Source organism: Syngnathus acus, chromosome 9 (assembly GCF_901709675.1).
Source record: "Syngnathus acus chromosome 9, fSynAcu1.2, whole genome shotgun sequence".
Classification (NCBI taxonomy): Eukaryota; Metazoa; Chordata; class Actinopteri; order Syngnathiformes; family Syngnathidae; genus Syngnathus; species Syngnathus acus.
This window is the reverse complement of record NC_051094.1, coordinates 4,149,350-4,665,052: the sequence shown is the minus strand read 5'-3', so window position 1 is coordinate 4,665,052 and position 515,703 is coordinate 4,149,350. Positions and strand designations below refer to the sequence as shown.

Below are 515,703 nucleotides of genomic sequence, written 5' to 3'. Positions count from 1 at the left end.
CTTTCTAGGGAGACACTACAGACGCAGTTTTTCAGGGATGAGAATTTCCGTGTTTTTTTCCGTCGAAAGTATTTTCGTGAATCGTGTAAATCCGTTGAGAAAATTGTTTTTTTTAATATATGGGGGGGGGGGGGGGGGGCGGCCGGCTAGCTGGCCGGGCAACGTTAGCCTCGGCGACTCTCGCGGGCATTCCCCCCCCCCCCCCCCCCATTCCCGTGCTTTTTCACATTATGCTCACTATGTCAACATTAGATATTTCAGGGAAACTACAATGCTGTTTATGGGAACAATTTCCTCGGAGCGTGGCGAAAGCCAGCACACTCAGCTGTCCAAATGTAACGTAAACAGACATTCCCCAAAACAAAGCCGACGCACATTCCCCTCAAGGCCCTCTCTTTTAGGAGACGCCACGTGGATAATATTGAAGACCTTTGAAGAGGTATTGAAAATAAAGCCGTCACGGTAAACTTTGAATGCAGTTCATCCCTGAATGTTATTGTCTGTCTTCTGCTCCTCTTCCCAAATGTCCTGCATGGCGCTGCATCTGTTTTGCGTTACACACTTATGTATGTGGGATGATCCCCCGCCAATGCTAATTTGTCTGACTTGTATGTCATGCCGATGTTATAATATACAATATTATGTGTTGTGAATAAAAACATTACATTTGTACAGGTGGAAAATGCAAAGTGATGAGAAGCACTTTTGCCGAGTGCTCATACCGAGTAAGGTTTCTTTGGCGTATGAACAAAACCCATTAAAACCTGATAAACTTAGTACAGTGAAGCCCTCTATCGCGGTTCATCGTTCACGCCCCCACTGCTCACAAAATTGTGAGAAATCATATATTTTTTAACAACATAACTAGTTATGGGAAAATGAAGCTTCAAATTTGCTTCGTGAAGCAGTTGTATTCTTTCACCCAAATGAACAGAGTCGTCTGTTTCGGTTTGAAGCAACACAAGTGTCCACTGATGGTTTTAGAGTAACTGGATTTATCTAGGTGTGGATTAATGAGTGAAGACATTCCTCTTCTGCTCGTTCTAATGAGCAGGAAGCGGTTTTGTTACTGGTTTACTTGTCATAAGTCATTACAGATCAAGATCAACACTTTACCCAGTTTACCACAGCTCTAAGTGTCGTGGGAGGAGAAGCCAATCCTAGCTGACTTTTGTTTGCCATTGCACATATAAACAACACACATTTGCATTATTAGATTTTTTTTTGTATTTCTATTTAGATTATAACATGCACCTCTTTTGAATGCCAGGGTTACGGATAGTGGGAAGAGAAGCTGGAGCTGAGATTTGAGACAAAAAAAATCACAATAGTGAGGCATATATGCTAACCATTAGTACAATGTTCTGCCCAGGCACATGATCAGATGATAAAATGTACTATTGATAGTAAATGTTGTACTTAAAACAGACTTTGCATTTGTATGCATGTGACATGGTTACATTTTTATTCTTTGCTTTGTGTATGAGCAGATTAGCCTTTAAAAACAACCCAGAAAGCTAAAAAATGGAAATTATGAAGCTGTAATAGTTGTCAAAAATTATACGTTGAAGATGCATGCTGTAGTCTCCCACAACGGTACACCAGCAGATGGCGCTGTAAATTGAAACAAAAGAAAGTGCCTTGCAGAGATTGCAATTGGAAGTACTAGATGGAATGCTTTGATACACTATTAATACTGAACAAATATGTCAATATTGACAATAGAAAAATAGTAAAATTAGTATTACAATACAAACATTACTTAATTGTATTCCTTTTCAAATGTACTTTTTTTTTTCTTTCTTTACAGCAATAACACTTGTAATGACGTGACTGGTTACCAGTCAACTGCACTTTTAATTGTAATTATGTATTTTATTTATTTATTTTATATTATCCTCATTCGGGTTTGAGAGTGAGCTCAAGCCTATCCCACTTGACTGTGGGCAAGAGAAAAGGGATACATACCCTGAACTGGTCGGCAGTGAATTTTTTTAAAATTGTATCATTAACCTTTGATTTCATATCTTTTTCTCTTGGAGTTCATGATGATGATGATGATGGAGGAGCAACGGTGCGCGCCTTCTCCTCTTCCTCGTCCTCCCCCAGCTGCACGAGGAGGAGGAGGAGTGGCCTGGACCGGTGGCCGGCCGAGCGTCGCTTACAAACTGGAGCGGCGCTCCTTCCCGACGATCACTTGTTCACCTTCACGGCCACGGTGGGACCGAGACTGCGAGACGCGCACGGAGAGCGAAGGAGGCAAAGATCAACTCCCTGCGGTAAGTCATTGACACACAACAGAGGGGTCAGCATCTGGGTCGCGCTGTCGTTCATCTCCTAAGTCATTATTTCATGAAAAAAAAGAACAAAAATGTTTTATTTGAGAATTTGGGGACAATTTTCAAATAGTTTTGCCTTTATTATTTGTCCACTTGAATGACTTGAGATTTTTCATTTGTAAATTTGCCAAATACATTTTTTTTGTACATTTTGAAAAATAGTTTAGCCTTTATTGTTTTCCACCAAAACGACTTACAGTTTTTCATTTGTAAATTTGCAAAATATTTCAAATAATTTCGTCAATGAAATATTTGGAAAATTTGAGGTTTGATGTCTTTTGAGTACTTTTGAATTGTTAATTGTGATGTATACCCTCGCGACTGACTCAAGCATCATCGCTGTCAATCAAAGTGGAACCTTATTGTGTTTTTACAGGCAACATATTTTGGGATGCAGCCAAATTGCAAGCCAGTTTATTAGGAACAGCTCTATCTGTAAACTACAACCGTAACAATTTAGATTAGTGACTCAAAAGCGAACAATATCAAGGATGCTATCTATGATGGAGCTAAAGTTTAACTCTGACTCTGTGTGTGTCTCACTTCAGGTTCTAACATCAGCCTGGGTCCTACTCAGCGCATTCATTCCTCACTAAAATCATCGGACACTGGCCGACAAGATGAGCAAGAAGTAAGTGAGCCCCGACAATCTTGGACATTGCGCTGAAGTCAGTGCAGTTTGTGAGGGATGAATGTTTTGGGATGGGGAAATCATTGTAAGCGGGAGCTGGTCCCTCGGAGGTGAGTTGAAGAGTAAACTTGTTAAAGTTTAACGTGAATACAAGTTGCAGCCATGTAATGACCAGTGTAAATTTTTGCTTGAAACACAATCGTGGGCGCAGCACACATTTGAATGTTAGCGCAATTCAACGTAAAGCGGCGTGACATAATAGCACTTAATATCACACAAAAGCGAAACGTTACATAAGAGAACTTTAGCCACGTTACAGTCTGCTCGTATGGGGGTCGAATGGGTCAGCCGCCCACCTGATCAGGTAAACTGAGCTACCACGTTTCAATTCCTGCAGGCTATCGTCAACACGAGCACAGCCAATCAGTGATCTTTCTGGTGAACCTTGTACACGCACACACACACACACACACCCATACACGCTCTTAACGCGGCCGCATGGGGTGGCGTGCGAGACGCAAGGCACGCGTGTATGCTTCCATAATGTCTCGCAGACACCGCACAGTGTAAGACGCCTTCAGGGCTTCTTGGTGTTTCCGAGGCGCGCTTAGACATGGAGGACACACAATGCGGGCTACTTGACTTTGTTTGGGCCCTCGAGCAGCCTGACAGATAGACTATCTCGCCAAGGCGACAGATAGCGAGCCTAGAGTGCAAAGTAATACCCCCGGCCCGGCTTATCGATCGTCAATACACTCCTTTCCAGTACAGAGCCGTGGAAAATCTGTGGACACTTATTACTTTCTGCTGGAATGTCTTTCATAATAGTTATTTCCTGTGCAGCTGCTCACACAAGTCTGCCGTTCTAAAACGGCACATTATTTCCATTCGATCGTTTTTGGCATTATGAAACCTTCTGTTGATTTATTGCTTTCACCCCCCCCCCCCCCCACCTCCCACCCCCCCATCCCCTGTGATGAAATCACGGCAAAGAGCTTGTAGAAGACATGGAAAGCGATTGTGTGGGATCGAGTAAAGATTACAGCAGAAGAGGCCAACCAGTTTTATAGTTTTAGTGGTGTATCAGAAGCAAAACTAACATAAGCTTCTTTGAGTAGTCATATATATATTTAAAAGCTGGACAGGGGCTAAGATTTTTCATCTATTGTGAGTGCACACAGGATCACACACTTCCTAACTCTATAATAATAATTAATAATAATAATAATGTGTTGAAAATTGTTCTCATGAATACCACTCGATGGCTCGTAGACCCTCTGGGGTCTTCAGACTCCAGTTTGAGAGCCGCTGTTGGAGAGGACATATAAGTACAGAAGATAATAGATAATTAAATTGTCAAGTGAAGCGATTACAATGGAAGAAAGAAGCCAAACTGCCTTATTACATATCATAGAAAGAGCTAAACTAGCCTAGTCTGCTTCCAGTAGAGGATTATATAGAAATGCAACATAATATGACATCTCATGTTTTCTCTGTGTGGACTGAGGAGTTAAGTTGGAGCCCAGGTTGTCTTGTTGTACCCCAATTTGATCAACAGATGGCAACGGTGGTAGCGACAACCTGGGCTGCCCACTATTGGGAAATCCACAACGTGTAGATGAGTAGAACATGTCTTCTATCAGTCGATTCTTGACTTGTTCCACGCTACCATGAAGGGCAACCAACAAGAGAACACATGGATCATCAACAGCGTATCCATCATGAGTAGAGACCAGTAGGTCTTCATATTTGTCTCATGGTACACCACAAGTTAAGGCCTGGGTTGCTGGTATTAATTAACTGAGGGAAGCGTGCGTCGTCGTGGGTGTTACGACTCGGTTGTCGTTTAAGCAAAGCCGGCGTAATCCTGTAAGGGCGGATGAGTAGATAGACGTGATGCCCCACTTGTTTGTGCCTTGGAGGAGGGGCGAGCAACAGGAAGAGGCGGAGGAAGGAGAGGATGGGCATTACCGAGCATATGGAGAGGCTTTATACTATGGTTGTGTGTGTGTGTGGGGGGGGGGGGTTACTAATTAACTGCGCTGTTTTGATGCGGCACTAGAGTCACATGACTTGAATTTTCTAAATCGTTTTCATCGAAATCATCGTGGCTAAAATTGTGCCTGGCGACATACTTCAGCTCAGGAACGAGTCCCCCCGCATTATTTAAGAAATTTAACATCGTTGTCCGGTGTAGCGGTTTGATGCAATTGTAACTGGCCGTTAGCTAGCTAGCTAGCGAGTTACACATCTTTTCGAAAAGTCCGCTTGCGTGGCTGAATTAGAGCGCTCCGTTGTCGGACAAGAGTGTGCGCATGTCACCCAGGAATGGTCTAACAGTTGAAAACCAAAAAGTCAAAGGTGTTTTTTGTTTTTTTTAATCATTCAAATATGTAGGGCTACACTTTTCTTTGCGATACGTCAAATTTAAAAATGCTAATTAAGTTAACGAAATTAGCTTTCTCTATACGTCAACTTTCCACCAATCCCTTGTGGCTCTGGTACGCATCCCTGTGGTTCATTGTAATAAATGATAGGATCATTGCAACGAGTTCAAATGTCTGTTTTGTTTACATTAAGACATGAGCTAACCCAATTAGCAGACACTTCCTGTCCTTGTCTTCACCTCCCACCCACCAGATTAACTCCACTACACAACCCGTTGGCGCACTGACCGGCTATGCACTTTGCCCTCGTTCAAGGGAGACACACATTCTTCACTTTTGAGTTTTTTTAAGTCCCCTGAATTGGGGGGCAGCGTTGGGGTTGGGTGGGTAGGGCGTCATGAGCGCCACCAGTAGCGCCCGACTGAGCCCTAGCCCCAGCCCCAACCTGCTGCAGGTGAACGAGCCCAGACGCTATGGCTCCATGCTGTCGCTGGAGGAGCGGTGTGAGCAGTCTTTCTTCCTCTTTTACTACTACAGGATGGAGGACGAGGCCGTGTTGGACCGCGGGGCGTCCCTCGTCAAGCACATCTGCGACCAGGAGGAGGTGGAAGGTATGGTCAACACCACCTTTTTTCCCCCCAAATGTGAGCTGTCGTTTCTTTACCCCGCTAATCCACAAGATGATCAAAAAAAAAATGGTGACAAATCTGTATCATCAGTGGTGTGTAACGGGTTTAATATTAAAAATAACAAAATGATAAAAATGGGGTCCTTCAAGTCACTGGGCTGTTTTATTTTTTCATTACCAGGTTGGTTTTCTTCAGATTGAACCGTAGAGGGGAATTCTGAACAGTTTCAAGCTATAGGTGTTCAGCACAAAAACCTTTTGCCGGTAACATAGTGTGGCTAACTGATGCTAATGCTACTAGGCTCTGAGGAGGGAAACAATGTAAAATACATTTGTCACAATCATAAATGTTCTGAGATGCATATGAAAAATAGAACTTTAGTCTATTTTTAAGATGTTTTAAAGCCGTTTGACATCACATTTTTGGCTGGACAATCCTCAAGACAATACTCGCCAATGATTTAGCTAAACTAAGATAAGCTGTATGACTAACAGATGGGATTTCCTTTTGCCATGGAAGTACACGAGTGGGTCACTTCATTAGCTACACCTGGTGGTTTATTACCACCACACGTGTACTTTCAATGTTGGTCGTATCGTAAATCCCAAGAAAGTGAACTACGAAAAGAGTGACACGTACGGTTGCGCAGATGGTTCTCACAACACGGTCACAGTGGAGTTTTGGCAGCTGTCACCCCCAGCTTGAACCCACTCACACTTCCTGTGTGTGTCAGGATCCTCTGCTGGAAAAGTCATCTCCACTGAGCTGCAAGTTCATCTGATATTAGCTAAAACAAAAACAAAAAGGCAGCGTGACATTTCTGATGTGATGAGCCTTGGTGGAGCAGCTTTGGAGGCCTATTTTATCTCATCAGAACCTCGATTAAGCAGAATTCCCCCTCGGGGAATATCGGAATGTTGTGTCACAGTGTGGAAGTTTGAGATAAATAGTGCAGCGCTGACCTTTGGTTGGAATTCAAACATTTTGATGTTCTTTCATTCAAATGTGCCAGCCAGGGATAATGAGATCATGTCTTGTTGCTGTGAAGATAAGATACAGTTCAAGTTCAGTTAATTGCTCCAGAAAAGGTGTGTGAAAGGGAAGTAAAAACTATAAGAGGAATAAAGTGAAGCTAAAAATACGACAATGACGCGAGAATGATCCATTTCAATCAATTTATAAATGAAAAAAAAAGCCATATAGAAAGTTATGGATTTGTCCACAGCTGTGTTCTAACCTTAGAAAACATTTGTCAGGTCCTTCTGAAATTTTATTTGCCACACAGACAAAATCATTCTTGAACTGAATGCTAAAATTGAAAACGAACAAAATCTAACGATATATTCAGTATCCAGTAAACAAGCACACGATTTACAGTGTTGCCCACATAATTAGCATGCAATCCGTGTTCAAGGGGTGCTACCTGCCAATATCGTCCCCGAGCTAGTTCGGTTGCCGCGGGTGACGGGGGCTCGCCGTTGCCTCCGCTCAGAAATCTAGCGGGCTAAACAAACCTCTCTGCCGGGGCCAGTGCTTGGTCTTCATTCAGCTCTCCAAATGAGAGAAAGAAGAGGAAGTAGTCGCACAAAGCAGCTGTGGCGTGGTGCAAATCTTCCTTTCCGACGCGCTGACTTACTCTTTCGCCACCTTCGCACTAGCTTTTATCTTTTTTTTCTCCCATTTTTGTACAAAACATTTTGAATGTTGCGCAGCATTTCAGTGGATGTCGATTATATGTGGATTTTTGCTATTCATGAGCCGGCCAATACCCTAACCCCCTCCCCCTCCTACTGATAAAAAAAGAAAATTTAAATTGTTATATTTTTTTATTACACTACTAAATGCCATTTTGACTGACAAGCAAAAGCAAAAAAAGAAAAGATTGAGATTGTTGCATTTTGTTCAAGACGTCCGTCGTTGAGCAAGGAAAACAAAGATGTGGAGTAATAATTGGTTCTTTATTTGCAAGATTGTATCTATGAGTCATGACATTAATGAGCTGTGCCTTATGTGTAATGGAAGAATTACCAAGCCGTGTGTGCAGTGTCTGTGCTCTGATGGAGCAACTATGTTTGTATAAATTAATACTTAGATATTGCTGTTGCTCCCTGTTCAGTCCCCCTTTTGACCTCAGAGGTCAACCAAAAGGCAAGGACAAACTAACAAACTGCGTTATGAACACAGGAATATTGGATCATCTGATAGGCGGCACGTCAATCTAAATCGCGGTTCTCAATTACTATAGTAATCAGACAATAAAGCAGACTTTGACTACCTGGCCACCAAGGGGAAGAGGATTATTCTGCCTCTTTTTCAATCGCTGTCGATGGCGAATCTGGATCTTTGCAGGAATCTTTCACAGGGGCACACCGGGATAGGTGATACCACGTGTCTCCTTTGCCGGCCAGTCGGATGGCACGCGAGGTGCGCTCCACCACATTATAGGGTCTAGTCCACCCAGGCTGCGTCCACTTTCTCCTCAGGACTTTCAGCCAGACAGTTGGGGTGAGCCGGATCTCGGCCTTTGCTTCCGGGTCAAACCTGGAACCATAAAACTGGACAACTGGTCTGAGATGCGTGTGTGATCCTTCCATCACTGTCATGTTGAATTCTTACAATCCCTGTTGAGGCTTCAAAAACAAGTACATTTGAAAAAACATTGAATCACAATTTACAAATTGATTCTACATACTCATTTACACTCACTCTTTGACACATTCACACAATGTGTCAAGACATAACATACCAAAAACGTACCAAAATCTGGCCCAAGACCAGGTACAGGTAGCACACCTAGTAAAAACCTCCCAAAAAACATCATGGTTTTAGCGATTTGTTTGACTCACATGCAGAAACCAATCAGGAGTCCCAGATGGATGTGGAGTTTTTATTGAAGGGAGTGACGAACCAATAGCGCTGGGGGTCCGAGCCAGGGGTACGGAGTTGAAGCTGTGATGGTGGAGCGTGAACGGTTCGGTCTGAGCAGAGTGGAGCCGGTCGGAGGTCCGTGGAGGGGGATCCAAAAGCTGGAAGGGAACAACAAAGAGAGTTTGTGGAAAACAAGGCGAAGAGCCAACAGGTAGACCAGAGACTCAGCGTAGACGAGTAGTGTTGACCTGGATAATCGCTAGAGGCACAGCCGTAGAGGAGATCACATAGGCAGACACTCAGAGGACAAACCGCCGGCAGCGTGCTCCTTAAAAGCCTTCCCCTAACGAGCCTGATCAGCCATACCTGTGGAGATCAATCACACCTGTGGGTCCTCCGCCACTCTGCTCACTGCTGCCCCCTGTGGAAAAGAGAAAAACCTCCCGGACCCTGACAAAAAAAAAAAATCATGCCAACTTAGACAGAAGCCTTGTTTACGTCTTGTGCTCTTGCTTCGTTCCAACATCCCAAACAACAGATTAGACTCAACACCAATCAAATCAAAATATCAATTCTGATCCCAACAGCACATTTAATATCTGTCATCTGACTTGGTTCAAGCAGCTTTGCCAGCTTGGATTTGTGCTGAGTCAGCAGTTTATTTTTTTTCCACGATAGGTGTTCTTTAGAAGAGCGGGGCTGTGCATTATGCCGGCGGGACTTTTATTGATCTAGCGTCAGAGTGTTGTCCCATAAACAAGAGCGAGATGCCATTCTTGTTGAACGCAAAGCCTCCCGGTCAGCTGCTCGAGTGCGGGCCATGCTGGCTTGAAATATAGCCTCGAAACATCAGACGCTTTCCAGGCAAACTCGCACGACATTACAAACTAAAGTAGTCTTGCTGTCCAAAAAAATAGCATCGCAAAAGGATGATCGAACCCTTGTTGTATTTCGACAAAGCACTCTGGAAAACAATGCATTGTTCTCAGAGTGAATAATGAATGTGGTTGTGCGCAAAAAGACCACCATTGTTTTTTTTTCGGCGGGTGTCCGACACTTCCTGCTAAGACACGTGGCTCCGCTTTTGAAAGAGAGAGCCTTTTGTTTTGTCGGTGTTAAAGTCCAATCAGATGTTGCTAGTTATCTCTGGTTGATTGCCAAGTGTGAACCGATTCAACCTTTCTGCTCTATTGGTTGTAAATATTATGGGTTGGCAGGCTAAATGCACTCAAGCCTTGGCTCGGGCTCGGCAGAAAATGTATATGCCCAAATACTGCCAAGAATCAAACGCTGTCTGCTCCATTTGTAGTAAATATTATTGGTTGGCACGTTGGCATTCAAGTCCACTTAAGTGGCGTGCTTTGAGCAAACACATTTGTATTTTGTGCTTTAATGAGCGTGAACGTGACCTCCGCTTAGAAATGGTCCCAATCGTCTGCGACCGTGCCGGTGCCGGCGCGCCGGGCCGCTATTTAGCCCAGATTCACTATTACGTGCTATTTCTTTTTCAGTCCAAATATTTGCACTGACAGTGTACCGTAACCTCTCAGAGCCCACGCTCGGCTCCCTCGCGTTCGTTGGGAGCCACGTGAGAAGAGTCCTCGCTGGACTCAGCTCAAGGGCCGGTCAAGGTTATGTTTGGACCTTGTTTTACTACTATTTATTTCCTCTTGGTATTTGTGGAAGACCATAAACTGATAACTGTACTTTCTTTATTCCCTGAAGAAAAATTGGCTCCTGTTGTACTGTAACTTTATTCCTGGAAAATTCCAATGTTATTACTGGAAGTCTTTTTCCATGACATCACTTTTTCTCATGATGTTACACATATATGCTGCTAAAATTCAAAAGTTTAAAATTCTATTCTCGTAAACTCACTTTTCTTCTAATATTACAGATGTCTTTTGTAAAATTCAAACAATGCATATTACTCCCTTTACTCAGTTAAGTTACATCATTTTTTAAAAATGATAATGTTTTTGCTGTAATAATGAAACATTTTCGAAATTCCTCTCATTACTACCTTTTCATCTTTCGTCTTCAATTACTACTTTATTTTTGTAAAAGAAACACAATTATTGTAAAATTTAAATTTGGCTCCTGTAATTTCAAATCACTTCATTTTTTGGGGTAAAATTACAAATGTAGTGTCATTAAATTCGACATTCAAGTGTTTTTCTAATACATTTAAAACAAATGCAGTATCATTAAATTCAATATTCAAGTGTTTTTCTAGTAAATTTAAAACTCTTTTGAAATATAACAATTGTATTATAATTATATAATTTTTTTTATATCATTTTGACGAAAATTACAATTGACACTTTTTCTGCAACTGTCATTTCTTTGACCTGGTTTGGGCTCTCTGCCTTTAGGTCACCACACCGTTTACATTGGCGTGCGAGTCCCCAAGAGCTACCGCCGCCGCCGACACCACCGTCGGCGAACGCCCGGCAACAAGGACAAGAAGGAGCGGCCGTCGGAAAACGCCTCCGACAACGAGACCAACGACGAGGTCGGCAACAGCATCCTCAAGCCCCTCAGTGAGTTCCCGACCGCGTCAAAACACATCAAGCCTCGCGTCCGTCTCGCGCCGGCCTTGCTGACTCCCCTTTTTGTGTCTCTCACCGATGAGTTGACAGAGCGCTCGCAGTAATGGCCGTTCAGATCTCCCGGGGGGGAGAGGCGGCGGGGTGATCTCGCCCTTGGCCTGCCACCTCTGCCCTTTTTGCGTGCTGTGTTTGCAGCTGCACGTGTTGCTCCGTCCTCGGGCGCACTTGGGATGTTTGGAGGAGGGTCTCTTATAGACGAGTTGGGTCAAGTTAAAAGTGGAAAATATGACTCTGTTATCATTTGTATTGTCTATTTACGCAACAGGCTCCAACTGATATGGATTTCTTTCCACACCAGTTTCAATATTTGGAAGATTAGAATTCCAATACTGATGAGTTAAAAAAAAAAGAATCAAATGACAAAATTGATGTCTTCTTAATATTTGTTTGATTAGGATGTGGCCAATATTTAGCATGAGATTTTGATCCGCTTTTGTGATTGCGTTGTCACTCAAGTGCTCTTTTGAGGCCGAGCGAACAGGTTCTGATTGGTGCGACAACTGGATTTGAAAATGCCGACATGTCTCTTCGTGCGTTTGTGAGTGTGTTCGGGGATTTTCTTCAGGACAAAAATCCAATCACACAATAGATTACAGGCGACCCATCTGTTTTCGGACGCTGACTTTGGTGCGTTGATTTATTTGGGACTGATTTGCTTCCACGAAGGCCGATGATTTAAAAACGAAGGCTTTGTGCCATTTTTCGCCTTTTGATTAATAAGTGGCGTGTTCATTCACATTTTCTCATAATCATTGATTATCATAATCATAGATATATATATATGCATGTGTATTTTTATTATATTAAATAATTGATTTATTTTGTAGTAATATGAGAACGGGCATGTTCACTCATCTTTCGAAGAACAAGATGGTGGCTGTGACGCTGATTTTTGTTTTTATGCCAACAGCGCGAGGAAATGTTAACAGTCAACAAACGTCGGACCGCGTTGCGTACTGGTCGTACGGGTCACATATTTCACCTCATATCGTTTATCTGTCTCATTGAAAGGACATGCAGTGCTTACAGATAAATAGATAGATCGCTTTGTAGGTTGATATTTTCGCTTTTTCTCAAAATATTATAGATCACTGTTGTCGTCTGAGAAATGTTGCCTTTCCCATCCTGAAATTTTACAAACTTTGTTTTTGTATTCTTGGCTAGTCTCTTATTGATGTGAGTATTATGACTCTGGGAAGCTTTGAGAAATATTTTACTTTGACCTTTTTGGGAGTCGAATAGTAACTCGATTAATCATTGCTGCCTATTAGCGTTTCCCACGTGCTTGACAGGAACAAATGTGGGAGTGCTATTCGAAGTGGACAGTGTCAATTTTTCCGATGGCCAGTCTTGGTTTTGCCAAACAGTCGGCGGAAATTGGGCCAATCGTTTGTGTAGGATGCATGTCAGGAGCGAGCGGGACCTTTTGGCTGAAGCTCTGCATCGGCGGGGCCATTCTCCCCGCATCTCGTATCCCATGATGCCTCGCTGCCCGGGACAAAGTGCTCTTTGTATGCGCTCAGTGGCTCTCGGCGAGAGCGCACACACGCCTTTGAAATTGCGTTTGAGCGTTGGGATTTTCATTTCTATCCCCTCCGCCTCTCGGTGCTTGCGCTCTCACCCCTCTTTGCTTTCACCCTGCCCTGGATCTCACCCTCCTCACCCCCTACTTTGCCCCCCCATCCCAGCCCGCTCTTAGCAACTGCTGGAGTGGGACAGTAACCTTTTTGCTGCCTCATTTTCTCATGGATGTCTATGAGGGCTCCCTGTGAATTTGGAATCAGACCCAAAGTAGTCTAATCAAACATTACATTAAATTTGCCACTATAAAAAAAACATGTGGAGATATATAATAATATCATATTAAAAAAATAATGTGGAGAGGGGCTTTCGAGCGCCCCGTTGTAGCAATGCGGAAAAGCCCCAGTGGGATATATTCCAGCCGTCGGATGATTGAGAGCAGAGCAGAGGAAATGAAAATGAGCATTTTTGAAGCCTCTTTTTCAATATACTTTGGATTTTTTTAAATCACTCAAATTTGGCAATATTTTCAACAACACCTTTGCCACTGCTGTGTCAAACATATTTATTTTCACTTTACATGGATTTTAAGGAGACTTAGGGAGCGCAAAATAAAGAATAAGTGCAGTACACCGATCTGCTGAATAAATGTCTGCAAAGTTGCATTGTATCAGCAAATTTAGTCAATTTAGCTTCACAAATGAACTTTTGGAATACTTGCATAATTTACGTTTAGTGGCGCAATGATGATTTTAGGCCAGACGGTGGACGAGTTGTTCTCAGTTCCCAGCCAATCATCAAGCCCCCTGTCAAGACAAGCACCCGGCCAATTTTGGATTACACTCACGAGCTCCAAAGGAGGTTTCAGTCACTTTGATGTAGCTGTCATTTGACTTTTATTGTGACTTTCGTGCGAGTGTTTACTGACGCCTATCGACTTAATGAAAAACCATTATTTCCATACGACCCCGTTGAGTTTTCACCTCGTCCCTTTGCTAAATATTCAAATGAGATCGAGCAGGGAGGAGGAAAGGAAGCCAAAGCTGGGCCTGAAGAATGGGCCAGTTTGGGAAGCCTTTCCTAATTGTCACTGAGGGGCTCCCGGGGGCAGGCGGCCAAGCCAATGGCCGACGGCGAGGGGGGTACGCTGGCACTGACGCGCAACAGCTACAAAAACTCCCCCCCTCCTACCTGTTTCACAAAGCAGCTGAGAGGCTCTGTCACTTCCAGGGTCTCTCATGAGTGCTCTGCTTGTGACTCGCACCTGAAGAATCAAACCTCGGGGTAAACCGGTGGGGTGAAAAAAAAATGTCCAAAAATAATAACAACCAGGATGAGAAAAAGGACGCCGCCGAGGAGAAGGGCGAGGAGGTGGCCATGGTGATCATACCTACGCTGCCGCCTCCCCCCGAGGCCGATTCAGAGGCCCCCCGCCGCCCTTTGACACGGAGTATCTTTCCCGTCTCCGCAGTCTCGCCGGCCGCCGAGAGGATCCGTTTCATCCTCGGGGAGGACGATGACGGCCCGCCGCCTCCGCAGCTCTTCACCGAGCTGGATGAACTGCTGTCGGTGGACGGCCAGGAGATGGAGTGGAAGGAGACGGCCAGGTAACGTCGGGGATGGCGGTTTCTGGGTGGTCCCAGGTGAGAATGACCTTGGGAGGCCAAGTAACGCCACATCTTTTTTTTTTTTATAAAGATTCCTAACTATAATTTTCCCCCCAAAAGTGCAGAACAATAGAACATTAAACTTTAATTGGCACATTTTCAGTTAGCCCACTAGCAGTACGATGTGAAAAAAATATGTATAGATGAAGTTTTGATGACAATTTTTTCATTTGGTTGTAGTGCAAAAAGTGCAAAGAAGTTGTAAAAATCTCTGAAATTCAACAACAGTTGTCTAATTTTGCGAAACTTTGTTTTGGTTACTTTTCTTACTGCACAAATTTCTGCAGGGGGATCAAGTACACCCCACAAAAAGGATCCACAAAAGATGTGTGGACTGTTGGCAGTTGCTGACTGGCTGGGCTCCACATGCAACTTGTAACTCAAGGCCAATGTGGAGCTAATACAACGCGGCTATGTGTGGCCTGGAGAAAACTGGGGGGGGGGCGTAATAGGACAAAAGCGTACGCTCATCCAAAAAGGAGATGAACAATTGAGATTGTTACATGTGCAGGTGGATCAAGTTTGAAGAAAAGGTGGAGAAAGGCGGCGAGCGCTGGAGCAAACCTCACGTGGCCACCTTGTCCCTGCACAGCTTATTTGAGCTGCGCACCTGCATCGAGAAAGGCACCATCATGCTGGACATGGAAGCGTCCACCTTACCTCAGGTGGTTGGTGAGTGCTCGACGCTCACCACGTCAGCCACGCCTATAAAGCAACGTATGCGCACGTGAAAGTCTTTTTAAATACAACGAAACAAAACAATTCAGTGTATTGTAGCAACCTTACATAACCTGACAAAACAAAACAGGCAAAATAAATGTCAAGACTTGGCACAGGCTTTTTATTTTCGAGGCCAGCAAAGGTCCAGTCCTACGCCCGACTTTGACGGGAAGATGACGTCCTCTCACGCCAGATCCCAAACTTGCACGAGAGAGCAAGAAAGGAGGAAGCGTTACCACGAGCAGTGATGAATGTGACGTAATTGAGCGCACTGCAGTGGGCCTCTTGCTTTGAGCCCATAAACCGCACTTGCCTGTGACTGAGGCTCCTCTCGTGTCTGTCAGCGGTGTTGTTTCAAAATAGCATACATATTTTGATTGATGCATCATGTCACAAATGCTTGTCGCACAAAATAACTGCACAATAATCGCAATTAACAACTTGTTACACGCAGTTTGTGTTTGTTGTGACTACATTAAACGGTATTACAACTCATTTCAATCAGCATTAAATTGTGCCTGTAACTCATCTTGAAAGTTAAGTTGAAGCATTTTTTTTGTTTTGTTATAATAGTGCAGCTTTATTCTGGTAATGTTTCAACCCATTCTGGTTTTGAGCCCTTCAAAATATACATGTTATATTATTAAAATAATATTGGAACTTAATTTATTTCAAATGGAATGATTATACCCTTGTGTAAAAATGACACTTAAAAAAATCATAATATTAAAGCTTTCTGCTCCTATTTCCTATTTTGTACATTAAAACTTAAATCCTTTTAAAATAGGATCTTTTGTTGTTGTATAATACGAAATACTACCTAAAAAAAAAAAAAAATTACAACCACAAATGCATTCTCGGAAATTACAACTTTTCTCGCAGAATGACAACCTTTATTCTTGCCGTACTCCATGATTTTTTTCTAAATGATCAAATGACCGTGTTATTCCAGAACTGATCACGGACAACCAGGTGGAGAGCGGCCAGCTGAAGGCTGAGCTGAAGGACAAGGTGATGTACACGCTGCTCCGCAAGCATCGGCACCAGACCAAGAAGTCCAACCTGCGCTCGCTGGCCGACATCGGCAAGACGGTCTCCAGCGCAAGTAGGCTCTTTTCCAACCAGGAGAACGGTAAAATCACTCGTGCCAGTCTGCTGCAGTCTCCACCGGGGTCCTCTTCACGTTGTTTAAAAGCCACTCAGGATCACCATATTTACGTAAACAATACATGCTCTGTTCAGTACAGTACACATTGTGTGCAATGACTAACAAGGCACCTTAAAGCTTTGCTCAGTCCTAGTAATTGCACATTTTAAAAAAACTAATTTTTAACATTTGTCTCATACTTTATTTTCAAACCTGAGAGATGAACTCCTTCCACAGTTGAGTTCATCGTGATACAGTGGTGCCGTGACTCACGACTTAAATCAAATCAGAACTTTTCCTATCCAAATGTCTGAAAATGATGTTTCAGCCTGCCCCCAAAACATTGACAACATTTTGTTGAAAATGTTTTTAATTTAAAAACAAAACCAGCACTCGACAGTATTGTGCTTTAAAGATATAGTGATACCAATCGAAACAGTCATGATTTCATATTTTATGACATCGCTGCTAATTTTGCTAGCACGTCTTTGTATTGTGCGTTAGCATTAAGCTAGTGAAGGTTACATGGACAATGGGATAAAAACCATGTAATTCTCTTTGTTATATGTTTAGTTTGACAGTCAAAGTTGCTGATTCACTAAGTTAATTTAAAGTTTACTAAGTTAGCTTACTTGTTACTTAAGTTCACTGTCTCACTTGCACGTCAAGGTACCACTGCAGTTGTTTCTCACTGCACATACTGAGTAGCTTTTAATGTGTTCATTTTTAACTCGTCAACTTTGGAATGTTGTAGTTTGCCTCTAGTAGGCAGGACGGGCTGTCACTTTTTTCACCGACATTTCCGACTCTCTATTCAATCAACCCTCGGAAAATGTTTATTCTGGGGCTCATGTTTTGCGGTGGAACGGCGCAACTGCACTGCATCATGCAGACAGCTGTTTCTATTTTTCTGGGTTGCTTTATTTACTAGTTTCAGGAAGGATGCTAAATATGATGCCTACAGGCAGATACACTGCAAACTTCAACTCCTTTGATAAATATGTGAAATAAATTTCTCAAATTATTATTATTATGATTTCTATATTTTACAATATTATTCTTGTATACATAGAATACAGCTATGACTTTTCCTCTCAAATATCATCTTTATTTCCTCCACCAAATAATTACAACTCGTCACTTTCTGAATTTTGTTGGACGGTGAAAAGTGACAGTGCCTGCGCCTGTGCCAATCTAAATAATCTAAGTGTCGTTGAATCTATGAGCAGCTGTCAAGTCTCTGGAAAGTAAGCACTGTTTTATTATAATCATTTATGGCTCTATTTCCAAGGATGGGCTCTGGCTTCTTATCCAGTCGCCGTTATGACGACATTTCGCTGATTACCTCCTTCAAAACTAAAAGTGCTTCGTTCCAAAGGCTTGCACTGGATGTGTATGGTGTCATCATAATAACTTGCAGTGGAACCTCTCAGCCACCTCCAGCAGGACAAAAATTACAATAGAAATAATTGGGAAGAAAAAAACAAACATTATATTTATTTAAAGAAATACAGTAATCAATTTCTAGTATTTAGATTAAAATCATAAATAAATTGCTATTTTTATTATTGTTACAATTTTTGTAATTGTTACTTGTTGGTTAGTCAATTAATTTGTTAGTTTGTCAAGACCAACTGTTTTGTTAGTTAGTTAGTTAGTTAGTTAGTTAGTTAGTTAGTTGGTTGGTTGGTTGGTTGATTGGTTGGTGAGTGAGTGGGTTAGTTAGTTAGTTAGTTAGTTAGTTAGTTAGTTAGTTAGTTAGTTAGTTAGTTAGTTAGTTAGTTAGTTAGTTAGTTAGTCAGTCAGTTAGTTGGTAAAATGCATACCATTAAAAACAGAAAAACCTCAGTTTTAATTCAACAAAAACTGTTTTGGAGCTGAGAGGTTGGAGGTTCCGCTGTTGCATCTTATTGACTTGATTTGGGTTCAACTCATCAGCTACTTTTGTATGGGTTGGCTCACCTTTCACTTTCTGGGTGTGTGGCTACTCCCTTCCCTGTCTCTTTCTTCCAAACGTCTGTCACCTCTGTTGGACCGGATCACTAACCTGCTACTAAAACAAACACACATACAAAATGAAGCCCGTAGTCCTCTGGAGACCTCCGTGACGTGCCTGTCGAGCGGCATCTCAATGGAGGACTTGCAGAGTCAAAGGAGCATCAGCATGGATTGGCTCAGTAAGTCCACCTCGCTGACACCACAAGCACAAGCCGGATCACTCCATTTTGAGCTCCGGTTTTATCACCAGGCCATTGCATCCTGTGGGCTCGACAATTCAGCCAAACTCAATGAGACTCAGATTACCTCCACCAAGTGTCAAAGGGTCAGGCTATGTTTTCATTAACGTTAGGTAGTAAGTTAGTTAGCTAGTTGATGCACATCGGTTAATTTGGTGGTATGTTAATTGGTTTGGTGGATAGTTTGTTATTTTTGTTGTTGGTAGTTTGTTTTTACTGCAGCCTTTTAGCTCTACGGTCGCGAGTAAACTTTTTTGTTTGATATCTGGTTAACTCATGGCTATTGGTTTGTTGGTTGCTTAGTTGGTTGTCAGTATTTTGTAGTTACTTTTCCAATTAAATCAGTGGATATGTAATGATTTATTTATTGTCAGTATTCGTTAGTTTCATATCCATTTATATAGCTAGCTAGTAATTTTGTACGGGTGGCTGATTGTTAGTTGTCAGTTAGTTACAGATTTGGTTGGTCGGTTGGTTGGTTGTCAGGTGTTGATTAGTTTTTTTAGTTAGGTACTTTTGGTTAATTGGTTCATTGTTTCTAATTGTTTGTTAGTGATCTATCTGCTTAATTGTTTAGCTATATGTTAGTTGATAATTATATTGCTTGATGGCTGATATTTGGTTGTTTATTTGTCAATACTAGGACTCAAATTTTTGTTAGCTACTTAGTTTAGGGTTTGTGTCCGACTCTTTTAGGATCATTTGGCCTTGGCGGAGGTCGACAAAATGTTTTGTATTAACTTCTCATTTGGTGTACTAAATTTAAATAAAATTAGAAAATATGATATATTTTAACACCCGTAGCATGCTGACTAGTTAGAATGCGTCAATAACCCTTCATCCTAGCTGCTCAACAGTCACCAATCAGGATCCGTGAGGAATTCCCCCCCAAGGCTGCATCACGCTGACAAAGGCGTGATTACCCACAATGCCGCGGTGACACAGATGATGAGTGCAATTACAGTATGTGGAGGCCAGCGGAAAAGCTTAAAGTCAACATGGTGTCAATCTCCTACTGCTCCGCTGAAGAGCAGCGAGTGAATCAGATGTAACAACATTGTCAATCTCATTTCATGTTTGTTTTGGCTAATAGCGACACTAAGCTAGCGGCTAAATTAGCCTGCAATTGAAAGATGATTGCTTGTACTGTATTACCAATTACAAATCTTGCTAGGCCAATGTAGTGTGAAGATCTAAAGATTTTAAATGTGTTAATATCCCTTTCATGTTAGCTTTATCGGCATTCCAATGACAATCAATTCCCAGACATTTCTAGAACACACCAACTGTCCTAATGAGTAAATTGTCAGGTCTGCATGAAGTCTTGGTGGTGGTTTACTGGTTTTTCCATGATGTTTTTTTTTTTTTTAAGGCTGTTTTGTTTTTCATATTTGATCCCCTGTCCCTCCTCCTCCTTCTCCCTGGTGGATGTTATATCAGGTGGACTTCTGACGGTCCACGTGTCTTTTGAACAGATAGTCCCACCACCACCCACCGGAACCTGACCTCCAGCAGCCTCAATGACATCTCTGACAAGCCGGAGAAAGACCAGGTGAGTGTGAATGTATGGTTATTTCATATTTTTGACAGGGCGAGAGCAGGCACGTGCAGATCGAGCACCCTTTTCAGAACAGTCAGCTGTGTTCACGTCCACAACATGGCAAACTACAAATCTACATGCCTTTTTTTTTTTTTTTTTTTTTTAAATATGCCCTTATGAGCATGTCTACGAAACTACAAACACCCGGGTTAACCCGGATCCTCGCTGTCACGCCAAGCGCAGATCACACAGACCATGCACTGGTCTCAGATATGATTTAAAATGACTAATGAGAATGCATAAATTGCTAACATGCTAACAGTTGGTATGCTAACATCATGAGACACACTGAGGTGGTGTGATATCTACAAAGTGCAGGTACATCCAAGCGTTGTTTGGCCCTGGTGGAGGTTCATCGACTGAATATAAAGTATATGAATACATGAATATATCTGATTAGCTGTATTGTGTTGTGAAAATCACTTTAGAGGTCAAACAAATTCAGGTTTTGAAGATAGACTTACAGTAAGTACATAATTAGCATGATAACAACAACACTGATAACATTGTCATATAGTTTTGTTCTACTGTTCTGTAGTCCGCTGGTACAATCAACCTGTTCTTCGACCTTGGACTTATTGTACTCTCTTTTCACCATTACACTTATTTATTATAAAGTTATAAATGTTCATTGACGGCAAATACAATAAAATGAATGAATAAGTAATAGTACACGTGATAGCATGCTTTGACAGCAGTACGTCTGTTTATTAGTTTGCGGGCTACTCCTTTCATTTATTGCTATTCACACTACGTAGAAGACACATGGCCATGGTGAAGTATTTATGACCTCAAGAACGTTATTGTAAGATAACTCCATGCCATATCATCCCTCAGTATTACTGTGTATCGCAATGTAAAACAGTTGCTATGAATAAATAATAAACACACCATTGCATGTTGCTACAGGTGCAGTTAGATACTGGCAGAACCTCAAAATAAACATAGAATATTTTCACCTATTGGGAAAATTTAATTGAAATGATTATTTCTGTGGTTGACCATCCTCGGCTGGATGAACCCCCCCCCCATGGTGACAGAGCGAGTGTCTTTCTCGTTCTTTGCTGCTTAGAATGAAAAGGGGACTTGATGTAGTCCTTGAAGAACACCATCTCCATTGTATTCTTTTTTTTTTTGTTTTCTAGCTGCGGAACAAGTTCATGAAGAAGTTGCCCAGAGACGCAGAGGCTTCTAACGTGCTGGTGGGCGAGGTGGACTTCCTGGACGCGCCCTTTGTGGCTTTTGTGCGTTTGCAGCAGGCCGTCATGCTCGGCGCCCTGACGGAAGTTCCCGTTCCCACCAGGTACGCCGGTGATCGAGGGAAAAAACAAAAACGTACAAATGGTTCCATTGGCCATGTGAACAGCATTAGATTCGAAATGAGATTTATCAAAAATCTTTGCTTTTTTTAAAGACAATACTGCTAGTTCAATGCAAATCCAAAATGTAATCATTTGTATCGTCTACATTTGCAGATTTTTATTTGTACTGCTCGGGCCCAAAGGTAAAGCCAAGTCCTACCACGAGATCGGACGAGCCATCGCTACCCTCATGTCGGACGAGGTGGGATTTACTGAAAGAAAGAAAAAAACATTTGAAAAAATCAAATATGACTGCAATTTAGATGAAACAGTTTAAGAACCACTGATTTGGGTCAACAAATGTATAGTAAAATAAATGAATAGGTTGAAGGTTATATAAAAACATCAATGACAATAATGTGCAGGTTTTGTTTTTTTTGTTTTGGTGCATTTAACCACCAATTTTTACACAGCAGCTGAGGTAGCCATCATTATGTCACGTGCAGGTGTTCCACGACATCGCATACAAGGCCAAGGACCGACAGGACCTGCTGGCCGGCATCGACGAGTTCTTGGATGAGGTGATCGTGCTGCCTCCCGGCGAGTGGGATCCCGCCATCCGGATTGAACCTCCCAAAACGCTGCCCTCCTCAGACAAAAGGTCCTTTTAAATGTCTACTTGTTGCTAGGCGGAATTCTCGTGGCTTGAGAGTCACAGCCCTCTACGTAAACAATGAGGACGATTTCTCGGAATAATGTGACTTTGTTTTCAGAAACTTTTCACCGTACTAAACGGACTTTATTTTCATACTATCTGTAATAATATATTTACATATTATTATGCCCCCCCCCCCCAGCACAATTAGCATTGAGTGCTATCCACCAACTTTAACTCAAAGCGTGTATTTCAGGAAAAACATGTACGCGGGTGCAGATGCTCAGATGAACGGCGACGCGCCTCACGACGGCGGTCACGGAGACGGCGGGCACGCCGTGGGCGAGGAGCTGGAGAAAACGGGAAGGTGAGACATCACCACAAACAGTTCCTTAAAAAAAAGTCATAATTCATACATTTGATGTCTTTCAGGTTTTGCGGCGGCCTGTTGCTGGACATCAAAAGAAAAGTACCTTTCTTGCTCAGCGACATCACCGACGCCGTCCACATCCAGGCCTTGTCTGCCATCTTGTTCATTTACCTGGGCACCGTCACCAACGCCATCACTTTTGGCGGACTACTCGGCGACGCCACGGAGAACATGCAGGTCAGAGTGGCACACAACTTTGGAAATAAAAAAAATTCAATGAAACAAAATAGAGGATGTACAGAAAAATAGTAGCAGAAATGTCTACTTGGTTCCTTCCCATTACTGATTTTGGGTGTTGTCGGTGTTGATTTCAGGGAGTTCTGGAGAGCTTTCTGGGCACGGCTATTGCGGGCGGTGTCTTCTGCCTTCTGGCCGGCCAGCCGCTCACCATCCTCAGCAGCACGGGACCTGTCCTCGTCTTCGAACGCCTCCTCTTCAATTTCAGCAAGTCAGTGTCACTTTTCCCCTTTCAATAATACGACTTTATTCTTAAAACAATACTACTTTTGTTCCACATTAAGTCTACTCTCAAATCTTTTCTTCTTTTTCCTCATAACATTCCACAAATTTCACAATGATAATAATAATACTAATACAACTTTATTCTCACGACAACTTTTTACTTACCTCATATGCGATTTGATTCCTGCGCCGCGAAAAACCAGGGACAACGAATTCAACTACCTGGAGTTCCGCCTGTGGATCGGCCTGTGGTCGGCGTTCCTGTGCCTGCTGCTGGTGGCCACGGACGCCAGCTACCTGGTCAAGTACTTCACGCGCTTCACAGAGGAAGGCTTCTCGGCCCTTATCAGCTTCATCTTCATCTACGACGCCTTCAAGAAGATGATCAAGCTGGCGCACCACTACCCAATCAACTCTGACTTCCGGGCGGAACATGTCACGCAGTACGACTGCCTCTGCATGGCGCCCACCGTCCTCGGTGAGGGAGCGAGCCCTCCTTCTTGTCCATTGTAGTCTCTATGCGGACATCATCAAGCGTTTTTTTTTATACTGCTGCAGAAAACAACTCGGACTTCGTAGGCGACCCTTTAGAAGGCACATCCATCTGGTTCTGGAACAACACCGATCTGGTAGGTTTTTTCCCCTCTGGTCCGACACCTACACCTTGGGTGATACGTAAATACGGTACACGGACCGGAACAACTAAAGGTTCTGTCTGAACCGCGTGCAGCCCGTGAACGCCTCGTGGTCGTCTCTGAGTCGGAGCGACTGCCTGAAGTACAACGGCGAGCTGGTGGGCAAAGCGTGCGACTTTGTCCCCGACACCGCACTGATGTCCATCATCCTCTTCTTCGGCACGTACACCTGCTCCATGGCCCTGAAAAAGTTCAAGACCAGCCCCTTCTTCCCCACCACCGTGAGTCCGCCACAAAGTCTCGTTGGTGCGCTTTCGGGTCTTCACCGTGCGTTTCGTTGGCCGCTCAGGTCAGGAAACTCATCAGCGACTTTGCCATCATCCTGACCATCCTCATCTTCTGCGGCGTGGACGCGATGGTCGGCGTGGACACTCCTAAACTCATCGTGCCAACTGAATTTAAGGTGAGTACGAACGAACGTCGTGGGTTTTGTTTGTGTTTGGCCGAGATCTTCAAATCTCCCTCCTCCTTTAGCCGACGAGTCCCCTCCGAGGTTGGTTCGTGCCGCCGTTCGGGGGCAACCCCTGGTGGGTGTACCTGGCCTCATCCGTGCCCGCCCTGCTGGTCACCATCTTGATCTTCATGGACCAGCAGATCACGGCGGTGATCGTCAACAGGAAGGAGCACAAGCTCAAGGTGAGTGAGTGACGCATTGCTCACGTTCTCCGCCGTCAAACTTCGCAAGCCTGCTAAATGTGTTTGTCATTCCTCTCATGCCAGTGAGACATGTTTCACGCCAGTGAGGGAACACTTCAAATGTTCTCTGGCAATGCAAGTAGTGCTCTGGCTTTTTCCATTCAAATGAAGCTAACAGGAAAAGAAATAATGTGCAATCATTTTAATGATGTTATAGCGTTGACATCGTTCTTATTTTCGAGGCTCATTTGATTTTTCCGTATTCCAGAAAGGTGCGGGCTACCATCTGGATCTGTTCTGGGTGGCTGTGCTGATGGTGGTGTGCTCCTTCATGGGCCTGCCGTGGTACGTGGCGGCCACCGTCATCTCCATCGCTCACATCGACAGCTTGAAGATGGAAACGGAAACGTCGGCGCCCGGGGAACAGCCCAAGTTCTTGGGAGTCAGGTGCGTTTCGAACCTCACCGAAAAAACAACAGTATGGCAGACCAGCCGCGTGAAGATGGGTCAAGTCGATGACAATTTCATGATTACGGATTATTTCATAGATCTTTAATCTATATGATTGCAGGGAGCAGAGGGTCACCGGCGTCGCTGTGTTCATCCTTACCGGACTGTCGGTTTTCATGGCTCCCATTTTAAAGGTATGTATTCCATTTTTAATTCATCTCTACAATAACATGGAGCGATATATTTTTCCAAGCATTTCATGGTATTGATATCTCCATTAGTTTATCCCCATGCCGGTCCTGTACGGCGTCTTCCTGTACATGGGAGTGGCCTCTCTCAATGGAGTTCAGGTAGACTTTTCATTCCATAATGATGTCATCATTTGAATCATCCTGCCTCAGTTATAACATTTCCTGCCTGCAGTTCATGGACCGTCTGAAGCTGCTGCTGATGCCGGCCAAACACCAGCCCGACCTGATTTACCTGCGGCACGTGCCGCTAAGGAAGGTACACTTGTTCACCTTCATCCAGGCACTCTGCTTGGCCCTGCTTTGGATCCTCAAGTCCACCGTGGCCGCCATCATTTTCCCCGTCATGGTGAGACTCGTACCAACTGAAATGGAATGGTGGGAATCTTGTGATTGGGAAGTCTCAAAACAATGAAAATACAAGTCATGCTGCTCTCTGTGTATATTTATGAGACGGTGTGTTCATGGGAGAGTGTGAAAGAGTCCAGAGAACTGGCTGTGTTCCCCCCCCACACACACACATTTTCACAGGTGCCTGCTGAAACGTGCACTTAAGAAGGGAAGCCCAAAATAGCAAAAGAGTCCAAGTCATGTAGATGTGTATTTTGTTATGGAATAACAAAGACAGTGTGTTCCTAATTTTTTGACAGGACTGCACACGGGTTTCAGCAGAAACATGCACCTGTTGGTCTTTGAAGAATCCTGAGGCAATCTTGGAACAGTAAAACAGCATATGATCAAATAATTTTAGGGCTTGCCAAGTTATAAAAAGCAGTTATTTCATATTTCTACTTTTGCACTTAAGTACATTTCCGAGACTGAACTTTTGTTTTAGTACAGGACTTGAATCTGTTCAATTCTTTTCAGTATTTTTTTATCCTCAGTGTGAGTACGCTCTCCGCCCCTGTTTAGATCTTGGCGCTGGTGGCCGTGAGGAAGGCCATGGACTACATGTTCTCTCAGCATGACCTCAGCTTCCTCGATGACGTCATCCCCGAGAAGGACAAGAAGAAGAAGGAGGACGAGAAGAAGCAAATCGGAGAAGACAGCGACGCCGATGACGTACGTGCATAAATGTCTTTCTGTGTGATTGGAAATTCCACAAATGAACCATTTGAATTCAAAATGGCACAGTTTCGGGGTTGAAGATCAGATCTTGAAGACTTTGTGTGTGTGGCCTTTCCAACAGTCCGACTATCCTTACAATGAGAATGTTCCCAGCATTAAAATTCCCATGGACATGATGGAGCAGGAACCGTTTTTAGGTGGTCAGCCCTCTGACAGTGAGTAGACGACCAGGAGGCGGCGGCGCATGCAAACCATTTCCTGCTTCATCTTCATCCTCTTGCTCCTCCGCTTGCATGAACATTTGGATTTAGCGCTGTTTGACACTAACAGATGTTTCCAACCTTGTTTTTGTGTCACTTCTTTTGCTCCAATATCCACTTGCAAGTCTGTTTTCTTTTCAATGCACTAACACACTTGCTTGTTCTCAGTGATGTCGTGTACTTTTTCTTCACACATCCGTTCATTTTCTATGCCAAAGGTTACTCTATAATGACTAATATCTATTTTTGTTCTTGATCATTCTCGTTTCTATACATTTTTTTGATTCTCATTTGACATCCAGTCATGTGTCTCCTCGACAGAAGAGAAGTCAGCTTCATTTCTCGAGCGACACACGTCGTGCTGAGCAGCTTCGCTACTACCGGGCCAACTGCTTGTCCAGGTTAGACGCCCAAACACAATATTGTCATCATTTCCATAACATGGAACACACGGAAAAGTGTACACACACACACAGAAAACTTATTTCGATGGGCAGACAGTACATTTGTCAAGTCCTGTTCAGTTGTATTTAGCTTTTAAAGTTCAATAGTCTTTTGTTGAATCATTTTCCTAATTATATAAAATCAATATAGTATTTCTTTTTAAATAATTGCCCCAAATGAAAAGCGTGCAGAGCTTTGCCGTTTTGTCCAAAAATGTCAGACAGAAAGCGTTATGATGTAACACTGCGATGACACTGCAACCCTGCCAAAACCTAATCCCGTCCCTCTGAAGAAAAATTGCTTTGTGCTCAAATGACCTCCCCGCAGGCCTTCAAACAGCTTTGACAAAATAGCAGCGCTAGCATTACTAAGCTAGCATTAGCACCGGCCGCATTCAACTGAAATTGACATGACATTCGCAATGTGAGTCCGAAGGCACTTTGACCTCAGTTGACGGCATGTTGAGATTGCTAAAAACGGATGGATTAATCCTTTTGATTCTTACTCAACTCAATATTAATCAAATACACATATAATTCTAAACGTCTTGGCTGTTGACGTGTTTTCAGCCCCGAGATGAGTCCGCTGAAGCCGGTGCCTCAGATTAGAATAGACATGGACCCGGACGACGGCAACCCATTCTACTGGTCGAGCCGAGGATCCGAAACGTCTCTGTAGGCCCGCCAAGCCGCCACGCCCGGTAGTGGTGGTGGTGGCATCCAGATCTGAGACCCTCTCCACCTCCCCACCATCTTCTTCTACTACAAATCAGAACATGTAAGCTAACTCTACTACTTCTTCTATGCAACTGCAGCTCTGTCTTTCCCTCCCAGGAATCGCTTATATATTATAACATTTTCCTGTAGCAGGAAATGTACATTTTTATAGTCTACCTCTTGTTTCAGACGAACAAGTGTGGATTGATCGTGGGGGATTTGCTGAAAAGGTGTGCTTATGTGATTAAATAGCTATTAATGGTCAATTAACAACAGTTTTTGATTTGTTTTTCGTTCTAAATTAAATCGAAACTGTTTTTTGGGGTGTGTGTGTGTGTTGGTAACTTTCGTACATTGGATTCTTCTCAGCTATGGGCAATTTCGCGTTGAAAAAAATGTGATGACCTTTCAAGTGGCTTATAACGTCCATTACAAAGTCAATAACAAATCAGAGTTGACATTTTTAACTCAAATATTTTTCATTTTCTTGATTTTTGTTTAAGTACTTTTAAGAATAGGAATATGTAATACAGTTTTAAATTAAGAAAATCCCCTCATATAATTCTGGGAATAATTTAGCTTTTATGACATTGTGCTAGTTAGCATGAGGTCTGGAAACTGAATCCAAAATTCTCCCCAAATATCCCGGTAAAAGTAAAGATATCTGTCAAGCACTGATTTCTTCGTTTCTTTTCTTTTCTTTTTTTGTTTCTTTTTTTTTGTTTCTTCTGTGTCTTCTGAGGATTCTAGCAACGTATTTGCTAATTTGTGATCATAACATTCCCAAAATAATCACATAAAAAAAATCTAAACAAATAATGAAACACTATCTTTTTTTTTTACTGTAATTTGAGAGGCACATTGTAAGCGTGACTATTTTAAAGCTTACTTTTAATCATGCATGTTAGTCCATCAGCCAAAGTAACAATATGATTATATTTTATATTTATAGTCCACGTGTGTTTTTGTTTGTTTGATTGTTTGTTTGTTGTTAGCCAAAACAAATACAATAAAAATCAACAAATTTGAATGGGCATAAATACAAGAACTCACAAGTTGTATTTGGGGGGGCGGACTTTTCATTAACTGTTTATTTTTTGGTGACTTTTTAGAATATGTACTTTAGAAATTCTATTTTTCAAATGAAATGTATATTGAAAATAAAAAGTTATTGAACAGACATTGAGTGACTTGCGTACTTGAATGAAAACCAACCGATGAACATGTTCGCCATACTTCCTAATGAATGAAAGCACAGCTCCCTCTTGTGTCCATTCCTGCCTATTGCAGCAGAGAGATCGCAGCTTTGAAACATTTTTTTATATGATTACGTATCGATGTTTTGACAGAAATTTAATTCATTGGATTACATTTTTTGTAATATTTAATAAATCTTTTTTATATTTACTTTTGTTTGCTCTTGTCACTTTGGAATTTCTTTTTTGTCTAATTACAACGTAGGTTGTTCTCAACAAATTTTGATAGTAGTTTCCTCTTAAGGATGATCACAATTTTATTCTTGAAAAGGAATCTTAACGGAATGATTTTCTCCTAATTATGATTACTTTTTCCATCTTTTCAATTTGGGATTTTTTTTATTCTCACTATTATTATCATTATTATGATTACAAAAAGAAAGTAAGCAATAGCTACCAGTAACCCCACTTTTTATGGTAAATGACGTAACCATCTAATGATTTCCGGCTAATTAACTGAAGCGAAAACAAAGAGATGATGTCGCCTCATCTCCTCTGGCACGTAATTGAGAGCATTCCGTCTAATTAGCAAGCGAGTTTGAGAAATTTCGCACGCTGACGTCAAAGCAGAGATTTCATGCCCAAACCGTGACCTGGATTGCGGGTCGCTGATGGTGTAGGGGTACACTCGCCTGCTTTGTGAGATCGATTGACAAGTGAGTGTGTGTGCGCGTGTGAGTGCGTGCGTGTGTGTTAACCAAAGGAGCTAAATGTGCCCAGTCTTCAGGGACTCGAGAAGAATATTTGATTATTCAATTAATGAAAAACAATAGATTGATTATTATTTTTGTTTGATTTTACGACACATAAATAGATAATGTAGGTGAAGGAAACAAATGTATTCATCCTTATCCACACTTTCTGTCCTGCTCATCTAATAAAAATACTTTTTTTTATTGTATTGTCAATATTTTTTAATTTTTTTGTGTTGTAATGATTGGAAATTGGTTGTTCTGATGAGAAAATGCTTGTTAAAGAAGACATTTGTGACATATTTAAAACCCTAACCCTAGTTTGAAACCCTAACCCTAGTTCTAAAACCCTAACGCTAGTTTTAAACCCTAGTTTGAAACCCTAATCCTCATTTGAAACCCTAACGCTTTTTTGACACCCTAGTTTGAAACCCTGACCCTAGTTTTAAATGTCCAGCGTAACGAGCCTCCATCCCTTCTGAGAAGTCATCCGAATGGCCTCCTTTTAAAAGGATCGTTAATGCGGTGGACGTGATGGAAGCACGAGGTCACTTCCCTTGGCTCAAATGGAACAGGCGCCAAACAGTCGCCTCCTTCAATTCTACTCCCATTAACCGTCTGGGAGCACATATATAAAAATCCATTGTCGTGTAATGTTAGCAGGATCAGTAATGGTTGCTTTTATAGAATTTTCAACGTTTGGGCTTTGCGGCTAATTGGACTTGTTCCCCGCTCGGACACGTGCCTTCAAATCGTTTCTTTTTCTCGGTAATCGAGAAGATGTGGCAGAGTTTGCCAGTTGCATTAGCACCTTAGCAAACGGTAAATAAACAGGAATCACGTTGCCCACACTCCAGCATCAGCGGACAATACCACCTAAAGATGGACAGGTTTGACCTCAAAAGTTGAAATCTCTGGGAAAATTAAGCCAACAATCTCCTTTGTGGGATTTTTCAATATTTGTCTCACGACTTGATATGCTTTCTTGTGTCTCTGGCCTCAAGATTTTTCGCCTCACTCTTCATTTTAATTGGCCTTCTGCTTTTCGCTGTGGCGGTATTTCCACATCAAAAGAGCTTGCCACCTGCCAGGAATCAAAATGGCCCAGCTGGGCCACAGCATCCGCTGTAGGTCATTTACAGTCAGCCAGTCAGCGCATCGTTGCTTATTCCAATACCGAATGCAACAGGGCGCCGTGCGGTAAATAAGCCTTTATTTAATCTCGCAATGGGGAAATCTGCTTTTCTAGCAGCGTAATGGAATCATAGAAATGCCACATATATGACGGTACGGTATTCACAACATGTGAGCGACACAGCATGTGGCGATCGGACATGAATAATAAACGATGCACACCACGGATGGGCGACTTAAATGAGTGCGATGCCACAAAATATGTAGAATTATTTTCTATTGAACACATGTGCACAAGAGTCACGTACGTTGAAAAGAGCCAGTCTTCAAAGGATTTAAACAAGTAGAAAATTACCACATACTGTGATCCCACTATTGTACTGCAAAGGTCTCCAGCGTATAGAAATTAACATTCAAGGACGAAACAAAACTATTGTACAGGAAAACAACCTTAAAGTTTGACCTAGATAAAACTTTCATTGTATTGAGATTGTGATTGTATTCCACAAGTTGAACAATACTTTGAAAGTTTGTCCTGCTTGACGCACTTTGAAACCCTTCAAGCAGTTAGCTTAGCATAGCAGCCTGGAAAACAAAAGTTGATTTGAATGTAGAGTGTCAGTTGTTGCACTGGACTTGTCCTTATGTGCTTTTTGAGCAGGTAGAAGCACAAAAATTTGGCATGCAGATGAAGGCCCGCCTGGTCTCCTCACCCGCTTCCCCCCCCAGGCAAGCAAACTGTCAGGTGAAGGAGAGGCAGACATGTCACAAAGAATCAAGCCTGAACGCCGGCGCCACGTCTCAGCCAATCAGCAGCTGTCTTTTTTTTTTTTTTTTTGCTAAGGCCTGCTTGTGCTTTTTGACTCAGCTCCCGTCAGCAAAGTCGACTCCAAATATCCGCCGAGCGCATCCCGCCTTATCCTACTGTAAAAATAGTTCAAAGAAACATCCAAGGATTAACACACATTTGGGCTGACGCTTTTTTTTTTTTTTTTTTTTTGGTCCCTTTTTTTGCTCCGCTTATAAAACTGGAGCACTGTCGTTACTGATGTCACATGAGACGTCAGCGTTCCAGTTGTTATTTTATACTGCATCTATTCAGTTTCTGAATAACTTATCCTCACGCGTCATTTTCATTACGTCCAACATCTAAAAAAAAAAAAAGACACTCCAGGAACGATGCGAACAAACGAGAGTGAGGGAAAGGCACTTGCTGGTGTGTAGCTGTGTGTAAGCAGGGCGCAGAATTTCTTTTTTTACACAATATTTTTACCTGTTTTGTTTTTACACTTCATTTTTACTTTTTTTAAAATGATTATATTATTGCATGCAAACAGTAGCATTCAAGAAAAGCGATTGAAATCTGTTGCAATCGTGGGCGGTTGTAGTTTTTTTTGTTTTAACCAACAGGACAGTGTACTGCTGTATTGTAGTGCTGCTTCAGATTTGTCTTACATGGAATTGCGAACCCCCTCCCCGCCCTCACTTCTTCATCTAATCCCTGCTGTAGCTGCAACTTCCTCTTTGCTGTGCATAACATTTCTCTCCCGCCTGAGAAACAAAGAGCAGAGCGTAAACATGAACAGACCTTTTTTCCCCCCCCCATCAATCGCCCCGCCGCTTTGCAAAATCACAGAGCGTCTGCCATTAGCACTTCCATTAGCATCCGGCTCGCACGGTCACAACACTGTTGACAAAAATACCTGACAAGCATCCCTTCAGACTTCATTTGATATCCCCCCCCAAAAAAAACGCTTGTCACATTCATACTTACCCGCTTGTTGCTAGGTAGAGATTCAAAAACAGTCTTTAAAATGTTGACCAACAATACAAACTATTGATCGTGCTCAGGCAAGGTCAAGGCGAATTTGTTTCGCACTATGAATAGACAAGACAAATAACAGGTTTGCAGAGAAAAGAATGAAAAGATAAAACTCAAGCGATAACGGGAAGACAACAAAACAATTCAACTCGGGAGCCTTCTGGTTTCTCAATTTTTGAATAATGGTGACAATACACACACACACACAAGCGTGCGTGCGTGCCAACAGTGAGGCAACCGAGCTGTGATGTTTCCATGGAGATGGCCACGTGCGCTTCTTCCTCTGTGGGGGTGGCAGTTATCCTCTTGTCATTCCTCCCCAGTGGGAATTTTGCAAGGCTTCGTTGCACCACGCCGCAAAGTCGCCAACGGCGGCCCGCAGAGGGCACAAGAGTGGAGCAGACCACAAACATCACTCACTCTTAGAAATAAGTTAAAAGTAGTACAAAAAAAAGTAATAGTTTCAAGTCAAACTACCCCAATTAGACTGTTTTGGGGGGGGGGAAATAATTCTGACAGGAAAATCAGTCCAGCAACCTGTTGTCAACAAGTCTTCCTGATGCCTCAAAATATTTCCAATAATTAGCTCCAATGCTAATGTCGGATACTGTGCCAGATGAAACATTGCGACAATATACGGACAAGTCTAAGGACAGCCTCAGAAAAGCAAAACCAGCTGTACTCCTACATCAGGTTGCACCTCACGTCTGGCAAGAACCTCATGCAGAGAAGGCCCGGTGAGCTGAGCCGGGGCCAATTAAGTGTTCTGCAAACCAGTCGTGACGCTTCGAACTCATAAGAACAGTCATGCTTTCCTGGGCTCACGTGTTCGACTTTGTTGAAATTCCCTTTTGGTCATTTTTGGTACGTTTCATCCTGGGTTATTGTTCCAACACTATTGATCTCAGAGTGGATTGCTCTTAATACCTACTTAGTCAACATTGTGGGAAAAATCTGCCTCAGAAGTCACTCAAAGAAAGGCCATTGGCCCAGATGTTGCTGTATTTGGAGACTTTAATTACAAAAAAATGAAATGGCCAAACTAAAATAGCATCTTTGATTTCATTTGGACTACAAAATAACCACCCATGAATTATTTGACTGCCTGACTAACCTTAGCCCTACCGCTAATCTAATCCTAGCACTAAACCTACCCGCTAACAACCAACCAACCTGTCTAAGAGGTTGCTCTCTGAACCAACAAAGCCTGCCAAACTTGACAGACAGACCAACTGTCCCAACTGTTAAGCCCTTTGTCCGTCCAACCAACAAACCCTGAAAGAGCTGACCAACCCACCAACTCAGCTGACTAGCAAAGGAACTATCCAATCAAGTGATTTACAGAGATTGTTCCTAATTGCCCCTTTTTTTCTTTTTTTTTTTAATTCAAATCACTTGAGAATCTTAGCCATCTTAAACTTCCGCAGGTGGGTATTTTAAATGACATTTTGTGGCCGACACAAGAAATGAGAAGGTTACATTGCCATGACGACGAGCCAACAAGTATTCTGCCGCTGATTAAAGTGTGTTTCAACTCCACCAAAGCTTCCTAATGAGCCGCGCGCTCAGCTTGTTTACGCCTGCTTGTTCTCTAGACACGCAGTGCCACGCAGAAATCCGCTGATTTCCGGGGCCATCGCGTGCCCCTGAAAAGACGCCAGCATAAGGCCTTACGCAAGCTACGAGCCCCGCCATATTCGCGGTCTAACGGTTGTAAATCATCGACACCTCGCACGTGGCAGCCGTTCCGCCCTTTCCTACCGAGAGATCAGCGTCTCTCCTGACCTTTTATTGGGAGCTAATTGCTCAACGCAAAAGGAACTCAAAACCGATTGGTTGACAGGAGTGTTTCAGCATGCTCGAAGCTGATTGGATATCAGAGATGACATCATGACTGATTTTCAAACTTGAAGACAAAATGGGGCGAATCACGCAGAAATGGTCAGCGTTTTAAAATAGAAATCAAGCGAGTGTAAACGTGAAGAAGAATACAGATTAAAAGATGAGCAGAGCGGGGCAGCCGCGGTGCACAAGTGAAGACGAAAGCCAGCGGGAAGTCATTTGTCTTGTACGCCCCCTTTCACACTGCGCACGGGGTTTATTTCCACAAGAAAGAGCGCATGCCGTCTTATTTCATTTGCAGTCCGTTTCATAAACCGTGACGTTAATCCAGTTCGGCAGGTGCTTTTGAGAAGCCTTATCCCATGTAGGAGTCAACCCTGTTCATTTATCTTTGATAGCGAGCTACACTCTGAAATGGTCGAATGTAACCCAAATACAATCTAGAAACACTTAAAAAAAATAAAAGTCGCCACGATAACTCATTCATCATCTCCATTAACCTTGAAAATGATGACTTTCCATTCTCGTAGTCACTTTTGAAAAATAAAAAAGTCATTCAAAGCCACTCATCTTTGTCAGGCTTCACAAGGGAACGGGCAAATCATAACAGTGGAGTGGCGTTATTAATTAACGCTTTAACACCCCGCTGATGACTTGGCCATCGACACACGCACTTGACTTGAAACGATGGGGAGGAAAGTGGCCGCAAATGTCAAAGGAGCAGCGAGCAGGAGTCTTCGATAATCTTCAATCTACCGAAAGGCAAGTCAAAGTCAATTTAGCCTTCAGTGAAGCAAGTAAAGTTAGCAGAGAAGAAAAGTTGCGAGAAAAAGTCTTTAATGCGCCAATTTGGCTGTTGCAACCGTTTTTTTTTTTTTTAAATTTAATTTCTTTTTTTTACCGTGAATGAGTATTTCTTGACCAAAAAACAAAACAAAAACCTTATCCTTTTCCCTTCACGTGTCATGCAAGCGTGCATCTGAATGAGCTCGCTCGACGCGTGAAATTCGCTCGGCTTCACCCATCTCACGGGGAATTGCCCTCATTTTTTTTCTCTCTCTCTTCACACTGGATTACAGCTTCCACGTTGCAGGCTTACTGACATAAATAAAATAAAAAACTCACACCAGCTGTGACATGCAGCATCACTATGGGCGCACATCCAAACAGCTTGATCACCCCCACCCCCCCCCCCTTCTCCTCCTCATCTGCTACCTAGCCCCTCCCTTTCAGGCTTTTACGTCACGGCCTTAAAAAGGGTCCAAGCGCCGCCGTCAGCCGGCCACTCGCGCTCAGAGCGGCGGGCTGAGCGCATCTTTCGTCTCCACGATGCAAGCGCGCACGCGCAGCCTGCCGGACTCGTACCGTCAGCCTTTTCTCTTTTCTTCATGTTGAGAGGTGTGGCGGACACGTGAAGTTTCAAAGCCCCCCCCCCCCAAAAACAAAAAGGTGAGATGCTTCAGTTTGGAGTAACTGAGGTGGCAACTTGCTGTCCTGCTGGTTTTGTTTCATTTGGATGGTATATGAAAGGAGTGTCTCTTATGTTAGTTGCCGAGATTCACGTCCATTCTCTTGCTTGTGAGAATAAACATACAGCATACATTTAGTTTATTTTACCTTTCACTTTTTTTTTTGCAATGCGTGTCTCCCTACATGTTTTACCTAAATTGGTTTGTTTTTGGTTTTTTTGCGGGACATAATTTCCATATTCTTTCATTGTGAAAGTCACAAAAATTATGTCTCCTACGTTTATTTTATTAATGTGTTTATTTGTATTTTTTTTCATTCAATTTTTTATCATTTCGTATTATGGAAATGTTCCCTTTAGCATGTGTATTTTTTTTGGTTATATTTTTAACAGTTTAATTTATAATTATGTATGGATTTGTTTATTTATTTATTTATTTCCTTATTTATGTATTATGTATTATTCTTTTTTATTGATTTTTTGTTTTTACAATTTTTGCAATTTGGATTTTGGCCAGCTATAAGGTTATTTAGTTATTTAAAAATATTTGATTTTTATATTATTTTACATATATATTTTGAAATTGTGGAACTTCTTTTATTTCATATTTACGTTGGTATTTTCAGTCTATTTATTTATTTGTGGTTTTTACATTTTAGTTTATTGTTATTTATTCATCTATTTATTATTTGTATGTTATTTTTTTCATTGTGAATGATACCAAGTATTAGTTGTGTGCCTCTTTTGTGTGTACTTATTTTATATATTTAAATGTATTTAATTTATTTAAATATACCACTCATCTTTTATAATGATATTTTTATTTATTTTCTGTATGGCTCTCAGATATTTATATTCATTCTTAAAAAAAGATGTTTTTATTTATTCTTTCAAGCTTTTCAGTTTCTATTCCATTCAATTTTTGCATTGTGAAAGTCACCAAGCATTGGGGTGCATGCGCCCCTCCCATCATCTTCGTTTGAGTAGCTACACAGTGGGTCCATTGTACCCGGTCCACTGATTGACATAACCCAACACCCCCACCTTTGCACATTGTTTTTTCTGCCCTTTTGTCCTTACTCCGCGTCTAGAACTGTGAGCGATGTTGCTTAACATGACACGCAATTATCTATCATTGTGGCAGAAGGTAGAGAAGACGGTTTGGGCTCGGGATAAACTCGCGCTTGGGATGAGGCTGTTACGCAATGGAGTGAAACAACAGGGCCGTACTGTATAGTCAAGTTATGATCGATTGGATTCCCCGTGTGGCTACACAACTGTCACTTATGTTTAAGAGGAAGCGGGACTAAGAGACTTGTTTGTTACCATGCATTATGACAATTGGTGAGTTTCTTTTTTTCTCCGAGCTTTCACTTGGCTATTTTTGGTACAGCTCTCAGCAGAGCCAATGGAACATTTGAAAATTCCAGCTCTGGAAGCAGCTACCACATGGGAACTTGTCCGTGGGTTCCAACGGGCAACACGCCATTTTGTTTTTCAATTGACTCACTTTGATGGATGTTTGGATGGCTGTCGCCTGGAGTGTTAAATCTTATGTTGAGGAACAAATTAGCCCAAATACTAATTACAGTGGTGGAGCGCGTCGACTGCCACGTAGTGACACCCCCGCCTGGGGGTGGCAGGGTATCGTGGGGGATCGAGTGGGTGGGCGTAAAAGATGCTGCGGGGTCTTTTCTCAGGGGGAAGTCTGTGATTTATAGCGTTGACTGACGAGCGGCAGTGAAATGTGTATCATGAACAGACATCACGTGGAGTCTCTCCATCCACAATGGGGATGGAAGACTTAAGAAAAACGAGTCCACATCAGATACAAGCGTGTCACCCATCTGGGTTGACATCCCCAAACAGCTTAAATGGATTCTCAAGAGGTGGAGCGTCTCAGTGACAAGATCTGAAAGCGCTTGATTCACTCGGTTCGGTAAACGCTCAGCGAGGCTGATGCTCAGCGAGAAGGCTGCAATTGCTCTTGACGCGCCTTGCCTTGCTCACTTTTTGGACTAGCCACTTTCTCAAAATGTGGAACGATGCCTTACATGTTCGCCAAAACAACTTGTCTTCGATGGTGACAGATGCCGATAAAAGGATTCGCTGTTAGTCGACTTCAAGCTTTGGACGTACAAAGTCGTACAAATGATTTTTTATTTCGGCTGATATTTTAGCGCTGTTACTTCAGATTTTTTTTTTTGAACGTATTACAATATAAGATAATGACATTCAATTACTCTCACGAAAAATCGTCCAAAACTGTCTTTTTATTTTTAAGGGCATAGTTGAGCCTATATCCTATACACTTGAAGTGCAGCTAACATCTGCTTCTCTGTAAATAAATCATTAAGAATGCTAACTTGGAGGCACATCCAAGCGTGCCATTTCCGTCGCAGCTAAAGCAGCAAGATGGTTCTCCACCTGAACATCAAGAAAACCAAGTGTATGACTACTGCTAACAAAACAGTCCACATAAATATCAGTAATGAAAAACTGGAAGTGGTTAATAGCTTCATATTTCTCCGGTCATGCATGAATAGAGTATGGACGTGAAAGGACGTGTGGATTACCACCAAAGGAAGGTTGATTAAGCAGAAAGAAGAAAAACAGAGATAAGATATTTTGGGTTGAAATATATCGTTAGCAACGACCAGCGGGTATCGGTAACGGGCCACTCATTTTTCCTTCCTCCATAAATAAAAGCTGTCAATCATCTGTTTCCTTCTCAAGGTTGAAAATGAACCAGCAACTGGACAACTGGACGTTTTACAACAGCTCGGAGGAAGACGTCCTTCCTCCCAGGAACAACGTGACCTACGTGGGCTTTTACCTGCACCACCCGTCCACGGCGGCCATCTTCATCGTGTCCTACCTGCTCATCTTCCTGGTGTGCATGGCCGGCAACGGCGTGGTGTGTTTCATCGTGCTGCGTAGCCGCAACATGCGCACCGTCACCAACTTGTTCATCCTCAACCTCGCTGTGAGTGACCTCTTGGTGGGCATTTTCTGCATGCCAACAACACTGCTGGATAACATTATTACAGGTAAATATTCCATCCATCCATCCATCCATCCATCCATCCATCCATCCATCCATCCATCCATCCATCCATCCATCCATCCATCCATCCATCCATCCATCCATCCATCCATCCATCCATCCATCCATCCATCCATCCATCCATCCATCCATCGCATTGACGAGGAGCTACTGCGCATGTCAAGCTTTTAATGAGTCCATCTATGCATCGCCCGGGTGCATACGGCTTTAATTGGAATTGGAATTATTTCCACGACCTTTCTTGTCTCTAATGACCGCCATTTGTGAACTTCAAAAGAAGATCACTAGCGACAATGAGAATTCGTCATCTTCCGCCGTGGAGGACGGGCAACAAGCTCGGCTATTTGATGACAGCGCTTACCTCCCGCACATCATTTGGATGATTATTAGGCCAATAATTGGCCAATAATGAGAGATTTGATGTGTGTGAGGGGATCACATGAAAGGAAAGGCTGATTGACCGCCATCAGCTTTTGTGCCTCAGGAAGGCAACGTCAACTTAATTTTCCTTTGCCTAAAAAAAATAAATAAAATAAAACCTAACATTATTTGGTTCAAATTACCTCGTTGCAAGGAGTGAGGAAGCAGGTTAAGGGAGCCAAAAATGAGTTCAAGCTTTTTTGGCAAAAAATAATAAAAATGGTGAAGTGGGTGGATGTGAGGCAAGTGAGCCGCGAGGAAGCAAGTTAAGAGTAAACAGATTTTTTTGTGGGGGCTGTAAAACAAGAAAACAGCAAATTAAAGATTTGTATGGAAGGTGAGACCAACAACCGGCGCCTGTAAATACAAACCTCTGTCTTGTCCCTCCTGTCCTTCAGGGTGGCCCTTTGGAAGCCTGGTGTGCAAAATGAGCGGCATGGTGCAGGGCATCTCCGTGTCGGCCTCCGTCTTCACTTTGGTGGCCATCGCCGTGGACAGGTACTATTTCTGGTAATAACCGGTACTAGCATTTCTAGTACGTGGCGTTCCAAGGGTTGAGAATCAATCACAAACAGGGTGACACAAACCTCTGGCATCATCGTCACCGCCTCGTTCTTGGTTCTTTGTCCGCCTGGACGTGTCCTACTTTCAAGCCCAGTTGCCCCGTCAATCCACATGACAGCAGTTGATCCTTCTTTCTGATTGGCGATGAGTTTCACAGCGGCCACGTCGCCGGGCCGACCGACAAGGCCGCCGGTACGATAGCGACAGACTCTTCGTAGTGCCTCTTGTCATTCAGGCCAGCCCGAGGTCGTCTGGTGCCGCTGGAAAGGACGGGAGAGTCTGGAGAGCTTTGAGAGAAGGCAGTGTCATCTCGTATGTCTGTCAAGCGCTTCGGATTCAAGCTCTCCTGGGATCGCCTTCTTTGCGAACTTATTTTCAGAAGACCTTGACTTTTAATCACAGCATTAGTTTTTTTTGGGGGTGACTTGCGTTTATCTCAAATGTGACAAGTCCCTGCACCATTTCATCCCACGGTCGGGATTCTTATTTAACACTGCCATTGACGGCTATAGACGTCAAATATCTCTTTTCACTGGACTGGCAGTGAATGTTTCCCTTCACTCATTCCCTTTTGTTTTCATCCCTCCACAGATTCCGATGCATCGTCTACCCATTCAAACAAAAGCTGACCATCTCCACCGCCACCCTAATCATCGTCATTATCTGGGTCCTGGCCATATCCATTATGTGCCCGTCCGGCGTGATGCTGCAGGTGACGCAGGAGCAAAGCATCCAGGTGCTGCTGGGCTACGACAACAAAACGACTCCTTTTTACTGGTGCAGGGAGAACTGGCCCAACCAGGAGATGCGCAAGGTTTACACCACCGTCTTGTTCGCTAACATCTACCTGGCTCCGCTGTCCCTCATCGTCGTGATGTACGCTCGCATCGGCATCACGCTCTTCAAGACCGCCATGCCTACCGGCGGCAAGCCCGGTCACGACAACCGCCACAGCGTCTCCAAGAAGAAGCAGCGTGTGATCAAGATGCTGCTGATCGTCGCCTTGCTCTTCATCCTGTCCTGGCTGCCCCTGTGGACCCTCATGATGCTGAGCGACTACGCCCGGCTCACCGAGCAACAGTACCGCATCGTCAACATCTACATCTACCCCTTCGCCCACTGGCTGGCCTTTTTCAACAGCAGCGTCAACCCCATCATCTACGGATTCTTCAACGAGAACTTCCGCCGGGGTTTCCAGGTGGTGTTCAAGTTCAGCCTGTGCGCGGCTGACGGACAGCGGAAGAAAACGTACTCGCACCGGTTGCAGCCCAACTCGGTGCTGCCGGCCAATAACGCGCAGACTTCCGTTGAGCCCATCTCGCTGAACAGCCTGGACAAAAGCAGCTCTAGGCGGGTGCCTCAGGTTGCGGAGCAGGACCTGGTCCTGGAGGACTTGGAGATGGGCTCCTGCAGTAGCGGCGGCGTAACAGCCGTGTCAATTTAAAGCGACCCGTGGTTTTTCCGTCCCAGTGCCGATCTCTTCAGGAAGCTACCTCCAAGGAAATGATGACGAGCTGGCATCGTACCCTGTGAACTCATGAAGGCACCGACCTTCCCAAAAACTTCATGTATAAATGTATAAAGGCAAATCCTCAACAATGTGCAATGCAGATTTCAGAAGGAGGAATAAGTCATTACCTCTGCCAACTTCATAGCACTTTGCAGGTATGTTTTGTTGTTTGCGGATGCTTAGTGGGATCACGTTCAAAGCTACTGAAACAGTATCGACTAAAACAAACTAGCCTGCTAAGCTAACAACTGGTGGGAGGATCTAGAAAGATGCTCTTAGAATGGAAACCTCCACCCCACAATCAAAATAATCTTATTTTTCCAGACATCTTACTCCATGGACCAAGAAAAAGCGTGCTAAGCTAACCAATCCAAACAAAACCAATTTGGGGTGATCCACAAACATTTCTTCACTTTTGTTTCGATTTTGCTGCATTTCAGAGAGCCGAAAGATCTGACATTCGTAAAATAATTATAGAGAAGGGTGCCGGAACGTATTTTCTGCTCATTTTGGTACTCCAAAGAGACCTTGGTAACCAATTATGGCTTTGTCTGTTAGCACTAGCAAAGAACAAAGGACGCATTGCTCCTCGAAACTCATTCGGATCCGCCTCTTATGTCATCATCAGCCTACAAAGCTGAAGCCAATGCTGGAGAAAGCTTTTTATTCAATGGCCACCTTCTTTTGTAAGGCCATGGACTAAGATTAAATGGATACATTTTTGATTTTTTTTAGATCCACCTTTGGAGCCTTGATGTGTTTCATTAATTCATTCGAAATTAAGTACTACTTGAATTGATAGAGAAAACAAAAAAGATGCCTGACTGTTTATAAACGTGATCTTAATATCCTAAAAAATGCCTTTTGAATCAGTTGTTCGATTCAATCAAGAATCATTTTCACTAAATACGATTAATTAATCATAAAAGAGTCTCCAGCTGAATAGACTGAAAGGAAACAATTTGAAATATATTCCCGACAAGATATTTCACATAATACACAGCGGGTTAGCGCTGAACATAACTAAGTCGACGAAGCATGTGGGCGGTCAGCAGGGCCTGATGATGTCATAACACCTGTAATCCTTTTTTCATCCAGTGTAAACTTGGGTGCTGCACAAACTAAACTTGGACAACTCAGCACCCTCAAGCTTTTTTTTTTTTCTCAATTTTCTGCCTGAGCGATCCTCCACTGCCAGCTTGGTATCTTTGTGTGCAGTGTTCAACACCTCAAATAAGAATTTCTCACCCGTGTTGGTTCTTGCGTTCCCACGTTTTTATCTCACGTCATTCGGTGCACATTCGTGTTCCCATAAGAAAAATTGATCATTAATTTCATGTCAAATTCATTTCAGCTGAAATACAAAAACTATTTATTCGTATTATTTAGACTGATTAAACATGTTTTTAAAATATGATCAGTTAATAAAAAAAAAAAGCACAATAAAACAAGATACAATGACTGAGTAATTCAAAAGGTTGTATTTTGTATGTGATATATTTTTAAGATCTCAAATGTTAAGAAACTTTTGAAATGAAAGGACTGAATCATTATTTTGAACAACACGAGGGCCAAAATATTAGGAACAGCTCCCTGACAATGACTGGACACTAAAGTCCATTAAAAAACAAAAGAGTGCTTTTTTTTGGGAATGTATTGCATTTTTGTGCCTGTGATGCGACGTAATGAAAAGATTACAAAATGTTTTCGGTGTTGTAAACGTGGATGAACGTTTAGAAAGTACTTGCGTCAAGTCTGCATGTGGACGTGTAACGTGCGAGTGTGTGTGTTTGTGTTGAATTAGTGTCATGTAGTATTTCTAGCTGTGTTTTAACGATTTCGGGGCACGATAGTTGTCCTGCTGATTTGTGAAGGGCTACTCATCACATGATCTATGGTTACCTCATTGATTGTCTTGGCGGTTTAGACTGGTGTCTGTTGCTTTATTTGACGGCTGAGTCGAATCAAAACGGTGAAAAACTGCTGTGCCTCCAGATAAAAAGAAACTTTCTCTCGACTTTTCCCAAATGGAACGCAAAGATCCAAGACGTTGCCTATGTAGCTACAAAAAAGGTCTGTCCATTGCACAGGCTACGTTCAATTTATAAAAGGCCTCTCAAAAAGTGCAGTTTTACTATATGTATACAGTAAAATGTTGTGGATGCCATGGCACACCTTTGCAATAATCATGCCTCACTAACGTGGCACAGAAACAGACTTATTTGTGGGTGAAAAAATAAATATAGAAAAGATAAAAGCAAACAATTCCATAGCAAACTTATTGCATGTCTTTGCAATATGCATATTGCATGGGCCAATATATATTACATAATATATTGTGCAACCCTAAAAAATATATATATATATATATAAAAAGTTAAAGACATCTAATTTATTATTTACTATATTTTAATATATTAAAATTATATATATATGTATATATATATATATATGGTTAATGGGATATCTAATTCATTAATTAATGATGCATTTGTTCATTTGCTTGATTAATTTAATTCCATATTTTATTAATAAATGGCATTTAATTAATTAATTAATGAGCATTTTAAATAAACATTTCATGATGTATTCATTTTTTTGTGGCACTTTCAGTCCTCCATATTTTGCATGTCTGACCTATCAAAATTTGATTTTAAATAAATTAAAAGTGACAGTACAATTAGTACATCTTGATTTGAGCTATTGACTTACAAAATGTAGCATCTTGACTTCAGGGGAACAAAACATACAAAAATAAAAGAAACCGAAAGTTTTTGATGGCTAATGGATTACGACGTAGCGATTACAATGCGTTACGAAAAAAAAAAATCACAATATACAATAAGTGTTAACGTCTTAAGCTACACGAAGCTGTAACAAGGCACTCAAGCTGCAGGCGTGGAAGTTTGTATGTAACAAAAAAAAAGGAATGTTGTGTCTTATACATTTGACGTTCTTCATGGCAACAAGTCGATCAGTCTAAATCGGATTATCGTGGATTCTCCACGGAGCCGGTATGGACTGGCTACCCACAATACCTTGTCTCCGTCATATGCACGTACCAAGAAAAAATATCATTGCGTGTACAATCAAATGTGTGTGAAAGTGTGCGTATAGATTTCACGTTCTGCCTGCCAAAGGTTGCCTCCTGCTTCAAACTCGTCTAATTGGATTTGAGATTTTCGTGTATGTACAGAGGACTGAATTGCTTGCTATGTTCACTTCATTTTTGTCTCGTGTGTGTGTGTGGTGCGACCATGCAAATGATGCGATTCTTTACTCATTCATAATAAAGACTTCAACCCACTTTTTGTTTCAGTTATTCGCGCAAACAATGGGAAACATTGCAGATCTTGCCTCAGTAGTGCCCCCTGGAATTTCTTGATTAAAGCCACACACAAAAAAATATCCATGCCCAAAAAGTCACAGTCAGCCATTTTGGTTTAAAACACCATTTTGGTTTTGAAGCCAGGTTCACTTAGCAATATAACATTTAGTAGGTAGGTCTTTCCAAAAGAGACTAACAAAAAGAGAAGAGTATTAAATATTTAGACCACCAGAAACATCTCAAGAAGCCATGTTTGAAAAGACACAGGAAGTCAGCCATTTTGGTTTGAAGCGGCCATTTTGGCTCAGTAGCATTGTCCAGAACATTTAAAGAATTGAGCCCCCAAGTCAGGTTCAATTTCAAACATAAGATTTGGTAGGCACATCTATCATAACAAGACCCACAATAGTCTCAAAAGAGACAGGACATCTTTCATTTTAGTTTGAAGCAGCCATTTTAGGGACGATTTGGCCATTTCCAAAGAGGAATTTAGATCTGAACACCAACACAGTCTGTTTTGTTTGTGAGTCGGATCTTCAAAGTTTCTTTCATTTTAGTTTGAAGCAGCCATTTTAGGGACAATTTGGCCATTTCCAAAGAGGAATTTAGATCTGAACACCAACACAGTCTGTTTTGTTTGTGAGTCGGATCTTCAGATTTTCTTTTCTGGTAGGGTTCGTTTTCTGTACAGTTTTTGTTGTTGAATAGCTTAACGCTGAATGGAAAAAAAAAAGTACAAATCAAATCACATGAGGTAGAAGACAGATTATAAGGAAAAATTGAGAGCTGCTCTCTAGACAGCTGCAGCGCTGTCATGCAAATTGACGCAGCCGCCCAAAAGACACTTGAGTCAGCCTTTTTTTTTTTCATCATTTCCTTCCATCTCAGCACTATTTTGTCTCACTTTGACGTCATTCCCTTAGGCGGAAAAAACAAGCGGAAAAGTATTCCATTGAAACTGCCACAACAATATTCACAAGGGTCTATTTCCTGGGGCAGTCATTAAAAGCTTTTCAATTTGGAGCATTTTTACCACCACCAGCTGGCTGTGCCAGTGACGTCGCTCAAGACGATTTTATAAACATTAAGTGAAATGACTCATTAGAATTGAGAGTGTCAAGTCAAGTCAAGTTTATTTGTATAGCCCTAAATCACAAGCAGTCTCAAAGGGCTTCACATAGACATAGTGGGTGAGAGATATTTGCCTTAGTAATGCTATGATGTGCTCGCAATAAACAAAAGGGAGTTTACGTTAAGGAAGCTGGTGCGTGGCAAAATCGGGCCTTCGTTGGTAGTCCTATAGGTCAGGGCAAGGACACAATTGATTTGAAAGGCATTCTGCCGTACATGTACACTAAAATGTATTGATGATATAGCCTTAGCATGACATTTTAGTTATTGAATGGATGTATGTTTTATAGCCATAGGCCACAATCGATTTTCTATTGTTTTTGTGCTGCAATATTCGAACATGTAACGCTACAAAGTAGTTGGAAACAATGTAGCAGGCCGTGCGACGACAACGACGCAAAGATCGGGCCCATAAATGCCTTTGGGGTTGGTACAAATGCGCCCAACCTTGGTGTTTTATTGAACTGCCCAGTTGTTGTCTTTTTCTGGGTTTTTTTCACACTTGAACCCATCAGTCACATTTATGTAAATTAACGCAGTGGCCCCGATGTAAGCAGATTGTAACAACACAATTAAAATGAAATTGTATACCCCCCCCCCAAATAACACTAATCTATACTGCAAAAAAAAAAAAAAAAATTATACATATATATATATATATAATAAAGCAGACTTTGACTTTGATATACATATATACTGCTTTATAATATAATATAATATAATGAATACTATAATAAAATGTGAAACTTTCAGAAGTTTTTTCCATCATGAATATGACCGCAATGACGGACACTTTCCTTCACCTTAAAGTGTGAAAAACATATTCGCTATTTCACTCTGATCTGAAAAGTTAAAAAGCTTCCTGGCTTGCACCTCCTGGCTGCCTCATCTTTATCACCCCATTCCTCATTTTTGCTGTGAGCCGCCTTGCCTTGCTCACATTGCTGCTGCCTGACAGCTTTGTCTCTTCCCATTTCTCAAGAGGCATCAGCCGCTTCCTCACCCGATTCCCAGTTGCACTCGCTTCTTGGTTTCATTTCATTCATTTTTCCCTTTTCTGAAGAATTGGAAGCAACATCCGTATTCTGCCGTCTTATGGAAATCCACTTTCTCTTTCTCTGCTAATCCCTTTGCACTTTATAAGAAGAGTCCATCTGCTGCTACACAAATACCAGCAGAGGGACGCCATGCAACCAAGTGGGACGTCATCTACGGTATTAAAATGGTTTACATAAAACAAGCAGAATAATCCCCCTATATTAGCTCCATCTCTTTTTCCAGCTATACAATTGGGCCATAATGGAATATTAATTTTATTGCCAGTGAGACGTTCCGTTTGTGTGTTGTGTGCTTTGCAGGCAGTTGCTTAAAACACGAACAAACAATCACATCATGCAGCAAATTACACAGCAGGCGCTTTCATTGTCTTAAATTAAGTGAAAGGAACCGACTAAATAAGCTATGGGAGATTACTCACCGAATGTGTAAAGCAATTTTTTTTTTTTTAAATTTCACTGCAAAATACACTCGTGGCTAATGATAGAACCAATCATTGCACAAAACACTGGACGACATTAGCATCGATGCTAGTGCTAATGCTACGTGACTGTCCTGTCGAGTCCGCCTATATTTGTAGGTGGGTGATTTGGCTTGCCATGGTAACTATCAATGTTAATATCTGTAATTCACAAAGAACTATTATCTTTTATATCCATTGACTAATAAAAAACAAAAATCACAAAGAGCGGCGAGGCGGCCATGTTGATCCTATTCTTTATTGCTATGTGCTCCCCATTCCAACAAACAGCATCAGTAGTAGTGTACACTTGAATCTACACAAAATACACAAGACAAGCACAATGGAGACATGACAATGCACAGGTTGTATGGATACAGTACTGGAAGGAGGCTCAGGGGTTTTGTCCTGCGCGACTAGCGTCATTACAAAGCTCGGCAGCGACGCGCAGCTAACAACTACACTAGCGGTTAGCGTGAAGCGCTCGTCGGGTCAGTTGCTACAAACAAAAACAGCTGTGAAAAGACAGCCTGGTGACAAACATCTCAAAATTGAGCGTGTATATTTACATCTAATTGTTTGCAAAAAACAATGTCAGTTCTATCCTAGTACACTTAAAAAAAAAAAAAAATCATTTAAAAAATTTAAAAATGAGAATCTTACTGGAAAAGTAAAAAAAATGTTATTGCGCAATCAGCACCGCCCTTCAATAAATATGTTTGCACTCAATGCTATCTATATACACGTACTATACATTGTTGTACATTGTTGTGTTGTGTTTTTATTGCAGTCAGATGCATGGCGTGCTTGTGAGGAAATCCGTTGTTGTTTTCTGTTTTTCTTCGTGTTGTCTTCTTCAGTCATCAAAAACGCCATTTCGATCATTGCTAAAATGTTGGACGTGAGCAAAGCCAAGCTATAAACGGAAGAAATGGGCAGATATAGCGAGACACTACATTTAATTCTAGCATGTATTCAAGTATCAAATATGAATTCTCTGGAAGGAGGTTCGGAATATTCCATTTGTCATTGTTAATCCAAAAAAATTGTGAAAACGCCCATCCAAATGATCAACACTTGTGATCACATTAGGATGCTAAAGATGTTAGTTCAGGGTAAAGATGGGAGCGACTTGCTCGAGACGCTAATGAAGGTAAAAGATTGGCAGCCGGTTTTGTGCCAATTGTGTTGCACCATGGTAAATCAAAATCATTTGTAAAATCCACCCATGCTAGGCGGATGACTGTTAGCACATGCTAAACATGCTAATGTGTAAGTAGAGAATACTTTCGGCAAACGTGTAGCTGTTGTGCGTTGTTTTCATCAAAAATCCTTTTCAGTGAGTGAAGCTAAGACAAAGCTAGCTGTGGCTGTAGCTTTGGAAAGTTACAGCTGCTACATCCAGGTAGGTACAAACACATATGTTAACAGTTTCATATTGTTAAACACTGAGATGGTAAAGGAGAAAATGTATCCAGTTTGTAAATACAAAATCATTGTCATGTCATAATTCCATATCACCTTGTACTAAGTATGCCATATGCAGAATTTTGATTTGAATAAAAAGAGCAACTGCCTTTGATGTTCAAGAAGACAATAAATCGCAACAATAAATATCATTTAATATTTATGAAAACAGGTATGATTCTGTTTGTAGGGACTAAATTGAATGGGACATTTTGTTACTTCTCTCAAGAGTAGTTGTTTTTGATTTTTTAAAAGGTTCATTGTAGACTTTAAATTATCTTTGATGTCTTATAAGACACACAAGTTCTTAAAAGTCCAATTTGTCTCCCAACGTGTGTCCCTTGCTTTTCTCAAAAAGGTATCTGTCCTTGATGTTTGGGGAAATCGCTTAAGTCTCATTGAAGACTAAATATATATATTTTTTTATATATAAAAGTCAAACCTATTAGGGTCATTGATGACTAAATTAGCTTTGATGTCCAGAACTATATGTATTTTTACAGCAAACGGCCTTTCCGAGTTGATATTTATTCAAACGCGTATGTTTATCGAGACTAAATTCTCCGATGATAACACACGGTGGATTTTCGAGGAACTTTGTTGGCTTTGATGTGTGTTAAAAATGATCCGATTTTCATCTCAACATTGTTAGGGTCGTTTCCGCATGTTATGACAGCAAGAACTTTTGTTGCTCAACATTAAAGAAAAATAAAGTGAGGTTTCTGTTTGACATCCGGAAAGAGTTTCATTGCTCCTATGTGTGATTTGAATGGTTTTGTGTTTGACAAAAATCCCTTGAAATGTTTGTGCCCTTTGTGAAATAACTGCTCTGGCTTCCTATCTACGACAGCTCGGTAACTCTAAATAACAAAGTGAACCAGCACCTCTTTGTTTGTGTCTTTGATGAGGACGTCGTCGTCGATGTTAGCGGGTGAAGGATGAAGCTGCTGTGTCTGCGTAGTCCCATTAAACGAAGGCGGCACTTTCATCTCTCCACTTGCGAGTACGTGGTGGGCCACCGGCTGTCGGTGAAGCCGCCATCCGCGGGCCGCTGCCTCTCGTCGTGGGCGGCGTCCCTCGGGTTCCTCCGGGGCGTTGGCGCCGTTTTGGCTTTCTTGGGTGGGGCAGGCGTGGTGACCAGTCTCGATCGGCCGGCGTTTTGTTGTTGTTTCCCGTTGTTTAGCTGCTGTTTCCGACCACTTTGTTGCTGTTTCCCGCCATTTGACTGCGCTTTCCCGCCATTTGGCTGCGCTTTCCCGCCATTTGGCTGCGCTTTCCCGCCATTTGGCTGTGCTTTCCCGCCATTTTGTTGCTGTTTGCCACCATTTTGTTGCTGTTTGCCACCATTTTCCTGTGGCTTATTGCCATTTTGTTGCCGTTTGCTGGCATTTTGTTGTTGTTTAGCGGCGCGTGTGGCATTGGCCATCAGCGTCTCCAGCAACTGAGAGGCAGAACCGAAGCGTACGTGGTCCTCTGGCTCGGAGAAAAAAGTGCCCCCTGTCGCCCGTTTGCTGCATGACTCGCAGCAGAGTTTGTTGTAGCCCGGGATGGAGCAGTAGCGAGCCAAAACTTCCATCTGGCAGAAGATGGATTTGTCTCCGTGGCAGGGCTCGTCTGAAAAATCAAAGGGCGTCAACATATGAGAGCAAAGCAACGAGCATCAAAGAGAGGATCGATCACTTGTTCTGGCCAAAACACGGACACCCGTGTCTTTACGTAAGCAGGCTCGGTTTACGGTAGTCCACTCTCTTTGATGTTCATAAAAACACATACGTTAGATTGGCTCAATGGTCTTTGAGATCTTTGAAAAATTTTTAATTCAGCTGCTTCTGATGTATACAAAAACACATTTACTATTTGGTCATTGAAGATGATAAATTATCCAGTGTTTATGAAACATTCCGTTTGTTTAAAAAAAAAACAACCCTACACTTACTGACGAAATTTTCTCTGATGTGTCCAAACTGTGTGTTGAGTTCATTGATGACTACTGTGGAATGTGAGATGAAAGACTCCAGTTGCCCTCTGGTGACCCCGTGCAGAATAAGTGGTGCAGAAAATGTCTGCCTCGATGAGATACTTTTCAAACCGTCAGCGTGTCCCAGAATGCCCGTCAGAGACGAGCTCGTCCTGGCCGGTCCGTTAATGCATTCGATTGCCATAGCAACTTTGATGTACAGTAGTTACATTTATAATTAAAACGCAATCATATATATATTAGATAGCTTTGGATTCTGCTTCATAAAAAAAAAAAAAACTAAAACTACCTTGATCACATACTATTTAAAACATTACACACAGTTGCTTTAAAATTGGTTTTGACAAACACACACGCATTTCTTGACTAAATTTACATTTGATGTAAATTTCTCCTCACCGTGGCATGGTCCAGGCCGGCATATGCGCACGTTCTCCGGCTTGTCTCCGCCGCAATGGTCTCCAATTCGGCAGGTGACCAGTCGCCTCTCCGTGCCCTCGCCGCAAGTGACGGAGCACTGCGCAACAAGTGGAGATTTGCGATCAGTCGGTCTCCATAACCCAGAAAATCATCTTTGTTATAATGCCCTTACATGTTGAGGTGGGTATCCTCAAAACATAAAAACTCACCTCTTACGGTGAAAAAAAAAATTGAAAATATTGAGGATAGCTTTTCAGATTTCCGACCGCTTTGTCATCATGCCAACATGTGATGATGAAACCATAAAACCCCCCGAGTTTTTTGCTTGAAAAACACCAAATCATGTGATGCCTCAAATTAAAGGCTTTCACTATGGATAATTAATTTGTTTGCATCTTTCCTACTCTTAATCCCAATAAAAACGTTTTCCATGTGTGACAGCCTGTCGTCTTAGTTTTCCGATTGTTTGAAGATTACAAGCTGTGAGCTGCAATTTTTGGACATGAGCCACACATCGCCTGAGAGGAAAAGTGACGCTGCCAAATTAGCAAAGAATATCAGGCAAGTATTAGATTGACAAATATCAAAGACATTAAATCAGTTCTTGAATGCAATGATAATAAATCATTTAAAGGACTAAAATCCCTTTTACCTCGGACCAGGCTCCCGTCCTCCAGTGCGAGGGGCAGGCCAGACGGTTGCAGGGCCTGCGAGTGTCGGGCCGGTCGCCGCTGCAGTACTTGCTGTGCACCGAGCGGTTGGCGGCGGCGTGCAGCAGCTGGACGCAGCGCACCGTGCGCACCTGGAAGCCCAGGCTGCCGCACGTGCGCGTGCAATGTTCCCATTCATCCGAGATCCACCTGCAAAAAAATGGGGAGGATCACGCGGGACACTTATCTTCATTTATGTTAGCTTAGCTTGTTTTAGCATCGTTTAGTTTATCTTAGTTTAGCTTATCTTTTATCATAGCTTTTCTTAGTTATCTTATTTTACCTGGGCTTATTTAAAACCAGTTTATTTTAGTTCAGACGTTACCTTGAACTTGCTCGTCGATAATTTTCATTTTGCTCCTTGACACACACACACACACACGCCGTGTCAATGTATTTATGATTACCACACGTCAAATTCAAATACAAATTTATGGCCTCAATAAGAGCTTTCCAGAGAATTAATCAGTCAATATGACCTTATGTGATGACACAATGTTTCTTTCTGCAATTTATTATAAACCAAGTCGAGTTATCAAATTAAAGGCCTTGATGAGGCCATTGCAATTAACCTGTGTTGATGTGAAATAAAAATAAAAATGAAAAAAAACACACTCACTGGGGTTGCGTGCAGTCCTGCAGGTTGCACATGCGTCTTATGGGTTTGGGCTTTTTGCCGACGTCACAGTAGCCCCTGTGGATCATCTTGGTGTCGCCTTTCTTCCGGCAGCCGTACTTGGTGTATTGGTAGCCTCAAGTAATGAAGAAGAACAAATATTCAATGATAGAGTCAAATTCATTATGTACATGCTGTGTGAAGTGCAAATGAACGGTGCTAGCATATTGTCTTTCAAATGCGTTCTTTACCTCCGGCGCAGGGCTTAGAGCAAGGAGACCAGCTCTTGAGGGCCCACTCATACGTGTCCTCCTGGATCACATTGTTGTTGTTGACGGGCACCGAGTCTTCGTGGATAATGTACTTGTACATCAGAGTGGAGCGCGTGTCGTTTTCTTTGGGTATGATCTGGCACACAGGAAGAGAATATCAACAAGTAGTTGACAGTAGATTTCTCACGTACCGTAATTTTCGGACTATAAGTCGCGGTTTTTTTTCATAGTTTGGGTGGGGGGGCGACTTATACTCAGGAGCGATTTATATACATATATATGGTTTTTTTTCACTTTTTTGGGCATTTTATGGCTGGTGCGACTTATACTCCGGTGCGACTTATAGTCCGAAAATTACGGTATATCCAAGAAAGCCTATATTCAATCGGATGTGTCGTCTTCTTTGTGTCTGTCGAGCAACTAATTACTGACTAAATACAGAGGGGGCTCAGCTTTGGTAATTAAATCAATTTTGTTTTGAGTCATGGTCGCTGGATCTCGCTTTATAGCGAAGCGCTCTTACTTTGCACTTACAGATTTTAGCAAATGACTTTTCTTTGCAGTTATCAAGCAAATTATCCTGTGCCAGTTCTCTTTGTCACGTTCAAATAGAAGCGTCTCACCAATGCGTGTAATTAAGCAGCATTCAATATTCTATTAAAGCATCTCTTTTGAACCTAGCATCATTTGTAATATTGAGTGACATGAAGTGCTTTGTTATTCAAACAAATGTACCTTTGAAAAGCGATATTTGGGATATAAAAGGACGTCTTTTGAATTAACAAGGCTGATGTTGAGTCGGATGGATTAAAATGAATTTAAAACGCAACAATGACAAGCCGCTTATTGCACCTCTCTATTTCTATATACCAAAGTTGGATTTCCTTTTTGGGTGCGTCTACTTATGATACACACCTAGGAAATTTCTGGGAGATTCCAATTAGTTTGTCCTAAATGTTCTTCTCATTCATTTAAATGACTTTTTGAATTTATTTCAGGGCGGGACCAATAAATACTTTTCAGTTAGATGCGTTTACACTCCAACAGACTTTAAGTCATGGCTCAGAATTCATTCACGTGTTTTGTTAATATTTTTATTTGGTGCTGTGCTGTGACCTTTAAGTTTGGGAATCGCTGGAATATAGTTTGACTTTTTTTTTACATTCTACAAGATGAATTCACATGTGAAGACCTTATATTATGCACTAGTGGTGTACTGCACTCTTGCGGGGTCCCACAAGGGTCTGTACTGGGACCCTATTAGGTTCCCATGCTAATCCAGACATGAAACCGACATGAAATATTAAAGCCATGGTCAGTTGGCAATATGACATTTGTCTATCTGAAAAAAAAATTGTTTTCAAGCACCATTTTAGAGTCTATTTTAGATGAGAAATACAAAACCTTTAAGTTGCCCATGACTGTAATTATTGTCATTGTGTGCGCTTTAGGGCACAAGAACATATGCAGTACAGTTAAGTTATCAAGTACGATGTGTTTCAAATATTTGGTGATTGGCGCATTTGCAGACTGGATTCAATTGAACAAATTTGACAGAACGATAGCTGTAATTTCGACAGGGAAATTGCGTCTCGTCTCATCTTGATTGCTTATTGAAAAGTGCGCCGCTGAAATCAGTGTTGATATGAGGGAAAGATTGATGCCCACAATGTTTTTTTAAATGAAGTTTGTTTCCGTTACGCAGAAACCTTTTATTTCCAAATACGCTCAATTATTATTTTTTTTTATCTGTCCCCACGTTTGTGTTTACACATTACTAAGTGCTCTTCCCTCAGAGTTTTCAAAAAACATCTCTCCAATTTTCAATTCAGAGACGACCCAGACGAGGTGGCATCCGATTAGAATGCCCCTTTCGGGTTACTCTTTTATGAATTGCTGCTTTTCACCGTCCACTTTGCTCTTATCGGTGAACTTTGAACGCGCCGGTTTTAAATCATCTAAGCTCGTAGAGGTTACAGAACACTGCTGCAAAAAAAAGGAAGCGCTTGCAGCAGGGGACCCCGTGACTGGCTTTAAGCGTTCTGATCCAGCTGCATCAAATTTGTGTCCACGGTGCGTAGACCCACAAAAAAATTTTTCTCGAAGTGTCTCCTTGACAGACACGCACAGACGTAACAAATTCCTTCTTACCAGAACCACCACGGGGTCGTGCAGGGGTCCGTCGGTGTGTAGCGTTTCCACGTCTTCCTCGATGTTGTAGTGCCACTCCACGCCCAAATCGATGAAGGTCCTGGACTTGAGCTCCTCTCCTTTGCCGTTGAGGATGTAGTGGCCCGTCGCCTGGTTCTTGATTGCTGCAATTGGCCGTTTTGTTATGAATCAACGAGAAGCGGCTCCACAAAGAGTGTGGATTTTGCTGCGGCAGCGCTTGCGACACAGCGATTGCAAAGTAACGTCAAACAGAGGCTGGATTTAATTTGCCGGTTCAATTTGAGGTGCAAACAAGACCAATTTTTTTATCAGCACTACTGGAGGGCAAATAGCACCGCACAGTTTTTAACCAATGATGTCTGCCATCTAGTGGTGAACGCTGATATTACAATTTAAAACTAGACAGAGGGGTTAGGGATGGCGCCAGCCTATAAATAGCAAAAATCCAAATATAAATAACACGGCCATTTTAAATTAATTAGGAGTATTTTATACAAATGTGATTATTAAAAAAAAAAAAATCACAACAGATAAACTTCCAATACAACTCCTACTATTTCCAAGCTTCTTGTAGCGTCTATCAATGTCGACGGTAAGACTGCCTCAAGGCTGCGCTAATATGTGATTTGATATTCCGTGAAAGCCCAACACCAAAGAGTGGCACAAACAATCATCTGCCGCAGCACCGCATTTTAATGAAGACAATTTTCCTTGGAAATAACAAAACTGTGAAGGCTCAGGACACACGCGAGCTGTCATCACTCCCCTGCCGGCACGAAAGCGACAAGATGCAAGGGACGTTTTGGCTTTTCAACAGCAACTTAGTTTGAATTTCTTTTTCACATTCTTCGTCTGCATGCAGCAACACACCTAACCAAACTCAAATTCCAAAACCTGAATTCACCCAAAAATCTCCTTACAATCACTGCGGTTTGAAAATTCCTTTCCCGATTTGAATTCGATCAATCGGTCAGATCTACGCGAATCTACTCAACATAAACGCGGTGGAGCTATTTCGATCGCTGAATGTTTTTGTTTGCGGCTATTCTAAGCCATAGTGTCTTTAATCGCATTAATGTTCCATAATGCATGCACAGTGGAGTGCCAAGAAATAAATTATGCAAGGCTTCATGCAGAATGGATGAATGGTTTTCATTTGTATATACGTTACGATTAGCATCGTAACGGCAACAAGGGAGACGACGTCCGTTAGCCGCCGCCCGGTCGCGTAGCGATGTCACACTTACCAAGAATTTGAGGGGAGGCCTCATGTTCTTGGATGATGACATGTCTAGCTCCAGGAGGAATGAGAAACATCTTAAGGTAGCCTTTGGCGCCCCCAAAAAAAAAAAAAAGGGAAGAAACAAAAAGAGAAACAGACAGAAGACGCGTAAGATAAGCAGAAAGGACGCAGGGTTTGCAAGGGTGGACATCCCGCACGCTTGGCTCTACAAAGCAGCCCGAGAACGAGAATTTCATTAAAAGAGGTTTTCATTCACACGTATGGACGCTTGGAATACCAAGGGAGGTCTTTGTTACCTCTGCCAAGGTGATTTGGTTTGTTTGGCAAGCTCAGTGTGGACTGTGAGGAAGCTCCTCTTATTTTTTGAATGTGGATTATTTCGAGTGGTTTGGTTTATTTCTTAGCACATTTTAATTCCACTGCTTTGTTTGTGTTTTATGTTTTTTTTTTTTGTTTTTTTTTTTAATTTATAAAAGCTAGCGGAAATTGTGAACATTTTACATTTTGTTCAAGGCATTCCTTGTGAAAGGAATCCTATCGCTTTCCGGAATTTGGAGGTGAAAAATGTTTTAGCCTTGGCAGATATTCAGTTGCTGTGCGAATGAAAACCATACAACAACCCGAGCAAAAAAAAAAAAAAAACATCAACGTGTTTAGTAGACTAGTGGGCAGCAAAGTCTGGCAGGGATGTCCACCGCTCTTACAAACCTCCCGTGACTCACCGATGACATTTCTAAACTCTTCGCTCTCATTTAAAAAGACATTGCGAGCTCCTTTGGGCAACGAGAAGGCTCCTCTGGTTTTCCCTTTTGGAACGAAACAAAGCCGTTAGTTTGTTTGCAGGCGTCGGATCGGATCACATGGGATCAGATCAGCAAAGCGGGTGGGACTTCACGCTGGATGCGAATGGAATTTAGTTTGAGGGCGGAAGGGCACGAGAACCCTGTGGGGAGGTGTAATAGCTTGACCCCCGCGACATTGGCGGAGGGGGTCACACGACACGGACGGTGTGAAGCTCCGAGGGGCTATTACGGATGCGGCTGGCTTCGGCGAGGTTACGACAGGTGGCACGGCTGCAGGGACAACACGGCCTGCGATCCTACTTTGGATCCAGCTGCGGGGGCGGGAAGGGGGAGGGGGGGGGAGTTGTGAGGTGGGTTTCATTTAAAAGAAAAACACACACACATCCAGGGTGAATATCCAGTTTAAATTCAAATCCAGTGGAACCATCAAAGTCGTTTGTTGCAGTCAGAAAACTTTTACTAACTAAGGGAGACTTTTCTTATTTTAAAAATAAAATCAATTTGAGTGAACCTGAGCGAATTTGATGACTCAGCATTTGCCAAGATGCTGGTTCATTTTGAAACCTCAATGATTCGGCACCATCTTGTGGCATCTTTGTCGAAAGGAACCATGCTGGAATGAATTGAGGGGCTTCAAAAGCGGTATCGGTACTCGGTATCGGTGAGTAACGACGATCGGTCCGGGAAAGAAGTGTTATCAAAGCTCCATACGTCTTGTGGCATGTTTGTGCCAAGGAATGATGTTGAAGTACGTTAAGGAGCTTCCTTTAGACAAAAATAGTGCTTTGGCACCATCTTTGGGTGTTAGACTTTGGAGATTCCACTGTAATTTCGTCACAAAATGGCCGACACCATCGCACTAGATTGCCTGTAAAGGTCTGCCGGGGATGTCTACGGGATGCTGTACACACACGCACACACACACACAGAGGCTTAAGTTAGCGAGCGTGGCACCGGAAATAATCACATGAAGTGGACAAACGTGTATTGACCACAAGCCTACGTGGATCATTATTAGCAGCAGAAAGTAGCAATAAGGGGAAGTGTTAGCGGTCTGCGCTACAATCTGGACGGCTACAACGATGGATACTTGCACGGTGTGTTTTCCAACAAATGGCTTTCTTTTTGGGCTCTCTTGTTTAACGCTTTCCCTGTTAAAAGATGTTAGATGATGTTAAGAATGAATCATTTCATGATCAAAAAAAATAAATAAAAAATGAAAGAGCGAGGTCTTTGACCCAATATTAACTGTGTGCCATCATGTCGATTTTTGGTGTGGAATTATTTGGGTGAAAAACTTTTAAAACATGCAGTTGGATGACAAGTCGCAACTTTAAATTGCTTTATACTTGAGTAACATGTTTTCTTTTCCGTTTGATTTAAAGTACAAGACATTTTCATCACAATTGCGAGTATCGATACTTAGTATCGGCCAGTATCAGGGGAAAAAAAATTCCTTCATATCTAGGATTCAGTTTCTTTCTATTATGTATCGTGAATGCATGACGAGATGAGTCATCACATGGCAGACATTTTTAAAATGGCCGAAAATACCTTTTCTGTGACTGCGATTTCTATTGCGCAAGCTGATGTATAACGTTAACTATTTCACCGATATAAAGTCTTAATGTTATGCGCTGAGCTCAAAATGAAGGCGGGCAAACTCCAACGAACGATTACAGGTATTAAATATATTTTTGGAGACTTTGGTGGTGGGTGTCACATAGTGTGCCTGGTGAGAGGAGATAACCTGAGAGAAGACACTTCAATTAAAACCAAAGCATAGAAGTCAGTGCATAATGGAATTTTGTTTACAAAAAAAAAATAAAGGAAGTGGGACTTAATTACGTCTTCAGTAATTAACAAGCTTCTTATTCCTGACGATTTTGACAGCCGAGTCGCTTCGTTTATCGGCTGTCAACGTTCGGATTCATAACACACCCAAACTACTCACCCTTTTGAAAACGCCTGACAGACACAGATCGGGGGAAAAACAAAGACGGATCGCTCACTTGGTGCAATTTTATGTTATGTGTAAAAAAAAAAAAGAAAAAAAAAAAGTTAGCTGTTAGTGCAGGCGTGGCAGGAGTGTTTTTTCCCGGCATTCCCTCGGTGGCTTACCGGCTTTCTTGGGAGTCCGGGTGAAGGTTCCTTTGACGGTGCGACAGTGGGAGTTGTCTCCTCCGCAAACGCCGCACTTGTCCTCAACTTTGTTGGAGCCGATTTCACGGTCGCAGCCGACTTTCTAAAGATTGAAGTATATTGTTAAATAATGAGAAAAAAAAAAAGATTTGTGGTCACAGGTCTTACCACACACTCGCCGCGGATGCAGACACTGTAGGCGTCCTTGTAGGAGCATCGCGTGCCGTCATGCACCAGCTGCTTCATGTAGGCCACGTCGCCCGTTTCCTTGGACTGGCAGTACAAATGGCATCTCTTGTTGGCTACAAGAATCAAGGCCAGAGGGATTAGTCGACTTGTTTTCAATTTGAAAGAAATTTCTAATTATTGCGTTCGTGGTGTCTCGCTGGCTGATTGCATTCAATCAAGTATTTTTTGGTCATATTGATTATTTCTTGTCGTGTTTATTTTAAATGAAGGTTGTCAAGAATAACGAGCGAGAAATAATTGGACCTGTCCAGCAAATCTACTTTTTTTTTTTCTCTTGTGCATTATTTTTTATTTGAAACACTTATTTTTTTATCATGCGGATTATTTCTAGATGTGTTTATTTTTTTCCTGGGAGAGGTATCAATTATGATCAACTGCAAAAAGGGGACAATCACAATTCCGTAATTCATCAATGGCGTTTTTCTCAGCTGTTTATTCCTATTGTGCAAAGAGACACTCACCCAAGAGCCCTTTTCTTGCCCAACACATGCAAATGTGACATTTTCTGCGCCTTTTGGGCGGCAGTTGGCAGTGTCACCACACCTTGACGAAAGGGCGCCTTGACCCCGAGTCAACCCAATATACACTCGCCCCCCTACCTCCCTCCCTCCCCCACTGGGAACCCAGCGAGCGATGCATCAGCGGCGGCCCGACTCACCGTCGGGATGCTCGTAGGGCAGCCAATGGTGCTTGGCACTTTGGAACTCAAAGTGGGAGTTGCGGAGTTGACACTGTTGTGCTCGGAAGTCCTCAAAATGCTTAGGGCAGTCGTCTGTGTTGCACAGCTGGTACTCAAAGTTGACCCCAGGGCAGTCCTGGCCGCCATTGAGGGGACTTTCGGCGGGGAAAGAAGGGACATTTGATAGTTAGCTTGTGGCTATCGTCATCGAACGTTAGCTCTCCCCCGTCTAAGAATAGAGAAGGCAGATTTAACCTTCAAGTTATGCTAATATGCGAGGCGACCTTCTGGCTACCTTTGCTTTTAGTGGACACCTTTGTTCCATTCCGAGGCTTCAATATATGAGCGCACTTAATCACAGTCCTTTCACTGCAAATATTCTCCTCCCATTATACCATAGTCTTTATTTTAAGCATATGTCACAATGAATTATTCAACTTTTTCTTGATAATCTTTTCTTTTTGAATATTCAGTAGCACTAATATCAGTATTGAAATCTATGACTAATATTGAAATATTTCAGGATAAAACATATGCAAGGATGTAAGTATTAGATCTAATAATTCAATTGATATATTCATGGTGCAAGAATATACATTATATAGAGCTTACATATTTTTGAATGCTTGTTATAGCAATTCATGATTATAAAATTCAAGATTTTCACGACGTTTAACTTAAATGCAAGAATTTCTTTTAAAAAAAAGAAAAGACTGCTAGTGCCAGAAGAAAGCCAGGCACTTACAATTGTTTTGAAAAGTCACATTTGTATAATATTTAGAATATTTATGGCAACTAGCATTTTAGCCTACAGCGACAATTTGTGGATTTTTATAAAGTGATTTGTATGTCACCTTCCCTAATTAAATTTAAATGGTAAATGGACTGAACTTATACAGCACTTTATCTACAGTTCACCAAATGGCGCTTCACAAAACAAGAATGGAGGAAAAAAAAAAAGAGACAAATGTCAGCGTGTAATAGTTACGTGGGTTGGTTGCACTGTCGCGTCCGGAGGCGGACGCCGGTCCCGCAGGAGCGGGAGCAGGAGCCATGTTTACCCCACGGGCCCCAGGCGCCGTCTTGCTTCACCTGGCTGGGATTCTTCCACATGCAGTGACCCTTGTAGCACCACTAGAGGGCGCACGACATGGCAGGTGAACACAAAAAACGCTTCAGTATTGGGAGACGCTGCTGTTCTGGTTAGCAAAAGCCCCGATGGAAATGTTTTTAAAAAAGACATCTATTTGCAGGAATTGTTTGTTGTTCCAAAATACTGGCTTGGTGGGTCTGTCGGGAATGTCTTGAAAATTCAGCCTTTGAAAAGACTCGCAAAAAAAGTCTCAAGCCGACGGGGCCGAAAACACACAGGAAGTCTATTTGAGTTTGAAGCGCCCCAGTAAGACGCATTCTTTGATTTAAATACGAAATAATGGTCAGTAAATCTCAACCGGGAGCGGCATTAAACGGCTTGATATGAGATAGACCTACTTTGCCAGGCGCACATTCGGTTCCGTCGAGGGGCGGGCCTTTCTTGGTCTTGCAGAAGTAAGGGTTGTCGGGGTGACTGCACCACAGCTGCTTGCACGGGTCGAACGTGCGGAACTGAAAGACAGGCAATCAAAGTTTTTTTTAATTTTGTGTTCATTTGAGAAGCCTTAAAATGAAGCCGGATGAATGGAGGAGAGCGGACATATCGCGGCGGCCCGAGTATCACTGAGCGTTTCGTCGAAGCAGGAGTGGATTTAAAGAGGTTCATCAGTAACCTCGGCGGAAGAGGATTAGAGGACATCATGGGGTGAGCAGGGCGGGGGGGAAAAAAAAAACAAAAAAAACAACACTCGGAAATGTTGCCGCAGACAACCGAGTGCCGTGTGCTTACTTTGCATTTCATCTCAGGGAACAGCGAAATGGCGTCACATGACCTGTCAAGCGTGTAATGGAAGGGAGGGGACTGCTTCAAGTCGATATTACGTCGCAGAGGATTGTGCTTCGGAGAGATAAATATTGTTTATATGACTGCAATTATCATCCGACAATGTAGCAGCAGGCAATGATTGCTGAGCAGAATGGGAAATAAAACAACTGTTTATAAAGTGGACCCCGCCATAATGAACGAATATAAATACAATCAAGTCATAGTACAGCTTGGACTGGTTGCTAAACAAAAAATACCCCCCCAAAAAAAATACAACAACAAAAGATATATTTTATGCACGACAGCGACTGATGCTAATCATTTTTGCTTTCGTGATGCCTTCCATACGTCTTAAACAATCCTTCAATAAAATACCAGCAACAGCAACAAAAATGTGCTTTTGATGGCAAAACAATATATTTACAGCAAATCACCAGTGTAACAATTTGACAAAATGTACAAACTATTTGCATGCTACTCAGAAGTAGTCGTAATTATTTAATTAATTGCGTGTGTGTAAGTAAGTACATTACAAAGTGCTCCGGTATCAGTTGAGGGGTGCGAGTCCACGGCACCGGATCGCTCTGCCTGGTGGGCCTCGGTGGCCTCTGCGGTGTCTGGCGAGGAAAGGAGGCGTGCGGAGGAGGAGTGGCAAAGGAAAAGAGCAAACGTCGCCTCACGGCCCCGTTTCCCTCCAGTCATGCACTGCCCTCATTGCAGCAGACTTCTCGGGGCCAGGATGAAATATAAATTTGATTCAAATGCCAATTTTTCTTATTTAATGTAGGTTCTTTGTTAGGATAAATAATTTCAATGCAATATTCTCAAATACATGGCTCTTTAATTTGACATTTAATTTTAAATTGATTAATCGTTCGCCATTTTATTCGATTTCATTAGGATATGCTATTTGGTATCGAGCAGCCGGGCCATCCTTTCCCCGAGTGAACTCGTCCATTGCAATCATCACATTTTGTTCTCGCACACTTTGCCATCACAACCAAACAAATAAACAAGACCCCTAACAACACGCTCTCTTCAATAGCACTTGAAATGAACAACTAATTGCCAGGCGAGACTCACGCGACCAGAGTGAAGTGCACAAACAAACACAGTCAAAGCTCACCGGGGGCACTTTGGCTAACTCACCGAGGTGCAGATCTTGTAGCCTACGCCAAAGTCGAAGCGGCACTGCTCGTCCATGGAATAGTTGATCCCGGGCAGCTCGGGGAGCTGCGGCCAGTCGTGTTTGAAGGGGTCGTCCAGCAGGCAGTCGTACGTGCTGGTGAGGAGACAAAAGGTTCACTCGCGTAGGTCTCATGAATGCAAAACGCGAACATAGCGGTCAACCCACTGACGGCAAAATGTCAACATATGTCTGCTCATACACAAAGTTTACACACCCTACTCCAATTTCAGGTTTGAATCATTTCAAATAAAAAATAACAACCAAGATACGTAATGCAGACCTGTCTCACTACAGACAGACTATTGCCAAGTAACGTCCAAACAATTTATTATTCATATACAATCTATAGGCAGACCTGGCCTATTCAGTGACAAGCAGTCAGTTGGCTGGCTGCTAACTAGCTCAACGGTTAGCCACTAGTCTATGAGTGTCAAGTGTCAAAGCGGCTGAGAATTTGCTTGTTTCACTATTTGTGTTCAAATATCCATTGCTTAAAGGGATATAAAACCATGACTACTGATGTTAACCGTTAGCATGTCAATAGCCTTTTCCGCTACACATTAGCATGAAGCTAGTGAGGGCTGTTCTTATGACACAACAGTTTAGTTGTTTTAAAGCGAAGTGTAATTCTCTTTGTTGTCTGTTTGAACATCTTAAGACATTTCATTAAAAGTTTGGAAGAAAGAAAAATTGTAGTTCTATCTATTAAATGTGACCTTTGCGGTCCTTGGATTAACGTCTCCAACCGACGCCTGCGTTTGTGTGTCTGCGGTATGACTCGGGCAGATTGTGGCGGCATTAAAAGCCCATCTGGCTGGTTCATTCCTTCGTGTCACAGTTGAATTCTGACCTGGCACGTGTGAAATTGGATGGAAAGACGCAAGACATGTGCTCTTGCCAATAGAGCACGACAGCGTCGTTCCCGCACTTGTAAGCCTTCTCATTGAGCAGGCGCAGCAGTCGATACACGTGCGCGTCGCCGAGCGCCGGCGACTGATTGTTTTACGGCTGGATGGAGATCTGAACGCGGGATGTGCGTTTGCATCAATCACCGCCACGCTTGAGATGCTGCTTATTTTTTTTTTCCCAATGGCTGCCGCATGCCTCTATCAATCTGTCCGTTCACAGCTAAGTGGCCCTCTGTCATTTCTCATCCTTGCAAAAAATGGAAACGCTCGTCTGTTCGTTCACATTAAAAAAAAAAAAAAAAGCCAAACACTTGCTTGGCCATTCATGAAGGTGACAAACAAAAACACGCCTGTTCATTTGCACATTTACAAATTTTTTCCTTCATGGCAAAAAAAAACCCAACAACAAATTGATGAGTTGTCGCCCCTCTAATTCGTATTTACAAAACATGAAAGTTTTTGCCCGGCCACTCGCGATTCACATACGCTCCACTGATGCAAACCAAATCGAAGCTAAAGTCTCCAAAAGTGAACTCCCTGTTGTTTGAAGTGCAGTGAGACATCTTCTGAAGAAAAAAAAACCCAAGTCTGTCAGTGAAAGCGAGTTCAGGCAAACTGATTTAACTTTGATTGGATTTGACGGAGGCTCCCGGATGAGAACGTCATCACGACAGCACCCCTTTGCAGAAATCCATTAAATATAATTGACAGTTTGCAAAAAAAAATCTAAAACATCTGACTCAGAATGGGGGACAAAAAAAAAAAAGTCTCAAATGGAGACAGAATCATTCCCGGAGCGATTGTCAGGAAGGAAAAGCAACAAGGCTCGACATACTGGATGTATCGCTTGAGTTCTTGCCCGCTGCACATTGACCAGTGGTAGCGGTGGAAAGCCGCCTGGACCAGAGGAGCCATCACGCTGCCCATCGTCGTCTCGTCCCCGCAGCGGTTACCTTGGCCGTCGTGCTCCATGCCCAACCTGCGCACACACACGTACACACATACACACACGTATGCCATTTGGTTGGTACACCGCATTTCCTTCCAACTCTGTTTTCTCATTACAGTCCTCTGTCGCACACCTCACAATTTTCCAAAACATCTCTGACAGACTTGAGGCTGTTCAATTTTCTTATTATTGACGTTTGGGGGAAAACAACATTCCCCCATCTTTGAACACAAACACATTTCATATTAACTTTTGGCCAAGTGTTGTGTGCAATCTGCTTCGGGGACAGCAGAGAAAAAGATAATGACGACTCATCCGATTGATCTGTTCCAAAAGCATTCTCAGAAATGGCAACAAATGAAACCAATGAAAGTTATGCCTCGAAAAAGCTCATATGGACGCGCTCGTTCTGCATCGTTGGTCAGCACAGCCGAAAGCGCATCTTCGAGGCCGCACCGGAGTTCATTCGCGGAGCGTCGAGAGGTTTGGGAAATGCAAAGTGCGGTCAAGCTCGAAGCGCTCGCCCGACAGCCCGATAAATAACCCCTGGGATGATTTCTCTTTGCCAACAGATAAATGACTCTGTGGACAATACGGACAATTCTTAACGAGCCTTTCGGTGTTTTGCAATAATAAATATTTTACAACTTTCACGGATGTTTTCTTCAGTGTTGAAAGCGGAGCAATTATTATTTCATGGCACCTCGGCGTGAATGATCTTCCTTAAACCCTATTTGTCATATTTAACCGGGAACAACTCGACAAAAGTATGAAATATTAACGCGGCAAGAATCGGTTAATAATCCCTCGCAACCTTCTTTTAATGATTAACCTAAGAAAAAATTTTTGCCCATCTAAATTAAGCGAAAGGCAGAAAAGAAACCCATTTGTTTTGTATCCACGCTTCCCACTGGAGATTATTAGGGAAAATTGTGTGTCTGGAACAAAATGGCTGACTCCCTGCATAATTTCAAGAATAGTGTTGTGAGAATTTCCCATGCGTTACGTTGCAATGAACATATCGACCTAATTTTGTGTTAAAAAAAAAAAAAAAACGCCCTGCTGATCAATTGTCAGCGTATGCCTAAAATACCCGCTCGGAAACCAAAATGGCCGACACCTTGTCCATTTCGGTGAGTGGGTAATTGAAACTTCCTGTTATGATAAACCCGTCCTGTGGAAATTGCCATCTTTTGGAAAGAATAAAAGCAGCCCTCTTGGAAATAAATGTATGCAGATGCTATTAGTCAAGTGCACTTTATGGCTTCTCCAGAAGTGCAAACAGCAATTGAGGGTGATGACCAGGCCCCTACGCTTGCTATCATAAAACAAGTAATAATGGCTCAGCTTCACGAGTGTTTGCAGTCAGGAGTGGCAATTGTGCCCTCGGGTCCCAGAAGGGTGGTGTGAAAAGGGCTCACAAGTGGCCATGGCTCTTGCTCCAGATATACAAGGACCCCAAAAAGAAAACAACAACAATGGCTCTCATTCGCTAATATATTAAATGAGAAGAAATGTTCTTATTCTGCATACACTTTGAGCCTACTTCCAAAGGTTTTGGTCCACAATTGTATGGGTTGTGCTCTCGTAGATTAAGACATACCGAACAGATTGGAGCAAGCTAACGGTTGCGTCTAAGTAGCGGCCATGTTTTAGCTTAGCATCAACATGCTAATTTTGGTACAGTATAGTTTTATTTTCTTGTCAAGGCCTTTCCTAATGGCATTTAATCGTAATGGAGGCGAAAAGGAGAGGCGTAGTAATATAACGGATACAATTTTTAGCAATTTAAGATCTTTTACAGTGTTTTATTTTGTACTGTAGAGAGAATTTTTAGGTCATGAAAAAAAAAGTATGTCAATTTAACGCACAATCAACTATAATCGTCGGTTAAATTAAGGCTTCATGGTATATTATTATACAAGTTTACATATTTTATCTGGTGTAATCCAACTACTCAGCCCCCAAGAATTTTCATGTAAGGTAAATATAAATATCAGTCATGCCGGAACTTCTTTCTATTCTTTTTACAAGCGGCACATAACGCCATTCTGGGCCGCATGAGCGCCCACTGTGAAGTTGAAAATTTTGACATCCCCGTCGAGGGACAAAAAAAAAAAAGAAAAAACAAATTTGTCCATTAAACAAACACACGGTGAGCTGTACCGCCGCAGATAGCATTTGGGTTTGCAAAATTCATCCGATCATCGCTGTAGCCAGCTCGTTGCCTCTCGCTCCAAAATGTGTTAGCGGATAAATCCACAAATCTATTGGCTGTTTTTATTTTGCCTCCAGCTGGTGAGGTTTGGCTCCAGGCTGTGAGAGTTGTAAGAACCCAGCAGATTCCACAAAGTTGGCTCATTAAATCTCAATGCTTGGCTGCACTTGGCGGTTTGTCTTTTCAGCAGCGATGCGACTAAATCACATATTGCAACTATCAAGTAAGACTCAAGTCTCAAGTCTTAAGCTGCAAGTCCCAAGTTACTGTGGCAAAACTCAAGCTCGTCAATTGCTTCCTAAATTTCAAACAAGTGGATTCAAGACATAAAAGTTTGGCTGTGGCTGCTCTCCTGGCATGGGTGCCCTATTTTAATTTTTTTTTTTTTTTAAAACGGTTAGGGTTAGTTTGTCTTCTCAATCAAGTACAACAAAGACGCAAGACTTACACGTGACCCGTCTCGTGAGCCACTACGAAGGCGGAGGAGAAGCCGTCTTCATGGTTGAGGGTGCAGCTCCGGACTGGGTGGCACATTCCGGTTACGGGAGCGTAACCTAAAAGAACGGGATGGGGAAACAAGTTGGGAAGGGTTAGAGGGGCAGAAGTTAAAAACACTGGCAGAGCTAGCGCGGGTGCCGCGAGGGCACTGCCCTCCCCCCATATGCTTGGACCCCCAGGTGCTATATCCACAGGGTTAGTATATATTTTTTTTGAGTGTGTGTTTAATCATTACACGGTTGGACAGAGCGGAAAAAAAAAAGAAGATGAATCTGTCAGTCCTGTCCGATAACAGGAGGTGACAAACAGGGGTTCCACTTCCAGTGCGAGAAAGCCGATTTCCCAAGTGCCTTCACAGCTCTAAAAAGTGGTGAAAACAGCCATTATCACCTGTGTGAAGTTTGAGAATGAAAGAAAGTGCTGGGCTTGAAATGGGAGGGGCAGGGCGGGGGGAGCTCCACTGACTTTCAATGAAAACGCTTTTGATGCTTAGCGGTGGTCTTTTTCAAACATACAGTATGAAGTCTCTCATCAGCGGCCTTTGTGGAAGGGTGAGGGATAAAAAAATGACTGTGGAGAAATGATTCAGTCTCGAAGGTTTCCTTTATGTGCTCCGTGGCGATATTCTTGAACTGTAAATGATCTTTTGATACTATTTCCAATCCGACAGCAGCACTATGTGCAATGCGTTACATTTGCATATTAAACGTTGGTTTTTATTGGCGGCAAAGAAGGAAAATACTTGAAAGGTTCAATTTAAAAGCATCTTAGCTTATTCTAAAGCTTGCACATTTTCTAGTTCAAATGGGAAAAATCTGCTCACCGTAAGTAGCGTACAAAGAGTAGAGACGCAATTGCTAGCTAACGTGGCTAACTCGCACAGCTCCTGTTTTGGTTTGTAAATTATTCAAATATTGACCTTGTGCTGTCTGCTATCTTCAGACAGGTTTGTAATAATCTTTTTTCATGCATTTTTGAGAGCTGCTAGTGACATTTCTTTCATGTGAGCTAGCCCGAGGCTTTTGTACTCTTGAATTTTGATCAAGCAAACAATGCAGAGGCGTATGCGTGCGTCCCAGACGGTGATTCACTCTTATTCATGCGAGCTGGCGGAACGAAGCTTCCCCATCGGCGGTCAGCTTTGGATCACATGTGAAGTGTCAGCAGCTCTCCACTCCAAAGAGCCGTTTAAACGCTTTTCAAAAGCCCAAGTGCTCGTAACAGCAGGTGACTGACACGCGGGAAAATGACGCAGCCAATGAATGGTGATGACGTATGTAAACAAACGCGGATCGTATCCGTTTGATTTATCAAGTGACAAGACAATGTAGTAATTAGCGTGACAGGCCTAAAACCGACATCACGTATAATGACACCTTTTGTAAGAAGAGTCCACTCGGGCTTGGTAAACATAAAAACAAATGAGAAATGCTTTGTGCCTGTTTTCTAAGGCCATTTGATAGATTCAATTGGCTATTTTGGCGGAAGACAGGACAAGCGTCTCCGACCGTTTCCATCATCCCGTTATTGTGGCCCGGGCTGTCCGACTTCTCGCTCGCTCGATTGCTTTGTTTGTTGAAATGATCCCATTCCAAAACATGTCACACTCAAAGACAAACGACTAATAACATGTGGATCGCGGCGCGGCTCCTCATTTATCAATTGCTAACCCGAATCGGGAGATGTTCCGCCCTCCCAGATTCTCCGCCGAACGACGTGAGAATAATTTGGCTTTAGACGAGCCGAGTTTACGTGAAGACATGAAGCTGATAATGTCTTTGCGCTCCCCACGCTAGAAATGAAAGCGCAGGCCGCTCGCCCGCCGGGAGGATTATTAAAGATTAAGATTAAAGATTAAAGTCCCAATGATCGTCACACACACACCTGGGTGTGGTGAAATTTGTCCTCTGCATTTAACCCATCCCCATGTGATTTTAATCCATCCCCTGGGGGAGAGGGGAGCAGTGAGCAGCAGCGGTGCCGCGCTCGGGAATCAGTTGGTGATCTAACCCCCCAATTCCAACCCTTAATGCTGAGTGCCAAGCAGGGAGGCAATGGGTCCCATTTTTATAGTCTTTGGTATGACCCGGCCGGGGTTTGAACCCACAACCTTCCAGTCTCAGGGCGGACACTCTACCACTAGGCCACTGAGCTGTTATGGTCCCATCGAATACCTTTTTAACACCCTACGGCAAAAAAGAGACTGGGGAGAATGGGCGAGTAATTAAATTCCCATTGTGGTCGTTCTAAAGTCAGTGCAAAGGGCTTCACGGGGTGAAAATACTGTATTGCGGAAGCAATTAATTTTTTTTCCCTTGAGAAATCACAGATGCCGCTGGAAGATGGAATAGCAGAGAGAGACGAACAACTTGAGAAGCTGCCGGCAGGTTCATTTTGTTTTTTGTTTTTTTTAGCAAAATAATGGGGGCAAAAACCCGACAGGCCTTAATCTTTTTCACAGCGAGTCCTTCAAATGAGGAATGCTGGAATTCACCTGCTTTAAATCAAAATAGACATATTTTGTGTGTCTTTTCGGGCAAAGGTTTTGAGACGTCCTCACCTTGCATTCCCGTGGGACCGAAGCCTTGTCGAGTGAGGAAGATGGCGTGGTCGTGGTGCTCGGCGTGGTCAACGTCACCCTTCTGCTGGCCAAAAGCCCAGCGGCATACATTTTCCAAGCTGCGTGACGGGTTGCCTCTTTCGATGAGGCTGATGGACTGACGCAAAAGGCAGAGAAACATATTTCGTGAAGGAACTCCAACACTGCCATCAACTGTTGGGACGGCAGAAGAGGAGGTGGACAGCATTTGAGTTCTATTGCTAACCAAAACAGCAGCAAAGCATAGAAACAGATCAATTCAACTCTCATCTTGTGTCAGACACTGAATCAATTGCTGAACAAAAAGCACTTACCAAAAACACAATTGTTCATTTTAGAAGCTAAGTTAGTTTATTTCATTAGTTTGTTAGACACCAGTGCCACTTTTGTCTGGATTAGTTTATTGTTTTGTTGGTTGATCGGTCAGTCGGTCCGGGTTGTTCGTCAATGGGTTAAGAAAATCTCACCTTGGCATAGCCCAGCATGATCATCCTCACGAGGACCACGTTGATGTGGACCCCCAGGGACTCGTCATGGTAAATCTCGTTTACCTAAGAAGTGTGGGGGGGACACATGGTCATTAAATTGGTTTAAGACAAATCCCCCTTTTCACCCCGCCTAACCGGAGAAGTACACCATAGACAGAACTCATTGAAGCGAAACGTTGACGTAATTTGATCTTGTGTGGCAACACAAAACTGGTGTTGGACATCACGATTTGGTCTTCGCCTCAGCTAATCTGGGAAACAACAGTACAATCAGTACAATCGAAAGAGATGCAAAAACGAGCGCTCCACGTTCTCCCGGCAACACGTTAATCAGGCCACGGGATCAAATTTCCCTTTCAGGGATTGGCCTCGGCCCTCTATCTTCAGCAATCTGCTCCATGACAGATACAAGTGATAGATTTACTGTGGGAAGAGCTTCACGTCACATTTCTTCCAATCCTGCTTTTGCATCAGAGCGGCCCTGAGAAAAGAGAATAGAGGGCAGATGGAGCGTCCAATCCAAATGAAATACATTAATGATAAGGGAGCCAGAGACATGTAGGGCCATTATTAAACTGGTGGCTGGGGTGACGCCGTGATTAGAGGTGAGCTGTACCGTCCATCCCCATGACAACTGACAGACGGAGGCGATGTGCTCCCAATGACACCAGCATGCATGTCTTGAATGTTTTTTGTTCGGAGGAGGAAGGCTACGGCAAAATATCCGGTGAACCTTTCCGGGTGTTAAATGGGCTACTTAAGGGGTTGGCGCGACGTTTTTTTTCCATGCAGGCATTTTCAAGATTCCGCTATAATCATAGCATTCATTTGGCTCTTGCCCTCCAGTTGGTTGGTGAAAATATATTGTATTCGCTCTGGCCCGACTCATCAAAGTTTTTTTCGTTTTTTTATTTCAAGGCTGATGCTGATGCGGATACTTGGCACATTACAATTTTGACAACCGATTCATCAGTAGATTGATTAAAGACTGATTGATGAAATTAAAGACTGAATAAATGAGCTGATATTTGGCATTTTACAATTCCGAGAACTGATTAAACAGCAGATTCATTAAAAAATAATAATGGATGATATGATATTTGGTAGATTACAATTCCGATAACGGATTAATCATTAAAAATATATCATGAATAAAATAATGCCTAGACAGCTAAAAAACGGCAATTCATTGCCACTCTCAGTTGAAATTAAAACGTCAAAATAAACACAAATTACACATACATTTTAAAAAAACAAAATTTTGCTTTATTATCGTGATTGGCGGGGGATATTTCAACACAAATTGTGCAATAATATAGAGTGCTACTGGCATTTCCACTTCCATGAAGTTGGAAGTGCTTTTATCATCAGATGATGATTTTGTCCTCCCAAAAAAGAAAATAAATATTGAATTAGGTAAGTTTTGCTCTTTGTGATTTAGTACTGCTGCAACCTCAGCTTGTCCTTTATTAAAAATATTCAAGAGGCTTGCAGGAAACCTGCAGCTGTACCCTGCGAGTTATTTTTGGGAGTCGTGGCATTTGTCTATTTTTTTTCTCCATTTATTGAACGTGTAAATAACAGTCCCATTCAAACAGATACGATGGAATATTAAGGCCACACTAAAAAAAAAAAAAGCCTCCACTACACTGCTGGATTATCAGATCCTTGCTCAGCTTCTCAGTTCATCCGTTCTTGGCAGAGGACAAAGAATATGCCTTTGCGTGTTGCTCTATGGTGTGTGTAGCTCAAAAATCTAAAGGCACCGTTGTATCACTGTGTCATCAAAACTGATCGTTAACTATGGTTGACTAAAAACAATGCCGCGAATAGACCTCGGATTATACGTGCATGTCGTTCAGGCGGTGATCTTCCCGCCCCCGCCATATATTTACATGTCGTTTAGTGTCTGATTCTGAATCACGTAATCCGCATCCCTTGCTGTGCCGTCGGCCGGCCCACTGACTGCAAGCTAAATGTCAATCGAATCAGAAGATGCAAAGAAATGTCCATCTTCCAGACTGGAAATATGGAAAGTGCTCATTAGCCAGCGGGGCCGTTCTGAGTGAAAAGACAGGCTGGCATAGCGAGGCGTTCGTTTGCCTTTAGCCTGCTGAGATTCAACCGCCCATCTTTCCAAACTCGCTCGTCGCACACGTTGAGAAATACTATTTTAGCTATTGCAGAGTTCTTTTCCACAAAGATTTTAAAAACACAGCTGATCTCAAAGGCCCTCATAAGACAAAAAAAAAAAAAAAAGGTTACACAGTATGTTCCACAAAATATTGATCCGGTTTGCTTGGTCTGAGATTGAGGCACTGGAATGAAATTAATTTCTTAGCAACTTTAGAAGCAAAGGTCGCAAACGACAATCGTTCACTAAATTAATACCGATTCATCGTTTAGAGACAGAAGTTCAATTTACGGCCATTTCCAGGCTTGGTCGAGGTCTGACCGCAATACAAAATAAATAAATGGAGCTAAATTAAAAAAGAAAAAAAAATCTGCTATTTCCATCTCAGTATGACAGAAGGATGCTCAGAAAAGGTCCATGACAAATTCAATTTTCAGCCTCCAGCACGATAACACCAATTTATTTATATACATCCTATTCTTGATTGTTCAATCATGCAATGGGACAGTAATGGAATAAAAACACGGCTTTCAAACACCGAGCTGCAATTTGTGAGCGGAACTGAGCAAACTTTAGCCATATGATGTTACTGCGATGCAATCACGAGAAATGCAGGTTGAGATCCAGTCATCCATTTTCAATGCTGCCCTTAGGGGGGAAGGGGGAGGGGGGTTCCCAAGGGTGAGCAACCAATCCCGGGCTGCATCACAAACTGACAGCCACTCACACATGCACTCCCGCGGGTAAACTCCAGTTATTGACTGCCTGGCATGCATGTTTGAATAGTTTGAATACAAAAGGGGAAAAGTAAGTAGGAGGAATAGTAAATGCACTTACAAACTTTTTTTTTTTTTTTGCAAAGTTTTCTAAAAAAAGAATCAACTCCCCTGAGCTGTTCATATATTATATATTATATTGCAATTCCACTTTCGACCACTTGATGGTGACACTTCAAAGAACAAAGGAGGAATTTCAGGTATTTCAGGACAGCCTAGCTTTTGTTGAAATTGGATGAATTGTTTAATTGCCTTAAACAGCCCAAAGAAATATCAAAGTTGTCCGCTCAACCAAAACTGTTCGACTGCAGCACAAAGCAGAGAAGCAATTGTGTGTAGAGTTCAATTTCTTCCCACACACACACACACACACTCACTCACTCATCCAATCATAAATCAGATAAGATTTTTGACCGAGAGTAAGAGAGGCGCCCTTGCCGACGGCTCTAAATGCTTTTTTTTGGTCTTCCTGCTTCCTTTTTCAGCACGGCGTCTATATAGCGTAATCACACCCGAGAATAAGGCACTTCAAAGCGTGCACCGCTACCCTTCTTCTTCTCTTAAAGTGGTCACTGGCCACTGATTGGAGCTCGTGACGGGCCAGCAAAACACTTGTATCGCAAATATGTTAGCTTTGGTACTATTGAGCTCCACAGATATATAGGTGGACCAATGTATTTATTTTCTTGGAAAGGTTAAGCTGCATGACAGCTTCATAGCAAGCTAGTGCTAAGTTCTTAATGGAAATAAATTATACTGCAGGAAACAATTGTGTGTAAATGACATCTGTGTATATCCTTTAAATAATACAAACTGTGAGTCTACGACGGACGCTAAATTGTTGTTGTTTGACTAAATCAGGGGTGTCAAACATTTTTTTTCGCGGGCCGCATTGTCGTCATAGCTTCTTTCGGAGGGCCATTATAACTGTCAACCCAAATAAATGTATGAGCACTTCATTATATACAGTAAAAGCGACAAACCTTTCAAGTCAGATGAGTAAAAACTGATCAAATATTCAAAAAACAAATATTAAAAGTGAAGACAATTTGCAATTCTAGGAATGACACACGAATTTGATGCACAATTTGTCATCAAACGATGTGGCGGGCCGTATCTGGCCCCCGGGCCTTGAGTTTGACATCCGTAGACTAAATAATAAGACACGTGCAGACGTGTGCTGTGTTTTTGATAGACACGTCCACCCAATTTTATATCAGTTGGTGAAAGTTGGTGTCAAGGGCCCACACTCTTGAACTTTCTAATCACTCTTTGAACAAGTTCTGGTGACTTTTCCCCCGGCTACATGTGCTTTCTGTGACTCATTGATTGTAATTGTGTCTTGAAGGAGCCTGTAATTACAAGTCATACGTCAAGGCGTCAGGAAGAAGCTTGATAGGAGGCGGATGACCAAGGCCATTGTTTTGTTCCCGTAATGAGCTATTCTCGTGAAGAAGTCGGAATGCTTTTGCCCTAGAATTTGGACGCTTGTTCCTCAGTGACCAGTCTGCTGACGATGATGGAAGCCTTAACAAACCAGCAAAGCCACCCACACCCTTCCTTGAGGGTCCTGAGATAATGACTGCACGCACACGCATATATATGTATACATATATATATGATTAAATTAATTGATTGATTAAATATTATATATTAATATATTATATTACAATATATTATATACATGATTAATTTACGGAAGAGGATTAGGGCCAGTGAAGAAAAAAAAACGAGGGGTGACAGGATTCTGACTTTTTTCTCAGAACTTTATTCTCAGAATTCTGACTTTATTCTCAGAATTGCCACTTTCTGACTTTAAAGTCAGAATTCTGAGAAAAAAAGTCAGAATCCTGTCACCCCTCGTTTTTTTTTCTTCACTGGCCCTAATCCTCTTCCGTATGACTTAAATATATATTAATATATATTATATTATAATATATTATATATATGATTAATTAAATAGAAATTAATTTAAATGAAAATTTGAATAATTCAGTTGAAAAAAATAATTTTCATCTAAATGAGTTTACATTAAACTCAGGATGTAACTTAACCATAATTTTTTCAAAGGTTGCAATATGCCAAAATGTACATGTTACAGTACAGTAGGATGAGCGCTTGCACGCTAACGGCAGCTAATCTCCGCAAGGAGACAGGACGGAGGCAGCTCGGCGTGGCCACTTCCTGCTGAGCGCTGCAAAGAAAAACGTGTCTTCGCAGCATGCCTTCTCACACAAAACACCCTCCCCTGCTGAGTGTGTGTGTGTGTGTTTCCTTATATCAAGTGCGGCTCAGCGTACATAGGCTGCACAATCCGCGCCATGCATCGTCATCATTTCAATATCAGCCACGATTCACTTCATTTTCCGCTTATTGAAGGAACGTCCACACTTACAATATTCATGAGTGTGAGTAGGTAGTTCTGCACATGTTCCTTCCCGTGGAATCGAACCACCGAGTCGTCCACTCCCAGCAGGACTTCGATGTTGTAGTCGTTCTCGCCAGCGTCCCGCCGTCGCCGCTGCTGGACCGTCTCGTTGATCTGCCGCGCAACTGCATCCAGAGTCCCGGGAACGTCCGGCAACTCTGCTTCTGAAAATAAAGAAACAATAACAATGATATCCTTTCGTAGATTCACAGTCATCCGTACGTCCAGGTTCTGCTTATCTGCTGGGACGCGACTTGGGCGACTCACTCCACGATCCAATTATCTCAACTCGCAAAGTCGGTGGCTGGGGTCAGGGCACGACAATATTGCGCCCCACCTCGGTCCGATCGATCCCTTGCCAAACAACTTTACTCATCAACTATGAATCCGGCTCATCTAAAAATAGATTGAGATATTTCTATTCAGTCCAACCTATACTGCACAACTTTGCTTCTCAGGTTTTTGTCCTCGGGTTGAACCGGCTTTTCCGTATGTTATTTTTGGAAGCAATCCCTTCCAAGCGGCCATCATATTCCGCCTCCTGATTTTCTGATCGGGCTCGGGTGTAGCCTCCCTTACTCCGCTTCGGAATCTTTATTAGCTGCTTTTGCAGTCGGGCCTTGGCTCTTTTGGGGCCTTATTATTTCGCTTCACGTCGTGCTTGCTGTGGGCCTTTTTCTGAAGAAATATGTGTTTCGTCAAATTAATTATCGCCGAACGGCCCTCAGCTCCTTCACAAAGCATCGTTAGCATGCTAAAGAACAAACTCCCCATCCGTTTCCTGACAATAGCAGTGAAAAAGTAGCTTTCATTTTAAACATCTTAAACAGGAAATTAAATTCATGGTTATGATTTACTGTTAGATGCTCAGTCAAATATGACCACCAGCATTTGACCACTCTGCGGTTTTTAGAGGGAAAAGCCCAGTGTAATTATTCTAATTTTTATTAAAATTCAAAAATTAAAATCTTTTTTTTTTTTTTATTAAAATCCAAAAGCAAAAAGATTTTTTTTGCCCTGCTGTCAGTATGGGGGATTGTGGAAAAAAGTCTTTCCGTACTCTCCAGATTCAACGTTCGCGTCGCTATACTGGCCAGCTCGGTGCAATCTATTCTTTTATTCACACCTTATGATTCGAAGAAGAATTGTTCTATATTTATGGTCATGGTTGTAAATACACACAATGCAAATTTTTCTCAGACGTGAGCAAAAGATCTTCAGTATCGTTATTGGCGCCGCACACTAATGACCCCTTGCGGTTACGTAAGAGGGAAAAATCAGATTTGGCTTCAGAGTGTGCATCTCTGGCTGCGTCTGATATGAAAATGAAGTGAAGCATTGGAGCTGACAGTATTGGGTCTGGCTGGTAGTGCACTGTGAAAGGGATCACACTCATCTACGTGATGGAAGTGGCCGCGCGCACGCCACTTTGTATTTCAAGCCCTCCATTCAAATGAGTCATTCTAATTGAGATATGACACACTCACATTTAATGATACACTTCCTGTTTCTAATGCTATACGTTCCACTCTACTTATGTCATACGAATCACATCAATTAAGATACTAATCACTCCAATTAAAATGGGATACAATGCAAATTCATTCCAACTGTACAATGAAGAACAGATCGGACTAAAAAAACTGAAATCACTGATTCTGGAGCACCACCATTAAGAAAGTACGGTAGTCTTTAAGGGACAAAAGAGAGATGTGTAAGCAGAGGCCATTTTCTTTTGGTCTTTTTCAAGAGATGCTCCGCTCTACAGACACTGCTGTTAGTTGAGCGGTCGAGGCCAGCTAAAATAAACAGGGCAGAAATGTCCGCGTCTTCCGCGGGCCGGGCTCCTACAGGCCGGGGATTGTGGGCCGAATTCCTGCCCTCCACCACTCGCGCCGTGACACTGGCATTCTTGTGCACCCCCACCCCTCCTTCCCTCCAAAACACCCCACCGCCACCCTCATGAGTAAACAGGCTACTTCAAAGGCACAGGACTTCCCCTCAGTAGCGCCGCTTTAAGACCACTAGTGTGCTCCGGGTCCACGGACCAGTCCCTGGAGACCCCCGCCGTGCGGCAGACCAGGAGGGTAAGGGGTGGTTGGATCTGAGGGCCCGGGAGGGGGGGGTTACACGTGGCACCACCGGACGAGGGGGCGACAAGGCTAACCTACGCCGCCGCAGGCTAAAAATAGCGGCAAAGTCGGCGACAGTGGAAATCTACTGTCTGTCGGTGGCGTCATACGCTCATTTATTCGTGCATGAAAAAAAAGCAGGTTGATCATCATTAACAGGGACGGGAAGTACAAATACTGCCGTGTACATTTTTGTCCATATGGCAAATCAGCGAACCGTCGATGTTTTCGTTGTACTTTCTCCCATAACTTTTTAAGTTCGGGCCCTCGTAAGCACAAAGTTGTGAATCGCCAACTTGCCAGGAGTCAGGAAAGAAGCACGATTCAGCCGAGTTCACTGATCCTGCAAGTACACAATAGGAAAAATCAAGCCGTACTCGGAGTGGCACGCACGATTACCATCAGCCCTTGTTGTTTCTTGGAAATGACACAAAAGCTTGATTAAACGCTCACAATAACGGTGATCTCGCCTCCTCCAGGAACATGAAACCGAGGATAATTGCACAACATAAACTTTTCTCTTGCGTCTGAAAACGAACATCGCAGGGGGGCAGCGATAACAACAATAACAACGAGGGTCTAATTACACGCCGCATCACCGCAAAAAGTTGCTTGACTGGGCATTTCATATGGCAACGACTCCTTACTGGCTTTGTGGTGCCAATTTAATATGGGCTGGCCCAAAACTCACTAAACGAGCCCCGATATTGAAGCCAACGCTCAAACTCCCGCAGGGTCACACGCTCCTGGACCGCTAATGAGTTCGGCTGATTCGCCAGAAATCAAGAATAAATAAACCCAAGAGACTTTCAAGAGAAATAAAATGTTACTATTCACCTAATTACGCCTGTAAAAAGGATGCACAGGGAATAAAACACGCTAAACGTTGACACAGCAGTCTACTTGGCTTATGCTAATGTGAATCCAAAGCTGTTAGTTGTTTAATGACCTCATTTTTATATTCCTACATTGCAGTGGTAACAGGCTGAAGCTATTGCTTAAGAATGCGACAGGCAATAAAGAAACTTGATAACAAATGTGATGCGCTAATGAAGCACTTAAGCTAGTTTCTTATCAGTATGTGGCTAATGCAACATGTTAGCATCAATTACACCACCAAATGATTCACTCTAACGTGATTCTGCCAGGTGATACAATACAGTTCAAGATTTGATACGTTTTCAGGAAATTGCTTTTAAAAAGCACCGTACGAACGCTAACCCGAAAACGTAGCTACCCCTTTCGATCGTCTGGTGGTTAGTACATCAGATTCTAAAATCTACACTCCGACTGTACGTAAGCGAAGTTTAGCCCGCTCACACGAAAACATTCAAACAGGCTTTCTTTCTTTCTCGTTGTCAGTTTTAGCTAGCTCGGCAGCTTGCTGTTTTCTGGAGGCTATTGGTGTCGCTCTTTTGATTCATTGACATAAAAGTTGCCTCAAGTGTTTTGGGCCGGCTGGAAGCAGCAACGCCGGACAACGCCGGGCCTTGTTGCCGTGGCTTGACTACGCAACACGCAGCCAAACTTAGGCCTCATTCATGGCCGGGGTGCGAACTGCATTTTTTGGGAGGGGGTGAAGAAAACGCTGGCTGTATTTCCTTTTCGGGGAGTTCAATCCACTTTAGTGACCCGCATCCGTTTCTCTCAAACAAACAGCCCAATGTCGTGGGCATAAAAAAGGCCGAGCAGAAAACTGACTTCCACTCTGGGGCCTTCTGCAACACAACGGATCAAATTCACAAATGTCACGACCTTAAAAAAAAAGAAGCCTCAGAGGATACTTGTAAACGGAGCATATTTCCTCCAGCGAGGATGACTCTGTTCCTGCTTGTCTCATCTGATGGAAAAGCTGCAAATCACACACCATCGGCTGATGGAAAAAACAAAAATGAGCTTTTCAATGACGCAAATGCACTTTTAACACAGAGCCTAGCAAACAGTGTGACAAAATATCATCCATAGGATTTTAGCACGTCGTACAGTACCGCATCTCTGTGGTCCGCGTACGGGTATTTACATTTTCCAAAGCAAACAAGCGGTGACTTTTCGCGTATTAGCGATGAAAAGTCACACAAACAACACCGCAGGGTTTTGTTTTTCCCAGATCGAGCTCGGAACGTGTACCGATGAGAGCGGCTCTATAGTAACCGCAACAAGCAGCAGGAATTTCAAATATTTGGCTGACAAAACGGCAGCAGAAAGAAGGGGTGGGGGAAGACAGAGCCGCCATGTGAGTTAAGAGAAATGAGTGGAATGATGACGACGATGATGACAGCCAAGGTCTTTTCCATCCCGCTAATTATCTCCAGGTTTCCGACGGAAAGTGCTCAGAGCGCGACGAGGTACGACTTACCCGATAGACGCGCCATGACGTGGAAAGTATCGTTAGAAGAGAGGTCTGCTTCGTGACAAAAACAAAGTAGATTGCGGGCGTACGCTTCTATTTCTTTACGGCTACTGACGACGCAGATGGAAATGTAGCAGAATTAACCAGATGGTATTATGTTGTAGCTCGTCTAATTGTACCATCAAGTATTGTACGAGATGGTACATATCGCTATCGTGACGTAGCTTCATGTATTGTAACATATTGTCGCGAATCGTTAGCATATATAAGTTTCGGCGTATTGAATCCTTTCATTCCGTATCATTGAATCTCACGCCATATTGTAATTTACCGTAATTAAAACATTCACATTACATTGTGTCATTAGTATCGTATCATATCGCATTATACCTTATCACATTGTATCGTATCGTACCGTACGGTATTTCATCGATTCGTACTAGATCCTCACGTACTAAAACATTCTATAATGTGCACCGTATTGTCCCGTACCATATTGTATTTTATCAGCATGCATTGTACCATAATGTATCAATATCGTTACGATCGTATGAGAACATACTATATTAATTTGATCACATAGCATTGTTTCATATTTATCGTACCAAATTATATTGTGTCGTTTCGCACCATATTATATATGCTGTATCACGTTATATCAAACATATATGTATTTTATGATACTCTAACTTATTGGTATCGTATTATCCGTACGATAACATATTGTACCATAATACCACATGGTATGTCGCACGATTGTATCATAGTCTACCGCAATGTATTGCACCACATATGACAGCGCATCTTGAGATGATAGTACCCGATACGGCATGTCAGCGTGATACAATCAGCGCTGCTTCATCAAGCTCACAAAGGAGACAAAAAGCACAGATTTCATATCCTGACTTGAGTATGTATTTGTTGGTGCTAATGATGCAGATGAAAGAGGGAGAGGTTGTTATCACCACTTTTATATCTGCAGCGACTCCGGCTTGAAAGCTTTGCGGCATTAATTTGTTTCAAGCGTTATATGCACACAAACATGCACACACGGGGAGGTTGCAGGTTTTTTTTTCCCCACTGACATCTGACCTATCTGAAATTGCTTCTGTTTACTAGACATTAGAGGAGCCATCCTAGGTGACACCAGGTAACCTTTAATGCATTTAGCTTGATAAAGGTAAATTGCTTGGAGATGCCTCGTACATATACGCATTCATTTCCCACAGAAGGCCAAGGCTGTTTTTGCGAGACTGGTTTCTTAAGCAGAGAGAGAATTACCAAAGTAGGATTCAGTCGCTGTTATCACCAGATGCCAAAGCATTGCGAGCGAGTGTTTCATTAAATAAAGTTGGGCGGCAGACGGTTCAGTAAATTACTTCCCAAAGTGGTTTTCCCGAGACACGGCAATACATCTTTGCGCTAAAACAACTCAAGATATGACAGAAGGTATGGATTAAAAAAATAAATTAAAAAGCTATAACGCTTCACTATGTCAAAACATTCTGAGACTGCTTTCAAGATTAGGAATTCTGAAATTTGATACATTTGGTAAAAAGAAACACGAGCCGAAATAGGGAGATAACAAAAAATACATTTTATTTTTACATAACGAAGTGAAATTATAATTACAGCAACGATAACCTTTATTTTAGTTTATTTTCAAGAAGTTTTTTTTTTTCCAATGTGATTATTTCACCTGTGTTTTTGTTTTACGACAGCTGAGTTTACGCCTCACGTACGACATTTGGTGATCTTACAAGCGCCGTACTTAGCATCCGTCATGACATTTCTCAGACACCGCGTCCATCCTCCAACCTTGCTCCTCTCCTGCCATCTCACCAAATTCCTCCGCCCGCGGCCACCCCCGCTCTTAGCTTAGCACAGCCATGCTACAAATATAAATCAGCGCTTTTCTCTTTGGAGCGTGACGACACCTGGCTCGGAACCAGAACCCTCCGCCGCCGTTGCCTCCTCTCTCTTTGTGCCCGCCGGCCTCAGAGCGCCTTCCAGAACGCCGCCGGACCGCGACGGTCTTCGGCGCCCCCCACCAGACGCTCGGTTTTTCGTGCTCATATTTCTACCGACGTGTGAAAATGGAAGCTAATATCCAAAGACCTGCAAGAGGGTGGAGGGCCGCGGTTGCCGAGCCCGATAAGAGGATCTCTGGGAGGTAGAGTGGGGGCGCACATCTGCTCTGACTACAATTCAACCTCCATTGATGGATAATTTATTGATGTCTGTGATATCCTCACTTTTGAAAAGGGGGTCAATTTTAGGACCGATTCATTTTCTTTTATAAGTAAATATCATTTGTGCTCAATGCTAACATATCTACGACGATGATAGTATTGTACCCCACAATAAAATTCTTTGGTTATAGCAGGCTTCAGTTTGTACATCATCATCTTGATCATATAAACACCTTGCCCTAAATACCAAGGTGATGTCACTTGCAGGCAGCAATTAGCTATGCTGTGGAAGCTCCACTTTCCAGTCATGAAGACTCTTGATTGTTATTCACAGTAGAAGCGGATGATGAAATGTTTCCCTGCGTTTGGATCTCCACCAGGCAGACACCAAAGCAGTTAGGGCACATTTCACCTTAACACCAGCTGCCAGGAATTTGCCTCGCAAAGTTTTTTAATGCGCGTGATGAAGGGAGACGCATGGTCCCCTTTCACCATTTCTTCTCACAGCCCCCCACCCAAAAAAAAAGATTCCTTTTTGCCAACTTACAGACAGCCGGTAAAACCACGGACCATCTGCTTGGAGGTGACATGAACTGACTGACTGGCGGGTTTCTTTGCCACTCGAGGCGTTCTTCCCAACTACATTTAGAACTTTGAACGGGGGCATAACATGTAAATGTGAGTTTTTAGTGGCTACGGCTAACAACCCTGCAACCCTGTTTAACGCGCATAGTTAGCTTGTTTGATGGTGAAGTGCTGCCTCCGCCAGCGAAAACCCAATCCGTCCATCTATCCATTTCAGATAGCACCGGTCGAAACCAGCGGCACTGGCCCCCACACTCAGATCACCATCAGTCTAGCAGGTAGTGCGAGATGGGCTTTGGTGGAATTTCTGATTCAACTCAGTGCTCTGGATTTCATGATGTGGGCGTAGCTAATAAAACATCCACCGTGGGTGTGTACTTTCACAAAGTGCTGGGTCAACACACACTAACTTTCCAAGCACGATTTTCATCTGGCTTTGTGGAACGTTGCTGACAGACAGACAGACGGATGGAAAGACAGAACGACAAGAGGATTCCACGCGGGCTGAGTGGGGTTAATAAACCAGCAGCGGAATCTTTGAAAGGTTCCGTGATTTGCAAGTGGAATGTCGCGACGTTATGTCATGCGCAAGGCTTGCTGTTGGGGAAACGTTCACCTTTCATACCTCGATGTATCGTGAAGTTACATGAAATCAAAATGGTTTCTTATTTGGTCCGGATATTGGATTTTCATTCATTGTGGTCTTCTAGCATGAATGGCAGTTTACTTTAATGTCATTTGTGAGTTCATCGTCAAAATAAGGAGGTCGATTATGAAAATACAAGAATACGATACAACTTGAATTTTTTTGTGAATGGAATCCAATCACGTGTAGCACACGGCCTAACAAAAGGGTCAGTCAGGTTATCCTGGGTGTTGACGCAAGTGACTTGATCATCTCCGTGCGATGAAGAATAAGAAACAAACAGGAAGTGAGTCACCACCATAACGGTATCATCTGTTCCCTATAAAGAAACAACGTGCTGGCCGACCATTAACACCTCACCTCGTGTAATCCGCCGGGCCGGCGTGCTGTTTGCTTTGGTTGGCGCACGGCACGGCGCGCGTTTGTTTTACGGGCAAACACGACATGCCGCGCGGCTGTTTTGCTTCGAGGAGCGCCAGCAGAATGCTCCGAGCTGAACAACCAAGCAAAAAAATACGACTCTTGTTACGCGGATGCTGGGAGAAGAGCCGAGAAGCGCAGAATTCCCACAGCCTACGCGACCTCCGTGGCAAGGAGACTCCAAAGTCGGCTGGAGCGTAGCGCCAGATGCTAACGTAGCAGTCGAGAGGAGACGTGAAAGGTGAAAAATAGGAGACCATTTTTGTTCTGCCCTCTCTTATTTATTTTTTTAAATATTTAAATGCCGAAAAGTAATTTTGAAATCACATTGAAATGTATTTGAACTTGTAAGTACACCTTGTGCTGTTTTTCACCATAAAAGAATCGACATGCAGCTCCGGTGGATTATTCTATTCAACAGCGTTGACATTAATTGCTCAAGTGGCGCCATAACGTCAGTAGCGTGAACGGTCGATACAAAAGGTCACCGCTGCACAAGAGTTTTTTTTTTTTTTCCAGGTGGGAGAATTATTTGGTCCCACGGCATGAAATCATCTGAATGTCAAGGCAACGTGTGACTGTGACTCAGAGATAGTGAAATAAAATTCTGGGACAATTCTGTTTCTTCCAATTCTTGTACATTTTAACGCCCAATGCCATAGGATGAACATGGAAAAAAAATAAGGCTGATTCCATAAGGTTTAACAGTCTTAATTGTCTACCCAGGCATTTTGGTCACCAAAGAATTAATTTTTTTAATACAGCTAATATTAGATTGTACATCTCTAATGTACCATTTTAATGCCATACCAGTTATCATGACTGGCACTGAAATTCAAATACCTGATGTGCTGCGATATAATCTAAGAGGATTAAATGATAAAGCACCGGATGAGCTCCGCAATGCGACATTTCCATAAACGTCGATGGCCAGCGTGATAACGAGCGTCAGCCTAGTTTTGCATGAAAAATCCTGTTTGGATGATTCCCAAGGAAACGCACTCAGAAAATTGCCGCTATCTCCTTGAAGAGATGCGCGTCAGGATTGGATTGAAATCAGCGTGGCATATCTGATGCATCTGCCTGGAAACTTGAGCGACACGCTGGAATTTAACACCTTTACATCAAAATGGGACGTGCGATTGACGTGATACACAATTTCTCTCGTGTCATTTTCAACTCCGTTTATGACAATAACTGCACTACACCTCCAATCCAGTAGGTGGCGATGCACAGAAACCCAAATGAATTCCACGCTGTCATAAAGCAAAAAAGTCGGCAACCATTTGGCATCTTACCTGGCTTGTGGTAGTCCACCGAGATGTCGGATGGGCCCTGCAGCACGGCTGACCTGCGGTACACCACGTGGACTCTGCCCTGGTCCTCCAGCTCCTGGGTGCCCCTCTCCAGAGGTTCAATGAAATACTCGTCCGCATCCGTCCGGATCATGCCGGCCTGCAACGCGCAAAGATCAGGACTCAGGCAACAAAGAAAATGTCTCACTGCGTCCCTCATCGCAAAATAAAATAAGAAAATACGAGGAAAAAAAATGGTCACCACTGTTTTTATTGTTACGGGAGAATATTCTCACTCTCAAGAGGTCAGCGGTCATTCATCATAGATAAAAAACTAAAAAAAGGAAAAATCGCTCACGATCCATCGCAGAAATAAATTAAAAAGTAGAAAATGGCTTACCTTTCTATCGCCACAAAAATATAATAAAAATGAAACAAAACTGAAAAATGACAAAATGTAACTTCATCATCATAGAAATAAAACAAGTGTTGAAACTGTCAAAAACTGAAAATGAATAAATACAAATAAGATCTGTGAAATTAAATTTACCAATGAGAAAAACATGTAACAGTCCCTTACCAAAGAAGTAAAATAAAAAATCTAATGTATAAATTCACACACAAAAACTACTTTTTACTCTTTTACTTGTATTATAAACATACAATAATGACAACCATTAATAAGTAACAAGAATGAAATTCACTGGTGCTGCTCATTCTGCTGTTTGGGCAACAGGAGGCAGTAGAAGACAGCCAGCTCCTCTCTCAGTTTCTCAGTACGGCCGTAATATTAGTCGGTCTTCACAGAGGATAAAGAATGTATGTTATAGAGTCTGTCCACATGTACTGCAGCACCAAGTGTTGCATGCAGTGTAACAACACCGCCACATAGATGCTAATTGTTAGCTCAAGCGCTTACTCAGTTTCCCTCTTGTTAGCGTTCAGGTAGTCGAGCCCATGTGCTTGTTACACAAGGACCCACCCCATTCATGGAGATATTGATATGTTATCCTACCCCCTAGTGGTGATTCATTGGAGTGCATTGACTATAGGGCACTTGATAGGGTGTTTCCAAAAAAAAAAAAAAAAAAAAAAGCTCAGTTAACATAGGCTCAGTGAGCGCCCGGTGGCAAACCTCGGCAGTTGGCGGCCTGCTGCTGCTGCTGCTGCTGCTGCTCCTGCACATAATGGAGCATTTAGTGGGCAAAGAGTGGGATATTTCCCCTGGGAGTTAGCAGCCTGGAGCGAGCGGTTTAAAAGGTCGTTAATGTGGCTTCAAGGTCTTTGCCAGCCACGGCTCCCGTTTGCCCCTTTCACACGTTTGCATTCCCCAACTTAGCCAAGGAATGTCGGGAGCACATATAGCGAGTGCCAAACGTCTCTCTGGTATATCGCTTACAAAGACGTTGACAACCTTGTTGTGACCCAACGTCTTTGATAGGCTCACTCCGTTGGACAAGGAGGGCAGAGTGAAGATGGAGACGTTAGCTTTTCAGCTACCAATCAACCGGGTAAAGTATCGAGTTAAACTAGTGAAATAGTCGAACTATCCTTGGCTTTTCCAGATGCCAGATGATGAAAAAGATTGGATTTAGCCAAACAAACGGTACCCTACGAGACTGCATGGTCACTCGACCGTCAAAAACTCCAATTAGGGTCCTTGAAACATTTGTTTGCTGCATCATAGAAGTCCATTTTCATCCAAACAGTAGCTTTAATCAGACCCGCCAAAGTAACCGGCGTCCAGTACCCAGACATTAACCTTGGAAAAAAAGCAAAAAGCCAGCCAATGAATGTTCAACAATAACCACACAAAAAGTCAGGCTGGGTAATTATGTAAAAATATTTAACCATTAGCAGAAATAAATCCATTGATGAGCAAGCAGCATTTTTGCTGCCAAACACATTGTTATAATCTATACTTTCATGCATTGGCAGATTTAAATAAGCTTAAAAAGTGTCAAAATAAAGCGGCTTTAACTTTGAGATGCTATGCGCCGAGTTTGCAAATGATCTTTAACTTTTTTAATCTTGAGTTGTTTTTATGATGATAATCCAGAGGGGCATCTGCATAATATTTTTTTTTACCGTAAACTGTCACACAAATACACAACAAAATCAACCATGAATGTCACGTTAAATGTTTAAAGCGAAGCGTACGGCTGCTCGCCAGTCGCCGGCTAACAAGTAGCGCTAATGTCATAGTTTACATTTTCACTAATACGTCGAGGTTTTGATATGGGAGTCAAAAATATTTTGTAAATTGGCAAATTGGAAGATGCGATACCATCAACTCATTCCTTTTTTCAATAATTTCAGCTAGCCAGCCGTCAGCTAGCGGATAACGCTAACCTCATTTTGTTTCAAGACCTAACTCCCGGATGGGTCTTAAATACGTTTATTCGGTGGTGCATTTAGGTTCTAAACGTGACGATTTGCTCTTTGTTTGTTTTCCTTGCGTATTTTCAGAAAGGCACTCGACCAAGATTTTGCTTTCCGACAAGAAATGGAGATGCGTGGCGCTTTCAAGGCGGCGGATGAAAATGGCAGCTAATGATGACGAAGGTTTGCTCGCATTTCTGCAAAGCAAACACACCTTTGAACAACACGGCGGGTGAAAGGTGCCACTGTCCCGCCTCATAGCGAGCCCTCTAAGAGGTTTTCGCACTGAAAGGGGCCGTTTCTGACCAACTGGAGCCCTTCAGCTCAATGCCACATGTTATTCTTGGCAGGGCAGCGCTGTCTGCTTGGCCCGGGCTGAAGCCGGGGTATTAAAGTGATGGAACACAGCAGTCTTGATCCCCCCCCCCACCATTTGTTTTTTCACGGCCCTACAAATGGTGCAAACACCTGCCGGTGTCTTCCCCGTGATGCCATTTACGCGACACAGTGGCACCTTGACTTTCAAGTAGGGCTCATTAAAAAAATATATACATATTTGAACCACAGTAGATCAAATGCTTTGATCACAGTGATCACTGTAAATTCGGAACTTTTTTTTTTAGTTTGCCGATTTGGTCATTGGGGTCACATGCAAGCAGATAAAAGAAAAAAAAAAAAACGATTTGAAAACGCAGAATGGGAAGAATCAATTTGGCGACAAGAAAAGTCAGGAAGCGTGTATGTGTCGTTTACACGGGGAGGGAGGCCAGCCGGCCGCAGACGTGAACTTTGAGGAGGATGGGAACGACCAAACGTTCCGCCCACTTGAAGACATGGAGGTCAGCTGCATTCCTGACTTGTTTGCTCTTATCATTTTTTTTCCTCTTGCTCTCTTTCCAGCCAAGTGCAGCCTTCTTGGGCCATGTGACCCACACAAGAAGAAGGAAGAAGATGGAAAACGTGACCCCCCACCCCCTTTGCAGCAGCGATTTTGGGAAGTAGCAAACATTTACGTTGTCACTGTACTAATCTATCTCTCTATATATCTATATATTAGGGGTGTGCATTCTTGCTATAAAAAAAAAAAATCCATCCATGCATGTGGTGTGATGCCATTTAAGGAAAGTGGAATTTAATGCCCTCACATATTTTTAAATCAAAACATATTTTTCCATTCGTATCGGTAAATGTTCATTTTTACTTCAGTACTACATTTGAGTTTTTTTTTTTTTTTTTTGCTTTTACTTGAAAACAGGCGTTGATTCCATGCTTTTAATTTCAGCAGTCTTTTATTACCCAAAAATCTAAGTATGGTGCGAGTGCAAAATTCCACCTGTGCCCAACGGTGATGACTGTGTTTACAATGTCAGCCATGAAAAAGCGCAGTTGGGCTTCAACCTTACCCATGACTGTCATTACAAGCGCAAGAAAGTGCCTGCCATTTTTTTTTTTTTTTTTAACTAGCGCCACACGAAAACTCACGACAGGTGTTTGTGCTTTTTCTTTCCGAGGTCGTCCACATCCACTGATGAGTCTTCAAGTGGGGTGCGAATAAATCGTTGGGGATAATAATTGCCATTATTGATGATCGTTTAGGCCTTAATTGTAGGCGGCTGCATCAAAGTCAGACGGTCGTATAATTGAACAAATTTCAAAACACAGCTCGGCAATATCTTGCATCAGATTCAGGCACATGCACTTCACAGCCAACACACACATTAAACACACAAACGTGTCAGAGGTAGCAAACACAGGAAGTGTGCGCTTCACAAGACCGCTGGCTATAATTAAGTTTTCGTAAATCGCACGCTAACAAACGTTGGCCTCGCACAAGGCGGGCGCGGAGCATCAAAGAGTGGCAGGCACGTTTCCGCCAAACGCTTCATCGGCGCCTCGACGCTCGAGCCGCATCACGCCGAGCTCCTAATAAACAATTTTCTGCGGAATACATAAAGGCATGACTTTAATTGGTTCACTTCATGTTTGAGGCCACGTTTCATGTGGGATGGGAACAGAGCGAGCTTTACCGCAAGATGCAAAAATCCGATTAAGTGTCAAATCTCACAAGCGTGTTTATAATTGCCTGCAGATGTCCAAAGATGCCGCATTTCTCCAAATGATCCTCGATTCATTTCCTCAGCAACGAAATGTCACAAGATGACGGCAAAGCACTGCTTTTGCCTAAACCAAGCTCCTCAACTCACTTCAACTGTTAGTTCTTTAGCAGTAAATTGCCACAAGGTGGCAGCAAAGCTCTCCAGTTCTTACCTTTTTTAAACGTCAGAAATAATCGCAAGTTCAAATTTCAACGATTCACCGATAAAGTCAATCATTAAAATTATTCCGCCACATTTTCCCTCCATTTTGAATCATTCATGAGCAGTCTAATAAATAAACTCCATCGTTTAATTGGGTAATGCATGCATTTTAATGATGCATGTGGTGGTGGTGGGCGGGGCGGGACTCCACATGTCACGGCTCTCGGCGTGATGAAGTGCAGCGCAAGCAAATGACCTCGGGACAGCTAACTGCCACAACATCATATGAGAAGCACAACTCTCACATCCTGTTTGGACCCCCTCGCCCCCTCCCACAACACACACACTCCCACCAAGCCACTGATTAACTGCTTCCTCCAGCCTCCTTCAAAGAAAATTACTTTCTGATACTCGCACCCACATTTTGCTCCATCGTCTGTAATACACACTTTCATGACGCCGGACGTAGCAAAGCAGCCCCACCATAGCCAAACCTCCTCCGCATTTCATAGTAGACACACTAATATGGCATCACAAATCCCAATGCCTTTAAGGTTTCCGTCTACACTGCGCAGATTCAAGGAAGCCCCCCCCATGCAGGGAGGAGCAAAGCAGCCCCAAAACACAAGCAAGCCTTTTCTCTTCTGACACAAATGTTGTAATTTGTTACTTTCACATCTCGGAGACAGCAAGACTGGATGCAAAGTTTGCAGGCTTATTATCATCCTTCCATCATTTTTTTTTTTTTTTTAGTATCTGTAGTGTGCCGGATGTCTTCATTGTGGTCCACGCAAATGTGAATCCGCTGACGATTCAATACGAACACAAACGCGAGGTGCAAATCATTTAATTGGCGTGTTAGCAGCTGCTTTGACACAAACGCCAGGAGGCGAAAATACGCGCAAAATAATTAAAAAAAAAGGGCATCCAATCGACTAAAACGGCAAACACGGCTAATGGGGCTCGACAAGGTTTCGACGCTGGGGACCAACAGGGAAGGTCGAGGGCCAATTTCACGGCTGCTTTAAAAAGGCAGGAAGAGGCTCATTTTCTATTTTCAGTCATGCTCTCCTTTGGAACGGCGCCTTCGTCTTTCCTGCTTGCTTGACAAACATCCTCACATGGTAGATAAGTGGAATGGGAGCATCAATTCAAAATGAAACGCTATATACAGCACAGCGGCACCTTGACTGAGCGCTTGTGAACTTTGTCAATTTACGAGCTTTCTGTTGCCGGAGTGAAGCGACAAAAAAAAAATTGAGCTGGAGGCAAAAAAATAAATAAAAATCTTTGGAGTTGCCATTGTAAATGTCAAAAGTGAGCCATTAAAACAAATATTGTATATTTTTACACAATAGCATAGTCTCTATTGTTTATTATTCTTCATAATGGATGGAACTCTGATTCATTCCAATTGGGGGAGAATCAATTTGATATGTTAGTAAATTGAATCAAAAATGAAATTAAATCGGAAGTGGTAAACCGAGTTACAAGCTTGGTCGCAGAAGAAATAAACTTCTGCAGTCAATGCGCCACTGTCCAGTGCAGCGCATGAAATATAGACGCTTTGTCGGCACCTGATGCATATTTTCCTACAAACAAACCCAAACATTACTGCCGCTTTCAGTTTTCCAGAGCAAGAATCCGCAAAAATCTCCTCCCACACCCTCGTCTCTGTCACACTCCCACGCCAGCAGGCCTTACTATACGTCGTGAAGTGAAGACCATAAAGGACACCTTTGTAAGGGACCGTCACTGCCGGGAGTGCTTGAGGAGGCAGACTAAGTGGTTGGAGGGGGTGGTTGGTGAAAAACACAAAAGGCACAGAGCTCCACATGCACGACGAGCTGCTTTCAATGCGCTCCGTAAATATCAATATTTCATCAAAATTCAAATCACCTCAAATTTTCTTTGGAGCAAGATGTCGTGTGCGGCCCAACTCGTCGAAACGGTAGATTTGTTTGTGGAATCTGAATTAAACAGGTAACATCCACCTGTTTTTAACCATCTCAAGGGAGCGGCCATTTTGCCACTTGTTGTCGACTGAAAATGACATCACAGTTGCCAGGTTCCAACCAATCACGGCTCACCGGTTTTTCTGAAGGATATTTAGATATATCATAATATTATACAAGTGTATTCTGTATTATATCAACGATATTTTATCACAGATTATATCAACGGTAACTCTACATATACAAAAGTTTCTGATGACGTTTGCTTCTTCTTCTTACTTTTTTGACAGCATTTGGTCTAGTTTGGTCCAGCTGCCTCTGCGTTAAGCCGCCTGCATTAACGAGACTGAGAAGGAATTCCGTTTATTCTGTTTTCTTTATGGAGAGCATAAATCTGCAGCGGCGGTCCCTTCCGCTCGACCGCTCGTCCAACTTCAAAATTTGCCTAACGATGCAAAATATTTTCATTTGACCGCCGTTGCTTCTTATCACTCAAGCCTCAGCTTTAGGAGAACGAACGATAACACAAATGTGACAACGCTTGTAGCCTGGATGCTCATTGCTAGCGTAATAGCCTCACACAGTTTCTGAATAACGTGAAGATAAGCTATGTTTTGCTTCCCTTGAATAATCAACATGTAGTACAGCGCGCAGTCATATTTGTCCCATCGACAAATACAGAGCAGCTTAGCCCCTGGCTAGCTGCTATCACAGTTAGCGATGTGTTATTGGCGTATGTCCAACATAAAGAACAGCCACCCAGTTTCCCTGGTTTGGATCCGGCGAGGGAAAGATAAGACCTAATAACCTTACTTGAAAAGAAGACAAACTTTGCTCAAAGCAAGACAAAACTATTGACAGAGCACTTTCTTAAAAAAAAGACAAACTATTGATGTTGCATTTTGCTAAGCGATGGTCAACGTCCCGAAAAAGAAGACGACACTATTGGCAATACAGTTGATGCTGCACTTTCATCAAAAGGAAATATTTTAACAGTTGTATGTTACTAATTTGATTTGATTTTCAATGTCTCTTTACACAAAACAAAATACATTCATGGACATTCTTGGACTATCGCCAAGGCAAACCTAAATGTTTTTTTCTTGGGGGGGGGGGGGGGGGGGGGCGTTCCCTTACCATCCCTAATGTTAAGCATTCGTTTTTTTTAACACCTCGGAATCCCAAAATGGAATCCCGGGCGTGGGTGATTCATTCTCTAAATACCGCTCGAGTGTTTTACGAGGGTTGACGGGGAGGTCCGGTTGGCCCGGGCCGCACAAAAGACCACTCCTGTTTTATGTTGGGAAGGGGTCGTTTCGAGGGAGTCGGGGAGGCCTTCGCCGATTAACGGCCACTCAAGCGTAACAAACGTCGGCATAAACAGCCTCTTGAGAACAATGCGCTGTAAAAATGCTGACGTAAAGAAAAGTCCCGAGTTCCGGACGCCCCAAAACGGGCCCATTGATAAGGTCATTGAACAGCACACTTACCAGACCGTCGCAGTTGTTAATGGCAACCGAGGCCCCGGCGACGTCAGTGATGTCGCCCACGAAGGTGCAGTCTGTCTTCAGCAAGCTTATCCTCGTCGTCCCGTTGTCGGACGCCGTCTGGTTGGCGAAGGGTCGGGAAGCTCCGCCTGCGGTCCCAAAGCCTTCGTCGTCGTGCCATTCCACCGTGGCGCCCGGTGCAACCAGCCGGTTGTTGGGCCGCAGTCGCAGGTGGAACTCCTTGCCAAAGGCGCTGATGTTGAAGAAGAGCCGATCCGATGGGGTGGGTGGGAGCGTCGGGGGCGGTGTCGTGGACGCCTCCCTCCTGACCCGTTGCTTGTGGGTGGCCGACAGCAGGTGGGACAGGAAGCGTCCGTGGGCGTCGGTGCTGAATGGAGTGACCAAGCCGTATTCCTTCAGACGGCGCTTCAGATGATCTGCAACACAAATCAGCGGACCTGTACATCAAAAAGAACCAGACAAGACCATACCGACGGGTTCCGTCAGGGCAATCCGGGTACTACGTCGGATTACGGTTGAAGGCGGTTTGGCAGGGATTCGATTCTTGATTGTTGGTCAGGCGACAGTCGGTGGGCTCGGATTGCGTTTATTCATGTCGTTTGTTATAGGTCATCTCGTATTTGAGCGCACTGGGAAGCACTACAGAAGATTACACTTGAGTGGTTTAGAATGGAACTAAAAACACTTTGCTTTGGCCCCATTAGTGTTGTTTTTTAATTCAGACCCAAAGCCAGTGTTACTTAGCAAGATGAAATGAAATGTAAGAAATTTGGATGGAAATCAGGTCAGGGAACAAACAAACAGGATTTTAGGATCGGTTTTGGCTATTTCCAGGGTTCCGTTGAGCTTTAACTTCTCGTGTCCAATTACTGCTAAATTTAATTCGGGTATACCAAACATGGATGACGCATCTCCTACATTGAAAAATGTGTAGATTGGTGGGTCGGAAAGAAAAAAGCTAAAGCGCATTCGGAGACCTTGTAATTACGCAAAAGGTTTGGCCATTCAAACAGGTGTCTTTGCTGAAGGTAAAATTACACGTCCAGAGAAATGACAAGACTGTTGAAAACAAAAATGTGATTTAAAAACACAAAAACAAAGATTCTTTGGGGGGCGGTAAGACAGATGAAAGTTTCGTGTTAGTGAAATAACCAGTAAGGGCGCACATCTGCCAAAATGAAAAGTGATGCTAACACATCTGCTTTGAAAACATAAAAGATCTTTTATGAGGCCAAGACCAAGTACTCTGTCATCAGACACACTTGTTTTTTTGTTTTTTTTAACCCGTTTGCAACATTACCTCAGATGTGCTTTCAGCTGGTTGAAAATTCACCCCCCCACCAAAAAGACGGACGAACTGGACAAAAGGTGTGTGAAAATCCACGGCAGGAACGACACCGATGGAATTTTTTTTCCCCATTTTTATGCCATGATTTTTTGTTTGTGTGTTTTCACTCCTGCAGAAGACACAATTCCCTTTTTCCCCCCAAGCAGTCCTTGAACACAGCACACCGGCAATTACGTGCGTACGAGTCCCTGGAAAACCTTCGGTGGGAGTAACGGGCTTTTTCAACTTGCGAAACAGGAAGTGAGCAAAGAGAGGTCAAGTGTTCGCGTAAGAGGGTTTTGGGGGGGGATAAGGGGGTACGACGTGAACCATGTCGAGACTCAACTCCTTGCTTAACTTCCCGATGGAGAACAGATGTGGAGGGATCCAGAGGTGGAATTTGCACTTCCTGTCTTAACGGGTTCTGTCAAGCAAAGCCCTGGTAGACTAGAAGATTGTGTGCATCTACATGCGTGTGTATGTGGGATGCAATGATTCAAAATGAACAAAATTACATACATCAATAATCATGCCCGAATCTGTACGTCATAAAAAGCAGGATTGAAGAGAAACTGATACGGAGCAAAAAATTATCTTAAGATTTAAGAAGAATATACTTTGGTGACATTTTTGCACTGTGGTTAGCATTAAGCTAAATTAACTTTCTAAGGCAGTTATTTGGTTGTTTTCCAAAACACAAAGTGTAATTCTGTAAAGTTTTACTTTGACAGTAAATCAACTGCAAAAACCATATCTTGAAAAATTCATGATTTCTGTGAGTCTATATACGTATATGAGTTTACATGAAGCGAACCCTAACCCTTAACCCCCCCCTCCCACTTTTTCATTGAAACTCACCTTCTCGATCACCTTCACCAGCCTGCAAGACAAAGGGAGGAAATTATTGAAATGAAATAAAAATATTCACGCAAACAAGAGTACATGGCACGTGTCATCTAAAATCAAATTAACCAAAAAAAAAAGCCTTCTTGAAAACGTTATGTAACAGTATAAAGTGTGTGTGGCGTGCATGTGTGGAGTGTGTCAACATCTCACACAGTGCGCGCATTTAAGGGAGTCAAACGTGCACGCAACACACACACACACACACACACACACACACACACACACACACACACACACACACACACACACACACACACACACACACACACACACACACACACACACACACACACACACACACACACACACACACACACACACACACACACACTGCCTCCTTACAGTCAGTCCCTCTTCTGTTTTGACCTTTAACGTTAAAAAAAGCAAACATGTGACCAACAAAGTTTTTACCTTGGAGGCTGAAGTCGCGATAAATCCCAGTAGCACCAACGAGGCGAGTGACAACGCGGCCATCACGAGTCTTGTCAAGGAAATCAATAAGAAATAAAGTTGATCCAAAAAAGAGATGGAGTGTGCGGCAAAATGTTGCCTCTGTCTTGTTTTTGTTTGTTTCTTTGAAATAACGCAAGGAGTGCAGTGAGGCTAGTTGCGTGACTTTTTGGGGTCACTGTCACTCCAAAATTTTGCGTGGGTCCACCGCCGCTCGCGTCTCGGCCGCTGCACAGCTGCGCGACCTGCCTGCCTGCCTGCCTCCTCAAGCTTCCGCCTAATAAACCAAATAAGTCCGGCCCTGTGTGACGTCACCATTGCCCCCCCCCCCCCCCTCAAAAAACGTCCCACGCATACTCTGGTACGACAGATATCAAAAGTCTACACCCCCACTTCAAACGCCAAGTTTTGGTGATTAGAAAAGGATGTAAAATAGGAGAGTGACTTATATAAAAACTTTTTTGACCTCTAAGATGTAAAAATGTTTTGTTCAATCTTATCAAGAGGGAAATAAAAGTAAAGTAAAGACTATGGTTGAAGAATTGTCCACACTCCCTTAGAACAAGAACGGGGGTGGATGACGTAAATGATGGCGGGAACCAGATGAGGTGTTGGTCCGTTCGGGGGGGGGGGGGGGGGGGGGGGGGGGCTGTCTCTGCGCAACTGTGATGTCATTTTCAGTCGACAGCAATTGGCAAAATGGCTGCCCTCGAAGGCTTGGATTTTGCTGCTTACCTCACATTCCACAAGTTTTCAAGTTGGCCTCCCCTTTAATTTTTTGTATACGTAGATGTTCATTGTAAAATATTCAACATTTTTAAAAAAAATCTTACTTTGGGGTCTTATTTTTAAAGTAATTTTTACATGTATTGATTTTTCAAAAACAATACACGTCAGCATTTTTTTTGCAAAAACACGATTGGAATATTTTATTTAGCTGCAGAGCAAAAAGTCTGTAAAAATATTTCGTAAATTAAATAACTCCCTTGCGGAATGCCGGCATCATTTCTTGCTCATGACAAGCGCTACAGCGGCTCGGTGGCGCACTGGGTAGCACGTCCGCCTCACAGTTAGGAGGGTGCGGGTTCGATTCCACCTCCGGCCCTCCCTGTGTGGAGTTTGCATGTTCTCCCCGGGCCGCGTGGGTTTTCTCCGGGCACTCCGGTTTCCTCCCACATCCCAAAAACATGCTTGGTAGGCCGATTGAAGACTCCAAATTGTCCCTAGGTGTGAGTGCGAGTGCAAATGGTTGTTTGTCTCTGTGTGCCCTGCGATCGGCTGGCAACCGGTTCAGGGTGTCTCCCGCCTACTGCCCGTTGACGGCTGGGATAGGCTCCGGCACTCCCGCGACCCCCGTGGGGACTAAGCGGTTCAGAAAATGGATGGATGGATGGACAAGCGCTACCTTGCAGTGGCTGAAAACCCAAATCAAGAAATCCAACTTGTGAACATTTCCATGGCAGCCATCATAGCGAGGCAACGTGTGACATGAGGTGACACGACCCACCAATCACTTGCCATGTCATGCGACCCATCTCATTTGCAGACGGCGCGTGACAGTCCCCTTTGTCACTGTCATTTTTCCACATCTGAGTTCTGGCTCTGTTCACAGGCGTAGCGGCATTCAGAAGATGAATGTGGCCTCGAGATTGCAAATAGACGCCATTTCTTTGATCACGTCAAATCTTCGTCTGGCCATTTCGGAAGGGGTAAAATGGGTACAGTGGGACCCCCCCCCCCGTGGAGTTTTGCTATTTGCGGCCTGGCCTGGTTCCTCTTCGAAAAGCTAGCGTCAAAATGGCGCTTCGCTTTATTTATTGATTTGCTGATTTAATTATTTATTTATAAGTATCTTTTGCGTGGCTTTTCAACAGAGGAACATAGGACGTAACCGGTAGGTGAAGTTAGCGAACGACTCTTGAGCCTGTTGGCGATGAAGTTGACCCCCGCCTGCATGTAAAAATGGGGTTGGGAGTGCAACCCGGAATGCCGTCTTTTCACTCTTTCTCGTCCCAACACAATGACCCGTGACGTCTTTACCAGGCAGGTTATGTCCCGCTCACAATGGGTCCACGTCGCACCCCGTGGGGTCAGCGATGCTTTTTGTCGTCGGGGGCAATAAAAAATCATTGGCGGCTAAAAGACGGGACATTCCATTAGAGGGTGCAAAGGGGGGGAGCTGGGAATAATTGACATAAATTAAAAGATGCTCGTCATATCCTGAATGGGGAATGCCCGGAAAGTATTTATTTGCCTGACAACATGCTCAATAGTTTACTGCTGATTCAAATGGGCTAACAAGGTGATTTATCATTTCTATATTAAAAGACAAAACGAAAACTTTGTCGTACGCAATGCTCCTAAAACAAAGTGGAAAAAGTCTTGATATTATGAAATTAAAATCACAAATAATATGGAAAAAGTTGTTGTGAACGTAAACTCCAGCCTGCAATTACTTGTCTCGTATCAAAACCCAGTTGTCATAATATGGACACGTGAACGCCACCGGCTAGTAAAATGCAGCTTCTTTTTCTCGTTAAACTCCGAAATTCATGAAAGCGCATTTTAAAGCTCGCAATGATGTTTGCCTTTCAGGCATTCTCCACGGAGGCCCGCCTCCCGCTGACTTTTTCCCCAACCAGTCATTGTCGGCGCAACACACGATGCTGTTGTAATGAGCATGGACACACACACAGACGCACACACACAGATTCTGCTTTAACAAGGCTCATTTGAAAGGCAGCGGTGCAGCGGAAAGAGCAATAAAAGGCGTCTGATTTAGTGGCCCCATGCGGCGCTGGTGCTTTTTGACTCCTTACAAGACAAAAAACCAAAACTCACACCTACTGCGCTCATTGTGATTGTTTATATATTTAAAAAAAAGTCCCTCTGGCATAAATATGAAATAATTATGAATTCTAAGTGTAGCATAAGATTGGAATGTTAGCAGACAAAATTGAGAACACATTAAAATAAAAGTTGCATAACAAGAAAGTCATACGCTACATTTGTCACATTGCACTTAGCAACTCATTCATCTTGTTAAGTTGTATTTACAGCTAAATGTTGGACCATCTGATTGGTCGGTCGGGGTAAGAAATATGAGCCCTGATGAGAAATGTAAAAAAAATAAAATAAATAAATCACATTTTAGATACGGTGAGCTCCCTCGTGCAAATTGGGGGATGGACGTTGTAACATCTGCTGGAGCTGGTTCCAAACAAGCCGTTAATTGGCTCTAACAGCGAGATGCTGGCGGTGAGCGCTCGCTTTGTCAGCAGCTCTCTGGGCTTAATTTGGCACATTTTCTCCACGTGTTGGGATTTGACGTCATGGTTTCCCTCACTTCAGTTAGCAGTGGCATCAATGCTAAAGTGAAAGCATAGAAAGCTCAGGTTTGTACACTTTGCAAAATAAGAACATTTGTTTGTGTGTGTGTTTATAAGTCATTAAGTTAATGAGAGCAAAACATCCCAAATAATCCATTTTGAGTTTTCGCCCCCCCAAAAACAACCCTGTAAGGCAATAAACACAAAAGCAGCCATGGTGGCAGGGAGGCTCATCTCCATGTCAGCGTTCCGCAGGAGACTCGTCATTACCAGAAAAAAAAAAAATGGATACCCGATGGGTACGAAGAGGCTTAAATTGAATATCATAAAATCCCTTTCGAGGAACAAGAAGCGCCTCCGGTCGAATTATAATTAAAGATGGAAATCCATCCATCTTCTATCTATCTATGGTATATTTGATTGTCAAATACGACTTGAATATTATACATATACATGAGTAAAGGTTGCAGAAATGGAATATGATGGGAGTACCGTATCGCAGAGGAGTCCAGACCTAACCTTATAGAGACCGTCAAATTTCTTGACTTTTTGTCCGTTAAACTTTTCAGGTATAACCGATAATTGTCAAATAATGAAAACTTGTTTGGTTTTGATTACAAGTCTGAGGAATGACCACGCTGCGAATTCAATTATTCGCAAACGTTTCCTCCTGCTAATTCATCTCTCCCTCTTGGCTCGATTCTTTTTTAATTTGTAGCCATTATTCACAGAGAGGTTGCGTGACCGAAATGCTTTCCGTCTGTGTTGATCTATAGTATCCAAAAAAAAGCTCAAATGTGTGCGCTTTGGCTACTTCTAGTGCTGGGAATCGATAAGACTGTTAGCACTGATGCTAATGTTTACATTCAGTTACGGTATCAGAGATTGGGCCGTAGGGTAATTAAGCCGATAGACTTGAACTAATGTTAATAATTAGCTTTAGCGGATGCTGTCATTTCTGACCTTAATTGCTTGGCTCCGTCTCTGAACGGCAACATTTAGCATCAAGGCTAAAGCTAATGAAAGTAGTTCAACAAAAGTTTGTGAGCAGGTCCACAGAATGATCTGTTTGGTTTCACTTCACCGCCTGCCGGTACGTTTGAAGAATGTTCAACTTTATCAGCTTCAAGTGATAATATGTCGAAAATGTCTGCCATTGTATCCACCCTGACACTTAATTGGCAGTGCGGTAGAAAGGCGCTATTATCACTGTTCAAAAAATAAGCACCTCCAACCTCAAATAATTAGTCCTTTTGATGTTTTAATTTCTTTTTTTCACACAATTTTCACACAAATGTAATTGAGAAAAAAACGCTGTAACCAATCAAGCGCAAAATTAGCAAAAGCAAACAGAGACAATGGAATTGAGCTTGTTTTAGAAGAAAACCAGAGACTCCATCAAAAATGTTCCATTTCTTGCTCCAAAGTAATTCCAATGCTAAACCTTCTGTGGTTTTATCGCAACCTGTGATGAGTTTTGTAGAAGCTAATATCAGCGCAAATTAAAGGCTTCACAGAGACTAGGAGGAAGTTCTCGAGAGTATCAGTGCTCAAATAAAGGTCCCAGGCAGATGTTAATTTGTCATTCCAGACTATTATTTGTTGTCAGGATTCTGTACAAGGAAAGGCCAAGGCTCTCAAGCACCTTAATCATTTGGCCACAACAATCTGTGGATGGTTCTAAATGCTAACACTAGCATCAATGGTCACACCAAGTAAAGAAGACCAACGTTCTGGAGATTTCTTGTCAGCAACATTCAAACCTGCACAAGGAAAGGCCAACGGCTTTCTAGATTTGTAGGCTTGACTTGAAGGCATGCTTTTGGATTTAAAAACTGGAGTTGAGAAGTCAGAAATGTGGAAAAAAAAAAAGAATTTCTTGCACTAGTTAATACCATGACAACTAAAGGAATACCTTATCTTTGATTAAACCGCTGTCTTTAATAAAAAATGTGTTGACGAGGGATCAGCTGCATCAACAGTGTGATCAAAAGCCAGGCAGTGCAAAGCCAACACGGCTAAACGGTCCCATTCGACAATGGCGTCACCTGCTTTTTCTAATCCCGACTCCCTTTCAGACGGTGACATTCCTGCCGAGCACATCAAGGTCAAAGGATGAAGAGCTCATGCCGCAAGTTAGCCCGGCCTCCTCGTCCCACCCTCTTCCTCAATTTTCTTAATGTCCACTTTGAAGAAATTAAAGAGAAATTCAGATCGTCTGTCGATTATATAAAACATGACGAAAAACCTGAAATGTCTCGAGTCAAAATTTCAAAGCAATGCAAGACTTCCAAAGTCCCGGAACCTTGACAGAACTATTCTTGGCAACGGAATCAATAGCTGCAACAGTAGATCAAACCAACGCCGGAATGACCGCAGTGTCATCCCTTTCCTCGACCAGGCGTTAAACTGATAGTGAACCCCCAAGAATTTCCCCATGGAACCGCTCTTGTTTTAAGTTGCGCCAGACAAGGAAAGCTATTGGCCTCTAAGGGGAGGGTAGGTGGTGGGGGGGCGGTTACAAAACCAGATCGGGAGCACCTGGCCTCTGAGAGAAATTCCGTCCGTCCGACCTGGATCGATGCCGTGACCTGACTCGTTTGCGGCCGACATGTCCGGCGGGGCGCTTAGACGAGGATTAACTTCCGATTGGCACGCCCGCTCACTCGGGCGATTGTGCCAACAGAGTGACCACTTCAAAAGGGTTGAGGGGGGAAAAAAGACGGCGGGAATTATCTTAGCCAAGCTTGCCTCGGGACGGGCGGTATCGAGCAAAAGAATGAGAAAAGCCGTTTTGATGTGCCGGCCCTCCGGTGTTGGGATGGCGTGAAATGCGCATGAGGGAGTAGACGCAGTTAGCGCCAGATGCTAATGTAGCAGTCGGCATCTTCACTCGCTTGCTGTTCCGCTTGGAAATTGTAGTGGCATTTGATTTAAACACAACACGGAGGAGGGCGAGTGAATGTCAGGTATTGAACCTCAAATGTCTGGATGGACAATTACCCCGATGACCTTTTTTTCCTTCCTTCCTGAGGTGTTTTGTGTGGGTAAGCAAGCAGAGGCAGACCGCGAAGGGACACGAAGGACTACCTAACACCGTCTGCTATAAAAAAATTAAAAATCATTGATCGTACGTGAACTTGTTTTGGTATGTTGTGCCCACAGTAGCGCCGTCTAATGGATCTATGCTGCTCCTTTCACCCAATGATGCCATCTCATCTCATTGTTTCCTGTTCCCGATACAAAAATGTTACTCCATAAGCACAGATATTTCATTTCTGTTTTGTATTGCATTTGAATTGAAGCATATTTTTCAATACATTGTTATTCTTCGGTTTGAAATTTTAACGTATTTACTCTTCACTTTTTTTCATCGAGGCAAATAAACGTACAAACATACACACCCACCCTTACATATACACACAAGAAAAAAAAATAGAGAAAGAACAAATGTTTTTTTGTGCTCCAAATTGGTGTTATTTAATTAGCTCTTGGCTAGGCAATACAACCACAAAGACGCTGTGCAAAGAAAGCAAACATTAAGTCGACCCTTATGATTATCTGCCAAATGAGAACTCACGTCAAAAGCCAAATCTAAAAATGAATAGGAGGATTTGTGGAAAAATACAATCACCCCTCAAATATAACATACTGATTCAAATATATTGCATGAAAGCTATAATACTGTTTTGAATGTTGTTTTTTCCAACTTGTATTGAAGCAAACAACTGAATCTTAACGGCATAACTGTCAATGATGGGAAATGGAAGGCTCATGCAGTCCTAAATCAGGGGTGTCCAAACTTTTCTCATTTTAAAATGACTTCAGCCAGAAATACACATAACAAATGCAAACTATTTGCGGATTTCACTCCTTTAAAGTTGAATTACTTTATATCGCAGGCGTCGAACAATAACCTCAGAAAGTTCAAGTTTTCTTTTCGGTGAGGACCACTGCTTGTGGCGAGGAATGAGTTTGAAATGAGCTGCATGCTTTGAATGGGGCACATCTTTCGCCATCTGGTGGGCAAATGTGGAACGATATCGTCAAATAAAATTACGTTAGTTGATGTTTCAATGGAACACTTGAAACAAAATTGTTCTTTTTTTGGGTTGCTTTGCCATTTATGTTCACATCGGGACAGACATGACCACATTTTTCCTTCAAGGATGGTTTGAATGTTTCCTAAATAAACACTAAATTCAGGTCAGAATTGGCTATAAAAAACATGTGTGAATTTCGGTAGCTGAATTGTCACTGGACCCCAGCTTAGTTCTACATTCTTTCGTACCGCGGACTTTGGACACCCCTGCTCTAGAAGTGCGACATGAAATCTTAACATTTCATTTGTGATTTTCTAAAAAGTGCGAGCGTAAGCGTTGCGTAACAATGGCAAAAATCGATTACATACGTAAAACTATTTAAAAAAAAATCTCTTGGAACAAGATTACATATGCGGCTCATCTGGTTATTACAACGGGGGGAAAAAACGTTCATACTGCGAGGCAGTGGGCTGACTGTGTGGACTAATAGGATGAAATGAAAACAAAGTCAGAACCTGGACAACGAGGTGGGGGGTCGGGGGGGGGGGGTCTTGAACTCGTCCTCACTCGTCATCGCTGATGTCAGATTGCTCCTGCGGAGATACAAAGCAGCCGCGAGGATGGGTGAGAGGCAGGCACTGAGAATTCGTCTGCTGACGTGTAAGCACAGATGCTTTGGGCGTCATTCTTTGACTGGGTGCATCTGTGTGTCTTTTATCCTTTTTGTTTTGTTCCCGTATCCGTTTTTTTTTTCATTTTTACCCATTTAAAAAGTAAACCACTCAGAGATGGCGCACATGAAAAGGTGTCAAAAGCGCGGCGTCAAATTTCTTTTGCTTGAGAACTTTCGAGTGAGCTGCTTTGAGCTGCGACCAATCAAACCCGTTGTTGACGCGTGGACAGCCGCCAGAGAGGCGTCCATGAGTCATTAGGCAGCGTATGCAGCGGTTGTTCCCGGAGGCTCATCTCGAGCACGTTGCTTTCAACGCTTCCAAATGTTTGACGCCTGGTGTGACAAAAGTGGCGGGTAATGAACGCGGACGTGACCAAAACAAGAGGCGAGACTGCCGGTGGATTTGTGGCGGTAATGAATAGAAAACATCTGATGGGCTCGGCGGGGCTGAAAAGAGGCACGAGCCGAGCCGGCGACACGTGGCGCGTTTCAGCCTCACAGTTCATAAACATCAAGTAGGCGTGCGCACTGTTTATGGTGGTTAAAAATTCGATTTTATTATTTCTAGTCAGTCATTTATGTACAGTACACTAAAAAATAGATTTCCATTGTAAAGTCGGATTTGTTTTAAAAGATGTGAGCGCATCGAATCGAACGGTTCCACTCCTTGAATCCTTCTGTCGACATCTTGGTAACTTTGAAGGTGTTAAAGATTAAAAAAAGATTAAAGTCCCAATGATCGTCACACACACACCTGGGTGTGGTGAAATTTGTCCTCTGCATTTAACCCATCCCCGTGTGATTTTAATCCATCCCCTGGGGGAGAGGGGAGCAGTGAGCAGCAGCGGTGCCGCGCTCGGGAATCAGTTGGTGATCTAACCCCCCAATTCCAACCCTTAATGCTGAGTGCCAAGCAGGGAGGCAATGGGTCCCATTTTTATAGTCTTTGGTATGACCCGGCCGGGGTTTGAACCCACAACCTTCCAGTCTCAGGGCGGACACTCTACCACTAGGCCACTGAGATGTTATTTGAGTTTGGACTTACATTGCCTTCCTGGTCGTCGTCGTCGTCGCTTTCGTCGTCGCTGACGACGGGCTTGGCCTTGGCTCGGCTCTGCCTTTTCTTGCCCCGTTCTGCGCTTCCGCGGGCCTCCTTGTTCAGCTTGATCTTCACCCACACCGACTTGGCTGGAAGTCACAAATAAGGTCTTCAATTGTGAATGTAAAAAAGCGCAGTCTTTAAAAACACAAACCGCTGTGGGGAAAAAGCAGACCGCGTTGAAAGCGTGACTTGTGTGTTGACGTCCCGGTCTTGTGTTTTTCTTAGAGCCTCAGCTAGACTTTTATGTTTTTCTTGTCTGCAAGCTCTTAGGGGGAGTCAGATGAAGTGCAGAATGACAATGAGACCTTAATGTGTGTGTGTGTCCTCACCCTCAGCCTCTGACTCTTCCTCCTCCTCCTCTTCCTCCTCATCTTCATCGTCCTCTGTGTCATCCTCGCTCTCCTCGTCCTTGGAGATCTTCTGCCTGGCGCTCTTGAACACCGACTGGAGCACGATGGAGTCCTCGTAGATCTTGCGGTACATGTTGGCAAAGGCGTGGCTGCTCAGTGCTACTTGATTACGACGAGGGCGTATTTTCGGATTGCGTCACACCTCTGTGGTTCGTAACCAGCCCTTTTTCAAAACGCAAACGTTTATTATTTGTATATCTACGGAAACCGAAACGTTCGAAGCTCGTTTGAAAAACCCTTTCCCAGGCTTCAAACCCTAATTTGGAATCCTAACCCCATGTAACCCCAATGCTAATTTCAAACGCTAACACTTGCTTCAAAATTGGAAATTTTTATCTCAAATCCGTCTTTAAAACGGCAACTCTTGTTTCTTTCGAAAACAATGACTCATTCCGAGCCTTGTTTTATTGCTTCTTTAATCACCAAAGCAGCAAAATGTCAACAGGGATAAGGTCAACTAAACATGTTGCCAGGGATTTAACGCAAGCACATTGTATTGCCAGCAAGCTCAATTTGCACCGACCTGGGATCCTTCCAGGTTGAAGGTCTGCGCGTTGTAACAGAGCAGCATGACGTCCTTCTCCAGATCTCCGACGCTGCGGTATTTATGGCTCCTGACGCGTTCCTGCCGAGCGACGGCGCATTGATGGCTTGAGCCCGTAAAGGCCAGAAACCTTGACGCCGACATACCTTGATCTTCTTGAAGTCCACGGGCTTCCGGATCAGCTCGTAATATTCCGGTAGCTCCTTTCTGGACGGAAGTTGGACAAAGACCTCGCTAAGCTGTCTGCCAGCCCTGAAAAACAAAACAAGCAAGCTTGAAATAAAATTTAAAGAAGTTGAAAGTTGGTTTGAAATTTTAACCCTGTTCCGGTCAACCCATATTAGGCCTTTTCAGAATAATAATAAACATCCCATGTACCGCATACATGTATAGCCTAAATTTGGAAATTACACTTTAATAATGTTAAACAAATAGTAAAACTGGAAAAAAATGTCTGCCTGTAGAAGAAGTCATTTAATGCATTGAACATATAAAATATCGGAATATTTTCTGCTGACTGTCGAAATTGGCATTGTACTAAAAAAAAGTTAAAAAAAAAAAAAATTTCAGTGGGGTCCCATTTCAAACCCTAATTTTAAAAATAATGTTGGGTTATGTGGAAGTTACTTTTTCAAGCTACTTGACATATGGAACCCTTTTCCTCTCAGGGGAAATAAATGCATCAGGGCTTGAGGCGTATCCACCGGCAAACATGCCCCCCCCCCCCCTCCTCAACACTTGGAGACGCATATTCAATCTCAGACCCCCTTGTGTCAAAATGGATGGAAACGTGAGCCCGAGGCTGTTTTCTCTGTTGGTAAATTAATCATACTATTGATTCAACACCAAGCTGGATTATGAACGTGCGGGTGAAAAATGTAACATTTTCTTTGCTACCGTGCTCAAAGAAATCAATCAAAGCGCACTCATCATGAGCTTTTGTCCAAACAGCCCAAGGATAGAGAAGTATTAATTGTTGAACCTGGTGTCGAGCATTCGAGTAGGCGTTACGGACATTTTGCATCATTATCAAGTGCGCAATTTGCTCCGACCCTCGAGGAGGTCGTCCTCACCCGTCTCTGTAGTTGATGACGGTGTCGATGATGGTGTTCATCTGCTTGGTGAGTTTGGGCGGGTTGGGCGAGAGCTTCTCGGCAGGCGGACGCCCTCGCCTCTTCTTAGCCTTGGAGCCCCAGTCCTCCCTGGCCGACGACGGCTCCTTGTCCTGCCGCCGCTTGCGTTTGCGCTTCTTCAGGCGGATCTCCTCCTCCATCTCCTCCAGGTTGCCGTCCTCGATGGCCTAATGGGGAGGTCATCATCACACAAGACTCTCGACTTGCCAGCAGTTGAAAAACTGGGCGCCACTTGTTACCCGCAGCCACTGTTTCTCGGTCAGCGCGTCACTGTAGTCCACGTCCCGGCGACAGCGAGACCCTCGGCCAAACATCTTCTCCTCCTCCTCCTCGTAAGTGAGGCGCTCCACCTCGGCGTCGTCCTTGATGATCCAGGAGGGAAGCTCGTCCTCTTCCATGAGGCGTGGCTTACGTTTCGGGTTGCGGGCGTCCTCCCGCCGCCGGTCCATGTCGAAGCGCTGAGATCGCACAGGAGGGTTGAGTGGAAACGCGGCAACAGGTCTTTGGTTGAAAATAAAAATTTAAAAAAAGACGTAACGCTTTCTTACCATGAACAGCTCAAACTCATCTTCATTGCGGGCGATCATCTGATTCAGGGTTTCGTCGTCGGGTACCTCATTCTCTTCCTACATACAAAGACAACAGCGGAAAGTGATTCAACTCCCGCGAGGCATGCCGGCATGCCGTCCACATACCTCGTTCTGCTCCTCGTGCTCCAGGATGGCCTGCAGGAAGACGCGGCGCTCGTGGCTGGAGGACTTCTGGTCGAACATGCCCGCCTGGATAACCTTCTGGTCCACGTTGAGTTTGTACTTGGCGGCCGCCAGGATCTTCTCCTCCACGCTGTTGACGGTGCAGAGGCGCAGCACGCGCACCTCGTTCTGCTGGCCGATGCGGTGAGCGCGATCTTGCGCCTGGAGGTCCTGAAAACGAGACGCGGCTTTTTGATTTGTGTGTCACAACAATTAACACAGCAATAGCGCCAGAAGACGGACAGCATTTTAGTCTCATGTTAAGATGTAGAGTGAAGTTGCAATGGTTGCTCAAACAACCCGACTGACCTGATGGGGGTTCCAGTCGCTGTCGAAGATGACGACGGTGTCAGCGGCCTGCAGATTGAGTCCGAGGCCGCCAGCCCGGGTGCTGAGCAGGAAGATGAAGTACTGCGACCCCGGCTCATTGAATTTCTTCAGCAGCAAGGCTCGGTCGTCCGACTTGGTGGTTCCTGGAAACATGAAAGAACCAAATTGGTCTCGGGTTGCGTTTGAAAAGGCAAAATGTGATTTTTCTTTTTTTAAATCAATTACCCCAGGCATGACTCACATAAATATGTTAATTTCTCTTCTATTCCAGGAAGAAAAGGTGTTTACCGAGTCTTTTAATGACGCTGGTTATCATGACAATACAACTCGACATCCGTCCGTACTCGGTTATTTAATAGTTGCCAATATGAATATGATGAAAACATATCAGCCTTCTACTTGTGGACGTCAAGCACAAAGAAAGCGTTTTCCTCAGCATTTTAATGTCACTTATTATCATGATAATACATATTTACATCCAGCTATCCACCGGAAGGAATTAATTAGTTGCATATATTAAATAATGAAAAGATATCAAGTTGTGACTTGCAACAATATATGAGCAAACATGATTAGTTTTCGCAGCTCAGCCATCAGTCAACGTCTGCTATGACAGGGTGTTCCAAGAAATTGGATGACGGCTCGGGCATGTATAATGTATGATGTTGTTCTATATTGCATTATGTACCTGGAGCAGCTCAACCCTATTCCAAAATGTGCCGGCTTTACTCGACAGCAGCGGTCACCAACACGGTGCCGCCAAAGACAACGGACAGCCTTTTCGTTAAAAGAGCTTCGGGAAAAAAACCATCATTTGAAAATGTAAACACCTGCGATTGAGCTTTTGTCTTTTCCACTTTGTTAACTTATTGTTGATATGATTTGAAATCTTTTGACATGATTATTGTCTTTTGTGGATTCATCGTTAACACCTCTAGTGCAATCTTACCGTCTAGACGCAAATACTGAAAGTTACGGGAGCCAAAGTAGTCCTCCAAGATGGTCATAAGTGTGGTCATCTGGCAGAAGAGCAGCACCCGGTGATTGGTGGCCTCCAGCTTTGGCAGGATGCGGTCCAAGAGCTCAAACTTCCCAGATGCTCGGTACAGGTCGGGCCTGCGTTGGGAACCGACGGCGCAATTACTGACAAGATGAATGCGGTTCCGCTTGAAAGGCGGAATGCGTTCATAGTGTAGCGAAGCTAGAACTCCGCTGGGATTCACATGGAAGCAGCACACACTTCCCATCCTGTTAGAATGCTCTGATGCAGAGGCAAAGGCTACACAGGCAGTAACCGCTCGCCAATTACGGCAGAGACGTCGATAATCGCCAATTATAGCCGCACTGTGCTAATATCAAGCTGTAGACAACACATTACTAGCACACGACGTTGGCTTCACATCAAACAATTAGCTTTTGTCAACGGCGGCTAGAAGAAAAAAAAAAAATCAAGAAAAAAAAAATCAAGCTTTTTTTTCTTTTATATTCGGTCCAACTTACCCACTGATGATGCCGTTGGAGTAGCCCAAATGCTCAGCAAATGACTCCTACGGTAGAGATTGAAACGATCAATGATCGATCGGCTTCACTTTGGGTCAATTAGCTCAGCTCAGATCGCTCTAAATGAGCTCATAAACGTCACTCACCTCGATATGTTGGAACATGTACGGGTGGTTGCAGATTTTCTTCAGCTGCATGATGGTGTTCATAAGGGTCTTCGCTCCCCCTTTACCCTGATGCCAAAAGAAAAGCAAACGTGTGACGTGCAGAAGTAACTGCCACTCTTTAGCAAGGGGGCTCAACGTGTTTGTACCTTCTTGTCTTTCTCCGAGCCATCGGTGAGGAGGATTCCCTTTTGCATGTGCCGGTACAAGACCTTCTGTATGGCGGACATGTCGCATTTGACAACATACTCCACCTGTGCAGAAGGTGACAAGAAAAATCACCATATAAATGTCATTCTGCCCATTGTACTCCAAAGTGTGAAGCTCCATTTAATGTCGTAACTAGAAATCCATGAAAATTGAATGAAGAGCAGTTGATAAATTTCCCCCGCCTACACGGCTTGTTGTCGATGCTTCAGGGAGGGAGAGACCGCATAATGAGAAAAATAATGAATTATGATTGAATTAATTTGCAGTTAGAACCCCACTGTGGCATGTTTACAAATTCCTAAACTCTACAGTTCCTTCATGCTTTCAAAAAATATTTAGAAAAACAGCTCGGGGAAACTCAACATTTTGGTGTTTCCAATTAATCACTTTTAGTCTCAGTTATATGTGGTAAAAAAAAAAAAAGACTTAAATATTGAAGGCATATGCATAATTTAAAGAGGAAATGCAGTAGCCTGAGGAAGTCTGCTAAAGCAGATAAAACCCAAACTAAGATCCACATTTGTAAAATGAATTGCTAATGTCAATATGATGTGAGAAAATGTTGGCGAGTTGTAATCAAACTCAAAGGGAATTCACAATAACGTCTCAATTTCTCTCTTGATAGTCTACATGTTGGTGAACCGCTTGTTTTTAATTCTTGCTGAAAGGATTGAAGCACTGAAATTTGCTTGATTACCATTAAGATAAATGGCCCTTCTTTGCAATTGTTTGCTTGTTTCCAATCATTCTTTTTGTTTTGTTCTCTTACGTTTACCAGTAAACCAACTGGGAGTGAGAAACTACCTGAAGCCTCTTTTTAAATCCAAAACACCCGAAGATCAAGAAAAAAACGTGCTTGCTGATGAATTATTTTGGTGCTACAACACCACTGTGATAAGTTCAAAAAAACGTTTTCTTGCACATTCCTGCAATCACTCCAAGGGAGGTGCAGCATCTTGAGAAGACTGCAGATTAATTTTAGTCTGCTAACAAGGTGGTTTTTTTTTTGGTGTTAGACTCCACTGTGATGTGTTCCTCAAACTTGCAGCGACTTTGAAGCTTCTCACCTTCTCTGGCAGCTGAGACTCCACCTCCTTCTTCAGGCGGCGCAGCAAAAAAGGCCGGAGAACCTTGTGCAGACGTCGAATAATCAAAATGGTCTCCTCCTCGTTGAGGTCCACCTGAACAAAGTCCAGAACAATAAAGAGTGACCTAGCAACCGCAATGGCACACGGGGCCCGGTTGCAAACGACATCATGAGGACACCAAATTGAAGGTGCGTACCCTCTCGCCCGTCATGGCGAAGGGGGCGTTGAACCACTGCTCAAAGGTGCTGCAGCTCTTGAAGATGGTGGGCAGCAGGAAGTTGAGCAGCGCCCACAGCTCGGGCAGCTTGTTCTGCAGTGGCGTGCCGGTGAGTAGCAGGCGGCGCGGCGCCACGTAGTGCGTGTTCAGCACTTGGGTCAGCTTGCAGTGGTGGTTCTTCATGCGGTGGCCTTCGTCCACTATCATGTACTTCCAACGGATCTGGAAAGATTATTATATGGCAAGGACAACAATAAAGTTCATAAGTCTCCAGAAGTACATTACGAGGATGAAACTTTTTTAACACTGTCTACAGCAGAGTAAGCATGAGATGAAAAGTCGATAGAGTGCGACATTATTTCAAGGTTGTTGTGATAGCGTTCTCCTTTGCGGTTATAATGCCATTATCAATACCCTTCTTCCACCAAGAAAACGGACTCTTGGGCTCCACATAACATCTGGCATTTAACAAACACCCCACATATCAAAGGGGCGTATCGACAAAGCCGTCAGAAAAGCGCCGCGGACGTTGCATGAGCCATCTCCAAAAACGAAGCGGCTAATGGGGCCCGCATTCATTTTGGAGTGCGGCGCACCGCTCGATAAATCAATGACGCCACTTACAGTCATGCTGAACTTGCATCTTGGAGTTGGAGAAAGAAATGATAACGGCGCCTTATCTGCTTTGAGAGACTCATTCCAGTGATCTCCCACGGCCAATTTGCTTGCAAGGGAGCAAACAGACAAAGCTCCGAACGACAAGGTTGGGGCTAAGTTGAAACTCTTGTTGTTAACATTTAGGAACCTTTCACATCCAACCCTCCACCGTGAGGAAAAATGTGCCATGAAGGCTTGAAAATGTTGGAAAAAAAAAATCAAGCCAATTGGTGTGGTCATGAATGCAACAATGTTTATTGTTAGCCACTAGCCAGCAGCTATAGTTGCTGGTGCTATAGGTTAGCAGCTAGCTTAAGCTAACGGTTTGCCGTTGGCTCCTCCACAGTTGTCATGTTGTTGTGTCACTTGACAGAACATGAAGCATTTATTAAACGCAGCAGCACATTCATTCAGCTTGTGGCTCACGACAGGACTTTGAGTCCGTGCTCCCTGATAATTCCTGTATACATCCACAATGCTCGGCATTCCGACATATTACGGACGCCTGAATAACACAACACACTCACAAATGGAAATAACGACGAGCGGCTCTGAAAATTGGGGCATCCAGGGAAGACGCTGCCCATTTTGGCATGACGCTTTTTGTAAGAAACTGCTCACTGTGCTAGTAGATATTGGCCAAGTGAATCTAACTGATTAACTCATTGGAATTGTGCCAGATAGCTACTGAGGCTAACAGAGGCAATACGTTCTCGTAGTGGAGCAGAACAAAAGGTCATTTGAGGTCAAAAGAGGTCTCACCTTGGCCAGTATGTGCTTGTCCTTGATGATGTACTCGTAGGTGGTCAGCAAAACGTTGAACTTGCCGCTGCGAAGCTGCGGCACGAGTCCCCGGCGTAGTCCGGGGGTACCCTTTGGGTGAGGAAAAGTTTTTGTTGTAGTTGGGACAAATAGAATTCTCGGATGCTTCAAAAAAACAGTTTTTTACCTTGTAGGCAATTTTGACCACGGATGGAGCCCACTTGTCAAGCTCGTAGATCCAGTTGGATAAAGTCCTGAAAGCCAGAAAATCGAGGAGAATTAAACCGACGCAAGCAAGAAGCAGTGAGTCAAAATATTGCTTGCTATTGGAGACTTTTGGAAGGTTTTCAAAACTGGCTGTCTGGTCTGATGCCTTCACAAAAGCGGAAAAGTGTAATTAGTTCAGTGCATATTAAAAGATTACATCGGAGCTTTAATCTGCCAAAACAGTAATTACGAAAGACAGCGTGGTCTTCTGTTGTCTGCACACCCTGGGGTCCAAGTTTAAGACTGAAACACTGGTAGAATAAATCTTATTTTACTATTAGTCAATAAAAGGTTGACGCAAACGTCAAAGAAACACACTTCGATAGCGTAGCTTTGTTAGGCCTGCTCAAACGACTAATTTTTTTTAGCTCAAGTACATTTCAGGTGTACTTTGACAACTATGCAGACAGACCACTTAAATATTTTGGGTTTGAACATTGATTAAAAAAAAAAAAAAAACTATATCTACAACTTCATTAAAGAGAATCTGTTCTGTGTTATGATTGGTCACTTTCAGGGTTCAGGGGTGTGACTTGGGTCAATCGTCTAAAAACTTAGAATTGGCACTAAGCATTTTGTAAACAGGTTCATTAAGTCAAAGGCCTCTGTGGACATCAGGAGCATTACATAGGATGTGCGCATTAGGAAGCTCCTGTCTCATATTTGTATGGTAATTAGGCTAAGGCGTGCATCCAAATCAGCAGGCTGCTTGTGTGCCGTCTAAGGATTTGAAAGGATTAATGGTGAGCAAAAACAACCAGAGATAAATTGCTGATTTCGTTCAGTCCAATCAAAGACTGAGAAGCTTGTTTGTTTTATAAAAGCGTGTTTTAACCTTGTGAAGTTTCGCACCGCTGCAGCTCTGATGCCAAGTGTTGGTAATCCAGCAGCTGCGTTGAATACCAATTCGCAGCGCTAGTTCCTTTAAAAATATCGACCCATTCATCATGGCTGACGCTTATCTGCGTTTGTGTAGTCGCCGCAAGATGTAAAGTCAAAAAGTGCGCAAGTATTCATTAGCCGCAATCGGATTTCACGCTACTGGAATTAAAAAAAAAAAAGTGGACGAAATAACATGTCGTGTCTAAGAGGAAATGTGACATCATTTTTGGTCAAATTAGGATTTGCATGCTTGCAACCAAATGAGGGTTTAGAGTTTAAATTTAGGATTTCAACCCTTTTTTTTTTTTTAAAACAAGGTTAGTTACTTTCAAATTAACGTTTCAAGACAGAGTTAATACTTCAAATTCACACTTGCGATATTTGAGTTTCAAGTTTGGGTTTTAAACTAGGTTAGTGTTTGGATCTTATTTCAAGGCATTTCCACAAACGCTTTGTAAGGAATTGCAAGGAGGGCACGAATTCCATTCCACTCCACTTTCAGACTCGCCCTCCTGCTTTACTTCACTTCATCCTCCGATTCAGTGCCGCAAGTGTGAGAAATAAAAGCCAGTTCAAGTACTGACGAGAGAGGCACGATGATGAGATAGGGCCCGTTGAGTCTCTTGCGCTCCATCAAGTACGTGATGAGGGCGATGGTTTGGATGGTCTTGCCCAGGCCCATTTCGTCTGCCAGGATGCCGTTTAAGTTGTTGTTGTACAGCGACACCATCCACTCCAGGCCTTGAACCTGAACATGAGAGACGCAAGAGTGTTGACATACTTGTTAACGCAAACGTCGACAACAAAACGTGTTTGTTTGGAGGGCGTGCTGAACATGAAAGAGAGAGCAGCCTTAAAGGGGGGGTGGAAATATCAAATAGGGGAAAGAACAAAGTGGAGGCGTGGCCATCTGAATAGCAAATTAGATCAAATTGGCTCCGTTCCCAGATGACTAACTTGTGCATCCTGAATAAATAAAGCCGCTTAGCACACAACAGCGGGAGAAAATAGAGCAAATGCTCATTTGCTGGAAACGTGAGGCCGAAAGGTCTTAAAAGAGGACAGTGCATCTGACAGAACAGGAACGGGAAGAATGATGATTCTTTGCAAAGGGTTTTCCGAGAATACAGTTTGTCTCAAGTCGACCGACTTGTGTTCTCTGAGCAGAAAAAGACTCGGGTGGTTTGTACAAAGGCTTAAATGGACGGTGAACTCTGAGCCTTATCTCCAGTCCAGCCGAGCTGGGCCAGGTGTCCCTTACCGCCACCCGCCCCGCCCTCCTCCATCTGCGCGCCCTCCTGCACTCCAAGTTGATCTTGGCAGCAGGATAATCTTGCCTCAAAAATGAACTTCAACCTCATGGGACGAGTAGTCTGAAATGGACAAAATCTCCCAACGGGATCATAGCCGCTGTGTTTTATTCATTTTTCTTCTGTGATTGTGTTAGCTGTCAAAAACGCGGAGCGCTGTGTGCTTTTAATTGGTCGGCGGTCTTGCTGTGAGCCGACATTGCGCTCTGCCCTTTTGATGCTCGGAATCCAACCCCTGTAGCTCCTCGCCGTCTGGCATCCCCCACTATCTCCTCATTGTCTCTGAGGGGCCAAGCGTCGCAGCCTTCATTACGGGGTCGTGCTAGACTAGCTTGGAAGATGAAATGCCAACGCAACAGCGATATTAAAAAAAAAAAAAACATTTGCCGCGGTTATGTTTAGCGGATGACTGTTAGCATGACAACATCCATTTGCCCTCAAAATCTGGTCGGAAGCATATTAAGATGAGAACCAGGCAAAGGGAAATGGGAACAATTACAGGAAGAAGAAAGCTTTTGTTCAACTTCTTAAATAGTGAGGGAGGGCGAACTCATGCTGGTCTCCCAACGATGTCACTGGGCGCTGTTTCAACCACGCTCCAAAAAGTGCCCACACAACCTGTCACTTGGTTGTGAGTTCACCGAGAAGCTGCACGCACATACCTGGTAGTGTTTGAGCGAGCCGTTGATCAGGAGAGACGACTGCTTGTCCACCCTCTCGATGACGGCGTGGGCCACGCCGTAGTAGGACTGCAGGCTGGTCTCGTCTGTCGGCACGCTGTACTCGTCATCCACGTCTTGCTTGGATGACCTGAACGTGTGTGTGTGTGTGTGTTTCAACATCAGACTCCCGTGCATTGTTATTCAGTGGTTGTTAAGAAAAGAAGCAGTACAGACTCGATAATGTGCTTGGCCTCTTCGACGGGATCTTCTATGGTCTTGTCATTTTCGCCCTTGGCCGTCTCTCCTTCCTCCTTGAGACATAAAATAATACGTTTTGAGGACCCGCCAGAGTATATTCATTACAAGAAGTATGTTTGATGTGGAGGACCGCATTGAGAGTGTGCATTGCTGAAATGTGTACGGCTACAGCCCCCTAGTGGATTACAAGCGGGAGATTGTATTGTGAGGATTTTGAGTGTGGGATTTTGTTTGATGAAGTGCCATGAGATTTTTCTAACCTTGGCTTAATAAAGAAATAACGCACTAGCTAGGCCGTCTGTTTGTGTGTGTGTGTGTGTGTGTGTGTGTGTGTGTGTGCGCGTATAAACCAAATAACCTTCCATAATAATTGCATTGCATTGACGACTCACTGACCTCCTCCTCAAACTCAGAGCCGCTCTCCTCGCTGTCCGACCTTGGCGCAACTTCGTACCTGTGGTGAGTACGGAAAGCTAACAGTTAAACGAAAGGTTCTAACATTGTGTCGCTGAGCGGAGACATCTAAAAACTAAAGGCGAAAAGCAGAATGGGTCTTCTCACCCGGGGTTCATTTCGAGCCAGGCCTCCAGCTGGCTGGATTTGGGCGCGTCCGTACCCTGCAAAACTTTACCCGTCTCCGTCTGGATGACCTTGACGGGCAGCTCGCTCATCTGGCTGCTCTCGTCCATGGGCTGCAAACACACCACAAAGAAAAACGAGTTTTGTCACTTAGGTCTTCTACTCTACCCGTGCCCTGACAAACTGTATCTGATATGACGATTAAGTGCTAAAATAGATCATCCACAGATCATAAAAAAATGAAAAGCTCCCCTGTACACTGACCATAATTATTGAGACAATGGCCAACATTTTTATCTGACCTACATAAATAGAAACCGCATTAAAAGAAAAAAAAAAAAAAAAAAAAGAAAAAAGAGCTGCTTTGTGAAATGGCTCATGAGTGAGTGCTGACATTGCTTTAGCCAGTCAAAAAATTTAGGCTGTTTTTTTCCTCCAGAGTGTGCCGACTTACCTCCCCATCAGGTCCGATGGCACTTGTTCCTTCACCACCTTCTCCGTCAACCTTCTAGATAAGGAGCGCATTGGCGTCATTCAACAATTGAGCTCATAATTTGGAATTGTCTCACGGTACGTCCATACCGCCTTCTTCTTCTTCTTCCGTCGCTTCTTCTCCTTTGCCGCCTGCGCAGCTTTGTGCTCGTACACCAGGGTGGTGAGGTTGGCCACGTACTCGTCCGTCTGCTGCAGTAGGTAAGCCAAACGCTTGTCCTTCTTCTGGTCGATGAGTTTTCGATAGCCCTCCTCATCCTCCGCCTGCGATGCAAACCATTGCAAGAGACCTTATTTCTTAACCAAATTCAAGTTTCACTACAATTTCAGACAGTTTTGCACATTTTATCACTGCTGCTTTGTACTTTGGCGTGCAAATGTGAATATTTAATATTTATATGTATTCTCCTTGTTGCCGCTAAACTTTCAGGTTCGGGACCACTGTGACGTTAGTAAAAAAAAATCAAATCAAAATAATAATCTGGAGCCCTGTACAGTACAACATATTGGAGTGACTTTAAGTTGTTACCATAAGTCTCCTCATTCGCTCCTTCTCGATCCTCTCAGTCTCTTTCTTCTGCTCCCGCTCCGTGTTAGTGTGCCAAGTGGCGATGGCTCGTGTGAGCTTCTGCATTTTCCCCGACATGGAGCGGTGGTACTCCTTGAAGTCTTTGGCATGCTGGAGGATACTGTTAAGGTATTCCTGGGGGAAGAAGAAAAAAAAGTTTTTTTTTGTTTTTGTTTTTTTAAATCTTGTGAGACACCTTGGCTTTCATGTGTTCATTTTTTTCTGTTTCCAACCTGGTGTTTCTGCCGGCGCTTCTTCTCCTGCTCCAGCTTCTGCTGCTTCTCCAGCTTCTCTGTCATGCGTGCCTCCCGTAGTGTCTGCCGCTTGCTGCGGCGGTACGCCTTGGAGTTGAGGGCCGTTTCCAGGGTAGTGTCCCGCCGCATGCACGCCACCACGTCCTGTCTCAGCTAGCGAGAGAGGCATATGACAGTCCGTACGATATTTCCGGGAAGAATTCATGATCCGGATCTTTGGTACAGTTAAGACATTATCTAAAGAATTTCTTATTGTTTGTAACACACTAATATAAAGTTTATTTGCACACTGAAGGAAGGACAACTTAAGAATTGTAGTCTTACTTTTTAAGCACACTTGGAAATGCAAAAAGTTCTTACGTATAGCTAAATAAACGTGCAAATTCAGCACAAACCTGCCGCTGGAAGTTGAGAAGCCGCAGTGCTTTGAGCTCCACCGTGGCCTTGTTCCTCAGGTCGGGCGGAAGGGAGCCCGGCAGACTCTCCAGCTCTTGGATACGATGTGCAATCCGAGCCTGCAGCCTGGTGGACGTCATTATCGAAGCGATTCGTGGAAACTAATCGATGTGTTTAGGGCTACAAAGCACAGTCCTTTTACCTGTACTCCCTCTCCTGCAGGATGCCCACCGGGTCCAGGCCCTGTGGCTTCTGAATGGGTGTGACGCGGTTCTGCTTCTGCTGCATCTGCAGCATGGGGGACACTTGCTGGCCCGCCGGTTGAGGGGCCACGGAGCCGCCCGGCAGGGGCCCGGCTGGCAAGGAGGCGGCCTGGGGAGGCGCGGGCGACGGGCGACCGCCGCTCACAGGGGGGAGGTGCTTGGGGGCGCCGGCTTGATTGTCACCGCCTTGGCCTGGAGAAGAGGAAGCTTAGTGATTGCTTGGTTGTCTACTTTTTGTCTGGAATTTCTTAGTTTGGGGTCAGTAAAAATGACATTTTTGAAACGAGGCATTATGATTTGAGTTTCATCTTTTTGTGCTGTTTGGAACGAAAGTAAAAAAAATCTTTGTTCTAATTAATAATTACCCCCCCCAACCCAGAAAAAAATAACTTTCCTGTCTTACTTAATTGATACGTGTTGTGGACGTCTAAAGGTCATGTATTTCAAAGAATTTACCTCAGCTTGCTGTCAAATAGAAGAGTGTGACGCAAGACTGACTATACACTGAAGTTTCGTCAGCTTCAAATTCTATTTTATGATGACATATGGAATAAAAAGGGTGAGTTCTATTTCACCGCACTGCTCACTTTTTTAAGTATTTACTTATATGTCTAATTTTGATGTAGACAGGCAGGTTTGCTTTCAGCAGACAGATACAAGAGAAGTGCAAATGTGCCTTTTACATCTGTATCTAATATCCTTTTTTGTTTTGAACTCAGCCATTTGCGAGGGAGCAAACAACAAAGTAAGCAGAGAGGCAAAAAAAAAAAAATCAATCAGTTTCTGTAGAGAAAATGTGTATCTGAGCTTTAATCAATCTTTTGCAGTGTTTTTAGTCTCCAGGTAAAATGACAGCGTTAGCCTCACTATCCTAAAAGTTGGGTTGCATTCTTTTCCAATACATACATACCATCGAGCCAAGGTTTGGGCCCTGCACCTTGATTGTGTCCTTGCATGGCTGGAGTGGGGCACGGGCTGGACTGGGCTCCACCCAAAGGTGCCATTGGCATGCCTTTGGACCAAAACACATGTTCAAATGTTGGTTAAAAAACTGCAGATTTTCAAGCAACTAAATATATAACAATATCATCGTTAACAGTAACAAGTTGTTTTTTTTTTTTTAATTTATTTTTTTAACAACTTCAGTTATTCTCTTGATAGCACGTCGGTGGCACGCTTTTCAAATGTGGTATCATTCGTACCTTGAGGTCTGTTGTAAGGACTACCACTCGCCGCCTGTTGCTGCTGCTGTTGCTGCATTGTGGGTAGGCTCCTCTTTCCTTGCACGGCCAGTTGGAGGTTCTCGGGCAACGGCTGCCCGCGCCCCAACACCTTGTAGGCCAGGATCTGAGCCCGGAGCTGCTGCAGCTGGGCCTGACTGAATGCCGATGGCCCACGGCCTTGCTGGCCCATGCCGGACATGTTGGGTACCATGCCACCGCCGCCGCCTCCTCCTCCTCCTGCTTGCGGGTCCATGGGCATCATGGGGCCCGGTTGGGAGGGGGGCATGTGGGGTGGCGTGGGTCCTCCGCTCCCGGACATGGGACTGGACACGTGCTCATGTACGCCCATCGGTGAAGGATGGGGGGACATGTAGCCTGAATTAGAAATGAAAGTTTAGAGACCAGAGATTGGAGAATTGTGGTTAAACTTGAATTAAAATAAAGAAACACAGTTGAAATTTACCCTGGCCATGCTGGTCCATTGGGCTCTGTGGGGGGCCCATGCCGCTGTGGAGAGATCTCATGCCCACGCCTTTCATGTGCCCAAAGTGCATCGTGTCCGCCATTGCCTTGTCGTTCATTCCCTCCATGGGCTGAAAAAGCAAAAGCAATGATATTGATATAAGACTATGCGACAGCAGAAGTTGGAAAATGGCCATTTTATTTCACAATTTCACACACAGTATGAATTAAATGAATGGTGCCGTGTCTACCTTGTGCATAGAATACATCATGTCTTGCGAGAAGTCACCCTGCCCCTGTATGCCGTGGGCCGCATTGGGCGTTCCGGGCCCGGGGCTGGGTCCCATCATGCTGTGAACTGAGCCGGGTGACGGGTCCGGTCCGGGGCTGGGGCCCAGGATGGGGCCGGGTGAAAGGCCCGCACCCGGGGAAGGGCCAGGATGGGACATACCACCTGACGGGTCAGAAGGAGTGGACATGGACTGGAACGCTGGATGATAAGCAGCAGGCCGTCTTTAGGGAAGAAAATAGATTTAAATGCCACGAAAAATCTAGAGTCATAAACTCGAATAGATCCAAGTTCTACAAGCTAAAAACCTTTCAATGCTAACAAGCTATATGACAGTAATAATTCGTAATAGTGATCAAATAACTCTTATTAAAATAACCAAATACATATCAATTTTGAGACTCTTATACATTACATAAATACATTAAGTCCCCTATTTTGAGTCAGTTTCATTACATATTATAAGCCCTCCATTTTAAGTCACTTAAAAAAAGGGTAGCCCTCCATTTTGAATCAATTCTAACGCTATACATTTTAAGTCATTATGTCATAGGTGAGCCATTGACATAACCTTTCTAATTCTTAACATATTTACCCCACTCCCTTCTATTAACAAACTCTGACACTGGTATTGGTGATTAAAAAAATAATAAAATAATAATTAAAAAAAAAAACATTTTTTTGCGGTGTTGGCGGCACTTACCTACTTTATCATTCCAGCATTTTCTATTTAGCTATCAAACAGCGCCAAGTGTGCCTGCCCCACATTCCAGCAAGTAAGTGGCAACGTTTTTATATACCCTTCGCGCTGACCACCACACAAGTCAATTTATCAAATAAAAATATTATTTTAACAGGAGCACCGTGAGCTTTTTGCTCCCGGGGCCGTTTATGTCAAGGCAACACATTTGATGTGGACTCTTGATTGGATCATGGCTTCCCCTGGTAAAAAAAAAAACGGTGGCCAACATGGCGGAACGTCACTTGTGGTATCAAAGTCGGGACAGTGAGCGGACCTCCAGGTAACTACGCACGGCTCAGTCACAAATATATTAGTGCATGTCCACCATTGCGGTGTTTTGGGTCGTTTTCTGGCTGACAGTGTGTCTTGAATCTTTACACACACCCCCTTCGAACCCTCGTTCGTGCGGCTAAGCTAACGCTAAGCTAGGAGGCTAATGAGCTAGCTGGTTCTGATTCTGTGGTGTAGACTCTCTCCCCCTCTCTCTCCCTCTTGCAAAGCGAGCGGGTCAGAAAAGTTTTGACAGCAACGAGCACCGCGACACGGTTAAAAACACGCCGCACACGGCGACAAGGCCCCCACGCCCCCCGCCCCGCGGAGATCATTTACCTCTCGGCCGAAGCGAAAGTGGCACACGGCAGCAGAAAAAAAAATCTAATGTTTCTCTAAAATATGACTGCAGTCGTCAAATTCACTCCCCCTCCGTGCTGTTTTGCTGACATATTTAAAGTTGAGCTCGTTGGCGCCGTCGCGCATTGGCTGGATACACAGGATGTCCCGGCTTTTTTCTTCTCCACTCTTGCCTATTGGTTCCGGTGCCTTGTCGGTCGTCGTGTCTTCTTTCTGGGTGTGTTTTGGATTGTACTGTACAACTACTGTAATGTTTCAACATTGTGGTGTATTAAAGGGAAAAGACGTTTAAATTAAAAATGTTTGCGTGCAAAAGATTTTTCGATTTACAAATGACGTTGTAAATTGCTTAAACAAGCTTTATATAATTGACAGTGCTTTCTTGACCCCCCCCCCTCCCGACTTGTGTGAAGTTCTTACATTGACCACAAGGGGGAAGCAACACCTAGCACTTGTTCTTTAAAGCTATTAACGCCATTGAAAGAAGTCTGGGACAAAAGTGCCACATTAATATATTATAATGATAATAATTAATAATAAAATAATTTAAAAATACAAAAACAAAGTGAAGACATAATCTTTTTTTTTTTAATTTGTGGTATCCATGTGTTGGGGGTGTGCCTTTAAGAGGCGTAGCCTAATAGTGACATCAAGAGCTGGAAAGTTGTTGGCTTGTGAGTCTGCATTAAAAAAAAGTTTTTCTGCATGTAGTGTATTATTCTTCAAATAAACGTGCATAACCATTTGACTGGAACATAAAAAAAAATCATTCGGTGTCTATTGATAGTTTTACAAATAGGATCTACTGCAATGAAATTTTTGAAACCATTTGTTGCGCAGACCAAAATATAATTGTATATATTTATGTATATGTTTATAAAGCGGTTTGTAAGTTAACCCCTGTAAACTTGCTTTCATATTCATTCATGGTTCCTTTATTTTAGAAAAACTTGCACATTAAATCTCGTAATTTTGAGGAAACTTAGATAATTCTCAAAATGGTTTAGTCGTAGATTGTTGACTCATATCGAGGATTGGTGGGAAGCATAAGATGGTGGTTGTGATTACTACTGTACCTCAAGCCGCAATCCGGCCCGGAATCATCAGGTTGGACACCAGTACATTCAAAGCACCCCATCCTGACACAGACGTTCATTTGAATATCTTGCCTCAATTAACAAAAGCTATTTCATCTCTGATCTTGGTTTCCACCCTCTCGGGCCCAACTGGCCTTTTCTTATTAGGCCATCCGCACAGGAAGCGGATGTAAATGCTAACCAAATAAACTAAGCCAAGTCACCTTGCGGCCCGTGATGCCACTCGGGTCCGGCGAGCCAGGAAAAGGCTCGGCCGCAATCATTTGGCAGTGAAAGGCCGGGCGGTTGCGGCGGGGCAGTCACCTTGAAAAAGGCTCCAGTGGACCAGTCAGTGACGTGACAATTTATTTAAATACCAAACCTCTTCAAAGGCCGTCACGCTCACAAAAGCCCAGTGGCACGACCGTTCACCTCCTCTCAACATCATATAAGAATCCGATTAAATATTGTCTATACTGAATGGGCATGAAGTACTTTACCTTTAAATCCATTTCAGATTTTAGCATGACCCCTTTGCATTTTTGTGTATTCTGTATTTTGTTATATTTGCATACTGTACATGTAATCGGAATACTTTTCCACGTTTATATTATGTGTATTTTTCATCAAATATTTGTGCATTTTCTGCCCAATATTTTGTTCTTGTTGCTAATATTTTGTTTGTTTAATGTCAACAAACATTCATGTATTTTTTATTAATTATGTATTTTTCATATGTTCACACACACAAAACACACACACAGTTAATGCCTGGTCGTCTGCAGGTGTACGCAAACAAGGGTGCGGCCCTCATTTATTTAGAGATGAGCCACAATTGGTGGTGAAGCTTTTTTTTTTTTTTTTTTTTTCTTCTTCATTCCCATTTGAATGACCACTACTAACCTTGTGGTGCACTTTTTTATGGCTGGGGCAGATGGCCAAGTGGATGTTTGCACATAGGAGGAAGACTTGACAAGTGAGCAGAGCCACAGTTGACAACATTGTTTACTTGTCCGACCGTGGAAATAGTCTGAGTACAAAAACTACCCCCAACACCACTTTTAATGATCAGCAACACAACAATGTGAGGCATCAAAGTTGAATAATTGAAAAATGGATGAAAAGTTTCATTTATTTCCTGATTATTTTGCAAATGCTGAGAGATGATGTGTTTTCACATCTTCATTCCACTTCAACGCTCCTTTCCTTCCCATCAGGTCAAAGAACAGGAAGCATTTGACCTGGCAATTGATCTTAATGCGCCAAAGCGTGGCTGTGACGCATCTGCTCGGATCCATCACAACAAGAGACTTTCCGTGGGTGATCCCGAGGCTCTGGCGTTCAAAGCGCAGCATCCCAGAATATGGCGGTGAGTGGAAACAAACCATTAGTCACAACATGCCTCAGCTTACCATCAGAGGTGGCAATAGTACTCGCACTTTGTTCGTAAGGAGAAGTTCAGATTGCTACTCGTGGATAAAAACACTGGTGAAATCAAAATACTGAATTTGTGGACATGTACACGCCCTGAAATGTACTTGAGTACACAAGTAAAAATGACTTTTTCCCGATTAATTATATACAATACCCGTTTTGATAACTGCACTATGAAAAGAATGGCAGCGCACTGGACTAGTTTTTGTTTTTCTACAATCTCAATGAGTCAAAAAAAAACTAAACCATGGTGTTTACAGCTCTCTTTTTACGACCTATTTTAATTGTGTTATTGTCGGTGCGTGTCAAAGAAAGTAACAAGCCTGTTTTGTGAAAGTAAGCAAGACATCATAAATAGAAACACTCGAGTGAGAACAGTAACAAAGTACGTACACTTTGCTACTTCCCACCACTCGCATTCCATCGCTGCACTAATTCAACAAGGAACGGAAGGCAAAACTCATTTTGTCCGGGAACATGCTTAACGGCGAACATATGACTTGCAGATGGAGCCGTCGTACCTTTTTCTTTTACGCTCTCGCTGTGCGGACGAGTCGAAGATGAAGCGGTCTTAACGGCTCACAGATGCCGGATGCGCCTGTGCGCAGGCAGGTATCCACTGTGACAAGCCCGAAACATATGTGCGTTCAGAAAGTTGGAAAATCGCGCAAGTTAGGGGGGGGAAAAAAAAACATTCTCCATTTGTGTGTTTTATGATGTTATGGTCATAGTCCAGGCAAAGACACAACTCAATCACAGAGTCTTGGCTCTTGTTCGGCTGACACGCTTGCAGGAGGGGCAAGAAGTGCAGTGCCCCACCATGTTAAGCAGATGGTGATCACAAATCTTGTTCGTTGTTTGAGGAATATGCAAAACCTCATTTCAGCAACGAGTTCCTTTGCTGTTGCGTGGAGCAGTTTTTTTCATTGGTCATCGGGGCACTTGTGATTGAGCCCTGCCAATTCTGCCTAGCAACATGAGACCGATAGTCATTTCGCATTTCTTTCATTTATTCTTGAGCCTAACCGTTCATTGATTCATGGGCCAGCAGCTAAATTTTAAAATCTATTCTACAGCTAAGTGAAAATGAGTATAAAGCCTCTAGAACTGAAGAATTGTGTTGGTGTTACCGTTAAGCTAATAGCTAGCGGTAATTTTAGTGGTTCGGGTTATGGTTAGGGATAGAGTTGCCACAAAAAAACGTTAACCTTAACTCAGACCTCCAAATTATCCGTGTTGAGGCTTATGGTTGGGTTGCCACATAAAGGGCTAATTTTAACACATTAATTCTAACCTCTTTGTAAAGTCTCTGAGCATGTCAAGGATGCTTATACAGTATTGTCTCATCTGCGGCATGTTAAAACAATGTCGCCTCACATGCCGGCGAAATTGTTGCAGATTTCCTGTCGAGAGCCCGCAGGATGCTAGGCACATGCTACGCTAAATCAACATGTGCGCTCTTGTGTTCTCCCGACAGTCCATATTTCTCTCAGGCGTAGGATCGCGGCGGCCCGGGACGGTAATAGTAAACAGCACGCTTTAACAATGAATGGCAGAACACCTGCAGCACAGGCAACTACAAAGGCGGGTTTCCTCCTGACAGCGCTTCCTCTCTTCCCCCGGCCTCCCGCCTGACCCCTGCTCCATCTTGGAAAAAGATCTCAGGCAGACGAGTCGGAGAAAGTCGCTCGGCCGACCAGACAGCGCTCCCGCGGGAACGCTCGGCGACGGGAGGCGTGCCGAGGAGCACCTGCCCCGTAAATCTACCCGGGGCTTCCCTTTCATGAGGAATAACAAATGGCGGTCGAGGAGGGAAAAAGCTAAAGTGACCACGGCAGATGAGCCGTGAAGTGTGTGACCTCATGTACACGTCTGGATCGGCGCACATCAGTACAGATGTGATGCCACGTCAGGTTGCTACTTCCAGGCTAGAAAAAAAAATCGAAAGTTCCGTCCAGTTTTTTTATTGGGATTCAAAATGGCGAAGTGGGGGAAAATTCCAGATTGTAATGCTTCCATGGGAATTGAGGGTAGTTTAATAGAAAGGTATCGTATGCCAATTCCCGAATCTGCTGCGGTCGACTCCGTTCGTATTCCAAGCACCGCCTTGAACGGCTCACTTTGTTGCGGAAAGGCGATCGCGTCGCCGCTAAGCGTCCCTGCAACAAGTCAATCCACGCACAAAGTAACCATTAGACGCCTTGAAACCTACTGTACGGTTTCCCACTCGCCCCCGCGCGCTCCTTTTGTGCTCGGATGACTGCAAACCTCAAAGGGCCCCGGAATTTTACAGCCGGCCAATCCCCTCTAAAAGCATGACACCACTTTAAAGAAATGCTCCCTAAACAAACACTACTTAAACACGCTGCTGCTCCAGACGACAATTGGCCCAGCGCTCTCGAAGGGATTGGCTAATCCCCGAAACACGGGCCTGTGACTAATGGCGGAATTTAGCAAGAAATCGGCTCCGGTTTCAGACGGGCGCTTATCGACCCGAACGACGCGAATAGCCCGGGCCCCGTGATGAATGAGCGGCGGGGATCATGTCGTCTTTCACTGTCGCTATTGTGCGGGTGAGAATGAAACGTGTCAGAGAAGCACGTAACGAGCTTTTTCTATGGCAACGACAAGAAGAAAGAAAACCAAAATAAGCCGTCCTGTCGGAGATGTCGAGCGCTGGCAGTTTTTCGAGCAGGGCGAGGTCGCCCGTCCGCATGAAAGTAGCTTGTGTCGACCTGTTGGGCCGCCGGAGTGCACTTGGCTAGAAAAACAAGGAATCAATCAAGCTCAGCGCACGCATCAACGGCAAGATGGAAACGTGAATTGGCGCGTCTTGCTCGGTCAAGCAAAACGTCTACTCTTGCCGCACTTCAGTACTTGTTTTTCATATAAATTGGGATATTGTATACTGTATAGTCATTTATTTATTCATTTATATTACTGCCATTCTGAGTTTGCGGTTACCGAAATGACCTAATTTTGCCGCGAGATTTTAACAAGCGTTCTATTGCCCGTGTTGGCCAAAGCACACACGGCAACAATTGAAGGAGAAAGTGGAATGAAAACTGTTTGTATTCGATGATGTCGTTCGTGTAAGCAACCAATCAGCGGTTCGCGGGCCGTTTGTTACCGGGCAGCCGAATGACGCCAAACAATGAGGATGTCATCACTTCCTTTTTTTTATTTTATTTTTTTTTATAAAAAGCTCAATCCCAACACGTCAGGTCATGCATGTTGAATCGCTTGGCACGGTAAGGGAAATTTCCTTGAAAAAAAAAAACAAGAAAGAAAGGAAGCCACAGAGGATAAGCCATTAGTGGCAACTCTATCCACCGTCTTGATTTGTCATTGCTAGTGAAAGGAAATCGTGGCCACTGAGCTCTGTGAAACATGCAAAGCATAACATTTGCTCAGGCCGGCTCTCTTGTGGTTTTCAGGGGAAAGCAAACGATCCCGGAGCCGGGCTCCAAGGGCTCGCGCGCGACCTCCCCGTGAACTGCTCGTTAATGATTATATGCTTGATATATGCGGCTACATATGGTAAATGAGGGCACACTTATGGGGAAGCCACAGGGGCCTTGTTATGCTTTTTGGGCTGTTTTCGCATGGCCTTAAAGATGTCCACCTGTTTCCCGTTAAGTCCCAGCGGAGCGGAGCGCTCAAGTGGGAAAATGGGCAAAAGTAGCGCAAAGTCGCTTCCGGTCATTTGGTATCAAAGGCCTCCTGCCGTGTTCGCTTCCTAGATATTCCAGAATGGATGTAGAATTTTGTCTTTTTTTCTAAAATGTTGTCTATGTAAAAATTCATTCCGTTTGATCTGCCTTGCCTTGTAATTGAAATGTCTGTATTTGAATAATATTATAATATTTACATATTATCATTTAGATCCATCATGATTAATATTAAAAATTATATTACTATTATTATGTATATATATGTTAAAAAGAAGATTTTTTCCTGTATTTTTAATATTAGATATTTCATTTTTACTTTTTTTTTTTTTAAATCGTATTTTGGGAGTAATATCAAATACTGTACTGTATATCAAATGAGCGTCCGTCAATTAGATGTGGATTCTCTTATTGGCGGGTCAGTCCCCGTATGCTAGCCAATAGCGGGGGACGACTGTCCAATTAAACACAGGAAATCTCATGAGACTTGCAGAGATCTTGAGGGATTTGGACTATTCTATTGACCATTGATCCCCCCCAGGAGATTTGAATTTGATCTCCAGGTTGTCCGACTCGAGGGGCAGCACAATGTAGCGCTTCAGCTGTATCGTATCTCCAGACGGACGTTGCCAAAAACGCAGAATGACTTATTTAGTCAGAAATGCGGGGGTTGCTCCACATGTGCGGAGCACCAGGTCCGCCCACTGGGGTCCCACGATGGATGACACCAAAGAGAACCTGTCATCTATCCTTGACATTTACCAACCTAATTAAACCGCTGCGTTCGTAAGGTGTGTCCCCCCCCCCTCCCGATGGCCGGCGTCCAGGGTCCTGTCTACATTTCACTGAGGGACTTCTTTGGGCGCCCAGCAATTTGCCTGAACAAACTTATCCCAGCTGTTCTCTGGAAAAGGCATCAGCGCGACAATTCCAGGCATGTCGGCCCCCGTTTCCAAAGCAGAAGAGATGGTTCTCTTCTTATTTGAGTAAAAATAGCAACGCCTCCCGAGGACGGCGTGTGAGCATCAGGATGAATGGTGCGGTAATTCGAGGCTTTGAATGTAATAAAAACAACAAAAAATCGAGGTTGTCGTAAATAACTTGGCCTCCGCCAGATGGAACAGGTATTTTGTTGTTTGAAGGCGCTCCAGGTATCGAGATTTTCGTTGGAAGGAAAAAAAAAAAAATGCAAGTGTCCAAGATATGAAGATGACATCACGAGGAAGCAAGTAGAGAAGGAAAGGGAGGTAGCGACGAGGTATTTTCCAAGGGGATGACGATCCCCCCCCCCATTAATTCCTATGAAAAAAAGAAAGTTATTCGATGCCTTTTTAAACAACTTTCTATGCTTTCAAGGACACTTTTGTTATTTCTGAACGTTCAACTCGGCGCTTTTGAACTTGGTCGTGTTACGTAACGGGTAACCTGGGCGTGCCCAATAACGTGGCAAGCGCCCATTTACATCAGACATTCCGCCGCCACCGCTCATTTGTGGGCCAACTGCTTGAATTTTTCCAAAAGTGTACATGAACATGTTACTCATTCATTTATTTTGATGTCAGATCAGATCTCCGGTCCCCTTTTTTCCCACGAGCCTGTCTGGTCAATCATGGCCCGAGACGACCTCGATGGCGAATCAAAACAACATGGCCGCCGCAGGTGTGGGCGCTGGACGACTCGCATCCCTGGGTCGCCATCTACCCGGGACCGCCTTCAAAGCGCGGCCAGCACGATAACATCGCAGTCGTCCATCAAAATGTTAACACGTTCTCGCTTAAATACGAAAGCCCGGCACGGCAAAAAAAAACAACGTTTCTGTCCCCATTGTTCAAATGTGTTCTGCTGCTTTATAACAGTCGCCCATCGCTGAAATTCATCTCCAAATACCCTCATGTCTCTCACGGCAGCACAAAGATGGCTCACTTTGGGGAGTTCAACACTCTTCTGTGTTGCTAAGGCGACTTGAGTTCACAAACATTTGAGAAATCAAACGTCACCTGAAATTGAAGTCAGACAACATTAAGGTCATAAAGTTCAAAGTTGCCGAGCAGACGTGAATAGACCCAGTGCAGGGAGAAAAAAAAAAGTCTTATGAAGATTTGCAAGTTGATTTATAGCTTGCACCGTCCTCGTTCTATAAGAGGCGTAAATGAGAGAAAGATGGCGGGCATTTTACGTACACGTTGTGCCTGCGAGATGGAAGTGCGTGAATGTGGCTCCGCCTCCCCGCTGTTTGATTGACGACTTGCTATTTGAACATACCAAAGACGGATACTTTATTCTTCTGTTTGTGTCGGGGGGGAGGCAACTGCCACCCTCCCTCGCTCAATTTAGACTAAAGTAGTGCTTTGACGCCATCTTGTAATATTTTAATAATGTTAAATTGAGTGGATCTTAATTTAGTCAGAACTTGTCAGAACTTTATAAGCTTTGGCATCCAGTGAAAAAAATGGAAGTATGCGTCCAAAGAGGCGGCAGATTTTCCGCCAGGGATGGCAGGTTAGCCACGGTTCCAATAGCAGGTGACTTGGAAGGGGGTCACCATGTGGTCATCATGGGGGTGCGGGGGGGGACGGGATGCTGGCAACAACTGGGAGACATCACAAGTGTTTTCCCTCAAGTCAAGGTGTCGTTTCACACTCTGGAATCTTCCGTCTGACAGCGAGCGATTGATTTGCAAGCGGTGGACTGCTACAACGATGCGCCGGCACCTGTGTCGCATTTACGCCGTTTTTGACGCTCATTAGCGCTACATTGTTGCCGCTTTGTTGAAGTTGCTTCCCGTCAACAGCCACCAAAAATACAGCTCTGTACAAATTTGGGTAGCCCCAAACACAAAAAAATATAAAATAAATATAAAATATTTTTTCTAAATTTAACACATAGTTACAATACGTCCTTTTTCTTAATATCGGCCATACAAAAAAGTTACAAAAATGTTATTTTAAAAAATTGTCCAAAAGATGTCCCTAAAAAAAAATTTTTTTAATTTGAATTCTTTCAAGAAATCATTGAAAATTTTCACAACAAAAAAAATACTATAACACAATTTCATGTTTTTCTGAAAATTTCCCATACTATTTCAGTAGAATTATAATATGAATAAAATTTCCTACAGAAATTCTTAAATCAACCATCATTAATGGTCCCTTGCAACAAAGACAATCGGAAGGCACATTTAATCATTATTTCTACTTTTTTTTTAACTTATTCTACACTTAGTGGTTATGTGAATGGCAACATTTCAAGGTTTGGGGACCCTTGAGGTTGAACATCTGCCGAGGCCTGAGAACTGGCCTGAGAACTGGCCTTCATCGGCGAAAGCCATAAATGTCAGTCGGCAGAAGTCGTAATTGATGCGAGTACAGATGTCTTACGCCACAGCATCGTTTGCTTTGACACTTTTTCCCCCCTAAAAGCTGAGAAACTAACAACAAGTTGCAGAAGTGGCAAAAATACTTAAGTGCACACATTGTAAATAGTATCGATGCTATTTGTTAACCAGCCTAAGGTGTTTTGTATTGTTTGTTAGCATTAAGCTAATCTGACTTTATAAGGCAAATCTATGTGGTTGTTTTGTATTCAAAACACTGTATGTTTTCAAATATAGTCAATAAAAGTACAAATAATCCAAAACCCAAAAATGGTATTTGTACTCGATTACTTGGCACGGCATACAGCGAGCGGCGAATGTTTCGTATTAGCCGTGTGAAACGCCTCCCGTTCCCCGAGATTCGCTTTTACAAGCGAGAAACTGGATATTTCATATTTCATTCTGCTTTGAGGACGTCAGTGCACATGCGAGTGGCGAAGCGCCCCCACCCCCACCCCCTTTGATCGCCCACCACCCCTCCCCAACCGAGACTAATTGTGGGGGCGGAGAACAAATGAAAGGAATATCGGGCCCATTTCATGGGAATTGGCTGCCCGCCGCTAGCGGAATTAGCCGCCTTTACGCGCAAACGATAACTTCATGCCGCGCTGTTTGGGGATGTTAACGGTTTACTTTATTGTCACCGTGACAACATAAGGTCACGGGGTGCCAAATAGTGAGTTCGCGGCCAGACGTTTTCTATTGGCTCTTGTGTCTTAAGGGTTTTTTATTGTTGGTTATCAAATTCATCGATAATCGTTTTTGATTCTTTCGAGATTTTGTGAATTTTTTAAAATCCTCAGAATTTCAGTCACTCAACAATTTCATATTCTCCAATTTTTGCAGTCCTCCGTGAAAGCGAAGCTACCGCAATATCTTTGCGGTAACTCTAAGTCCGCTTTCATTTTGGAAAACAGTGGTCGGCTTTTTTTTTTTGCCTTTTCGGCTTGTTACACGTTTGTATGAAACGCTACTTAACGCATTTGTTTCTTTTTGCTGCGGTGTCGGGTGACAAAGTTGCGCATGCACAGGAGCAATGTGTTGTTGTTTTTGTTGTTGTCATTTAGCCAGACAGGTGTCACAGGCTCGTTGACCTCTCAAAGCTGTGTACGCAAAAACAAAAGCCAAAAACAAACACAAGCGCTATCTGTTTAGCAGACGTCGACCGCTACTGTTGAAATGCAGCCCCAGAACAATTTGCAGTTTGTGCTTTTTTTTGGGGGTGATTTTGCGATATAAATAGATAACAATATGGTTCAGTTCAATTGTGAATTCCTCAGCGGGTAAACAAACAGGGTGACCTCATGCCAGCAGAGTGTGTTTGTACTCAACACATGACTCACTCCTCGTGGTTTTCAACGTACAGTCGGGAGACAAACGCCGCTGTCGTGGAAACAATTCAAGCAGCCAAACTGTCGCTGCTCCCTCGCGCCGTCGCCGATAATCTACCCGCCTTATTTTCAATCATCCAGAAATTCGAAAACACTTTGGGTGTGTTTTTGTCACTTTGCCACAGGGGGCAGCATAATACATTCGGATCAAATGAAGCCATTCTTCGAAGAGGATAAAGAATGTATATACGCTTGCAAGTGTTATGAGCTCTTGGGTTGTCTTATTGAGCTACTTGGGTGGGTGGATATATTAAAAATACTTTTGGGCGCCCGACGGCAGAGGTAGATCCGCATATTTTTGTGACACCTCTTAAATTAAATGTGAACGTCTGTACTTCTTGTCTCACCATCCAAATATGTGTGGAAATGTTCGTGTGTGGTGCCAGGCTTGGCAAGGGGCAAAAGTGGCTCACAATGATTTATAGAGAGAAATCATTCTTCTTTACAAAACCTGTTTCAGTATTGGCAAGCCATTTTTATTTTGGAGTTTTTGCCCTCTCTGCTCAGAAAACAGCTTCTTGTTTTCATTTTGGAGTTTTTGTTGTGCTCAACCTAATCTTATTTTATTTAACTTGTGTTATATTTCTAATGTTGTTTTTATTGATTTATTCGGGTACTTTGGGTGGTTTTTGTTTCAGTATTTTATATTTCATAATTGAATTGTTTGTCTTAATGTTTATTTTAGTATCTGATTTGTTTGATTTATTCTTATTTTAGGGTATGTTTATTTCATACATGTTTTTTTTTAGTTTAGTCATTTTTTTATATTAATATTTTATTTCATATCTTTTAACTTGTATTTATGTATTTTTACTATTTCATCTACTAATTCATTTGAATTTATTTCGTTTTTGTGTTCTTATTTTTTACCTTTTCTTCCATACTCTATATATTTTATTAATCTGATTATATGATCACATCTTTCGACATCATCTCCTAAATATGTATAGTATGTAATATTTGATATGTAGACAACGTTTTGTGTTTGCGTGGTGCAGGCGGCCAATGGCGACGCTCGCTCGCGTTTCCGAAGGGAAGGCGGCGGTGGCGGCGCTGACGCCACGGAGTCCCGTCAGCGGGTTGGTCCTGGCGCTTAATGGCATGTTATCAAAACAAATCACAGTTGTAACAAAAAACACCTTTTTTAACCCCCTCCGAGTCCACACGCCATTTCCAGGAATAAATTAAATTCAATTTACTTGAATTAGTATGATGAACTTGTTTCTTAAAAGCCGAACCTTTTTGAAAATCGAAACTTACTTCTATTAAACCCACAATTAAAACCCTAACCCTGTTTTTTGAAACCCTGGGTAGACTTTGAAACCTTATTTTTCAACCCTACCCTATTTAAATTTGAAATGTCAATTCAGGGCTCCCGACTGTCCCCAAATGTCACCCTTTTGCTTCTAAATCTTGAGTCAGCGCAATCAAAACTTTTTATTTACTCTTTGCAGTGTTCCAGAATGTTCTTTTTTCTTGCTGAGAAATTTCTGCTCCACTTTTAGCATATCTATTAGTGGTGAAAATGAGCGCAAATGCCAATATTTCCTTTACTCCATTCATTTAAGAAGCAGCTCCCCATTTGGGGAGGAGGGTGTGGCCAGGGTGGGAATCTCTTCATGTCAGATGATGTGATCTACTGAACTCATCTTGTTCTCGGATACCCCTCAAGTATCCAACCACCGGCCCCCTCTCTACTCCTCTCCACCCCCACCCCAGCCCTTCATCCTTCCAAGAGCCCACATGTGCCCAATATATCACCCGTCCCCCCCTTTTGTTTATTATCTCCTTGGATAAGCATGTGGAATCCCCATCTTCCAGTCTTTTACAAGCTCGCAGCAGCCGGCCTGGTAGCGCACACACACATATACACACATACACATATGATATCTCCAATGTAACAATCAAAGAGGCACGCGAGATTTTGCGCGTTTCCGCTGGCGGGCAGATGTGCGACTTCAAACGGGCCAACATCTTATTGCCATGTGTCAGTGTTGTAAAAGAAGACCAAAACACTCCAAAGCCCCCTCGTAAATATCTGCGCTACACAAAATACATTTAGTCTAAATAGAGTCTTTGCATTTTTGTTGTTTTCTTGGAACAGGCTAGAAATGCACAAAACGCCCACAGTGGATCCCACTGGGCATCCTTCACTGGGTTACATATATATATATATATATATATATATATATATATGTTGATACCCTTTAATCCATATATATATATATATATATATATATAAATATATGGATTAAAGGGTATCAATGTTTCCATTTTATTCAAAGTAAAACAGATAGAATGATGGCACGCAAGCAAACGAAGATGAAACAAATACATAAAAATAAAAGACATAAAAATAAAATCCATACGTGGAAAACAGTTTTTGCCGTGCAGGCCCCGCTCCAAGGTCCGAGCCCCTGCCAAGGTCGTCTTCTTTTCTACTGCAAGTGACTTCACTCGTTGAAGATGATGATGATGATGATGATGAGCATCATATGTGCAACATGCACACTCACAAATAATGTCTAGATCAGGACATTGTTAATTATGAGCTTTATTACTTGCAGACAGGAGACGTAACCTGCGAGACAAGATGACTTATTATGGGATCATCAATGTAGTCATTCAAAAAGCTGCCACACGTGGAAAAGACACACACAAACGCGCACATACGCGCACACACACGCCTGCACGCACGCACTATCGGGCCGAGGACAGTGGGAAAAAGCAAACTGTCGGGCCAAAAGGTTGCAGCCCTGGGACGGCTCGTTGCTTAAATCTTGTGTGACATTTATGTGGGCGCGTGTGAATGTAGTTTTTCCCCAACGTTTTTTCACTCTACTTTCTCCTTCGGCCTAGCTGTGTAGTTAAATGCGACGGCTACCTAGCTAGTCCTCAATCTAGCTAACTCACTGCCACTAACTGTCAAATGCCATTTTCAAATTTTAACAATCTGTTTGCACGCGCAAGTTAGCCAACGCTAACGCGGTAGCTTGTTTTTGCCAACCTTAGGAACTTGCGGGATGGCGCTATCAAAGCCAAACGTTTATGAGCGCAACTTTCCGTGAGCACAAGTTGGTGACCGTGGTGCTCCAGCTGGACACGTCATCAAGCAGCAAAGGTTAGGTTGGGCTGGGCCAGGCTGGGCCAGACCCCTGTTAGAACCTCGCGAGGTCCTTTACAAGGTCCTCGCCCCTTAAGACCACCCGGACGCGAAGCTATCAAGTGTAAGGACCTTGTTCACTTTTTTTTTTTTTTTTACAGGAGGTGACGCTCCTCAAAGTGGCTCGTTTAAAACCGCTATGGGAAAAACATCAGTGGAACAAAGTAGACTGATGAAAAATAACGACTGCAAATAATCCACACAAAACAAAATCAATGGCACATTTGTGGGCTCAAGCATATAAAATATTCTTTGTGTGTGTTATATGATAATTATCATAGTTTTTATTAGCAGTTCTTTTTGATAACTCTCACCCTGCACAATAGAAATAAAATCTAGGACTAGAAAAAAGCTACAAAGTTAAAAAAATAATAATAAAAGTCTACATCAAGCACGGCGGACCTTTTCACTCTCATATTCCTGTACATGTCATATTATGCAATTGCTCCTCTCAACAATTATTTTTGATAACCGCCACTCTGAGCATTAGAATTAAACAGTGACTAGAAATAATCCACAAAATCAAAAATAAACTCCTCTTCATGCACTTTCCTGCAAAATGTCTCTCCTTGGTAACTGCCAATTTGCATGACAGAAATACTCTGAATAAGCACAGTAGAAATAAGCATATAGTCACAAGAAATAATCCCCCCAAAAAGAGTGGCACATGACGGGACTGGATTCATAACTCATTGGAACACATGCGCTCGTTAACGCGGCACACGCTTTGCTTTCCTCATCACTTGGTCGGAAGCGTCTGGCCTCATCATCGTCATTTATGACATTATTCTTGGCCCGCTCCAACTAATACCACAACACATCCTGATGTGATGTAAAAACGGCTCGGGTTAGGGCCATTAAAAGCGCTAACGCTAAAAGAATCTGCACTTTTTCAAAAAAAAAAAAAAAGAAAAATTGATACTTTTACGATTTCCTTTGAATTTTTTATTTTTTTTCCGGTTCGCGACTGGCCGTGGTTCCCTGCTCGATTCCCTCCTCACTAAATCGTCTTTTTTAAGCTTTTAAAAAAGTTCAAATGCACCAGGGTCCACTTACACGTGTCAACGCCGCGCCCCGGGAGAAGCTTCCCCGGCTCGTCAAGATTTTCTTTTTTTTTTTCTTTTCCCCACCGACAGGTTTAAAGAGCACACATGTTTTTCTGGCTTTCACATCATGCACCCCGTCACCACGGCAACACATGAATATTAGCGTTTGGTGCAAATCATAAAAGCGATGCTGTATTAGGGATTAACATTTGACTACATTTCCTTATTTTTCTAATAATTTAATGGAACAGTTGCATCTTTGCGTGAATCTTTTGAATGCTTATTTCCATGCCAAATAATTTTTTTAAAAAGTCATTTCTAATCAATTTAATAATTAAATAAACGTGAAAATAAATTGTATTTTGATGCATTACAGTTTCTCTGTGTGCACATGACAGTGATGATGATTGATGGATTGACTGAATCCGCAACTTCTGAGGTGATGTCTTCCTGTGTCGCGCAGCTTCCCCCCCCATAAGACCCTTTTCTCGTTTTTATGGTGGGGTTATTCTACAGGTGGAGTCAAATATGTTTGCCCTTCAAATGCACCCCTGTGTCCTTAGCTGACTTCCATGCTTTGCTGACATTGACACCTCTCCTCAATAGTGGGACTCTTTGGTTGTGACATTCCAAAACTGAACTCAGTTTTGAAAAGTCAGACCCTTAATTAGCCTCACTTAACACAACATGGAATTTGGTAGGCTTATCTTTTATGTGTGGACCCACAAAAAAAATCGCAAGAATCCTTCCCCGGTGAAGTAAGTAAGTATAACGATTCTGGGATTGGACCTTTTGGAATTAAAATTGAGAAATGTTAGTGTGTGTGCACACTTCAAACAGGCCAAGGGCCAAGAGTTAAAACACAGTGTGTTGATGTAACAACACACACATTAGCACAGACGCTGTTGCCAAAACAGGCGCAAAGTTGCACAGTGGCAACAGGTTGTTTGTCAGCCAGCACCAAGGTTAAAATCCGGAGGGCTTGGCAGCAAAAAGATTGTCACGTTTCACATTGCCACGCCTGAAAGGACACATTATGTCTGCCATTTTGGTATGAAGCAGCCATTTTATACTGAATTGTGACAGATTCGATTTTTGTGTTCAATCTGTGTAGGCAAAGTTGAATTATCCTACATAAAACCAGAAACCAAAATGATCGAATCCATTATACCAAAGTTTTATTTGGCAACATAAAGTTTGCTAGACATGAATGGAGCCACAAAAACAGCTCAAGCAGCCATATCTGAAAAGACGGCCATTTTAGTTTGAAGCCAACCGTTTGAGTCATTGTGTCGATGCCCACGTTCAAACATAAAGTTTTAATCTTTAAAAATGAAGCCCCTGAAGTCACTTTCAATACGCAACTTGAAATTTGGTAGACATGAGTAGAGCCACAAAAACGTCTACCAATTTGCTTTGAAGTTGCCATTTCAGAGTCATCGTGTCCATCTCCGCATATAAACATGAACTGTAGTCTTCATTTTATAAATTTGCTACCAAAGTTGAACCACGTATCCTTGACAGAATTGGAAAAAATGAGATGTGTGAAGCATAGCATCAAATTTCAATGACTTGCAGCAAAACACAGAAAGCTGAGATGCCAAAATATGAGTCCAAAATTAAGTCAAAGGAACTTGAGCATCAGTCCATTTCCCAGCAGTGTCCTGAGGTAGCAGATTCAAAAAAATAAGAACCTAAATTTAGCGTCTATGTGTGCATGGACTCCTCCAGGCCAATGCAAATGAGGGCCCCTCAAGTTTTAACTTTAGCAGACTCGCTGTTTACTCTAGTTAGCGGCAGCCAGGTGCGGCGGCCATTTATCAGCACTTTAGTAAAATCACAGCTCACGCAGCGGCGGTCGGTGCGGTCGGGCAGCGGCAGCTGCGATCAGTCACGTCGCGGCGGCCGCTAAAAGAAGAGTCGTGAATCATGGGCAAAAGACAACAAAGCGGGCAGAAATAACACAGAGTGTGACGCTACATAATGTCGCTATGGCTATTTTCTTTGGGGGCCGCAATGTGACACACTTTTTCCATAGAATTTACATGAAAGTTTAGACTGGCAAATTTGCTACAAAATGACAGGTGGACGTGACGTTTGCCATGAAATAACACTTAAAAAAAAAACACGCAAAATGAAGAGTAGGTTGAGCTGTCAACATTGTCGTGATAGAAGACATTTTCTTGTGGACACGAGTATCAGTGGCAACTGCGCAAACATTTTTTGGAAACTTAGGTATTCATTTCTGTTAACACAACACTCGTTTTCCTTCTTTCTCCAAAAATGTACCTCCGGTTTAAGGGAACGGTTCATTTCACATTGCGTACAGTCAAGAACTAGAAGTCAATAATTAAACGTACAATAACAACAGAACCTAACCGCATGAATAGCAGAGGTTTACTGTATAATCACATTTCCCAAAATATCTTCTCCAGGTGTCGGAGCAGACATCCGCCTCGTTGCCGTCGTCGTCGAGGTGGTCACGCTAGCAACTCGCGACGAGTTGGGAGATGCCCCAAACACACACGCTATTATGACTGGAGGAGTTAATGGAGCGTGATGTAGTTTGCATGGCGTGAAGTTCTTCCCCTACTTTTTAATGACCACCAATATCGCCATGGCGGAACACTCCTGTTTTCCGGGATAAATAAATACAGTTGGTGACTCAAGATACTCGCCTACCTGACTTTTTTCCCAAAGTTTTTTAAGATATGAGCTGTCAGTCGTGTCAGATAGTAAATATTCTTTAATGAAATTCAACTTTTTTTGTCACCACTCCAGTTTAGCGTTTCTGCGAACGACCAAAACACCCACAAAACTTTGCATTATTCTGCTAACTTAAGGCTAATGCTAACAAAAGCATTGGCGAGGATATTGATACTTTCTTCCACTCTTAAATTAGTATAGACATTTCCACATGTCCATTATAGGAAACATAATCTGTGTTTTCTGATGAATCTTTTGGGGCTTTGTGGAAAGATTTTCGCTCCGCCAGTGATAATGTTCCAAGTACCGTAATTTTCGGACTATAAGTCGCGGTTTTTTTTCATAGTTTGGGTGGGGGTGCGACTTATACTCAGGAGCGATTTATATACATATATATGTTTTTTTTCACTTTTTTGGGCATTTTATGGCTGGTGCGACTTATACTCCGGTGCGACTTATAGTCCGAAAATTACGGTAATGTGTCCTGCGTAATAGCGTGAGCAGTTTTCTCCAGCTCATTGCCAAAAGGATGCGTTCAGGTTGTAGCAATCCCTGCAGCGACATTTAACACGACATCGGCAGCGACGTGTATTAACGACAAAGCACCCTTGTGACCTTTTGCCTTGTTGTCACTGCGAAACAAGAGACACCAAAGACTAAATTCCCAGGCCACTTTTCCTCCTATGTGTGTGTGCATGTGTGCGTTTGTGTGCCTTGCCATGAAGGAAAGTCAGTCAAGTCTCGAAATGGCAAACGACACCTGTGTGCACGCAAACAAAATGCTACTGTGTGAACGGCAACTGTTGATAAGGTGTGTGTGCGCGTGTGTGTTTGCGTGCTGTGAAGTCAGCAATCCGGCTGGCTCCCTTGCTGACATGCTCAATCCCCCCCCCCACCGTGGTCCTCAGCAGATCGTTATCAGTGGCCGTTTAGTACACACAAACGCTGTGTGGCGCACACACTCACGGGTTCTGTTTACACAACAACACGTGTGAAAACGGGAACGATCTTGTCTTTGAAAGCTGCACGTACAAATGTGCTTAAAATGTTTTTCCTTCACACGAGTTGACAGTTGATGTGTAAATTGGGCTGCAAACATGATAAATGTCATTAAAGCTGATTGTAATCAAAATAAAGGGTCACTGAAATATTTAGTGATTGTCAGTTTTTCTTGTACCCCACAGGGATCCTCATTCAAGGCCGCTGGTCACTCGGGAAAATATTGGACCCTTTTCCCTGCCGCCGAGAATAAAATCTTGAAAGGTAGGGCTGGTTTTCTTTTGGATATATTTTTGGATGTCTTGAATTGATCTTCAAATGGAGTTTTCATGTTTCACCAATGATTATTTGAGATCCATTATTTGGGAGATCATTATTGATTCAGACAATTAATTACAAAAATATCCGTTATGACTAAAAGAATGTATTTTCGAGGTCCTTTACGCTCAAAACAAATAGATCAATTACGGGCTGAAAATTTGACTGCCACATTTGTTTCATTTTACAACAGCGAGAAAAATCAGCGAAGATTTGATCATTTTTGGGGGGGCTTTTGAGGGGCAATGTTTGAGTGTAATTACTACATTTGTGTGTTTTTTTTATTTTTATATAAATGTCCTGTTCTTAAGCAAAAGTTGGATTTTATTATTAGGGAAATGGCAAGATGGCAGACTTACTTGAGTATGAACTCTGAGGCATTTTAGGCAAAGTCTTACAAAGTTTATTGACATGAGCAACTTGTTTAAATACTTTTGACTTTTTTTTTTTCACATGCACAAGCGGAAACAATATATAATACACTGTACAAAACCAGAAAGTGTTCTTTTTGGACCCAAAAACCATATTTACATACAGAGAACCCCCGCCGACTCTTGAGTTTGCGATTCTCAGTCATCCATTTGCATTTTTCCAGAATGTGCAAAATTGCCACAGGTTGGCGCCAAAACCTTGGCAGACAGGAAAGTAGTAATCCGAGCGACGGAGGTTGATTGAGCTGATTTGTCTGGGATCTAAAGTTTTTTTTCTAAAAGAAAATTGGGTGTATTTGTCTTTCAATGAAACGCTCGACTCATGGCGGGTCTTTTCAAAATGGCCTCCACTGAGAAGGACAGGGACTCGCCGGCAGCCATCTTGGTCCCTCCCGGCTTGGACAGAAAGTCTTTGGCGCACCTGTCGGCCATTTTGCCGGCCTGCGCGTCCTTGCCGGAACTTTCCCGGAGCTTGCGCGCCGCCTCCTGCAGGAACTCCTTACAGTACGGTGCACCCCGGAGTTCGGGCGCCGCCCCGCCGCCGCCCTTGTCACCCAGCGAGTGTTGGATGAGCGAGTGAAAGGTGGAGTTGACTTTCAGTGAGAACTTGGCTGCGTCCTTAGCTGGGAAGGCTTGTCCAAAGTTCCTCTTTGGCGAGTAGAAAGCAGAGTTCTCTCTCATGGTAGATTTTGGGGGATCCTGCAACAAGGTGGCTCGCGAGGCCTCGGCGTCGGCCACGTCCCGCTCCGCTGGCTGGCTCTCGGGGGGCGCGGTCTTGGGCTCCCACGGCGCACCGCCGGGCTTCATATTCTGCACCGCCGTTGCGTTGAAGAGGCACTGGCGGTAGAACAGGGCGTCCCCCAGGTTAGCGGCAGCACGGGGCCACACCACAAAGCCCCCTCTTGGGTAGTGCCGGTACGTGGCGGCCACGCTCACGTTGGACGAGACCAGCTCCACGTTGTTAGCGGCCGCGCCGTACGGCACGGGCGCGTCCAAACAGGCCGGGCCCAGGCACATGTCCTTGGGGGACACCTCGGGCGAGTACGCCGACTTGTAGGCGCTGTAGTCGACGGCATGGTGCGCCACGTTGCTGGCGAAGAGGAGCGGGGAGGCCTGGCCGTTCTCCAGAAGTTCGCGCTCCTTGTACTCGCGCTCCAGCATGATGCTCTCCAGCTCCTTGTCGGCGAAGGCCCGCCTCTTGCGCATGCGGTCACTCAGTGGCGGAGGCAGGCTCGGGTTGGCGGCCAGGAAGGAATCGGACGGCACCGGGCGGAAACCTGTCGAATTGGGGGACAAATTAGGACGTGCAAATGGTTTCAAGTTTGATAGCAACAGCTCCAGGACAGGTTCCCCTTTTAACCAAATAGGTCAACTCCTCAAAAGTGTAAAACAAACAAATAATAATATTTGCAACAGCTGCTTCAATATGAACTCGTTTGAAAGCCCATGCAGAAGAAGAGAGATGTAATTGCCAGTTTTTGACCTTCGAGGATGCTTTTGGCCAGCAGAGTTGATGGACGAACATGTCGCTGATAGATGGGCCTCCTCTCCGCTGGAATTTGTTTCCCAGACAGGCCTTTTTTGTCCTGAAAAAAAAGAATCTGGTCATTCGTAAATAAAATTCGTCTCAGATCAAGTCACAGCTAGCATCAATCTCTTTGTCTTTCAAGTCACGTGTCACAATCCGATTGACCGTGTTTAAAAAATAGACTTAAATATCAAAATATTGTGTCTTTAAAAAGGTCCAATTTTAACCCGGCACGACACAAGCCAAATTTTCATTGCTAAATAAATCCAACTGCACATACGATTTAAACATTGTAACCTCCCAAATTACTCAATGTAGTGTAAAGCTAAAAGCAAATTCCCAAATGCAGAAGACTCAAATATCAGAAAACACAAAGAGCCCAAATTTTAGGGGGGGGGAATATCAGCAACATAGAAGAACAGACAAGACGCGATTGACATTGTTGACATTGAAATGTCTTTTAAAAAAAAAAATCCTGATCGTTATCATTAAGTGTGAAGCATACTTGCGTATTTCATTTTTTATTTTTATTTCAATAGAAATTTCTAATCTTTCTAATCCGTCTCGGGAATTCTCCGCATTTATACTAAACGTGCAAGTGCGCAACGTCAGAGCTTGACCGTCCCTGGATCCGCCTGCCGCCTTACCTCGGTGGCTTGCTGCCTCCGGAGCGCCACCTGCGCGGCCATCACCCGCTGCCTCTCCACCACCAGCAGGCAGTTGGCGCACTGGCAGTCCCTCCAGCGGCAAAAGCGTTTGTGGCCCTTGAGGCACGACACCACGCCGTGGTTGCGACAGCGAGCGCACTTGGGCGTGCGGCTCAACTTGCGCTGCTCGCCCAGGCTCAGGCCTCCGGGGCCCGGCTTGGCGGCGAGAGCGTCCCTGCCGTCGTGCTGGTTGTCCTCGTCCACTCGCTCGCTCGCCTCGTCGGCCTCCGCCTCCACGCTCTCTACGTCGATCTCGAACTCGCAACCCTCGGTCATGTTTGCGAGCGCCCTGAACACCATGCAAAGGGATTTTTTAGTTGCGGGAATTGCATGGCAATGATGACGATCGTTTGCAATGTCATGCACATAAATGCATAGGAACGATTTGCACATTTTCTATTTGAGATAGAAAGGGCATTTTATTATACTCTTTTTCTCATTCTGCGTATTTCTTTTGTTTAGAAGATTGCATTCATATAGTCTGGATTATAATGTAGCACATTTCAGGATAGCTTTTTTTTCTGAAATGAGAGGAAAATGCAATACAATTACGAATAAGTAAATGCTTGTGTGAATATATTTAGATAGATAGATAGATAGATAGATAGATAGATAGATAGATAGATAGATAGATAGATAGATAGATAGATAGATAGATAGATAGATAGATAGACACGTGACATTATTTTAGATTTGCATTTTTTTCCAGTTTACAAAATATGCACGTGCTGCAGCAGTAAATCTTCATTAATATGTTCTCATTCTCTACATTATGGAGAAATGAATGTTAACCAAAAAAATTACAGTACTTCTTAAAGTCACGAAATATGGTTTAGGCTATTGCATGAAATAAAATAATTTTAAAAAGTTGTTAAAAAGTGTTGAATTCTTATCCAGGTTTATGAATATTCTCATAAAACATATTTAAAATAACTTTTTTTACTCCAACAATGGAGATAAATAAGAATTGATCAAAATGACTTTAAATGTTAAAGAGTGCAGGATTCTAATCCAGATTATACGAATAAAAAACTAAACAAGGGTTAAAAACAGGTTTTAAAACAAAAAAACCCTGTAAATTCCAGAAACTATGAATGTCAAATACAAATAAACACTCAGCATCCAAGTTAGACTTAAGCATGTCTTAAAACAATCAAAAAATAATTGAAGTAAAACAAATCAATTCCTGCGCTGATTAGTTTTATTTACCTGCTAAATTAGTGGCCATACTAACAAGGAATAAAATTTACCTCCACGAGTGGACGGTCCTTTCACTCCAGTTGTTTTCCAGCCTGCTGGAGAGCAGCGATCACTTAATTGTCTGTTAATTGACTGCGTGTGTCTGCGTGTGTAAGCCGACTGAGCCAAATTTGCTCGCGCAGCGCCAGCTCACCGCAAACGCGTCTCACAAGCCACGCCCCCTCTGCTTCTGATTGGCGGCCTCTCCAACCAAATACAAAAAAAACCCGAAACTGACCAATAGGGAGCCACCAAGCTTCCGCGGTGCTCAAATCTGCTTTTTGACACAAGGTCCTTGACAATATAACCGTCATAAATGAATTAATTTCCTGTCATGGTGTTTCTAGTCAACATATTTGTGTGCAGTGCTGATTTAGCTTGTTAGCTCATTTCTTCATGTTCCCTTTATATGCAAAGGTCTTATTAATGTTTCCAAACACCGCAAATTAAGGAGGAGGTAGCGAGATGATTTTGAATGTGATGAAACATCCATTTAGTTTCACCTAGTATTGCAAAATCAAACTTTTTTCTTTTTTTTTTTCTTTTTTTTTCTGTTTTCATTTATTTGATGACATTTTTTAATTAATTTCAACATTTGATTAATTTATTTTGAAATTTGTCATTTTTTTATACTTTCTTTGGTTGTCTTGTGTAGATGATAATTATATGTAGGTCTTATGTTATCTCTTTCCACTTTATTTTGGTTAAAGATGCATACACATTATTTCGTTGTATCTACCTTTTGTGTTTTCCTAGTGTATTACTGGTCAATATTTGTAACAACCGCGTAATAGGCCTCAATCTAAAACGCTGTGTGCAGCCTGGGGTTCTCTGGGGTCCTAACTCTTCCTCCATGTGTGGAGAAAGGGAGGGTTGAGTAGTTTATTTGGGGTGGGGTGGGGGGGGTGAAGACCTGCAGGTGCAGCTTGACTCTCCACTTGGTCTCTTAATTTACGACGGGGGTTACAAGCGGCCACCCCACGCTGCAGTTTCCTGGTGAGGAATGCTTTGATCCGACGGGCCCGGCCCACAGCTCAGGTCGGAGGGATGCGCTCGTCACCAGGGTCTGGACACCTCCAGGTGTAACGTATTCTCTGTGGCTCATTAAGGACCCCTGGGATGATACTTTGAAGGAATTCTTGGCATCTTTTTTTTTTTAAAGTTACACCGGGAAATGTGGGACAGCCTGTAGATCTTGAAGGTCTTCCACAGGTCGTTGTGGATGGTCTCAATTTCTCTGAGAGGGGGAGTCTTGGATTCTCAATAAAACTCGGGTTTGTGGGTCCCCCATGAAGAGCTACCTGTCCCTGTTGAAACCTGGGCTTCATGAGGTGGTTCCAAATAATCTTTGGAAGGCTTGAATGACTTCTGAAGTAGTTCTAGGTTCTGTTCAAGAAGATATGGCAATCTTTGGAAGACTCTTGATGGGTTCAGGGCCCTTTGGAACATTTAGAGTTCTTTTCTGTTGAGTCTTCTGAAGGGTTAAGGATTCTTGAATTAAATGTCGCTCATGTTCAAGACCATTTAAGGTTCTTGCAGGGATTCAAATGAGTCCTAAGACACTTAAAGGCATTCTAGGTCTGGAAGAAAAAAAATGTAGGTCTTCATAGAGGTCTGTGGGAGAGAAGAATGATTGTTTGAGAGGTTCCAAGTCACGTCAAATAAGATTTGTGGTTCTTCCAGCTGGTCAACAAAGTCTTCACGAGTGTTGGAATAATCTTGAGGAGGAGTTCCAGATCTTGTTACAGAAAACTTTGGAGTTCTTGTGACGGTTCAAATGAATCTTTGGAGGCTTTATTGACACATGAAACTTTTCCAGAACTTCTGTTGGGTTCTGGAGATGTTGGTGGTATGTGGTGTTGTTGACACACACCGAGCTGAAATGACATTTGATCACGTGCTGTCGTGTTTCTGATTGAAAGAGCAGCAACTAGCTGGAAGTGTCCTACTGAGAAGGAGGAGGAGGAGGTGGTGGAGGTGCACGCCACGCCACTAAAAGTGTAAGTGGAGCGCTGTTATGTTAATTAGCCCGTGATGGACTCGCAACACATGCACTTAAGGACATAAGCAGACATGGCGAGCGGCATTTGTCTTCGTCTCAAGTGCTTTGACACCTTGACCCGACACCAGTCAAAAGATAACACGGCAGTTAACACACTAAATCAGTTCTCACCGTCGGTCATTTTGTTTTATACTTTTTCATGTCGTTTCAATGTCTGTAATTGCTGTTTTATTTCTTTTGCAATTGATCATGTTTTGAAGACAGTATTTCTACCGTCTACAATTCTAAATGTACATTGTAGGGGAAAATATTGAAATAAGTGTTGGTGTTCATCTTGGGTTGTAACTGAGGCCCTTTTCTTAGTCGTGAAAAGCATCAAATGTCGTTTCGACGTCCAAGCACTAGATGTCACCCGAAAGCAGGTCAACTCAACGAGCTGTATACAACTGGAGCGCTCATGCTGTGTCAACGTTTGACCAGCAGGTGGCGGCATTTGTCACCTTATTTGAATGGAAGGAAACTGAACATGCTGTGCCACGCACATGCTGCAGATTCTGCAGATCCAGTTGTCCAAACATTCTGTTATATATGAAATGAGATTACATTATCTGATGCCGTTTACAAATCTTCAAGGAAGACGTGAGTTCGGCTTTTATTTCTACTTGTCCAATTACGCCACTAGGTGAATTTACGTATATCCATGTTTTTGGAGGTCACGCATTTAATAACGCCTCATGCATTTCAAGAAAACGAATCTTTTTGAACAGTTGATCTTTATGTACTTTTGAGATCAGTGTCGTAGCAACTTGAAATCTTTCATAGCTGTTAGCATCTCAAAGCAAACCAGGCAAAAGTGTTGATGGTTAAATTTGGTGAACATATAATCTGCGTCTTATTTTACCAGAAAGAAACAATTTTCTTGACCTAATTTGAGCCGCCCTCTCCTCTCTGGTGGTGAAGACTACAGACTTGTGATTCTGACATCTAGTGGTGAACACTGTTATTACAACTTCAAACTGCTTCGCTACAGTAAATATTTTTACTTTCGAAAACAAATCAAGGGCTATTTGTAGTGTGCCACGTGTTTTGGAGGTGTCCCATTTTTATGTTTGAATCAATTTATTTTCCGTTGTGTCCCAGTTAAAAATGTTGAAAGGTGATTTTGTGACACTAACCAGATGATTTCTATTTGGCTCATTTGCTTTTGTGTACAAAGTGGAGGTGATGGCTGGGCTTTAATAAGGCGACATTTGACACACTTTACATTTACAGTGTCTCTTGTTTATTAGTCACACTGAACACATGCTCACAAACATGACATCATGCAGGAAATAGACGTAAATGTGCGTACATTCACGAGTAGCGCTCACGTCATTGTTGGTATGGGTCTGGTCATAACAAACAAAAAGCGGTCTAGCTGGACGAGTTCATTATGCGGGAGTCGGACGAATCCGAGCGTTCCTCGTAGTCCTCGTCGGGTGAGTATAGGCCCCCTTTGGCCCCTGGCCCGCAGCCCTCCCCGTCCTGGATGCCGCCGCGGGACTCTTCTGTGACTCTGGAGTGGTGCTGATGTAGGAGTGAGGCCCCCCGGAAGACGGAGCCCCCGGGAGCTCCGGCCGGGCCGAAGGGCGACACGTATTGGGCGGCGGCGGCGGCTGAGCGTAGCTGATATTGCTGCTGCAGGGCCACCGTGTTCCACAGGGTCACATCGTTGGGCACCAGGGCTCCGCCTGGGCCCCGGGTCAGGGAGTTGCGCAGAACTAGCGGGTAGCGCGGGTGCTGAAGGGGGACGCCCAGGGCCCCCACTGAGGGCGACTCAGACGTGAAGCGCAGCGAGTCCGGCACCCTGAAGGCGGAGCCCACCGACCACTTGGCCGAGGACGTCACCGGGTGGTAGGAGCCCAGGCTGTGCTCGAAAGGATGCCCCCCCGGCGGAAGCACCAGAGGGTCTGGGTGCGATTCTGGGTGCGGCTGCCCGCCTCCGTCCGAGCCCCGGCTGGACAACAGCACCTCGATGGCCCCTACCAGGTCGCCCCCGCAGCCTCGGAGGATGAGCTCCAAAACGGGTGCCTTGTGGCTCGGAAAAATCTTCTTGAGGACCTCCAGTGGGGGACGGTTGGCTCTGAGGCCGAAGGGAAGGTTGACTGAGCCGGCCAGACCCTCGATCAGCACCGCCCGGCCCCCTGGACTGGCAGGGCTCTTCTGGGGACTCTCGGTAGCTTTGGCTTCTTTCTCTCCCGGGTGGCCGTCTGGGGGCTCCGGCGTGTAGCACGAGTTTGGTTTGGAACCTTCCGGGGAGCTCACTTGATCTTGGTCTCGCTCTCCGGGACTGCCCCCGGTCTCGGGCCCAGACACGTCCCCACTCCCATCCTCTGGAGCTTCTGCAAAACAAGCAGCGCTGTTTTATATTTGCTATTAGAGAGCAATAACCCAATTGTGAAATTACTATGGATAATAACGTATTTTGCGATGGATCCTGGTGAAGTCTGCCTAGTAACAAGTGACCCAAAATCTGGATAAATCCGATCAAGGGTAAATAGAATTTGTGGTATGTTGTGCTGTTAATAATAAATTGCAAATTATTGTTTTTGGATTAAACGTGACATTTAACAATGAATTTTATTTTTAAATTTGTGTAAAATAATGTTAACCTTTTAAAATGTATACATATACAATGCGTATTGTACAAATATAAGTGTATTATTGTGTATTGGTTTTCATGTAGCAATGTATTTTTTATGAAAAATGCTTTTTACATAAAAATATATTTTATGTACATAAAAACAATATTTTACTTTACATGTAACATTACATTTTTCATCAAATTGTTTTTACAAGCAGCAATATGTGTTTTCTGTACATGAAGTCTGTCAATGATTTTTTTTCTTTCCAAAGTGTGTTTCAATGAATTTCAGCGACTCCATCATGCTCGTGCAGATGCATTAAAAGAAAAAACGTCGTTAATCACGTGTCAGGCAATAATAATGATCCTTTATCTTTATCTAGCGCCTCAAGTTTGTCATCTGCTCAGTCAATGTGCATGGCGATTGTGTCAATTTGATTGCTATCGTTTTGAATCCTTTAGATGCCTTTAAAAATACGTCAAGCCACAAATGGACACAATTAAAACGCATTTGTTTATATCACGAACCATCTAAATACATATTTGTTTGTTCAAAGTTGTTTTGTTTTTTTACAGGCGGATAAAAGAGCTGACATAAAATGTCCTATTCAAATGTAGAATGTAAAAGAGGACTTACATTTGTATTTGAGAATATAAAATTTTCCGAAGGCCGAGTGTGACATCAAAACAACCTGAAATGCACTCATTTGATCCAGGTCTCCTTAAATCATTTACTGAGAAATGTTGTAATTTAAATAATACATATATTTGTGTGTGTTATTTTGTTACTTTATATTATGATGATCACGACAAAAATTCCATTTTAGACATGAAAATACATACAGCTCACATAATACCCTTTGCGTGACGTATACGTTTGTATACAGGTGTATGTTTACATATAACAATATAAAACGTTAATAATGCAATACAGCATAAAATAAACAATTTAGCCCACGTTTCCTCCATAGTTTTAATTTTTTCTATTTATTGTTAATTTTGAAACAAAGTTGGAATCCCTGCTTGACGATTGTGATGATGTAGTTTTTGTCAATTAAGATAGACGGCAACGAAAACTTGTTCACTTGTTTTTCATTGTTTTCCCCTGAAATATATTTCCAGTGTGTCTCTACTAAAATAAGTTATTACTAATCAAAAGAATCGGAAGTCCAAAAGTGATCTGATTAAATCCAGAAGTAGTCTTTCCGAAGTGTTGACTGCTTTCAAAACGTGGGCGCGCCTTACCGCGTCTTTCCTCCGCGCTCCGCCAGCTGGCGTCGGACTCGCCGCCGGTTGCCGTGGCAGCCGCAGCCGCCGCCGCGGCCCCCTCGGCCGGCACGACCCTGAGGGCCTCCGGGATGAGGCTGTCCAGGCTCTCGTTGGCCTGCTGCCGGCGCAGCGCCACCTGCGCGGCCATGACGCGCTGCCTCTCGATGATGAGGATGCACTTGTCGCAGGCGCAGTCCTTGAAGCGGCAGTACCTCTTGTGGCCCTTCAGCCACGACAGCACGCCGTGGTTCCGGCATCGCGCGCATTTGGGGGTCCGCTGGAGGGGCGCCCGCGGCGGCTGCGACACGGGCGCGCCTACGTACAAGTACGGGGAGCCGTAACCGTTCATCGCCCACCCGGATGTGCTGTGCGCGCTGTCCAGTTTCGACACTTGTCACACGCTCGAGATGAGAGAGAGAGAGACAAGAGTGAGGGGACGGGGACCCGGGTGGCGCAGGGGCGGGTTGGGGTGGCTTACTTTACACGCCCACCCACCCGACTGTCTATCAATCAGAACGTGCACGTCAACCACAACTGTTCCCTCCTTGGAAAAATAGAGGCAAAAACGTTTCGGAAACACTTTAGTGAGTCAGTTGGCTTTAATTTTCTTGGTGAATATAATTCAATATCTGAAGTTATACAAGGACAAGGCTGTCAATCAAAACGTGCACGTGACCGAAGTGGTCGGTACTTGGGAAATATGCAAAAAATAATCACTTTTAGGATTTTGTTTTTTAGAGGGACTAGTGATTACGTTTGTTTATTTTATGTTTTAATCCGTGAGATATTAAGCAAACATTTCAAATCCGACACCAAAATTTTTTTATTCAAACTTAGAATTGGATATTTATTAAAAATATATATATATTATGGACTGAAGGGATTTAAATATTTGTATTGTAGTTTGGGTATGACTGATTTGATTTTTGTTTAGGTATAATTATGGTGAGAAGCTAATAATAAAAATCACAAAGAAGCCCCCAAAAGTGTGTGTGGCGGGGGGGGCATCCTTGACCCAGATTTGCATTAAAAATGTTGACATTCTAGCTTCTCCTCCATGCCACTACTCCATTAAGCATAGTGGAGACACTTTGAATTGTCGTTCGCGCCAGCCTGCTACCCAACAAACAATCGGCTATTAAACCGGAACAAATAAAAGAGCAATCTAGACGGAACTCATCTGCAACTTTTACAACTTGTACGTTTTTCATGCGCTGCAGTGAATACAGAATTGAGTAGCATCACCTAATGGAGGCCGGTGTTAGTTTATTGAAGCACATCACGGGATGGATGGCGGGCCAGCCAAGCAAGTGGGGCTATTAAGCTTTTAATTGGAAAATGGCCCAGCACCTCTTCAAGGTGACTAGACGGGTCTGGACAGACTGCGGGTCCGACTCAGGACTCGCTTGTGGACTTTACCTGTCATGTAAAGTGGCAACACTGGGAATAGGAAAAACTATATTGCGAGGAAAGGGGACTTTCAAGTAAATTAATGATCAAAATGTACGATGTGACAAAAATATTTCAGATTATAATTTTGAAAATGAGGAGTCTGAATTTGGATATTTTCCACGATTTCCAAAAATGTTTTAATCAATCATTAAAAATATAGATATGTTAAAATGGAAAAATATTACATTTATTTCACACCTAGTTTTAAATGTGAATGATGATTGAAAAATACGATTTTTTTTCCACTTCTGGATAACCATACTAGCAACATTGGAATTGGTACTTGAAACATTGGTGGTAAAGGTTTTGGGCTTTTGGGGACTCAATAAAATGGTTGTTGGGCACGAGTAGAAAATTGCTGTGATTAGGAGGCGCTGATTGTGGGGCGGGGCTTGTTGTCACCGGGCATTTGATTTAAGAGTCCCCGGGGGAGCAATTTGTCGGCACGTCTCAATCAAGTTTGAACACATTCAGATTGTGTCTGCAAATACAACACGCACGCAATTGTCAGACTAGGATGGCAAAAATATTGAATCCTCTTGATGCTCATTGAGCTGAGGTCTCATTAGATTTCGCAGGACCAAGTTTAGTTTGACTTTTGAAGGTGAAACTAACACTGCAGGCCAGCAGGGGGCGTCGTGTCGCGGTGAGGGGGGGGCAACGGCGACACACTGTGTTCTCCCCGTGATAAAATGGCCTCCCTTAACTAAAGTCGTAAAAGCGCCGGCCATAAAAGTCAATCTTGTGTAAAATCCAATTAAGTCATTATCTGACTGATTGTATCTTTAATTGAAAACAGAAGTGACAGTAAATTTGTGTGATATATCAGCCTCAATCGATACTAGCGCCGCCTCTGATTTATGGCGGCGTGGCGCTTATAGGTAACTCCACATTCTTCTCTCTAAAACCACTCGGGGATGAAATTAAGAGTAAGTGCGTTTCATAAAGAAAAAAAAAGAAGAACAAGACGGCAGTGTTATTGATTCCAGCAGATGGGGCACGACCCGCTGAGTGTTAGCGCAAAGAAAACACTCGGACTTTGTTTTCCGACACCCTCCATCATTTCAGCGCCGCAAACAGACTTGTAGCCACATAAACTCAAGAAAACACTTCACATGAAGAATCTCCTTGAGGCGCCGGAACATTTTTACCCTTGTAATATTAACACAACTGTAGAGGAAAGAGTTGAGGACGCTTTGGCTTTAGCCACTCAAGACTTGCTGCAGTTTGGCTGCCAATTTAGTTTTGGAGGAAGCATTTTTTGGTTGTTTTTTAAGAAAAACACTTGGGATGGGCGTTGGACGCAGTTTCATCAATGAATCTTTATTAGGGTAATGAAAAAAAATCATGTGAAATCAACAATTATAAGAAAAAAATTTAAGAAACACTTAACTAAATAAAATGTCATTTCTTGTTGATTAAAAAAATAATCAAACATGTATTATTCTATAACTTTAACTTTATGTTGTGACAAATCTGTTAGCTGTTGATTTGAATGATTAGTGAAGTAAGTTTGTTTGTTAAAAGCGTCGCTTGTCGTGCAAAAACCGAAGCTCGGCGTTCATTCGCCCATATCTTCGTCGATGACGAGGCGGCCGGTATTGTCGCTTCCGTCATCCTGCTCCGACTTGATGTCCGCGAAGTCGCAGAAGGCCATCGAGTCAGGGGCGCCGCCCTCGCCGCTGTCCATCATGGCTACACACGCAAAAAAGAGACAGACGAGATTAAAATATAAAAAGAGAACACTAAAACACCGTGTGAGAAGACAAAAAATACACTAAACATGAAAAGACGAATTCTAATCTGTGCGCATGCCTGAGGGGGGGGAGACAAAATGGCGACAAAAGACTTGTTCAATAAGCCCCTGTGCTGCGTTGGCACTCGTTCCTGAACGCAGCGCAACTAATCACTGCTTTTACAATGACAATACATTACACACGCACGCGCGCACACAAACACACAAACACACACATATACGCACAGCTCAGAATATGGTCGTCACAATTTACAGTATAACCGCAGTATGAATTCAGAACTGCCAGATGCAACCTACCCAACTCTATTTTTCTTACAGTCAACCCCAAAAATTTATCCTGCCCTTCCAACAAGGCCTCAACTAGAATTTGGGTTTCAAATTAGGGTTAGGCTATTAAAGTCGGCTTTCAAAGTAGGGTTTTTAAGGTTTCGATTTCAAACTAGGGTCTAAAAGTTGGGCTGGGGTTTCAAATTTGAGTTTCCAAGTAGGGGAAAGAATATCTACACGTTGAACATTAGTAGGAGGCGCTAGAGAGACATTTCTGTATTCATATATGACAAATTTAAAAGATCCAATTGTTCGCCAGGCTCGACTTGAAAAAGTTGACCAAAAAAAAGACTAAAAAAGTCATTTTTTAATATAAAGCGGTAAAGCCGTTAAAATTTCTATTTGAGTGTTACAATATTAAAGGCGTCTTTGCATTTACACATTTCCGATTGGCCGGCGGCGCTCCCTCCCTGCCGTCCTCCTCCCTGTTGTGTTGTGAGGTCATTTCTCTCCTCATTAACTTCCTGATTGGTTTGGGACGCCCACTTTTTTTTTTTGCCCATCTGCACTTTGTCACCACTTTCAAACGGGCACCTTCATCATTAAAAGGGATGTTTGTGTTGCGAGGTGCAGCCGCTGTGCTGTGCTTGTACGCCATTAAAGCTTCTGAGTGTGTGTGTGTGTGTGCGTGTGTGTGCGTGCGTGTGTGTAATTAAAGGTGCTGGGTGATGTTAATTGAGGACGCGGCCCACATGTTTGCCGTCTAATTCACTTTCCTGTCACATTTGTTTGCGAAATCCGAGTGCGACATGATTTTCATTATCAATTAGCCCCATGTAGCTGCTACTCAATTATTATTAATTAGTGACGGCCATTTGACCACGTTTGGGTAATTATTTAAAGGGGAAAACGACAAATTAATTGACTTTAAAAACAGTTAACCCTATATTTATATACCAGAAGGCCAAGATCGTGAAAATGGAATGTTAGTACGGGAAAACGACACGCATGGAAAAAAAAACACAAGGACATAAAAAGATGATAATGAAAAACAGCAGGAGCTAATGCTAATGAAACAACATGTGAATAAACCCTAACTGTTGGAATAATTCGATGGTCGGCCTGACCAAAGGCCTCATTATTTACAAGTTGGGAGTCCTTTGCTTCAACAAATCTCTCTGTCTAGTCCCAGAGAATTCCTTTACCTCCCTTCCTTTCTTATCTCACTAGTTCTCTGTTTAATTCATAAGAACTTCTCTCCCTTTAAGCCAACTCTGTAGTTTTATCTATAGATTGTTGTTGATTGAGATTGTAAGTGTTACAGACAAAACATATCTGTTGAAGTAGTTGCATATAAGTTATCCCATATTTACTCAATATTAGTATTGTGTGAAACGTAGCAAGAAAATTGCATTATTCCACAGGAAAATTATACTCAACACGCTTCGAGATATCTAATCAAGGACAAGTCAGCCAACCAGCTCCCAACCAGCTGAGGAGTAGAGAATTCTCCCCGCAAGTAAAACGAATACTGGTTGTCTTCCCCTCTTTGTTAAAGTGTGTAAAATAATGTCTGATGGTACTTAAACCTGACACTAACCCTTCAGCTTTCAGAGAAGAATGAAACCGTGCATGAAAATGCAACAATGTCAAGCAAGCATCACACGATTTTTGTGTAGCGAGCATCAACGAACCTATTTTGCTTCTTCTTTGGCTTACTGTGACTTTAGAGAAGTGGCAGTTGGTGTTGAAAATGCTCGTGCTGCTAGGAATAAGCAAAAGTGAACTTTTGCCTCGATGGCCGTCCCTCAGGGGCCAAACAATAGAAGGCGGGACAAAAGTGGGTGTCGGCAACCTCCTATCGTGCTGGCTAAAGAGAGTGTGGGAGTGCATCAAAGTGCAATGGTTGCCCGTCACGCTGAGCAACAAAAGCCCTCACGGGACAGCATCATCTCTCGCTGGCTGTCAAGATAGTCGGAGTCGCTCTGCCGGCATGCGCATTGCGTCGCGTTATGGGGGTGAGCATGAGATAATGCTCGAAGCAAACATACCGCCCACTTGTCGCCACCTCCAACAGCAAAATCCTCTCTCCTTTGTGTAACTCTTAAAATGTACATTTGAGAGAAGGAAGAGCGGGAGTGGATTTGAAATAGGGTTGAACAATTCATCAAATCGACATCACGATGTAATAAAATCCAAATCACAAAAGCTTTTGTCAATAGAAAAAAAAAAAGTGTTGTATTATATCTATTTGATAAGATAAGTTCAGTGCTTAAGAAGTAAAACATCTTGCGCAATACAGCTTTTTCCATGGGTGGCAATTAACCACTATGACGTTTCTACCTGGAGAAAGGAAGGAATGTTGGAAGAAAAACAGTACAGAGCTGGTAAGGAGATAAGGAAGGCACAAAGGCAGGTTGAAGTGACTCGAGCAAAGATGGAAAGTGCAACGGAGCGAAAGAAGGCAGAAAGGAAGCTCGGGAAAGACAAGCGTGTCGGAAAAAGGCGCCTTTTACGGGCTCAGTTCACAAAGGCTAAGGTTCAGGTTGTTGCAATTCCACTCCAACCCTGTAGGTGTCTCTCCTGCAAACCGTTCACTGTCAAAACAAATCAAGCAAACGTTTCCACCATCTGTTCACATGCTACATGCTAAAAACAGCGCTAACAAAACAATAATAGTACCAAACAGGACATAGTCAAAGCAGAAAAGTCTTCAGAACCTTTCAGAATATGTTTCAACATTGTCCAAAGTCAATGGAAAAAAGTCCAACACAAACTATCAAAGGAAATGAAGAGTCGCTGTAGTTCGGGGCCACGCTCACACTTAGCACGAGCCGTTAGCCCGCGCGGCAACAGCAATTCAATCTTCAGAATGAAAAGTAGCCTGTCACATGACAAGGTTAGCTTGGGATGAAATGGCTCTCATTAAAATGATACGAGCTCAAAATGTCCCTGGACACTTTTGTGCTTTTGTGTGTGAGTGTGTGTGTATTGTGTGTGTGTGTGTGTGTGTGTGTGTATGGTTCGTCGTCATCAGCCGGCTCAGCGCAACTTAATGACCTGGAAAACTCAGTCAAAGGGCAGCCAGGCAGACGGCCTTTAAACATGGCGGCTCACGCCACTTCGAATGATGTTCACACGGCGAACTTTCACCCCGACTTTTCGTCCATCCATTCCGTCGTGACTTTTTCTTCATGACTTTGAATCGAGAATGAAACAACGAGATAAAAAAAAAATCGCAAAGATGTGAAGCTTGAGAATCAAGCACTGAATCAATTCTCAAATCAGACGACCGCGATATTGATGAAAAGGAAAAATGAAAACAAGAAGGTGAAAACGGAAACAACACGAGAAGAAAACAAATTATGCGAAACATTTCAGACTGAACGAGCATCGAGGCTACCGACCGTAACATTGCCGAGTCTGGGTCCAGGGCGTGTGCGCATATGCAGCCATTACACTCCGACTGACAGAAGGCATCAGTGTCGGGGTCAGAGGCTAATTAAGCAGTGAGGACCCTCTGCCCCCGTATTGTTAACCAATCTGTCCCCGCTGCAAGACGACCGGAAGGGAGGGGAAGGGTGGGGGGGGGGTGTACGTCCGTCCACTTTGCACTATGTTCAATCTCCATTGGGGCTCCTGCGTGCCCCGTCACCTCACAAAATGGCCTGTCCGTCTTGTAAACCTGAAGGATACGCCTTAATGAGCTGAGGTGGCTGATCAATATTTGCCGGTTTGAGTTTTAAACAAAACATTCATTGAGGGCAAACAGACAGCGCAAGAAAAATGCCAAAGTAAAGGACACATGCAAGAGAGCGGAATAAATATGGAGGACCTCAATTGATATTTACTCAACGATAACTCCTCAAAATCATGTTCGGTCGCTCATTTTTAAAACAACACTTTAAGATGACCAATCATATCGATATATGGAAAAATATTACATTTACTGCTTGTGAATATTTTATGTACTGTTTGAATGTTCCGTGTGTTAAATTGAAATTGATCTATGCTAGTCACCTTTAGCCCATCAAGTGTTTTGCTATTGGTAGCATTAAGCTAGTGGACTTTAGTTGGATGAAATTATGTGGTCTGCTTCATCGTTTTGCTTTTACATTCTGGTTTAAATTTGTCTTTTTAGAAGCTATAGAGAATTTTGACCTATCCTATAATCTGGCGTTCACTGTAGTCAGTGGTTCAGCGTTTTGGTCACACTGCGGACCAATACTACATAAAGCGCACGGCAGCCATTAAATGCCTAACAGTGCCCGCAGGCTGCTGTTAATGATGCTGTCGTACAAGCCATTACAACACACAATTACACTTGTATTTAGCACTCAGAAGCACAGCATGGTGGCAAACACAACCCGAAGCTCCTTGAGGGTATGACTGGCCCCAGCGGGAACCGGAATATTCTCTCTGACTCTTATTCACAGCTCACAAAGCAAGCCTGGAGCCAATTTCACACAGAGATCCTGCCACATTTCACACAGAGATCCTGCAACCTTTTGACATGTCCACATGCGAGGGCCTAACAATAGCTTCAATCCAAATGCCATTGAGGCCAAAGTGCCGGTAACAGGCGCGGTGTACAGTGACGCCGGCTGAATCCATTGAAAATCATCTCAGAAAGATAGTTATGGATTTGTAGAGCTTGGCGGGTTGGCCCGGCTCTATCGATCAGCGTGTCTGTAATTTGCATTTAAATGCTATCGCTCCTGACACCCGTATAACCAATGCTCATATCGACGCGCCCGCGCAGACTTTAGTTTGAATCTTTGCTTTCAAACTGCGATTGATCCCAAAAAGTTGAGCTGGCTAACTTTACAAAGTCTCCACAAGGACGGGGGCAAGAAGGAACATGAAGCAAGCTTCCCGCCCCCACCCAACACCCTCTGCGGTGGATCTGTGTATGTGTGGACAAACATTCTGACTGTGTGTGTGTGTACGCGGAGGTGGTGGGGCGGAAGGGGGCGGAGGCTTGATGGACTGCGCTGTCACCTCCCCGCTCTGCGATTTACGGCGGCGGGGCTGCTGACGAGCGCGGCGCAGTAAACGGGCGGGCCGGGGGGGCGCGTATTTCACACGGAGCTGGCTTTTATGAAGAACACCGCCACGGCTCTCCCCGGCAGCGCCGCCCGGCCCGCCGTGACGGATGGAGAAAGACGCATGACAAGCTTCATCATTGTTTGTAAATCTTAACTGTTCCCGCTCACTAACTCCAGAAGGCAATTTTGCGGAGACAGCGGGGACTGCGGAGGGGGGGTGTTGGTGGGCGGGTATTCCGAGGGAGGCGGGGGAAAGGACAGCATCGGTGCTCCTGAAGGTTATTTGGATCTCTGTATTTGGCCAAGTGATTAGCCCTCGCCTCGGAAGCCTCGATAAATCTGCCGCGGCGCTGTTTGGCAGGTGCAAGGTGCCTCCCGCTAGTTCCTGGTTCTAGCTGGTCCACATTTGGACCGCTTTGATGGGTCACCAAAATAGCAGCACACTTCTATTCAAGCAGTTTCCCATTCAGGTCATGCACATTGGAGTGACGACAACACACATAGATTCTTCAAGAATGAAGTTGATAAAAAAAAAAATCTGCCATTTGTCCTCTTGTGCCTTTTACACAGAATCCAGTGAAGCAGGATATCACACCACTGTGTACACTTTCACACGGCGTTCAACGTAATAGGGAAAGGGTGGACATGGGGAGTTTCCTGACTGGGAATTCCGGGCTACACAGAACAAAATGGCGGGATTGGATTTCGCCTCAATTCAAAGAACACCTCTGACGTATTCCACAGAGGAGGCTTTTTAAAAACAAAAGGCTAATGATGTGAAAATTTATCAATGTTGCTGATACGACAGCAGCAGACTTATTAAACTGCTGAATGACACATGGGTTGGATAAGATTAGCAAATCCTCTTGGCCCCGATTCAAGGCCGCACAGTCCGGGACTTGCTCGCAGAAAGCTCAGGCGAGCGTAAGGAATGTTGTACGGGCACGTCGGCGCGGCCAAGACCGGTTCCCTTTTGTTAACGTGCTGGATGCGGACCAACCGTCTGATAAGGTGCGGGATCCGTGCGCACGAGATGGAACTAGAAAATGGCCGCTTGGAACCAAAACGCTGCTCATAATAGACACGCCTACTAAATTTCATGCTGATGGATATTATTAGTTAGCGCAGGTGTACCCAATGTTGTGGCAGCCATTTCCTGTTAGGTGAGAGGAAGAAAACGGTGGGAACAACTCGGGTGGCTGCTACCAAATGTGGGACCACCCGCGGGGAAGGCGGTAGTGGTCCTGTAATGGAGCGTAAAGCCTTGGGCAACGAGGGGATGAGGCGGGGGACCCTCACAGGAAACAGACAGGTGAAAGTCCAAAACAAATACAAAAGATATACGGGGGTCTTAAAGCCCTGCTGGTGCTTCGCTCGGTGAAATGAATGAAAAGTTTGGCGGCAGTATCGGAACTGTAACAATTTGCATTGATAGTCAACTTTCATAGCTCGAGACAAATCGGAGTTTTTTAAGACTTCTCCTCCAGGAAATGTGATGTCATGGGGGCTCAGATTTGAATGACAAATTTTGAGAAGAATAAAAAATGTATTTTTATATGTGTGACACATCTTATGTGAAGTTACAGTGTACCTCACAGTAATGTTTTTTAAAAACACATCAGGGCCACTTCCACAAAAGTGTGTGCGCGTGTCATAGGTCACTCACCGGCGGGGATGGCCTCGGAGTAGTTGATATCTTCCAGGTTGTAGTAGGAAGTGCCCAACCCCTGCTGCAGGTAAGAGGCCGCAGAGTAGTGAGGTTGCATGAGGTGGTACTGCGGGGACACGTTCCAGCCCGACATGTGGCCGTCGTCGCCATGGGGCACCTGTCCAGTAAAAAAAAAAAAAAAAAACTCGTCAGAGAGTCTTCGGCAGCGCGCGGCAAACTTTTGCAACGAGGCGTCGACTCGCCGGCGTAGGCCGCTTTTTCAATTTCACTTTTTATGGAATGTGATTCCTGTCAGCGCCAATAGCAATACGTCAGCCGCCTTGTCCACACCATCAGCTCGCTGACAGCTTTATAAACTGTTATTTAAGCGACACTCAGCTCTTGTATTAGGCTCTGAAAAATACAACATAGATTGGATGGGGGGATTGCAGGGGTCGCTTGTCTTGGAGGGACAGCAAACCAAGATGGTCCCCATATTCATATTATTACTTTGTATTTGCATTCTGAAGTCAATCAGAAGTTTGTCCGCTTTGATACGAACTCAAAATATCAACAAATTTGACACCTTTGACTCCAATCTTAACTACTTTAGTAAATTAGATGCAATATGTTTTCCAAATAGAAATTCTCAGCACAAATCCAGGGAAGATTGGCTGCTGTGTGTGTATGTGTGTTAGTTTTGGGGGCTTGCACCTCCCTGAGAGGTCTTGACTTTGTTATCAGGCCCCATCTCGCGTCTGCACCCTTATTTGATTTCCCATCAGCCACCTGCATGGCAGCCAAGCACCAGTGAGTGTGCAGCACAGCACAGTTTTTTAGATGCCTCGCACGATAAACAATCAAATGTTTCTGCAAAGAAATGTGCTCCTTTTGAAATCAGGACATTGTCACAAATGTTGCCAGGTTGTAAGATTATAAAACGGACAATCAGGACTGCAGAAAAGATCATTGGAATCAACCTCCCTTCTATCCAAGACTTGTACCTGTCCAGGACCAGGAAACGTGCAAGGAACATCTCTACAGACCCTTCTCACCCAGGTTGCAGTCTGTTTGAACTACTCCCCTCCGGACGGCGTTATAGAGCTCGGTACGCCAAAACCAGCAGACACCGAGACAGCTTCTTCCCCCAGGCTGTTGCTCTGATGAACTCACACCACTCATAGAGTCTCAGAGGCATTACTGTGCAATAACATCCTGCTCTTCACACCTTTTGAATTTGTCTACACTGTTTTTGCCATTATTCACATGTCCTGAGTGTTGTTAGTCACCTATATGTTGAACAGAGGGTGTGTTTTACCGAAGTCAAATTCCTTGTTTGGCACGCTCAAACATGGCGAATAAAAACTCTTGAATCTTGAATCTTGAATCTTGAAAAGTTAAAAAGTAGCTTTTTAAAACTCCTCTTCATTAAACAGTTTTAAAGATTGTAGTTTTAAGGAAGTCAAATGGTGACTTCAAAGAAGTCAAAGACTTTGTTTGAAGTCATTTGAAAATTCCACACTTCACCTTTATTAAACATTTATCAATAACAGCAGCGGGTGCCGTATGACCGAGTGACAAACATGAAATATGAAAATATACTGTATACAAGTGTCGTGTGTCTGAGGCACCTTCGCTTTGACGCAAAAACAATCAAGCGACCGTCTGAATTTGAATAAGCTCGAGATGACAGCTTGGCTAAAAATACCATCAATCATTGAGCGGGATGGCTAAATTATGCTAAGGAGTGCTAACTGATTAGCATTAATGCGCCGGCTTTCAGCCTCTGCGCGCTGAGGCGAAGCCGTTTGTTCCCGCGCCGACAGACAATACCATTAACCTTTGCAATTCGGGCTGGGCCGCCTAGCGCGTGGTGACCCCGACGCGTCGTGTTGCTACTCAGGGTGGGGCTGACTAACATTTATCATGAAAACTAAAATGCCTCATTCCCGATTGCTCAATTCGGAGAGCTCATCGCGGTCGACACTGCGGAGATACTTTGGCGCTAAAGCAAGGCCGAGCGAGGTTTAATCAGGCCGACTGAGCATCTACGCAAGCAAGAAGCCTGTAATATTTTTTCTCCTTAAAATTGGTTTCAGAAATTGTTTCAATTGTTTTTTTTTGGTTTTGTTTTGTTTTTTTTGCATTGAATTACGACAAAACATTTGAGATTGTACGACGTGGTGAACTCAAATAAAATTGCATCACAACAAGCATCAGTTTGGTAATTCTTCAAACCTAATGACAAAGTAAACATAAAACAAACAAACAAAAAATACCCACGAGAATTGGTATTGGTATCGGCTGGTACATGATAAAATTCTCCGATACCGTAAAAAAAAAATCGTAATTGTAAATTTGTTTTAAAAAAAACTAATAATAAAATAAAGGTTAAAATTGAACAATATAACTAGTGTACCGCAATAGAACCGAGGTTCGCATATGATCTGTAAAGTCTGATAATCAAGGTTACAGAAAGGATTATTCCCATTGGTTGTCACCTGGTAAGATTGATAGTGGTTGTCGTAGCAGGGGGCCTGGTACATGTTCTGGTAGGAGGTCCCCAACTGCAGCTCAGCTTTAACGTGACCTCGTGCCCAGCTAGTCTCTGCCACCTGGCTGGAGCGACTCCTCGCACCTGACAAACACAACACACCCTCTGTCAGTCTTTGCTCCCAGGCGCCCCCTGCAGCTGGGAGCAGGAATAGACAGCAACCAGAGCTCGGCACTATGGGAACGATTTTTTTTTTCCTTAAAATAAAATTATAAATAATAAAAAGTTTAAAAATAAATGCTAAATAACTAATAGATATATAAAAATACAAAATAGCAAATAACGAAATTATAAGGTTCGATATTGATCATACAAAATATAATACTACGTATTATTATAATTCAATATACATTAGGAATCTAAATAAAGACTGAATAATAAAGCCTAAAACATTTCTACCACAAATTTACACTTGAGTCCCTTAAAAGGTGCTTGATAATTGACAAAACACTGATTTCTATATTATGATTACCAGCAGCCTAATAATACAAAAATAAATGCACAACAAGCACAAAACAAAAGATGCAGATCTCTCTCGCTGGCTGTCAGCATAGTAACAAAAAAAATAGCTGTAAATCTATGTCAACGGTTTACTAAATGTTAACTTAATGCTTCAATGTTTGGATGACATTATCAACCCATTTAATTGAGGACAACCTTCGACCCACCAAGACGCTTTCTCACTTTTTACCGTATTACTATCGTAATCAACGTAGTACTAATACATTTGCATTATGTATTCCGTTACTTGTGAATGTTTTATTATTATTCTATCTTAATTCTATAAAGTGACAAATTATCGAAGGTTTTTTTGTCTTGCCAAGAAACTACAGCCGTGTCTCCCTCGCCAAAGTCAACAGCGCCCTCTAAAGGCCACTTGTGCGCTCGCTGGTGGAGCAAGTGACTTTTCTCCCATTCTCATCACACTTTTGCCTTATCGCCAAGGCCGCATTGTTCTCTCATCCAACATATGACATTATTCATAAACGTCGGCACATCACTCAACATCGCGGAACCGCTGTGTGCTCCCCTCCTTTTTGTTCCCGCTCCTGTGGCGATAGCGGCGGCGGAAACGGCCTCGACCTGTCATGCGGTGCGCCTCCTAAAGTTAAGCTCTCAGATACCAGAGTGCACACTGTAGCAACAAGTGGATCGGTCTCACACCTTTTCATGGCACTTATTACATCACGAGATGTGTCGCAATAAGTAACGTACCTCGCTCGGCCAAGGACAAATACGGAGCCAAAAATGTAATACAGTGATGCACTGCTGATAACTGCTCAACTTTTCTTTGTTATAACATTGTGTCTATTTGCGCCAAACATTCTGCACACAGTCTTCTGATTCATTTTGTGGAACTGAATTTCGTCAGGTTTAATGTTGGTCTTTTTAAAAATAGGTCAGGAAAAATTGACAGCAACGTGATATAAAGTACGAGCAACTGAAACTCCCTCAGTTCATTTTGCATATCATGTCCCCTTTAAAATTAGCCGCATATCTTTGACACATCTGATATTGCCTGCGTAGTTCATAAATGTTTTATGATGATTGTTGCCTTACCTTTGGCAGACAGCAGAGAAGAAGAATCGCCGGCCAGTGTCAGGGGTCGTCCTTGGGCCGCCGACGGGCGGCGGGGCTCTTCTTTGCTTTTCACCACAAACTCCGGGCTGGCCTGCTTTACCAGTTTGCAGATGCCCAGCTCCTCGTCCTGAACCTGCGCTCTCCTCAAGGCAACCTGGAACAACAAATGACTTGCAGGTGAAGCTTCAGGCAATGTTACCAGGCGGATGGATGTGTGCGTGTACGTTTACCTGAGCCGCCATGATCCTCTGCCTCTCGGTTATGAGCTTACACTTTTTACATTGGCAATCTTTCCACTGGCAGAAGCGCTTGTGGCCCTTCAGGTGCGACAACAAGCCGTGATTCCTGCAGCGCGTACATTTTGGTTCTCGACGTCCGCGCCACTGCCCTAGTGACGGTGGCGACGAGGATGAAGGCTGCTTGGCGGGCGGAGGTGCCATCTTGCTCATGGTGCTCTCAAATGAAAAGTTACTGTGTGTGCTGGAGATAACGATGGGGGAGGATGAGAGGACATTGGTCCTCCTCCGTCCTACAGGAACTTTTGTTTTCCCAAGCAAGGGTGGAGTTATTCTTCACAAGTGGTAGGAAGTTATGTTGCGCTAAGCCCATTCAAACAAAAGTACTGAGAAGTACAGGATTGATTTGATATATGTGGAGATCTGCAAAGTATGGAAAATAAGGATCTAAATTTTTTTCCAGTGTTTTCATCTCAACAAAGGTGGAAAAGTAGCAACTCACACTCAAGTAGGAATACCAGTATTTGTGAAAATAATGTACTCTGGTAAAGTACTGATTTTGACTTTAGAAATAGTACAGAAAATAAAATAATCTCCAGTAAAAAAAAAACACATTTATTTGTATCAGTCATTTTAGAGTTTAATTATAAAGCTCCAAAATAACGTTTGACTCACAGATATAAAGGCCTTCTTTTTTCTTTAAAATCCTTTTTTTTTGTCAATTATTTTTTAGCAGTTTTAATCGTGCCCATTTTATTGCGACACGCTTATATTTTCAACACTTTAAAACATCAGAAATGAACTCAAATTTCACCCTTCAGTCAGTGGGGGCGGAGCTTATTTAACTGCGGGGTGGATGCAGTACTAGTTGTCACCAGCAAGTGGCGCACTCTCCATATGGTTGAGGTTGGTATTTGAACTTTGGTCAGTCGATAGTTTATCATTTTCAATTGTGAATAGAGTTAAAAACAAAAACCAGCATGAGATGCATGAGCATCATTTTGGGAATTGTTTAATTAAAAATATATAGAGAAGGCACTTTGGAAAATACGTAACACTAGCAAAGGTTTTGGTCCAGCGAACGTTGAGCCACGCCTCGAAGTGCGCCCCGCACTCAGCCAGCGCCGACTCGGCAATGGAGGGAGGCGACAAGAGAGGAAACAGAGGAGGGCTTAACGCGGAGAGAGTAGCAGTAAGGAAAATATTATTCAATCGTTTGTACCTACTCGGAGCGAGAGGGCATCTTTTACTTTCATCCCCAGTAACTGCACTCACTCGTCGGCTCGGGAGTCGAGGTAAGTTGCCCCCCCTGCCCCTCGTTCTCTTTGAGCGGGGTATTCTATGTATTTTTGGACTCTTGAACGTGAAGTGAGGGAAGAAGAAGTTGGCCTAGCTCAGCTTCTCTTTTCTTTAACGGCGAAAACTGTCACATTTCTATCCACGGCTTCAGGGGAAAGTGCTTGAGTGGGATTGTGACACGTGCAGTTACCTTGAGTTGACTTAATTCATCTGTGGTATAACATCATCTTTTCACGTGGCACATTAAAAATGACAAGGTCAAGTATGAAACTATAGTTTCAGAGGCCACTACACTTATGTCCAGTTGTAAACAAAAAACTCAACTAATTGCGCTTAACGTGGACATCATTTTTTCATCTTTTTTTAAATGGAACTTTTTGTTTTGGACGTGAAGTATTCAAACTCAAAGAAAATATAAAATCACGATATAGATGTCCCCTAACAGTAAAACTTAAAATCAAAATCTTGACAGTGTGCAGATTTTAAAAAAAGAAAATGTCTTCAAAAATTGGTCTGGTAGTTTCCATAATTCCATCCTCCTAATAGTCTGTCATTGACCTCAAAAGGTTTGTAAATGGGCCTTCATTTGATCTCCTATCAATGAATGAATGTTATTATTCATTCGTAGAGGTCAATTAAAAGGTCAGGGGTTTAATTGGGTAAGATGAGAGGAGCCCTGAAGTGTCAGGTGAATTATTCAGAGCTCGATTGTTCATGTCTCTTTGTGCAGCGTCCCTGAGTTTCCGGTCGACCATAGTCGTAAAGTATAAAAACACGTAATATGTTGGAGTCTCTTAATTTGTCTTAAATACCTAGAAAAACATGCACGTTAGGTTTACGGAATCTTCTGACCGTCTTTGATGTTTACGTTAGGTTTGTCAAAGACTCTAAATTAGCGGATGTTAGGTTAGTCTAAGACAATCGCTGATGTTTCCCTAAAAAAAAAAAAAGATTTTATCTGTTGAAGACTTATTTGTTTTAACTGCTTATAAAATCGCGCTCACGTTTGCTTACATTTGGTTCATTGATCACTCGAAATTCTCCTAACCATTTTCAAATATATCTGACTTTGATGTTACAAAAACAAAGATTGTCACTGATGCATACAAATCTCAGATTTCTTTCTATTAAAAAAAAAAAGATATCTTACTAAACATTTTGCTTTGTCACTGCCAACAGCCAGTTGTAAATTTCCTGTATTGAAATCTCTTCAACTGCTCGCTAATTGTTGACCCACAGCAGATTGAACTACTTTGAGTGTGTTTTCAAAACACAAGTTGAAGTGTCGGCCAATTTCCTTCCTTTTGTCTCTACATGTTTGGACTTCCCTGCTCGAAATAGTCCTCCAAATGTATACTGTATAACACAAATGCTAAAATTGGAACGATGCCGCGCACAGATGTCAAGGGCACGTTAGGTTGTCTAAGAAGTCCATACATTTTCTTTGATGCATACAAAACACATCTTTAGTTTGTGGAAAAGGCCAAACTGTAGCAGATAAATGCAAGATTGCGACATGTCCAAATTAGATTTCTGGTTGCCAGATGTGGGCGCAAAGCCTAAACCCGCCCGGACTGCTCTTGAGCAGGTGGAATCATTCTCAGACGCTGCGTTTGCTGACTTGCTGTTATTATTAGCTTGCGGCTTTGATAAAACAAGGAGCCTCTGATAAAGCCTTGCGTGAGAAAAGCCGGCCTGGGAAGATCCTTGAGCATTCCTCAAAAGCCAAAGCGGGAGTTGGTTTCATCAAAGGACGACAGTACGGCCTTTCCTGGAAGCATAAACTTTCTCCTTTCTTCTCTCCGAAAGAAGCCTCTTGCTATTAGACACGATGGAGGAAATTCAACTTCTCCCTTATCTGACCACTGTTAAATGGAAGAATACTACAGGCAGTTTCTCAGAATGAGTCGTCAAAGGAAAGGTGGTGCTCTGAGGTTAGGCTCACATCAACAATCTAGTCAAAACAGGAAATGTTTTCTTTTTCAAAACTTCTTTTTTTTTTTATTCCCATGACAAAGCCTAACCCCTCACAAAAAAAAAAATCACACCATCATTTTCAGCTTCAGTGTTGACTTTAAGACCAAGCTAACAAACTCACAAGCAAACTAACTCTGCTTTCCGTCACGTAAAATGTCTAAAATGCTACTCGAGTGAATAAAAACTCATAAAAGGCCAGGGAAAAAATAGGTGTGCTCTTCTGAATATTGCCTTTGATGATCTATTTTGATTTTAAAAGCTGAAAAGTCCCGAGACAGTACTGGCCTACACGTGCTTGTACACGCACAAGGTGGATCAAGTGAGCACTATTTTCTGACAATGGACGCAGTGTTCAGCGTCGAAAGTAGAGACGAATTCATCGGACAAGACAGCCATTCACGCCGCTCGACCTTTGAACCCTTCAGCCGGTTACAGGTGAATGTGACACTGGGATACTGTTGCCTTTGCACCAGCATCACCTCTCACATCCATCTCAATGATGCTGAGCAGCTTTTTGTTTCAGTCCGTTTGCTCATAAACCAAAAATTGTTCCGATGGATGAACCAACAAAAAACCATGAAACTATCAATTGAACTAAAACGACCTCACGAAACTTTGGACATGAAGGTGAGCTGAGTTTAAAAGTCTTCTTCCTGTCGGTCTTGCGTCACCGTGGAAAATAAACTGGGCGGTTAGTTTAGTGAGTGAACAGTGAGTGGCTGTCATGGGAATGTGGAGGGGAAATTCATGCGCTGTGTGTGTTCTGTTAAAGGACGCAAACGCACCATTTTCAAATGTGCGTGGAGTTCCCGTCCAAAGGCGCATTCCTGGACTAACACATGTGGCGGCTATTTATAGCGCCTGCGCTGACATCACCTTGGTGACCAAACGCTTGAAGGGCGGTCCAAACTGAATTAGCTTGTGATTTTTACAAGAATGATTTGACGCCTGACGTAACTTCAAAAAGGAAGACTGTTTTATTTTGAAGTCAGTTGGACACACCGGGAGGGCAGGATGAAAATGAATTCGCAATAAATTAGGCGGTGCCCATCTGTCTAGAATGACATGTTCATACTTAGCGACTAGCGAGTCAAGTCCCAGGTATGACCTCGCAAAATGGCCAAAAATACATCCGATATAGCCGAGCCCAATTTGCTGAAACTTAACGCAACGAGCTGAAAACTGCAAGAAGCAATGTGCAATGTTGACTTCCTCCTTTGCTCCTTGGCACTTTCCTAATTCCATTCCATGTGGGACGTGTTTACTCAGCATGGTCCCATGTGCTCGTCTTACACACACGCACACACACTCGGATAATTGCCTGGCGGTTATAAAATGCAAAAAAAAAAAGATCGTGTATCGCAGATGCTATCAAGTGAGAAAATGCCAAAGAACGCAATGCATTAATTAGTGCCGTTGTAAATATGCCTCAGAGTGATTGTGAGGTCAAGACTGTGGTGGTGACTTTCAGAGATTCAGTTCATTAGTAAACATCAACTGGAAGGGGCGGAAACTAAACTAAACCGTTGTCGCTTCTCCTCAGACAATATTTATGATGATGAAGATGGTGGTGGACAGATAGCAAAGAGAAGGAAGTCAAGATGTCGTTCTTTGACCTCAATTGCGCCAGGAAGAAAGAGCGAGGTAAGCTCGATGAACTGAACCGTTTTTTTATTTAATTGATTGAATTTAATTTCTTGATGGTTTTTCTTTTATGTCAGAGCTGGAGAGAAAACTCAGGGCCAACGACCGGGAATACAACCTCTCATTTAAATATGCCGTGAGTGTCAATCAGTTGTGTTCCAACACCTAGAGACGAGTATGTTTTGATTTGCCCCGCCCCCCGAAACCAAAGGACCATGACCCCATGGTTAGTGTCCAGCTGCTGATCCCTGCCACTGAGCGTCCACGCTAGTTTCAATATTTGGGCTATGATTCTACACACGCACACAAAACACCCAGGCGAAATCGCCCTCGCAGTAGAAATAAACAAAAATAATCACGTCTCCAAAAAGTCACACAGTGACAGGAATCATCTTGTATTTTTAATGGTAGTTAGCTTTGTGTTTTCTTGTTTCATTTCAGTCTGTTGTTAGACCACGTTTTTTTTTTTTAATCTGTTTTAGTTGGACAAAAATGGTTAATTTTAGCTTCGTTTTTTATTCGTTTTAAAATAAATACATTTAAAATGAACAATTCTCAAATGACTAATTGAACTCCCTTTCAAAATAAACACTTTTAAAATAAACCCTGAAAGCTCAAGTATGAATTTAATTGATAAAGACAAAAACAAAGGACGTTTTTGCTTTAACGTTGCTAGTAGTTTCAGTTTTTTTTTTTTCCTCAGCATTTGCATTTCCGAATGTTGTTAGCTATTTTGTTAGCTTCCATTAACGACGCTAACCCCGCGGTGTACTTTGCCCCCCCCCCCCCCCTACAGACGAACGCCATCAAGACATCCAAGTACAACTTCTTCACCTTCCTCCCTCTCAATCTCTTTGAGCAGTTCCAGAGGATCGCTAATGCCTACTTTCTGTTCCTGCTGGTGCTCCAGGTGCTGTCCAATTCTTTTACATTGATTTTGACTGCGCAGGAACTTGAGCAGGGTTTCACTTTCTCTCTTGTCCGTCAGTTGATTCCTGAGATCTCGTCGCTGTCCTGGTTCACCACCGTAGTGCCTTTGGTGCTGGTGCTGTCCGTCACCGCTGCCAAGGATGCCACTGATGACATCGTAAGCGCCACGCCCACCTCTTGAGATACTATAGTTCAAAAACCTACAATAAAACAAAAATGACGCAAACCATAACAAGCATACAAGAGATAATAGAATCCAAAGAAATCATGGAACAATATATGCGCACATGAATAAAACATTCAAATATAAATATGTAGGTAAATCAAATTGATTACTATATTTGAAGTAAACATGTCAAATAGGTGTTTATTATATTTGAATCACGGTAAATGTGCGTGGGAGCGGACCGAATTCCCTTCAAGCGGCCAGTTGCGTCACCAGGATTTCACAAAAAAATGCTCGATTCCCCTTTTTTTGTGACGATCTTACGTCACGCAACCGCTTCCCTTTGTGAGATACACTCAGACCTTTGACTCTTAAAGGAATTCCAGGAGTACAGAGAGATCTCATCAAAGATACACTCATGACCTTTGACCTTTAAAGGAATTCCAGAAACAATGAAATGAGCTAAGATGATGTCATGGTAAACATAAGCTCAGGTAGACAGAGACTCAAGGACAAGCGGGTAAATAATCAAACTTTTTATTGTGCGTGTACGCTTCTAGAATCGCCACCGGAATGACAATCACGTCAACAACAGAAAAGTCCAAGTCCTCATCGATGAAAAGCAAGTATTGTAATTTATGTTGTTTTTACATGGATTTACAGGTCAACGGGATTTGGAAAAAAAAAACCAGCAATGTCATTCCTGTGGCTACTCTGGGGTGGGGGGGCGGGGGGCTTGAGTGTTTTGAGTGGGTTGCGCTGCTTACTCATCACAGAAGGTGAAGGAGTTTGTCCGATGTTGAAATGAGCTCAAGCAAAGTCGCTCAGCCCCGCAACCTAGTTACAGCAGGAAGCACTTCGGAAACTTCCTGTCGGCAATGCAGCTACCGCAACCCAACGCCCATATTTGGGTTGGGTTGATTTCCTGAAATACAAAATTGTTTTGTTTTAACATCCTGTTTCTAATCCCCTTCCCCCGCCCGCCAGACTGCGCAGCGAGAAGTGGATGGACGTTCATGTGGGAGACATCATCAAGCTGGAAAACAACCAGTTTGTCACAGTGAGGCTTTGATTGACACATGTGCAAGGACGTCGAAAAGAATTGGAGTGCTGCTTTGAATTTGAGGGGCAAACTGCTTATAATGCCTTTACAACTGTCTCTTAGGCTGACCTCCTCCTGCTGTCCAGCAGTGAACCGCTCAACCTAGTCTACATCGAGACAGCAGAGCTAGACGGGTAAACCCTGCTTCTGGTCCTGGTACAGGCCGACAAACAGCCATTTTTGTTTTGGCCCAACATTTTTCCCCTTTCCCTAAGCGAGACCAACTTGAAAGTACGCCAGGCCCTGACGGTGACCGGGGACCTCGGTGATGATGTCAGCAAGCTGGCAGACTTCAATGGTAGGACACAAAAGAAAAAAAAAGTGAACATCGTTGGTATTTGTCTGAAACCTTTTTACGTTTGTGTCACAAAGGCGAAGTCCTCTGCGAGCCTCCCAACAATCGGCTGGACCGCTTCACGGGGACGCTGGCCTTTGCCGGGCAGAAGTACGCTCTGGACAACGAAAAGATCCTGTTGCGGGGTTGCACCCTGAGGAACACCGAGTGGTGCTTCGGACTGGTGCTCTTTGCAGGTGGCGTGACTCTTCTTCTCGGAAGGAACGTCATCATCTGTCACTCGAAGCCAGCTTTTATCTCCTTGTTTTTCATGCTAGGTCCAGAAACCAAACTGATGCAGAACTGCGGCAAAAGCACTTTCAAGAGGACCAGCGTGGACCGTCTGATGAACGTCCTCGTTCTGTTTGTGAGCACGTTTCTTTGATATGAAACAAGTTAAAGAAGCACTTAAAACGCGGGCCCGACCGATTAATCAGCAGTCCCTTCGGCGTCCTTGACACAATTTCCACCGCCCCCTCCCTCACTGTTCCTGCATGCAGATCTTTGGCTTCCTGGCGTTCATGTGTACCGTCCTTGCCATCGGGAACTACTGCTGGGAGCTGGGCGAGGGCTCCGCCTTCACCGTCTTCTTGCCCAGGCAGAACGGCCACGATGCCGCCTTCTCCTCCTTTCTCACCTTCTGGTCCTATGTCATCATCCTCAACACGGTGGTGCCCATTTCGCTTTACGTCAGGTGAGGACCAAGTGCTTAACTCTGATCGGGTTTCTCGGCCGACCGCAATTTTGGGAGCACCGACCATTTACGTTTTTTGAATGTAGCCTCTGAGTTGCACTGAGCCCAAGAAAATCTTTTTTTTTTTTTTTATCCAGTGTGGAGTTCATCCGCCTGGGCAACAGTTTCTACATCGACTGGGACCGGAAGATGTACCACTCTCGCAGCGACACCCCCGCCGTGGCGCGCACCACCACGCTAAATGAGGAGCTGGGTCAAATCAAGTACGTGTTCAGCGACAAGACGGGCACGCTGACGCAAAACATCATGACCTTCAACAAGTGCTCCATCAACGGGAAGACGTACGGTGAGCAAACTTGACTTTTTGGGAAAAAGATATGGTGGTAAACGGCGTGGCATTCACATTTGCGGTGCGCTGGTGTTCCTTCACAGGCGATGTCTTTGACTACATGGGCCAGAGACTTGAAATTAATGAGGTGAGATTTGAAAGGTCAAATGATTTATGTATCTTGATCTCTTTTTTATTTTTTTTATTTAATGCCACTCTCATGCTGTACGTGTGAGCAGCACACCGAGAAGGTGGATTTCTCCTTCAACCCGCTGGCGGACCCTCGCTTCACTTTCCACGATCACGCGCTGGTGGAGGCCGTCAAGCTGGAGATCCCCGAGGTCCACGCCTTCTTCCGACTGCTCGCGCTTTGCCACACCGTCATGGCGGAGGAAAAGAAAGAAGGTGAGCTCATTTTGCTAGGCAGGGTTATTTATTTCATTGACTGAATCCAAATAAAACAACAACAAACAAAACTTCCCACCTGCAGGGGAGCTCTCGTACCAGGCTCAGTCTCCTGACGAGGGCGCTCTGGTCACAGCCGCCAGGAACTTCGGCTTTGTCTTCCGTTCGCGGACGCCCGACAGCATCTCCATTGTGGAAATGGGAGAGCAGTGCACTTATAAACTCTTGGCCATCCTGGATTTCAACAATGTCCGCAAGAGGATGTCCGTCATCGGTAAACAAGCATTTCATTTTTGAAGTATGTCTGACGGCCCTGATGGGAGGCGTCATTGGGTAGCTAGTAAAAGTCACGAGTCATGTTATGTAAGCCGAAAGAAATGCAAAGGCCAGTATTCAGGAAGAAAATACATTAATGGTGCTTCATGGAAACTAAAATGGAGACAAATATTTGAAAACGATTTATATATTTATTCCCATGTCTCCCTCACCTTCAAACCAGTTCGCAGCCCCGAGGGTAAGCTGTCGCTGTACTGCAAAGGAGCCGACACCATCATCTGCGAGAGGCTGCACAGCTCCTGCACTAAACTGACGAACGTCACCACAGAGCACCTCAACGTAAGAGCACGTCCCGCGCTTTACGGGAAACCGCCCGTCCGCACGCACGCGATTGACGTTTGTGCCTTCCCTCTGCAGGAGTTTGCAGGCGAAGGCCTGCGGACCCTGGCGCTGGCCTACAAAGACCTGGACGAGGACTTTTTCCTCCAGTGGCAACAGCGCCACCACGAAGCCAGCACGGCGCTGGAAGGGCGCGAGGACAAACTGGAGCAGCTGTACGAGGAGATCGAGACCGACCTGCTGGTAGGCGGCCAGGGCAAGTTGCTCCAAGTTGAATCCGATGCGGTAAGCTGTCACGTATGCCCGTCCAGTTGCTAGGGGCGACGGCGATCGAAGACAAGCTGCAGGACGGAGTCGCGCAGACCATCGAGCAGCTGTCCAAAGCCGACATCAAAATCTGGGTTCTTACTGGCGACAAGCAAGGTATTCAAGTTTTAAATACATGTAATTGCTTTTCTTTCAGCTTTTTAATTTGAAAAAAAAACGTTTTGCCTTATTTTATTTCAAATTGATCTGCCTTGCTTAGTTGACGTTTTAGAGTTATAAGTTTTATATTGTTTCCAGAATTTCTTTAGTTGTGATATTCATTTATATTATTTTGTTTTTTAATTTATTTCTATTTGTGTCAGTTGATTTCATTTCATTCTTTATTCCTCAGTTGCGTACCACTTATCTGCATACTCGAGCAATATTTTTCACGCTATTAAAATATTCCTATTGCAGAAACAGCGGAAAACATCGGCTACTCGTGCAACCTGCTGCGCGAGGAGATGAACGACATCTTTGTCATTTCTGGCAACTCGCCGGAGGATGTGAGGCAGGAGCTCAGGTAGCTATTGCCGATTTTTTTTTTCTTACCATTTTTAATTGGGTTTTTTGCTTTAATTTATTCTTGCACATGTGCCAGGAATGCGCAGAAGTCCATGAAACCAGGTGCCACTGAGGATTGCACATTTTTGCCAGAGAGGACTCTGGGTAAAAGTGTGAAGGCCCTCGCGGATGAAGCGGTGAACGGCGAGTTTGGCCTTGTCATCAACGGACACAGTCTGGTACAGCCCATGAAACTTTTTTTTATTAGCATGTCTGTTAAATTAGCTCTTAACTCTTTTTTGTGGAATGTCAAGGTTGCTTTATATTTTTACTTAACACATCACAACCTGTAAAGAAAAGAAAATTGCATATAACCGTTCCGATTATCGGAGTTTTATGATGTCAAATATGGTAATCAACGTCAGCCAAAAAATTCCATATCGGTTGGGCCCGAGTCAAGAGTTACATTGGTGTTTGTTTTTTGTTGTGGCAGGCATACGCGTTGGAACGCAGCATGGAACTTGACTTCCTGCGCACGGCGTGCATGTGCAAAGCGGTGATCTGCTGCCGCGTCACGCCGCTGCAGAAGGCGCAGGTGGTGGAACTGGTCAAGACGTACAAACGCGCCATCACGCTGGCCATCGGCGACGGCGCCAATGACGTCAGCATGATCAAAGGTAAGCTGAATCTTCAAGTTTGATTTCAACTGGCTTGCCGTTTTTTAATTTGAATTTATGCTTTGGCCGTGATTATTTAAAAAAATGTTTGACCTCACACAACCTCAAACGTGTTGTCGGTGCTGCCCTCTAGTGGCGCACATCGGTGTGGGTATCTCGGGCCAGGAGGGCATGCAGGCGGTGCTGTCCAGTGACTACTCGTTTGCCCAGTTTCGCTTCCTGCAGCGCCTCCTGCTGGTGCACGGCCGCTGGTCCTACCTACGCATGTGCAAGTTTCTACGCTACTTCTTCTACAAAAACTTCACCTTTACCTTTGTCCACTTCTGGTACGCCTTCTTCTGCGGCTTTTCGGCGCAGGTGAGAATCGAGGGCAGCGGATTGGCTTTCACCGCCTAAGTGGAACATTATTGAAGCCATTCGAGCTTTTTATTTATTGATCCCCGGAACATGAATGCTTTCTTTGAAATTGTAAATAATCTCGTTATTTTTTAGTATCAGTTCACTTTTATTCTTCATTTTGATTTAGGATTTAATTAATTTCTCATATATTCCTGTAATTGTTTCAATTTAATGTATTTTATTTAGTCTTATTTTAATTTTCTGTATTCTTTAAATAACTTCATAAATTCATTTTATAACTGCTTCAAGTCTAAATGATCTTGTGTCTCCTTTATTGGAAATTTAATGTATGTTAGATTATTTCAATGTCTTATTTTCTCTTTTAGTAACATTTAAATTGATGTGACTTTTACCTTTCAGACAGTGTATGATGAATTGTTCATTACACTGTACAATCTGGTGTACACAGCGTTGCCTGTGCTAGGAATGAGCCTCTTTGATCAGGTAAAATTTAACCTCAAGTCGTCAAGCAAGCCCTGCAATTTCTTGGTATGCCAAGAAACGATTTAAAAATCGCCTTCCGCTCGTTGAATAAAGGACGTGAACGACGCGTGGAGCTTCCAGCACCCTCAGCTGTATGTGCCGGGCCAACTCAACCTGTACTTCAGCAAGACGGCCTTCTTCAAGTGTGCCTTGCACAGCTGCTACAGCTCCCTGGTGCTCTTCTTCATCCCGTACGGCGCCGTCAGTCAAGCGGCCCGCACCGACGGCCGGGATGTGGCCGACTACCAGTCCTTTGCTGTCCTCACGCAGACCTGCCTACTGTTCGCTGTCACCATTCAGGTATCAAGTCTTCAGCCTCCTTTTTTCAAGGCAACTACCCATCTTACGCTCTACGCCTGTGCGTGCCTAGCTGGGTTTGGAGATGTCCTACTGGACGGCAGTCAACACCGTCTTTGTCGTGGGCAGCCTGGTCATGTATTTCGTTGTCACCTTCACGATGTACAGCAACGGCCTGTTCCTCCTGCTGCCCTCAGCCTTCCCCTTCATAGGTATGCCCAAAATGGCTATACAGTGATCAATCATAAATAATTGTGTTTGAATCCTATTCCAACTTTGACAAGGCAAATCGCAAGCGATGTGAACGTGTGGCTTACGATGTGTGCAGGCACGGCGAGGAACTCCCTGAGCCAGCCCAACATCTGGCTGACCATTGTGCTCACCTCCATTTTGTGCACCCTTCCTGTCGTCACCTATCGCTTCCTACTGATCCTCCTCCGTCCCACCATCAATGACAAGGTAAAAATGGATACTTAAATGTGTTTTTTTTTAAACTGTGACGATCTGGTTGTGGGAAATATCGTCTATGATGACACAAAACAAAAATTCAAGATGCTTTAGTAGAAGATGACAAAAAAAGAAATGAATGTGAATACGAAAATGTGCCTTCATAAAAGAAGCAAATTTTGTCATCAAGGATTAGCGCTCGGCCGCAGTTGAATCGCCGAACCGTCATTCAGCTCGGTACGCCGCGCACCTTTTATCAGCAATGTTTTGGATTCACGCGTCCAACATTCTTCCTAGGTCATGTTCAAGGTCCGACAGGCCAAAGCATCACCTCCCCCACTTCCTCGCCGAGCCAGAATCCGCCGCACCAGCTCCCGCCGCTCCGGCTACGCCTTCTCGCACGCGCAGGGCTACGGCGACCTGGTAACGTCGGGTCGCTTCCTGCGGCGCCCCGCCCCGCCTCGCTCGTCGGGGTTCGCCCACACGGGCCGCGCCACTTCAGGCTTCAGCCCAATGGGCCGCTCGGCCGGGTATAGCCCCGCCGAGCGCGCGCAGTACGCCAAGGCCCAGGAGGTGGAGACGACCTCACTGCAAATGTACAGGACCATCAGTGACGCCGCTCTTTGACCACTGGTGAGCGCCTAAGACAAGACTCTTGTTTGTGAGGAAGGAAGCAGGAATATTCAAAGAGGACAAAGTGTCTTCATGTTTACAAACTTTTTTAGCCCTGGGAGTGCAAGTATGAATGGCAGGGTTAGGGGTAATTGGGTTCAGGACCATATGTTGCCTTAAAAACATTTTGTACTTTTCTAAATCTGTGTTTGAATGTACGCATAAGATCCTTGTGAAGAAGATTCACCAAAACTAAATGGAGGACTTTGCGGTCGTGTGATACCGCTGAAACATTGTACAACCCGTTGTCATAATAGCTCATATCTCATCCGCTGATTTATGGTTGGAATTTTGTATGGATTTTTTTTGGGGGGGGGGGGGGGGGTTGTTTGTTTTGGCATCATAAAAAAGGGAATTTTATTGGAGATAACTGGCACTATAGTACTAGAACTACCTGATGTGACCACTATCAGTCTACCATACGTGATGACAAAAAACATAATCTATAAAAATGAATATTGTGAAGGTCAAAAAAATTAATTTGATGAAAGTAGTAATACGCACGTTAGTTTAATGTCATTTGACTTGGTCAGTACTCCTTTTTCCATGCCATCATTGCACGTAAAGTTCTTTGTCACAAACTAGTTGACAGTCACTCAGCAGCGCCTCTCCTGGCTGCATCTAAGTACTCCATTTTGCCTCCAATTGTCACAGACATGATTAATCGACACAAGTCATTGTTTCAGCCCGTTCCTTCTTTCTTGTACTGGAAAATCAGCGTGAAGCAAACATAAAAACATGCATGTACTGAATGTAACCAATTCCTCATTTCATGTAGCGTACAATCGAGTATGCAATAATCACAAAATACTGCTTTTATACCACTTTGTATTTATCTGTGCCTTCATTTAGCATGACAATGTTTGATCATTTTATATGTGCATTTCTGTGGACTTTTTAAAACTATGTTTTGTATCTTTTTTTATACTAAGCGTCACTGCGATATCGCGGTAATACATGAATAAGAATAAAAGGTGTTATTTTTGTCGTCTTCATAAAGTGAAATGAGATTTATGAAGCGCAGGTGGTGCTACAAGCCTTTCAAAACACCTAATAATTTAAATAAAATTAAAGCAGCAAATGTAGTACTTAGAATGTTCACGCAGTCATAATATAAAATGTAAAATTATGACAACATATACAAAAAATAGTAGTGTACACGTTTGAGCTGTATCTAGGGTACCTAATGAAGTGTCCAGTGGGAGAATTGTCTTCCTGTTGTCTGTCTGAAAACTGACCGATGCTGCCTTCGTGTCACACAAAAAGTCGTTAATTTGCCACTTTACCATTGAAACGATCATTTTGGTGCTGACAGATAGAACGTGAAGAACGTGTCTATGGGTACATAGAGTAGCACAGATAAATAGCATTATTCTACTAGTAATACGTAAATTAAGTGTAGTTTGAAGCGAAGCCTCGCGTGTATGGGATTATCACTTTCCCCACTGGCAGTGAATGCAGCACCGGTGGCCGCCTGCCTTTTGCGTTGTGAACGTCGATTTCCTCCCACGGCGACGTTTTGTCGTCCTCCTCCTCCGTGAGCCGACTACGGGGCGGCTGTACACACTCCAGGTGGAAGACCAACAAACCGTCGCCTGGACTCGCCTTCTGGGGTAAGACATTCCGCCCCTCCCACTCCAACCACTCCTGTCTTCTTTATCGAAGTGCACCTTATAGCTTCGAGTTCGGCCAACAGAGAGCGACGCTCGGTCATTTGGTTAAATTTGAGAGGAGAATGGAGGTTACCCGAGTATGTGTTTTGAACGTTATTTCACGATGGTGCCTTTTAGCTAGTGGCTGCAAGAAAGAAGGGGGGGGGGGGGGTAGGTGTGAAACACCGCGGCTCGGGTCTCCCATAGCTACCGCAAGCTGAAGAGCGGGGTGTACGCCAGTAGCCGCTCATGTGGTGTCTTTTTCGGACGCTTTATCACCACGCACGGACCCTCCCCTCCACAATCCCAAAAGATAACCTTTGGTGTGTGACAAACCCTTTTTTTTTTTTTTCATTTTTAGGAGTCGTGACATTCTTGACAGGTCCGTTTTATCTGATTTGCATTCTTCCACCGGGTTCTCCACTCCAGGCCCGAACATGAGGAGGAGAGTAGCCGGCTTCGAGCGTGCCCTGAACGGCGTGCCCCTGTGACGAGCCCCCCCCCTCTCCCTCACCCTCTCCTCCCCTCCAGGAAACACCCAGCACTTGTCCAAGTGCGGGCACAACATGACTGGTTTCAAGCAGGAGAATGTCGAGGACTTTTATGAGATTGGAGACGAGCTGGGCAGGTGAGTCGTGCAATTTCACTTCAAAATTGTCTTTGCACCTATTCCCCCCCCTACCATGACCCTTGCAAAATGTATGTAAATTGGGGGGAAAATGTATATACCGTGATGCCTTGACTTTCCCCATTGAATTGAATTGAATTGAATTGAAATGCTAACAATCTGTTTCATCGTCCCAAAAAACGCCAATAAGGTGCTTTATAAGAAGAATAATGCTACTATATAGTGTCATGATAAGAAAAATATTGTAGTAGCACAATTAAATTAAAAAAAAAAAATATATATATATATATATATATATATATATATGAAAACTAGTACCGCTATGTTGCACTAGCAGTGTGACTGTATCCTTCTATTATTTTCACAACTGCATGACATTTCTGCAACCTTGTGAAATGACTTTGGCAGGAAAACGACATCTTCCTCGTAAGGCAAAACTATTGGTCAGCATTTTGATGCTCCTTGTAGCATCCGAGAAGCTCCTCGTGCGTGACATTATTATTATTTTTATAATCCTACCTACCACTGTGCCGAGTAATGTTACTAGTAGTTTATTTTAGTTGTGTACTAGTATAAAAAAAATGTGTGTACTCGTTTATGAATCTTAAACTGGATAACAAGGATATGATGTGAATGAGAGGCAGAGGTGATAGATGGCTAATGCCACGCAATGCACCCACTGACCTACATTCAACCCCCTTGTACACGGGCTGGCATGACTGGTTGGGTGGGGGGATTGAGTCTGCCACTCATCCTCCCCCCCAGACTATTGTGTACTGCTACCCAACCCGAGGAGCAGCCATCAACTGGCCAAATAGACAACTTGATCCTTAAAGAGCTGCAATTTTATTCTTGAAAAATGACCACATAAGTCCCATCATATTATTATATCCTTAATCTTTTGAGATTGTTAAAAAAAGGAAAACTCTCCAGCTACTCCTAAATACTATGTGTGATGGTAAGACATATAAGATAATATTTATGACTACAAAGTGCACCATCCAAGCACTTTTTTTTTTATTCGCAATAAAAGCCGACCTATTAGTAAAGCAAGTGGTGATATTTTAGGACATTAAATGGATTAGACCGCAAGAAAAGAGCAAATTCTTTAGTTTGGATAATTAAAAAAAAAATAAATAAATGAAACCAGCTTGCGTTAATGTTGATTCTTGATATATTTTTTTTTTGTTTTTTACCGTGTGCGCTGTTTTTACTTTTTCTCACGGAAACGAGGGATTTTATACTGGACTCATCTTGTTCTGGATTGTGGCTGGATCCCTGCCAACTGTGCTAGTGGGTAACGGGTGTCACTCAGTGTGTGTGTGTGTGTGTGTGTGTGTGTGTGTGTGTGTGTGTGTGTGTGTGTGTGTGTGTGTGTGTGTGTGTGTGTGTGTGTGTGTGTGTGTGTGTGTGTGTGTGTGTGTGTGTGTGTGTGTGTGTGTGTGTGTGTGTGTGTGTGTGTGTGTGTGTGTGTGTGTGTGTGTGTGTGTGTGTGTGTGTGTGTGTGTGTGTGTGTGTGTGTGTGTGTGTGTGTGTGTGTGTGTGTGTGTGTGTGTGTGTGTGTGTGTGTGTGTGTGTGTGTGTGTGTGTGTGTGTGTACATCCCTTGATGGTCAATTCAGACAGTCATTCAAGTGCGGAAAGTGTTTTGCAGTTCTCCACCTTGTATGACCTTGTAGTCCTCACTAAGAGATGTGCGCGATGGTTCACTAATTGATCATTAAGAATTCTTTCCGTAATGGATTGTCGATTCATCGTGTCGAGAAGCAGTGGAGCGCACTGCAAAAATGTTTGGTTGTTGTTTTGAATGCGATGGTCAGCAACGAGAAGTTGAGATGCTGTAACAACGTTGTACGTGTGAGCCACCTGACTTTGTCATGAGATCATGAGGGCACACGTCACTTTTATAAGATGAGAGATGGATGAATGGAGCAGCTGGACCCCCCCCCCCACTCAGCCCCTCCTCCTCTGACTTCCTCACTTCCCACCATTACCACCATCACCTCCTCGTCTTCCTCCTCTTCATATGTCAATCTTGCACATTCCGCTGTTTAATCAGAATAATCTTGTTGTCATAGCGATAATATCAACCCAATGCATGAACTGTCTTAAAAAATAGGGTCCTCTGTAAAGTTGGGCACTTTATACTCCGACCGAATCTTTTTTTTTCTCGGTGGTGATTTGACAGTATTTGCTATGAGAGCAACCTCCACCAAGCACAAAATGGCGGACGCCGGTGTGTCCGCGTTGTGGAGAGTTGAATCGTTGTGACAGTTTGAGTCTACTCTGTGACCTCGCCGTAACGTTTGCTGGTGTCATGTGTCCCTGATGTGTCTGAAGGCATTCCGCTCAGTCGTCCAGGATGCCAATCGTGCCGCGATGGACTCGGCATCGACTAACGCAGATAGCTGGAAGGTCGTGAAAACAAAGCGGCATCTGGCTCACGATAATAATAAATAAATAAAAAACGCGACAGTGCGCCATGACTCGCGCTGCTTTTAGGAGGGTGTTGAGGATCTCTTCATGCTATTGAAAAGTGGTGATGCGGCCAATTATGATCATTCCCAATAAGTTTGGAGGTTTGGGATTCAAGGTGCACTATAATTATTTATGACAGATGTACTTCGTTTCACCTTTGAACTTGGCCACATGGGCGTATCCGGCTAAAATCCGGCCACCGAAGCCAGTTGCCTGTTTAGCAACATGAAATTTGGGAAATATGTTTATTTGGGGCTTTGTTTTAAGGTTCTCATGGAGGGTGCCAATATCAGTACTTAAGGCAAAAAAGAAAAAAAAAACATTGAGCAAGTCCTCCTCAGCAGTAGTTAGGGTGAGAAACTCCTCTCGACATCCTGACAGATGTCCGTTTTTTTATTTACACTGCGTTGATAATCCATCAGCCTCTTCCTTCCTCCGAGCAGCCGGCGGTTCCTCTTCTCACTTCTCACTCCCGTTGCCATGGTTACCCTTTCCGCCAGTACACAATGGCGCGGCGGCGGTTGCGTAACTGTTTTGTGGCCCTCACGCGCAGCCGAGTGGGACGGGAACACAGGGAGCCGACCTCCCACGCCGCTCGCTAGCTGCTAATTGCGCACAACGTTAGCTTCATCTCCGCCAACCTCATCTTCAACTCTGCGTTAGCAAAAAGTCATAGTTTTGTGGGAAATGGCTGAAGTCAATAAAGTTCATTTTATGGAGAATAATGAAACGATTTCATGAGAGAAGTCATCAATTCAAGTCAATTTCTTGGTATAAAATTCTAGATGGTATTGTGTTTGAAAATCATTTTGAAAAAGTTCCACTGCAAAAGTAAGTTAAAAATAACGAAATATTTTAAATGACTACTGCAAACAACGCGTGCGTTATCTTCTATTGACACAGCTGCGGTATTGGCGTTAATGTCGCGCGTGACACGATGAAGACATTTCAGAAACCGGTTGAAAAGGTTCATGTTCACTGAGGTCCTCATCTCACGTGGCTGCTCAGCAGAATGTCGGCTGACGAGAGTGGAAACATTGAGGCTTATTACCCATGCTCATTCCATTAGCCTTCTATGGTGTTTTGCATTCTGTGTTAGCATTAAGCTAGCAGACTTTCATGAGGCCAAGTTACGCAATGACGGGTCATTCTCTCTTATGTTTTCTGCCATCTATTTATCTTGAGTATCGTCAACTAGGGCTGAATAATTAATCCGATTCAAATTGGCTTTGCAGTATAATAAATCAAATAAACATTTCAAATCGCAAAGATTGAATTTTAAAAAAACACCCTTTGTTTTCAGTTGGTCAGTCAGCTTATTTTTTTTTTGGTACATGTATATTTTTACATATCGTCTAGCTAGAGGCAGTGCTCAAGTGCAGTCCTCATCTTTTCCTCGAATTTTTTTGCTCGACAGGTCGAGGTATTTAGTTTTGGAAATGTGATGACACTGTAGTGTCACGTTTTGTGTTCGTTTGTGAGGAATTTTGCCCATTAGTCGCTACACTACACAAAGTTTGTTTTCGAGTAGGGGGAATCCCTCTACACTCGCACAACTCTTGCAATAGACAGGGGGGGGAGGGGTTCGTGTAGAACTAACGAGGGAAGAGCCCTTCCATGCAGACGGAGAACAAACAGAGGCGGGGAGGCTGTTTATCACGAGGCCAGATAGCAGGAAGCCAGATCAAATGTCCTCGCTGCCTTTGTTGTGACTAAAAGCGTCGACAGGCCTTCACGCTTTTGCCAGAGGAGAGCGCAGACGAGACTATGGGGGAGGGAGGGAGGGGGCGGTGGAAGGGGGGATGCTGGGAACAGAACAGGGTGCTGGCCGACTTGGGTTGGGTGTGTTGCATGACTTAACACTGCAGGCTGCTGGTTGTTGATCTCATCGTCTCGGTTTCGCAGTGAACCTTAAGTGCTCGATGATACCGCCAGTACTTTGAAATACGCTAACAGATAATTGTCCATTTATAGGGTGGGTCGGATGCACCCCAGTTAGTCCCAACTGCTGGTCGGATTTACCCGGAGAGTAAACCCTACCAGGCCTTGTTGCTAACCAAAACAGTAGCACACTCGCCAACCACCTTTGACCCCCACCACATGTTCGCCTTTTGAAAATAACTCGCTTGACATAAATAAACAACCGTAACATTAACGGGCCTGATTAAACACAAATAATCCCACAGGGCGCACGAGCCACACCATCCGCGTTCTCCTCAATTAAAAGCCATCAGGGTATTTACCCGGTTAATCTTTGACCTTAATCCCAGTATTATCCAGCTATACCTTACAGCTCATGTCATGAATATTATTACATCCTAACCAAGAGTCCATCTCTCTGTGCGTACTCCAGTATGAAACATCCATCCAGCAGTATCAACGATTGATGCCTTATTATCACATATCACACATCGATACACCTGTATTAAATATCAATATGGTCTCAAATATCAATGCCCCAACATGGAGTCACATTACGTTGGTATGACATCAATGCACCGGGATTAAATTACTGTAGTAGCAGATTCCCGAGCCGCCATTTTGTCATCACTGCGGAATGCGTTGCCATATTTAGAATAATTCGTCTCACACACTTTGTCCCTCATATGCCAAGTCAATGATAAAACCACACGCTGTCACCGTTTCTCAGTTGTTATTACACACGTCTATCATCGCGTTTGTCTAGAAAACGACATCGTTGCCAGTCTCGACCTGCGGCGATTGCCTCAGTTCATTAGCGGCGACAAGCATCGTGACTAGCAACAACACGCATCGTTAACCTGGAGCATCCCCAGTTTGACTATTTAGTCATTATTTTTAAACCCCTCAGGGCAGTACACCATGCCCACCTCAGTCGACAGAACACTACGTTCTTATTAGCCTCCATCTTCTCATGAGTCACTTTGCTTTCAGCGATGGCAAATGTTCACCATGTTTACTCTCCTCGCAGATTGTGCCTCACCGAACACAGCACACAGGTGGCGTGCCGTCGTGGCAGTGTAATTCACATTAAGACACACAGCGTTAAATCGTTAAACTTGTGTTACCTCTCCCGGCAGCGGCCAGTTCGCGGTGGTCCGACGGTGTCGTCAGCGGAGCACGGGCGCCGAGTTCGCCGCCAAGTTCATCAAGAAGCGGCGCAGCAAGTCCAGCCGGCGCGGCGTGACGCGGGAGGACATCGAGCGCGAGGTCAACATTCTGAAGGAAATCCAACACCCCAACATCATCACGCTGCACGAGGTCTTCGAGAACAAGGCCGACGTCATCCTCATTCTGGAGCTGTAAGTTGCTGATTTTTTTTTTTTAAATTGATTCGGAGGAAAAAAAATATCTGATTAATATTTATTGTCAATTGTCAGATTTTTTTAATTTTTTTTAATTTTTTTTATTCTCCTCGATTTTAATTGTCTTCACATAGTCTTTTTTTTTTTTCCTGTTATTGGCTCACATGACGTGGTTAGCTCATGTGTGAGGAGCAAACAATATTGAAATGAAATGTTATCCCCAAAACAAAAGCAAATGAAACCCACAACAAGGTGACTCAAGGCCCGCACTTTCCGGCAGCACCGGTCGGACAACGTGCCTCAACAATGACGACGGCGGCTCACTTCCGTCTCTTAACGTATCCTGCTGCTTAATCAGCATTTCTTAATTCTGTGTTCAGTTTTTATAAAGCAAAATATTGTAGAGTGCTATTTTTCCAATGAAAAACCAAGTTATAAATATTTGTGTTGGTCTTTATGGGGGTGGAAGAGATTTTTTTCTTTTGCCTTAAACAATCCCAACCACAAACACGCACCAACGTTGAGCCTGTTTACCGTTTTCGTATTGATGCGTTCGATCGGCTCGGCCGGCGTCGGTGGCAGAGCTCCTTCAATTCTACTTTGACTGCACTCTAGTGCAGCTTTGTGATGAGATTAGCTACGCTGGGCTCCATTAAAATAGAGATTGATGGCTTTTTAATTGTCTGTTTAGCGTGGCCGGCGGAGAACTCTTTGACTTCCTGGCGGAGAAAGAGTCGCTGAGCGAAGAGGAAGCCACGCAGTTCCTCAAGCAGATCTTGGATGGAGTTTCCTACCTGCACTCCAAACGCATCGCTCACTTTGACCTCAAGGTAATCAAGCCACACCCCAAGCACCATTTTTTTCTGGATGCTAATAGTACAAGTTAATTCTTTCAAATGATTGTCTTGCCTTTTCAGCCGGAGAACATCATGCTGCTGAGCCGCTCGATGCCTCACCCGCGCATCAAGCTTATTGACTTTGGCCTGGCGCACAAGATCGATTTTGGAAACGACTTCAAAAACATTTTCGGAACGCCCGAGTTTGTCGGTCGGTATCCGTCCGGCGCGAGACCACGTGAATCTTGTTGCTTTTATTTTAAATGTTGGTATTTGATCCTTTTCAGCTCCTGAGGTGGTGAACTATGAACCGCTGGGTTTGGAGGCGGACATGTGGTACGTACGAAAACACATCCGCAGTTCAGCCAACTCTGCTGACATAAGTAAAGCCTTTTCTCTTTGTCTCTGCAGGAGTGTTGGTGTGATCACGTACATTCTGTAAGTAAAGTGGTGCACAATGATGACTTTGAAATATGATGGCTATAAAGCACAGATTTGTGAGGCAAGGAGATATGTGCTGCTAACAACAACAACAAAAAAATCCTCAATATAGGATGACCGTGTTTAGTGAACTGCGATACCGCCGGGGAACGTTGGATTGTTATGATTGTAAAAAATGTTGTTGGCGTCACGACAGCATGGTTTTGTCTTGTAGCCGGGCCTCCATGTCAGCTGCAGCTGTCTCGCGAGCAGTCAGCGGCTGCTATTGACCAGCTGGAGAGGCTTCAGGCACACTTTAGTCTCACTTTCTGGCTTTTGGCTTCATTCCCAATTGGAAAGGGTTTTGACATTTTCACGTCATAAAATGACCCCCACCCCAATCAAATGAAAACGTTTGTGCATCATGAGCATTTTGCTGCTGATGTCCACCTGGAAACATACATACAAAACAAAAACTCCACAACTAAGCGGCTCAGTAAGCGGCAGTAATATTTGTTTGTAATTCTGCCTGTGTGTGTTGTCAGCTTTTCTGTCTAAACGTGTTGCTGCACCGTTTGTGTGCAAATGACCGTCATTTAAAGACTTAAAGTGACAAAATGCTGGTTTTATTAGCTCATTTAACCAGTCTTGAATAGTGAGTTAGCATACTTTGAGGAAGTAATGACGTAAGATTAAAATGCCGAGTCTGTTTTGGCCCCGGTGTGATCAGACTGAGCGGCGCTTCGCCTTTCCTGGGCGACAACAAGCAGGAGACGCTGGCCAACGTGTCGGCCGTGGATTACACTTTTGACGACGACTTCTTTGGCGGCACCAGCGTCCTGGCCAAAGACTTCATCGCCAGACTCCTCGTCAAAGACCCCAAGTACGTACTCGAGACCCGCATTCAATCAGACAAATACATTCTCCTATTACAATGACATTTTTTTAAATTATCGGGATTAAATAAAATAAAGTATGTGGCATTCAAATTTGAATTGCATTATAAATTAGCATTTTTATGTATTTGTATTTCATTACTATCAAATACAAAATAGATTTATGAGTCATATTTTTACAACACTAATTATGGCATTTCTACAAGAAAATATGATTTCAAATCAAATGAGAGATTCTTTTTAAACTTGCAAAAGTTATGTCAAAAGAGTATTCATACCTAAGAGTCCTATATTTCGTGACAAAAGTAAAATGTTGATTTGATTTGAAAATGTAATGTAAGTCACGAGATTAGAATCATAATGATTGTGTGTTGTCTTGCCAGAAAGAGGATGAGCATTCAGGACAGCCTTCAGCACTCCTGGATCAAGGTTGCATTCACTCCACCACACTTAACATCCATCCATCCATCCATCCATCCATCCATCCATCCATCCACCCATCCATCCATTCATACATACATACATCCGTCCAATCAATGTAGTCAAACCTGAAGGGAGCAATCAACACGTTTTTTTTTTCCTCCCAACCAGCCCAAAGACACACAACAAGCGCTCAGCAGAAAAGAGTCTGCAGTCAACATGGAAAAGTTCAAAAAGTTTGCCGCGAGAAGAAAATGGAAAGTAAGTCTGGACGTCACGTCCTCATTTCATCTCTGTTGCTAACCAACACAGCAGGCCCCACCGAGGAGGTTCAATCGGGCTCTTGTAGAATGATGATTTCCTCTCCAAATATGATTTGCTCACATCAGACTTTTGATCTTTGTCCTCATAAAAGTATCTATATTTATAAAAAAAAAAAGTATTCATCATTATATTATTTTTCCAATGGATTTGGAGTTTTTGTAATTCAAAATGCAGCATTTTATTTTATCTTGGATTGGAATTTTTTTTTTTTCCTCTCAAATACAAAAATGCCCCGCCCACGTTAACATTACGAGGAGCCGCATCATTCACTTCTTCCAGCACGGCTTTTTTAATTGAGTTGAAACTTTACCGTGGATGTTGGTGAATGTCGTTCCAAACCTACACTACGTCTACCTTGTCGGCCGTTGAGTAAATCCTGCTCTCTGCTTTGTGTTTTTGCAGCAATCTGTACGCCTCATCTCCCTGTGCAACCGCCTGTCACGCTCCTTCCTATCCCGAAGCAACATGAGCGTGGCGCGCAGTGACGACACATTGGTAACGCACGTGCTCGCACGCACAACACGGCAGCTCAATGAGTCTTAATGAACCGGAGCCTCGCGCTTAAGTACAGCTGGAGTACCGTGGTTTGTTCAGGATTGCGTGCTGTGCGTTTTCCCAGGATGAGGAAGACTCGTTTGTGATGAAGGCCATCGTCCACGCCATCAACGACGACAACGTTCCGGGCTTGCGCCATCTGCTGGGCTCGTTGAACAGCTACGACGTCAACCAGCCCAACAAGCACGGCACGCCGCCGCTGCTCATCGCCGCCGGCTGCGGCAACGTCGACATCATCCAGCTGCTCGTGAGGAAAGGAGCCCTCATTCAAGCCCACGACAAGGTAACTCACTAGCATTTATTATCTGGATATTTGCAGCATATATATTTTAGGGGTTTGTGTATATTTACTTGATTGTTAATTGGATATTCACTGGATAATAATTTTATCTATTTGTATTTTAATTCTTTCTATTAATTGTATTTAGCAAATCGGCCTTAATAAATTTTTCTATCATTAATTTCTTAATAAAAATTATTTCTGTGATTTTGATTTTTTTACTCTAGAAACCTTAGATTTTTTTATTTAACATTTATCTTTCTACAATTTTTTTCAATACATTTATAGTTTTTTAATATTGGTTTGATGTTGAAGAGAAAATGTCTAAAATGTTATTTTTTTCATTTCTTTGTTTAGTACTCTACAATGTTTTAGTACATTTATATTTAATCCCATTTGCTATTTAACCAACAATTTTTGTGTGCGTGTTGTTCCTTTAGAGTGGCGCCAACGCCATCTATTATGCAGCGAGACACGGCCACGTGGACACTCTCAAATTCCTCCATGCCAACAAATGTCCTCTGGATGTACAAGATAAGGTCACAAATTAATAGTGCATAAAATTCCCTCATATTACCTCAACTTTGCTCTTTTATGATGACTTTACTCCGGTACCTCAAAAAAGGGTCACGATTGTAACTAAACGCTCATTTGCGTCTTGTGTCGCAGTCTGGAGAAACAGCTCTCCACGTGGCGGCCCGCTACGGCAACGTGGACGTGGTCAGCTACCTGTGCAGCATCCGGGCCAACCCGGACCTCCACGACAGGGTGAGCTCACTCATTCCGACACCCCGCTCCAAAAAAAAAGGTTGAAATAATTTTGAACGCCCGTCTCCCCTCGTCCAGGAGCAAGAGACGGCTCTGCACTGCGCCGCCTGGCACGGCTACTCGGCCGTGGCGCGGGCGCTCTGCCGGGCCGGCTGCCACGTGGACGCCAAGAACCGCGAGGGCGAGAGCGCCCTGCTCACAGCGTCCGCCCGTGGCTTCGTGGACATCGTGGAGTGCCTGGCGGAGCACGATGCCGACCTGGAGACTGTCGATAAGGTTGGACTTTTTTTCCTCAAATGTTTCTACTTTTAATGTCTGAATAAAGCTCTGGTACTGTTCAGCATTGTTCCTGAAATGATGGCATGGTTTTCTCAGTTGGTAAAGTCTTTCCGAGTTTTACTTTTGAAGAAAATAATGGCGTAGAAGAAATGGTAGATGAACGTCAAAGGCCATGGTGAATAATTCGTCAAAACTTCACACATGATCTTCCTCCAGGACGGCCACACGGCCCTCCACTTGGCCGTGCGGCGATGCCAGCTTGAGGTGGTCCGCTGCCTGCTGGCGCGTGGCTGTCAGCTGGACCGCCAGGATCGCCATGGAAACACACCGCTGCACATCGCCTGCAAGGACGGAAACCTGCCCGTCGTCGTGGCGCTCTGCAGCGCCCGAGCCGTCCTTGACATCCCTAACAAGGTAACCATTTTGGTTAAAGGGACCATGAAATTAGCTGGCGGCTAATGTTAGCAATTTTGCACTCATCTCCAGACTAGACTTGAAAGGCTCCACATACACTAACGATACTCGGAAATACCTGTTCATTTGTAGCCAGACTTCAGTGTTGCCATTTATCCCATATGATGCATTTGAATCGGACGCCGCTTTCGCGACTGCAATTGCGGTTTCCCGTCTTAACGTCCAAAGAACTAAAATAACTCCTCTATTTCAAGATGAGTGAGTGCTTCCTTTTAGTCATTGTAACAGCTTTTTTTTTAATCAAGTACACGTCTCGTACTACTGTTAGCTGCTCATAATATCAAATACAACCGTAATATCATACAAATAAAAAATTTGCCACATGCACTCTCTATATTCCACTCTTTTTTTTTTTTTTTTTTTTTTAAATATTGGTGGCGACGCAAAATTCCAAGATTGTGGTTTTTTTTTTTTTCAAGGCATTTTTTGTGCCGCATCAATCTATAAATGGCGGTTAATTGGTTCCACGCAAATGAATGACGTCTTACAGTCTCGTTTTTTGACCGACTAGTATGGCCGGACCCCTCTCCACTTGGCTGCCAGCAACTGTGGTCTGGAAGTGGTACGTCACCTCTGCCTGTCTGGAGCCAACACGGAGGCCGTCACCAACGTAAATTAACTCAAGGCACCATTGCACAAAACAAAAGATGATATTATGTCTTTTATGCTTCGATGCATGTATGATTTTGTTTTGTTTTTTAGGATGGAAAGACTGCTGAGGATTTGGCTTCAGCTGAGCAACATGACAATATAGTGGCCTTGTTGGGAAAGCTTAAAAAGGTGAAAAGAGAGAAAAGGGCTTGAGAGTGATTGACATTTATCGTTTCATTGAAAGCCTTACGGCAGCGGGAGTACTCTGGTGGGAGTGCCGAGGGCTCTCAGCTGCCCACAGCGGCACTCATTCATGGACCACCTTTAGTCACATGACTCACCCACTACATTTGCAAGGAAAACATGGCAGCACTTGAACTGAATATTTAAATGCAAGCCCAAGGGCCTTTTATAAAATGGAATAGCGGGACAAATTCGACCCAGTTGCGTTCCACCCTCAGAGTTAGCGCCAAATTCGTGGCAAACCCCCGCGTTCGGCAAAAGTCGGCATTTTCCACTCTGAGTCAGAGGTCTCTTGTCAGTTATGGCTCCGATATGTTTATTGTTAATAGCAAGCATGTTGTTGAATGTTTTGCATCTCGCTGCAGGACAACCACAAAATAGCCTTCATCCAGCAGTTGCGGCCCACGCAGACGGCACAGGCACGCATCAAGCTCAAGCTTTTCGGCCACCAGGGGGCAGGCAAGAGCACGCTGCTGGAGTCGCTCAAGTGCGGCATCCTGCGAAGTTTTTTCCGTCGCCGCCGGACCACCCGCATGAGCAACGCGGCACGACACCCCAATTCTCCGGTCAACTCCAAACCCGCCGGTAAATTACGGTTGATTTCAAGTTTTGCTGACTTTTTTGTGGACGTGATTGCTGAATCTCATGTTGTCGAGGCAAACTGGTTTCACGGGCTGAATTTGACAGATTGGAACTTGCTGTTTAAATGTAAGAATGGACACATTGACAAATGACAAACTTTGGCGTTTTGTGCATTGTTTCTCCTTTTTTTGTGGGTCCCAGTCATGACTCATACCCACCAAATCTGCTGTTACAGTGTCGGTGAGCATCTCCAACTTGTATCCGGGCTGCGAGAACGTGAGCGTGCGCAGTCGCAGCATGATGTTCGAGCCCAGCCTGACCAAAGGCGTGCTGGAGGTGTTCTCGCCTGTGCACGGCGGCCTCTCCACCGCTACTGCCGCCACCGCCGACGAGCAGGCCACCAGGGCTGTCGACATCCAGCACGCCAACATCCATGGTGAGTTGCTCTGCGTTTCAGGAAACAGTTTTGGCTTAAAATTGGTTCACTGATATGTATGTATTCCTTTTTTATTGTATCCGTTTAACTCCTTAGGAATGTTTTTATTGTAAATGATTAAATAATACACAATGTATAATCATAAATAAACTTGTCAATGAAAGAAAAGGGTAACCACAATGATGAATGATCTGGCCCATCTGGCCATTTTAAAAATCAAGTATGGCCCACTTATGGATTTACTGTTCACATTTGTTTTTTCATGTAATTTCTGTGTATGGCAGATTTTCATTGGTGTACCACATTGCCTTTTTGCAGGAGTAGGAGATTTCAGCGTATGGGAGTTTTCCGGCAACCCCGTCTACTACTGCGCCTACGACTACTTTGCGGCCAACGACCCCACGGCGGTCCACGTTGTGGTCTTCAGTCTGGAGGAGCCGTACGAGAGCCAGCTGAGCCACGTCAGCTACTGGCTCAACATGCTGAAGGCCCTCACGCCGCCGCACCCCCACATCCGTGAGTCTCTCCAGTCCTGCCGCCATTTCGGAGGGCGCTCGGTGGAGTGACGCTTTCGCCGCTCGCAGTGTTCGGCGGCAGGGTCCAGCAGCCTCTGGTGGTGGTGCTGGTGGGCACGCACGCGGACCTGGCGGACGTTACCCGAAGTTTCTCCGGAGAGTTCAGCTACAATAAAGAAAGAGTGCTCCTTAAGGAAGTCAGGAGCAGGTCAGCAATTTGCTTTATTATTATTTTATTTTTATTTATTTTATACTTATTTTTCAAATGTATTTATTTATTTATTAATTCGTTTATTTATTTAAAATTTCATGACATCATAAAACAAATAAACAGGTAATCTATATGATTAATAATGTATTATTTGTCACTGTTGCGTTTGAGGTTTGGAAACGACCTGCAGATCAGTGACAAGTTGTTTGTGATGGACGCCGGCGCCTCCAACTCCAAAGACGTCAAGCTTCTCAAGAATCATCTGCAGGAGCTGCGGTCGCACATCATCTCTGTGAGTACACGCACACATACACACACACACACGCGCAGAAAGTAAATAAATGTGACGCAGCCTTGAGACTTTCTTCTGACATGCACACATGTGACTTGCGTGCGCGCAGAGCTGCGGCGGCATGACGCTGCTGTCGGAGCGTCTGCTGGCGGCGTTGCCCGCCTGGCGCAAGCTGAGCGGACCCAACCAGCTGACATCGTGGCAGCAGTTTGTCAGTGACGTCCAGGAGAACATCAACCCGCTGGTCAGTCAGCAGCACCTCCGAGGCCTGGCGCTTCAGCTGCACAGCATGGGAGAGGTCAGTTGGCCGCCGCTCTTCTTTTTTTTAGCTCTCCCTGGTACTCTCAATTGAGTAGAATGTCTTTCCCGTATTGCACAGATCAACATCATGCAAAGTGAAACGGTGCAGGACGTGGTCTTGCTGGAGCCACGCTGGCTGTGCAGTGCTGTTTTGGGCCGCTTGCTGTCCGTGGAGACGCCCAAGGCCATCCACCACTACAGGGGGCGCTACAGGCTGGAGGAAGTGCAAGCCCTGGCTCCCGACAGCGACGTGGAGGAGCTGCTGCAGATCCTGGACGCCATGGACGTGTGCGTCCGGGACGCCGCCGACCCCGCCATGGTGGACGTGCCCGCCCTCATCAAGGCGGGAGGTCTGCGGCGCTCCTGGGCCGAGGATTACGCCGAGGGGGATTCCGCCGCCGTCTACGGGGGCGTCCGGCTGGTGCCCGCCGAGCACCTGGCTGCCTTCCCCTGCGGTTTGTTCCACAAGCTGCAGGTCAACCTGTGCCGATGGAGTCGGCAGCAGAAGCCCGAGGACAACGAGGACGACGAGGAAGAGAGAGAGGCCGACATTCATCTGTGGACAGACGGAGCCAAGGTGTGTGGGGCGGCTTGCGGGCTGCACCTCAAATGCCACAAAAGTGTCAATCTTTACCAATAATGGATTTTGATTAGGTCTCGCCCGAATCCCAAACCGCCCATAACTGTAGTGATTCAGGAATTATTTGCTTTGTCGTGATGGTAAACATTTGAGATAAGAGTTCTGTAGGATAACAATGAATGAGCAATTTGGCAGAATTTTTGCAAATAAGGTCTCAATTGAAGAATACTGTCAGTAACTTTGCCTTTTTGACCTTAAGGCTAATAAAAAAATGCAAAATGTCGGAACTGGCTGCTACTCAACAGTCAATCTCTGGAGCCACACATAATATGAGCATACTCAAAACGTGCAGTGCCTTCCTTATCTTCTGCGAAGAACTAATATTACAGTCCAAAGTAGCACGCAAGAAAAGAAGGGTTGTTTTGGGGGTGACGATTGCAATGGATTAATGCCCTGGAATTTCTCCTTATCGTAAGGTGAGCCGGTCAGGTGCGGAGGCCATGGTGCTGCTGGTCAACCACGGCCAGGGCGTGGAGATCCAGGTGCGCGGGCACGAGTCTCAAAGGGCCAAGTGCTACGCCCTACTGGACGCCGTGTGCGGCATCGCCGAGAACCTGCTGGCGTCCACGCTGCCGGGCCTGCTGACCGCCAAGTACTACCTCAGCCCCCAGCAGCTCCGCGAGCGACACGCTCCCGTCATGGTCTACCAGCCCAAAGACTTCCTGAGGGCGCAGATGCAGAGGGAAACGTCGCTCACCAACACCATGGGTGGATACAGGGAGAGCTTCAGCGCCATTCTTGCCTTTGGCTGTGCAGAGGTACCAAGTTGCATTCATGTTGGAGACGTTTTGTGTGATTTTCCCCCCCCACACACAGAATATCAGGCATTGAGCATGAATTTAACTGTATTCACGTACGTAGGTGTACCACGGCGGCGTTCTGGGCCCGGACATGCACATCACTGACGTCCCCCTACTAGCTCGCCGCAAGCTGTGCCGCATGCTGGACCCGCCCGACGCCCTGGGGAAGGACTGGTGCCTTCTCGCCATGAACCTCGGCCTCAGCGAGCTGGTGGCGAAGCACAGCGGCAACGGGACGCCGCCCGGCGAGACGCCACCCATTTCCCCGCCCAGCCCGACCGCCGCCCTGCTGCAAGAGTGGAGCGGGCGCCCGGGCAGCACGGTAGGCGTCCTCATGCTCAAGCTGCGGGAGCTAGGCCGAAGGGACGCCGCTGACTTCCTCCTCAAGGCCTCGCCCGTCTTCAGAGTCGACGGGCGGGGGCTGGGCGGCGACGCCAACGGTTACCCTGATGGTTACGCCGCCACCTGCAACGGGGGCACCTCCTACAACTCCATCAGCTCTGTCATTTCCCGCTAACATGCTGCACGCCGCCACATTGCGTGTCAGACTCCAGCGTGAGGGAACTTTAACGTGCGTCATTTGCTTCCCCGATGAATGTTGGTTGCCCCCAAAGAGGAAGTCCAAGCCGCCTTCTTCCCTACCTTGCTGTTTTGTGTGTAAGGTACCAACCAAAACAGGATCCAAACCTGCCTGGCCACTTTTTGCCGAAATGGATTATCACTTGCCCAGCAATCAGCTCTGCCTCCGTTTGTAAGGAATCAATTGCCGAGTTCCCAGTGAAGTCATTTCCACCATGGTATCAATTGCGTAGCAGTGTGAAGTTTACCACACAAGACTTGCTTTTGTGTCGAAAGCAATTGTCACTGTCCCAGAAGTTGACCAGGCCTTTGAACTGTAAGTCAAATCGGAGCCCTAAGAGCGGCAGGACGACGGATGAGGGAAATCGAATTCTGCAACGTCGAGGTTTGAAGTTTATCATTCATTTCTTCCGCCCCTTTGGGTACCTCAAGAGCGCCTTTCACCATCGATGCGGATTGGCGGCGAATGAAACGCACCGGCGAATTTAACAGCGTCTGAGTCGCTGATCACGCCCCCTCTTACTCCCCAATGGCCGTGTGCCAGTAAGCTGTTAACTCCTCCGCCAGTGTTGGCAAGGCTTTGAGATTCAGTTTTATTATGTATTCATCTCCCTTTGCTGCTTCTATAACCGTTTTCACACCTGTAATTTGGAGGTCATGATCGGATTGCGGCAACACGCCACCTTCGCTGTGCTCTGCGTGAAAGGCACCGACGGACAAATGCTGGATCCGCTGTTACGTCTCGTCTCGGATCAGCGATTGCGTTGACATGATCTAATCGGAAGGTTGCGTGACGCCATCTTGGCTTGGTCCTTTGTGAAAGGGAAAGGCAGTTTAAAGTGAACCAAACAACAAATGTGAACACTGCCTTGTCTGTCCAGTGTATGTATATGTCCGTCTTACACATTTTTGCGTACATGTCGTCGATCGTTTCCGCAGCCAAAGTGATAACATAATCACCACGCGTTCGTCTCGGCCTTTTCTTCGGTCCCGCCGCAGCATTTTATCCAAGTGCCTTTGCGGCCTTCTACCTCCCCTAAGCACAAATAAGAGCAGGCGTGCCTTGTCCGCACACTACAATTACGTTTACTAAAAAGCCCAAAAGGAATCAAAGTTGAGGTTTTGTTTGGGTCGTCAGGGTTTGCTCAAAAGTGGATTTTTATGTTGAATGGCTGGAAACACCGGAAAGATATACACCCAATAAACATGTTAAAAATGATAAACAATTACTACTTTCATCTTCCATCGATGATCTTTTTTTTTTAAACAATAAAAATAACACTAAAAATAGTTAGATTTTAATGTGGAGCACTTAAAAGGGAATTCAATGTCAAGTTTCTGTTGTATTTGCCCCCCCCTAAAAACGCTTATTGGAGGTTTATCCCCATTTTGTCAAGAATGTTTGGGATAAAAAAAAAAATTGCAGCATGCACGCTTAGGACTTCTCTGCTCATCGGGTGACATTGATCATGTCCACCTGACTGTGTTGATATGTGAAAATGGTATCTAAGCTTCTGACAGCTTTATTCATCCCTCAAGAGGAAATTATGTGTACATTTTCATATGGCACACACCAATTGTTGCGAGTTTGGGGCATGTTAAGGTCTGATCACTGCAATCCCCCCCAAAAATGGCTGCTTTAAACCAAAATGGATGACAATTTGCGACAGGGTCCTTTACCAGACTCTTTGATGCGTTCCGTCAAGGTCGACGAGTTCAACAAAATTGGTTGAATGTTTTTAACTTTCGCAACTGAGTGAAATTAGGGAGCGGTTATTTTTTTCGCGCAATTCCAGCCAGCTCAACACAAAAAATCACTTAAATTTGATTTGAATCTTCCTCTCAGGAAAACGGCAAATGTAAAGCTGATGTTAGCCGTTAGCCGGTTAGCGCCATAGAGTAACAAAAATAACACTTGACCCGAATTGACGTTCTATACCCTGTGGATTTAGCGTCCTCCTATCTTTAAAGTTCTCTACTTTGCCATCAACACACCCTTCATTTTTCTTTTGTCCTCCTTTTAGTTTCCTCGTTTGCCCATGTAAACGAGCCAAAAGCTGCTAAATGTTACATGTTGACCATGTTTCGAAAAAGTCTATTTTGATCTAGTCCTTCCACTTTGTCATAATCTTTTGCTTGATTTTTTTTTTCTCTTACTTTTCTGTCACTTTGTTTGTTATGCTAATTGAATGTATGAGAAAAAAAAAAAAACACACTGAGGTTCATTATTTTTGTGTAAATGTTGCCAATGTTGTGTGGCTTTAAACATACCATGGCCTTGTCCAATATCACACCCAATATGAACCGAAAGGGATCAATGTTTTGTTTTTATTTTTCTACGTAATAACATCATTGTCTCTGACCAAAACAGAAAATACTTTTAAAAAGCTTCTAAGATTTTTTTTTTCTATGTCCGCTCTATTTATGTTCAGTTCGCTCAGCATGTTCTCAGCTCTTTATAGTGTGATCTTTTTTTTATAAACAATAATTAAAAAAACTTTACTGAATGTTAATTTTATGTGCTTGTTGTTTCATGTTATTTTTGTGATAAATTGAAGGACAAATGAAAAAAAATGGAAACTTGAGCATTACATTGAACATTGAACTACTTTTTAAGCGAGATTATTTTTTATTTTTTTACTGTTAGCAACAGCGGAACACTTGCCAGGTGGCACTGTTGTTTAACAGGAAGCAATCATCACAAAACAAAACTAGCACATTATACAGTATTAAGAAATTGTTTATTTTGACTCCTTAGCATTGATTAAGTTGAGTGCTGTGGTGGGTGGTCTTTAGTGCCACAAGTGTGTGTAGACGTGGTCTACTGACCTTTAACCTGATAACCTAATCAGCTGACTTGTGAAGAATGTACTGAATGAACAAAAAAAAAAAGAAACATGTTTAGTCAGCATAACTTAAAGAAGAAAAAACGATTTCCTGTTGTTGGCTTTCTTCACATGAGCGTTCTGTCCAGACTTTTCTAAAATAAAATAAAAATGCTCAGTCATCAGGCGATCACTCTAACATGGGGAACTTTTTTTTTTTTTTTACCAGTACAAAAAAAACATTCAAATAAGAGTAAACCAGTGCAATCTGATTATTTCTCAACATAGTTTCTCTTTAAACTGAAAAGTTTCAGATAAAAGTTTAAAATAAAAATATCTACCAATTGCTATTACTAATTGCTATATTTATTTACAATCTCTACAATAATCTGATCTAAAGTCGCTAAACTCAGATAATGAGCAAGAGCACTTTTTTAACAATATTTTTGTGAAACTCTACAAAAAAATAACCATAAATCTCTAATAAATTCATGTGGGGTTTTTGTTTAAAAAAAAAAAAAAAGTCTGTTACCCCAGTGCTTGTTTGCAATCTCTATGCTAAGGTTAATGAAATTTTTAAATGAATAAATAATACCAACATTTCAATATATCGTTTTAAAATGTCATTCCACGTGTTTTCAACCTTCAACTCAGATAACGTAGCTAATCAAGAAAACAACTTGACTTCCCAAATGGGTCGATAATCAAGCAAGATGTTGTTGTGACGGGCGTTCAAAGTCCACATACTTGAACCTACTTTCCTATTCTTTACGATAACACTTGAAATGTCTTTTTTGTTTAGTTTTGTTTACTTTTAATTATTGACTATTATTTATCTTCCCTGATATTTGCTCAAGCGGGGCAAGCAAGCGGGCGTACCCGGTGCCGATAACGAGTGCACACTACTGTTTTGCCCAAACGTGTCATTATCACATCAAGTAAAAAGAAAAAGACGCAGGGGAACGAATGAAATAGCCTTTACGGCCAATCTCGTATGCATCATTCGTGGTATTACGAAACGGTTTGAATTGATGTCATTTTAAGGGGCTAGTCGTCGTTAACGTTGTTGTTTTTTGTCGCGTCATTCCAATGAGGAATCACGTGCATCTGAGATGACGTCACCCAAAGGGCCACCCCTGAGTAAGAACAAACAGGTAATGGGCCAATCAGACACCTCGGTGGGCGGGAGGTTGACTGCCACTCAAATCCTTTATAAGTTTGTGTGGCCCAACTGCAGTAGGATCTTTCCCCCCTTTCCCGTTTATCCGCATCGTCTCTACAGGCTGCCAGTAAGTATTAATTTCTTTTTTAAATTCAATCTTAAGCGTTGCTTACTATTTGTGACTAATGTTCATCCTGATTCATGCCTTTAATTTGTTAATATAATCGTGGGGATTTGTCGCACAGCAATAATAGCGTGGAGACACGAAGTACATTGGAGAAAGGCGTATTTAAGGTTAGAAGTTGGATTTCCAAATCAAATATATCGACGTTTTGATTAGGGTTCGATAGTTTCGGTAGTCACCTTCGATTCGGCTTGCCTTTTGCAGGCCTCTCGGCTCAAACAAAAGACAACAACCGGCACTTACCAGTTTGTTTTACTATTTGAATGGGTGCGAAAAAGCGTAAATATGGCGAGGAGAAAAAAAAATGCATTATTTCGTTCAAATTGATCTTTTTCCACGACATATGGACGGGAGTTTTCAATGGCTTACTTTCTTGGCTCGCCTTCGCAGATCCCGTGACTAGGTGAAGGAAAAAAAAAAAAAAACGGAAGAAAAAAATAAAATCCCAGCCAGTTTCGAAATTACCATTGTTCGAATTCTTTTAAAAAGCTACATTAACATAATTTGATAGAAACTGTTTTGTATGATAAGAGCACGATTCGAATAATAGAGTATTTGAGGGGATGTTGTTGTTCGAGTTTATGTCCGGGAAGCTCAACGCTGGGTTTCGTATTACTCAGTCAGTGGACAACTTATTAGGTACACTTACTGCCCCACCAGTAATAATCATTTCAATAATAATAACAAAGCTTATTATGCGATCTGTTGTTTTATTAATATTTCTAACAAATACATTAGATCGAATCCAAAGATCCAACGCCTAATATTGCAAAATCTCTGTAAATGTATTTTGTTATTTAAGTTTGAAAATGTTTATTGTGGTTGTAAGGAGATTTTATTTTGAAGAACAATTATAATTATTGATTAAGCAGTGCATGTGTTAAATGAAGCCGTCACCAAGTTACGTGAGAATGCCAAAAGGAGTCAGGGTGATGACGTGTTTGTATCTTTATATCTTTTTTTTTTGTTATTGGTAGCCACCAACATGTTGCCTCTCATCGTGTTGGCTTTGTGCCTGAGCGCCGCCGCCTCGGCCCCCTCCCTGGACCCTCAGCTGGACCAGCACTGGGACCTGTGGAAGAGCTGGCACTCCAAGGAGTACCACCAGGTACCACGAGGAAATGAAAGAATTCGGGCCCATTATAGCATGTGTGAACGTTTCCCCAGCATTCACGTCTTCCGCAAAATACATTGTCTTTATTATTCCACCCACTTTTTGTACTTTCAAATTGCTGAGTTAGTCAACCTTCCGAATATTCACAAAATCCAAGACAAGCCGGTTATCCTGCCCCCCCCCCCCCCCCCCCCTCCCTTTCATACAATAGCAGATAAATCTTTAAAAAAAAAAAAACTCCATTTTGCAATCTTCACGCTCTGCTTTGTTGAGACACGCCTGTCGATGTTGTTGTTATTGTAGAAGGAGGAAGGCTGGAGGAGGATGGTGTGGGAGAAGAACTTGAGGAAGATTGAGCTGCACAATCTGGAACACTCCATGGGCAAGCACACTTACAGCCTGGGCATGAACCACTTTGGAGACATGGTACGCGCCGGAGCCGGCCGACGAACAGCTCATCGCGGGCGCCTTCTTAACTCTGCCGCGCTTGTCTTCAGACTCACGAGGAGTTCCGGCAGATCATGAACGGCTACAAGCGCAGCAACAAGGTGCAGAGGAAGGTCAAAGGAGCTCTCTTCATGGAGCCCAACTTCTTGGAGGCGCCGCGCTCGGTGGACTGGAGAGACCAGGGCTACGTCACCCCCGTCAAGGACCAGGTAACCTCGTCCGCACACAGACTAGTCCAGGCTTTTGCCAAGATGGAGTTGGGAAATAAGGCTAGAAATTCCCAATCAATGGGGGAAAATGGCTTTGCGGGTTCTGAACTTCTCTCGCACCATGCCGCCTCAATTTGAGTCATGTATATATTTGATTGCAAGTGTGAGCTAAATGGCTTAGCTGCCCGAATCAATCAAAGGTGTTTACAAATAGTGCCAATATTTTGTGAATGAATCCCGCCACTAAACATTCATTCATAAAAAATAAAATGTTGCTGTTATGCTGAGTGCAGTTTTTAATATTTTGGTGACCATCCTGAAAAGTAAAATAAAATATCTAACAAATGACTATAATACATTTTAACGTTGACTTTACATAGTGGCTCTGTTTCTAATAATTGGGTGACCTTTCATTGGCTATATGGGAGTCCCCTTACCAAATGTTTGAACCCTAAACAAGACCAACTAGTCTCAATATTTTTATGATTTTTTTTCCACCTCAAAGTAATTGACCTTAAATAAAACCAAATTGTCAATATTTTCATGTTTTTGCACCTCAAAGTAATTAAACAAGTGTTTGTGAGGCGACCGCAGTGTAATGGAGTCATATTTAGCTCAGCGTGAAAGATAAGATGTCTGGACTTGGGTTATCTGCATTGTGCACTCGCGCCAAGTCCCTCCCTCCCTTACTTGTTGCCATATAATGTCCGTCCACATACACTACCGTTCAAAAGTTTGGGGTCACAAAATTGTTTGGGTGACTCCAAACTTTTGAACGGTAGTGTATATATTTATTTAGATAATTATTTATAGATTATATATATAATCTTCTGTGTAAAAAATCTTATAATATATATGTATACTTATATTCATAGATTATATATAATCTTATACAAATATAAGATATAATTTATAATATTTAATTCATAATATTTTATTATAATAATATTTATAAACACAATAAATAATAAACACAAACTTGCCCTTGTGCTGTAGTGATAATGCGCTACTCACACACACACCACTTACACACATTCAACACCTTTTTAAATTTTCGCATAAGCACATTCTCTCATGCTTGAGGTTTGGGGAAAACCTACGAGAGGCTACCTACAGAGCGTTTTTGATCCTCCCGGGTTCCCGTATTGACGTGTGTACATGTGTGCATTCAGGGTCAATGCGGGTCGTGCTGGGCCTTCAGCACCACAGGGGCCCTGGAGGGTCAGCACTTCCGCAAGACGGGCAGTCTGGTGTCTCTGAGCGAGCAGAACCTGGTGGACTGCTCGCGGCCCGAAGGCAACGAGGGCTGCAACGGAGGCCTGATGGACCAGGCCTTCCAGTACATCAAGGACAACGACGGCCTGGACTCGGAGCAGGCCTATCCCTACATGGGCACCGTACGTCCCGACATAAAGTCCAAATGCATTCAATTGAACTGTTTCAAGTGGTTTAGTAGTGTTTGTCGTGGTCGTCGCCACGGTAACCGAGGCCGCTCATCTCCCCCTCCCGCAGGACGACCAGCCATGCCGCTACGACCCCAAGTTCAACTCTGCCAACGACACGGGTTTCATGGATGTGCCGAGCGGCAAGGAGCACGCGCTGATGAAGGCCGTGGCCTCCGTGGGGCCCGTCTCCGTGGCAATCGACGCCGGACACGAGTCCTTCCAGTTCTACCAGTCAGGTCAGTGCTCGCCTTTCGAGAAATTTGGAGACTTCTAAAATTGTTAAAAACAAAAGTTTCTTTTGAATTTAGAATGTAAAAAAAAAAAAAAAATTAATAATAATAATTTGGGACTTTTTCTTTCCGATGCTTGGCTGTGATTTAGGCATCTACTTTGAGAAGGAGTGCAGCAGCGAGGAGTTGGACCACGGCGTGCTGGTGGTGGGTTACGGCTACGAGAGTGAAGATGTGGATGGCAGGAAGTACTGGATCGTCAAAAACAGGTGGGTGCTGAAACGCTACCGTCTTTGTTATGAGCGAGAGACGTCGCTAACCCGTTTGTATTCATTTTGCAGCTGGAGCGAGAAGTGGGGGGACAAAGGTTACATCTACATGGCCAAGGATCGCAAGAACCACTGCGGCATCGCCACCGCTGCCAGCTACCCACTGGTCTGATGACAACCACCGCCATAGACACCATTTAGTGATTTTTTTTTTTTTTTTTTTTCCAAATTTTTAAATGCAATGTGGAATTCAAGCATTTTGATTTTAGTCAACAAATGAGTGTTTTTAAGGAAACACTGCTAATTTCAAGCCAATTTGTATTGAACAAATTTTGTCTTTTATTCTTTGTACTTGTACATATGCTGCTCAGTGAGTGGGGAAATGCTGATTCTTGTAAATGGCCGTTTTTTTCTAATGTTTCGTTTAACGTCGACCATTAAAGGTGTGACACAAATTTGTTTTATGCATTTTCTTCAAATATTGAGATTATTCTCATCTGGGCAAATTGAAGATTTTTTTTACATTGGCCAGTTAACCAGTAAAAAGGTTTTTGTTTGACTTTTCAGAAAAAATGCTCTAAGAATATCTTTTATAAAAAGAAATGAGTAGAAATCCTTCCTAAAAATGTTTCTGTACAAAAAACAGACAACAGAAGAAAAAAATCAAGTTGGGAAAATATGAGATCAAATTAAAAATAAAAGGCAATTTAAAAAATTATTTGCGTATAAATGTCTATGAAACACTATAAATATTTAGGGGAAGTTATCTTAAGCAGTTAAAAGTATTTTGAATACATTGAAAAAAAAAGTTCTACATTTTGCTGGGCAAAGTTGAAAGGTATAGTTTGCCATGTTTAAAAACGAAACAAATGTGACAGTAGAATATTATTAAATTGATCTTTTGAAAATTCACCCCTGTCTGGCTCCCTTTTACTTGTCCCGACGTAACTAAACTAGCCAGAGTTTAGACAAGGTGCGGCCTGTCAATCAATTGCACGTGCACGCACGCAGTCTGCCTGCCTGCCTGCCTGCCTGCACAGCCTCGTCGCACGCACTCCTCGTTTTCTTGCCTCTTCTCCGTTGGGCTAGCAATAAAAGTTCAGAAGAAGAAATTTGACAGACCTTGAGACGAATCAAGGGTAAACAAATGCAATGGTGATTTCCAAAGCGGACGTCTGCGTCCGTCGCTGGACCCGGAAAACCACAAGTCATTACGGTGAGTTGAGCAAGTATTTTTAATTGATTGTACATGGCAAATAATTAATAAAATGGGTAACGTTTTGGCAACATTCCAACTTGCAATGTAGCCACGGTGGTTAACATCAGTTTGTGTACACTGTACAAATGCACCGCTGCATGACGTAGCTGAGGGGCGTGGCTTTGGTCAAGGACGGAGGGGAGGGACTAAAGTGATTGCCAGATATTACCTTCCATACATATCCCATTTTTTAAAATGTCAGAAAAACCCCCACTTATGAATGTTTTACACAAACACAAAGTGTAGTTGTAAAACAAGTTACAACAAATATTTTAGCTAAAAAACACACAATAATTTTGCAAGATTAAAACAAAACCCCCTGAATCCAAAGAAACAATTGACTTAAAAACAGTAAATGTAAAATTTTACCGAGTTTGGGATAAAAAAAAAAACAGAGCTGAAATGTTTGACTGCCTTTTTTGGTCAAAGTGTGGAAGCCCTTTGGCATACTGATGATAAAAGACGAACTCATTACTGATACTTGTTGACAAAAGTCAAATACTCATTGACGTCGTCAGGCGAGCCCACCACGAAGGGCACCCGCTGGTGGAGGGCCCGGGGCTGCACGTCCAGGACCCTCTGAGTGCCAGTCGTGGCCACGCCACCTGCCTGCTCCACCAGGAATGCGATTGGGTTGCACTCGTACAGTAGGCGCAGCTACAAAACACAACATATACCACAAGTGTTCTTGTCATCAAATTATAATTTCAAGATTTAGTATGAAAGTTTGGAGTTGCGTATGGAAAGTCAATCGACGAGTTGATTTTTGCAAATGTTAATGAACAAATGAAATGTTCATCCCATTCCACATGGCGTGTGCTGCTGTTTTGGGTAGCAGAAGCCTTGAAATGCTCATCTCTGTAATGGCCGCCAGTGAATCTCTGAAGTGAAATGTTTGTTCCCTATTCTCGTTCACCAATCTGCTTACTTCTCCCCCGCCTTGACATCCTGGCCAGCTGTCATCTCATTGTCGCTTTCACTTCTCCATCTTCGTTGTCTTCTCTTTTATTCTGTTGTGTCACTACTGCCTTCCAGTTTTACTGTAGTAGCACCTGGTGGGGGTTTCTGTGCATACAATGGAAATCGAAAGCAAGTGTCAGAATGGAAAGCTTACCTTCCCTTCCGGGCTTTTTTGGTTGGCCGGGTACATGAATATGCCCCCGTACGTGATGGTGCGGTGGACGTCCGACACCATGGAGCCGACGTAGCGTGCGCCGTATGGCGTACCGCCGTCCTGTTCAACACAACACAGGAGCTGGCTGAATATAAAGGCAAAAAATATATAACAAAAGATATAACCCTTTTCAAATGGACCAAAAACAGTTTTTGTTATTTTTAAAAAAAAAAAATGACATAAAGGTCCAAAGAAAAATGGGTAGCTATCAGCAAAAAAAAAATGTAATATGATTGAAATGTGCAAAATAATAAATGGATCAAAGCTAATGGATAGCATGAGCATTAGCTCACGGTAGCTGTCAGCACGTGTATTGTATCGACCTATTTATATCGATGGATGTTTTCTACTCAGGCGCTAGTTGTGTACCCGACACAAATTTTTGGCGAAGCCCTTATCAATGGCATTGAATTGTAACGGAGGTGAAAAAAGGAAGTGGCTAACACCGTGGCTCATGAACACGTCAAGATGCACGCCATCATCCTGCTTAAGTTTGGGTAGACACAGCTTGGTGCTTATTTTTTTTATTCATTTACAACTATTTTGTACTGTTCTGGGCATATTGAGGCTCTAAAAAATGCACAAAAATCATTTTGCACAGACAAAACGTGTGGACACATGCAGGCAGTGTGTGACGCACTGCAGTCATGTGCTTGCTGACTAATGGCGCAGGCATCACACACCAAGGCCAAATGTGTTGGCTAATATTTTACACACGCACACACACACTGCAGCAACACACTTCAAAAGGAGCTGAGCTTAAGGCCTCATGTAAAAAGAAAAGATTGTTTCAAATAGCTGCAGTGGTATTATTTTGAATTATTGCTTCAAATGACTCTTTTTCAATAGGACGGTTTAACTGATTGATTGTAAAGACTCACAAATTACAGATAATATGCTAATGAAAAAATACATATTCATACAAAATAATTAACCATTTCAAAGATGTCTGTAAAATGTAATATGAAAATGATAATATTAATTATCCCCACCAAAAAAAAATACTATATGTATATATATATATATATATATATGTGTGTATGTATGTAGATATGTGTGTACAGATATAATACAAGTAAAACATTGACAAATCCATAAAATTATCGTAAAAGTAAAATAAAAAGAACTTAAAAACAAACCATAAAGAAACTCAATTAGCAGATGGAATTATTCCACACAAATACATGAAACCCATTTTGAGCTAAATCAGTGCAAGAAGGAACGAAATGAAAATAGTGCCTTAGTATGACAAAAAAAGTTCCACTTTGCATTTGTCAGCTACGACCCAAAAAATCTATTCCGAGTCATCACTGTACCATCGCATGACGGCCGCCTTGCATCACATGCTGCGTGCTGCCGAAAAGTGCTGAGCGTACACATTGCATGCAGGAAGAGGATGTTAGTGTGAGGAACAACTGGCTCGCACACACCCTACAGACAGATGACAGCTGACCTCGGGATTCTTCTTGTGGTTGATGTAGTGGTTGACAGAGGGGTGGAAGTACTTTGCGTAGCCCTCGTTCAAACTGTAGATTTTCCCCCTGGGTTTGATCTTCACATTCTTCTCAGTCAGGATGAACTCACCGATAGCCTAGCGACAACAAAAATTGAAATATGTTCGCGGTCAACGCAAGTGGTAAAAAAAAATTGATGCCTTTTTTTTTTTTTTAAACTCACTGGATCCAGCATGAAAAAGTTGAGGCCAGCACCGGTGCTGAGGGCCACCAAGGTGGCGCTGCCATATAGGGCGTAACCAGCGCACACCATGTTGCTGCCCGGCTGGAGGGCATCCTCCTCGGTCGGCTCGCCCTCCGTCACCTGAGAGCACAGCAAAGATACTCATATATATCTGTATACTCAAGCCATGACCAGCTGTCAATTCTCAATAGGTGGGTTGGTAATGGATTGATGAGATTGGAGGGCATGGATTTCATATACTGTCGCGAGATCTAAACAGATGGTGCATTATAAAGATGGCATGTAACGTGATCTAGCGACACTCACCCGTTTATAGATTGCAAAGATGGTACCGATGGAAGCCAGGCAGTCAATGTTACTGGAACCATCCAGGGGGTCAAAACACACCACGTACTTGCCCTGCATCACAACACATACTGTACTGTATGTAGTATTTTGTGTACGTGCATGTGCGTAATATATGACACGAATAGCGCTACCCTCTTGTCTTTGGGCGTGATGATGAGGCCCTTGTCCTCCTCGGAGACCATGCAGCAGGTGCCGTAGGAGGCCTTCAGCATGTTGATCACCAGGTCATTGGACAGCACGTCCAGTTTCTTCACGTCGTCCCCCGTCACGTTCACGCAGCCCGCCATGCCCTGCCTGTGAGTGCACACCACAAATTTCCGTGTTGACTTGCATGTGAGCTTCACAAAGGCCATTGTTGTCCTACATCAGTTCTGTAATCAGAACTGGAATTACAAGTAAAAGTTCAATTTTTAAGATTATTCACTGAACCCCTGACATTCACTATGAGGCATTCACAAGATCAAATTTGGGTCGATTTATTTCAACCCATCCTTCGTCAATAGCTGAAAAACTCATATTTACTATTTTTTGCACTCAAGAAATAAAAGTATTTTAAAGCACTGCATTGCCGCCATCTTGTGGCCACTCGGTGTCAACGAACTACTATTTGTTTTTTTTGTACACGTGAGAACACATTTTAAGACAAAGAAAATGACATTTAAACAGTCTTCTAAAAAATCAGGCACAATTTTCTCATATGGGAACAGTCAACTGTTCTGCCTGTTGTTCATATATTTACAAATGTCTTTACAAAGTATTTCCTTTTGGGGACCCACATGTACCAGCTCAGTGGCCTAGTGGTAGAGTGTCCGCCCTGAGACTGGAAGGTTGTGGGTTCAAACCCCGGCCGGGTCATACCAAAGACTATAAAAATGGGACCCATTGCCTCCCTGCTTGGCACTCAGCATTAAGGGTTGGAATTGGGGGGTTAGATCACCAACTGATTCCCGAGCGCGGCACCGCTGCTGCTCACTGCTCCCCTCTCCCCCAGGGGATGGATTAAAATCACACGGGGATGGGTTAAATGCAGAGGACAAATTTCACCACACCCAGGTGTGTGTGACAATCATTGGGACTTTAACTTTAACTTTAACATGTGGTTACTCACAAGTGGGCCAGGCCGGCCTTGCGGACGGCCGATGAGATGGCCTTGATGGCCGTCATCATGGAGTTGAGCAGCTGTGTCAGCTCGCCTGTCGCCCCTTTGACCTGGCGACCCATCTCCATAACGAAGCGGGTCAGCGTCCACACGTCCGTGTCAAAGGCCGACTGGTCCGACATGGTGCTTCCCGGGGCGCGTTAGAGTCCTGACTTGGGTGAGGGGAAAAAGCAAAGTGAGGGGAGATTCAGGGGGATCTATATTTGTGTGTGTGTGTGTGTGGTGTCCGGTGTCAGCTGCCATGACTTGTTTCCAGTTGTTGTTAAGAAGGTTTTATACAGAACCCAGCAAAGCTGGCAGACTTTCTTGGTTGTTAAACTTCATAACTTTGTTTATTTCACACAGAGTTCCCATCCCGCATGATTGCAGCACTGGAGCTGGAACAGTGAATCCCATCTTTACCCGTTTGGGAATTTTACACAGAACACAGCAAAAATGCACACCAGAGTCAGTGTTAAATTTCATGTTGCTGTTTTTCAACATTCCTTTAAGACATTCTGTTAAACAGAGGCGTGGATGCAAATTTCACACAGAAAGCAGCAACTGCAGGATGTTACTCTGACTGTTTGCTTCAAACTTGCCCCGGTTACTTTTTACAGCAGACTTGCAGGCTCACAGCTGTCTAAAGAGAACTTGCTGGGAAGGACAAGCGTTTGTAGGAAAGTTCACAGGGGCCGCCTGAACTGTTGATAACCTTTGAGCTTAAATGTCAACGTAACTAGAATACGCCTGACCCTTCAAGGATGAACACAAGCCTAGCCAGAGTGCTAAAAGGAGGATAGAAGTTTGACACATTTATTGTGGAGTTTTTTTTAATCATTATGTAGCATGAATAAGGTCAAGTTGTGGTCCTTCACGTGTATGTTGTGTGTGCATTGTTGTGGAGTCACAGGTAGAGGTGAACAGAGGAAGTCTTCGTGTTTGTCGTAGCGGCAGGACAAAATATCTTTTTGGAGATCAATTGCAACAACAGCATCAAATGTCATTATGTGTCGTATTCTCCGACCAAAAGGTATACATTTCAAATGAAGGCTGAAAACTGAGGTATAATAATAAGAATTGACGAGTTTTATAAACACAAGAGCTAATTCCAGTTAGTGTTCATTGAATCATACTATGTCTTAATGAGCTGTACCATTTGTTTATTTGTGGAATGTATTTTTCTTCATAGTCCTTAAATGACATACATGTATGGAACATCATGTAATAAGTCAACAAAACGCAGACACATTTTGAAATAGAAGCTAACAGACTTGTCTCCTTCCCTGAAGAGCGGACGGCAAAGTGAACCGAGCTCATTTTGCCTTGGCGGCGTGCTTGCGGCAGACGGCCACGTAGTCGGCTACGTCGTCGGAGGAGCCCATGGCCACCGGCGCCCTCTGGTGGATGTTCTTCGGCTGGATGTCCAGGATGTTCTCGAAGCCCGTGGAGGCAGCGCCCCCTGCCTGTTCGATGATGAACGCCATGGGGTTGCCCTCGTAGAGCAGACGCAGCTTGCAGCAAAAAGGTGAACCATTACTATCGTCCCAAATGGCATCTTTTACATACCCGTTGCTTTACATTCATTATGAGCACTGACCTTTCCCTGAGGGCTTTTTGTGTTGCCAGGATACAAAAAGATCCCGCCGTACATGAGTGTCCGGTGCACGTCGGCCACCATGGAGCCGATGTAGCGGGCGCCGTAGGGCTCGCTGCCGTCCTGCGGTCATTTCAAATGCATTAACATTAGCCATGAGCTAACCAAGGCATACAATGGTGCCTTGCGATTTAAGTTGAATTCGTACCGTTTGTAACCCAAAACTCTGTAATGCATTAAAATGGACGGAAATGCCATTGAACTGTTCAAACCTTCACTTTTTTTTAAATTAGGAAAATAGCACTAAAAATATTGGTTAATTATGAACATACATACAGTATTGACAATGAAATCTAATTAAAATAATTCAAAATGCTGCTCCTTCTGGTGTGCTCGCCTTAGCCACCTGGGGGCAGTATAACCCAGACCGACGGAACTACTGTTTGTGGAGGTATTATGAAATCGAAGGAAAAAAATGCCAAATGACGGCTCAGTCGTATCGCAAGGCATTGCTGAACTCGTTTAACAATAATGGAGCGTGACAGAGATAAAAATTGAACAGTGTGCTAACAAGAAGGAAGAAGAAGGCAATTTCACAAACGCATTTCCTGGAGCTTTGTCCAGCGGTTATGTCAACATTACCTGAGGAAACTTCTTATTCTGCAAATACTCTGTGACAGCCGGCTCGAAATATTTGGCGTAGCCTTCGTTCAAGCTGTAGATCTTCCCCCGTTTTTTGATCTTTACGTCCCGGTCCACCAAGATGAATTCGCCGATGGCCTGAAGAGCAGGAAGGGTGAAAATCATTTATTTCACATTTACATTTTCTAAGTCAAATATCAGAACTGAATTTCATTGGACTACTTTCACACCCGTCTCAGTTATTTCTTGAGGGGAAAAAAATGCGCATCTGGATTTGCGCCAACTTTGATACAAATCACTTCAAAAATATTCAAGTCACTTCTGCTCTGTAAATTCTTTTCACAATTTCTGTCAGTGATAATGACCTGGATCAACACTAAATATGAACCAAATCCATGTACTGACCGGGTCGAGCATAAAGCCGTTGACGCCGTGTCCAGTGGAGAGCACCATCATGGTGGCGCTGCCGTAGAGGGCGTATCCTGCCGCCACCAGGTTCCTGCCGGGCTGCAGGGCATCCTTCTCGCAAGGCTCGCCATCTTCCGACGCCTGCGAGACAAGATGGTGGAACGTTAATGTGTCACAAATCTTCATGGGGTGTATTCTGGTGGCTTCTTTGGCCCACCCTGTTTAAGAAGGTGACCTGGTGCAAGTACCTTCTTGTAGATGGCAAAAATGGTTCCAATGGAGACCAGGCAGTCGATGTTGGAGGAGCCATCCAGCGGGTCGAAACACACAATGTACTTGCCCTGAGGAGAAGACATTTTGGCTCATTGCCGGGGTCCAATGTGATGTTCTTCCAGCGTCCTACCCTGGTGTCGGGATCCACGATGATGGCTTTCTCGTTCTCCTCTGACACCAACACGCAGGAGGTGAAGGATGACTTGATTAGGTTGATGACCAGGTCGTTGGAAAGGATGTCCAGCTTCTTCACCTGATCACCTGTCACGTTGGTGCTGCCCGCGATGCCGTACCTGCAAACAAACACACGCACGGGAATAGCAACAAAGGTCAAGCATGTACAAATGAACTTTTAGGTGCAGTCATGTAAACTTTTTGTGCGGGTCCATTCACGAGTTTTTTGCACATTAAGCTAACACCAAAATATTGGAAGTAGTTAAATGGTTAGCCAGATGGGTAACCAGATGTCTGTTGAGGGAGTGACGAGGGGTGGGCGTGGCCTCAGGTATGCGCTTCCTGATTGGTTCGAGCCAAACCAGAATCTCCTGCTTGGTCTGAGCCAACGTGGATGTTCCGGATGGCGTCCAGGGGTGTTTGAGTGAGGAATTATAATGACGGAAATTACAGGAGGGGTGCGTACTCACAGGTGAGCGATGCCGGCTTTGCGCACAGCGCTGGAGATGGCCTTGACGGCCGTGCACAGCGAGTTGAGCAGCCGGGTGAGCTCCCCGGTACCCTTGGCCCGCCGGCCCTCCTCCATGACGAAGCGGGTCACGGTCACCACGTTGGTGTCGAAGGTTCCTCTGTCGGACATGATTGCCACACTCAAAAAAGTTTTCTCAGTCCACAGGAGGAAGTGCCGCGCGTCTTAAATGCAACTCTGACGCGAAACTCGACGGGCCAATCAGAGTGAGGAGAGGAGAGGAGGGGCGTGGCCTCTAAGGCAACACACTGCTCCGCTTTGTTGCAACTTTCGAGATGATAAGATGGAGTGTGAGCTCCACAATGGACTGTGGCTAAACGCTGTATTTGCCATTGCGCACATTTCATAATGACGTGTTGACAAATGTTGCACAAGTTCACGTGGTTCTCCGGACACTTCATTAGGTACACTTGCACGATTCGTATAAAGCTCTCATATGTATACATAAGCAGTAGGACTATCGTTACGCAATAAAATAAAATTTTAAAAAACGTTTAATGCACATTTTATTATAGTAAGAACATTGTGTTTCTTGCATTGTTTTTATTTGAAAGGCTTGAAAGTTTCCACATGTCAAACAAACCATTGTCGTATCTGTTTGCGGAGCAAGACAATTGGTTAGCACACAAGACCTCAATTCAACCTTTGGATCACACTTCATCTCAGGCCTAAATATTTTTTCTAAAACTTCATTTTCAGTTTTGATCCGTCTATTCGTAGCTCCTAGTGACCAGAAGACTTGTTATTTAACACTTACAAAGTGTGTTTTGGCCATTTCAATCAATGGGATCACACTTGCTTGCATGATCACGTCATGTGAATGCGCTTAATAATTTTAGAACAAATTTAACTCTAAGAGATAGAAATGGCGATCAAATCCAAACAAGGAAAGACAGAAAATTAAGATGTTGGTGCTGTTTGTGACATGGAATGTTCTAGTCATGCCCCAGTAAAATTTGACAATAGGCATAGCAGTACCATTGAAAATGAACAATGTAAATATAAAATATTTTGAAAATGCTCATACACTCATACCTGTATGTAATGTACTGTATTCAACTTCTGATTATCATAGTTCTTCTCCACAATGAAACTTGACATGAATAAATGGTATTAAGTTCGTAATATGAAATAAATGGTATTTGAGGATGAAATAGTCAAGGCATTTTTTTATTTGAGTGAATTGAGGTCAGAAAAGGTCCAGATCAGCATGCAAAAAGTCTACTTGCTGACAGTCTTAAAAACTACAAGGGACTACAAAATGTCAGCCATGTCTTCTCTTGTTATCTGCGCTATTACCGCAAGATGGCGACGTTTGACAGTTCTATCCCACAGCGAGGACATCCATGGCACAACACTGACAATAATCAATAAATGTGTAATTAAAAGGAAAAAAAAGCGGGAAAATATCCGAACTAAAATGACAAGATGGACGTTCATCTTTGTCGATCCTATATAATGAAAACTTGTGAAAAAACACACAAATGCATCTGTTTTGATATGTCAATGCGCCTGGCTATCTTTCTCAAGCCAGTGCGCGAACTAACGCTTTTACGATTTGCGTTGTACTTAAATGTTGTAAAAAATAAAAACAATTCTCTTGGTCAAGATCATTGAAACTCGCACCTTTAAACAATCCCTAATTTTCTTCTTCCGTGGTTTAATTTGTGGTGGCAACATACCATAGTTTTATTTACATCATTTTTGCTGTAGTTCAATGTTTTAAAACCTTAAAACTAAACTTTATGATGAAGTTGAATTTAGTCACAGGTGAGCAATTACACCTGTGACGATTTGACCTTCGCGTTAGCATTGAGCGGAGGGCCGAGCTAAATTGGAACATGCAGTGCGCATGCGCGTCGCTCCTCCACAAGTTGCGGCTCACTCGCACACAAGCCAAGTGGACAAGTACAAAGAGGAGACTGAGCGTCGCACACGGGGCTTGCATGCGCTTCGGGAGAGTTTTGAAAGTGGATTTTGCGTGGTTTTAACGCATTATTGGATCCGTGGAGCCTGTATTCACGCTTACGAGACTGAGGGGGGAATCGCCGGTGTCAGGCAGCCTGCGCGAGGACACCTTGCATCGGGTAAGCCTCTCCCTTGCACCCTCTCTTCAATCAACTGGATACATTCAATCGGTTTTTGAGTTCATTCGGGTGTCTTAACTGTTCGTGAGTGCACCCTAAGTTGGTGAGGTGTCCCCCCTGCGGAGAGCAGACGAGACAATCTCATGAAGTGCTGCCGTTTTAACCGGATTACGTTGGAAGTTTTAGTGTTGCGTTTACGTGCTCAGTGTTGGCAGTTTGGACTTTGAGCTCCATAGAAAACAGACCTTTCCGTGCACCGCATGCATTCAAATCAAACAAGTTAAGTCGGATAGAGTTATTAATGTGTTTTTGCAATTTTGTCATGCATAAATCCAGAATGTGGTTGAGTGAAATTTGACGAGTCAACCTTTTATGACACATTTGTGCACTGACGACTGCCAACATGTGACTTTTTAACTTAAAAACGTGTATTTTCAGTTTTGGAGATTTCAATCATCCACATTACTTGGCCGTGCATGTAACTGAATGCGTAACTTCTCTTCGCGTCCCTTATAATGTGCTCTAAAATTGACTTTGCACCGGTAATTGTGTGTATTTATGTTGGGAAAGATTACACAAGATGAGTTAGAATGTTGTCAGCCTAATTTTAGAATGGAATATTTTCAGAAAAGGTCTAACACTTTTGACCTTGCTTTGGTTAAGTTTTGGTGGCTTTTTCAGATAGGCTTGCAACATAGCAAAAACAACTCATGTATCTTAGTTTTTAGGTCAAAGTTCTTTCTACGATGGTTAAAGTAAAGGAACTAAAGAGTTTCAAACGTTTCTTTTTATTAAGGTGTAACCTCAGTAATTTGCTATTTGCATCCCTTCTCAGGAAATCAACAATGCAGACAAGTGTAACAATTGCACCAGTTGGAATTAGTTAGACTCCAATAATGAAACTACTAGTTCAATTTGCCTCGTTTATTTATTTAAAACAGTCTAATCTGCAATCGACTTAATTGATTTTTCCCAAGACCTGTTCGTGTCTGTCCTTTTAGGAAGTGACACTTTGGTGCGCCTGTTTATTTCACAGTCACGTCTCAAAGCGAGCTTAGCGCTAAAGCTGCGCATACATGGCCTTAGCAGGGTCCGCCTGGTGTCGCTTGGTACATAGGGCTTAGCAGCGGGCCCCTTGGGGTCAGCACCGGCCTCGGTGTACTCGTGGCAAAGGTCCCAATTATCACCGTAGTGACACGACCCCTCCGTCCACATGATTAAAGCCGAGCCTCGGAACAGGCCTCCTTCGATTTCCCTCTGTTATTAGCGTTCTCACCATGCCGGTATTTGCTGTGGGAAAACGACTTCGCATCAAATTCGTTCGTCCCTCGCTGCAGCTGTATTTATTTCGTGGTGTCGCTCACTTGTAATTTTCGCTTTTGGCCGCACATCTGCACATACTTTGGATGCTAAAAATAAACGCCACGTGGGCTCAATGTTAAGTCAAAGTGATAAATTTGTGCATATATTCAGCGCAGGAATGTATTTTATTTTTTGAGGGCACCTCCTTGCAAGTTCTTTTCGGTTTCTGCGGTGGAGTGCGGCGGGCGGAAGGTTATTCAAATTGTGGGATGAGGACCTCCGTGACTAGCCTGTAATTAGCCAAAGACATCCGTCAAGCAGCATAGTTCAGTGTAGTGAAACACAATACAGTTTGGAAGAGCGTGAAATGCTATATACCGAAAATCATGGTTGAGTACCTACCTTGGTTTTAAGCTTTAAGTTTGGTTCGTAGCTTGGTTTCAAAGTCACGATCACATCAGTGCAGTTAAAACCAACTTCAAACTTTTCTTTTCAGGAGTCCTGCATTAATGTGGGTGTTAACAGTATGCTAAGAATGTCTTAAGTCTTACAGGTCACCGGTTAATTCACATTGGCTACAGTTAAAATGGCTGAAAAGTTTAGGATGAATGGCCAGGAACTCCATAATAATAAAACAAATCGGTTTGGAACTGAACACAATGACGCTGTTTGGTGTAAATGGATCACATAGGCCCCTAAATAACGGCAGTGTACCTTATATAATGTCTGATCTATGATTAGGTTATTAATATCACTTATGACACCCTGAGGTTGCATCCATGAAAAATGGAATTAAACAAAACACTTGTTGAAATGTCGTACATGTGATATTGAAATGCCCGAGGCGGCAGGCAGGCGCCATCTTGTTTGTACTTTTCTTAGAAAGTTCCTTGTTGCGCTCATCAAAGGGCAACAGCGGAGCCAATGCAAATCTCTTTAGATGTGCGATTTGGGATTTAGTTCTCAGCAAAATCCCAGAAATTGGCAGGGAATATTTTACGTTTCAGGCTTATATTGCTACATGCTAGTATCATGTCAGTCTTTGAATCACATTTGCTCTGCCCTGTGTCTTGGTGGTTTTGTGGATAATTACTAGAGTATGAAGTTTCCATGTTTTGTTATGCTTAGCGTGAGGCTAGCATGTCGAGTCAAATGGGAGTTTGCACTCAAGGGCTAGAAAGGTAACGTTAGCACTGACGAAGGTGCTAACGGACTATGAAGGGTCAAGGCTGGTCTACCAACTGTAAACATCATCCATTAAAGCTGCAAGCAGCAATGAACAGGCCCTTTGTTCATGGCGACTCATCGAAATGAAGGTCAAACGTTGCCGTTTTCTGACCAAATGAGATGGTGTAGGCAAGTTTAGTGTTTCTGGCCTGGTTTAACATTGGAGTTCAAGTGGATGGAGTTTGCCAAAGTAGGAGTCCCAGAATCCACCCAAAATGGCTGCCTCAAAACAAAATGGCTGACTTGACTTTCTCTTCAAGTTTTTGTATGGTATCAAGACAAAATGGGGTAATTTGCGCAAATGCGTCCCAACCGACGATGATAGACGACATGAGCAGACAAATTTGGAAGCTTTTCCTCCACCTTCTGATTTCGATGATCATTCCTGAGATTTAATTTAAAAAAAAAAGGTGACTTGTTCAATGATGGTTGGATTAACCCTCAATTAGACCCTCGAGTGTATTTCACAATGGTGTCTTGTTTCCTGGGTTAATCTGTTTTTTTTCACTCGCTTGTCATGTGCTTTGTCGAGGATCATCAATGGCCATCGTTGGTTCCTCTGGCAACATCCCCATACTGGACAACTTTAGCTCCAAGCATTCAGCGCTACTTGTGTACAAGGAGGAGGAAGAGCTCGCTCCTGTTTTGTTTATTTGGTCTTTTTTTTTTTTTTTAAGGCAGGCAGAGGCTTCCGTTGATATTTTGATAAAGCCTTCAGCTATGCAGGCATGCACAGACATAGCCCGTCAAGTGGAGGCATTCCTCTAGGCGTCTTCCTGAATTTAGCCAGATTAAAGATGCTTTTATTTATTTTTTTTCTCACAATAAACTCATGAAAGTTGTAGTTATGTAATGCTCATTACTGCCACCACTAGGACTGGATGGGAACTTTTATTCCAACTTCCTTGGCACTAGTTTTTAATTTGTCATGCTTTTTTGCCCCATCCAAAACCCCTCTGCTTCTCAACCTGGTGGGACGACATGGCTGTCTGAACGATCCGCTTTCCCCGGGGATGCCACCGTTTTACGGCTGAGAGAACCCCCAAAGCCCCCCGACCGGCCAGTCACACCAGGCTGCTCGTGTTTCAGTGCCCCGCACAGACGGCTATTGTCAGGTTACCGCGCGTGCGCTGCTGTGTTGTGATTGGCCCAAACTAAAACCGTGTGAGACAGCGCCGGGTGACGTCTCCTTGTTAATCCCTGGGATGTTTTCTCTCCGTGTATGTCGCGCTAGTTGGGAAGGAAATGTGTGGCAAAAGTAACTGGAGTACTTTTTGGACCTGAACGAAGTGAGTAGAAATGGTCTTTTTGTGTAAGAATGCCTTTTTGATCAGCTGTGTTGCATTTCCTTAAGGGAAATTATAATTACAAACTTTGGTGACATCATTTTAAACATTTTTCTTTCTGTTAATTTTTTGAGGGAGGATTAAAAAAGGGGGCGGGGGGGGTCAGTACTACTTGTTCAAGCTTGTCTGATCCGCAGTCAGGGGTTCATCCTTTGCTGTCCCGATGAAAACCAACAGAAAATGGATTTGTTTTAGTGCAAATGTGCTCTAAAACTAGTGAGTCGAGACCAGATGACCCTTGTCAACTTCCTCCGCTTTGTTCTGTGGAGCTGTGAATGTTAGGGGAGCAGTAAAGCTGTGCAGCCTGCTGAGCCCAAATGGACCGGTTACCTTGTCCAATTCTGGGAAAAAGCCTGAGAACTTCTTGGATGGTAAAATCTGATGCTGAACAGACTACCATCATGCACAAAGCCAAGTCCTTATTGTGATCCTGGTCATAGAACAAAATAATCTTGTAAGTCACAGAAGAACTATGAGAAAATGTGACAAAAATAACCAGCCATTCATTCACGCAGGCACGGGGAGAACATGCAAACTCCACGCAGGGAGGGCCCGAGGTGGAATCGAACCCATAACCTCTGAACTGTGAGACGGACGTGCTAACCAATGCACACCCTGTTACAAAAATATTCTATGTAAAATTCACAAATACTGGGGGAAAAAAATTAAAAGGTGGATCAAAAAAACAATGAGTGAAATACATAATTTTAAAATATTTTAACAAAGAAATTAGACAAGTGACAAAAGATTCAAATGTAGATGCAATGTCAAGAAAACTACAAAGTCCCAGTGACAGGGATGCTTTCTGTATTGTCTGATTCAGTCTCCTTTCTAGTTTGTCTTTGGTTGCCGTTGTGTAGCAGATGGGGCGGCTACTATCTTTCATGGGTAAACCGTAAAGCATTTTGTGGCTTACCATATAGCACAAGACCACCAACACAAGCCTAAAAATATGTTGGCAACCATTTGCAGCTAGCACACAACGCTGGTGGTTCCTCCCTAATGACCATGTCCTAATTAAAAGCAATGAGATTTTGCCGCTCCTCACATCGGAAGTCTCGCCGTAAAAATCCTTCAGCGTTGGCAGCGTGTTTATTCCCGAAAAGGGTGCTTGGTGGGGTGGGGGTCAGGGGCTTGCATTTAACAGCAGCAGTAAATGATTTCCTCTTGCGGGTGGGTCGGCAGCACTTTGTTTACAGTGCCGATTAGCTCCCCCGGTGGTTGATCTCATCTGCTGCCGGTGAAGGCCCGCTTGGTAACTTTTAATATGATGCAGCACTTTTGTTTCCCATTACACAGCGGAAATACCATGTAATGTCAAAACAACGATCTGGTTGACCTATTGAATTCTGTGTTAAACTGTGTGGAGAAATATCTCACTGGGTGACAATGGACACGTGCCTTCTCAGGTTTCAGTTTCCACTGAGCGAGAGGAAGGGCTGATCCCCAAGGCAACGCCGTCCACGGCTCGCCTGACCCCTCACGTCCTGAAGCACAGGTGACTCTACACACGAGTCGAGCGTATTTAAAATGAGCTGGAGCTTCGAGCCACTTTCGTTCAAAGCACTTTGCATGCGTGCACAACCGCACGCAGTCCAGTCAATATTTGTTTTGGGACCGAGCAGGTGCCGCCTATTGCATTTGCAGCTCGCTTACGATCCAATTTCCCATGACTGAAATTATTTCTCGACTACGCCAAGACCTTTACACAAGACCTTAACGTCATTAGACTTTCAGATTTGGGAGTAAAATGGCGAGCGTTGTTACAACCAAGATGGGAGTGCGATAGGGTCTTCTCGCTGGCTCCCGCCTATCTCAAAACAAATCATCTGGCTTCCACTTTAATAGGATTAGTCTTCACACTGTGCCCTCCCTCCTTTTTTTCTTTCTTTTTTCCTTCTCCCGTGCCCGAGTCCATCCTGCGCTTCCCCCTTTTCAGGGGCCACTCCACTGCTTCATCTGCATGAAAACTGAATTAATGAGGCCTAAACGAGGATTTGAGAGCTGAATAAGAATCACTTGGCTTTGCGCTTGATACTAATGCCATGCGGTGTCTTATTAATGGAGCCCAAATGGACTCCTGAGCTTAAATCGCGGCGTCGGCGCGTTTGAGCTCGGATATAGCGGCCGGGCTCCCAGATTAGCCGGCTTCATATCCCCCGACGGCTAATGACGTCAAAACCACTTAATCGGGGCCCCGCCGATGGCGTCGCCAGCATTCACGGCGTGATGAAAGCGCCATCCGGTGGCGAGGCGCTCAACAGATGGGCCTGATTTGTGCTGTGTGTTAGCGTTACGCTAAATGGCCAGATTAGCATTTTAGCATTCACTGACTGACTCATTTAAGATTTTTTTTTTGCCAATTCTGATATTTGGGAAAATAAAATCCTGCTAACTGGTCAATTGCCTGGCTAAAAACCACATAGCATTTAAACTACAGCCTTTTTTTTTTTTTACTCGACTTGCATGGCGCCTCTCGGGCCTTCCGCTGCGGGTGTTGAGTGACATTCACCAGGCTTTCGTTAAACAAGTGCGTGGCTCCAGATTGTCCTCAAGTGCAGGCGGGACGTGCGGCAGGAAGAAGAGCAGCCTCTAATTCAGTTAGGTTCAAACAAGGGAGCTTTTAGTTCGTTCACAAGTGAAACGCTCAGCACACGTTTATCTGACTATGCGGCGCAAGTGGATGAGCAATATTGCCTCTCAAGCCTCCTTGTTTACTACACAGCCAGTATTTTTCAATTTTCCACGTAAAGTTCACGCACCTGCCTCCAGGGGTCAGTGTTGTCCGAAAAATAAAGTCCACCTATGTCCCATGACCACACTGTGCCTTTAATTTAGTCGCTATTTATTTCCCAGGGACTTCTAAAATGTTCACATTCCAAATGTTTTAATTAACGCTTAATGCTTAAAACTACTGTTAGGGTTAGCATTTAGCTCAGCCCTCTGTGAAAATTCTTGCTGTAGCTCGTTGTTTTTTTTCTGCCGGGCCTTTTCCCTTTTTTCGTCCAATCCAAGTTTTATTACAGGGTTCACCCTTGCCGTTGGAATATTCGGCAAATTTTACCCGACATTTCCTTGCTTCACAAGGTTGCCGCTCAAGCGAGGTGACAACGTGCGCCTCATTTGTTCACTTCATGTCTGAGAACAAAACGAGTCATTCTGGTTTACGTGCGCACTTGGAAGGCAATCGACACACAAATGTGTTTCGTTCGCTCTCTCATGCTGTGATTTCGGGTGAGTTTTGCCTTTTGGCTAACGTTTGATGCCACCGTGCAGCTTTAGCCTTTCAAATGACCTCTGTGCTTTTGGTTAATATGTCACGGACGGTGCTTAGTGTATCGGGGGATGTCAAATGTGTCCAACGCTGAGGATGTCTGGCGTTCTGGTGGACATTGAGCGTCTAAAATTAACTTCAAGTTTGTTTTTCCTCAACAAGAAAGACACGTTTTTGTAAATGAAGACCGTTTTGAACATGTTTGTACCATTAGATCTTAACAAACTTAGCGTAGGTATTTTGAAAACCATGATGGCAAAGCGGAGTCTCGACATTTTTGTAAACGTCGCTCAAGTCTTGGATGAGGTTAGACTTTACGCGTGCTACCTTTAGCATGAGGCTCACTTTCGCCCATTTCCCCTTTTAGTCTGCACTTTGCTTTTGGTTTGTCATTTGACAACGTCTTCTAAACTTAGCCGCGGGAACCCTAGCCTTCCCCTCTGTTGCGGGCTCCGGTCTGCTCGTCTCTTTGCTTCTGGTGGGTGCTCACTCTCCAGAGACGTTAGCGTGAGGCCGACAGGTAAGCTGCCAACGGGGAATCCATTTTGTTCTGGATCAGAACGGAACACGCCTTGCTTGCGGGACATGTCGTCACCACTAGCTTTCGTGAAAGCAACGACGTGTTTTGACGACCTTTATTGCAGGGCAGTCTTTGATATGATGCGTTGATGGCATCATCAACGTGGTCACAACTTTAAATCGACATCACCAACTGAAATCACGGGTGTGTTTATTTGATTTTTTTTTTTTCACCAGGTTGCACGGTGTCCCGGACTTAATGCGTGGCCTTAGCACGACACCGGCACGTGTTGATGTTGACGGAGCCGGTGGTGCACTGAGTGTGCTGAACGGCGGCAACCATGGCTGAAACGGTGCACATGAACGGCAACGCGTCAGGTAACCAACCGCATTTACCACAGTGCCACTTTTTGCAGATGTGTATGTATGCCTGTGTTTTCAAAGTGACCAGTTAGACAGGGGCCCATGCAAGGTTCAACTGTAATTGACTAGTTTGCCCACTAGGCGGAGTGACAACGCTGTCTTGGGGCAAAATTCAGACAATATCTGACAAGCTCCTGTGCGTGCATATATATATATATATATATATATATATATATATATATATATATATATATATATATGCATGCATTCTGGCCAAAGTCAAATTTTCTCCATTGTTGCAGCATTCTGGCCAAAGTCAAATTTTCTCCAGCAATCTCGCACACTGGCAGGAATTCGCAAGGTTTTTGTGCATTCGTGTCAGAAAGGATTTCCACGCTTGAGTGCAAAATGAAGGGCCAGTCCTGGGGGGCAGACACCTGCAGACGGCCTCTCGCATTCCTTGCCGGGCTAACACGAGAGAGAGTGCTCTGTCCCGCCAATCCCTACAGGAATGTTGGCCAGGTGATTGGCTACTTTGGAGTTGACTTCATCAAATGCCTCGTTCTTGTTGTGTGATCTGGCACTTGAGCTTTTGTGGCGTTCTCTGGCAGAACGCAGCCGCCACGCCATGTCCACTCCCCCCGTGTTTTCCTTGACCATTTATGAGAAAAGTGTTGTTGGCGCTTCCTCGCCGCCGTCCTCATCGGATCCAGTTGTTGGACTTGGCAGCGGCGCATCCGTCTGGGGCCCCGGGGAGAATCCAGTGGTTGGCTTTGCGCCGTCTGTTGCCAGCCCGCTCGAGAAAAGGGCAGGAATGTTCAGCATGCGTGTACTTGTATTGTTTTTGTTTTTTTTAGGGGGGGGGGGGTTTCCTGTCTTTCTTTTTACGGGGACGGATGTGTCGTTTTGCTCGCCAAAAGCCGTTCAAACACTGTTTTTCTTGAAAATAATTAGACGTATAAAACGTGTCGCGCCGCCAGGAAATACCAAGCGCGTGTAAGGGTGGATGTGTCCTCTCGAGTCCCCCTCCACCCACTTGCATCATGTTTTGAAAAACTCAGACCTTGGCTATGTCAAGGCACCGCAGCTGCTGCTTTGTCCACCCCGTCGCTGGCCTTCCTTCCCGCGTGTCACGGGGTCTCGGCGGTACCACGGGGGCCACCCGTCACCGCCGTCGGCGACTCGGGCGCTCGTCGACTCGTGCCCGAGAACTTCTTCGCAACAGGAAAACAATGACGGCGCAGTCTTCTCACTCGTCGACACACTGCAGCGATTGTTGTCGTTTAAGAGTTGAGGTTCACACTTTTCAAATACTCTGTGTGACTTAGTCCCACCCCCGCTGATGGACTCAAAACTGCAGTGGCTGTCACACGCAAGCAAATTTGAAGAGCTAATCAGCGATAGCATTGTCCTGATGATGACCTTTTGTCATCTGCCGTTTGAGTCTGAAGCGTTTGTTGATTGATCGATTAGAGTGACGATGCTAAGATTCCATTTCAGGGTTAAAACTATATATATATGTATGCGGGTATGTATATGCGTATATATATATATAAATATAATATAATTGTGTATTAACATGTTTTAGTCCTGTAGCTATTTTATTCCAATATTTCTGTACTGAATACTGTTTATACATATATTTTTTTAATGACAAGTTTGCATTTTTTTCAGCGAATGTTTTTGTATTATTTATTTTGAAGCTAACGTCCAATATTTTATAAATTCTTTCAAGTATTTTGTTTCCAAAGTTTTCTTTTCAAATTCATTTCACATATTTCTTTTCCAGCTAATATTTAATATTTAATTGTATTTTTTTTTTTCCTAATGTTTTTTGTGTGTGCGCGCGCACTAAACATCTTCCCATGTCCCTGACAGCTTCTGCATTGCAAGTGTACCTAATGTTGTGTCCGGTTTGAACGTTGAACATGCACAGTAGCTGCATGTGTTTGTCCTGCGGCGGGGGGGGGGGGCTCCTGTTAGTCCAGCGAGTTCAGCGCCCCCTCGGCTGAATAACAGCTCTCTTCTTCGGGAGAGGGCAGCTCCTTGGCGCACAGCCTCGCGCAATTGGCCGCGGTACAGACTTGATCCAAATGCTGCCCCCCCCCCTTCCTCAGTCTAGAAACAGTACAGTGTCATCTTTGTACAGTCTTAGCGAGCAAAGCAGAAGAGCTCCAGCACCTTTTGAGCGATTGAGTAAGGTGAGTGAGGCGCAAGCGGCTTTTTCTTCCCGTCCCAAATTGTGGACTCCACAGAGGGGAAAAAGTTGTTGCTGGAAAGCGTGTTTATTTCCAGCCGGTCTTGGAGTTCCAGGCATACCGACCAGGCACAACAAGACCCTGCTTTTAGACCGGGGGGATGAGGGGGGCAATTTTTTTTTTTCTCGGAGTGAGCCACGCGCATTGGAGTTTGGACTTTGAGCAGCTCAAGCTCACTTGCTTAAATAAGTTGACGCGGAACATTGTTGTGTGTCCAAAATAGAGGTTTTTTTTTAATGATTGATGGTGCAAAAGGGTCAGGATGAACGTGGTTTGAGGGCTGTAGCAGGTTTCTGCTAAACCAGGAGTGAACATGATTGTTGCTGCCGTATTTCATCTGTTTGGGAACCGCAGTCCTCGTTTGATAAAGACGTGAACCAGCTTGCAAAGAAGACGTGCATGGGTGGGGGGGAAAGACAACCCAGGTCAGCATTTTGGTAATTTTGTTTATTTTCATCGAATAGTTTTGGATTGATAGGCTAGATTTTGACATTGTGTGTCTAACCGTTTTTTTTGTATTTTGGAATATTTTTTCCCTTTCCCTAATATGTATTTGCATTGAATGTTTTTTGTTGTTTCATATTTCTGTTTATTCCCAATAATGTGTATTTTTCTATCTTCATTTTTTCCTCGTTATATTATAGAAACATTTTTACAACTTTTTTTTTGTGGTGGGTATTTGCTAATATTTGCTTTTTTTTTTTGAGGTTTTTCTTTTCGTATTTGTTCACATTATTGCCTGGGCACCTATTTTATTTTTATCAACATTTCCATGAGCAAATTAGTCGCGAGAACCTTTTGGTGTAACGCTAAGACAAAACGTGCATACGGCTCTTGCCCAGCCTTGTTTGTTTTTCAACTTCAGGACTTGCTGCATCAAATCTGCTTTCATGTGTGGTTTGCCTCACATGTTTGCCATAGTTTGGGGCTGACTTAGCTACACTCGCCATATTGCTTGTCACTCACTTTCAGGTGTGTGTGTGTTTATATTTCTGTGTGTGTGTGTGGGAGAGACAAGTATGTACACGTGTTTTCAAATGATATGCACACTCAACGACACGACACTTTCAAAAAATGTTTGCTTATCCAGCACATCACAAAAGTATTAAGACACCTGGCAGTGCTTTTAAGTAGTGAAAGCAAAATGCTCACGAGTTATATTTAGTTCTGCTTTGTCTGGCTCTCTCTTTTTTGCAGCACGAGGCCAAGGATGTCCAAGCACCAGTAACGACAAGGACTGCGTGGCTCCGTACTCGGTGGAGACGCCGTACGGTTTTCAGCTAGACTTGGATTTTCTCAAATATGTCGACGACATCGAGAGAGGCAACACCATCAAGAAAGTGAGCGTCCAGAGGAAGCCCAAAGGGGCCAAGCCGGGGCCGCCGGTGGCGCCGCCGCGTTCCAGCACCGGGACCGAATGGACGTCCACCGACTCGCTTTCGTCCTCCAACAGCGACGACAAGCAGTCGCCGGTCTTCGTCAACCCCAAGGTCCAGCTGACCCTGCAAAAGGCGACTTACGAAGCCGTACCTCAACAGGTCTTTTCGGGCGTTGCTGAAGCCAAGCTGGTCCTGCCGCCGCCCTCGCCCAGGTTCACGCCGCGCCACAACCCCCACGTGGAGAAAACCCTCATGGAGACCCGGCTTCGCCTGGAGCAGGAGCGGCTGTTGATGGAGCCGCCGCCGCCCCGCCGCCGTCTGGCCAGCTTCGGCGGAACGGGCTCAAACAGCTCGCTCTCGTCTTACTCCGGCTCCGTAGTCGCCAGCCAGATCTCCCCCGGCGCCCCGCAGCCTTTCAACGGTCACCTCCACAACGGAGACCACAACGTTTACTACCCGTCGTCCGTGGGCGGCTCCATCCGCCACAGTCCCCTGAGCTCCGGTATGGCCACGCCGGTGACCAACGTCAGCCCGCTGCACCTTCAGCAGATCCGCGAGCAGATGGTGGTCGCCCTGCGGCGGCTGAAGGAGTTGGAGGAGCAGGTGAAGACCATCCCCATCTTGCAGGTGAAGATCGCCGTTCTTCAGGAGGAGAAGAGACAGTTGGCCGCCCAGTCGAAGGGTCCCGGCGGTTTTCGCAAGCGCTCCTACAGCGTGGGCAGCGCCGACCAAATGGAGAACCCGAGCCCCGTCCAAAAAGAGACGGTGCTGCACATCGTCGAGTCCGAAGCCCAGCAGCAGAACGCTCAGCAGCTCGAGGAGTTCAGGCGTCTGGCTGCTGAGGTCCAAGCTCTTGAGAAGACCACCCTTGACAATAGTGAATTTGAAAGCCAGGCGCGGGACCACAATCTGAACCAGACCCTTCATAAGTCCGTCGGTGTAGTCACCGACGAAAACATGAACAACCTCCAACAATTTCAGCGGAGGGAACTGCCCAGAGAGCGCGAAAACCGGGACGTGGCCGTCGCGACGGACCCCCGGGACACCCGCAGCGCTTCAGTGGGCGTCACCGAGACCATGCTGGGCCTGTCCAGCGAGACGGAGAAGGAGATGGAGCTCCAGCAGCAGACTATCGAGGCGCTGAAAGACAAGATCTACCGCTTGGAGGTGCAGCTGAAAGAAACCACTCACCAGATGGAGATGACTAAACTCAAGCTGGAGCTCCAGGCGGCTGGTGGGTCCAACAAAAAGAAGGCAGACAAGGGCTTGATGATCAGGCCCGAGACCTACAACATCGCCGTGGAGGCCAAAGTCCCCGTGCACAGTCGGGGTGTCGGTGACTATCTTATCTCGGAAGCTCGGACCTTGTCCGTTGGAGTGTCATGTCACCCAAGCGTTTGTAGCATTAGCGTAGGACCGGACCATGGTTTGGATGTAAAGGACGCATACCAGCAGGTAAACATCTGCGAGGCCGAGTCGCTCAAGGAGTTTCGATCGGTCGCCAGCGGGAATTGCTCCGTGGATGTCCACGTGGACCCAGTGTGCACAAAGGTGTCCCGAGGAACCGACCCGGATCTCGCAGAAAAAGTGGACTCCTGCGTCACGGCGGCCCCAGAATCCACCACGCAAGGGACCAACACCGAGACGGAATTGGTCAGCAGGTCCACCAACACCAAGACGCCGGCGCTGACCGACTCCTTCACCAATACGGCCGCCACTGGAACTCGGACGGTCGCTGCCGGCGAGGGGCTCATCAAAGACGTACTCTTGACCGCAAAGCTTCGCTCGGTGGCCGTAGGGACAGAGTCACTCTTGGGCCAATCCTGCGCCGCCAAAACCAAAGAATCTGGGGTGGGATCCGTCAGCATTCACGAGAACTTCCTACTCGGTTTGAAAACTCGTAACATGGCGTGTGGACCGTCGCAACTCCCCGAAGCCGTCGCCAAGGCCACCGGCGACACGGCCAACACCCAAGGGGGTGCCGGCCTGGACCACTACATCGAGAAGGTCCAGATGCTGCTGCGGGAGCAACAAATGCTGCTGGCGGAGAACTACAGCGAGTTGGCCGAGGCTTTCGGTCAGCCCCAGTCCCAGTTTGGATCCATCAACAGCCAGCTGGTCAACACGCTCTCCTCCATCAACTCGGCTATGAAAAGCGCCAGTTCCGAGGACCTCCTGGCGGCCGCCGCCCGCTCAGGTCAGTCACTTTCACCCACATCTCGTGTCATTCTGGTACTCTTGAGTATTTTCAATAGACGCTGACATCCAAGTGTTGATGTGATTACAGGACAATGTGACAGTAAATGGGAAGCTGTGTCCTTTTGGACTCAAACCAGCAATGAGTTCATTTCTTTTCGGGAGCCAAACGCCCTCATCGCACCCTTTTCTTTTTTTTTTGTTTTGTTTTTAAAATCGCCTCCCTCCCTTTACTACACACCTCGTGCTGATTCATAGCCGCTTCGCTGTTACGTAAGCCGCTTCTCACGCTGGCGGACACATTCTTCGCCCTGGGCTGCAGCTGGTTTTGCCTCGGGTCGCTCTTTCTGGAATGCGCCGTGACTTTGCACTTGCAAACAACAATACAGTCCTGGCCCTCACTGAGAGTCGAGCCACAACTCACTCCCAAATGCTCACATGCTGGCCATGAATAATAATCGTAACAAATTCAACCGGCATTGTGCTTTTCGTGAAAGTCAAAATCCAGCATCTGATGGCAATCACTGGCCACACCCCCACATATCCAAAACAAGAAGAATGAGAGTGCGTAATCATGTGAAATATTTCACACTTTACTCCACTTTGTGTCATTTTATTTCTTACAGAATCGATCGAAAAACATTGAAATGGATAATCTGAATTGAATCTTAAACAACTGCAATTGAATTGTTAGTTTCTTAACAGTTCTCCCGTTTGTAAGTCAAGGTACCAATGTCCTCTAGAACGTGTGCAACTTGCCTTTCAGAGGGTGCGCCCAAGACTCACGTCGACAAAGTCAGCAAGATGGAAAGTGCCAGTCACCAGCAGCTGAGCGCAGCTGAGCAGAAGAGCCGCATGGACCTGCAAATGTCCACAGCACTACATGGTGGGAAACACTTGCCTTGGAAACGTTACCACTAATAATTAGCGTTTGAAACCATTTGGCCAAATCGAAAAGACCACAAAAAATATACATCACAAAAGTGCTGGAAGGAAAAGTGCATTGTTCCAATTTGTATTTTTTTTAATCAAATTTCTTTGCTCAACATGCTTTCAGGTGAGTCTTGCAGTGCCAACGCGCTCAAGTCCATCATGAAGAAAAAAGACAGCCGAGGGGACTCCAACGGCGCCAAGAAGAACCTGCAGTTTGTCGGCGTCAACGGAGGGTGTGTGACGTTTCATTTTGAGGTTTTCAGGTCAAGTTTCCCTCCTCAACCTTCTTTTCCCGTGTTGTTTTTGCCGCCCCCTTGTGGAGCAGCTATGAGACTACGTCCAGCGACGACTCCAGCTCGGAGGACAGCAGCTCCTCTGGATCTGAGGACGAGGAAAATGAGATTGAAGATAAGCAAGGCGACGACGTCTTGGAGGAGAAGACGGAAGAAGGAAGTTCGGATGAGCTGGAGACGAGAGAAAGGTTTGGGAATTGTTTGCTTTCTTTCATACACAAAGTTTAAACGATGCGGTCGGAGTAAAAAAAAAAGAAAAATCTGCAAATTGGGTCGTGTTAAGAAAGAACGGAGCTAAGTTAAATGATTGGGTTGAGATAGTGTATTTCATTTTTTTTTTTTTTTTTTTTGAGAGGGGACATCCTTAAAGGCCCCAAAATCTTTTTGTGTATCATCAGATATGAGCTCAGCGAGAAGATGTTGGCAGCGTGCAACATCCTGAAAGTTCACCTCGGCGAGAACGACGACGACGTGAGCAGTAAAGACCTGGTGAGGGTCCACATTTATGTTCCTCCGTTGCATTGTGATTCACCTACCGAAAAGTTGTCCGTTTACATGCGTGGGGCTTTCAAAGGTGGTGTGTGTGTGTGACGTCTGCGTGTGAAACGGACGTGAGCCGTGACCAACAGCAGCTTCTGCATGAGTGCTTGTTTGATTTTTCACAGAGGGCGAGCATCAACACGGTACAACACGAATGGTTCCGCGTGTCCAGCCAGAAGGCGGCGTCGGCGTCTGCCGTTTCAGACTACCTGACGGCGTTCGCCGCCGTCTCGCCGGACGTGCTGCGCCACGTTGTCAACATGGCCGACGGCAACGGCAACACGGCGCTGCACTACAGCGTGTCGCACTCGAACTTCCCCGTCGTCAAGAAGCTGTTGGACGCCGGTGAGTTAGCGTCCAACGGCAACCCCGTCTGGCTCTTGGGCAGCACAGATTGGTGCAAAGAAAATGTTTGGAGTCGAAAGCTTATTCCTTCTCGCCGCTTTAATACGAGCGTTTGTTGCAGACGTGTGCAACGTGAACCAGCAGAACAAAGCGGGCTACACGCCCATCATGTTGGCGGCGCTGGCGGCCGTGGAGACGCCCGCAGACATGCACATTGTGGAGGAGCTCTTTGGAAAGGGCGACGTCAACGCACGCGCCAGTCAGGTCGGTACAGACGCAAAAAAAGTGGCTTTGAAATGTAAGATAAAATGTTCGTCTTTTGGAAGAAGCTAGTCATTTGCACTCATGCTAATTTGCTCAGGCGGGCCAGACGGGCCTGATGCTGGCGGTGAGCCACGGCCGCATGGACATGGTCCGAGCGCTGCTGGCCCACGGCGCCGACGTCAACCTGCAGGACGACGAGGGCTCCACAGCGCTCATGTGCGCCAGTGAGCACGGACACGCCGATATCGTCAAGCTTCTCCTGGCGCAGCCCGGTACCGACGCCACGCTCAGCGACAGCGTGAGTCATCACCGTGCAAAATAAATAATGATATTCCACTTTCCCTTCCCATAGTAGAAATGTTATATCTCGCAAATCCTGGGTGGGTCATCTTTGACCAAAATTTTAGTCATTATATGTTTTTAACATTTTATTTTGTTTAGGACGAGAGTAACGCCCTGTCCATCGCTCTGGACGCCGGACACAAGGACATCGCCGTCCTGCTTTATGCACATGTCAACTTCTCCAAACCGCAGTCGCCTGTATGTACCGCTTTTTCTTTTTTTTTTAACTCATTGGCTGTTTTATTATTTTTGACATCTTCATCCCTTTCAGGGAACCCCTCGACTGGGTCGCAAGATGTCTCCGAGCCCGACTCGCAGGGGCCCCTTCGATTAGCTGCTCAGAGGCTAACGTTAGTGCATCTTTAGCTAATCCGCTGATCTAAGGCTACTTTTGGTGTGGAATGGCTACTTTTAGCCACTCTGAAGCTATTGTTAGCTGCATAGCGGCTAATGTTAACAACTTTCAAGCTATGGTTCGAAACTCCAAGTCTGAAGGGAATGACCATAGCTCCAAGTTGCTGCTCTGAAGCTTATATCATTGGTTTCGAGGCTACTGTTAGCAACTTGCAGGCTAGCGTTTATACTCTACTGCCTTATTAGAGCTGGAGGACTTTTTTTTTTTTTTTTTCCCCCAGCCTTCTCCAACACTTCTATTGTGAATGTAACCAGCTGGTGCCTCTGATAACTTTTGTTGTCCCTCATGGATACAAAAAAGGCCATATTTTTTTTCTTCTTTCTTTTTTGAAATGAAAATCAGCCCCCAATATATTTTTCTCACTGTCTCTTATGGTGGTCCGGTGTACATAGTGCTGATCTCCGGTCTGACATCAGCGACATTTCTACCAATCCTTTGTATCTATTTAAAAAGACCACAGTATTTTTCAATACGAGCGCGTATAAATATCGCATGAAGTCATATATTTATCAAAGTATATTTTCTAAAGCACATCTGCTGTGTGTTTGTACAAACTGTACGTTCGTCTAGTATCGTCGTTTCCGCTTTCTCTGTTGACATTAGCGTCATTTTGCACAATGTCATCACCTAACAATAAACATCAATTAAAGTGCACGCAGCTCTTTATGTTCATCACTGTTTCAGTGAGAAACATAACTGGATTTCATTCATTTCTCTTTTAACAGTGATTGCGTGAAAATGCCACAAGATGGCAGGTTTTTTTTTTTTTTGCGGCACGCAGTCACTCACCTGTGTGGGGGCGCACATTTGGCCTTTGGAGCGTGTCGGGTCAGAGGACCCAGTTGGCCGTAGCCGCTTTCTGCCCTGCACAGACATGACAAATGAATAGGAAATGGAAAGGACAATTTTACGTGGGCGAGATCTCACCCCTGGTTGGCTGGGTTGTCTCCAGCCAGCGTGGGGTCACTGAGGAGGGGGTCGAGGGGGCCTTCCAGTAGTTTCAGCAGCTTCTCCGTATGTGGCTGACAATTGACATAGTGATGATTAACATGGAATTTGAAATGTGAAGTCATGTTGTGGCCAGAATGTATTAACTTGAGAAAATGTTCAAATATTACAGTGAGCCTTGGTCCCATGGCGGCGACCGCGTCTCTCATCCGGCCAATCCTCTTCCTCTCCTCCTGTAGCTCTGCCTTCAGATGACCACATGTGGTGGTGTGTTTTTTTCTGCCAAGAAAAAAACAAAACTTGGTTGTATATTGAGAATCACTGTTAAAACACACACCCTCCCTCCGCAAGGTTTATGACAATCAATATTGAACTTTCTGCATGGTGGTGACGTCATCAGCAGAAAATGATATGACGCCATGCCGATTTAAATTTGGACCTGAGTGCCTCTAATTCGGCGTGGGATTGGTCGAGTTGAGTCCGAAGTTGTTCCACGTCCCGACTGCGTTCAGCCAGGTCAGCCTTCTGCTGCTCTGCCACCTAGTGGAGGGATGTTGTCAGTACAGTTATTAAGAATAGCTAATGTGGCATTTAAATTGCATTATAACAATCTTTTTTTTTTTTTTTTTTAAAAACAAACAGTTGGAAGGATTTTCGACTATAGACATTTTTTTATACCTGGAAAAATAATTTTCGGATCAAGCTAGTTAAGAAGTCTGAAAAATCTAACAATGCAGGCATTCAATAAAAACATAAGTTAATGAAAAAAAACCTAACAACGTCTATTTTAAAGTCCTTAAAAATACCAAATAAATCTCATTTCTGGGGGAATCAAAATGGGGGGAAAAGGGGACCTTCTTGCGGAAGCAGCTCTGTCGCGCCATTTTGTTGACTGTTTCCTCCAGGATAGCCACGTCGGCCGCATTGCGGCCCCGCTGCTGTCGCAGAGCGAGATTCTCGCGGGCCAACTGCTGGGCCTTGTCGGACAGACTGGCGTAGCGCGCCCAAGCCTCCTGTTTCTCCAGCACTGCTTGCTTGCTGGCCTCAGGCAGCTTTTGCTCCACCAGGCGCTCCACCTCGACCGCTGCTGCTTCAGCCGCCGTCTCCAGCTCCTTTTCCAGTCTATCGGTGAAGCAGATGTGTCAGTTTTACAACTTGCCTTCTTTTCAGCAACATGTCTGTTATTTTCACCTGGTTTTATCCATCATTGCTTCCATTTCTACTGTGTACATAACGGCTGCGTGTTCCCCCTCCCGATCAGCCAGCTTCTTTTGCGCAGCCGCCACATCAAACTTCAGCTGCTCCTTCTCCTCCTCAAAGGTCTTCACCGCTTCAAGCCGGGCCACTATAGAGACAGAGTTGTCAGTTCAACAGCGGCATTTGGTACTTGGGCCTATCAAAACTGCCTCTTGGTGCCATGGAACCATGATGATGTAATATGTGGACCTCCATTCAAACAAGATTAGTGCTTTACTGGATGGCCATCCAGTGGCACCTTGATGAACTAATGAACTTTGTTGACATAAAACGAGGTGCTTCATTTAGACAGATGTAGTGTATTGGCGCTATCTTCTGTCATCTTTCTGCCAATGAACTCTGTTGAAATGAGTTGAGATTTATGTTGATGGTTTTGCCACCAGCCAAACCTTGAGGAGCATGTGTCAAATGTTTGAATAGCCAATCGTGGGCGAACACTAACAAATTAATGGGACAAATAGAATTGAGTTTTTAATTGTGATGATAGTGTTGAGGCCAGGTGAAGACCTTGTACCTTCTCACCTAAGCCGGCGTTGTCCTCCTCCAGCCGGTGGATGCGATCCCGCAGCTCCCGGAGCTCTTCGGCCTGTCGTCCCCTCAGGCCATTTCGCTCAGCTTGGGCTTCCCGCAGACTTTGGTCCAGCCGCTCCGCCAGCTGCTCCACCTGGTCCTCCTTGTCCAGCAGCTCCGTCTTCAGATACTCCACCGCCTCCTTCTTCTCCGTCTCCGCGTGGACGCAACGACGCACCAGTGACGTCTTCTCCTGCTCCAGGCGCTCGCATTTCAGCTGCTGTCTGCACCAGTTGTGTCATGGTGGGCTATCCATCTCGCTATGTGTCTGTCTGTCTGTCTCTGTCCGTCCGTCGCTCTAATTGTAACTCACCTGTCGAGCTCGTCGTTCAACAAGCGTATTTGAAGGCGATCCAAATCCTTTGCTTTGTCTCCAAGCTCTCGTTCTTCGGCGGGAGTAACCTGGCTCGGCGTTTTCTTTGTTTTCTTGTCTGCCTCTTGTTTCTGCACCTTTTTGGGCATGGCGAGAAAACAAAACAAAAGATTTGCTTGCAAAAAGTTGACGGAGGCTAAAGTGTGCTACTTGGTTGCTAGGCGATGGGGCATTCAGGGACGCTCAGAGGATTGGAAACTCCGAAAAACGCACCGTGATGGAAACGGTGTGTAATTTAACCACAAGAGGGAACTGTGACCTAAATCAAGTAATTAGGGGCGATTCCTTTCTGTCAGGCGTACACATTTTATGTTCTGGTAATGTTTTTTGTTGTTGTAACAAAACAGGATTCAATTAAGTTTATGTGGTGAGTTTTATGGAAAATAGCAAAATCCTGAATAAATCAATGGCGATTGCAGAACATACGCACGCATGTAAAACATTAAAAAATGCACTTTATGAAAATTGAGCTCATTCAAGAAGTTGACTAATGCTGCTGTTCATATGCGCGTATCTAATGTCTGCATTTACAATGTATGGTTTTATTTGAAATGTAAACAGTATGACTTTTAACAGTGATGTCCATGGGAAACATGGCAATATTGAAATTGCAAAAATATCCTTATTATATAGGCACAAAATCACATATAGTATGGTCGTTTGTGAAAAAAATAATTCATTTAAAACGTCTAGATTACATTTATTATGATCTATTTTTTCCAGGAAGTTAAATGACGCGATTTACGCGGATACATGCAGTCCAATCGGTTTGAGAACATACAAGGGATTTTGTATACTTATACTTCTGAAGAATAATTTCTTTATGTTAGCAAGTCAAAACAAATAAATAAAAATGAATCAGTTTAAAACCCAAAAAAATCTCACCAAGTGGGCGGGTTGTCCTGTGACGTCACAACAATCTATTGGTCGGCTTCAAGATATGTAAACGAGCAAACAAGTACGATAACGTCAGTTCCCCCGCTCTCCCGCCCTCTTCTGACACCAATGACAGTGAGCGAAACAAACATGGCGACGGCGTCGAGCGGACGCGGGTTTCTGAGAACTTTACTGCTTTTTACCCACCTTGTGGCGGGCGTCCGGGCCGAGGTGGCGCTGGCCGAGTCGCGGGCCAGCACGCGGATCCTCGGCATGCGGCTGGAGCGCAGCGACATGCCGGCCGGGACCACCGAGCGCGGCGTGATCCAGGTAACAGAGGGCAGCGACATCCTGGTCCGGTTCTACGGGCTCCACTTGTTCCCCAACAGCTCGGCGCTTGTCCGCTTCATGGAGCTTTATTCTAGCGAGGCGGAGGACGATGCTTTCGGCGCCGTGGAGGTGCCTCTTAACCGGACGTGCCCGGAGCACAGCAAGGACCTGGTAGTGAAGGGTACGATGAACGTGAGTAACCACAATACCGCCGGGCTGGCCAGCGTCACCGTCAAGCAGCTCCGCAAGAGCGAGGTGGTCAAGGTGTTCGCCCTGTGCGTGCGAGACCCCCTGGACCCCCCGGACGCGTGGTTCCTGCTGGACGAGGGGGACGGCCGGGTGCGGGTGTTGGAGGTGAAGAAGTCCCTGCTCCCCATATGGCTTCAGGTGAATCAGAGGTGCCGAAAGTACTCACACACCGTACTTAAGTGTAAGAAAACATACTTCAAAAAACAACACAAGACCGGTGAGTTCTTCTCATGATCTGTCCCAGTTGGTCAAGGCAGAATCCATACAGTCACAGCCTCACTTGGATCATCTCCATTTCGCCCAAACGCAGTGTAGAAAAGAAGGTGCAGCTAAACAGGCCAAATTCCAAATGTCAGGGCAAGAGGCTAGTTTGAACCAATTGCGTGAAATATAGTCGGAAGATTTGAGCATAAAAGGAATCAGGCCGTATTTGTCCCGATTTTGCCGACCGAGGTCTGTGAAGTGCTTGTATGTTTTCTAAGATTGTGTTAATTGTGGATTTTTCCCGACGATCGAGTCCAAAATGAGCCGAGAACTACTGAAACATTGAACAGATGGGCGTGCGGGTTCAAAAGGTTACAGGTCAAATTAAGTTGACCCATACTGTAAAAGGTGCATTAGGATTCAACCTGAAATTTCACTTCGATTTTGTGAGTGCTTGTTTTCAGGTGTAGGGAGCAAAAGTTGTCAGAACAATAAATACACAGGACACCTGGAAAAGATACTTGATTCCAGTAAGCAAGTACTTGTTTACGTCCCACCGTTGCAGGTGATCCTCATCTGCTTCCTGCTGGTCCTGTCGGGCATGTTCAGTGGTCTCAACCTGGGCCTGATGGCCCTGGACCCCATGGAGCTGCGCATCGTGCAGAGTTGCGGCACCGAAAAGGAGAAGAAGTACGCCCGCAAGATCGAGCCCATCCGCCGCAAGGGCAACTACCTCCTGTGCTCGCTTCTCCTGGGCAACGTTTTGGTCAACACGACTCTCACCATCCTGCTGGATGACCTGACCAACTCGGGTGTGGGCGCGGTGATAGCCTCCACGGTCGGCATCGTGATCTTTGGCGAGATTGTGCCCCAGGCGCTCTGCTCGCGCCACGGCCTAGCGGTGGGCGCCAACACCATCCTGGTCACCAAGCTGTTCATGCTGCTCACCTTCCCGCTGTCGTGGCCCATCAGCAAGCTCCTGGACTGCGTGCTGGGCCAGGAGATCGGCACGGTGTACAACCGCGAGAAGCTGGTGGAGATGCTGAAGGTGACGGAGCCCTACAACGACCTGGTGAAGGAGGAGCTTAACATGATCCAGGGGGCGCTGGAGCTGCGCACCAAGACGGTGGAGGACGTGATGACGCCGTTGGGCAACTGCTTCATGATCCACAGCGACGCCGTGCTGGACTTCAACACCATGTCTGAGATCATGGAGAGCGGCTACACGCGCATCCCCGTCTACGAGGGAGAGCGCTCCAACATCGTGGACGTGCTCTTCGTCAAGGACCTGGCCTTCGTCGACCCGGATGACAGCACCACGCTCAAGACCATCACCAAGTTCTACAACCACCCGGTGCACTTTGTCTTCCATGACACCAAGCTGGACTCCATGCTGGAGGAGTTCAAAAAAGGTTGGTGCTGCATGAAAATGTCTTGTGGGGTCAAACCAAGATGCTTAATGAAGCGTCCGGCGTGCGGAATCTCACATGGTGACTAAAACATGAGATTAGAACAACTCTTGAGACCATTTGCCCCTTTGTTACAGGAGTGCTCTAAACAGACATTCTTTTAATCTTTTATCATAAATTATTTTCATGTTACACATTAGTCAAGGTCCGATGTAGCAAAAGTACTCAAAACAGTGCGCAAACTAGTCTTGAAACAACTCGTACAAAAATAAAAGTTAAACATGGATGGATGGAAATGTACTCAAGAGCTAAAGTGGGATAAAAAAAATGGTCACTTATGTATACATTCCAAAAAATCTTTTATTATATTTATTATTTGTATTATGAACATGCACAGTGCTCATTCTGAGGGGAAAAAAAACTTTACATGCATGCCAGAATGTTGTGAATTGATCTAACCAAAAAATGCTAAATGAACGAATGCTAACACCTGAAAAAAAAATTGGCCTTCCAGCATAAGAAGCTGGCAAGTTTTAAACTGGCCCAAGAATGTTTTGTTCGAAAAACATTTAGTGTTCAATTCTTTTTCCTCGAGTAATGGGGGGGAAATCGTCCCTGGCTTAAGATTTCAAGGAGACCACACATGGACGCACAGACACGGGCACGCTCAAACAAATCAAGGCTTGTTCTCCACTCATAACGACGCTTCCTTCTTTTACTTCTGCTCACACACGCACTTCCTCTTTGCTTTCCCTATCGGACGTCTTGTCACGGGGTCGCTGTTCAAAGTGGGGGCTGCAGCCACGGCGGTGTTTCAGAGGCTCGGAGGAATCTCTTCCTGTCGTGTGTCACGCTGCTTTCTGCTGCTGCTGCTGTTGTTGTTGTTGAGTGTGAAGTGGCGGCGGGCCAAGAAAAAGCTCTGCGGTGCATCGCGGACTGGCGTGGCGATAGGGATTGACTAGACACTCATGGGGAAAAAAAACAAAGTTACACTGGTGCCTTGAGTTGTGGTTTCTTTTGTTGCGCGGCCATGCGCACTTGTTTCTTTGAAATAATTAAATTGCCATTAATCTCTACCGGTTGCCCAAAAACACAGTTTTGAGTTAGTCACATGAATAGTTTGGATAACACAACAACCTGGTCGGTAAACAAGGGGTGTGTAGACTTTTTCTCTCCATGCTACAAATATGCAATACTCACAGGCAAATATTATTTCTGCTCAGTGTGAACAATGAATATTGTGGCATGTTATTGTCCTACACAGGAAACTCTGGCTTGACTAAATTGAATCATAACATTAAAAAAAAAAACATAAAAATAACGTAGCAAGGGCGCAAAGGCTTTTGCAACAGTGGCTCCGCCCCTGCCTGCTCATTCGACTGCGGGATTGACAGGCGAGCCGGACCCCCCGCCAAAGTCTCGAGTTCCACACTCTGCTGCTCCGCATCCGTTACCACGGTGACGGCGTCTAACGCTAAGGTGTCCGCCCAGGAGCTCAGAACTGCCAGGTGACCTTCTGAGATGGCGACACCCCGCCAGTAAACATTATGAAAACTTAATGGCGCTAGCGGGAAGTCGCAGCGGGAGAGGCGGAAGTCCAAGAGGTGCAACCGCCAAATTGAAGGTCGCGCGCCGTCGATGTGGATGGTTTAAAAAAAAAAAGGGCAATTGTGATGATGTCATGCGAGTCTTCATCTGAGTGGGCGTGAAAGATACAAAAGCGTGATCATAAGCGTTGCCATCTTTGCTGCCACAAAAACAACCAAAAATCACGACTGATCTGTTTGACATGTTTCACAAAAAACTCATTTTCTCCACTTTTTGGTCAGTAACCGCTGATTTTGACGAAAATTCCTCAGATTACCAAAGAATGATAAAAGGTAGAAATTAAGAAAGTAACCAATTTAGAAGATTTCAGAAAGCCATGTCACCCAACGTAAGTAAAGCTATTATGAAAGAGTCAGTTTGAACTTTTTGTTGGTCTCCAAGCAGACGGCGGTCACCCTTTGCGCTTGCATTGTGCTTCTATTCTGCAGGTCCGAATGGAAAAAGCTTTTCAGGTGTAATTTAAGTCCAGAAACAGCTTGTGGTGATTATTAAAGCGCCGCCAAGTCAGCGGGTGTCATTGTGAAAACACACACATAGGCTTGTGAAGCTGTTTGAGGTGAGAGTCAACACACCGTGAGTCACATGATCTCCCTCAGCTGCTCCACTTGATGTTATGATCTTATAGGCACGTACAAATATGTCAAAGTTGTTGTTTCACTAATACTATTATTATTAGTATGATTATTATAATTTGTTGATTGACTGATTCAGTCTTGTAACAATAATGATATTTAAAAGGCTTTACTGGCCCACAATAATATTTGTGTACATCTGTGTTGTCTTTGTTCAAGTAACACAAGTAGAGAGTGTGTGTGTGTGTGTGTGTCTTTGGCGGGTCATTTTTTTTTTTTCTTCTTGTTCTTTTCTTCAATCATTTCCCAACCCGCTAGCTTTGTCAAGTGTCCTGACAGCTTGTCCTCTGTCACCTTTGTACCTCGACACCGACACGAACGCACGCTGACATCTAATCTATTAGCAACTTGATGCTAATCGTAACCAGTGACCCCGGCGCCAGTCTACTAAAACGCTTTAAAGTGGGAAATTTTCCAAATCTCCCCCCCCCCTGTCTTTTTTTTTTTTTCTTCTTCTCAAACTGTGCGCTGCTCTCAACTGATGACATCATACAGGCACACCTGAAACTCAACTCCTGTTTTTTTGTAAAGCAGGAGTGGCGCCTTTTGTCCGCACTGACACCGAATGTATCCATGTGCTAAACCGCTAATCATGTGTCCTCATGTGGAAGACAAATGTAAGTAGTTCAATTCTTTACAGTTACATTGTAATAACCAAGCAGATGCCCACCCTCTACCTCCACTTCCCACATCATGAGGGGTTCAATCTTGAGACTAACTAACAAAAAAAAAAAGGGAGACTGACGTGCGTGTGCACATATTTGTTTTTGTGTGTGCCCATGCGAGATGCCCGAGGCGTTTGGCGGCTCTTGTGTTTGTCGACAAACCTTTTGAGCTTCTTGCCAGAAAGTGAGCCAGCACGGACAGAGGCAGCGTCGGCAGCAGGAGGCCGACTTTGCCTTTGGTTCTTTATTTGTGTGCTCAGCTGATACATGTTCACAATGCCAGGGCTGTTCTTGGAGAACATCTTTGTCTGTGTGTGCTCATGCGTGTGCGTGCATGTGCTGGTGTCACCCGACGCTCAAGTGACTCTCCAGTCAGTTGGGGTGAGAGTTTATTCCCCAGGGCTCCTGCCGCATTTGAAATATTGACTCAACAAATACACACACAACGAGTTCCTTTCCCGTGACACATCGCGTCTATTTTTGTCGGGATCGCCATCCGCAAGGACTTCTGATCGCAAGTAGCGAGCCTATGATGGCAGCGTAGCGCCTGAAGCTAACATAGCAGTTTCCATCTTCACTCTGCAGACGACAAATGACACTAAAGTGCAGCATCAGTCGCCGTCGACGCGTTCGATGTGGCTTGGATTTCTCAGTTTTTGATACAGCGTCTCTATTGTTGTCTTATTGGAAGTGCTTCATTATTAATAATTCAGCTCATGATCTTGGCAAGGTCTTGAGCGGGGTGTGGCGGGGGGGGTAAATAATTGTTTAGTTTACATGTACGCGTCGGTCAAAGTCTGTATGTAAGGATAGCACGTACACATTAACCATGCCTGGTAGTTTATTGTTAGACGGGAGTCACATGATAAGAAGGAACCCATATCGATTGTTGATTGATGCATGCCCAGATTGTGTGATTTACAGTAAAGCTTCTTCTTCAATGTGAGTTCTTTATCGCACATGAATAATTTATTCGGAGAGTGAACACCTCAGCCCAGGCTCTCGCACAAGTCTTCGATTAGAGGCCCGGATCAGGTGGTTGAACCGTTTGTTGTCTGACTGATGGGTGGAATACACCAGTTGGAAATTAAAAACAAAAATGGTGGTGAACATGGTATGCGTGGATGTCATCTAACTAGTGTGCTAAGCTAACACAGCCAGCTCATCAATTTGATCTTTCGTTTACTCGCTTTTTGTCTCAGGCAAGTCCCATCTGGCCATCGTGCAAAAGGTGAACAACGAGGGCACGGGTGACCCGTTCTACGAGGTGCTGGGCCTGGTCACGCTTGAGGACGTTATCGAGGAGATCATCAAGTCGGAGATTCTGGATGAGTCGGACCAGTACAGTGAGTCGCCGATGAATGCCGTGGCCATCGGTTTAGCCGGTACCTAATCCGGCTTGTTTTCTCAGCTGACAACCGCACCAGGAAGAAGGTGGCGCCCAACAAGAACAAGAGGGACTTCTCCGCCTTCAAGCACGAGAGCGAGTCCAAGGTGAAGATCTCGCCTCAGCTGCTGCTGGCAGCCCACCGCTTCCTGGCCACAGGTGGGAGACTGTTAAATTGTCACATTTGATGCTCTGCGTGTCTCTTATGTACTCGCTGTATGTGGAAATGTATGAACAGTATATGTATGTATATGTGTATACACTGTATTATATATATTGTATATTATATACACACCAGGGATAGGGCCGAATTAGATTCTGACAATATGAGAATCGTGAGAAAAAAAAATAGCACTATTAAAATTTCCTCTTTAAGGAATGGCCCCATGTTTAAGTACCATTAATCGACATAGTCTCCCTCTCACTCCCCGTCTTCTGTCCGTGTGTGCAACTGCTCACCCCTCCCCTCTCTGCATTTTACGCCTCCGCTCGCTGATGTACGGCATCAACGCTCAACGACAGAGGAGTGTTTGCAGCACGCGATGATGGATTTCCTCGCAGTTCGGTTGTGTTTGCAGGGCCCGCCACTTCTTTGTTTGCGGCGTGGGTGCGGTCCGAGATGCCCTTGTCGCAATCTCATTCCGCTCCCAGTCGTGTTTGAACTGCATGTGATAAGTTAACCATTGTGTAATATACCAGCAAAGCTCTGTCATAAAGCCTGTATGGCTGACTTACCCCCGTAGGAAATTTGGATATCATGCAATGTTTTCAAAAGAATCGTATTCATTTGCGTTTCTTGCCTATTTTGAAAGGATCTCTCATCGCTCGTTTTGTCTTTAATGCTCGCTATAGTTAATTGTCATCACATTCCCTTGCCGACCAAAACAGCAGAACCTTCGGAGGCGCGCAGAGTCAAAGTCTACTGTGGCCCAATTAGCCGGCAGGTACTGTTGACAACAAATAAATGGCCGTAAAGCGCCACCACCGTCAGGGTAGTAACTGAAACGGAACATTTACGCTGTCGCTAACCAAAACAACATCACCTAACTGGGCACTTCAGCCATCAGTCTGGCTAACGCATCATCTACTTGGAAGAAATAAACCGCCCCCAAGACTAAATGTCGTAATATCACAAGGGCATTGAGAACTTGCAGTCAACTCTATTGCTAACCAAAACAGGGGGCGCGTAAACACTTAGTGCCTAATTAGTTGGAATTGTCCACTTAAAACAGGAAAAAATAGAAACCTCAGATTTGGAACTCTAATAATTTCTGGTCATTCAGGTCAAGTTGCGAACCAAAACAGGAGCTAACTCCACATTCGCACTGCGTGTGTGGTTCTATGCGTGTGTGGACAGAGGTGACCCAGTTCAACCCGGCTCAGATATCCGAAAAGGTGCTGCTGCGGATGCTGCGCCACCCCGACGTCATTCACGAGATCAAGTTCGACGAGAACGACAAGCGCTCGCCGCATCACTACGTCTACCAGAGGGGGAAATCTGTCGATTACTTCATCCTCATACTGCAGGTAAAATATGAGGTCAAAGTGGATTTGTTGCCACTGCTCCACACTCTCGAGATGCACGGCAGGCAAACCTCCAAAATTCTGCTCTCGTAAGCCTTACTTTTACGCTTCGATCACTCCTTACATGCGGCCGCTTCGGGGAAAAGATGATGTCATCCGAGCCTCCCGCGTGTGTGGGGGATTCTCAGAATTCCCTGTGGCTAAAATTGAGGGCCGCGTTGGTAATTGCAAATCTCTGCTTTCATTTGCGGCATCAAAAAAAAAAAAGGAGTCAACCACCACTTTGCTTATTGTGTGGGAATATCTTCTGTCTGTGATGTGGCAATCACAATGTGATTCACACATTCACTCCTCACACCAGATTGTTGTCAACATTTCGATGACCTGATGGGATTCTCAGCTTGACCAGCATTTGTTGAGTGTTATGCTTTTTAATTGTGACGCTGCAATTCGCTGACTTTCTACTTCTTGTCCTCGACTCTTCTGGACAAAACCTGATCAAAAGTGTTTTGAGCTTGTTTTTGATTCAACTAGTTGATGATGATGTTGACTTTGACTATATTGTGTGTCATATATTTTTCACCTGTGAACACAAGAGTATGTGAGGCGTGTATTGTATGCATGTGGCAACACCTACATGCATACAATACACGCCTCACATACGTTGTCATCTTTGGTGGATGGACACTTGACTCACATTACTAGTGAGGTATTAACGTGTGCTTTTAAACTTTGGCCTCACAGAAAGAAAAAAAAAAGTGATCTCTCTGAATGCCATTGAGGCTCGAGTAGGGGGTGATGCGTGAGCTTATGGGGAACCCCCCCTCGATCACCAAGCCAAATATTTCACCTTGTCACATGGTTCCAACATTCCCTGGCGGATGGTGTGACAATGATTGTCGAATTGGCAGTAGTAGAGTAGTGGCAGCAAGTGGGCAAGACCCAGCTGCTGAAGGAATGTTACGATCCGCTTGCATTGGGGCCAAGTGGAGCAGTCACCCAGCAGTTAAAAGTTTGGGCACCTTGGATCTGCTATATTTAGACCAAACTTAATGCTCTTAATTGTACTCTAATTTACCTTACCAAATGGTCTTGCCATATTTACAATTTATTTTTATGTTGGTCTCTGAATCTCTCGTGTACATTCTTGACATTATACGTGCACTGCTTATGTTGTCTTCGGTCCCACGTGTCCAGCTTTTGTGGATGGAGTGATGCCGTGTGTGGATTAAGTGTCCCGTTGTTGCTGCATTTCACACATTCCAGCCGACCCGTTGGGCTGGGCTGTGGAGACAAACAAGCCGGAGGCCTCCTTAGCCTCCATCATCATCATCATCAACAACCAATCGGCACACAAACGCAATTTGGTCATGTGACTCGGATGCCGCACATGAAATGTCAGACTGCACTGACCCCTGACGGCCAAACTCTGTAACTACATCAACTGTCACTGGCAACATGTTTTGTATCCTTTTTTGAACCATGCATCAAAAACTTCAGTCGCTAGCTATGAATATATGTTTATTAGAGACAGAAGCGTTCACATCTTTTAAATCAAAACTGATTTTCTGATTCATATCGGTTTTCCTCACACCGGTAATATTATGCTTTTAACTGCTTGTATTCAAATATTCAATACTACACTCCTATATAAGAAAACATGACATTTCTAATAATAATGAGTAAATAACCATTCTGTAATGTAAAGTAATAAACAATGTATTTTTCTGTCTCCATCAGGGCCGGGTGGAGGTGGAAGCTGGCAACGAGAACATGAAGTTTGAGACTGGACCCTTCTCCTACTATGGCATCATGGCGCTCAGCGCTCCCTTGTTGGGTGAGGAGCACCTCACACAAGCCCCCACACCCACCCAAAGCCACGCCTCTTTTTCTCCCCCACTCGTAGGAGTTTGTCCAAGTACCAGCCCTGGAATTCGCCCATAAAAAAAAAAAAAACGGCCTGCTTCAAACTGAAGTGGTTAATTTCTTCCTCAGATTTGGGCAAAGGTCGTAGAAACTTCTTCATGCGTCCTGTCATGACATCTCCATCCAATTTTTTCATGTGCATTTTGTAAACATTCATTGTAAATGTTATTCTAAATAACATTTTTAAAGTAAAACAAGTTACTAAATGTATTTGCAAAATGGTTTATTTTAATACCATTATTTTATTACTGTCACTATTTACAGTAAATAAATGAACCAATTTAATGAGGTAAAATAACAAACACATTCATATCAACCAATTTTATAGAAAAAGACCAAATTAATGCAATAAGTAAAATACTGTATTTGAATAGATTAATTGATGCTCATTCTTGACTGGTTTGATGTTTGGCTTAGCTTTCAGTGTCACTCGCTTTAACGTCATTGAATCCCCTCTCCGCCCCTCCTCTCTCTTCATCTACTTTTTCTCTTCCTCCATCACTCCTTCCTGCAGGGCCTCCAGGTTGCAAAGTATGAAACATTCTTCCATTTCCCTAAAACCCCCTCCACACACACGACATGTTCACACACCTTCAGAGAAGAGCGAGCGCACCTTAGATTTTTGCATGTGCTCACCTTGTTTGTCTCTTGGTGTAATGGCGTCCCACCTTTTGCTCCCTCTCGATCACCCTTTGTACTTTCTCCTCTCAGCGGCCGCCCCACGCCCCCGCCCCCTCTCCTTTAAGAGGTTTTCTCTGTTCGCGCGGTTCCCAGGTAACCTTCGGCATGTCGGGTTTATCATTCAGTAGACCGGCTCTTGATTGGGCTGGACGTGTAGTCTAGAAAGTAATTGAGAAATGGTAAAAGTAGCATTAGCAGCTAACATAGCAGTCATCATCATTACTCATCGCTCATTCTTGTCTATCATAAGATCCAATTCAACGTCCTATTCGCAAAAAGCCGCTTCAAGTGCACAACACTGACCCCCCCTTCCCAAAAAAAGGGAGCAGAAAATTACAAAAATACCCCTCTTAAGTTCCCAAAAAAATAGCTAGCTAGTGGCTAATGTGAAGACCTATGGTTGCACTCTACATCTTCACTCAGAATGCCACAAATTCCAGGAATTCCATTCCTCCAACATCAGTCTAACCCGAACCCAACATTGTACCAAGATTTTATCAGCCCCTGTGATTCTACAATAGTTTGAAGTGCATTATGAAACAAAGAGAATTCAATTTAGCCCACTAACTCACTCAAAATTCACTTGATGAACATGTAACATTCAGTAGGAATCTTTTCAGGATGGTTTAAAAAAAAAAAAAAAAAATCCAAATTATTTGGGGTTGAAAAAGGCCATAATAATCATCCCATTTGAGTAACTTTAATAATGAAGTTGTATTTATTAGATTTTTTTTATTTTACATTTACACGCAGGCTTGGTTTCCAATGTACGCACTATTTCTATATTTCTTAAATGTAAATAATGTTTTGAAAAAAATATATTTTTAAATGTAAATATGAAATAGTTCAGAACCAATCCTTTTGACGGCATTTTGAAGTTTCCCTTAAGTTTTCTACTGGATGTTGGAAGGTTAACATAAGTCCTGAACAGCTAACCACTAACTCACAAATGCTAACAATCCAGGCTTAGTTTCGCATGCCCTGTTTAGAAAAACACAGACACAACAATCTAACGTTGCGGTTGCCACGTGTAGGTAAAACCGTGTCCTATGACTCACTGAGGCCTCCTGCTGGACGACTCACGCTGACCGGTAAAAGAAACGCTCGGCTTGCGTGCGTGTGCGAGCACGTTTGTGCATGACACAATTTTAGTGTGATGCACTGGGTTAGTCATGCAAGTGTGCGCTTGTGTTTGAGCCGAGGTGGAAAATTACTCCCGGAAAATTTGGGAAGCCCTTCAGGCCATCATTAAAAAAAAATCAAAAAGGTGACGAAGTGGATCATTGTTTGACTAATTGTGTGACTAGATGACTGCTGGAAAGTTTCTATCAAATATTTGAAACGTTACAATAGCAAAAACATTTAAATATTTTATTTCTTTTTTTTAAATATTCTGTGTATTAATGCGTGTATTTCCTTGATATAATGTTAGTTCTATAACGATATGATTAAAATGATAAGTAATTAAACATTTGAAAGTCAACTGAAACATGCCCTTTTTTTTTCTCCCAAGTTCTACGATTATATTTTAAAAAATGTCTTTACATTTCAGCGGCAGACGTACGTCAGTTAGCATGACTTCACTTTAAGCTGCGGACTCAACTTTGGCTTGGCTTGACTTGCTTGATTTCTTCAATTTTGTCTTTCTCACAGTAACTTGGTACTTGTTTGGAACTTGAATGTTAAGACTTGGGACTTACAGCGCGGCCTCGACTCACAAGTTGAATTTGTTGGTTGTTAGGTTGTTAGACCTTTATCTAGTGTCCGTGTTTAACGCATGTGTGACTTGTGCCTTGGCAGAGTTCCGCTCACCGTCGCACATCAGCATCCTGAACCGCACGTCGTCACTGAGCGGTGCCGACCGGGCCGAGTCGCTGTCGGTGAGTGGCAGCAACAGTCACCTCAGCAGTCAGCTCAACTGCAGCACCATCTACACGCCCGATTTCTACGTGCGTGCCCTCACCAACCTGCAGTACGTCAAGGTACGTGCCATAAGGAGGACGGAGAAAATGGCTCCTTTTCCATTTTCAGTGCACCTCCGAAGAGATTCTGCTGAGCCCGGGAGCTAAAGAATGAAATCATTTAATATCTTGCAAATATGAAAAGCTGTTTCAAAAAACTAATGTTAAAAAAAAACCTGAAGCTAAACTGAGTTATTAATTATTTAAAAAAGAATAATGAAAATGACAAAAAAAGGAACTAATTGATTAAACGCTGTTCCAGATCACACGCTCGCAGTACCAGAACGGACTGATGGCGTCACGTCTGGACAGCACGCCGCAGTCGCCCGAGAGCGTTCACCAGTTAGCCGCCCAGACGGAGCCCGGCACCGACGCCTCCGACGTCACCCTGGCCGAGCTGGACCCCGCGGGCCCCACGGAGAACGGGCCCGACGAAACCACCGTGCTTCTGAACCAGCGGAACTCGCCCCCTCACGACGCCAACCACCGCGGACAGCTGGAAAACAGTATCTAAAACTTCCTCCTCCTTCTTCCCTCGCACGCTTGCACGCCGCCGTCGAAGAGACTCAGGGAGACTCACACCGCACCCCCCCCAAAAAAAAAAAAAAAAAAAAAAAAAAAAAACTAAATCCAAATCAACCCTTGTTCCGATGAGAGATTCAATGTTTGTGTGGTGGACGTCCAGTACGACTGCGTGTCACCATGGCGACAATCAGTGCGATGATGAATGTAGCGTTTCAGATGGGTCGGTTGTGTATGGCGTGGGAACCAAAAACAGGGAAATTTTGCTTTAAGACTACTTCATTTTGTACCAAGAAGAATTGGGGCCACACCGGAAATACAATTTTACAAGAATGAAATTAAAAGTGGGAGGGACACAGCTTGCCACTGAAAAGTCATTGACAGTCAATTATGGTCCAAAAAATCCAATTTTGTTCTCGTAATATTTCAGTATCATATTTGACCTTAATGTTTGGATTCGTGCCACTCACTGAAATTCTCACCAAATTATTTTTTCCCCTCTTATGTCGCTTTACTTAGAGAAATAGTAATTACGTTTTTTATTCTCAATTAGCAGACGTTATTCTTGTAACATTATAACATTATTTTAGTTTCCATTTCAGTTTTTGGTGTGATATAACTTACTGGTCACCCTTACTATTCCAATTTTCCAGTATGGCCCTTATCGTCCTCTGTCCTTCTGAAACAGTTCCACGCGTGATCGTTTGTACGTGTAACGGGGGGGGGGGGGGGGGGGGTTGTTGTGATTTCATTGTTATGCCTCGATGATTGTTGTCATTTTGACATTGGGTTTAATGGGGAAACGCGGAGCACCGTTCAAAGCGTGACACACTCCGACTTTTTGTTTGACTGTAAAATATCAAGTGAGCCTCTTAAAGGAACACAGTCTTTTTTTATGCAACCTTTGTGCTATTTTTTTTCAACTGTAATTTGTAAAAACGATTCTAATCCGATTAATAGCTTTCCTCCCTGCACCACTGACGGCAGAAGAAGGATGCTGCTGTCATTTTTTTTTTTTTTTTATTCACAGGTGAACATAACTTTATGTATGCACGCCGGGCATTGTGGGAGTTTACTGTGAATGTTTTTTTTTGTATTTTTTTTTCCAACGCGACAGTATGTGACTGATGGTACGTTAAATTCTAGAGGCTGTAAAATTCAGAGGTGAGTTATAGTTATATTAGTTGCAAAACAGACGGAAAGTGATCGTACAATTTTAGAATGAAGTCGTAATATTACAAGAAGGAATACTTAGAACGTGTTGAGAATATTTCCGTTTTGTTTTTGGAGTAAAATCTTAATTTGTAAAAAAAAAAAAAAAAAAAAAATTTACTCAAACAGAAATATTTTTTTAAGAAAAAATTCATTAAATCATTTTACTTCCAACTTTGTCAAAGCTTTTACCTTTAAGCAATTGTATGACTTTCTCTTAAGCAAATTGCCTTAGTCTTATAATTGGAAGACTAATCGTAAAATTTCAAAAGAAAGTTGTTAAATTTTTTTTTTTTCATTGGAAAATTGCAACATTTGGTGTAGTATGATTTATTCTCCGATCAAAATCGTAAATTTAAAAAAATTATTCATACATGTAAAATTGCAACTTTTTACTCTTATCACGTTACAATTTGAATTTGACCGTAATTATACATTCTCCTAAAATTACAGAATTTGCTTTCATAAAATGTTTGCAATATTGCGACTTTATTCACACTAGCAACCTAAGAATCTGTTCAATTTTGGTGAGGAGCTGGACAAAGGTGTGCAAATACAAAGAACGGTACATTCACCTTGGAGGTTCTTCGGGAAATCTATGCCAAAGAGTTTGCAGAGTGACCCCAACTTCCACACCACCCCGTGACATGCCCACTTGGGGTTGCCCTGAAAACATTTTTACAGTATCACCTGCTGCAATTTGTTAAGCACAACACTAATTTGTGTGTGTGTGTATGTGTGTGGCGTATGTGTAAGTAAATCCAAACGCAAAAATATATATATATTTTTTAATCAATTAATGAGCAGATACAGGTGATGAGAATATAATTCAATAAACCTATCAATGATCTGCAGCTACTTCAAGTAAAATTATTTAAAAAAAAAAAAAAAAAGTTTGCCTCACACTTTCACCTACATTTTATTTCTGTTTCTCATTTTAGCCGTTTTGGGAATATGAAATCATAGCTTTTTTTGTGTTTATTCCTGAATGCACTTTAATAAGGAGAGCAGTATTTTCCCTACCACCGAAAAATATGCCAACAGTTTTAGATGTTTTTATGTCACAATAAGGACTGTTCAAAATGAAACTGCTTTCAGTAATACTCGTCATTTTGTTGCCTTCAGCTTCTCTCGGGAACTCTAGCTTTATTTCGGATTTTTCTGGATGCATGCGCGCAACCAGTAATTCAATCAACCCTGAATGCTTTCAATCAAACCGGGGTTTCATTTTATGCCGTGTGCCTGTCAGTCGGTTCACTTTGTTGTTTTTGTACCTCAAAACACTGTTGATGATCGCTGTAGCGTGTTGTTTTCCACGCCGAACTGAGTTGAGCGACGGAAGGAATGAACTTCAAATGAAAAAAAACCCAACAACTTTGGTTCGTGTCGCTAACTTAAAGACAAATCCCAAATGTTGTAAATAGTGTTTTATAATTTCTGTCCTGATGACTTTTCATGATGGATGTTGTTATTAATAAACCTGAGATCTATTTCTCTACGTGAGCGACCTTTGCCCTCTTTTTATGCATCTTGTAAGACGGTTAGAATCACTCAATCCAATTGTGGCTTAAATCTTTCTAAGTTAAGGGCGAGTTAAGGTGTCAACCAAAATCCATTTTGTAAACACAATAGGTGATCTTTTGTATCCCACGCTGGGCACATGTGTGTGCGTGGGTTGGAACGCACTAAAGGCCCTTTCATCATCAGCCTTTTTGATCATTAGCACGCAAAACCGGCTTGACCGAAAAAAATCCCCACTCGTGAAAGAGCCAAGGATTCTTGCGCTGAATAAAAGAGGAAAACAAATCCTTTCACTTCCTCCTCCTAGCTGTCTCTATGCACCCACGCGTGGGAACGATCTTGTTGCAACACGCCCAACACCTGGTCTTAGTCGCTCGTCAACTTTTATAGCTGACCAGGTATGAAAGGAAATCATATTTCTTCACTTCATGAAAAATTACCAATTTAGTGCCACAATTTAGAGCAGTTCTTGAAGAAAAACGGACTTTTCTATATGGAAAAAAAAAAATCTCAGTGAAATTTCCTAGATTTACCTTTCCACTTAGCTTCATGCTAACAAAAAATGCAAAACAGCATTGATATGCCAACAGTTAACATCGATTGTTGCTGATATTTGAACATAAATGGATTACAAATTGTTGAGACTTTCTTTGAAATACCATAATAGATTCAAAAAATACTTCATTCTTGTTAAGTCGGTCTATTTTTTTTTTTATCTAAAAAAAAAAGGTTTTTTTATTTAAAGAGCACAATTTCTTTCTTTTTAGTTTAAGCCCATTAACATTTTAACTTTTTATTTGTTTACAAAAAACAAATGTTTTGCCTGAAAATTTAAAAGTACCTTGACTCAGAAAAAGATAGTTACTATTTTTCTACTCGTATTACTTTTTTCTAGGTAAAAAAATTAAATTGCGGAAGATTTAATGATATTTTTTTTAAATTAAAGCACTCTTTAATTAGGGTAACAACTTTTTAATAAAAAATGTTGACTTCTCTGTCAGAATCTACATTTAAAAATATATACTTTGTATATTTACTATATATTTAAAACCTCAAGGATTCTTGCTTAACCAATCCCTCCGACCACATCTGTGTATCAAAATGAAAAAGTATGCAATTAGTCTGGAAGAAAAGAATGTGCCATGACGCTGGCTTACATCTTGGTGGTGAAATCGTAAACACAACCGCGCTTGTGCAATGCCAAGCTGATGGAATTTTTACTTGCATCAAAGATAAGTCAATCCTCAGGATGAGGAAGTACAAGTAGTAAAAAAAAAAAAGTTGATCTAAAAAAAAATAATAATAGTCAACACATCAAAATCTCAAAGGAAAAAACATTGGAATATGCCAAGAAAAAAAAACATAATGTAGCCTATTAATTTAGATCTTACTGTCATTTTTACTTTGTTAAATTCACTCTTTGATGACTAGTTTAGATTGAGTTTTAAAGATGCTATCAGTTTACCTTTTGTCCAGTTTCAGCATCCCACACAGTGACCTTGACGTTACACTACTGCGTCACGGTGGCGTGACGTCGTCAACATGGCCCCTCCCACTTCCTGTGTGTGTAGTGGGAAATTCCTCAGGTGCTACATAAAAGCACTCAGGTTTGGACATGCAAGCACAACCACAGCAACAGCATAGCTGAGCGCTTCGACCAGACAACTCTCACTACTACAACTACAACACACCAAAACAAGGTACGGTACTGCAGCATCCGATGTGTTCGTACAAGACAGTATGTAACGTATGTGAATTTTTTGTGAAGATGGCCTCAGAGACGATAACCCCCGTGAGCCCCAGTTTGCCTCTGGGACTGGGCCTTGAGGTCTCCCATCACCCCCTGACCATGAGGCAGGTGGTCAATCTGGTGGTCGCCGTGGAGAGGTTGAAGGGCAGCCGTACCGAGACGGCCCTCAAAGGAAACTGCAGTGGCGGAAACCTCTTTAGCATCATGATGGACGACCTAGTTGAAGGTACTGAAGATCCAACACAATTTTAAATCCACCGTGCCGCATAGTAAAAGGAATACAAACTACATGAAATGAAGCATTATTTTAAAAATAAAATGAACATACTTGCTCAAAAACGAATTTAAAAAAAACAACTATTTAAAAACTATGATGAAAAATCCAAAACTATTAGAACTCTGCTGTATACAAAAAGATATTGGTGTTTCCTAGGTGTTTTTTTTTTTAAAAGAAATTCTATTTCAGTGATCCACATGCCTGAGGCACGAGCTCCGAGGAATCAGTTCACCCGGACGGGCCAGTACGAGTGCAGCGTGAGCGACACCCAGAAGAAAAGTCTGGTGCTGCTCAGGGAAAGCATGGAGCTGCATGCCGTCCTGTTGCAGGGAGGAAACAGTCACCGCAAAGGTGGGGATGCACATTCTTAAAACACACACATACGCATTTTGTGTTTCCTAAATTACAATATGCTCAGTTTAAAGAGAAAAAGAACCTAAAAGAATTGTGTATATTTTTATTTTATTTACATTACATCGTGATTGCTGTAAATATTTGAACAGTGCAGCAACACATGTGAAGAGACAATATGACAGTCGTCCCCTGCATATATTTCTTCTCCTCTGTAATAAGCGAGCAATATTTCTTCCAACCATCTAAAATGCTCTCTTATGCGTTGCAGTCCACCTCAACATGTCCACCTATGTGCACCCGAACCCCAACGCGGAAGCCCTACCAGTGGCCCTGGGCATCAAGGGGACCAACCTGTTCCTGTCGTGTTCCCAGGAGGGCAACAAGCCCACGCTGCACTTAGAGCAGGTGGCGGACAGGCAGAGCTTGATGGGCGTGACCTCGGACAGCGACATGCTGCGCTTTCTCTTCTACAAGAGCGACTCGGGCGTTAGTCTCAGCACCCTGGCATCGGTGCGCTACCCCAAATGGTTCATCAGCACGGCTGAAGAGGACGACATGCCCGTGGAGATGTGCCAGCGCACCGGCAACCGATATGTCACCTTCCGCATCCAGAGGCAGAACTAGTAGATTTTTTTTTTTACTGGAGAAGAAAGGAGACATTCAGAAAAAGTAAACAGCATCTGTTGACATATTTACAACCATTTCCAGGGCCCCAAAAAGGGCACCTGTCACCTAAATTATTTTTAGCTAAATTATATTGTTCTACAATTCAATTGAAATGTTACAAAGACATGCTTTCTTTAATATTTATGCATTTTATTTATTTATTACATGTATTTATTTATTTATTTATTTATGTGTATTTCAAAACCTATTTATGTTTCGCAATTGCTTTCGCGCTGTAATAAAGTGTGACAGAATGGATTCACCTATCAACGTGCGACTATTTTAACTCATCCATCCGTCCTGTTTCTGTCAAACCTTCGCTTAAAAATACTGCCGCTAGACGGCGGTCGTTCCGCGTCATGGCTCCTTTAGTTGCTATTAAAGCTCCGCCGAAGAAGACAAGGCGAGCGCGAGAGGGGGAGAGAGAAAGAGAGAGAAAGAGAGAGAGCGTCGACTCCGAGGACGTGAGAAAGCGAGGGTGAAGTGATTAAATCGCCTCAAAAGACAACGTGAAAATGTCAAAAAATGAACTTTGTCAAGCAAAACTACAACGAGAGAGACTCTGGCATCAACATGACGCCATTTCCTCCACTCAAACTGTCCAAGGTGCGTTCACTCGTCTTTTGCTAGCTCATTTAACACCAGCATCTGAATTTCCCGTCTTTCTTCTAGAACCGCTTCAAACAAGGCATATGTAGCAGGGAATAGTTATGTTTGTATTACTGCCATTGTTTTATGTCATGTGTTTTGTTGTATTGTTATTGAATGCGCTTTGTAAACAATGACAATTATGAAAGCGCTACAAAAATAAATATTTGTATTTAAGAATGTGGACGTTTGAATGGGAGGACTGAACCAATGAAATACATTTTATATATTTAATACTTAAGTTTTAATGAAGTCGTGGGAAAACCAGTTGTCAATTTTATGTTTGAGTTGTCTGCATTTGTTGAATGTAACTAATAAAGCTATTTGCAATCTTTTTAAATTAAGTACTCGGGAGTTTTTAGTCATTTTTTAAGTCAAGTAATCATTAAAGTAACAAAGTAACTTTTTTTGCAGATAACTCTGGCAACACTGCTCCCCACACAGTGACGATATATGGTGAATTTGCAATGTCATATACATTGTCTCCTCCTAACTATTGCTCGTGTCCTGCAGATGTCCAGCAGCCGGTTGGTCTTCAGCAGGCGCGTCGGGAGCCCCCCCACATGAAAGAGGAAGAGGAGGTTCCACAGGCGTTCCATGTGAAAGAGGAAGAGCAGGTTCCAGAGTTCCACAATGTTAAAAAGGAGGAGCCAGAACGTCTTTGTGATAAAGAGGAGGAGCATCCTCAACTAGTCTGCATTAAAGAGGAAGAGAAGGAGTTTGACATCAGCAAGTTGCCAATGATGGAGAGTGAAGATGACAAAGACGAAGCACCTGAACGGTCTCATCATCGTGATGGAGGACCACCACGCAACCTCTTAGCTCCGCTGTCAGACAGCGACGACGTGGATGAACCTTTGAGTAATGACGCAGACCGCGAAGGTGACGGCAAACAGTCGAAATGCTTGGAAAAAGAGACTCTTGGCAGCAAAGCAACGCCACAAAAACGTCCAAAACTTTTTACCTGCTCAGTTTGTGCTAAAGGCTTTTTCAAAAAGCAACATATGATGACACACATGAGAACGCACACGGGAGAAAAACCCTTCGCTTGCTCAACTTGTGGGAAAACCTTCTCTCAAAAGCCGCATTTGGAATTGCACGCGCGAACGCACACCGGAGAGAAACCCTTCACTTGCTCCTTTTGTGGTAAAACATTCTCTCAAAAACAAAATATGGAATCACACATGAGAATACACACTGGAGAAAAACCCTACAGTTGCTCAACTTGTGGTAAAACCTTCTCTCAAAAGCCATATCTTGTATCACACATGAGAACACACACAGGAGAAAAACCCTTTGCCTGCCCTTTTTGTGCCGAAACATTCTCTCGTCGGGAACATGTGAAATCCCACCTAAAAATGCACACGGGAGAAAAACCCTTCAGCTGCTCACTGTGTGACAAACCATTCTCTCACAAGTCAAACCTGGTGACGCACATGCGAAGACACACAGGAGAGAAACCCAGGAGTTGTTCACTCTGTCATCAAACCTTCTCCCAAAAGGAACAGGAGGACTCGCACATGAGAACGCACACGGGAGACAAACCTTATAGTTGCTTGGAGTGTGGCGAACGCTACACTCTCAGGGCCAATTTGACTGCACACATGCAAACACACAATGAAGGTAAAGAATAAACGTTTCAGCGTAATGTTGTGGATCAAAGTCAGAGTTGCCATACGCAGCTGTTCAAATGGCCAACATCTTGGCAGATTTTCAGCTTTTTCTACTACTCTATCTTAATATTCTTAAATCTACTTGAATCATCTTAAATTGACATAAATCTTAGGGATATTCCATACCACTTTTTTTCAGACCAGTACCAATATGAGGACTCAACTCTTGAATACTCACCAAGTAACCAACACTAATAATTATCATACATAAAAACGCCATTCGACCAACGATATGATCTTGTGCTAGCTTACAGCGGCGTTCAGTCATCACCTGTAATACTGCGAAACAAACCACATATTGTTCCCTCTTAATTCAATAAAAATATTACTTTTGCTATGTGAGTTTTATTTGAAGCAGATTTTAAAAATGACCTGCAGCTAAAAGAAAATATTCTACTAATAAACATAAAACAATCCATGAATTACAACCTTATAGTCAAAAATGGTCAAATCAATCTGCAGCATGAATATTTGACCAGACTGACACTTTTGTTATGTTGAGCAAATGGGTGAAAACTACAATAAAAGAGAAATAAATAAAACCGCTACTAACTTGACAGTGCCCAAAAGTCTTATAGTCATATAAAAATAAATTTCTCATATTACTTTTTGACATACTTTAGTCACAATTAATCAAAACAGAAATGTCACTTTTAAATCAACAAATGTAACAATTATTTTTCTGCAAAAAGGCTTTTTTTTTTCAATAAATGTCACTTCCCTCGTAATACTAAACTATTAAACTGACTCCAGTATGGACCGAAAATTGTCCTTTTTTTTTTTTCTTAGTTCCTATGAAAACGCCCACACCACTTTTTCTCACCATCGCCTCATCATTACCGCCGCAAGATGGCGGCCGTTCGTCACGGGTGCGTTAGCAGCTACCAAAGCACCACCGAAGAAGAAAAGCGGAAGTTGGTGACGGCCACACCGGAACAGAGGCGAGAGCACTCCAACAGATAACATAAATAGGGGATATGCACGTGGCGTCACAGACCGGCTGACGGTTTGTTTGGGTGGCAAATAGCGGCGGACGCTGGGTGGTGCTAATAGGGCCAAGGCTGGATTGAGCTTTCGAGATACGTGTACTGGAGCTTTTTTTTTTTTTGTTAGCATTTTATCGGTGGCAGAGTTGTTACGGTGCAACTTTGACCATGGTGAAAAGTTGTTGTGCCATAGGATGTGCCTATCGCTTCCAAAAAGGCGATACCAAGAAGCTGTATCGGTTCCCTGCGGACCTGACCAGAAAGGATAGCTGGGTGGCGGCGCTTCGTAGGGCGGAACATGGCCGCAACAGCTCCAAGCTTTGGAAGCCAACTATCCATTCTTACATCTGCTCAGATCACTTTGTGGGAGGTACGTCATTTTGTTTTATTGACGTCAACATTCATCTGTGAGGTATTGCTCGGATATTCCCTTTTTCTTGCTGCTACTCGGCCATGACTTAAGGAATGCAGAATTACACAGCTTCATTACAGTATGTTTGTCCAATTGCTAGTTTCTAATAATTAGATTGTTCACATATCAGAATCATCCACTGTCACTGGCGGATACACTCAAAGATCAGTTCGGCCCCACCTGAAACACCAAACTGGATCCGCCACTTTCCATTTTTATATCAAGCTTGTCTGAAAAACCATATTTACTGTTTCAGGTGCAAAGAGTGATGACCCTCTTCATCCTGCCTACGTGCCAACTTTGTTCTCGTTCACATCTTCTGAGAAGAAGAAGAAGAAGAGGAAGGAGGCATCACTGCACCGCCACAAACGCGCCGAGAGGCTCGATGTAAGGAGGACACCAGCGCAGGATGCAAGTGAAAGCATCACATCAGAATGTGGTAAATATACCATTCTATATGAATCTTGAACATAACGGTTTAGATGCCCGGAAATGAACTTTGTCGAGCGAGGGAGGAGCTTGAGAGACAACCGGCAATGCTTTCTTCCACTCAAATTCTCCAAGGTTTGTTAACCCGTCTTCTACTTGCTCATTTTGCATATTTCTGCTCAATAATAACGCAAAAAAATCTTCGGATTCTAAACATGTCTTCTAAGGAGAGTTCGTCATAGCCATATAGAAATACTACCTCCTTGCCAATAATAATGATAATAATAACAATAAAATGTAACCATAATTAAAATGTACAGTAAATCCTCACTATTTGTGGGGTTACTGAATCAAATCCACCGTTTGGAAATAAGACTCCCTCCCAGATGTTTACACTTGTTCGTATACAGTTTGAAAATAAAATGATTCCCAAACGCCGTTTTTATTATTTCAAACTCATCTTACGACATTGTCGTTAAAAATGCCTTATGGATTATTTGATTTTGAAAAACGCTTCAAAGGTATGAGGACACTGACATGTATGTTGATACTTCAACCCATAAAAAACCAAATGAAACATGTCCGTTAAGACGATTGTGTCTCGATTTTTAAATGTGTGTCACATTTGTGTCACAGATGTCCAGCAGCTGATTGGTTGCCAAATAGAACCCAACCTCCCTCATGTAAAGAATGAAGCAGAGGCTTCGCCGCACTCTCACGTTAAGGACGAAGAAATGGAAGCCGATGTCACTAAGTTGCCGCTGACTGTCATTGTCGTGAAGACCGAAGACGATGACGACAAAGCGCTCGAGTGGTCATCGATTCATGGTCGCACTTTGAGCGAAGACCATCTCGGAGGACCACGAGGCGACTTTTTGTCTCCACTGTCCTATGGTGACAATATACCAGAACCTTTGAGGAGCGGCATAGACTGTGAAGGTGATGATGGGCTGATTGAAATATTTGCTTATTGTTTTGAAGAGCTCACCTGTTCATGAGGAGTTATTTGTGCTGCTCATGTCTTGCAGATGTTTGGCAGCACCGCCGAAGCTCCAGTTTGGATCAAGTGGATCCATCTCGCCTTTTCATTAAAGAGGAGGAGGAGGAAGCTGATGTCAGCAAGTTCCCGCTGACTGTCGTGGTGGTGAAGAGAGAAGACGATGAAGACGAACCGCCCGAGTGGTCGCGGCTTTATTATGCCAGTCCGAGTGGGGATCGCTGTGGACCGCCACCATCGGACAACCACTTAGCTCCACTGTCGGACGATGACGACACGGAAGAACTTTTGAGGAGTAACGCAGAAGGTGACGAGAAAGCGTTGGAATGCTCTGAAAAGGAGACAACTCTCGGCAACCAGGAAACCTTACAAACGTGTAAAAAACACGTCACCTGCTCAGTCTGCGGTAAAAGTTTTGCAAAGCAATATTTGATTCGACACATGAGAACGCACACTGGGGAGAAACCCTATAGTTGCTCAACTTGTGGTAAAACCTTCTCTCAAAAGCCACATCGGGATTCACACATGAGGACGCACACAGGGGAAAAACCCTTTCCTTGCTCAGTTTGTGGTACGACATTCTCTCGTAAGGAACATGTGGAGTCTCACATGAAAATACACGGGAGGGAGAAACCCTTTAGTTGCGCGACTTGCGGTAAAACTTTCTCCCAAAAGCCATATCTAATATCACACATGAAAACACACACGGGGGAAAAAACCTTCAGTTGCTCGTTGTGTGGTAAAACGTTCTCTCACAAGTCGCACGTAGTATCGCACATGAGAACACACACTGGAGAAAAACCATTTCAGTGCTCAATGTGCGGTAAACGATTCGCTCACAAGTCGCACGAGGTGAAACACATGAGGACACACACGGGGGAAAAACCCTTTCGTTGCTCAGTTTGTGGTAAAACGTTCTCTCGAAATGATTATATGAGCTCACACATGAGAGTACACACAGGAGAGAAACCTTACGGTTGCTTGTTGTGCACTAAAACCTTCTCTCTCAAGTCACACTTGGTCACACACATGAGAATACATACGGGAGAAAAACCCTACAGCTGCGCAATTTGTGGTGAAACCTACGCTCATAAAAACAGTTTGACTGTACACATGCGGACCCATAAGAAGGGACAGTAAATATTTTACAGGTGTCCCCCTCCCATGTCCTAGCTACCAAAGCAGACTATATAATAATGCTTTCACTGAATGTTGTACATTTGATATTGTTATACTTATATCATGGCAAGATTAAAAGTTATAAGGATAAGGATTTAAAGTCAAGATTTTCAGTTTTGTTAACAACCATCTTTTAAAAATACATATCATCATAAAGCATACACAAATTAAATGATTTAAAATCATCATGACGAGTTTAAAGTCATTGTACCGAGATTCATTCATTCATTCATCCATTCTCTCTCTTTCGCTCTCTCTCTCTATATATATATATATATATATAAATCATATTATTTCACTATTATAATTATATATATAATTAATCAAATTTGTCCATCGAACGTATTTTTATAAATCGAGAACCTTGTCCAGTAGATGGCGGTAATGCACCCAGACGCTGGTTGCTAACACGCCACACAAACCCAAAAAGAAAAGACGGAAGTAAGCATAGTTGCTAACGCTGAGACGTCGACGACAGACTAAGGCTCGTTGGGTTTGGAACTGTCAACAACATCAACATGTTGAAAGAGTTGGTAAGGGAGCGACTGATCGCGGCCGCTGACGAAATATTCGGACTATTTGAAAAAACAATGGCGTCATACGAGGAGCAACTTTGTCGAGCCAGAGAGGAGAGCGAGCGCCAACGCCGACAGCTGGAAATGATTTACAGCACGCAAATTGTCAGACGTGGCGAAGGTCCGTTTATGGTTTATTTGAGTGGAATTGAAACTTTATACCAACTTGTGCCACAAAAGCTCTTCATTCGTTTGCATTGCTCATGTTCTGCAGGTACCGAGGAAGACGATAAAGAGGTCGAGGAGCGTCCACAGCCCTTCTACGTTAAAGAGGAAGAAGAAGAGGCTAAAGTCAGCAAGTTACCGCTAACCGCTCTCTACACGGAAATGAAAAACAATGAAGACGAATGTCCCGAGTCGTCACGGCTTCGACACCACCCTCCAAGTGGAACCCACTCTGGAGAACCACTGCCGGACAAGCTCTTGTCTTGTGAAGGTGACGACAAACAGCGGGACCTCTTCACACAAAGGACCACTCTTGGCGACAAGGAAACTTCCAAAACATGCCAACAATATTTTATCTGCTCAGTTTGTGGTAAAGGTTTTGCTAAAAAATCCGTATTGATTCGACACTTGAGAACACACACTGGAGAAAAACCTTTTCATTGCTCACTTTGTGGGAAAAGATTCACTCAAAAGCCAAGCATGATTGCCCACATGAGGACGCACACTGGAGAAAAACCCTTTCGTTGCTCATTTTGTGGGAAAGCCTTTACTCAAAAGCCAGGCATGGTGTCACACATGAGAATACACACGGGTGAAAAACCCTTTAATTGTTTGATTTGTGGAGGGGGCTATGCCCGTCGTTCCAATTTGAATACACACATGCGCACGCACAATACGGACAGAGTAAATGTTTGATAATTTATCATAATCGACTTTTTAATTAATAACATCTGAAAATTGCTAGCAGTTGATTCAACAGTAAATTTCCTTCTGTACTCATCTTTAGCCGTTGCAAGATGGCGGAGTAAAAAGCTGACACATTCACTCAAAAACCTCATCTTGTATCACACATGAGAACACACACGGGAGGAAAAACCCTTTAGTTGCTCACTTTGTAGTTTCGCCATAGGTGCAATTTGAATGCACACATGTGCAGAGACAAAACAAAGAATAAATGTTTTGCAGTAGTCCACTTTTTACTCACTTAAAAAGCTGTAAATGTGTTCTTTTTCTTTCGTTGAAGTACACTATAAACTGTTGTCACCTTTGTCGTACAGCACAAGACTCTATTTTAGTATATTTTTCTTGGTAATGATTTTTGTACTTTGTACAAATATGTACTTTGGACCTCTTCTCTCCTGTTGAGCCGTCGTCAATACTGTTGCAAGATGGCGGTCGTTTGACATTTCAAATACGCCTCTGTCGTTAAAGCACCGCCGAAGAAGAAAAAGGCGGAAATTAGCTTAGCTGTCCTATCTTCCGCCGGACCGGAAAAGGAGAATTCAAAAGCGAGGTTGAACTTTTGTCTTTCTGTGCTTATTGAGCCGTGTAGAAATGTTGAAGGAGTTGGTAAGGGAGCGTCTAATTGCGGCCGCCGATGAAATCTTCGGACTTGTTGAGAAAACGATCGCGTCATACGAGGAGCAACTTCGTCGAGCGAGAGAGGAAAGCGAACAACATCGACGACAACTGGAGCAGGTTTGCAACGTTGTACGCGTCAAAGGTTTGTTCATTTTAAATGTCAATTTCATGATCGCAGAAATTCATTAATCGAATACATTTGTGACGTTAGTTTTAGCTGTTTGGACCAAATGGTGCCTTCTTAGTGCACCAATAAAATTGATGCATAAATAATGGACTGTGTTTGTAGTGTTTGATTTTAAACGAAACAATACAAGCAAAATCTAATTTTGAATGCAAAACGAACAAATTATTTCATTTTTCCTCATTTCCATGCGTGTGTAACCAATAAGGACAAGCACCCAGCCACCTGGACGAGTCTGCGTGTAGCCTTTGGATTATATCTCTTAAAATATTAATATTAATTAAATGACTGTTAAATAATCAAACTAAACAAGCAAATATTGTAACCTAATAGATGGACGAAGAAACGCTTTATTTTTCCTCAGAAGAAGTCATGCATGCACACAAACGACTGGTGGTTGATGGTTAAAAATAAACCACACTGGGAAATTTTTAACCCAGCAGTTTTCAGGGTGCACCACACACAGACACCTTGCCTTTCCCCATTGCACACTGATGATACAATTTCACAGAGACAAGGACATGGTTTGCTTTCGTATCATACTAAATCAAAAGATATTTAGTTGTACTACTTACAAATCCAAATGCATACATTTTTGGTAACAAAATGTTCCCCTGTAATCAGCAGGCAGACATTTGCGTATAAAAGTAGAGCAAAATGTTAAACCAATTAGTAAAGTAAAAATATAGCTGGGTTACATGTGTATTATCACTGATCACAGTGATTGTATTGAAGCTCTACAAAAATGGTTCTCGATATTAGAAAATAAACATCAAATGTGTCTTGCAGATGTCAAACAGCAATGGGGGGTCTCCAGTTCAGATCCAGGCCATCCACCGCCACCCAACCTTGACAGGGAAGAAAATAAGCCACACCTCCCCCACATTAAGAAGGAAGACATGGAGTTTCCACTCACTGGCGTCTCTGGGGAGGATGAAGACAAACCACTCAGGTGGATGCAGCTTCATCCTCACAGTCCAAGCAGAGACCACAGTGGAGGAGCACCACCAGAAAAGCTGTTAGTGCCCCAGTTTGACAGTGGCAATGTGGAACCTGTGAGGAGCGACGCGGACCAAGAAGGTGACGAAAACCAGTCGAAATACTCTGAGACAACTTTTGGCAAGACTTCACAAACAGCTCCGTGTTTTACCTGCCCTTTTTGTTCGAAACGGTTTTCCGCCAGTTCAATATTGACTATACACTTGAGAACGCACACAGGAGAAAAACCTTTTGCATGCCCCGTTTGTGGCAAAAGATTTGCTCAAAAACCAAGCCTTGCGACACACATGAAAACACACACGGGGGAAAAACCCTTCAGTTGTTCCATTTGTCATAAAACATTTTCTCGAAGGTATCATTTGGAAATACATATGAGAACACACACAGGAGAGAAACCATATAGTTGCGCAGTTTGTGGAGTAAAGTTTCGTCATCGGTCCAGTTTGAAGGTACACATGCGTGTACATAACACAGAATGAAAAATGTTTCACAGTCGTCATTTTATTTAACTAAATTTTTTGTTTTTCTGTTCAGTACACTACAAATGATTATCTTCGATGCACCACACAGCTGTTTCATCATAATTGCCTTTACCCAGTTTTGGCATCTTCGTTGATAATGATTTGCTGTTATTTGTTGCTGCCGTGTGTACAAGTATTTGTGTTCTCACAAAATTTGAACTTCACCTGTCGATAATGCGAAATGTATATAAAACATACATTTATTCTTTGCATTTCGTTCAATTTCGATTGTTTCCAGCCGTTTGCGCACGTATTCGAAAGTTCTCAATACCGCCACAAGATGGCGACTCTTCCACACCGGGTGCGTTTCCGCTGCGTGAGCGCCCCACCGAAGAAGAAAAAGGCCAACGGGCGTAAGCCAATCGACCCACACTACTACAACAAACAGGGACAAAGAGTGAGGAACAAATTGTGTGCTTGTCTACATTCCAACATCAAAATGTTGAAAGAGTTGATAAGGGAGCGCCTAATTACAGCCGCCGACGAAATTTTCGGACTGTTCGCACGAACGATTTCGTCGTACGAAGAGCAACTTCGTCGGGCGAAAGAGGAGACCGAGCGCCACCGTCGACAACTGAAAGCCCTTTATAACGCTCAAACTGTGCAACGCGTCCAAGGTATATTTACTACTACTTATTATTACATTTAAATATCGCATAGGATGTTTAAAAGTACGTTAATGGTGTGTGGTTCACAAGAGTAAGACTACAATACTGTTATTAGTTATGCTGTTTCCGTGAGTCTTCAAATTAAGACAATTCGGAAAACCCCACGATCACAAAATATAGGGTGTTTCATAAAGTACACCGTTTTTAAAAATGCAATAAATCAGCCAAAATCGATGCAAAATTCAACATTTTTATTTAATTTCATTCAACATATACTTCAATTTAATAATGAAAAATGATATCGAGCATATGTCCACCTCCACTTTCTCTGCAGGCAGTCATCCGATCGTTGAAATTAACGATAACTCTTTTGCAGACGTCCCTGTCGATTTCGCCGATTACCCGTTGAATTTCCATCTTCAGTTCGGTAATCGTTTGAGGTTTGTTCACGTAAACTTGTGACTTCACGTATCCCCATAAAAAGAAGTCACAAGGTGTGAGGTCACATGACCTCGGAGGCCATTCTTGATCGTCGCCGCGAAGTGAGATCAGACGCTCAGGGAATTTTTCACGAAGCAAGGTGATTGTCTCCCGGGATGTGTGGCAGGTAGCTCCGTCCTGCTGAAACCACAAGTGCTGACAATCTTCAAACAAAAAAAATCCCGCGCAATTAAAAAACTGCGTACTTTATGAAACACCCTATATATGTGAATATTGATTTCATATGATTACTTCGAATACAAATTGTCTAAAAGCTAGCAGACAAAACAAAGCGATGGAGGGAGGCCATCTTGATGTTTCTAATCAGCCAATTGTAACACCGCTTTAGAGTCACGTTTTAAGTCAGACGGTATTTTAGCAGTCATTTCAAAAATATTTCGAATATTTTTTGGGTGGAAATTGTATAATTTGTTTAGGAGCTCTGGGGTGTTCACGTAGCATCCGGTTTGTGTATTTTCCTCCAATGTCAGTATGAAATAGTGTCCTGTTTTCAAAAAGGATAGTAATTTAATTTTGAGGGTATCGATTGCTCGATAAAATAATCAACAGAATAAGCATTTGTTGCACTTTAAACATAATGCTCTTGTTCCGTAGATGTCCAACATCATGCGGGGAGCTCCAGTTTAGAGCAGGATGATCCACAGCCCTCACACTCGAACGAAGAAGTCGAACATCCACAGACGATCCTCATTAAGGAAGAAGAAGAGGACATTGATGTCAGCAAATTTCCACTGACTAATGTTTTTGAGGAGAGTGAAGACCACAAAGGCAAACCACCCGAGTGGTCACAGGTTCATTACAGTCCAGGACCTTCACCACACAACTTCCTCGCTCCTCTGTCGGACAGTGATGACATGGATGATCCTTTGAGGAGCTCTGCAGACTGTGACAGCGCCAATAAACTATTGACATACTTTCAAAAGGAATCAACTCATGGCAACAAGGAAACTTCACAAACCCGTAAGAAAATATTTATCTGCTCGGTTTGTGGTAAAGGTTTGGCTAACAATTCATTATTAATTATACACATGAGAAAACACACTGGAGAAAAACCCTTTCTTTGCTCAATTTGTGGTAAAGGATTTGTTCAAAAGTCGCATCTTGCATCACACATGATAACACACACAGGAGAAAAACCTTTTAGTTGTTCAATTTGTGGTACGAAGTTTAGTTATAAGTGCAATTTGAATACACACGTGCGCAAGCACAAAACGGCAGATGTTTTAAAGTCGTCCTGAAGCTAAATATTACGCTGTGCAGTACACTACATCGTCATTGCCTTCACTCAATTTTAGTATCTTAAGTGGTAATAATGATTCAGTCAAGTGTGTGTTTGTGTGTGTGTGTGAGTGAAAGTGTGTCCTTCACGGATAAAGAATACAAAAACTCTGTAAAACGTTTATTTACCAGCATAACTAATATTACGGTGTATGTTCACTTAATTGTCTATAAAGACGATTTATATTCTGCCTCCAATGCAGTGTCTTTTTGCTTTGACTTGATCCGTCATTACCACTGCAAGATGGCGGCCATTTGACGTCATGGCTGCGTTGCTACCGGAATAGTACCACCGAAGAAGAAATAGGCGGAAGTTAGCGAAAGAGTGAAAATTCTCTCGGGCGGCTAACCAAGCTGGTGTAACGGATAAAAAGAATATTCAAAAATGTTGAAAGAGTTGGTGAGGGGTCGATTAATTGCGGCTGCCGAAGAGATCTATGTCCTATTTGTGTCGTACGAGGAACAGCTTTGTCGAGTGAGAGAAGAGAACGAACGACAACTGGAGGCTGCACATCCAAGGTTTGTTTATTCACCTTTTCGATAGTTTACTTTCTCCATTTATACAATCACGTACGCTATGAGGCTCCCCTCTACACCTAGGTTAATAGATTTTCGGTATCTCTTAATGTGGCAGTTTAACAGTTCCTGTGACGATTAATAGTGGAAAACAGCTTTTTATGCATCACTTTGTATCAACCACACATCGAAACGCTTTTTACAAAGCAGTACCAGTGTAATGTTGAAAATACGTGTATATCGCTCAATAATCTCATTTTTTATTAAATGAAATATGTAGGAATAAAGTCACAATTTTATAGAGGTGTCAAAACTACTCAATCATTAGTTGCAGCCCTAATTTGAATCAACTATTACATCACGTTTGACTCATTTGTGTCCCATAGGCGGTCCGCCGCTCATTGGTCAAGTACAATAACATGAATACGTTCCACTGTCTGGGATTTTCAGTATGGCGTCAGCGGCCATTTTATATCAAAGATGAAGTGGAGCGACCGCAGCCCCGCCACGTGAAGGATGAAGAAGAGGAGGCCAACAGCAGCCATTTGTCTCTCACAGTCATCTCCGTTAAGAGTGAAGACGACAACAAACCGCTCGAGTACAATCACAGCTAAGCCAATGACTCTTTGACGACCCAATTGGATCACGAAGGTGACGGCGCACACACACCAGCGCCAGCCTTTTCTCTCGCTCCGTTTGCAGTCAAATCTTCCCGTGTCAGAGCAGCTTGGAGGTCCATGCAGCAACCCATGCCAGGGGAAACCCTTTCGCTGCTCTTGTGGCAAAAAGTTCTCCAAAAAGTTCAACTTGGTGTCACATCTGAGGATCCACACAGGGAAGAAACCCTTCAGTTGCTCGGCGTGCGAAAAAGGCTTCGCCCAGAAGATCTCGCTGGAGGTGCATGAGAGGACGCACACAGAGGAGAAGCCCTTCGCTTGTTTCGTCTGCGGTAAGTCCTTCTTCCACAAGCCAGACATGGTTGCGCACTAAAAGACACACACACCCGGCAGAAAAACCCTACGGCTGCTCGGTGTGCGGCGCCACCGTCTTTCGCAAGGAGAGTATGGCGCCGCATGCACGCGGGGGAGAAACCCTTCGCCTGCACACTGTGCAGCAAGACGTTCACACACAAAGCCAAGCGTGTGCGGGAAACGCTTCACGCAAAAGGCACACATAATCGCACTCGAGGATGCACGCAGTGTGTTTCTTTCATTTTCTAAAGAATAACATTGTTGAATCAGTTCTCGTTTCATAAGGAAAAAAACCTATGACATATGTGGGTCATAAAATTTCGTGAATAAAATCGCAATGTTACTTGAATCAAATTGTAATTTCTCCAAGTTAAAAATGATAATTGAGTCTCTCTGGGCCCAATTTAACCGACTGACAGCTGCTTCACTGTCAGTACCAACAAAATAAAATGACAGCTGGCTCGCTTTCAACACCCTGTTGACCTCCCTGGGTATTTTTAGGGCGACGCACGGGCGAGCCCCTTTACAGCCCTGTTAGCTGATATTACGTCTATTTACTGTATATGCCGCGTGTGCATTTTTCTTTTTGACAATTTGTTCAGTTAAAATATAGTAAAATTATAAGAAATAATTTTATTAAATTTATAGTTAGAATAATGTAAAAATTAAACAATCTACTCAATTAAAATCATGTGAAATTATAAGTTTCAATTATGAGAATAATGTAAAAATATTAGAATAAAGTAAAAGTTGTAATCAAAAGTTGATTATGTATTGCCCAACCGCTCTAAAAGACCAAAGTTGTAATAATCTCAGCCTCTATATCAAGTCAGACAAGTAAAAGACCACACATCCTTTTTTATTTTTTATTTTCATCATCACCACCACCAGTTGTCAATGAAAAGAACTTTAACAGCAGAACACACATGAGCGAAAACAGCTGCCATTTCACAGAAAACACACGACTGGAAGAATCATGTCCTTCAATCTTGTGTGTAATAGCTCTCTCTAAATATACATGTATAGATTTGTATTTATAAACTTGTGTAAAAGAAATAACTATTGCTTCCAGGTGATATTTTGCATTTTCAAGCGGCATTTTTCTGCTGAAGTTTAAAACAAAAAAAAAGTTTAGAAAGGAGGCGGGACAACAACAGTGATGCTTGTTCAATTTTTTTTTTCTCATATCAACAAATCAAAGCTTGCGATCGCTCTCAAAGTAAAAGATAAATATTGTACGCCACTCAAAACAACAACATCAAGGCAGCAAGAAAGCAGGCATGCAAAATTAAAAGGAAGAAAACATTAATCGAAGGTGGTGCTTTTTGGAGAAGCCGACGGATGACAAAAATGTGACAAACGAGGCCTGACGCGACAAACTGTAAAGTGACCTGGAGTGCTGCTCGAAAACTAAAATGGACTTTTTTTTAGGAACAAGTTGTTCAACTCCAAGGCAGGGTTTCCCAAACTCAAAATGACGAGTGGTGTTGAACACACCAGACATGAATGCTGTTACAATAAGCAAAACCAAAAATTCTCCCAGGACACAAAATGCAGGTTAGAAAAAAAAAAAAAAAAATCTCTTGTAGAAACGTTTGAAAAAAACAACATATCTTAAAATTTAAAAAGGCAACGTTTTACCAAAAATAAAAATAGTTTGTTTTGGTATGGTTGCGTGTAGTGTTGTGAGTGCAGATGTGACATTAGAACAAGAGTCCTATTTTTTTTCTTAAAAAATCAAAAGTACAACAAAGTTGTCGGTTTATTTCACGTTTTAAAGAAAAATAAGTTGTAAACTTAAGAGTAATGACGTTGAAATATAATGAAAAGGGTGTCACCACAAAAAGGTATTTTGTGTGTGATAAAGGTCGCACTGTATTTTGCTCCTAAAAGTTATAAGGGGGGAAAAAATCATATTATTCCTAAAAAGAAAAAAGGAAAGTCTCTTTTTTTTGGGCAGAGGGGTCATGTTATGAGAATAAGGCTGTGCTAGTATGAGAGTAAGTTGCATCTTTTTCAAAATAAGCAGAATCGTATTAGTACTGTAATTGTACTTAATTTTTCAATAAATCAATATTTTATGAGAATAGTTGTGTTATGAGAATAAAGTGCTAATTATTATGGGTAAAAAAAAAAAAGTTGTTACAAGAAAAGGTTGCCATAATAACCACAGGGGACAAAAATAAAACATGGTTCCTCGCTGTAAACCAAACTTAATACGCATCATGTAGTTCTGTAATAACATGTAAAATAATGATAAGCAACGTATGTGATTGTAGTCCAACATAACCATTTCAGGACTTTAAATGGCTCATTGAGCCACAGTTTGGGAAACCCTGCTCTTTGGGAAATAAAGAAAATTAAAAAAGCAGGTATGACCAAATCTCATCCATAGTTTTTTTTCATTTTTTTATAATTCAATACATCTCTTTTGAAAAATAATTTTATCTATACTTGTTTTTCTATGCTTTTATAGCTAAGTACAGCACCTTTGTTTTTCCCCTACAGCACCTAATTTGACCCAGTAGAGATCGAAAATACCCTTTGATAAGCCAATCGGGCTAGACTCGTGTGATGTCATCAGATGCAACGGACGTCACATGGACACACAAAAAACATTGGGTTGCAATGTAACTCCAAAGTTTTGCCGCCTCCCCAGTCAAAATGGACTCCCCTTTTCTCCAACGGTGTGCTTGTAACGCCGTCTCCCCGAAGTCGATGCCATTCCTCTTGCCATGGGTCCAGAAACTGTCAATTCAGGTGAGCTCTTCTGATTGGCTCTAAACCAAGAAGTGCCATTGAAACACCTTCCCGCCAGTTTGTTGCCGGTGTTACACAAACTACAAGTCAGGTGAGGACCTCTGATTGGCTCTCGAGTAAGGGGTCTCTTCTGACTGGGTCTCAAAGTGAACTCTTCTGATTGGCTCTCAACCAGAAGGTAATGATCTGTCCGTCTTGAGCTGAACTCCTATCAACTGTACACTCAATATATACGTATTTATATATTTTGCATATATTTTCTATCAATGGGGGTATCTCATACAAGACCTATACCTATAATATTCACTTAAACTTTGTTTTCCTTATATGTATACAGACACTATATTCTCATATATCGTTTAACTTCCGCGTTTGAAAATAGTTCGACTCGTCATGCACATTAAGGTCTCTCTTTTCACTCTGGATCTCGCTAATCCTTGACTTGTTGATATCTTGAGCATAAAACCAAACAAACACAGTTATCCGTGGGTCGTCCGTCCGTCAGTCGTCATCCACGTCTTCACCTTCGGATTCCTCCGCAGCCCGGCGTTCGAAGCCCTTGTCCCGGTGGCGCTCCTGGATCTCCTTCATTTCCTCGGCGTAGCGGCTGAACGCGCCACCGAACTTGGCCCAAGCCTTGAAGGGTATTGTGATGGAGTTCCTGTAGCTGGGCTTCACCTCGCTCACCCGCAGGAATACGCCGTACTTGTTGGAGCCCACGTCAAAGAAAAAGCGCTTCGAGTCCACCATAATGGAGGTACCCTCAGGGAGCTCACCGTAGCCCATCGCCCCGCCTGCACCACCGCCGGCCAGCTCGTCGTCATCGCCGCCGTAGTCGTCGATCAACTTGGCCAAGGCGTCGCGGAACTCTATCAAGCCCTGGGCTGGCAGCGCGATGGTCTGGCCGGCCTGCATGCCGGCACCGGGCATTCCTCCCGCGCCGGCACCAAAGCCCGGGCCTCGGTTGACCGTTTGGCGGATGCGAAGGAAGCGACCCCGCTGGTTCTCCTTCAAATCGAGGTAGTATTTGCGGTTCTCTCGCACCAAGAACTCGCTCTTTAAGGCCCGTCGAGGCCCGCTGTCATCGCCGCCCGCCGACTGGGCGATCTGCTCCGGAGTGCTAGGCCCCAGCTGGGCGTAGTGCTCGATGAAATCCCCGAGGTAGTCACGGAATTCGGCCGCCACCGACATGGAGAGCGTCAGCCGACTCTTGGAGCCCCCTGCCCCGACCTCGGCTATTTTGATGAACCGGCCTTTGGCGTTCTGCTTCACGTCAAGGTAGAAGCGTTTGTTCTGAATGTCCAGCCGCTTCGAGGCCAGCTCCTGGGTTTCAGGCTCCCGCTGGTAATGCTGGAAGCCACCGCCGCTGCCTCCCCCTCCTCCTCCTCCGCCGCTGCTACTACCTCCACGCTCACTTCCACTGTCCCCATCCGCCATCTTCGCCACCAGCAGCCCGTCTCTGCCTATCTTTGACCCCCACCCGCTTTGCTAGCTATGCTGGCGGAGAAAACACACCGACACCGGATACTAGATGCTGATTGGTCGCTACGGGTGCCAGTGCGCACAGTTTTCTAAATCCTGCGTTTCTATTCGCCGAGGCCCTTGTCTTTCGAGTTACGCTCTCTTGAGTGACGCGCGCACTCGTATTGCTTTTAGTTGAAAAGTCGTACCGTACTACGAGGGTTGTTTTGACAGTGTATCAGCGTTTGTAGCTGACAGCTAAACCCGCACACTTGAAGAGGTTCAATATTGATGAGTGGTACTCAAAACTTTGATGTCCTACATTGGTTTTTTTTGTACAGTTTTGGAAAAAAATACCTCAGGAATGATACTCCACTTAAGTCCCGCCTACTCGGAATAAGTAACAGGATACGCCGATTGATCACAACGGATGTCAATTCAAATATATATTCGCCATTGTCCGTCAAGTGTAAAATTCACGGTTTAGTTCAAATGTTATCCTTGCACCTTCGACGTGTATGGCATATTTCGTATATTTTGGGGTAAGGATGGCCCTGGAAGGAAAGACTAGGCGAAACAAAAACACGCACGTACATACACGTTGCATGTTGATTGGTGGCCTCGGTTGCCAATCCTGTGTTCTGCGTTTCTATTGGCTAAACCTATTACCCCCCTCAAAAGGAATGTTACCACCTCCGGAAGTACGCTCCCTTTTATAAGTTCCGCCTACCCGACGGTTTCGTGCGCAAAAAGCAGGCGCGATAATCGCCAGTTGGGGGATGGGTGGCCACCCTGCAAGCCGTGCGCTGATTAGTCAAAGTCAAGATTCGAAGGAACAACGCCTAATCTGATTGGACGCCGGGCCTCCTTCACTGCTTTCATGAAAAGACTTGCGAAAAGGGGCTTTATTGTTTCTTTGCTCTCGGAAGCCGAAATTATTTGCTATCTACTCAGTCCTTCAATCAAATCAAGAGGTGGAAAATGGTATGTACGCGTCCACGAGTGCAAGCGTGCGGTGGGATGGGGGTATATTCATTAAAAGCAAAGAACAAATATTTATCATAACTAGAAAGAAAGTGCCGCGGTTGAATTACAAGGTGTTTGGCTAACTGTCACGGCTAAAGTGTTAGCATAAACGGAGGCGCCAGAAGTCGGAGTTCATTTTCTAAGTTTCGTTTTACAGGCACACGTTTAACTTCCAACGACGAACAATTTGGGTTAGCTGTTAGCAAGCTAAATAATGATGTCGCGATTATGAAATATCATCCAAGGCTTTACTTCAGTGAGTTTTTAATACGCCGATGTTTTGTTTTTCAATTTTTCAAATTAGGTGTGTATTCCCTCCAATGTTTCGATGTTTCTTGTTCAACAGTTTTTTATTTTCTTATCTTATTTTTTGCACTTTAGTTTTTATTTTGCTATTATCTTTTCCACAAAATTAACTCGAGTATTTTAGGGTCTTTTTCAACGAATTATATTATTTATAATTTGGTCATAAAAGTTTTAACGTTTTTCTCTAATATTTTTGTATTATTTTGTATAATTTGCATTTATTGTTTTGTAGTATTTTTGCGAATTTTAGTTTTTTCTCAGTTATAAAATATAATTGTGTATATTTTATGCTTGGTATTATTTGCATTTTCAAATTTATACCTTGTGCTTTTTTGTGTTTCCCTTCTTATTTTTTGTGTATATTTTATGCTTGGTATTATTTGCATTTTCAAATTTATATCTTGTGCTTTTTTTATTTTTTTGTTTCCCCTCTTATATTTTGTGTTCATGTCTATTTTTTTGTTTTTAAATTGTTTTCAATTTTAGTGATGGATTCTTGGGTTGTCACGATTCCAGAATTTCAGTAGTCAGTACCAATACCTGAGATTTGCCACAATTCTCTATACTTATTCGGTACCACAGTAAAAAAAACAACAGAATCCAATTACTTTTAAAATCACAAAAAAATTATCAAGAAAACTTGCATCGCTGAGTAAAAAAAAAAAAAAAAAATGTTATAGCCATTATTATATTATAATGTAATCAATTAGAATAGTGGCCTGTTGTTTGACTGCCAGGCTGTTGGAATGTTACATGTTGTCAACCATGTTATTGTAGCATGTTTCTTTGTCCATTTGTCAATTTTTTTTCATTTGTAATGGAAAACTTTGTAAGAAGTCAATTCATTTTGAAATGAGCTGCTGAGCCTTCATGTATTTTGTACATACAGTACAACCAACTGTACCTTCTCACTGTATGGCATTTTCTGGTGCTAGAATAGTCAGGTCGATGCAATTCAAGACTTAAAAATGTTTTTTTTGTACTTGTTAATGAAATTGTGAGTTTATATTGGCTGCAGGCTGGCGGAAAGGCAGGAAAAGACAGTGGCAAGGCCAAGGCTAAGGCAGTGTCTCGCTCACAGAGGGCCGGTCTCCAGGTGAGTTCCATCATACTCATGCCCCCCTCATTGCTTTGGCTCTGACTTTTTCAACTTCCTTAAGCAAGTCCCTGACAACTTATTTAACATTGGATCACAATAATACTGATGCCACAGATCATTTAGTGTACCATAATTGTCTATGCCATTTGAAGTTCTACTGATATATTCTCCCCCCCCCCCGGTCAGTTTCCAGTTGGACGTATTCACCGACACTTGAAAACGCGCACTACCAGCCACGGTCGTGTGGGAGCCACCGCCGCCGTGTACAGCGCCGCCATTCTAGAATACCTCACCGCTGAAGTGAGTGTGTGTGTGTGTGTCTGTCTGTGTGTGTGTCTGTCTGTCTGTGTATTCATTCTCTCGTACGTCTGTCACAGTGTCTTCTTGTTTGCGTATTTGTTCGTGTCTTTTCTTGTGCTTTTTTTTCCTGGTTAAGTTTGGTGTGTTGCTCAGGTCCTGGAATTGGCGGGTAACGCGTCCAAAGACTTGAAGGTGAAGCGTATCACTCCTCGCCACTTGCAGCTAGCCATCCGTGGAGACGAGGAGTTGGACTCGCTCATCAAGGCCACCATTGCTGGCGGAGGTGAGGCATACACACACACAAATAATTACATTTTCCGTAACGGTGGCCTCGACTCCTCTTAGAAATTTGTACGGTTGCTTCAGCAACGTAGCATTCTCTTCTATTGTCATATTCCGTTTCCACAAAGTCTCTAGAAATTTGGTGACTGCTACGAGCTGCATGTTGCTAATGTGTGTGAATAATCATCATTAGCATAAGTCGGCAAGTGATGTGTGATACCTTCACTCAATAGAATAAGCTTTATTTCATATTTGTTAGTTTTTCCCTATACGTTGAACTGTAGCAATAAGGGTAACTTAGCAATAAGCTGTAAGGCTTTATGAGTGCCAATTTATGGCGCCCCCTACTGAAGTTTTCTAAAATTGTAAAGACATGTCAATTAACATGATTTGAAAGTTTGATGTCACATTATGTCAAAATGTGTCATTTAACCATTTGTTCTTGTGGCGGTCTAGGTGTCATCCCGCACATCCACAAATCCCTCATCGGGAAGAAGGGCCAACAGAAGACCGTGTAGTCGCCCTACGTCCAACCTGTTTTCTGGCCTTCCTCTACAGACCAGAGTTTTTTGTTTGTTTTTGCTTTATTTTTGTCTGTATGATGATAGCAAACCAAGAGCGATTGTTTAGCGTTTGTGTTGTTATACCTCCCCACTTAACTAGGATCACTTACGGCGGGAAAAAAAATTATATGCATCGTGTGGTTAGAATGCTTGACGATGACAAAATGGCGACGATGAATTTCTTTGATTGGCCTGTTCTGTTTTATACTGAAATTGTTAAAAGCATTTTTTATATGATACCAATTTGTTTTGTGGTTATTTCGATTTGAATATAGCGCTTGCGTGATATTTTTGAAAGTTGGCAAAAAATGTGCATTGGTGCTTTGAGACTGCACATGTAACAAGTATTAACTTTTTTTTTTTTTTACATTGGAGAAAAAAAATGTCATGTATGCGTTTGCATGCATAATTCTTAAACTTGAACAAGTTGAGTGTGATATCATGCTACCTTTTCCCTCCCAGGTGACATATCACTACATATATACTGTACACTTATTAGAAGTCGCTACATTTACTTAACCTCAGCAGGGTTTTGACACCCAAATGTACTGTTTGTGTGCACCTTGAATTGAACGCCATGACATTCTTGTATTGAAAAACATCAGAACTTTGTTTCTTAAAGCTGTGTTTGACAATGTTTTTTGTCTTTGAATAAAACACCCTTTGTATGCTATCTCTGGACTTAGGGTGGATGTCCCTGTATAGTGGCAAACACAAAGGCTTAATTAAATTTATTCTGAATTCGAATTATGCATGTGAACCTAATTTTTGGAAACAAAAAAAATAGGAAATGATCGGTACAGTAACGTATTATGCGCGTGTGTCTTAACAAAAGAGGGCGATTCTCCTGTTAGAGAATACAGTTGACTCTTCCAATATATGCATTCTAATTTTTTACTAAAATTAACTTAATTTACAACCTATTTAAAAAAGACAATTTCGACCCCGGATGTGCGTGTACTTTGAACCCGGAAGCAGTATTACGCGCATGCGCTGTGTCTGTATACACACAAGCGTAACAAACATGGACGCACTCGGCGACGACACAAAGAGATGCTGCGACGAGGACGATGAATCCCTCCAGAGGAAGCGGTCGAAAGTCCAGGTTGACCACAACACAAATGTGGCCAACCACTACAACCGGCTCCAAGAGACCGGACTCGCCGTGCGTAGCCAAAGCCGCATTTTCTTCATGCGGAATTTCAACAACTGGATGAAAAGGTCTGCGTCATCTTTTGCATCGGTCAATTTACTTTTTAATAACTGGATGAATGGACAAGTGAAACGCAAAGTTTAAAAAAGAAAAAAAAAGCGCTATCTAATGTATAAGCAATCAATCGAGTAAAAGGCAACTTATTAGCAAACAAACACCCATCAGTCACGTGTATACTTTGCTGACTCGAAGAGTGGCTTCAAACAAAAATTGCTTCGTTGTTCAACCCACGAAACACCATGAAATAAAAGTTGCAAGTCTGAACTTTTGGCTAATATGCATCTTTTGATCCAAAACACAAATGTTTTCAGTGTACAACAAAAACAATTCCATTTTCTGGAGGGGACTGTCTTCTTTTAATCTTCCATTTAATTGCTTATCAGAATTTCCTTTTGTCAAATATCGGAATTTACATCGGTCTAAAACCAAAACTCCATTTTCGTTAGGCCCTGATAATTAATTACACACCATATCGCTGCTGTGAGAATCTATTGATCTATCTATCTGTCTATCCATTCTTAGCGTCCTCATCGGCGAAACAGTGGAGAAGTTGCGAGGCCGGCGCCTCTCCGTGCTCGACCTGGGCTGCGGCAAGGGCGGTGACCTGCTCAAGTGGCGCAAGGGCGGCATCGACCACCTGGTGTGCGTCGACATCGCCGGCGTGTCGGTGGAGCAGTGCCGTAGTCGCTACGAGGACATGAGGAGGAGGAGTCACAGGGACGAAGGCATGTTCAGCGCCCAGTTCATCACGGCGGACTGCACAAAGGAGCTCCTTGCCAACAATTTGGACCGGCCCGACTTGAAGTTCGACATCTGCAGCTGCCAGTTTGTGTACCACTACTCATTTGAGAGCGAGGCCAAGGCTGACATGATGCTGAGGAACGCCTGCGAGCGCCTCAAGCCGGGTGGATTCTTCATCGGAACCACGCCGGACGCCTACGAGCTGGTCAAGCGCCTGGAGGCGTCTGACTCGCTCTCCTTCGGCAATGACGTGTACCGGGTGACTTTCGATGGCAAAGGCAACTACCCGCTCTTTGGATGTCAGTACCACTTCAACCTAGAGCAGGTATAACCCCCCCCCCCCCCCTCGTTCCTCAAAAAAAAAAAAACCCAGCTTGTACTTGCAGATTTTAAAAGATGTGGTAGGTCCTCGGCTGTACTATTTATTTATTTTTGTAGGTGGTGGATGTCCCGGAGTTCCTGGTCTACTTCCCTTTGTTGGAGCACATGGCATCACGTTACGGCATGCGACTGGTGACCAAGCAGCGCTTCTCCGAATTCTACCAAGAGAAGGTCAAGCTGAGCCACCACCGCAATCTCATGATGAAGATGCTGTCGCTGGAGGAGTTCCCGGGTGAGCACAGCGAGGGTCCGCCGTCTGAGGGCCAGGACGAGTACCGGCACGCCCGTGAGCACTGCGACCGGGCGGGTAACGCCGGGATCCGTTTGGGTACGCTCAGCAGGTCTGAGTGGGAAGCGACCAGTATCTACCTGGTGTTCATTTTCCAGAAGATGTCCTGATGGAGGTATGGTAACTCCCAGAATGCACTCTGAGGAACTGACCCGTACGGACACCCGTTCATGACATGGAGAGGAAAAACAAATTGTGGTGTCAATACAGAAAGATTGTACAGAAAAAAAACACTTAATTTTTGCTGACTAATTACTTTTTCCCGACCTCGAATAAGTGTTCAAAATTCCGATTCGTATTGTGCCATCCATATTGTGGCCACAGTTTATTATTTTTTTTCTCCATGTCCTTTCTGGGGCTCCGTTGACCCAAGCTCTATATTCTTCGTTTTCCTCATCACTGCTGCTTTGAGAAACCGCCTGTATACTTCAGTTTCAAACGTCTTCTGATTAATAGACGCTCTTTAAGTGGACATATTATGACTTTTATTTTTTAATATATACAAATAGTTGGGACTGTGATGTGCCTGTCCGCACATCAAATGTAAAATAACACAACCAAGTAAATGTTTTGTTGTCTTTGAGTGAGACAATTTGAATTTGTCACAATTTGACCAATTTACATGATCAGTTTTGAGCAATATGGAAAGCATGATGATTGGAATTTAAAAAATGGTTTTGTGAATACAACTATTAAAGTAAAACAAATTAAAGGATGGCATTGATAATTCTGTATTTCAACATTTTGGTGGGGCTTAATTAAGCGTCGACAACAGTAACGTCACCCCAAGAAGATGATCAATGAAAATGTATTTGATTCGATAAAGACAACACAAAAAACTAGTCGCAATACATTTATGGTGAATCTAAAAAATATTTACACTTAACATTCAAACTAATGTAACAAAAAAACAGAAATGCTTTGCTAATCCAAACATCTTGTAAATGTTTCATCTGTAATTTTGATTTACATTTTAGAAAAATTCATAGTGCAACAGTTATTTTAACATGTTTTTTTCCGCAAAAGGGATGTCACTTATTTAATTGAAAAAATAATCAAAGTTTTTTTTTTGCTAGTTAATGTTACTAGCTGCATCGTAAGGTTTTTAAACCCAGTTAGCTGCCTTGTGTTAAAATTCCACTGGCATCTTTTTTTTGTTGCTTGTTAGCCACACATTTTCTTTTACCCCACCTGTACTGGCATGCTTGAATTATTTTAAATTGCCTAGCAACACCAACTCTTGGTGTGCTTTTCTAAACATGCTCCAGCCGTGTCGTCGTCTTTTCAACAAACGCGAGCGGCATTGCAAATGCTAGTTGTGTTGTTTTTTTTGTTTTATGAAATTCTAGCCACGTTTTTTGCATGTAAGAAAATGCTAATTGTGTTGTCAAGCGTTAGCTGCCTAATATTTTTTTATATCAAATTCCACCTGCCTTTTTGCTTTTTTATAAAATGCTAATTGTTATTATTATTTTTTATTTAAATATCCATGGAGGCACCAGCATGGTTATTAAGTCACTTCCTTCATCTTGTTCTTTTTGGGTCAATGACACACAGCGTGGAAGGTGGGTGATTCTTTGTGTCCTCAGCACCAGGAGAAAGTTCTGCCCACCATGTTGAAGAACAAGCGGTTTGGCTCCGCCAAGTATTGGCAGAGCTTCCTGAAGGCGAGTCCACCAAGGGGCGCGTGAGGCCGCCCTTTAGACTGGTCCAGGCACTTTTCCCGTCCGGCCTCCAGGAGGCAGTAGAACCCCTTGGTGCTGTTGTAGTGGAAGTTCTCCGGGCCGATGCGGGCCGGTAGCCCCAGGAAGCGCTCAGCCCGTCTCAGCTCGGGGTAGGGGTCGCGGACCAGGGCGTCGCCGTCCACCACGTGGATCTGTTCCCTGGAGAAGACCTCCAGCCAACGGGCCAGGTGCCTGTGGTAGAGGCTCCTCTGGAGGGCCTTGTAGCTGGCGTCCACCTGGCCCTCGTGGAGTAGAAGCTCCTCCAGACGTTGGTAGGGTTTTTGGCGGGCCAGACGGTTGTGCAGGACCTGCGTGTAGTCGGACACCAGCCTCTCGGCCGGGTCTCGCACAATCAACAGCAGGCGAGTGCCGGGGTTCATGGCCCGGATCCGAGACGGAACCTGGGGCGCGGCAAAGTAGCCGGGGGTCTTCTCCAACGTCAACTGGCCGGTCCTGGTGAAGGGCATCTGGGAGCGGTACCAGGCAAGGCCTCGCTTGTAGTGATCCTCCACGTTGAAGTAATGCACCTTTTGGCAGGGAGAGGGCGCTGCTTAGTTAGGGACACTTTCGTCAAACCCAGTGGCGGTTTGTATTTTTCAAACAATACTAATAACAAATGCTAGCTGCGTTCTCACTCCCATCTCCTCAAACAAAATGCCACACATATACATACATTTTAAAAAAAAAAATGCAAGTTGTGTTATCTTGTTTTTAAATAAAAGCGAGTTACATTTTTAACAAGTGGTAGCTTCTTTCACATCTCCACAAACAAATGTTAGCTGCGTCATGTTGCTACTGTACAAGTTGAATGATCCTGTTTTCAAACATGCTAGTTACGTTATCACGTTTTTAAATTAATGCTAGTCTTCCTTGACAAATTCTGGCTGGGACTTGAAATTCCTCATATTAAGCATACATAAATGCCCTTGTTGGTGGAGTTGTTTTTTTTGCTTTTACAATATACCTCTGCCTTTGCCACTTCTACATCGGGGTGCAGGTTGAGCATCTCCAGAAGAGCTCTGGTTCCTCCTTTTCGCACGCCAATGATGATGGCGTCAGGCAACCTCTGCATACCACCACCGTTGTTGAAGACTGGAGCGATGACGTCACCGGAAGAGCTCCAACCAACGGCCAAGCGAACAGACAGCAGCAGTACCGGCAGCGTCCACAGCATGGCGACACACACATCGGTCGGCGCAAAGCTCGGTCCTCAGGTGAGCTGAAAGAAAAACTAAGACGAAAAGTTCATATTTATATTATTGTTGATCTGGGTTTGAGAGAACAAATGTTGCTCGTCATGTTTCTTTTTTTTTTTTAACATGCTAGTTGAGTCGTCGTTTAGAAATCCCAGTTGTGTTCTTTTTTTTAGGTGTGTCAGCTTTTTAAACGAATGCTTGGGTGTTGCAGTTTGCTGGGTGAGTTGAGACATTGTGAGGCAAACACTCGCTGTGCTATCTTTTTTTTTCCAAAAAATGGTAGGTGCGGTATCACTTTTTTTTTTTTTAAAGAACACCACCTTTCTCCAGCTTCCTGTTGTTGTTATTAATTATCACACAAGTGCAATGTGGATGTTCTCAAAAGAGAAACACGACCTGGTTCCACAGCTAATTGCATCTTTGGGGAACAGGCCCTCCCCCATGAAACCTTCTGGCCCGTCCCTGATGAGGCGCCATTGGCGTCATATAGCAATATTTGCCCAGTCTGTGTGCTGTACCCGTGAATTTTCCACCTTCACATGTATTATCAGAGCAATTTAAAAAAAAAATCCCCACCTTTTCACTGAAGCCAGAAAGACATCCCAAACAATTGTGCAGCTTTTCTTCTCAATTTTTCCTCACTAAATCTTTTTCCCCTCCAAAATAATTTTTCCCCACTCAGCGGGGTGTGCTGGAAAGCACAGCAGCCCTCCCACCCCGACGTACCCCCCTTCAGCCAAACACGGGCCCACCTCCCCTCTTCCTCCTCCTTGAGCTAGCGGAGCATGCTAAGATCTGGGTCAACCGTATCAAAAGCCAAACAACGGCAATTCTTAGTGCCGCTTTCATTTTCACGCGTACAAAAGCACACTCAGCCGTTTGGAACAGTAGTGCCGTTTAATGGCTCATAGTTTTGACAAAAGTGAAACAGTCTACTGGGAAATAAATCATCGTTTCTTACTTTTGCCAATGCCCCAGAAATGATTGTGGAAATGATGATAAAAAAACTCAAATGATTATGATTGATTACACATTTTGATTTGTTTTCTTAAGCATGCAAGTTAGACTAATTGTTTAGCTCAATTGAAGATTTTTTTTTGCAGATAGTCAATTGCCAGTGTTTGCTGAATGGTAAGTCCACCCTGATCATCTCGTGTGTTCATGTTTCCATCACCTATTGATTGAAATTTCTATTTAACACACAACTGTGTTCTCTCACGGTGATTATCAGGGTCCTGACATACATTTTTAGGGGAGGCTTATAAACTTCCTTTTTTTGGGAGGGGTAATCAGTTTCAGGGTGATGGACGCCATAGATGCAGTGGTCGCGTGCTGGCTTATGTTTTTGGGGCGGGGGGTCTGGAAGCACGGCGAGCAGACAGATGGAAGGGAGGAGGGGTTGGGGGGGCTGACGTGTCTGGTCAATATCATCATGGACCAGCGAGCTCAATATCGTCAGGGTCAGATGTTTATCTGGGTTAAATACTGCACACGTGAGGAGACTGCTGAAGGTTTGCCTCCATCCTCAGGTGTGTTTTGGATGCGTGCTGTTAAACTTTCCATGGAAACCGGTTCACAAGTGGCCCACCTGGGCGGCACAACCCAGGGGGAAAGATGGGGAAAGCCAAATTAATATAAATGCAAAAGACTTCCTTTTCGTCGGTTTGGTAGTAAGCACGATTACACAAAAAACGGACAGAATTTATTTTTATGAAGTGCAACAAGTGAAAATCGAAATGAAAATGAGAGCAGAAAATTGTAAATATTTTATTTTTTAACTTTGCTTAGACAATGGTAAGATTCCAATTTTTATTCTCAAAACAAATTCTGAATTTCCAGGCAATACAACTATCCTTCTTAGATTAAAATTTTATTCTTGGAAAATGACTATGTTGTACTTGTGATTCCAATAATTTTCTAAGAACATACTTTTATGATTTACACAAATCTGACTGTTGGAATACAATTATAGAATTATTCCTGACAAATTCGAACTTTATTGTAGTACAGTTTTACAATAAAAGATTTTAATACTTAAAAATATATGTACCATAACTCTAAGACCAAAATAACCTTTACTATTTGATCTTAATGGTATTCCCATAGGTTTATGAATGTATCTTGACAAATTCTGACATGTAAGATTACAATGAAAAGAAAAAAGGGGAGAAATGATATTTTTTCCCAATTTTTTCTAAAATACATCAATGTCATAAGATAGAGGGAACTTAATCAGTGCTCATGACGTGCTCAATTTTTAACAAACCACCGCGTCTGAAAAAAACAACCAAATTCATCAGAGACTGAAGGTGTGACTGATGGGGGAAAAAAAAGTTCAAATGAAACCTAAATTACCCAAATTGAACGACTCAATGCATTAAATAAGGAATTACGTCATAAATGTAATTTTCTTGGGTTTGAAGAAAGACGGCCCCGATAGCGCCAAGATATTGATGTGAACTTTATCGGTATATTTAAAAAGCTAAACTTGAACTACACAATTGGGCAACAATCCCGCAAAACTGCATTTACATTTAACACAGCAAACAGAGGTGAACTCAACCATGCCAATATATAGAACCCAGAGAATATAAAAGGCAACCAAAGTACGTATTAGGAATACAGTTCCCAATAAGCATCCGAAACAACATCATTATTAATAAAGTCAGCTTCAAGGTCTTACTTGAGTCTTCTTGCATGCGCTCTTCTGCTCTCGCTCGGCTCCTTTTGCTTTTGCTTTTGCTTTTTCTTTTGCTTTTGCTTTTTCTTCGCGCCTCACCTGTCGTCACTGGAGCAAGTGTGCGTGTGCGCGCAAGCGGCAAATGGAGCGACTTTGCTTTGTGCCGCCACCGACTTGCTGAGCGTGCAAAGCTGCCACTGACTGGGAGGCAGGGAGCGTGCGTGCGTGCGTGCGAGCGATAATACACGCACACACACGCACGCACGCCTCGGGGAAGCCCCCCCCCCCTTTCCTCCGTTCTATCTTGTCTTTCATTTCCGTCACATCAGCTCAATTTTTTTTCCGTCACACCACCACCTCCAAGATGATTCCCAGTTTTTAACCTTTTTTATCTTTACACGCACGCACACACACACACACGCCCTCCTTTTCCTCCTCCAGTCTGCTGGGGCGAGTCCCTTCTATCATAAATAAGTTAGAGTGCGTCAGAACAAAACAACACAAAGGCACAGAAAAAAATTGTGGATTCGCGACTGCCTCTCATTTCATTTTTTTTATTTTTTTTTTTATAACAGAGTTGTCTCCTTAATGCAACCACAATTTCCAGATTTATTTGAATGGAACTGACCTTTTTTTGTCACTCAGGATCAGCATTTAGCAGCCTTTATGGAGCCATGGGATGCATTTTACGTTAAAAAAAAAAGTCAGCACACCACGAAACGAAAATGTCACAAAGAGTGCATGGAACAAATTATGCATTGGGACCTAGATCTAGTGGGTAGGGGTTGTCCGTTAAATCTGATCGTCCGTTAAATTGAAATTGATTTTTTTTTTTTTGTCATGGCCTAAAAACGAACGCACAATACTACTGTACTGCGCCTCTAAGGTGACATGGGGGAAAAAAAATGTGTTCCCTCGCAAACATTGCTGTTATCTTGCAAAGTTTAATTCAATTGAACACATTTTTTTAATGTGATTTGATCATTCTAACCACAGCGACATCCTCAGTTTTAAAAGGGTGTGCGCACTTGTGCAAACATCTCATTTGTTTTACCCTTGAAAATATTTTTTTCAACTCAGTTGGAGAGGTTCTTGGTGGATTTCTTTTTGTGTGATTTATCTTGACTTCAATGTTATTATGACATACACTTGGCACTTGAACAGGGGTGTGTAGACTTTTTCTATTCATTGTTATGATATAGATGGGTGGCATTTGATGGGTTCCCCATTATGCTGGCAGCGATTGTGCTGAATATCTGTTCCGCACCCCCAAAAGGCACAAAAGCCCTCCATCGACTGAAACGCGCCCTTGTACAACGTTTATTTGGGACACTGGGAAGGTTTTCTTTCCAAACTAGAAAGCGAAACCCCCTTCAAATTTCTCGGCGGGTGGCGGGATCCCCGGGAGACGTCCCAGCGTCCCCCTTTCTTCTCGTTTCCCTCTCTCGAGTCGAAAAATGTCTTCTCCCGCGTCTCCGTCTTTGACGACATGTTGGCACAGCTCCTATGTCCTTGGTCGACAAAACAATTTGGTGGTGGCTCGGCCCCCCGCCGGGCCATGCGAGGGGGATGTTTTTGCGGAATAAGCGTGGGTAATTTGCTCCAAACCGGCAGCCCCTTTTACTTTTTCTTGGGCAGCTGAGGGAGAGGAGATAAAGACACAATGAAATGGTGCGAGATGCTCGCATAGGCTCATTACACGCTTGTCAGGGGGGGTTTCTCGCCGCCTTTGCTGACGCTCACTAGCTTTGCTGTCTGTTTTTATTTGCTTCTCATGGCAACTTATTGATTCCATATTTTGGACCCTCTTCAGATGGCTTGTTATTGTCCTCAAGCTATTTTGAGAGCTTTGCCATCCTCAAGCACTTGCTAGCTCTACTAAGAAAAAAAAATACATAAAAAAAACAGCCCTCAAAGTCGATTTATTTTAGCTTAATGAAATTTGGTGGGTAGGGTCATCATGAGTAGACCAACAAAAAAGTCTCAAGAAGCTGTGACCAACAAGAAAGAGGGAGGCTGCCCTGAAGCACGCATTTTTGGACCAAAGTCTGTTCTCTAATCCTGTTTCTCGTCGCAACATAACATTTTGCTGGCATGTCCATGCGGAGTCGACCTACTAAAAGTCTCAAGGAGTCGACCAACAAAAAGTCTCAAGGAGTCATGTCTGAAAACAGAAAAATTCATGTCGTAGGATAACATGGCATCTCTTTTAAACTCTATTGCTTGATCCTTTAGTTTGGCAAATAAAAGCCATCCTTCAGAAAGTCTTTTTGTGTGCACACAGAATTTCTATGCATACTGGTTGTGTAGTGTACATCTGTAAACAACAAATCCAATTTCTTAGCCTTCTAGACATGCCATTTGTGGGTGACGTCCACACTGGGGTTTCCATTCTAGTGGTGCCACGTGGCCAGAGTGTGAGTAGCAGGTCAAGTGTGAACATTGGGTTAATAATTTAGTGTGTGTTGGGTGGGCAAGCACTCGGCAGTAGAAGGAGCAAATGAAGAATGAATGAACGGTCTTCCCAGTGGAATACTTTTTTTTTCTTGGGGAGGGCTTAATTTTGTGTGTCTTTTAGGCATTTATCCACCTTTAGCCTGACTTATTTTAAATTCAAACGTGAAATTTAAAATCCTAACAATGACCTGAAAATCCCCCAAATTGGAAACCATAATCCTTGTTGGAGACCATAAATGAGGTTTTAAAATATTATTTTAATCCCGGTTGTTGGAATTTCTAAATATGTCTTCAAGTACAAATTTAAATATACAAGTCAAATAAACGATAATAAAAACTTAAAATCAAGTTTTCGAACGTGAATCGGAAGTGTTCTAATTCGTTTCCGGGTTACGTGTCGATAAACCGGAAGCCGTGAGCGGTGCTTCTTCCGGTTCCTTTGTACAGGTATGATGCTTTTCTTGCCAAACATTTCTTGTCATTAACTTTAACTATAGTAGTGTACCAATTTGTTCATTAATTATACAAATTGTTAGGCAAGTGGTTTACTCTGCCGGACGACGATAGCCCGATTTAGCTTCCAAGCGAACAATGTAAAGTAGCTAGAAATCAGGACTCGTTTTGTTACAATTATAATTGGAAAGAATGATTGTTGTTGTAGTCATAATTAATATTTTAATATTCAAAATGGATTTTGTACTCTGTTTGGGTCGTTGTACAGCAAATTGGCTAAATGCGTGAGTCCTGAAAAGGTGATAGAAAATGAATGATTATGTTTGAGTGATAGATTAATTTTTAGCGATGACAAGCCATGTTTTTGGTATTTGGATCTTCATTGGTTTACCTAACATAACCCCCCTTAAGTTCCAACTGTTTTTATAAAAACATGACAAAAAATCACAAGAAATACTGATTGTTAATTGTTATAATCAGTATGTGAATATCGCTTCAAACGTGCTTTGACTGACAAGAGGATGGAAAAATACTCTTGTTATCAAGAGTCAGAGGATAAATAGTGCCATTGTTAGCGTAGTAGAAGTAACCAGAGCCAGCACTACTAATTCGGAAGACCTCTGGTAGATTATATTGACACGGCAACACATTAAAGCTGAAATGTGACTGGTCAAAAATAATTAAAACCCACATGAATATACTGGAAGTTTGACTTTGCTTTTGTTCGTTAGAATATTCTTTTGGGAGTGAACGTCATTGCTTCTGGTGATTGGATGTTGTCTCTACAAATGGTCTTCTCGTTAACAGGAGCAAATGGGTTCCAGATAACAATGGACCACATGACGACGATAAAAAGTGAAACTTGGGCAAGCCAGATGGATTGGTCGGCGGTCTCCTCGCAGAGCTCCCTCCTCAACCCGCTGTCCGGGCAGAATCCGGCGTCCATGTCGCACATCCACAGCCTTGTCTCGCCCGCCTCGCTTTTCGCCAGCGCTACCTTTGACCCGCCCCAGTTGATGGATGCCGGAGAAAAGCTCAGACCACTGCAGGCTTGGCATCAAGCCCAAATGGGACCCCTCTGTGCGTCACCGTCCTGCGTGCCACCCCCCTCAACGCAGCCCTCTTTTCAGACGCCCTCATCTCCGGGTTCTTTTCCAAGCATCCAGGTGGTTGCCGCTTACAGCCTAACCTCGTTGGTTCCCCCTGCGGCACCTCAGTGGACAGACTCGGCGAACTGCCACGGTAATTTCTCACAAATGTTTATTTTTACTTCCAACACAGACAAATCTTTCTCAATATACGTTTAGAGACTGAAGGAGGGACAGATTTATTTTGACGTATTTATTTCGTTAAAATGACTTCTATATTATTGCACTCCTAGACCTGGAACAGATTGATGTCGAAATCCTTTTGGTGTCAATGTCAATCAACCTTATTATTTTTGTTTTCTGCAGCCTTGAATGACTCTGAACATCCTGAAAAAGGTGCTGCTGCTGTTCAAACACCGGTGAGGAAAATGGCGGTGCTTTTACGTCACAACTCGTATTGGAGGCCGTTCAGATTGCACAATCAATTCACATTATTTTTTTTCTTCAGGGGATGACAAAACGTTCTATGATTTTACATCAGCGTTCTCTTTTACTCAAGCAGCTGTCGGAGTTGGACAAACTGGTCAGTGTGTCTCGGGGGGGGGGGGGGGGGTCCATTCACGTTTATTTTAGCGTAACAAAAGCAAAACGTTATATATAAATATGATATTTCTTATAATACAGTTTAGAGTATTGCTTTGGAAGAGGATCTTGGGGGAAAAAAAAAAAAAACGCATATTAAATTGCAATCATCTTTGTAAAGCTGTACCGATTGTATCTCATTTAAAAGACTCATAGTAGCAAATTTGGCTCCTTGTCTGGACTTTTCTCTCCCATCCAGCTGGAATCATTGCCTCCAGAGGACAACGTCAGTGTGAAGTCACCCCCCTCAGGCGCCCAGGCAAACAAAAACTCCATTTTATTGCCACTTATCCACACACACGGCATGTCGGCTGAACTCGTATCGCTGTGTCCTCAGTCGCCTCTGTCCATGGACGAGTCGCCATCACCTCAAAGCGAGACACCGCACAAAAGCGAGGTAATATTTTTTTTTTTATCATATGCACTTTCATTTTCGTGTTCAAGCATCCCCGCGCTCCTTTCGTCAGCCGGAGTGGTACGCCTCGTCGGCCGAACCGTCACCGGCGTCACCGCTCCGCCCGTCGACTCCACCGCAACCGGCGCCATCCGACGGCGAGCCTCGCCAAGAGCCTCCATCCAACGCCGAGCGCCGCCATGAAGAAGACGATAGCGACGAATTAACGGACGACTCTGCGTGTGCAGCTGACGCAACTGAACCTGTAAGACGACGTGTCAAATGGGGAACTGCGCTGCGTCAAATTGACACCCGTTGCTAATATTTTGCTTTCCTAAATTGGCTACACTTAGGGAAGTCGCAAGCAAACATTCTATGAATGTGCCACCGTTTTTTTTTTTCTTCATTGTAAATTCTACAGCAGCAAAGGAACATTTTGTGAAAGTCACTTTAATTTTTTGTAAAGCGAGAGTATGTGTTATGAACATATGACAAACAAAAGAAGAGAATAATAAGTTTGTGATCTAGAGATTCAGACAATAAAGATATTTGGGGGGGATTTTTTTTTAATGTCATTTTCTTTATCTTGCGATGTATCAACGTGGGGGGGGAAACAAAATAATCTCTTCCTGTCCCTTCCAGGAAAAACCCTCTGCCCAAGAATCATCAGACGAAGGCTCTGATTTCTTACAAAGTGACGACGGCGACGTATCTGACGCTCTGTCGGACTTGGGAGAAGACATTGCTCCCCGTTCGGCCAGATCCCCTCGCGGCGCCACCATGTCCCTGCGCAGCAAGAAGCAGCCCTGCTCAGTGCCGATTCCCACCGAGCCGCGGGAAGCCAAGACGGAATGGAGCCGGTTGAGGAATGTGAAGGTGTGTTCGGTTTGAAAGAAAACTCGTAGTATAATTCAGGAACAAATCCCTGCATTGACTTTTCTCGGGTCTTTCAGCAAGTCACTTATGGGAAACTTGCATGTGTTTTCTATCAAGGTGTGCGCCATGAAAGAAGGCCAGAAGAGCTGCAAGCGGGTTTATCGCCGCAACTACTGCTTGTTTTGCTCCAAGCCCATCATCAAGCTGTCCAGGCACATGCAGCGCCAACACAGCCACAAGGAGGAAGTGTCCGCCGCCTTGCGCTTCCCCAAAGGCTCCCGAGAGAGACAGAAGTTGTGGAACCGGCTCACCAACGAGGGCAACTATGCGCACAACAAGCAAGTGATGCGGACCGGTGAGGGCCAGCTGGCGGCGCGCAAAAGACCCACCAAGACGGGCCAGGCGCAGGACTTCCTGCACTGCCTGTACTGTCGAGGTTTGTACAGGAAGAAGCGTTTGGCGTGCCACATGAAGCGCTGCCCCGAGCGGCAGAAGAGGAAGATGGATGAGGAGCCGCGCATAGGGAAGGAACGCGTGGAGACCCGCTGCGCCCTGGAGGCCATGAGCGACCTGGGCATCAGCGCCGGCTTGCGCGCCATCCTGTCGCATATGATCTACGACGACGTGACCCGCCTCATCATCAGCGAGCCGGTCCTGCTGGACTACGGCGAGGACATGTTGGCACGGTACGGCTCCGACCACAAGCGGCAGGACTACATGCGGCAGAACCTGCGACAGATGGCTCGGCTGGTCTTGGAGGCCTGGAAGAGGACGCCGCTGAGGAGGCTGGAGGATTTCTTTGACCCGGACAGCTTCCCGCACGTGGTGGCCGCCGTCAACGTCCTGGCCGGCTACGACTCGGCTGCCCGCACGTACAGCGCGCCCTCGCTGGCTACCAAGCTGGGCTACTCTCTCCAGCAGGTGTGCCGCATCGTTCAGGAGAGGGCGCTAGAGCGCAGAGACTTCGCCCTGGCCGAATCGGCCAAGAACTTCCTGGCCGTCTACAGGAAGCGCTGGGCCAAGATGATTTCCTCAGGCGCCTTGTCAGTTCTGAGGAAAACCAAAAGAAAATCCAGGGAGAAATTTCTGGACGTCCAGGATGTGAAGAGACTCATCTTCCACCTTGAGAAAGTCTACCACCTCGCCGAGGAGAAACTGCATGCGGAGCCCTCAGCGGAAACATATGACATTTTGGCCAGGACCGTTCTGGCCCGGATAATTCTGTTGAACAGGAGACAGAACAGCGAGGTGTCCAACTTACCGCTTACCGCGTTGAAATCCGTCAAGAAGCCCGACCCGCAGGAGAACTTGGATTTATTAGTGAGCGAGCTGGAGAGGAGCATGTGCAGGGTCTTCAGCAGGATGGAGATCCGCTCCACGTGCGGCCGCATGGTCCCGGTCTTGCTCAAACCGATGTTCCTCTCCGCACTGGAGCTCCTGGTGGAAGTCCGCGAGGCTTGTGGCGTCCCCGCCAAGAACCCCTTTCTGTTGGGACGTCCGCACACACTCTCCGCCTATCGCGGCTCGGTGTGCGTGCAGATGTTGGTCAGAGACAGCGGCGTCAGGAATTCCGAGGCGCTGACGTCGGCCGGCATTCGCAAGCAACACGCCGCGATGCTGCAGGTCAACAGCCTGGACCCCACCGAGGCAGACCTCATCCTGGGGCCCAATAACCAAGTCAAGAGTCTTCGGAACAACGTTGGCGTGGACCCTGAAAGTGAGGACCGGTCTGGATTTAATTAAAAAAAAAAAAAAAGATACAAATTTGGAGAAGTTAACATTAATTTATTGTGTTTGAGGCCGTTACGTGTAAAAGGTTGAATTAAATTAGAATGTTTTTCTTTATTCATTGAATCCATTACAGAAGGGGCAGTATAAATTGAATTTTATTTTTAGAATGTTATGATGTTTTTAAGCAGCTCTTGCTCTAAAATGTATCAGAGAAGAAAATACTGTATTTATATACACAATTAACATCCATAATGATCTTGTAGGTCTGAATGCAGCGCCAGTTGCATCATGGAACCACTGTGAGTCTTTCGCCGGATTGACTGATACACACGCGAGCAATTCTACAGCGTCCAGGCGGTCTGCAAAAGGTACGCAAGTCGGCGTGTGATCATTTTTGCCTGGTCCTGACAGTTTTGGATTCATCTTTGCTTTTATTGTGTTTTTTTTTCCCAATTCAGCCGGTTCCCCGATCAACAAGCACAAGTGGAGCGACTGTGAGGTCGCTGCCGTGGAGAAACACATGATGTCCCTCATCCGAAATCACAAAGTCCCACAGAAGCTTGACTGTCTCCGCTGTCTTGACGCCGAGCCGCGAGCGCTGAGCAGGCGCTCCTGGAAGGGCGTCAAGGACTACGTGAGGAACCGGATCACCGCCCTCAAAAGACAAGACAAGTCCTCTAAGCGCTGATGACTTACTGTACAGTTTTGACACTCTTATCCTTTGTTTCTTATAAATGTTTACCAACTTTGATTATTGTTTCATATTTTCAATTCTATGCTCACTGTCAGTAATTCAAAAGAGATTCGAACTACAATTAAATATATATATTTTTAAATTAGAGGAGTAATTTTGAAGTCGAACAATTCGACTTATCGTTACAACCGATGTTTTCTTTGAATTGTCACGATGACAATTTCTGTTATTTTCATTTTACTGCGAAAGGAATCCCGGAAACGCTTCGCCGTGCTGTTAGCTGCCTTGGACGCTAGCATTGACATGCAAACCTTGGTTACTCCTGTCCTAGCTTCTAGTCGTCCTCCAGTAACGCAATTGGGCCAACTTTGCTCTTATTCGAATGTTGAGGTTTACTCCAGTTGACTGAATTCCCCTTCTAAGGCTGTTTGATTTGCTGCCGGAGGTGAATGTAATTCCCGCACATAATGGCTGCGACTTCCGCCCGTATTAAAAGGTACGATATCTTCTCATTAGCCTGTAACATACAAGTCTTCCTCCACTATTTCTCTATTTTATTTTATTTTTTTCCAAAATGTTCTTTGTTTGGACTTCTGATATTTTTCTATACAAAAATGTCAAATATGTTTGATACAAATCTAGGTACCGCTTCTGGGGGAAATTGGGCGAATCAGAGTGAGGTATGGTGGCCGATGGACGACCGTGCAGCCAATCAGAGCCCGCTGTGGGCGCGCCACTGTAGTTCCCCCACAGCTTCCGAGCTCGGACGTCTCTGCAGTCCTCTACCCGACTTGATGCGTCTGAACCTGGGCTCGCCCTCCGAGCAGCCACTGCCATGTTCTCTCGCTGGACAGTCCTCACAATGGACACCTCCTGGTGGTCACCCGGCAGGATTTTGCCCTGTCATCACGCACCCCTACGCAGATGGACCCGAGCAGGTTGGCAGAGCAGTTACCTTCCTAAAATACTCAATAAATAATATATTCATCATCACCATGAACTTCTTTTTTTTTTCTAATTAAATTTGGGATGGGGGTGAATATTGTTATATTTGTACAATTCTAAATTTGTGTTTCCATTGTACAGATATCTCCAAATTCCGAGTCGCGTTATGGACTGGACCCAGGGCTGCTTCCCAGTGCAGTAAGTTTTTATTTTTAAATTAGACTAAAATTTTTGATAATTTGCTCGCTCATCCGTAACTGGGTTTAGGTCAAAGTGATGGCGGACGACAGAGCGGAGTGGGAAGGCAAGGTTTTTATCTCTGAGTCTTTTGGCCCTCCACCTCCTCTGCCAACCACTTCCTGCATCGTGGAGGATGGAGGTAATAATTTGCTTCACTTCCAGTAGACAATCACACAATTCTAAATTTCGACATGCCTGCATACTGGAAACTCCTAAAAATGAGAGCTTTTTAAAAAAAATGGTGGCACGAGCGACGAACCAAAGCGCCGTCCTTAAAAGTAATGTATCTGAGTGTGTGACAATGTCATGGTCTATTCAGGCAACGCCAGCCCCCGTGCCATCCGTTCCACCACATACTGCTTGCCCCAGGATGGTCCCACTGCCCTGCTGGCCCGGCTGCCTCTGGCCACTCTAGTCACGCCTTTAGCCAGACAAAACCCACTAGAGGTAAGTTTTTAACTTCCATTTTTGTGAATTTTGTCTAAGTATCTTGTCAGTTTAAACGGCGCTTGTCGAGTTGGATTATAATGATACAAAGAAATACTTCAACGCAGCTTCACTGACATCTCGCTTCCAGAAGCCTCTTCCGGTCGTCCCGGACGACTCGTGCATCTCGGGATGTCGTTGCTGCGGCGCATCCATGTGCGTTGCCGTGAGTTGGCAGGACTGCGGCCAGAGGTTCCGCTGCCCGTTTTGTGATAAACTGACCGAAGGTAAGCCGTATAAATTCCGACAGTGCTCCCTTGACTTACGAGTGTCCCAACTTAAGAGTTTTTCAGGTTCAAATAGAAATGAAGTGGTTCGTGACACTCACACTCTGGCAATACAAAGCAAACGAAATTTCTCACAAGGCCAATAGTCGGGGCTCTCGTGAGCGAAGGGTACCGCTGTATCGAGGCTGACAAACGTTATGTCCTCCGAGCAGTCTTTCTTTGTCCTGCAGTGCCGTGGCAACATTACCAGCCCACACACGGGGTGGACGGGCTCCGGCCTGATCGGGAGCAGAGGCCCGAGCTCCACATGGGGTCCTATGAAGTCCTCCACGCTGTCAAGGTCACTTTAGTTTAGTTTGGCAGGCATGTCAATCAAGAAGAGAGCGGCAAAACGTCTCGAAAGATGCGAGAGGTCCGCTATTTAGTTTGAAGTAACCATCGGGCATTAAAGGGACATTTTTCCAATATGCCTAATCTATAAATGTTTTACAATTGTTACCAAAATTGGATGCACATACAGTATACTTGCCAAATGGGTAAATTTAAATTATGATAAATAAACCACTGCTAATGATTATTTTATAGATGCAAAATTGCCAATAATAAATATCAAATTTTGTACATTTTTGCCACAGGGTGAGGCGGCGGCGCTACTTCTGGCCATTGACGTGTCGGCGGCAGCGCTACGAGGCGGCCATTTGGACTTTGTGACGCAACAAATACACACTCTCCTCGCCTCACTCGACAAGTAAAACACACTCACAACAAGCATATCTCCACACAATCATGCTAAAACACACTTTCACCTCCAATTTGCCCAAGAAACGTCCGCGTGGGCCTGCTGACGTATGACAGCAGAATCCAGCTGTACGACCTCAGCCCCACCCGCCCGCACATGCTGGTCATGGCGGAAACGTTGGATGAGCAGCAATTTCCAGTCAGGGAGGGGCTAGTACTCCCCCTAAGGGACTGCATGGACAATGTCTCCAGGTAAAAAAAAAAAAATGAAATAGTCATGTAAAATATTTTTTTATTATTAATACTGGTAATATTACTATTTCAAATCCCAATGTAGGCTAACATAGCAAGTAAACAACATTTGTAGAGAAAGTGCTGAGGCTGTCACTTTTCCAGCTTTCCCTGTTTTGCAGTATGGCTTCTAATAACAATTGAGCAAATGGTAACGTTTGTTGTGCAGCGTGTTGCAGCACATTCCCCAGTTGAGTCCGGACGGTGACGACTCGCCAAGTGTCCCAGCAGAGCTTCCGGTCAAAGCAGGTCTGGCTGTCCTTCAGACGCTGGCCTGTCCCGGCAAGTTGCTTGTCTTCCACTCGGCTCCGCTGGCAGAGATGGAACAATCCTCAGCTGGCTTCTTCGGAACCAGCAAGCCAAAAGTAAGGCAAGAAGCATTTTGATTTGTGGCATGGTAGTCAAGGTGTCGCTCAAATCAGAAAGTTTCTCTTCGTCCACTGTTATGTCCCAGTATTTGAAATCCAAATATACACTCTCAGGTATATCATTGCTTCTTCTCACAGTCCATCTTCCAGCCGCCGGAGGGAGCCATCTCATTGGCAGAGGCGTGCGTCCGTCAGGGATGCGGCGTTCATCTGTTTGTCCTCTCCCCGCAAGATGTGGGCGGAGCTTGGCCGGGTCATGTTCCTTATTTGACGGGCGGCGCGCTGTATTCCTACAACCACCTGCAGGTACTGCAACAGCTACCGTAATTTTCGGAGTATAAGTCGCACCGGAGTATAAGTCGCACCAGCCATAAGATGCCCAAAAAAGTGAAAAAAAACATATATATGTATATAAGTTGCTCCTGAGTATAAGTCGCCCCCCCACCCAAACTATGAAAAAAAACCGCGACTTATAGTCCGAAAATTACGGTACCTATCGAATGCTAACATTCTAGCAGTTGCTATGCTAACATACTGTCTGTGTTGAAGTACATACAAAGATGCTAACGGCTGTTGCTAGGCTAATACGTGTGTTCATCTACAGGGGGATTTGGACCGGGAGCGCTTTAGCCGTAATCTAAATCGTGTTGTGGCGGCAAATGTTGGCTACAAGGCAGATCTTAGCTTGTTTGTTAGCAAAGGTGAGATGTCGAACCTCAGTCCTACAACAATCCCTGACAAATTACCTACAATGCAACACTGTTGCCAGGCATGCGTGTGTCCGGCTGCTACGGACTCTTCGTGCCCAGACCGAGCCCTAACCAGGTCGCTATGGCAACGATAGACTGCCAGACGATGCTGGCTGTGGAGCTGGCGCACGACGGCGCCGCTCTGGATGAGAGTCGGGGCGTCGCTATACAGGTGTGGCAGACTTGTAGTTGTTCTTTTTTAATTGCTAGGGTATTATTTGTTTTTTTCTTTCCCAGGTTTAGCTAACTATTGTTTTTCTTTCACCTTTTCTGTGCGTTGCTAGGCAGTCCTGGCGTACAACACACCAACGGGGGAGCGGCGATCCAGGGTGCATACGCTAATGTTGCGATGCTCACGCCACCTGCAAGACACGTTCCGCCAATACCAGGCACAGACGTTGCTGGCCTTCTACTGCAAGAAGAGTAAGATGCACAAAAGCAGCGATGACGAAAGAGAGACAATGTGCCAACTGTGGTTTTAAAAGTTTGGAGAAATATGATCAAATTCAGAGATTCTCAAACTAGTCTGGTATAATAATTACTGGGGCCCGACCAATTAATCGGCGTTATTAACTGTTTTGAAATCAGCAAAATCTACAATTACTTGCAGATTTTTGCCTTTTTTGTTTTTAAATATATGTAAACATATTACAACATACTAAGTCAATAATAAGGGCCTTCAAATATTGTCCCCCACCACATCATTTTTTGTCTCTCTCGTAAACTAATATTAAATGGCAAACTTTTGTAAAACAGTTCCTTTCTCTTGTTGCAAGCGTTTTATAACCAAAAATGTTACATCGTCTATAAAGACCCTGTGTGTTCTCTGCGTTTTCAGTGTATTGTGCTGCTTTGGAGCGCCCCCTGCAGGATCTGCGTGAGGAGCTCCAGAGGGACCTGACGGAGGCGTTGGCATCCTACCGCCGTCACGGCTGCTCCTCTTCGACATGGGCGTCGTCCGGTCAGCTGGTTCTCCCTCGGGGCCTGCGAGCGCTACCCGTCTACGTCAACAGTCTGAGGAAAAGTGACGTCCTACTGCCCGGCCTGCGTACCTCCGTGCACAGTCGGCTGGGTTTGCGTTGCCGGGCGCTCGGCTTGGACGCCGCTGCCTGCGTCACGCACTTCTACCCAGTGCTGATCCCTCTGGTACGCACACGTAAAAAAAAATCATTATGGACAAGTCAAAGAAAAAGCTAAACTCACTTGCTGCTCCTTGCTGAAGTCACAATTGGAACCTCGTCATTTCATTGCTTCAGCCACTGTCGCACACCAGAAATGTGAAGGAGGACGAGGAGGGGGCTCTACGCTGTTCGGCCACGAGCCTGCATCCGGGCGGGATGTATTTGCTGCACACCCCACACACCCTCCTGCTGTGGGTGGGAGGCCATGTCTCAGCAAGCACCTTGGCAGAGCTCTTTAACGTGGGATGCTTGGCATCCCTGCCCTCTGGAGAGGTAATCTGTTTTGTCTGTTCACAAAGTGATCAATTCTGTACTGAATGGGAGAAAACGTTTTTAACCTACTCTATGTAAAATGGTGTAAAATGTAGCCTGAAAATTGTGAGCCAAAAGTAAATGGCTCAAACCAAAATGGTGGACTTTCAGTGTGTCGACAGGCATGGCTTATTGAGACTTTTTTTTGTGGGTCTACTCATGATGGTCATATTTACTAAATTTCATGTTGCTAGGTGAAACTATCTTAAGGGGTGGAATTGTAAACATATTCTAAGTTTGTGGCTGAAGTGAGCTGACCAAATGACCATTTCTAATCAAAATGTTTTCTTTGTGTCTTTGGGCATGCCTTTGTGAGATTTATTTGTGTTGCCTACCAAATTTAACGTTTGGGTCTGAAAGTGTCTTCTGGAGTCAATTTTTGTAAAATTCCCCGGAGCGTCCCAAAGGCTCACTCATTTTTTTCCGTGTTATGTTGTTCATCCAGACCAAGCTGCCAGTTCTGGACACCCCCTTGTCGGTCATGGTTCGAACTCTCCTGGACGCGCTGGACTTGGAAGTCCCGTGCTTCCGGCAGGTCAGCTCGCAACTTAATACTGCACCGCGTCACTCAAATCTGTTGTAACGTTGCGTGGAAATGGGCTGTTCACACAGCTGCTCCTGGTAAAGCAGGGTGATGCCGGTGAGGAGCTCCTGCAGCGCCACCTGGTGGAGGACAAGAGCCCCAATGGTGGCGCGTCCTACGCCGACTTTCTCTACCACCTGCATGTCAATTCTGTGCGCATGCTGCACTGACCCACACACACACAGTACAAGCCTTTGTTTAATTACTTATTTATTTACTATTAATTCACTGGTTTGAGTTAAACACAAGACTATGGAGAACAGGCTTGGCTGGGATTTACTTCTATTTTTTTTTTTTACATGTAATTATAGTTCACACTTGTTGGCGCATAAACAATTCTGGGATTTCTTTTTATTTTTTTACTTTTTTGGTAACTGTCTAAGCTTGAACACTAGAGGCTGCTAGAGAGCTACGCTGCTAAGCCAGGAAACGGGTGAAATTGCCTTTCAAAATAGTTAGTTAGCCCATAACTACCCCACCCACTGTTAACTAAAATGTTCAAAAAACGAAAATCAATATTCAATATGTGTTTCCTATGAAAAACGTGGGGAAATAACAAACAAGAGATATTAAGTTAAAAAAAACAAAATTGGGGGAGGAATCACCAACACCAACTTTTGGATCATCCTGGATAAAATGAGAAATGATCTATCCAGAAATGAAACATTATTATTATTATTACGATAACAAGACTTTTTTTTTTGAAGATTAGGATTAGAAAAAAAGTTTAAAGAGAAAATAAAAAGGACACCTGAAAACATGGAATATACTCTTATTTCGACATCTTTGTAAGCCAGAACCGGAAGTACGCGTTGCTTAACTATCACCTTGACTAAAGGGGGTTGGTCGAGCAAGCTGTCAGACCGAAAGAGAGAGAGAGAAAGTGAGAGATAGGAAGAGCCCTTCCGTGCTCCGCTCGGTGTTTCCCGATTAAACCTCGCCCTCACTCGGCCTCGCCTCTTCCTCCAGTGCCGGACGACTTTTTTTAGTATCTACTGGGCGGACCTGGTGTGTGTGTCTCTGTGTGTGGTTTTTTTTTTTACCCTCACCGGCCGACAGAAACATTTTACCGGGGGCGGGGAGGCAAACAAGAAGACAGAAGAAGAAGGAGAAGCGGGAAATATGGCTACGACAACCTGTACAAGATTCACGGACGAGTATCAACTCTATGAGGAGCTTGGCAAGTGAGTGACAAGCGCACACAGCATTCGGAGCGCTGCGACTGTCGTCCCTTCAGCCCACGCCGCCGCTGGGACGTGTGGACTGCGGGGGACGTCGGTCGCTGAGCTCCAGGGCCATGCTGCCAGTTTATGCGTGGGCGTGCGTGTGGCGACGTGCGCGCGGCTGTTTTTGTGTGTGCGCGCGCGCGGATGCGTTTAGTGAATGACATGTTGTGAAAATGTGAACGATATTAGACGAATGCATGAAATAATACGAATAATTTGTAAGTCGTAATTTATTTGGCAAACAAGCAACTTTTTTGAAAATATTTTTGACTCAAGACAATTTTTCCTCATCGTCTATGTACTGCTACTGCTAGTAACGTTGTATTGAAAATAGTTTGTTGGAAATATACAACCTATTTTTGTATACGAAGAAATACTCCTTGAAACTACACCCACCTTTTGGTTGAAAATATTTGACCCCTCAATACTATTTTTATTTAAAAAGAAAAAAGACATTCTATTTTTCACCAAAAATATTTGCCATTTCTCAAAAGTTTTATAGAAAAAATATATATTCTAATTTTTTTGTTGAAAATATACCACCTTTTCCAAGACAATATGGGACTTTTCTGGACAGTATAAAACTTTATCTTCTCCAAATATGTGACTTACATTTCTTGTGAAAACTATGATCCCATTTATAGAAAGAGCACACTTGTTTTTCCCTCATAGGAATTGCTGAAAATAGAAATGAGTTGTTTTTAGATATGCAGCGTAATGTGTTTATTTAATTTTTTATTCCAGGGGCGCCTTTTCAGTGGTGCGTCGATGCGTGAAGCTATGCACGGGACAGGAGCATGCGGCCAAAATCATCAACACCAAAAAGTTATCGGCCAGAGGTAATAACATCCTGTCGAGTGTTGTAAGCTTTATCGTGTTGTACATGACATTTTTTAGTTGTTTTGACCCATGATGTTGATGGACATAAGTCAATTCTATCAATGTGTAACGAAAGATTCTAATCAACATTCGCTTCTACTCATGTGCAGCACCAAAGAAACAAACTGGAATGAGATCAAAAGTTCAGTAATAGTGGTCAAAAGTTCAGTAATAGTGGTCAAGGTGAAAGTAAAGAGAACGGGCAAAAGCACTGCTCACTTTCTAAGTTTTTACTGTGTCATTTGTTTTTTTGCAAGAGGGAAGGACTAGTTTGACGGGTGTCGCCATCTTGGAAATAAATGGCCCAGTGTTGCACTGTTGCTCCCTAGATGTCAAAATTGGAATTATTAATCTAAAAATTTGGAAAGATTCTTGACTCATTTGCGCTTGATTTAAAATGACCAAATTATGTATTTTGTTTCTTTTATAGCTTCCATACATTTATTTTCTAATCAAATTAGTATTTTCATTATTTTGATTTTTAATTGTTATTAGGTATATTAAATTGTTTTAGTATTTTAAATTATGTGCACATTTTTGTACTGTCTAGATATTTTTGACTCTTGGTTGGTTTATCAAAACAAAGTATCAATCATTTTTATTCTGTGGCTACGACGGTGTTGTGTTGTGATGCCCCATGCGAGTTATCCCGTCTGATGAGTCAATACGGGTTTTAATCAAGTGCCTTTTTCCAGCTGCCAATACAGAGCCTTTGCTAGCGTTGGCGACTAATGTTATCCAATACCAGTAACCCGGTAACCGGCGAATGGCGTCAACGAAACCAGCTCCTCTGAATCTGCGTTCACACCAATTTAGGAATATTAACTAAAAGGATTTTGTTCGCTTCCGAGTCAAATGGTCCTGACCTGGCGTCCCCGTTACTTAGCAAGGACGGGTGATTGGTTGAAAGCGTACAATCAGGACTGTGATATCATTAGCTCTATCGCTCCCTCCCACCCCGTGTCAGTGCAGTGAGCGTCTTTTAATGCGATTAAATCCTTCCCAGATTATCCAGCCGCTATTAGCAGAAGGCTAACGGCTAATCCCCCACGATTGGCTTCTTGAGGCCCCATGTGATTTCCATTATTTACGATTGCCAATATTTTGTTTGTTTATTCATTTGAAAATTTGTTATTTTATGAATTAATATTTATTTATATATATTCTATATTTTCTTTAATTTTTTAAAAAAAATTAAATTTTAGTTATTAGATTTCATGTTCAGTTTTAAATATACATTTTCAAATACACAAATTAAAAATCAAGGTGTGAGAGGGAGCGGGACTTGTACTTGATTGACAGTCATGGTGGCAAGTGGTAATCGTGAAGTTTAAAACATGTCATGACTTCTGCTCGCCTTCATTTCCAAGGTGTCATATTTTTCTTTTTTCTGGTTAATTGTGACTTTTGTTCATCCATCAGATCACCAGAAGTTGGAACGAGAGGCTCGCATCTGTCGCCTGCTCAAACATCCCAACATCGGTGAGGACACGCACGCTCGTCGTGCACACACACATTTTGAGATGATTATCGTTGCCGGTGCTAAACAAATTGTGTATTTGTGCGTTGCAGTTCGTCTTCATGACAGCATATCAGAGGAGGGCTTCCACTATCTGCTCTTTGACTTGTGAGTTGCGTCTTTCCTTTCATGGGTGTGAAGGTTAAAGGTCAAGGTTACGGTTTCTTCATGTTTACTTTCCTGCTTGTTTCTTCTTCTCATTTCATCTCTACTTGTTTCTTCTCATTTTTTCCTTAGCCTCCTCTGCTTTTTGTGTCATCTCCACTCTTTTTCCTCTCCTCCTTCCTCACCCCCTCTCCTTTTCCTTCCTAAACAATTACATAACTCTTTCCCGTGCACCCCCCCCCACCTCCCAATGCTTGTACCCACTCCCACGCCGTCCGCATCCGTCTCTGTGTGATGTGATCCCCGTCTAGTTTCCATGGTAACCGTGTGGGCCGGGGAAGGGGATGAAGCAAGAAATCAGACACACTGTTCATGTGTCTCTCAATATGCAATTGTGTGTATTAAAACGCGTGTGTGTGTGTCGCCCTGCAGGGTGACCGGAGGTGAATTGTTTGAAGACATCGTCGCCCGAGAATACTACAGTGAGGCCGACGCCAGGTAGGAACGACACTCAATACAAGCCCCCTCCCCAACACACACACACACACACACACACACACTTTAGACAGCAAACTGGATTAAGTGCACCTGCGTGCGCTAATCCCATTTTGTCTCCGTTTCTTCAAGAGGCAAAGTGACGCCGCTTTTCCAAGTGATCCTTTCACTGGCTTGAACAGCTGACTTACTGTACCTATTGCAGTGTCCTCGCATGTGGCAAAGAAGAGCCACGGATATCCGTCAAAAATCTCCAGTTGGTTAGTTTGAGAATCGCAAATAGGTGGCCGTTCCCTATATTTGTACCCGAGCTTTTAGGAAGTCAGGTTTACGTCACATTTTGCCTTTTATTGTCCGTATTGCCAAAGCACATTTTCATTGGTGGGAAAAAACATGATCACATTACTGTAAGTTGAGGTTTGTCTCCTCTTCTACGCTGCTTTATATATCTCCCTCCCACCATTAGGCGCTGACTCACTGGCAGACTCGACCCACTTGACAGACAGTCGGCGGAGGTACGAGCGCGGGAATGTGACACTTTGCCACTCAAAGCCAATGAAAGCGAAGGGGGCAAAAAAAAAGTCGGAACAGATCATTGCCGTTTAATGAATGGCTTGCTCGGAGTTATGACAGCAAATATTGAAATCTGCATAGTCCGTTCTGATAGGTTTGATCATGGCAGCGAGTAAGCGAGAGCAAGAGTGAACGCGCGCAGTTGATTGGTGCCCAGTGGACTTATTAAAGCTCACTTAGTGTCATTAATCTGCTCCATTAGCTTTAATGAAGACAGACCACTCTTTCCATTAAACGTCTTTGTTTTATGGAGGGTTGACCCGCATGGAAGGGAGACGAGCAGCTTGGCATCGCCGTGACTAGATATGCATTGCTCTTCTTGGAGCACGAGCTTCAACTTTGCGTCTTCAACAGTTTGAAAACTCAAACATTTCAAAAAGCGCTGCACATGAAAACAAAAACATTTGAGAAACCCCAACAATCGCAAACATACAAAATGCTGGAAAGTGAAAAGACAATCAGATGGAGATTTGCACTAACATTCAGAATTTCAAACATCCAAAAATGCACGTACGCTCAAATGCCATCGATTCAAAACACATTGACAACGCAAACATTCCGATACATGAACGTTTGGAAATGCAAGATCCAAACATTTTGCAAACAGCTTGCTATTGATAAAGTACATTTGTGCTTTTTTTAAGCTTTTCATTCAAATGTCATCATTTAGTGTAGCAGCTGAGGTTCTAACCCCCACCACCACCACCTCCCATCTTCTTAATGTCAGTCATCAAGGCCAGTTCCCTTCCCGCCGCCCACCTTCTCCCTTGGAGACCAGCGGGAAGTGGGACTTTAATTAGCGCTGGTAATTAGTCTGTATCACACACTGCGCGTGCGCACACACAGTCAGATCAGGAACTGTTCTGCAACACACCTTGTCAAAATCACAATGTTTGACACACTTAAGTCTGCGCTAGGAGTCTTTTTTTTTTTTTTTTTTTTTTTTTTTTAAACCCCACTAGGGGGCAAATGGTTGATTATATTTGGTTTGACTATTTTCATGTCATTTTGGCTGTAATATAAGAATGTAGGTCAGCTCTGCCCAACAGATGGCGCTATTTCCCCCCATTCAAAGCATGCAGTAACATTTTACCTCTTTCTCTCTGTTTGAAATATTGACATGCTAGACATGCACACCAAATTTCATGTTGCTACGTTAAACTAATTTGACTGCTTCCAATCAATATGTCAAACTTCCCATGTCTTTCCTAGCGTGGGTTCTTGAGACTATTTTTGTGGCGACCCATGAGAGCCCTGCCAATCTAATTTGTCAATTGCCAATCTAAGTGAAGCTGCCACCAATTTAAAAAAAAAAAAAATCCTCTCGAATGAATTTGCCTGAATGTTCATTTTCATCTGTATAATCACACAAGTTGGTACATTTTAAGTGATGGCAAAGTGCTCCAAATGACTGTTTTGGCAAAGAATACTACAAATCGTGTATATTGTTTATGATATGTCTTGGGAATAACAGAACGATTGAGATAGGACAATTTCTAGGCTGGTCTTCATTAAGAAATGGATTTTGGTGCATTTTGACACAAACACACACACACACGCGTACACACAGCTCTCTCTCAGTACTCCCACTCACTAGACACACTGTGGGTGTGAATCCTGCAGGCTGCGTGTCTCTGAGCGCCTGCTATTAGTCACATATTCTGCACATTACACTCGCTCATTGCACCTTGTCCACACACACACACACACACACACACACACACACACACACACACACACACACACACACACACACACACGTGCATGCGCGTCTCTTTCCGTGTCGGAAAAATAGCCTGGCACCAGTTCTCCGCATCCTCTGTGAATCACTTTCATTCGATACATAAGCGTTCCATTTAGCTAGCGCCCTTAAATAGCTTCCTCCGCTTTAATCGAGTGGATGCCTCTGTGAATTGCAGTGTGTTGCCCACTTGAGCAGCGAAACACCCCACCAGGAAAAGAAAGACTATTTTTTTTTTTTCTACTTTGCTAAGTGAGACTAACTTTGCAATCTAATGATATAAATTGTTTTAAATAGAATTGTGATAGACGCACTCATTTTTAAATAGAATTCTAGAGGCTGTTGCTGGGCAAAAATAAGTGTCTCAAAAAACAAAAGTGTCATATTTCTTATGTCTACTCAGGCACGGCCTTTTGAGGTTTTTAAATACATATTTGTCCAGAGAATGCAGCTGATAAAAAAAAAAAAATACCCATTTCATACCAAAATGGCACTTTCCAGTCTTTTTAGAAATGGCTTTTTGAGAATTTTTTTTGTAGGTTTGCTTATGATATGTTTGCCTTTTAAATCTCATCTTGCTAAGTAAAACTGGTTTTGTGGGTTGTATTTTTAAATTCTATTAGGATGCTCCTGTTTCAAACAAAAATTGCGGTCTTTTCTGTCATTGTTTTTGCGACATTTTTTGGGGGGTCTAATACCGTACAGGAGACACACCTCCCAAATTTCCTGGTGCTAGCTGATACTGGCTTCGGGGGCTAAATTTTCTTGTTGATATTTTTGCGATCGGTGCCTTCAATTTGTCGGTAGACCTTTAGAAAGGACACAAGAAATTGGAATTTATGGCCCTCACCTTTTACAATATCAGTTAGTCGCAACATTATCTGAGATCGATAGACAGACAAATATAGATGAAATGTACAGACCGAGCTATACATTCAGTGGAGACAACATGATGTAACGTAATCAATGTTTTTGCTGAAGTCAGTTTACACAATATTAATAACAAAGCTCACACCCACATTTTTGCTGTTTTTTTGCATCCAGCCACTGCATCCAGCAGATCCTGGAGGCCGTGCTTCACTGCCATCAAATGGGGGTTGTTCACCGAGACCTGAAGGTGAGCAATGGCGAGGCAGGGTTTTTGTAATTAATTCATCAATTATTTGAAAAAAGAAATCTTGTAATTTGGATGTGGAGTAGTTAACTATATTAATATAACATTATACCATGCAAATGTATTCATTTCAATCGATGTCATTATAATTTAATTTAATGTTTCATAAAAGCAATCATTGACTCCATTTGTAATTTAAATTAATAACATGCCAGTTTTACTTACCCAAATATTTAATGGGAAAAAGGAATAATGACTTCAAATGTAATATATATTCATAATAAATAAAATATCTCACACTTTTTTTATTTTGATTGGCTAATTTTACTTTAATTTTATTTTAATGAATTACCAAATATTACATTCTAGCATTAAAATATGAAAGTTGACTGCCACCCAAAATTGCAGCACATACAGAGGGAGGTAAACAGTTTTTTTTTTTTTGTATTCCTAGACTACCACCCAGTTATTTCCCCGTCCGCTTTTGTAGTAAATAAACAAGACCCCAGTGACGATTTGTGGTAAATTAGTCAAACAGAACAAAAAGTGACTTTTGAGAGTCCCTCATTTGAGACGGTCCTATTCTTGTTGAGGAAAAAAAAAAAAAAAAAAAGGCAGCGATGTCAGGAGAGAGACACTGGAGAGGCCAAGTGGGGATAGAAGCCCATTATTAGAGTCTCTTCTGACAGAGAATAATGAGACGTGCTATCTGGGCCAGCGAGATTGAGCCTATACAGCAACAGCACACTGCGTTGGACTGAAGGCGTAGGGACGGGCTGGGTAGGTGGTGGTGATGGTGATGGAGGATGGGGGAACGAAGTGAAATGTGTCATGTCTTTAAATAGCATCCATCTTTGTGTTTGGTGTCTGCTGTGTGCAAACCCTCCAGCCAGAGAACCTGCTCCTGGCCAGCAAATGCAAGAACGCGGCGGTGAAGCTGGCTGACTTTGGCCTGGCCATCGAGGTGCAGGGGGAGCAGCAGGCCTGGTTTGGTAGGTAGACAAAAGACAAGCAAGATGTTACACAACAAAATATTGCTGCGTGCTTTGAATGGAGAAACCATCTGATGGACAAATATCAACATTACATTTTTGTTGCAATGCACCCTTGTGGGACATCATTTCCTGTCTGTAGGTTTTGCTGGTACACCAGGGTACCTGTCCCCTGAGGTCTTGAGGAAGGAGGCATATGGTAAACCTGTGGACATTTGGGCCTGTGGTGAGCTCCACTTAACCTGAACACACTTTGCACAACATACAATATCGTTTCACTAACAATAAAGTGTGTGCGTGTTTTTCAGGGGTGATCCTGTACATCCTGCTGGTGGGTTACCCTCCTTTCTGGGACGAGGACCAGCACAAGCTGTACCAGCAGATTAAGGCCGGAGCCTACGATGTGAGATCTCACCCGCGTCCCCTCTTTACTCATCAAACGCTTCCTCTTCTTTTTGCGTCCTTCACCATTCATTTTCTCATTTCCTCTCATTTCCAGAGGTAGGAAAGTTAGTACTAGGTAGAAAGGAAATGGGTAGGTAGGTTATAGAAAGTAGGTGGTTAAGTATGCCCCCCCCTCCCAAAATATTCTTGAACCCCCTAGGTGCTAGCGGATGGATGAGTAGGTAGGTCATTTAAAAGATGTCTTGCTCAATGAAATTTCATTCTTCACTCTAGCTTTCTTTTTTCTTGTCCCAAGTTCCTCTTTGATTTCCTTTCCTGCGTTTGGTGTTCTCATATTTCCACTCACTTCCTCCGCTCCGGCTTCCTTTCCTTTCTCACTTCCCAGCTGTGCCGCTGTTTCTTTTTTTGGCTGCCGTTACGTAACTCAGCGCTCTCTCATTCATATTTTAGGGGGTGGAAGCCTCCCCTCGGGACTTTTTTAAACTGCGTGCCGACTACTTGAGCAGCATTACATAGCCTTCTAACCTGAGCCCAGACGCATCACATAACATGAGCTCACTTCCTCTGTTGCTAAATAAAAAACAAACCACCAAGTTGATGTAAATGATTCAGATTGTTTATTATTATCATCATCATCATCATCACATTCTATATTCTCTGTGGCCTTTTAGTTCCCTTCTCCAGAATGGGACACGGTAACCCCGGAGGCCAAAAACCTGATCAACCAGATGCTGACCATCAACCCGGCCAGGAGGATCACCGCCCAGGAAGCCCTCAAGCACCCGTGGGTCTGCGTAAGTGTCGTACATGGCCCCGTCGCCATCTCCATCCCTGCTGCAGTGTAGATCCACGCTCGGTGCTAATTGTCCTCTGGTTGTCATAGCAACGCTCCACGGTGGCTTCCATGATGCACAGACAAGAGACAGTGGAGTGCCTGAAGAAGTTCAATGCCAGGAGGAAACTCAAGGTTTTACTTTTGATGTATTTTATTGCACTATGTGTATGTCAGCTTTTAATCCTCAAGTAGAAACGTGACTCTCCTTGAGCCTTGTTTTGTTTTTCTTTGCCACCCAGGGAGCCATCCTCACCACCATGCTGGTCTCTCGGAATTTCTCCGGTAAGTCTCCTCCTCACACGAGCCAGTCGCTCCCTTCAGCACTTTAGGAGCCGTGCATGAGCGCTACTTAATACCATTAGAGCAGATTACACTTTGGCTTTGAGAGGATCATGTCACCGTTTTGGAGGACAATCCCGCCGTTTGCCTCAATCTTGTCCATCGGGACGCGACAGTGGCAAAATGTCGGCATGCTCCTCGGCAAGCATCCATCGACGCACGTGTGCTATGTGTTTTTTTCATGTGAGCTGATATGCTTTTGCCAAACCGTTTCCGGTGACTCTTTCCCACACAGGTGGGGGAGGTGTGTCTATTTAAACGTTTTATTGGTGTTAAATTGTGAATGAATATCACGTTGACTGGGAATTTTGCCTCCTTTTTTTGCAGCTTGCTTGAATGGCTATGACTTCTGTCTCATATTTGTGTGGATATACAGTATCTCACAATATGTTTATGCAATGTAAATTAAATGGCACAACACTGAAGAAATGCCACTTTGCTACAGTTTAAAGTACAGTGGAATTTTGGTTTTTGTGACCAAACCGTAAATTAAGACCACAGCAAGATTCCCCATAGGGAATAATGTAAAACCGCTCAATCTGTTCCAGACACCCCAAAATATGAACAAAACAGACATTTTATAGAGAACTGCAATTTTACAAAATAAAACAGTTTTAAGTACATATAAATGACTAACGAAGTGGATCAAAACTCGGGGCCCATTTAGCCATTTTTTGTTGTTGCAGGGTCTTGGGTAGACATTTTTGCATTATTGCTGTCACATAATTTCATACCGCTCAATGGAAGTTCAATTTGGCAGCTTGTGGCAAATACAACAAAAATTGTGAGATACCGTATCGTCTATGATAAAAGACAACATGGAGTTTTGCTTTTTTTTTTCTTTCTCTCCGAGTGGGTATTAGGGTCAACTGTCTTGCTTTATAACGGCCAAAAAAAAAAAGACCCAGTGGTTGTCCGGGTTGTTTGTGTGCTCTTTCTAACTCTCTACCTGTCTCCTTCTTCGCTCTTGACCACATTTCTCTTTGCCTTCCTCAGGAAGTGTCTTGACGTCATAATAATCAGGTGACTCAAACTCAGAAAGCGAGAGACAATGGAAAAATGCATTTACAATTGACGTCTTTTTTTTGCGATGCGATTTTCAGTTGCAACGTGTCTTGATATTGTCGGACAGTTCACCCCAATGGCGAATATGGCTCTGTTACCATGACGACAGGCGGAAGGGTGGCACAGCTAGGGCGTTGCGATGGTGCGTGTGGGGGTTAAAAAAAAAAAGTCAACCCCTGGAGTTTTGTTGTCGAACGTGTCCAAATTTTTTTATATTGCCATTGCACCGTTTACAACTTAGATAAATCGATTTTTTTTTTTCTAAGAATAAAAGGCATGTTTTTTTTCCACACGAATGCCACTGCTATTTTCAAAAGAAGTTGCTTTTTTTTTTTTTGTTCGTTTTTTACTTCATTTGAAAATACTTTTTAGGTTTATTTTCTTTCATGCTGTTTGTATTTTTCCCCATTTTAGTTTTTCAGGGTTCAACATTAATGATGGAGTTAACCCATTCCAGTTCTCAGTGGCTCAACTCAGACCTTTTTTTTTTTCCCTGTTAAGTTGAGCAGCCACTGGGAAGAAAGCCATCAGTTCTGTCTCGCTCTTTCTGACAGTTTGGACCTGACTACTGTTATTGTCTTGTGTGCCACTCAAACATTGCCGCCCGCTTTACGACTGGACGTTTAAGTCTCCTTTGCGTTCCGCGGCGCTCATTTCCGCCCTTGCTCTCTTTCCCACCTGTGTGCGTGCGTGGTCGGGTGTGGACAGTGGGCAGCCGGCAGACCACCGCTCCGGCCTCTGCGCTTCCGGTCTCTGTCAGCGCCGGTACCACAGCGGGTACCGCCGCGGGGTTGGTGGAACAAGGTAGCGCACGGCGGCACGACCCATGGGCATGCCGCCTCCTTGACCCCGCCCTCTCCCTCCCCTCCCTCTCTTTCTCAGCATGGGAGCTCAGAGCATGATGGCTGACCATGTCGACCTCCACGTTTGCATCTTGAGCAGGCCTTCCATCTCGCGGCCAATTTTTATAACCCCAAAGCAAATAATGTCAAACACTTATCAAACGAATTATTATTTAGTTATTTTTCCCCCCTGTTCAATTAAAACGGAAATGACATCACGGTTGCTCAGAGATCAGGTAAAAGACCAATCACGGCTCACCTGTTTTCTGGATTTGGTCATGTGACATTTGGGAAACAAGCCTTGATATGGCACCAAAGTGCGAATCGTGGAATTCGTCCAAACCCAAATGGCCAACTTCCTTTTCCATTTCTGCGGTCTTGAGACTTTTTCACACGTCATCTTATAATGATCGTATTTCCCGATTTTGCTTTTATTGCTTAAACTGGTGTTTGGGGCATTTTAAAGAACTCACTCATCAAAATACACGTGTTAAAAGCAGTTTTCATGACAATAAATAATTCATGTAAATTTCATGTTAATCCGATTTGATCGACTTAATTTTGACTAAAACAAACAAAAAAATCAGCCACTCTGGTCTGAAAGTTTCAGATGACAGAAATGCGACATTTCAAATGTGAACTGCTTTGGATGGAAGGCCGGGTTAGCGTCATCACTTGATTTCATGTGTGCTCAAACTCTTCATCACCTTCATCATCATCACTTGCCTCACAGCATGGCTTGCACCCATGCAGAGTGCCCCCTCCTCCTGTCCTCTATTTTCTTTTACCTCCACCCTTTTATATTCTATCGCCAGCATCGTTTCCTCCTCTTCCTCTCTCCTCTCCCTCCATCATTATTCTTCCTTCTCTCTTTCTTGCTTTCCTCCGACTCACAAAAAGGACGCTGGGTTTTAAGGATGGAACTTCCCGAGAGCTGTGGGGTGAATGCTGCATGGTGGGGGCACGACGAGGATGATGATGAGGGTTAGGGTTGGTGCATGTTGAAGATGCGAGGCTGGGCTGGTTCTTATTTAGATGACAAATAAATAATGCCCCAAGGACACGCAGCATACGGTTGGCCCAATGAGTACAGCTTTCATTACCGTGACGGCTTTCGGACATTTTGACTATGCCGGTGGATTTGTAGTGGAAGCGGAGGCCAGAGGGTGCGGGAAAAACCAGCGCCTCCAAAGACGATCGAAGCATTTTTAACCCGAGCACTTTGAACTTCATATGGACTCCACATTCTACAATTGTTTTTTAAATCAAAGTGCGACTTTGTTTATTTTCATTTCTTTGTTATTTCACTAAACAGCAGTTCACTTTTTTGTTTGGCGCTTGGCGTCATGATGTCGAAACGGCGACGTACTCGAGCTGGCCCGCCCGCCCCTTTTTTGGAGTCAAAAAGAGACCTCCAATGTAAGCAGATGCAGCCTATGATAGTCCAGCAGTGACTCTGTCCTTGATTCCGTTGAAAGCCCCCCCCCCCCCCCCCCCCCCCACCTCGCTTCTTTGAGCTCCAATCAAAGATTTATAGCGGGCTGCCTCCCCCTATCAGGCTCACCAGGAGCCGCCGTCTTGCATATTCACACTCACAAATAGAATCAGCATCTACCCAGATGTGTGGCCTAGAAAAAGTTCCCCTGTGTTTTTTATACACATGTGGACAGCAATTCCATGCCCATCCTCGCCTCTAATGGTGCCTATGCTGAACTGATCATTTTTTTGGTTTTAATCTCCTCTCCTCCTGTCTTTCTTCTTGCTTCATGTGTATTTTGTGCAAAGGTAAGGAGAAAAGCCTGGCCTGCCCCAAGCCCCCATCCATGCTGCCTTTTTTTTTTTTTCTTTCCAGCTTGTGTCTTGGAGCATCTTTCGAATCCGAGACGTAACTCTGACTATTCTTTTTTTCCTCTCAGGTTAAGGCAGTTTTTTCCCCCCCAACTGTGCCACGGGATTCAATTTTGCATGAATTAGTCCAAAAATTCCGTTTTATTGATTACAAATGATGTCTCTTTGTTCATCGATCGGTGCCCTGCCACTAGAAAGTCGAATTAACTATTCGTACAAAAGAATATCAATAAACACGGCCACAAATCAAATCGGGTCAAACTTCTCACTAAGAAATCGCATTTGTGTCCAAAAATTTAAAAAAAGGGAAGCGCTCCTAATACTTTTGTAGTTGGAAGCATACAATTCCACATTCCAGAATTAGATTGGCTGATCTCTGATTTTGTAATAATTCAAGAATACATTTTTGTCTGAGAGCCTGATTGGTGTATTTGTTAATTATAATCAATTTACTTCAAATATAACATTTGTTTGTTTTCTTAATTATATCTGAATGGGATGGTTAAATCTGTCCGAGTATTCTCGACTCCTGTTTGCCCCCTTTCTACTTTTCGAAAGGAACTCCATGCAGAATTAAAGCCTTCTCTTTTTTTTAATGAAACATTTGAATAGCTTCTTGCTTGTAAATTATTATATGGAAGAGGCAGAGAGAGGAAGAAAAAAAAAAAATCGGGCTTTTATGCAACCCGACCGGCTGCCGCTGACATGATTGCGCGTGATTGGACTTGAAAATTCACTCAGACCTGTGAAAAATTGAAAAGAAAAAACTGAAGTAAAATGGTCACAGGAAATGAGCTTCACAGCAAATGAGCTCACAGAAAAGTGACGATCAGCGAGACACTTGAAGAGACAGATTCCGTATGAAATCTGGTTAGGCTTTGTCCGTCACCTGACCGAGCCATGCCTGGAAACGTGTTTTGGTCAAAAGCAGCCATTTTATGCTTTCCCGCCGGCTGGCAAAAAACAAAGTTGTCCGACCACACGGTTATCTTAAAAAAAAAAAAAAAAAAACAGCCCTGCCAAGCAAATTTCACAAGATGATATTTGGAAATGTATCTATGATGACTAGGCCCGAAAAAAAAATACTCTCACTCACCGTCTCTGCCTTGCGTTTGTCCTTGCAGCAGCCAAGACTTTGCTGAACAAGAAGGCCGACGTGAAGGTACGAGCTCTCCGCCTGCTTCTTCTTTCTCTCCTTTTGCTGCTTCCTATTCCTTCCCCCCTGTGTCGTTTTGTCCTTTAATCGTCATCCGATGCTACTATTTAATTAATACAACCCTAAGCCAAACATGCAAGTTGTTGACACGACTGTTGTACTACTTTCCTAATTAGGGTGTTGAACAGAATGTACCAAAAAAGTTGGTGAGGGTTTTTTTTTATCCCTCCAAAAATATGAATCAGTGAATTTGTAAGTAGTGAATGTGTGGGGCTTTATCGAAACAAAAAAATCAAGAGTTTCCTTAAAATGTCACTTTTTAAGGGCTTGCTGTCCAATTTATAAAAAATAAAAAAAATAAAAGTCGTGAGCTTTTCTGTTGTTTTGATATCCAGTCAACATAGCTTGATTAGACAGATAAAAAAAAAAACTAACAATTAATTTATTAGTCGTGTAATTCATGAATTTGAATTTAAACTATTCAAAATAGTTGCACCTCTGACAAAAAATGGATTCATGTAGGAATGTAAAATGTGTTTTCCAGCAAAACACCAGGGAAGGGTTCTACCTAAAATAAAAGAAAAAGTGATTTTATATATTGCGAATTTCTGGGATGACATCACATGCATTCATGGGATTGTGTGTGCGCTGAAGTCAGCACCTCCATTATCTTGGATCTCCATCGCCATCTGTCAACGTGTCAGTCTTCATCTCACCCCATCTGCTCTTGAACCCCCAAATTCTACCACTAAGACCTCCACCCCCTCACTTGTGCGTGTGTGTGTGCTTGTGTGTCAAATGCGCCCGGGCTTCCAGGAATAGTTGCCGGTCTGGACCCTGGAAACTCAGACGCCAAAAATAGATGCAATGGTCGCCTGGCAACAGGCTCCTTTTCATGCTCCCATCTTTTTCTTTTCTTCCGTCATTCCCCCAAAGTTCCGCCGTGAATGTTTCCTTGAACTTCTCCAAATTGCTTTTCCCTTCATAACTTAACCACCCGGTTCCATTTTGTATGTTTTTGTTGTTGGAGGCGGGCGAAGCGTCATTCTGCCTCCTTCTTTTGAGTTAAGAAGTGCTCTTTTTGTTCTCGCTGCCATTTTATGGGTTACTTTCCTTCCCTCCCCTGCTTTTTTTTCTCTCTACCATCAATTCATCCATGCATCGGTCAATAAATCCATCATCATCCATCAATCCATCGTTTGGTCCGAGGGCAGAAACGCAAGTCCAGCTCGACTGTGCAGTATATGGTGAGCATGCTGTTTATGCTCAATTTTATTTCTTTATTTTTACATTTTTGGGGGGGGATGCTTTGCTTTTGCTGTGGAAATCGTCTCCTTCACAAGTCATAGAAAAAGATAAACGATGTATTCTGAAAAGCTGGAATATGTTACTCTGTCCTCCCTTGCAGCATAAGACAAAGGAAAACAAAACCACACTACACGTTATTTCAAAACACTGATTTGACAAAAACGGCCGCCTGAAACCCAAATGGCTAACTTCCTGTTTATTGGCGGCCATTTTTAAGGCGGCGTTACTCAGGGCTCATACTGCGGACCCCTAAAATTCATAAATTTAGGGACTTTTTCAGCATATATAAATACACAAACATTGTCACATGACTTGAGCGAAAGAGGAGGTGATTGAATGCCGCCTGGCAACACGCTGCTTTGATTCATCCCATTTCTTTTCCATTCATCTATCGGTGCTTCGCTTTCTGCTCCCACCTTGGAAATCAAAACGTCTAGGGTCATGACATTTTTCAAATGTGACACCTCCATAACTGTTATGTGAGTCTGTGTGAAGTTCATACGCGCATAAGGGACCATCATGACGTACGTAAATCGGGATGAACTCTCTCACACACTGCCGAAACGCTTTCAAATTTGCGGTAATGCTCTCATTGGTTACAACGGCTTCATTTAATAGACTGAAATGTGTGTTTTTGTATCACATGAGTGTATGTGTGAATTATGTCACCTCATAGACCTTCCACTCTTCCCTTGTTTCCTTTCCTTACACACACTTGCACACACATTTGCACGTGCACACTTTCTGTCATTTATTTGAACAAAGATGTCATCGTGTTTTTAAAGCGTTCATATGCAGATGTCATTGTGATCAAGTGACCGGGCCTCCGCTTTGACGGTTTCAAAGCAGTGCTTGACGGATGAATATTATTATTAGGATGCTTCATTGTGTGCGTGTAAAGTGGGCACAATTAAAAAAAAAAAAAAAACGGTGCAACGATGGCAACAGCACGCGGATGCTAACCTTAACAGCTCAAAAAATACTTTCCAACATACACTTTTACGCTATGTTACTTATTTTGTCAGGTGTTCTCCGCAGTTATATTTTATTTTTCGGGTTAGGCTTCTATTTTGAATTATGAGATGCAAAATTAGGGTTCTAGCGAGGTTAACAGTGCATGTGACAATCTCACACACGCACTTGCGCGTGGGCACGACACGCGCAAACACACACATACACACACACACACACACACACTTTCCTTGCTAACTCTTGGTGTTGTATCTCCTCCCTCTGCTCTCCCTGCACAGCCTCAGACAAACAGCAAAAACAGCATAGTCACCAGCCCCAAGGGAAACATCCCTTCACCTGCTCTGGTATTTAAGCAACATCCCCTGCCGCACCTCCTCTCGGACCCCCCCGACGCCGTTGTGTGTGTGTGTATACATGCGCGCCTCTCTCGCCCGCACACAGCGTGTAGTGTGTGTTGTGCTTTCGACCCTTTGTTTCGCCGTTTGTGTGTTATATTATTTGTTTGTGTGGCCCACACTCAGCAGGTGGAGTTGTTTACCACACACAGTCACAAATGCGCAAACACGCACGTGGGCAGGTGCGGACAAGCACGGCTTGTTCGGGATGTCGTCCCGTTGGTTGTTTTTTAGGGCTCCCCAACACGACAACTTAAATTGTCACACTTTCATCGTCTGAAACTTGAACTGCAAAAGCCGATTTTATTAAAATATGAAATAAAATGAATACAAAAATGACCACCAATAATTTTCAACACATTTATGGAACACACTTTTGATGATGCCGGCAGCCATCGCAGATTCCTGCAGACTAAACATGGCGATCGACTCAGATGATGTTTTTTTTCCCCGCCTCTTGTGGTACGAGCGTGTGCTTACCTGTACATGTATGTATCGTGTTGTGGCGGTGGTCCGGTATGACAAACTATCATTGCTGTGGGAGGCTAAAATCTGAAATTTCATATTTGTTGTATTCATTTAGCAGTTTTTCCTGATATTGCTTAATTCAAGAGTGTGTGTTGTGTGTGTGTTTGTGTGTGTACACAGATTTCCGCTAATCACTTTGACAGATTCTTCTTCTCCTCCCCTAACATTATTTTCTCTCTACTTCCTGGTTTCCTTTTTTTGATTCTACACTTTTCATTCTTCTCACATCTTTCATCTTCTTCTCCCCCGCCCACCTCCTCAGGAGCCCCAGACCACCGTCATCCATAACCCGGTGGACGGGACTAAGGTACACCCCACCCCGCATGAACACCCATCCCGAGCACACCTCGTCTTCCTGTTTGTTTTCTCTGTTCCTTTCTTTCCATCCTGTATTCATCTGTGAACGGGGCTTTGCTCATTTGTGTGTTTGATGAAGTTGGTTCGTTTGGGTGGCTGTGGCTTTTCCATTTGTCCAGCTGTGCTCGCTTGCCATGTGTCATGTGTGAATAGCTCCATCCTAATAATGGTGTGTCCTCCTATGTGGCCTGTCTGCATCCAGGAATCATCGGACAGCAGCAACACCACTGTGGAAGATGAAGATGTGAAAGGTAAGACCACACACAATCACACAGGAACACACACACACAAGCACAGAGCCCTCATGTGGTTCGTTGCCCCCCCCCCCCCCCCCTCCCAACGCTGTTCTCCAAACCGAGTGGCAATGCAAATAGACGACAACATGCATTTGAATTTGGGTGAACCCTGGCACAAGGTTGCCGTCTTGATTTACTGGCTTAAGCATGTCGGATGGACTGCTTGCTGAACAGGCTCGACAGGTGGATGCGCCACAAATGGAGTCCAACTGACCCCTTGTGGAGCTCGGAGGTACTGCACTACACAACGTGTGTGTGTGTGTTCCGAAGCTTGTTTTTGGAAACAATGACCACAACATTTGGTTATAAATGCAAGAAATCATTTGATGGCTTGATTTATATGTATTTCATGTATATCTGTTTATTGAGATAGAGAGAGAGAGAGAGAGAGAGAGGTCCATTTCAAGTACCAAGAAAACTGGTTTGGGCCGCACTTTTGGCACCCTTCGATTGAACTCGACAGAGTTTAGTGTGTTGATTGGGCGTCACGGATCGCTCATTTCCGGAGCCCTCCCCATCTGACCAATTAGCCCAAATTCCTCTTCCCAAGTGCACCACGCCGAATCGAAGCGCTTGGTGGAAACGAGCAGTTGCGGCGCACGCACGTGTCCTTGCGAGCCAACACACACCTCCGCCGCATTTGAGCTGACTCGAAACCAGGTCACCGATGTATCATTTGGGTGCCAAGTGAACAGAACAGAACGTACGCTTCCGCCTCTTCCTCCTCCTTTATCCTACTTCATTTGAAAGGCTTTGCCGCCCTGTCGCCGATTCCTTAGCAACCTTGGCCAAAGCCATCATGCAGTGTCGCGTCTCCTCATCAGCACCACGACGAGTCTTGAGAAATCTTAACTAAATTTTATTATATACAGTATAGACTACACAGCAAACTGATGAATAACTAGTTTTGAAATCAGAGACCAGTAAAAAACTGTTCCAATAAGATCAATGGTAATAAAAAAAAATGCTAGCAACATCTTTTTTTTTTAAAAGTGGAGACATTGTGTAATTTTAGTATTGATCCATGAAGTCAATTTGTCTTCACGGGCCGCATAAAATAATTAGGTGGGCTGTAGCTGGCCCCCGGGCCTTGGGTTTGACACCTATGTTCTACATGGACAAGCTAACAGTACTTATCTCACTCCCATAATTGATTATAATAACAAACAGCATTGCCTGTTTTCAAGACTTTCATACTAGACCCTTGGAAAATATTCTCCCCCTGTACCCAAAACGTTGAAGAACCCCCTACCCTCGCTACCGACTTGGTTTGCTCTGCAGAGCACCTTGGGGGTTGGGGGCCGGGGGTTAAGGCTCGGGTGGGTGTTCTTAATTTAGCCCGGGAGCAGGAAAACGGCGACGCAGTGGCATCAAAGGCATGCCGCACGGAGATTTTGCCGCCCGTCTGGGATAGACTTGCACAAATCGGACGACGGTGCGCCAGGTATCGGACCTCGCGCAAGTGGGCCCGAGGGGGCGGATAGCGGCAAGAGTAGTGGCGGAGGTCTTGGTTGGATCTGGTCAAGGCAGTCGGGGCTGGACAGCTGCTTTGTAACCCAACACGTACGCCGCTCTGGTTAGTCAGAGGCCAGAAAATACAAGTAAGTCTGTTTTAGTTTTGCCTCTTAACATCTCTCTTTCGGGCTCGAGGCTGGTCCTCGTCTCTTGGTAAACGTAGATCCATCATCGTGGTACTTCAAATGAAATCCAACTTATTCCTTTTCTAATTGCCCTCCTGACACCCACGCAGAGTTTGCTGGTAACGTAGCGGCTCCATCTGAAATTGGCCCGCCTTTGAGCACGTTTGCATTGATTTGCGTCCTTCCTCCAACTCAGCCGCCGCCAAGTTCGCCGAGCTGCTGGGCTCCGTGCGCAGGGGCTCGGACGGAGAAGGCCCACCCGCATCGCCGCCCCCCCGACCCCGGCCCTCTCCCACACAACCCCCCGTTGTTGCCCCCATGCAGAGTAAGTGGGCCAGCGCACGCCCCTGCTCAAATGTGGCCTCCAACTTTTCTCACTATTAATGTGACCTGTACAACTCAATCAAATGAGCACTGTTAAAAGGACACCTGAGTAAATCCAAATTGGGTTCAAATGGGTCCTCGTCAACTTTTCTTGACATTCTAACGAGAACTTCCGAGGCATGACTGTTTTTTTCGATTGACTTGTACAGGCTCTAGGTCACAAGAATATTTTTTTTTTTAATATCTTAACAACTTGCAATGGGAACAGGGGTGTTTAGACTTTTTCTCATCCAAATGTATACGTCCCTCCTCATGGCATTTTGCCCAGTGTCCCGGCTAACAGACCTGGTGAGCAGCGTTCGTAGGGCGCCCGCTCCCAAACCCGACGCCGCTCCGGTTCCAGTCACGGCTGCCAGGTCGGCGCAAGCCACCTCCCCGCCTCCCCCTCACCCCCCTTCCAGCCCCTCCCCTTCCTCCTCCACCTCCTCCTCTTCCTCCCAGTGTAAGTACGTACTGAAGTTCTGGCGTGCAGGCATGTCACCGGTTGCACTTGGCCTACAAGGCATTGTGGGATGAGCTGCCTTGAATTCTTCTGCTGTGGTTGACACATCGCTTCGTTCTATGCGACTGAGCGCTTTGAGATGTTGGCACGAGAAAATAACTGTGTGTGTTCTTGTCGTGGCGGTGAGCAAGTGGCCTGTTTTTGGGTTGACGACTCGGAAACGTTTGTTCACTGTGGGATGGAACTTGAAAACTAACAGCAATGCTAAAGTTAGTTGTTGAGTTTGCGAGACATCTCTACGACATTGTTGTAGACATTGCAATCATCTCGACTCTACAACAAGCAAGCATCAAAATCCCGGCACTTTGTTTTTTGTTGAAACGATTGTTCCCTTGACTTTGCAGCCCGCAAACAGGAAATCATCAAGATCACCGAGCAGCTCATCGAGGCCATCAACAATGGAGATTTCGACGCTTACGCGTGAGTCAGCATGCTCGTGACGTTTGACACTTGCAGGTTTTGGACTTTATGTGATTGTTGTTTTTTTTTACCAGTAAAATCTGCGACCCGGGCTTGACTTCCTTTGAACCGGAGGCACTGGGCAATCTGGTGGAAGGGATGGACTTCCACAGGTTCTACTTTGACAACCGTAAGACTCTTGTGTCAACATCATTTCTTTGACAGTCAATGCATTTGTTTCCTTTATTTAGACAATCAGCCCCTTTGTTAGAAAATGAGTCAACTTGTTGTCAACTGTCATTCTTGTCTATTTAGTTATGATAAGAAGTGATCGTAATAAATGTGCTGTTCATCCATCCATCCATCCAGTGCTGTCAAAAAACGACAAGCCGATCCATACCACCATCCTGAACCCTCACGTGCACCTGATCGGCGAAGATGCCGCCTGCATCGCGTACATTCGCCTCACGCAGTTTGTGGACGGGCAGGGCCGGCCGCAATCCAGTCAGTCTGAGGAGACCCGAGTGTGGCACCGCAGGGAGGCCAAGTGGCAGAACATACACTTCCACTGCTCCGGAGCACCAGCCGCGCCGCTGCAGTAGTCGGGTACTCGCCGCTTTTCCAGCGTAGCGCTAAAAGAACGGCGCACACCTCCGCCAAATTGCCTTAATCGTCTCTGACTGCTGGAGCCCAGAATCAAAATGGCGCTGTCATATTCTCTCAAGCGGCAAGTCACTTCCAAGGCAAAAATCAAACAAATTGTTAAACAAGCTGATGACATTTGGCCTTGGCGGAGGTAAAGTGCTTTAGCATGTTTAGCTTAACGATGCTGATGTTTTTCCAAGAATATGATTCTGATTGTTTGCCAGCTGTGTGGGTGAGAGAATCTTCATTTGTTTTGTCAGGAGTGAAGAGGAGGACGACGACGACGATAATCAAGACACACACACACACACAATTTGAGGCTTCACTTGTGTCACTGCACTGGAAACACTCTGTAAAGTTTGAAATCCTTATTGTAACAATGAATACTAATTATTATTATTACCCATTTGTATACAATGTGTTATTTGTACCATGAAAATGATTGACGCCAGTGGTTTGTAGTTTAATGACTTGTTTTGGTTTTATTAAGGACGCATGCACCCTGTGGCTATTAAGTGGAACGTCATACGACATCAGTATACAGGTGATGTGTATTTATTTTTTTTTTTCTTGAGTAATTTGTTTATTATGCTCTATGTTACCCATGATGCTCGCACCCCGACTCGTTGTGTGGGTGCGTTATATTTGAATGTTTTATATTTTATTTTTTAAAATAATGTGAGGGTTAGGGGGTCAGCTTAGGCCAGTGTCTTCTCATTCAGAATTATGAATAGTTTAAACATAGTGGACAAGTCATGTGCCAGAAGAAAAAAAACCTGCCAAAAAAACATAATCACTCAATTTAATCCAAAATGTATCACTTGTGTTTTTGTTGTCTAAGTAAAGTAAGTATTCGGTTAGTTTAGAGAAAAGGGGGCTGCATTTGTTTGCATTTTTTTTGGTCCTCAGCTTTTAATAATTTTCGAGTGTTTATGTTTTGACATTGTCATTTAAGGGCACATTGCACCATTTTTAAAGGGGAGCACTAATTCCTTCTATTGCCGCTGGAGTTTAGCCAATGTTAACCACTTTTTTTTCCCCGTGTACATTTATGTCTCAAGTTCTTCAATTTTTTAGGGAGAATTTTCGTCATAGCAAGAACCTCCTAAATATTTAATCATGTTCAAAAACAAAAAGGCTGAGTGATGTAGCTGAGGTCAAATCAGTGCATGTTTGCCAGCACCTCTCCAAATGTGCCACCTACTCAAACACAAAACTTCCCCGGGTTCATTTAAATTCTAGTGTTGCTATTCAAACCCACAAGCAATTCTGATTCTGCTAGGATAGGAAACAATTTTCAAACTTCCTATTCATTTTGTTGCCGTAGTCCCCCAATTGCGTTGTCACATAAAAAGAAAAAAGAAAATAGAATCTATCAGCATGTGCAGTCCAAGCGTATGGTTGTTTCTCAGTGTGTTTACAGTATAAGACTCACAACTATTTAAATCATTAAAAAGTTCTCCCGCTATGTATAAATGATGATTTCCTACTCTCGTACCCTATTCCTTAATCACTACATAGAAATTGACCACATTTTTGGCCTGACAAGTGTAGTCTCAGTCCCACAACCATTTTGGCTAATCTGTATCTATTTTCTCCGTGCTTATGATGTATAAATATAAAGCTATTTTTGTCTCCAGATGATCTAACTCAGATGAATATTATATAAAGAGATGATTTTGTACAGAGCAGTCAAGCACAAAACCACAAGCGACTTCTCGTCCTTACCACTCGATGGTGGCGCTTTTGCTTGCCTTCTATTTATCGCCCTACATTTTCGACCTTGCAGCTTGTGTTGTTTCCCTCGTTTTAATTCAGTGCGATGCGATGGCGCTTTCGTGCTCTTTTGTTGTATTCTGCCGTGCTACTTTTCCGCTCTTGTTTGGACAACTTGTGCTAAAATGTGTTCTCAATAAAATGGCAACGTTGACATATAGCAATTGCTCTCTTTTGTCAATGGATGGTTCATTTACTCAACTTCAGAGCACTGGGCGACTGTTAAAAATGGAGAAAGGTCATTAATAGACATTTTAGTTTCTTTATACTCCAATTTAAAAAAAATAATTTGTTTTACATTGTAATATATCCATAAAATTAAATTAAAATGTTGTATTGGTATATATATTTTCTTACATTTTATTTATTAAATATTTATGAGTACAGTAATACACAAAACATCTTATTTTTAAATGATTCAACTCAATAACATATCTTTCATGAAAATGATGGCAAAAATGTAAAAAAAAAAAACATCATGCCAGTTTGACAAGCCGCTCACTGGCCTCCCACAGTTTCTTGGCCACACCGGCATCACGGGCGAATGGTCGCACGGTGGCCGCCCGGCAATCCACAAAGTATCCGCCGCCATGAATGGCCGCTTCGTCTGACACGGCACAGTAGACCACGGTTTGAGCGCCCGCCTCGCAGGACACGGAGAACATCCACATGAGGACCCGCATCACAGCTCGGAACAAAAACGAATAATGGCATGTCCACTCGCTCTGCACAAAGCCTGTGGAAATAACATGAAGATTATCTGTTGGCATGCTGATTAGCCATTAGCATAGTGTTAGCCAAGCTCCCTCATTTTAATAGGATGCTCACGTAAAGCACATGTATAACGTTAATTTAAAAAAAATAAAAAATAAAAATAATACAAATAAAATAAATACTCAATTATAACTTGAAAGACTAAAAAGCAGAAAAATATATATCAAATGTGCCTCTAGAAACTGACATAATTTAAAATTAAATAAAAACTAACTCCAAAATAATGAAAACGCCGCTCAAGACCTCGAGGCGTCTCACCGGGGTGCACTGCATAGGAGGTGACGCCCTTCCCTTGCGTAAGGCGACCCAGCTCGTGGCTGAAGTAGACGTTGGCCAGCTTGCTGCGGCAGTAGGTGAAGAACGGCAGCAGGTTGTAGTTGAGGTCCTGGAAGTCCAGCTTCTGGTACTTGTAGCTGGAGCAGGTGAGCGTGACCACGCGGCTGGGGGCGCATTCCTTCAGGCGGCCCAGAAGTAGATTGGTGAGCAGGAAGTGGCCCAGGTGATTGACGCCCAGGCACATGCTAAAGCCGTCGTCTGTCCAGTCCAGGATGGCCGGCATGGCTGGAGGAAGAAGGCGGCAGGCGGCTCGCTCATTTATAAGCTCACGTGTGTTTGTTGGTGGTCCTTACCCATGGACCCACCTGCGTTATTGATCAAGATGTCAAGCCTCTTCTCCCGCTGCAGGAAGCTCATGCAGAAGTTGCGCACTGAGCGCAGGTTGGCCAGGTCCAGCTCCATGCAAACTACAGCCAGGCTGCGACTGCGGGATTTGATCTCCCGCACCGCTTTCTCTGCCCTATCCGCATCTCGGCAGGCAATCACCACGCGGGCGCCTCTCATGGCCAACGCTACGGCTGTCTCCTTGCCGATGCCCGAACTTCCCCCTGCCATGGACACAATAGAAGCTGGATATTCAATTGGTCCATTAGACTTTTGTTTTCTCTTCTTTGCTTCTGAACGTCGTTAACTGATGTGTTTGCAAATGCTTTTAGGTGTTGTGTCTTTGCTTGTGTGGAGTACATTGACTTGCTTTGTGTATGAAATAGTGTGTGTGTGGGGGGGGGGTCGCAAGTCGTTGACACATCAAGTATTTATTTTCTTAAAATTGCCTTTATTGATGCCAGTGTTTGCACTAAAGGTTACATACAAAATATTGTATGGAAGAGAGGTACATTTCACCTTCTGAATGAAACATGTTTAAAAATGATGTAAGGCAACCATTTTGCTAAGGATGTATTATTGTTAGTGTGATATAAAAATTCAGAAAATACTTTATGTTGGAACATTCCACTTGAGCAAAACAAAAAGTATGTTGCAACGTTACAATTTATTTATAAGGTTAACAAAATAGTGTGACACATTTTCTGATTCTGAATAATGAAATATAAGTTGAATAGAGCCGATGGTTAAGAAACTTGTAATAGGCACAATTAAAACAAATTGGTGTGTAGTTTAAAAACACTAATATATTTGTAGGTTTAAAGCCGGAAGGGGTCTAATTTACCCGTAATAAGAACCGTTTTCCCGTCCAGCCTTTTGACGTCCGTGCAGTAGCGTCGCTTTTTCATCCATTTCAAGAGAAAAAAGACGGCCAAAGAGGCGACAACCGTGGAAAGAAGGTACATTTGGACACAAATGTAAGCTAATTACATGGGCTAGCCTCTTAGCTTGCTAGCTTACAAGATACATTTTAAAAAATCCTTCTTTTTTCTCGCTATGTTGCCATTCAGTTGTGAATTTGAAGGCTGTAATATCGTACTAACTGTACTGTGCAAAATATTTTTAAAATAAATATATTTTAATTCACGCTCATCGGACGTCGACTGATGGAGAGTAGCTACAAATGCGCATGCGTTGTCGCTGTGCCTGCCGCAGTGCAACATGGGAGATGGCGATGGATCCAATCCAATCATGACTCAGCTCCTTTTTCGTTGACTTCATGTTTTATGCTATCGTCCCCTTAACCCAATCTTTCTGCTGCTAAATCTTCAGTTTTCCTTTTCAAGTTCACAAGTTTAATTGCTTCACGAAGGTTTTGTGTCGATAAAAACTGCAACAAACAAACTATTGAACGTCCAATGGCACAGAACCATGACGCAACATTTTTCAAGACAACTTGGACCCCATGAAGTCAAAGTAAGCAATGTTGTGCTTTTCTCTCTCAAATTGTGCCAATGAAATATATTTTACTCACACGTATGGTAATTGACACACTTTTTTTTTAAACTCAATTTTTAACACTTAGAAGAATAAAGTCCTGTATGATCGCGAGAATTAATTATTTTATTATTTATGTTTAGAGATCTAATGTATGTCAACAATTTTTAATGAATATAACAAATAAATGCTCAAATGTAATTGACGCTACCAGCATCAAGATGGCAGTATTTACCTATACGCCCCCCCCCCTTTTTTTTTTTCTCCAACTGCCACATTATAAAGAAAGGTACTGTACAAGAGTGACAATGATAATACTACACTGCAAGTTGGTCTGAATCTGTAAAAAAAATAAAATAAAATCAAAGAGTGAAGCAGTAGATTGGGTGAAAATACATTTTATGGGGGTACGAGGTGATATAAGAAAATATAATTTACACATGAATAATGTAATTTTCTTCCAAACATAATTTTTTTTTTACTTTGCAGTATTTTATAATGGAGTAAAATTTTGAGGGGAGAAAAAAAAGTTTCAAGTAAAGCTTAAAGACATTCCCAAAGGAAATCAAAATGTGTGTGAATAAATATCAATCACTTTGACTTGTTTGTCTGAAACCAAAAAAAACAATTTAACTTTCCTAATCAATGAACTGAACAGGATCCGTTTGTAAATTTGACCACTTCCTCATTAAATGTGTTCTTTAGTTCACTGTGACTACAACTTTTTTTTTTTTATTATTATTATTATTTTTTATATATATATATTCTTTTCTCCTTTTTTTATGCCTGCCCCTAATACTCTGCCCTCGTAACCAAACAGTAATATTCCACGCGGGCTCTCCATATAATAGCATGCAGTTGAATGCGACAGCCAGAGTTTAGTCAAAGGAATTGTAGCGACATCTGCATCCACCCACTCAGCTTCCCGTTTCCGCGGACCCACAGCGCCAGCGAAGACTCGCAATGTGGAGGAAGCTGAGTCTAATCACGGGTGACGTCCTTATCTCGCCTGTTCTGCATATTCATAAAGGGCTGCCATGGCGTCTGCATGCCAAATGAGCCTGCGTCAACGTGCCAGCCAGCCTCTTTGACTTTGTTGGCAGAAAGACTTAGGACATGAAGAAACAGAAAAAAAAAATGCAGGCAAATTTCTAAGCTCTTGCTGTTTATTTAGGCTGTGAGATGCAATCGTGAGCTCGCAAAAGTCTGATATTCGGAGAACAAATACATTTTCATTTTATATTTCCAAAAACATTTGCTATAATGTTTTCGTTTTACAAGAATGAATCAAATCTTACTTGGCAAAAAATTGATTTATTTGTTAATTTGGTTCACACAGTAGCCAAGAGCACTGTTGCCATGGCGACAGTGCAACTATTTCAAGATGATATCAAATGTTTTTGTGCGATAAGAGCAAAGCTGAGGGCACAGACGGGGTTTCACCGAAACACTTTTTGGATTTGCGATAGCGACGTTAGCTCGCAGATGTTTTCAGAAGGGAAACGTGAAATCGTCTTCACTTTTCGTCTTCTGAATCTTTGCCACCGAACAGTTCACTTTTTGACGTGCCGAAAGAATCTTGAAACTGACTGTTTTGATGGCTTTAGCTAGGCTTAAAAAAAATCACCAAATTGTGCCGGTGTGTTCAGTTCACGCTATTGCTTTTCTGCCTTTCCAAAGTGATGAATTGCTTGTTGGAAAGGTGATCCGGCTGTTATCTGGTGCCTCGCTCCAGGTCTTTCCCGCCCATTTCCTCTCCTACCGCCAGCCTTCATGTTGTGCCAACAAAGAGCGAGGCATTCCACCCGCATATTCGATACCCCCACACGGCCCGGACCTGTAAGTCACACTCGTAAATTCCCTTTTGTCAGCGTATCGCACAAAACGGTGGCACTGGCGGGCGGGCGGACTCGCTAGCTGCGTAGCTCGCGGCTCTGCTGGCTAATGAAAGGCTTGCTGTCACGTCAGCCTAGCCCGGGACGCTAGAGGTGATGAAGTGCACCTGTACCTCTTCTCCCACATCAGAGGAGACACCCGTGCACGGTGGGAAAAAGGTGAACAAGTGTAAGCAGTCCCGCCCAGAAGCCCCTCAAACAAGTGCAGACACATCAATTCATATTTAAATGACATAAATATGATTTTTATGTTCCACTATATGGAAGAAAGATTTAATGTATGGAAAGTTGATGCATGTGTGTGTGCACGCGTACGCAACAGGTCGCTCCTGACGACGTGCGAAGGGTATTTTCCTCACGTAGGGTTCCTCGGCACGTTTGAACAAGTCTGCTGGCGGCTCACCACACAAATGTCAAAGCAGCACACCAGTCTGCGCGTGTGTGTCGGAGTGAAAATAAGCAGCGAGGCGAGTGGGAGGTGAAGCTGTCTGAAAGGCTTTCCAAGAGGATCGAAAGAGGAAGCCCGTCTGGCAAATCGGCTTGCGAAGGGGAATTAAGACTTTACAGCGGAGGATCATGTCACAGTGTCACTTTCCGTTAATAGTTTCAACAAACGATTAAAAAAAAATAATAAATAAATCAGGACTCCTCCGGGCTGGTTGGATTTGGAACCCGTACCAACTTTCCTCATCCTGAAATCATCAGGCGGTGTTTGAAGAAGAACGGAATTAACATTTTGCTAAGTGGCAGAACTTAGCCATGAAGTCTGATAGCTTAATGCTAGCAAAATACAGCACCCCCCCCCCCCCCCCCCCCCCAAACAAAACTAATATTGATGTTGCCGTGTGAGCGACACATGCAGACATACAGTATATTACTCCCAGATGTGTATTCTTTATCCTCTGAGAAGAATTACAACTTCACTATTAGTGCACATCTCCAAATGTAAAAAGGCAGTCGCGCAGGCAAAGTCAAGCAGAGTCTCGGTCCTTTCAGTCTTGGTGGACGTGAGTCATGTGACGAAAACCCCCCTTGACCCCGGGTCCCCTTGATGTTTTGTTAAAAAGCCGCAAATCTTGCTTGGCAAGAGGCTGGAATAAAAATCATGTCAACGCTCGCTTTGCGTTTGGAGCACATGTGTGCCCTTTGCTTCAACTCCTCAAGGAAAAGCTCACTGAGGAGAAGCCTTTGAAGGCTGCCTAACATTTTTTTTTTTTTGGGTGGCTGACGCAAAGCCACATTCCGCCCACCGACATTTTTGACTCCTTTTTCCAGTCAACAACGATTGGCCACTGATCCCAATTTGGTCACACTCAAAGTGAAATACACTTTGAAATGAATCGAAAGTTATTTAAAGATAATACGTTGAGAGAACAGCAGCAACGCATAAAACTCATCTCTCTGTGTTTATAGTAAATAAATGCTATTTATTTTCCAAATGAACAAGTTAAGCCTCTCATTTCTCAATATCTGTCGATAATCATCTGCAAAAACTGAGCCCAAAATGTTTTTGTTTTTTTCTTTCTTTCTTTCTTCCTACACACTTTGATGTTCTCTGACCACAAAGTCGGTTTGCCTCCATCTGGGAATTTTTTTTTTTATTCAAATTCGACGAATGTCATCAAAATAGAAACGTAACGTTCCCGTCTTTCATGCCCCCAGTCGGAGTTTACTCCCGAGGCAGCCGAGGCAATTAAGCCACCGCATCTTTTCCCCTCTGATTATTTATTTGCCTTTGGGATTGAAATGAATCAAATGAGGATGTAAAATGTGATCTGTCTGTGCCTGTCTGCTGCTTTTTTTTTCTTGTTGCTCTCCCACAGATGTCGATTTAAAAACGTGTTAAGTGGTTTTAGATGGTTTGTTCTTTTTCTTTTTAAATGTCTACTGCAGCCTGCCATTGCAATGTCTGCAACGTTCCCCGTACAGATATCGTTATTTTTTTTCAAAGTAAAAGACCTCCACCAAGGACCAACACTCCTAATTTGGATAAATTTATAATTAATTTAAAAAAGTGACACTTGGTTAATGAAGAGCTGGGCACTGCCCTATTCACCAGGGGGCGACGGCGTGCATTTCCATGGCAGAATTTAAAGTGACGTCAGTGGCGTGACCCACGGTTGACCTTCGGCTTTTGTGCCGCTTTTTTTTTTTTTTACAGGCCATTCCAACTAAACGGCTGCAGACGTAAAGACCCCCCCCCCCCCTTTTTAACCCCCTTTGAGGCTTCACTTCATCCCCCGAGGCCCTCGGTCTGATTTTCCATGCCGCGTCTTTTCAGCGCAGAGCCGGCGGACTCGGTCCGACCTCCCAGATGTTTTCCCGCGGAGCGGCACAGGAAGCTATTAAAAAGCCAATCAGTCATGCTCGGTAAGAAAGAAAAATACAAATTCACCGCAGCTTTGCGGACATTTGTGTTCCTTTTGCAGTAGGGGAAAAAAAACACAGACAAGTGCTTTAAAGGCACTGACATGGAATGTAAAGTGGTGGGAGATTGATGTCGACTCTTCCACTTTCGAGACTACCTCAGAAGCTGTGGAAGTTACAGAACACACAGAACAACGAAATAAAAAAACAAAAAGTCTGCATTTGATGAGCAGTGTGCCGAGCTCGGTCCGCACTCATTCCAGCATGGAAGGAGTTTCAGCATCAAAGGCGGCGTGTAATATTCGAGTAGCGTCTGAACCTGGATAAGATCTGATATGAAAAAAATCTCGGTCGTAATTGGGCGCGTCAGGAGATTTATGATATCACCTGTGTGTTCAGGAGCAGGTGTGGGAATTCCCACCGTCTGCCGACTCCCAGAATGCACCGCCGGCTTTGTTCCAGGCCTCGGGAAAGAGTAGGAAAAAACGTTGCGGCAAAGTCCCGCTTAATAACGATGTGCTTAACGAGGCGGGGAATTTTGTTTTTTTTTTTTCCCTGTCTGCCACTGTAAAGGAGTCAGAGTTATTAGAAATGGTCACATTTTTTTTCATTGAAACGGTATCAATTTAATACATAAAATAAACACATTATGAAAACACCCAAGAAATGTTTCACATTGTGAAGCAATTGCATAATCTGTGCAGTTTACGTTGACGCGCACGACAGCAGAGGTGCGCTTCCAAGGACGAGCGCGCGTCCTGCCAAAACAGGAAATGCGAAACACATTGAAGCGCAAGGGCCCAAGCTGAGATTTGAAGGATTTTGTTTGAAGGCGTATCAGCTGCCTCTCACTCTTTTGAGTAATGGCTGTCAACATGTGTTTCCACTAACCACTAAGACGCTGCTGAACGGACCCTTCGTCCGACCATCCTCAAATGACCCCCCCTTGGGGAACATTGACTTTTACACTCCATTTTACAAACATTTGGACAATCACCTTGTTTCTGACACGCACTAATGGAGAGATGTCAGCCCTCCATAAATGGAGCCAATGATATTAGCCGGTCTATCTCGGCTAACTGAGCCAACACGCTGGACAATTGTTAGCATAGTTCACGTGCAGTGGTGCCTTGAGATACAAGTGACTTGACATAAGAATTTATTAAGATAAGAGCCTTTGTTTGGCCACTTTTTAACACAATACCCCCTAGTCATATATTCTTTATCCTCTCAAAAGAACTTATTGTGTTATTTACGAGCTGTGAAACTCTTCTTCTATTGTGTGACTGTGTTGTATTGAAACACACCAGAAGGAGCCACAATGTATATTATGTTTTGAAAAGTTTTAAAGCTCGTTTATGCCTTTTCAAAGCACTTCATACGCTAGATCAGCACCAGGGGGTGCTGTTTCTCACTGAAATGGAACACACATGCAGGACCTGTTTGTATGTCTGTCACATCATCCTAAAAATAATTACATGCCACTGCCACAAAGCTAATTGGTGTCATTTAATGGAGTGGTTTAATGATGTCTGCCTTGAGTGGCCTTCCTATCTGTTGCCCTTTTCACACACTGAGTTTGCTTCCTTCCCATTAATATTATTACGACATCAAATAATTCACAGCAGTAGGACTCGAGTGGAGTTCACCAAAAACACTCCGTGTCTGGCCAAGAAAGTGGAGAAAGAAGTGCGTCAAGCAGAACAGTAAATTTGAGATTAATGTTTGTTTTCTTTTGTGACACCCCAAACAATAAAACAACCAAAACAAGACGAACATAACGCTATTGATAGCAAAACAGGACTGCCTTGTGGGATTCATACCGTCTCAATAATCAGTATGATCATCTCTCTTATACTGCCCCCTGTGGCCAAGATGGTCACACCAGATCTAGAGTAACATTCAATCGATGCAAAGTAACAAAACTGTTAAATTATTTTTAATTGTGTCATTACTGTATGATAAAGTATAATATTATAGAGTGATACTTTTCCCCATTAAAATACACAACATATTTTGTGGAGCATTTCTATAATTGTTTTGTGCCCCCACCCCAAAAAAAACCCAATATTGAAAAAAAACTCCACCAATACATGAATCCGCGTTTGCCGAACCGCGAGCATTGGGGGAGCCGCTGTAGGATTACTGTACACACTTTTTGGAAGAAAAAACTTCTGCTCGGTGGTGCTTTGCCTAGCTACGAGTTTTCTGACATACATATGAGCCTTGGGCTAACTAAAATTGGGAAAGACTACTCTAAACATGCGCTTTGTGTGCGTTTGAACACTTGACTAACCCTTTCCACCCTCCTCCCCATCGCAGGTTGAAAGTGTTTGGCTGGGTTTCCCGTCACATGGCCTGGAAATTGGATCCCTCCGCGCCTGCCTCCACTCCCCCCCCACCACCACCACCACCACCGCGAGTAGACTGCCGGCTCGTTTCACGGACTTGCAGAGTAGAGCGTGAGTCGAGCGGAGAGCTGAGCCCTGTCCGTCTCGAGCTCCACCTCACCTGGGACCATGAACCCGTGGACCGCCGCGTCTTGGCTGCTCCTGGCCGGCTTCTGCTTCCTGTCTTCCGCTTCGCTCTCTCACTTCGACACCGGTGAGTCCACAACCTGTTCTCTTGATTCAACTTTTTTTTCCCCCTTAGCTGTCGTCTTCTTCTCTTTTGTCTTCGGTGTTTATTTTTGTATCTTCTTTCTCACGCCTCCGAACTTTGCTCCGTCGCGGTCCCCCGAGTCGGCTTTGCTCCGGTGCGGGGCGAAAGCGTCTCCCTTCGGCGGACACACGCAGAGATGTCCCCCCCCCCCCTCCATCTTGCAAATGGCACCTAAACTAAAATATTAGACAGTACTCTGTTGATTCTAATGTGAATTATTACTTTGGGGTTATTGGAAATGCCGTCATTTTGGGCTAAATATCAGCAACATACAAAATAATGAAATCTGGAAGATGAGGTTCGCTTACGCACAGATGAAACCTTTGGTAATGCACCAAATCACAATTTTTGATGTTTGCATTTACTTTATATGTATACGTTCTCCAATGTTCTGACAGCGTTGATGCAAATGTGAATTTATACTACTTTATGACTGGAATTCTTGAAATGAGGTAAAAATGTTCACATTTTGATCAGAAAAGAGAAAGTGACCCCTCTGATAACACACCTCCAACTTCCCTTCCTACCTAATATGTTACAAAAACGTTTCTAGCGCAACATCAAGTATTTTGCAAGACAGTCGAATTTGACCTCGCTGCTATTGTTTCAATTCAACTGATTTATCACTTTTGAATTCTTGAAAGTGCTGAAGCTGACATAACTGCACGGACCCTTTGGTTTGCCATATTCACAACAATTCTTGTCGCACGTCTTGATGGCGTTCACTCACGAGCTGTTACGTCCGCTCGCTTTCCCTGACACGCACGTCACTCGCCGGGCCAGGCCCCGTCCTCTAAAGCCATGCACGCTCAAAGTCATAGATATTATTATAGTGTCCACCTCGAGCGTGGCAACCCTCAGTGGTCAAAATAAGAAAAAATCCTTCTTTACATTATATTTGAACGTCCTCCAGACGACCTAAACAGACCTTGAATCGGAGCCCCTTGCACTGCTTTGCAATGCAAACACGTTTTTTTTTTTTTTTTTTAAATACACGTTCAGGGTTTTTTTTTTTTTTGCGTCACACTCTGAAGCATGTGCGCACCTCCCCCGCGCACAATATTGGGTCATAACCTCCTCGCAGATATCTAATAAGGCTGACCGCAAAAACCGAGCCCTGCCTGCCTTTTGCTGTAATTTGCGCCGCCTTTCATGTCAGAAGCGGCGAAAATCCGCAGGCTTTCCTTTTTAATTTTTTTGTCTTCTTAATAACACCCTTCGGGCTTCAAATTAGAGGGTCGGCCATCTGGGCTGCTGCGTAACTGCTCCCATGTGCACCTATGTATTAACACAAAAGTATTTAAAGCCGCGGTATTCCCCCTCATAACGCTGAGTGGGGAACGAGAGGAGGGGGTGGGGGGGGAGGTAGTCGATTGCGTATTCAACAATCATTTCATGTGTTTACAAGACCTCTTAAGATGTAATGACCGTTTTTCATTTGGTCTATTTTGGCTCCGGAAAAAAAGGCCCAGAAAAGCTTTTTAAAAAAAAAAAAAAAAAAAAAAAAACACCTCGTGGAGCATCCGCCCATGTCGGCCAGTGCATGTGGCGACCACATTTGCATATGAAATCCCGTTTGCTGTGGAAACACGCCTGACGCCTTGTTTTTGTTTGGATTCCTTTTCTTGACAGATGTAGTGGAGATAAGTGTTGCAATAACATGTCCCGATATTCTTTGATGAGATGTTTTTGCTGCTATGGTTTCCTTTTGGGATTCCCCTTGTTTGAAAACATGTTGAAATATTGCCATTTTGCGATTGTTCCAATTTAATTCGGATTTGGAATTTTTTTTTTTCACTCATTGGGAATTTTAGAACAGAACCGTTGCCCTTGGGGCGAACCTGTGCCCGTTGGCACCATTATTTTTTTTTAATACAATGCACATTAATAATCAGAACAAAAATGCGTCCGTGTTTAGTGTCTCTTTCATTTTCCTCCCGCTTGTGTGCGTAACTGCTCACCCCTCCCCTATCGACTCGTCTACTCAACGTTTACAAAGGCAATAGGCAAAGGATGGATGTTTTCTGCTTCATTTTCTTCATCGCTTGCAATTTGGAAGCCAAACTTGCATTTTGTCCGTGAAGGATTTCTCTCATTCTTCCAGGGATATCTCGGGCGCCGAGCGCGTCACATCCTGCCTTTGCCCTCCGAGGCTAACACGGTTAGCTCGGGCCCCGTCAAGCAGAGGCCTGCTGAGGAATGCTGTCTTGCTCTTTGACAGAAAGTCTAATTACTTTGATTGAAATGACGATTTTAACGCAAACTTTTCAAAAATGATCTGCCTGATAGTTTTGGATAGTTTAAGCTTGTTTTTCCCCACGATTTAAAAATTGAAGACTGTTGGCCGATTATTCAGTCAGCTGATGTTGAATTATGACGCGAGTGTGGAATGGAGGGAATCAATCGACACAAACTTGATTGATTAATCGACGAGAGATTCCACATCCTTGCCATAATTCAAGATCAGTTTACCGGATATGAGACGATTAATTGACAGCTAATCGTTTATTAATCACTAATAATCGATTTGTTGTCTAGATAGGTCTTTTCATAAAGAATTGTCAAAGCTTCAGTATTTCAACTTTTCGACAATGAAATATTTTCCAATTGAAATGATGTCCATACTTTACTGGAAAAATGAAAACTACTTTTGAGTCTTTGGCCAAATTGGATTTTAGCTTTGACCAAAATGATGATCAGTCAGTCACCTTCCCTTTTTCTTCTTTGTTCTTTTAATTTGCATCCAAACACATCCATCGTATTTCCCGTCAATACGACTTAACCGGAGATGGAACAGAAAAGTGAATGCAGCCGTTCCGATTTGATCGATTTTGTTGTCACTGGTGAGTTTACGTACGGTATCTTATGAAGGCAGCCAACTGTTGGTTATGTGTGTGTGTTTGCTCCCTTGTGTGCAAAACATGAACTCTTCTTCAACCGAGCAGGGCGTGTTCGTCAAAGGTTGCCAAGTCGGCGTCTGGCTCCAGTTGTCAGTTTGCGCAGGTTTTTGTGTGCGTGTGTGTGTGTGTGTGTGTTTGGACTGCACACACACAGCGAGATGACGCAAAGGCATTTGACTGTCGGCTGTACATGGACACACATGGAGCAAAACGAAAGGGAGTGTTCACAGTCATGAAACGCTTTGGGCCTTTTATTTTAATGCACCGTCGTGTATCATATTTTCTATTGTGAATGTCAAGTTCAAGTTTCATCTTATCAGTTTGAAGTGAATCTTTGAATATCAACCTTGGAATGAACTAGGAATGATTTCAATTTGAAGATTATTTAAGATGTGATTTTATCTGCCGTGTGGATTGTTTGTTGTTTTATCTACCGCGTGGCGGAATATGATAAGCTAACCAGAGCTGGAGCGAAACAAAGCGACACCGCTCGCTTACGTGCTCAGATCCCCATGCTCCATTTCGAAGGCGAATGACCGATGGCGTATCGTGAACAGAATTGACAATTGAGTGACAAGAGGTTAGCGAGCGGAAATACCCTCGGGGGGGTGACGTTGTGCAGGCAGGAGACGCCCTCCCTCGCTCTGCCATCCGTGCCAGGGAATCGAACTGCCTCCCCCGCCGGAAAAACGTAGCCGCTTATTAGCAGCGCAGTGGTGCTTATTATCCTGCCGCCGTGACTGCTGGCGGGCGGGCCCGTCACGTTCAAAGGCCTGCTTTGGTTTGATCGCGGTACCTCCCTGCATCCCGCGCTTGTTATTCCCTCTTTCCTGAATTGCGTTTTACACGTTTTGAAATCGCCACCGGCCCACGCTGCCAAGCTCTCGCGGCCCCAAACCACCAGTTGAAGGGGGCGTGTCCCCATGGGCAAGCCTGGTTTTTATCGAAAGTCTCTTGGACTGAGAGATGACGGGAGCGGGGAAACAATAAAGAGCAGCAAGGAAACAGGAAGTGACAAAGGAACAGGAAGCCACAATGGGGCAGGAAGGGAAAAACAGGGACCACGCGAAGCCACAAAACGGCCAACACGTGAGCGGCCCAGTCGTAGTAGCAATTGCTTTCATGTGTAAAAATTAATTTAGAATGAAATTAGGGGGTCTTCTGATGTGGGCCAGATTACGAAACAGGCTTTGCTCAATCGTGTTCAATCCAATGTGAATGTCCCCCAAAAAAAAAAATCATCTCTGGGCGAGTCCCACTTGTAGCCTCACTAGCGGTTTGGGCCCTTTGGATTTCTTTTTATATCCCCAGCCTAAAAAAAACTTTCTGACATTTGGTCTTTGTAGTTTTTTTTTTCTTCAGAGCATGCTTTTAATAAAGCTCGTGACATTTCAAACATCTTCCGCACTTCTTGCCAATCATCTGTCCAATTTTGGTTGCGAGCAGGAAAAAAAAGTATTTTGTGGGGTCACATGGAATTCTGGCTTCTGATCCGAAGCAGCAACACATGACACTGATATTAAATAGCTCATGTGTCAAACGTGACCTGTCCGACCAACTCGACTTTCTTTTTATCTTTGCGGTCACTTTGCTGCTCTTTGCCCATCTGCGTCACTTTGCGGGTTCGAGCCGTACATTTCCTGCCCGGTGACATGAATACGTGCGACGCGCGTCAACGGCCGAGCAAACATTGGAACAAAAGATTCGGAGCGAGTCAAAGTGGATCGCAAACACGCCAACAAAGTGGCTCGGCGGGTTGTTTGGTCACGGTAGCGCTTAAGAGAAGAACAATGAATTGATGACGTCATTGATATTTTGATGTCCGTGTTTTTCAGCACAGTACAGCGAAAATTAGTTGGAAGGATAAACTTGGATATTTTGCAAGTGAGGTGCTTAACTGCACTCGTCTCAGTCTAAACAAAAGTCTTTTTGACCAGCCAATGACAAACCATTGCGATGCCAAAGTTCTGCAATCACCATGGCTGAAATTTAAGTCGTCGGGTGGCCTCCTGCATTGAAGGTCAAGATAGAACGGGTGCAGCTTACCCCCCCCCCCCAATAACAGCGAGTCGGTCACACTCTACCGACGCCATGAAACAGAATCTTCCGGCCCTCAATGGATCCTCCGTAACTGAGGCCGGTGGGATAGCCCATAAACCGTTCTTGTCTTGTAACCGAACCATCTGCTTCCCGGTACGGTCGCTCTTCCCACAGTCGCACAAACCACAGTGAAAAGGGGGATCGCTTTCAGAAGCCAGATCGGGAATCGGAGACGCCGGCTTTTTCAAAAGGGGTCCGAAAGACTGCGCGGGCCTCTTTAGCGGCTCATTGTGGCGCTGTTATTGTGACTCTGGAGACAATAAAAACTCTTTTAGCTGACGTCCACTAGAGATCGGATATGCCGCGAATGGGCGATGTCTGCACGTTGTGACCGGACCGCTTGGAAAAAAAAAAGACAAAGGCAATTAAAAGTCTCGCAAAGAAGAGTTGACCCTAAAACATCTGGGCTGGCTCCCGAGGAAGAAGAAAAGTCTTACATGAGTGCAGAACTTGGAATCAAACTTTTTTTTTTTTTTTTAATCATACAATATTCATTCTCGATATGTTTGCCCTGAGTGGTTCAATTCTATTGCTAAAACCGTAACTCAAGGTTACCATCTTTTTTTCTTTTTTTTTTTTTGGAAGGTGAGACTTTTTTTTAATATGACCCATATTGGAATCATGAAATCTCTTGTCGCTTGAGCTGTGGAGTGTAACCGAGATGACAAAGATGTACATGTACAGTCACCAGTGGAATGAAGTACAATTTGTGTCGTCCTTGTAACTGAAACTGCAATCAAGAGGTTATGACCTAACAAACGAGTTGGATGAAAACACCACAGGAAGTTGCCATTCTCTAAGTAAACAAAAGAAAACCAACGTTAAAATTTGCCCTCACTCACGCACCGAAGATGACTGACAGGAAGTCGCCACAACAGGAAATAACTAATCAGAAGAGCAGCGAGCAGGCTGCAGGCAGAATGCGAGGTGGCCTAATGTTTGCCCTTCAGGGTTTCATTTGTAGGTCAGAGTTCATTTTAATGATAAAATAGTAATTCACTCAGATTTTAGTGAACTATTCATGAATCCTATTGTGAATCCACACGTTAAATGCTTTATTTAGTCCTGTTTTTTATCTTTATTTTGTAAAAATAGTTTTCTGTCTCAAAAATCATACAAATGATTGTTTTCTAATTTGAGTAATGTTTTTGAAATTGAAGTCATTTCCCCAATCAATTATTTGATTAAAAATGTGGGATCATTGATTTTGCTAATAGTTAAGTATTTAGTGTTCATATTTTATTGATTAATTTGTGCATTTTTCTTTTTTCGTTACAATAACAAATTTAATTTGAATAAATAACCAATTATTTAACTTTTTTTTAATCAAAAACTGTACTCATATATTAAATATGACCTGAGATTTTTTTTTAAATTTTCTAATTACTCAATTAATAAAAATCCCAAAGTACTTTTTCTAGGAATAAAAGTGTTAATCTTTGTCTGCAAGAATGTCATTTGTCAGGACATAAAAGTAGTAATCCCACAAAAAACGTTTTCAAGATAACATCAGTATGTTTTGATATTAAACTCAAAGTTTAACAACAAAAGACACGCAAGTGATTTTCCAAAAGACAGCTATATTTTAATATTTCACCTTTGATTCCGGACATCTTTACTTTCCAGATTAAAAAATGTTGTCGCAAAGATTCAGATTTAATTGCCGTAAAACATTGTGTAGCGAAATTGCAACTAATTTTGGACCTCTGAGCTATACCTTCTAGATACCCTGAAGTCCCAAGACCCCAGGTTGAGAAGCTCCGGCTGAACAAAGAGCCGTCTGCACCCACACCATCAACCCCAAATGTCAGGATACAAGGATGAGGGGTGGCCAGTTTACTGCTCAAGTCCTCCTGTTTAACTTTGAAACAATGGCTTCAGTGTCTCCCCACCCTCGCGGGCCTTTGAGACCAGGCAACGTGATAATGATGCCTGTCAGGCATAAACAAGGAAGATAAGCCACGCATCTGATCTGCGGCTGCAGATTGCGTTTCCTCGACCACAGAACCTTTGATTTCTCCCCCCTCCTTTTTGTCTCCGGACCCCGTAATCACGTCGGACCTCGTCGGAGGTTTCGGGGGGGGGGCTGAACACCGTAACCCCCTTGCAACGCAACCAAAGCACATATAATTTACATTCCTCACATGCCAGCCAAGCAATGCACAAACAGCGGGATGGAAAACAGGTGTGTTTAGCGTCGTCTGGCTCGGTTCTCCCTCGGAGGCGCTAACCCCCTTTTGATGTTGAGGCAGCGCGAGTAAAAGATGTGAGGCTCATCGAGAATCGACGGGTCACGGTCTCGGTTCCTGTCGCGCCGTGAGATATAGCACCGCTGGGGTTCGATTGACGTCCCTCCAGACCACAGGGGGGCAGTGCAGAAAGAATGAGACTAATGATCAACATCATTTGTGTTTTTTGACAGTGTGGCTGTAGGTAGGCTACAGACTGATGTTGTAGTCAGATTAGATCAACTCTGAGATGTACAACTGTTGTGGAGCTAGAATGGGCTTTTTTTTTTTCCTCAATTTCTTATCAGGCGACCATGATTTAGGAAGATTAAGTGCTGGTAGTGTCGTCAAGATCAGAGGAAACCAAGTTCAGGCTTTTGCGATTATGCTCTTTGTTCCTGGTCAAGATCAGATTATCTGCGGCCAAGACTAGGTTGCCATTTTTATGAGTGAACATTGTAATAGGATTGTCCCTCATTTGTGACTGCAAGACAAGACCTAGGAGACCTGTCAGGACTGGCTTGGGACCGCTCATCCCAATGCTCTGATGGCAATTCATTTAAGAGCTAGGCTCCATTTTTAGACTGCCCAAGGAAGACAACAGGAAGTCAAGCAGACAGGCAACACTTAAAGGATTCACCATAGTGAGGAAAGTTTCTCTGCACGGATGAGAATGGCATCACCGCGGCGACGCCGCTCCAGGAGGTACAAAAGGCGCTTCTGTTTGGACCAGTCTGTAAGCATCTGTGTCGGATTCTTCCTAAAATACATTGAAAAGCGCGACTCAAATCGACGCGAGTCTCAACAGGACGTTGTAATACCTCTTGCGTTCGTTGCTAAAGTGCCCCTGAGCAAGGCATCTGTTTCCAGGGCAATTTATTTATTTATTTTTGCTCAAACTCATCTTACAACATTGCCCCTTAAAATAAGATACTTACAGATGATTTGGTGACAATTAAAATGCACGAATATACACTACCGTTCAAAAGTTTGGGGTCACAAAATTGTTTGGGTGACCCCAAACTTTTGAACGGTAGTGTATATATTTATTTAGATAATTATTTATAGATTATATATATAATGTTCTGTGTAAAAAATCTTATAATATATATGTATACTTATATTCATAGATTATATATAATCTTATACAAATATAAGATATAATTTATAATATTTAATTCATAATATTTTATTATAATAATATTTACACTACCGTTCAAAAGTTTGGGGTCACCCAAACAATTTTGTGACCCCAAACTTTTGAACGGTAGTGTACGTGTCACTTTAACGTCATTCCTTGAGATCCGATCCCATTCGGCCAGAGATTTAGCACCTTGTCGTTGCTCCTTGTCGCTTTAGAAATATGCTGGACACAAGTTTGCTGTACGGGTGAAATCTGTTCAATAATGGCAGCAGTGAAACGCTATCATGTCGTCGCCATGTTTGTTCCGAGGTGCACGCAAGCCGACGGATTCTCTTATCTTGACTTGAGACGCCCCCATGCCAGGCCGTTAGCAACATGTGCTAGATGGCGTTGATATGAAAGCGTGTACGTGATGAGGAACCCATATGTGTTGTTGTTTTTTTGTCAGGTGTCTTCCCTTCAAGAGTAGGCTGTAGTTTTTGCGCTCGGCGGTTCAACTGGCGCTTTGCTTTCGAGAAGTGGCAAAAAATGAAAGCACTCATGGCACTTGGGATATTTTTTTTTGCACGTTCTGCCGTAATTTGCTGCAGTTGATTTTGACCAAGGTGTAGAAAGTTGTTAAAACCAAAAGTTGTCATCGAAGTAAGAAAGTGCTTGGGTTGACTTGGTTACGTCTCATCGCTGCTCACAGTTAACTTTACCGCCCTGGCCCGAGTCTTAAATTATTTAGCACAATGCGAAGTGAAGGGCTCGCTACACAGGTCATTTATTAGCTGCTTTAACAACGTGCGGGCGGGCTCGATAAAAGTGCTCATTGTCTTCCGTTGCCGTCTTTCTTACTTGCTATCACTTTGTCTTTTGTAGTCCCTCCTCAGTCTGCTCGCCCTTTTCATCTCTTATGGGTTGCGTCCCAGGAATGGCAAGCGTGTGCAGCGGACCTCGAAGCGAACGCTCTCTGGCCGTCTTCCACTTTTGTTGATTTGTTGGGATTCTCCAACCCAATCTGGGTATTGGAGAACTTGGCTGTAGATAATGATTTTGGTTTCTGGTAATTGGGGGCGGGGGGGGATCCTCATCTTGGGTTAGGTTGAAACTGCACTGTTGGGAATGTGACAGGCGTTACGTGAGATGGTCTTTACCGGATGACCTCCTCAGGGTTCTCGTCTGATTGCCTTGTACGTCATCGTCGAATTCTACGGCCTGTCAGTCGGTGCCTGAACGTTTTCCAATTGAAAAGATGCAAAGGGTTCCGGCTCGTTCCGTTCCCGTCCGGCCACAAAAGGTGCTTCCATATGTCGATGTCCTTTTTTGATTGCTAGGTTTGACAAGGAACTTCAAACACAAAGGTTTTTGGCAGAGCGTTTAGATTAGTTCCAGATATAGCTCGGGCAGATTAGATGATTTCCATTAGCCGGCGAAATCTGTTTTTATAGGTGCTGCCCTGCCACTTTTGCCGAGGAGTCCTGCGGCTAAAGCCGGGAGCTTGTGCGGTGAGGAATTCGTGCAGCAAGTGCGGTGCCGCTCTAGCCCAGGCTATTTCGGGCTTGAATGAGGTCCTGGTTTATGGTCCAGTTATCTGGGGGGGGGGGGGGGGATGCAAGCTTATGACAAAGGCATTAAAAGCAACGAGGGACTATAAAATCCTTTTGAGGAGTCATTGACCGAAAAATTAGCCGGTCAGCGGCATCTGTTTCCCCCCCCCCCCCCCTTTAATTTGCACTCTCACTGACCCCCTCTTGCTCCAGGGTGCGGCGAATAAAATACGAGAGACGGCGAGAGAGGCGAGCAAGGTGAGGACCACCATCCCCTCCTCCTCCGCGCTGACATGGAATTATATGGATATATATTTATATACAGATGGATGGATGGGTGGATAGATTAAAAATAATTAAATAATAAACCATTATAATAAGTAAAAAATAAAAGGTTAAAAATAAATCACTAAATAGTTAATAATAAATGCCGACAATAAAGAATTAATGGCGACGGCCTCCATGCAACGTTTGCTCAAGTTCTGGCCTTGTGCCGTTGACTTATTAGCTTCTTGACTTTTATCGCGCCGAATCAAACTTGGCTGTCACGCCCCACCCCCACGGAGTTTAGACAATTTCAATTCCTGTCCATCCGTCCATGTGTTGGTATACATCATTCCGTTTTGGGAGCAGCCAGACAAAATCTCTCAGACAAATTCTACTCATAAGAGACCAAATGAAATATTTGGTCAGGATCTCAGAGCTCTCCCAAAATTGCTATCAAATGGCCTCAAAAAGTCAAACCAAAATGGCACACATCCTGTGTCTTTTGGGGCACGAGTCTCTCACAAAAACACGATCCAAGTTTTCAAGGCAGCGGCGCAACCACCCGTCCCCCATCTCGCGACCGCCGCAAAGCGCCACATCTGGCCTGATCCTTGGTAGAGCTTTTTTCTTGAGTGCTGACATTAATGAGCGTCACAACCGTAATGGCTACCAGGATGGCGGCCGCGATGGGAAATGCTACACATGCGTAAATCGTTTTGGTCTGCTTGATATGAGGGTTTCCTGCGTGAATGGAAAGCTTGGGAACTGTCATTGTTTTCCAGGAAATGTTATGAAAGAAGGGTCTTTTGCCCCCACTTGGAAAAGGCGATTGGAAGGCAATTTTCCGACTTCAGATCCGTAAGAAAGGCGGGACAACGCCTGTGTGGAAGGAAGAAGAAAATTCCGCAGTTTCCCGTCGTGTTGAAAGCGACGGTCCGACTATCCCGCTTGCGTTTCCGTGCAAACGGCTCGGCCAGATCAATGCCTAATCTCGTGTTACCTTTGAACTATAATTGTGTCGTTTTTAGTCCACCGAGGCTGTGAGCATATAATAAAGTTGGAAGGAAGTTCTTAGTGCCAGCGAGGAAGCCACGGCCTGTAATTAGCCGCGCTTTTCATCCCGCGCTCGCTAACATGACAAACGGCTACGCGCGGTCTTACATGTGACCAGGCAACCGTGTTTTTGTGTTTTTATTTGTTTGTTTCTGCCATCATCATGTGACCCCAAAGCCTAACAGGTTCTTTTTGCTCAGATCTTATTTCAAGTGGCTATGTGGAAGTCACCAGCCACAAATCCCAAGCGATGTAATAACAGGGCCATTAACCGGCCTTGATCTTTCTCTCGGGTTCGGCTAAGGCCGCGACCCAACGCCATGTGGATTCTTTGGCGGAGTTCTGCTTATTTCTGTCGGGCATGATGGCTGTTATCTTGCGGAGCGACCACATTCTTGCCCGTGCGAAGATGCGTCGACGAGTCGACATTACTACTCCGCACTGACGATTACCAAACCGATCATACGTTGTCGCCGTCTTGTCTTCCCGTCGCGGCCACTTCATTACAAAAAAACTCTTGACTCGCTTGTCTGCTGCTGGTGGACTAGACTGCTCTGTGTTCCGCTACAATAACAAGGAGACAGTTGTCATACGTCTGCATGGCTAAGAGAGAACAATCGCGGTTAGCTTCGCTAGCGTCGGGTATCCCAATATTTTCGCCACTTCCCCACCACAAGCAAACAGTGCAAAGTCGTTTTGGAAAAGGACGCGAACTGCAGTCTTCCGCCCGATGTTATCCCGGGGCACTGATTGCTGGTGACTCACCGCCGGGGTTTCGCCGCCGCCGCCAAACACTCAATAGCAGCGCTAGCTTTGATGGGGCTGCGGCTTCCCTCATTTTGAAATGTGCTGTGAAGGAATACGCCCCCCTGCACCACACAATCAGACCAGAATGAGTGTCCAGCTATGCCTTGCGGATCCCAGCGCACGACAAGGCCAGTGGACAGCAGGAACTGCACAGCGAGGAATGTCTCGAGTTAAAATATAAATTGGTAATGGCAGAATCCCTAAAAGCATCCCGTGAGGACGGACGGCCTCGGCCTGCTTTTGTTTGTTTGAACTGGCTCTTGTTTTTCCTGGGAAATAAACGCATCCCTCGGCCCATATGGTTGTCATACACTTCCTGGAAATTGGAGCCCTGCCTTGATGTTAATTGAAACAATACTGCGCTCAGCTTTTTTTTTTTTTTTTTCCTTTTTGCTTTAACACGTTTGGCAAGCACCGCAAAGAAAGCAGCCGGCGGCGAAGACTAGCATTATTATTCCAACTGTGCTTTCTGCCATCACTCCCGATACGTTCAAACATTTTAATAGGGCCAGATTGTCCTAAAAAAAAACAAAAAAAACACCACATGTGTTTTACATACTGTACATGCCTCCTCCCAGCAGCAACTTTTGTGCTCAAGAGCCAGACAAGACCATTCCACATAAGGTGCCAAATAGTTGATTTGAATAAAAAAAAAATATCATTCATATCCATGCGTGATTTGCAAGTATTTTAAATATAATTATTTCATCAAGTGGAATACTGCTATAAGTTCTGATCAACGTTTTGATTGTGCGTGACCAACGTGAGCACTTAGGTTTGATTCCTTTCCTTCCAGAGTGTTACACGGCCAACGGGGAGGACTACAGGGGCTTCCAGAAACAGACCAGTTTGTACGGGGGGAAGCCCTGCCTCTTCTGGAACGAAACCTTCCAGCACCCCTACAACACGCTCAAGTACCCCAACGGCGAGGGCGGACTGGGCAGCCACAACTATTGCAGGTCGGTGTTCATTTTGGGTACGGTGCTCTTGGGCCTGGAGTTTGCATGTTGGCAACAGTCACTTTAAACTGCCACTTTAAAAACAATTTAAAAAGTTGTGATGATCATCGAGGTTGGATGCAAATGAATCATGGTGTGTGTGTGCGCGCGTGTGTGTGTGTGCGTGTGTGTGTGTGTGTGTTTTATGGCGTTCTTGCTGCTTGCTTGCTTTGATTTCAGCAAATGTGTCAATGTGTTGAGTGTGCTCTCATGTTTCAAAATTGACCCAAACATTAACTCTCCTCTTATTTATTTATTTATTTATTGGTTTGATTTTGGTTTGTTTTTCCTCCGAGTATAGCATTTGAGCAAGGACATAATTGATGATGGCCGTCACCAGAAAGTCATTCACGACTCATTTCCAATACACACGAGGAATTCCGTTTTTGCCGATTCCGTCTTTGCGTCTGCTAGCAGTTAGCAACATTTGTGTGTCCTCCTGGCGGCGCTTTTCAAACTACTCACCAGAAAACCAACTTGAAAACCAAATCCAACAAGAACAGAAGCTCTGACCCTGGCTTAAAACCCCACTTTCAATCCTCCACCCTAATTTGAAACCCTAACATTAAATTGAAACCTGACTTTGAATTTCTCGCCCTAATTTGAAACCCCAGCGGCATTATGCAACTTTGTCCCTTTTACTCCGGAAGGGTGGCTTGGCCCTGGTTTCCAGCAGGCCGTAAGGAAACAAAATATCCTTCCCCCAAAGCCTCCAAAACCTTTTTTTTCCCTCAGTTCCACTTGTGAAGTCCTTACGCAGCCAAGCTCTGAAGCGGTGCTGACTTACGAGATTTACGAGGAGGACACGCACGCGGCGCATCGCGGTGACACTCGCACTCACAGTAGCCAGCGTTTTTACATTTCACGTCCGAGCAAAATGGACATCTTCATTCTTCCCTGCAAAACGGCAGCTCGCCGCAGATTCGCCAATTTCCTCGCAATTGTTAATTAATTAACATTTGTTTTGATTTGAATAAAATGTCATTTTTCCACAGGAACCCCGACGGGGACGTCCAGCCATGGTGCTACATTGCAGACCACGAAGACGGGATTTACTGGCGGTACTGCGACATTCCAACATGCCAGAGTGAGTGACCCTACTTATCCCACATGGCTCATTCTTCCGACTATTAATTCTATGCCGTTTTCGTGGAAAATATACGGACAGATTTATTATGATTTCAGTGATTTCACCAGCCTGCGATTTACCCACCCCGGAGTTCCACACGGCTCATTTCTAGGCCCTCGTCCTTACTGTCAATCTCATGGAAAATGTCATCTTTTGGAGAAGAGAATGGTACTAACTGTTAGATTACAGTTGAATTCTCAGCCTAGCATAGCATACTTTGTAATTTCAGATATCCAACACACGTTCTGCCGAGCCGCTATGAATTGCCTTTTTTTTTACAGACAAGACAGTAATGCTTGTCTGCAGTCATTATTATTATGATAATACCTCCAATTACAGGCCATCATCTTTTAAACCTAACACGCTCGGTCGGGGCTGCCATTTACAGTAAGGTAGTGACAGGAAAATGAATCTTCATGAAGCACTGACCTTCTTTTTTTGCTCCTCTAGATGGTCTTGAAGTAAACGCACAATGGAATAGTATTGAATTTCAACTTCAAACCAAGAGTGTCACCCTTAGGAGTAAAAAAATATGACAAGTGCTTCATGAAGCTTCATTTGTTCATCACTACTGACTGACCTTTTTGAAACTGGTGTCGATTTCACCGAGGCATCTGGGCCTGGCCGTTCTCGAATGATACGGGGAAATGTGTTTTTGTCTCATGTGGAAGAGAACCTCAACAAGTGCACCATGCCTGTCTTTGAGCTGTTATGGGAAAATGGAGATTATGTTGAGCCGTGAGGCATCAGGGTGTCATGAAAACAAGTCTGTTCACGAACGACATTAGCAGGCCCCAACATACTTGAATGGGAAAGTACAATCACAATATCACGCCTTACCTGCCCTTTGGGCAATTGCACACTTTCTTGCACTACCTGAGAAGGGCATTTCTGGAAAGGCACAAAGTCTGTCTTCTCAGGAAAGTCAAGGTTCCTCTTTCTGACAAGGCCTCTCCCATTGGGAGGTTTCTGGCAAGTAAGGCAAGGGATTATTGTTTAGTAATGTCGTTTCTGGCAAGGCCTCATCTTCTGTTGGCAAGACAGCTTTTACCCTTTTGGCGAGTAAGGTTTCACTTTTATGTTTAAGTTTCTGCAAAGGCCGGTTAAGGAAGGTCCCAGGTCACATCCCCTGGTCAGGTCTCAACGTTTCACATGGTTCCACTTTCCGCTCTCACGGATGCTTTCACTTTCTGACGAGACTTCTGTGCCACTTTTTGGAAAGGTCGTAGGGCAAGGAAATTCTCACAGTCTACTATGTAAGGCCGGTCCTCAATTCATACCAAACGACGCTGTTTTCATTTGTTTTCAGTGTGGTGTAAGCCGCCGCTCACCTTCTCACGCCTAAAGAACGACGTACGCTTCCTGTTGTCTCGTGAATCTCTCGACAGTCGAGGCACATGCCCAAAAATGTGTCACTTGGTGTACCTTTCTCCAAAGACAGGTGTGGTCACATTGCAGCTACACCCCGTTTGGAATTGTCAGCAGATGTTTATTAATTGTTAACCAGGGAGTGATTTCTAGAAAGAACGTAACAGTGGCCTTTGTTTTCTCTGTCGTGTCTCGAAGGACGCCGTGCCTTCACCGCACATTACTGGGCGGGTCATAAGAGGTTTGGAAAGCCAGCATGACCGCGTGGATTGCAGTTTAGCGTAACGGGAGCGTCAAAAAGGTGGCGCAGGCGGCATTTGGAGTCAAGTGCTAACATTGATAAGTGCTTAAATTTCGTGGTGTAGGTTCCAGTTCTTCCAGATATTTCGAGTTAGAGTTTGCGATGCATTCAAGTCAAGGTCCCCAACAATATGCAGAAGAAACCATTTGTTGTACAATAATTCCGGGATGGAGTCAAGTTCAAATTGATTGATTTAGTCTCACATGCTGATTGACAATACTGATTGGCATTCCTGTTAATTCAAGATATCATGTGTGGCTGTCAGAACCGTATTTGCTGGTGTCAGTTCAATCGGACCGATGGCGAGAGTCAAACAAACAAAAATCATTGTGTCAAGTCAAAGCGCTTGTCTGTCAAAGCGGGACAAACCGGTTGTGCTGACAAAAATGCCGACGGTCACGTGAGCGCTCTCGGTAAAAGCCGCGCTGTCAACGCTTGACGTGGCCTCGTGCCTCCGACATTTGTCCTAATTTAAGATTTACGACCCAATTGTGGCTTTACGACTCTCCCTGAATGGGTTTTGTAGCGAAGCCGGCCATTTTTAAGTGTTCTAATGAGCTCATGAAAATGAATGACGACACGAGCTTAGATAGTGGCTTCTCAGGAATGGGCACGGACCCTCAAACGTTATCAAAGTTGCACCTCGCAGGAGCTGCTTTTCCCAATTGGAATGAACAATATGAACAAAATGGGGTCCTTAACCAGAATGACTATTTGCGTCCATTTGAACGGGTGGCGGGTTACGGCGTCCGCACCTTGAAGCCATAAACTTGGGTGTTTGGAGTCATATTTTACGAGGCAAACTGAGGAAAGTATGCGGTGCTGAGCTATTGCTTTCATTAAGTCTGATTTATAAAGCGGTTAAATGGCACTTTGAAACTGCGCAACATCTGCGCTAACTCGGTGATAAATGAAGGCAGACATGAAAGCCCTGGAAGAGATGCGCTTGATCATATTTGGTGTGTCTGTTTTTTTTTTTGCTTCAGTGTTACAATTACAGGGTGTGCTCCGTGTATGTCACAGTAGGAAGCTTATAATTACGATTTGAATGGAAAAGGGTTGTAGGCTGTAAATAGTACAAAACAATTGCGTTCAAAGAGGCAAGTATGAAGTGTTTAGTGCCGCATGTGAGCGATCACATCAATCAATCAATCGAGTTTCATTGCACATGTTGCCTGTTGCGACCGTTGTGCCCTCTCCATCGTTTGATTCTTTTGCCTCATCTTTGTTTTTTTATGCTTTTTCTGTGCACAAATCAAATTCAAACGTTTTGGTTTTATATTTGTGTTTTATCTAATAGTTTCGATTGATTTACAAATATTTAAGTTTTGTCATTGTTATTTTTTTTGTCTAATATAGCTCAAATATTGTCATTTTTTTTCTGTGTTTATTATGTGTGTATTTTTCATCTACTGCAAGGGTTCTGTTTTTTCTTAATAGTTTGGTGTTTTTCTAGATTATTTCTTTCCCTTTAATTTTTCTTTTTTTCTTTTCCTGTATTCTTTTTGTATAACATTTTTTAATTTCCACAATAATTTTGAAAATTTCCTATAATTTTATATTTATTACACATTTTATGTGTTTTTCACCAAATATTTATTTGACTAATACTAGTAAATTTTCATTTTATATTTTTTCCCAACTATGGAGTTCTTTCGCTTAATTTTAGCATTAATCATATTTGATTAATAATTGAAATTGAATACATTCACTTAATCAATCATTAATAACTAAAAAAAAAAAACATATTTGACACTGGTGAGGTGACTTTACTTTTGAATTGTAAAACAAGTAAAAATGTGACTGACTTTATTTCCTACATGGGGATGATGATTCTTTTTTTTTTTTTCCACATCCTTGCTTGGTGTGGCAAGTGCGTTATTTTGTCTGCGTTCATGTTTGGAGCTACACTGAGTCACGCTGAGCAGGTGCAATAAAATGTACTATTTCCAGACCAGTCCGGGTCATAACATATAAAAATCCAGCCTAAAATTAGCAAAAATATAGCGTAGTGTAAAAACGAATAATAATAACATGGGCTACGCATTTGTGTGCCGGAGGAAAACAGTGAGGATTTGATGATGGGAAAAACAGGAAGGGAAACATGGCCATAAAGGAGAAAACAAGCGCAAATCCAAATGAGCCAGTGGAACATGTTGGACATGTGGTCTGACTGCGGAAAACCAGACGGGAGAACGGCAGCCTCGCCTCGTGTGGTTCCCCCGGCCCCACTTGGCCCCCCTCCGACCTCAAGGTGCTTTCAACTTGCCGCGTTTATTTCTTGTTGTTTTACAAAGTTGGACGCTCTCCCGGCCTTGTGGTCAGGCGCCGCGCTTTGGCCATCCCGAGAGTTTGTTCCTGTAATTTGACACACACTTTCAGACTCACAGTGAAAGCTCACTAAGTCATCTAAGAAGCTAATCTGAGTATTATTTCGACTTAAAATATATTTGATTGCAATAATATGTCGATCTTTTTTTGTCTCCGTGTGTTGCGCCAACGTTTGCTTAAATGGTTGGAACACCAATCCATTCCGTTAGCCTGTCGGCGGTGCTGTTAGCATTAAGCTTCTTCAAGCTCTTTAATGAAGAGCAAAATTTCTCATGCACTGCTTTTGTCTACTGATGGCCATTCGTTTTTAACCAAGAAACCATGAATGCAATTATCACGTCAAAGATGACAGTCCGGACAAACCACTACTTGTCATTTTGTCATTGTTATCTGACCTCCCCTCAAAGTTCCCTCTGCGATCCCCCGGGGTGGAAATACCTGCCGAGAGAGGCAGAGAGGGTTTTGAACTCTGAAAAGTAGAGCTTGTCACAGAAAAGAGCTCGAGGACGTGGACGAGATTGAAAGTCCCCACCCTCGGCCGTCTTCTCGACGAGGCTGCGGTTAATTTAGCCGCCGGCGCCATTAGGGAATTAAAGGTATCGATTACAGGGCCAGCCAGAATGTTTGCCAATGAGAACAAGTGGATGGGCTTTGTTTAGGGGGCTTGTCTTTGGGATGGATGAACGAAGCCCCAAAGCGCAATATTGATCCGCTGCTTGGTCGATCTAATCGGGGAAGTTAACTTTTCACCAGCGTCTGAGAGCAGATCGGCTCAAGTTTGAGATTTTTGTGTTGCTATGTCAATTTAGTCTGCCTTCGGGATCAGTGCTGGCCAATGCCACTTGGACTTTATTGGCAGTCACTTTTCAATTTTTGTCCTCAGTGAGCCAGAGCGCCGATGACATCATCGTTTTTCTGTCCTCTGATTGGTCGGTCAGACACTTGCTACAGTCAAACTCGACGAGCTAGAAACGTGTGTAGCACACATTAATAAAACATAATCATCAGAATCACAGTCAATTTGATGCGTTTTATTTACATTGGTGTTTTTATTAAGTATGAGATGACGATTGATTTATTGATTGATTGATGCACTGGTGTGTTGTGGTGGTTTTCTTTTGCTTCATAAAGGAAGGAATCCATTTTCAACACTTGGTCATTAAGTTGTTAATACAAAACCCTCACTGTTTAGTTTCTTCTAATCTTTACTTTGTCGCCTTTGGACCTCATGTGGGCTCCTTCGGGTTTAGTTTGTCAAGCTGTGAGGGCGAGGTCATTCTCATCTGCCCTCCCCTTGCATTGTCTTTTAATTATTCATTTAAAGCTCCCATTCTTCCTTTTAATTAGACGGTTGGTCACGCTCTCCGGCCTCGTCGGCTGGATCATTGATCTGCTTGCTGTTAATCTTTTTAATACCACACACACACACGTTAGTATTTGGGACTCGCTTGACTAAAACTAATTTGGTATTTTCGACTTAAACTATACAAGATGTGTCACAAAAGTTCCAGGACTGGCGTCACTAAAAAATATATCACAATAGAAAATGTGAGTTTTCTCCTTCAATGGGTCAGATAGTGAGCTCTATTATTTAACGGAACCACAAAAACAAAAAAATGTCATGCAAAGTGGTCTCTTGACTTCTTAATTGCTCGTTGGATTTTTTTCCCCACTTTGAGCACACACACATGTGATTTGCCTTGATTTCTTCCAAACAAATAATGCGCTTTCTCCAGTGCTGCCACGTGAGAGATTTATATCCCTCGTACATATTTTGCAGCGAACACTCAGTTCTTTCTGCGCGGCGATAATAACACCCTCATTGTCCAGAATCGCCGATGTAGGACCGAGTCGGGGGGAGGGGGGGGATTCATTTACAGGCATTAAAATGCGCTCGACCAGAGACATGATCAAATAGTTTTCCATCTTCAAATATGACTTTGGCTGTATAGATATAAATCACAGATGTAAAATAACTTTCCGGGAAAGCCATTTTTAAAAGATCACTGTTACAAAATACAATTTGAAAATGTTTCAAATTCTCCAATTGGGAATAAAAGTCAGGCTGTCTGCAATGTAAATATCTTTAGCCCTTCTGGTGATTTTTGAAATCACATTTCAATATTCCAAACACGCATGGGGGAAAAAAAAAAAGTTAGCTACGGCTAATATTAAAAATCAAAAATGTTTTTGGGACTTTGAAATGCTCCTAAAGCTGAGTTTCTTACAATGCCAGCTGTTAAAACTACCAAAAGACACCGTCAACTTGGTTTTAGCATTCATTATGGTCAGTCGATTGCGAGCTTGGTGGGGAATTGTCAGTCAGACTAACTAGCTGGCCATACCAGCCGCTAAACTCTAAACTTAGTGACCGAGTAACTCGCCGACTACCTTTCAAACTCACTGACTCAATAATTGACTGACCGACGCTGTCGCTCTCCGCCTGACTGAACCAGCCAAATGCAAAAAAAAAAAAATCTTTCTGCCACCAGTTTTAATCTGCGTGAGCATTTTTTGCACCGGGGAGTCTGCTCGGGTCCCATCCAGGTGTTTATCTCCCGTCTTTTCTGTGCCGTAATCCCTTGGCAGATAAAGAAGCTGCAGAAGAGCTGCATTAGCTCTCTGCTATCACACACACACACACACACACACACACACACACACACACACAGATTGTGATTAGCATCATCGTGATTCACAGACACATGAATGGGCTGGGAAAAGCTGGGCCTGCATTGTGCTACCAAGCTGAAGTATTTGACTTGGTTTACGACTCGGGCGAGCCAGCGATAAACCAAGATGTAAATAAGAAGAAATCAAGTGTCACATGGCAATTTCCAAACACAAAGTGTGACCTTGTTTTCTCCGAGCAAGCCAGCGAACCGTCGACACCCTCCGTCTTTTTGCGGGCGCCGTAACTTCCGATGGAATCCAAAGTGGTCGCAGTTGCCTTTTAACCTCGGCTTCTTGCGTAGACAACATCAAATGTGCAACATGTGGGAAAAAGTTTTATTGGGGAGGGATGGCTCCATTGTTGATTCTTTTTTTTTTATTGCTGCCAGTTGGCGTGTGCTCATCATTTGACCATGTGTTTATTATTGTACCGCATGATACATACTCATCCTGGCTTTGGCTTTTTTTTTTCAGTGCCCGGTAACCTTGGCTGCTTCCGAGACAGCGGCGACCCGCCCACCTTGTCCGGGCCCACCGAGACGTCCAACAAGCAGACCATTCAGTCCTGCATCAGCTTCTGCAGGAAGCAGAGATACAAGGTCGGTCGGCCTCACTCTCAAAACCTCATCCCATGCACAAGTTGGCTTTTGAACTCTGACCTTAGAGTTGTGAATCGTGGGCACCACCGATATACTCTTTTAAAATTGGCCTTTTTTTTTTTTTTTAACACACATCACCCCCCTTAGATTTTTATCCCAGTTGTAAAGTTTACAGGCAAATGTGAAGCATGCCGTGTTTGCGTCCCGCTGTTTATTTGCCACTCCCGGCTGACATGCGCTGTCAAACTGTGGCTTTGAAACAAAAGAGCGTCAAGCAATGCGTTTTGAACACCAACAAATGGTCTAATCCCAAAAGTCTGCTAGCTTCAAGTGAACTCGTAACGCAACGTTTCGTCTGCAAGTCCCACCCTCTTCTCGCCGGCGCCTCTAATTCATTGGCAACAAAGCAAATGTTCCCGGAACGATCGCGGGGCTGTAAATTGCTCATCCGTGAGCGGAGGCGGCGGGCGAGTGGGAAAGTGCGACGAGCGTACCTTCGCTCGTGGGACTTCAAGCAGAAGACAATGGCTTCCCTTTGATGGCGACACAAAAGCACTTTTGAGCGTGATGACTTGTGACGTTTCCACATTCCTCTTGTCCCATTTTATTCCCCACACTCGCGTGAGTTACGACATCTGGTAATGACAAGACGGGAAGAAAAGGCTTTCATTTCACGCCGCTTAATACGCAAAAGAAGAAGAAAAAAAAGCATCAATTGCATTTCAACTGATAACGTTGAGGACTTTATGACTTGTTTTATGCCAGATGAAATCCCATCCGGCTCAAATAATGCCAATCTCGCTCTGTGTGATTTTAGATTTAGTACGAGGTTTTTTTCCACAACAATTCACTTTTTTTATGGGATGTTCAAGTCTGCAAATCATCTGTAGTGTTTAAAAAATTCTTTTTAGCTTTGTAAAATTTCTTGCGTTTACGGAACACGTGGATTTCAGCGTCAAATAGTTTTGGATGCTTGACAAGTTTTTTGTTTTTATAGCATCGTAGCTTTTTTTGGGGGGGAATGTAGCTAAATGTTACGTTTGTGCAGTTGGCCGGCATGGAGTCGGGGTACGCTTGTTTCTGCGGCAACGAAGCGGACCTGTTGGACCACGGCGAGGCCCCCAGCATGGAGTGTAACCACGTTTGTTTCGGCGACCACAGGCAGCCTTGCGGCGGAGACGGCTGGCTCATCGTCTTCGACAGTGAGTGGCGCTGAACAATCCACTGAAAATCAGAATTGCAAAGCAGAGGTTTTTTTATTTTTCCCCCCCACAGCTCGCGTGGGTTCCTGCGGCGGGAACTACTCGTCCCCCTCCGGGGTCATCTACTCACCGGACTTTCCGGACAAATACGGAGCCGCTCGCGTTTGCTATTGGACGGTGCAGGTGCCTGGCTCCTCGGCCATCCTGTTCAACTTCACCTTCTTCGACATCACGGACCAAGCCGACATGGTGGAGCTGCTCAACGGCTACACCAGCGAGGTGGTGGCGCGCTTCGACTGGCGCAGCCCGCCCCGCCGGCTACTCAACGTCACCGGGGACTTCATCATACTCTATTTCTACTCGGACCGGACCAACCAGGCGCAGGGCTTTGCGCTGCTCTACCAAGGTGGGAATCCCCGTTCTCAATGTCCAGACCATGACGCAAGCATGTCAGCGAGCGGCGTATTGGCATGATGAAAATATCAATGTGTCACGTTTCCATTCTAAGTCATATTTGGCTTCTCCCCTGGCAACTTTCTTATCAAGCTGCGGCAGCCCCCGCGTCGCTAGACTTTTTTTTTGTGAATGCCGCCCACGTTCGGGAACACTGCGACTCTCTGATTGCATGGTCGCGCCGCGCAGAGAATAAAAAGCCTGAAGAAAAGTCAATGACCTCACCGCAAAGCTGCCGCTTGAGTTCCATGTTTATGCGGACGCTTGTGGAAAGGCTAATGGACGAGGGTTGGGGAAAGCGTGGGGCGGGGCGGTGTCGGTGAGGAATTCGATCAAGACGGACATAGGACAAAATAATGAATATCATTAAAAGGTTTAAGCTGTAAATCCTCCAAATAGTGTCAAAGAAAAAACAGTCAGATAATGTGACTGCAAAAACTTGACCACCGCCAAGGCTTCAACATTTGTCAGTATTCAGTAAGAGAGAAATTAGCAAAATTAGTTTGATAGTTAAAATGCGTCAGGGTTTTTCCAGGTTGCGTTTACACCGCGACAATCTGGATCAGATCTGAATCAAGATTAGCATAATTGGCTATAATCCTTGTTGCCCGGGTAGTTGTTATCTGACACCAACTCTTTAATTCTTTACATTTTATTCAGCAATATCATTGCTGTATTTTTTTAAGTCCATATTTTTGAGTAAAAAAATTGTTGAAAAACAAATGGAACTTTTTCTAGGCCTAACTCTGATTGCAAATGATTATTTAACAAATATAACCATGAGTTACATTTTGATACTGATTTTCTGCAAAGTGGGATTTCAGTGGTGTCAAATTCCCGGTGGGTGACTTCACCTTTTCAGAACACTCAAGTGGAGCATTTCTTAATGTCATAATTTCTCAGCCTACAGCAATTACTGCAAGTCTGAACGTTGATCGTCAGTGCTGATGGATGGCGGTTGTGGCCGCGTGCGTGCGTGTGTGCGTAAGCTGTAAATATTTGGGAATCCAGCGTTCCTGTATGAGCACACCAATGACGGTGGTGTTGATGTTTTATTAGGTCTGCATCTTAATTTTGTGGACCCACAACCCAGTTTGAGAACGCCTGGAAAAAAAAAAAAAAGTCAGGTAGACTTCTTTTGGAAGATCCAGGCCAACTTTTTGATCACCGCTTTTTCCACAGCGCTCAGAAGCAACGAGGACCAGGCAAATGCAGAAGACGAGGGCTTCTCTAGCACGGTGGAACCTCACGTGGCGGCGCTCCCCGGGGTCACCGACGGCACCAACGTGACCACCAAAGGACGCTCGACCTCGCAGATCCTCTACGTGATCACGTCCAGCCCCGGCAAGCCGGAGCACAGCATGCCAGGTCAGTGGGCTGGACCCGGACGGAGCAGCGGACACAGCGCCAGTATGTCCAGCTCCCACCCTCCTCGCTATGTCCACCTTCGTATGCCTCAAAATTGTCTCTGATCATTTTATCGACAAGGCTACGTGGTTACGGTCGGTTAGTCGTCTTACAAGGATAAACTGGCATAGGTTGACATTGGTCTATGGAAATGTTGCAATAGGTTTGGCAGACATTTTGCTGTATTTATTTTGGCGATGTAGAAAAAAAAAAAACTTTGGGTTATCAAAACCTAAAGTGTCTTTGGTGTTTGCGGCTACACTTTTGCAAAGTTTGTCGTTAAGCTCAAGAAGGTCATTTTAAGTTCACCTGCAAAGCATTTTATGGTCCTCCTGAAATTAACTTTGTCATTGTTTCGAATCCGGTTTGTTCTGAAACGACCAATTATTGTGACATTGATGTTACACGCACGTCAAACGAGTGACGGCACCCCCGCGCTATGCGGGGCGTGTCGTGCCGGGAAAAGAAATGATTACACTGCGACCCCAGCCCACCCCAGTCAAGTGGAGATGTCATGATTGCCGTTGTGACAGACTTGCCCGGGAAAAGACGATTTGAAATATTTTTGGACTGCGTTACATTCTGCGGCATTTGCTTTAAGCTATTTGAAACACCGGTCGGGTCAGGTTTAGCGTCTCACAACAAACGCAATCATTCCAACAGCTGTGCGCGGCTAATGCATCAACGTTTCTTGACACTTTGCTGGCTCGGCTTTTGCCGGCAGGTGTTTCCTCGTCCTCCCGGTTCGCTGCACTTTTTTGAGTGTTTCTGGCCAGGCGACACCACTAACACTGTGTTACCGTGTCCCCCACCCCACCCACCACCATCCCACCGCCCCTCCTGGATTTGTCTTTTGACAGTGTGGACCATCTACGCTCTGGCCGGCCTCCTCATCCTCACCGTGGTCGCCATGCTGGCAAAGCTACTGCTGCACGTCACAATCAAGTACGTTTCGTCACCATTTATTTCCTAAACCATGCATGCTCGAAATTTAGTGGCGTTACTCAGGGTCAAAGAATTTCTCGACTTTCAGTTCAGATCACTTTGCGGAGTCTTTTTTACAATGCGATGTGTCTACTCACTAATGGGTCGGTTCAACCCCTAGTGGCGACGTTTAGGACTTAACACAAACCTTTGTCACGTTAACCTGCGTCTTTTGCGCCCAGGTCTCCCCGAATCCCCACAGTGAGCGGCTCAGACAGCTGCAGCCAGAGCGCTTCAACATCATCAGAGCCATGGATCATCTTGTACCGGCCCTCCACCATCTCCCTCTTCAAGCAGAAACTCAAGAGCCACCATCAACACCACCACCACCACCACCACCATGGAGACCTGAGCCCCTTGGTGGGCAACTAGCGCGACCCTTGATCCCTTCCTCTGAACTCTATGGTTAGCAAGGCGCTAAACTAACGAGTGGCTAATGCGGGTATGGCACCCTCTGGCCAGGATGGATGCCAACTTTCTCCGTCAGCGTGGTGCCGCTTCTTCGGAACTCGGGCCTCATTTGCAAAAGTTTTCAGGGCGACCGGTCGCCCTCGGAGAGGGTAAGTTGCTCACGAGTCGAAGAGGACCGCACCGAGGGTGTTGCGGAAGTCTTAGCGTCGTGTGGCGTTCAAGTGCCTTACGGCATATCCCCCTCGCTCTACTCACACATCTCATGATGACAATGATTTATTTTTGTAAGCCTTTGTAAATAGTCGCAATGAGGCGTTTAATGGCCCGTTCGTTTGTGTTCTTTGTCTTTACTGAACATATTGTTCACATTAGCTTTGAAACGCGGGATGGGGCGGGGTAACATTGAGTCCTATGTAATTCTATGTGCTTGTTCGTATTGACGTCATAGGGACAAAATTATTGGGACACCCAAGAATCACAATAAATTGCAACTAATTGAAAATCACCCACCAACATCTACAAAAATTAATAACATTTATAGTGTCTTCAGTAAAACATATTGTTATGTTCGGAAAAAGCCCTGAAGCAAATCCTACACTAAGCCAGGCGCTTAAATGCTTTGCCACTAATAAATTCATACTTTTGTTAATAAACACATATTGGTTTATAAAGTATTTCTGATCAAACAAAACACGGTCTTGTTACAGCAAGCTTGCTAGCACTAATTGCCTCTCAATTGCATGTTTTGCAAAACACATACACATCAAGTTACTTGGCCTGAGCTCAATACAAATTTGCAACCCTTGTCCCAGTACTTTTGTACAAAGCTATGCATCCACTCTTTTTAATTTCGTCAAAGCAAAGGAGAGACCCGGCAAAAAGTTCTTTATGGTAAAAGTACTTTTAACAAGATGCACTTAAACTTTTTTACAATCGGTACGCCCATAAGAATTTCGGGACCAAACCCAGAACACGAGTAGGTCCTGACATGGCGACGCGAGCCCGAGGGCACTTTGACGGCGATTTCAGTCAACAGAAGAGGGCGTTAGAGGACAAAGTAGCAACGCTGTGAACTTGATAAAAAATATTTTCTTAATTCCTATTCCATGAAAGCAATATTCATCAGAATACCACGTTAAGACTCGTGACTATATTAATGCAAAAGAACCTTTTTCCTTCGACACACCTCAAACCACGAAAAAATCTTAAAGGATAAAAAAGGTAGAATTATGTTTGTGTATACCAGCCCATAGATGAATACAAATATAGTCAAATGTGAAAGAAATTGTTCTTAGGACCAAAGTAGCACTTGCACATAAAAAGCGGCACCAGAATGAGAAATTAAGCTCAAATTTTAATTTAAAAACAACTTAATGCCTCACCTTAATTAAATGCCAACCCGCCCCCTCACAGAAAAAAAATTATATCTTTTTATTGGCTGCAAAATACATATAATGTATTTAAAATAACGGACATCAGCACGGTCTTACTTGACTTAGCAGAGCACCCATATTTAAACACCTCGCCTCAAATAGATGCCATATTTTTTTGCCTCTGGAAAAAAACATTTATATTGTTTCATAAAAAGATAAACGTTTAATAAAACATATTGCAAATAACATAAAGCAAGTATGAACTCCACACAGCCAAAGCACTCAAACTTAAATGTCTCACCCAAACATCTACGGTATGTTAAAAAAAAGAAAGAAAAAAAACTAAACAAATTGCTCACATTTAAACGCCTCAATTCAAATAAAAATCGTCAACAGTGTTTGATAAAACGAATGTCAAACGATACAACAGTGATCCCTCGCTACTTCGCGTTTCGTTTATCGCGGCTTTACTACATCGCAGATTTTTTTTCCAAAATTAAAAAAACAATCTAAAAGTCAAAATAAAACTTCTAAATTGAGGAAACATGTGTCTAACCTTTAGGACAATGTAGTATTGCTCCAAATATTCCTCCGGCTGTCTAGCAGCACGGTGTTTTTGATAGCAACCTACATTCATTTTCCGTCAATTAATGTGACAAGTTGCCAAAGTTCTTTTGGACCAAATTGTGCAAATGATTTGTGGACATGCGGGAATGTGCCACAACCAGAACCATCATCATCGTCTTCATATTCTGTATGAAACAAGAGTGTAACATAGCAGAAGTAGTGAAATTTATAATTTATACAGTAAATTATTGTTTATTTTATATGTGAACGGGAAGTATCTTTTGTATTAAAAAATAGATAAAGGAAAAAAAGTGAAGTAGCTGCTTGGTTTTATTTAATGTGTCCTGTTTGCCTAAATAAAATCTGCATGTTTCTTAATGATCGTTTTCTTTGTCTTTTCGGGGGCTTTCTTTTCCGCGTGGGAAAATCTCAAATATATTTCGCAACAAATACAGCATGGCGTGTTTTGTTGTGATGCTAAAATACTAATCAGATATAGCAAATGGCTCACTGATACACATGTAGGATAAACTGGATCAATATTTGTCATAAACTAAATACTAAGTTGCTTTACCAATGTAAACCACAGATCGGCAAAACAAAAAAAAAAGCCATCTGATTTGGATTAATCCAGAATTCTGTCTCTAAAAAAGGCTTCCTCTTAACTTTGGATTTGCATTATACTCTGGTGCCCTCTTTTGGAACTCAGGTGCACATAGTTTTTATTTGTATATATAGATATTTTATATATTTTTTTAATATAATATATATATATATAATTGACTTGACCTGTTATGGACGTATATGCTCTTGCCACATCAGTCATCTTTGGCTTGTCCAAGTCAGGTGACACTGAGCACCAATAAATTTGGCACGGACGCAAATATGCGAAAGGTTGTTGTTGTTTTTTCTTCATTATTATTTTTCATTTATTATTAGCGTTAGGTCTTTTAGTCTGTGCCTGTCGGCTCTCTGGTCACAATTTTCGACCCAGTAGATGGCGGCAATGCCCCATATATCAGGTGGTAAACTGCTCAAAAACAGGAAGAAAAAGAAGACAATATGCCAAACTTGATAGTGTGGCGCGAGGAATGAAATGTTTACTACTCGAGGTGAGTTCTTCCGGTTTTTACCCATGGGATTTGAAAAGCGGGCTTGGTGAGTCGTGATTTAGGATTTATCAAGAGCTACTCGTTTCTTTTAAATCGGTCAGGTTGCATTGGGTTGGCATTTTTTTCTCAAATTTGTGACTGCACTTCCACGTGTTGATTATTCTGTACCAATTGCTATTGGATATTGAATCACTGAATTGTAGTCAATTGATCAAATGTAATACTGCTAGATAGTGTAACACTTTAACATAGCTCATTATCGTCATGCATTGTATAATATTGATGAATATGAACTCTCAGCAGAAAAGTGTACGATTAGTGTTATTTAGTTGGAGTGAATTTCCCCTTAACCCTTGTAACTTAATTATTATAATTATTTAATATAATTATTTTTACTTAAGTAAAAAGCAGTGTTGGTGTTTGTGCCTATTTTATTAATATTTTTTTTCTGTTTGACTTTGCCAGTCTATCTTTTTCACATTTTTTTCCTCAATCATTTAAACGTCGTGCTGGAGTGAACATGTGTTTAGCATTTGTGACCACTAGAGGGCAGTCAGGGATTAGATAGAATCCCAAACATCTGATCTTGCTTATTTTACTTAAACAGGAAGTGACCCAAACGTAACTGGAAGTGCCCCGAATTGAACCAGAAGTGCCCTTAATTGAACCGGAAGTGCCCCAATCATCAAAATATCAAATGTCAGATTTGACAGGTGAGTAGCGCCCTCTGCTGTCCGTTCGCCAGACCCAGGTAATGCACCTAAAATAATTTGTTTGATATAAAAGAACCAGTGAAGTGATCAAAATATCACATTTTCACCTTTAACATTCCCCCAAATCTTTACAAAATTACGTTTTTCCCATCTACCTTCTAATTTTTTTTGACAGATTCAACCCATTCCAACTTTAAACTGTTCATCTTAATTATTCCAAAACGTCCAGTTTCGATTTTTAGATTTAACCCTAACCATATTCATATCGACATTTTTTTTTACCAATCCATTCCAACTCAACCTGTTCATCTTCCATCTTCAACATTTTCAACTTATTCCCAGTTGTTTCATGTCATCCACTGTCATTTGACATCATTCTGAAGCATTCTCGAAGTATTCATTCAGCTTCTTCGCTTTCACATTCAATTTCTCCAGAAATTGCAAATTCCAGATCTTTATTATTTTTGAAGCTGATGGGTGTTGTCACGGCAACGTTGCCCTACATTTCCAAGTATATTTATCTCTGTCTTTGTGACGTACAGGCGTATTGACGCACACCAAGCAAGAGATGTTTTGTTCCTTTTTTGCAAAGAATAGATCCACACCTCTGCAACCCCCCCCCCCCCCCCTCCATCCATCCTGTTTCCATTAGCAACCAAGGGGGGGGGGAGGCTTGCAGTAATTCACGGCTGGGACGCTCGGTGCTGATAGGTTGCTGCAGGGTGACCTCATCAATTTGCTATATAGCCGATAGCAGTCTCTTTATTTATTTATTTATTTATTTATTTATTAGCCAATCTCACGGGCCTTTTAAGCAAAACTGTGAGGTACTTTATGTCTGTAGCGTAGTGCACATGCTCCAACCAAAGGTGTCAAATCCAGGTCCAGAAAATGGAAACTTTGGCATAATTTGGCTTTAGCCACAGGCGCTTCTAACCAACCGGCAGGTAAACGACATTTACCTGCTGGCTTGGTTGGCTACCACATATTAGTGGATGTTGGAACATGTTAGCATATAAGCATGTATGAGTGCATGTACAGTAAGTACAAAGTACTTTTTCACTAGACGCATTTCATGTTAGCATATGTTAGCACATGGTACTGTGTTAGTTCATATTAGAATATTTTAGTATAGTTCTGAGAATATTTATTTGAGAGTGCAAGTTCACTTATTAGCATATGGAAGCATAATATGTTCCAGTGCATGTTGATGAATTTTAGCACATTAGCATCATGCTGCCATTTCATGTATGTGCATTTAAGCAAACAGTATGTGAGCAGTGAGCACATATCTTGGTAATGAATAAAATGTCATGGTTATGCATGTTAGCACGTGTTACCGCATTAGCATGTATGGTCTAGCCACCAATAAAAAAAGAGTTGAGAGTTGTGTTATATGGTGTTTCATGTTTTATTTGGTTTTCTTTTGGGGGCAAAAAAAAACACCACATTCCACAGACAGTTAAATGCTAACAGCCAATAAGACAGCAAGTCACGTCCCCTCAGAAACAGGAATACACTGAAAACTTCCACACTGTCTTAATGTGTGGATGTTTTTTTTTTTTTGTATTATGACAAGTATCAAGAAAATGATAAGGCAGTAAATTAACTATTTATTACTAATTCATCACATTGTATGTGTGGGACAATCATGGCGGTCACTTGTTTTTGTTGTGCGCTGCAGCGAGTTGTAAAGTGCAAAATGGGAACCATGTGTTGGAGATGACATTACCTCTGCCAAGGAGATTGTTTACTTATTTACATCTAGCACGTGTGAACATGGTGGCATGTGTTGTAGATATGTCAGTTAATATTAGCATATGGGAACATGTGCGAATGTTAGCACAAGTTAGCATTGTATTAGCATGCCTGTTTGGGGCATTTGTTGTACATGTAAGTTAATATGTTACATTTTAGTGCATGTTAGCACATGCTAGCACATTTAGCCCTCATGTTAGCATGTGTGAGCTTGGTCACATGTGTTCTCAATGTGACCGTTAGTCATTTTAGCAGTGGTTATTACATGTTAGCATTGAATTGGCATATGTCAACTTTATGGTATGTGTTGTCCGTGTAAATACGTACATACGAGTTTACAGGACATGTTAGCAATTAGCCTGTGTTAGCCAATTGGAATCATGTTGTTTCAAAGATGTGCTTGTGATTTATTGCCACATTTATGGGTGTCCCAACCCTATTGTATTGCCAAAATATTCATTTGATGCTTTATTTTTAAGATGAGTGGTTGGAACGCTGCTGAACGCTATCTTTGTTTATTGCTCGTTCGCAATACATTCTGACGCGCGCACACGCACGCACACACATACACACACAAGCACACTGGCTCACAGTTTAGCATTAATACACAGTTGGTGTGATAATGACGTAAACGCTGACGGGTATACAAACACACGGTCGCTGAAGTCCATGCATAACATGCATAGATGAGGTTATTCCCGTTTGCTGCTGTTTGTCCACCAATGGCGCCCCCTGCAGCCTTGGGAGGCACAGCAGTACAGTGAACCCATGTTCGATTGCACACTATTAAGCAGTCATATTTGTATTGTTTGTTTTTTTTACAGCACACAGCCAAATCTCAATTTGTCGAAGTGTCAGAGCCTCGGTTGCTTTCGATGCTGTCATTCTTCTGAATTTGGGTGCGTGTGTGAGGTAGCATTTGTGTTCAAAATTTATTTTCAATTACCATGACATCAATGCTAATGACTTTAGCCTGTCTATGACGTTTCGTATTACATGTTAGCATTAAGCTGAGACTGAGATTTGTTCAAGTCTTTTGTGACACGCTTTTTCTCTATTGTGTGATTTTTACCTTTTGTGGGTGGGTCAGTGATATATCCCTGCGATAAACGGGGGTTCACTGTACTGTATTACACTCGCACGCACACGCACAAAAGACGTCACACAATGACCAGGCGTTGGAGCCATATGTGGTCCATGTGTCTTTGAAGCCCCTACGTCCGTAGAGTTTTTGTTGTCCGTTAAGTCTAGCAAACGATTGACTATTTCATGCCGCTGCGCAGCACCTGATTGGCGGCGATCAGCATTACGCTGATGATGAAGGCGATGGCGAAGGCGCAGATCAGGCTCTTGCGCACGCAAGTCTGCTTGACCTGCTGCGTGGGGCTGGAACCTCCGCACCGGAAACAGCACAAAGTACAACGATTAAAGCCCAAAAAGTTCATCTTAACACCAAATTGGATTTGAGAAGCGGGTCGAAGCGTTGCTTACTGTCGATGTCCACCTGGCAGTCCTCGGGGTTCACCATGTGGTTCTCCTCGGTCATGATGATGTTCTCGATGTCCTTCATGGACAGGTGGTCGCAGAAGGTGTCGTACAGCAGACGCTTCAGCTCCTCTACCGTAAGCTTCTGCATGTCACACTGACGCACCCCAAACAAGTCACAATCTTACTTATAAAATGAGTTAACCCCTGCCCCCCCCCCCCTTGTTATGTAACACTACTAAGGCCTGGAACTGCCAATGTGAAGTAAACCTCTTTGATTAACAAATATTCGAATGTACTTGTAAGCTAAATGCTACAATGCTAAAAGTAGCGCTGATATAAAGGTTGGATTTTTTTATTGAAACTTTCATTTCCGAAAGAAAAATAATTTTTCAGTCAAAAAGTTGCATGTGTTTGAATTCAAAAAGTTTTCTATTTTGTAAAATGAGTTTACCTTCCAGAAAACTGAGTCAAAGTCAGTTCCGTTGAACTTGTCGGGCATGGCGGCCGCCGTCAACTTTGGGCCGAGCAGCGTGACAAACTCCTCAAAGTCCACCTGGCCGTCGCCTGACCAACAAACATAACCAAACTTACAAAACGTGGGGGGTTGGGGGGGTGTTAACTAAAAATAAAAAAATTAAAAATACAAATGTTTATTTACAAAATATTTGCACAAAAAAAAAGAAAACATTTTAATAGTTTTCAGTGTGCCTTACATGAGGAAGACTCATAGTCAAAATGTCAAAGATGTGTTTATTTGGCGCACCTTTTGTTGTTTATGTAAAATAAACAAACTATAAAAAAAAAAAAAAAAAACATGTTAGATCAATAAATAAAAAATGGAGGAGTTGACGGTGGTGCGCCGTGGATGAATGCGGCCACGACACGGTGAGGGGTTTTTGGACTGTGAGTGCCGGGGGCCCCGGGACTTGCAGGTCCATGCACCCCCCTCACTCCTTCCGGAGAGGGTTTCAATACCCTAAACCTAAACCCTTGAGGGGAAATAAAGGTAACATATTTAGATGAAAAGTTTTTGTTGAATTTCTTAAAAAAGGACTATTTAAAATGTTTTTTTTTTTTTTCTAGAATACAGTTTCCAAGAAAAAAAACTATTTTTTTTACTTAATAATGATGCTGTTTGTACACGTGCGTGTGTGTTTGTGTGCTTGCGTCACCATCCATGTCCAGTCGCTGTATGATGACCTCGAGCTCGACCTCGTTGGGCATGTATCCAAGGGAGCGCATGGCCATGCCCAGCTCCTGCTTGGAGATGAAGCCGTTGCCGTCGCGGTCGAACACTTTGAACGCCTCGCGGATCTCTGCACGCACGCGCACACACACATGCAGACTGAATTAGGGACAGAGTGTTAACCTGAGCTGGAGACCACAAATTGAAGCCCAAACTCTTGTTTCAACTGAACCTTAGATTGAAGTTCTAATGTGAAACTCTAAGCCTTCTTTGAAACCTTCACCCTGACTTTGGAACCATAGCAAAATACTAAACAAGCTGTGCCACACAATGCTGCCAGGCAATAAGTGACCTCACAAACATGGAAATTGACTCATGATTGTCACCCATAAATTTTGCCTAGCAACAAACACAAATCCCCAACATGGCAACAATTGATCACTGAAATGCAAATTAGTGGCCCATGAAATCCGCCTAGCAACAAGTGCTTCTTGTAAAACAATGTCCAATGACATCTTTCTAGTAACATGGGGCCACTATAATTCAAATTATTGTTCCAAGCAGCACAGAGGCAAATATGACCAATAATGGTGCCCTGCAAATTCTACCTGGCAACAAGTGGATGTGCAAATGTATCGTAGCCAACATTTATGTCACATGGTAAATTCTATCTGGCGACAAGTAGTCGCAAAATGCAGTATTTTACAACCATATGTAACAAATCAGACGAGTAAAAACTGATCAAATATAAAAAAAAAAGATTATTAAAAGTAAAGACAATTTCCAATTCTAGTAATGACACACGAATTTGATGCGCAATTTGTCTTCGCGGGCCACGGCGGTCCGTATCTGGCCCCCGGGCCTTGAGTTTGACACCTGTGGGTTAGGGTCTCTTCAGGGTTTGTGAAAGCAGCGAATGTTAAGGATCTTTAGCGTCGGCCATGGTTCGTTCAAGGTCGGCCAACACTTTGATTGTTTTGTCAAATTTCTTTTGCGAATTGGAACATAGGCACATTTTTTTGCCGGGGACCTAAAACTATTGGCAAACTTCTGGCGAATAATCAACTGTTTAGCTCAGTGCTGCCCCGCGTGTGGCACAAAGTGCTACTACACAGAAGGCACTGTCATTTGGACTTTCCTGCAAAACTGTAAAAAGTTTTACAAATATGACATACAAATCCCGTAGAATTAATCTCACAAATTGTCTCACCTTCCACCTCGTCCTCGGGCAGGTTGACCGGGGGGCGGTAGGCGAGGAGGTCCGGGATGGTGCACACGCCCCGGTACATGAGCGTGGACGTGACCGGGTGCATCGGCATGGCTGCGACCCTCTTCCCGGAGATTCCAGGGGGGTTAGGGGCGGCGGGATCTAGCTACGGGAGACCGACTCGCCTGGACGGCTACCAGGGGAGCGCATCGGAAGCGGCAACAGCGGCGGCAGCAGCAGCGAGTCCATGGAGCAAGGTGGGTGCAAAATCTTGCCTCGCTCACGAGAATTCATTGAAAAAGATTAGAATAATAAAAACACACCCAAAAAAGTCCATGTTTGGGTGCGCGCACACGCTGCGGCAGCGGGCTTGTGCGTGGCGGGGGAGCCACTTGTTGGTTGCGCGCACCTCTCTCTCTCTCTCTCTCTCTCCCTACTCGGAACCCCCACCCCACCCTCGGGAGAACGCTCACGGCTTCAATGAAGCGTGCGCGAAGACTGAAGCAACTCCTTTCCCGTCGTCGCTCTCTCCACCTCTTTTTTTTTTTTTTTTTACACATTGTTCGCCTCTCCACCCGTACCTTCATGGATTGTGCCACTTTCACCCTTAATTGGACCTCTAATCAGAAGATAGTTTTTTTTTTTTTTTAATTGAACGAGAGCCTCTGTAAACGATACGAACCAATTCAGTGAAATGCTCTTTGAAACCCCCTTGGAGCACCTCAGTCGTTTCCCCTCACTCAGAAGGTGGGCGACAAAGTCAAACTGGAAACTTTCTTCCTTCGAAAGTGCTGTCACAAACCCTTTTTGTTTTTCTTCTCCCCAAAACATGGTAATTTTGTTTGTATTTGTGTCCATCTCCTGGAAGCGCACCTCCACGGTAAGGTACTCAGCGGAAATCCCGAGGGTAATCCAGTTTTACCTTATCTGGTTTCACTGAACAGATGCATTTTTGTGCAGTGCGGCAGAGGGCTGATAAGGAGCAACAGTGCTGTGTGTGCACTTCCGCGGCGTCAAGATAACGCCGTGTGTGTGTGCAATGCATCACGCAGGTCATTAAAAGCAGCAGTTTTGTTCATTAAAGCACCCCCGCCCTCACCTTCCAACAACCCTTTGATGAGACTTAATGTTCCATTAGGTGAGCGGCACTCGGATGTTACATGATACGGATGCTCAAAAAGAAGCTGCTACCAATTGCCAAAAATGCGGTGCAACCCTCTGGAGGTATAGATTTCGCACCAGGTGGGATTTAAAAAAAAAAAATAGATATGAATAATGAAAGACTTTGATCACTTTGCACCAAACATTGCAAGCCACGCCCCCCCCTTTTAAAATATCAATAGAGTTGGTGCACCCCTTAAACGGACCCCAAAGTTGTTGATATCCATTGATGTCAGGTTATGCAAAAAAGACAAAAGTGCACACACAATGATCAGGATTACACGAAATCCAGGTTCAGTTTTAAGGGCAGCACAGTTAAAATGACTCATTTTAATTTAGTTTTTTCAGGGTGCGTGCAGGTCAAAGAGTGTACGCCAATTACGTCGGAATGTTAAAAGTTGCAAAGCGGCTGCTCGAGAAACACCCGTGATTAGAATCTCCGAGTGCTATTACATTTTTAGATGTCACACACTCCAATGATTAGGTCCACTGACTATGCCAAGCTGTTAAAGGGGGCTAAACACTTTGGCATCATTTTTTTTTTTTCTACGGATGCAATCATAACAATCACTGAAACTGCTCTTGCCGTTTAAATCTTGTGCGTCCTCAAGGGTGGACTATGTCAACGAGGCCGCTTGTGCGACAAACCGGTTCGGGAAAGGCTTCTTTCGAGACACTGCTCATTGAATGTTGCGGCACATCAAAAATGCCTCATGACTCAGAAAACCGTGGCGGGTAGATTTCAAGTCTTTTTTTTTTTTGTGGGCGGTATCATGAGCAGGAAAGAGTCACCAGCGAAGCCCCACGTCACACGCCATATCCTTGCTTAACTTTCCCGAAAGGATCATGGCGGCTATTGAATCACCTCCTCTGCGCTGGGAGGAAAAAATCCATTATTTACGCTTCTCTCCGGGGAATGTGCGCCGCCGCCTTCACCAAGTTGACGCAAAGCGCCAAACGGAATGTTCCGGCTGGTAATGACAGCGGCCGCCTTGTCCTACAATCCCTGCCTGAATCGTAAAAGCCTTGTTAGCCGTGCGGCTATACGACGCCATTCCAGTCAAGTCAAAATAGATCAAATAGTAAGCGCTGAGTTTCATTTTTCCCCTTTTGCCGTCACTTGTCGGACAAAGGCAACAACGTCGTCCTCAGCTCTGCCATCCGTTCGCTAGAACCAAAGCTAATTAAGAGAAAGTTAACTCGGCCTCAAGCTATGTAACTAGTGCTGAAATTAACTCGGCCTGACGCTGAGGCTCATAAAATCGACAATAACTAGGCCCACAGCAAACTAGCTTGGCCTAAAGCCTACTACACCTGACATTTTGTGGCGCGAAAGACAGGACGGGATTGTTGTCATGGAGGAAGAACGTTTCAATCTCTGGGAAAAAAAAAAAAAGCCAAAACGGCACTTCGCAAAGCTAAAAATAGAGTTTACAAGGGGGAGAACTTCCAGACCTGACGACAGTCGGAGCTTCATTTTGCAAAAGCTGTGTGTATGTATGTGTGTGGGGGGGATTGTGATGGGGCTCACAGAGCTCTCGCAGTGCCGCGCCACTTACATAACTTCAAAGTCAATCCTGTTGACCTACTTGAGAGTTTTGCCATATTCTTGACACTCGGAGAGACATTTTCGTCAATAAAAACCCGCTACCTCTTTCTCGAGTTTACCTTTGGTGACATTTTAGCTTTTAGTGGCCATTGAAGAGCAATTGTTGGGTCCAGACCATGCCTCGACAATAAAACACCCAAAATCGATTTCTTTCAGCGACGGGAAATTTGGTCGACATTTATTCATTTGTTCGTTCATCTTCCGTACCGCTAAAAAAATTGAAGTATCGATTTTACCATTCGCTTCTATGCCTAACCAATCAACCCATCCCAACCAACCGGAAGAAGAATCAACCATCCCAACCAACAAACCAAGCAATGAACCAAACAAAGTTTATCAAGTAACAACTACAAAACCAAAATTTAACAAATGAAAGAGCAAACAAATGATCAAACCGAAACAACCGATTGAACAGCCGACTAACCACCCAACAAGTGCATGCTTTAAATCGATTTGCCGATGACATTGCACATTAACAAACAACTTCTTTTTTTTTTTATTTTTCAATCTGGAAAAACAAGTCCGCGGGAAATCAAACTGTTATATCCTTTTTTTTTTTTTTTTTTTTAAACTCTTTACTGTGAAATGGTGTTCCACCTAACAGGTGTCCACCGCAGAGTAACCCATTCACCCAAATGACTGGAAAAATGAAAACCCTCAATTGCACAGGTTATATACGAAAGAAAGCCTAACAACAATCAACTGCACGCACGTGCCGTACTTCTCGTCGAAAGATGGCATTTCATGGGCCAACTGAAAAGCCGCGTAGTGTTCATCAGGGAGCGTTACCGTGCAAGAGCTACCATGTCTGAAAATAAACTCATTTGCATGCTCGCTAACTGCAGGCAACATTTGCCATGCAATTGCCCGCATTTCCCCATCAACACTTGACTGAGACAAATTGTCAACATTCTATGCCAGGAAAAAAGAGCCAAATGACTCCTATACTCTTTGTGTGTGCATCCGAGTGCACGAGACATCAGTCCACCAGGGAAGAGGGGATTCCAAACAGTAAAATGGCAGACGAGCAGCAACATTTCCCACCGGAGGGAGAGATACGGTGCTCCTCTTCACCCACGCAGATGAAGGGAGGTTGGGAGGAAGGTAAAGAGCAATTTTCCCCTCTTGCTTCAGGCTAACTCTCCTACCTGAGTTATCCCGCTGGGATTATTTTCTTGCCCAGAGAGAAAATCCAATTCAGCGAGAAACCAGACTTTCTCCCTCTTGCGCCATTTCTTTTTTTTCTTACCCCCCCCAGCAGTCATACGTTAAAATTCATCTTATCGCAATCCCCTCTGCATACTCAAAACGTATTAAGTGTCATGTGACTGCGAGAAGCTCCTTTTAGCCATGACTTGATTATACTTGAGCTCTTTTCAGATCATGTCTGAGATTTACACAGCCGACGGGTCGAAGGCGACTTATCAACCAAGGTTTAGCAGAAATATCATTCTTCACATTGACAGAGAAACTACTGCCACTGCCCTCACTAAATGATGAGATAAACTAAAAGATGAGACTAATGAAAGCCACGTTTAAAAAAAAAAAAAAAAAAAAAGCCGCCAAAATGTCTGCCTTTGTCCCCCCGACAAGAACAACGGCACTCGCTAATACAATGTACTTTATAAAATCCCGCAGTCATCAGAATTAAATGTGATGTAGTTGCATGAGCACACCCACCCAAAAAAATTACGAGCTAGAGAATTCCGAGCCCGGCGTCTCGCTTGCCTCACAGCCGGACTCGTTCAGCTCACGCTCGACCGGGCCTCTGCGCCAGAGAGAAGTGTGGCTTTATCTCCAAAGCGCCGTGTCAAAAGCCACTTGTGGAGCGGCGTGCTCTCGGAATACCAAACAACAGGGAGAAGACACTGGCTGCGGATCCGCTGAGGCAGGATGAGCACTCGGCAAGACAACATGGACCATCTGACCAGAGTTGTGGCAATACACTATGTAGGTCTAGCACAAACATTCAACTACACACACATGCACGTAAGCTCAACATACGCACTTGCCAAAGATGTGCAACTGTGTGATATTACCCAACGTGTCTTTTTCCCAACCTCCTGAGAGTTAAGCGCCATTTTGTGCCGATTTTGCGGCCTGTCACGTCATGGAGTCAAACCCCGTTGGAGGAGTCTAGAAACACACTTGACAACGTCTCCGGGCTTGCCTAATGAGCAGCGAGTGCCGGCAAGCAAAGTAAATGGGCTCGACTTCAGCTAACGGCCAAACAAGATGTCCACGGATAAAGTTATTTAGCGCCTCTGATCAAAGCCGAGCACTGCTTAAAGCAAAATGGAGTGTGCTGTGGAGCAGAGACTTGACTACGGGCAGCATACAGTTTATGGGCCTTTTTTTTTTTTTTCCCAATCTGCAGCTTCTCGGGCGGTTAAATTGGCTAAAAGGCGAGGGGGAAGCTTTTTGGGGTCATTACTGAGGCAGAACTCCCAGTCTCTCTGGAGCTTGTCCACCTGTCAAAAAGAAAGTCTTCCTGTCAACTAAAGTCGGACGAGCTCATTCAAGCCTAACATTTTCATCCTTTCGTGGACTTTGGCGGATATGTGGGCTTCCATACCAGAGCTCGGCCAAGTCGGCGGCTGCGTCCGGAGTGATGAGACGAAGCTGGGCCGTGAAGATCTCGCCTTGTGGGATGGAAGTCGTGAGAGTTAAGTGAATTGTGGTTTGCAGTGCTTGTTAAAAGATCGAATCATCCATCAGCATGATATTTTTCATGAAAACTGCGCTGAAGTTGATTCATAGATAGTTGACCCCCCACACCTTTTTAATTTTTTTAGCACAGTGCGGCAGTCCCCAACTTTTTTTTTTTTTTTGCAACGCCAGCCATTTGAGGATCTCCAAAGTTGGAAAATGTTGATGGAATTGCGAGATCCTTATTCTCTAAAGGAGATGAATCATCACACCCGCTTCACCCTCGTCAGGATGCAGCAGTTTTCGGATAATCGTGGAATGGCAACGATGATTAGTATTACGTCCACAGCGCTCTGTTGCCATCTAGTGACTTTCACCATAATGGCAAATTCAATCCGTGGGTTTTTGTTTGATCAAAAATGTTTGCTCTGTGTTCAGGTCGTCGTGGAAAATGTAGCTAACCCTAACCATTTTACATTATTGTCAAAGGATAACGACTTTTTTATGACTGTACTGTAAATTCTGCATCACATTCTTGAATTTGAACCTTGATTAAGCTCGCGGCGCTGTATTTAGGCAATAAATGCATCTTGCCCCGCCCTCTCCTGCAAACAACCAATCAGGACACATCACTTCTTTCCGCCCCGCCTTTTCGTCCAGCCCCCTGCGCCATAAGGAGGCGGGGCCAGGGCGATGAGGTAATCGGGGTAAACAGATAAGATGGCGACTTGTGTCGCCGGAGAGCGGCTGTCGAGCCCGACCGGGACGAAGGCCAGGAGCGGCAGTGAAGCCGGGCACGTAAATCGAGACCGCTGCGGCGAGAAGTTGACTGATTTGCCCACTGAGTTATTGGAACACATTTTGTGTTTGCCGGTGCTCGACTACGTCGACATTTGTAATGTGTCCTGCTGCTGCCTCCGCCTGCGCGACGTTTGCCACGGCCGAGGAAAGGTGTGGGGGCACCAGTATAAACTCAGGTCGGCATAATTGCTGTTAGATGATTATTATGACTATAGCGATTATTAATATTATCAGTAATGTCCTGAATCTTAATGTCTTTCTTGTGTCCTTTTCCTGGTTCAGTGCCCATTCACTGTCACTGCTTTACCTGAATATGATGCATCACCTTTTCACCGTTGTGAAGAGATGAACCATATTTTTAAAATTGATTTATTGTTATTTTCTTTATTATTATTTTAAATTCCATTGCAGCCAGTTATAAAACACATTTACTTAAATGACCTTGAATATCACTTGGAAGGCATCATTTCAGGAGTGAATTGATCAAACTGATCAGGAGTCGGCAGATGATCTTCAGTTTTCATCCACCTTCTCTTCTCAACAGAGGCCAAAGAACTAAATAACCAAACTTTGGTCTAGGCAAAATACTGTACACATATCATTTTCACCAACAAGCTTATTGTATTTGCAGAATTGATCTGATGCCCTTCAAATTGTGTGGATACACATACAAAAAGTTATCCAACAACTCATTAAATCCACGCTCACATTTAGAGAGTTGGGAAGTTGTGACTTCAAATTTGTATGGTTATTTTACAGTTCCATTCTCACATCACTTTTCAGATGGCCGCGGTTGCAGAGGTTTTATCCGCAGAACGAGAGCTGCGACTGGCTGCTCGAGTACAAAACGCGCCATCGGGTGGGCATCCAAATCCGGAGGACGGTGGAGTCCATCTCCCAGCGCTTCTTCATGGAAGTGGTGAAGAGAATTAAATGTTGCATGTTTAAACACCAAACCACATAAGAAAAAAAGTCCACAAAAGTAATGTTGGAGGGCTAATGGGCTAACTAACGTGAAGGTAATTGTACATCTCTAAACAACTGCTACTTGAACACACATGGAGCAGTACCATACACAAACAGAGCATTAAGCATTGTATATTTAAAAAAAAAAAAAAAAAAAAAAAGATTCAACCAAACTATCGTTTTGTTCTACAAAAGTCCATGTGCACTAGCTCAGCGCTAACACTAAATGGCAACCACCATATTCGGGCCAATGTTACTGTAATGAGAAACCTTCACACAAGTGCTACCTTAACACATTGCGCAGCAACACATACAAGCTGAAGGCGCGCAGCTCTAAATTGGGACTTGCCTGTGGTAAATGGGTAAAAAACAAAATCCACAATATAGTCAAATGCGAAGCGCGCTACGAGCAAAATGAGTACCTTGAAACCGATTTTTCTTCCAGCCATGCATCGGCCAGGTGCTGGGCGACACTTTTGCAGAGATTGAATCGCTGGGGATGCCTGAACATTTCTGCGAGGATGAGCTGCTCTTTATCCTCGAGGCTGAAAAGAGGTTAGACGCCTCTTCGCGTTTCTAGCCCGTTGCGACAAGTACGTGAGCGACTGCAAGTACATTGCTGGCTCCCCTTGACTTAGGAGTGCCCCCAATTTACCCATGCTGTTAAAAATGCTTTTTTTTTTCTCCAACGTTAAAAACAAGCGTTTGTGGTCGTTATCTTTGGATGTAACTCACTTTGATTTGTACTTCTCCTATTACAAGAGCATTTGCTAAAACGCCGATTTGCACTCTCCTTGCCTCCACAAAGGAAAAGCCTGACGCTGAAGTACTATGCAAAGAAGATCCTTTACTTCCTGAGACAACAGAACATCCTGCAAGCTCTCAAGAGCTTCCTGGAGCAGCCGCCCGAGCAGCAGTCGGCGCTCGCAGGTGAGAAAACAACCATTGGAGCAAGCCTCTCGATGGCGTGACTGAAAACACACAGGAGGTCAGCCATTTTGTTTCAATCTTGGAATCCATCCCCAGATCATTTTATTGTCATTTCTCAGGGTTCCTTCAGAGGGCAACCCTTCCTAGAGGAGTCAGCTTACATGTAAATGAGGAATTGTAATCATCTCAGTCCGAACAGCTACCGCAAAAGTACGCACACGTGTGTCCAGGTGCCGTCCTGGTGGACCAATACTGCAACCCGCTGGCCGATGTCACGCCGGACGGGATCTCGGCGCAGCTGGACGACATCGCCGAGAAGGTCAAGAAGACGCTGCGGGTGAAGAATCCATCCCACCCTAGCCTTTGCGTGGCTCCAGGTGACCTGGCAAAAGAAAAAGTCAGTCAAAAGGTCCGTCCTGGGGGCTGATACCCACTCTGTCGTCTCGTAGGGGGCAAGCGTCTTCCGCTGCAGGACTTTGAGCTCCAGCGGCAGGTCCTCTGCGCCCTCAATGACGTCTTGTACGACCAGCTGCAGATCAAGGGCGACCAAGTGGACTACTACAACCCGCTCAACTCTTACATCCACCAGGTAGACTTCAAGTTATTGGGGAGTTTGTAGTTTAAGTTTTACAAAGGAGATTTCAAGCTGTCAGACTAAACACAAAGGCAAAAGTCCACACAACCTTTTTAAAGCCACTAGCTTAATGCTAACACGCGACGCAAAATGCCAGGCTGACAAAAAACATTGACAGGTGCAGTTATGATCTTTTTGTACATAAAAGGTGCATCAAAACATGCAGATGGACAAAATAAAAATTTGCAGACAATTGTCTTTATCGACTATTACGCGGTTGTCGTTCGTTTTTATCTTGATCACTAGTACACTGCCCCCCGGTGGCCAAGTCCTGCACACACTAAGGAGTCGTAACCATGACGCAACCTGTTCACCTCTTGATATTGTATTTGATTCACTTTTGTCTTCTTATAAAGTAAAACCAGCGTGGCTGGCCACCGAATATATTAATCGGGATCGAAATGACTCATTTTATCGATTGTATAAGAACTGTATGGACAGCCCATGGGACCCATTTTGTTGTGTTGCAGGTGCTGCTCCGCCGCAAGGGCATCCCCATCAGCCTCTCGGTGCTCTACATGACGCTGGCCCAGAGGTTGGGCGTCAAGCTGGAGCCCGTCAACTTCCCCAGCCACTTCCTGCTGCGCTGGTGCCAAAGCGGCGAACAAAGGTACTTGAAGGCAACGCTTGGTTTTCATCCCCAGTTTTGCAGCACTGCGTGCCCACTTTCCGCAGGAGCGACGACATCTACGACTACGTGTACATCGACGCTTTCGGCAAAGGCAAGCAGATGACGGCCAAAGAGTGCGAGTACCTCATCGGGCACCAGGCCAGCGCCGACTACTACACCGGCATCGGTACCGTCGACGTGCTGCTCAGGATGGTGGGAAACCTGCTCAACATCGGGAAAAGAGGGTACTGGTTCACTTGATTGCCTACGTTTGGTGTGTGCGTGCCAAAGCAACAGGGGGCAGGCGCCACAACTCTGTCGCGTCATTGCAACGCAGAATTCCCGCCATGGAGTGGCGACACATTGATTAGCCATGTGCCGGCCAGTACGAGAAAGAAGACCAACTAGATAGACGCTGCTTTTCTTTTGCTTTGTTTGTGGAGGGAAATCAACGAGAAGTCTTACCAGCTCCTGAGGGACACGCTGGACCTTTTCCTCACCATCAACCCCGACAACGTTCCCTACCTTCTGCTGCAGGCCAGGCTTTATTTCCACCTCGGCATCTGGCCCGAAAAGGTGCTTCCTCTCACGCGTACTTCACGCGTATTTGCTCTCACCGACGTTGCTCCTCCCTCCCTCGAACGGTACCGGGCAGGTTCTAGACATCCTACAGCACATCCAGGCGCTGGACCCGTCCCAGCATGGCGCAGTGGGCTACCTGGTGCAGCACACGTTGGAACACATCCAGCACATGAAGCACCCCCCCGCCCCCGAGGTGAAGCAGCGCGGGGCGGCCGACCACCGGGATGTCCGCTACTCCGTAGGCCTGGTCATGAAACACAAGAGGTGCGTTACGGGGGCAACCTCAGCAGCGCCTCCCCAGCCACTCTTGTCCATTTTGCCCACCTCTCCTGCGTCGCAGGTCGGGTTACAACTGCGTCATCTACGGCTGGGACCCCAAGTGCACCATGAGCCAGGAGTGGATCACCACCATGAGGGTCCACCAGCTGCCTGATGGCGCAGAGCAGCCTTTCTTCAACGTCCTGGTGCAGGACGGCACCTGCCGATATGCCGCGCAAGGTAAAGCGATCCGATTAAACCCAAAAGATGGGAGAGGCTCTGACATGCCCGCGACCCTTGTGAGGTTCGGAAGACAGATGAATATTGGGTTTGTTATAATGGTATATATTTTACTCGGTAACAAAGTACTCGGTTATCATAAAACTCTGTCACAAACATTTTTTTTTTTCCCCCTTCTCTTGATTTTAGATTATTTGAATTGCCGTATTTTAAATGATTCAAGACCCAAAATTTAAGTGACTAAAGACCTTAAATTTAACTGTGCCTATTTTTATTTTTAAAAGTCTAATCCTTTTTTTTTTTTGTTCAGAGAACCTGGAGCTCCATCCAGCCCCCCTGGAGATCGGTCACCCTGAGGTGGGTCGCTACTTTTGCGAGTTTGCCCACACGCACTACGTTGCCAACGATGAGCTGCGGACGCGCTACCCCGATGACCCGGACCACACAGAGGAGACAACGCGCCACTTCTACCCGCACGTGCGCCCGCCCACACCCTTGTAGCCACAACGTTTGCCGTTCGCTCACATCCAGCAGGGAGATTTAAAAAGAAAAAAAAAAAAAAAAGTCGCCGGCCACTTTATTAGGTACACCCACAATGGCTCATGCAAAGTCTTTTTTTGTTTGATTGTTTTAAAGGATTGGGTTGTGAGTGCTGTTTCTAATGTTTTGACCCTCTTGTGTAGAGAACCAAGGCAGCCAAATTATTAGAAACATCAACCAACTAGCAGTAATCATTCATATTTAACATTTGTGTCGTGTGTGCATGTGCCAGTTTTGCATTCCTTCTGGTGTACGGCGTTAGGACGTAGGACACTCGGAATGACATTTTTTAAAAAGGAATCTAACCATATTTTCAAATGTACTCTACTAAAGCAAATACAAAAAAAGATTCATGAGAAAAATACAAAAATCCAGCCATTGTCTTGTCATCCTGAAGGGTAAATTCAAATTATTGTGTAATTCTCTAACTTAAAAGGAGAGACAAAGTTAACTTCGGAAGATAATTGAACCCAAGAAGATTAACAGTAAATTTAGGGTGGTAACGACCCGTCAAACACAAGTAAACTATTCAAATTATTGAAACCACTAAGTGGGGTTACATAATATGAGTGCTCTAATCGAGAAGGAGATTGGAGTGAGACTGAGGAAATATTGTTCTTACCTGAAGGCTATTTATTACTAAGTGTCTGTTATTTGTTCACCTCAAGTAAATTATTTTTATATAAAAACCTACCTGTACTCTGGCTCTTTTATATGTCACTTCACTCATTTGGAACCGAGACCTTTTCCAGCAGTAAGATAATGTGTACTGCAGGACAATGGATAGGTTTCTTTTTTTTTATTTATTATAAATTGTTACAAAGAGCAATACAAAGTGCACCTGAAATGGCATAAAGGTAATAATGACCTTTTTTCACCGAAGATAAAGACAACTTTCTGCAATTTTTTATTTTGTCCATCTGCATGTGTCGATGCACCGTTTATGTACAAAAGGATCATAACTGCACCTTTTTGGCTTTGTTTAGTCTGACAGCTTGAAATCTTTTTAAAACATAAACTACAAACTCCCCAATATCTTGAAGTCGACGAGGCAGTCGACAGACCTCTAGCGGTATTGAACGAAAGTGTAGTTTGCAGTTTTCATTTTATTATGCACCAAAAAGTTTTATTGTAAGTTAGTTTATTGTGTGATTCGTTCTTTTTTCAGGTCATATGACTTCAACCAGTAGGTGTCAGTAATGCTCATTGAAGCTGGTGCCACCTCGCCGTAAAACAAAACGAAGAAGAAAATGACGTAACTTCCCGTTCCTGATCGAGTCGTGAATTGCATTTCCTGTTCACCAACGAACGAATCAGTGAGTGAACGAATCAGTGAGTGGTGAGTGAACGAATCAGTGAGTGAACGAATCAGTGAGTGATTCGCATTTCCAGTTCATCGCGATAACGGATCAGTGAGGGAACGAATCCTGACTTTCCCGTTCGCGAACTGCCTTCCCGTGCATCAACGGATCAGTCAGTGAAGGTGTTGCGTCTCCTGGCGTGAACTATGTAAGCCAGAATGTAGATTTACGATTTTTATTGCATGAAGGGATGCGCCGTTATGCAACAACGGGGAGATTATGCTTCTCTTTGGGTAATCTTGATTTTATAACACTTAGTAGTGTTTAAATAACGTATAACGTAGATATACGCCTAAATATTGTTATCCAATATATCTACTGCAATTTCACATTAGATTGCTGGTTTGAAATGTACTTTTATTATTATTATTATTATTTTAATAAACATTAAAACCTGTTAAAACGTGTCTGGTGTTTTATTCCTTGTTATTTTTTTGGGCATGAAAACAAAAATCTGACATTTGGTTAACTGCTTTATATGACAAGATGTATATGTGTTTTACGTTGTGTAATATGTGTTGGTGTCCCCCAAAATAAAGAGCAAGTAGTCAAATACACATTCTTGACACGTACAAAAAATGTATAAAGTTATTAGGTACACCTGAAAAGGGTGGTGTACCTAATGGAGTGTCCGTGTGACGTCACAGATCAACCAGTCAATCAGGAGGTGGGGGTGAGGGCGGGTGTGGCACTTTTCACTTTCAGTTAAGCTTTGGCCATGATTTTTCCCTAATGAACTGGCCTGTTATTAGGTACACGTAAAAATGGCGGTGTACCTAAAGGAGTGTCCGAGTGATGTCACAGATCAACCAGCCAATCAGAAAGTGGGGGTGAGGGCGGGTGTGGCACTTTTCACTTAAACCAGGGGTGTCGACCTCCAGTCCTCGAGGGGCCGCGTTCCAATATGTTTTCCAAGTGACCCTCGTTAAGCGCACCTGCGTGAAAAGTTTTTGGTCACTTTCACGTTCCGCAGGAGCTAAAACTTTTCACGCAGGTGCACTTAACGAGGGAATCACACGGACACTCCATTAGGTACACCACCATTTTCAAGTGTACCTAATAACAGGCCACTTTATTGGGGAAATATCATGGTCAAAGGTCACAGGTGTCAAGCTCTAGTCCTCGGGGCCGCGTTCCAACATGTTTTCCAAGTGACCCTCGTTAAGCGCACCTGCGTGAAAAGTTTTTGGTCATTTCACGTTCCGCAGGAGCTAAAACTTTTCACGCAGGTGCACTTAACGAGGGAATCACACAGACACTCCATTAGGTACAGCACCATTTTCAAGTGTACCTAATAACAGGCCACTTTATTGGGGAAATATCATGGTCAAAGGTCACAGGTGTCAAGCTCTAGTCCTCGGGGCCGCGTTCCAACATGTTTTCCAAGTGACCCTCGTTAAGCGCACCTGCGTGAAAAGTTTTTGGTCATTTCACGTTCCACGGGAGCTAAAACTTTTCACGCAGGTGCACTTAACGAGGGAATCACACGGACACTCCATTAGGTACACCACCATTTTCAAGTGTACCTAATAACAGGCCACTTTATTGGGGAAATATCATGGTCAAAGGTCACAGGTGTCAAGCGCTAGTCCTCGGGGCCGCGTTCCAACATGTTTTCCAAGTGACCCTCGTTAAGCGCACCTGCGTGAAAAGTTTTTGGTCATTTCACGTTCCGCAGTAGCTAAAACTTTTCACGCAGGTGCACTTAACGAGGGAATCACACAGACACTCCATTAGGTACAGCATCATTTTCAAGTGTACCTAATAACAGGCCACTTTATTGGGGAAATATCATGGTCAAAGGTCACAGGTGTCAAGCTCTAGTCCTCGGGGCCGCGTTCCAACATGTTTTCCAAGTGACCCTCGTTAAGCGCACCTGCGTGAAAAGTTTTTGGTCATTTCACGTTCCACGGGAGCTAAAACTTTTCACGCAGGTGCACTTAACGAGGGAATCACACGGACACTCCATTAGGTACACCACCATTTTCAAGTGTACCTAATAACAGGCCCCTTTATTGGGGAAATATCATGGTCAAAGGTCACAGGTGTCAAGCTCTAGTCCTCGGGGCCGCATTCCAACATTTTTCCAAGATTCCCTCGTTAAGTGCACCTGCGTGAAAAGTTTTAGCTCCTGCAAAAATGAAAATGACCAAAAACTTTTCACGCAGGTGCGTTAACGAGGGTAACTTGGAAAACATATTGGAACGCGGCCCCTCGAGGACTGGAGATCGACACCCCTGGTTTAAGTGAAAAGTGCCACACCCGCCCTCACCCCCACTTTCTGATTGGCTGGTTGATCTCTGACATCACTCGGACACTCCTTTAGGTACACCGCCATTTCTACGTGTACCTAATAACAGGCCAGTTCATTAGGGAAAAATCATGGCCAAAGCTTAACTGAAAGTGAAAAGTGCCACACCCGCCCTCACCCCCACCTCCTGATTGGCTGGTTGATCTGTGACGTCACACGGACACTCCATTAGGTACACCACCATTTTCAGGTGTACCTAATAACTTTATGCATTTTTTGTACGTGTCAAGAATGTGTATTTGACTACTTGCTCTTTATTTTGGGGGACACCAACACATATTACACAACGTAAAACACATATACATATTGTCATATAAAGCAGTTAACCAAATGTCAGATTTTTGTTTTCATTACCAAAAAAATAAGGAATAAAACACCAGACAAGTTTTAACAGGTTTTAATGTTTATTAAAATAATAATAAAAGTACATTTCAAACCAGCAATCTAATGTGAAATTGCAGTAGATATATTGGATAACAATATTTAGGCGTATATATGCACACACGTTATTTAAACACTACTATAAGTGTTTTTTTTTTTTTTTTTTTTTGCAATTCACGACTCGTTCATGAACGGGAAGTTACGTCATTTTCTTCTTCGTTTTGTTTTACGGCGGGGTGGCACCAGCTTCAATGGGCATTACCGACACCTACTGGTTGAAGTCATATGAACTGAAAAAAGAACGAATCACTTTAGGAAGTCATTGGGTCACTCGTTCACTGAAAATTTGACGCTGTGTGCATGTGTGCGCGTGACCAAAAAAAAGCACAGTATACGCTTTGATTCTTTATTCTTTGTTTCTTTGTAAAAGTGCGAAAGTTTGTACAAGTCATCTTGTGTATACGTGAACAGCAAAAAGCAATCAACTCATTTACCAGTAAATACAATTAAATCAAAGTATGAAAGTGGGGATTAAATGAAGTATAATTGAATTTATGATCAAGTACAGATGAGAATGCAGAATCTTTTACGTTCTTGCTTCTCAGAATTCGTGTTGATTTTCAGAGAAGACTAACGCAAAAAAATACATTTAGTATTCTCGCCAACAACGAGACGATGAACAAATGATATTAGAGGAATGAGGAAAAAAAAAATTTGAATGTTTTACTACAAAAGGAGCAATAAAAACAAATTCTCCAGTATGCATTCTCAAGTGTACGGCTAGACTTGATTTATGGAAGAGCAACTGAAGGGTTTTTCTTTTGTGTGTGTTGTCATATGTACCACAAGGTATCTTTTGCAAGCGAAAGCTTTATCACAAGTTCGGCAACCAAATGGTTTTTCTCTAGTGTGCGTTCTCATGTGTATGGCTCGATATATTTCACGAGAGAAAGTTTTGCCACAAGTAGAGCAACCAAATGTTTTTCCACTTGTGTGTGTTTTCATGTGTTTTACCAATTTTGTCTTTTGAGGGAAGGTTTTTTCACAAACTGAGCAACAAAAAGGTTTGACATCTGTATGACTTGTCATGTGCGATAACATTTGGTCCTTTCGGGAGTATGTATTTCCACAAACTGAGCAACTAAAAGGTTTTTCTCCCGTGTGTGATCTCATGTGGTTTATGACGTTTGCCTTCCGAGTGAAGGTTTTAGCACAAATTACGCAACAAAACGGTTTTTCTCCAGTGTGACTTCTCATGTGTACTCGGAGGCTTAATTTGCGGGCGAATGTTTTACCACAAGTTGCACACGCAAAGTTTTTTTCTTTACTATGTACAATCATGTGTTTGGCCATGTCTGCCTTTTGCGAGCACGCTTTCCCACAAAGTGAGCAACAATAAGGTTTTTCTCCTGTGTGTGTTCGCATGTGCGATACCATGTGGGACCGATGAGCGAATGTTTTACCACAAACAGAGCAACAAAATGGTTTTTCTCCCGTATGGGTTTTCATGTGTAATGACACATAATCCTTCCGGGAAAACATTTTCCCACAAACTGCGCAAGAGAAGGGCTTTTCTCCTGTGTGTGTTTGCATGTGGTTTTCCATATTTGCCTTCCGTGAGAAACTTCTACCGCAAGTTGAACAACAATAAGGTTTTTCTTCTGTGTTTCCAGTAGGAAGTCGTTTTTCAGCAATGCTTTCAACGCAACTTGAGATAGTTTCCGTTTCGTTCAACCTTTGTGAAGTTTCTTTATTGCCGAGAATTGTCACCTCCTGAGAGCATTTTGATTTTGTGTGGTCACCTTCACAGTCTGCGCCGTTCAACAAAGATTCCTCCGGGTCATTGTTGTTTGACAGCCAAGTTAAGAGGCCGTCTGATACTGGTCCTCCATCGTGGTCTCCATGATGAAGCGCTGACCCTTCGGGTGTTTCTTCGTCCTCATCTTCGCTTTTCACAGTGACAGCAAGAAGTGGCAACATACTCATGTCAACCTCCTCCCCTTCCTCCTTAACAGAAGGGGACAGTGTATCCTTGCCTTCCTCTTTAATTTGGAGGCCCTCTTGCTCCAAACCGGTGCTCACGAGTCCACAAATACACTGTTGGACGCCTGCAAGACACAAGCCAGTCAGTTATGTTCCTCCAAGACAAACACCAATCAGTTATGTTCCTATAAAACTGCAATACAGTTGACAATTTGTTTTTTCTAACAAAACAAGTATGCCTTCTCTGAGTGATGCCTTCTCTACCTTTCGGATAGAATAATGCAATCCCAGTAATCATTTAAAAGTAATCAAGTTACGTTACATTAAACGTAGGGGTGAAACAAATCCTCAAGCCGCCACCAACATCATTACATCGGCATTCTGAAATTATATTTATTTTAAAGAGTTTAGGAAGAAGGGGGAAAAAAGAGACCAGTGACAGACCTCCGATATGATTTTGGCCAACAGCTTCCGAATGTTTTTGATGCCACTCGCACGACGCCATTTTTTCTGTAGAAGAATTTGAACATGTTATGAGTCGCAAACGCGTCAACTACTTCAACGCTGGTGATTTTTCCAGTGGATTTCACACCTGATCGCCGTCGTTCTTTTCCTCTGTGTTTTTTTCTTGTATGGCCACGTTGAAGTCACACTAACTTCCGCCTTTTTCTTCTTCGATGGTGGCTTTGTGGTAGTGTAACCAATAGAAGAAGAAAAGTCGGGTCCGATAGCCGTTTACTATATCCAATAATTCAAAATTTTGAATGGACTGAAGTGCAGAATCGCCTCACCACTGTAATAATCATTAATAATCATTATATTTAATAATTATTAGTAATTAGTAAAAAAGATGGCAGGCCTGCGCTCCCCTGGATGTTAACTTACCTCAAAGCTACCACCGAAGAAGAAGTCGGAGCGGCTTCAGACAACGCAAAAACGACGCGACTTTAAACCAGGTGAAATCGAGACTTTGAAAACATCAATGAAGTGGTTGCGGGAGCGACTAATAACACATTCTGACTATTCAACAGAATAATGGCGTCGTACGAGGAGAGCGAACTAGAACGTAAACAACACGAAGCTAATGGCAAGAATCACATCGCGATGCACATCCAAGGTCAGGTTACTCGTCTTCTACTTTTTGCATTTTCAATCAATAATAAAAAAAAATACACGATCCTGTGATTAGAGCAATATCAATAAATGCAAGTGGATACGCCTATTTGCAGTCCATCCATCTTTAAAAGACGATATTGTTTACACAAGCAATCTGTTCCAACAATTTGAAGAACACACATCCAAAGAGCCACAGTAATTTTAGCACATTTTTTGAAAATGAAATAAAACCTGCTCACCTTCTATTTCTCCGTAGCAAATGGCATGAGCAGCCAACGGCCAAAATGTGTCTGTCTCTTTGCTTGGGCCAATATATCTGAAAGTTTGCTGCTCTATCCAGGCGTCCAACAATTGATCGATCATCAGGATGGGAGATCGAGTTTGGACCAAGAGGGTTCACAGGTCCCGCACGTTAAACAGGAAGAGGAGGAGACTGACGTCAGCAAGTTGCCACTGACTGTCGTTTTTGTGAAGAGTGAAGACGACAAAGACGAACCGGCCGAGCGGTCACGGCTTCATCGTAGCAGTGCAAGTGGGGGACCCCCACCAGAAGACCTCTTAGCTCCACTTTCGGGCAGCGACGACACAGAAGAACCTTTGAGGAGCTGCTCAGACTGTCAAAATGACAACAAAGAGTGCTGTGAAAAGGAAACAACTCTGGGCAACTTGGAAACAGTTTGTGTTAAACGTTCCGCTAAGAAACAACACGCCAAGACGCACGCAGGAGAAAAACCTTTTAGTTGCCCATTTTGTGGTAAAACGTTTGCTCGAAAGGAGCATGTGCAGGCACACGTGAGAATACACACTGGAGAGAAACCCTTCAGCTGCTCGACCTGTGGTAAAGCATTCCCTCATAAGGAAACCATGATTGCACACCTGAGATCACACACGGGAGAAAATCCCTTTGGTTGTTCAATTTGCGGTAAAACGTATTCTCGTAAGACACACGTGGAATCGCACATGAGAACACACACGGGAGAAAAACCCTTCCCTTGCTCAGTTTGTGGTAAAATGTTCTCGCAAAAGCCAAACATGGTTAAACACATGAGAATACACACGGGAGAAAGGCCATTTGGTTGCTTATTTTGCGACAAAGCATTCCTTCATAAGTCGCACGTAGAGTCGCACATGAAAATCCACACGGGAGAAAAACCCTTTAGTTGTTCAGTTTGTGAGCAAACATTCTCCCAGAAGCAAAATCTGGTGTCACACATGAGAACGCACACAGGAGAAAAGCCTTATAGTTGCTCAGTTTGTGGGGAAAGCTACGCTCAGAGTAAGACTTTGACTGCACACATGATGCGGAGACACAACAAAGACAGGGAAATGTGCAGTAATCCCCCGCAATAGCGCCGCACAAACCAATTTGCCCGAGTTTCCTGAAAATAATCTTTTGTACAAATATAGATCGTTGTCCTGTTCGTCTTCATTCTTTAGTATTTTTGAGGCCTTATTGGATGCTTTGCCAAGTTGAGATTTAGTAAAGCTGCCACCTACACCAAAGGTATGTAAACGAATATTTGGAGCAATACTACATTGTCCTAAAGGTTAGACACACGTTTCCTCAATTTAGAAGTTTTATATTGATTTTTAAATGTTTTTTTAATTTGGAAAAAAAAAATCCGCGATGTAGTGAAGCCGCGACAAACGAAACGCGAAGTAGTGAGGGATCACTGTATTACGCGCCCATCCGGTCAACAAAATAGCTCAGTACTACTATTAGACAGGAAAAACTCGAGCTGCAGCGGCAGCACTGAACACTCAGTGAAGACTCATTATTTAGCAACATGAGAAAAGGCGGGACGACACTGGCGTCACTATTTTGGATATCTTTTTGCCCGCGGGATCTTTAAAATAAAAGTGTCCTAATACGGCAAGTGATTGGTTCATTGCAAGCATTTACAATAAAAGGCATTAAAGCGAATCGAGTCCCCCGTCAGTTATTTTCATAACTGAGTTATTCCACGTATGAGGCCATCGTAACATAAAACCCCGTACAGTAGTTCACGGTCATGCTTTAACTTTGAAAGGCAGAACTTTCTCACTTCCGCGGTGCTTCCGCTGTTAGCACCGCAAACTTGGTGAAGCGTTGAACAACGCTGGCGGAGAAAAAGCGGATCAATTGGTACGCGGAGGTCGACTGCGATTGTACCGCGACGCCGAACGTCGAGTCGGTAAGGAAACGGACACGTTGGCCGGCCGGCCGCGCGCTCCTTTGTGCGCGTTTGCGCCAAAACCAAAGCTCCTTTGGCACCGCAGTGTCAGCTCGCCACCTCCTCCTTTGTTCGTTACACACAATGCGCATTTTTGTCAAAAATGTTTGTGTACGCAAGTCACCCTCCATCACACATGCGCCGGACACACGTTAGCATCCTTAGCTTTCTAATATTCTCGTGGCCGCTGAAGGGAAGAACAAAAACATGTTCAGCCTCGGTTGTATGCTTACAAGTAGCACATTCCGAACCTCGGTGTGCTTGCGAGGGGGGGGGGGGGGGTGTCGTGACGTAATTTGTAGTCTAAAACGTCTTGTATGGCGCAGGGAATTGACGTTGCTGCTCATTTAGTAATTGTACACGAATGCGTCAAAGTATCAACGGTGGTGGATTGGCCCAAGTATATGTATATTGGGTCTTTTAAACATATATATATATACACACACACTGGTTTGAGTTTGGTCGTGGTTTAGGTGTGCTTTTATTCAGGTTTTCCATGCAAAGCGTGTTTTGGTTCAAGACCGAGTTTGGTTATTGTCTAGGCACGAAACACTCTTGAGCTGCAGCACTCATTGAAGGCTAAGTCTGGTTTAGTTTAAACTGGCCCAAGTGTTCCTGGCTAAGAATGTTTTTGAACTGGACTGAATCTGGTATTGATGCAGGCAGGATTTGGAACTCAACATATTTAGATGGTTTGAAAAAGGGGCAAAGTACAAAGAAATAAAATAGGCGGATGCAACTTCTTTTTTTTGTCTTCAGGTTGGACCGAAGCTGGAACTTGGTCTTTCCCTCCAGGAGTTCAGCTGCACCCCCCAGTGTGAATGCTTCAGGGGCCGCTCTAATTCCTGGTGTTGCTCCTCCCCCTCCTTCCCCCTCCCCATCCCTCCAGTGACCCCATCCCCCACCCCCCACCCAGGTGGATGAATGAAGACCCCCTTCAAGAGCCCAGACGCCCCGCGGCCCCGAGCGGACGGAGGTGAGTGTCCGCCATCCTGCCGCGAGTGTCTCCGAGTTCCCCACTGAGCAAACCGGGGTAACTTTGTACTGCAGGACATTCTGGTGTGTCGGTCAACATGATGAAGCGGAAGAATCCTCACAAGTAAGGCCAAAATAGAAATCACAAAGACGCCAAAGAGGTTCTGAAATGTCTCCTCTTCTCTGACAGGAAACATAAGAGCGACGTGGGGCCCAGCAGAACCTTGTCCCCAGTCAAGACCAACATTGTGGGCTGCAGGATCCAGCACATTTGGAAGGAAGGCAGTAAGTCGTCCCAGTGGAAGGGGACAGTTCTGGACCAGGTCCCCGTCAACCCGTCCCTCTACCTGATCAAGTACGACGGCTTCGACTGCATCTACGGCCTGGAACTGCACAGCGATCAGCGCGTCATCGGACTCCAGGTTCTGCCCGACCGAGTGGGTAAGGTGGTGCCGACCTGACCAACCAAGCAAAATGTCTGAGCTAGAAATTGCCATCAGCAGAGGTTCCGTGTCAAACGCCGTTTGACTTTTTTTGGACAGTCACCCTGGGCCTTTGTGTACAAGGAAGGCCAAGTAACCACAACGTCCAACTATTAATATGTATAATACTATCTATTAATATAGAGCGACTCCAAACTAAAAACAAAGTGACAGAGCGATGATTTAACTTGCGCGGCGGTCGCCGTTTACCTTCAGCGCCGGCTCGTGTGACGGACGCGCTGCTGGCCGACGCCATGATCGGCAAGGCGGTGGAGCACATGTTTGAGACGGAGGACGGGCCCAAGGAGGAGTGGCGGGGGATGGTGCTGGCCCGCGCGCCCATCATGACGTCTTGGTTCTTCATCACCTACGAGAAGGACCCCGTGCTCTACATGTACCAGCTGCTGGATGACTACAAAGAGGGAGATCTGCGCATCATGCCCGACGCCAGTGAGTCCGACCTGAAATTCATTCAAAATCATTGTCACTCCATCGCTAATAATGTCAAAATCACGGGGAGCAACCAAAATTGAAAGCTCCACATTGAAAATGGAATTTATTTTCCCCGTTGGTCCCGCAGGCGAAAGCGCGCCATCGGAGCGCGAGCCGGGCGAGGTGGTAGACAGTCTGGTGGGCAAGCAGGTGGAGTACGCCAAAGAGGACGGAGGCAAGCGTTCGGGGATGGTCATCCATCAGGTGGAGGCCAAGCCCTCGGTCTACTTCATCAAGTTTGACGATGACTTCCACATCTATGTCTATGACTTGGTCAAGACCACTTAAGGCCTGCCTGGCCCTTCAAAAGACCACCGCCGACACCCCTCTTAAGACACACGGACACGTTCGTTGTTCTTTTCAGAACATGCCAGTCACTGTAAGCCCGCCCCCTTGGATGATGCAACCCAGGTTGTCAGCAAAGCTTGACTGGACCTCTCTGGACTGTTACCGTTATCAGCTATGATTCAAGTTGGAGTCAAACTTAATGGGAAATCATCATTAGCAAGCTAACCGATGCCGTTGATGACATCACATTTAAGGCTCTCTCCGGACTTGAAGCACCATTAGCTAGCACTCAAATTGTTTTCCAAATTCATGGTAATTTGTTGGCTAGCTAATTGGGCACCATCTTATTTCAAATCCGTCTGCATCGGTAGCATCTTTAGCCTGTTTCGATAGCACCCAAGTTCCAGTTGATATTCATGGAAACGCATCGTTAGCAACATTGAATGATCTGAGGATCTGCGGACTGCTAGCTCCATTAGTATCGTTAGCTAGCACTCCTGTTGTTACCCATATTTATGATAATTTGTCGACAAGCTAATCGGACTCCACCAAGATCGCTTTTGGGATCCATCTTGCCCGTTAGCATCATTAGCTTGTGGGTCGATATCACTCAGTTAGAATTAAGCGAATTGGGCGCCATTGGTGACACACAAGTCCAACGCCTGCGCCTCACAGTTCGGAGGGTGCGGGTTCAGTTCCACCTCCGGCCCTCCCTGTGTTATAAAGAGCTCGCTGGACCACTAGCACCGTTAGCTTTCGCAACTCATGGTGACCCATCCATGGCGAGCTAACCGTAGATGGTTGACTGAACAATTTCTTGCTCAGCTGCTTGCACCGTTAGCTCACACAGCTTGCACTCCAGGTGTGGGGGCGAAATTCACGGAGCTTGTTTGCACGCTAATCAGATGGTGGACAAAACATTGAGCGACCTCGGAATGGTCGGCACAACTTTCTGCACTCGACTTGCTGACCTTGTAGCATTCCAGAACATTCCCAGCAACACAACAACGTCACCTGGCCTTGATTTGATGAGTGGCTCTTCAGTGTGGTGTTTTTGAACGTCATTCTGGAACTTCAGTTTTTTCGTTGTTGTGCTTTAATCGTTTAACTGTTGGACAAGATAAAATCTCTCCGTTTGCTGTTCTTGGATGTCATTCTAGAATGTTTGTTTTTGTGCTGTTACAATCATTTGACGTTCTGAGGTCAGACTGCAGAACAAGATACTGCCGTTGAGTTGGTGATTGGTCTTCTAGAATGTGCTCGAGCTTGATGTTCTGAGCATGCTTTGGGTTGTCATTTTTGAATGTTTGACATTCTAGACATTCCAAGCACTGAAGAACAAGGTGAAAAGTAGATTGTCAAATGGTCTTCTCAAACATACTTTAGTTTAATTTTGGGAAATCATTCCTAGATGTTCCTCATGATGACTGGTCTTCTCTAATGTGGGTTTGATATTCTCACCAAGTTCTTGGGTGTCATCCTAGAATGTTCCTTTTGGTTGTAGGACTTTCTAGAACAACATTCTCTGATGTCTGAAAAGCAAGATGTGGTCTGATGTGGATCTGGTGATGTCTTCTAGAATGAGTGATGTCATATTGCTGCTTTTTGTACAAACACAAATCAATTCTTTTGCTGCTGGACATTCTGAAACGTCGTTAGCTCCGTCTGAAGGATGTGTTCTGGTGTTGATCAGGCTTTGAGAATATGCACTTGGTTCTTGGACCTCATGTTGTTTGAGAACATTTTTGTGCTTCTTATGCTGTAACAATCCAATCCTGCTATCGCATCAGCAAACTGGGAAAACTTCATTTCATCCTTGAACATTTCTTTGATTTCTTGTTGTGCTTTAACAATCCTTTTGGACCTTCTCGAACTTGCGAGGAAAATGCGAGGAGCAAGCTAATGTTTTCAACTGGAGTAGATGTTTAGTCTTGTTGCAGAGAATTGACTCAATTGCGTAACCATGAAACAACTGCAGGGGTTGCTGGAACACGTGTGTCAAGGGTGCATGTGCCATGCGTGTCACATGATTTACGTACGTTGTATAAGTTGTTGCATGTTTGTATCTTTTGTGCCTTTTTATTTTATTCAATTGTTGGGGACTAAAAGTGGTAAGTTTGTTTTGGGCGTACTGTCCCTTTAAAAGTGTGCCAACGTCGTTCGTGTTCAAGCGAGATGAAAATTATTAAAACAATTCTCTTTTTCAAACCGTAAGAGTCTTCATTGCCACCAGGTGATTGCAAGCACAACAGGAAGTGGACAACACATTTAAAAAAAATAAAATAAAAAAAGCAAATGTTTTTGGTACTATCAGGGTTTGAAAAAAATGAAGAGTGGGTGACAATTTGTAAAAAAGGTTCATGACTAGGTCAACCAGTAAGTGGATGACAAAATAAAATGGATTTTAAAATGGAATTTAAAAAAATAAGGAGGATGAAAAGCAAAAAGAGAATGAGGCCCCAGCATTGACAAAGTGAAGAACAAAATGATCTTTATTGATCCCGAGGGCAGAAAAAGTTGTGCACTTTGAAGTGTTTTGTTTTGCAAAATACTGAAGTTATCTTGAAATGTTTCACACTTCCTGGTAGGAATGGAAAACTGAAGCGACACAAGCACCTGAGTCCTGGCGAAAAGTCTTTGGAATGATACAGTCCACATGTCACAGTGCAGCTTTGCCATTTCAGTACCTTCTATATCGAAAGTCGGCCGTGGGTGTGATTTCACAACTTCTGCCACAAGGAGGCAGCAGAGTTGGGAATGATTCACTCCATTCCCAAAATCACAAATCAGAATTCTGATAAGTAGACCCAAGATAGATCCAAAAAAGCTCATGCAAAAAAGAAAAAGGGGGTGGGTGATTAGGAAATGAGTGCTTTCAAACGAAAGTTTTAGGTCATAAAAAAACTAGAGGGAACGAGCGACTGAACCCTGCCACTGCGCTTTGACTTTGGAGAGAGGGGGTGGCTAACCTGGAACAAAGTCAGATGGCTTGTCAGCGCCTCTGCTGGCTGTAGACGGGAAATGCGAGCGTGACGTTGAGCGAGTCGTTGTGCTGCACCAGCGACGTGTGCTGGTAGTGCAGCACCAGCTCCTTCAGAGACGCGTACAGGTTGTACGGTTCGGCAAAGCCGAAGCCCGTACTCGTCTTGTTGATTACGCAGTGCTTCACTTCACCCTCCACCCTGGAAGCATGCAAACACACATCAGTCTTGTTAAATTAGACCTCCGCATACACTCATCACATAAAGGAGAATAGATAAACACACAGACGATATTTTGTAACGCATACATGACAGAGCAGGCGTAGCATCCTGGCTTGCTGCTGTCTCGGACCAGGAAGGTTCCGTCCTTCTTGCCCCGTAGCAGCGACTCGGCTTGGCCGCGGTTGATGTTGCCCAAACGCCAGAGACGCTCATCGTGGTGAGGAAGGTCCTCCTCATCCTCCACCGTGCTGTACTCGCTAGGGACCGCCAACCACCACCGCAGACGGTTAGCGAGCAATTCAAATCGGAGCGGTGCGGATTCCTGATGTGATTTCATGTTGCGCGTGCGCAGACTTACTCCACTGTGGTCTCGTTCTTGAGTCCCAGCCACTCGTTTAGTTTCCTCTGCCGGACCCCCTTCTGTGTCAACCACCTGCATACATGTATAATAAAACACACATGCGGGTTAGCTTGAGCATCCATTGCATAGCATAGCAGCAGCATCCTCGGTTTTGGTGTCGGTGGCCTACATGAGGTACAGGTCTCTGGTCTTGCGCAGCTGGATGAGGTCCGGCTTGATGCTGTTCATCTTCTTGTCGATCTCGCGGTAGTCGGCGGCCTGCTTCTTGAGGTCCACCTCCAGGTGGCGCTTGCTGTCCACGATCTCACTGATGCGGGAGCGTAACTTGTCGTAGTTCTCCATGATTCTGACGGGACGGCAGCAAGAGACAGTGAAGAGCAGGTGGACACCACAGAACAGTTTCAAACCTACGTGCACGTTTTGAATAAATGAGCGGACACAAAGCATCGGACGCATGCAGCCGCTAGCTTTGATCTGGGTCGCTCTTCCAACGGGTACCATCCCTCAGGAGCTCCGCTGTGGGGGTTGACCTGGCAACAGTTTACCTCTGGATTTCTTTGTCGTTGCCCTCGCGGCGGAACTTGTCAATGTACTCCTTGCTGAAGCGATCCTGGGTCTGACATTGCTCCTCGAAGATCTTGATGGTCTCGTTGAAAGCCTCGATGGCGGTGCGCTTCATCTGAATCTCCTGCGAACGGCATGGCAGCGTCACGATCCAGACCGCCGGCAAACAGGAAGTCCCATTGGCGCACATGTTTGCGTTGTGAGCACCTGAGAAGTTCTGGTGTACTCCTCGTACAGTCTGTCGTACTCGCGGTTCTTCTCCTGGTACTGTAGGTGGTATTCGTGGAGCTTTTTGCCCACCGCCTCAATGCTGTCCTCCTTCACAACCTGGTCCTGAAAGAAGACACAAGAAGGGCGTACGTCAAGACTTGTGACCGACTTGTGCCTTTGCGCACGTGTGACAAATGTACCTGCTGGTGCTTGGAGACCGGGTAGAGCAACTTGACGTCCAGCTTGGGGTTGTATTGTGCCAGGGACTCGTGCCGGTAGTGATTGATGAGCTCCACCACCGAGCTGAACGTCAGTGGGTCCGAGAAGCCGTACTTGCCCTCGCGGTGGAAGATCTTGATCAGCTTGTTGTTGCCTCCCTTCCTGCACGCACACACACGCAGGCCTCCAGTCAGACGACTGCTCATCACCTCAGTGGCAATGGTGATGACGTCGCTCACCTGAGCGTGAGCGTGTAATCTCCGTGCATCTTGGTGGAGGCGTCACGCACAAGGAAGGTGCCGTCGGCTGTGTCTCGCAGCTTCTCGTTCACTTCCTCCCTGAAAAGGGAGGCGGCGGAATGACGGTGGAATGGCGGCAAGACTTTTTGGAGCATGTGTACGTGCGCGTGGATATGCCTTACCTGGATATGTCGCCCCAGTACCACTCGGCATCATGTAGCGCCATGCTGTTGTTGAAGGTGCACGCCGTGGCGGACGCTGAGGCCGGGGTGGAGGGTTTGGCAGGTTTGGGAGGTAGAGCTGAAACAAAGAAAGGAGACGCCACTAGACTTCCAGTTCGTTGTTGAGATACAAAGTGGTGAGATTGTGCGTGCAAACTGGTGTGAGTAAATGACGGCCAAGGTGTTTTGTGGCAGTGAGCCAAAGCAATTTATCCAAGGCAGCGTTTTGTCTTGATCACAAAACACCAATAGGTGAGGAACGCTGCATATCAACAACCACATATTAAGAATTTCTAAACCAAGAAAGGGGAAAATCCTGCTCTGATCTTTGCTCCCGGTGGACCAGGTAGCCTCCTACCTGGACTGTTCATGTTGATGTAACATAGTATCAAGTTCCGCCCCCCGCAAGCCTCCCGGTGCTCCATGCGTGTGCGCCTTCAGCAAACTTGCACCGCCACCGCCGTCGGTGCCGCTTCTGGCGGCGACCGTCCGCACGCTTTGGTCACGCGTTCCCGTCTGCCACTTCCAGTCGGCGCGACCGAGGCGGCCGAAAGGAGAGAGGCTTGGAGATGTGTGACGTCACCGCTCGGGCTCCACCAATCGCCGGGCAGCGGTCATATCGCCACGGCAACATCAGTCCCCCTTCCCTAACCTCCCATCGCTGCTGCCTCCCGGTGAAGCGATGATGTAACCGTTGTAGAAGCAGCCAATTATAAGCTTGGCATTACACGGCGCCACTCTAGCTTCCTGCTGACTGATGGGTGGATTGAGAAGTGAAATCAGACTGTTAGACTGCCAGACTGACACCTGTCAATCACATGACTGACATGACAACGCATCTATGATCCCAAGGGCTCTGAGTGACGCTTTCAGCTGAGAAATAAGTTCATAAGTACGTACATTGGAGTGTTTGCAAGTTAGCGTGTTAGCATGTTACCTGGAGCAGCCTGGTTCACGTTGAGCTCGCTGGTGATCAGAACTTCAAGAACCTGGATCAGAGGGTCTGAACCTGACTCACACCTGATAGGACAATAAGAAAAGACAAATGTCATTATTTTGTCAAAATAAAACCAGCCGAAAAAAATATACCATTTATAGTTAGATGCAATAATTTTAGAAAATCTTAAACGTCGCACGCACAAACACTTGAACCCCCAAACAATGAACTGAAAGCCAGAACTCATTCAGAGCAAAAGTCAAAACTGGCATGTGTGTGTGCGTGCGTGTGTGTGTAGACTAACCCTGCAGCGGTCTGTCTGAAAAGTAGCGGACCAAAAATCTCAGCGAGGCCTCGGACGCTAAGCTGATTGCGGGCAGCGTGCACGCAGAGTCTCGCCAGGTGTCGCACCACGCTGAGCAAGGTCAGGCCGTATTGGGCGGGGCATGTGGGAGAACTGGCCACGCCCAGCAGCACCCGGGCGCACTCCTCGGGGTCTCGGACTTCTGCGGGTGGAAAACACCAGCAGGGTGAGCGTACGGGCTGACACATGACAAGAACCACATCATCAAAAAAGCCAAATCTAAAAGTCCCAAAGTTACAAAAATAAATAAACAAACTAGCTATACAAGTGAAGGACCATTTACCAAAACAAAAAAGTCTACACCTTATAAAGCTCAGCAACGGAAAAAGTCAAAAAGGAAGTAAAGTTCAGACCTTGCACGGCGTGGATCATGTCAGCCTGCAGCGAAGACGGCACAACGGGCCCAGGAAGCTCCTGCAGGAAGCGGACCACGCCTTCGCACAGGGATGACACCTCCATTTGCTCCAAGTCTGACAAATAAAAAAGCCCCAAGGTTACCAAAGGGAAGCCCGGCGGCGTGCAAGCTCCCGACTGGCGCTCGCACGACGTTCTCACCGGCTTCGGCCAATTGCCTCGTGTCCAAACTTCCGGCGCTGACACCGCGGTATACGCCAGGATTGTCCACGCCTGCACACGAGAACACACTCTCGTTTGTTTTAACATTCACTCCTCTCTTCCGGTCCAATGACTTCACATTTCACCACTTAATTTTCATTCGTTTGATTATGCTTGGTAGAATGCAGTTATGTTTACTTGTTTACTTAAAAAACATTTGATGAGGTCAGTTTACAAGCGGTTCAAATCTCATTGTATCGTATTATTTATGAATAATGTAATAATAATTGTAGCTATTATTGTTTCAAGTGTGAATTTATTTTAATAGCAAAATAATTCATTGCGATCGCATGTTTCCCACCATCATGGAGTGTTCCTTGCGTACCTTTACTCTCGACGGCCTCCATCAGTCTGCCGAGGAGGGGCGGGGTCGTATCGGGCGGTCCAAAGTGTTCTGGAAGATCAGGCAGTGTGACGCCTGCGAGCGGACACCCAAACATGAGTCAGTGCGGACGGATGGCATCGCCGCCAACCCTCGTTCACTCACGCACCCTCGGACTCTGAGTCTGTTCTCATTGACGCGGCCGACGGTGGCCTGGGTGGTCGGGGCTTGGGCGTGGGGGGTGACATCCTTTTCCTGCCCACAAATTCCACGTAGGTGCCCGGGAAATCACCCTTTACCTGCGTTCGAAATCAATGATTAATATCGATAAATTGAATTAAAACGGAACATTTGAAGTATAGGCATATAGTTCTTTTGTCTCGTCAAAGGGTATTGGGGGAATAAATGACGGCGTTCCTGTTTCGCCAATTTTGCGAACCGGGCCTGGTGATACGTCATCTGCATATATGTTCTGGTTATTGTGGTTACCACGGCAACAGCATTGTTGCGGCGACCTGGGAGGCGCGCACCTGTCTGGGGGTGCAAGTGACCACAAGGGGTCACTGCGCCTCAGAGCGCCTCAACAGCTGAGCCAGTTTATCCTGATTGGGAGCACGCACACACCAGGGTTCATAAGCAGCAAACGGCACAATCCTCTTGTCCAGTGAGCAGCAGCAGCAAACAACAATCCTTCGATCAGCGAGCAACACAGCAGTAGCAACGAACCGCACTGAGCTCCACGGAGAAAGGAAAAAACTCATGGGAAGAGGAGACCAAAGGGACTACCGGTGAGCTCGCACCTGTGTGGTTTCGTTGAAGCCGGGCAGCCATCCGATCTCTGAGGGTCGCTCCTCAGCGCCGGCACCGCAGCCGAGCGCCAACAGCGCCCCCTTGCTGACCAGCAGCATGTCGCCCACGTGCAGGTCAATGTCCTCCTCGCGCTCTTTCTTGTAGTCGTACAGTGCACGGTACTGAAAGCCCTCCGACGCCATGTTGGCAGCGGGTGGCTATGGCTTGGCGAATGGAGAAAAATTTGGTGTGTAGTCCCTGACTGCAAATATAAAAATAGTTTTTGCCTGAGTTTAGCGCGGAGAACGACGTGGGAGAAAATATGGCGTCTCCCCCGTCTCCATGTCCGCTAGTGTCGCGTCATCCGTTAAGAGCCAGATGGCGAGCTATGCCTCCGTTCATGAACAGGAGTCTCAACTGAGGTGGAGGAGACATCGGGCGACAGCAGCTACACCTGTGACAAGAAAGGAAATCAGTAAATGGCAGAGCTGTAATGTGGGCTTGGACACGGCCCATGTTTATAGGCTGATGCCAATGTTCGATATTTGATCAACTAAAATTTGCATTGTCTTGTATTAAAGCATTTTGGAAGACGAACACGCAATGTCATAATTTATAACGGTTCAGTTTGCAGCATCCTCAAAACAGATACAAATGCATCATGTAATGTCACAATTTATTTTAATTTGGAATACAGGGTTGTAAATCACCAGATGACATTTTCAGCATAGTTCTCTCCCTACTGCAACACACTTGACTTGGCTGACAAACTGATCATTTGAATCAAGTGTGTTGAAGTAGGAATGCACCTAAAATAGGCTGTATAGGACCACATTTAGGACCAATAAAATTTGCTGATTTCTTATACCTGTTATGCTTGCCGTTCCGATTCTCTGTACTATATTTGACGATTTCGATTTTTGGCTAAAAAGGTGTAATGTACAATCAAGAAAAAGAACGTATAAGGAATCAAAAATCATTTAAAATGCTGTAAAATGTTGATTTCACTACAGATTTACTTGTAATCATGCCACTTGTTATCATTATCGCTATTCTGGTCGTAGTGTGACGTCACTTGTCAGCTGACCTACTTTGACGTGCACTTAATCGAACAAATGATTTACTTTTTCTGACTGCTACACGTCAAGCACTTCAGCGAGTGTGAGTTCAATTAAGATTTTGTAAGAAAACGACGCAAAAGTGCAACAAGGGACGAGAACGAACACTAAATGGGGAAACAGGAAACTACAATGCGTGCCTCTGTTAGCTTAGCCTGTTAGCTACTACCACTGTTCTCCTCACCTTTTAGTGCGCCAGCGAACGAGGAGCAGAACACAAATTCGACTTCATGACACGACGACGAACGTTGAACACATCAGAAAGTGATCCAAACGATGGAAAATAATCAGCAACTCTGTTTATTTGCACTTAAAAATTGCTCGCTCGTGGTCGTCCCCACTAAATTTGGTAGACAGCTAGTAGACTAGTCAAGTAAGAGCAAGTACGAACCACATCCGGCTGGGACTATCACAATGCAACTACGATCTAACGTAAACGAAATGTGTGAAAACGTTCCGCAACTTTATACGCGTACATGCATTCAACAAACATATTACACAGGCAATTTTCAAAATCAGCCATTATGAAATACGCCAACATCTATTCTTTATCAACAATTTGTTGCGTATTCGTTCCATTTTTAACGACGAATGTGCCTTGCGTGACGTCACACCAGCTGTGGGAGGCTGGGCTCCGACGTCACTTCCGCTAACCCTGTTTTCTCCAGTCAAGTTTTAGGCTGCGTAGCAACAAAGGAACGAACGCGTGGTCATGTCATGAGACAATGCTGCAAGACTCCTTTTCTAGAACAAAATGTACTTTTGAATAAACCTTTATTTACACATACACAAGTGAAAAATATTACCAAAAAATGAATTCATGTGAATACTTCTGAAAATGTCCGAGTGAGCCACCGTGGCGATGAACGGCTCGCTACAAGCTAAAGATTTCTCCGAGCTTGTGCACACACAGCCTGATGCTGCCCGACAGCTGCAGATGCTCCTTCAGGAAGTGGCCCACCTGTTCCGAGTAGGCCACGTCGCAGAACACCCAGATCTCAGCCCGCTCACGCTGGATGTTGGCGTTGCACGTGGGCAAGCCGGCATGCCGGGCGGCACTACTCAGAGCCCGCCACACCTGCGGGAGGGAGTGAGACGTAAGATTTGTAAAAATCCACGTGAATACATGGAAAACATGTTTGGTATCGGTTGAAATTAAAATAATCCCTCGTGAGGGGGGAGTATGACTTTGTTTTTCTAGAATCCCTCTGACACGCTGATGTCACACTTGGCTGCCATGATTGTACCTGTTCGATGTCTCGTGTGGCTCCGCAGTTGTGCCGACTGATGACCCACTTGGACCTCTGACGCGGGTGGAGCGCATGCACGGACACGGTGCATCGGAAGCGCTTCGAGAGCGAAGGCGACACCTGATGCACGTCTTTAGAAGCCAACACACTCCAGGACCGTTTGACTGCCGCTGCAGCGATGGACACACTCTTGTCAGCAGACGGCAAGTTTGCGGTTCCGCAGACTCCTTCGTTTAAAGCCTCTTGGCGACACTTTACATTGATGACGGGGGCACGTTTGGCCGGTCTGATGGGCAGGGGGCATTGTGCTGACGAGTGCAAGAACCACGGGGTGAAGGCAGAAGGAGGACGGCAGGGAAAAGGTTCCAGGAGCTTTTCTGTGGTTGCAATTAAATCTCTCAGCCCATCAGAGCCTTTGAGACGATGGTGAAGAATCACAACCTGCATCATCTCGCCTCATCTTCATCACGTTCATGCTGAAACATCAAAATGTTTAAATGTAAAGCTTGCAGGGACAGGCCGTTCATTTGGTACATGGGACTTTAGTAAGGAGTTTATTAACCACTTATTACCACCATTATAACGTGCCAATTATAGAAACTGTCAGTACACAATGTAACAAATGATGCATCACAAATATCGTATAGAACCGCTTAGAAAAAAGAGTGAAATACATTCGATTTTTATTTACAATGATGATAGGGCTATGTAGCTCAATTTAAAAGACCCAGTTATTGTAGCTGTGGATGGTAGCCGATTAAAGTTTACAAGCTTCAGTACGCGAACGGCAGAAGCTAACCACCGTAGCTAACAGTTAAATACGGGCAGACATTTAACCGGATTAACCGAATGATTTAGAAATGTAAACAATTAAAATTCAAGTACATACATACGTTCACATCGGCCATCGTGAAATTGACTGTTGCTAGCTCGCAAACATCTCGGATCCTCTCGCGATACTTCAATCAAATCAAATGATATTTCTAGTCTTAAAGATTGCTTGTTATTCATGTTACCTTGGCATTTTAAGTTTTAGTTGAATGAATAAATATATTTTGGAATGAATGTCAGCTTCACGCTTGGGGAGGTGTAGGGTCTGCAATTCTGCAATACGTACACCTGATTTATATGATCAGGATCGTTTTAGATTTCTACAAAGCTTGCTGATCATTTAAATTAGGAGTTGCAGCAGTGAGATAAATGTCAATTTGGTGAACAGAGACGCAGAGACTGATGGGTTAGGTCAACAGGACATTTTATTATTTGATAGCTTTGTGGTCTTGAATGACAGTAATATAGTTGCTGACTTGATGAGCAGCGCTGTATCTAAAACTCACAGCTGGACTACTTAAAGCAAATGGTACTTTTCTTTTAGGCATCCTCTTCTTGTTCCAAACAGAAAAAAAGCACAAACGTGGCAACATGTGATGAGATGTGATCAGATGGGCAGGGATTTAAAAACCAAATAAATTAAAACAAATTGCAGGGGAAAGGATCAGAATATGGCACATTTGGTCCACCTTGGAAGTTTTATTATGTCTTAAAAACATTTCAGAAACAGAAAAGAAAGAAGTAATATCTTATTTGCACGTGTAGCACAGCGTTAACGACAGCAGAGTGGAAACACATTTGTAGTGGGTGGGGGGTTTGAGAACAGGGCGAGGGGGCGCTAACTTTAACTCGGGAACAGGATTCAGCCAATCGCTTTTTTTCTCCTCGGTACAGTAATGAGGGTGTGAAGAGGAACTGGGCGACCAACGGGGACGGCGCCGAACATTCACAGGAAGTAGTCGGGAGTGCGTCTGGTCACGTGGGGCTCGCCACGGCGAGGGGCCGGGTCAAACTGAAGGCTGAGAAGGAAGCGACGAAGATGCGTTACTGACTGATCAAAAGGGTTGATTGACTGCCAGACCAGCGGCGTCACGTGACGGACTTACAAAGAGTACTTGAGGGTGTCGTCCAGTTCCATGATGGCCGCCTGGTTCCCGCAGCGGTAGCAGTAGTTTGGCGCGCTGAAGATGGTCACCACGTTCTTGTCGTGACCCCAGTTGTAGCCCTGCACGCACAACACAAACTTAGCACGCAACATAGGCCACACTTGGTTGTCTAGCAACAGAGGCACTTGAGCGCTCCGTCGCCATGGAAACTGCACTTCAAGTGAACACGCAGGCACGAAAATAGAGGTTTCATGCGAGGTGGGAGGGTTACCTCCATGACCAGCTGATGGGCGCGTGACACCAGCGTCAGGCCGTTAGCGTGGTTGAAGGTTTCCGAGATGTCCTGGCCGAAGGTGTAGCCTGCACCTCTGGGTGAGATGCCCCAGCCGCCGCGGTCGTCGGGGTCCGACCACAGCAGGTCACACATGGGGCCCTGCGAACGAGGGCGAATCCATTACAAACACCAATTCGTTTCTGACATTCACACCGATTTGGACAGCAAGCCCACCTCATGAGGAACCTCCTGCAGGCGGTCCAGAGCTCGTATGTGGTCCAGGGTGTCTATGGAGGGCGACAAGCCTCCATGGAGACAGAAGATCTAGAGGGGGGGGGAACAACCATGAAGTCCCTTGAGATGCAGGAGATGGAAGGCCGATGGCCACGCCCACCTGTCCGTCGACCAGCGCGGTGAGCGGCAGGTAGTCAAACAGGTCTGTGAAGTACTTCCACACATTGGCGTTGCCGTACTTCCTCAGGCACTCATCATAGAAGCCGTACACTTGCGTGATCTGCCGGGACTCGTGGTTCCCTCGCAGGATGGTGATCCGCTCCTGGAAACGCACCTGAGCGCACCACATACACACCCTACTTAGACTCGAGCGCACAATTACGCAAGCGGTATTAACCTTTTCACAAATCACCAGGCAAAGACCAAACTAAACAATGTTAAATATTTTGCCACCTTCAATGTAACCTATAACCTTTACAACTCTGTTTTTCTTTAAAGGGAAGCGGAAATCAATGCTTGCACAAGTGTGTGCGCACACACTCCAGAGGATGTGGGTGTGCTCAGAGTTACGCAATCACATTCAGGTGCATGTTAAATGGGACACACGGCACACATCCCATCATTGAAATTGCTTCTGTACAAGTCAATCTATGAGGGAAAAGTCTGGTGACGGACCTTTAGCGTCACAAGCAGTGTGACCGTCTCCACCGAGTAGTAGCCTCTGTCCACGTAGTCGCCCATGAATAGGTAGTTGGTGTCAGGGGACTTGCCGCCGATCTTAAAGAGTTCCATCAGGTCGTGGAACTGGCCGTGCACGTCGCCGCACACAGTCACCGGGCATCGCACCTGAAGGCGGCACACACGCCGGTCAAGTTCACATTTCGTGCCAGCATGTATACTGCTTGGCTACAAAGGTAAACCTAACGCATCCCAGAAGTCTCACCTCCTGGACGTTGGACTCCTTGGTCAAGATCTCCTTGGCCTGAAGAAGAAGAAAAAAAAAAAAGTCAAATCACGAGGCACGTTGTACGAAAAAAAGAGAAGTGTGTGCTGTAAAGTAATAAATAGACGGGCCGCCATGTGAGTGGTCATGCGATCTCCAAACCGCACACAAATGCTGTGCAACTGTTCTGTTGGAACTTTTCTATGACCTTTCTTGTAATTTCACAAATTGTTATCTGTTAAATGTTATTTGCTGTGAAAAGTACCACGATTGCGTCGAGAACAGCCTTTTTTCCTGGGGGGTGAAAGACTTCTGAATGTACAGTAGACACACACACACACACACACACACAAACATGTATGTATGCATGTGTGTGTGTGTGTGTATATATATATATATATATATATATATATATATATATATATATATACACACATAAAGAATAAGGCACGGTAGCTGTGGTTCACAGGAATAACGTGAGCACCTGAAAATAAACGAATGTAACGAGGATGTAATAATTCAGCAACACTTGTCGCACCGTTGACATTATACACGACACTTCACATTTAAACGAATGTAGTCTGACGATGGTTTGTACCATCTTAACGTTCATTTTGTGAATCTATAGAAGCCGTAGTAACGTTTCTTAATGAGCCTTGTCAGCTTCATGCAATAAAACTGATGATCGATAAAGGCAGGGCGCGGTACGCAGCACCAAAATGTACTCACAGAGACCCACGGTGTTTGTAATGGTTACATTTTAGACCAGACACACACGCACACAACAGATTTAAAACCCATATAAAACATTTGCTTTGTCAGGACTTGTAAGCGTAATGCGACGAGCAGTAAACCCGGCTCCGTCTACATAGTGGGGAGAAGGGAAATGATGCCAATTTGAGAGCCTTTGATGTCCCGAGATTACAATTAACCAGAGAGCCGACAGTTAACATTCATTTTTAAAGCCAAAAGTCTGTGAACATGTTCGACTACGATTAGGAGTCGAAAACTGATCGGAGCACTGCGAAAATTAGCCGCGAGTATCCGAGGCACTCCAGAAATTAGACAGAGCCAATTCCGCAATGTAGGCCAAACGCGAGGCTGGCGGAATGTTAAACTGAAACTGACGGAATGCTCCGGCCAATCTTACCTTCTCACAGAGTGTCCTCACTTGGTTTTCCGAAAGCTGCTTGCACTCGTTTAGCTGTTCGATCCATTGGTCTAACTCCTTTGTAAAAGATTTGTCTTCCATGACAGCCGCAGTAGCTCCGCTAAACTAGCCGCGTTAGCTACCTTGAAAAAAAGAGGCCTGTTTCGACGCTAGCTGCGTTAGCGTTTAGCTCACCGTATTGTTAACCTGACCGAGTCCCGCCAAACCCGTCACAAATTCAACGATTCCACCGACAGCTAACGAGCCGTTCGGTCAAAACTGATCATGATAAACTACCGAGGATGAATTACAGACGAACTGAGATGGATTTAATCGGCCGGGGGGAGTGAAGAGGTCAGAAAGTCCCCGTTGCGGCAGACCGAAGCGGCAGAAGACAGCGGCTAGCCGATGTGCTAAAAAGGCTAGCTACAATAACATCCGGGCTTTTCAGCAGCAGCCGCTGAAGGCGTACAAGCGACATCGCGTGGAGGGACGGTGAATTGCATGGCCTCGCGTCTTTTTTTTGGTTTGCGATTGGCCCTTGCAGTTTTTTATGACGTCAATTATGACGTGTCCGAGTGATTGAAAGCGATGCAAAAAAAAAAGATTGAAAGCAATACTTCAGTGAAAGTGCAAATATCTTAATAGAAAATGCATTCGGTCGAATTTATAGTCACCTTAATTAGAGTTATTTGCTCATATTGAATGAATTGAACTAAAGTATTAGTATTAAAATTACGGTAAAGATTTCTCCAAACAAGCATTAATCAACCAGCTGATTTAACTGGGTATGTACATCCGACTGCAAAGACATAATTTTGCGGAGCAAAATTAAAAATAAATAAATTTTAAAAAGTGCATAAAAAGAATGACTTGCTCCCACCGGAACTGGATGGGCGGTGCTTAAAGCGAAGCACACGCTCGTTACAGTCGGTGAAAAGACTGTGCGTAAAGAAAGACGTTTTCCAGTGTGTCTTTCACGACAACCATAAAATTTTATTGAAGCTTTATGCATGTAGAAGATATCCAGGACTGCGAAGGGGGCAACACGATTCCCAAACATGGCACATTTAACGGAAAACCCCGCAGACAAGGAACGGTGCGTTGTTGCTTCAGCAAGCGAAGCTAAAGCTAATTGTGTTAGACTCGACAGAACTTTAACGCTTTAAAATGATTATATCAAAATTGCACGCGTGTCGCTGAATTAATTTCACTAACGTTCCTATAGAGTCAGTCAATCAGCTGTCACGCGAGATTGTAAAGGTCGAATTGAATTAGCGTTGCAGTGAAATTTGTACCTACTTATTTCCCGTACACAGTCTAGCATGACGTGGTCAAGAAGCCCCCTATAAAAATATTATTATGAGCTACTCTACGAATCCAAGCGACATGGAAAACGCAGTGAAGTAAACTATAAATTGTTTTACATTAATTCTATCCGAGCAAGCGTGATAAAGTTATCCGTTACATAGAATAACCTAGCTGGAGATTTGTGCTGGATGTCTTGGATGTTGACAAAAATGGCTTCCCACCACTAATATTTACTCCACACTTGTGTCATTTTTGTTCTATTTAGTGTTTAACGGGTTGGAATGCATTTTGTGTATTTTTCCCAGGTTCATCTGCGTTTATCCCATCTACATCAATAGTAAAAAAACTCTGGCTGAAGGACGACGAATCCCTGCTGTGAAGGTGACCGACTTACCATTCATACAATGAAAATGAGCTAACATCTCAAAAGTGTCCTAGTTCATTGTATGTAGCAAAATCGACATTTGCATGCAGGCAGTGGAGAACCCTTCGTGTGCAGAGATCCGTGATGTCCTGACAGCCGCCGGCGTGAATGTCCTGGTCGAGGTGATAACTTGGCTGGACCTCCTTCTTGTGTTCTTTGAACAGGAAGTGATGGTTGTTAATTCTTTTGTCGTTTGGTGTCCAGAACAAAATGCATCCCAGAGAGTGGAACCGCGACGTACAATTTAAAGGGCGAGTCAGAGTTCAGCTGAAGCAAGCGGACGGCAGCTTGTGTCAGAATAAGTTCTCCTCACGTAAGTGGGCCATACGAGTAGTGTGTATCAACATGGATATGAGCGGCACTAATCGCAACCAAAATCAGGTCTAGAATCAGAATCCTGAAGCTAGCATGGACATTACGGCTCACAAAGACACATGTTCGATGTTTGTGGTTGTTCCAGGCAAGGATGTAATGTTGTACGTCTCCGAGATGATCCCCAAGCTGAAGAGTCGCACGCAGAAGGGCGGCGGAGGCGAGAGCAGCTCACAGCAGAGTGATGGTGGGAAAAAGACCAAGAAGAAGAAGAAGTGAAGCCTCTTCACCTTTTTATTCTTTAGGTCTATTTTGAGTGTCGAAAGCAGATGATGCTCTCATTTTTTTGTTTTTTTGGAAACTTTTGCGTGGCCTGCAAAAGCATTCCATCCTGCCTCAGAACTTTGGTTTAGTTTAAAAGAGAAGACGCGAGACTGTCTTCAGATTTTTGATGAGAGGAAAAGATGAATGTTTATGTGGCTCAGTTTTAAAATGACGAAATTACAAAGTCTTCACAAACTGCCTGAATGCATTGCTTGCAACATGTGTACATCACTTGCACAAATCATTGCAACTTTAAGGGCTATTCCCACTTTGGAACCATTTTGTCTGGACCATGGAAACTATTCAAAACCAGAATATCCAAACCCTCATCCAGAACCCCATTTAAAACAGATGAGTTAAACCAGGCCCAGATTCAAAACCAGAAGTCAGAGAAACAACTAAAAATTAAATTAACTCGGAATCATGCCTCAACATACGATTGCTTAAACATACGAATTTTTTAACATACGATGTGAAATTTGATCAAATATTTGACTCAACATCCGAAGTCCCATCATATGACGTCATCATAGTTAGCCCGCTAGACGGCGGCACGTCGGGATGACGTCAGTTAGCGTCCCACGAAGGCTAACGCAAAAGGTGGTGGTGAAAAAAGGAAGATTATTTCCTTACAATTAAAAAAAACATGAGTGCATGTGAGTGATTTCGCGAAACATGGCCGTAAAAACGCGACTACCCCAATACAGTAAAAATGCTTTCATTTCATTTAAGAACGTGGATTGTGTCGGTTCGGAAGTAGAACGTCTTTGTGGAATGTTTACACTCGTTCCTAGGGCAACCGTGACAACAATTCACTCGAACGCCAACAGTGACGTCACCGATCCGGCGCAAAACAACCCGTTGAACGATTCCATCTCTGGATCAAATGACGGGTGTTCACATAGACCCGAGCCGGGCTCCGGTCGCCTTTGGGCGGTTGGCCATCCCGGAGCTGTTCGCCCAGCTGGAGGAGCCCGACGCCACCAGGAGGCTGCAGGCCCTCGCGTCCCTCTGTGACCTCACCCACGACCCGGAGCGACTTTACCAAGTGGTCAGTGAAGGTAAATCAAATGTGCCATCTCGAGCGTGGTTGCGTCCGCTAGGTTGGATGTGGAAGATGTGCCCGTAAACTTAACCACAATGGATTTAGGCATTCGCCGAATCACACACCAATATTTTGGGTAATAATAAAGGCACAAAACGCCTTTTAATTTGGTGATTCTTTATTCCTCATATGCTTAGAATATCCTAACCAATAGCTATACTGTTTAAAACAGTGTTACTGTCTGTGCTAACAGGTTTTCTGGATCAGTTGGAGGTTCTATTGAAGGACGAAGATCCAGCAGTCAGGACCAGAACCTGCGAGCTGCTGCATCTTACCACCAGCCACAACATCGCGAGGTAAACATTAAGTTAAATATCTGAAAAGAAAAAAACATTTGGAATTTATCTGTTTTTGCATAAGAGATTGAATGTTAAATACAAGTTCGACAGATTTGATTGCTTATGCCGATGCTTGACTGATTGACAGACTTATTCCATCCATTTTCAACATCTTGGCAACAGATGACGATGTAAAAGTTTTAGTTAAGGATGCGTTTTAGATATGCCCGCTGCTCAAGTTAAAAAAAGAGAGGAATTTAAAGTTCGGCAATGCATATTCAGCCCTTTACTGAATTAGCAATGTCTAAAAGATGCCGCGAGATGGCAGCAAAGCAGGACTTTGTGTAAAGGAAGCGCCTCCACTCGCTTCACTTTGGTAATTAAAATAATTTCTTTACTATTTCTATTATTACGTTTCTATATATTGCAATGCTTTTTTTTTCCTTGACAGAAGCGCTAATGTTAGCATGCTAATAAGCTAGCTAATATGCGTTCCTCCTCAGACAAGCCCTTCTGTCCTCGCCTCTTCTGGCCCGTCTGTCTCAGCTGCTGGATGACCCGTGCCCACTCTGCAGGACACGTGCCCACCGCGTAATAAATAGCCTGGCGCTGCTGCCTGCAGGTAGGCAGGGGCACCTTGATGACATCACAGAGTCACAGACAACGTTATTTGACGCCGACGCTTTTTTGGCAGGCGCTAAAGATTTGCAGGCTCTGGTTCCCAAGTTGATGCTGAAGCTGCAGGAGGAGCAGGAGGAAAAGCAGGAGGAGGTGCAAGCCCTGCTGCTGTCCACGCTCAGCTGCTGCTCTCGGCTGGACGCCGGCCCAGCCCTGTCACACCGCGGCGTCACGCTCATCGGCAAAAAGCTGTCGCATGCCTGTTCCAACATCCGGAGGGAGGCGGCTGCAGCCATGATGGCGCTCAGGTTGGGACCCCTGCATCTCTTTCTTTGAAATGCCTCATGGGAGTTGGAGTGAGAACCATGTTTCTGTATGTGTGCGCGCTGATGCAGTGTTCCAGTGGAGGGCAAACGTCAGGTGTGCGAGGCGGCAGTTCTTCCCGTCCTGGCAGACCTTCTACGGGACCAGGATGTGAATGTGCAGGCCAACGCCGCTGGTGCCATCATGAACACGGTGGTCATCACCACAGGTGATGTCATGCACAACCATGTGACCCCCTTCCAGCCAATCAACAGCCTCTTGCTTTGTCCCGTAGGTAAGCATCAATGTTTGGAACTAGATGTCCTCCCAGTCCTGCTGCAACTTCTCTCAGAGCGCAAACAGGACGTAGAAGAGGAACAAAGGAGGAAGGCGCTGGTCCTTTACTCCCTAAGAGCTCTCACCTCATTGGCTGAGGCTCCAGAGGGGCGTCGCCGCCTGCTACTGCAGCTTCCCCTGCTGGTGGGGAGGAGCGAGCTCCCTGAGGAGGATCCCGACATTCGTCGTGCTGCTCGGACCGCAATCAACGTTGTCACTTGGACGCCCTGATCAAGTCTGGCTAACCACTTTCCAAAAGGAAACACCAATCACATTTTGATCATTGCTATTGCTAACATAGCTTATGCCACTAAGCTGATTTTAGCGGTTGCTTAAGTGTCCTTCATATTGCCATGGAAACAGTTCATCATGAGTCATGAAACAACAATGTCACATGATCATACATGCCGTTGCTTATGCTAAAATGCCAAGATAGTGTTAGCTTATTTATAGCATCGTGACCTTCCTCATGTTGCTATGGAAACAATATTTATCACAAAGATCATATGAGGTCAACTTGTGAACTTAAACCAAGTCACTACGAACACGCACATACACATATTTTAGCTCAGGTGTAGCGAACCCTGGTCTTACGAGAGTCATCCTCTCGCAGGACCACGGTTCCCGACTCCATCTGCTTTAGGTGAATCACCACATATGGACAATTTTCTTTTCATCCAATAAAAGTATTTCTTTGCCATCTTTTGTTGATGATGCCATGTAGCACTTTGAGATTCCTCCGAATGTAAAGTGCGTTATTATTATTATTGTATATAAATAAAAGGAGTCCTTTGATTGGCTGTGATGATAGCTCCAAGGACTGTCCGAGTCTGAATAGACTTTGAATGGCTGACCTGTTGACCTCGATGGACGCCCATTAAGGTCAGTGCACTCATTCAATTATATCTGTAGTTCCTTATTTCAGTCTGGAAGACAAAAATGAGACGAGATTAAAGATTTAGCATGGAAATGTTATTGATTAAAAAAGCCACCAAATATTATATCATTTACGCTGTGTTATTCATACCAATGTTTTGTAAAATAAATTAACGTGTGTGTATTTCATCATGTTTTAAAGGCACTCTTACGCACCTCGACACCCCCCAGGCTGCGGCTAATGGACTGCTCCATGCACACGCAAGTACGCGGGCACACGCGTACATGAAGAGGCGGGAGCGAGTGCGGAGGTTCACTCGCTCGTTCGCTCGCCCGCTGGATGCAGCTCACACGCGCAGGACGCGTGGAACGCGCACGCACAGACGCGCGCACGCAGGTAAGGAGAGTCTCATTTATTTGATGACTTCACGTTATTAGCATTAATGGAATATGATGAACGTGTGAGGGGGATATATTTACGTGTTGGATATTTGGCGCTACGTATCGCGACTTGCGCGGGTGCGTTCGGCCATGATGTCGCGCGAAGTGAACTTGTTCATAGATGCGCGTGTACGTGTATCGGCGCGCGCCCACCCCAAAAAAGTCGTGAGCGTCAATATCTGAAGGCCGGCTTCTGAGTGGAAGTTTGTGCCGCCGTGAACGCTCTTCATCATCGTCATCGTTGCTTGCGATGATTGATTTATGTATGATGAGAAGACACTGACGTCAGAACATGGCGTAGGGGGAGCGGGGAAGAAGAGGAGGGATTAAGGCGGGATGATTTTATGTAACACACTCAGGCCCACTGACTCACAGGTACAGTGAAACGCCATTCGTCACGTAGGTACGTTTCATACCCGTAATAGTAAAAAAAAAAAAAAAAAGTGATAGAGAGATACAAAAAAAACCACATCAAAACTGTAGATTTTGAAGTAGCTTTACTCCTCCATATTTTAAACACTTTTTAAAAATGTATTGACACCGCTTGTTCTCACCCTTGCTGTGAAGAATTGTGAGACATGCTATATCAGCACTTTGACAAAATGAAAAGTTTTATAACGAGCCCATGTATACTTGAATTGAGCCCCCCCCCCTTCAATTAGTAAAGTGAATGTTTACTCTAAACCCCCACAAGAAATGAAATCTGTAATATTGCACAGGTACAAACAATATAGCAGAAGTAGCTTAGCATCAAGGCGCCATTAGAGTGAGTGCGATGACAGTGTCAAATTGCTGATTGGTTGACTCCACATCACAGATGATAGCCTGCTAGCGTCACATCGTTTGGAGCAGCGCCTTGAATGGCCTGTGCATGCAGGAGCTCCATGTTAGGTAGCCATATTGTGACGTCACCAACAAATGAAGTCACGATGACGACATGATACACCTGCGTTATAATGCAAAACTGAATGTGTGTTTGTGTTGTGTTGTCATTGCGTCGGCGCTGCTTATCTGTGAAAGCAGCAGGGGGCTGAGGTGGGGGCTGTGATGCAGGAATGAGGCTACAAGTACACCCTATGTGTGTGAGTGTGTGTGTTTTTTTAAATTGACAACAGACACAAAATGATTCAAGTGCTGAAATGTTAAATCTGACTAAACTGACAGATGGACAACACACTGTTGTTATGGCGACAGCATCATGAATAATCATGTGTTTCGCTCTCAAGTGGCAACTTTTTTTAAATTTATTTTTGGAACAAAGCTAAAAGTTGAAGGTAAAGAACATTCCAGCAAATTCCGGAACTTTTCCATCCTGTCAATCACAACGCAACCCAACTAGTGACGCCTTGGCCAATGACGGCGTCCGTTACAGGCCAATGTCATGTGGGTGTGGTCGTGCGTGTGTGCGGCTGAGATAAGCTATAAGGGGCCGGCGGGGCAAAATTCACGATCCCCTCTCACACACACACAACTGAAATGCTCTTGTGAACTCGACTCAAGCGCTCTCACACGCTTCACTCAAACGCTTCCACGCACACTGATCTAATGCTCTCTCACACTCTACTGAAACACACAAATGCACCCACTTATGTTTTTTTTTTGCTCACACAACACTTAATGAACACTCTGACACAACCAAATCATTATTACACACTACATTCTTCAACATGGACTACAGAAAGTCTCTCTCTCTCTCTCTCTCTCTCTCTCTCTCTCTCTCTCTCTCTCTCTCTCTCTCTCTCTCTCTCTCTCTCTCTCTATATATATATATAGTATATATGTATGTATATACAGTAATCCCTCGTTCCAAAAACCACCCGCGATAAGTGAAATCCACGAAGTACGGTCACCAACAAGAAGTACTGGGCAGGCTAACGAGTTAGCGGAAAGATACTAATTCGCAAAAACGGACTTCTAAAGGAATGTAAACGAACATTTGGTGCAATACTACATTGGCCTAAAGGTTAGACACGTGTTTCCTCAATTTAGAAGTTTTATTTTGACTTTGTGTTTTTTTTTAATTTGGAAAAAAAAATCTGCCATGTAGGGAAGCCGCGGTAAACGAAACGCGAAGTAGCGAGGGATCACTGTGTATATATATATCTATATCGATATAGATATATATATACACACACACACACACACACACGCACACACAGAGTGTTGTCGTTACTTTCACGGATTCATCCGAAGCTTCCCACTTGTCCGGCAAACATCAGCAGAATGCTGACAGATAGCAGCCGGTTGCTAGGTGACGGCCGGCACCGCTCTACCAATCGGCCGACGGTGATGTGCTGAAGGTGCTGCTGGCCTAAAATAGACCCCTCTGCGTTCTCACATGCGCGCACACACATATAATGACTGTGTGTAGGCATGTGAAAATCAGAACATAAAACATTCTTTTTCAATTCTAGTCTTCCTTTTTTACACACTGTATATACGTTTGGGAAAACTTGACGGTTTGGAAACATCTGTTTGACTTTTCCCTTCTCTTTTTTTTGTCCCATTCTTAACTTCCTTCTTTGTTCAAATGTAAATGAGCTCATTAGTAGCGGTCACTGATTGTCTTCTTGCTCAGGTCCTGAGAGCGGGCAGACCTTCTCTGTTTTACACACGCACACACAGACCAAGTGGGGAGGTCTAATTTAAAGCCAAAACTTGACCTTTCCTGACTTTTGTTTCATCATGGTGCATTCAGGGCCTGTCGGACAAAAAACAAATTTATCATAAACCTTGTGGTTGCTTAGCAATATTTTTGATAAGTAAAATATGACCAGACTGAGTAGTGAGATTATGGGATGTTGGTGGCATCACTTAATGAAGGTGATACTCAGCTCTGAGTTATCGGTCCTTGTATTGATTGATTGTTAGTGAGCTCTCTCTTGAGACTAAAAGGAAATACTATTGTCTTCTGTGACCTTGAACTAGTCAAACATTATCTAAACATGTTGCTGTCCTTTTGCATTTGGTATATGGTCAGTCAAAATTGCAAGCATCCTATTAAGTTATTTGATATAATCCATTGGTGCTCACTCTTTTTAGCGACATGATTCATCCAAATCAATACACATGCTAACGTTGCTTAGCGTGGACACTCCAGTCTCCATTTTTCTGCTGCTTTTCAGTTTGTTGCCCTTCACCTGTCATTTATCGAAATAAACATGCACGCTAATGCTAACGTAGCATATTTCTGTACGGTAACGCTGATGACGTTAATATTAGTTTGCCGCATTGCTCCATTTTGTTGAACTAGTATGTGTCTGTCATTGGTGGAGACACACAAATGCTATTTCAACATAGCACGTTGTGATTATAATCCACAATCTCTACTTTAGTGTCAAAGGAAAAGCAACACGTTGTGGAGAAAGTGACCTCAGCCCCCACATGACGATGACTCATGAATATTGAATGAGCAGATCGTCATGCATAATTAAAATCGCAGATCAATACATGACTCAAGAGATGATGACACAATGAGTGGGTGTCAATCAAAGCTCATGTTGTCAGTGAAGTGTGCGTGTGAGACACATGTTAGCGCTCTACCATTCATTCTGGAATGACAACATTCTGGAATGATCTCTTTGTGTTCCAAGGGACCATCCAGAGCTGAGGCCCATTGTGATGTCGTGTACTTGTGTGCCTCATACGTGTGTGTTAATCACATGTTTGTGTTAGTGCGTGCCCACACGGTCATCTTTCATAACTCGGGCCCTCGGTGTTGTTGGGCTACGCATATTAGCACGCACATAAACCTGACCCACACACATGCTTGAAAACATCTGCACACACACTTATGTACACACAGAATGCACTCACACACTCACTTTCCTTTAGATTATTCATTTCCAATGCATAACTTCTTTTTGTGTGGGTTCCAGGGAGTGACCAATCAGCCGCCACCATGATGATGATGCCAAAGGTAAACAAACATCCGAGTTAGCCGCCAGCGTTAGCATGCCGCATCTGACGCATGGGTTGCATGCAGAGGCCTCAGACGTCCCCGGGCAGCGTGCTGTCTCTGCGAGGTGGCGCCAACATGCCGGGATCCCCCGCCGCCGCCATCGTGGTGAGCAGCCGTCTTTGTTATCAGCATCCGTGGGCCCCTCCCCCTTTAAATCCCACCCCTTGTGGCCCCGCAGGCCCGCGTGGACGACAACGTGATGGTCTACAAGGACCTAGCGGCACTCCCGCAGGACAAAGCCATCCTGGACATCGAGAGGCCAGACCTGATGACATACGAGCTGCACTACCACTATAGTCCACTGGAGGTGTTGGTGAGTCACTTGACTCGCTTTGCACAAAATGAGAAGTATAGCTCCGACACTGCGTTTGAATGTGTAATAGTTCCTAATTATAATGAGCAATTTTTGTTATTATGATGATGACTATTATTTAACTGCAGTGAGTGGTCTCATTCATTTCTAATAATGACAAAATTTTTTGGAATAATGATTCATGTTTATTTTTACGCTGAACTAAATGTTCGCAGAGTTCTCTGTCTCCCGGCTCATTCTCCCCTCCGACCTCTCCCGAGGTAAGTCCAAGTTCAAAGTTCACCGTGTTTGTTTCTGCTTTCTCCTGATCTGTGTCAACCTTTCCAGGAGTGCAGAGCGTGGCCGGAGAAAGGTTCTCCTGGCGACTCGTCGCCGGCTTCGAAGCGCAACAGCGGCAACACCACACCATCGCCACACACGCAACGCACGCTTCAAATGCAACATGCACAAAACACACAACCTTCCAAGATCCTACAACACTTCCACAGGCCTGGTAAACTGCCTTTGTGCTTCATTTGCATATGCTGTCTAGTCTTCTCTATTTATCATGCTTTAAACATGATGGGGCCTATTTCTCAATGTCAATTTTGCTGCTCCAGATAATGGAAGTAACATCTACAAGAAGCCTCCCATCTACAGAAGAGGTCCGTTGGTCACCTGTTAATTCCTAGCGTTTAGCATCATGAGCTAATTGGACACCATGGCATGTGTGCAGGCGCGTCGTCTTCAGGACTTGCCGCGGGGAAACACTTGGAGGATCTCATTATCGAGTCGTCAAAGTTTCCCGCCGCCGAGCCTCCGGACCCGAACGTTCCCTCCAAGATTGAAACGGAACACTGGCCTTGCCCGCCCTCCTCCGCCGTCTTTGGTACGATTGAAACATTTACTCTCTTCTCTTGGTCCTCTTCCTTCTTTGTTTTGTTTCTTTATTAAGTCACAGATTCAAAGTATTACATTGTCATCGTATTGAAGACACTCGGAGCATGTTGGACTTTTTTTTTCCCCCACGTCGCAAAATTTCCACAAATTTCACATTAAAAAAATGGGTGGGAAAATGTGGTGGGGCATTTCTTGACTAATTTAAACATTTCAATATTTTAGGGCAATACGACTAAATTTCACTAAAACACGTACATTTCATTTTAGTGTTTCATTTTTATATTTTATACGAATGACGTGCTCTTCCCTTAGAGAAGGAGAAGGCGTGTCGCAGGAGTGAGGGCAGGCAAGAAGAAGAAGAGGAGGACGAAGAAGACGATAAAGTTTGGGGCTTGCGAGCGCTTCACATGCAGGAACTGAACAAGGTGGGAAGGATGGCTTGGTGCCATCATGATTTCATGAGTGCCTTTGTAATCACACCACCTCGCTTTTGGCTTCAGATTCAGTCCAACCTAGGAAGGATCATCCTGAAGGAGGAGCTGGAAAAGTCAGCTGCTCCACTGAAGAGAAAAACACGCTCGCTTCCGGACCGCAGCCAGCACGCAGGTACTGCATGGCGCCTTATGATGATGTCATCAAGCCCGCATCCATTGGTAACTTGGCTTACAAGTTCCTCAACTTTGTACACTACTTTCAATATAGATGAATGACATCATGGTCTGACAAGGTGCCGTTGGTCCGTGCGTGATGAACCTGAACGCCTCGTTGTCACTTCCTATCTCCTCTGCAGGTGGCGCCACCTCCCGCATCGTTTGTTTCCCAGCAACCTCTGGGGCAGGCCTAGCCAGAGTGAGTGTGTGTGTTTGTGTGTGAGAGAGCGAGAGAGATACATTCACGTGGCCTTCAGGTGCTCACCATTGCATTGGTGATCTTGTGAATTCCAGTTGCAGTCGACAAAATTCAGCCCGTCGGAGAAGCCCGTTGCAGGTACAGGTACATAGTGCTTCCAGGCCCGCATGCTGTTGTTCTAATGTGTGTGTTTGTGTGCATGTGTGTGTCTCCCGCAGGTGTTCAGGTAGAGTGTGCCTTCATCGTTGTGCCGCGGGTCGGCCATGTTGTGGTGATGTTTGTGTGTTTGTGTGTCAGAACGGCGAAGCTGCGTTGGACCGAGGCCGCTCGCTGCCCAGTGTGCTGGAGTTCAAGGTAAACATGACCCTGTCATGACATCACACAGGTGGACGTAACTTAATTGAGGACTAGTCACCATAACAACACTCTTCTTCGCCAGATTTACCCATATGAGATGCTGGTGGTCAACCACAAAGGACGAAGGACACTTCCTTCTGGCGTCGACAGAACGCAATTGGAGGTAAATATATTCTCAAGAAGAAGTGATGAAAATGCTACATAGGGATAGCGAGATAGCATTCTAAGTAGAGAGAGCGCCAAGGCATTTTGATATGGATTTCATGTCCTTTGGTATAATTGCTAAAATGTACGACTAACACATGCTATGCCAATATTGAGCAGGCCTACTCAGGTACACGCGCGGTAGCATGAGAGCTAATAATAAGTGTGGTGTGTACGTGCAGAGACATCTGTCGCGGGAAGAGTTCGCCAACGTGTTCGCAATGACGCCGGAGGAGTTTGAACAGCTTTCCCTCTGGAAGCAGAACCACCTTAAGAAGAGAGCATGTCTCTTCTGACTGCCACGCTGGAGACACGCCCACTCCACAAAGCTAACGTTAGCATTTGACGTAATTGCTAAAACATGTTGAGCAGGCACAAAAACAAAACATTGCTGCTTTCCACTCTGAAGAAAGGAGCTGTCTGTATGTGATGCTAAATCATTGAGCAGTTACTGAAAAACTTTGTGGTTTTCAACTTTACCAAAGCCACAAGGGAAGCTACTGTTAGGATTAGCTTGACAACGCTAGCGGTTAGCATCCAGGTTATCGTAGCTTAGCATACTGACCAGGACAAAAGCTGAAATCGGCTGAGAGAAAGTCAATATAAAACGATGACATGATTCATACATCAGCGCAGACTGATAACATCACGTTCGCACCATGTCAGCCATTTCGCATCTTCTGTCAAGCGAGTCATCACCATTCAAAATGGAGATGACATTTTAGATATGAGATGAGCGCTTTGTTTTGATAGTTTTGGAGTAATTCGGAGTCACTAACTTCATGTTTGTTGTTTTTATTTCAATTCTTTGGATGTTTTTGATGATTTCTAATAATGAATTTTGTGTTACACGCCTGCTGCATGTGTGATCTTAATGTGACAGGATCAAAAACTAATCAGCATTGAATGCTCAGCTCATTTACAGACATTAATAATTTAATATAAGGCAATTTCAGAAAAATAGTGTTGTTTCTCACGTGGATGATGAATGTGATGTGAACGATAAACACCATAGACACAAAAACTTCATATTTGTCAAAATGTGATTCTAAGGTGAGATTTAAATTTTAAAAAAAACTTTGATAAAAAGTGATGATTTGTGTTTTTGTAGTTTGGAAGAAGTGCAAACATGACACACACACACACACATTGATCATGAAAAAAAAAACCGCTTAATGTGTTTCAACCCATTAAAGTCTGCTATTTTGTGTGACAAAAATAATAAGTTAAAGGATACAGTCATGATCTAAACAATATAAATTAAATATAACAATCTTGGTTGCATGAACACATCACCAAGCCAAGTTATATGGTCACGTGGGCTCTTCGTCACATGGTTGCATGGTCTCAGGTAGCAGCTTTGGTCTCCCATTCCTGTGAAAACGATCACTTGTCACCACGGCAACATATTAGTAACTTAACGATTAGCATTATCAGGGAAATTTGAGACCACTTTTTTTCAGACCAATATCAGTATGAGCACTCAGTTCTTGAGCAGTCACCAATACAATACAAAGTACCAATACCACTGGTACTTTGGAGACATAAAATTTCTACCAAAAACGATGACGGAGCATTTTAAAGAAAGACTCATATATCCCAATGTAACATTTTCCTTCAAATTGCATAGAAATAATGTCAATTTTCTGTTCTTAGAATTTCCCATATGATATTTAATACGACAAAAGTGACATGAATAGAAACTGAAGCAGCAAAAGCTTGAGAAGCAAAAGAAGAAGAAGAAATTGGACATGTGGATGCTGACCTTCCTCCTCTGGAAAACCTTCCCGTGCTCAATGAAGAGTGTGGATGGAGCTCGTCTGAGCGAGGTCTTCACGGATGCTGTACGACGCAGGAAAGGGTTTAGCAGACTGGCCTGGACCAGGGAAAAGTAGGAGAGTACATTAGAAACTAGCAAATACCAGTACGCGCGTAGACACCAGGGAAGACCAGGATAGACTATTAAAAACTAGTAAGGAGATGAGTAGAACCAGAAGGTCAAACCAGGAATGACAAGGACACACTAGTAAAAACAATCGTGACCAACATAAACCAGCAATGACCGAAAAGAACCCCCCCCCAAAAAACAGAAAACTGAGTTCTGAAGTACAGTTCGGTTCCTGAAATGAATATGTGGTCAATTGTGATTGTCAATCACCTGCGCCCGCTCGCTGCACACGGTGAGCGACTGTCTGAAGGACGAGCGTTTATTTTTATTGCTCGCCGACACCAGGTTAGCCTCAGAACCGGCCCTCAAGGGCACACTTTTTCTGCCCGTCAGCTCCAACTTCTGGATGCCACGTGGCGCTACTTCAGACCACTTCCTGTCTGGAACACACACAAGCACACACACACTGATGCTAAGCTAATGGTTCATGCTAAACATGCTAATTCTGAAACAAATGGCAAGAATTTCAGACCAATTGGGCTGTGTTATCCATCCGCGTGCTAACTCACTGTTGCTACTGAAGGTGGCGTTGGTGTAGGTCATGGTGTCCTGAGAGCCCTGAAGTTGTCAGATGACACAAGAGAAGAAATGGGTCACAGAGGTGACACCTGTGAGGTGACAAGGCGGTTCGTACCATGTGCTCCAGCATGGGAGTGTTGGAGTAGACGGGTTGTAGCGGCGGAGCGGCCAAGCTGGCGTGGAATGGTTGGTCCATGTATGTGTTCAGCGAGCGTCCGCTGAGGATGCAAACATCAAGCGTCACCACATCTTTTGAGATTATTTATCATTCAATATCATTACATTGGAAATCATTCCATGTTTTTTGTACGTTCTCATTCTGCATTTCATTATTTACACGTTTTTCCATGTATAATGCGCCCCCATGTATAATACGCACCCTAGAAATGGCATGTTGATGCTGGAAAAAAGCCTGTACCCATGTATAATACGCACCCAAATTTTGACTCCTACTTAAGTCCGTAAACGTAAAATTATTTCAGAAAAAAGATCATCTTTGGGAACAACCGGATGTTATTCTGCCGGTCAGTATCACTGCGCATGCGCTAGCAAACTCAATAGCGAAGAAATGTTTCGGATTTGTGTAGGGTACATTGTGACAGCAAACGAGCAGGTGATCGAGCAAGCGTCTGATACGAGAGCATTGTGTTCGTATGGAGCGTGTTTGAAGTGAACAGCAGAGAAGAAAGCGCATCTGTAATGCCGGCCTCCGTATGATATCCGGATACAAAAAAAAAAAAAAAAAAAATTGTACCCATGTATAATGCGCACCCCAGATTTTAGGACAATAAATTTGTTAAATTTTGCGCATTATACATGAAAAAAAACGGTAATTTATCCCAAAATTGCAAATGTCTAATTTAATCTTAAAAAAGGTCACTATGCGTCGCTACGGCAACACTGACTGACCTGTTGTGTTGCTGTGTCTTGCCCTCAGAGCAACAGTCCACCGCGTCCTTCAGGAGGCGCGTCCATCGCCGCTTCTCATCTGCCGAACTTACCTGCGAGAGCGTCACGCATGCGTCACCTTACTTCCCGTTTGCTCCACTCGCCGTCCCAGCGCCATCACTCACCTCCACTACAGCCACCTGCTCACCGAGCACACTCAGCGTGATCCTGTGTGGTCGCTCGCCATCGGGCGCCGCTTTCACCTCGCAGCCTCGCAACCGTACCGTGTACTGAGGAGAGCGAGTCTGGCTCCGACGGTCCCCATCCTCTTCTGCGTCCTCCGCGAACATATTGAGATTTCCCGCCTCCACTTGACACAAGAGACTCTGCCACTGACAGTTCATCAGCACGCTCACCACACCTGAAAAATACATACGCCATCATTACGCCGATTGTTTTTGAGCCAATTGTGTTTTTATTTTAAAATTAGTATTTTATATTTTAAACCAATGAATGTAATAGAAATTGCTAGCAATTTTTCTAGTTTCTTTTAAAGAAATTGTAATTTTAGTTATGACACAAAGTTCATGCGAAATTTCTCTTTGCGGGACACATAAAATGACGTGGCGGGCCGTATCGGGCCCCCGGGCCTTGAGTTTGACTCTCATCAATTATGCAGCAGACTTTGTGGCGCCGTACCAGTCGAGCCCCTTGACGAAAACTCACAATATTCGACATAGCGCATAATCCAAAGTAAAATAGTACCTTTGCTCTTGTGTTGTTGATGTGCTGGTTCTTGCTGGTTGGTGTGTGTCAGGAGCGCACTGGACTGAGTCCACAAACCAACAAACAGTATGAACATGATGCACAATATAATATATTATCATATCATATAATGATCCTGCAGTATGTACTCATCCGTGTGTGCGCGCTTTGTGCTTCTCACCCTGCGGGACCACCGAGGAGGTTCTGAGTTAGTGCGATAATCTTCCTCGCCGACACTCAGCTCCTCGATCACCTGATAAACACACACACATTACATTACTGTATGCTATTTGGTACTGCTACTGTGCTCTGTCTTTTAGTTTGTTTTTAATTGAATCTCCTCAATTAAGTCAAAGTACAGAATGTGAACACTTCATATCAGATCTGCTGCTTCCACACATGCGCCAACCTGTCGCCACTCTTCAGCCTGCTCGAAACTGCTGTACCCCAACACCAGGGTATCGGCCCCCAGCAGCAGAAGCTTGAGTTGGTGCGGAATCTTCCGGTTGCTCTTCAGCTTGTAGACTAGTTGGCAGCCGCGTAGGCTCAGTTGCAGATGAGGAAGGAGGTCCCTCGCGCACTTGTAGCACTGAAACATAAAACGGCATAGAAGAAAGATGCCGAGAAAGAGGATAGCGATAACTGGCAAAAGGAATTGCAAAATGAAAGCAAACAATTGTATGATTAGAGATGAATAATAGTGAGGTGATGAGTAGGTAAATAAAATAAATAAAATTCATTTCAAGGTCTAAAACATGTTATTCTAAAACAATATTAAAAATACTCCGTTGAGTGAATTCAAATCAAAATCCCATTAAGCTTCATCAAACAACAGAGTGAAAATGTGTTAAAAATATAAAAGAAATTGGGGAAAAGTTAAATATGTAAAAATAAATAAATCTTTTAATATCATCGAATTGCAATTTGGTTTAATTTTTTTAAATTCCATTTAAAAAATATAAACAATCTAGTGTGAGTTATTTACTTTTGCAAAACTAAAATTGAAAATGAAAAATGACAGAAAGAAATTAAGAGCAAAAATGAAATTGCAAATAAAAACTAAAATTGAAAATTGGCAGAAGGCAGACGCACCAGCAGAAGGTGGTTTCTGATGATGAAGAGCTCCTTGGTCCATTGTCCCAACCACTTCCTCCTCCACAGGTACCCACACAGGCGAGACTCAGGAGGGGGCCTGAGACAAGGCTGAGAGGAACTCCATTGGATGTAGTGAGCTCTGTCCTTCATGTGCTCTTCATCATCGTCATCCTCAGCATCCTCGCCATATGACTCGTAGTAGCTGTTCTCTGACTCAGCTCGCTCTGCTAGGATCACCAAGATATTATCGCCGCCATGTGTGCGTGTGTGTCTGCGCACGTACCCAGGTGATTGGTGCTGTCAGCTTTGAAGGGTTGTGCCTCTTCATAGGTATCTTCATCATCGTTACAATCACCGCCTTGAGCTTTAGCGCCCCCTGGTGGCTGGTGCGGTGCTGCAGGGACCTTGAAATTGGATCAAATGAGTGATCAGGTGGGTCACGTGGCTACCAAGATGATTGTAAAATGAATGACTAACAGATCGAATGTCCCACAGGAGTGTGCACATTCAGTATCGGTGTGTGTGTGTGTGTCCATCACGTAGGCCAGACGCTAATCAGCCGCCATCAGTGACCACTTCCTGCCTCAGCAAAGCGTTCGGCCAATAGGAAGGCAAATACACGAGAGATGGCCTCATATATATAAACATCCTGTCGCGCACTCGCAAACACATTACACACAAGCCGTCTCCTACCAAACCTCAGGAGGACTCTGTCATTAGTGCACCACATCACAACGTAGCCTGCTGTTCTTCTCGAATACCAGAAAAGAAAGTTCTGGTTCTGGTCCAGTTTCCATCTTTGATGTCTGTCTTTTGACAAGAACTTAGTGGGTGCGCCAGAACCTCAAACATGAACCCTATGCTGGATTCTTCTCCGTACAATCGTCTTTTGTTTACTTTTCTTGGTTTTGACTCTCTTGGCTCTCAAAATGGATCTAGCCGGTTCACAGCTAAATAGTTAGCAACTGAAAGCAAACATGGCTTTAATGCAGATGCTAGTATTTCAAATGCTTCTCTGCGCCCCCCCCCCACCCCCCCCGGTGTCAGGATGGACTCACTGCATTGCTAGTCCAGACGTTGGAGTCTCTTAATGGCTGGCTGCTAGGCGACGATGATGACGGACAGCTCATGATGACATACTCTGCGTCCTCCACTAGAAGCAAACAACACAAGTGAGAACTTAATAACAGTCAGCGAGGTGTGGAGATAAGCAAGGTCAGGCAGTAACCTGGAGCTTCTTGCATCTGCAACAAGGACACCAGCTCTGAGATGGACTTCTTCTGAGCCTGTGCGATGTAGCTCAGGTTCTCTGAATCCAGAACTGAAAGGAATGACTGAAGATCCCACATCAGCTTGGACAACACTGCACAAGACATGGACGAAATCATCACAGAGTGAGTCAACAAAAGACTTCATGCTGTTTGGATGCTTTTGGATGAACGTGTCAAGAAAACATTTGTTCATTCGACAACGCTAAGGTAGAGACCGAGCAGACCTCAGCAACAACCAGCAGAAACTATCAATAAAGCAGATAAGGACCAGGAAAGACTAGTCAAGACCAGTAAGAAGAAGACTTGCAGAAACCAGGACTCAACAGAAGAAACCAGCAGAAATCAGCAAAGACAAGAAACACACACACGCACTCACACATCATTGCAATGACGACACACACCTTATCTTACACACAAACACACTTATCTGAACATCAACATTGCTTCCTGTTTGTGGCTTTGATGCAACCGCACACAAACACACAAAATCCACGTCAAAGTCGCACAACAATTCAACTGGATGCAACTTCTGTGTGAATGTGTGTGTGTGTGTGAGTGTGTGTGTGCGTGTGTGTCGAGAAGATTTAAGATGCTTTACCATAAAAACCAAAGCCTCGAATTAGCACAAAGATGGGAATCCTTCACAACTCCCCACAGTTTGTGTGTGTGTGTGTGTGTGTGTGTGTGTGTGTGTGTGTGTGTGTGTGTGTGTGTGTGTGTGTGTGTGTGTGTGTGTGTGTATGTGTGTGTTGGAGGGTGTGGAGCAGCTTTTTCTTTCATCCCGCGTTTGTTAAATATAGCGAAGAAGAAGAAAAAAAAAAGGAGAAGGAAGAATAAGAGCATGTTGATGTTTCATTCTGCGTCCAATCAGCATCAAGCATTGCCCACTGGGACACACTTTGTAATATTATGAAGATGTTTTTGAACATGCCTCCACGGACTTGTTCCTTATCGTCATCTCCTTACAGTGAGCCTACAAGTAGCCTTGAAGACACTTTAAGAAATTCCTCCAGGACCTTCAGAACAATAGTGGAAATCACCACTGCACATTGGTCATAGAAGATTGTAGAATTCTTCCTAGAAATGGTCCAAGATGACTTTAGCAGAGCCTTTGAAACATCGTGAAAGCTTTCCGACCATCAGACCATTCACTTTATGGGATTGCAGGTCAAGGAACCCTAACCCAGGACAGCAACTCCTGGAAAGTTCTCTATTCATCAATTAACACACTAACAACTATTATTATTAGTAGTAGTAGTAGTAGTAGTTTTTCTTTATAAAGTGATCAGGCTTACCTTTTTGTTTCTCCATATCTTTTTCACCAGATGATGCTCCTCACTCTCATGATTGATGGTAATCAAGATAGTGAAGAAGAACAAAACATAACAGATAAGAGACAACAAACAAGAAGAAAACACTGGAAGGAGACAAGAAATGAGGTTACTGTGGTGAAAGCGCAATATAAATAAAGATGTATTGTTTTCGATGGTCTCCTCGGTGATCTATCTGCTTGCTTTGCTCCTCCGCTGATTCTAAAGTAGCAGGTGGGGCGGAGTCACGTGCGTGACGTCACAACAAGGGCGGATCACACGCATAAATCTGAACCGACATGAATATGTTTGAATTTCACTCTAAAAGGTTCCACTTGGACATTTAATTAATCACATGTATGTAGGTAAATGTGATGCAAAGGTAATTTGTTTTTTTATTTGTTTTTTTTGTCTCACAAGCCAGCCAAGTGTACCACTACACTATCAGCGACCCCGCCCCTTTTTTTCCCATTTCGTGGTGGAAGGAAGTCACGCAACCAGTCACGCGTTGCTTGGAGGACGTCTCGCGATACGCGACGTGTTTTGGTGGACGCATAGGAAGTATTGCGGAAGAAGAGGAGGAGGCTTCTTCGTTACGGCTAACAAACGAAGCTAATTATCCGTCCGAGAAGTTGCTTCTTTATTGCCTTTTACGCCTAAAACAAACACCCGGAAAGTAAGGTAAAGAAAAATCGTGTTGTAAAGTCATTACGTTTCATTTTTTGTTTGTTTTGTCTTCGTGAATTCTGCTTTCCTGGCTGTTAGGTATAGAGCTCCAGCTGTTAGCCGGCTATCCGCTTAGCGAAGTTAACGCTGAAAAATTATCTTGTATTTTATTCTTATTCATAAGAGGGGGAATTTTCGATTACCTTAAAGATGGGCCTTTGTGTTTATTGTGAAATAAAACAGTAGCTTGAGAGCTAACACGAGGCTAACTGTTAGCTGCTTAGCTTGTTGGCACATAAAAATGGCCTCTTCATGCCGACCGTAAGGTGGAAGATACTGAAAGTTTTCCGAGGTTGTTTTGTTCAACTTTTATTTCTGCCACAGGGGCAAAGATGACCGCCGCGCCTTACAACTACTCCTACATCTTCAAGTACATCATCATCGGTGCGACGTCAAGACCACACCCTTTCCCAGCATCAATTTGATTCATTTGTGTTTTCCTCGTCCTTCAACCTGACTGATTTGTATATTTGTTGTCCTTCTCAAAGGTGACATGGGCGTGGGCAAGTCGTGTTTACTGCACCAGTTCACAGAGAAGAAATGTACGTTCTCCTCTTAATATTCTCTTTGCATACAGACAAGCATCCGTTCACATTCACATCTAAGAACAATTTAAACTTGTCATTCGACCAAAATCCTGCAGCACCGATCCAGTGTTTCCTTATTGCGGTTCTGAATTGGGACAGAAATTCCACTATACAGTGAGGTCGTAAAGGAACCAGGATAAAGCCGGCGGCTCGCTGCAAAAGCTTGCTTTATTAACAAATGATGATGTCATCATTGTACGCAGTCATGGCCGACTGCCCTCACACCATCGGCGTGGAGTTTGGCACCAGGATCATGGAGGTCCATGGCCAGAAGGTGAAGCTTCAGATCTGGGATACGGCGGGCCAGGAGCGCTTCAGGGCTGTCACCCGGTCCTACTACAGGGGAGCCGCCGGGGCCCTCATGGTCTATGACATCACCAGGTAAGGAGGTGCCGCTCCGTGATGATATCACTAGATGATGTCGGCGTGTGTTTGCGCAGGAGAAGCACCTACAATCATCTCAGCAGCTGGTTGACGGACGCCAGGAACCTGACCAATCCAAACACGGTGAGGGACCAAAAAAAACCTCCACCGAGGCCAAAATCTTGTAACTTCCTAAACATATTTTAGGACCTTTCGACTTTTATTCACCCGCTCCAGCTTGCTCAGCATTTTTTTACCATGTCCAGCGAGGTTGACTCCAGTCCCATGGAACTTCCACTTCCAACAGTAGTTACAGCTACACCTAGTTGCTTGGAGATGCTTTTATAGTCTTTCCCTTTAACGTGGTTGTGTGTCGTTTTCTTTTTGATCACTGGAGGTCACCATGCTTCTTTGCTTGCTCAGATCCATGTTTAGTACAGTCGGCTGAACATGTCCCTATGGTCAAGTCATTTAAAAAAAAAATCGAGGCGTACCATCATGTATTTTCATTTATTAGTTTTCTTTTTTTAATATTATTATTTCTTTTGTCAGAGTAAAATGATTTTTAAGGCCAAACGGGGGGTTACATACGATTATGTCTGCGCACGTTGCTGAACGTGAACATGTTGCCGTGTGTGCGCGCAGGTGATAATCCTGATTGGCAACAAAGGCGACCTGGAGGCGCAGAGAGACGTCACGTACGAGGAAGCCAAACAGTTTGCGGACGAGAACGGTGAGGAACTTTTTAAAGAGTGACTATTTAGATTGACATGTCCATTTGTGTGGAAATCAAAATGGCAACGTCTGAAATGGGTGCACTCGTGACCGGGGAGTGTCTCGGGGTCGTGGCCTTCTAATGCTGAAGATGCACTTGATAACATTGGCTGATGAGGCGGAAAGTTGTGTGATCTCATCATCGCCGCTGCAAATGCTTGATTGGTTTCTTTGACTTCTTCTGGTTTAGGTTTGCTCTTCCTGGAGGCCAGCGCCAAGACGTGAGTACACGCTTTCTGGCATACTCGTACTGACACTCGCACTCTCTCGCGATCGTTGTTACATACATACACGCACGCACGCACTCGTTGAGATGTCGCTCTGGTGGCGTAGAGGCGAGAACGTAGAGGAGGCCTTCCTGGAGGCAGCCAAACGAATCTACCAGAACATCCAGGATGGCAGCTTAGACCTGAATGCTGCCGAATCAGGAGTGCAGCACAAGCCGTCCGCGCCGCAGGGAGGGCGACTCAACGCGGACAGCCAGCCACCCAAAGACGGATGCAGCTGCTAACCAATCAACGGACCAAACGACGGACACAAAGACGGACGCATTGCTTCTTTTTTGCTTTGTCGGCTCTCCTGGTCGGGAGTCTCTCTGAACTCACCTGAATCCCCAACGTCTCGTTCCGGAACCCTCAAGCAGGAAGTACGTTTCAACACAAGTCTGCTTCACTCGCCCCCTCACAGAATTCCCCAAAAGAGAAATAAACATTGTTCTTGCACGTGGATGTGAAAGTGTACCCGTCACATTCCAGGGGTTGCTCCTCTCTCAGACCCCAAAAACCCATCACTTTTTTTTTTTTCTGTCCTCTACGGCTACACCCTGTTAAGTCCATATGCTCTGTTGTCCTTCATTCCGGTTTCTTCTGGACTGAAAGATTCCAAACCTTTTTGTCCTCTCTTGCGCTCATTCCCTTGCCACAATGCATTTGGTAGCTCAAAGAAGCAGTTCTACTTCAGTCCAGGTCCCAAAAAAAATCTGCAATGATAATAGGCAAGATAATGGGATTGGAAAGTCAAAGAAATCTCTCTGATGGACTGGATGAATTTAGTTTCGAGTCCAAAGTTCACCCCTATTTTCATTTCCAGACCAAACATGTTGACAAAGTAAGGTCCTAAACCAGTTGTCTATCAGTCCAGGTCAGAAAGAACTGGAACAATCACATACTGAGTCAAATGACGAGAAAATTCACTTGAAATGTTAGTTCTCGACTGGGGGATCTTCCAAACATTCCTGTATCACAAATGTGGATTAGTTACCTCAAAAACCAGGTCCCCTTTCTGGAATGGAATGGATCTAGAATGATTGCCAACTTGGAACTCCAAACAGTCCACAAGTACCGTTTCTTTCGGACTGCAACCTGTTGCATGTTTCATGTCCGAAGACTCTCATTCTCAGACCATAATGGTGGACTAACTAGGTTCTGAACCAGGTCTTCTACAATCTGGTAGGAAAGAACCAGATGACTTGCAGACTGGAACATAGGTACAGACCGTCCAGCAAGACCAATTTTTCTGGACTTGAAGTCCAGAGTCCACCAAGAGTCTCATTTCTAAATTAGACACGTGGACCAAGAAAGCCCTAAAGCTCGTCCCTCTTTGTGTGCCTCACAAAGATTCGAAATCCAAATACCAGTCCAGAATCTCAAGGTTCAATGATCCTGGCTCGTTCAATTAGTGTTTCATCCCATTTTTTTCTCTCTCCAATGACAAACGTCTTGAACATGAAAGTGTGGTTCTAGGAAGGTCCAAAGGTTTTTGAAGGAACGTAAAAACAGACTTTTTAAAGTTCCTTTTTTTTTTTAATGAGACATTTTTTTGGGTTATTATTTAAAGTCCTTCAATTGAATGTTTTTTTTTGTTTAATGTTTTCTAGCAACCCCAAAATGCTAGCTCACTTACAGTACACTCATTCCTGATGTAGCATTCCGGGTGCGTTTTAGCTCGCTCGCTTCCTTTACGGGCCTCCTAGCTAAACGAGCGCAGGCGCAGCCTCTGTAGTCCCGTTGAGTTAACGCTAAAATATTTTTGGGGGACGATGGGGGGTGTTTAAGTGTGCACTTTTTGCTGCTTTGTGATTGGTTGACAGCAGCCCCACCTTCGGTCAGCATCTTTGCTTGTCTGTCTCAATGTATGTTTAGCAATTGTTCAATATTTTAAAAAAATAAACTTTTCTTCTTGGAGACACTAATGCATTTAAATCTATAGTAATTCAGTCTAAATTTATTTTAATCCAGACAAAATCCACTCTACTTCTAGAATTCTACTTTAATACAGTTGAAATTTAGTTTAGTCCAGTTTGAATCCACTTTAATAGCCCATAAATTTATTTGGTCTACTCAATGCTAGCTCCACTTTAATCCAGTCTACATCCAACTCAACCCAGTCTGAAACAAATCGTTTAATCCCACTAAAATCTATGATTAAAATCAAATTTCAACCAATCAAAAATGATTTTTAAAAATATTTTTTGTTCACTTTGAAATGGCTCTACAGCCTTTAGGGGGCGCCTTCACGTAAACGTGTTCGACTTTTACTTATACTGTATTGTACACGAGTACGCATTTTCTTCCATGTGCAACCAATACAGGGGTTCACATTTTTGTAAATAATTCAAGACTCCATGTTTGGTGGTCATATTATGGGATGACGTCATTAAGATTTAATGAAGAATAAAAAGTAACTTTCATGAACCCTATTGTGTTTCTCTGGGACATGGATCAATTTGACCCACTGCATGTTTAGTTATGAGGATTTTTTTTTTAGTATATAATGAATTCACAAATTGCCATTTACATTTAGAACCTGAGTTCATTTCTACACAAAAGGGCAACAGTGCTGTCCTTTTAGATTAAATTTTTTAAATGGGTCACTCAATGTAAATCCTAATTTATATTGCCCCCCCCACAGTTATGTAGCAATAATATTGTCACAAAAATATTTAGGCTTAAAAAGAAAATGGACCAATAAGACATTTCTCTATTTAATTGGAGACAATGGAACTTAAACATTATGCAAAACTTGGCATTTGTATGGTTACAATGACCTTCAGTGTAGCATTTTATGTCCACATAATTGTTGATATATGAGGAAGTAGATTTACAAAAAAAAATGCTGCACGTAAACAAACATCTTGGGGACTTTGTGTAGCCGCGGGACTTGCAGTTGTGATTGACAGCGATGCCGGGTTTGCGCTAACATCACAGTTCAGTTTGATGGCGACGGCTCCTACGTGGCGAAGCTCTTGGTGGCCGGCTGCTCCGTTTCCCGCTCGTACTCGATCTCCACGTATGCTCGCTTCTTTCGAGCCGCAGAACCCTTGGCGGGAGATTTGCCTTTGCCGCGCGCCTTCTGACTTGTTCTGGCTTCTGTGCCCTCATCATCAGTGGACATTTCTTTGTCACTTTGCTCCCCCTCGTCGCTGCTCGTCTTCAAGTTGTTCATCTCCTGAAACAAATTGAGACCATGTTGGAGATGGATCACAGCGGTGTGATACATTTGATGACTAATCATGTCATTCAGTGAAAAAACGACATTAATACAAGTTGAGGACTTTTAGGATGCAGTCATACATGTTTGGCATTTTGTTCCCTGTACACCAACGGCGGCACGGGGAAAAGGGCAAAGGTGGGACTTTCTAGGAGCATGAACAGGGCAACATTTAGTACCTCAAAGTCACTGAGGTCACTCTCTTCCACCTCATCGTCGGCGACAAACTCCCGCCTCCCGACATCCTGCACAGGAAGCCACGCCATCAACTCCAAGCCCGCTTGACTTTTTTTTCACGCATCAACCTGATCTCCGCGCTCACCTCGTCATCCTGCTCTACCTCCACCTCGTCCTCACTTTCCTCCTCTGCCTCTGACTCCTCATCCTGCTGCTCCAGCGCTTTGTCGAAAGCCACGATGGGGAAGTTGTAGATGTCGCCGTACTGCAAAGGAAACAAGACGGGGTTAAAAGATCAGCATCGGGACGTTTGGGCGGAGTCGATTATGTACCGTTCCCTGCTTGAGCCTCTCCAGCAGCTCCTTCTCGATGGCGTTGTCCAGCTGTGCGGCAATCAGAGCTTTTTCCTCCTTGCGCTTCTCCCGACGCTCAACCTTACGGCTCAAAGGAACCAGTTTCTTCCTAGAGAATCACAAATGGCAATTTGAAACGTTTGATTTGAGATTTGTCTTTTAAGAGATGAACATATCACACTGCTGGTTACACTCCTAGCTCTAGTGACTCTCTCGATAAATTTTTTGTGGGGACCTTAGAAGACGCTGCGCATCCGGCGTACTTACTTCCTCTTGAGAACGAGCTTGCGCATACGGATCAAGTACTGCGTGATCTTGGTGAAGCGTTGTTTGCATTTGTGTCGGATGAAGCGAGGCCAGTAGATGAGGTTCTCATCGATCTGCTCCAAAGCTTTCTCGTAGTTGTTGCTCAGCTTCACCTGCGTCGAGATGAACAGTTGTCATTCTTCGTTGTTATTCTTGATCCGGAGCCTCACAATAATGTACTTCTAAACTTTTTGCACTTTACATCATTCAAGGGCTTCAAAATAATAAAGGATATGCTGGGATGTGGATCTAAACACATCTACAGAAGAAGAAGAAAATACACAAATGTTCTCTTGTCTATTTAAAGATGGCTGGCTTTACCTTCTCCCATAATTTGGCAGGAAACGCCGCTCGCTCAATCACCTTCATGTAGAGGAAACACTGACCTGTGTCGCCAGCATTTACAACAAAGTTAATACAAATCTTATCATGGCAGTGTTGAAGCTGGCTTCTTTGCTGCGCTTGTGTACCTTTCTCCTCCCGGATGGTGGCGTACTGACTGTTGGCCAGTGGACACGACGAACGGTTGCACACGCCAGTGATGTTGAACTCATTGCGACAGAAATTTTGACTTTTGGTCCTAAGGAAAGAAAAGAAAAGCTGTTCTAGTTGGCTTTTCCTGACATCTTACTTTCTGGCAGGAGCCTGAGGGTTTTGTGCTCACGCTGTTACACATTACATCAATTTAATGAAGACTTAATTCAAACTTACTTGACTTTGTAAGAGCAGAACTGCCTGTTGCCTATAAGGTCCCAAATTACCTGTGCGAACAGAAAATAAAGTTAGTTGAACGATGACATCACACATCACACGAAAAGTTGTAATAACACGTGTTTGCTTAAGTTATAACGCGATGAGGTCCAGGCTAACGTTAGCCTGGTGCTAACTATTCATTCACTTACGTCGTCGTGTTGCATGTTGTCTTTATGCTCACCGCGGAGCTTAAAGCTTCACTCTTCTTTTCAGAAATAAGATGGAAAGAAAGACAAATGATTCAAACTGACTTCAAGTAGATCCGTTTCGATTCACAAGAAGCACATGGACCTGTCGGTAAGCCACCATGTTTGTTTGGTAGTGACGAATCACGACGAGTTACCGCGAGGTTTCAGACGTTGTATTGTCAAACATCGCGAGATCAGACGACGTGGTGAACCTTTCCTCCACAACCGTCTTAAAAGTGTTCGAAATTTCAAAATGCCCACAACAGATCCTATGACTCTTGGGGATGTTTGGATATTTTGTCGATGAATTATTTAGAAGAAATGTCATTGATGCCTTATGACAAATGTCAACGTTACTTTTGCGTCATTTCAGGTAACCAACCAGTGCTCGAGTGCGAACGACCACAGCAGGGCAATTTCGAAAGAGATGAGCGTTAGCTAACACCTCGATGTTTCGTTACATTTTAACCTTTCCCTTTTCGTTATTTATTCAACATAGCTTTATCTTTAATTTTCTAAGTGAGTTCATGGTCAGACGGCTTAAGACATGTTGCGTAACAAGAGGGGGGCATGCCTTCTCACGGAGTTCCCGTGATTACACCAGTCATCATTTGCATGAACCGAAGGATCAGTGCGAGTCACGGGCGTGAACGATTTCTATACCACGTACCCGACTGTTACGCTAGCGGTGCACATATCAGTACCTCTAATGTAATATTATTGTGACGTCACATCATCATTTTATATTGCCAAACACGCTCACGCAAGGAGTATGTTTCACGAGAAGACGACAAAAGAGAAGTAAACGTTCAGCAGCCGGCGCGGTGCATTGTGGGTCAGTGAAGTACTACGTCATATGTTGACCTCATCGCGGCTGGCCTCACTTTCGGTTTTTTGACCCCTTGAAACTTTGTGACGTCATAGTGAAACTAAAAAGGTATTCAAGTAAAGGAAACGTGTAAGAAAAAAATTACATTCAAAATCAAATAACTGAAAAACTATAAAACATCTGAAACGACAATGAAATCCATACATACATGTAAATATGTTAAAAGAGACCAATGTCAAGAAAATAATATTTGATCAATTAAAACACTATAAATACATCAGAATAAAGTCAACTACAATTTATATTATTTTTAACCAATGTGAACATAAAACCAACAATTAGCATCAGGACCCGTCAGCTCAGTTTCTGGTGTGTCTCATCAAACGTACAGCTAAAATTTAGACGGCAATAGTTTTATACAGTTGTGACACTAGCCACCTACTGCTAAAATGTTGATTCTAACCGGTAAAAGGAATGTTAAAGTCCTTATGTAAACACTTTTGACACTAATAACACCAATCTAAGGTTTCGATCCAAAGAGTTTTGATGCTATCAGCTTCCTTGTTGAAATTTAATGCTAACAGTTGACAATGCAAAAATTTGGATGCTGACAGGTTTGACGCTAACTATCTTCATGTGAACGTTTTAATGAGGACAATTTTGAAATTAACAGCCATGCTTAAGTTTTGACGCTAACAAGCACTCTGCTTAAATTTGGATATTGAGTTTCTTTTCTTGTCGATTTGGTTTGAAGCGCCGTCTGTCATCACGGTCGCGTTCATCCCATAAAATGCTGAAACAGCTGGATGCTGGAGAAAAATGTCAATTTACGAAGTTGTGGTGCAGTTTTCGACATGTTCGCCACATCTGTTCGAGGAGGCCCATGTTGCGGGCTATCCCGCGGCGATGGCGGCGGCTAGCCTGCGTGCTTGGGACGTGCGCGTGCTTGTCCACGACGGATGTTTAAATAGCCGCCATGTTAACGGTGGCGCCTTTACTGGGATGCCTGCGTGAAAGACGCTGCCATCATGTTCAGGATGCTCGCCGTGGCCTGTGAGTAAAACCAGAATGCTGATTTTACATCATTGACACCGTCGCTATTTTGCAATGCATTGACATTAACAATAATTTATTGTTGTTTTGAACGTATACTGTGTTTTTTATCTTTCATCCGTCAAGTCTGGTTGGATTTTACAACCCTTCCAATTGTTTGTGGATATCTTTTAACGGCTCTTTTGGAAAATAGGATGACATGAAATATGTATGGCTATTTGCAGGATATATACACACAAACATGACGTGAGAATGTAAAATGAGGAAGATGACATGACTTATGTTTTATTTCCCCAGTGGTTTCTGCGCTTTATTTTCTCTCTCGCACATCCGGTAGGTTTTGTCGTAACACCCAAATGATAAGGATGATGATCACAATATTAATGATGATTAATGATGTTGATGTCTTACAGAGGGTGTGGTGGTGTATGCGTGTCACAATGACACTGCTGTGATGGCATGTGGTAAGAAAATACACATCTTCTTGTCTTTACGCTCTCGTGGGTACATCGTGTGTGTGTTTCTGCATGTCTGTTTTCTGCATTAGTCTGCTTTTTGTGTTTTTTGTCTTCATTTCGGGTTTTTTGTACTTTTTTTGTTGCGTTTGTATCTGTGCCTGCTTTTTGTTTGTCTTTTTGTGGCCAGGTTACAATTAGTGTTTTTGTGCGTGCAGATGTGTGTGTATGTGTAAATGTTTTCGCTGTATATGTGCCTTTGCAGAGTCAGGTTTTAAGATTCGTTTGGACCACATTCTGTACAAAGTGGGAGTGGGTACCCGCTGCGGGGAGGGCAAGCGTCACCCTGACGACGGCGAGGGTGTCTTTTGCGCCTTTCCGTGGGCCGAGATGGTGGTGGAGGACCTGTGAGATGACGCACACACACACACACCTGAGCCGAAACAAGAAGTGTCATTATCTGACTGTGTTTGTGTGTGTGCACGCGTTAGCTGTGGTAACCGGCGTTCTTGCGAGGTTCCCGTCACCGAGGTGGTGTTTGGAGAGTACCCCTGCAAGGAAAACACACGATACCTGCAGGCGGCCTACACCTGCATTGCACAGGCGCCGCCGCTGCCCGTGCCTGCCAAAGCTGACAGTAGGCACACACACACACGTGCAAAGATTTGCGCACACACACACTTTGACCCATTATCTTGTTTTGTAGGTGATGACAACACTGGCTGACCAGGTTGATGATCATGATCTTGTTTATTGAAGATGGAATAAATCATCATTTCACAATTTGACTTTTGTCTTTATGTGGTCGCACACTAAATAAATACACTCCTCAATTTCAAATGACGAAGGTGTCACGGCTCTGTTCCCAGGTGGCTCCGATGGCCCCGCCGATAAACGTTTTGCCACGCCGCCTCACTTGCTAGTCCCGTACGCGTTTGTTGTCACCTGCAATCATGTTATTCAGTCTCCACCTCCCTTTTTCCCTTAAATAAACCCTTTTGTCCACTCAGCATTTGGTCACCCAACCTTGATCGTGACAGAAGGAGCTCTGCAAGGACGTCGAAGCTTCATCCATCAAGTGCAACATAACATGCAGAAAGCACCGACAGCCACCATCAAACTAGCAACGATAAACGAAATGTGATGACTCAAGTCGGCAGCCAAATGCGAACTGCACATAGCTCCGTGGCATAAACGAGACAGTACTCTAATGCCCTAATGACCTCTCGTGACCTCTACACACGTTGTCAAGACTCCTCGCACGCGCACACGCATACTTTCTTTGTGGTCATGTGGGTCTACCTAAATTTGGTCCACTGATTTTTCCAGCATTTTGCATGTCGTTACTCCTATGCCTCTAGATGCTTGTGGATGTTCATTTTTCTGTTAGGGTCCTTGAGATCCGTGCATGAGATCCCTACAAAAGCAACGCCCCAAGCAGTTTGCAGCTGCTCTCTCTCCAACCTGATGTTGCAAAGCCCGAGGGGCGCAGACAAGGCGGACCAACCGGCGCCCGGCATGCCGAAAATAGCAGACGTTTGTACACTAAACACCTGACAGTGGTAAAATGTCAAAACAACAAACTAAAATATGCTTACATGCAGAGGCAAGTACACACACAAGTGAAAACACAGATGGGGACACACACGCCCTCACTCGCATCCGCTAAATGCTCGACTGGAGCACGGCCCAGACACCATCGAAGCCACCGCAGATCCAACGCACACGCAAACACTCGCACAAAGACAAGATGAAACCAACAAGATAAACTAGTCCAACTCCAAACCTCGCCCCCCAAAAGCCTTAATACACAAGCCAATTGGCTGGGATACCAAGTGAAGCAGGTTGAGCGGCACACCTGGTGCAAGTTTGGAGCACACGGACGATTAGAGACAGCTTAACTATACGAGCAGTAGTATTTCTGCGTCCGCCGGGAAATAATCCATCAAAAATCCACCTCGACTAACCAGAGACGCACTAGGCATACCTCAACAGGTCAGACGAGTACAGTTGTCATCTGTATGAGTGTGTGTGTGTGTGTGTGTTTGTCCACAGCATTTACATTTATATAGTATTTGGGTGTCAATATTTATACACAAAAATATATGTGTGTGCATATATAGTACATATATGTTCTGATGTGTGTATGTGAATGTGTATACATGTTAGTGTGTATGGATCTGTGAGTGTGTGTACGTGTATGCTTGTGCACGTATGTGTGTGGATGATGTTTGTTGGGAGTGTGTTTGTGCGTGTCTGTGCATGCATGTGTGGGTGTGTGTGCATTAACGAGTTGTGTAGAAACACCCAAAGCCAAATTGTGGCAGGGTTTTTATTTTGAAAAGGTCTATACTGAGCGCTATAAAAAATGGATAACCTCAGCACATTAGAGACTACACCCGGCCCCGACTTCAAAATAAAACAAAAACAATCGTGATCTTTTGGTGTCCAATGTCGGGAGCAGAATGCTTGAAACGATTTGAAATGTGACACGACAGAAATGGACGACAAGCTCGCTCTGGTGTTCGACAATGGTTCCGGCATGAGCAAGGTCGGTTTCGCTGGAGACTACGCCCCTCGATTTGTCTTCCCAACTGTCGTGGGTTACCCCAAAGACTCGGTAGGAGGACGATAGCGCGGTAGCTAGGCGAGCCTATGGAAGAAGGTATGAACAAACGGCGGCGCGGCGCCATGCTACAGGCTACGGCGACGGGCTCTGCTCCTGTCGTGGGCGCTGAGGCCCAGACCAAGAGGGAAATCCTGAATCTGAAGTACCCCATCCAACGTGGCATTATCACCAACTGGGACGACATGGAGAAAGTGAGTCTTTGAGAAATTTGGAGCCAGGTTGAAACCTAAAATTTGGTGGATGGAGCTGACTGCTTCAAATGTGCTTCAGATCTGGCATCACTCCTTCTACAACGAGCTTCGCGCGGCCCCCGAGGATTGCCGTGTCCTGCTGACCGAGCCGCCGCTCAACCCCAAGGTCAACAGGGAGAAGATGACGCAGGTCAGCGGCAGTCCAACACACACTTTACACTCCTGTGACGTCGCTAACCTCGGCAATGCTGCAGATCATGTTCGAGACTTTTAACACATCTGCCATGTATGTGGCCGTCCAACCTGTCCTGTCACTGTTCCTGTCGGGTCGTACCACAGGTAAGCGATCGTGACGCACTTTTCTCGTGGAGGGTTTCACACGACGCCTTTGCGCAGGTATCGTCGTAGACTCTGGTGACGACGTCACTCGCGTGGTGCCCGTCTACCAGAGCCAGGTGATCCCCGATGCCATCCTCTGCCTGGATCTGGCCGGCAGAGAGCTGACCGACTACCTGATGAAGCTCATGACCGAGCGAGGCTCCAGCTTCCCCACCACCGGTATCAGCAACTTCCTTTTAGCTTCAGCATTTGCGCTTCAACGAAAATCGTTTTTTTTTCCCACAGGTCAGCGTGAGATTGTGAAAGACATCAAGGAGACGCTCACCTACGTGGCGCTTGACTTCAAGCAGGAGATGGACAAAGCCACTTCTTCATCTGAGCTGCACAAGAGTTACAAGCTTCCCGATGGCCAAGTTGTCAATGTCGGCAATGAGAGGTTCCGATGCCCCGAGCTGCTCTTCCGGCCCGACCTCCATGGTAAGTACCAACCTGACTCCGGTTCATTGACCGCTTCAAATCAAGTCAGGAATGTTGCTCAGGTTCTAGTTTCTGTTCCTTCCTCTTGCCATTGTTGCATTCAGGTAAGGAGTCTGCGAGTGTCCACCAAACAGTCTACGACAGCGTCCTGCTGTGCAGGGAGAATATCCAGAATGATCTATTTTACAACATCTTGCTGTCGGGCGGCAGCACCATGTTCCCCGGCATTGCCAAGAGAATGCAGAAGGAGATGAACGCCCTGGCCCCACCCAATACTAATATCAAGGTATAACTTGAATGGTTTTTGGGTTAGTCCGCAGAGCTCATATGGACTGGTTGGTGTCCTCCTGAAGGTCCAAATTCACACCTTCTGATTCCATTGCCTTGGCCAACTGTGATGTGGAACTTCCCCCCCCCCCCGCTAGCTAAACCAAACTAGCTTGGTGTCCTGCAACTGGAGTCATTTATCTGGAAGTGAGCAAAAAACAGTTGGTGACTCATCTAAGGTGGCCTTGGTGTCATTGCAGGTAATTGCTACCGCAGAGAGGAAGTACTCGGTTTGGATCGGCGGCTCCTTGCTGGTCACGTTCCCCACCTTCCAGGAGCGCTGGGTGACCAAGGACGACTACAATGAGTTTGGAGCCTCCGTTGTGCACCGCAAGTGCAAGTAGAACCATCGAGTCATAAAAACAGTCCAAATTATTACCGATGTATTTTTTTTATTTTTTTTTACCGTTTACTGTCAAACTAATCAAATTTTGACTTCTCGCAATAATCCCATTTCATTGTAAAAACAATAACAGAGTTCTTCCTGCTATGAAGGAAAAAGGCTTGAGGCTACTTTTGCTGGGATACAAAGTTTTGTTGATTAAAAACACAATCTGGAGTAGATTAACGACATTTGGGTTCTTTTCAATTCTTGACTGATCATGTTTTATTCATCTCCTTTGTGACTATAAATGACAAATGTTTCCCTTTTTGACTTTTTTTTTGGACATGCTTGTGATTGAGGGCTATACAAATAAACTTGACTTGACTTGACTTGACTTTTTATAACAGAAATTTGTACGCCACCTCAATGGATTTGAAATGAAGAATTAGTAACAATCCTACATTGTTTTGCTTATGAATTCAAATGTCATTCAAGTCATCACACATCATGATCATGATTTTCTTTTATTTTTTACGTTTATGATCAGTGAAAAAAAAAAAAGGAAAAGAGTCTTCTTACAATCAGCTTGACTTGCCTCAGCTGCTTGCTGGCCTTATTTTTGCACCTTTAAACAGGAAGAGGTCACCGAGGTCCATTTGCAATGGCTCCACATCAAGCGCCTTCACCTTTGTGAACGGACGCTTTCCTCTTCAAGTCGGAGATTCGGCTCGGTTGGTTTCCACCAAACAAAGCGTCACCATCTTTGAAAAGGTACATTTTCAAATTATCCCAGGTTTTTTATTTTATTTATTTTTTTGCCAGGGCAGATACTGAGTCCAAATTGCCTAGCTTATGCCTCGATTTGCTTTTTATTTCTATTTTGCAGCAATAACTGTTAAAGCTGGTCAAACATTTTTGGGCAAAGTTGCATCACTTGGCAGTATTTCATGATCATTCTTAATATTGTTTCTGAGTGTTAATTTTAATATACAATTTGAAAGTTAACGCTGCTTAAAGGGGAAAAAATACTTCAATGCTAATGAAACTTTTGCACATAGTGGTCAACTGTAGTTATGTGGAAATTGACAGAAATATTTGAAAAGAAGATTCAAATTCATTGCATGCTAAAGTTAAATATAACTGAACAGTATGAAATGCATTTTTCTATTAAGGAGCAATTAATCCCAATGATTCTTTTGCGTACTACTGTTGTGCAACTCCAAAGTAGGTTGAGTTATTTAATTCTGAGGGGGGGGGGGGGGGGGGGGGGGGGGTCATGCAATGGCATCGTTGGCAAAAGCCGTGCACATCAAAGTTCGCCGTCACGCCGATGCTTCGGACCCAACAAAAAGACGTTTGTCATCAGAGCAAAGGTTTGTTAGGTCAGCTTGTCAAATATCTTTTTGTGATGTCAGAGATAAAACACGGCGCTGACTTGCCATGTTTTAGGCGGGTATTGCTCTCACGGCTATCCAAATCTAGATAAAAGATAAAAAAAAGCAAGAGGTGGAGTCTTGCAACACTTGCCAAACATTTGAAAAAGCGGTAACAGATTATTTTTCAATTTGCAGAGCTTGAATTGAGTTATTTCTCGTCATCTAAAGTAGACTGTGATTTGTTTAAATCTGCCAGCGTTTCAATTTGAGGAAATACTAATTACTTTTAATAAATGAAATTTTTTTGCTTATTTATTTGTGGAGCGAGGGGGGGTGGTGGCAATTATAGGCATTTTTAAAAATTTATTATTTTTCCCCAATCCGCGGTATTGCCTACTCTTCACAAATTTGATGATTTGCTGTTGTTTCCAGGGGTCAAAGGTGAAGCACCACCCTTCTGTGTCAAAGTGACCAGCATGAATCCTTGCGTGAACTCAACTGAGCCGGAATTACCACCGAGCCCGCCGCCGTACCCGACCCCGGCCGTCCCGGCAGTCGACGCCCGTTCGCCCACCTCTCCTCAGCTCCGCTCCGTTTCCGACCTCGGCCCGCCGACCTCGCCGGCTTTGCTTCCCCCGCCGTCATGCCAGGTGTGCGTGGCTGTCCCGTCGCCTGGCCTGCGCCCCTCCCCGCCACCTTCGTCGGCGCCCCCCGAGGACCAATCCCCGGATTTGGAGTGTTGGGTGTGCTACAGCAACTTCAACAACGTCTTCCGCTGCCCCAAGATGCTGCAGTGCAAGCACACCTTCTGCCTGGAGTGCTTGGCCCGCATCAACGTCAAGTCGGCGCAGCCCGCCGCCATCCGCTGCCCGCTGTGCCGGCGCGTGACGCCGCTGCCCGCCCTCGGCCCGCCCCAGCTGGCCACCGACGCCGACGTGCTGGCGTCCCTGCCGCCCGCCATGCAGCGCGTCTACAGCATTCGCTTCCAGCGCAGCAAGGGCAAGCTGCAGATCAAGAGGTGAGGTGAGGGGGGGGCGGGGGTCCTTCTCGTCAGTGCTAAACCATCTTGAAAAATCTCGTAATTGTGTTTGCTGTTAATACTATATATAATGGCGACATTTTAAGGTCCTTTCGCTCAGTGTATTGAGAATTTAAAACCACAAAGTGCAGTCCACATACCGTACAACAGCAAAGGCAATAAACAATCAATTCTAAAAAGTAGAAAATGGCAAAACAAAATCCAATTTACAAGACTCCACCTGCTGTCTTTTCACAAGGTTATCGGAAGGTCAGGGGCGTTGCACCATAAGGTCGTTGGATGTGGGTCTACCTAGCCCTCCCTTCCAAAACGGCAGATCAGGCGGCGTGGGCGAGGCCTTGTTCAGACTGACGGGTCGGCCGCAATGTCGAGCTTTGCTCCTAACGCTGGTGCTCACCATGACCATCGTGCTCACCGTCATCGTCGTCTTCCTGCTCACGTACAACACCGACCAGCTCTAGAGGCTCGCCAGCTGTCTCCATAGCAACCGGATTCTTGCACTGTTTTTGTGACGACAGAGATCGCTGTATTAACAACCGAGGTGCTTGGCAACTTGTCTCCATGACACCCGGGGTGCCGTCCGAGATGCTCAACTGTCTCTGGCAACCTGCAGGACGCTAAGCACACACTTGCTTTTTCCATGGTGACCAAGATGCTGTAGTCTCCATGGTAACTAGGATGCTGAGTGACTTCTTTCCAAGGTGACCAAGGATGCCGTCACTACAATCTCTGCTGAGAAACTTCATGGTGATACAGCTGCTCAGTAACTGCCTCCATGATGGCAAAGATGTCTCCATGTTGGTAGGATACTGTGCATTTTGTTTCCATGGCAACGTGATGCTCGTACACAATTTCCATGATTCTCAAGAGTCACTAACCAAAGTGTCCAGTATGCTTAATTGGGGTCTCTATGGCAACCAGGATGCTGCTCAAGATGCCCCTGGAAAGGCTAGTGGTGATGACGTCACTATCGGCATACCGCAAGATGACTGGCAGCCTGCGTGGATGTTTAGACTGACCATTGCCAATGTGTCTGAAAATATTGCTTTTCTGTGTAATGTCATGTTTTAGACTTTTACGGTGCAAAATAATCTTAAATATTTAACCTTTTTAATAATGTACCTTTCTCTTCGCCTTGTTTAAATGTGAATAAATGTCTTTTTTGAATCATTCTTTGCGTTTTTGTTTGCCCACTTTGACATGTGATTACATAACTGAACAGCAGGTGGTGGTATTGTAGCACTAACAATTATTTTTTTTTTTTCTGGTTTAATATTTTCCTGGCCAACCAATACGGAGATGGGAGGGGGGGGACATATAATGGGCGTGTTGAAGTTAACCCCGGCATACCTCACCTTGATGTAGTTCACAGGAGGATAACAGGTGAGTGATGAATGGTTGCCATAGAGATAGTGTGTTTTGTGCAGGGACATGCACACCCATAGCAAACTTACCATTGAGACCTTGTGTATGATTTATTTTTTATTTTTCCAACGTTTACCTTTGCTCTGGACAGTTCTGATCAACAGGCTACTGGCCAAGAACCCTCACCCTGCTGGTTACTTCTGAGCCACACATGGCTAATAAGGTTTTTGAAATCCCTGACATTGTCTGGGTGTAAAATGAACCACAAAATTTGCAGCTATAAAAATTTGTAGATAGGAAAAAAAAAAACCTTTAACACCTTCAAAAAAGTGTTTTTTACTGAAAATACCTTTTTCTTTTAGAACTTATGAATGAACTTGAATGAATATGCGTGAGTCCATGTGCGTGGGCAGCTCTAGAGTGCAAGTGTGTGCGCATGCGCGTGTCACTTTGAAGTGTCCTGACCGCTAATCTACGCCCATCACAAAAATGGGGCCTCAGGCTGCCTCTGTGTCTGTCTGTGTGTGTGAGAACAGGGTGTTTGCATTTCCACAGTGTAGAATGAATGAAATGGTTCAAGCATTTGCACGAAATGTCTGTGAGGCATGTAAAACACAGTGTGAGTCGTCTGGGAAATCCTTGTGGTTGGAATGCCAGGGCGGTGAAGTTCTCAACGCCTTGGAATGGAACAAACATGGAACCGAATGACATGAAACCAGGGTTGAAGCAAAGGAAACAAGGTGGCAAGGAAAAGCGGTGAAGGAGAGCAATCAATGGCATAAGGGAAACTCTGTCGATAAAGGATGGAAAGAAATAAGAGACCACAAGGAGCAACATCATTGAGGAACACGTTGCGGAGGAAAAGAGTTGAGGAATTGAAGAGAAAAAAAAATCCAGCATAGGAAACGATGATAGATAAAATGAAGTTAAGAGGAGGAAACAAGGAAGGAAAAGGAGATAAAAGGAGTCAAGTGACAGAAACAAGTGCAAAGTAGGAGTCAAGGAAAGAAAGTGTGGCTGAGGAATTGAGTCGAGGAAATAGGAATCGAGGAAAAGGAAAGACCAGGAGATGACGGGAAGAGTCAAAGGAAGGAATTCAAGTCAAGGAAAGGAAACAAGACCAAGAGGAGATGAGGGAAGGAGGCAAGTAATTAAGGTGTTGCAGAGCTTGCGTGCGTCTTAAAATAACTCCAAAACCAAAAATGGAGCCAGTGGCCTCCAGCAAGCAGACCACACCCACACGGCGCATATTTAAGCAGCGGGCGTGAAGGTGACAAGGAAGAAACAGAAGATCAACATGACTTCCTGTTCCTCCTGCACGGTACTACCAGTGCTTGCTGGACTTCGGCCACCGCGCCGCCGATGCCGAGTCTTGTACCCACCGTCTCGCTGCAGGCGGTGGACCCCGAGGGAGGACCCAGACCGGGCCCTACGCTGGCTCCGCCTCCTCGCAGCGCTGGTATTCATGCAGATTTTCAGTGAGGACTCGAGTCCAGGTGAGACAAGCTTCGAGTCTTGTTCAAAGGGAAGGTTCTGGTCTTGACAAAAGGTTGTAGTACAAAGGCAAGGTCATCTTTTTGAGAGAAGGTTCAACTCTTGAGAGAAAGTTTCTAGATTTTAGTCCCAAGTTTTGGTTTTGGTCCTGAGTCAATGTTCTAGTCCCAAAGTAAGTCCAGTGAGGATTCTTGACGTTAGCAAAGGTTCTGGCCAAGGGAAAGGTTCTCATCCCTAGAAAATGCTCTACTCCCATAAATAGGTTTAGCAATGCTAACTGTTAGCTTTAGCCTTCGGTGTCTGACGCCATCTTTGTTGATTCACTGAAGATGCGATGAACACTGAAAGCCGTGAGGGGGACCAGCCCACAACGCTCGAGCACGATTTGACCCCAGAGCGGCCACGGGGGGTCCGAGGAGTGACCGGCGCTTCGGAGTCACCGGTGGACCGTCTGGTCAGCTGACCCCGTGGAAGGAAACACAAGCTCCGACATTTCACTTGTTCCAAAACATTTCTGTCATGTAACATATGTAAATATATCATGATCCCGTTTGTACACGTCTATGCAATAAATTATAGTATTCGGCTATCTTTCAACAAAAATGGCAGACTTCCTGTGTTTCTTTTTTTTTTTTTTTTTACAATGTGACATTTTTGGGTGGGTTTTTCAAAATTTCTGGAGGTTAGAAAGACGCCGATTTCCCTCACTTGTCTCGCTTCCCTGCCAAATGCGTGTTACAAATTCAAAATGGCTTTAGGGGTTGAATTTTCAAAACAATCCAGGAGGAGCCAGGGTTGCATTTTTGGTCCAAGTATAAGAGCAAGTTCCTTTTATTTCGAGCCAGCGGTGGTGTTAATTCAGGTCACCAAAGTATTTTTGAACTTGAATGTAATGATGTGACGAAATCCAGCCGGATTGAAAAAGAAGCAAGATATGTGTGCAAAAGACATGAAATCATCTCTGCTACGGGAACACACACGTACACACACGCAACACACACACCGGCATGCACGTAAGGCCGTCTGGTATCGCTGTGAGGCAAAAGTGACCTCCTCGTATCACCCAATGACATAACCGCAGTACCAAAGTTGCATGGAGTCCTTGAGTGCCTGAACCTGTTTTGCATGTCTGTGGAAGGTACCAACATTTATTAAGAATGAAGCAAGACTTATGACATGAGATCATATGGTTGCATAATTGTGCACACCCTCTTATAACAGCAATGTTGCTATTTAAAGACTGAACAAATTCCATCCAGTCCTGCCTCTATTTGAAGAGCCTCTGAATAGCACCAAAGAAGGTCGCTGAACTAGCTGCTCTAATAGGCTTTTCTTCACAAACATGCAAATACGGACTGACTGGAGCTCCTGACATCACTTGCTAGGCTAATATTCGGCGCACGAATTGTACAGTAAATATAGTAATATCACTCTCGGAAAATCATATTACTTTACATTGTCTTTTCTGTTTTAGATTTTACAATCCAGTCGTTTTTTATTTAGAAAAAAAAAAAACCCCACAAATGTAGAGGGAAATGCTCTTAATCAGGGGTGTCAAACTCATATTTGTCGCGGGCCGCATTGTCGTCATAGTTTCCCTCGAAGGGCCATTATGACTGTCAACCCAAATAAATAAATATTATATACAGTATAAGCTACAAAACAAACTGACAATTTTTTTTTTCAAATCAGACTAGTGGAAACTTTTCAAATATTTTAAAATTATTTTTTTTAAAAAGTTAAGACAATTTGCAATTTTTGTAGGACATAAATTTAATGCACAATTTGTCTTCACGGGCCACCGAAATTGATGTGGTGGGCCATATCTGGCCCCCGGGCCTTGGGTTTGACACCTGTGCTATAAATATTATAATTCCTCAGTGTGGTGGAATGTAGGCTATTCATAGTCAACTCATTGTCTGTCAAGTCTCACGCCCACATCATTATTGTCAGGTTATTTTTATTCCTGTTCCAGTGCCAATTGGTGCAACTACCTTGAGATGTCATCAATGCTCGCAAACGGGGTTTCCTTAACTTCTCCGTTGTCCTTTCATTCATTTTCTTCCAACTTTCCGAGTTACACTCTGCAGCACCATTCCAAAACAAGCAGAATTTCACACCGAAAGGATCCCCAATTCCAGATTCAAATTTAGAACTTTTGATGCTGGGTCCAGAATCAAATCTAGAACATTAGACTGCCTGCCAGACAAAATAAGCACCCTGCCCCCCTACACACACTTACATAACGCTATTTTCCAAAGCTCTAGGGATTTTCGAAAGACCTTGCATGCCAAGAAATAATTCCTGGTGATTTACAGTCTGCTGCGTAGGTTCTCTCCACTGGAAACGACGGTGATGATTGGCCGTGGTGACAGCCAGTCAGATGCCGCGCGGACTTTCCGCAGGTCGGAGTGAGTCCAGCTGAATTTCCAGGAAAGGAAGTGACCTCACACATGACTGGTGCTTTGTGAGTTATTGTCTGGGAGCGAAAGTGTAGCATCAGTTCTGCCCACGGCCAGCTTGGAAATGGGGACGGACTCGAGAGGGGGCGCGAGATTCTGACTGGCCTCTCTCTCACTGGACCAATTAGAATAAGGCAAAGAAGAAACAAAAGAACTACTGAAGCATGAATGAGCCTGCATTTAACTCTTTCACTGACTCCAACACGCCACACTGAGCATGTTGGGATTCTTGGCAACAATTACAAAGCTTTTGATATCAGTTATAGTATATCAATGTAGACACGTGGATGGGAATGTTTAGCTAGCTAATGATCAGTAAATGAAACTGTGATGCAATAAGTCACGAAAGCCCGGCTCTTTACTTTGCTTTTGGCCTCTGACACCGACCGAGTTTGCAAACTTGATTGTTGGGCTGGAAATAAAAAGTCTGTTGGCCCGTGCATGACGTATAATAAATTAATTTCAACAAAAAAGTAAAAGCTTTCCATATGCTGGACGCATGCGCTACTGTTTCGGTACATACACTCCAGCGTGTTTTCAAAAAAGGGAATATGATTGCTAAAACGCTTAACACAAAATATGGAGTCGATAAAGCGCACTCTCTTTCCCATTTTTTAATTTTTGCCATGGAAACCCCATCAACCATGTCGAGAGGAACAGGATTTGCTCACAAACAGGAAGTAGTTCAGGTTTTGGCCCCGCCTCCACGGCAAATCACATGACCATCCCGTGACCATCCCGTGACCGGCGCCCAAGAGACACGTGACCCGGCCTGGCGTGTTTTCACCTGGATGTCGCCCGTTTCGGCACGTAGGCCGTTCCCATGGCAACCGGCCAAGCCTCTGCCTATCAAAAGAGCCTTTGAACGGGTTACCGCACAGCTACTGACCCAAATAAACGCCGCAACCATGCGGTGAGACAAAAACTCACAGTCAGCTTTTTTATTTTTTTTAATGACTCAGTCAATTTGCAGCCTTGGAGGAGGTCAAGAGGGTTACATAATGAGTGGAACAAGCCAGGTTGTGTGTCATGCGAGGGACGCAGATGCGGTAAAACACTAAAACAACAGCTTTTTCCCGACCTGCGACAGCCGCTCGCTTCCAGTCAGAGTGGAAAAAACCCCACCGCACAGATGTACAGTGGACAACACGACTCCCTCTGAACGCAAAACATGGCCTGTCATCTTGATTGTTTTTCTTGTAAACACACAATTTCAACCCCAGCTAGCACAAAGCTATCATTTAATTGGACTATTACAGCCTTTAAAGCACACAATGATGTTTTTTTTCGTGTCTAATATCGTTTTTTTCCTGAACAAGGAGCAGTTTTGAGGCAAAAAGTTTTCTCATATTGTGTTCAACAGGCACGTTATTTATCATTTGAATGTTAAGACTACTTTCTGTGGCTAAACGGAAACTTCCTGTTAGGGCTGAATGATTTCTAAAATAATCTACCGTATTTTCCGGACTATAAGGCGCACCTAAAAACCTAAAAATTTCTCAAAAGCCGACAGTGCGCCTTATAGTCCGGTGCGCCTTATATATGGACCAAATTCCTAAATTTAAACTGGCCCAAAGCATTTTGTCATGAAATCAATCATAAGTGGCCCGCTGAAGTCTATGAATCATGAATCAAAAAGACTATGGATCATTATTTTGTGATTATAAAGTAACTTGTTGCGTCTGAAGTTGAAATAAAAAAGATAAAATGGAGAATGATTTGATTTGGATTAAAAATCTGACATGATGCATTAATGGTGCGCCTTATAGTCCGGTGCGCCTTATATAAGGACAAAATTTTAAAATGGGCCATTCATTGAAGGTGCGCCTTATAGTCCGGTGCGCCTTATAGTCCGGAAAATACGGTAATTGCATTTCCCGCCCTTGGGACTCATTTTAACTCTACAGTAGCTTACTCAAAAACACACACGTGACCTTTGAACTTGAACTTTTTTTTTTCCCGTATATACACGCACCGACCGGCCTTGCGGTGTGATCATTACACACAGGAAACTCAGCTCCTGGTGGAGAGCTCGGCCCACTTCCCGTTGCGGCACCAAAGCATGACCATCGCAGCCTTCACATGGAACTGTGTGTGTTTATCAGTATTACACACCCACTTCTGTCATCATCATCAAAGTTCCTCTGGTGAAATGTTGCTCAGGTCCTTAGAAAAGATATGTTGCTCAGGTCGGAAAATCACCAGCGTCAAAAATCCCAGCTTGTGTTATGACCCTCAACAAGCTAGAAGTTCAACTTGCTGTTAACACCGACGTCAAGAAATTTCTGGTACATGGTTAGGATTGTTTCCTCTTCAATGGGCTTGTTGCTATGTTACACGGAATTAAATGGGCTCGTAGACATGCCTGCACGGCCGTGTTACAATGATTCGCAATGAGCTAACGTTGTACAACTAATTGTAGGATGGATGTGTGCGGTGTGATGAAAAAAATGTCACACGGCGATACCGGAGGTAAAATTTACTAATGATTTAGGTATGAGGAGATGTCGCTGCATTCCTGGCATGTCTGGTCATGATCGTCAGGTATCCTTTAGCAACTTTGGCGGAACTATTGTGGGGAAAAAGAAACTTCCTAGCCAACGGTTTTGAAAATTCAATTGGAAATCTATAGTGAGCGCCCGCGACTCATTCTTATCGAACTTTAAAAAAAAAAAAAAACACCTCCTACTTTCCAGCAAACAGCATTATCGGTAGATGGCGAAGAAATCAGGGGAAATCACGTTCACGCCAAAAGATTGCGACTGTCGTAACGGGCTGGCAAGACCACTGCAGCAGAAAATCTTGAAGATTTCACTTTTCGAGCCAAACCGGTTTGATCTGGCTACCACCCCCAGTCCCTAAAATAGGGGTTTTGACTCAGTCTTATGAAGCACTGTAAAATGATGGGAAAAATCATGAATCCAACATATTTATAGATAAATATTTCAATCAAATATTCCATCCTGAAAACCCTAACTCCCAATTTTGTTGTATACCTGTTGTACAATGACAATAAAGGCATTCTGTTCTATTCTAAAAACAATAATAATAAATGCTCAAATAATCAACATCATTATGGAGAAAAACTTTATCAAGTAAATAAATGAAACAAACATTTGAAACATGACTAAATTCACTAGTATTTACTAAATATCTTACATGTATTTAATATAAAAAGTGAATAATACACACAATGTATTTTAAGGTGATTTAAAAAAAAAAAAAATTAACCAACATTTGAGCAAATGCAATGAGAAGATATATATACTGTATTCTGTCTGTATGTACAGACAACAGAATAACCACTAACCTGAACTTGAATTTTTCCAAAAATGGAAAAATGTGTCATTTTTACTTGCGATCAGTTGAGTAAGAATGTGCAGGCCAGGGGGCGTGGTTTAATGACGTCACTCTGGTTCTCCAGTATAAAGGCCACTTTAGCACTTCTCGTTCTCAAACACAACCGCCCAAGAGAGCGAAAAGAACCAGAAATCAAAAGCGGAAAAATGTACTCGACGAGCTCCACGATGCTTCTCTACAGACGCGAAAGTTTGGTCCGGCGCAACACACAGCCGGAGGTGTTCACGTTCGAGCACATCCCGACGGCCGCGATCTCTCCGATGCCCGCCCGGCCCAAGAAGCGCTGCACTCGGGTCATGTACCCTGCCAAGGTCCGGATGCACCTGCCGCCTCCGGAGAAGAGCGCGGCCAAACGCTGGCTGCTTCTGCTTGTCCTGGTGGTCCTGTGGCAGATCTACACCGAGGAGCCCTGCGCTGACACGCCGACCGGCGGCGCCCGTGGCCCGGACGACTACCAAACCTTCCCCGCCGGTAGCGACGCTGTTCCAGCCGCCGCTCCATCCAGCGTCAGCGAGGCGCAAGCCCCGGCCGATGACTGCACCGCCACCGGGCCAGCGGGCAACAGCTACATGGTGGCCCTGCTCGTCTACCACCGCCTGGGCGGTGAGAACTAAACCAATCCGAGTCTCGTGGTGGTTCGACGCGAAAGCAAGCCCAGCGTGAAGGGACCGAGCGGAGGGGAAGCGACAAGCCCGCTCAGCTGCGCCCCGAAAGCTGCTCCGTGAGCCGGCCCGGTGACTGACTGCCGGTGTGAGGCCTGAAGGAGCCTTCAAGTCCAAGAAAGAACAAAAACTGTGAACTTTGAACAAAAACTTGAAATTGTCATTGACTGCACTTCATAACTGACTGTTATTCTGTCTTGTTTAACTATTTATTTATTATTAATGTTATTTGCTATTTATTGACAACACTTGGAATAAAAAAATGTTGAAATATAACGTGTAAGGCTTTTTCACTGTTTCCAACCATCCTGAAAACACTAACTGAATAAGCTTTAAATTGATTTTATGGGTTCTAGACTTTTTGTAAGAAAAAAATAATTGACTAGTTCGAAAGAAATATTCATTTTAACGCAACAGCCCTTAATGGTAAAATTTCACATTTTGTGATCTACTCCAGCAAATGAGTGGCAAAAACAGCCTGCCATCTGCATGGAATATTGGTCTGTATAAAAAAAAAAAAGAAAATAAATTCTAGTCTTATGTTGCCTTTTGTGAGCAACGTGTTAAAACATGCGCATGAATCATTTCAATATTTGAACACAAGATTTAATATAGCAACACTCATTTGAATTGACATTCAGCTGACTCAACAATGTAAACACATTCAAACAAACTTTTGAAGTTCAAAATACACACTGCACATATTATAGCGTATAATATACTTCAAATACAATATGTGTGATGTAACGTCCTGCCTTAAAAGAAGTGTCTGGCCCGTTTGAATGGGGGTGATGTTGTCACACAATGATGATGTCACCTTTCAAGTGCCTCAAGTGTCTCAGGCCATGGCAGCTTCATTTCAGGATGGTCACAAGACAACGCCGAGGGACGAGAGGCACACAGTTTGATATATTGTCACATTTTCTACGCCGGTTACAGTGCAGATGACAATCCGAGTTGGTTGTGCGACTGAGACTGGAAGTGGTACAAATGATGGATGATGATTAGCTGCTAAGAGAAATTGAATATCATCCAACATTTGTTGCAATATGCGCCTTCCAAATATGATAGCAGCAATGTTTTGTTTGCTAGCATTAGCCGCTTGTTTTGAGGTTCTTGCCACCAGTATGAATGTCAGGCATGAACAATCAGTGACAAAAGAAGGCGTGCATGTTTATATTTGCAGAGCATGTGGCTTGTGCCGGTTCCTGGGAAGAGCGTGTGACCTTTGCTTGTTCCGGAGTGTGCGTCAACGCTTTGTGTTGCGTGATTGTGAACCGACGGATGGACGCTTTGACATCACATCGCGTCACAGAAAAGGGTTTGTGTTTTAAACCGAACAACGTGATTGTTTTTGGTAAAGATTTATTTTGGCTTTGATACATGCGTGTTATGTTACATTATCTTTTGAGAGTTGAGGATACTTTCCCATTCTTACTTGACAGTCTGGGCTCTCCGTTGTTTGCTCTTGATAACTTTTACGATGCATCTCTCTACTGGAAAAATGTCATTGCCGTATTGGCCCGAATATAAGGCAAGTTTTTTTTTCATTGAAATAAAACTGAAAAAGGGGGCGGTCGTCTTATAATAGGGGTCGTCTTATATTCGGTATTTTGGGACGATTAATTTCGGGACAGAACTGAGACTTGTGGCACATTGCAACTTTTTAAGATTAAATTAGATTGCGATGGGTTATTGTCATTTGATGCAGAAATATTTCACATTTGCGGCCAAATGCATTAACCTTTGCCCAAATACGTTTGTCTGCGTTGTGGGCTGTGTTTTAAACCACACCAAAGCAGCAAACATAAACATATGACGTCACGCCAACAACATTGCGTGTGTTTGTGTGGTTGTTATCAACACTCATGCGATAGTGCTCGCACACGCACGATGTGAGTGTTTGGGTGGTTGTTTAGGAGAGCGACATTAAACAAAAGATGGATTCATCATACAGCGGCCGATTTCAGGATGCCCTGGGGGGGAGGTGATGTGATGAGTCATGCGCTCCTGATGGAGTGGGTGGGAAAGAAGGAACCCCCCCAAAACAAAAAAATCTAATTGCCTTTTGTAGTTTTGTTGTGCTTTGGTGTTCAAATATTTTGACTTTTTTTCTGAGCAAAGAGCAAAAAATGTTGAGTGTGGCCTAATGCAACATTTTCCTGAACAATTTGCATCTCCAAGGTAATTTACGTCTTTCTAACCTTTTGTTGACTTTTAATGAGCAAATAAAGTATTGGATTGATGCTCTATCACATTTACATGTGTTAGTTTAAGAAAAATAGGATTTTGTGATGCCAAAGCTCTTCATTAGCTTGTCTATGGTGTTTTTTGTTAGTTAGCATTAAACGTATTTTATAAGGGCCAAGTTATATGGGTGTTTGAAATACACGCCGAGTAATTTGTTGCGTTGTTTGGTTTGACGGTAAACTTGAACCTGGACTGGCAGTAAACAACTAGAGGTGTCTTTTTTTTTTAAAGAACTTTTTACTTTCTGGCAAACTGTTGCTTGTTGTGTTCACTGCCACCGCACATGGCTGGTATTTCAAGTTTTTTGTTAAAAAAAATCATCTGAACGATGGCTTATAAAAAAAACTCACTCAAGGCACGGCCGTAATAATTTCTCTTATGTGTATTCTTTTTGTGATTTAATGGAAAATATCACTTAACATAAGTTTAAGAAAAACATTGTCATTTGAAAAGCAATATATATATTTTTGCGGCTCACCCGCAATTAAACAATATATTTAATGCCGTCAACTGTAGATTTGTCAACAAATGTAGACGATTAATCGAAAAATGTTGCATTTACATGAGAAACTAGCAGGTTTATGTAAAAATGTCTTCAGTTAAAATTGCTTCCTTGCCAAGTCTTACTTCCTCCTCATCATCATTCCAGGGGCGTGAGTCATTCCTGTCGTGAGGGTGAGGAAAGGTCGAGGGTGAGGAAAGGTCGAGGGTGAAAGAGGAGACCTGGAAAGCGTAGGAGCCGATGATTCCCTGACTACATCACAAGTTTCTGGAGGCCTCACCGTGATATTTTTACAAATTTACCAGGTACCACCACCAACACATCAAATACATCAAACACCTGAAACCAGGAAAAAAAAAATCAAAAACTAGTTTGGTGGGTGGACCAAAAGAAAAGACAATTCAAATGGAAGATAAAGATTCCAAATTGGTCATGGAAACTAAAATTGGCAACAAGATCACAGATGACTGTTACCTGACCTGTTTGAAAATGTTTTACCTAATTGTGTTCGTGTAAATGTCACAGCTGGAGGAAGTAGGTTAGTGGATGCTGACGTGCAAAAAAAAATGACATGACATTATGTAAGGGGAAAAAAGGGCGCAAACGCATTACAGCTTCAATTAACACATTTAATTATTGTTTGTGTAATTGCTTTCGCTTTAAATGTCACAGCAGGACGACGACATACAAGAGTGCTTGTGCAAACATGCTAACATGTTAACAAATGCTATCACATAAGAAAACATCACCCAAAATCCTTCGTAGCCATCTTTTTTTGTGTAACTACTTCCATGCTAGAAAACACAAAAAAGCACCCATCTTTATAATTATTAGCATGATTTAACAAATTATGTTTGCTAAAGTGTAACAGGACAAGACATTGTCGTGGACTCTAACATGCTAGCACATTAGCATATGTGAACCCACAAGACATCATTTAGTAAACAGGACACAAACACACATTACAACTTCAATGAATCAATCTTGCAATCATTACAATAACCAGCGAACACAAGATACTTTCGAAATGAGCTAATACTTAAGTATCGGTAGTGTCGCGCCTTGTATGTATTATTTCAACACGCATATTTGTCATTCCGAAGCTTTGAAGAGCACGTAAGGAATGTGGAGAATGTCAGGAAGTCTCCTGGGAATGTCTCGCTGTCTCTTTAGTCACAGGGAGTTGACAGACACCACAACGCCGACTGGTCCAACACATATTGTTGTCTTGCTTCCCACATGAACAGAAATGCTGATGATGTCATTGAGGTGCTCCACACATTACAAAGAAGATTGCGACACAAGAAGAGACAGACTCCATCCTCCTCCATCATGAGGTTTGCCGACATAGTTTCTCACAGGTATTCATAAAATGTTTGGTTGGGTTGTTTTGTCTTTGAGTAAGTGAGCAAAACATAATAGCTAGCCTGAGCATCGTACTACTATGTTATCAACTCTGCATCCATTTTTGGTCTGGTCATCCTTGAAGGAGGATCCGTCCATCTGTGGTCCGTTCTTGAGGCTTCTTCCCTTCTTTTCAGATTTTTTTTTCTTTGTAATTAATGGTGGTACAAATACATTTGATTTGAATAGATGATGATGATGGTAGGTAGTGAAGATGTAGATGAAGATAAAGAATGATGATGTTGATGATGATGCTAATGCTCATGTTGATGATTACGAGATGATGAAAATGACGATAGGTGATAAAGAAAGTGATGAAAACGAAGCTTATGAATGTAAAGTTATGTGCATGTGTCTGCGCGTGTGTGTTGTTGCTCAACATTTAGTCACACTGTGCACAAATGAAACACACCCTGGACGCACCCTGGCGAGCAAGCACACAGGAATCCTCCTTTTTTTTCCCTTTCTTCTCATTCTTTTGATGATAAGATCGATGTTGAAAGAAAGTAAGTTCCTCTTGCCACCTGGCAGGAAACAGGACACGGCAAAAGGGTGTTTGCGTGATGCCATACAAGGAGCGCTTAGTGGGCTCAAATTTTGCTAGCGACATGACTTAACTCTGTGTGTGTGTACTTGGTGCGTGCGTATGTTTTTGTGTGTGCAAGCGCTTGGGCACTATCACACCATCCTCTTCCTCATCTTCCTCACTAACAACATTCATGCGGTTAAAAACATGTGCTAGCACGACAAAATGAATGCACTTTGCCCCTTTGGTCTGACACAGGATGAGGCCCAAGAGACAAAAATAGTCACATGACTTGCAGTTTCAGAGCTCCACCCGACAGATCACGATCCTCTTCATCATATGTTTATTATGTAATTTATATATATATATTTCCCCATATTCTTATTAACCTTTCCCATGCTCATTTAAACACTTTCTATTGCCGTTGTTATTTTTGTCCACTTGGGGTCGTCCTCGCATTCTACACTGTAGTATTGTGACGTTGAATGTGTGGGGCTTTAAAAGGTCAGGTTTGACCTGTTGAGTAATGTGGCAGTGAGCCAATGAGAGTGTGAAGTTGGCTGTCATCAGAGCAAGATAGCAGCTTTAAAAAATAAAAGTTATCAAAATATATATAAAGAATGAAATATATATAAACTATGAAATAAATAGTCACTAGTTTGTGAATTTTCGTCAGTCGCGAGGAACCTAAGAAAAAACTAAAAAAGAATGGAACGTATCTAGCATAACAGATTTATACTAAAAGTAAAAAAAATGGCTTTAAAAATGAAAAGATGGCACAAGATAAATACAACTGACAACAAGCTAAGTAAGCCTGCTCCACATAAACTTAAGTCACCTTTCATGTTGGTCTTGCATGGTCGCTTTTTTGTTTGTTTGTTGCAAGTCTGAAACTTTTTACTCTGTAGTCACATCTCCATATGAAACAAGAACTACAGAGTGTGTACGTGTAAAACGTTCAGAAGACAAGACGCAAACACCTTGAGTGCCTGAATATTACACTCTGCTACCATCTTGTGTCAAAACGCTAATTTCCTTGAGTGCTTGAATGTTACACTCTGCTACCATCTTGTGTCAAAGCACTAATTTTACATTAAAAGTTTTTCTTTCCGGAAAAAAAACATGGAACTGAAATATTGACTAACCACCAAATAAATCGTTATTTGAGTTTAAAAATTAAAAAGTATATTGAAATTGATCGAAATTGTTGCGATTTGGTGACATCGGCGCGGTCTTCCCACCCCCTCGGCCACCGGCACCTTCTTCCGCCTCATCCTCGGAAAACGGAAGTGAGGTAACTGTTTTTTTCTTCTCTCCTCGAGCCGTCTGTCTTCCATGACACTCAGAAAGTGAACTTCAGCGAACAATCCTGAAACTTGAACGCGAGAACTTTTCTTAAAGTCTGTCAAACTTTGTTCAGGAAGCCGCCACGTACGCCAACGTCGACGCGCACGCAAGCGCCCGTGGTGGGTACGCGCACATCGAGCAGCGCGAGGCGAGCGTGGACAGGTAAGAAAAAAAAAAAAAAAAAAACTCACACAACAACAAAAGTAATGACGTCAAATACAAAGGTGGGCCTGCATGATGCCACCTACGAGTACGCTCGTTGGCGTCCATTAATGACAATTATCGAAAGTTATGAACGTACACGCCCGGGCGCGCGCGCGCGCGTGTGATTGAAGGGTTACGTGCATGAGCACGCACAAACTTCTAGTTACCAGCTAACTTAGAATCCACACGATTTCGATTTTTGAAAGATAACATGACGTCATCAACATGAAGTCTGAGTTATGTAGCACTATAATAACTGTTTGTTTTGCTCTGGGTCATCTATCTATCTATCTATCTATCTATCTATCTATCTATCTATCTATCTATCTATCTATCTATCTATCTATCTATCTTCATTTTGCTGTCATTGCATTGCATAATTCATTGTCGTGCGGATGGTTTTCAATGTCAAAGTACACACACAAAAAAAAAAGAACAATTTCAAAATAAGGTTTTCATCTATTTCTTGTAATCTTTTGTCTCATCATGGTTAATGCTCCCCGGTTCACAGTCCTTTGTATTGCTGCTGACTCAGTTTTTCTGCCAACATATCCATCTCTCAGGCAAGATCTCAAGCTTGCCTTTACCTCTTCATTTAAATCTTCCAGTCTTCTTGTCATCAGTGGAGTTTGAATGGAGTAGCCTGTCTTACAAAGATAGTACAGATAATGATTTGTTTTCAGATGTACAGGAGTAAAAAAATGCCTCGAGGTGAAAGACGATTGCTAAAATGCTTAAATAAAATGTTTCTTAGTGTGGCGGGAACTCTGCTTTGAAGGCAACTGACATTTAATGAGTTCATTTAAATACACATACCTGATAAATCTACTGGAGTAAAGTATTTGTGCATTGTTCCTTGTGTGTCTCGCGTGTGTGCGCCAACATGTCAAATCTCGTGCCAACAAAACAAAACACAACACGCTCGTCTGTACATGTCATGCAACGTTTCCTCAAGTATGAAATGCATGTTCACTGACGGCGTATTGGTCGCCCGGGGCGACACTCTCGGTATTTTTGATGAACGCCAACAACTTCACCTCCTGCCAATCACAGTCTTTTGCTCCCACAAACACATGTGACATTCCCCTGAGGAGAGTAAAAGCGAGTGGGGGCACCGGAGAAGGGAAAATAGAGAAACAGAAAATGTAACAACCCGAGCAAACAATTCAATTGTCCACCAGGAGGCGCAGCAGACAGCTAGCTTGCTAACCTCCATGTTTACGTGTGCAGGTGGGAGGAATATTTATAGGATATGTTAAGAGGGAATTTTGTAAATATTAACGTTAACTCTCTTTCCGGAACTATCGCTGCATTTCCACCTGAAGTTCCATTAAGTCCTTGATACTTCTCATGAAGTTGTTGTATTTTCTGTATTCCATCCTGCATGTGTCCCTAATAAGCTGACTTGTGTGTGCATGTTTCTAGAGATGTAGTGTGTGTGGCCCATCATGCACTTCTTCCTGCTGCTCATCCTTCACGCCGCAGCAGCCGTCGCACAAGTCGACCCAGGTAGGTACACACAGAAAGAAAAGGAAGAGTGGAAGGATAAAGCGAGGGGGGAGACGGAAGGAGGGGGGGGAAGAAAGAGCAAAAATAGAGTGGGATTGTGTGTGTTTGTGCGTGTGCACGCAGCACACTGTCGCTATGCCCTGGGCATGGAGGATGGGCGGATCAAGGACGATGACATCACAGCTTCCAGCCAATGGCACGAGACCACAGGACCGCAGTACGGCAGGTCAGTATTATTGTCTGAAGGATTGCAAATATGATGAATAAATATCTAGTTTAAAGTTGATTGTTTATTTCAGGTTGAACCGCGAGGACGGCGACGGTGCCTGGTGTCCTGAAGGCCAACTGGAAGCTTCCGATTCTCAGTTCCTGCAGGTTGGACTCCTGTTTTCTTTCTCACGCGTTGCGTTTAAGAGTGCCGGGAAACAAGAATGATGACGCGGAGATCGCTTATCTTTACGTCTTCCACGTTTTCAGGTGGACTTGCGTCGTTTGACCTTTCTGACGGTGGTGGCTACTCAGGGACGCTACGCCCGCAACGGCATCGAGTTTGCGCGAGCGTACAGCCTAAACTACAGCAGAGACGGAGTCGTTTGGAAGTCATGGAAAAACCGCCTGGGAAGCACGGTGGGTGGGCATGCGTGTGAACATGCGCGCGTGTTTGTTTGTGCTTGTGTGGGCACGCGTGCGAGCGTATTTGTGTATACGTGCGTGTGGGTTTACGTCCAAAATCCTAACAGGACGTGTGTGCCGGTGTGATAAATGTGAGGAAGGAAAAAGAAACAATCTCACCGCCTGCGCTCAAGGCACATGATCACCACAGGAAGTGAGATTAGCACTTCCTATCAGCCCTAGTTGAGGGCGGAGCCTGATACAGCGAGTGTTTGTGTGCGTACAGGTAATGGAAGGCAACAAGAACGCATACGCGCCCGTCATCAACGACCTTCACCCTCCGGTGGTGACACGCTGGGTGCGCTTGATTCCGCTCACTGAGCTATCCACCGTCTGCATGCGGGCGGAGCTGTACGGCTGCCCCTGGGATGGTAGGCCACGCCCACGTGGAGCGTCTTCGCACATGATGGTGGTTGACCTTTTGCGTTTGTGGTCCTCAGACGGTCTGATTTCGTACAGCGCTCCCGAAGGGCAGCTGATGACGCAGCTAGGCCTTCCCACCGCCGTCCTCAACGACTCCACCTACGACGGCACCCACCAGAAGAGGTGGGTTGACTCGCTCCTAATGCGTAGGCCTGCTTCATGTGCTTGCATAATAATGGAATATGCAAATATGCTAGCATGCTTCATGGTGGCATCTTTCTTGTTAACCGCTTGACCAAAATGGCTGCAAAAATCACGAAAGGGCCTTTCATTAAAAAAAGTTTGTTTCACTTCCAATACTGCCTAAAGTTTGATTCATTTCAAACTCAATTTCAAACTATGGTATTTCTGGACTTTATGCCGCAACTGATTATAAGATGCACCAGAAAAAAAGAAAAAATGTTGGGCTTTCCGTGAACAATTAATTGCCTTTTTTTTTTTTCTTTTTTTTTTTAAATGGGCGTCCATTACTTTCATTCTAAAATGCTACATGTCAATATGATGTCATGCTACCGTACTAACATGCTTGATTTAAAAATGCTAAAATACGTCTCGCTAAAATTGAACCATGCTATATCCTAACGCGCTAATAAAATGATTGCTGATTATGCTTCCTTTTGACCAATTAAAGTTTGGCGGTCATGTCACATGCCTGCATCTCTGTGACCAAGCGCTCTCATGCCAACAGGAAGTTGTCCGGCGGTCTGGGCCAGCTGACGGACGGCGTGATTGGGCTGGACGACTTTCTGTTGACTCGTCAGTACCACGCGCGGCCAGGGTACGACTATCTGGGCTGGAGGAACGTCTCCGTGGGAGCAGACCAGAGCGTGGAGATGGATTTTGTTTTTGATCGGCAGAGGAACTTCACATCAATGAAGGTATGCTCTTATTTTGAAATACTTACTTCACTTGCTTGACTTATTTTATCTTGACTTATTTGCAATGATTATCCTCTTCCCGATGTGCCTTAACGTCACCCGATGTACTGAAAACGTTTCTTACGATTGTTTTGTGTAGGTTCACAATAAAAAAAAAAAACAATCTTCTTACTCGGTGAAAACTATTTTTCCTGATTCTTTACTTCCGTTGTATGCTATCACTCTTATTTTGAAAAACCTCATTAACCATATATGCGCTGTCTCACTTGAAGACATTGAAAACCTACACAAATTTGTCTACTTTGTGTGCTATACGATTTTTATTTTGAAAACTTTCCTACTTTCTTTGTTTTATTTTGAAAAACATTCACAATATTCACTCTTATTTTGAAAAAAAAAAAAAGAATCCCTTCTTGTGTATGTCTTGCTCACTCTCTTTCCTTTGCTTCCTGCCAGGTCCACAGTAACAACATGTTTTCCCGTGGTGTGAAGATCTTCTCATCAGTGTCGTGCTGGTTTAAGCCCCGGCCCTTGTCCATGTGGGAGGCCGAGCCTGTGGTATTCCACACGGTCCTGGACGACCGGAACCCAAGCGCTCGATACGTGACCGTGCCGCTGGAGCGCCGCGCTGCCACCGCGCTCCGTTGTCGCTTTTCCTTTGCAGACACCTGGATGATGTTCAGCGAGGTTTCCTTCCAGTCGGGTAACACAGACACACACTCACACATATTACGAAGCTCACACACAAACACACGCATTGTGGTATTTCTCCGTTCGTCATCAGAAGATGCATCGATGGCGGTGACTCCGCCGTCCGTCAGCGATTCCAGCACGGTCCCGTCCATATCGGGTATGACCTTCCAACGCTTTCCTACTTCAAATTCTTGCCGTCATCCTCTTTATCATCTTGTTTGTCGTGTCCCGGCTAGCCGCCGACCCGTCTGCCAGTGTAGCGCCCGGCAACAGTAACGCGCCCATCCTGATTGGCTGCCTGGTGAGCATCATCCTGCTGCTGGTCATCATCATCTTCCTCATCCTGTGGTGTCAGTACGTGTGTAAAGTTCTGGAGAAGGTGAGTAGGATAAAAAAAAAAAAATGGCGGTGTTTTAGAAACCGATTAAACATTCAATATTTACATTTTAATATTTATCATAATTTATTGTTAGCTGTCTTTGTGCACTTTATGTGTTGTTGTATGATAAAATTCAGTTCATTGACTTGACTTAGTACACAGGGCAGATCTAACACATTCAATATGGTGGGCACGCTTATCCTGTACTATCAACCGGCTCGAGGCGTGATCGATTCATGTATGGAGGTTTCCTCCCTGCAGGCTCCCCGCAGGATCCTGGGGGAGGAGATGACGGTACGGCTGTCATCCTGCAGCGACACCATCATCCTGCAAACCCCACCTGTGCCCCCCCGCGCTGGTAAGCCACTGGGTGGACGGGATCAACTGTATGTTGTGTAAACCCCGCCCATTGTCCAGCCCCCAAGATGTGGTTTAGTATATGGAATATGATGTTTTATTTACAATAATGACCTCTAGGCCTGGTCCAGTCGGACCCCCACTATGAGCGAGTCTTCCTATTGGATCCTCAGTACCAGAACCCTGAGGCACTCCGGAACAAACTGCCTGAACTCTCGCAGAGCGCCGAAGCCTCAGGTCAGCCACATGCTGCTTCACTTGACTTCTTCGCCTGTGTTGGGAATCACTCCGCATCCACTAGATTGTGTGTAGGCCATTTTGTAGTACGCTTAATGTAAGGGCTGTGGAAAAAGAACAATGGTCGGTACAAAAAGCTAAAAGTTTTTCTTCAGTTGAGTGCCATAGGTGGTAGTCTGCGATAAAATGTCATTTATCTCTGTCTCACGTTTTTATATCTCAAAAGCTTGGTGCGTCAATAGGGGGTGTGTAGACTTTTGAAATAATTTAGAAGGCAAAGCATTGTCAGTTGAAGGTTATAATAAGACTCAAATATGAACCAAAAGACGAATAAAATCATATACTTGAACGTGAATATGTTCAATTAAGCCATCATTTTCAAATGCCTTAATATCTTGATGCGAAAAACCAGCGATGGATTCATGAAAATTAGCATAAATGTTACAGTGATCATAAGTGGGATGTAAATGGTGGAGCGCTGGATAGCAATCCGTGAGTGATTCCAAACACAGCCGCCTTCTTCTTCCTCTTCTTTTCCTGACTTTTCTTCTCCAGTCTCCTAACGCTGACTTCCTGTCACATGACCTCAGCCTGCTGCACCCAAAGGTGACACAGTTGAGAAAGAAGCACCGGTTTTAGCGTTTAATTCCAATGATAACGCCGTCATTCGTGTTTTCCGGCGGCAGCGTGCGGCGGCGGCTATGCCGAGCCCGACGTGACACAGTGCACGCCGCACCAGTGTTTCCATAGCAACGCGCCGCACTACGCCGAGACGGACATCGTGCGTCTGCAGGGTGTGACGGGCAGCAACATGTACGCCGTGCCTGCCCTCACCGTCGACTCACTGACACGCAAGGACATCTCCGCCTCCGAGTTCCCGCGGCAACAGCTGATCTTCCGCGAAAAGCTTGGCGAGGGACAGTTCGGCGAAGTGCACCTGTGTGAGGCCCAGGGACTGGCCGGCTTTCTTGGCGAGGAGGAGGAGGAGGATGATGAAGGGGGTGCGGCTGGGCGGGACCAAAATGGGCGCGCCACATTGGTGGCAGTTAAGCAACTTAGGGCAGACGCCACAAGCCAGGCCAGGTACGATCACACTTGGCAATCAAAGTACAGTTCGGTTTCAAATTTACCGTCAATTCCGTAAATGATGACGAGTTTTCGGCCCAATGCCCGCAGGAACGACTTTCTGAAGGAGATCAAGATCATGTCGCGGCTGAACGACGCCAACATCATCCGACTGCTGTGCGTGTGCGTGACGTCCGACCCGCTGTGCATGGTGACGGAGTACATGGAGAACGGAGACCTTAATATGTTCCTGTCGCAGCGTGAGATGGAGAGCACGCTCACGCACGCCAACAACATACCCTCCGTCAGGTGAGCCTTTTCAAGTCAATGTGATTTCATTATAATTCAATGTGGTCCTCGAGCACAAAAAGTTGACCCAGCCTCGTGTCACCTTTCGCTCCACGTGGTCCCCGGCAGCCTGGCGGACCTGCTGCACATGTCCGTGCAGATCTCTTCGGGCATGAGATACTTGGCCTCGCTGAACTTCGTGCACCGCGACCTGGCCACCAGAAACTGCCTGCTGGACCGCCGCCTCACTATCAAGATCGCCGACTTCGGGATGAGCCGGAACCTCTACAGCAGCGACTACTACCGCATCCAAGGCCGGGCCGTGCTGCCCATTCGCTGGATGGCCTGGGAGAGCATCCTGCTGGTGAGCGCCTCATCCGTCCTTTCTCAACCCATCACTTCATTTCGTATGAATGTGCAGTTTAGGTGAAAATCTGCTCAGCAGTTCTATTATTGAACCAAAAGCAACAGACCGCAAAATAATAGACCGACCGATGGTGAGTCTTCACCCTCTGACCTCTGTGACCCTCTCGTGACCTCGCCCCAGGGCAAGTTCACGACTTCCAGCGACGTGTGGGCGTTCGGGGTAACCTTGTGGGAGATCTTCACGCTGTGCAAAGAGCAACCTTACAGCCTGCTGACGGACCAACAGGTCATAGCCAACACTGGAGAGTTCTTCAGGAACCAGGGCAGACAGGTCAGAGCAATCGCAGCCCGCAGCGTGGATCCACAATGCTAAAGCCCCTCACAGAGCGGCTGCTTATCATAGACGCCATTGGCGACGTAAATCACCTCTAAGACGGGCAAGAGCAATCCACGGCATGCTGACCAGCAAACACGCACATTTGTGTATCTTGACTAAACCGACCCCTGACCTAAACCCCCTTCTCCATAGGTGTTCCTGTACGCTCCTCCGCTCTGCCCCCCCTCCCTCTTTGAGCTGATGATGCGTTGCTGGAGGCGAGACATCCCGGACAGACCCTCCTTTGAGGGGCTCTACCAGGCCCTGAGGCCCCACGTCAACCAGTGACCCGGGACTACGACTCGGAGGACCTCCCCACAAGGCAAGAGGAGATGAATGGAAACAAAAAGTCTGGGGAGAAACATTTCAAACTTTTTCCAACTTCTTTTCAACCAAACTTTTCAAATCATTTTATATTTTATTTTGTACCTTTTTTTGGGTGTGGCTTTTTGGCCCTCAAAAACCATCCTCTCATCCCTGTGGTCCTTCTCATCAAGAAAGCACTGTGTGTGTGTGCGTGTGTGTACGTTTGCGCGTGCGTGCTGTCCGTTATTAGTACTTTCTGTTTGTCTTCTAAGCACACTGGAGCTCAGAGGAGGGTCAAAGTTTTAAGTTTCATTTCATCACTGTTGTTGTTGTCTTTGTGTAACACACGTGTTGTAGCAACACTTTCCACTTTAGACGTTCTTGCCATCTCAAATGTGGAACACGTGACCACATTTATTTGTATTTGTGTCAAATCAGATCATTTATGAGCTAAGAACACGAAAATGTTGTTTGTTTAGTGCAGCAAATATTACACTAACTCATTCAATAGTTGACAAATGCAACATGATGCTAACCTTTTGTTATTTTTAGTTCCATTTCCTAGGCTTATTCGCAACAGCAAATCAAGTGTGACACTAACCTGTTGTTAGTCTGACTCCATTTCTTAGTGCAGACTAGTGGTTAGCTTCACAGCTAGCTTGTTAACAGCGATAATTTGGCTAGCATTATTGCTAGCATGTTAGCAGCGACTTGTTCAACATTTCACTAACCCATTCTTCTTCTTTGGCTTACTTTCCTTGCTCACACACTTGCTCAGGCTTCACCGCTAGCTGGTTAGCAACAACAAGTTCAACGAGACGCTATTCCTAGCACACTCGCTATCTCAGCCTATTGGCTAGTTCCTTCACCGCTACATATTCAATGTGAGTCTATCAGGTTCTTGTGACCATTAGCTCAAGCTAGTGAGTAGCATCACAGCTCACTTGTTAGTAATGACAAATTCAAAACGTCAAAGTTTGACTTTTTGTTAAAACAAATTGCCGGCTTTAAAGAACTAGCTAGATGATGTTATAACACGCATGTCCACAGTTTTCAAAAACAAAAAGTTATTTGATAGTGAACATCCACTTTAAGCTCAGAGTCGACTACTGGAGTTTGTTGCAAAAAAAATAAAATGTTCCGAGTAGTATCAGCTGCTAGCTCGCTTGCTAAGTGGATATCTTTCCTCCATTGTGCAGTAAAAATGTTCAAACATTTATTTAACATAAAACGTCACCATCATCTTGACGTGAAAAAAAATTATTAGCATTTTTTGATGATTTGTTTTGTTACACTTTTATCCTATTGTTACTTGTTTGTGTTTTTTTTTTACCAATTTGGGGATTCACGAGACCTAGGGTACATTCTAAGCTTCATGCTAAATGTCAAGAAGCAAGAAAAACTTGAGTCGAGTCCATTTCCCAGAATGCTTTGCTTCAGTTTGTGCCCGAGAGAATGCAACGAGAAGTGATGCAAAACTGAGTGACTGTCTAACAATCAGTTGTTTTCCTTATTTAGATTATTTCCAGCTTCATGTTATGTGGGCCACCATTTTTTTGTACATAGACACTTTTAATATATCACCACAAACTTTGTAATCTGCCCTCTTTGTTTACTTCTTGAATAAATAAGTGGCCCACTCAGTGGCAGTTTCCCCTCATTTCCTACATGGCTGTATTTGTGTTGACGTGAAATTGTCGATGCCGAGTCAGGGTAACCCGTTCTGTCATTGGCTCACTGCCGTTCCCTGGTCACACCCTGGTCTTAAACGTGTTTTTATCGGCCGTGATGGCTCATAAGAAGTTTTTCCTACACGTAGCAAATTGCCGCAGCTATTGTCTGATGTTAGCATGCCTTTACGTGCCTGGCACACAGGGGGGGGTAGGCCCTCTCACCCGCCGGGCCCCCTCATTACGGCCCTGCACACCTGCTTCCTATTGGACAAGCTACCGAGCCTTTCATGTTCACCAGATGCTTATTAAACTTTACAACTTTAAGAGCGTGCGCTGCTAGCGGCTAACGCTAACTCACAAATGCACCCCGTGAACAGTCGACTGTTAAATGCCATCAGGAATTTTTTTCGCAATCACAACTGTCTTTTACTGGATTGTTTTATGTATACGGCAAAATGGCGTTTAGCAAGGGACAAACGTTCCACGACCATTTGCCAATCTGTGTTAAAAAGAAATGAAACATTTTTTAGTTTGAGGCCCTCACATAATTCACACCCACACATAACACACTAAAATGTAATGCAATACTCCTTTATCAATATTCCTAAATTCTCACTCACTATCAAAAAACTGGAGATTATACACATATTTATGCATGTATACATTATGTATGTGTGTGCGTGCATGCACGTGTGTGTTTTATAGCATGCCAGTGGGTGGGTGGAGGAAAGTGCTTCAATTTCATCTTTACTTTTAAAGCATCCTGCATTTCCAGCAGGGGGCATGGGTGGGAGTGGGGGGGGGGAGGCGGTCATAGAAGTGAAGGGCCTCCCCAATAAAAAAAAAGGAGCCCAAGAAAAGAAAGTTACTTGCCGACTTACCTGAGGATCAACTTTCACCAGGCAGCTTCAACTGTTTCAATTTTTCTTCTGGCCGGCCTGTCAATCATCTCTCCTTGTAGATAGACGCAAACCCAATGACAACAAAATGTCTTCATCATCATGGAGTCACTCCTCCCGCATGAGGAGGACCAGATGCACACTAGGTGGGAAGTTGGAAAACAAACCTGATCCACTCCTTTCTTTTCTCCCCTTGATTTTACTCCTGCTGCTGCCGTTGCGCTTCATTCGGTTCCTTCCAGCTTCGGCTAGAATCAGTGGCGCTACGTGGCATGTTGCGCAAGATGTGGGGCCGCATTACATTGGTCTTATTCAGGGCCCAAGCAGCGACCGCTACGAGGTCCATGTTTTTACTCTAGAAATGATGATTAATATTGTCACCTTCAACTCCTGTGGTGTTGGGAAAGTTGCAAATAGATGTCCCTAGTTCTGTTTTATCGTTCATGATGGTTGCTTGTATTTTCTGGAAGTCAAAAAATAATGTGTAATGATTACTCCTTTATTGCGCCTTTCTACCGCTAGGCTGCAGCAAGCATTTAGCTAATTAGCTAACTATGCCCGTACCCAGGAAATGCATCTTCTCAGGATGTCGCGGGTTACAGAACATCTTGCTATCAATACTTCAAATTTCAAGCAAGGTGGAATGGACGAGTGCGTCGCCTGTCCACCGGTCAGAAGGAGCCCCAGTAGCTTGTTAGCGTATGAGCTAGCTGAAAATATCTCAGCTAACCAGTGATATATTTTTGGGACTCACTGTTGGGTTGTTTTGGCTTAATAAAGTTGCTAGATGAAATAGCATTCATGTTTCTGGTATTAGCATTTGTATTTGACCGTTGACAGTGGCTTCATTTTACAGACAAGGCAATTTTGTTTTAACTGTTGAAATTTGGCGGGGCTTGTCTTCTCTGTAGTGCCAAATTTGAAAATGTTCACTCAGAGGGACTTGAAAAACCTGACAATTATGACTTGCCGACTTCAGTTTTGTATTCTATTTATAAAAGGTTATCGTCAATTTTCTTGTCGTTTTGTTTCATGGAAGCTGAGGTAACTCCTCCTCTACAACACACACTCGCACACACATGCTCCTCAGACTTCATGCGAGCTGCATACTCCAGCACAAGAAGAACAAGAAGCAGAGGATGAAGTACGTTCCTGTGGCCGTCTTTGTGTTCTTCTGCTGTTCTCCACCGACAGGAAGTGGAAGCGGCGCTCAGCAGAAGCAGCATGCGGCACAGGCGGCGACAGGAGGGTTGACGCGGGGGTTGACTTGGCGCCACAACGGGCAAGTCTTCAGCATCTTGAGTCGGGGGTCCCGCTACCAGCCTCCTACACGGAGCAGGAGCTCTTCCGGTAGCGGTGTGGTGCTCCTTGGCAGAGGTAACGAGACCTCTGCCGCAATCCCAGCTGTCCCACGGATGCCAGCGACTCATGGGGCAGCGCAGTTACGAGCTACAGCGCGTCGGCGATCGCCACTAAGATCGGACCTAAGTGCAACCCCAAGACCAGAGTCTGCAGAGGACAGGATGGTCGGAGATGATCCGTACAACCCGTACAAGATGTCCAACTACTATCCATACCACAACTACTACAACTCCTACTACAGACCCAGGGCATGGACCCGACACTGGCACGGGTATGGAACCAGGTACCACCAGAATGGTGAGAAATGTCTTTTTGATATCAAATGTATCATTATGGCTTGAAAAGTCAGACAAGATGATTCCCCTTGCTCGGAAGAGGCTTCCAGTCCACTAGGGGGCAGAGTGCTAGTTGTATACACACAAAGCGGCACATTGTGATTGTATGATGGGCTGATCTGAAGAAAGTGAAGTGTACCAAATTGAACAAAACCAAACAGACCTGACCTGACCACAGTATAACAAAACAACGTAAAGCCAACTGATTCACCAATACCGTTGATCTTGTTTGGAAATGATTATAGTTTGCAGAATTATTTCTTGTTGCACACAGGTCTTCCCGATCTGGTTCCTGATGCATACCACATCCAAGTTGGCTCCTACATCCACAGAATTCCCATGTACAACCTACGCTGCGCAGCTGAGGAGAACTGCCTGGCCTCGTGAGACACACTACCCTACGACACAAAACAATTTCATCCTGTGGAAAATGGCTTCTGTCCGCTTTGAACTCAAAAATCGACTTGAATTCACTTGGATTCAATTTGATCCAGTCCGAATCAGTGAATCGCCTCAATCCAGGGTAAAATGTACTATAGTCCAGTCTCAATCCATTTGAAACATTACGATATTTATTTATATAGTGCTTTCGCTGTAATGAAGGACTTTAAGTCACAATTTGTCTAGTCTCAATTCAGTTTGTCTATTTCGTCTAATCCAGTTTACATGAGTCTCATGAGTGTTGAATGCCAAGCTAACTGCTAGCTTGTCTTGTTGTGGCGGAGTTCTGCGAGGTCTGCCGGAGATTACGACACGAGAGTTCTGCTGAGGTTCCCTCAGCGTGTGAAGAACCAGGGAACCGCTGACTTCCTGCCCAACAAAGCTCCGTACTCCTGGGAGTGGCACAGCTGTCACAAGTACGAACAAATAAAGCCACTAGGGGGCGCAGGTCATTTTGTAGTGTTGTTGGAATGTGTAGTGAGTAGAGAAGACTGGAGGATATGCCCGATGTTGTGACCCCACAATGCTTCTCGGGAAGACCGGTGGGATCTAGTATAGTCCAGTTTAATCACCAAATTGTGTCCACTTAGAATTACTTTGTGAACTGTAGAAGATTGATTCAAATCGATTGATTCAAATCGCAGTTTGTCACCTATCTTCCAGTTTAACCAAATCTCCTTTGCTCTTGTTCAGTCCATTCATACCCAATTTAGTAATCCGGTCCAGTCTGCTTGAATGTATTCTAGTTAAATCGAGTCTAGTTTAAGATAATGATATACAGTATTACTAGTTTTGTCCAAAATATTCGATCTGGTCTAATCTGATCTGCGGGCTGCGTCAGTCACTTTCACAGCATGGATGATTTTAGTCTGTACGAGCTGGTGGACGCCGACACCAACAAGGCGGTGGCGGAAGGACATAAGGCCAGCTTCTGCCTGGAGGACACTTCCTGCGAGGCGGGATACTACCGGAGATACGCTTGCACCTCGCACACGCAGGTGATTGTATCGTTTCACCTGGTCACGTCTTCTTCAGACACAGAGTCTGACATGCCATTCCTCTGCGTGCGTGTTCAGGGTTTGAGTCCGGGCTGTTACGACACATACAACGCTGACATTGACTGCCAGTGGATCGACATCACCGACGTGGCTCCAGGAAGATACAAACTCAAGGTCAATTTTTCTACTTCTACCGCTGGAAAAAGTAGTGCAATTGAATCTGGTTTTGTCTGATTTAATCTGGTCTAGACCAGATTGATTTACTGTAATTCATATGAATTCAAATTAATCGTCAGGTCAAATTTCATGGACTGCATTTTAGGCCAATCTGGTTTAATCCAGTTTAATCTGGTCAAGATCTGTGTAATCGAGGCACACTAGCCAAATTTGTTTAGACCAGTATAAACTACTGTAGTACAGTGAGCTAGTCTAGATCAGTTTAATCCAGTGTAGTCCAATTTAATTTAGTCTAAATCCCTTGAAAATTGTCGAATACAGTTCGAAGTCCTTCAGACCAGATTAATTTAGTGTCATCTAGTAAAAATTCATGTCTCCTAGACCAATTTAATCCAGGTTTATCTGGTTCTAGTGTTGTCCAATTTGATCAAGTCTATATTTGTGTAATTTATTCGGAACCAGTATATACTAGTCTAGTTCAATTTGATCTAGAGCAATTCAACCAAAGATACATCATTTCAATCTTGTCTAGGTCTGCTTAAAATAAAATAAAAACTCGTGAATTTAGTCATGACCAGTATAAACTAGTGTAGTCCAGTTTGATCCAGTTTAATCCGTACTTGACCAGTTCAATCTAATTTCAGCCAATTTGTCCCATTCTAGATATCTACTTGTGTATTTAATCTAACTCAACTCCGTTTTTTTACTTTAAAGACAGTATTCAGACATCAGAACAATCAAACCATGAAGTCAAGCGAGTCAAACGTGAAAACAATAGTTAACTTGTCCTCTTGACATTAGCCACATGGTACGATGGTTGAGTGCGTTGATGTTTGTCTTGTTTTGATTGTCAGGTGACCGTAAATCCCAAGCAAAAAGTTCAGGAATCAAACTTTGCCAACAACGTGGTCCACTGTGATGTCCACTACACGGGAAACGCCGCCCACATGTCGGCATGCAAGACCACAACATAAGGAAGGAAACCACTTGGGCCACATCATGTTGATGTAATTTATTCCATTTAAAATAGTCCAGTCCAGTTTAAACTAGTGTACCAATCTATTGTATTGTAGTGCATTTTTGTCCTGTCCAAATTAATCTTGTGTAGTCTAGTTCTATAAAGTCCAATCCAGTTTAATCATTTCATGTCCCATCTATTATGATCCATTTTAGTCCACTTTAATCTAGTGTGGACTAGTTTAATCTAACCTAGCGCAGTTTATTGCAGTCAAATCTAGATTAGACTGAATTAAACTACTCTAGTTCACAGGAGTTTAATTAAATGTAAATTGTAATCTAGTCTAGACTATAGTAATCTAATGGAGTATGATCTAGTTAATTCCAGTTCAAGATGGTGTAGATTAGTTAAATGAGTTACATGAGTTTAACCTAGTCCTTTATGGTCCTTTTTCTAGTTTCATCTAGTCCAGTGCAGTTTAATCCAGTCTACACAAATAGGATCTAGTTTAGTCTGAAACATCAAGTGCCATAGCTAAAAGTGTAAAAAGAAGTAAAACGTTTTTTTTTGTGCTGATCTTTCAGGAGCTGAGATTCAACTTGGTGTTAAAAACGTTCAGATCATTTTTCAAACATCGACAAACACCAACATGTACTGTATTGTATTTAATTTGAATTTTAAATGACCATCAATTAAATTTAAATCCGCGATCCATTTATCACGTTTTTTCATGTTCGCCGGAAATCTATAGAAGCTAAGATTTGGTTTATCGCCTCGTCTATTGCTACATCCAACAGCACAGCAGGTATCCGGCATTTTTAAGCTCAAATAGCAGCAGATATAACAAGAAAGCGTGTGTGAGTCGTTGACCGGCACTGAAAAGTTGACCGCCATGATGGCCGCCAAGCTAATGTGGGTAGCTTGATGACGTCAGCTGCAAAGCCTCTATTCTTGAGTCCTTCTTGCCATGACGTCACTAAAGATGGCCGCTCATCGTGGCGTTGTTGTTGTTTTCCACATTGGCCACTAAAGGGCGGTACTGCTGCGCATTTCTGTGAAAGTCTCTTCGACAGACAGGCTGTCATTATGTAGTGTAATTATAGTTTCATAAACTGCCATAATTATACTTTCATGAAGCTAAATTGTAATTATAATCCCTTAAATTTACAGAAAGAAAGGAGGCAAACTGGCATGTCGCACCAAACATGTTAAATTCCGCATCATTCACGTTCAACTATTGTATTTATTAAACGGCACAACCCTACGCACATAAATGAAAGAGTCGTATTTTTCCTCATTTTAATTGTAGGCTAATTGTTTAAATTGTCAAGGGAATAAACCCGTCTAACGGAATCCCTCCTCAAAGATCGTCTATTCCGAAGACGCTCACATCATTGGCCCAATCTGCGAATACTATGTAGCTTTAACGCTAGTGTGAGGAAAAAAATCTCATTTTCAATTTAAAGTGCTTTATCATATTATTATATGATTGATTTGACCTTTAATCGATAGAAAACATTATTTTTATCATACTTTTTATATGGACCGACCAAAACAACACCACGTTCAGTTACGTTCTCGTGCAAAGTGGCATAAAATTCGACTTTTGACGCCTTCTAAATATCTTTTGAGGTGAAAAGTAACGAATTTCATCATCTTGAACACTTAAACCGGCGCTTAGCAAGTGGACGTGGGCCGCATGTGGGGGGGGAATGAGAGTGATCTCTCTCTCTCCTCAGCGCCACTCTATGAGGACATATGTCAAAGTCTTTGTGCTGCAAGCATCGACCAGCAAAAAAAGGGGAAAAAAAACAACATTTGCATTTCAAGCTTCCTATCCGTCAGTCGCTCTGCCCCAGGCCGTCCATCTGACCAGGTAATGTATACACTTGATCATCTATGCACCTTTTAAAAGTCCTCCTTTTTTCTAGCTTCACTTTCTCTTGTCGCCTCCTTTTCCAGCTGTCCGGCTCGCTAACGAGCTAGAGGGGGGCTAATCCGTTAGCGTCGCTGGATGCTAAATAATTAGCCTGCTAGCTTTGCAAATTCTTCACGATTGAGCCGATTACAGGAGCACAAGAAACTCTTATTTTAATCACGATAAATACGCCTGAAAAAATAAAAAAAAGAGAAGCAAATTTGTATTATAAAAAATTGCCTTGTAATTTAAGTTCAATCCACTAAGCACAATTGTTTTTCAATATCTCCTAAACTTTAATTATGACAATTTTTGTACATGTCGGATAATATGTTTTTGGTTCAACTGGAGATTTCTGTCTGTTCTATATGATGTCTGATGTTTTCAGACTGTCCCTGAAGGCATCACGTCAAACCCAGTGTTGCCTTCACGTTCAGACTGAAAGTACAACTTTCCAGCCAAAACAACTAAAAACTTTAAAAAGTTAAAACTTTCACATTTATTCTAGTCTTGTCATTGATGTGTGTGATGTAGGGTAATGGTGTCGTTTGAACGCTACAATGCCAAATTAGATTTTTTTTACATTACTACTTTTATATTACTATTTTTATATTACTAGTATGTATTTTAGTACTAGTGTATTTTAATCTGTGTTTTAATTTACAGCTTCCATTGTCTTCCATTATTTTCTGTTATGTGAAGCGGGTTTTTACAGCTGCAGCTGTTGTGAAATGCGCTATATGAATAAAATGAAAACGTAATATTGCTTGCAGGGTGGAGGTGATGAGGTGTGAAGATGGAGGTTCCTGAGTATTTGGACTTGGACGAGATCGACTTCTCGGACGACGCTGTGGTCAGTTACACACACACAGACGCGTACGCACACACCTCCTGATTTTTGTGATGTGTTCATTAGAGCCTGACCATTATGCAAAAATTGGCATGACTGCAGAATAATGGAGTGATTTTTGCTGATTTGAAAAGGCATAATATCAATTAAATCGGCTGGGTTCTAGTTTTTATTAGCCTTGTTGTGTTTTTTCAGTATTCGGTCTCGTCTCTGAAGAACATTCCAGAATTGTCCAGACGAAACGATGCCCAGGCGGAGGAGAGAGCCGGTAAAGTTGCTTAGTGTGTTAGCTAGTGCTAATATGTGTGAACTGCATTTCAACTCAGCTTTCTTCTCATATAGTCATATTCCTTCTCACTTCACTCTTCATTCCCTCCTCCATTTTTGCACTTCATCTCCACCCTTCTTTTTATTCTTTCTCTGCTCTGTAGCGTCATCCATCAATTGGAGTCGTGGCGTGGCGTCCCACGTGGGCATGGTGGGAATCAAACCCGCAGCTGGGACTGAGGCGCACAGTAAATTCCGTCCCGTGAAGCGGGTCTCCCCTCTCAAGCATCACCCTGAGACCAGAGAGGAGCCTGCCGGCTGGGACGCCAAGGTCCGAGAGCAAGACCAGGAGCGAGGAGCGGGCGACGCTAGGCCGCCCGCTAAGGACCACAATCTGCCTTCTGATCCGATGGGAGGGAAGATGGTCGATGGCGCCGGCGTGGGTCCGGGTAAATGCAACGAGAATTTAACTTTTAAACTCCAATCAAGTTTAACCCAATTTGGCTAGCTTAATGCTAACATGTACTGCCATAAATGAGAAAATTAGCATCGATAGTGATAACTTCTCAAACGGGCAAAGAACAGCAACGCATAGCAATGGAGCATGCAGAAATACTCAGACATATTGCTAGCTTAATGCTAATGTATCAATACCAAATGCCATTGACAGACTATCGGAAATTAGCGTCAGTATTTTTGTAAACACACATGAAGCAGCAACACATAGCGCATATCAGGTCATTTTCACGATCATTCGGGTGGTGTTAAGAGTGTCAAGGACCCATTGTAAATCTTCAAAAACGTCTTTCAGAAATGGTTTGCATTTTTTTTTTCTCCAGCAGGCACGATCCAAGGGGGCAACCTGGGTGTCCTGGGGGAGCTGGAGCACTACGACCTGGACATGGACGAGATCCTGGACGTGCCGTTCATCAAGCCGTCCGGCCAGCAGACGTCGACGCTGCCGAGGGCCCTCGACAAGCGGCTGGTGAGCTCAGGCAGCGTGGGCGGAGCTACGCTGGAGCGACAGCGCCGGCAAAACAACAACAAGGACGAGGACAACGGCAGCAACGTGGCAGCGCAGGTACACGCACGCGCGCACGGACAGCCATGCATTTCGTCAGCAAAATTATCTTCTCTTCATTTTTGCTTTCGTCTCCTCCTCCTCTTCCTTGTACAGATGTGCATCCTGTCTCCCCTGAAGTGGTCGGACCTGAGAAAGTCCAAGTCCCTGGATCCGGACCTGCAGCACCTTCCTCGTTCTCAGTCCTCAGGAAGCTTCCAGCAGCAGCAGCAGCAGCATCATCTTCATCACCATCATCATCAGGAGGTGCCACTGTCCTCTTCCTCCTCGTTGCTCAGCGGCTCCTCGTCACTCTCCTCCTTCCCTGAGGGAGGTAAGGACCCCATGATGGGTGGTCGGGACACACCTGCTCATTAACATAGCTTCACCTTTTCGGGCAAAAATTGTAACAGCGCTTCGATATATAGATCTACAATAGATGCAGTAGATATACAATAAATAGATGGAGAGAATCTGCAAAAACATCGAGAATAGATAGCTCGAGAGTCCAGAATCTGTCATGAGTTACTCACAGATGTTTTCAAGTCAGACATCCCGACGTGCTAAATATCAATGTGTGCTTGATTGACCCAGACAAGCTGCTGTCGGCCAGGGAAGCACAAAACCACAACCAGAGGCCTGGCCTGGAGCCTCCAGCAGGGGGCGCCGGCGTCCTGTTTCCCCTGCAGGCCAAGCAGGACGCTGCCAAGCTGTGGAGCCCCGCAGCAGGAGGAGGGGGAAGAGGAAGGGGGGGCGGAGCGGAAGTGGACGAGGAAAGCAAGAAGCACAACATCATCAACATCGTCAGGGAAGGTCAAATCTCATTGCTGGTGAGACACTCGCACGCCGCTGTGCCGGACCTCGAGGTTGCTACAGCAAATTATTCCAATGTGACGTCATCACGTTAACGTCTTCCCGTCAGCCTCACCTGGCTGCCGATAACCTTTCGCTGATCCGCGACGAGGTGGGCAACAATCTCCTGCACGTGGCGGCGGCTCAGGGCCACGCCGAGTGTCTGCAGCATCTCACGTCTCTGATGGGCGAGGACGGACTGAACGAACGCAACCAGCAGCAGCTCACACCCGCCGGGCTCGCCGTCAAGGTCCGTCGGGAGCGGCCGCCTCCTTTTGCCATCGGGTTGTGCTTGAGCGTTTGCCTTTCGTGTGCGCAGAACGGTCACCTGGAGTGCGTGCGTTGGATGGTGAGCGAGACGGAGGCCATCGCCGAGTTGAGCTGCAGCCGAGAACATCCCAGCTTGATACACTACGCCGCTCGCTACGGACAGGTCGCCCGCTGTCCTGCCGCTCTCTTCCTGTCGCCATCCGAATCCAATTTGTGTGTTTGTGTGCGTAGGAGAAGGTTCTGCTGTGGCTGCTTCAGTTCATGCAAGAGCAGGCCATTTCCCTGGATGAGGTGGACCAAAACGGCAACACAGGAGTACACGTGGCCGCGCAGTACGGACACCTCACCTGTACACAGGTACAATCATCTTTCTGACTCAGATGATATCAAACTGCCGCAGTATAGCGCCAACTACTGCAGGGGAGGACTTAAAGTCAGAATTATTATTTATTTTTTAACCCTTCCATATTGGTGGCCGGTACCAGCAGCCTACTCGATAGCTGGTATCGGTTCTTGCTCATCCCACAGATATTACTCGAGTACAGATCCACATACATAAAGAGTAGACATAGCAATCACTGCCACCTCCTGGTAGTGTACCTTCATTGCAAGGAAACCAGTGTGAATTGATGGTGGTTCGATGTTTTGATGTTTGCTGCTGTCATCTAGTGGAGGGAGTGCTGAAGTACACTCAGTCTCCACTTCATACTGTATGTTTTGACATGTGTTTACAAATTCCAACCATACGTGCCAATCTGAAAGTGTGATGGTGTGTGTGTACGTGCGTGTGGATAGACGCTGGTGGAGTACGGCTCCAACGTGACTGTGCCAAACCAGCAGGGCGAGCGACCTTCCCAGCTGGCAGAACGTCAAGGTCACAGCCCGTGCGCCCGCTACCTGGTTGTCGTGGAAACCTGCATGTCGCTAGCATCGCAGGTTGTCAAGCTGACCAAGCAGCTCACAGAGTGAGTCAGTGCGGGAAAAACACGCCGACAAACATTCAACTCCCGGCTCGTGAAGCCTCGTGACCAAACGTGCGGGCATGCGTGCATGTGTGTGTTGCAGACAAGCGGCTGAGAAGGCAATACTACAGAAACAACTCAACAAATTTGACACCAGGTATCTCGCACACACACACACACATATGCTGTCTCGCACGCAACATTTCCACACAGTGGAGTTGTGTGTCATTCTCAGCTGTCAACCGTCTGGCACGGAGGCGTGGCCTGAGATGGTGCTGAGCGTGGAGGGGACGTCTGCGGACAGCGATTGGCTGGTGCGTCAGGAGGCGGGGCTACGGAAAGACACCTGCGATGCCTCTAGGGTCGGGGCGGCGCCTGGGGGTACGAGCCGGGAAGGCCCGCGCCGGAGCGGACCTGTGGCATCGGCAGAGAAGCGCGAGCAGAAGCTGGCGCGCCTGAAGCAGATGATGCAACGTTCACTTAGCGAATCGGATTCCGACGCTGCTACCAGACCCGATAGGCCCACGCATCTGCCAGTCAACGATGAAGAGCCCGCCTCCAAGCACCTCCACCTGGCAATGAGGAAGCACCTCCCCCCGGCTGACAGGAAGCCGATCCCCAAGCCGGTCAATGGCGTGGCCTTCAGCCCCTCCGAGGCAACGGACGCCACGGACGACGCCGCCAGCCCCCCCAAGGCGGCGGCCACAAGTCCCAAGAGCGCTCTCAAGTCGCCGTCGTCGCGCAGGAAAACGGCACACAACCTCAAGCTCAGGGTCACCTTTAATGAGCACCTGGAGGCGGAGCCTAGCAAGGCAGCACCCACCACCACCAAGGAGTCCATGCCCACAGGAAACTCGGAGGCAAAAAGGCCCTTCGGGGCGCTCAGGTCTATTATGGAGACGCTCAGCGGAAACGCAAACAACAACAACAACAACAACACGCACAACACGTCACACAACCAGCACAAGAACAAGAACAGAAGCACTAATGTGTGAACACTTTTTTTTTTTTGCCATGGCAACAACTTTTATAATCACACACTTATTCATGATGTCACTTTTTTTTCAAACAAATGTATTTAAAGCAGGTTGGCACATGACATGTCACTATGGCAACACTCTTCAGGACAACATGTTTAAGTAGCTATTCAAACCAGGCTGTCGCTAAAGCTAAAATCAAGCCGCCTCAATGTTTATTTTCAAAACTGGCAACACTGCATGACATCAGCATTTTCACCATGTCTTGTCAATAAGGCAACAAACAAAACTTAATTTAAACCAAGTTGTTCTGAACTGGTTGCCATAGCAACATCACTGTTCTCTATATCTTTTTTCCAAATCACTTAAAATACTTTTTTTTTTGGTCACACTGTCATATGCGGGAATCAAACTCATGGTGCCTACACACAAGACAGGCGACTTGCTTTACAGCTGCCAATCCGCTAGGGGGCAGCAGTGAACCCAAATGAGCTGCGATGACATCCTTGCAATTTGATTTGACGCTTGGACAGGTGCGCTAAATATTGTCTTCGAGGCTAATAGCTCAGTTGTTTTATGACTAAATGAAGAGCTGCAACATGTTATTTTTATTCCTAAGAAGCAAATGAGGTGAAATGTCACAAAAATTGTTAGCACTTTTCATACCAAAACCACATTAAAAGTTTACTTGTATTTCTCATGACCTTTGCTCTTTTATTGCAGATTTTGATGCTATCATGCTCCCAGGTAGCCATATTAGCATGTTGTTGGTGTCACACTGGTAAGTAACTTGTTTACATTTAGCTTGTGTGACTCATTCTCACTAAGTGTGCATTGAATTAGTGACTATCTTATTATCATACAGCTCACAGATTCTCCCAGTTTTTTGATAAGCATTTAACCTGCCAGTGTTTAACTTACATTAATATACAGCAGTTTGTTAATGATTTGGACTGTTTAGCATTTAGCTTGTGCAACTAATTCAATGTTAAAGTAACCTTTAAGTGAGTGTTTATCTTTTAATGTTAGCATGTGGCATTTAGCCACCCTAGTGTGGTTATCAGAACATTTATACCAGCAATTTGCCCATCTGACTCTAAGCTTGTTTTAGCAAGAAGTATATCCCCAGCTTCTTTTACGGTTTACCTGATTAGCATGCGACCGGTAAACTGCACTAACCAGTAACTGTGTTTTTCTATTATGTTTAGCTTGTTAGCATTTAACTTGCATGACCAATATTTCTTTGTTAGCATATTAGCAGAGCATTTCATCTGTGTGGTTGCCAGCGTTTAGGTTATCATTCAGCCTGTGTGACTGCCAGTTTTTAGCTCCTGTTGGTTTGTAGCCTTTAACTGAATACATGCTCTCTAAGTGCTGTCCAATCGATGACGTTGAATTTATCACTTAGACATGTGCAGCGCCGCAGCCCCCCCTTTGAGCCCCCACAGGTGTCAATGTCGAAAACTAGCATGTTGTTTTTATTCCTTCCTGCTAAAGCTCGTTTGGCTAATTGTCACGTTTCACATTCGCACGTGATGGAGGGCGCCATTACGCCGGCACCCATTAGGGCCCCTGTGGGAGTGTGGGGGCCAGTCAGGGGGCGGCATCAAAGACCAATTTGCCAGGCAGACATCATCAATTGAGCCTGTTAAGTGGACCTTTTTGACGCCTTTTAAAACGAGTGCAGAGCTCAATCCGCTCAGGGCATCAATCTTGCTAGCTTACGCCTTTTAGCGGCTTAGCAAACGTCTCGGTGGACTTTTCAAAGATTTGTGACGGTCAAAACATTTGTCACTTTGAACACAAAAAGATTCGAGGGCAGTTTTCACTTTATGATCCAGCAGCAGAGACTAGCTTAATCGTTGGCCAGCTGCTAAAGGATGACGACGGCGACTCATCATAGCACAACCGCAATGTCAATAAAGCTTCCCCCAGTATGCTAATTGTAGCAAAACGACTAATGTCAATAACTGCTATGTATACAGCATATGTTAATACATTTGACAGCTTCACAGAGAAGTCATCTTATCTTTTTTATCACGAGATAAATTTGATCTCTACTTCCTTCCTTCGTCTTTTTTTCTCTCCCCTCTTTTTGAAAAAGGTTTGGACATCCCTGTCCTAAGCACTGCTAGCCTCATATGCTAAACGCTAACTTCAGGTGCAGCTTTTTTTCTGGACGGTTTCGATTTTGAGGTTGAAGGCTCGAATGCTGCTAATTGGTTGCGTGTTCAGTAAAGGGGCGGGACTTTGTTTGACAGGCGGATGGGGCAGAGGGGGAGATGGAGGGTGTGGGGGGGGGGAGATGGAGGGTGGGTGAGGGGCACATATAGATTTTTCCGTCTGTTGTTTTTTTTTGTATTTATGTGCTGCTGTTAGCCAGTCAATCACATTTAATTGACAGCTCTGCGCTGGGGGGCTGAGCTGGGATGACATGACTTTAATGCCAGGGGGGGCAGCGAACTGAGCGGGACGGGGTGGTGCCCCCCCCCCCCCCCCTTCCGCCGTCAACAGCATTAATTGATGTAACCACGGCCATGATGGATGCTAATCAAAACAACCTTACAGAAAAAGTCGTTAACAAATGCAAAATGGCCACCGGATACCAGCAGGGGGCGGCATCCAAACGTTTTTGGTTTTTTTTGCTGGGCGGCAGCCTTTAGGGATGGGGTCTGTGGGGTGTCGCGTCATGCGGTCGATTGCGGTTGACGGCGAGCATGAGAACACCTTGTTAGTGTGTTTGTACGCCGCTCCCGCAGGACACCACAAAGCTACGCTAAGATACACCCGTTCTCGCCACATCGACCGCTGCAACTCTGAGACGGCGTTAAGCTAGTGGGGAAATATCAGTAGAAGGCCTACGTTTTTTTTTTTTTTTTTTTTTTTAAATATATACATACATTTCTATGTCCACAGTTGAGTTTGGTGATCGCTAATGCATGACATCTAACATCGGCTACACTCACATCGGAATTTAGTCTGTGGCTAAATAAGACATCCTAACATAAGATTAACATTGGTTGACGTAAACCAAGCACTGAAATAAAAATGGATTGAAAATGTTTTCCAAAAACACAGAGCCACAGCAGAATGAAGAAAGAGCCACCTGTGCTAGCTAAATCCTAACATAAGCTTGACATTTGGGGCACCACACAAATTAAACGCTAACAAAAGCTAAACTTTGGAAACCCCATAATAGCATACGCTAATGCTAGCTTTGCTACGAAACCAACACAAAGACATGATCTTAAAATGATTTTAATGGGAAAAACCAATTTATTTGACTTTTGAACATTAAGGGAAAAAAACTGTCTTCCAAGAAATATTGAGATGCTAAAATAACAAGCGTTAACACACTCACCTAGTGGGACAGAAGGGGCACAAGTTGTTCCCGCTGGTCTGGATCCAGTCGCGGATGCAGTCCTTGTGAATGGTGTGAGCGCAAGGAAACAGGTGGCGGCTTTTGGAATCCACGGCCTTCTGGCACATCATGCACAATTTGCGGGACCCGGCGCCTTGGGCTGTCTGTGGCAGCGCCAGGCCCACGTGATCGCCCAATTGCTCTACTGACATGCCTGCCAGGGTCCCGCGGGCGTTTTTCACTTGCTGCAGCAGAGACGTCAGCTCCTCCCTGCTGCATTGTGGGAAACGCGTCCCCAGCTTGTCAAGGACCTCGTCCAAGCGGCTGGAAGAAGTGGCGGCCGACGTTGACGGGTTGGCGGGCGGTGTCGGGGAGTGGCTGAGAGGCGGGGTCGATCTGGCGTGGGACGGTGGGGGGCGCTGCGGGTGGAGTGGGTAGTGGCGCAGGTGAGGCTGAGGGGGCGGTGGCATGCGGTACTGAGGCATTCGCTGGGGTGGTGGCATAGGATTTAGTGATGTTATCATCTGTCTGAACGTCAGCTCAGCCTATAGAGGGGGGGGGGGGACAAATATGTTAATGAAAAGTATCATCAAGATTGATTGCGGTTGGTGAAATGTGCGTGACGGTACTTTTGGTATGTGAGGCAGTGCCGGTACGTTGATGCGTGGGAGAGACTCCAACTCGCGTCCTTCCTGCAACTGTGCCAGGACCTCCTCAAAGCGCGTTTCCAGCTCTGCCTGGTTCCTTCGCACTGCTGCTTCCTTGGTTGCCCAGCTAGCCTTCTCCTGTTGTCGGAGTGACAACACGTACTCGGACACCTGAAACATGTTCAAGCATGTTCATATGTGGTCGCTAACTCGTGCTGTTAAGTATGTAGCATTCGTTCATCGACCTCAATTGCTAACTGTGTTTGCATGTAGCATTTGGCCGATGACTCGTGACTTGCCAGTGTTTCATGAATGCTAGCATGTGACATAGCCAATGACTGACTGACGTTAGCATCTAGCTCATGATGGTTTCCCGCTACGTGCTACCTCTGCAAGCCAGGCCTGTATACGCTCCATGGCGACGTCTCTCTGTGTCTCCACGGCGTTGACCTGGTCTTCCAAGGCGTGGCTCTCAGCGTCTTCGGCTTCCTGCCTTATTCTGTCCATCTCCTCCTTCAGTTCGTCCAGCTCTTCCTGACAGCGTCGCTGCTCCTCATCTAGCTCCTGCGTTTGAGCAGCTAGCTTAGCAGCGCTCTCCTGCAGATCCTTGGACAGCCTGCAGGCAGCAAAGCTTGTTTGTCACCATAGCATACATCTTGTTTATTTAGCAATTTAGCCAGCGTCTTGTCAATATTTAGCCAGTGATTCCCGACATTTAGCTTATGTTAGCATTTAGCACTTATTGTGACTTCCTGTTTTTAGCAGAGGTTACTATTTTGTTAGTGTTCAGGGGTTGGCAGCTCAATCTTAACACGTGCCTGTCCCTGTCGTCCTCTGCACGGCTTTTCTCAGCACAGGCTTCCTGCTTCTTGGACAAGAAGTTCTTGCGCGTGCTTTTGGAGTTGTTGAGCTGCAGCTTCACCCGCAGCGTGTCAAGCCTCTCTAGCAGAACCTGCACCAACAAAGAGTTTAGCTTGTGTTAGCCTTTAACTACTGACTGGAGTGTTGAGCTGAATTTAGTATGTTCTATTTAGCCAGTGACTCCTAGTGTTCACCCCGAGTTAGCACTTACCATGTGTTTAGTAACTGTTAGCATGTAGCACTTTGCCAGTGTCTGGCATATAGCCTTTATTTTCTTTCGCTTTATAACTTATATCCATCCGTTGCATTTAATTGAGACTGTTTATCTATTGTTATCTGGTGACTGCCAGTGTGTCTTAACATGTAGCATTTAGCCACCAACCTGATGCTGCTGGGTGGTCTCAACCTTCTTCTTTTGCAGCTGCGCTGTGTACTTTGGTCGCTCAGCATCCTCACGCTGCCACTGCTTGACCAGGTTGCTGTGCTCCTCTTCGAGCGCGTCACCGCACTCTAACATGGTCGCCAGCTGCTCCTCCCAGTCGTCCGCTACGTTGACGTCGGCGTCAGCCAATGTGATGATGTCCGATGCGACGCCATCTGTCTGTACCGACTTCTCATGCCCAATGAGGTCTGTTGAGAGAGAACGTCTTAGCATTTAGCTTGACACACCCAGACTTTAATTACTGTTAGCATGTAGCATTAATTGACTTTGGTGATTAGTTTGTGTTTGTTACATGGGTTCTTGCAGGTTAGATTCTGGAAGGAACCCCCTTCCCCCTTGTTTGAGCATCAGGTGCACAAACTGAAAGTTTGATTTAAAAAAAAAAAATAGCTAAACGAATATAACAGAAGTCTATTGCTGCCACGTCAGAAAAAAAATCAATATAACATTAAAACGATTAATTTCACCGTTTAATGTGACGTGATTATCATGTTAAAACTTTTAAAGTTGAACACTGATTAAATTTGAATTCCAGTTCAAACTGGCGGGTTTCTGCCGGAATAAAATGAAGTTATACAAAATTACTAACGCCAAAAGTAAACCCACGTGTTTAAAAAGATTTTAAAAGACACAAAAACACGGCCAGGATTCCCGAGTGCTCTGCCAGTGACCTGAACTGGAAGGAGTTGCCTCGTTTTGTTTCGGCAAATGCAGAAGGCTAACTTATGTGGTAACTTACACGTTATAAAGTGAAAGTTCTTACGAGACTACCAAACCTTGAACTTTTTCCCCGCCTCGCGTGGCAGCAACACGCTTTTATTGATGATGACAAATTACGATTGTCAGGTTTTTGTTTTGTTTTGTTAGAAACGGAGTGACATGAAAACGTTACCTTCCGTGGTTTCATTTTCAAACAGCACTAGATCCTTGACGGTTTCCATGTATCTATACTGACAGCGCGAAACCAAAAATCGTCTGCTTTCCTGGACCGGACAGAAGTATTTACTCACGCGACTAGTTAAGACGAGTTGGACTGATCAGTAAATAACATTAGATCGCCTGCTTTTGAGTAACTCCGCTATATATTCCTTTAGCACATTCCTGCTGGCGAAGTTACTTCCGGTCACATGACCACGCTGGGCACACCACCTGATTCCTCTGCCCCGCCCCTCCCGATTGTCAGTCACCCGCCGCGGAGGTTAGCTCCTGGCTGTAGCAGTTAGCCGTCATTGGGCGTGCTACGTTTGTTGCCTCCCCGCAAATCACCCCGCAACCACAAATGCAGTCTATGGCGGACACAGCCAGGGACCCTCCGCTGAACCACAGCGACTTCCAGGAGCTGGAGGACACCGAGGACCTGTTCCTGGAGCTGGCGGGCGGCCCTCGCGAGGTGAGTACTGATGGAAGAGGGCTGGGCTGGACTTTTCAAGCTAGCAGCGGACGGAGGAAGAGAGCCGTTAATCATTACTCTACTGGCTTTGATAGACTACGCTGATGTGTCCATCCTTTATATCAAAAGCAATTTATTTGTTGTAACTCCTTGTATCTTGGAGTTAAATGTAACTACGGAAGCTGCCGAGGGTCCTCTGTTCGTATGCGGATCCTGAGGTGCGCGTGCACGCGTCAGGCACGCAGGTGAGGATGGAGCGTTCACGGACACTGGGGCATAATAAAAACTACACAAGCACAGTTTTTCTACTATATTATCTGTAAACATCTCAAGATTGTCTTGTGTCGACTTGTAATAAACCACAATACACTTATTCGTGGTGACTTAAATGTGATTCGGTTTGTTTGAACCTTGCCAGTGACATATTGAAAGTCAGAACCATATAATGCCCATCCACTGGGTGACAGAAAGCACGCAATTAACCTCTTCTTCCACACTTTGTGACATTATTGTGTGGTCAAAATAGGTTGTGTAACACTGGTTTGGATTGACAGTTCACTCCTTTGTTTAACTTTTTTTGTCTGGTCAGCACTTGAAATTCTTTCCCGCTGATGAGTCTTCCTGTTTAGCAGATTTGTGTTGAGTCAGACCGATGGAAGCTCCTTGTCATTTCTTCCTCTTCATTTAAACAAAATATGCTGCCATTGTGGGGAATATCCCAGACTTTTATACCATTGTTATTTGAATGCGTTGGTACAGTATTCAGACAAGTCTGAATAAAGCATTGCATGCTTTGACCCTCGAGTGTAGTACCTCATTTAACCACAACAGGCTAAGCAGCACTGAGCTCCATTAGAAGACATGCGGTATTATTAGGAGCAAGACGAAGAGGCAGAGAAGGTCCCGAACTAATAATGGTTGTTGTTCCCACTGAGCAGAGGATGTGAAGTACGAGTTATTGGAAAGTTAGCTTGATAGTTAGAATAGGAAGCGCAAGCTTAAGATGTTGCAGGTTGGTGTTTACTCAAGTAACGTTTTGGATAAATTGCATATGTCGCATGGGTTTTAATTTGACAGTCTATACTCGACTAACTAATCCTGTTAAAAAGAAGGCTCCATTTTTCTTGACACATTCTTCTTTTGGGGCCTCTCTATTTCTGCTTTCTTCTTATTTTTGCACCTGCTTTGCCTGTCAAAGTGACAGCAAAAGACGCATTTGAGTGTGACGAGTTACTGCGGCTCCTCACTTTTGTCAATATTGAAAGACGCTAACCGCCGTGTGACGCTTGCATGTGCCCTTAGACACGCTTCAGGTGCTTTGAACGAGCATCGACTCCGATTTGACTTGTTGTCCCTGTGTCACTTGCTGTCTGTCCGTCCGTCCCACCTCAGGAAGTGTACCCGAGCAGTGGGAAGTCCAACGGGCCCAAGCTTGACTTTGACGATGACGCAGACGATCTGTTTGCCGGTAGGTGCTTACTGGATGATGTCATAGAGTGGTGCCGGGACTTTTCTTTTATTTGCTCTATGACCAAGCTTGTAACTCTATTTATTTGGCTGTCAAATCAATATTTACCATATAAATGACTTGAAAGACAATTAATTTGTTCCAGAACCCCCCAAAAGAACTGTCCTTTGTTACATGTTTTTAATTAGTTTGTATTCATTTTGCTTTTGTTTGTTTGATTGCCTTACATTAAATGTATATCAGTGAAAGGTGACTGTCGTGTGAGGTCAGTGAGGGAAAAAAAAAAAAAAAATGCACAGTGTATGAAGAAAAAGTTCTAAAAGATTACCCGCAAATGTATTTTAATGTTAAATCCAACCAAACTATACTTAACAATTGTACAATATTGGAATAAGTAATCAAATCTAAGGCACAATTACTACATTCAAACAGCGCAACCAAATGTTCGGCTTTCAAATATAAACACATCGGCTGCCATTTTGTCTCGTGTGCGCGCTTGGTAGAGGCCACAGAGGAAGTGTCACTGGACAGCCCGGAGAGAGACGTCTTGCTGTCGGACGGCCCGTCGCCCGCCATCACCCCCATCACGCCGCCCACCTCCGTCCTCACACCGCGCTTAGGACACGGCCACAACGACATGTTTACACACTCTTCCTTCGATGAGGTAAACATCCACAAACAGACACATACCTTTGGACACACACTAGTGTTCACATGTACACAAAAATGTGTGTGTTACTGTATCTTCAGCTCGAAGAAGAGTCCAGCGACACGTTGGACATTTCCATCTCTGTGTCGGACCCCGAGAAAGTCGGTGAGTCGGTCCTCGCCATCCTCTACTGAAACGTCCTCACCTCAGTCGGCTCGCAAGACTCGCTCGGTTTTGCTGTTCCCAGGCGACGGCATGAACGCGTACATGGCCTACAAGGTGTCCACCAAGGCATCATCGTCATTGTTTAGGCTTCCCGAGTTCTCGGTCAAGCGTCGCTTCAGCGACTTCCTGGGCCTTCACGGGAAGCTGGCGTCCAAGTACATGCACGTGGGCTACATCGTGCCTCCCGCTCCGGAGAAGAGCATTGTGGGTATGTTGCTATGGCAACACAAACATGTTGACCACAGTCATGTATGATGCATGTCATGTAGGAATGACCAAGGTGAAGGTCGGGAAGGAGGACCAATCGTCAAACGAATTTGTGGAGAAGAGAAGGTTGGCTTTGGAGAGGTATGATGATGTCACATGTCCAATTTGTTGTTGTTGCTGCTGCTGAGTCTTGCGTGTGAACAAAATGAGCTCGTTTTGGCTCACCTGGACTTACCATAGAGTTTTGTCACGTTGTGGTGCAGGTACCTGATGCGCACGGTGCAGCATCCCGTCCTGCTCAAGGATCCCGACCTCGTGCAGTTTCTGGAGAGTTCCGAGGTAAATCGACAAACCAAACAAACAACACACCCCACACCGAGATGCCTTTTGGGACCAGGCTGGTGTGCTTAGGGGCGCGGCCTACCAAATAAATGGCGGTCTGTCAGCGACTTAACAGATGAATTGTGGGACGCTTGAGCGAGCGCGGCGTCCCGTCCGGCCCACTTAATGAAACGCAACCAGGAGGGGGTTATAAATGAAAAGCACCCCGTGGTCCCCAACCCATAGCCCCCCGCTCCCCTCCACCTTACCCCCCTTTCATTTAGCCTCCATCAACGAGGACCCCTGAGACCCTGCCTCCGCTTAAATGGTTTTGAGGGGGGTTGGGGCAGGACCACCAAAGGCGAAAGTAAACTTTTCCGAAATGAAGAAAAATGAGCTCTCTCGCTGACGCTCTGATTTAATCTGGAATGCGGACGACGTTCCAATCGCTTTGAGGGCGGGGTGCAGAATGACGGGAATTAAAGAGGGTGTTGTGTTGGGGTGGGATGGCGACAAAGTGATTGTGTCGAAAGCGAGACAGCGGCGCCTAATTAAATGGGGCGAAACAAACGTCACGAGTCGTTTTGTGTCATCAAAGACCGACACGGCGCCGGCTTTCTCCATCAGGGGGCGCCGTCATGCCGTTGCGTTAGCATGACTAGTATGCGTTTAGCTCGCAAGTCTCAACACACACACACACACGTCCCACAAATCGGTTCATTAACACAAACAAGATAAAAATTGATTTTGAAAGAAACTTTAATGTTACATTTTTTTGTTGCAAAATTCAATTTTATCCAATTAACCGATGGAATCATCACAAGAAAAATTGATTTTTAAAAAATATTTGATAGCTGCCAACCTAGTATGGTGTTGCCTCGGTCCTGTCCACTGTCCTGCCTCTTGTCAAGTTCTGGTTCGACCTTCGACCTCCTTTCACGCCGCATGCCCTGTAAAATAGTTGTCGTGGATTTCAATGGCATCATTGCATCCCCTTCCTGTTCCTCCACTACGATGCCCTTCAACTCCCCTGCACCGAACAGCAAGACACGGAAAAAGGCGTCTTTGATGATTGTCTGTTTTGCGCCTGTACGCGCGCGTCCCAGTTGCCGCGGGCCGTCAACACGCAGGCTCTGAGCGGCGCCGGCCTCCTCAGGATGGTCAACAAGGCGGCTGACGCCGTCAACAAGATGACCATCAAGATGAACGAGTCGGACACTGTGAGTTGCTCCGGGGGAAGCGGGGTGCCGATTGACGGCTTTGTAACCTTGTGACTGCGATGCGCGCGTTTGCGTCAGTGGTTCGAGGAGAAGCAGCAACATTTTGAGAATCTCGACGCACAATTGAGGAAACTTCACGTCAGTGTGGAGTCACTTGTGTGTCACAGGAAAGGTAAACGATGCAAGCGTGCGTTAGAAAATATACCTGCACACGTACAGTACGTGAATATGAATGTGTTTGTAAATGTGTGTGTGCTTGTCGATGACCCCACGAATAATTGTGCGCACGTGCAGAGTTGTCACAGAGCACGGCACAGTTCGCCAAGTCAGCGGCCATGCTGGGCAACAGCGAGGACCACACGGCGCTATCCCGAGCTTTGTCTCAGCTGGCTGAGGTGGAGGAGAAGATAGAGCAGCAGTACCAGCAGCAGGCCACCGCTGACTTCTACTTCCTGGCCGAGCTGCTCGGAGACTACGTGCGCCTCCTCACAGCTGTTAAGGTGCGTCACTCACGCCTTTGCTAAAGCGTAGATTGAAAAAGAAACTTGAGACTTGATTTCTTTATTGCGATACAATGGGGCGGGAATGAGAAGGCGCGCTATATCAGGCGGTTCACCGTACGACGTGTACGATACATGATGACGTGATGTCTGCGTGTGCAGGGCGTGTTTGAGCAGCGCGTGAAGGCCTGGCAGAGGTGGCAGGACACTCAACTGCTCCTGCAGAAGAAACGCGAGGCCGAAGTCAAACTGCAGTTTTCAAACAAATCCGACAAGTTGCAGCAGGCCAAAGACGACATCAAAGAGGTAAGAAGACAACAGGTGACGTCAAAAAGGAAACTAACTCACATAGTACACGTGTCGATATTATATCGTAAAATAAATTAGACACGATATGCAAAGCTCATTACATTGCAACATCCAAGACAAAGAACTAGCAACGTCAAAGAGGCAAGGCGAGCTTATCACTTGCGCCTCCCCTCCCAGAGTCGTCCGCCTGCCACGTCCAGCGCGATGAAACAAACGCACCTTTGCTACTCACTCAAGTGAAAAGTTTTTGTTTTTGCGGCTGAGGAATTTTATCAAACGAAGAAGAAGAAAAAATACTTTTATTAGCCCGTCAGCCTACAAATTCAGCCTGCGAGGCGTCTGTCAGAAAGCACACGCACTGTCGGGGGTCTGCAGTTAGCAGAGGAGCCGGGGGGGGGGGGGGGGGGGGTGATGTTGTTGCTGTCAGAAGTCAATGTTTGGCAGTAGAGTTGCAACAAGCTTTTATTTACTACGCATGGACACACCAGCGACTACACACAACGTGCACACACACGAGAATGCGCACACACGCACACTGATATGATTTTTTTGCCCTTCATTAAAAAAAAAGTCTTGAGTTGTGATGTGCTAACATGGTCACCTTGTTAACGTGTAACAATTGTAATGTTGCTCAGTTTTAGTTAGCATAGTGTCTGCAGCCACAATGCCCCCTGTGGGGCCGTGCATGAAATTGACAGACTTGTTCTTGCTTTAGAAAACAACCAAACAAAACAAGGGCTCAAATTTCAGTTTTCATTTCAAAATCAATTTCATTGAGAGCCAATGAATGAAAACATTCATTATATTATTTTCAGCAGTTTTGGAGGCACTGATAGTGATTTTTACTTTTTGAAATTTGCTTGAATTTTTTCCCCCCCCATCATGCCTCGCTGCTCCAGGAAATCGAAGAGGTAGGACTCTAAGCTCCGCCCTATATGACGTTCTCGTTGTTTTTTAGCATCCTTTTCTCTTATTCATCCTACATTTATTTTAATTTTATGGGGGGTCCCAGCTGTATTATACTTTTAGATCACATTTTAATCTGGTTATTATTCTTATATGATCACATTCCTTCATATTTATTAGAAAACGTTCGTAATTCTTAGTATGTTATCAGTTTTATATTATTTGTAAATTTTGCCTCGGGTAACATGAGTGAAGATTTTTCTTTTTTTGTCACGTGACACATGACAACTGACACATGCATGCGCTTCATCACACCATTTCCCAAGTACCAATAAGTGGTTACATGCCATCCATTGACGCTTTATTTATTTATATATTTGCGTAATTATGTCAAGTTTGGCCCTCTGCTGGAAACAGGTTATTTCTTTTCTGTATTTCCACCGAAATGAGCCAAAATAGCAGTTTGGAGTGGCCTTTTATTGCGGACAGCCAAAGGCACTCCTGTGTCTAATCAGTATTTTCATATAGCAAACCTGTGAGGTGAATGGTCAAGGAGAAACACTCACTAGCATAGATTTCTATTCTATTAAGAAGTTAAATACAACAGAAGTGTTCTTTAGCAGCAATTCTTTCTTACACCATTGGAGGGAGCTGGCGCACCACTACTTGTGTTAAAACACACTCACTTTCCTCAAGGGTTTCTAAATCTTTTTGTGGCTAACGACGCTAACGTCGCTGTGTTGCAGTTGGAGGGCAAAGTCCAGCACTGTGAGCGAGAATTTGAGCAAATTTCCAGAATCATCCGCCGGGAAGTGAGTCGCTTTGAGGTAAGCCTGCAACAAACAATGCGGCTGGCTGTGCCACACCCACTTCTGCATTTGTAAACAACCACGTTGTCGTTTGGGTCATTGCAGAAGGAGCGCGTCAATGACTTCAAGAACATTATCATCAAATATTTGGAAGCCCTCGCGCTCACGCAACAACAGGTAACAAATGTAATACCTGAAATTAAACATATTAGGTTTTCTTTTTTACACTTTGTCTAGAAATATTTTATACCAGTTGAAATACATTGATACATTTTTCATTACCCTTTCATACCCCTAAAAGTATATTCAAACAGGTTTTAGTACACATATGTCTATTAAAACTCGCTCATTGCATTTTTATATCTATAGATAAAATTATATATAGCACTTTTGTCTACAAAATATGTTTTGAAGCACTTCACATTTTTTTTGTACAAAAATGTATTACTTTGAACTATTTACTTTGCGTTTATATGTTTATCTAAAAAAGATGTCGTTTTTAGATAACTGTATTATGATGATAATTATATTCATATTTGCGTGTTTGTGAACAGCTGATAAAGTACTGGGAAGCGTTCTTACCAGAGGCCAAAGCCATCTCATAGACCGCCCACAATGCACCTGGCCTCCTCCTTTCCTAAACGGGGACTGTCGGAACTCTTACTCCTCCTCCTCTTTTTCTTCTTCATCACCTGACCGGGGCACAGCTTCTTTTTCCCCCCACGACACTTGAACGACCTCTACTTTGTTTTTCATGAATCTGTGTCAGCTTTTGGCCTTTCACCAAACCTTCGTGTCTTGTTAAGTGGCAAAAAAATTCCCGTCAAAGGCTCACTCTTGAATTGCTCAAATTATCACACTAATTTTAAAAACGCTTTCAATGTTTACAATCATTTGTTTTTGAAGTTTCACTTACCGGCTAACCTTATGCTAACACTATCAACAACAACAACAACAAAACGCTGAATTATAGATGTAGCTTATACTTTTCTCCGATATTTTTGTCTTTTGGGAGCAGCTAAGCTAATCAACAAAATACTAATTTATTTCCGCCAAAATGTGAAACCAGAAGAATGTTCATAAAAACGTGAAAAAGCCTCGACTGCTTAATTTTTTCACTTTGCTTAACCACTCAAATGGTATGCTAACGAGCCGCTAGCTAGTGTGAAGAGCATTTCAATATCTTAAATTGTTGTCCATCCTATTTTTGTGCTGATTTTTCTTTGTAATGTGATTTGATTTGAAAATACGTTTTTCAAATTTTCCTGTCAACTTGCAAGCTGGTAAGCTGAGCATTAACAATCTCAATGTACGAACAAATTCAAGTGCGAGTCACTTGTGATGTGCTAGGTCCATTTCTGCTACAGCCACATCAAGTGCTAGGTCCATTTCTGCTACAGCCACATCAATTTCACAGTATCAATGTAAAGTTGACTACTGGCTAATCTCTTTGATTAAGCTTCACATGTTAATCAAGAATTATTTTCTTTTCAGAGCAGCTAAGCGTACCATGCTAGTTAATTGTCACCACTCACCAAAATATGAAGTGAGGAAAGTGGCCATTAGTTGCCAAAACATCACTACTGTAGAATGTTTCGTTACTTTTTCAATGTAAACCGCTTAAATGCAATGCTAGCTAGCAACTAGCGAGAAGGGTCACTCTTAAATAGATTTGTACCACTTGTTTTAATTTATTATTTTTTTCCCCTTAATTGGACTTGATTTCAGCATTTGCCTTTATTTTTGCCAACTTTTTCATATTTTGCAACTTTACTGTTAAGACATTTGGATGTGATGAAAATAAAGAAATTATCCTCATCACTTGACTTGAACTCATTTGAACGGTAAAACTCTTTTTGGTACTTCACATTTTGACTTTGCTTTACATTCGAGAGCACATTACAGCTTGCATGCTAACTGCTAAAGTGACCAAACTGATGGTATTGCGTTGTTTAAAGTAACTGAGGACATTGTGTCTACTTTCTTTTAATTGCTTTCCCATTTCGTTCAGAGATTTTCACGTAGCTGATGTTCTTTTTCGTAAGCGGCTTCATGACCTCACATTTTTTGTTTTCCCCAAACAAAATATGTGACGTTAACAGGTACATTAAAAGCCGTAGCTGTATTCAACATCCTAGCGAATGTCAATTTTTTGTTTCTTTCATTGTTGTTACCTCAACATGGCAGTGTTATTAAGTTAAAAGCATCTTATAGAAAATATATGCGATGACTTCCTTGGTTGCGTTAAAAAACGTAAACAGAACAACTTGTGTTTTGTTTCCTCTGGGGATTTTCATGTAACATGCTAACTTTGTTGCCTGACATGCTAACATTTTCGGAGCGAAATAAAAAAATAAAATAAAATAACAGACGATGATGAAACTATGATCCTGTAGCTATCACGCCAGCTACAGGTTAGCGCCCACAGACTGACACTAATGTCCTGATGCCAATGTCTGCGTTCAAACCTCTGCCCGGCGGGGTGACGTATTATCTTGGCCTGCGTTTGCCACATTTTCATGTTCTCACTTTGTGTTGCGTAAGCCGGCGCCGGTAGATAATGGCCATGATGATGATTAGGAGGAAGATGATGATGATGTCGGTGTTATGTCCTTGTTCATTTTGTTATCACTTTGTTATCATATTAGCTGATGCAGCACAAACCCCCATACAGGACCCCCCCCCCCCCCCCCCCCCCTGAAATGATCAAGAGCCCCCAGCAGCTGATAAGAAACAACACAGAAAACTTTAATTATTTCTGCTCTGTCACTGAGGGACCCCCTTAACCACCTCGAGTGCACCCACCCCCCTTCACACACACACACTGTAGTCTCCCACCCCCCCCACCTCATCTGCCCCTCCCCCACTCGATATCCACATCTGACACGGGCTAAAACAGAAAAGGGGGGGAGACAAATCTCAGAAGACCACCACGTTGAAATTGGACCAGTTTGTCATGCACGACACTGACAGTCACGCGTACACACGGACGCGTGTGCGCTAAGTAGCAACATGAACACTTTTTAGTACTTTGGGTTTGAACTTTTCCGGTCTGTAAGAATATTTCAGTTTCTAAGTTGGTGGTCTGTACCGGTCTTATGTCACGTATGTGTTCTCTTTCGGTTTAAAGGTTTTTAAGTGTCCTTCACATACTAATTGTACTTTCAAGGTACTAAAGTTGAAGCAACTCACAGGTTCTAAAGTACTGTTGTACTAAGGATCCAATGTACTTGTGTTTAGGCATTGTTCAGGTTCTTCATTGGGAGTCTTCAGGTTTACTTTGATTTCTAAGGCGCTGGTTCTCTCGATGTCCTTCAGACTCTTAGGTCCTTTGGGACTTTGAGATATTTTCGTTATTGCATTTAGGTGTGCATCAGGGTCCAAAGTTCGAAGGTATTTTAGTGGCCTTTAGGTTGTGTACTTGGGATGCAGTGCTGTAAGTCTACTTGAGGTTCTTTAAGTATGCCGTCAAGTAAACAAAGAACAAGTGCTCGGTGGCAACGGGAAACATGAGACCAAAACACAACAAGTCATCGTTGTCGTCTTGAGCAAATTTCTATGAAAAGTGGGAGGCGGGGAGATAAGAGCCGGCCGGCCAATAACAGTCATCCGTTTCCTGACTTATCTCCCCGACGTGAAACACGCACACGCTTTCCTCCGCACACGATGTATTATTTTTACCCTGAATATATTTTGACCTCGTGTCATTCGCCTTTGCTGCGTAATAACTTTGTGCCTCGTTAATGACCAATCATGTGTTAGATGTTATCCTTCAAGATAAAACGTCAAAGATGAATAAAAAGATCGCTTAGAAATAAAAGCTGTATTCATAAAATGCTAAAAATGGCGTAAAACAATTCGCTCAACAAAAAAAATCAAAGAAATGTACATGTTAAGGGCGATTCTGTTTAAATGGCTGTCATTGTCGCGGTGCGGATGTTGTTCAACCTCTTTGTTTTTTTGGTGTAATCTCTTAAAACAACATTGATTGTTTCCGCAACGACTTCCTGTCGCCGCGCTAACGATTATGCAAAGTGGCCGCAACCTTTACGTTTGACGGGCGGCTCCCTCCCCAGGGGGCGGAGGCCGGTGACATGGCGACGGGCGCTCACCGACGTCTCCACGACAGGCTCCGGTATGCCGAGACACGCCCCCCCCCCACCCCATTCGCACAAACAGCTAAAAACGGTCCTGCTTCGTCGGCCTTTTTTGTGACGTTGACTATAACGGTGCGTTAACAAAAATTGCAAAGTTGGCAAAACTGTCATTAGGTAATATTAATTGTGTCATTATGACAACTTCTAAATGTCATCATTCCCGACAACAGATCAAATCAAAATGACTAAGATCAGAAATGATTTTTGTTGTCAGATCAAAAGATCGTAATGGCAAAAATCACACTTTTATTCAAGCAACTTTTAAGTTTTATTGGTAATTATTGCCACCGTTAAGGCCTCACACGTTGAATACAGGGATCCACAAAAACCTTTGAGCAACTTTTGCAGTTGGCTAATAATTGGTCTGAGGAGCGTCCTGCTTGTATCTCGTCCAATCAGAGGCCAGCCTGCAGCCTCCGCTGTGCTGACTGGCCATCTGCTTGACAGGCCTTTGCAGTGTATTCCTCGCATCATTTTTCCGCTCATATCCACTTTTTTCACCCGACCGCGGACGAGAAGCATGCAGGCCTCGATCTTCGTCTTCTCCTTCTCCTCGACCGTCCTCTTCGTCTTCTTCTCGCTCTCGTTGGCCTTGGCGAGGGCTCATAGATCTGCGCCGTTGTCAGACGGCATCGAGCGTAGACATTTGCATACATAAATCCATGGCGGCGCGCTGACACGTGCCAATACGCGGGCGGCGCTGCTGAGTCGGTTGGTCGGCGTCACGGCTGATGGAGCTTTCATGAAGTCTGACAGCGTGAAAGAAAAAAACAAAAACAACAATGCAAAAAAAAAAACTACTTTCACCTTCTGCGCTGCGCCGTGCCTGGAAAAGCTAACAAACTGATACGGTGTCTCCTTGGCTAAGCCTTAGACTTTGTTGGATTTTACCACTCTTTGCGAAACTTGAAATACTCGAACAAAATATATAAAAATTTCCACCTTGGTCCAGAAATGTATAAATGATGTCATCTGGCAGACATTGAATTTGAAAAACATGGAAAGGGTTAACTTTAGAAAGAAATGTGTTTTAACTACATTAGTTAGTTTTTTTTGGATGTTCAGCCGTTTGTTAGTTTGTCTTGTGTTAGTAATTGCTAACTTAAGTTAGTGAATGAGTTAGCTAGTTGGTTGGTTGGTAGGTTGGTACAAATATTTGCCTCTTGAGTAGAGAAAACCCAAAGGCAATGAGTCCTTTTTTTTGTTTCTTTTACAATTAGTCTTTCGTTTTGCATCGTTAAGTAGCGCTGGTGAACATGCCAACAAGCATAATGCTAATGACTCTGGTGAACATGTTAATTGTGTGCATGTCGGCGGTATCGGTAGCTGAATAGCTACGAGCTAACTGCTGATTGTTGACGAGTTGTTTTTAGCATTTGTTTTGCTTCATCAGCTCCCCCCCCATTTTCATTTAGTGGCAACTTTAAAGTCATTAACGCCGCGCGGGCCGTTAGCACGAGAGGTGAACTCTGGGTAATTCCCGTCAGCGGCGGTGGCGGCGGCAATCGATGAGGCCGGACGCATTTACATTTTGATTCAAGTCATCAAGAGAAAAGGTTAAGCTGCGCCTCTTCCTGTGGAGATGTCACCCAACATCAGGCACACTTTGCGCCGGACGCCGCTCCACTGCTAGCTGACACGCCGCTAGCTGACGGCTCATCAATAAATGGATCGCCGCCTCCTCCTCCACCTCGCCACGACCAAAATGTACTTTTACGCCGGCCTGCCGTGTGGCGTAATTATGGACGGCAGATTCCCGCCAAGACACATCTGGAGAACGCAAAAGGAGAAGACTCGTGATTGGATGCCAACGGTGTGGGCCTTGCATCTCGTGCTTGGAAAAAGGCGATATAAGAGCTCGCAGTTGTGCCATGTAAATAATGTGGAGTAGTTTACAATCAATATTCAGCTAATAACGCGTCAAAAACTAAAAAAAGAGTCAACTAAAACCCAAGAAATCATACCAGATATTCTAAATGTAGTAATGTGTGCAGATTGCCACAGTTTTTCGCAGACCAACCAATCAGAAGACAGAAAAGTGATGTTGTCATCAAAAGGTCAGCGGTCTATTCTGAAAATATATAAAACTCATTAAAACTTGTAACCAAAGGAAATGGACTAGAACCCCCAAAAATAAGAGAACATTACAATGCCAGATTTGGTGTTTTAAAAAAATGAAGATAAATCAGTTTCAAACTTGAAAACAAACCATCCAAAACGTACACATCGGTTGTCAGTTCATCAATCATGGCTTTGCCGTTCCTTCGTCTTCATGGGACTGCTTAGCTTATCTTAACGTAGCATGATAGGCCTTATGTGTGTTGTACGCGCGGCGTATCGTAACAACACTTTTGTTCTGAAATTGATGACCTCACATTTATCTTGACAGTGATGTATGCTGGGATGGGATTGAGGTACCCGGGGGTCCGGTCGGGAAACATCGAATGGGATGGGGTTAAGCGGGGCATGGACTATTTTTAAAATTAACCAAGAAAGGTAAAACCGTAGACTTGAAGATTCACCAGAGGTAATAATAATTATATTGCCAGCAGCATGTTACGCTAATATGCCAACAGGAAAATAGCGCTAGCGATTGTATGTTCATTCATCTCTGTCTGAAGTGGTGATCTCTCACCTTTGAACTCTCAGCCATACGCACCAAGGGTCATCATTAGCACCTTCAGGGGGGCTTTGGGGGCCCCAGACACCCTTCCAGGTCCACCCATGTATTGAAATTATATTACAGGAGTTATGTTATGTGCTTCATTATAAGTCAGTACTTTTGATGAAAAATACAACAGACTACCTCATTTTTAGGAGGCTTTTATTTTAAACCATTATCTTTTAAGAATAAATACAATTTTCTATTTCAAAAATCCAAATTTGCAAATTAATTTTGTCTATTTTTGAAAAATAAAGTAATGTTTTGTAGACAACAATCTTAATAAATCAAAGAAAAATAAGATGTAAAATCTCAGTGAAAAATTCTGTTTTGGAATTTGCTTATTGTTATTGCTACTAGATGGTACTATGAATGAAAACGCAAATATTATCATGATGACAATGATGTGTGATATTCTTTCCTCTGGACTGTCAGTCAAAGTCAGGAAGTGGTAGAAATTCCCTCTCAGCTTTTCCATCTGTCACTTTTATTATTGATCACAGCCCAGGGGTCACGAATCTACGCACACACACATTTACACGCACACACGCAGTGTGAAGTGAAGTGACAGCTGTTTTCCCAGCGAAGCTGCTTGTCACCTGCGCCGAAGACCTGGACCTCCGTGTCGGCCAGGACCTCCTGCTGCGTGACATCATCAAGATGGGACACAGGTGGGCGGACCTACTGGGAGTTCAGTGTGCAGGAAGGATTGTAAGGGTGTTTAAAAAAACAATCTGTTAAATCAACTCAATTATCCCCAATAAGAACAACTCCTTCCGCAAAATGGCGCTCGCACATCTAGTGATCAAAAGTTAACATGCTATCATGTTTTTATGCTAACAATGCAACCTGAGTGGAGAAAGCGCTACAGCAGATTGTTAGTATGACGATTTCCGTAAGTAGTAAGTTAGCAAAAACAACAACTAAAGCAAGCTAGCATCCTGAGTTGAAAAAAAGCACAGCTATAGAATATGAGTTGATCCATTTATCTCTTCTGCCCGCAGGTGGTGCCACTGGAGTACATGAGCTCATGCTTCATGCTAATATGCTAACAACAGACTGGAGGTAAGACCTCATAATAACGTCAAAGCCACAGGTTGTTACAAGAGCATGGAAATGTGTCATTTTTTCCTTTGTTAGTATTTTCAAGGCTAGAAATGCTTGCTATGTTAACACTCTTGCCAAACCCTGCCCCTGCCAACACTAGATAAGTACCAAGTGAGGACCTGCTTCTTCTAAGCTAAGATCCCATGGCAGTGCTGAAATAAGTTAAGCTTTGCCAAGGACTTGAGGAGTCCCTACTGCCACCACCAAGTTATATCAACAACCTAGCAAGGCCCAGTTGCTTCCACCGCTGATGCTAAACTGAGTTATGAAACCATGCGATGCTTTGCTAAATGACTAACAACTTGGGAGGCCCAACGGATGCTAAGTTAAGTTGTGATAAGGATGTAGCAAGGCTCTAGTCCCATCACTGATGCTAAGCTGAGCTACGTCACCTATCTTTGGCGGCCCCAATGCTCAGCTAAGCGCCATTAACGACACAGCGCAACCCTGGTGCTACCTTGATGCTAAGATAATCTATGTTAACAATCTTGCGAGGTCCTGCCGTCGCTAAACTAAACGAAGCTACGTTAACGGCCTAGCATGGCCGCCATGCTTGTTCGCCGGCTCATACTCTCGCTCATGCGCTGATGCTATCACTACCTTTAATAAGTTGATTAGCGGCGGCAAGCTATCTGTTAACTGCATCTTGATGATGACGCTGATTGGCCGCCGCTTTGCGCCATCCATCTTTTTGATTGGCTAATAACTGGAATCCATCACTGCCCCGTGTGTGCATGTGCGTATGAGTGCACGTGTGTGTGTGTGTGTGTGTGTGTGTGTGTGTGTGTCTGTGCGCAGAGCTTTATCTGCTTCACTTCATTTGATTTCTCTTGTGTTCTGTGTCCTATCTACAATGTGTGTGTTTGTGCGTGTGTGTGTATCCATAGTGTATATCCATAGTGTATATATTAATCATTCCTGTCCTTGATCTTTAACAATTCTCCCACAAGTAATTTTTTTCATAATTTCTACATTAAAAAAGTCATATTTTTTCCTTCTATTTTTTATTAGTTCTTTTTTCCCCTAAAAAGGTCATAATTATTTGTTCTTATCCTATTCCTATATTATTTTCTTGTTCAGATCCAAAAAACAAATTGTGCGAATAACTCAGTTACACAGGAAAAAGCCAATTCATTCATTCATTCATTCATTCATTCATTTCACACACACACATACACACAGACTCACACACAAACACATGTCGTCTTTGCTGATTCGAAGAACCACGTTCAAGATGAACACACATTGCTCTTCATTTAGAACAACACAACAGTAATAGACACTGTGTGTGTGTGTGTGTGTGTGTGTGTGTGTGTGTGTGTGTGTGTGTGTGTGTGTGTGTGTGTGTGTGTGTGCGTGTGTGTGTGCGTGTGCGTGTGCGTGTGCGTGTGCGTGTGCGTGTGCGTGTGCGTGTGCGTGTGCGTGTGCGTGTGCGTGTGCGTGTGCGTGTGCGTGTGCGTGTGCGTGTGCGTGTGTGTAAGTGTAAGTGTGTGTGCACGTGAAAAGCATTGGCCTAATTAGACAGGTCAGACAATTGACCTTGATTGCTAACGTTAGCCAGGCAGCTAGCAGTGATGGATGTGCTTGTTACGCAACAGACAACAACACAACACAAAGAGAAAAAAAGGACAATAAAGACCCAAGGATTAAATCTTCAATTTCTTGGGAGAAAAAGTTGTTAATTAATCAAATTTGATCTTAACGTTATCTTATGAGAAATGAGAAAATTGTTTTTTTTACAAGTATACTCGAATTTCTGAAGCAACAAAAGGAGAAAACACAGAGGGGGTTCTGCATTACTTTTTATGTCACTGTTAGATTTTCAATAAAACATTTTTTTTTTCCAATAAAGTTCTTCGTAAAATGTACTCCGAATTCTAAAACGTGGAGAAAGTGATTTCAGTTGGGTGGCTTCTTTGACTACTATTGAATGTGCCACATGGCTAACAAATAACTAACAAATGTCCCCTTCATGCCAAGTGCACTCGAGTGCTCCCCTCCTGACCGCCCCCACAAGATGGATGTGTGTGCGTGTGGCCTATGACACACTCATGCTAGTTGGCTTTATTAGCGCAAACTAGTTATTTCTCATCTTGTGCGTGTGTGTGCGTGTATGTGTGTGTTCGCGCGCGCGATAGATTCAACTGATTGGGTTCATTTGTCAAAGAGTTCATCACTTCCTGTTCTATTTGTCATCTCTGTATCTTCCTTCCTCCCTCCCCGCCAAATTAAAAGCCCCGACGACCACGACACATCCTTTCTCCGCACCTGCTGCACATACACACGCACGCACACCCATTGCTTGTGTTGTAATTTGTCATCGACATTTAGTGTGAACTAAAATAAGACACACACAATCATGGAAGTGTCATGGTAAAAAATGAGTAAAGTAAAAGTAACTTTTTGTGATTTTGCTTTTTTGAGGTAGGAAGAAAATGAGTTTACTAGTAATATTGACGACAGAGCATGTAAAGACTTACGATTAAAACAATGACCATTGTGGCGTAACGTAATGTGCTTTTCTTAAATGATAACCTTTTGACTCTTTTGCTGTTATTAGTTTATTGGCGTTTTTATTGCACTCATTTTCTCATATATTTCCCATTTCTTTAGATTTCTTTCTCCGTGTTAACACCAGTAAAAATACAAGCAAATCATGTTTTAAATTCTGTTTAAATTTGTCATTGAATTGTAATCCCTCAAATAATACGTTTCGTGTATTCACGATTGAATCAGATGAAAGGAAGAAAAAGAAGCTCAATCGAAGGAGAGAAAAAGAAAAGACGAGGCGGAGTCGTGTCTTTCTCTCTCTCGGCGTGCGCGTGTTCATTAGTTTGGTGTCTGACTCGTCCCGTCATGTGTGAACGTATCGATTTGCCAGCATTTTAAACATCAAACACAAGCAAACCCCCAAAAGTCACTCACGCATGCCGACATAACCGAAAGGGAGCTGGGGGGCGCCTAACAGAGCATGAGGGGGGGGGGGAGAGAGATGACAAAAAAAGAAGGAGAAAAGAGCTGAATGTGTGCTTGACCTTCATCAGCGGCTGATTGACAGCAACCAACGCGCAAATGCACGCGCAAGGCCAATGAGAAGCAATGACCATCAATTATAACCTAAATTGGAATATTTGTTTTATGGATTTGTATTCATTTTTCCCCCAATGGTATTCTGTTCATTTATTTCTCTTTTTTTTGTCCAATTAGACTTTTTTGTTGCCTTGTCATTCTAATCTGCTCAGCACCTCCCCAAGTTCTGTCCCATGTAACTAACTATATATTAACCAATGGGAACTCTTTAACCACCCACGTTATAAATTCAATTTTACAGAGCAAGATGGCTGGAGATTAGATTGGTTGGTCAGTGAAAAGCGGTTTGACTATGTTGCGCAAATATTAGTGTACTCATTGTAGACTAAAACATGTAAACCAAAGAATGCTGTAATATAAAAAGTGATTCTACAAAAAAGCCATAATATTAGCAGAAAATCTTCAAACCTTTAAAAGTTGAAATATTTTTTTTTATCCAAAACATGATTTATTGTAAATTTATAGAAAATTAGGCCGAAAGGGAGAAGATGAAGCGAAAGGTCCCCAAGATAGAGCCCTGCGGAATACCTGTAGTTGCTGGGGATGGGCAAATGAGATTTGTTTTATTTTAATTCTCCTTTCTTATGGAAAAATATAACTTTTCATGAATATTATGAGGATTATTACACTTTACTGGGTTATGAGTATTATGTGTTAGGAGTTATGTAACATTTGTGGTGTCAGTTGCTTGTCATCTTTTTCAATGTTGTTGGTTGCGGTGATGGTTGCGATGTCAGTTTTGTTAGCGGTTGTATTGTCAATGTTGTTGTTTTTTGACAGTTTTTGGCTGTTTTGATGTAGCAGCCATATCAAGCTAGCCCCCCAAAAATAATAGATGTGACAGGAAGCAGGAAGTTTTTTTTTCTTTTTTTTTTTTTCTTTTTTTTTTTTTGTCGGGAGCGAGGTTGACCCGGCCTAAAAACGTCTAACGCCGGTCTTCTTCTCTTCTTGCCTTTAATTAGTTTCTGAGGGACGAAGAAGACAAGCAGCAGGCGCAAGAACAAGAGGAGGAAGAGGAGATGGAAAGCTGGAATGAAGACGCAATGAGCACAGGTTAGCACCAAGTCTTTAGCAAATAAATAATATTACTCATATTCATGATTAAAAACAATAAACAAGTAGTTCAAATGATCTTTCTTGTTGACTTTTCAACACCTTTGTGATAACAGCTAGCCAATTAGCTAGCGTGCCAAAGTTAGTGGCTTGCAGGAAAGAAGCAACAAGTGTCGACAAACACATCAAGTTGATTTATATTCAACATTTCACTTACATCATATTAGGAATGTTCAATAGAACTTTTTTATTATATCAGTAAGAGCATTCCTGCGGTTGGCTAGCAACCAGTTACGGGTGAAGACACGAAAGTAAGAAAAGTAAGTAAGAAAAATATTTCATTTCAATTTCTAGTTCCAGTTTTTGGCTAAATCCTTTTATTTAGGGAATTTCAAGTTAACCGAGAGGCTAATTTTTAAAATAAAATAAAACTAAATTCTAACTTTTATTAAAAACAGTCTTTCAAAATTCAAAATGTCATCGCATCACCAAACCAGAAAACACCAAGAAAACAATTTGGCACCATAACAAACAAGTATAATACACATTTTATGGGATAAAAGCTACATAATGTTTGGATGACATATAAAATACATTTCAATTTCAACCTGCATTTGTGAACTATGGCAGCAAAGTGTGTGTGAAAAGTAATGGGTGAAGTGGAAGCTGCCAGACAGACGGACATTTTGGTCTCCGCCGGGATCAACGGGATGAAAAAGTGCAAACAATTCGGCGCTGAACGAGACAGGAAGTGCTGTCGTCTTGGTGAGGACTCTAATTGGACGATGAGAAGCGTCCGAGAGGCCCTTTGAGAACGTATGTGTGTGTGTGTGTGTCAGCCTTTCGATTTTCTCTTGCATCTTGCTCGCTGTTGTTGTGAGGAGGCGGAGGAGACGTCACCGCGGTTACGGTTGCCGACGGTGACAGGACAGCATCTGCTCTCTCTTTCTCACTCGTGACTCCCGGTGTCTCTCGCCCTCTTGAAGCAAACTCCTGGGAAATCATCAGCATGTTTACTCCCCCGGACCCCCCCCTTCGCGCCACCCACTGTCTCTGTCCTGTTGTGCCCCCAATCCCCCCACACCGTCAGTGACACCCTCCTTTTCAGCCCCTCCCCTCCTCAATATTTGTGTTTTGTGCTCCATGATGCTGGTTGTTAACCTGATGGACAGCTACGACGCTCACGCTTGTAAATGTGCGAAGGAGGTGTGTGTGTGTGTGTGTGTGCCGCCTCGGCAATTGGCGCTGAAGTGTTTGGGGGTGGGGGCTGAGGTGTGTGTGTGCATGTGTGTGTGTAAAGGGCAGGCAATTGTCGGTGAGGGATGGGGGGGGAAGAGGCCTTGAGAGGCCGATCAATGCAATGTTCACCTGCCGTCCACCTCCCCAATTTAAAGAGAAGGAGCGCTAACGATTTCCCTGGCGCACCACTGCCTCCAGCACCCCCGTTCCGGCCCCCCCCACCTGCTCTCGTACCCCTTACCTCGCTGCCTAGCAGACCCCGACTGATGACACAAAATGTAGAAAAATTAGTCTTCGGTGAAGCAAAAGTGCAGAGAATTAGCAGGCTAATGGCACGTCATTAAGACAGCGTTAAACACGCAGCGGCGTGAGGGATGCGTGCGCAAACACAAACTGACGTCCGCGCAATTAGTGACACATTAGCTGCTAAACTAGCCGCTAAGGAAAAGAGGGAGGCTACAAACGTGGAGCTTGGTCCAGTGTGGATGCTAACACTAACATCAGTCATTGTTGGCAACTCGCATCATTTTGCATTTTTTATATTGCAAGCTGCAGATCATTACGATTACTGCTAGCGTCACAAGAACATTTATTGTAACACAACCAACTGCCAGCCACGGAGAGAGCCGCTAAAGAGATCTTTATCAGAATCAACGCAAATGTTTCAGACGGTTTGTAACGGAAGGGTAGCAGTAGCAACTGACGGTTTTACTTGCCATTACCATCACTAACGCTTAGCGTTAGCGCTACTCACAAAAGGCATCAAGAGTCCTACTAGCACAGCAAGCAGGCAGAGAATTAACTGGCTAATGACACATTATTAAAATGGCGTTACGCCTGCTGGCAACGCTCTGCCCTGTGAAGGACGCACACGCAATCACATCGACTGAATTAGCACCATATTAGCCACCAATAAAGCTGCTAATGTAGCAGCAGATTAGAAAACACGTGTGGCTTGAGTATCAACATTGTTGGTTATGTAACTCAAATGTGTTAGGCGAATTATGCTAACGTCTAGTAATATTCATTTGGCAATATTGTAATGGAATGTGAGGTCAGTGGCTCAGTTTTCAAAGCGCCGTCCGACTCGCCATTTCTCGTGTTGACGTGCAGGTGAGATGAAGTCGAGAAAAGGCAAAAGAGAAAGAAAGCAAGAACACCTTCATGCTGGACGAGAAAATAAGAGATGAAAAGAGAAGGAGAAAACAAAGAGATGAGAAAGAGGAGGACGAAAAATAGAAAGAGGAATAGAAGAAAGTGAGGAAAAAGTGAAGAAAATGAGGATGAAGACGGTGATGAAGGCTTCTTGTCAGGATCAATGGCCTCAAAGCGAAAGAAGAAGCGAGTCAGAGAATCCGTGGAAGGATGACAGGACTCATTACCAACTAACAACACGCACACACTGATGGCTCCTCCCCGCCTTCCCGCGCGCTCACTGGGACAGTGTTTTCTAAAGGTCAACGACAACACATCATCAACCCACAACACACCGCTGCCGTGAAATGCTAAGCGCTAACCCCATGAACCGATAACGCTACCCGTGTACAAATACGGAAAAAAGCATCTTGGGATTCACTGTACAGGGTCTTTTAGCGCTAATGCTAAGCTGATAAATGCTAGGTTGACAGCTAACAAATAACCTGCTATATGCTACCCTAATATCTAATGCTTATCTTGCTGTGCCAACAGCTAACATGCTATCCCGTACAGTATATTCCCTTGAGAGTGAACCTGCTATAGGCCAGCCTGAGAGCTAATGCTCATCTGATTAAATGCTAATTTGACAGCTAATCTGATCAATTTTACCTCTAGTGCAAATTGCTAATATGTTAATGATAACCGGAGAGCTAATGCAAATCTAGAGCATTCTGTCTTGGAAGCTAATAGCTAAAGAAAAAACCTTCAGGAAAAAAAGAAAACCTTTGAGAAAACACCAGCTGCTAACTGCTATCTTCAATCCTAATGGTCACCTCATAAATGCTACATGACCATATGTCATGCGAATTCACCACCAGCCTTATGTGTTGTTTTTAACATGTTAAGAAAATGCTAATGCTATGTTAACATGCTAAATGCTAGCTTGACAGATAATAGCTCAGCTGCTAAATGCTCCCTTAGAAGCTAATAAATTAAATGATGCCTTATGAGTTAACAGCTAACCTTCCAGTTACTACTGTCAGTGCTAATGCTCACCTTTTGAATGATAACTTGAAAGCTAACCTGCTAAAGGAGACAAAAGACAATAACCGCTGTGATGGTCATGGTGTGTGTTCTTTGTTTTTGTGTGTCAGCTGTAAAAATGTTGCTATTTTCTTGATTTCCGTACTTGTTGACATTTGAGTTGTGCTGATGTATTTCCTTGTTTTCTCCTGAGCTTTTCTGTTTGTTTTCTTGACCTTTTGTCTTTTTTCATCCACGCTAACGTACGCTAGCGGGTTAGCGTCTTGTCTGTCCAGCGCCAAAACAAATGTGCTCATTAGTGCCTTCCGGTGTCATGCCGCCTGTCAGCTCCCTCCCCACCACCAAAACCCTCCACGGCAAAACCTTTACGCCGCCGCCGTCATTAGCACGTAAGCGCCGGCCGCTAAAACCAGCTGTCAATTAGGAGCAGAGATGCTTTTTTTGTTGTCTTTTGCTTCCAGAGAAATGCTACTCCTCCCCATTAAACTGCTGCTAATTAATAAAACAAAACAATTTATCTATAAAAGTAAAGCAAGTAAAAGTAAATGTCCAGGAGCCCAATCACTGATTTTTTAATTTTTATTAAATTGATTTTTTTTTTAATCAAACAATAAACATGTTTATTTACAATTTATTTTAAAGTATTTTATAAATTATACATATTTTAACATTTTAATGATTGTATGTATTCAATTAATTCAAATATAATATTTCAATGCCTAATTATCGTACCGTAATATTTTGGGATTTTTGTTAAAATCGTTTATTGAACCAATAAATATCTTTTTATAATTGTTTTATTAGCTGTCATTTTATTATTTATTCTGAATTTGATTTACTTTTAAATATTTTTGTAATATTTAATTCAGAATTATTTTTGTACATTCGATTTTCCAATTGTTTTCAAATCTATTGTTTCACTTCATTTTACTACATTATGAGAAAATAGATGTAATTAATTTTTTGCATTTTTAATGATTAAATTGCAAATATTTCTTTAATTTTCTTCATTTTTTAAATTAATTTAAACTAATTTATTTCATTAGTTTAATTATTGAATGTATGTAATTTGCATAATCAAAATTAGAACCAAGTAAAATATACTCCAAATATAAAGTAATATTAAAATACAGTCAGAGAGGCAGTTTATTTGGCACTGACATTTATTACCAAAACTACAACAAAACGTGCTGTGATTGGAACAATATGATCTATTGATGACATCATTGAGAAGGTCATATTCACAGCATGATAGTGGTTAGAAAAGGAGTACAGTGGGACACTGACTAGCATCGTTTTATGTAAACATTTGATGTGATATGAATTTGTCATTGAAAATGTACATTTGTTTTGCTACAGTTTGCATATGTTTTCATTATATTTTTAAAATATATTGTGAATGCATAGTAAAGACAGTGCATGCAGCTGTCAATCATCACCATAGCACCAATTACACATTTGTTGACATTGAAACATTTTTCACCTTCAAATTGAACCTTGACCAATTTTGTGCATCGATAACAATGAAAAATAAACACATGTATGTGATTAATAAGTCGATCATTGTTAACGCTTTTTAGTATTTAAATTATTATTAAAATTTAGAAGACGAAAACACTTGCTAGAATGCTGCTGCTAGCCTAGCCAACAAGTGAATAATGTGCCAACATTTCTTCAAGATTAAATCATGAATATTTTTGATATTCTACCATCCGTCGACGCTAAAGGGTTCTTTGACGGGGATGCGTCCGCTGTTGACCACGACGCACTCGGCGTACGGCAGGTTTCTGTCATTGGTGTCTTGGAGCTCGATGGTGTGCACCACAGACTGTCAAATGACATCATAATGCTTTTTAATTCTGATGATCATTATACAGCAGAAAGAATGTGTTTAGACGCACCATGCCGTCCAGAACTTTTCCAAAAATGACGTGTTTCCCATCCAGCCAGGGTGCTTTGGTGGCCAAGATGAAGAACTGTGAGCCATTGGTGTCTGCGCCGGCGTTAGCCATGCTTACCTAAAACAAAAAAAATACAACTTTGTTCTCCTCAACGAGAAAACAAAAATCTGATTTTATTCTTGTAAATATTAGACATTTAACCTTTAAAAACATGCAACTTTATTTATGTATTATTAATTTCGTCGGAAACAATCGCATTTTTCTCTCCACTCTTTTGAAAATGAAAGTTAGCTGAAATAATTTCTATCAAGACAAAGCTACATGCTAAGGAGTGTGTACTAAAAAAAGAAAAACGCTATGCTAATGACATACCCATCCTGCTGAGCTGTGCTTCAGTTTGAAGTTTTCGTCCGGAAACGTCGTCCCATAGATGCTGTGACCTGAACAACCACGAGAGCGTATTTTCACATTAGAATCATCACACCACATATCGACTCATTTTTATCATCACATATGAAGCTTATCATTAACATCGACAAATGTTGACAAAAAAATGGTGTTTATGTCATGGTAGCATTAGCACACGGCTTATTTTCAATGTGGTGGTCGTACCTCCAGTTCCGTCTCCAGCGGTGAAGTCTCCTCCTTGAATCATGAAGTCTTTGATGACCCGGTGGAACTTTGTGCCTTTGTAGCCATAGCCTTTCTACAAATAATCACACGTGAACACTCCCTTAAAACACTGGATTTGATACACTCTCACACGGTCCACAGTATTACCTCTCCAGTTGCTAGAGCAACAAAATTATTGACAGTGAGCGGGACCAACTCTCCGAAGAGGCCGATGACGATGCGGCCCACCTCGTGACCCGCCACTGTGATGTCAAAAAACACCTGCATTCACAAACAATTGCTGTCAATCCATCAAAGCTGTCAATCAAAAGCACTAAAAGTAAAAAAAAACATTTATTCTTGTTTTTTTTGTTTTTTTATAGAAAATGTATTGAGTTTTTTTTTTTTTCAAAGAACGCTTCTAAAATCAATCCATCAAAGCTGTCAATCAAAAGCACTCAAACTAAAAAATGTATTCTGTATATTTTTTTTAAAGAAAATGTATTAAGTTTTATTTTCAAAGAACGCTTCTAAAATTCCAACTTGTTCACATGTAAAAATACCCCTTGTCCTTTGTGATGTCATGCTAGCTTTGATTAATTGTCCCTATGAACAGTCATGGAATAAAGACGTGTTCCTCCCCTCTGCCACAATAATTTTATTTTATTAACATTATTAATCAATATCTCGCTTGTTATTTCGATAAAGATGCATTAGCAAGTGCAGCACGTGGGTTGGCGGGAAAGCCTACGGGCACACGTGTATAGTGGCGCGCGCGCACTCGAGAGATAATAAACACACACGGAGCTAGCATGCTAACGACACAAAGGAACAAACAAATGCTAACACGTACCTTCTCGGTGACTTTGGGTCCGCTGACCCCGCTCCGTGAAGCCGTCGCCGAGTGGAGGCAGGCGGCGTCCAGAAGCAGCAGCAGCAGCAGGGTGGGCAGTGGCTGCATCGAGCGAGGCTCCATCTGGTTCCGGAGAGAAGGAATCTCTGCAGTGGCGCT

At 43.9% G+C, this 515,703-nt stretch overlaps 50 protein-coding genes, 6 long non-coding RNA genes and 1 other non-coding gene across 124 annotated transcripts in view; 35 read left to right on the top strand and 22 right to left on the bottom strand.

The window, feature by feature from the left end:
* The first annotated feature begins 2,127 nt into the window (after positions 1-2,127).
* slc4a4a (solute carrier family 4 member 4a) lies at positions 2,128-28,843 on the top strand. 3 transcript variants are annotated; one of them, XM_037259873.1, is made up of 27 exons: positions 2,128-2,279; positions 2,888-2,970; positions 5,895-5,968; positions 11,230-11,397; positions 14,459-14,594; positions 15,166-15,326; positions 16,327-16,479; positions 20,234-20,310; positions 21,504-21,661; positions 21,834-21,921; positions 22,166-22,320; positions 22,571-22,681; positions 22,747-22,921; positions 23,059-23,192; positions 23,410-23,684; positions 23,765-23,835; positions 23,937-24,122; positions 24,191-24,304; positions 24,376-24,537; positions 24,806-24,984; positions 25,109-25,181; positions 25,269-25,337; positions 25,411-25,584; positions 26,148-26,297; positions 26,425-26,518; positions 26,885-26,964; positions 27,577-28,843. In XM_037259873.1, exons 2-26 carry the CDS (start codon positions 2,960-2,962, stop codon positions 26,926-26,928), a joined length of 3,192 nt encoding a protein of 1,063 aa, XP_037115768.1. In that variant the 5' UTR covers positions 2,128-2,279; positions 2,888-2,959; the 3' UTR covers positions 26,929-26,964; positions 27,577-28,843. The 3 variants fall into 3 exon arrangements, with proteins under 3 accessions (XP_037115768.1, XP_037115767.1, XP_037115769.1); XM_037259872.1 differs by having other exon boundaries at positions 16,327-16,506; XM_037259874.1 differs by lacking the exons at positions 2,128-2,279; positions 2,888-2,970; positions 26,425-26,518 and adding an exon at positions 18,603-18,698 and having other exon boundaries at positions 5,877-5,968; positions 16,327-16,506.
* Positions 28,844-38,648: 9,805 nt separating this feature from the next.
* npffr2a (neuropeptide FF receptor 2a) lies at positions 38,649-42,421 on the top strand. The gene is made up of 3 exons (XM_037258600.1): positions 38,649-38,987; positions 39,823-39,922; positions 40,580-42,421. The coding sequence occupies exons 1-3, from the start codon at positions 38,681-38,683 to the stop codon at positions 41,430-41,432; spliced, it is 1,260 nt and encodes a 419-aa protein (XP_037114495.1). The 5' UTR covers positions 38,649-38,680; the 3' UTR covers positions 41,433-42,421.
* Positions 42,422-47,713: 5,292 nt separating this feature from the next.
* Positions 47,714-96,997, bottom strand: adamts3 (ADAM metallopeptidase with thrombospondin type 1 motif, 3). Of its 7 annotated transcripts, XM_037258596.1 has the most exons (24): positions 96,697-96,997; positions 96,238-96,259; positions 94,035-94,468; positions 85,953-86,109; positions 76,297-76,493; positions 70,971-71,054; positions 70,465-70,621; positions 67,855-67,960; positions 65,075-65,218; positions 63,292-63,424; positions 61,716-61,829; positions 61,213-61,358; positions 60,204-60,379; positions 59,465-59,598; positions 59,276-59,399; positions 57,074-57,157; positions 56,356-56,436; positions 55,088-55,251; positions 52,916-53,072; positions 52,668-52,800; positions 51,991-52,198; positions 51,318-51,435; positions 50,295-50,554; positions 47,714-50,252 (listed from the first exon to the last, which is right to left on the bottom strand). In XM_037258596.1, the coding sequence occupies exons 1-24, from the start codon at positions 96,757-96,759 to the stop codon at positions 49,926-49,928; spliced, it is 3,723 nt and encodes a 1,240-aa protein (XP_037114491.1). In that variant the 5' UTR covers positions 96,760-96,997; the 3' UTR covers positions 47,714-49,925. The 7 variants fall into 7 exon arrangements, with proteins under 7 accessions (XP_037114491.1, XP_037114488.1, XP_037114489.1 ...); XM_037258593.1 differs by having other exon boundaries at positions 47,714-50,554; XM_037258594.1 differs by having other exon boundaries at positions 47,714-50,554; positions 76,297-76,490.
* A 6,520-nt stretch (positions 96,998-103,517) lies between these two features.
* On the bottom strand, positions 103,518-121,744 carry smarca2 (SWI/SNF related, matrix associated, actin dependent regulator of chromatin, subfamily a, member 2). Of its 2 annotated transcripts, XM_037258383.1 has the most exons (33): positions 121,517-121,744; positions 121,267-121,396; positions 120,783-121,178; positions 120,491-120,592; positions 119,520-119,772; positions 119,317-119,443; positions 118,901-119,074; positions 118,629-118,802; positions 118,190-118,363; positions 118,062-118,115; positions 117,590-117,720; positions 117,425-117,482; positions 117,005-117,081; positions 116,771-116,918; positions 115,383-115,546; positions 113,837-113,903; positions 113,650-113,760; positions 112,210-112,452; positions 111,993-112,106; positions 110,865-110,969; positions 110,698-110,784; positions 110,552-110,598; positions 110,001-110,167; positions 109,031-109,194; positions 108,665-108,892; positions 108,518-108,595; positions 108,209-108,427; positions 107,910-108,136; positions 106,983-107,088; positions 106,816-106,917; positions 106,212-106,353; positions 105,826-105,968; positions 103,518-104,700 (listed from the first exon to the last, which is right to left on the bottom strand). In XM_037258383.1, exons 1-33 carry the CDS (start codon positions 121,742-121,744, stop codon positions 104,671-104,673), a joined length of 4,770 nt encoding a protein of 1,589 aa, XP_037114278.1. In that variant the 3' UTR covers positions 103,518-104,670. The 2 variants fall into 2 exon arrangements, with proteins under 2 accessions (XP_037114278.1, XP_037114279.1); XM_037258384.1 differs by lacking the exons at positions 109,031-109,194; positions 110,001-110,167; positions 110,552-110,598; ... (19 more) ...; positions 121,267-121,396; positions 121,517-121,744 and having other exon boundaries at positions 108,845-108,849.
* A 541-nt stretch (positions 121,745-122,285) lies between these two features.
* Positions 122,286-138,553, top strand: LOC119126881. Its single transcript, XR_005098723.1, has 4 exons — positions 122,286-122,330; positions 122,412-122,576; positions 125,220-125,371; positions 138,457-138,553. It is a non-coding gene; the product is annotated as an uncharacterized LOC119126881 (long non-coding RNA).
* A 3,938-nt stretch (positions 138,554-142,491) lies between these two features.
* dmrt2a (doublesex and mab-3 related transcription factor 2a) lies at positions 142,492-146,134 on the bottom strand. The gene is made up of 4 exons (XM_037259397.1): positions 146,020-146,134; positions 144,710-145,058; positions 144,018-144,120; positions 142,492-143,811 (listed from the first exon to the last, which is right to left on the bottom strand). Exons 2-4 carry the CDS (start codon positions 145,043-145,045, stop codon positions 142,838-142,840), a joined length of 1,413 nt encoding a protein of 470 aa, XP_037115292.1. The 5' UTR covers positions 145,046-145,058; positions 146,020-146,134; the 3' UTR covers positions 142,492-142,837.
* A 3,158-nt stretch (positions 146,135-149,292) lies between these two features.
* On the bottom strand, positions 149,293-152,329 carry dmrt3a (doublesex and mab-3 related transcription factor 3a). Its single transcript, XM_037259398.1, has 2 exons — positions 151,879-152,329; positions 149,293-150,391 (listed from the first exon to the last, which is right to left on the bottom strand). Exons 1-2 carry the CDS (start codon positions 152,249-152,251, stop codon positions 149,424-149,426), a joined length of 1,341 nt encoding a protein of 446 aa, XP_037115293.1. The 5' UTR covers positions 152,252-152,329; the 3' UTR covers positions 149,293-149,423.
* A 2,316-nt stretch (positions 152,330-154,645) lies between these two features.
* On the bottom strand, positions 154,646-166,965 carry dmrt1 (doublesex and mab-3 related transcription factor 1). Its single transcript, XM_037259373.1, has 5 exons — positions 166,439-166,965; positions 166,188-166,362; positions 164,575-164,765; positions 162,092-162,251; positions 154,646-155,049 (listed from the first exon to the last, which is right to left on the bottom strand). The coding sequence occupies exons 1-5, from the start codon at positions 166,655-166,657 to the stop codon at positions 154,916-154,918; spliced, it is 879 nt and encodes a 292-aa protein (XP_037115268.1). The 5' UTR covers positions 166,658-166,965; the 3' UTR covers positions 154,646-154,915.
* A 535-nt stretch (positions 166,966-167,500) lies between these two features.
* LOC119127143 (probable phospholipid-transporting ATPase IM) lies at positions 167,501-180,804 on the top strand. Its single transcript, XM_037258893.1, has 28 exons — positions 167,501-167,739; positions 171,264-171,364; positions 171,442-171,500; positions 172,161-172,274; positions 172,353-172,451; positions 173,021-173,082; positions 173,448-173,520; positions 173,626-173,696; positions 173,778-173,860; positions 173,935-174,093; positions 174,175-174,263; positions 174,397-174,590; positions 174,728-174,936; positions 175,023-175,066; positions 175,158-175,323; positions 175,409-175,597; positions 175,823-175,938; positions 176,017-176,181; positions 176,250-176,361; positions 176,662-176,767; positions 176,846-176,987; positions 177,242-177,425; positions 177,559-177,782; positions 178,185-178,268; positions 178,362-178,607; positions 178,678-178,816; positions 178,933-179,063; positions 179,349-180,804. The coding sequence occupies exons 2-28, from the start codon at positions 171,322-171,324 to the stop codon at positions 179,676-179,678; spliced, it is 3,633 nt and encodes a 1,210-aa protein (XP_037114788.1). The 5' UTR covers positions 167,501-167,739; positions 171,264-171,321; the 3' UTR covers positions 179,679-180,804.
* Positions 180,805-181,180: 376 nt separating this feature from the next.
* Positions 181,181-199,869, top strand: dapk1 (death-associated protein kinase 1). Of its 4 annotated transcripts, XR_005098761.1 has the most exons (28): positions 181,181-181,336; positions 181,737-182,003; positions 187,540-187,761; positions 188,456-188,594; positions 188,682-188,811; positions 188,888-188,936; positions 189,012-189,038; positions 189,751-189,903; positions 190,300-190,345; positions 190,508-190,597; positions 191,063-191,155; positions 191,280-191,498; positions 191,936-192,034; positions 192,165-192,263; positions 192,342-192,539; positions 192,759-192,956; positions 193,528-193,626; positions 193,719-193,796; positions 194,216-194,435; positions 194,668-194,868; positions 195,187-195,384; positions 195,453-195,591; positions 195,766-195,886; positions 195,996-196,184; positions 196,266-196,763; positions 197,243-197,584; positions 197,688-198,473; positions 198,547-199,869. XR_005098761.1 is itself a non-coding variant. In XM_037258940.1 (27 exons), exons 2-27 carry the CDS (start codon positions 181,942-181,944, stop codon positions 198,141-198,143), a joined length of 4,365 nt encoding a protein of 1,454 aa, XP_037114835.1. In that variant the 5' UTR covers positions 181,181-181,336; positions 181,805-181,941; the 3' UTR covers positions 198,144-199,869. The 4 variants fall into 4 exon arrangements, 3 of the variants coding, with proteins under 3 accessions (XP_037114835.1, XP_037114834.1, XP_037114837.1); XM_037258940.1 differs by having other exon boundaries at positions 181,805-182,003; positions 197,688-199,869; XM_037258939.1 differs by having other exon boundaries at positions 197,688-199,869.
* Positions 199,870-202,188: 2,319 nt separating this feature from the next.
* Positions 202,189-206,547, top strand: ctsla (cathepsin La). 2 transcript variants are annotated; one of them, XM_037259106.1, is made up of 8 exons: positions 202,189-202,323; positions 203,354-203,484; positions 203,794-203,916; positions 203,988-204,146; positions 205,319-205,543; positions 205,659-205,827; positions 205,973-206,090; positions 206,163-206,547. In XM_037259106.1, exons 2-8 carry the CDS (start codon positions 203,362-203,364, stop codon positions 206,260-206,262), a joined length of 1,017 nt encoding a protein of 338 aa, XP_037115001.1. In that variant the 5' UTR covers positions 202,189-202,323; positions 203,354-203,361; the 3' UTR covers positions 206,263-206,547. The 2 variants fall into 2 exon arrangements, with proteins under 2 accessions (XP_037115001.1, XP_037115002.1); XM_037259107.1 differs by having other exon boundaries at positions 202,201-202,319.
* Positions 206,548-207,306: 759 nt separating this feature from the next.
* fbp2 (fructose-1,6-bisphosphatase 2) lies at positions 207,307-211,922 on the bottom strand. Of its 2 annotated transcripts, XR_005098776.1 has the most exons (8): positions 211,677-211,922; positions 210,700-210,862; positions 210,527-210,619; positions 210,200-210,340; positions 209,976-210,113; positions 208,463-208,582; positions 208,277-208,400; positions 207,864-208,005 (listed from the first exon to the last, which is right to left on the bottom strand). XR_005098776.1 is itself a non-coding variant. In XM_037259144.1 (7 exons), the coding sequence occupies exons 1-7, from the start codon at positions 211,847-211,849 to the stop codon at positions 207,820-207,822; spliced, it is 1,014 nt and encodes a 337-aa protein (XP_037115039.1). In that variant the 5' UTR covers positions 211,850-211,922; the 3' UTR covers positions 207,307-207,819. The 2 variants fall into 2 exon arrangements, 1 of the variants encoding a protein (XP_037115039.1); XM_037259144.1 differs by lacking the exon at positions 208,277-208,400 and having other exon boundaries at positions 207,307-208,005.
* A 926-nt stretch (positions 211,923-212,848) lies between these two features.
* LOC119127254 (fructose-1,6-bisphosphatase 1-like) lies at positions 212,849-215,504 on the bottom strand. The gene is made up of 7 exons (XM_037259140.1): positions 215,271-215,504; positions 214,757-214,919; positions 214,602-214,694; positions 214,351-214,494; positions 213,946-214,083; positions 213,307-213,426; positions 212,849-213,220 (listed from the first exon to the last, which is right to left on the bottom strand). Exons 1-7 carry the CDS (start codon positions 215,438-215,440, stop codon positions 213,023-213,025), a joined length of 1,026 nt encoding a protein of 341 aa, XP_037115035.1. The 5' UTR covers positions 215,441-215,504; the 3' UTR covers positions 212,849-213,022.
* A 1,688-nt stretch (positions 215,505-217,192) lies between these two features.
* On the top strand, positions 217,193-235,077 carry kank1a (KN motif and ankyrin repeat domains 1a). 6 transcript variants are annotated; one of them, XM_037258944.1, is made up of 13 exons: positions 217,193-217,416; positions 222,701-222,789; positions 225,322-225,462; positions 228,903-231,281; positions 232,047-232,166; positions 232,338-232,446; positions 232,539-232,694; positions 232,905-232,995; positions 233,172-233,391; positions 233,513-233,655; positions 233,753-233,953; positions 234,097-234,195; positions 234,269-235,077. In XM_037258944.1, exons 3-13 carry the CDS (start codon positions 225,426-225,428, stop codon positions 234,329-234,331), a joined length of 3,618 nt encoding a protein of 1,205 aa, XP_037114839.1. In that variant the 5' UTR covers positions 217,193-217,416; positions 222,701-222,789; positions 225,322-225,425; the 3' UTR covers positions 234,332-235,077. The 6 variants fall into 6 exon arrangements, with proteins under 6 accessions (XP_037114839.1, XP_037114838.1, XP_037114840.1 ...); XM_037258945.1 differs by lacking the exon at positions 217,193-217,416 and adding an exon at positions 221,091-221,234; XM_037258943.1 differs by lacking the exon at positions 222,701-222,789.
* cfap157 (cilia and flagella associated protein 157) lies at positions 234,719-237,729 on the bottom strand. The gene is made up of 8 exons (XM_037259104.1): positions 237,501-237,729; positions 237,140-237,411; positions 236,552-236,705; positions 236,215-236,482; positions 235,800-235,900; positions 235,531-235,639; positions 235,340-235,434; positions 234,719-235,276 (listed from the first exon to the last, which is right to left on the bottom strand). The coding sequence occupies exons 1-8, from the start codon at positions 237,647-237,649 to the stop codon at positions 235,198-235,200; spliced, it is 1,227 nt and encodes a 408-aa protein (XP_037114999.1). The 5' UTR covers positions 237,650-237,729; the 3' UTR covers positions 234,719-235,197.
* An 810-nt stretch (positions 237,730-238,539) lies between these two features.
* LOC119127172 (metal transporter CNNM4-like) lies at positions 238,540-254,249 on the top strand. Its single transcript, XM_037258979.1, has 8 exons — positions 238,540-239,153; positions 239,785-240,631; positions 244,736-244,879; positions 244,945-245,079; positions 246,278-246,447; positions 248,185-248,281; positions 250,852-251,033; positions 251,275-254,249. The coding sequence occupies exons 1-8, from the start codon at positions 238,566-238,568 to the stop codon at positions 251,524-251,526; spliced, it is 2,415 nt and encodes an 804-aa protein (XP_037114874.1). The 5' UTR covers positions 238,540-238,565; the 3' UTR covers positions 251,527-254,249.
* A 1,575-nt stretch (positions 254,250-255,824) lies between these two features.
* il1b (interleukin 1, beta) lies at positions 255,825-257,317 on the top strand. Its single transcript, XM_037259187.1, has 4 exons — positions 255,825-255,967; positions 256,036-256,243; positions 256,484-256,645; positions 256,917-257,317. The coding sequence occupies exons 2-4, from the start codon at positions 256,036-256,038 to the stop codon at positions 257,270-257,272; spliced, it is 726 nt and encodes a 241-aa protein (XP_037115082.1). The 5' UTR covers positions 255,825-255,967; the 3' UTR covers positions 257,273-257,317.
* Positions 257,318-257,379: 62 nt separating this feature from the next.
* On the top strand, positions 257,380-259,970 carry LOC119127232 (zinc finger protein OZF-like). Its single transcript, XM_037259105.1, has 2 exons — positions 257,380-257,920; positions 258,476-259,970. The coding sequence occupies exons 1-2, from the start codon at positions 257,830-257,832 to the stop codon at positions 259,594-259,596; spliced, it is 1,212 nt and encodes a 403-aa protein (XP_037115000.1). The 5' UTR covers positions 257,380-257,829; the 3' UTR covers positions 259,597-259,970.
* Positions 259,971-260,525: 555 nt separating this feature from the next.
* Positions 260,526-263,727, top strand: LOC119127186 (zinc finger protein 391-like). 2 transcript variants are annotated; one of them, XM_037259004.1, is made up of 5 exons: positions 260,526-260,991; positions 261,290-261,420; positions 261,516-261,597; positions 262,099-262,401; positions 262,491-263,727. In XM_037259004.1, the coding sequence occupies exons 1-5, from the start codon at positions 260,790-260,792 to the stop codon at positions 263,597-263,599; spliced, it is 1,827 nt and encodes a 608-aa protein (XP_037114899.1). In that variant the 5' UTR covers positions 260,526-260,789; the 3' UTR covers positions 263,600-263,727. The 2 variants fall into 2 exon arrangements, with proteins under 2 accessions (XP_037114899.1, XP_037114900.1); XM_037259005.1 differs by lacking the exon at positions 261,516-261,597 and having other exon boundaries at positions 260,527-260,991; positions 261,290-261,472.
* A 332-nt stretch (positions 263,728-264,059) lies between these two features.
* On the top strand, positions 264,060-264,784 carry LOC119127310. Its single transcript, XR_005098783.1, has 3 exons — positions 264,060-264,334; positions 264,428-264,569; positions 264,684-264,784. It is a non-coding gene; the product is annotated as an uncharacterized LOC119127310 (long non-coding RNA).
* Positions 264,785-267,703: 2,919 nt separating this feature from the next.
* LOC119127311 lies at positions 267,704-271,275 on the top strand. 2 transcript variants are annotated; one of them, XR_005098785.1, is made up of 3 exons: positions 267,704-268,061; positions 269,148-270,350; positions 270,798-271,275. It is a non-coding gene; the product is annotated as an uncharacterized LOC119127311 (long non-coding RNA). The 2 variants fall into 2 exon arrangements; XR_005098784.1 differs by having other exon boundaries at positions 270,734-271,275.
* An 895-nt stretch (positions 271,276-272,170) lies between these two features.
* Positions 272,171-275,830, bottom strand: LOC119127264 (transcriptional activator protein Pur-beta). Its single transcript, XM_037259158.1, has one exon. It carries the CDS (start codon positions 275,513-275,515, stop codon positions 274,580-274,582), a length of 936 nt encoding a protein of 311 aa, XP_037115053.1. The 5' UTR covers positions 275,516-275,830; the 3' UTR covers positions 272,171-274,579.
* A 486-nt stretch (positions 275,831-276,316) lies between these two features.
* On the top strand, positions 276,317-279,788 carry LOC119127306 (histone H2A.V). Its single transcript, XM_037259219.1, has 5 exons — positions 276,317-276,523; positions 277,890-277,967; positions 278,157-278,270; positions 278,424-278,553; positions 279,009-279,788. Exons 1-5 carry the CDS (start codon positions 276,521-276,523, stop codon positions 279,068-279,070), a joined length of 387 nt encoding a protein of 128 aa, XP_037115114.1. The 5' UTR covers positions 276,317-276,520; the 3' UTR covers positions 279,071-279,788.
* Positions 279,789-280,108: 320 nt separating this feature from the next.
* On the top strand, positions 280,109-282,452 carry rnmt (RNA (guanine-7-) methyltransferase). Its single transcript, XM_037259123.1, has 3 exons — positions 280,109-280,336; positions 280,851-281,394; positions 281,508-282,452. Exons 1-3 carry the CDS (start codon positions 280,140-280,142, stop codon positions 281,847-281,849), a joined length of 1,083 nt encoding a protein of 360 aa, XP_037115018.1. The 5' UTR covers positions 280,109-280,139; the 3' UTR covers positions 281,850-282,452.
* A 729-nt stretch (positions 282,453-283,181) lies between these two features.
* On the bottom strand, positions 283,182-287,559 carry hs3st1l2 (heparan sulfate (glucosamine) 3-O-sulfotransferase 1-like 2). Its single transcript, XM_037259164.1, has 3 exons — positions 287,343-287,559; positions 284,428-284,694; positions 283,182-283,990 (listed from the first exon to the last, which is right to left on the bottom strand). The coding sequence occupies exons 2-3, from the start codon at positions 284,635-284,637 to the stop codon at positions 283,325-283,327; spliced, it is 876 nt and encodes a 291-aa protein (XP_037115059.1). The 5' UTR covers positions 284,638-284,694; positions 287,343-287,559; the 3' UTR covers positions 283,182-283,324.
* Positions 287,560-290,189: 2,630 nt separating this feature from the next.
* Positions 290,190-295,821, top strand: LOC119127165. Of its 2 annotated transcripts, XM_037258961.1 has the most exons (12): positions 290,190-290,243; positions 291,057-291,329; positions 291,416-291,491; positions 291,704-291,756; positions 291,846-291,920; positions 292,179-292,238; positions 292,317-292,376; positions 292,447-292,638; positions 293,016-293,249; positions 293,367-294,966; positions 295,244-295,348; positions 295,439-295,821. In XM_037258961.1, the coding sequence occupies exons 2-12, from the start codon at positions 291,270-291,272 to the stop codon at positions 295,666-295,668; spliced, it is 2,745 nt and encodes a 914-aa protein (XP_037114856.1). In that variant the 5' UTR covers positions 290,190-290,243; positions 291,057-291,269; the 3' UTR covers positions 295,669-295,821. The 2 variants fall into 2 exon arrangements, with proteins under 2 accessions (XP_037114856.1, XP_037114854.1); XM_037258959.1 differs by having other exon boundaries at positions 291,057-291,491.
* Positions 295,822-295,862: 41 nt separating this feature from the next.
* On the top strand, positions 295,863-302,378 carry si:dkey-13n15.2 (protein transport protein Sec24C). Of its 2 annotated transcripts, none has more exons than XR_005098763.1 (18): positions 295,863-296,170; positions 296,317-296,612; positions 296,761-296,817; positions 296,887-296,998; positions 297,179-297,306; positions 297,437-297,572; positions 297,803-297,912; positions 298,208-298,320; positions 298,395-298,562; positions 298,771-298,966; positions 299,108-299,275; positions 299,574-299,670; positions 299,739-299,890; positions 300,003-300,141; positions 300,557-300,864; positions 300,992-301,172; positions 301,657-301,746; positions 301,824-301,875. XR_005098763.1 is itself a non-coding variant. In XM_037258975.1 (18 exons), exons 2-18 carry the CDS (start codon positions 296,367-296,369, stop codon positions 301,962-301,964), a joined length of 2,559 nt encoding a protein of 852 aa, XP_037114870.1. In that variant the 5' UTR covers positions 295,867-296,170; positions 296,317-296,366; the 3' UTR covers positions 301,965-302,378. The 2 variants fall into 2 exon arrangements, 1 of the variants encoding a protein (XP_037114870.1); XM_037258975.1 differs by having other exon boundaries at positions 295,867-296,170; positions 300,975-301,172; positions 301,824-302,378.
* Positions 302,379-302,652: 274 nt separating this feature from the next.
* camk2b1 (calcium/calmodulin-dependent protein kinase (CaM kinase) II beta 1) lies at positions 302,653-324,793 on the top strand. Of its 27 annotated transcripts, none has more exons than XM_037259020.1 (22): positions 302,653-302,978; positions 303,765-303,859; positions 305,322-305,381; positions 305,472-305,526; positions 305,956-306,021; positions 309,377-309,449; positions 310,336-310,438; positions 310,581-310,664; positions 310,747-310,841; positions 311,515-311,637; positions 311,727-311,810; positions 311,918-311,960; positions 313,791-313,886; positions 316,900-316,934; positions 318,143-318,175; positions 319,487-319,552; positions 320,394-320,438; positions 320,691-320,739; positions 323,655-323,730; positions 323,805-323,899; positions 324,079-324,315; positions 324,615-324,793. In XM_037259020.1, exons 1-21 carry the CDS (start codon positions 302,917-302,919, stop codon positions 324,309-324,311), a joined length of 1,671 nt encoding a protein of 556 aa, XP_037114915.1. In that variant the 5' UTR covers positions 302,653-302,916; the 3' UTR covers positions 324,312-324,315; positions 324,615-324,793. The 27 variants fall into 27 exon arrangements, with proteins under 27 accessions (XP_037114915.1, XP_037114914.1, XP_037114917.1 ...); XM_037259019.1 differs by having other exon boundaries at positions 316,897-316,934; XM_037259022.1 differs by lacking the exon at positions 318,143-318,175.
* A 439-nt stretch (positions 324,794-325,232) lies between these two features.
* On the bottom strand, positions 325,233-326,420 carry LOC119127309. Its single transcript, XR_005098782.1, has 2 exons — positions 325,384-326,420; positions 325,233-325,339 (listed from the first exon to the last, which is right to left on the bottom strand). It is a non-coding gene; the product is annotated as an uncharacterized LOC119127309 (long non-coding RNA).
* Positions 326,421-326,510: 90 nt separating this feature from the next.
* Positions 326,511-328,765, bottom strand: si:dkey-174n20.1 (uncharacterized protein LOC796174 homolog). The gene is made up of 4 exons (XM_037259162.1): positions 328,409-328,765; positions 327,546-327,788; positions 327,163-327,465; positions 326,511-326,866 (listed from the first exon to the last, which is right to left on the bottom strand). The coding sequence occupies exons 1-4, from the start codon at positions 328,527-328,529 to the stop codon at positions 326,607-326,609; spliced, it is 927 nt and encodes a 308-aa protein (XP_037115057.1). The 5' UTR covers positions 328,530-328,765; the 3' UTR covers positions 326,511-326,606.
* Positions 328,766-328,811: 46 nt separating this feature from the next.
* On the top strand, positions 328,812-362,346 carry kremen1 (kringle containing transmembrane protein 1). Of its 4 annotated transcripts, XR_005098772.1 has the most exons (13): positions 328,812-329,040; positions 330,742-330,900; positions 333,118-333,326; positions 335,646-335,927; positions 348,812-348,974; positions 350,009-350,100; positions 357,290-357,414; positions 358,463-358,616; positions 358,690-359,022; positions 360,252-360,479; positions 361,337-361,421; positions 361,643-361,906; positions 361,957-362,346. XR_005098772.1 is itself a non-coding variant. In XM_037259071.1 (12 exons), the coding sequence occupies exons 4-12, from the start codon at positions 335,843-335,845 to the stop codon at positions 361,830-361,832; spliced, it is 1,455 nt and encodes a 484-aa protein (XP_037114966.1). In that variant the 5' UTR covers positions 328,812-329,040; positions 330,742-330,900; positions 333,118-333,326; positions 335,646-335,842; the 3' UTR covers positions 361,833-362,346. The 4 variants fall into 4 exon arrangements, 3 of the variants coding, with proteins under 3 accessions (XP_037114966.1, XP_037114967.1, XP_037114968.1); XM_037259071.1 differs by having other exon boundaries at positions 361,643-362,346; XM_037259073.1 differs by having other exon boundaries at positions 328,814-329,040; positions 360,252-360,437; positions 361,643-362,346.
* A 5,860-nt stretch (positions 362,347-368,206) lies between these two features.
* Positions 368,207-371,702, bottom strand: LOC119127291 (calcium-binding protein 7). The gene is made up of 5 exons (XM_037259201.1): positions 371,279-371,702; positions 370,055-370,198; positions 369,334-369,446; positions 368,886-369,036; positions 368,207-368,787 (listed from the first exon to the last, which is right to left on the bottom strand). Exons 1-5 carry the CDS (start codon positions 371,385-371,387, stop codon positions 368,657-368,659), a joined length of 648 nt encoding a protein of 215 aa, XP_037115096.1. The 5' UTR covers positions 371,388-371,702; the 3' UTR covers positions 368,207-368,656.
* Positions 371,703-377,385: 5,683 nt separating this feature from the next.
* Positions 377,386-382,946, top strand: fbxo21 (F-box protein 21). Its single transcript, XM_037259001.1, has 12 exons — positions 377,386-377,671; positions 378,279-378,414; positions 378,907-379,016; positions 379,270-379,391; positions 379,622-379,768; positions 379,841-379,980; positions 380,496-380,635; positions 380,701-380,880; positions 381,079-381,211; positions 381,291-381,481; positions 381,558-381,715; positions 382,026-382,946. Exons 1-12 carry the CDS (start codon positions 377,415-377,417, stop codon positions 382,214-382,216), a joined length of 1,905 nt encoding a protein of 634 aa, XP_037114896.1. The 5' UTR covers positions 377,386-377,414; the 3' UTR covers positions 382,217-382,946.
* Positions 382,947-386,720: 3,774 nt separating this feature from the next.
* On the bottom strand, positions 386,721-389,003 carry LOC119127218 (gastrula zinc finger protein XlCGF57.1-like). Of its 2 annotated transcripts, XM_037259085.1 has the most exons (3): positions 388,884-389,003; positions 388,736-388,801; positions 386,721-388,416 (listed from the first exon to the last, which is right to left on the bottom strand). In XM_037259085.1, the coding sequence occupies exons 2-3, from the start codon at positions 388,794-388,796 to the stop codon at positions 387,089-387,091; spliced, it is 1,389 nt and encodes a 462-aa protein (XP_037114980.1). In that variant the 5' UTR covers positions 388,797-388,801; positions 388,884-389,003; the 3' UTR covers positions 386,721-387,088. The 2 variants fall into 2 exon arrangements, with proteins under 2 accessions (XP_037114980.1, XP_037114981.1); XM_037259086.1 differs by lacking the exon at positions 388,884-389,003 and having other exon boundaries at positions 388,736-388,861.
* Positions 389,004-389,138: 135 nt separating this feature from the next.
* On the top strand, positions 389,139-391,328 carry LOC119127248 (gastrula zinc finger protein XlCGF8.2DB-like). 2 transcript variants are annotated; one of them, XM_037259130.1, is made up of 3 exons: positions 389,139-389,238; positions 389,315-389,408; positions 389,748-391,328. In XM_037259130.1, exons 2-3 carry the CDS (start codon positions 389,327-389,329, stop codon positions 390,755-390,757), a joined length of 1,092 nt encoding a protein of 363 aa, XP_037115025.1. In that variant the 5' UTR covers positions 389,139-389,238; positions 389,315-389,326; the 3' UTR covers positions 390,758-391,328. The 2 variants fall into 2 exon arrangements, with proteins under 2 accessions (XP_037115025.1, XP_037115026.1); XM_037259131.1 differs by having other exon boundaries at positions 389,176-389,247; positions 389,323-389,408.
* A 118-nt stretch (positions 391,329-391,446) lies between these two features.
* On the top strand, positions 391,447-396,065 carry spinb (spindlin b). Of its 2 annotated transcripts, none has more exons than XM_037259175.1 (6): positions 391,447-391,581; positions 392,380-392,596; positions 392,671-392,719; positions 392,786-393,036; positions 393,294-393,527; positions 393,649-396,065. In XM_037259175.1, the coding sequence occupies exons 2-6, from the start codon at positions 392,545-392,547 to the stop codon at positions 393,855-393,857; spliced, it is 795 nt and encodes a 264-aa protein (XP_037115070.1). In that variant the 5' UTR covers positions 391,447-391,581; positions 392,380-392,544; the 3' UTR covers positions 393,858-396,065. The 2 variants fall into 2 exon arrangements, with proteins under 2 accessions (XP_037115070.1, XP_037115071.1); XM_037259176.1 differs by having other exon boundaries at positions 391,448-391,581; positions 393,658-396,065.
* A 257-nt stretch (positions 396,066-396,322) lies between these two features.
* Positions 396,323-403,418, bottom strand: LOC119127179 (phosphatidylinositol 3-kinase regulatory subunit alpha-like). Its single transcript, XM_037258993.1, has 17 exons — positions 403,204-403,418; positions 401,913-402,355; positions 401,282-401,411; positions 401,116-401,208; positions 400,731-400,802; positions 400,529-400,645; positions 400,116-400,317; positions 399,812-399,894; positions 398,836-398,953; positions 398,654-398,752; positions 398,396-398,576; positions 398,193-398,318; positions 397,967-398,109; positions 397,591-397,767; positions 397,419-397,493; positions 397,147-397,317; positions 396,323-397,039 (listed from the first exon to the last, which is right to left on the bottom strand). Exons 2-17 carry the CDS (start codon positions 402,102-402,104, stop codon positions 396,850-396,852), a joined length of 2,169 nt encoding a protein of 722 aa, XP_037114888.1. The 5' UTR covers positions 402,105-402,355; positions 403,204-403,418; the 3' UTR covers positions 396,323-396,849.
* Positions 403,419-403,764: 346 nt separating this feature from the next.
* Positions 403,765-405,250, bottom strand: zgc:101664 (uncharacterized protein LOC450064 homolog). 3 transcript variants are annotated; one of them, XM_037259198.1, is made up of 4 exons: positions 405,159-405,250; positions 404,528-404,745; positions 404,267-404,446; positions 403,765-404,097 (listed from the first exon to the last, which is right to left on the bottom strand). In XM_037259198.1, exons 2-4 carry the CDS (start codon positions 404,717-404,719, stop codon positions 403,894-403,896), a joined length of 576 nt encoding a protein of 191 aa, XP_037115093.1. In that variant the 5' UTR covers positions 404,720-404,745; positions 405,159-405,250; the 3' UTR covers positions 403,765-403,893. The 3 variants fall into 3 exon arrangements, with proteins under 3 accessions (XP_037115093.1, XP_037115091.1, XP_037115092.1); XM_037259196.1 differs by having other exon boundaries at positions 404,267-404,745; XM_037259197.1 differs by having other exon boundaries at positions 404,267-404,745; positions 405,163-405,244.
* Positions 405,251-405,507: 257 nt separating this feature from the next.
* LOC119127265 (serine/threonine-protein phosphatase 2A catalytic subunit beta isoform) lies at positions 405,508-409,247 on the bottom strand. Its single transcript, XM_037259160.1, has 8 exons — positions 408,808-409,247; positions 407,658-407,696; positions 407,390-407,560; positions 406,875-407,048; positions 406,715-406,804; positions 406,478-406,639; positions 406,207-406,325; positions 405,508-406,119 (listed from the first exon to the last, which is right to left on the bottom strand). The coding sequence occupies exons 1-8, from the start codon at positions 408,907-408,909 to the stop codon at positions 406,047-406,049; spliced, it is 930 nt and encodes a 309-aa protein (XP_037115055.1). The 5' UTR covers positions 408,910-409,247; the 3' UTR covers positions 405,508-406,046.
* A 447-nt stretch (positions 409,248-409,694) lies between these two features.
* srp19 (signal recognition particle 19) lies at positions 409,695-411,382 on the top strand. The gene is made up of 5 exons (XM_037259215.1): positions 409,695-409,906; positions 410,424-410,499; positions 410,593-410,664; positions 410,747-410,855; positions 411,003-411,382. Exons 1-5 carry the CDS (start codon positions 409,869-409,871, stop codon positions 411,131-411,133), a joined length of 426 nt encoding a protein of 141 aa, XP_037115110.1. The 5' UTR covers positions 409,695-409,868; the 3' UTR covers positions 411,134-411,382.
* Positions 411,383-411,900: 518 nt separating this feature from the next.
* Positions 411,901-414,518, top strand: rsph14 (radial spoke head 14 homolog). Of its 2 annotated transcripts, none has more exons than XM_037259139.1 (6): positions 411,901-412,239; positions 412,477-412,579; positions 413,065-413,183; positions 413,256-413,487; positions 413,575-413,711; positions 413,835-414,518. In XM_037259139.1, exons 1-6 carry the CDS (start codon positions 412,065-412,067, stop codon positions 414,047-414,049), a joined length of 981 nt encoding a protein of 326 aa, XP_037115034.1. In that variant the 5' UTR covers positions 411,901-412,064; the 3' UTR covers positions 414,050-414,518. The 2 variants fall into 2 exon arrangements, with proteins under 2 accessions (XP_037115034.1, XP_037115032.1); XM_037259137.1 differs by having other exon boundaries at positions 411,905-412,239; positions 413,778-414,518.
* Positions 414,519-414,964: 446 nt separating this feature from the next.
* Positions 414,965-422,725, top strand: LOC119127221 (dematin-like). The gene is made up of 16 exons (XM_037259090.1): positions 414,965-415,091; positions 419,014-419,054; positions 419,121-419,201; positions 419,275-419,409; positions 419,625-419,669; positions 419,737-419,902; positions 420,009-420,053; positions 420,125-420,277; positions 420,601-420,713; positions 420,789-420,894; positions 421,079-421,137; positions 421,233-421,275; positions 421,356-421,363; positions 421,435-421,491; positions 421,577-421,657; positions 421,881-422,725. The coding sequence occupies exons 1-16, from the start codon at positions 414,980-414,982 to the stop codon at positions 421,992-421,994; spliced, it is 1,359 nt and encodes a 452-aa protein (XP_037114985.1). The 5' UTR covers positions 414,965-414,979; the 3' UTR covers positions 421,995-422,725.
* On the bottom strand, positions 422,478-429,704 carry si:dkey-220o5.5 (actin filament-associated protein 1-like 2). Of its 3 annotated transcripts, none has more exons than XM_037259013.1 (15): positions 429,480-429,704; positions 428,142-428,276; positions 427,972-428,066; positions 427,197-427,317; positions 426,911-427,140; positions 426,228-426,407; positions 426,000-426,071; positions 425,819-425,882; positions 425,239-425,474; positions 425,075-425,166; positions 424,281-424,383; positions 424,156-424,210; positions 423,857-424,026; positions 423,464-423,574; positions 422,478-423,072 (listed from the first exon to the last, which is right to left on the bottom strand). In XM_037259013.1, exons 1-15 carry the CDS (start codon positions 429,493-429,495, stop codon positions 423,046-423,048), a joined length of 1,707 nt encoding a protein of 568 aa, XP_037114908.1. In that variant the 5' UTR covers positions 429,496-429,704; the 3' UTR covers positions 422,478-423,045. The 3 variants fall into 3 exon arrangements, 2 of the variants coding, with proteins under 2 accessions (XP_037114908.1, XP_037114909.1); XM_037259014.1 differs by having other exon boundaries at positions 426,911-427,137; XR_005098764.1 differs by having other exon boundaries at positions 423,057-423,072; positions 423,464-423,540.
* A 318-nt stretch (positions 429,705-430,022) lies between these two features.
* Positions 430,023-434,155, top strand: LOC119127290 (ras-related protein Rab-14-like). Its single transcript, XM_037259200.1, has 8 exons — positions 430,023-430,175; positions 430,545-430,604; positions 430,709-430,762; positions 431,011-431,188; positions 431,248-431,314; positions 431,816-431,903; positions 432,135-432,165; positions 432,278-434,155. Exons 2-8 carry the CDS (start codon positions 430,553-430,555, stop codon positions 432,453-432,455), a joined length of 648 nt encoding a protein of 215 aa, XP_037115095.1. The 5' UTR covers positions 430,023-430,175; positions 430,545-430,552; the 3' UTR covers positions 432,456-434,155.
* Positions 434,156-434,339: 184 nt separating this feature from the next.
* Positions 434,340-437,353, bottom strand: mak16 (MAK16 homolog (S. cerevisiae)). Its single transcript, XM_037259161.1, has 9 exons — positions 437,172-437,353; positions 436,981-437,030; positions 436,740-436,849; positions 436,591-436,655; positions 436,231-436,382; positions 435,943-436,072; positions 435,756-435,875; positions 435,613-435,678; positions 434,340-435,391 (listed from the first exon to the last, which is right to left on the bottom strand). Exons 1-9 carry the CDS (start codon positions 437,184-437,186, stop codon positions 435,173-435,175), a joined length of 927 nt encoding a protein of 308 aa, XP_037115056.1. The 5' UTR covers positions 437,187-437,353; the 3' UTR covers positions 434,340-435,172.
* Positions 437,354-437,739: 386 nt separating this feature from the next.
* Positions 437,740-437,839, bottom strand: LOC119127859. The gene has a single exon (XR_005098917.1). It is a non-coding gene; the product is annotated as a small nucleolar RNA U13 (small nucleolar RNA).
* Positions 437,840-441,248: 3,409 nt separating this feature from the next.
* Positions 441,249-443,977, top strand: LOC119127238 (actin-like). 5 transcript variants are annotated; one of them, XM_037259116.1, is made up of 9 exons: positions 441,255-441,542; positions 442,046-442,167; positions 442,248-442,367; positions 442,447-442,557; positions 442,622-442,706; positions 442,764-442,925; positions 442,992-443,183; positions 443,288-443,469; positions 443,711-443,977. In XM_037259116.1, exons 2-9 carry the CDS (start codon positions 442,048-442,050, stop codon positions 443,852-443,854), a joined length of 1,116 nt encoding a protein of 371 aa, XP_037115011.1. In that variant the 5' UTR covers positions 441,255-441,542; positions 442,046-442,047; the 3' UTR covers positions 443,855-443,977. The 5 variants fall into 5 exon arrangements, with proteins under 5 accessions (XP_037115010.1, XP_037115008.1, XP_037115009.1 ...); XM_037259115.1 differs by having other exon boundaries at positions 441,249-441,542; positions 442,764-443,187; positions 443,292-443,469; XM_037259113.1 differs by having other exon boundaries at positions 441,251-441,542; positions 442,012-442,167; positions 442,764-443,183.
* Positions 443,978-444,177: 200 nt separating this feature from the next.
* On the top strand, positions 444,178-447,420 carry LOC119127279 (RING finger protein 223). The gene is made up of 3 exons (XM_037259179.1): positions 444,178-444,606; positions 445,644-446,229; positions 446,489-447,420. The coding sequence occupies exons 2-3, from the start codon at positions 445,688-445,690 to the stop codon at positions 446,709-446,711; spliced, it is 765 nt and encodes a 254-aa protein (XP_037115074.1). The 5' UTR covers positions 444,178-444,606; positions 445,644-445,687; the 3' UTR covers positions 446,712-447,420.
* A 774-nt stretch (positions 447,421-448,194) lies between these two features.
* On the top strand, positions 448,195-449,694 carry LOC119127313. Its single transcript, XR_005098787.1, has 2 exons — positions 448,195-449,111; positions 449,439-449,694. It is a non-coding gene; the product is annotated as an uncharacterized LOC119127313 (long non-coding RNA).
* A 5,320-nt stretch (positions 449,695-455,014) lies between these two features.
* ier3 (immediate early response 3) lies at positions 455,015-455,856 on the top strand. The gene has a single exon (XM_037259214.1). It carries the CDS (start codon positions 455,078-455,080, stop codon positions 455,543-455,545), a length of 468 nt encoding a protein of 155 aa, XP_037115109.1. The 5' UTR covers positions 455,015-455,077; the 3' UTR covers positions 455,546-455,856.
* Positions 455,857-461,566: 5,710 nt separating this feature from the next.
* Positions 461,567-471,018, top strand: ddr2l (discoidin domain receptor family, member 2, like). Its single transcript, XM_037258973.1, has 18 exons — positions 461,567-461,784; positions 463,252-463,335; positions 463,459-463,561; positions 463,635-463,710; positions 463,813-463,962; positions 464,234-464,378; positions 464,448-464,553; positions 465,119-465,308; positions 465,765-466,011; positions 466,093-466,158; positions 466,238-466,380; positions 466,642-466,738; positions 466,858-466,974; positions 467,661-468,057; positions 468,151-468,348; positions 468,457-468,691; positions 468,875-469,024; positions 469,223-471,018. The coding sequence occupies exons 2-18, from the start codon at positions 463,275-463,277 to the stop codon at positions 469,355-469,357; spliced, it is 2,616 nt and encodes an 871-aa protein (XP_037114868.1). The 5' UTR covers positions 461,567-461,784; positions 463,252-463,274; the 3' UTR covers positions 469,358-471,018.
* Positions 471,019-471,148: 130 nt separating this feature from the next.
* Positions 471,149-476,322, top strand: LOC119127236 (protein-lysine 6-oxidase-like). The gene is made up of 6 exons (XM_037259110.1): positions 471,149-473,606; positions 473,919-474,027; positions 474,370-474,501; positions 474,927-475,083; positions 475,162-475,257; positions 476,115-476,322. The coding sequence occupies exons 1-6, from the start codon at positions 473,027-473,029 to the stop codon at positions 476,232-476,234; spliced, it is 1,194 nt and encodes a 397-aa protein (XP_037115005.1). The 5' UTR covers positions 471,149-473,026; the 3' UTR covers positions 476,235-476,322.
* A 1,643-nt stretch (positions 476,323-477,965) lies between these two features.
* On the top strand, positions 477,966-484,077 carry LOC119127171 (synuclein, alpha interacting protein). 3 transcript variants are annotated; one of them, XM_037258978.1, is made up of 13 exons: positions 477,966-478,094; positions 478,910-478,989; positions 479,182-479,254; positions 479,418-479,702; positions 480,096-480,334; positions 480,431-480,647; positions 480,908-481,143; positions 481,236-481,415; positions 481,485-481,598; positions 481,667-481,792; positions 482,231-482,400; positions 482,501-482,554; positions 482,633-484,077. In XM_037258978.1, the coding sequence occupies exons 2-13, from the start codon at positions 478,933-478,935 to the stop codon at positions 483,390-483,392; spliced, it is 2,511 nt and encodes an 836-aa protein (XP_037114873.1). In that variant the 5' UTR covers positions 477,966-478,094; positions 478,910-478,932; the 3' UTR covers positions 483,393-484,077. The 3 variants fall into 3 exon arrangements, with proteins under 3 accessions (XP_037114873.1, XP_037114871.1, XP_037114872.1); XM_037258976.1 differs by having other exon boundaries at positions 480,093-480,334; XM_037258977.1 differs by having other exon boundaries at positions 477,966-478,096; positions 478,914-478,989; positions 480,093-480,334.
* Positions 484,078-486,616: 2,539 nt separating this feature from the next.
* Positions 486,617-489,815, bottom strand: rnf214 (ring finger protein 214). Its single transcript, XM_037259079.1, has 6 exons — positions 489,578-489,815; positions 488,626-488,873; positions 488,201-488,334; positions 487,770-487,998; positions 487,365-487,553; positions 486,617-487,280 (listed from the first exon to the last, which is right to left on the bottom strand). Exons 1-6 carry the CDS (start codon positions 489,624-489,626, stop codon positions 486,732-486,734), a joined length of 1,398 nt encoding a protein of 465 aa, XP_037114974.1. The 5' UTR covers positions 489,627-489,815; the 3' UTR covers positions 486,617-486,731.
* A 32-nt stretch (positions 489,816-489,847) lies between these two features.
* On the top strand, positions 489,848-498,510 carry snx2 (sorting nexin 2). 2 transcript variants are annotated; one of them, XM_037259057.1, is made up of 16 exons: positions 489,848-490,075; positions 491,468-491,543; positions 492,047-492,207; positions 492,294-492,357; positions 492,440-492,625; positions 492,687-492,765; positions 492,888-492,963; positions 494,052-494,165; positions 494,244-494,337; positions 494,460-494,665; positions 494,828-494,971; positions 495,874-495,885; positions 496,627-496,707; positions 496,795-496,866; positions 497,244-498,039; positions 498,073-498,510. In XM_037259057.1, the coding sequence occupies exons 1-15, from the start codon at positions 489,965-489,967 to the stop codon at positions 497,292-497,294; spliced, it is 1,527 nt and encodes a 508-aa protein (XP_037114952.1). In that variant the 5' UTR covers positions 489,848-489,964; the 3' UTR covers positions 497,295-498,039; positions 498,073-498,510. The 2 variants fall into 2 exon arrangements, with proteins under 2 accessions (XP_037114952.1, XP_037114954.1); XM_037259059.1 differs by lacking the exon at positions 495,874-495,885.
* A 5,303-nt stretch (positions 498,511-503,813) lies between these two features.
* LOC119127338 lies at positions 503,814-508,807 on the top strand. Its single transcript, XR_005098810.1, has 3 exons — positions 503,814-504,179; positions 504,513-504,573; positions 508,668-508,807. It is a non-coding gene; the product is annotated as an uncharacterized LOC119127338 (long non-coding RNA).
* A 4,516-nt stretch (positions 508,808-513,323) lies between these two features.
* Positions 513,324-515,703, bottom strand: part of LOC119127292 (peptidyl-prolyl cis-trans isomerase C-like) — a 2,424-nt gene continuing 44 nt past the window's right edge. Inside the window, exons 1-6 of the mRNA XM_037259202.1 lie at positions 515,545-515,703; positions 514,860-514,973; positions 514,692-514,785; positions 514,452-514,519; positions 514,080-514,196; positions 513,324-514,006 (exon numbers count right to left, since the gene is read on the bottom strand). The exon at positions 515,545-515,703 is cut by the window's right edge and continues 44 nt beyond it. Coding sequence (XP_037115097.1) covers positions 513,884-514,006; positions 514,080-514,196; positions 514,452-514,519; positions 514,692-514,785; positions 514,860-514,973; positions 515,545-515,667 — 639 coding nt within the window. The 5' untranslated portion in view covers positions 515,668-515,703 and the 3' untranslated portion in view covers positions 513,324-513,883. The remainder of the gene's footprint in view (positions 514,007-514,079; positions 514,197-514,451; positions 514,520-514,691; positions 514,786-514,859; positions 514,974-515,544) is intronic.

What these genes read in the sequence shown, in the direction of transcription:
- slc4a4a (XM_037259874.1), top strand. Translation starts at nt 5,896, where the DNA reads ATGGAGGACGAGGCCGTGTTGGACCGCGGGGCGTCCCTCGTCAAGCAC. An exon ending in GAGTGGAAGGAGACGGCCAG is followed by an intron (nt 14,595 to 15,165) that starts GTAACGTCGGGG and finishes TTACATGTGCAG; the next exon opens with GTGGATCAAGTTTGAAGAAA. An exon ending in CTTTTCCAACCAGGAGAACG is followed by an intron (nt 16,507 to 18,602) that starts GTAAAATCACTC and finishes TACAAAATGAAG; the next exon opens with CCCGTAGTCCTCTGGAGACC.
- npffr2a (XM_037258600.1), top strand. Translation starts at nt 38,681, where the DNA reads ATGAACCAGCAACTGGACAACTGGACGTTTTACAACAGCTCGGAGGAA. An exon ending in GCTGGATAACATTATTACAG is followed by an intron (nt 38,988 to 39,822) that starts GTAAATATTCCA and finishes CCTGTCCTTCAG; the next exon opens with GGTGGCCCTTTGGAAGCCTG. An exon ending in GTGGCCATCGCCGTGGACAG is followed by an intron (nt 39,923 to 40,579) that starts GTACTATTTCTG and finishes ATCCCTCCACAG; the next exon opens with ATTCCGATGCATCGTCTACC.
- adamts3 (XM_037258593.1), bottom strand. Translation starts at nt 96,759, where the DNA reads ATGGCCGCGTTGTCACTCGCCTCGTTGGTGCTACTGGGATTTATCGCG. An exon ending in GCCCTACGAGCATCCCGACG is followed by an intron (nt 59,599 to 60,203) that starts GTGAGTCGGGCC and finishes TGATTCTTGTAG; the next exon opens with CCAACAAGAGATGCCATTTG. An exon ending in CTCTAAGCCCTGCGCCGGAG is followed by an intron (nt 52,801 to 52,915) that starts GTAAAGAACGCA and finishes TCATTACTTGAG; the next exon opens with GCTACCAATACACCAAGTAC.
- smarca2 (XM_037258383.1), bottom strand. Translation starts at nt 121,744, where the DNA reads ATGTCCACTCCTTCTGACCCGTCAGGTGGTATGTCCCATCCTGGCCCT. An exon ending in GAGGCCAAGCACATTATCGA is followed by an intron (nt 116,919 to 117,004) that starts GTCTGTACTGCT and finishes ACACACGTTCAG; the next exon opens with GTCATCCAAGCAAGACGTGG. An exon ending in TCGCCATGACGGGCGAGAGG is followed by an intron (nt 112,107 to 112,209) that starts GTACGCACCTTC and finishes GACTTTGTTCAG; the next exon opens with GTGGACCTCAACGAGGAGGA.
- dmrt2a (XM_037259397.1), bottom strand. Translation starts at nt 145,045, where the DNA reads ATGACCGAGGGTTGCGAGTTCGAGATCGACGTAGAGAGCGTGGAGGCG. An exon ending in GGAGGCAGCAAGCCACCGAG is followed by an intron (nt 144,121 to 144,709) that starts GTAAGGCGGCAG and finishes CTTTTTTTTCAG; the next exon opens with GACAAAAAAGGCCTGTCTGG. An exon ending in GGCCAAAAGCATCCTCGAAG is followed by an intron (nt 143,812 to 144,017) that starts GTCAAAAACTGG and finishes CCAATTCGACAG; the next exon opens with GTTTCCGCCCGGTGCCGTCC.
- dmrt3a (XM_037259398.1), bottom strand. Translation starts at nt 152,251, where the DNA reads ATGAACGGTTACGGCTCCCCGTACTTGTACGTAGGCGCGCCCGTGTCG. An exon ending in GAGCGCGGAGGAAAGACGCG is followed by an intron (nt 150,392 to 151,878) that starts GTAAGGCGCGCC and finishes CTTGTTTTGCAG; the next exon opens with AAGCTCCAGAGGATGGGAGT.
- dmrt1 (XM_037259373.1), bottom strand. Translation starts at nt 166,657, where the DNA reads ATGAGCAAGATGGCACCTCCGCCCGCCAAGCAGCCTTCATCCTCGTCG. An exon ending in AGAGGATCATGGCGGCTCAG is followed by an intron (nt 166,363 to 166,438) that starts GTAAACGTACAC and finishes TTGTTGTTCCAG; the next exon opens with GTTGCCTTGAGGAGAGCGCA. An exon ending in CTCCGAGGCCATCCCCGCCG is followed by an intron (nt 155,050 to 162,091) that starts GTGAGTGACCTA and finishes TTGCGTGTGTAG; the next exon opens with CCATGATGGACAGCGGCGAG.
- LOC119127143 (XM_037258893.1), top strand. Translation starts at nt 171,322, where the DNA reads ATGTCGTTCTTTGACCTCAATTGCGCCAGGAAGAAAGAGCGAG. An exon ending in CATCAACGGGAAGACGTACG is followed by an intron (nt 174,937 to 175,022) that starts GTGAGCAAACTT and finishes GTTCCTTCACAG; the next exon opens with GCGATGTCTTTGACTACATG. An exon ending in GGCGGAGGAAAAGAAAGAAG is followed by an intron (nt 175,324 to 175,408) that starts GTGAGCTCATTT and finishes TCCCACCTGCAG; the next exon opens with GGGAGCTCTCGTACCAGGCT.
- dapk1 (XM_037258940.1), top strand. Translation starts at nt 181,942, where the DNA reads ATGACTGGTTTCAAGCAGGAGAATGTCGAGGACTTTTATGAGATTGGA. An exon ending in ATTGGAGACGAGCTGGGCAG is followed by an intron (nt 182,004 to 187,539) that starts GTGAGTCGTGCA and finishes CTCTCCCGGCAG; the next exon opens with CGGCCAGTTCGCGGTGGTCC. An exon ending in CTCTGGATGTACAAGATAAG is followed by an intron (nt 192,035 to 192,164) that starts GTCACAAATTAA and finishes CTTGTGTCGCAG; the next exon opens with TCTGGAGAAACAGCTCTCCA.
- ctsla (XM_037259106.1), top strand. Translation starts at nt 203,362, where the DNA reads ATGTTGCCTCTCATCGTGTTGGCTTTGTGCCTGAGCGCCGCCGCCTCG. An exon ending in TCACCCCCGTCAAGGACCAG is followed by an intron (nt 204,147 to 205,318) that starts GTAACCTCGTCC and finishes GTGTGCATTCAG; the next exon opens with GGTCAATGCGGGTCGTGCTG. An exon ending in TACTGGATCGTCAAAAACAG is followed by an intron (nt 206,091 to 206,162) that starts GTGGGTGCTGAA and finishes TTCATTTTGCAG; the next exon opens with CTGGAGCGAGAAGTGGGGGG.
- fbp2 (XM_037259144.1), bottom strand. Translation starts at nt 211,849, where the DNA reads ATGTCGGACCAGTCGGCCTTTGACACGGACGTGTGGACGCTGACCCGC. An exon ending in AAGGCCGGCCTGGCCCACTT is followed by an intron (nt 210,863 to 211,676) that starts GTGAGTAACCAC and finishes GTGCACTCACAG; the next exon opens with GCAGGGCATGGCGGGCTGCG. An exon ending in TCACGCCCAAAGACAAGAGG is followed by an intron (nt 210,620 to 210,699) that starts GTAGCGCTATTC and finishes GTTGTGATGCAG; the next exon opens with GGCAAGTACGTGGTGTGTTT.
- LOC119127254 (XM_037259140.1), bottom strand. Translation starts at nt 215,440, where the DNA reads ATGTCCGACAGAGGAACCTTCGACACCAACGTGGTGACCGTGACCCGC. An exon ending in ACGGCTTTATGCTCGACCCG is followed by an intron (nt 214,084 to 214,350) that starts GTCAGTACATGG and finishes CCTGCTCTTCAG; the next exon opens with GCCATCGGCGAATTCATCTT. An exon ending in AGAATAAGAAGTTTCCTCAG is followed by an intron (nt 213,427 to 213,945) that starts GTAATGTTGACA and finishes AAATGACCGCAG; the next exon opens with GACGGCAGCGAGCCCTACGG.
- kank1a (XM_037258943.1), top strand. Translation starts at nt 225,426, where the DNA reads ATGGCTGAAACGGTGCACATGAACGGCAACGCGTCAG. An exon ending in CAAGAAGCTGTTGGACGCCG is followed by an intron (nt 233,392 to 233,512) that starts GTGAGTTAGCGT and finishes CGTTTGTTGCAG; the next exon opens with ACGTGTGCAACGTGAACCAG. An exon ending in TCAACGCACGCGCCAGTCAG is followed by an intron (nt 233,656 to 233,752) that starts GTCGGTACAGAC and finishes TAATTTGCTCAG; the next exon opens with GCGGGCCAGACGGGCCTGAT.
- cfap157 (XM_037259104.1), bottom strand. Translation starts at nt 237,649, where the DNA reads ATGCCCAAAAAGGTGCAGAAACAAGAGGCAGACAAGAAAACAAAGAAA. An exon ending in GGAGGACAACGCCGGCTTAG is followed by an intron (nt 236,706 to 237,139) that starts GTGAGAAGGTAC and finishes CTGTCTCTATAG; the next exon opens with TGGCCCGGCTTGAAGCGGTG. An exon ending in GACAACCCAGCCAACCAGGG is followed by an intron (nt 235,277 to 235,339) that starts GTGAGATCTCGC and finishes ATGTCTGTGCAG; the next exon opens with GGCAGAAAGCGGCTACGGCC.
- LOC119127172 (XM_037258979.1), top strand. Translation starts at nt 238,566, where the DNA reads ATGACAGTGAGCGAAACAAACATGGCGACGGCGTCGAGCGGACGCGGG. An exon ending in TGCTCCCCATATGGCTTCAG is followed by an intron (nt 239,154 to 239,784) that starts GTGAATCAGAGG and finishes CCACCGTTGCAG; the next exon opens with GTGATCCTCATCTGCTTCCT. An exon ending in GCTGGAGGAGTTCAAAAAAG is followed by an intron (nt 240,632 to 244,735) that starts GTTGGTGCTGCA and finishes TTTTTGTCTCAG; the next exon opens with GCAAGTCCCATCTGGCCATC.
- il1b (XM_037259187.1), top strand. Translation starts at nt 256,036, where the DNA reads ATGGCCTCAGAGACGATAACCCCCGTGAGCCCCAGTTTGCCTCTGGGA. An exon ending in GATGGACGACCTAGTTGAAG is followed by an intron (nt 256,244 to 256,483) that starts GTACTGAAGATC and finishes ATTCTATTTCAG; the next exon opens with TGATCCACATGCCTGAGGCA. An exon ending in AGGAAACAGTCACCGCAAAG is followed by an intron (nt 256,646 to 256,916) that starts GTGGGGATGCAC and finishes TATGCGTTGCAG; the next exon opens with TCCACCTCAACATGTCCACC.
- LOC119127232 (XM_037259105.1), top strand. Translation starts at nt 257,830, where the DNA reads ATGTCAAAAAATGAACTTTGTCAAGCAAAACTACAACGAGAGAGACTC. An exon ending in CTCCACTCAAACTGTCCAAG is followed by an intron (nt 257,921 to 258,475) that starts GTGCGTTCACTC and finishes CGTGTCCTGCAG; the next exon opens with ATGTCCAGCAGCCGGTTGGT.
- LOC119127186 (XM_037259004.1), top strand. Translation starts at nt 260,790, where the DNA reads ATGGTGAAAAGTTGTTGTGCCATAGGATGTGCCTATCGCTTCCAAAAA. An exon ending in CTCAGATCACTTTGTGGGAG is followed by an intron (nt 260,992 to 261,289) that starts GTACGTCATTTT and finishes TTACTGTTTCAG; the next exon opens with GTGCAAAGAGTGATGACCCT. An exon ending in TTCCACTCAAATTCTCCAAG is followed by an intron (nt 261,598 to 262,098) that starts GTTTGTTAACCC and finishes TTTGTGTCACAG; the next exon opens with ATGTCCAGCAGCTGATTGGT.
- LOC119127264 (XM_037259158.1), bottom strand. Translation starts at nt 275,515, where the DNA reads ATGGCGGATGGGGACAGTGGAAGTGAGCGTGGAGGTAGTAGCAGCGGC.
- LOC119127306 (XM_037259219.1), top strand. An exon ending in CACAGAGGGCCGGTCTCCAG is followed by an intron (nt 277,968 to 278,156) that starts GTGAGTTCCATC and finishes CCCCCCGGTCAG; the next exon opens with TTTCCAGTTGGACGTATTCA. An exon ending in GGCCACCATTGCTGGCGGAG is followed by an intron (nt 278,554 to 279,008) that starts GTGAGGCATACA and finishes GTGGCGGTCTAG; the next exon opens with GTGTCATCCCGCACATCCAC.
- rnmt (XM_037259123.1), top strand. Translation starts at nt 280,140, where the DNA reads ATGGACGCACTCGGCGACGACACAAAGAGATGCTGCGACGAGGACGAT. An exon ending in TTCAACAACTGGATGAAAAG is followed by an intron (nt 280,337 to 280,850) that starts GTCTGCGTCATC and finishes ATCCATTCTTAG; the next exon opens with CGTCCTCATCGGCGAAACAG. An exon ending in ACCACTTCAACCTAGAGCAG is followed by an intron (nt 281,395 to 281,507) that starts GTATAACCCCCC and finishes TTATTTTTGTAG; the next exon opens with GTGGTGGATGTCCCGGAGTT.
- hs3st1l2 (XM_037259164.1), bottom strand. Translation starts at nt 284,637, where the DNA reads ATGCTGTGGACGCTGCCGGTACTGCTGCTGTCTGTTCGCTTGGCCGTT. An exon ending in TAGAAGTGGCAAAGGCAGAG is followed by an intron (nt 283,991 to 284,427) that starts GTATATTGTAAA and finishes CCCTGCCAAAAG; the next exon opens with GTGCATTACTTCAACGTGGA.
- LOC119127165 (XM_037258959.1), top strand. Translation starts at nt 291,080, where the DNA reads ATGGACCACATGACGACGATAAAAAGTGAAACTTGGGCAAGCCAGATG. An exon ending in GCCGGTTGAGGAATGTGAAG is followed by an intron (nt 293,250 to 293,366) that starts GTGTGTTCGGTT and finishes TTTTCTATCAAG; the next exon opens with GTGTGCGCCATGAAAGAAGG. An exon ending in CGTTGGCGTGGACCCTGAAA is followed by an intron (nt 294,967 to 295,243) that starts GTGAGGACCGGT and finishes ATGATCTTGTAG; the next exon opens with GTCTGAATGCAGCGCCAGTT.
- si:dkey-13n15.2 (XM_037258975.1), top strand. Translation starts at nt 296,367, where the DNA reads ATGGACGACCGTGCAGCCAATCAGAGCCCGCTGTGGGCGCGCCACTGT. An exon ending in CAGGGCTGCTTCCCAGTGCA is followed by an intron (nt 296,818 to 296,886) that starts GTAAGTTTTTAT and finishes AACTGGGTTTAG; the next exon opens with GTCAAAGTGATGGCGGACGA. An exon ending in AAGTCCCGTGCTTCCGGCAG is followed by an intron (nt 301,747 to 301,823) that starts GTCAGCTCGCAA and finishes CTGTTCACACAG; the next exon opens with CTGCTCCTGGTAAAGCAGGG.
- camk2b1 (XM_037259019.1), top strand. Translation starts at nt 302,917, where the DNA reads ATGGCTACGACAACCTGTACAAGATTCACGGACGAGTATCAACTCTAT. An exon ending in CTCTATGAGGAGCTTGGCAA is followed by an intron (nt 302,979 to 303,764) that starts GTGAGTGACAAG and finishes TTTTTATTCCAG; the next exon opens with GGGCGCCTTTTCAGTGGTGC. An exon ending in GCTCAAACATCCCAACATCG is followed by an intron (nt 305,382 to 305,471) that starts GTGAGGACACGC and finishes TGTGCGTTGCAG; the next exon opens with TTCGTCTTCATGACAGCATA.
- si:dkey-174n20.1 (XM_037259162.1), bottom strand. Translation starts at nt 328,529, where the DNA reads ATGTACCTTCTTTCCACGGTTGTCGCCTCTTTGGCCGTCTTTTTTCTC. An exon ending in CATCTTGATCAATAACGCAG is followed by an intron (nt 327,466 to 327,545) that starts GTGGGTCCATGG and finishes TTCTTCCTCCAG; the next exon opens with CCATGCCGGCCATCCTGGAC. An exon ending in CTCCTATGCAGTGCACCCCG is followed by an intron (nt 326,867 to 327,162) that starts GTGAGACGCCTC and finishes TTATTTCCACAG; the next exon opens with GCTTTGTGCAGAGCGAGTGG.
- kremen1 (XM_037259072.1), top strand. Translation starts at nt 335,843, where the DNA reads ATGAACCCGTGGACCGCCGCGTCTTGGCTGCTCCTGGCCGGCTTCTGC. An exon ending in CTGGCTCATCGTCTTCGACA is followed by an intron (nt 358,617 to 358,689) that starts GTGAGTGGCGCT and finishes TCCCCCCCACAG; the next exon opens with CTCGCGTGGGTTCCTGCGGC. An exon ending in CTGCTGCACGTCACAATCAA is followed by an intron (nt 361,422 to 361,642) that starts GTACGTTTCGTC and finishes TTTTGCGCCCAG; the next exon opens with GTCTCCCCGAATCCCCACAG.
- LOC119127291 (XM_037259201.1), bottom strand. Translation starts at nt 371,387, where the DNA reads ATGCCGATGCACCCGGTCACGTCCACGCTCATGTACCGGGGCGTGTGC. An exon ending in TTGACTCAGTTTTCTGGAAG is followed by an intron (nt 369,037 to 369,333) that starts GTAAACTCATTT and finishes GGGGTGCGTCAG; the next exon opens with TGTGACATGCAGAAGCTTAC. An exon ending in CTGCCAGGTGGACATCGACA is followed by an intron (nt 368,788 to 368,885) that starts GTAAGCAACGCT and finishes TCCGGTGCGGAG; the next exon opens with GTTCCAGCCCCACGCAGCAG.
- fbxo21 (XM_037259001.1), top strand. Translation starts at nt 377,415, where the DNA reads ATGGCGACTTGTGTCGCCGGAGAGCGGCTGTCGAGCCCGACCGGGACG. An exon ending in TAGCCTTTGCGTGGCTCCAG is followed by an intron (nt 379,769 to 379,840) that starts GTGACCTGGCAA and finishes GTCGTCTCGTAG; the next exon opens with GGGGCAAGCGTCTTCCGCTG. An exon ending in CTGGTCATGAAACACAAGAG is followed by an intron (nt 381,482 to 381,557) that starts GTGCGTTACGGG and finishes CCTGCGTCGCAG; the next exon opens with GTCGGGTTACAACTGCGTCA.
- LOC119127218 (XM_037259085.1), bottom strand. Translation starts at nt 388,796, where the DNA reads ATGGCGTCGTGCGAGTGGCATCAAAAACATTCGGAAGCTGTTGGCCAA. An exon ending in TGGCCAAAATCATATCGGAG is followed by an intron (nt 388,417 to 388,735) that starts GTCTGTCACTGG and finishes TGTGTCTTGCAG; the next exon opens with GCGTCCAACAGTGTATTTGT.
- LOC119127248 (XM_037259130.1), top strand. Translation starts at nt 389,327, where the DNA reads ATGGCGTCGTACGAGGAGAGCGAACTAGAACGTAAACAACACGAAGCT. An exon ending in CATCGCGATGCACATCCAAG is followed by an intron (nt 389,409 to 389,747) that starts GTCAGGTTACTC and finishes TGCTCTATCCAG; the next exon opens with GCGTCCAACAATTGATCGAT.
- spinb (XM_037259175.1), top strand. Translation starts at nt 392,545, where the DNA reads ATGAAGACCCCCTTCAAGAGCCCAGACGCCCCGCGGCCCCGAGCGGAC. An exon ending in GCGGCCCCGAGCGGACGGAG is followed by an intron (nt 392,597 to 392,670) that starts GTGAGTGTCCGC and finishes TTTGTACTGCAG; the next exon opens with GACATTCTGGTGTGTCGGTC. An exon ending in GCGCATCATGCCCGACGCCA is followed by an intron (nt 393,528 to 393,648) that starts GTGAGTCCGACC and finishes TTTTCCCCGTTG; the next exon opens with GTCCCGCAGGCGAAAGCGCG.
- LOC119127179 (XM_037258993.1), bottom strand. Translation starts at nt 402,104, where the DNA reads ATGGCGTCGGAGGGCTTTCAGTACCGTGCACTGTACGACTACAAGAAA. An exon ending in CATGATCCACGCCGTGCAAG is followed by an intron (nt 400,318 to 400,528) that starts GTCTGAACTTTA and finishes TTCCACCCGCAG; the next exon opens with AAGTCCGAGACCCCGAGGAG. An exon ending in TACTGGGGCGACATATCCAG is followed by an intron (nt 398,753 to 398,835) that starts GTAAGGCATATC and finishes CTCCCTTTTCAG; the next exon opens with GGAGGAAGTGAACGAGAAGC.
- zgc:101664 (XM_037259196.1), bottom strand. Translation starts at nt 404,719, where the DNA reads ATGATGCAGGTTGTGATTCTTCACCATCGTCTCAAAGGCTCTGATGGG. An exon ending in CCACACGAGACATCGAACAG is followed by an intron (nt 404,098 to 404,266) that starts GTACAATCATGG and finishes TCCCTCCCGCAG; the next exon opens with GTGTGGCGGGCTCTGAGTAG.
- LOC119127265 (XM_037259160.1), bottom strand. Translation starts at nt 408,909, where the DNA reads ATGGAAGACAAATCTTTTACAAAGGAGTTAGACCAATGGATCGAACAG. An exon ending in TGAGGACACTCTGTGAGAAG is followed by an intron (nt 407,697 to 408,807) that starts GTAAGATTGGCC and finishes CTTCTTCTTCAG; the next exon opens with GCCAAGGAGATCTTGACCAA. An exon ending in CCGCGCTGGTCGACGGACAG is followed by an intron (nt 406,805 to 406,874) that starts GTGGGCGTGGCC and finishes CCCCCCCTCTAG; the next exon opens with ATCTTCTGTCTCCATGGAGG.
- srp19 (XM_037259215.1), top strand. Translation starts at nt 409,869, where the DNA reads ATGGCACATTTAACGGAAAACCCCGCAGACAAGGAACG. An exon ending in GACGAATCCCTGCTGTGAAG is followed by an intron (nt 410,500 to 410,592) that starts GTGACCGACTTA and finishes ATTTGCATGCAG; the next exon opens with GCAGTGGAGAACCCTTCGTG. An exon ending in GCGTGAATGTCCTGGTCGAG is followed by an intron (nt 410,665 to 410,746) that starts GTGATAACTTGG and finishes TTTGGTGTCCAG; the next exon opens with AACAAAATGCATCCCAGAGA.
- rsph14 (XM_037259137.1), top strand. Translation starts at nt 412,065, where the DNA reads ATGACGGGTGTTCACATAGACCCGAGCCGGGCTCCGGTCGCCTTTGGG. An exon ending in CCTGGCGCTGCTGCCTGCAG is followed by an intron (nt 413,184 to 413,255) that starts GTAGGCAGGGGC and finishes CTTTTTTGGCAG; the next exon opens with GCGCTAAAGATTTGCAGGCT. An exon ending in CACGGTGGTCATCACCACAG is followed by an intron (nt 413,712 to 413,777) that starts GTGATGTCATGC and finishes TTTGTCCCGTAG; the next exon opens with GTAAGCATCAATGTTTGGAA.
- LOC119127221 (XM_037259090.1), top strand. Translation starts at nt 414,980, where the DNA reads ATGAAGAGGCGGGAGCGAGTGCGGAGGTTCACTCGCTCGTTCGCTCGC. An exon ending in GCACAGACGCGCGCACGCAG is followed by an intron (nt 415,092 to 419,013) that starts GTAAGGAGAGTC and finishes TGTGGGTTCCAG; the next exon opens with GGAGTGACCAATCAGCCGCC. An exon ending in GCCCTCCTCCGCCGTCTTTG is followed by an intron (nt 420,278 to 420,600) that starts GTACGATTGAAA and finishes CTCTTCCCTTAG; the next exon opens with AGAAGGAGAAGGCGTGTCGC.
- si:dkey-220o5.5 (XM_037259013.1), bottom strand. An exon ending in AGGCTGAAGAGTGGCGACAG is followed by an intron (nt 426,072 to 426,227) that starts GTTGGCGCATGT and finishes TGTGTTTATCAG; the next exon opens with GTGATCGAGGAGCTGAGTGT. An exon ending in CTCCTCGGTGGTCCCGCAGG is followed by an intron (nt 425,883 to 425,999) that starts GTGAGAAGCACA and finishes TTGTGGACTCAG; the next exon opens with TCCAGTGCGCTCCTGACACA.
- LOC119127290 (XM_037259200.1), top strand. Translation starts at nt 430,553, where the DNA reads ATGACCGCCGCGCCTTACAACTACTCCTACATCTTCAAGTACATCATC. An exon ending in CTTCAAGTACATCATCATCG is followed by an intron (nt 430,605 to 430,708) that starts GTGCGACGTCAA and finishes TCCTTCTCAAAG; the next exon opens with GTGACATGGGCGTGGGCAAG. An exon ending in CTGGAGGCCAGCGCCAAGAC is followed by an intron (nt 432,166 to 432,277) that starts GTGAGTACACGC and finishes CTGGTGGCGTAG; the next exon opens with AGGCGAGAACGTAGAGGAGG.
- mak16 (XM_037259161.1), bottom strand. An exon ending in TTCTGCTCTTACAAAGTCAA is followed by an intron (nt 436,850 to 436,980) that starts GTAAGTTTGAAT and finishes TTCTTTCCTTAG; the next exon opens with GACCAAAAGTCAAAATTTCT. An exon ending in AGGTAGAGCAGGATGACGAG is followed by an intron (nt 435,679 to 435,755) that starts GTGAGCGCGGAG and finishes CTTCCTGTGCAG; the next exon opens with GATGTCGGGAGGCGGGAGTT.
- LOC119127238 (XM_037259115.1), top strand. Translation starts at nt 442,048, where the DNA reads ATGGACGACAAGCTCGCTCTGGTGTTCGACAATGGTTCCGGCATGAGC. An exon ending in ACTGGGACGACATGGAGAAA is followed by an intron (nt 442,368 to 442,446) that starts GTGAGTCTTTGA and finishes AATGTGCTTCAG; the next exon opens with ATCTGGCATCACTCCTTCTA. An exon ending in CGGCCCGACCTCCATGGTAA is followed by an intron (nt 443,188 to 443,291) that starts GTACCAACCTGA and finishes GCATTCAGGTAA; the next exon opens with GGAGTCTGCGAGTGTCCACC.
- LOC119127279 (XM_037259179.1), top strand. Translation starts at nt 445,688, where the DNA reads ATGAATCCTTGCGTGAACTCAACTGAGCCGGAATTACCACCGAGCCCG. An exon ending in GGCAAGCTGCAGATCAAGAG is followed by an intron (nt 446,230 to 446,488) that starts GTGAGGTGAGGG and finishes TCTTTTCACAAG; the next exon opens with GTTATCGGAAGGTCAGGGGC.
- ier3 (XM_037259214.1), top strand. Translation starts at nt 455,078, where the DNA reads ATGTACTCGACGAGCTCCACGATGCTTCTCTACAGACGCGAAAGTTTG.
- ddr2l (XM_037258973.1), top strand. Translation starts at nt 463,275, where the DNA reads ATGCACTTCTTCCTGCTGCTCATCCTTCACGCCGCAGCAGCCGTCGCA. An exon ending in ACAGGACCGCAGTACGGCAG is followed by an intron (nt 463,562 to 463,634) that starts GTCAGTATTATT and finishes TGTTTATTTCAG; the next exon opens with GTTGAACCGCGAGGACGGCG. An exon ending in AACAACATACCCTCCGTCAG is followed by an intron (nt 468,349 to 468,456) that starts GTGAGCCTTTTC and finishes GGTCCCCGGCAG; the next exon opens with CCTGGCGGACCTGCTGCACA.
- LOC119127236 (XM_037259110.1), top strand. Translation starts at nt 473,027, where the DNA reads ATGCTCCTCAGACTTCATGCGAGCTGCATACTCCAGCACAAGAAGAAC. An exon ending in AACCAGGTACCACCAGAATG is followed by an intron (nt 473,607 to 473,918) that starts GTGAGAAATGTC and finishes TGTTGCACACAG; the next exon opens with GTCTTCCCGATCTGGTTCCT. An exon ending in CAGGAAGATACAAACTCAAG is followed by an intron (nt 475,258 to 476,114) that starts GTCAATTTTTCT and finishes TTTGATTGTCAG; the next exon opens with GTGACCGTAAATCCCAAGCA.
- LOC119127171 (XM_037258976.1), top strand. Translation starts at nt 478,933, where the DNA reads ATGGAGGTTCCTGAGTATTTGGACTTGGACGAGATCGACTTCTCGGAC. An exon ending in CCAGGCGGAGGAGAGAGCCG is followed by an intron (nt 479,255 to 479,417) that starts GTAAAGTTGCTT and finishes TCTGCTCTGTAG; the next exon opens with CGTCATCCATCAATTGGAGT. An exon ending in CTCAACAAATTTGACACCAG is followed by an intron (nt 482,555 to 482,632) that starts GTATCTCGCACA and finishes TGTCATTCTCAG; the next exon opens with CTGTCAACCGTCTGGCACGG.
- rnf214 (XM_037259079.1), bottom strand. Translation starts at nt 489,626, where the DNA reads ATGGAAACCGTCAAGGATCTAGTGCTGTTTGAAAATGAAACCACGGAA. An exon ending in AGACCACCCAGCAGCATCAG is followed by an intron (nt 488,335 to 488,625) that starts GTTGGTGGCTAA and finishes TTGTTGGTGCAG; the next exon opens with GTTCTGCTAGAGAGGCTTGA. An exon ending in GCAGAGGACGACAGGGACAG is followed by an intron (nt 487,999 to 488,200) that starts GCACGTGTTAAG and finishes TGCTGCCTGCAG; the next exon opens with GCTGTCCAAGGATCTGCAGG.
- snx2 (XM_037259057.1), top strand. Translation starts at nt 489,965, where the DNA reads ATGCAGTCTATGGCGGACACAGCCAGGGACCCTCCGCTGAACCACAGC. An exon ending in AGTTTCTGGAGAGTTCCGAG is followed by an intron (nt 492,964 to 494,051) that starts GTAAATCGACAA and finishes CGCGCGTCCCAG; the next exon opens with TTGCCGCGGGCCGTCAACAC. An exon ending in GGGAAGTGAGTCGCTTTGAG is followed by an intron (nt 496,708 to 496,794) that starts GTAAGCCTGCAA and finishes GGGTCATTGCAG; the next exon opens with AAGGAGCGCGTCAATGACTT.